Source organism: Carcharodon carcharias, chromosome 18 (assembly GCF_017639515.1).
Source record: "Carcharodon carcharias isolate sCarCar2 chromosome 18, sCarCar2.pri, whole genome shotgun sequence".
Taxonomy (NCBI): Eukaryota; Metazoa; Chordata; class Chondrichthyes; order Lamniformes; family Lamnidae; genus Carcharodon; species Carcharodon carcharias.
In genome coordinates this window covers 72,179,941-72,756,656 of record NC_054484.1, presented here as the reverse complement: position 1 = coordinate 72,756,656, position 576,716 = coordinate 72,179,941, and the positions used below count along the sequence as shown (strand labels likewise).

At 41.5% G+C, this 576,716-nt stretch overlaps 4 protein-coding genes across 11 annotated transcripts; 3 read left to right on the top strand and 1 right to left on the bottom strand.

Annotated features, from left to right (window-relative positions):
• The first annotated feature begins 49,808 nt into the window (after positions 1 to 49,808).
• On the top strand, positions 49,809 to 88,563 carry dipk2b (divergent protein kinase domain 2B). Its single transcript, XM_041210661.1, has 5 exons — positions 49,809 to 50,212; positions 55,323 to 55,587; positions 57,389 to 57,562; positions 65,867 to 66,155; positions 88,210 to 88,563. The coding sequence occupies exons 1-5, from the start codon at positions 50,016 to 50,018 to the stop codon at positions 88,554 to 88,556; spliced, it is 1,272 nt and encodes a 423-aa protein (XP_041066595.1). The 5' UTR covers positions 49,809 to 50,015; the 3' UTR covers positions 88,557 to 88,563.
• Positions 88,564 to 111,179: 22,616 nt separating this feature from the next.
• Positions 111,180 to 395,844, bottom strand: kdm6a (lysine (K)-specific demethylase 6A). Of its 2 annotated transcripts, XM_041210596.1 has the most exons (30): positions 395,443 to 395,844; positions 395,272 to 395,335; positions 315,093 to 315,201; positions 300,932 to 300,981; positions 286,539 to 286,597; positions 259,124 to 259,244; positions 213,825 to 213,879; positions 196,438 to 196,472; positions 190,274 to 190,367; positions 180,749 to 180,875; positions 177,318 to 177,416; positions 176,970 to 177,189; positions 173,731 to 173,865; positions 172,982 to 173,131; positions 171,187 to 171,282; positions 164,038 to 164,145; positions 162,443 to 162,853; positions 157,584 to 158,374; positions 152,371 to 152,500; positions 151,914 to 152,019; positions 148,807 to 149,012; positions 146,904 to 146,971; positions 146,742 to 146,816; positions 140,344 to 140,492; positions 134,320 to 134,434; positions 130,897 to 131,084; positions 130,423 to 130,564; positions 118,828 to 118,954; positions 113,447 to 113,617; positions 111,180 to 112,308 (listed from the first exon to the last, which is right to left on the bottom strand). In XM_041210596.1, the coding sequence occupies exons 1-30, from the start codon at positions 395,688 to 395,690 to the stop codon at positions 112,279 to 112,281; spliced, it is 4,479 nt and encodes a 1,492-aa protein (XP_041066530.1). In that variant the 5' UTR covers positions 395,691 to 395,844; the 3' UTR covers positions 111,180 to 112,278. The 2 variants fall into 2 exon arrangements, with proteins under 2 accessions (XP_041066530.1, XP_041066531.1); XM_041210597.1 differs by lacking the exon at positions 173,731 to 173,865.
• Positions 395,845 to 396,152: 308 nt separating this feature from the next.
• fundc1 (FUN14 domain containing 1) lies at positions 396,153 to 435,763 on the top strand. 7 transcript variants are annotated; one of them, XM_041211945.1, is made up of 7 exons: positions 396,153 to 396,184; positions 409,240 to 409,340; positions 409,581 to 409,740; positions 411,168 to 411,243; positions 418,025 to 418,153; positions 428,494 to 428,615; positions 435,692 to 435,763. In XM_041211945.1, exons 1-6 carry the CDS (start codon positions 396,168 to 396,170, stop codon positions 428,569 to 428,571), a joined length of 561 nt encoding a protein of 186 aa, XP_041067879.1. In that variant the 5' UTR covers positions 396,153 to 396,167; the 3' UTR covers positions 428,572 to 428,615; positions 435,692 to 435,763. The 7 variants fall into 7 exon arrangements, with proteins under 7 accessions (XP_041067879.1, XP_041067875.1, XP_041067878.1 ...); XM_041211941.1 differs by lacking the exon at positions 435,692 to 435,763 and adding an exon at positions 421,285 to 421,474 and having other exon boundaries at positions 428,494 to 429,140; XM_041211943.1 differs by lacking the exons at positions 396,153 to 396,184; positions 435,692 to 435,763 and adding exons at positions 396,594 to 396,613; positions 421,285 to 421,474 and having other exon boundaries at positions 428,494 to 429,140.
• Positions 435,764 to 456,986: 21,223 nt separating this feature from the next.
• On the top strand, positions 456,987 to 575,076 carry efhc2 (EF-hand domain (C-terminal) containing 2). The gene is made up of 15 exons (XM_041211811.1): positions 456,987 to 457,052; positions 463,720 to 463,908; positions 467,063 to 467,213; positions 476,467 to 476,690; positions 485,279 to 485,530; positions 493,546 to 493,653; positions 493,760 to 493,898; positions 523,661 to 523,826; positions 534,884 to 535,026; positions 541,222 to 541,418; positions 544,173 to 544,306; positions 552,023 to 552,220; positions 568,764 to 568,856; positions 570,301 to 570,403; positions 574,961 to 575,076. Exons 1-15 carry the CDS (start codon positions 457,011 to 457,013, stop codon positions 575,054 to 575,056), a joined length of 2,235 nt encoding a protein of 744 aa, XP_041067745.1. The 5' UTR covers positions 456,987 to 457,010; the 3' UTR covers positions 575,057 to 575,076.
• The last annotated feature ends 1,640 nt before the right edge of the window (positions 575,077 to 576,716 follow it).

Below are 576,716 nucleotides of genomic sequence, written 5' to 3'. Positions count from 1 at the left end.
ACATTTCAGCCCCAAATTTCTTGTCTCTCAGAGAGATAAATCAATCAGGGATCAGTTCTTCCAGCTCCTGGCAGAAATAATCTTGGGTGTATAATGCATCCATCCAAATACAGGTGCATATTTATGCTCCAACAGTCTTGGGTATCTGCATGTCCCTGTCATCAAACATTGCAAAGGATGGTGGATTCAGTTTTAAATGGCCCGTTTTCCTAATGCACTTGATTACATTACGGAAACTGGCATGTTTAAAAATGGGCCAATTATTAAATGTTTTTAAAATTGTCAGTTGAGACCTTGGTCCAAATTATGCCACAGCAAATAGCTTCCCCGTTACCAAACAGAGGTGCCCAGCAACACTGCAAATGTCCATCTAAAATATTTAAGTATTCCTGACCCCACAATATGGGCTGAGGTCAAGGACAGATTCCAGTGATGGGCCAAAGTTCAGCCCCACTGAGGTTTTATATTACAGCTCACAAAACTATCTTGGCCCTGTTGTTGCTAAGAGATACACAGAGGAAACGAAGCATACACTTACAATGACACAATATCAATACCAATCAGACAAAGTGGATAAGTTTTTATATCAATGAAATACATGTCCACAGTGTCGAAAGATTCACATTCCCTATAAGCTCATCATATCAGAAAGCTGATTCTGTGACAGACAATTCATTTGATTCTTAAACCATTGATAGTGAGGTAACTCCAGCCAATGTATTTTGATTCAGAATTACATTTTCTTTGTGACCATGATTTTGCTGAATGAACTCTGGAAATCCTGTAAAGCAGCAACAAAATCAAATCATTTAAAACTGGCTGCTTTTGTGACTACTCAGTTACAGGACTGAACTTACCTCCTGACTATTACTTGAAAGTTTGAACTCCTCTGAAGTCTTATACTTGTCAAATCTTGTGATGGGCTTTGTCAGGTATCAACAAAGCTGAAACTCTCACCCCAAAACAGCACCATTTATCTAGGAAAGAGATGCAACAGACCTCAGTTTTCTTTGCTCCTTTCCAATTTTAACCCAAGAACCAGTGTTGTGATCGGAGTACATTAAATATTCCCAATATGTACATGTTTTTTAATTAACTCAGTTACCTGGCATGAACAGAAGATATCTGAAAAGTGGATGTTAGGATAGATTCCTTATAGAGACCGTCTCTAAGTGAAGCAGGACCGTTATGTGAATATTCACTGGTGAGCAGTGGGAAGGGATATTTTCCTAAAGATTATGCTGAAGCTCGCTGTTAAAAATACCTCCACCAACTGTGAGAGAAACATTCCTACCAATTGCTCTTACACTTCCTTTGAGGTCTCTGGCATCTTATCCGACCAGAGCTGGATAAAAAAGGAGTTGAGATTTTTTTAAAAGAACTGTAATTACTTAATTACATTTGAAATACAATAAAAGCAAGAAATGCTGGAATTATACAGTATGTCCACATCACCTGAAAAGAGAAAAGTCAAGGTAATATCTCAGGTGCAGACCGTAAGGTTAATTTGATGAAGAGGCATTTCCAGTGCAGACTCTCATCCACGTGGAATGCATTTAGGGAAGTTCAGCTGTGTGCCTCCCCAGCACTTTCCGTTACACAAAATATGGTTTCAAGAAATAACACCCCTACCCCCCCACTCCACTTTGAGTTCTGATATATAGGGGGGAAGTTTAACCCTCCGAAACAGGTGGGTTTAGGTTGGGTGAGGAATTAATATTGTTAAAATTTCAAACACAGCCTCAACCCACTTCCAGTTTTAAGGAGGTGGTATGGGATGCAGGCAACCAATGCACTCTCAGGAGGTGGGTCAGTTGATAAAAGCATTTAAGGATGCTGCATGGTTCCATTTTATGTTAGGAGGCCCACCAGGTAAAAGAAGATGAGAAGGACTGGATCCATAAGGTAAATGCATTTACAGCACTACTTGTGGGTTAGGTATGTTTCCCATGGCCCAACAAGCTTGCCTACTTCCAACTCAGTGTTCACCGGATCCCCACCTCCATCTCCTCCATGCTTTCCTCTGATCTCCCCCTTCATGAAAACTCCCCTGACCATAATATGGACCCTAATCAGAAGACCCCCCTGCCACCCTGAACCACAGCTCTTCCCAACTGGATTCTCTCCCTGCATCACTGTGTGCTGTCTGATCCTCAGCTGCAGCCTAGGGGTGCAGGGTTTCCTGCCTGACAGGAGGGCAAACTGTCAATCAGACTGCTGTGGATGGATGAGGAACCAATGGAAAAAAAGTTAAAAGATTTCCTCAAGTAAATATCTGCAGGACATCTGGGAAACTTGTACTTTCAAGTTTCCTGTCCAGAACTCCCCGACACCTCTTCCCCAGCTCAGAATATATCTTTCCTTTTCAGTAACTCTTAATTTCCATTGTTTTCTTTTTTTCATTTCTGTAAACTGTAGGATTTTGATTTTTTTTTATAGAACCAGCAGCTAATGAAAATGCTGAATATCTATATCCTGCATGCACACATTCAATTGACAAATTAACTAGTAATATTAATTTCTACTTACAAGTCTGATTTGGGAAGTGCTGGTTAGCTGAGATGGCTAGACAGCTAGCGTATGGAACAGAAAAATGCCAACAGCACACGGTTCAACCCCCATTCTGGCTGGGGTAGACTTGGGGCCTGGCTCCTCACCCTACCCTGTAGTAAATTGACAACATAAGCTGTGCTTTAGCAACCCTCAAATAATCAAGGATGCTACCTGTAGACAAAGGAGAAGTCTAATTTGCATTCAAGAGTTTGGAGTTTATTCTTTGATTAAAATTAGAAATTTCAGTTCCCTGCCACTTTTTGATTGAAATATTCTTTCTACTTGATTTCTGTTGGGATATTGTTCCAATTCTCAAATTCAGAAATGCCCAATTTTGACTTTTGTTCAAACTGGCAAAGACTTGAAACCATGTCCTAACTTTTCTTCCAATTGTCCATCCAATTTTGGGCCAATTTGGATGAGCCAGATGGGGAACTGTGTTGGTGAGATGTGACATCAAATCCCTACCCAGACAACACAGGTGCAGTAAGTCATCAGAAGCACCTCCTTGAATACTGCCCTTAGTTCTTAAATACTGCCTCAGTATCCATTCATGTTTAAATACTGTTGTCAAATTACTTTCTCTCTTTGCCACCCACGATCTGTTCTTTGCTAAGAACCCTAATATGGAAGATGAATTCAGTAACACCAAGTGGTCCTTGACAGGCAGTGCTGGATTTAAAGAGAACCTTCAGTGCAGTGTGTAGGGAGTGCTACACTGTTGGAGATACCATCTTTTTGATGAGACATTACACTAAAGCCCCAGCTGCCTTCTCAGGTGGATGAAAAAGATCCCACAACATTATTTTGAATAAGAGCAAGGGATCCCAACACTCCACCCCCCTCACTGCCATGTCATTGCCCTGGCCAATATTTATCTCTCAACCAATACTTGTTTGTAGAACATTGTTGTGTGCAAATCGACTGCAATGGTTCCTACAATACAATAATGACTACCAGTGTTCCCTCAGCTGCGGAACTGCACAGCAACCCACTGTTCCCACTCAGGCCACGCCCAACTTATGTTATGTGAGCCGCTGCATAAAAAAATTTAAAGGGGCCATGCACTTAAACGAATCACCTGGCTCTAGAGAAAAAAAGTCAGAGGGTATGTTGTGATTACATGTCCAAAAAGTGCTTCAGTGGCTGTGGCACATACTAGGGTCATGAAGAGTGCTATAATAAATGCAAGTTCTTTAATATTGCATTTGTTTGAATGTTGTTTGTGAATTGCTGGGAGTCATTTTATTTTACATCTAAGCCTTTTTGAAATATTCAGCATCTTCCTAATGCTGTCGGGCATCCTTAGTTTGTTACTTTAAGCTTTACATGAGGCAATGGTTCTTCACTTAAAGAGATGCCCTCTACCTGCTTTAAGGGGAAGAGAGCAATTCAGGAATACGATAGGAAGCTTCTGGCACCCATTCACAGGTATTTATAGACCAACCTGCTCATATTGCAACCTTAGATCAGGAGTTCACCAGAGACACTGCATTGCTAGTGTCAATTGACGGTAACAGCCACTCTCAGGTTTTGTACCACAGGTTCCTGCAACAGGAGACATGTTTAACATCAAAAAAGAAAGACTTGCAATTATATGGCAGTTTTCACAAACTTAGGACTTCCAACAGTGCTTTACAGCCATTGATGTATTTTTGAAGTGCAGTCATCACTGTTGCAGAAAAACATGGCAGCCAATTTGTGCAGAACAAGAACCCACAAAACAGTAATGTGATAATGACCAGCTAATCTGTTTTTTATAATGCAGATTGAAGGATAACTTCTATCAAGGACACCAGGGATAACTCCCCTGCTTTTCTTCAAAATCATATCATGAGGCCTTTTACATCTGCTTTAGGGAGCAGGCAGGGCATTGTTTGAATATCTCATCTAAGGGGTGGCACTTCCAACAATGCATCATTCCCTCAGCACTGCACTGAAGCATAAAAATTGCACTCAATTCTCTGGAGTGGAACTTGAGTCCATTTCTGATTCAGAGGAAAGAGTCCTACCAACTAAGACACGGCTGTCCACATAGTCAGCTGTTCACAAATACGTTGAACAAATGACCAATAAGTTGTTTGCTTTAGTTGTTATAGACTGGAAAAGCCTGTTAAGTATTCAGGTATCCCCAGTACCAAGGTGCAGTTCAGTACACCCAGGTTGCCATGCTTGAGGCTTTTCAGAATTGGGTCAACCTTCTCAATAAGAATGACTTTGTCTATAAATTTGAGGCTGATATATTGTCAAAGCCATCTAATGAGGAATACTAACTATCCAGCAAGCTGCCACAACTTATTTAATTTAAGACAATCAACCATACCATCACTATTTTCAGAAGAAGCATAGATCTCTTGATGTCTACTCAGAGAGCAGTATCAGCCTCTGCACCAGCGATCAGCAACTTCATTTTAGATTCCTGTGACATTAAGGCTTAGGATGTCACCATGATCCTAATAGAGCAAACAATTAATGCCCTGAGAGATTTGTGATGGCTTTATAACTAGCTTTCCAGTACTCTTCAAATTATTCTTGATTCAGAGTCATTTGCTGCACGTTATGTTATTTTGAAATTTGCGGAGGATTTCTTTTTGAAGAAGGAGGAAGGAACCAGCAGAGTGAGCCAGTAGCCAAAGGTACATCTTGAAGGGGTTGCAGAGGAGAACACTTTGCCAGCCGTCAGATATCTGTGGGCACAGATGTTCCTGTTCACAAACACTGCTGGCTAATTTTTTGGTGCCCCGATAATTACGAGTGCAGTCTAGTATGCCCTTGACACAAATGAAGCTGAATACTTGGTGTATGTTCCAAAGTGCTCTCATTCTAGCTGCTAGCATCATTGAGAAGGTAATGTATTAATTTGTTCTAGAAAGGAGGCCATTGGTTGCCTGCTTGATGCAGTTGTGTACTTCAGACTAGACATGTGAGTGACGTAACAGCCTGGAAGGCGCCTGTGGTGAAAAGTTATTAAAGTGGTGACTTTGGCAGCCAGTGGTACAACTTGGTCTGGTAGGTAGTAGTTCCTGCTGCAACAAGCTGCATAGCTCAGGAACAACAACTTGCATTTGTATACTGCCTTTAATGTAGCAAAATGTCTCAGTGCATTTCACAGGAGCGTTATCAAAGAAAAAGAGACTTGTGGAAAGTTGAGTTGAAGCACTTTATCCACCTCATTCAATAAGTTTAATATAAAGATGTTGCAGATTAGTATTATAACATAATATGTTGCAATAAACCCTAAACCAAAGGTGACATGAATTGGACTAATTCTTTGTCCACAATCCTGGATTGCTGTTACAAAATTTTAATAAATAGAATAGGCAATGTGATGGTTTATCGAAACACTCCTATGGAACAAGAAATATATCAGGATTGGAAAGAGTCCAAAACATAGAAAACAATGAAAGAAAGCTAGGTCACATCTGGCAGTTGCACAGAAGGATCTGTAACTTTAAGTATCTGCAATGAAGATACAAACACATTTAAAAAGCACATATTTTTGCACATCACAAACAGCAATCTCCTCTTGTGAATTTACATTGGAAGGAGGATGGAGCCTCACCCACCCACTTGAGGTTTTGCTGGAATGCACTAAAGTATGCAACTCATCATGTGTCACACCTCTATAAATATCACTTAAGGTGTGGATCCAGCCTTACAGGAGTTGGATGAATCAGTTCATTTGGCATTGTTGAAATATGGCTCATGGGTAAACATACTGTGTACTGTGTTATTAAGTTATACAGTCCAGGCATTTCCAAGTTGAGGAGAAAAATCAGCAATTATTCCACCTCTTGGTCACAATTCAACAATCCTGTCAGAAAGTAATAGGCTCAGACCTAACTGTGATGCCTTCATAGTCAAATAACCCTCTGATATTCATTCTCTGGGTTGATGCATGAAGAAAAGACAAAATACTGAAAGCTGGCTAGTGCCCACGAACCATATCCCCGGACAGGAGTGAAGCAAAGGTGAGAAAAGAGAAACACCCAAAAGTGTTGCACAACTAGTTGGAATCAGGAGTCACCCTTCATTCCAAGTAACATGAATACACCTTCCCCAAACACCAGTATAGCATCAAGAGCGGAAAAGACAGAACCTTTACAATAGGAATGGACAGAAAATAGAAGAGCAAGCTGTTCTTATGCAATAATAACCCAAGTGTGAGACATGTCTTGATCAGCAACAACATGGTGCTGTGACTACAACAAGGAGCCATATTAGCTGCAGAGTCATGTTCTCCAGATGGAATCTCCTCTTTCTCCATCTTAGATGCTCAACTGAGCAGAAAAACTGGACAAAATTTCTCCAAGTGGTTCAAGAAAAGATTACGTGACAGGATGGGCCAGAGCTGAAACCTGTCTGGAAGACCAGTGCTCTGTTATCCCAGCCCCTGGGCCTTTTTGACGGCCATTTGATAAATCATTCTATAGCTGGATTGCTATTTGTCTATAACATATGTATGCTGTAAAATTATGGATGTGTTACACAAGTCTTTTTCAGAAATAGAACAGGCATCACATTCAACATTAAGATACTTTTTAAGCAACATATATTTTATAGTTCCAAACCATTTTGATAAATTGTAAAACACATTTCCTTTCTAATTGTACTGTTTTTTTTTTGTTATCCTTTTTTTCCCTCCGTAAAGCAAAGTGGATTTAAAAAATGCTATGAAGTTGAACAATTAGCAGGCATGGGTTACTATGGTTACAGCTACGTTCACTGGCGCTGAGCATTAACAAACAGTTTGAACTTTTTGAACTCCAATGTCTCACGACAAAGCGGCTCCAGTGGAGGTGTACATTGAATAAATGCCATGGATCCACTTTGTTGGGGTCTTTGCAGGACGGCCAACCCCAGAAGCAGTTGTGAGCCTCAGGCATATATTCAAATCAAAGTCCTATTGCAGTGATAGGATCGCTAGGTCTCTTCACACAGTGCTGGAGCTGTCCTATAATGGTAGCCGGGGTCGGAAATGGAATTTAGAAGCACAGTTGAAAGAGGGCACAAAGCAGCAAGTAGGGGTTTAGATGAGGAAGAAAAGCAGCAGCAGGTTCAGAAAGCTCAGGAGCTTCAGTTAAGACCACAAAGGTGGAGGTCCACTCACAGGCATGTTCACCCTATCCATAGGCTCAAACTCAGAAAGACTTACTTCCAGTTTTCAACATCAGTGCATAAGGAGGCTGTGTATCTCCAGAGAGAGGGTGGAGTTTTAGATGAGAAACAGGTTCCCTGCATGCTTCCACAGCCTGTCTTTTCTCCTTGGCAGATTTCCCACCCCGAAGTCACCTTGATTGATGCCAGGCAGGAGAGGACTCTGGAGCAGAAGAGATCAGCCCTCCCCCTCGCCCAACCAAGGGTTGGGAACTTCAATCATGGGGAAGGGTCCAATTGCTGGGGGCATTTGTATGATGGGGGTTTGGAGAGTCAGGTGCTCCTTGAACCCACAAACTTGGCTTCATCATGAAGCTACACTCGCCTTGTTGGAAAACCTAGCAGCCTATTAAAGCTATAAAGCAAATCTAAATCTGAGGCAGCCATCCTGCCTCCAGAGAGCAGGCTCCTCCCACACATTGCCCTTTCTCCGTTAAACCCAGAATTGGACCGTTTGGAAGCAGGCTGGGATCACGTTTGAGATTTTTTAGATTTTAATCTCTGACCTGACCCCAAACCATGCATTGCAGGGGTTAAAATTCAACCTTCTGACACTGACCATTGCAAACTCATACAGCTGACTGTCCCAGCTGGCTCGTGCCAGTGAGAGTAACAACAGCATTCCATTTTTTTGCCTCACCATCTTCCCAGACTGCTGCAGATGATACCAGTCACCTTAGTCAATCGGCAGTCCATGCCTGCAGTCAAACAAGCCATAGATACACTCATTGCTAAGACCAACCATTTGAGAACATTCCTCATGGTTGGCAGCAGTTAGCAGGGAAAGACTGTGGGTTTGCTGCTATAACAGGATTCCCACAAGATCAGGCTGTGATCAACTGCACCATGGAGTCATCAGGGCACCTCCCAATGAGCCAGTCACCCCCATGTTCAGAGATGACTTTCACTCCACCAATGTTCAGCTAGTGAATAACCACTTACAGTGATTCATGCAGTTCTTGTGTCCAGTTTCCTGACAGTTGTCATAACACATAGGTACTGTACCAGTCCACTATCTTCCCGTCCTTTGACCCAAGACAGCAAATCAGGGGCTGGCTGCTTGAGGACAATAACACCTGGCTGATGCCACCTCAATGAAACCTGAATGAACGGTCATAGCATCTGAGCCAAGGGAGGTAACGACAAGCAAGTCATAGAACTATTGCCTGGCAGGTAGATGGGGGCTTTCTGTACTACAGGCAACAGAGATGCCCTGTGGATTGTGGTCATCTGCTGCATTCTGTGCAAATGGGGTCTGCACATCAAAAATGCCTTCCACCATTTCCAACAGGAGCGAGAATGGAGCAGAAGCTGGTAAGAGGCTGCATCAATCTGCAGTGAGAGTTCTTCAGCAACAATTAATTAACCACTTCTTCAGCTGATGAGGCCAGCCCTGTAACAGCTCTTCTATCCTCGGATGAAATACTTCCAGCACCGGACCAACATTAATATACATGACAGCTGATATTGCAGGCTCAGGCACCAACAGAACCATACTGCTGATAAAGTCACAGTATATAACAGAATGATATTTCAATGGTCTCCCTTTATGTCTTCAAACAATATTTTCAACCATGTATTATTCCCAAAGTGCTGTTCTTAATTTTTTTGACTATTCTTGTGCTCCTATGAGTTGGTCCTCCAGTGGCCTCAGCCTGACTGGTGGAAAGCTGTTATTGCTCAGATGAGAACACTTGAGGTATTTTTGGTCAGTGCCCTTCGAGACCTCGGGCTTGAGATGGCTTCACTGCAAGTTGCAGCATCTCAACTGCTGCCATGGTGCCACAGAGGCCATTAGTTAAGAGTGATGGTGAGAGAGCAGAGATGCTGTCATACTGAGAGAGGACAATATGTGCCATTCCTGTTGCCCCACTGCCATTCTCATGGGACTGCAGCCCATCACTCCCACTAATCCACAGCTGATCTATGATATGACTGAAGCCTCTCTATATGGACTTTTTAAATTCTTTCACAGGATGTGGGCTTACTGGTTAATGCCCTTGAGAAGGTGGTGGTGAACCACCTTCTTGAGCCGCTGCTGTCCATGTGGTGTAGGAACTCCATCTTTCCACCAGCCAGGCTGAGTCCACTAGAGGAGCAACAGTGCTGTTAGGAAGGGAATTCCAGGATTTTGACCCAGAGACAGTGAAGGAACAATATATTTCCAAGTCAGAATAGTATGTGGCTTGCAGGTGGTGGTGTTCCCAAGCATTTGCTGTCCTCGTCCTTCTAGGTGGCAGAGGTTGCAGTTTTGCAAGGTATTGTTGAAGGAGCCTTAGCGAGTTGCTGCAGTGCATCTTGTAGATGGTGCACACTGCTGCCACTGTGCATCGATGGTGGAGGGAGTGAATGCTTAAGACGGTGGTGGAGGTGCCAATCAAGCAGACTGCTTTATCCTGATGGTGTCGGGCTTCTTGAGTGTTGTTGGAGCTGCATTCATCCAGGCAAATGAAGAGTATTCTATCGCACACCTGACCTGTGCCTTGTAGATGGTGGAAAGGCTTTGGGGAGTCAAGAGATGAGTTACTCGCCGCACACCCTTTCAAAGGTGATGGAAATGGGGGCCAGAGCTTGAATGGCACCAGTGTGAACATTGATCAAAGCTGCACAAGGCAGTGACCCAGACTCTTGCACAAAGGGATCAACTGCAGCGTCCATGGGCATTCAAAGGGATCTGGGTGTCCTATTGCATGAATCACAAAATGCAGGTGCAGACAGTAATTAGGAAAGTTAATAGAATGTTATTGTTTATTGTGCAGGGAATTGAATATAAAAGTAGTGAGGTTATGCTTCAGTTGTACAGGACACGAATGAGACCACATTTCGAGTATAAATGTGTTAAAAGCAGTTCAGAGCAGGTTTACGAGGCTAATATCAGGAATGAGCAGGCTGTCTTATGAGGAAAGGCTGGACAGGTTAGGCTTGTACCCACTGGAGTTTAGAAGAGTAAGAGGTAACTTGTTAGAAACTTTTAAGATCCTGAAGGGTCTTGACAGAGTGAATGTGGAGAGGATGTTTCCTCTTATGGAGAATCAAGAACTAGGGGTCACATTTTAAAAATAAGGGGTCACCCATCTAAGACAGATTTGAGGTGAATTTTTTTCTCTCAGAGGGTCGTAAGTCTTTGGAACTCCCTTCCTCAAAAGACAGTGGAAGCAGAGTCTTTGAATGTTCTTAAAGCGGAGCTAGATAGATTCTTGATTAAAAAGAGGGTGGAAGGTTATCAGAGGTAGGCGGGAGGTTGCAGTCAGATCAGCCATGATATTATTGAATGCCGAAGCAGGCTTGAAGGGCCAAGTGACCTACTGCTGCTCCTAGTTCGTATGCCTGCATGCCCAATGGTACACTAAATGGTCCATTATTGTGTCAGATCATGGGATGAGTAGGAGGAGCAAGACGGACAAGAGTCAGCATGGCATGGCTAGAATTTTCACATTGTCAGCCTGCTCCCTCCAGGTTACAAAGTCACTCTTGCCATCTGAGTGGAAGAGGATCAGTCTATGGTCCTAAATCTGTTTCATAAGGATCTCCACCGCTGCGTCACTAAATCTAGGAGCTAGTGACTGTTGCATCTTATAAGGGTTCAAGAACACTTTAAATGGGCACCCGACCTGCCAGATATTCCATGCTGTGATACAGCAGGGCTACTTGCCACCACTGGGAACATGGGCAATTCATCAATGAAATTTAATTGAGGCCCAACCATTAAAAGAGCTCAGGCCTTGGACTGATGACATAGGGCAGCATGCCTGACTTGCCTAAAAATTGCCTGGTGAAAATCTATTCCCATCTCTCATATTTAACTTGATGCATTGGATTGGCCCATGTGTACAGTGTTTCCTTTTGTAGTTTATGTTTCAATCAAGTTGATTTGATCATTCATGAAAACAAGTATTAAAAGGGAAAAAGAGCGATAGCAGTGATAGTAGTTCCATGTTTTGTGACAATTGCATTTCTCTGAATTGAGCACTGATGTGAGCTTTGAATATACACATCAGGCTAACTGTTGCTTTAAGGGGAAGTTCATCAAAACTGGCTACCAAAAAATGAATCTGGAAAATCCCATCCATACATTTTTGAACATACTGTTCTATAAATAATTTTCCAAAATAGGATAAACTCAAATGGTATGCATTGATAAATCACAAATACTGCTATGTCAGGTAATAAATTCTTTATTGTTAATGTTGACAACTTTAATATGTTTATATATCAGTAGTAAACTCAGACATGTGTCTTTTTGGTGGCTAATATAATTAATATCAGAATAAATTGAAAATCCTTTTTGAGCCATTGTTTAAGCTGAATTTCCTGTTGGAATACAGAGAAATTCAAAGCTCCTTTGGAACTGAATTAACAGTTTGCTTGAGTGTGATTTATAGTTAATCTGGATGAATGTAGAAAAATTGAGCCAACTTTCTTCCTCCCCTATCACCCAGCTTAAGCTAGGCAGTGCACACACCATTTCGCACCCTCTGTCCTTTTTCTGTGCCCAGAATGCTTGTGAACAGATGCACTTGGAGCTATGGAGACAGGAAAATCAGCCCCTGTGGGTCAAGTTCATCTGGTCCCTTTACAAAGAAAGAATGATTTGCCTGTGGAAGAACAAACTATCTGACTATTTAAGTACGATAGGGCTAATCTCAAGAAAATCAACTAGGAAGTTTAAGTCCAAAGTTCAGTTTCGCATCGTCTACATGCAAATCTTTTGCTCCAAAAGGTTAATAGCTCTTTTTTAAAATTTATTCTTTCACAGGATATGGGTGTTGCTAGCAAATCCAGCATTTATTGCCCATCCCTAATTGCCCTTGAAAGGTGGTGGTGAGCCACCTCCTTGAACAATTGCAGTGCATGTGCTGCTAGGAAGGAAGGTCCTGTAGTATAAGGGTGTTCAGGTTAGTAAGGGTTAATGTGGAACTGGGGAAACAGTACCATCCTCATTATGATGTAGAGAGTCACATGGTAGTGGAATGAGTACAGTAGTGGTCTAGCAGAAGCCAGCACGAGGACATCACCTAGGCAGAGCTGTACATTGGAAATGTATATAGTTATGTGTTAACAATAAACAGTTTATGTTCAACCACACAAACCTCCAGGCTTCTTCGTGAGGCAACAAAAAACTTTACAACAGATCCTTCATGTGCACTCAATTACTCCCGATCAAAAGCAGCTCACATAGTTTGAATGGGTTTGTTTAATAACAGCCATATTACAAAGGAGATGTTTACTCTAAATGAGATCTCCTTAAGTGGGCTTCACTGACCAGACATTGTACAACCTGAAATAAAAACAGAAATTTCTGGAAATAATTAGCAGGTCTGGCAATGTCTGTGGAGAGAGAAACAGAATCAATGTTTAAGGACTGTGACCAGAAGTATTTTCCATGTTTATTTTAAATTTCCAGTAGCTAACGTTCCCAGTATTGTATATTAATTGAACTTACATAACTGGATAATGGTTTTATAACTAAACATATCAACCTCAAAATAATTTCACTTTTGAGGCTGTAAGTTGGCAATGCAAGGCCAGGAACCCTGGGTTCCACTTCACACCCTGGTATAAATTCTGTCGAGTTTCAGGACACAGTGAGGAAATGTCCACCTCATACCCATACTGAGCTCACTAAATATGCAGACTTGCTAAAGAAAGCTTTTATTGATCTTAAAGATGTATTTAAATGCTCCTCAAAGATCAGGTAATGCATTTGGGAAAGGCTAACTAAACAAGGGAATACACAATAAATGTGGTAGGATACTGAGAAGTGTAGAGGAACAGAGTGATGGACCTTGGAGTGTATGTCTGCAAGTTCCTAAAGGTGGCTGGACGGGTAGATAAGGTGGTGATACTTGCTGTTATTAAATGTGACATTGATTATAAGAGCGTGAAGGATATGCTGGAACTGCATAAAACACTCATTAGGCCACAGTTGGGAGGGCTGCATGCAATTCTGGTCACCAAGCTATAGGAAAGATGTGATTGCACTAGAGTGGGTACAGCAGAGAATTAAGAGGATTTGTCTGCACTGAAGAATTCTAGTTAAGAGGAAAGATTGGATAGGCTGGAGTCGTTTTCTTCGGAACAGAGGAATCTGAGGTGTTACGGACAGGGGTGAGAGAGAGATTGAACCCCCTAATTCTTCTACCCTTCTGCCTGTAATCGGAGTGTTTTCATTTTGATCAGGCTAACATGTGTTTCCTCTTTATATGCAATCAGTTTCTTTTACAAAGTCACTAGCAGCAGATTTTCTTGGATTTTTAAGCCAGGAACATTATTTATTCACACACACCTTCCTGGAAACGTTTGTCACTACTACACACACACGCACGCATGCCCATGCACATGAAAGAATATAGTAAGAGAAATCAGTTTTACTTCTACGAATATTAAAACCAAACAGAATAGTTAACAGTTCACATGATATCAGAGTTCAACGTGGGGGCTTCTTTTACTCAGGAGTTAAAATTTAGCTGGGCCCAGGTAGCTGATGACAGGATTTCATGGAGTTCTCTTCAGAATATGACATGCGAAGCAAGTTGAGAAAAGCAGTCTTGACAATACTGTAGCCAGTTTGCTTCTTCAGGTGAATTTAGGACCTTTTGGAAATATGTTTCAAGGAGACCTTAAACTTTAAGCCTTGTGTCTTGGAAAAGGGCTGGATGTTATGTCCAGGTTTCTGCAGTGCGATTACTCTTCCATTCTACAGAGCTGTGTTTGTCTGCAAGCAAGCAGGGCTTATAACAAAAAGGCTTTCAGAAGTAAAAGAGTTTCAGTCATGTGATAATGAGCTATTGATACGCAATGGGAAGCACTCAATAGTCTGTTCATATTAATGTATGGCTTCCACCTCCCATGGTCAAAACATCAACATACAATGGAGGCAGCTAGGACCTCTCAGCACTCCCTTGTGCATAATCAGCTTTGGTAGCTCCCTTTGTTTCCTGGCAGTTCTGGAGACAGGCCTTAAGGGGTTTTATTGTCCTTGACGTTTTGGGATGAGTCCTGACGATGGCAGGTGCGACATTCCACAAGGCTGTGATCATTTGTAATCCACTTTTAGAAACTTCCAGAAGCTTGACCAACTTGCAGTTCCAAAAGTCGAATGACCTGTGGCAGCCATTTTAAAGGTTCAACAATGTCCATTTTTAAAGTACAGTTTTTAACAATTTGTAATATTCTCATGTCTGTTTGGCTGACAAAGGAGAGACCTAAAACAAAAACAGAATTACCTGGAAAAACTCAGCAGGTCTGGCAACATCGGCGGAGAAGAAAAGAGTTGACGTTTCGAGTCCTCATGACCCTTCGACAGAACTTGAGTGAATCCAAGAATGGGGTGAAATATAAGCTGGTTTAAGGTGTGTGTGTGTGTGTGGGGGGGTGGGGGGGCGGGGTTTGGGTGGGGGGAGAGAAGTGGAGGGGGTTGGTGTGGTTGTAGGGACAAACAAGCAGTGATAGAAGCAGATCATCAAAAGATGTCACAGACAACAGAACAAAAGAACACATAGGTGTTAAAGTTGGTGATATTATCTAAACGAATGAGCTAATTAAGAATGGATGGTAGGGCACTCAAGGTATAGCTCTAGTGGGGGTGGGGGAAACGTAAAAGATTTAAAAATATTTTAAAATAATGGAAGTAGGTGGGAAAAGAAAAATCTATATAATTTATTGGAAAAAACAAAAGGAAGGGGGAAGAAACAGAAAGGGGGTGGGGATGGAGGAGGGAGCTCAAGACCTAAAGTTGTTGATTCAATATTCAGTCCAGAAGGCTGTAAAGTGCCTAGTCGGAAGATGAGGTGTTGTTCCTCCAGTTTGTGTTGGGCTTCACTGGAGCAATGCAGCAAGCCAAGGACAGAAATGTGGGCAAGAGAGCAGGGTGGAGTGTTAAAATGGCAAGTGACAGGGAGGTTTGGGTCATTCTTGCGGACAGACCGCAGGTGTTCTACAAAGCGGTCGCCCAGTTTACATTTGGTCTCTCCAATGTAGGGGAGACCACATTGGGAGCAACGAATGCAGTACACTAAGTTGGGGGAAATGCAAGTGAAATGCTGCTTCACTTGAAAGGAGTGTTTGGGCCCTTGGACAGTGAGGAGAGAGGAAGTGAAGGGGCAGGTGTTACATCTTTTGCGTGGGCATGGGGTGGTGCCATAGGAGGGGGTTGAGGAGTAGGGGGTGATGGAGGAGTGGACCAGGGTGTCCCGGAGGGAATGATCCCTACAGAATGCCGATAAGGGGGGTGAAGGGAAGATGTGTTTGGTGGTGGCATCATGCTGGAGTTGGCGGAAATGGCGGAGGATGATCCTTTGAATGCGGAGGCTGGTGGGGTGATAAGTGAGGACAAGGGGGACCCTATCATGTTTCTGGGAGGGAGGAGAAGGCGTGAGGGTGGATTCAAAGGATCATCCTCCGCCATTTCCTCCAACTCCAGCATGTTGCCACACCAAACACATCTTCCCTTCACCCCCCCCTATCAGCATTCCATAGGGATCGTTACCTCCGGGACACCCTGGTCCACTCCTCCATCACCCCCTACTCCTCAACCCCCTCCTATGGCACCAACCCCCTCCACTTCTCTCTCCCCACCCAAACCCCCCGCCCCACACACATACCTTAAACCAGCTTATATTTCACCCCATTCTTGGATTCACTCAAGTTCTATCGAAGGGTCATTAGGACTCGAAACGTCAACTCTTTTCTTCTCCGCCGATGCTGCCAGACCTGCTGAGTTTTTCCAGGTAATTCTGTTTTTGTTTTGGATTTCCAGCATCCGCAGTTTTTTTTGTTTTTATCAAAGGGGAGACCTAATTGAATTGTATAAAATGATTTGGGGCCTGGATAGGGTGAATAGGAAGGCCGTATTCCTCTTGGTTGAGCAGTCCTTATACGAGGGCAGAGATTTAGGTTCAGACATAGGAGGTTTGGTGATTTGAAGGGACTTTTTTTTACCCAGGGAGTGGTGGGGATCTGGAACCCTTATAACATTTAAAAAGTATTTGGATATGCATTGAAGTGCTGTAACCTACAAGGCTGCGAACTAAGGGCAGAAAAGTAGGATTAAGTTAGATAGCTACTTGTCGGTTGGTAAGGAGGTGCTGGACCGAAGGGCCTCCTTCCATGCTGTATATTTCTATAATTCTAAGATTCTGTGTTGATATCAAAACATCTAAAAATGCAAGATGTTTTGTTTTTATTCATTTGTTCTTGGGGTGCAGGCATCACTGGCAAATGTCATTTATTGTCCATTCCAAATTCCCCTTGAGAAGGTAGTGGTGAGCAGTCAATTAACCACTGCAGTCTGTGTGGTGAAGGTACTGTGAGGATGGTTATAATATGACTCCCCTATCGTACCACCCCAAGCCTGACTGTAACAGGTTTTTTGAAAGATTTAGAAGGGTATTTACTTATTGTCTATGTTAAACCATTCAGGTGCTGATTGCAAAGAAACAAGTCTGGCAAACTTTCTCGAGGTTTAAAACAAAAAGGGGTTAGTTTTTTTGAGTTAAAAACTCATCCAGGTAATGTTAGCAAAATATTTAAAAAGGTAATCTCGCGACTCTCGATCTTTCACAACCCATATGCACACACACGCTCACTCTCTCACTTACACACACACACACACACAAACACACATTCACTCTCTCACTTACACACACAAACTCTCACTTACACACACACACACACTCACACATACACACACTCACTCTCTCACTTACATACACACACACTCACTTACCCACACACACTCACACACACTACTCACACTCACACATTCACTCTCTCACTTATACACACAAACACACACTCTCACTTACACACACACTCACACTCAATTTCTCACTTACACACAAACATACACACTCTCACTTACATACATACACAAACAAACACTCACTCTCTCACTGACACACACACGCACTCTCACTGACACACACACACTCACACATACTGACACACACAGAAACACTCATACACAAACACTCACAAACACACACACGCACTCGCACAACCAAAAACACACCCACACACTTACACACAGACCCATACAGATACACACACACACACACACAAGCATGCAAAATTTACAAGTTATACTTAAGGTATGCTTTCTTAGCCAAATTAATGTTCAATTCTGAAAGATAAAAACTTGAGAGTTCACTGTCTATGAATCCTTTCCTGATAACTGTAGCTGCGGCAGAAATGTTTTCAGTTTCACCTTTAGGTTTCAGGAGTTGGGTTGGAGCCCAAGTAGCTGCAATTGCTAGAGATAATTTATTTTTAAAACATAATCTATCTTTTCCAAAAGGTCAATTATTATTGCATCTGAGGTTCCTTTTATTGGAGATTCACTATCTCTGCACTAGATTTTTAAACTACCAGAGATAGGGCCTTAACTTTAGAGAGGAGAGAAGGGAGCTCCTTACTGCTTCATTGGCAGCTTTTTCAGACTAATCACTTCTTCTTAGCAGTTTGCCTGCTTTATTAAAACTATTTTAATATGGTTACTTCAGTCACATGGACTCTCTACCCATAATGATTTGAGAAGGAGTTTGATTACCTGATGTCTGAACTGACAGTTGCTTTTGTTTCATGGCTGGGGACAATAAGATTCTTTAATGAGCCTGCCATTAACTCCCTGAATGAGTCATTATCCATCTTGATGAGATAGGAAAACATCTTTCATACCACTGTTGTTCTAGCAGACTTTCTGCCTCTGCTAGAGTGGTAGTCTTTATAGAAATGCAAATGTTATGTCCACTATGTTTCAGTGAATCCTTTTGACGGGTTTCTTGACATCCTCAGGTGTGAAAGTCCATGAAAGTATCTGGGCATGTCAGAATTGTAATTCACCTTCGAACTTTCCAGAAGGTGGTCAACTTGCAATACTAGACATCAGGTTTCTGGTGACAACCATCTTAAGTCAGTGTCTTTTCTTGCTTTTAAAAAGCCCCTTTTAAACAGTTCAGTATATGTTTGGTCAGCCAGTGAAATCACACATTGATACCACTCATGCATAAGTCACAGCAACATGACAGTACATCTACAGTGCTGTTAGGAAGGGAATTCCAGGATTTTGACCCAGTGGCAGTGAAGGAATGATGATATAGTTCCCAGTCAGGATGGTGTGTGACTTGGAAGGGAATTGCAGGTGACGGGGTTCCCATGCACCTGCTGCCCTTGTTCTCCTAGGTGGTTGCTGGTTTTGAAGATGCAATTGAAGGGACCATAGGAGGTTGCTGCAGTGCACCTTATACATGGTACACACTGCTGCCACTTTGTGTTGGTGGTGAAGAGAGTGAATGTTTAAGATGGTGGAAGGGATGCCTATCAATTCCACCACCTCCCGACTTGTACCTTGTAGATCGTGGAAAGGCTTTGGGGTATCAAGAGGTGAGTTACTTGCCACAGAACTCCCAGCATCTGACCTGCTGTTGTAGCCACAATATTTATATGGTTGTTTCAGTTAAGTTTCTGGTCAATGGTAACCCCTAGGATGTTGATGGTGGTGCAGTTGTGGGATTTGAAAATACATTCACTGACCTTGACCCCTTGTGTGAGGTAGTGAACTTCTTAAGGCACTGCATCCAGGGCCTTGGGGCTAGATCCCTGGCATTGACCATCACAGCTATCTGCTCCCACTGTCACAGTTCGCTGGAACACCTCCTTCTCCTCCCACCCCTCCACCCACCGCCCCTGTATTAAGCACCTCTCTCCTCCTGCTCCCCTGTGCACCCAGTGTTAAAGCAGCTTCAAAGAACCTTTTGACCATTCTCTCTGCCCTGATGCAGCATAGTTCAATGTTCTTCTTGCTAACACTGTGTTTTGCAACCAAATCCAGTATCTACACTAGTCAGAGTGCACTTTCCCTTTATGAGGTGCCAGCTGTCTTTAAATAGTGCAGGCTAGCTTTAAGTAGTGCTAGCATCACATAAACTGATGTGTGCAGCCACTCGGCAGCATGTTTAACATTGGCTGCACAAAGCGTGAATGCCACCTGCATCGGAAGCAATGGGCAGAGGTTAATTATGCATTGTAGTATTTGCACCCATTTTCAGGCCCTGTCCAATTTTGTGGTCAAAATCTCCTGGGGCTGAATTTTCAGGATGGTGGGGGCTCAGCCCCTGCTTTCTGAAGAATTGGCAGGGAACACATCCCTGCCAATTCCCGCAGTCCTGATGCGATATTACGCTCTAATGAGCACTGATTGGCATAAGCCGGGAATTCCGCACCTCACACGGGAAGTAATCCCGCCTTAGAGAGCTGCCAGCCAATCTGTTTGGTTGGCAGCTCTCCAGTCCCTTCAGGCACAGCGCTGCAGAGACCGGAAGAGGCATGGCAGGGAGCCACCTGGCACTAAGTCCCGGAAGCTGAATGACAGGTAAGTGGCAGGGGTCCACGTGCGGAGTGGGTAGGGAAGACCTGAGGTCACAAGGTGGATGTGATTGGGGTCTCAAGGGATAAGCCAGGGTGGGAGGGAGGTCCAGAGGTCACCAGGCCTTATGGGAAGGGTGCCCCCAGACATAAGGAAGCATCTGATGGAGGCTTCCCGCCCGAGATTGAATTTACTTTATTTTCGCGTTTCCCCCATGAGCTGTCATCCGCCTGCCAGCCTAAAAATTGAGGCTGGGCTGGAAAAGGCCCATAAGTGCCCATTTAAGGATTTTAATTGGGGTAAGGGTGGGCTTCCTGTCTGAGGCCTCCAGGAGAGAGGTAAAATCGCTACCCAGTCAGGGCAGGCAGGAATCCAGAGGGATTCCCATCCATGCAATTTCACGCTCCCTCCCCACCACCTCAGAACCCACTGGGGTTGTTGGGAGGTGGTTGGGGCGGTGTAAAATTCTGGCCCAGGGCTTCATACTGTTGAGATCCAGGCTGTTAGTCATCGCCCTTGGCCCTATCCCGAGTTAAAACTAGGGCAATAGTCTCTGCTTCAAGCATTATCCGGAAACACATTACACAGTCCTTCTGTATAACAAAGGTCTGAGCCTCTCCGAAATCTCTTACACTTAATCATATATTTCTCTCTTGTTCTACACCCCTTAGTCATTGGAAGCGATCTGTTTCTATCTACTCTGTACCAATGCTTCATGATTTTATACACCCTCTATCAAATCACCTTTTCATCTCCTCAGTTTTAACAAAAGCATTTGTAAAACCCTGCTGGTTCACTAATGTGCTTCAAGGAAGAGAACCTGCCAAAATGGTCCTGTTTTGTATCTAATTGAAAGTGTCAATCCACCCAGCAAAAAATATCTAGCAATATGGAACAACAATCTGTGTTTTTAACCTCATGCTGTGCTACAGTTATTTAACAACCATACAATGTTCTTGCAGATAAACACATCACAGAGTAAAACACTGGTTAAAAAGCATTGATAAAAGGAAGAACTTACCGATTAATATTTACAGTTTCAGAGGACAATGATTGCTGTGAAAATATTATTATTTGAAACAATACACACAGAATCACTAAAATAACATCTATTAGATTACACAGACTGAAGAACAGTTTTGCCATAAGGTAGCAACTTCAAACTGAAAGCAAACTCATTTATTTTCTTCATACCCATGTCCCCATTCCAATTCATCACCTCCCTCTCTGTTCCTAATTGTTCCATGCTGAGCTCCTATGGATGCCAGCAGTTCTCCAGCACTTTGTTCAATCAGCCCTTCCCCTTCTGCAAGCCTATGTAGTGAATGTCGGCCTCAGCTGTCACTCCATGGGCACTCCAGCCCCTCTCAGGATGTTGCGGGTTCAAGTCCCACTACATGGACCTGAAATCCAAGCCGACACCCCAGTGCAGTACTGAGGGAGTACTGCCCTGTTCAGAGTGCCAGCTTTCAGATTGAGAAGATAAATTGAAATCTATCTTTCATCTCAGGTGTGTGTAAAAATCCCATGGCACTATTTGAAGAAAAAGAAGGGAGTTCTCCTGACCAAATTTTAACTCTCAACCAATAACTAAACCATCCCCCTCCCCCATCTCAGTTGTCTGGTCATTATGTCATAGCTGTTTGTGGGAGCTTGCTGTGTGCAAATCAGCTGGTACATTTCCTACAAGAGTGTGTTATGAAAATTGGACTTTATAAGACAATTATGTTTTAAGCTCCTTTAATTCAAGGTAAAATAGAATAGTTTGGAGGGGGGAAGTGACTTTCTATGAAATCTGCCCGGAGACAAGCCCACGTGACCTGGTTGTCATGGGAACAGAGGGCCAGGTCAACACCTGGACACAAAGGAGGAGGCAGCTGGCCTTGCTCTGTATAGCCTCACAGACTCTGGGGGCGGAATTGTCCCGGGTTTACACTGAGTGTGGTAGCGGGCCGGTAACATTTTAGCCACCCCCGGCCACGGTGGCAGGTTTTCATGCCATATCATCCCAAACTCACCACCTTATTTATGAATTCCCAGGAAACACACTGTTTTCATGGTGGGCGGGCTCCGATTCGCCTGCCTTGCCATCACCTCACCGCTTCATCACGCTAGGCACCATGTTTAAAGTACAGCCGTGCTCAGTGCTTCCAACCCAGGACGGCAGCAAAGAAGACATGGCCCCGAAAGGCAAGAGGACATGGACCATGTCTGCGGTGACGTTGACGTTAGCGGTGAAAACCAGCGTGAGGATCCTGCACCACATCATCCCTCTCTCAACGCAACTATGAGTGCTCTCTCTCCTGCTTTTGACTTTGCTGACATGCACTAATTATCTGTACTTTGGTTCACAGGGAGCTCTGCCAAGTGACCAACACCCTCAGCCAACCAGTCCCTCAGCTCCATCCACATCCTCACCTCCAGCCAAGAGGACACCTCCTCCATTGAAGAGCTGGAAATAAGCAGCTTGGAAGACCCATCACAGCGCTTACCCACACCCTCCACAGCACAGAGACACACAGCTTGGTGGGACCTAAATCTAAAGCAGGCTCAGGTTCACAATCTGGTGGTCACCGCACAGACACATGTCCACAGCAGCAAGAGGCAGGGTCGTGTGAGCTCCCCGGCACTCAGAGGACTGCTGGGGATCAGGAAACTGTGAGTTCCGAGTTAGATGACGAGCCTCTAGATTTGGCCTTCCAACTCTTCCTGGAGAGTCAGCAAAAGGCGTGGGAACTTCACGCAGAGCTGCTGGAAGCCCTCAACAGAGTGGCATGTGAGTCAGAGCACTGCACCTGGCTGCTCTCCGATAAAGTTGTGACCACATGTGCGTGTATGGATGTGTCCATGGGGAGGATGGTGGTTGCCATGGAGACACTGGTCCAGCAAAACGCGGAGATGTGTGTAGACCTGCACTCCATTGCAGGAGCCATGGGTGAGTTCCTGCAGTGGGAATGCGAGAAGGAAACGGGGCACCTCGATGTCCCTCCAGGTGCTCCTTCCCCTCAAGGAGTCAGGCCGAGACCCGCGGGCATGCTAAGGGAGGAGGAGCAGCTACTGGACACCCCTGGTTCATCCACTCAGGAATCTCAGAAGTTGTCCCTTTCCTCCAAGTCCCTTTTGTCCTTCACCCTCGTCCTCTGTCACTGCAGAGGGGGCAGCTAGCCAACAAGTTATTCTGGAGGGAGAGGTGTGTGTGTGGCAGGGCCTTTCAGAGCCTCATGCAAGTACTCTCCCACACACACAGATCCTTCCTGTATCACACTCACCTCAATGTCCTGGGCATTTTCAATGCTCCCTGCTGGGGTTCGCATTCAGTTGTTCACCTGAGCTGACCTGCATATCCTCTCACCCAATGTTCACACTCCCATGCAGCACTTGATCACGCCCACCATGACTGTTGTTTCACTTTTGGTTTAGACAGCATAGTCTTGGTTCAGGTTTTCTTGCGCTCTCCCGTTTTTCCCCCTCCCTCCAGTCATTTCCCCCGTCACTGTTGACCCCCCCAGCATCACCTTCCACCTCCCCTCCATAACCCACCAGCCACAACACTTTTCCTTCAGGGATGTCCAGGTGAACATGCACGTTCCCTTCCTTCCTGAAAATCCCACCCCCATCCACACTTACCTCCCTGACCTCCTCCCTCCCACCAGGGTCCATGTCTGCCTCTGAGTCCCCACCAACCACCCTCACCGTCCCTCCTACCACTACTGTCGAACCCTCACCCTCCCACCCTACCGCCTCAATCTGCCCTCGGTCATTCTCACCAATCCTTTGTTCTGCGCCCACCCTCAGTTCCCTCCCCAGGAGGCAGTAATGGTCTCACCAGAGCCCTCCCTTGTTCGTTCACCAGGACAACCCCCTCCAGACCCCTTCCCTTCTAAGAACCCCTTCTCTCCCCAGACTCCCCACTCTTTAGTACTCCCCACCCTCACTTATTCCTTCCCCCTTCGTGACACCTTCAGACACCCTTACTTCTTCCGCCACCCTTAATCCTTCCCCCCACCCGACTCTTTCCTCCAGCCTTACCTTTCCTCCAGCCTTACTCCCTCCCCTCCCCGCACTCCTTCCTCCCTCTGAACTCCTTCCCTTACACTTTCCACCCCCCCTTACACCTATTTCCCCATTTGCACTCTCCTCTCCTGTTAACTCTCCTGCCCCCGTGTACTCCCCCCGCAATCCTAACCTCACCCCATCCTGACACCTTCATTCAACACTCCCAACCTCCCCCCTTTCTGACACCCCTTCCTCTCCCAGTTGATCCTAGATCTTCCTCTCCCGCCCCCCGGTACATCTTCCTCTCCCAAACACAGCTGGACCTTCCTCTCCAGCACCTCAACCATCATCCATTGTGAGCAGACCCTCAATGGTGACTTTCTGCCTTCCGTGAGCTGCTTCACAGCAGAGCCATGTCCATGAGAATCCACCCAGCATGGCCATGGACGCCCCTCAGTGTGCCATTGCTGCCGGGCTTCAGCATCTTCTGTTCCTCGGCTGTCTGCAATGTGAGCAACGCCCTGGCGGTAAGTCCCGACTCCTGCACGTCACAGTTGTCAAGACCTCTTATGCAATCACCAAAGTGGATGCACAATCCAGGGGAGGAGGATGAGTCCAGCAGGCTAGCCTTATAATGATATGCAGATGTATTACAATGAGGTTCCCCAAATCCAATGGCGGGGAGCCCAGCCTGCCATTGATGGGCTGAGTGGACGATCACAAATTGGTTTCATGACATCATGAAACTGATTTCTGGCTTTCTCGCCATATTTTCTGCTCACGCGCTGAGCACGCCCGTTGCCAGTGGGCATAGAAAATGCTGCCCAGGATATGTATTCCCATAAGTTTTGATGAATGAGGGGTAACTTCATTGAAACTTACAAAATTCTTAAGGGGCATTATAGAGTTGATGTAGATAAGATGTTTCCCCTGGCTGGTGAGTCTAAACCCAGGGGACATAATCTCAGGATAAGGGGTAATCCATTAAAGACTGAGATGAGGAGGAATTTCTTCATTCAGAGAGAGGCGAATCTTTGGAATTCTCTACCCTAGACAGGTCAATCATTGAGTATGTTCAAGACAGAAATCGATAGATTTCTGGAGACTAATGACACCATGGGATATGGAGATAGCACGGGAAAGTGATGTTGAGGTAGATGATCAGCCATGATCTAATTTAATGGCGGAGCAGGCTCAATGGGCCGAATGGCCTACTCTTGTTCCTATGTTGACTTTAGTCTGTTTGTTGCAGTAAAAGCCTTAAATTTGAAATCCTATAATGTGATTCTTTGCATTGGTCGCTGGGAAATTCATATCTCTTTCTAAAAATCATCAGTCTCAATTGGGTCATAACAACTGACTACACTTCAAAAGCATTGCCTGTGGAAGGTTCTGAGGTCGTGAAACATGCAAGCCTTTTTTCCCCTCATCTTATATAGGAAGAGTCCAAGCCAGGCCAGTCAAACTCTACACATGTTCACTATCTAACAGGGGCAAGCACCATCTGATCTTTCCTGCCCTAGCCCAGGGGTGCTGAGAAAATTGTAGCACCCTTCCTGCTCCCACATCTAGTATTGGGAATCGAACCTCGGATTTTTGTCGATTGTGTGGTTTAATTGTCCCAATGAGAAAATCATTCTTTAGTTTTTAGCTGAACATTTCTTTTACAAGTTTTAGGGAATGCTTTATCTTGCAATCATCATATTGGAAAGCAAAAAAAAATGCATTCAAAATCCCATGGTTTTGTTTAGTGTTCTTTTTGTGGAAAAAAATAAATCTCATTAAATCTTTAGTGAGTCAGGTTCACATCATCTGAACAGTTTTTAATGTTACAGGAAGTGGGACTTCCTTTAAATTACTTGGTCCATTAAAACAGAATGGAAAACCACAGGAAAGGGCTGTAGATTTTAACTTTCTAGGAAGTGACATTAACTCTGGGTGTACATGATAAACACTGAAGATTAGGATTTAGTCAACACTGATTAATGTAAAAGAAATGTTAGCAGTCATCAATGAACAATTGAGGATCACAGAGAAAAACACAGTTTGAATTATTTATTCAATTCTTTTATGCTGGAAGCGACGCACACTGTTGCTACAGCTTGTAGTAAACACACCACCCAGACTAGCTGATACACACATCAGAATCAATGCAAACACATTGTTCAACAAGGTCCTGATATGCATCAGATGATGCTGCCATTGTCCTTGCATAATGACCCATCAAACAGGCCATTCCAAAGGACAATGGTCCAAACCATTCTATATTTAAACATGGACATCCTGTTGGGGCTTTTCACAGTATGCTATCCCTACCTGGCTGCTGGAGACTGTGTAGGTGGACAGTTAAAGTTGCTTAGATTACCTAGCTGCTAGAAAGCCAACAGAAATCGGTCGCCATGCATGTTAACCTGCTCCACCAAGCAAGACAGGACGGGCCGAAGCTGACAAGGTCCTTTTTCACATGTGAATATCAGGTCCTGATGATGTCATCAGGCCCCAGCAGCAATTTTAACTAGTGGCCTAAGTTTCTGTGGCTTTCTGTAAGGTGAAAACAGCAAGAAGAGGAGGCAGGCCAGAAAAGGCATTTCCTAATGCTCCAGTGGGGGAGTATTAGGAATGCAGTGGCCAGATTCCCACCCCACACCCCCACCCCTCACCTCCCTGGTTGGGGGTAGCCTACAAGCTAAGTTTCCAGTCAGCTGGCAGGATCTAAATTAAACCCATGCTTCAATCTTGGACAAGGGGATGCAGTTCCAGCTGACTTTTCTACCCACCAGCCAGTGTTAAAATTAGGACTTGCAGGTGCAATGCTGTGGAGACAACGTTGGTCTTGGCCACCAGTTGGCGAGTTGGTGAGATCCCTGTGTTGCCTTTTTTGGGAAGACCTGTTACATCTTGTGCCACTCAGGTACATGCCAGGTCAGAGGCAGGCCTTCCCCCAAGAACAAGGCTCTGGGGCAGAAGTGCTGCCCATGGAGAGCTGCTGGTCAATCACAGTCCAGCAGCTCTTCTGTACTCAGCAGCTCCCCCAGGGAGGTGGTGGCTGCTGCTGGTACTACACTCACCTGAGGCCTCAGATCGAGGAGGGACGCAAGGTGAGTGATGGCAGGAAGGGGGTCACGGGGTGGGGGAGGTGGGAGTCAGCAGCAACAAGGATACAAGATTCCTCCCTATACTTCGTTGGTAGCTGTGGGCAAATGCCATCTGTGTAATGTCTGGCTAGTTAATTAGTTATTAGAGACGCTGGGCCTGATTTTCCTGTGCCATACCCCTCAAGTCTGCCTATTTTTGAAGTAGACAGTGAAAGAAAATGTGCATGAACCCAGAATGCAGGCTCTCTTCCCTTGCCTAAAGGTTTTGGGGTATCCCTGAGGGGGCAAAGTACTTGCGCCTACAACAGGCGCAAGTGTTGGGTGGCTATGTGAATGAGGTGGAAGGGCTTACCAGGCAGGGCTTCCCACCTTATTTACTTCCACATACATTGGGAAAACATCAGTTTAGAGGGACACCATAAGAAATTGGAGGTTGTTCTTATGCCTGATCCCATTTGGTCAGAGAATGAGAGGGGCAGCAAACTGAGGTAGTTCTCAAAAGAGAAATCAAGTTCTTTCCTATAGGTCCTAAGGTTTCTTTATTACGGAGGCCTTCTGCCTGCTGTTATTAAACAGTAACTAGAGGTTTCTGTACGCAGAAACCATTAACAGTTTCTCAACAGTAGGATTTTGATTCCCAATTCTGGATGCAGCCCTTGCATCAATGAACAGATCTACACTTGGAGAATATAATGTCAAATAGGGCAAATAGCCTGAAACCAGAGACCCAGTCAGGTCAGGTCATGAGCACACCTCAATTGCTATTTGCTGAACAATAGAAGGAAACCAGCACCTCTGTTTGTATTATCCAAGAAACATGGAACTGTACATTGGGCAGTATTGCATAAAGAAAGCATCGTATGGAAGCCAACAAAGGCAAGGGGATTCCAGACAGGAGATTCAGTGAAAGTGAATAGTCATGTAAAGAAATGTTTCAACAGTTTGATTTCTGTTGAAAGTTAGCACAAGGTGATATACCGAAGAACAGGAATGAAGAGTATATTTATTGTTTGTATTCAGTGTTTTTCATTGGCCTGTTTAATGTTCAATAAATTTGTGAAGTGATGTGTAGCCTGAGCCATTTTTTGACAGTGAGTAATCCTCCACACCTGCCGAAGCTGAGAAGAACATTTGGCAACGCTAGAGCGCAATGACAAAAGGCTCTCTATTTGATTCTGCATCTCACAGATCCTGGACAGGTAAAGGCAAACTCTGGTTCATGGGAGTAAGGTCCACTTACAGGAATGATCAGTAACACTGAATTCAAGGGGTGTGAAAACCCAAAAACAAATGATCACTCTGTCCATTTAGATCATAAAAATGTGAGATATTTCCAGTAATGATTTATATTTGGTTAACAGTCTGTGCATATTTCTGCCATTCCAACCCTTTTACAGTAATTGGTAAACCAAAGTATGTTTACCAGCTATGTTCTCTGATTTTCCTCACCTCTATGTTTTTGCTATCTCCTTTTCACTGTTTTCTCTCTTTCTCTCTGTCCATGTGCTTGTCCCTGATGGCTTAGCCTTTCACATTTGGTATTTCCCCTCATAATTTTTCCTAACTTGTTTCCTTCTCTCACCACTTGTACATCTTCTCCATCATCTGACTATCATCTGTCTCATTGTCCCCTATCTTTTTCTAACAGGTTAACTGTGCTCACTGTTGTCAGTCAAAAACTAATGTGTAAATAAATAAATTCACACAGAGAGCCTAACAGTTTGCAGATTCCTTCAGAATGCATCACTGACATACTAAACTAGAAGTCATTTCCCCTTTTCAATAAAAAGGACAATAAAGGTACGAGCATGATTTATAAAAAATACATACACCTGAATAAATAAGTGTGCATTTTTGGTTTAAACAGTTGCGATGTTGATTAATGAATGTTTACAGTAAACAAACCACTCCTCATACAGCCAACATAGTTCACACATTTGCAATCCGTTCCCTATTTAGTGGTTTATTTTCCACCGTGTAATGATGGGCTAATCCTTTTCTTTCTCTGTTTAGGGTTCAGGACCATATTCTAGTCTCCATTCACTGGGGCTGTCTGCAGATGAGCTCGAATCCTTCACCTTTTGATTCAGAGATGGGAATACTGCCACTAAGCCAAAGGCTCACTCCAATCTCCATATTAAGATCCCTATATTATCCTACTTTCAAAATGTATTTCCAGTGAAAAATTTTAATCAATCAATATTAGCAGATGAGTATGACATCTTGCATTTAAATAAAGCCTTTAAATCCTCCCTAAGCATATCTAAAGGCACAAAACAATACTTGGAAAGAAGTTGGGGAGCTGAACCACAAGGATGGAATTTACCACAAATCTGTCTTAAATTAAGTGAGATTGCAGCAGAGAATGTCAGAAAATTTTGATAGGTGAGACCAATCTCTGCCTGACTGTTTTTGCTCCTTGCCAGGGCAATCACAGCCCACTCCCTCCACACCAAATACATGTGAATGGCATAGGTGCAAGACCTAGGTTCCTGCCAGATCTCCCTGCACTCCACCTTACTGCCGCTTCCCAGGCCAGAAATCATTTCCACTCTTCAATGAAATGGACAATAAAAGCACAAGTATGATTTATTTAAATCAGAACTTTGAGTGCTGCAGCAGCGTGCCTGAGGCCACACTGCTGGAATTTTCTGATTGATACTGGCTGGCTCCCTCTTGATGGCAGAAATTGTGCCAGGAGCCCATTTCACATGTCTACTGAGCCCTGACCTGGTAAAATGGATTCGGGTTGGAGCAGGTATAGTGGGGTGAGCAGACATATTGTCCTTGGCTCAGGCAATTCAATAACCATATGTGATTAAATATCGGTTTGTTCACTTTTTGGTTTTACCATCTACCGCGCATGGCGTACAAATCAAAGTAACCCCAACTTGTTTGCTATAAATAGTGGGGACAGTAGTAGTTGCTTTAATTTTTAATGACGTTTACTTATTTTGTATCTGAACTCTTAGAAACTCTTTAATTAAAGTCAGTTTCTGACGAGCTATCAGACAACTTACAGCTATTTTAGGCTCCACAAGCATAATGTACCATTGGAAGAAAAAAATGTCTCTCTTGAAATGAAATTCATAAAATCCCAACAAAAATTCATAACAGTAGCCAACGTAAAACATTATTGTAAAACTGGAAAACATCCTTTAAAAGCTCCGTTCCCTCATGGAGCTTCCTTCAGCTTACTACAGGTGCGCAAAGAGAACACGCAGCACAATTCTATTCCAAACAGACAACAAACTCCACTGGGATTCATTTAAATCTAGTGTAATATTTAAATGAAATTGTGTCTCAATTTTGGTGAGAAAATTTTAGGGCAATCTTAATGACCTGCCAGAAAACTATACTCAACAGTGAAGTGGCACCAATCTGGCTGGCTATGTAGAACTGGACTTATTTTTGCAGTCTGAGCAACGTAACCTATTTCTGTGCCTTAGGGATCAGAAATTCTCTATTGCCCAGTGGAGACCTCCTCTGACTCACGTTAACTTTTATCTTTCATCAGCCATTTCATCTATTAATGCAATAGCACTAAGGAAGCACACCAGAATGGTATCCATGCATTGACTACAACTGATGCAGGGATTCAGGCAACAATATATAGCTTGTTGTAAAATGAGGCACCAGCTCACATGATGGTATAATGTCCCATCTTGTATGCTGCACAGGTCATAAAAGTTGCATCCTGGCTTCAACTTACTTTTCAATATTTAACACAGAAATTATCAAATATACTTAAATGTCTCTCTGCATCTCTGACCTTTCCCCCAATTTCTGTGATTCACTCCTATTCATTCATGAGGAATGCTAGCTTTAAACAACCAACAGCAAAACATTTTGGAAAAATGAGTGGTGCTTTCATCTGGCAAAAATTCTCCTTAACCACGCTTCTGACACATTGCACGTGTGTCTGCCACAGGACATGACTTTGTGTTTCAAATTGAAATCATAAGTTCAGGATTTACAGCTGTGCCAAGGCTGTCATAAAATTATACATTAGACAGCAATAGAGATTATCAACTACGTTAAATTCTGGCGTCAGGTTGATCACAGCTTTAAGAAGCAAACTCAATCCCAATTGGATTTTCACCCTCTGAAGAGTATGTTTTTCACATATGCCTCAAGTAGAATAGAGATATGTATTTTCACATTATCCATTATTCAGATAGTAGTACATAATCACTGAAGTGCAGAATTGTATGAATCATATTGAAACACTGGTGCAGATTGTCTTGCAATCATGTTGGTTTGAAATAGAAATAAGTGAATGAAATACATTAAAATACTTCACACTTATTACTCCAGGGATACTTGGTGCTAATGTTATTAATGTCAGATTTTACTAATCTGAACCCCAGTTTTCTATCACAGATTGTTAAATTAAATTGACTTGATTGTCATTCATATAATATCCCTCAGACAGAACAAGAGCTGATGCTAAATATATTAAATACAACAGTGACTAGATGCCAAAAGTACTTCATCAGCTGTAAACCTCTTTGGTACATCTAGAGTTTGTGAAAGATGCTATATCAATGCAAGCTCTTTCTTTAAGTGTTTGTAATTAATATTTACAGCCCATAATATGAAGGAAACCGCAACATAATTGTAACTTGTACAGCAAGTGAATGGGTTCCTGCTAAATGATACATCGATCTTAGCCTTGGAAGTTTCAATTGACCAGTATCCGCAGCCTTTTGCAGGAGAGCGCTCAGGGCCATGGTAACCATTAAGGAAACTAGGCATTTACCTGGGGCGGCAAATTTTGGTGGGGATAGGGCAATGGCAAAAAACTGAACTGAAACAACATAAAACTTTAAAATGATATGAACGACTTTCAGTGCCGATGTTTCCACAGATGCATTTGAAACTCTAGAATTTTCTGAAACAGCTCTTTCCCTGCCCCACTCATGCCCAACGCATGCTCGTTAAATCTCGAATAACAGCAAACCCATCCCCTCTGTGCTCACTGATCCACCAATTATAGTTTCCCCTCCCCCTCCGCGCTCGCTTGTCCACCAATCAAAACCTCTTCTTCCCCTTCGTGCTCACTGATCCACCAATCAAAACCTCTGCTTCCCCTTCGTGCTCACTGATCCACCAATCAAAATCTACCCTACCCTTCTGTGCTCATTGATTCACCAATCAAAACCACCACTTCCCCTTTGTGCTCGCTGATCCACCAATCACAGCCTCCCATTTCCCTCCGTGTGCTCACTGACCATCCAATCATAAATTTCCTTTTCCTTGACCACGCCCACCCCCCCAGCCACACCCCCCCCACCCCCCCACCCCAACCCTGCATGTGCTCACTGATCCTCCAATCAGTTTCCCTCCTTTCCTATTCTCTGCCTCCATTCATGTCAGTTACTTAAGAGTTCTGCACTTTCAACTAAATCAGAAAGGTTCTGGGTGATTTTGTGGTGATGTGGGTGTTGAGGTCTTGCGAAAGATGCAGGAGTGTGCAAACTGAGTGAGAGGTGCTGAGGGAACATGGTGCTTTAGAACAGTGGGAGACTGAGACTGGAACAAGGGCAAGTCACAGACAACAACTACCCATGAGCTTGACAATTATTAGTGGAGAGTGGAACAAGTGTTAGTACCATTTTACTGTATTCATTTTCTAAAGTTAATTGTGAGGTGAGGGACACAAGGCTGAAGGTTCACTTGGGGCACCTAATACTCCTACACCAGCCCTGAGAGTGCTGCACATTTCTACTTTCTTCCTGACTTCACTCCAAAATGGCCTAACTCTAATTTGAAGATAGTGCGCCCTTGTTCTAATTTCTCCCACCAGAGGAAATAGTTTCTTTGTATCTACCCTCTCAAATACCTTCATCATTTTAAACAACTCAGTTAGATCTGACCCCAACCTTCAAGGAAACACAAAAGATCTGTCTTCAGAATTTAACCTTTTAAGCTCTGATGAATCTGCAATGTATGCCTTCCAAATCAGGCATTTTTTTCCTGAGGCTCAGTACCCAAAAGTGAATGCAGTACTCTAGAAGGAGGGAGGCCAAGGCTGTGCTCTATACAACTGAAACATCACTTCCTTGTATTGAACCCTCGTAAGAGAAAGGCTGACATTCCATTATCCTTATGAAATCTATATTGTTGATCTTCAAAAAATCTGAAAAAAAACAACTTACAATTATTACCTGCCTTTCACAACTCAGGATATCACAATGTACTTTTCAGCCAATTAAGTACTTCGGTAGTGTAGTCACTGTTGTAATGTAGGAAACACAGCAGCCAATTTTTCAATAGCAAAGTCCCACAAACAGTGATGAGAAAACTGATCAGATAGTCTGTTTTGGTGGTGTTAGCTGAGGGATAAGTATTGTTGAGGACACTGAGAGAACGCTCTCCCTGATCTTCAAATAGTGCCATGGGATCTTTTATATCCACCAGAGGCAGAAGATGGATTTCAATTTATTGTTTCATCTTAAAGGTGTCACTTCTGACTGTCCAGCACACCATTAAAGAGTGGGCAGCTGCCAGGTTTTCCAGCTGCATGAGACAGACAGATACCAGAATGTGCCCAGAGGACACCAGCGCTCCTTGGGCCCAAGGCGAGGCTGAGCAGGAGCGGGCAGGCGTGCAGCCGATTGCCACCCACAATCGGCTGCACGCCGCCATTTTATGTGGGCAGGCCAGTTAAGGCCCACTCAGCGTGATGCACACAAAAGAGAGCCGAAATCTCCCTGAGGCACAGAGCTGCCACAGGGAGTTCAATTTCATTTTGAAATTTCAGACATGTCCCCTCATGTGACAGTGCCACATGAGCTGGGACATGTCAATGAAAAAATTTTTTGATTTATAATTCTTTCATGAAACCTCATCCCACTCGTGGATGAGGTTCCATGATAAATGTGAAGGTCGCCTAGGCTCTTCACTTGCCCGCCAACCTTAAGGTTGGACAGGCAGCTCCCTTAATTATTTTAGTTAGTTTTTAACTGGCCTTAATAGGCCTTTGACAGTTCGGCAGGCTGACTTCGGTGTGTGCCCTCCAAACTGAAAATCTGAATGACGCACGGTTACATCGGGCCCGACATCACCGCGTGTCATTTTACCCGTCGGTGAGCAGGGCCCGCCCTTACATGCCGACCCAAAGATTCTGGCCCAGGTAAATCAGGTTTCTTCCCGCTGGTTCTGCAAATGCAGGAGAACATTAACAGGGGCAACAAGTCACATGCATGTTTGGACTATTTCTACTAATTTAAAACATAAGAAGAGAGTAACACCAAGTACATTTATTAAGTACTATCAGAATGTTTTAAACTGACCGGTTTATTGGATAACTCGGCTGACCTGGTTGCTTGACAAGATGAAGCTTTATTAGAACATTCTGATTTGTAGGTGAGTCAGTTTAGTAACACAGTAATGCATCAACAGAAGTGATTGGAAAAGCAGAGTTTATTTGTATATGATTAAGAATTTTGCATTTCTTTGGGGAGGAGGTCAGAAGGTCAGATAGACATTTTTGGTAAATAAGCAGCTACTTCATTTCATTGGCTGGTGTAAGCTTGACTGATGGTTAACTTCAGCATTTTGCACTTCACAAGTACAGTGACTATATGAGGCGGTGGGTTAACATATGGGGTTTCATTTACAACTTCAGGTCTCAGTCACCTGGTGCAAACTGTTTTTGAACATTCACTTCACTGGTTCAAATTAATTGACATAACTATTCATAATTGTATACTAGTCAAGTTTAAGGGATGGAAACCAGCAAAAGGGAATATCACAACCAGGGAGCAAAAATTCAAAAAGCTTTTGAGGTTTGAAATCAAGCCCCACATCTCATGAGTTCAATTTGCTGTGTGTGATTTTTGAGAGGAGAAAGGAGGCAAAGACAAAGCCACATATTTAAATTATTGAAGTGTGATGGCAGGCTGAGTCTCACAAATTAGACAAGGCTCTAACCCTAAGATTCACCTCGCACTTGACCTGAATTGGACTAATTCTCAAAGCAAGGTCAGTTGGTGTTTAAGATTTTATTCCCAATAAGCATCTGTCTACATCCCATGAACATCCTGTATTTTTTTCCCTGTGCATTTATGCCTTTTTGCTCAAGTCTTAATTTTCTAAACAACACTCTCCTGCCATCTAGGTGATTGTTCAAGCATTTCAAGTTGCAACAAACAGAGTTGGAGGATGACACTTCCCACAATGCTTCAAAAATTGGAATGAGACCAAATGTATGAGGGAACAACATCTATAGGTTCGATAATTACTCAGGCAATTTGATTGCTCCCACCGATGCACGAGGTAATATTACTGGACTGAGCTGCTAGCAAAAGAGGCTACACGCTGGTAGCAAAAACTCATAAAATTGTCCTTTAGACAACCCTATTTACAGACAATGGCAATATTACCTGAGTATTTCAAAGGGTACATGATTTTTCGCCTCTGTTTCTCTGCAGAGGCTTTGATTGAGTTATGTATTTACTATGAATTACCGTAGAAAATTAACAATTGGTACAGCTCTCCCCATAGCTGCGCAAGTCATAACAGCTTCAAACTTCTGTACATAGGTTCCTTCCAGGCTATGACAAGGGACATTGATCAGCTGGGCTAGCCTGTAGACTATATTTGTATGAAGCAAATTACTCATATCATGTCTTCCAGGGGAAACTAATTTTATCGCTTTCCTAGAGGAAAGAAGATATTTATTGAAAAGGGTGCAGAACCTTTACCAGCTGGCATGTCTCCCAAGATCCCAAGGTCTTATAGCTGGAAACCATTTTTGCCATTCACGCATCAACTTTAGTGCATAAATAAAGAAAGGAATACAACTCCATGGGCATGATTTTTAGCTCAGCAGGTGGGTGTGCGCCTGACCCAAGGTGAAATGATGCGCGATGACATTGGCCAAGTGTGCCAACGTCAACACATAGCCTCGCGATAGTTCAGTCGACAGGCGCGCACCAGAGCCGGCAGCGGGCCGGCCGACAATTAAAAGGCCTTTTGAGGCCATTAAGTTATCAATTATGCTGAATTTTTCACTGCCTGTTCAACCTCACGGTTGGCTGGCAGGTAAAAAGGCCAAACAGGACTTTGCATTTTTTTGGAAACCTCATCCATGGGCGGGATGAGGTTTCCAAAATCAAATACAAATGAAATAAAAACTTTAATTTTTAAGTAAAAACATGTCCCTGCTCATGTGACAGAGTTACATGAGGGGATATGTTTCATTAATTTTTTGTGCTGTTTAATAATCTTTTCAATCTTTTCTTCATCTCCCTGAGGCAGTCCCGTGCCTCAGGGAGATTATTCAGAGCTCCTTCGCATGCATGCATGAATTGTGCGCTAGGCCTGCTTGCCCTCCTCCCCCTGCCCACACAGGCAGTGCTCAGTGCTGCCGCTCGCATATCATGCTAGATGGGCCTTAACTGGCCCACCCACAAAAAATCGCCGAGTGCTGCAGATCGCGGGCAGTGGTCGGCTCCCCAACTGCCCTGCCTGCCCCGCCAATACTGCATGCCAAGGGCAAAATTCTGCCGCATAAATATTCAGCGATTTAAGAACACAGAAATGTGATCTTGCCCATTATCCAGAGACCCTACCGTCTACAGTGCCTGCATTATTTAAATAGAATTAAAACCCCAGATAGCAGCAGAGCACTAATAAAATAAGGGCCATTCCACCACCATCCAAGGACAACATACGGGTATTGAAGGAACAATCATTGCCCATGTACCTCATTGTTAGTGGGTTCAGCAAATAATGAGTTTAAACAGATTACAGATTTCTTGTCTGGTGAACAGGGATGTTTTGCAAAGCAGACGTAAGGCAAAGTGGAGGGATTGAAGGAACGTGAAAGTCACTTATCTTAAGGGTCTGGAATACATTGTTTGGCTACTGTTAATAGAATAAAGTAATTGAAGTGATTGAGTGGATCATATAACCCTGGTGACAGAATCATAAGGAGAGATTGAGGACATCATAAATGTATCTCCTTGGCTCCATGTTATATCTTTAATGTTTACGTTGTGGGTCTTCTGATGTATTGTGGTTTAATGTTAGTTTGCATGGAATGCAAAGATCAAAAGGTAGAATTAGTTTTTGAGTAAACCACTGCAGCACGAAGTGAGTCCTTACAATGAATCATGAACTCAATAATAAAGAATCACATAATCATAATGGAGTCATGTTATATGATTTGCCTGAGTATCTATGTTGGATTGCATAACATGAGCTTGTTAATAAAAAAAGACCTGATTCTGTGGTAGTTACAGCTGATGTCTGTGTTTAATGCACTGAAACAAATTAGAACAGGAAAGTATTCTAGTACAGTTCCTGATTTGTCCAGGTATTGGAAGCAGCATCCTAGAAATTCAATTGTGCTTGAAAATGATCGCACAACAGAGGAGGGTGTACTCTGTACACACCAGTTCATGTGGTCACAATGACTACGCGAAATTGTGCTGTGTTTGGGTTTTGAAATGCAACAACACTAACTGTCCTATCTGGCTTGCTGTAGTCATGTGACCTCTGCCATGAGACATTCTCTAAATGCTGCTATTTTACATGAGTTCAATAAAGATCTCTCACTCAGGAAACAGATGACAGAGATTTTGAACACCTTGAATGCACATTTTGAACACTGAGTGAATGTTACATACAAACGTTATGTATTCAACATTAGAGCTGAAGGTGTAAACAAGCTCACTGAACAGTATGTGACTGCCGTAGCACAATTTGCAGAATCATGTGAATTTTGGCAGCCAAAGATGATCTGATTAAATATCAAATAGTCTTAGGCCTATGAGACCCCTCAGTGAGAGCAAGCCTACTAAAAAAAGAGAAACTTGCACTCAGGAAAGCCATAGACATGTGTAGAAATGTGGAGCTTGTAAAACGTCAGTTGGAGTACATGTATGGCAGAGCAGACCTGGAGGTACATTATGCTGAAAGACATTCCAGGCCGAAAGAGCAGAGCAACCACAAACAAAGGACAGGATGCAAACACTGTGGAGGACATCACACAAAGGAAAAGAAGGAGTGCCCAGCGTGGGGAAAACAGTGTTTAAACTACAAGAAGCAGAATCATTTTGCACACAAGTGTTTGGTGAGCAAATAGCAAAACAAGCCTATACAGATGGCCACCGGAGAGATATCAGTAGAAGAGTGATGAAGAACCATAATATACAACAAGTTTGTTCTGTCAAATCTACAGAGGATAAATGGTTTGTGACTGTTACAATGTTGAGTATCAAGTGAAAAAGAAGTGTCAGGTAGACACTGGCGTGTCATGCAAGACCTTCACAGACCAATGCGTAGTGTCAACATGGCAATCCAAAACTGAAACACTCAAAAGTGAGATTGAGGCTATATGATGGCACCATACTCATACCAAGAGGACAAATTAGTCTGAGAGCCCAATGCAACGGCAAGAAGGAAGATTCAGATCATTGGGATGCAACAGCCACTCATCACAGCTGGAGCAAGTCTAAAGCTTAGGCTGGTAACCCTAAACGTGCCGACAAAGATTCAATGTGAAGCAGCAGCTCGACATGATCTGGAAGTCAAAGACCCAGAATAGATGTTGAATCTGACAGACAAGCGCCTTGCTCAAAACAATCCAGCTACCCAACACAACACAACTCTCCAAGTACGACAAGAAGTAGTGATGAAAGGATGCCCTTAGAGCAGCAAGAACACACCTGTGGTCATAAGAACATATTGGGCATATTGAAATGAATTGACAGCCCAAGATGGCATCTTGTACCAAGGAAATAGAGTCATCATCCCTAAGGTAATGAGAAGAGAAATGCTGAAGCGCATCCATGCAAGCCATCAATGAATCGAATTGAGTCTGAGGAAGGCAAGGGAAGTGCTCAACTGGCCAAACACGTGCACCAAACTTAAAAACCACAAAGGCCAGTACGGTGCTTGTAATGAGCACCAAGCTAAACAAGCTAGAGAGCCATTGATGACACATGACATCCCAGACAAACCATTGACGAAGCTGGAAGTAGAGTTCTTCACCATAGCAGGAACTGATTACCTTATCACCGTCGACTACTATTCTGACTACTGGGAGTTAGATCAGTTGACTGCAACAATGACAGGAGAAATAGTAAAATGCCTGAAAGCACACTTCAGTCAGTACAGCATTCCAGACATTTGATGAGTGACACTGGCCCTCAGTTCACAGTGAAGAATTCAGCCAATTCATAAAGCATTGGGAATTGAACACTACACAGCACCTCCTCACTATCCCCAGTCAAAATGGAAAGGCTGAGGTGGCAGTGAAAAATCGCCAAAGGAATCATCAGACAAGGCAATCCTCGAGTGGAGAAGCACACTGACTGAAGGTATGGAAAGTAGTCCAATCCAAATTACGCTGCATGCAAGCTACTCTTTCTATAGTGATAAAGCTACTAAAACCAGGAGTAGTAACAGGTGTGAGTGAAAAAAATCAAGGTGAAACAGCAGAAAGCCATGTTTAATTTTGACAAGACAGCTAAATCATTGCCAGATCTGAGCATTGGAGAGCCAGTCAGGGTACAAATCTTCAGCCCTCTCAACAGGAAACAGCCCACATGGAAACTTGGGACATGGGTAGAGAAATTGTCACTTCAGTCGCACGCATTGGAAGTGAATGACCAAATATACTAGTACAACCTCAGGCATATACGTACAACTAGCAAAGCTGTTCCTTCACCGCAGTCAGCCGATCAGGCAGAAGGGATCTCACCAGCTGTACTGTGTACAGAACTACTATCAATCCCAGAGGTCCGCAGGTCCCCAGTAACAACAATGGAACAACAACATGGCAACAAGTACCATGGGAACGACATTCTCTGGATAAGGAACATTGCCCAGACGAACAGCCAATGACAATGTACATGTATACCATTGACCTACATGGTTTAAATACTATGTAGACAATGCAAGAGCAGAGACTGATTAGTAGAAAAAAACAGTTGTTAGTGATGAGATCAGTGGGTAACTTGGGTAACTCACAGTTACACATGATCATGCATGCAAATATGTCTTCTGTTCTCTGAGAAAAGAAGGATGTTTGGATCTTTTGTTCATTATGAAAAGGAGGAAGTTTGGGTTTTGAAATGTAACAGTAATAAATGTCTGAGCTGGCCATGAGGCACACTCTCTGTACACTGCCATTTTGCATGAGTTCAATAAACACCTTTCACTGAGAAGACAAGGAGAAAGCACTGCTGTCTTTCAACATGAAACATGCTGGGATCTCAGTAAAATGTGATACAGGCATTCAGCCACTACCATGCTACTTTTTGGCTACATGCTAGTTTGTACAGTGCAAGAAATTTGGTGTCCCATGCCCCACTTAAAGGCAGCCAGCATCTCTTAAAGGCGTGGTGTACTGTGACAGCAGGCATAAGGGCAATATTCCCAAAGGATAAAATGGCTGGAAGGGATACAGAGAAGTAACTCATGCTCTCTGATGTAGCATGGGAACACCTATGCCAGACTGTTGGCAAATAAATGGAGACCCTGTTGCCCAGGGGGCAGAAAGCATGGTATATGCATAATTCCACCATAACCTCGACAGCAAAATAGGTAATCTCTTAGAAAATAGCGGGAAGAGATTTTAAAGAGTTGAATGCAAGGAGCTTAGCCTGCATCACATTGCTTCAATGCTGCAAAATGGTTAATGATCTCAGCAGAGTTGTCAAAGTTAGAATCTTACCTCTGCCTCAATTTTTCTCTGCTCACCCCTGCAGCTCCAGCACTTACAGCACACATGCTTCCTTACAGCACATGTCCCCTGCTTCCATTCACTCTCCTACTATTGGTGTAGCATATTTCCCACTTCATTTCATTCTCTGCTGCACTCCTACTCTTAGCACTCTTGCAACAAAGGTCAAGGGTGTAGTATAAGAGTTAACAGATGGGATAAGTTAATGTATGACATAGATGATGATGTGTTATACTCAAGAGAGAAAGAGAGAGAGGTTGGAATCATGCCCAGGAGCAACATGCCTAATCTGTAACCTGTTTAGAAGTAGTACTAATAAACAAGTGTTGAGCAGATACCAGAGTATGTCAACAGTCTGTCTACTAACCCATGCCTAGAGTCCACAGGTAGAAGGCCGATCTCAGAACGAAGGGCAGGACCCCCTGGCTAGCAAACATATCCTCTTGTTACAGCATTAAAACTCACAGGCGTGGATGGAAGTTGAGAGGCATTCAGAAGCAGGAATGTATAAGTTCTCCATGAATCATCTCAGACCTCTGGCAATCTGGTGAAGGCCCTTTAGTGGCCAATTAATGACCAGTTAAGGGCTGTCTCCCACCCCCAGCCTCAATTTTCAAACTGGTGGGAGAAGTTTAGGGCAGGGGGGAAGCCCGAAAAGTGGCCCTGCTCAGGCCTCAGGCAAGCAGGATTTGGAGATCCTCCGTTCAACATCAACACCACCCCCCCTACCCCCACCACCAGAGTCTGACCCCTGCGGGTACTTCCTACCCCCCTGGCCTCTCCACCAACACACTGCCAACCTCTGCCCACCTCCACCCTGAGACCCCCCACACTTGGACTCCCAGGACTTGGACTCTGCAGGCTACTTACAGCCCCAGTCCTGTCCACTGCAGCTTCTGACATTGCTGGGACAAGAGAGCTGCAGGCCAATCTGAGGTGGGACTTCCTCCTGAGTGAGGGGCAGAATTCCTATTTCTAGTTCATTAATGCTTGTTGGACCGTTAAGTGGCTGCAGGGCAGCCAGTATCAGCAGTGATGCACTAGCCACCAGGAAGGGAAACTCCCACCATCCAAAAAATCCTGGCCCATACCTCTTTAATAGCATGTAAATATTATGGATGAAAACATACACACCATTCATACATTCAAAAAACAGGAAACATATAAAAGTCCCTGATGTGAAAGACAGATGAAGCACAGTATAGATTAGCCAGCAGTAAACAGAGCATTCCTGAAAATGCTGGTCATTGCCTGAGCTCCAATGCTAGACTCCATTCTGCTGCTCACATGTGTTTTGAACATTATTCATTTACATGCAGAAAAATAGGGGGAATCTAAATGCGCAATGCATTTCTCTATGACATTTGGGGGTAGACATCAGGTGTGAGATGAGTGCCGAGTAGGAGTCACTATACGCACAGCTGGCTCAAAGACGCTAAGGACATTATGATTGGCATATTTATAGGGTGAAATTTAATGTCTTTTTCAACCCCCACTTGCCCTGGATGAGTTTGGAGGCAGTTGGAGGGAGGGGGGTGGGGGGGAGTGGTGGGGCATATGATCGAGTGGGATGGTGTGTGGTGGAAATTCTACTGCCTTCCTGCCTCCCTCTGATTAAGGCCAGGGCGGAAGGTCATGCAGGCAGACTTCCCGCCCAGAGGCAAATTGAGGGCCTTTTTGGCCACTTAAGGGCCATTCCACTGCTGCTGGAATCCAACCAGCAGAAGGCAGGAGCCTCCCAGAGGAAAGCAATATGTATACCCCGCCAGTTAGTTCTCCAACTGGTGAGCTGGACCCCATTGCCCACATTAAATCCAAGTCATTGCATCCAATTGGGAGCTGGTGGGATCAAAAATAAATAGTTCTTTAATATATTTTTACTTTGATAAATTAGACAAAATTTGGTGACTTTCAGGGCATAGAAATTGTTTTTTTAATTTTTAAGTTTTTTTAAAAAATTCTCGCCTTTTCAAGTGGTTTTCCTATGTCATGTAGGATCGACAGCTGAGAGAGTAGCTGGGCAGACAATCTGCTTCCAGTTCTCAACCAATATCACCCTGAATCTGGTGTCTAGAAAATAGGTGCTGGGGCCAGTCTTGCATCAGTTTTCCCTCATTCTCTCTCTATGCCTGGCTCCACTTGTTCCATTGGTAACTTCACGAATTCTACATTTAAAGATCATCGTCATCAGCTGTGTTCCACATCCCACCTACTTCTAATCAGAAACTATACATTTTCCAATTTTAATGTTCTAAGTGTCTTTGAGCCAGTTTCTGAGAAATTCATTCAGCGACTCTAACCATCCCAACAACTCCCTATTCCTGTTGTCAACCATTGGGTTGCAAGGGATATTCTGCTCCAAACCCATGCACTGCCCCAAACTTTTAAAAATGTAAAATTAAAAGGAGGTATTGGGAAAACAATGCAATGCAAGTGAAGCTATTCATGCCTATGGTTCAGAAATGGTAGGGTTGATAATGCGGTCCTGGTGCAGTGTCACAGGGTGGCTGCTCCTTAGGCATCCGTATCCTTGCACAAACTTAAACTGATTGTACAAGATGATAATACCATATCCTTTCATTTAAATATTTCACTGGCCCTCCCAGTGTGTAGTCCATAATTTGACAGCACAACCATGGTTTGGGACTGGAATAGTGGGGACTATAATGATGGGTACTAGCAGCTATGAAAGGCTGTTCATTGTCATCATTTCTTGTTTCCACGCAGGATCTGACCAGTGAAGGCCTACAATAAAACAATGGCAACAAGTAAGGGGAAACCTATGTCCAGAAGATAGCACCAGGAGCAAAATGTTTTACTTCACCCCTAAGTGCCCAATCTAAAGGGATGCTGATTCTGCAGCTTGAATGCTCCAAGTGCATTAGGGAGCCCCTCGATTCACTTAATCTTCCACCTGGAAAATCAGAGGGAGCATGCCCTCAATTTCCTGACATGTACTCCAATAGATGAGGGCCTTATGAAATACTTGGACAGAGCTCAGGGAGGAGTCACAGGGACCAAGGTGAAACTGGAAAAGCATACAAAAAATAGAGCTGAGAAAGGAAATGAACAGTAATGGGTAATAAGGTCTAGTCTCAATCGCCAAAGAAGATCATTTCTTTTCTCAAATCAGCCTGGAGCTTTATCCATTTTTTGGCCTCATCCAGGAGATCATATAGTTCCTGGTGAGATGGAGAGTGTATTATGATGCACAAGATACACAAATTGTGTGGGACAGGCCTGGTGAACCAGTGGGTCTTTTCCTGTCTATTATTATTCATATGTCCAGAAATCTGAACTAAGGGCTGAACCAGGATAAAACTAATCTATCCTTAAACAAGGATGAATCATCTTCACTTGAGATATTAAGCAGCAGAGCTAAGGCAATGCGCAATACTTTATTTAACTTATTACATGCTGCATCCTGTTCACTTATGCACAAAATCCTGCATGGAAGGATTTGCCCCCAATTTGTGTGCTGTAAAAAAGAATTAAAATGGAACTTTCTATAAAACATTATGGGGTTAAATATAAAGAAAACACTTTTTCAGCTGCCATAGCTTTAGTATTGCTGAAAAAAAGAAACATGTCTAAGCTTTTTACCTTGCAGTCAACAGGACACTCGCAAGAATGCCAATATAATCCTGTATTATACCAATACCAATATTATACTGTGTGTAAAGAGAGTGCTGATCGGTTGGCAAGTGGGGTTGCCATGGAGAATGCACCAGAGATGGTGACTGACAGTTAACTGCCAAGCATTGTCTGAAATTTAAACCAGGCAGCTTGACTCTGATTGGTCAAGGCATTGCCCTGAGGAATGAGTCAGCGAATGGCTGTCACTTATTTGTTTAGCTGAAACAAGCACAATATATGTACATGTCCTTTCTGCCTGCAAAGAACAGGGCCCTGTGTATTAATATGTGTAGCTTCCAGTGCACACAAATATGCCACATTACGAGTCCAACTGACAATCTTAAATTGGTTATCAGTGAAACTCTTAGCACATTGAGGATTATTCGACAAATGGTGTCCATACATGGAATCACATCTAATGTTGGACACTGTGTTTTGAGTTTTGCAAGCATGGGCTGGTTGGGTACAATCTGTACCTTGCCTATTGCGAACAGCAGCTGGGACATGCTGTTTGATATGATCTGCCAGTCTTTGTGATGTACAGCCTACATACCTAGTGATGTCACAATTGGCCCTGGAAAGTGCCCAGTCTACCTCAGATTACCCTGGAAGGGCAAGGTATCTCAGAAATTTGAACAACAGGTGAGGTTGACTGTTTCATATTGCCACTATGCAGGAGCAACACGAGTGGCATTCATCACTAACAGGACGCTGCCGTCAAGCCAGAAAGACGTTCTGCCTATCACACAAATGAGCAATGTGATATATGAATTTCAGTGCCAGTGTGATGCTAGGTATGTAGGCCATATGTCCCAAAGACTGGGGGATCATATCAAACAGCATGTCCCAGCCGCTGTTCGCAATGGGCAGCATGCAGACCGTATCCAACCAGCCCATTCTTGCAAAACTCAAAACACAGTGTCCAACATTAGATGTGATTCCATGATTGGACAATATTTGCTAAACAATCCTCAATGTGCTAAGAACTAGACTGACAACTAAATTAAGATTGTCAGTAGGGTTCACAGTGTGGCGCATTTGTGTGCACTGGAAACTACATATATTGATACACAGGACCCTGATCTTTGCAGATGGGAAGAACATGTTTCAGCTAAACAAAGTAAGTGACAGCCATTCACTGGTTCATTCTCCAAGGTAATGTCTTGAGCAATCAGAGTCAAACTGACTGGTTTAAACTTCAAACAATGCTTGGCAGTTAACTGCCAGTCACCATCACTAGTGCATTCTCATGACGCCACTTGCCAACCAATCAGCACTCTCTTTACATACAGTACAAATTGTTGTTTGCCCCTTATCTTGGTATTCTTGCATGTGTGTCCTGCTGAGTGCAAAACAGAAGGCTTAGACATGTTTCTTTTTTCAGTAATACTCAAGTTCTGTACTACCAAATGGCAATAGCTTTGAATAAATCTGCTGAAATGTTGAAAACTTCTAAATGTCAGTGGCACATTTACATGTGTTTAAGTTCCTTGTTCTGCAGCACAAAGCTGGTACAAATCACAGGGTTGCGGTGTGTTGGATGCAGTGCCATATGACCACCACCACATGGTGTTGCAGCTCTGAGTGAGGGATTTTCTAAAAGCACCAGCACCTTTCATTGGTAAAACATGGCAATCCTGCTCTGACATCACACTGCCAACTGACAGCTGTGTTACCATCTTTTGCACTACAAAGAGAAACATTTTAGGTTCATAATAGCAGCAAGTAACTGTGATGTCATTAATGACAGCTTTAAATTAAGATCAGTGAAGTTTATAGCATGTTGCTGATTCTACCAATGAATTGGTTAAAATAGGAGAAGCAATCAATCCCAGATATCTGTTGGCTTTGCCACTCAGCACCACCTGGCCAGCAGGAGTTCTGTTCAGATGTGAAATATAAGGATGTACTGTATTTAAAGCTCCATCTTGTGTTTGCTTCACTTTGCAAGTTTAGCACAGGAGCATTCCAAGATTTTCTCCCAGCACACACGAGCAGCTAGTCAACTTGTCCAAAGTCTTGTTGATATCCAAAATACATCCAGTGTCTTTGACGGCTTTCAGGAAGTACTCTAAGATTTTGTTACTCTCCTATGCATAATCTCACAGTGTTAAAACCTCAGACATATTAGCTCTTAGACACTACAGCAATCTTTTGGTTATCAAAGCAATTTGTTGTATTAAGCTTAAATCACAAAAGTCCCATTCGCAAAATGGAGCTTACATTGTGCCATGTGCCATCATTACTGTAAAAAAGGTTAGTATTCAGGCTAACAGTCATTTGCTTTTTTTGGACAGCTAAAATTTTAAAAACACCTGTGGCAATGACACGGACTGCTATCAGGCGTGCGTCCCGACGTCACCCCATGTCAATTTTCAGTTCGGCTGCGCGCCCACCAAACTGTCAAGGCCTATAATGGCCATTAAAAAACTAATTAATGAACTTAATGGTCCTGCCCATCCAACCTTAAGGTTGGTGGGCAGGCGAGGAGGCCAGGCAGCCTTCGGATAATGCACGAAACCTCTTCCACGGGCAGGATAAGGTTTCATGGAAGATTTTAAATTTCATGAAAATTTTTTAAAACAAGTAATGAACATGTCCCATCTCATGTGACAGTTTCGCATGAGGGGACATGTCCTTAAGTTTTTTTCTGTCTTTAATTAGGTTCTTAAAAGTAACACCGATTGCCCTGAGGCAGCATTTTGCCTCAGGGAGATCTGTGCGCTCTTTCACAGGCATGTGCAAAAAAGCACACTCCCGGCTCAGGGAATCCCCCACCCACACAGGGGGTGCTTCTGGGCGGACAGCATGCTGGGTGGGCCTTAATTGGCCTCCCCATGTAAAATGGTGGCGCGCCATTTCTCGCACGATTTTACACCCGATTAGGCCAGGCACGTGCCCGCCTGCGGGATGTAAAATTCAGCCTGTGGGCAGCATTTTCCCCTGTTAGGGGGTTTGTGCGGGAGCGCAATTGTCTCCAATTTTTCATGGCTCGTCCAAACTTACGGTTGGCGAATTGGCCAGGCAGCCTTTGCATTTTTCATCAAACTGCATCCAAGAGCGAGATGAAATTTCTGTTATGAAATAAAATAAAAATAAATACCTGTGGACAGCATTTTTATCAACTATATTTTCAGGTGATTGATTATGATGCGTGGACTTTTCTTGCAGCTTTTTAAACCAATTTTTTTTAGCTTTTTCAGGTCTCCAGCTCCCTGGGGCAGCTGTCTGCCTTCAGGGTGCTTTCTCTCAGTGCTCACCCACACTCACGGAAACATCATCGCCCGCCCTTATCCCACCCCCACATGGCAAAGCTGAGCATTTCAGCGCACGTTTCACGCTGGCTGGTCGATAATTGGCCAGCCAGTGTGAAATCGTGGTCAGGGGCCGATCGCTGCCGGCAGTCCATTTCCCCACCGCTTCCTGGCCTACCCATCACGTGCATCCACCAAAGGTAAAATTCAGGCCCATGAGTTTAAAGACTTAACAGACAAAAAGATTTCCGATAAGACAGTCCCAATAGCTGTTGTGAGTATTTTTAATCATGTGCTCCATCATTACTTTTCTTCTCCCACTGAAAATAGGGTTTTCAATGAAAGGCAACAAATCCCTACAGAAATAATAATCTTTGTGTTAGGTTTAATCAACAAACTCTTATCCACAGAAGAATCAATAGGGCATAAATTCAACAATGTTGTACCTCATTCCCAGATGTACAACGATCACAATTAGAGCTAACTTAAGCAGGGCAAAAGGCGTACTCCTGATCTGCACTGATGTACAAGCCACCAGGGCCTTTTTATTGGCAACTGACATGAGGGCAGACTTTATTTCAACACTGAAATGAAGCTTCAGCATCCATTTATGACCTGCAATGAGCAAGCTGTGTCTTGATTGACCTGACCAGCAGTCCCTAAAGCAAGCTCTGGAGGCCACTCAAAAAAATTTTTTTTTAATTCATTCATGGGATGAGGGTCGCTGGCTAGGCCAGCTCTTATTGCCCATCCCTAATTGCCCTTGAGATGCCCCAAAATGCTCCCAAAACATTGGGAAATTCCATAATTTGAGACACCGGAAGCAATTGGAGTGTCCTTCTTGACTCCACAAAATGACTTCAGGCCACCAGCTGCCCACACTTGCCCCTCTCCCAATCATCTCCTCCCCCCCTATAGCCTTATCTGTCAGCCTTGGTGTGGCCTGATGCTGGTTATAATCCAATCTCCAATCTCCCAAGGACTAATTTCAGGTGGTTCTGGTAGATGGTTATTGCACACTGCCAGAATAACACTTGTACTTGGCTGCTCTCCAATCTGCACAATACAATTTCAAAAGAAGTGCACAAGAAAACAGGGAAAATAAAGCCCTTATTGCCTATCAAGCTCCTACATTCCACATGTTCTAATCATCCCTATTATTGGGGCCCAGCCAAGTACTCTTCTGTCAGAAAGTATTGCATAATTTTTCCCTGACTCTTAAAGGTTTTTTTTTATTCATGGGATGTGGGCGCCAGCATTTATTGCCCATCCCTAATTGCCCTGTTCAGGGGGCATTTAAGAGTCAACCACATTGTTATGGGCCTGCAGTCACATGTAGGCCAGACCAGGTAATGGCAGCAGATTTCCTTCTCTAAAGGACATTAATGAACCAGAAGGGTTTTTACAACAACTGACAATGGTTTCATGGTCATCATTAAACTTGTAATTCCAGATTTTTTATTCAATCCAAATTCCACCATCTGCAAGGGCAGGATTCGAACCTGGGTCCTCCAGTGCATTACCCTGGGTCCCTGATCCAGTAACAATACCACCTCACCATCGCCTCCTCAAAAAGGTCTTTAAGAAAAAACTGAATAATAACCGTCCATCCTCACATTACTTCTGACTAGTTGTTCTTCAAAAATGATATTTTCTTGGTCCTGAAAAAGAAAATTCATTATGTTCCATTAAGTGTTTGATTTTTATAATCATGACAAGAAAGCTCAAATTTTCTTTAATGACAAAACAGCATTCAGAATATCAATCACTGCAACCTTACCCTACTGAATTCGGAAACTAATTGGCATATAATTTTTTTTAAAAATCACAGCGAGATGCTATTGCTCTGTTAAAAAAGCTTCCAAATAATTTCTGAGTGAAAAAGCCAGGATATCCTACCATTATCTATAGCATAGCAGATGAGTGTGTTGACGTTATCATGCAGTTTAGAGATAGGAGGAAAACAGATGCTGTGCCCTATCACATTCCTGTACTGGCGAACATGAGGAAGTACAACCATAGCAACCAAATTATCAGCATGCTCCACACTTCCTCCAAGAACAATCAACTCATGGAGTAGAGGCTTGAGGATAGACAAAGGCGTCACTTCTGTTATTGTAACCACCTCAAATTACTTCATGATCCATTTGCAGAAGTTACATTTAACTTTCTGGAGAATTGTTGCTGCACAGTTAGTAAATGTGTATGAAGCAATTTCAACTGAATGTTAAAAGATCTTTGTGGAGGACCTGGCAGATATGTGGAGCTGTGTCATCTTAGTCTTGACGTCTCTAGCACCCTTGGCATTAAGTTTGAACACAAGAACTAAAGCCATTGCTAATGTAACAAGGTTGAAACCAGTCTACAACTTTGGCAGGAGCTTTCTGGGTTTGGACAAATGCAATGCCTGTGTAGGAACATCTCTGTGCAGAAAGTTCTTCAAAGAAGAAATCAGGTGAGATTGGAGGTAACATTGATTGCAAAGGAATGTTATAGACTGACTATAAACTCCATCAGGTATGAGAGCTAAATATATTCTGAATACCATAAATCCTAAGTATGAAATCTGGACCTTCACATTGAAAGTGAAAAGTATGGCACTGTTCATATAGTTTCTGGGACAGGGCATGGTGCGTAGTGTAGGAAAATATTGAAACTGTTCTCTACAATTTGGTTTATTTCTATCAGTGGAGGTGCAGAGCTATTTTGGGATTTTGAACTTCATTGTCTTCCGCGGAATTTTCCATTTGAATTGTAAAATTTTGAAGTATTTGGAAAGTGATAAGGAAATCCTTGGAATACAAAAGTGACAGATGTGAATTCCCCCTTTGGGGTCTCACCTCCGTGCTCGATAGTTCAGGATGGAACTCCTCCTCAAGATTGGAGAAATGTTGGGGATGGTGGGGTGGGGGGTGCGGGTGGTGGGGGATGTGGCATGTTGGTGGCAGCACTGGACAAATCCAAGAATAGAGCAGAGAACTGGATTGATTTTTCCCTCTTTTCTTCCTTTTATACAATATTTTATTTGACACTATGCACAAGGTGGATATCAGTCCAGTGTTGGTGGTTTCTCTTTTTAGTTTAAGGTCCGATGTGAAATAAACGAAATTGAAATTTTATTTATCAAGAAAGTTCTGAAATTTTCCGTAAAGAATGAGCATAAAGCAAAATCTATATTTTCGCTGTAAGTGCATTCAATAAATGACAGAATAGTTCTTTCCTGCCCCTTTCAGAATGAGAATCATTTCCAGATCACATTAATTTGTTTTAATTCCTCCTGAACAAATCTGTTTTGTTTTAGCTCCTTCCTCAATACTCCCCACTAAGCATGAGATTAAAAAGAACAACTATGGTGCTGGAAATCCAATAATTAGTCAAAAGGATTGGGGGTGAAATTGGTCTTTGCCAGTAACTCAAAATGGACTCATAGTGAATCAGCTGTTTTCTTGTGTAACACAAGTGCTGATTGGCTATGAGCCCATTTCACAACTACTGGCATAGACCAACTTCACCTCTATGGGGAAGTTACCTTCCTTGCCTGCCCTAATTCTCAAATTGCGTAGACTGTGGTGTAGGCAATATTCAAAAAGTAGGAGGGTTTTCAATTAAAAAAGAGAGAGAAAAAAAAACTTTCCATGATAATGAATGTAAAATGTCCACAGGGAAAGATAATAAATGATGCCCATTGCACCACACGTGCATTTCCTACCAGCTAATCATGCACTGCAGTGGTACCTGTTTTGAACAACAAGTGCCTGGATCTCCTCCATACACCACATCAAGGACATTGATTAGAAAGGTGACGTTTCATAGCTATGAGTGCAAATAACAAAAAAAATTGAACAAAGTGCAATTTTGGCCTCATCAAGCCCATTCCTTTCACTAAGCCCAGGTATATCTTCCTTTTCACAAACTTCCTAAACTTTCTCTCTGAGGAACAAATTGTATTTATATGGTGCCTTTAAAATAATAAGAAGACTCAAGACACTTCACAGGAGTATTATAAAGCAAAGTTTGACATCGAGCCACATAAGGATATATTACGTCAGATGACCAAAATCTTGGTCAAAGAGGTAGATTTTAAGCAGCATCTTAAAGAAACAAAGGGAGGTACAGAAGTGGAGGGATTTGGAGATCAAATTCCAGCGCTTAGAGCACAGAGAGGGAGAGACAAGGGGCCATTAAAGAGCAGGGAGAGAGACGAGAGATCATTAAAGAGCGCAGAAAGAGAGGCAAGAGACCATGGGCAGAATTTCCATGTTGGTGTGCGGGTGCGGGCCCTGCACGCCAATGCATAAAATAACATCTAAATAGAGGGGGCGAGGGTTCTGAAAGGGGAATATGTAGGCTTACAAAGCAAAAGGATATGCCAACCTTACAGGGCAGCTATTTAGGTAGTGACACCCAGAGTGTGACAGGAAGGAATAGAGTGTACAAGCATTAAAAAAAAACAACAAATAGGGTCAAAGGGGGAAAAAATAGCAAAAAGCAAAATTAATGCCTCTTTACTTAATTACACATAGTATTTGGAACAAAATAAATGAATTAATGGCATAAATAGAGGTTAGTAAGTATGATCTGATAGTCATTACGGAGACATGGTTACAAGGAGATCAAAGCTGGGAACTAAATATTCAGGGGTATGTGGCCTTTTGAAAGTGACAGGCAGGAAGGAAAGGGTGGTGGGGTAGCTTTGTTAGTACGAGATGGAATAAATATGATAGCAAGAAATTATCTTGAATCAGAAGATGTAGAATCCATATGGGTGGAGGTAAGAAATAACAAGGAGAAGACGACACTGGGGGCAATAGTCTATAGGACCCCTAACAGTAGCTACACTGTAGGATAGAGAATAAATCAGGAGATAATGAGGGCATGTAAAAAAGGAGCACATTAATCATGGGTGACTTTAATCTTCATGTAGATTGGGAAAATCAAATTGGCAGAGGTAGCCATGAGCAAGAATTCATAGAGAGTATTTGGGACAGTTTCCTAGAACAATATGTTGTTGATCCAACCAAGGCTATTTTGGATCAGGTAATGTGCAATGAGGGAGGTTTAATAAATGACCTCAGAGTAAAAGATCCCCTAGGAAACAGTGACCGTGGCATTTAACATTCAATTTGAGAGTGAGAAACGTGGTTTGGAAACAACTGTGCTAAGCTTAAATAAGGGTACTTACAAAGGAATGAGGGCAGAGTTGGCTGGAGTGGACTGGGAAAGGAGTTTAGCAGAAAAGATGGTTGATGAACAATGACAGACATTTAAGAAAATAGTTCATGACTCACAACAAAGATATACCCCAGTGAGGAAGAAGGATTCTATGAAGGGGATAAACCAACCATGGTTAACCAAAGAAGTTAAGGATAGTATCAACATTGAAAGAAAAAACATACAATGTGGCAAAGATTAGTGGTAAGCCAGAGGATTGGGAAAGTTTTAAAAACCAACAAAAGATGACCAAAAAAATAATAAAGAGGGAGAAAATAAACTTTGAGGGGAAACTAGCAAGTAACATAAAAATGGACAGTAAGAGCTTCTTTAAATATATAAAAAGGAAGAAAGAGGCCATGGTGAGCATAGGCCCCTTAGAGAATGAGGCTGGGGAAATAATAATGGGGAACCAGGGAATGGCAGAGGAGTTGAATAAATACTTTGCATCAGTAGAAGACACTAATAGCATTCCAAAAATGCTAAATAATCAAGGGGAAAAAGTGGGGTTAACTAAATACAATAACTATCACTAGAGAAAAAGTATTAGGGAAACTCATGGGGCTAAAAGCCACTAGGTCCCCTGGAACTGATGGGGTGCATCCTAGGATATTAAAGGAAGTAGCTACACAAACAGTGGATGCGCTGGTAGTAATCTTCCAAGAACCCTTAGATTATGGACAAGTCCCAGCAGATTGGAAAACGGCCAATGTAATGCCCTTGTTCAAAAAGGGAGACAAAAAACAGTTAGTTATAGGCCAGTTAGCTTAACATCCGCCATTGGGAAAATATTAGAGTCTACTATAAAGGGTGTAATAGCAGAGCATTTAGAAATGCGTAATGTAGTCAAGCAGAGTCATCATGGCTTCATGAAGGGGAAATCATGCCTGACAAATTTATTAGAATTCTTTGAGGAGGTAACAAAGGGGAACCAGTAGATGTAATATATTTGGATTTCCAAAAGGAGTTCCAAAAGGTACCGCACATAAGGCTACTTAATAACATAAGAGCCCATGGTGTTGGGGGCAGTATATTAGCATAGGTAGAGGATTGGCTAACTAATAGACCAGTTGGGATAAGAAGGGCAGTTTCAGGATGGCAACCTGTAACTAGTGGAGTATCACAGGGATCAGTGCTGGGGCCACAATTATTTACAATATATATTAATGACTTATTTGAGGGACGTGAATATACTATCACCAAGTTTGCAGGTGACAAAAAAATTGGTGGGACGGCAAATGGTGAGGGTGACACAAAGAGTCCACAGAGGGATATAGACAGGTTAAGTGAGTGGGCAAAAACTTGACAGATGGAATATAATGTGGGAAAATGTGAGGTTATCCATTTTGGCAGGAAGAATAGAGGAAGTGAATATTATTTAAATGAAGAAAGACTCCAGAAAGCTGCAGCACAGAAAGATTTGAGAGTCCTCATGCATGAATCCCAAAAAGCTAACATTCAAGTTCAGTATAAAATAGGGAAGGCCTATTTATTTCAAAGGGAATGGAGTATAAAAATAGTGAAGTTTTGCTAAAACTATACAAGGCACTAGTTGGACGACACCTAGAATACTGTGAACAGTTTTGGTCCCCTTATCTAAGGAAAAATATAGTGGCATTGGAGGCAGTCCAGAGAAGGTTCACTAGGTTGATCCCAAGTATGGAGAGATTTTCTTATGAGGAGAGGCTGAGTAGGTTGGGCCTGTACTCATTGGAATTTAGAAGAATGAGAGGCGACCTTATTGCAATATATAAGATTCTTAGGTGGCTTAACAGGGTAGATGCTAAGAGGTTGTTTCCCCTTGTGGGAGAATTTAGGACCAGAGGGCATAAACTCAGAGTAAGGGGTCGATCATTTCTTCTCTCTGAGGGTAGTGAATCTGTGGAATTCTTTATTGCAGAGGGCTGTAGAGGTTGGGTCCTTAAGTATATTCAAGGCTGAGATAGACAGATTTTTAATCAGTAAGGGAATCAAGGGTTAGATAGACATTTGTAACATTCACATATGATGTCATTTGTTTCATTCCCACTGTAATAGCTGTTTGGTGTTGTGGTGGGGCTGAAACCTGATTGGAGGAATGAAAAATGTATTTCAATTTCAAAGTCAATTTTTCCTCAACAACTCAAATTAAAGTACTTCATAGAAAAATGAAACTTAATCTTTGTAACGAACAATTGAGTTCTGCACCAAAAACAACTAATTTGCTTGATGGTATCATCAGTAAGCACACTAATAGTGAAAGAATAAAGATCTGTGCCATGTTAAAGCATTGTGTTCCTATAGGTTGTACAGTAGTTCATACTCCATGTCCCACATCTCTACATCTGTGATACAAATTATACCACTTCTTGCAGATTTGAGAACTGGCTGTCTGCAGATTTGAAGCTCCCTCCCAGCCACAGGAAGACATATTTTGCAAATTACTCTGCTGATGCTGAGAGCTGGAAGCCAGTCGTCATCTCTCGGTTACAAAGCAAGTATCAGAATGAACTTTCTGATAGGAAAATTTGCATCTCAGCATCAAAGAAAGTTAAATGCAGCATTGAAAATGTTCTGAGAGGCACAGAACGTTTCCAGAAATGGATGACAGCTGATCGGCTCACTGCTGAGCTAGTTCAGGTATGCTACTGGACCATTAGGTACAGAGTACATGACAGGATTTCTCCCATTAAACTAAACTAAAATGATCAAGTTCATGGATTCTGTTTCATATCTGTAGAGAAACAGATGATCACCAGTCATGATTGTGAATTATAGAAGTGACCAGCTATAACTGGGACACCTTAAAAACAGTTTGAATAAAAATATATTACTTATGAATTTTCTGAATACCATGTACACTATACGCTGTAAAGTCGGTAGCCATCATTAGGACATATAAATAAGGGAGATGTACAGAAAATGTGAGAACATTGCTAAATCCCATTGAAGCATGTAGGGTTAATACTTTACTGAAGACACTGTTTAGTGTGGCTGGTTAATGGTTATGGGGGAGTGATAAACTTTGAGTGAAGTATTGCTTGGTTTATCTTCCATTTGAAATATTCAAAGAAGTGAACCACCTTGGGGAAAGATTTACTCCACCCCATACTTGTTACATGTTATATTTGTCACAATCTGATTACTGACCTTCAATCATGTCATATAATATAATCTTGAAATACACAATGTAACATAGTTCCAGGTACTAACACCCATTAATAAATAAATCAAATTTAAAGTGAAATAGTTGCCTCATTTTGAATTTAGGATTCAATTTTATTGTGAATCGTTTCAGATTAGAGGAACAGTATTCTCATGGCTACAGCTCTGTTTACACCTAAAAATTAAGCAATAATGGGACCAAATTTACATAGATGATTAACCTCCTGGATGTACCACTGCTAGCTTCGATTTTCCGGCACTCTTGATTTAAGTGGCCAGAGCTCCTCCCAGAAATAGCCAAGGACCTCATCAAAAGTCTGGACTTTACAGTGGTAATGATAGAAAAACTGTCAGCAATCACTGTCATTACTTCTCTGAAACTGACAGGAGCTTCTGGTGTCCACATGTGCAGAGAAATGTGGAAATCTGGAGATTGCTCTCAGTGATCCTATGCTTCTCATTGCTGTGCACTGTTGAAGTTCCCCCAATCAATAAATTAGAAATCACTGAACTGATGAAAACTTCCACTTTCATGCTATTAGCGCCACCGTAAAACCCTTGAAAAAGCTGCATCTTGTTGGATGAGATGGAAGTGGATTTTTAAACAGTATACTAAGTTCCTAATAACTGATGAACAACCACACTGGTCCTGAGCGACTAATATTATATTTGTGGATTGTCACATTTTCCCACTATGATTAAAAATTCCATATTTTAAAAATATTTTTTCAGAATTTGTTTCTGATATTTCCATTTATGCTTTAATCCCATGTGTATGTCCCAATAAGTTATTTTGCTTTCTGTAAAATTTAAATAAATGTGAAGGATAATGAGTGCATTTCACTTGGTTTGCTGTCAGTGAGACTACCTCAATGTTCAAGGCTACTTACCCTGCTTGATGGCATCGCTGCTGCTGGAAACCTTGTGATCTGTTGGACTTGGTGCCTGGTACAACCTAACACTAGGAAATCCACACCACAAAGATCAATAAATTTCTGTGGGCAGCTTCCTTTCAGGTCTGCAGGGAGCACTGTCACTTCACTACTGTCTATGAAATCTGAGCTAAAATGGTTCAACATGAGGTCTATCATTGGACAGGGCAGGATTTTACCACCTATTGATTGTACAATACAAGTATAAAATATTAACAGAAACAAAATTGAAACTGGACCTGCAGAATAACTGAGTGATTTTAGTTTTAGGTAATATTGCTGCATTCCTGTGTACAGCTCATGAAAGTTCTTCTATTATGCCATGTGCTTTTTTTTAACCACAGAGTCTCCCTAGCCCTTTGCTAAGATGTCCATCCCAGCGGCTGTTGGACCGGATTATTCGACGTTATGCTGAAGTGAGGGATTCAGGTAGTGTCCTGATGCGACATTTCACTGATCGGAACAAACTGCGCCTGCTCTATACCCTGTCTGTCAACACCCACCCCATTATCCTGCAGGTACTATTCCTTACAATTACTGCTCACTTTTAATGTTACTGCTTTCTTACTGAGCGAGGGACAAATTTTACTCTGGAATCAAACTTTATAATAAAAAACTTGTTAACTGAGTAAGGTAAAAGTGCATTTAGTGATCAAATTCAATTATCCCTTGATCTCTATACTGCCTAAAAAACTCTTTTTTCAAGTTCCCTGGAATTGATCTTAATGAAGACACAAAACATTGTGGGGAACGAAGGGTCAAATGAAAGTGAGGAAATTAAAGTAATTAATATTGGCAAAGAAAAAAAACCCATGAAATTAGTTGGACTAAAAGCTGTCAATTGCCCTGAACCTGATGGCTTACGTCCTAGGATTTTAAAGGAGGTGCTTGTGGAGATAGACGTTGCATTGAATGCAAAAACATAGATAGTTGGGGCAGGAGTAGGTCATTCAGCTCCTCAAACCTGCTCTGTCATTCAACAAGATTATGGTTGATCTTCTACCTCAGCCCCACTTTCCTGCACTCTCCCCATATCTTTTGATTCCTTTAGTTTCCAAAAGTCCTTCAATCTCTGACTTGAACATACTGAAGTGTTGAACATCCACAGCTCTCTGGAGTAGAGAGTTCATAAGGTTCACAACCCTATGAGTGAAGAAATTTCACATTGTCTCAGTGCTAAGTGGTTGACCCCTTATTCTGAAATCTAGACTCCTTCGCCTGGGAAAACATCTTCCCAGCATCTATCCTATCAAACTCCTTAAATATATGTTTCAATGAGATTAAACTCCAGAGAATATAGGCCTAGTCTACTCAATCTCTCCTCATAGGATATCCCCTCATCCAAGGAATCAGTCTGGTGAACCTTCATTGCACTCTTCGTGTAAGAAGACCAAAACTGTACTGGAAGTGTGATCTTACAAAGGCTCTATACAATTTCTGTAAGACTTCTTTACTCTTATACTCTAACTCCTTCGTAATAAAGGTGAAAATGCCATTGGCTTTTTTAATTGTTTTTTGTACCTGAATGGTAAATTGCTGTGATTTGTGTACAAGGACACCCAGATCATCTGAATACCAACATTTCCCAATCCCTCACCATTTGAAAATATTCATCTTTTCTATTTTTCCTACTGAAGTGTATAATTTCACATTTCTTCACATATATTCCAACTGCTGCATAATTGCCGAACTACTAAACCTGTCTAAATCCATTTGCACATTCTTTGCATTCTCCTCACAATTTGCATTCCCACCTAGCTTTGTGTTATCAACAAACTTGGATACATTTCACTCGGTTTCCTTATCTAAGGCAATAATACAGATTGTTAATAGCTGATGCCCAAGCACTGATCCTATTGGTACCCCTCTAGTTACAGCCTGCCATCCTGAAAATTACCCATTTATTCTTACTTTCTGCTTTCTATCCATTAACCAATCCTCAATCTACACCCAATCCCATGAGCCTTAATTTTGTGTAATAACCTTTTGTGCAGCACCTTACTGAATGCTTTTTGAAAGTCCAAATACCCACATACAATGGGTCCCCTTATTCACCCTACTAGTTACATCCTCAAAAAACTTTTAACAGATTTGTCAAACATGATTTCCCTTTCATAAATCCGTGTTGACTGCCCAGTAGTATTATGATTTTCTAAGTGCCCTGCAATCATGACCCTGATAATAAATTCTAGCATTTTCCAGACGACTGACATTAGGCTAATGGGCTGATAGTTCCCTGTTTGCTTGCTCCCTCTTTCTTTGAATATTGGGGTTATGTTTACTACCTTCCAATCCAGAGGTTTGAGGCCAATCTCCAATCTCTTAATTGGTTCATGAGATGTGAGTGATGCTGGCAAGGCCTGCCTTAACTGCCCACCCTAATTGTCCTTGAAAAGTTGTTGGTGAATTCAGGAAGATCAAAATCAATGCATCCACTATCTCTGTAACCCGGCTCTGTAATTCCCCGCTCCGCAAACTCAACCTGGGAGAAAGTGCATGGAAGGTCAGATTTTTGGCGAAAATGAAAATTGTGCCGGGTAACCCCGAAACAAGTGCGGAGGCCATTGGTTGAGGAGGCGGACTGGAAGGAAAACCTGCCTCAGTGCGCCAGCACTGTGTGGAAGTTTTAAAAAAGAACAATAAAACATAACAGCCTTTCAACCTTCACCTCTTCATAAACTCATCGTGCCCCATCCATGCCAACACCTGACCTCAACCCACCCCAGCCCCTCATACACTCCATGCCAACATATGCCCTTCTAACTTTCCCCTAAGGTTCCTTATATAAACATACCAATTAGGAGCATGGGTAGGCCATTTGGCCCCTCAAGCTTGCTCTGCCATTCAATAAGATTATGGTTGATCTGATTGTGGCCTCAACTCCACATTCCACCTATCCCCAATAACCTTTGACTCCCTTGTTAGACAAGAATCTATTTACCTCTGTCTTAAAATATACAATGACCCTGCCACCATCACTGTCCATGGAAGAAAGTTCCAAAGACCCCTGATCCTCTGAAAAAAAAACTTTCTTCTCACCTCTGTCTTAATTGGGGACACCTTATTTTTAAACTGTGTCCCCTAGTTCTAGTCTCTCCCATGAGGGGAAACGTCCTTTCAGCAGCCACCCTTTCAAGCCCCCTCAGGATCTTATATGTCTCAATAAGATCATCTCTCAATCTTCTAAACTCTAATGGATACAGTACCAGCCTATCCAACCTTTCCTTGTGAGCTAACCCACCCAACCCATGTTTCAGTTGCGTGAATCTTCTCTGAACTACTTCTAAAGCATTTATATCTTTTCTTAAATAAGACCAAAGCTGTACATAGTACTCCAGATGTGGTCTCACCAAAACCCTGTACAACTGAAGCAAAACATCTGACCCATCTCCCGCACCTCTGCCCTCACACCTTTCCCTCCCTTTAAGGACTATGATAGGGTCCCCCTTGTCCTCACTTTTCACCCCACCAGCCTCTACATTCAAATGATCATCCTCCGCCATTTCCGCCAACTCCAGCATGATGCCACCACCAAACATCTTCCCCTCACCCCCCCTGTCAACATTCCATAGGGACCATTCCCTCCAGAACACCCTGGTCCACTCCTCCATCACTCCCAACACCTCATCCCCGTCCCACGGCATCTTCCCATGCAATCGCAGAAGGTGCAACGCCTGTCCCTTTACCTCCTCCCTCCTCACCCTCCAAGGGCCCGAATACTCCTTTCAGGTGAAGTAGCATTTCACTTTCACCTCCTTCAATTTGGCTACTGTATTCGCTGCTCCCAGTGCTCCTCTACATTGGGGAAACCAAATGCAGACTGGGTGACCACTTTGCGGAACACCTCCAGTCTGTCCACTCCACAAGCACGACCCAGACCTTCCTGCCACTTGTCATTTCAACACACCATCCTGCTCTCATGCCCATAGGCCCATCCTTGGCCTGTTCCAGTGAAGCCCAATGCAAACTGGAGGAACAGCACCTCATTTACCAATTAGGCACTTTAAAGCCTTCCGGACTTAACACTGAGCTCAACAACTTCAGACCATGAAATCTCTCCTCTACCTTCACCCATTTCCTAATCCCTTTTTTAAAATTTATTTTTATTTTTCATTTGCTTATTTTTATTTGTATTCATTTATTCATTATTTTATCCCTTCTTTATCCCTTTTTTTATCCTTTTTGCCCAATCACCCACCCCGTCCTCCCACCCCACCCCCAAAAGGGCCATCTGTTACTTGGTCCATGTTATTCTTTCACAGAACACCAACCTTTGTTCTGCTATTAACACATTCTGTTTTCTTACCTTTATGCCACTATCAGCACCTTCTTTTGCCCTTAATACTACCATTAATACTCCCTTTGTGTTGTGCCCATGACATCTTTGTCAATCTCTCCTTAGCCCCCACCTATCATAGGCCTTCTATCCAGCTTCACCTGCTCCACTCCCCTTAAACAGTATAAATTTCACTACATTTCTACTTCTCTTCAGCCCTGAAGAACAGTCACATGGACTCAAAATATTAACCCTGTTTCTCTTGCCACAGATGCTGTTAGACCTGCCGAGTTTTTCCAGCATTTTCTGTTTTTATTTCAGATTTCCAGCATCCATAGTATTTTGCTTTTATCCCCACTTTTATATTGTATTCCCCTTGCAATAAACATCAGCATGCCATTTGCCTTCCTAATCACTTGCAGTACCTGCAAATTAACTTTGTAATTCATGTACCAGGAAACCCAGATGCCTCATACTTCTGTTCTGCAATCCATCTCCATTTAAATAAAATGTTGCTTTTCTATTCCTCTTGCCAATTTGGACAAGTTCACATTTTCTCACATTAAACTCCATCTGCCAAATTTTTACCCACTCACAACTTATTTATGACCCTTTGCAGGTTCCTTATGTCCTCTTCACCGCTTATTTTCCTACCTATCTTTGTTGCATCAGCAAATTTAGCAACCATACCTTCAGTTCCTTAATTCAAGTCATTGATATAAATTGTAAATATTTGAGGCCCCAGCACTGGTCCCTGTGGCAGTCCACTCATCACATCTTGCCAACACAAAAAAGACTCATTTATGCTGACTCTCTGTTTCCTGTTGGTTAACTAATCCTCTATCCATGCTAAAATGTTATTCCCTACACCATGAGCTCTTATTTTGCCTAGTAACCTTTGATGTAGCACCTTGTCAAATGCCTCCTGGAAATCTAAGTATAGCTCAATCACGGGCGCCCCTTTATCCACGTTGTTTCTTACTTCCTCAAAGAACTCTAATTAATTTGCCAAACATAATTTTCCTTTCACAAAACCGTGTTGACTCTGCCTGATTGCATTAGATTTTCTGAGCACCCCACATAACCTCCTTAATAATAGATGCCAGCAATTTCCCTGTGATAGATGTTAGTTAACTGGCCTGTAGCTTCCTGCTTTCTGTCACCCTCCTTTCTTGAAAAGAGAGTCACATTTGCTATTTTCCAATCTGATGGGACTTTTCCAGAATCTGGGGAATTTTGGAAAATTAAATCAATGCACCTACTATCTCAGCGGTCACTTCTTTTAAGACACTAGGATGAAGTGCATCAGGACTTGGGAATTTGTCAACTTTTAGTTCTAATAATTTTCTTAGTACCCTTTCTGTAGTGATTTTAATTGTTCTAAGTTCCTCCCTCCCCTTCACCTCCTAATTCATAATTATTTCTGGGATGTTATTTGTATCCTCTACAGTGAAGACAGGAGCAAGATATCAGTTCAATTCATCCATCATCTCCTTATTTTCCATTATTAATTCCCTAGACTCACTCTCTAGAGGACCAACACTAACTTTACTTACTCTTCTCCTTTTCAAAAACCTTAATATCTGTTTTATATTTCTGAGAAACTCTTAATATCTGTTTTTATATTTCTAGCTAGCTTTCTCTTGTACTCTAATTTTTCCCTCCTATAATCTTTCAGTCATTCTTGATATTCTATCCAATCTTCTTACCTGCGACTCATCTTTGCGGAATTATATGCTTTTTCTCTCAGTTTGATGCTATCTTTAATTTCTTTATTTAGCCACGGTCAGTGCATCTTTCTCGAAGAATCTTTTTTTCTCACTGGAATGTATCTCTTCTGAGTAGTCTGAAATATCTCCTTAAATGCATCTCTCCTGACCTATCCTATAACCAACAAGGTAGCATTGACCAAGTGCAGCATCAAGGAGCCCTAAAAAAACCAGAGTCAATGGGAATCAGGGGAAAACTCTCTGCTGGTTGGAGTTGCACCTAGCACAAAGGAAGATGGTTGTGGTTGTTGGAGGTCAATCATCTCAGTTCCAGGATATCACTGCAGGAGTTCCTTGGGGTAGTGTCCTAGGCCCAACCATCTTCAGCTGCTTCATCAATGATGTTCCCTTCATCATAAGGTCAGAAGTGAAGATGTTCGCTGATGATTGCACAACGTTCAGCATCATTTGCGACACCTCAGATCCTGAAGCAGTCCGTGTCCAAATGCAGCAAGACTTCGCTGACAAGTGGCAAGTAACATTCGCGCAAGACAAGTGCTAGACAATGACTCTCCAAAAAGAGAGAATCTAACCATCGCCCCTTGACATTCAATGGCATTACCATCACTAAATTCCCCAGTATCAAAATCCTGGGAGTTACTATTGACCAGAAATTGAACTGGACTACCCACATAAATACTGCGACTACAAGAGCAGGTCAGAGGCTGGGAATTCTGCAGACGGTAACTCACTTCTTAACTCCCCATAGCCTGTCCACCATCTACAAGGCACAAGTCAGTTGTGTGATGGAATACACTCCACTTGCCTGGATGAGCACATCTCCAACAACACTCAAGAAACTTGACACCATCCAGGACAAATCTTTCAGTCATTCTTTGCTATTCTTTATGTTCTGTCCAATCTTCTTACCTGCGACTCATCTTTGCGGAATTATATGTTTTTTCTTTCAATTTGATGCTATCTTTAATTTCTTTACTTAGCCACGGTCTGTGCATCTTTCTCTAAGAATCTTTTTTTCTCACTGGAATGTATCTTTTCTGAGTAGTCTGAAATATCTCCTTAAATGCATCTTGCCTGACCTATCCCTTAACTTGTCAGTGATTGGCACCCCATCCACAAGCATTCACTCTCTCCACCACCAACACAGTGGCAGCAGTGTGCACCAACTACAAGATGCACTGCAGGAACTCACCAAGGGTCCTTCCAAACCCATGATCGCTACCATCTAGAAGGACAAGGGCAACAGACACATGGGAACACCACCACCTGGAAATTCTCCTCCAAATCACGCACCATCCTGACTTGGAAATATATCAGTGTTTCTTCACTATTGCTGGGTCAAAATCCTGGAACTCCATCCTTAACAAGACTTTGGTGTACCTACACGACATGGACTGCAGCGGTTCAAGAAGGCAGCTCACCACCACCTTCTCAAGGGCAATTAAGGGTGTGCAATAAATGCTGGCATAGCCAGTGATTCCCACATCTCATGAATGAATAAAAAGAAATCCCAGTTCACTTTAGCTAGCTCTGTCTTCATGCCCTCATAATTGCCCTTATTTAAGGTTAAAACACTAGTCTAAGATCCGCTCCTCTCTCCCTCAAACTGAATGTGAAATTCAATCATATTATGATCACTACTACCTAGGGGTGTCTTCTCTATGTGTTCATTAATTAATCCTGCCTCACTGCACATTACCAGGTCTAGTACAGCCTGCTCTCTGGTTGGTGCTAGAACGTACTGCTCTAAGAAACGGTCTCGAAAACACTCTATGAACTCATCAAACAGGCCACCTTTGCCAATCTGATTTGTCCAATCTACATTTAGATTAAAATCACCCATGATTATCACCATACCTTTCTCACAAGCCCCCATTATTTCTTCCTGTATATTCTGTCCTACAGTGTGGTTATTATTAGGGGGCCTTTAAGCCACTCCCACAAGTGACTTTACTGTTTACTCTACCCAAACTGATTCTACATCTTGATCTCCAGAACTAAAGTCATCTCTCTCTATTGTACTAATATCATCCTTAATTAACATAGCTACCCCTCTACTTTTTCCTATCTTCCTATCCTTCCTAAATGTCATAATCCTTGAATATTCAGGTCTCAGCCTTTGTCATCCTGAAGCCATGTCTCACATTCACACCCTTCTGTTCCTGGCCACTAATTGGAATTACACTACTTCCAGAACGAAGTGTTCAAGTAATTCTTGCCCCTCCCTGATGCCCCACAATGTCTGCACCTCAGAGTCCAGCTCAACAACTTTGAACTAAAGTTCCTTGAGTTGCAGAGACTTACTGTAGATATGGTTGTCTGGGATTGCAATGCTATCCATAAACACCCACAGGCTGCAGTAGTGCTACAGGGAATAGGTGGGTTAGTAGGACAACATGAGTTGCTTTTGCTGTGAGCCATGAACATGGCAGGCCGAATGGCCTCCTACTGTGCTGTAACCATTCTATGATTCTATAATTTCAGTGTCCTTGTACATGAATAATGGAGAGTTAACATGCAGTTATAGCAAAGAACAGAGAAAATCCCTAGACCAATAAACAAAAGGAAGTTCCTCTCCAGTGACTAAAACCAGTTCAGGAAATCACATGGACCAATCACTGACCCAGTCAAGAACCAGTCCAACTCCCTCTTGAAGGCAAAGTGGCAGCACCAACTCCATCAGCTATACATCATTAACCTCCTTTAATTACCGTATCGTTTTGCAAGGGACAGAACTGCTTAACAATTCTTTAAATTAGTAAGAATTACAAAAAATCCATTACTGTCCTGCAAAATTGACAGTGGTATTCTTTCAGCTTTTTCCAGGGGCAGAAGGATGGCCATTTGTTCGATACTTTGGATCTTGTGGTCGAGTAATTGTGACTCCTTGGATTAATCCTATCAGAGAGTTTTATAATGCCTCTCTGGAGATTGCTGCAGACATAGCCCACCAGCTCCTGCAAATTACTCACTCCCTGAGAAACAATGACTTGAATTATTTCTTCTACTATACCAGCATCCATGATGACATGTTTGGCACTTTTGAGGATGGACGTCTTTACATCACTGACACCAGCACAATAGGTATCATTGACAAACAGGAAGGTAGGTATTCTTGCTGTGACTTTTTTAGTTAACAGGCCATGTTACCGCCTATTACCATTAATTACTGCCTACATTTTGTAATGTTTTTGTACAATTCATTTCTGTTACTCCATCACCCTCCCTGACAATTTCTGAGGGTGAGCCATTCTATTCATGGTCTTGGGATTATATTTGATCCTGAGATGAGCTTCCAACTATATATGCACACCAGGTCACTTACTTCACCTCCATAACAATGCCTGGTTCCAACCCTGCTTCAGCTCACCTGCTGCTGAAACCTTCATCCATGCCTTTGCTACCTCCAGACTCCACTCTTAGTCAGAATCTTGTCTTCTACCTTTCATAAACTTGAGCTCATCCAAAACTCTGCTGCCTCTCTCCTAACTCACATCAAGCCCTGTTCACCCATCTGCTCATTGATCTACACTGACTCCCAGTTAAGCAATGTCTCTACTTTAAAATTCTCATCCTTATTTCGAAATCCCTACATGGCCTCTATTGTTCCTGTGGCTGTAATCTCCTCTGGCTTGACAGCACTCCAAGGTAACTGTGCTCTTCCAATGCTGGCCTCTTGCACATCTCAGATTTTAATTGGCTCATCATCGGTGGCCAAGCTTTCAGCAGCCAAGGACCTAAGTTAATTCCCTCCCTCAACCTCTCTACCTCTTGTTCCTCCCTTAAGACACTCATTAAAACGCTACACTTTTACCAAGTACTTTGGGCGACTATACTAATGTCTCCTTATATGGTTCAGTGTCAAATTTTGTTTGATAATGCTCCTATGAAGCATCTTGGGAAGTTTTATGATGTTAAAGGCACTATATAACCATAGTTTGTTATATCAATTGTTTTTTTTATAAGTTTACATTACTTATATATATATTTTGAATTTCTGATACATTTTATTGTGCTGATTTATAGCATTCATCATTCCTGCATTTGCGCAACTTGTCCCTGCTCAACAGGCTCCTGGATCATTAATTGTCATTACTTCTACTCGAATACATTTTAACATATAAGGTTCCTCTTTATAAGAACATAATGGCCAGAATATTGCCATCAGCTTGGGGGGGCGGGCCCAACACGCCAACACGCAAAATGACGCACGATGACGTCAGACATGCATCCCAACATCATCACGCGTCATTTAGATATTTTAAAACAAAAACAGAATTACCTGGAAAAACTCAGCAGGTCTGGCAGCATCGGCGGAGAAGAAAAGAGTTAACGTTTCGAGTCCTCATGACCCTTCGACAGAACTTGAGTTCGAGTCCAGGAAAGAGCTGAAATATAAGCTGGTTTAAGGTGTGTGTGTGTGGGGGGCGGAGAGATAGAGAGACAGAGAGGTGGAGGGGGTTGGTGTGGTTGTAGGGACAAACAAGCAGTGATAGAAGCAGATCATCAAAAGATGTCAACGACAATAGTACAATAGAACACATAGGTGTTAAAGTTAAAGTTGGTGATATTATCTAAACGAATGTGCTAATTAAGAATGGATGGTAGGGCACAAGGTATAGCTCTAGTGGTTTTTTTTTTAATAATGGAAATAGGTGGGAAAAGGAAAATCTTTATAATTTATTGGAAAAAAAAAAGAAGGGGGAAACAGAAAGGGGGTGGGGATGGGGGAGGGAGCTCATGACCTAAAGTTGTTGAATTCAATATTCAGTCCGGAAGGCTGTAAAGTCCCTAGTCGGAAGATGAGGTGTTGTTCCTCCAGTTTGCGTTGGGCTTCACTGGAACAATGCAGCAAGCCAAGGACAGACATGTGGGCAAGAGAGCAGGGTGGAGTGTTAAAATGGCAAGCGACAGGGAGGTTTGGGTCATTCTTGCGGACAGACCGCAGGTGTTCTGCAAAGCGGTCACCCAGCTTACGTTTGGTCTCTCCAATGTAGAGGAGACCACATTGGGAGCAACGAATGCAGTAGACTAAGTTGGGGGAAATGCAAGTGAAATGCTGCTTCACTTGAAAGGAGTGTTTGGGTCCTTGGACGGTGAGGAGAGAGGAAGTGAAGGGGCAGGTGTTGCATCTTTTGCGTGGGCATGGGGTTGTGCCATAGGAGGGGGTTGAGGAGTAAGGGGTGATGGAGGAGTGGACCAGGGTGTCCCGAAGGGAGCGATCTCTACGGAATGCCGATAAGGGGGGTGAAGGGAAGATGTGTTTGGTGGTGGCATCATGCTGGAGTTGGCAGAAATGGCGGAGGATGATCCTTTGAATGCGGAGGCTGGTGGGGTGATAAGTGAGGACAAGGGGGACCCTATCATGTTTCTGGGAGGGAGGAGAAGGAGTGAGGGCGGATGCGCGGGAGATGGGCCGGACACGGTTGAGGGCCCTGTCAACGACCGTGGGTGGAAAACCTCAGTTAAGGAAGAAGGAGGACATGTCAGAGGAACTGTTTTTGAATGTAGCATCATCGGAACAGATGCGACGGAGGCGAAGGAACTGAGAGAATGGGATGGAGTCCTTACAGGAAGTGGGGTGTGAGGAGCTGTAGTCGAGATAGCTGTGGGAGTCGGTGGGTTTGTAATGGATATTGGTGGACAGTCTATCACCAGAGATTGAGACAGAGAGGTCAAGGAAGGGAAGGGAAGTGTCAGAGATGGACCACGTGAAAATGATGGAGGGGTGGAGATTGGAAGCAAAATTAATAAATTTTTCCAAGTCCTGACGAGAGCATGAAGCGGCACCGAAATAATCATCGATGTACCGGAGAAAGAGTTGTGGAAGGGGGCCGGAGTAGGACTGCAACAAGGAATGTTCCACATACCCCATAAAGAGACAGGCATTGCTGGGGCCCATGCGGGTACCCATAGCCACAACTTTTATTTGGAGGAAGTGAGAGGAGTTGAAGGAGAAATTGTTCAGCGTGAGAACAAGTTCAGCCAGACGGAGGAGAGTAGTGGTGGATGGGGATTGTTCGGGCCTCTGTTCGAGGAAGAAGCTAAGGGCCCTCAGACCATCCTGGTGGGGGATGGAGGTGTAGAGGGATTGGACGTCCATGGTGAAGAGGAAGCGGTAGGGGCCAGGGAACTGGAAATTGTTGATGTGACGTAAGGTGTCAGAGGAATCACGGATTAGGTGGGAAGGGACTGGACAAGGGGAGAGAGAAGGGAGTCAAGATAACGAGAAATGAGTTCTGTGGGGCAGGAGCAAGCTGAGACGATCGGTCTACCAGGGCAGTTCTGTTTGTGGATTTTGGGTAGGAGATAGAAGCGGGCCGTCCGAGGTTGGGCGACTATCAGGTTGGAAGCTGTGGGAGGGAGATCCCCAGAGGAGATGAGGTCAGTGACAGTCCTGGAAACAGTGGCTTGATGTTCAGTGGTGGGGTCATGGTCCAGGGAGAGGTAGGAGGAAGTGTCTGCGAGTTGACGCTCAGCCTCCGCGAGGTAGAGGTCAGTGCGCCAGACAACAACAGCACCACCCTTGTCAGCGGGTTTGATGACAATGTCAGGCATGGGCCCCAGCAATGCCTGTCTCTTTATGGGGTATGTGGAACATTCCTTGTTGCAGTCCTACTCCGGCCCCCTTCCACAACTCTTTCTCCGGTACATCGATGATTATTTCGGTGCCGCTTCATGCTCTCGTCAGGACTTGGAAAAATTTATTAATTTTGCTTCCAATCTCCACCCCTCCATCATTTTCACGTGGTCTATCTCTGACACTTCCCTTCCCTTCCTTGACCTCTCTGTCTCAATCTCTGGTGATAGACTGTCCACCAATATCCATTACAAACCCACCGACTCCCACAGCTATCTCGACTACAGCTCCTCACACCCCACTTCCTGTAAGGACTCCATCCCATTCTCTCAGTTCCTTCGCCTCCGTCGCATCTGTTCCGATGATGCTACATTCAAAAACAGTTCCTCTGACATGTCCTCCTTCTTCCTTAACTGAGGTTTTCCACCCACGGCCGTTGACAGGGCCCTCAACCGTGTCCGGCCCATCTCCCGCGCATCCGCCCTCACTCCTTCTCCTCCCTCCCAGAAACATGATAGGGTCCCCCTTGTCCTCACTTATCACCCCACCAGCCTCCGCATTCAAAGGATCATCCTCCGCCATTTCCGCCAACTCCAGCATGATGCCACCACCAAACACATCTTCCCTTCACCCCCCTTATCGGCATTCCGTAGGGATCGCTCCCTTCGGGACACCCTGGTCCACACCTCCATCACTCCTTACTCCTCAACCCCCTCCTATGGCACAACCCCATGCCCACGCAAAAGATGCAACACCTGCCCCTTCACTTCCTCTCTCCTCACCGTCCAAGGACCCAAACACTCCTTTCAAGTGAAGCAGCATTTCACTTGCATTTCCCCCAACTTAGTCTACTGCATTCGTTGCTCCCAATGTGGTCTCCTCTACATTGGAGAGACCAAACGTAAGCTGGGTGACCGCTTTGCAGAACACCTGCGGTCTGTCCGCAAGAATGACCCAAACCTCCCTGTCGCTTGCCATTTTAACACTCCACCCTGCTCTCTTGCCCACATGTCTGTCCTTGGCTTGCTGCGTTGTTCCAGTGAAGCCCAACGCAAACTGGAGGAACAACACCTCATCTTCCGACTAGGGACTTTACAGCCTTCCGGACTGAATATTGAATTCAACAACTTTAGGTCATGAGCTCCCTCCCCCATCCCCACCCCCTTTCTGTTTCCCCCTTCTTTTTTTTTTCCAATAAATTATAAAGATTTTCCTTTTCCCACCTATTTCCATTATTAAAAAAAAAACCACTAGAGCTATACCTTGAGTGCCCTACCATCCATTCTTAATTAGCACATTCGTTTAGATAATATCACCAACTTTAACTTTAACACCTATGTGTTCTATTGTACTATTGTCGTTGACATCTTTTGATGATCTGCTTCTATCACTGCTTGTTTGTCCATACAACCACACCAACCCCCTCCACCTCTCTGTCTCTCTATCTCTCCGCCCCCCACACACACACCTTAAACCAGCTTATATTTCAGCTCTTTCCTGGACTCGAACTCAAGTTCTGTCGAAGGGTCATGAGGACTCGAAACGTCAACTCTTTTCTTCTCCGCCGATGCTGCCAGACCTGCTGAGTTTTTCCAGGTAATTCTGTTTTTGTTTTGGATTTCCAGCATCCGCAGTTTCTTTTTGTTTTTTTTTGTATTTAGATATTTTGTTCAGTGGGCATGAGCTGGAGGCAGCTGCACACCCGCTGAACTGTCAAAGGCCTATTAAGACCATTAGGAAAATAACTTAACTAATTAACAGGGCTGCCTGTCCATCCTTAAGGTTGATGGGCAAGCGAAGAACCTAAGCAGCCTTTGCGTTTTTCAGGAAACCTCATCCACAGGCGGGATAAAGTTTCATGAAGGTTTAATTAAATAATTAAATAAAATTTGCGAAATGCACAAACATGTCCCAGCTCATGTGACATTGTCACATGAGGGGACATGTTTAAATAATTTTTCAGATCATTTATTAAAAATTTGTACTATCAACTTAATCTCCCTGAGGCAGTTCTGTGCGTCAGGAATCTCCGCACATGCCCGCAAGAGTGCAGGCCCCGACTCTCCCTCCTCCCCCCGCCCGCACAGGTAGCAGCCATGCGTCACGCTGGGCGGGTCTTAATTGGCCCGCCCATGTAAAGTGGCGGTGCGCAGCAATCACGGGCAGTGATCGGTTCTGCACCCACCCCCGCCTGCACCTGCCCAGCCCGCCTAACACAGGTAAGATCTTTCCCAGTGCCAGGATTTTCCATGCCCGCTGGCGTCAAGCGTGTTCGGGGGCATGATTGAATAATATGACGCGATCGGTTTCACGACGGCATGAAACCAGTTCATGATCATCTGCTCAGCCCGTCGATGGCAGGCCATGTTTTCTGCCATAAGACATCGGGAACCTCATTGTAATATGTCAGCATATCGTTATTAGGCCTACCCGCTGGACTCATCCTCCGCACCCCCTCATCCCCAATCGTCCGCCCATGTCAGCGGGAAAACACACCGACGCGTTTCACAACAGCATATAAGCGATGTGCACTTGGCAGGCTGCACTTCGCTTTGGACTTCAAGGTTTGTTTTTCTACCTTGCTTCGGTCAGCACTTGCAGTCATCAGCACCAGGCTTCACGGACAGCACCACATTACTTTTAGTGGGGCTCATGGCAGGTCTCTACGTACCAGATCAGCCATATGTGGGTAGCTTTTCAATGGCTGCAGGGCTAGGGCTTGCTTGGCGAAGGAGGAGAAGTGGCCTCAGGCAAGGGAAGAGGCTGCAAGACGAGGGCTGTACTGGAGGAGAGTATCCCAGGATGTGTGTGGGGGCACATGTTGATCTGTGCAAGTGGCCTCATGATGGTGAGGGCTGAGAAGGCAGTCTCCAGAGGAGTTAAGGCCAGATGGACATTTGAGGGTATGTGTGCGAGAATATTGGTGATGTCCCTTGAACTGGCAGTGAGTGGGATGCCAACAAATATGTGATGGGCATGTGTGCGTGAGTTTAGAGTGCTGAGATGGATGCCATATACTGGATGCATGGATGAGATCATTCATCCTCTATTTGCATTGGATGACCAACCTCTTCTATGCAGCATTGGCACTGATCACCACTGCCATCACCTACCAAGCCGGAGTGGTAATGTAACTGCCCCTCCTGTGGTCAAAGCAAGGGTAGAGGACATCACAGTGGGTCTCCACAGCGTCCAAAAGGTGCTCGAGGCTGCAGTTTTCTTGCATTTCATGGCCATGTCTTCTTTGCTGCAGTCCTGGGCTGGAAACACTGAGCTTGGCTGCACTTTAAATGTGGTGCCTGGCATGATGATCAGTGAGGTGACGGCGTGGATCGGAGCCCACCCACAACGGAAGTGACATGTTTCCCAGGAACGCATAAATACTGTGGCGGGTTTGGGGCGATACAGTGTGAAAACCACCCATCGCAGCCGGCGGGTAAAATATTGTTTTACCCACCCGTTACCGCACTTAGTGCACACCTGGGACGATTCTGCCCAATGTAGCATGAAAAATATAATTTGCAAAAATGCTATTTAAATGTGACAATCCAAATCCAGCATATTAGCTAAGCTTATTAGCAAGTTAGCCTTAGGTGAGTTCATTCAATGATAATTAGATGGTGTGCGCATAATTCAAAGCTCCATTGGGAAAACAGTGTATAGCGAGTATATAGTTCTCTGGCTCAAAGAAGTTCTGCTATAATTCACCAACTTTTTACATCTTTGTGAGCCACAAATCACTAATCCAAAGGCCCTTATGAGGCACGTGAGCAAAGTCATACTATTGATTAACATGGGTGAGTGAACTTCATCTCATTGTACGATTTCCTTTCATTTACCCATACATTTTATCATCCTCATTTAATGAATTCTCATTCTGTAAGATATATGGGCTCTTTCATATTCCAGGTCCTTATCTTTGCTTGAAGCCTGGCTTTTGCACTTCAATAGAAACAGTTAGAACATGAGACTATGTTCAAATTCTGCTCTTCTTTTAAAACATATTTTAATCCTGTTTTTGCCCATGTCTCCTAACCTTATCATCAATTCAAATAGGTTTGAATAAATATGTATAAAGCAAAGTATAGTTTAAAATTAAAAGGAGTATGTCTGAAAGTAAGTGATATGTGCAGCAGACTAACTTAAAGTGATAGAAGTAAAATACTGCAGATGCTGGAGATCTGAAATAAAAACAGAAAGTGCTAGAAAAAGTCAGCAGGTTTGGCAGTACCTGTGGAGAGAGAAACGGAGTTAATGTTTTGAGTCCAATATGGCTCCTCTTTGGAATTGAGGAGAGGTGGAAATGTGATGGGGTTCATGCTATTGAAAAAGGGGGGAGGGTCAGGTGGAGCCAAAGGAAGATCAGAGATAGGTTAGAGGTCATGAGAGATTAAATGACAAAGATATCATGGAACAAAAGGCAAAGGGAGTGGTAATGATGGTATTAAAGAAACAAAGCATTGGCCCAGAGTAGGTGTTAATAGCAGAATAAACTGTCTGAAAGCAAAGATATGCAAACTTTATACAGACGGGCATTTGAGGGAAAATGTTTCAAAAAGGAGGACAGAGTTCATGGTCTGAAGTTTTCAAACTCTCTGTTGAGTTCAGAAGGCTGTAAAGTACCTAATCAGAAGAGATAAGATGCTGTTCCTACAGCTTGCATTGGGCTTCACTGTAACATTGTAGCAGGCTGAGGACAGAAATGTGAGCATGAAAGCAAGAACCGCATTACCCTCATCAACCCTCTCTGTTATCTGATCAATGAACTCAATGTTAGTTGAAGTGCTGGCTTTCTTTTCTTAGTGAACACATATCAGTCCCAGTGAAATTCAGTAGGGTAAAAAGATTGGATTATGAGAGAAAGGAGTGAAAAAGTCTTTTAATTTAAATTTTTGTTTATTTAAAAAGAATCTCCAGCAACCATTTAATACATGAGAATTGATCCATACTTGGCATTGTTAACTTTCAGTGCCAGAGTTGTTGACATGTAGCAATTAAATTCTCACATTGTTGAAAGGGTACTTGGATAATGACAAGAACTAACTAACTTTAAGAGTTTAATTTGTACTTGTCATGCAAGTACAGCAACTACATGCCATTCAATAAATTTCAATAATGAAGCAGAAAGTGAGGTGCCATTTTCATAAAACTAATGGCAGAGCAGCACAGCCCAGGTGGCAACTTTGGCTATTCACCTTTAACTCTACGTGAATGGCAGAGCAGGCTCAAAGGGGCTGAATGGCCTACTCCTGCTCCTATGTCCTATGTTCCTGACTGAAAGTGATGTCAACTTTAATTTAAACCCTATCATTAACCATGCCTGATATGGCAAATACGTGAAAAAAACCATAAAATTAAAGCGAACAAACCCAAAGAACTTAATGAGAAGCTGATGCATTATATAAACATTCACTAAGACTGATTCATATTCACAGCAGTATAACAACATGTTCAATTTTCTGGCTACCTAATAAAAACTGATATATGAAAATCAGCAATAGGATCACACGGTAGAACCAGATGAGAAACCGCATTTCCCCGTCGGAACTCAAATATCTAGAGGAAACTCATATACCCCCATGTAGCCCAGGTACTTCCACATCTGGGTCAGAAGGTTGCGGGGTTCAAATCCCACACCAGAACATTGAGCCCAGAAATCTAGTCTGACATACCAGAGGGAGTGCTGCAGTGTTGGAGGTGCTGCCTTTCAGGTGAGATGTTAAAGTGAAGATCCCATGGCACTATAATGAAGAAGAACCGGGAGTTATCCCTGGTGTCCTAGCCAATATTTATCACTCAATCAACATCACAAAAAGAAGATTATCTGGTCATTATTACATTGTTGTTTGTGGGAGCTGGTTGTGTCCAAATTTGACTGCAGTGTTTTCAAAGTGCAACAGTGATTACATGTCAAAAAGTACTTTAGGAGTTGTAAAGAACTTTCTGAAGTCCTGAGGTTGTCAACATTTTTTCTTTTCCTCACGCAGTCACAGAATATAACAATTCCGGCAATTATTCTTTAAAACACAACGTCAGCAAGTGGTAGAGATATTGTCTTCATCAAAATGTGCCAGGTCTATCTTTTAGCTTGAAAAGTGAGAACAATCCTTATTTACACTGATGTCACACCATTCGTGATTTTCTGGGGTTTCTGCAGCTCTTCACCAAAGTTACAATGGACAAGCAGGAGAATCCCAATGGAAATTCACTTCCATAATTTTACATAGGAATAATGGAACAGAAAAAGGCTATTCAGTCCAACCAGTCCATGATGGCATTTATGTTCCACTCAAGCCTCCTCCCATTCTCCTCATCTAAATCTGTAATTGTAATCCTCTCCCTCAGATGCTTGTCTCGCTTCTCCTTAAATTAATTCTATATTATTTGTTTTAACTGTGGTAGTGATTTCCATATTCTCACTACTCCTTGGGTAAAGAAGTTTCTTCTGAATTCCCTGTTGGATTTCTTGGTGACTATCTTTTATCAATGGCTTCTAGTTATGTTCTTCCCCACAGTGGAAACATTCTCTCTCATAATCATAAACATTCTCTTTCATAATTTTTGAAGACTTCTATTATGTCACCCCTTGGCCACCTTTTTCAAAAGAAAGTGGCCCAGCCTATTCATCCTTTCCTCACATATATCTATGCATCTCTGATATTATCCTGGTATTATCCTTGTAAATCTTCTCTGCACTCACTCCAGTGCCTCTATATCCTTTTTTATAATTTGAGGACCAGAACTGCACATGGTATATTTAAGTTTGGTCTAACCAAGGTTTGATACAGGTTTAGGGTAATTTGCCTATTTTTCAATTCTATGCATTTAGAAATAAAGCCTAGTTCTTTATTTGCTTTTTTATGGCCTTGCTAACCTATGGCACAACTTTTAGTGACTGAAGTATTTGTATTCTGAGATACTTTGTTCCTGTACCCCACTGAGGCACCCACCTTCGAAGCAATATCCTTCATATCCTTCCTATCAAAATGTAGTGGCTCACATTTATCGGCATTGAACTTTATTCTGCAAGTTTATTAATGCCTTCCTGTAATTTGTTGCAGTCTTCCTCAGTATTGACTATCCCCCAAATTGGTGCCATCACAAATTTAGAAACTGTTTCTGATTCCAAAGTCCAAATAGTTTATGTAAATTGTGAACAGCAATGGCCCCAGTACTGATCCTTGTGGAACATCACTTCCCACCTTCTGCTACTTCTAATAACTACCTTTTATCCCAATCTCTGCTTACTGTCCTGAAACCAGCTAGTGATCCATTCTGCCATTTGTCCCCATAGCTGTGCTTTCTTTGGCCTCAATCATTAGTCTATTATGGAGCACCTTATCGAAGACCTTTTGCAAAGCCAGATAAATTACATCTACTGCAGCTACCCGACAATGTGGAAAATTGCCCAGGTATGCCCCGTACACAAAAAGCAGAACAAATCCAACCAGCCAATTATAGCCACATCAGCTTACTCTCGATCAGCAGTGAAGCGATGGAAGGGGTTATCAACAGCAGCACTTGCTTAGCAATAACTAGCTCACTGATGGTCAGTTTGGGTTCTGCCAGGGTCACTCATCTTCTGACCTCATTACAGCCTTGGTTCAAACATGGACAAAAGAGCTGAACTCCAGAGGTGAGTTGAGAGTGACTGCCCTTGACATCAAGGCAGCATTTGACCAAGTGTGGCATGAAAGAATCCGAGCAAAACTGGAGTCAAGGGGAATCAGGGGTGAAACTCTCTTCTGGATGGAGTCATACCTAATGCCAAAGAAGATGGTTTGGCTGTTGATGGTCAATCATCTCAGTTCCAGAACACCACTGTAGGTATTCCTCAGGATAGTGTCCTAGGCCCAATCATCTTCAGCTGCTTCATCAATGACCTTGCTTCCATCATAAGGTCAAAAGTGGGGATGTTCGCTGATGGTTGCACAATGTTCAGCACCATTACCAATCTGACTCCTCAGCTACTGAAGCAGTCCATGTCCAAATGCAGCAAGACCTGGACAATATCTAGGCTTGGGCTAACAAGTGGCAAGCAGTATTTTTGCCTCACAAGTGCCAAGCAATGATCATCTCCAACAAGAGAGAATCTAACAAGCGCCCCTTGACATTTAATGGCATCACCATCAAGGAATCCCCCACTATTAACATCCTGGGGATTATCATTAACCAGAAACTGAACTAGACTAGCTATATAAACACAATGGCTACAAGAGCAAGTCAGAGGCTAGGAATCCTGCGGCAAGTAACTCACTTCCTGACTCCCCAAAGCCTGTCCACCATCTATAAGACACAAGTCAGGAGTGTGATGGAATATTCTCCACTTGCTTGGATGAGTGCAGCTCCAACAACACTGTAGTGAACTTGTTATACCAGACAGGTTTCTTACTTGAAACAGATAACTTTATTACAGAGCTCCTTTAGAAGTTACATGCTTGAACCAGGTCCCCAACTAGAAAGATCTGTCCCTAAGATAACCTGCGCTTAGGGCTCACTCGTCAGTACACGTGGCCCCTAAAGGCAGTCAGAAAGGTTATACCTACAATCACTACATTTCCTCCCTCTAGTTTTTTTTACATTTCCTATTGACAAAAAATATCTTAATCCGCAACATATACATATATACACAGGTCATGTTATTAAAGATTAAGTCTCTGAGGTGGTTTGCTAATTCGGTTAGAGTAGTGTAGCTCCACCACTTGCGATTCTCCCACTAGATTGACATGATCAGGAATTGCAGCATCAGGGACATCCTTAGGCCCTGGCAGTTCAGGATTATGTAATTCAACAGAGACATCAGGTACAAAAACATAATTACCAGGAGAAACTCAGCAGGTCTGGCAGCATCGGCGGTGAAGAAAAGAGTTGATGTTTCGAGTCCTCATGACCCTTCGACCGAACTGAGTGAATCCAAGAAAGGGGTGAAATGTAAGCTGGTTTAAGGTGGGGGGGTTTGGGTGGGGGGAGAGAAGTGGAGGGGGTTGGTGTGGTTGTAGGGACAAACAAGCAGTGATAGAAGCAGATCATCAAAAGATGTCATAGACAATAGAACAAAAGAACACATAGGTGTTAAAGTTGGTGATATTATCTAAACGAATGTGCTAATTAAGAATGGATGGTAGGGCACTCAAGGTATAACTCTAGTGGGGGTGGTTGAGTGCCTTACCATCCATTCTTAATTAGCACATTCGTTTAGATAATATCACCAACTTTAACACCTATGTGTTCTTTTGTTCTGTTGTCTATGACATCTTTTGATGATCTGCTTCTATCATTGCTTGTTTGTCCCTACAACCACACCAACCCCCTCCACTTCTCTCCCCCCACCCAAACCCCCACCCCCCTCCCAACCCCCCACCCCACACACACCTTAAACCAGCTTATATTTCACCCCTTTCTTGGATTCACTCAGTTCGGTCGAAGGGTCATGAGGACTCGAAACATCAACTCTTTTCTTCTCCGCCAATGCTGCCAGACCTGCTGAGTTTTTCCAGGTAATTCTGTTTTTGTTTTGGATTCCAGCATCCACAGTTTTTTTGTTTTTATCAGAGACATCAGGTATGTCAATTCGAGTTCAATCTGTTACCTCAGGGATTAAAGGTTCAACACCAATCACTGGCTGAATAGCTGGTTGTTGGAATGTCTCTACTCCTTTGATGATCCACATGCTTTCGAACAATCTGGTCTTACATTCATGCTTGGAATGACAAGGGTCTATTTCAGAGACAATTATACCAGGAACCAAACTAGGACCATTTCCAAAATTCCGCATGAAAACTGTCTCTCCCACAGTGAATCTTTGAGCTTTGCTATAAATATCGTGAATCAATTTCTGATTACTCTGATTTCTCTCTACCTTCCCCTCAAAGTTTGGAAAAACTGGACTTAAACGTGTACAAAGGCAGCGTTTCATCAGTAATTCAGGTGGTGTTGAACCCGTAGTTGCATGAGGAGTCATAGGATAATTGAGAAGAAAGCGGGAAAGTCAAGTTTTCTAAAGTACCTATGAATAACTTCTTCATTCCTGATTTGAAAGTTTGCACAGCTCTTTCAGCTAACCCATTTGATGAGGGATGATATGGCGCTGTTTTAATATGTTTAATTCCATTTAAACTCATGAATCTCTGAAATTCTGTACAAGTGAAGACAGTATCTTTATCCAAAACACTGGCTTCCGGTAGACCACGTGTACTAAAATATTGGTGGAGCTTTTCAGTAGTTGCACACAATGTCAGTCATCTAACTTCGTACACATCCATCCATTTAGAATGCGCATCAACGATCAATAAAAACATGCTACCTAAAAATGGACCTACATAGTCTATATGTAGCCTAACCCAGGGTCGACCAGTCCACTCCCACGGATGCAGTGGAGCTGAAACGGGCAACTTCTGTTGTTGCTGACAATGGAGACAATTCTTGACCATGCTTTCAATGTCACTGTCTATGCCTGGCCACCAGACTTAGCTTCACGTAAGCACCTTCATCTTTGATGTGCCTGGATGTAAAGCTCTGTCAAGAGTGGTTTTCCTCCTTGCAATGGGATGCAACTCTAGATCCCCACAACAAGATTCTACCTTGACAACTTAAACTCTGTCTTACGGGCATGGAATGGTCTCATCTCTTCAGACACTGGTGAATTTGACAACCCTTGCAATACCTGGTCTTGGACTTTTGACAAAATTGGATCACTGTTTGTTCAATTCCTTACTTGCTTTGCACAGACCAGCAAAGAGACAAGAAATTCAATACCAGCACAACTTCTTGTGTTACTGGAACATGTACAATGCTATCTGGTAACGGAAGACGAGTGCATCTGCATTTGCAATATGAACACTAGGACGGTGCATAAAGGTGCACTCATACACCAATCAAATCAAAGCCCAACATTGAATTCTTGCTGAGACTATTGGCAGAATGGTTTTATTCTCACTGAATAAACCCATTAGTGGCTGGATTATTCCTAACTTCTCTTAGCGGCACATTTCTGCATCCGCCTTCTCCTTTAGGGCATAGGCACAAGTCCGGCCTTAAGGAACTGGGCTGTCACCTGCGAATCTACATATATTTTTGCTTGTAGGCCTCTTATCTTTTTCAATTCATCACAAAATACTCTGTTGTACTTCTTTAACAGCTCAGGAATTCCCCCTGTTCTCGCTTGAAATATTTCTGACCAGTTGAGCTTAACTTTTTGTAACCAATCGCAGCCTAGAAGACTCAGATCTTCATCTGTTACAATGATCACTGGAAGCAGGGCTGTCTGTTGCCTTTAGGACACAGGTACAGTGGCGATGCCTTTTACCGGTATTGACTCTCCAGTGTAGGTCTTCAGTTGAGCCATGGTTTGCTCCAGATTCAGTGGTTGGGTACTTTCATTTAGGTATTTAAATGTGTGTTCTCTCACCACTGTGGTCAAGGCTCCCGTGTCTACCTCCATGACCAGAGGCTTCCCAATCACTTGAAGGATGACGATGATTGGTTCAATTTTTACTGCTTTGACATTATATAGGGAATAGATATCAGTATCAGCAGCTTTTGATTCATATATTGCGCACTTCAATCATCTTGGTCTGCTGTCTGATTGGCTGTCTCGATTTTGCCCTGCAACACATTATTACATGCCCTTTTTTGTGGCAGTAATGGCACTCTGCCTCCTTAAATCTGCAGGTTTCCGTTACTTGGTTACCCCCACATCAGTAACAGGTTATTTCTGAATTGCTGCTGAGATGCTTCCACTATGCCTTTTTGTTTTTCGAGTAGCAGAGACTGTCTCCCACTCTGCTGCTGTCTCTCTGGTTTTCACGCCACACCCGGCAGTAGGTTCCTGCCCCAACTGAAGAATGGCGCCATGTTGCACACTCTAAAACCTGCGAGTCCCTCTCTGCACTCTCCATTGCTAGCGCTATTTCCATGGCGCGCTTCAGATTAATATTAACTTCTGCAAGTAAATGAAGCTGAATGGCATCGCCATGAACACCACAAACTAACTGGTCCTGCAAAATGTCATTGAGAGTATCTCTGAAGTCTGAAATTCTCAGTCAACTGCTTCAACATCACTATATAAATTGTGATGGACTCTCCCGGGGCCCCACTCTGGAGTAAAACTTAAACCTCTGTATAATCAGCTTTGGCTGAAAATGCGTCTTCACAAGGTCTACCAATTCGCTAAAAGATTTAAAATTGGGTGGGTTCAGGGCCGTCAGACTGCGGATGAGGTTATATATCTCGCTACCACAGATAATTAAAAGAATTGTTTTCTGCTTCTCCTCTGCTGTTATTTCATTGCCATGAAATAAAACACCAGGCACTCTATATACTAGCTCCAGTCTTTTATGGACGAGTCATACAGGTTGATTCTGCTGAAGAGTGGCATGACTGGTGAGTATACTTTTCTTTTTTTTCCTTAAGAATTGATGTACTCATATTCACAAGGCGAGGTGCAGTGTCGGAGCTATTTATCCTCGTCGCCAATGTAATGAACTTTTTGTACCAGACAGGTTTATTACTTGAAACAACTTTATTACAGAGTTCCTTTAGAAGCTACAAACTTGAACTAGGTCCACGACTAGAAAGCTCCGCCCCTAAGATTACCCGCGCTTAGGGCTCATTCGTTAGTACAGTCATGTGACCCCTAAAGGCAGTAGGGAAGGTTATACCTACAATCACTACAAACACTACAAACCATCCAGGACAAAGCAACCCACTTGATTGGCACCCCATCCACAAACATTCACTCCCTCCACCGCTGGCAAATAGTGGTGCAGTGTGTAACATGCAGTACAAGATGCACTGCAGGAACTCACCAAGGCTCCTTGGACAGGACCTTTCAAACCCATGACTGCTACCATCTAGAAGGACAAGGGCAGCAGACACATGGGAGCACCACCATCTAGAAGATCTCCTCCAAGCTACTCACCATCCTGACTTGGAAGTATATCGCTGGGTCAAAATCCTGAAATTCCCTCCCTAACAGGTTGTAACCCCAACTCCACATTCCTGCCTACCCTTGCTTAACAAGCACTTCACCCCCTTGCTTAACAAGAATCTATCTAGCTCGGCCTTAAAAATATTCAATTTCTGCTTCCACTGCCTTTTGAAGAAGAGTTCCAAAGACTCACAATCCTCTGAGAGAAAAGAATTCTCCTCATCTCTGTCCTAAATGAGCAGGCCCTTATTTTTAAACAATGGCTTCTAGTACTAGATTCTCCCACAAGAGGGAACATCCTCTTAACATCGGCACCTCTCAGGATCTTATATGTTGAATGGTTCCAAGGATGAGAGACTTCAGTTACGTGGATAGATTGGCAAAGCTGGGTCTATTCTCCTTGGAGGAAAGAAGATTGAGAGGAGATTTGTCAGATGCGTTCGAAATCATGAGATGTCTGGATAGAGTAAATGGGAAGAAACTGTTCCCATCAGCAGAAGGTCGAGAACACAAAGATGATTAACAAAAGAACCAGAGGCAGCAAGAGGAAAAACCTGTTTATCCAACAAGTTGTTTGGATCTGGAATGCACTGCCAGAGTGTGCGGTGGAGACAGATTCAATTGCGGTTTTCAAAAGGGAACTGGATAATTATCTGAAGGCTACAGGGAAAAGGTCAAGGAGTAGAACTAGCCGAGTTGCTGTTGCAGAGAACTGACACAGACAATGTGCTGAATGGCCTCCTTCTGTGCTGTGACAATTCTATGATTCTAATATAGATACATTCAAGGAGCTTCATAAACACATAAGGAAGAAAAAAGATGAATGTTACCCTGATGGTGTGATCAAGAAGGGTTGCAGGATGCTTATGTGGAACATAAACACCAACATAGATGGGGTAGGCCAAATGGCCTGTTTCTGTGCTGTAAGTTCCATGTAAAGCTGCCAGCAGGGAATGCAAACGTTATACTGCATCTCATATCCTCAGGCCATCAAAGCTAAGGAATTAATAATCAGTAGGCAAATGCAGCAAAGTATTTGGGGATGTTGATGCTGCTTTATATCGCAGGAACTTTGAGGTTCAAAGACTCTGAAACGCTTGTTCATGAGAAAGCTGTGTGCAGGGAGTTGTAAGGTCTGTATTTTCTTTTACACAGTCAAGGTTCTGTATAGGAGGGTTACTGCTGTTGTTGCTGCTGCACATTGACTCAGAGACATTCAGCAGCAGCAGCAAGAGTCCCGGGACACTGGACCCGGCCTTCCCTCTTAACCTTCCCAGGCTTCAGATTTATAGCCACGCCATTAGCTCCAGCCATTCAGGTCAACTCTTATCGTCCAGCCTGAACTCAAACTCCAGGAACTCCTAGCCAAACCCTTGTGCCTCACACAATACTGTAGGTAGAATTTATTCCACATGGTCCCTGCGTCTGCCGCCTCAGCATTGCAAGTCACACAGCCCCACATGGCTAAGAGAATTTCCTGCCAGTTTTGATTGTTGCCATCAGTGAGACAAATCCCCCTGTATGTGGTACTCCTGGAAACAAAACTTCAATATTGGAGGCAGTGAGGGTAAAAATCAACACTAATCATACAGATTGAAAATCCAGTCAGACAATTAATAGAGCAGATTTCACTGAGATCAGTGGAAGGAAAAATCAAGTGGGGCATATAACGAATGGCCAATCAGCAAAGGAGAGTTTACCATCCAGTGGTGAATATTAAAGCTTTTAACTAGGAGGTGCCCCTGGTCCTCCCCCCACCCTCCCCCTCCATCCTCTTCCTCATTCTTCCCCCCGCCAAACCTCTCCAACACTCCCAAAGCCCCCTCCCACCTTCCCAGTGCCCAACATCCCCTCCCCTTGACCCAAACTTCCCAAACCCCCCAGCCTCCCCAGCAGTAGTGCAGCACAAGTGAAAATGAACCAAAGATTGCTTTCAAAAATCAGAACTCTCACCCTGAAAGTTATGACTTTTTTTGAGCGAGTCTGTCAGGTCCTAGGCTCTGGCTGCTCAACTTGGATGACCAGATCTCCATTTAAAACACCGAGCCCAGGGCCCCCCTAGCCCGAGTGTTCAGAACTATCTGCACCTCCCTCTCATGGGCCCTGGTTAGAAGTGCTGGAGCAGCGCTCCGTTGCGCTACTATAGCACTACGCCCCTGCTTACTTGCGGTATACCTGTCTATTCCTAATGGTCCTATTGCCATTCAAGCTTTCCTTTTTTACTGATGTGCATGTTCCTTCACTGTTGCTTGGCCAAAATCCTGGTACTCCCCCTCTAACAGCACTGTGGGTGTTCCTACAACACATAGATTGCAGCGGTTCAAGAAGACAGCTCACCACCATCTTCTCAAGGGTAATTTGGGATGGGCAATAAATACTGCCCCAGCCAGCAACACCCAGATCCCATAAACAATTTTTAAAAGTATATTTTTTTATGTTTCTTGCATCCTAATTGTATTTTGACTTTTTTCCTAATCTGTTTGCATTCTCTCTTACTCCTCTGTTGTCTATGTAATTAATATGGGCCTCTTTCCCTATCCTCAATTGTTCTCTTATGTCTTTATTCATCTAAGGGATCTCACTAGTTTTTAACTGATTTCCTTTTAGCAGAATATCTATTTTCTGTACTCTATTGTACACCATTTTAAATGTTGTTGGCCAATAGTGCTTCCCATTTTATTTTCCCAAATTCTATTCTCAGCCCCTCAAAATCAGCTTTTCTCCAATCTGTTAGCCTGATTTTCATCATCATCTCAAAGCTCATGATATTATGGTGACTATTGCCTAGATGATCCCTACTTTTACTTCTCTTATGCATGGTTCATTGCCCATTACTAGATCCAATAGCAAAGCTTCGCTTGTTAGGCTATGCAAACATAGGGTTAGGAAAGAGTCCTGCACACATTGTAGCAGGTATATACCAGCTTTTTCAACTAAACAAAAGCTGAGGGAACCAGTCATTCACCAGGTCAATTCCCAGGGCAATGCCTTGACCAATCAGAGTCAGCTTGCCTCATTTGAATTTGAACAAAGCTGAGCAGTTAACTGTACCATGCTGCATTCTCCATGGCAATCCTCCACCAGAGTCCACTTGCCAACAAATCAGCATTCTATTTTCATGCTGTATAAATCATTGTTTCCCCGTTATGGTTAGAAAATTCTTGCGAGCAATCCTGATGAGTGCAAGGTGAAAAGCTTTGATAGCTTATCTCTTTTTTCACCAAAACTCTAGTCTTTTATCCCCTACACCTACCTCCTCTGTCCAATTAATATCACTTTTGTTTTTTAATACTCAATTCTCCAACTTGTCTGCATATTTTTCCTCCACCTGCCTTCTACTATTAGGTGGTCTATAGTGTTATGACACAGCAGATGTTAAATGCTGAGCTGGTCAGATCCCAGAGGGAAGCTTGAAAGAACTGTCACAACTAATTTTCAATTTGTATAAATTTCGAGATGCATGCCTTGAATTCAGTAGCAGTAAGACCACCAAGTCTTATAGGTTTTTATAAAACTAGATTAAACATTTATTAATAAGAGAAATGATTTTAAATACATGCATAAATCTACAAATTATTACTATGATAACTTCTAAGTCCCCTACTCAGTTGTATTCCCAGTTACACTTTCGTTATGCCAACAGTAAGACATATAGATTTTAAAAGGCCCAGGCAAAGAAACACGATACGCCGAACAAGTTGAGTTTTCTTAACTTCATTTCTTTGAAGACAGCAGCTTGAGGCTTAGATGCTGAAGGTTTTTCATACTTGTAAGACCTTAAAAATGCCTCCCCTTACACACAGCCCTTGCTCCTTCTTTAAATACATCTTCTTCTTTGAATGCAAATACCCATTGTTTCGCTATGTCTTTGGGCTTTAACTCCCTGATAATAAAACACTCTCATAGCACTAAGTTTTACCAGTAACCTTTGGGAAAAATAAACACACCATTTCTAAACTTCACCTGGCTAGTGACACATTTTACCCCTCCTTTGAAAACGATCTAGGCTGGTTTATTTCAAAATGCAAATGTTCCCTTGACACCTATGTTTCTAAACATCCCCACGTTTATCTAATTAACATTTCAAATTTACCCTCTCTTCTTTGATCAAAGCACCCGGACTAGCTGCCTCTAATTCAATTAAATCTCATACACACACACATACACACACACACACGGAGCAGAATTTTGCCGTTGGTGAGCAGGGGGCAGGGCCCACGCACCTACGTGTACAATGATGCCCCATTTAAATTTTCAGGAAGGCAGGTCTGCAGCAAAATCAGCTGCGGGCCAGCCAACCTGTCAATGGCCAATTGAGGCCATTGACAGGATCATTTAACCAATTAAAGGACCTGCCCGCCCATGTAAAATGGCAGTGCGGACCGCTTCGCTGGCAGGGATCATCTCCCCGCCCGCCCGACAGGCAGAAAATTATGCTGACAGACACTTATAGACACATCCCACTATTACTCTATTTTACAATAAATTCCAGTAATATTATGAGAATTATTATATCTTCATGACTCAATAGACTATACCTATTGGCATGATCGATCCTTTATTATCTTTTATCTCTTTCCAAAATTTTGTCTTGCTGATAGCTACACCCTTTTCAATACAGCTATTTTGAGATCTCTAATAAATACAGCTACGCCACCTCCCTTTTTATCCTTTCTATCCTTTCTAAATATGTTATATCCTATAATGTTTAACTCCCAGTCTGATTTTTCTGTAACAATGTCTCAGTAATCCATTTTATGTGTGGTTCTTCCCAATACATGATTGCCTCCAGCTCCCCTGTTATATTATAGACACCAGCAGGGGAAGTGGAGGGCGTTCCCATTGCTCAAAGGCTAATTGTGCTACTTAAATGGCGAATTAAGGGCCTCTTATCACCACCACTGGAATTTTACCAGTGCCCCTCACCAGGAATCACTTGATGAACCCTGGTGGCCTCCTTGCAGGCTTGGGTACCTTCTAACCGGGCACTTTGTGACCCATGGAAGGGTCCCTGATGGCAATGGCAGCCCACGTAACATCCCCGGCCTTCACCAACCACCCCACCCTTCCCCAGGGCCTACCTGACTGGCCGCAGTGACCACCACCCCCCCGCCATTTACCCATGAGGGCAGAGTCAATGATGCTGTTCTGAGCCAGGTGCAGTCCCAGTAGTGGCCACGTGCCCAGTGGTGGCACTGAGGCTAAAGAACTGCTGCCCCTCCAATTGATTGGCAGCTCTTGGAGGCTGGCTCTCTACCCTTAAAGGGATGGCAATCCCAACGGCAGGTCATTAGCTGTTAGATTGGCAGAAAGCCCGGTCGGGGCTGCCCTGAACAGCTGTGATGGAGTTGCCCTTGGCTTTCCAGCCTATAGTCCCAGCCACTATACTCATTGCTGCACAGACATTTCAACTCATTTTTAATTTGTGTTGTCTGTGGTTACAGAAATACTGGTTGAGTGTTACAAGGACTAAATATTCTTGATTCTTGAATGAATTGGTTCTGAGTTTATTCCAAGCCTCCCTCTCATTCAATCCACAAGCACATGTTTACCAATTTAAACCTTATTGATTGTTCTTTCAGTGCCAAGCTAGTTTTGTTTTTGTGTATATTCAATCACTCATTATGATTCCTTGTGCTATGTTTCTGCAGATAAAGCATTCGTCCATGAAATATCTGGAAAAAAAGATGTCTTCTCCTGTTTGGCTTCAGACTGTAAAACAGACCTTTTCCCTTGTGAGAAGATTAGTGAGGCACAGAACTTTATAAAGATTTGTAGGGACATCCTGCCTCGCTTATTAGCAGGGAAATTCAGCTCGTCTCCATCTCTCCAGCAGAAAGTAGATAGATTTCTGAAGCTCTGCAGTGATGAAATGCTCTCAACCAAGGTTACTCTTGAGGCAGCTGGTTGGCTTATGGAATTGTTAAAATCCCAGCGTTCTTGTGATCCTCATTTTGAATACAGATATCCAGAATGTAAATACATTAAAGGATATTGATATCCAATTTGCTGTTATATTTGTTTTGTTTCTTAAGGTAGCAGAAATCCTACAAAGTTTGTTTGAACTGAAATGAGTGATTGGTATTGGTAATAACTGCATTCCAATATGGATGCCATCTAGGCAGTAGGGTCTGGACTAATAATCCAGAGAACGCAAGCTCAATTTCCACCATGGCAGTTTGTGAATTTGCATTCAGTTTTTTAAAAATCTGACCGAGACCTGCCATCCATCTTATCCAATTTGTCCTGTCCGCAACTCCAGTTCCACACCAACATGCTTGATTCTTAACTGCAAGCAAACTAATCAGCTATATCCAAGGCAATCAATGCTAGCCTCACCAGCAACACACAAACCCTGAGAATGAATTAAAGATATGTCAGCTTAACTCAGTTGGAAATATTGTTGCCTCGGAATCAAAATTTATGGGTTCAACCCAAACCAGAATTTTATTGCGTGCTGCAAAGAGGAAGTGCTGTATCATTGCACGTTCCTTGGCCAGGATAAGATGTTAAACTAAAGTGCTATCTGCCTGCTCAAAACAGGCTGTAGCAACTGCGTTTTCTAAAAACAAAGCAAGGAGATCTGGTCAGCATTTCTCTTTCCTTGGTACCACTGAAAAAAAAACATCTTTATGGGATGTAGCTGATACCTTTTTCCTACACAAAAGCAATTCCTGCACTCCACAAATTAATTTACCCTCTGAAAAGCTTGAAATTTTTGAGAACAACAATGTCGTATATAAGTAAAAATATTATTTTAGTATTAATCAAATAATCTCTTCTGGCAATGCTTACAGTGAGTTACAAGTGCATTTGGGATGTAGAGATACAATCCAGCCTGCCAGAGGCCAGGAGTAGTGCAGTTCTAGCACAACTTAGAGTAGTTAAGATTTTTCCAATCTTTTCCCATCTTTTTAACCATCTGAACAATCTACAGTTAGAAATGTCTTGGGAAACATTCAGTTTTACAGATTAAACTATCATTGTGTCATGCTAAATAGTCATCAAATATTTCAGGGTTCTCCAACACACACCAATGTCAATTTGGCTGCTGATTGTTTCATTCCATTATCAATACTGCACTTCACCTATCAAATTAGGTGAGAGGCTCTACAAGCAGATCATGCTTATCCAAGACTTCACCTGCTAGGACAGCAGGGATTGGCATTAGGGGTAAGCCTTGCAAATTGCAAGATTTATTTTACAATGTAATTTACTGCCCCTCATTGACTTGGGTTCCTCAACTTGCTAGAATTTTTAAATGATACATGAAAACATGTGCTTCCACTGCTGGGGAAGTGACTCCTTCCTAATGACAAAGTCAGGATCAGAGGTTCCCCATGGGACTGAAAAACAGTATTATCCCGCTGCAGTATTCAGCACTGGAGCAAAGTGAAACTCTATTCCTAGATCCATGTGGAGAAGAAAACAGCTTCCATTCTCGAGCTGAATTTGCAATTCATGATGGAGAGGACCAGGACAAAAACATTTTAAATATACATCCAATAACCTTGGTCCATGCTTGCTGGCTATAAGCTCACTGAGTTCTCCTAAATCCCTGTTGTTTCTCATGTCAAGAACCTACTAGCTTGTGTGCTTGGAACCTGTAAAATTGGATCTTAGAAAAAAGTCATGTGCTTGCATTAAAAAAACCTAAGTTCTAAAAGCTGAAAATTTTAACTGAGGGGAAATAATCAGCTTAAAGAAAAAAAACAAAATGGCATTGGAACTGGGACACAGTGTCCAATTTAGTAAACTTTTTTTACAGGAACAATTCAGGAGGGAAGGTCCAAAACATTAAAGACATTTAAACAGATTCCTGCACAATAACCCTGTCATGTTGTAATAATTATGTAAGCACCAATCACTCATAAGGTAAACATGTTGTGGGTTCATTTATTTTGACTAGGCACATGAAAACAGATATAAATGGATAGAAAGCTTGAGGACATCAGCAGCAGAGGCGTATTCTGCTGTAAAACTAAGACTGGGTCACATGACACACTTCCCTTCTAGTGATATCATGCTGCTATCTCTTAAAGGCATATTACAACAAAACCTACTCTGTGGCATTAGATGTGGGTGAATCAGTGATTGACAACTTTAACATCGAAAACTCCCTTCACAGCACTACTTATAGCCAGTATTAAGACTATAGCTGTGGCTTAGCTGGTAGCATTCTTGCCTGAGTCACATGGTTCTGGGTTCAGGTCCCACTCTAGGACTTGAGCATAAAAATAATCAAGGCTGACACTCCAGTGTAGTACTAAGGGGATATTGCACTGTTGGGGATGCTGTATTGTGAACGAGACATTAAACCACCCTTTAAGGTGGATGTAATAGATTCCATGACACTATTTTGAAGATGAACAGGAGAATTATCCGTGCTGCCCTGACCAACATTTATCCCTCAGTCAACATCACAAAAACAAATTATCTGGTCAGTTTCACATTGCTGTTTGCGGGAGCTTGCTGTGCACCAGTTGGTTGCCAGGACTACATTACAACAATGACCATACTTCATTGACTGTAAAAAGCATTGAGATGCCCAACTATACAAATGTAAGTTTTTTTAAAAAAAGGTTTTTCATCATGTTGCCTCTATTTTTTGCCAGTCACCTTAAATAAGTGTCAAGTTTTCCACCCTTCTGCCAACGGAAATGGCTTTTCCCTGTCTAATCTGTCCAGGCCCTACATGATTTTGAACACTTGCATTAGATATCCTCTCAACTTTCTCTTCTCCAAGGAGAACAGCCCCGAATTTCCCAATCTATCCACAGAGCTGAGTCTCTCATCCCCAGTACCATTCTCATGAATCTTTTCTGCACTGTCTGACGCCTTCACATCTTTCCTAAAGTGTGGTGCCCAGAACAGTACTCCAGTTCAGGCCAAATGAGTGTTTTGTAATGGAGTCAATGCAAGGTGGCTGATGAGAATACGCTGCACTTGTGCGTGCCTCTGACTGTGCCATTGCTACCTAACACAACCAATGTTTTATAAAAGTTTGTTTTTTTGTTCATTCATGGAATATGGGCTTCGCTGGCCGGGCCAGTATTTATTGCCCATCTCTAGTTGTCCTAGAGAAGGTGATGGTGAGCTGCCTTCTTGAACTGCTGCAGTCCATGTGGTGTAGGTACACCCTCAGTGCTGTTAGGAAGGGAGTTCCAGGATTTTGACCCAGCTACAGTGAAGGAACAGCGATATATTTCCAAGTCAGGATGGTGAGTGACTTGGAGGGTAACTTCCAGGTGGTGGTGTTCCCATCTATCCGCTGCCTTTCTCCTTCTAGATGTTAGTAGTCTTGGGTTTGGAGCCTTGACAAGTTCCTGCAGTGCATCTTGTAGATGGTATACACTGCTGCTGCTGCATGTCACTGGTGTTGGGAGTGAATGTTTGTGGATGGGGTGCCAATCAAGCAGATTACTTTGTCCTGGATGGCGTCAAGCTTCCAGAGTGTTATAAGAGCTGCATTCATCCAGGAAGTGGGGAATATTCCATCATATTCCTGACTTGCGCCTTGTAGATGGTGGGCAAGTTTTGGGGAGTCAGGGGGTGAGTTACTCGCCACAGGATTCCTAGCCTCTGACCTGCTTTTGTAGCTATAGTGTTTGTATGGTTAGTCTGGTTTAGTTTCCGGTCAATTGTAACCCCCAGGATGTTGATAGTGGGGGATTTGGTGATGGTAATGCCGTTGAACGTCAAGGGCGATAGTTAGATTCTCTCTTGTTGGCGATGGTCATTGTCTGGCAAGAATGTTATTTGCCACTTGTCAGCACAAGCCTGGACATTGTCCAGGTCTTGCTGCATTTGGACATGTACTGCTTCAGTCCCTGAGGAGTCACGAATGGTGTTGAACATTGTGCAATCATCAGCGAACACGAGGAGATGGTGGTGTAGTGGTAATGTTACTGTACTAGTAAATCCAGAGGCTCAGGCTAATCCCACCCGAGTGCGATTCAGTTAATAAATCTGGAATATAAAGTTAATCTCAGCCATAGTGACCATGAGAAACCCATTTGGCTCACTCATGTCCTTTTGGGAAGGAAATTTGCTGTCCTTACTTGGTCTGGCCTACATGTGACACCAGACCCATTGCAATGGAGTTGACTCTTAACTCCCCTCTGAAATGGCCTAGCAAGCTACTCAGTTCAAGGCATTTCGGGATGGGCAATAAATGCTGGCCTTGCCAGCGATGCCCACATCCCATGAAAGAATTAAAAAAGTCTCTTTTTCTTACATTGGAGTAAGGATGAGAATGAAACACATAACTCATATACCATATTGAATACATCAGAGGGATGCAGTGGATCCTCCAATATTCCCTATTTTAATCTTGCCATTTTCTGCCCATGACCTGCCCTTTAAGTTCTTTACCAGTGTTTGGTAGATATAAAACATGCAAGAAGTTGTGACATGTTCACAAGGTTTTCTAGAAAGTAATTGCATTCCTACATACTTCAGGGTGCAAATAATGTGGGTTTTATTTTTACCCACAGCAAAGATAAGCAGCTGCTGGACCTAATTCAAGTCAGCCCTCAGTACAGATATCTCCTTTCATTGATGCTTTTGAAACACCTATAGAAATCTCAGTGTGGAGCTGTTATGAGACAGCCTTTTGGTAAAGCTTAGATATTTAAAAATCCCAGAGGGAAACTTTAAACAACTGTCATGACCTACATTTTAAGTGGTAGTTTAGAGATGCAACTCCAAATTCAGGAATAAGACCATCAGTTCTCGAGAGGCTTTATATTAAACCAAAGGAAACATTTTATTAAGTTACAACACATTAAACACAGATACATGGCTACAAAGTACTACTATCATAACTTTTAACAAATTCTTAAACTAATCTCCATTAAGGCAACAGCAACCCATAGACTTAACCAGACACCAGGCAAAGCATTTTCACCTTACGAATTCAACATGAGGTTCTTTTCACTTTGGTTCCTGTGGAGACAGTTATAGGCTTACAGCTGCTTTGATCTCACATTGCCTCTGCCCTACACACACAAAACTGATATTATACCTAGCACACCTCATTGAATGTAAAATCTCATCTAACAATAAAACCTCTTTCATAGCACCAGTTTTATAAGTAATATAAACATATTGCTTGGTCTCTGTTAGCTAGGTGCCATATTTCACTCCCCTTCTTGAATGCTCTATTCAAAAAATGCAAATGCACTCTACCTCTCTTACATATCAAAATGAGTACACATCAAAGCACCCAGATTAGCTGTCTTTAATCCAATTATGATGCACCCCACAGACTAAACCTCTATTTTAAAAGAAAATTTTTAGCAATAACATTATATACATTCATGACAGGAGCCTAGCTCAATGAGAGTATAGAGTGGATAATTTTGGGGCACCTCAAATTCAATGCACTGACCTCAAAAACAGATTTCTGATCCATGCGAGGAACTTTGCCTTGCAAAACATACCCCAATATTTCACTAGAATCTCCATTATCTATGCTAATTACCTGTTTTACTGACTATCTTTCAAAGTGTTTGTGGGACAAAGCCTTGTGTTAAGTCACCTCATTGTGAAACATTATCTTCTTGTCTGCCATTAATCAACTTTATAGCCCAAGAGCAATTTAATTAAATTTATATTGTATTTATTTTCATTCTCATCCCTACATTCTTGATGCACTAATGTGCAAGATCAGAATTTATGGACTCTCAATTCATCGTTAATCTCCATTACAACAGATAATGGAAATTCAATGATGCATTTGTCTCCTTACCAAGAGCTTACTTTTATTTTGTTTAATACACATTGAACAATGGTCTGTTATAAACAGGAGGAATATATGAACATATATTTAAAATGCAGTAATGAAAAAGCAGCGTCATGAATCAGGCTCAATGTCCCCTCTAGCTCAACTACACTTCCTCACACTCTAATTCCCCTAAGGATTCCATTCCATTCGCCCAATTTCTCCATCACAGTCACATCTGTTCCGACAATGCTACCTTTCACAACAGCACTTTTGACATGTCTTCCTTTTTCCACAACTGAGGATTTCCCCCGACTGTGCTTGACAGGGCCCTCAACTGTGTCCGACCCATTTCTTGCACTTCTGCCCTTACCCTTTCCTCTCCCTCCCAGAACCATGTTAGAGTTTCCCTTGTCCTCAATTTCCATGTTCAAAAGATCATCCTCTGCCTTTTCCACCAACTCCAGCAAACACATTATCCCCTTCCCCATCAGCATTCTCTGCAAGCATAACCCTGACCTTTGTGTTGCTTGAGCCATTTAAATTTATCATCTTGCTTTCATGTTCACATTTCTGTCCTAGGCCTTCTGCAATGTTCCAGTGAAGCCCAACACAAGCTGGAGGAACACCACCTCATCTTCTGATTCCACACTTTACAGTCTTCTGGACTCAACATACAGTTCAAAACTTCAGAGACCACGAACTCTGTCCTCCAGGATAAAGACAAAATACTGCTGATGCTGGAAATCTGTTAACTCTCTGTCTTTCTCTCCACAGATGCTGTCAGGCCTGCTGAGTTTTTGCAGCATTTTTTGTTTTTGTAACTATGTCCTCCAGTTTGATTTCTCTCCCCCTCCCCCAAGTGGCAAGTCTGCATCTTGTTCTCATGCTTGCGCTTTCAGACAGAGCTAAATATTATTCTGTCATTAACACCTACTCTGACCAATGCTTTGTTTCTTTACTACCACCATTACCACTCCCTTTGCCTTTTGTTCCTTAGCATCTGTGGTAGTTAATCTTCCCCGCCCTCTCAATTATCCTTGGCCTTTCCTTTTGTTCCACCTGACCTTCCCCCCCCCCCCACCCTCACCTCCTCTTCTTCAACAGCACAAAACCCATCACATTTCTCTTCAGTTCTGAGGAGTCATATTGGACTCAAAAATGTTACCTCTGTTTCTCTCTACACAGATGCTGGTAGTGTGCTGAATTTTCCCAACTCATTCTGTTTTTATTTCATTGTCCCCTCCCTCTGCCTTGTCAGACCGATGTATCGAGGCAATTTTAACCCTGTCATTCATCAGAAATGGGGTAGGCTGGCAGTTAAAATTGGCTATTAGACTTACTTTCCAATGGAGCTAATGCCAGGGGTATTTTAGATGGCTAAAAATATCTTTCTGTAAATAAGCAGATCAGCCTTCAATCACATTCTTGGGATTTAAGTGCTACTTTAACTAGCAGTCTATGTGAGGAATCTGGTATTGCTTTCTTGTCAGGTGAAGCTAGCGAGAGGAGTTGGGGCCAGAAGACAGCCAAAGGGGTAAGTTTTATCACTTTTCGTACTTAACTTTGTGGGGCCAGATGGAGTTCAATGTCAAGCAATATTTAACATTGAAATCGCCCGTGTGGACATTTAGCAGGTATAGTTCCACAGAAGTTCACTCAATCATTCACTGTAACTCAGGCAGAAGAGCCGCAGAAACCTCAAAAGTGGCAGAAATAGTGCTTGTGTTGTTTTTCAATGGTTCTGCAGCTCTTCTGCCAAGGATACAGCAGAGGATTGGGAGAATTCCTAAATTTATCCCTGTAGAATACTAGAATTCTTTAACAAAAACAGAAGGTGCTGGAAAAACTTAGCAGGTCTAGCAGTTTCAATGGAGAGAGAAACAGAGTTAACGTTTCAAGTCCATATGACCCTTCTTCAGATTTTTCTTCCTAGAATTCTTTAATGTAGTTTATCAGTATTTATGTAATTGCAAGCATAGGACAGTAGATGGGGTGCTTTTCCCAAGTTTGTTTTCAAAAGGAAAAGCAGACTGATGTGAGGTGCTCCGGTGGAGAGCAGAAGACGGTTAAAAATGATAAAAGTGATATAGGCACAGGACTAAAGGAGGCATAATAAGAGAAATAAAAAAGAAATAACAGATACAGCAGGTACAACTTTACCCTAACTCAACATGCTAGAAACCCAAAGGATCGAGTGGAATACTTCTCCCACACAATATTACACACCATTGATCTCAGTGAAGGGTAAAATCAGTAGTATAAAACTACAATGTAACCCTTTCCCAACGGGTGGGTTCGATTAAAATTGCTGGAGTGTGTATGAAATCTAATGGGGTGAGAGAAGTATGAAAAAGCAGCAAGGGGGAGAAGGCTCCTGTGGTTTAAGAATCATGGAAGAATAAAGGTGGGTCATCACCAAGGATGCAGACCGATGTATCCAGTAGTATCTTGATAGGAGAGCCCAACCCAAAGACCAACCCAGTTTCTCCTGCTATTCAAACAGCACATCTGCCTCACACTGCCAGTATCTACTGCCAGGGAGAAAATGGGTAGTTAAGGTCATCAGGTAGGTGACAGATGCACTATTCACATGTCAAGATACTACTGGATACGTCGGTCTGCATCCTTGGTGATGACCCACCTTTTTTCTTCCATGATTCTTAAACCACAGGAGCCTTCTTCCCCTTGTTGCTTTTTCATACTTCTCTCACCCCCATTAGATTCACACACACTCCGGCAATTTTAATCAAACCCACCCATTGGGAAACTGATGAGTTTGGGTTACATTCTAGTTTTACACTACTGATTTTACTCTTCATTGAGGTCAATGGAATGTAATATTGTGTGGGGAAAAATGTTCCATTCGATCCTTTGGGTTTCTAGCATGTTGAGTTAGGGTAGAGTTGTATCTGCAGTATCTGCTATTTCTTTTTTATTTCTCTCATTATGCCCTCTTTAGTCCTGTGCCAATATCACTTTTATCATGTTTATGTTGCTTACCCACCTGCTCTGGTCTTGAGGTATAAACTTTTAGGGCCAGCCACCTTCAGAACCATAGGCAAACACCAGTATGAGTTGCTGCTGCAGCAGGTGATGTGATGCCATGGTTCTACAAACAGGTACATTCAGAAGACCCTAGCCTTGACAAATTTCTTCAGTATGTTAAACAGCTTCTGCATTTGTAATAAGGACCTCCTTACTGCTGCAACGGCATTCACCTGCACTGCCGTCATTTCATTCTGAATAGTTCACTTCTTAAGAGGTTGTCAGAAAAGCTGCAACAAGTTCCCCTGAATTTCCTTGTCCCAACAGTACAGAGAAGCAAGGCACTGGAAAGTAAAACAAAAACAGCAACATGGCTTGAACAAGCAGCCAATCTAAGGGAGCAAATCTCCTTTTTGTCTGGAGATTGAAAGCGGACTGTGTCCGCAGACCAAACGAACAAACCTCGAGATGGGGGGGATATTGCTCTCCTCCTGGTGTCCACCTTTGTATGTTGTGTGATAGACTCTCGGTACACAGAAATCAAGGTTTTTTTTTTATATCAGGTTCTATCTGGCTCCAGTGTTAAGAAGGTTGGGTCTAGCCACATTGTCATGGAATGCTCCATTCAGTTGGACTGTGCCGTACACCTGTCCCTCCCGGAAAGGGTTAAGTTGAAAAACACCTTTGACACGTCCATCTGGCGGTGATCCACACATAATGTCCATGAGGTCCTGAGAGAAAAGATGGTGGTGGATCCTGTCAGGTGGTTCCGTGAGCAGACTGTCAAAATCATTTGACTAAATGCTTCATCATCAGAACATTCAAACAAGCACCGAGGCGTAGTTTGGCTGGTGATCAAAGGGCCCTCCCTGTCAGATCCACCTTGCTCGCCTGGAGTCTCACCCCCTCCACAATCTGCCCTCAAAGTGGCAGCATTGGGTAAGAGACTGTCATCCACCTCTTTCGGGAACGTGTGTTTATGAAGGAGGTATGGAAAAAGATGAAGTGATTTTTGTCTAGGTTCATAGCGAGCATCAGCTCTGTGCTCTACGGGCTGTTCCCAGGGATGCACACCGAAATAAACTTCAACTGCTGCTGAAGGATCATTATTTTGGTAAAATCTGCTCTTTGATGTGCCAGAAATTTGTTGGTGCCCCAGTGCAAATAACTGTCAATAACCAAGTGTTGCAGACCAGCACATTCCAAGGTCTACATACTGAGAGATGTACTAATGCTTGGGCCAGTTAGCAACAAAGGCACTATGGAGAAAAGCCGCTGTCCAAGGCTCTCCTCCCTTGGTACACAGAGGGGCTGTCAACTGTGTAAAACCTCCCTCAGGCCGTATGTTTGACAGTAAACGAATATTGTAACTATTAACTGTGAATGTAAATAGAATGAGGCACCTCAAAGTACTACATACTGTATTGAAAGGAACTGATTTGTTTTACACATTATGTAATATCAACTTCATGTAACACGTTTAGAACTTTTATGAATAAAGTATATTTTTCAAAAAAAAATCTCCTCGTGCTAATTTTATATGGCAGTTACATATGTGCTTTATAAACTTGGGGATTACATTATGGAAACCTCTTCTCATTAACATAATAAGAAGGCCTTTAATGATTTCCACACCTGCCTGTTGTTTTTCACCAGTAGGTTCATGAAATCAAGGCTGTAAGATGTGATGTCGAAGTAGGTCTTGTTTCCCATTATTTGCATCTCAGGAGTGATAAACTCCAGTCACCTGAGTGTAAAACTGCATTCAGGTTCCTAGGAATATCCTAAAGATAGAAATAATGGTTTATTTAGTTATTGTCCAAATCCAATTTTTTTAAACTTGTTGCCACCTGTCTCATTAACATTTGCTGAGACTGCCATTTACGCCCTCCCACAACCTATTTTCAGATAGTGAATCAGGGTTTCCGTTAAGGGATATACTTATATTTTTGTTGGCTAGGAGGAGGCAATGGAGGGACATTAGACTAGTGAGGTTGCATCACAGGCATATGCACTAACCTGCTAGTATTCTTTCCTAATATTCTATGGTAAAAAGTGTACGGATGGTAACAGTTCTTTCTGCATTTTCACTGCAGTGCTTGTAATGTATTTACTTTAAAAAGGTAGGACATTCCAAAAGTAGATTCATAGCTCACCTCCACCAAGTCTATAGCCATTAAGGCCATCACAATCCTAGCTTCTATGGAATAGCGCCATTTCAGGCTGCCATTGGAACACCTATAGAACAACGCAAACACCAGTGACACATGCATTGAGCAAATCACAAATGCACTGTCCTCGAATAGAAGCAATTTGTTCAGCCGGTACTGGTGTCTACAATTCCCAGCATGTACTATTCTAATTGTGCTCCACTCAATTCATAAAGCACAGCAGCTATGGCAATATCCACCATTCGCTTTCCTACAAACACGTTTTGACAGTAAGTCGTGAATCTTTAGAACAAAGTTTTGACAGAAAAATATTCCAGGCGTAAGTTTTGTTTCAAACAGAAACTAATTGAGTGCCATTTTTGTATAAGGCATGAAAAGCAAGAAAAAGAACGTTAAACGCTTTCCGAGGTAAAGATTGAAAGATTGATAGCAAAGGTAAACAGATGTTCATCCGTTCAGAAATAGAATTGTGTAGCTGTGAAATTAATGCAACTTACTGCAGCATTATTATCGCTTGGTGTGGTACTAAGAACAGGAGTGGCCAAACCCAACCTTGTTTGAACAATTAGTTTTTAGGTCATATTTGTCAAAGATAAATGTGTCGTGCAAAAAAAAAACTGCAAAGATGGACTCAAAAGAATCAAGAACAAAATTATTTTGCTCTAAATCTCCAACGGTTTCCAGCTGCAATATTAGTAGTACTACCTCGCGAGGTTACCGTTTTTTCCCCAAAGGACGAGTTTTTTTTAAACCGGTTTTTAAAATTTAGTGCGAGCTATTTCATCAGAAAGTAGCGTTTACATAACTGCTGTAGGATTTCTATTTTAAGCAATACACAGGATCTGTAGTTGTTACACTGCTCCGGTAGGTGATGCAAGGGAAATAAAATGTATCGTTTAGACTTATTTTTCTGCAGGGCCTTATATAATTGTTGGTCGATTTTTTCTCTCTACCGCTGTGTGATTGTTTCAAAATGTGTACGCAATTTTAAATTTTAAAGCCAATGAACTTAAAAGAGTAAGCATATCATATTTCTAAATCGGATGGAGGCGGCTACCTAGTCCTTTCTGCATTCGATGGCCGCAATTCGCTAGTGACTACTCCATTGTATATATTAAATTGCTGGTATTCATTTCCCAAACGACAAAGCCCGATGCTCTTTCTATAAATAAATCAACACATTCCTTTTTAAAAACTACCATACAGATCAGAAGGGCGGTGCTGAATCAGCTCTGCGTTGTTAGCTGATCACAAGTGATAATGTGGTGGTACCTGCTGGAAACTGTACACGTGCAAGATTGTAGTTGAGAACAGAATCAGGTTTACTGTGGTAGTTTGCACGATTGAATGGCAATGCCAACATGGGCTATCTAGGCTCAACCACGAAGTCATGGCCAGGATGCAGGCGTCAACACTGTTGGGGCCATATCCCAACCAGAAGATTTAAAAAAAATATCTAATGCAAATGATCATATTTAGAAAAAAGGGGACTTCACCAAGTTTGTCTATAGACTTTGGAAGCTGTGGCAAATTTTGTGATGTTTTGAAAGTTAGGTGTTCATTTACTGTGAATGTAACTCGACAGATCTGCAATTATTGCAGAGCTCCAGCAGAAAATGGAAGTACACACTTCATAATCTAGCATGTTTTACATCACATTTTCCTGAAGGGGATTTTATGCAACTGCAGACTACTGCTAGATTGTCATTGTTCTTGCATAGAAATGTACAGTAGAGCAGGGAGGAGAGCGTGAAAGACAAAATGTTCTGAAAATTGGTGGCTGAAGAGAAAAATATCTGACTTTTTTTTGGCAAGGAATCAAATAATTATAGGACTTATGATCTGTATTGAATGCAAACTTCTAGACCACTTCATGTGGGTAGAAACATACATTTTCCCTTTATTTACCTTCTATTACTATCAAGACTGTGAACCAATGCATTTGTATCAAATCACCAGTGACCTTAGTTTTTCAGCATTCAATACAGCTAGTGCATGTAACACAGGATGAAGTCTCTTACAGAACATGACCTTGCTACATTATGTACATGTGAACCAAAGGTCTACAGCAATGCTTCACAAAATATTTTCCAATGTGACTCCATAGTAACTCACCACCACCTTCAAGGGCAATCAGGGGTGGGCAACAAACGCTGGCCTTTCCGGCAATGCCCACATCGCATATATAAATTCGAATTAACATGAACCCAGCAAAAACAAAACAGCAATAAACCAGCAGAGTAACATTCAGTATAAAGTGGGTTTTATAGATCAAGATATAATATTCATACAAATAATTGCTTTTAATAAGTACTTGTCAATATGTTTTTATGTTAAATACTGATGTAAGTTTCAGTCATGCTCTTCATTTCTTATGGTGACAAGGCTCAGTGAAACTTCTCTCACCCCTCATATGTCCCTCTTCCCAACTCCCACTCAATAGCCCTCTCTTCCCAACCTCCCCACAGACCAGCTGAACCCTGCTAAGACTTGGGCTTCGGACTCCACTGCTCCCCACCTCCTTGGTCTGCCGAACCCCAAGACTCAACTGTAAACACCCTTAACCGCTATCATTTTGCTGAAACCTGCAGCTAGCAACAGAGCACACCCTCCCACTGGGGTGAGCGCAGCTCCAACAACACTCAAAGCTCAACACAATCCAGGACAAAGCAGCCCGCTTGATTGGCACCGCACCAACAAACGTTCACTCCATCACCAACACAGTGGCTGTCGTGAGTACCATTTACAAGATTCACTGCAGGAATTCACCAAGGCTCCTTAGGCAGAATCTTACAAACCCATGAACATTACTATCTAAGAACAAGGGCAGCAGACACATAGGAACACCACCACCTGGAAGTTCCACTCCAAGTCACTCACCATCCTGACTTGGAAATATATCGCTGTTTCTTCATTGTCGCCGGATCAAAATCCTGAAACTCCCTAACAGCACTGTGGGTGACCAACACCACATAGACAGTAGCGGTTCAAGAAGGCAGCTCACCACCACCTTCTCAAAGGCAATTAGGGATGGGCAATAAATACTGGCCTAGTCAACAACATCCACATCTCATGAATGAATAAAAAATACTCCCGAGCTTGCTCCCAGCCTCGTTATTGGCAGGCTTCCAGACTGAGACTCTCCTCTCAGTATGTGTTCGAGGCAGCAGTAGCCAAAGGAAGTTAGAGATCAGAAAAAAAATGTTAAGGACAGGTTTCGATCATCCAAAATTCAGAATTCCGTCAACTGACAGAAATATCTAATTCCTGCAGCAGTGGAGCAGGCCATTCAGCCGAATAGGTCTTTGCCTGTGCTTATGAGCCCCCAGGAGCTTCTTCCCACCTACCTTCATTTCACCTATCAACGTATCATGCTATCCCTTTCCCCTACATGTTTTTACACTCTTCATCTCAACCACTCTATATGTAACAAGTTTTGTTCTCATCACGGATTAAAGAAGCTTTGTCTGAATCCCTTATTGGATTTCTCAGTCCCTTATTGGATTTCTTGTATACATGGACCTAGTACTGGACTCCCCCATAAGTGGAATCATCATCTCTTTGTCTTTATATTTTTCTCTACAACAACTAAGTGAATATCTATGTGGCACTTAAATCATTAATGGCAACAATCGAACATTGCTAGGTAGTGTTTAGTATCACATAATTGCACAAGTTTTAAATTATTAGAGAAAAAAAAAATGTTACTTGAAAATAACCTTTAACCGCCCTATTTTAAAATGTACTTTCCTGGAAGGGTTTGGAGAAATGTCAGATAAGGCCAGATTATTTCAGATGACAGTGAACAACATACAGTGGATCACAGCTTCAACCAGTTTGAGAAAGAACCCCTCAGGTGAGAGAATAATTCAGATGTGCCTATGTATTTAATTCAATCCTGTGCTCTCAAATTATTTCAGCGTATAATATGAATGATTGATTAGAAGTTGCTTCCATTTCATTTCAGGCAAAGTCATGTTGGCCTGTTAATCTAATTTAAGGATGTGCATTTATCCACATTAAACTTTAATAAAGGTCTGTCCAAACCATTGACAACTCATTCCTCAAGATGCTGTTCGTATAAGATATAATTATACTAAAATTGAAAATGACAATGAAGTAAGTCCTTATAGTCCACTTAGCTATTTTGATATTCCACACACAAATTAAAAGTTGAAAGCAACAATTTGTAGTTATATAGAGCCATTAACCTATTAAAACATCCCAAGGCGCTTCATGGGAAAGCTAACCAAATTTGACAGCAAGCCACAGAGAAATTAGTGCAGGTGACCAAAGGTTTGATCAAAGAAGTAGGTTCTTTAAAAAGGAAAGAGGTAGAGAAGCAGAGGTTTAAGGAGGGAATTCCAAAGTTTAGGCCCTCAGCTGCTGAAGGTGGAGCGATTAAAACTGGGGATGTGCAAGAGGCCAGAATTGGCGGACCACAGATATCTCTAGAAGGTTTTAGGTAAGGCAGGAGGCAATTGTGGAGATAGAATGGGCCGAGGTTATGAGGGAATTTAAAATAGGATGAGGATTTCAAAATCAAGTAGTTGTTTAACTAGTAGCCAATGTCCGTCAGCAAGTAGCAGGGTCAATGAGCATTGATGCAAGTTAGAACGTGGATCACAAGTTTACGGAGGGTAGAACGTTTGAGGCCCGCACGAGCGTTAGAATAGTCAGGTTTGGAGGTTAACAACGGCATGGATGAGGGTTTCAGTAGCATATGGGCTGAGGCAGAGGGGGAGTTGTGAAATGTTATAGAAGTGGAAATTGTCGGTCTAAGTGATGTCATGAATGTGTAGTCAGAAGCTAATTTTGGGGTTAACATGACACTGACATTGCAAACAATCTGGTCAGCCTCAGAGTGATGGAGTTGGCTGCTAGGAAACTACAAAATTAAGTTGGCTGTCCCATCTGATTAATTTCTGGAGCTGCATTGCAAAACAAACTGGGAATGTTCCGTGCAAATTATGATTTGGACTAGCAAGTGTGCAATTGAACTTCAGCATTCATAAGCTAGAATTCCAAGTGACAACACAAAGAACTGTATACATTAGAGAAATAGCTATAATGAAATGTGCAAATTTCTTTCTCTATTGACACAAAAATTTGAGGTGTAATTTTAATGTCTAGGTTCCTAGCCATAAGAGCCATATGAAATGGTGTTTGGAGACAATAGGTTATGCCTTACTGGCATTTGAGAAATCAGAATAGTTACTACACAGCAGGTCCATGCTGGCTCAATGCAAGAGCAAGTTAGCTAGTCCTATTCCCATGCTCTTTGCCCAAAGCCCTGCAGTTTTTTTCTCAAGTACATATCCAATTCAGTTTTAAAAACCACGATTCAATTTGCCTTCACCACCCTCTCAGACAGTGCATTCCAGATCTTAACAACCCGCTGCTCAACTTCCTTGCTTTGTACTCTATGCATCTGCTTATAAAGCCCAGGATCCCATTTTTAATCTTTCTCAACTTGCCCTACCTCCAAAGATTTGGGCATATATACCCTAAAGTGTCTGTTCTTGCACCCCCTTTAGAATTGTACCCTTTAATATATGTTGCCTCTCCTACCAAAAATGTAGCTTAACACATAAGTGTGAAGTGATACATGTGCCAAGTATCTGCCCATTCCACAAACCCGTCTGTCCTCTTGAAGTCTATCACTATCCTCTTCACAGTTCGCGATATTACCAAGATTTGTCATCTGCAAATTCTGAAGTTGTGTCTTGTACACCCAATTCTAGATCATTAATATGTCAAGACAAGTGGCCCAGAATTGACCCATGGGGAACACCTCTGTATACCTTCCTCCATTCCAAATAACAAGTACTCACCACTACTCCGTTTCCTGTTACCCAGTCAACTTTTAAATTATGCTACCACTGTCCCTTTTATTCCATGGGCTTTAACTTTGCTGGCAGCCCTGTTCTGTAGCATTTTAACAAACACCTTTTGAAGTCCATATAGGCCACATCAACCACAATACCCTCATCAACCCTCTAGTACCCAATCAATTAAACTGGTTAAACACAATTTTTATTTAATAAATGTGATTAATTTATTTAATTAATCTACACTTCTCCAAGTGACTATGTCCCAGATAATCAATTCTAAAACTTTCCCACCAATGAAGTTGACTGGCCTGTAGTTGCTGGATTTATCCTTAGGCCCTTATTTGAACAAGGGTGTAACATTTGCAATTCTCCAGTCATCTTTTACCAGCCCCATGTCAAAGGAGGATTGGAAGAGTTTGGTCAGCACCTCCACAATTTCCACCCTTATGCTCAGCATCCTCAGATAAATCGCCAGGACTGGATGGGATGCAGGTACAGTCAGCCTTTCTAACACCATCTACCAATTTTTAGTCCACTCAATATTTCACCTATATCCTCATTCACTATGATTCCAGCAGTATTGTCTTCTGTCCTCAATGTTAACTGAGGTTAATTTTTTGAGCAGCTAATACAGTTTTAGAAGTCAAGGTGTGGTGGTGGTGGGGTGGGGGATCACAAAAACAAAAATGTTTGTATTTGCTGGCTGTTTCTTAAATGTATTCTCAATACTTAGGGAGTTAGGAGTCAACTACAGCCAATACGTTATACCATGCTTCACTCAAATTTATATTTTATTCTGTTATCTGTATTCTCCAGTCCAGGAGGTAGCTAATGCTATGGATGATGGCCATCTATTTTCGGAACCAAAGTACTGACATACCTTGGTTTTAAAATTTTCACTCTGAAAATATACTTGGCCATAATCATCAACATTTGTACCACTTCAATTTTTAAAGGCAGTTAAGTTAAAACTAAATGCAGAAAAACCTTGACTTCCTGAAAGACTGTTGCTGACATTGAGAGCACACAAGAATTCAAGTTAAAACAAGGATGTGGGGCAGTGATGTCAGGGTGCTGGTGGATTAATGTCTGGGTCTTTCATTATTCTCAAGCTGTATTTAACGGCAAATCCAGAAATTGCAAATTGGTTCAAAATTTAATATTGATAAGTACAAGGAAAAATGTGTATCGCAAGTGTATTCTGGATGTTGTAGATAGCCAACAATGAAATGTAAAGCTATATGAAAATTATGTAAGATTTAGCATTTAGTAGGTTACATCACTGTGAGGAGCAGCAACAAATAAAAGCAAACAGAATGTTAAATTCTGCTTATTGACTGGAAGCCTAAGACACAATGGTAAAGCTTGCGCACAGTTTTGGTTTTGTTCATTGCAACACAAGAGAAACTGACGCCAGAAAAGCAGTGAAGGGATGATCCAAGCTCAATCCTGACATCAAAGAGATTAAATCACTAGTAAATGCTTGAAAAGCCTCAAAAGCATGGAATGGGAATCTTGCATAAATATCCAAGTATTACAACACTGTAGATAAAAAGGTATGATACCAGAACAAGGGGCAGAGCCTAAAGCTGCTGATAGTAAAAATTAGGTGATTAAGGTTAGAATTTCAGAATAAAAAGAACGATCAGCATTTTATCCAGGCAAGCGGATGTGAAAACCTTGATCTCATTCAAGAAGCTGATTGGGTGAGGAGAAATGTTGAAATAAAACTGTGTGGATAACCAAGACGAGTAAATCACCTTTTTTTATCTGCATCAGTATTGCGATTAAATTGAACAATAACAACATGCATTTATATAGCAGCTTCAACATCGCAAAATGTCCTAAGGCACTTCAGAGGTGCATCATCAAACAAAATTTGATACTGAGCCACAAAGAAATGGAGAATTTTGAAAAGCATGTGAAAGTATGTAATCTAAGGTGACATAATACATTCATCAATAATACCTCAAAAGTTGCTTTCTTGTCTGGACAATATAAAGATTCAGTTTTCTAGCAATATGACATGATAGGCAGCCCTGACAATTTCAGCCTTGTGCTATTCAGACTTTCCTGTTGCATAAATTAAGGTAGCAGAGCCAACAGAGACACTTGTCAACACAAGAGAACAAAAAAACCCCTATAAAGTCAGTTCCATGATGTTTGATCCTTTGCCCAAAACTGAACTTCATATTCCCACAGGATGCAGTCTTTGCTGATTTGGACTACAAAAAATAATGATATTGAACAATGTTATGGTGAACAAGAAATGAATTCAAAGTGCTTCAATTACTCAGCTGATTTTCAGGCTTCATACCCATATCTGTAGTAAAGATCTAATTCAACAGACAGCATCTGATGTTCCAAATATGTCTTCAACCAAGGTAGAAAATGTACATATTTTAAGATTACATTATTGGTGGTGTTGGTCTGGACTTCAAATATATGAAGTTCCTGGCTGTGTGTTCGTTGCAGGGCTTAGGATGGCAGCCAGTATAAACTCAAAGTAATTTCTAGGAATCAGGCTAAGTGTATTAGTAAATGTACTTACTGATCAATGAATACCCCACAATCAAATGACTGGCTAAAATAATTAAAATACCTAATAACAAATCCTGAAAATTTCAATGGGCTATTAATATCTGGTTAAATCCTGAATATAAATTTATCCATCAAGATATATGTTTCTACTGTCAGGTAGTTTGATATTCACTATGTACAAATGTACTTATAATTCACAGCTCATGTAAAATAATCATCTTTCTAGAGATCCATTAACGCCAGATGAGACACTGAGTTGTGAGAAAAGACCAGCAAAACTACTTATTCACTTTAGCCAAGATTAAGAGAAGATCTGAAAGAGGTGTTCAAAATTATGAATAGCTCTAAGATAAATTGAAAAAAAAACAATTACTGGTTATCATTCAGTAGAAATAAAGTTATAAGGTAATCAGACTGAAAATCAAAATAAATGTTAGGAGGATTAAAAAAAAGTCGTTAGAAGGAATTTACTTGGAATGTTACCAGGGACAGTGGTGAAAGTAGAATTCGTAACAGCTTTTAAAAGTGGGCATTTGAAAAAAAAAGTGTTAGAAAAAGCGACCATGGATTTGTCATTAATTTAGACAGCAGTTATCCACATTTGACACTTTAAGCTACTGGGCCAAATTGCTGTATTCTGTGCTGTAAAATGCAATGATTCCAGGTATTCAAGTTTTAAGTATAAGTAAGGATTTTGAATACAGGTTCACTGTCTTAAATTTACTTGTATGGGTAGTACTACTTTTAAATGTTCATGTTTTACCACTATTCATCTCTAAACTGAGTGTGCGCGAAACTATAACCAATTATATAACTGTAAACTCATAAAATGGTTAGGCATAGGAGGCAGCCATACAGTCTGTCATGTCCTTGCTGGCTCTCTAAGAGCTACTCAGCTAGTCTCATTTCCCTGCCTATTTCTCATAGCCCTATAATTTTCTTTTCAGGTAATTATCCAATTCCCTTTGAAAGCCATGATTGAATCTACCACCACCACACTCAAGTCATGTATCCCAGATCCTAACCATACACTGAATAAATGTTTTTCATGTTGCCATTGCTTCTTTTGCCATTCACCTTAAAACGATGTCGTCTGGTGCAAAATTCTTCCACCAATGGGAACAGTTTCACCCATCTGCTCTGTCCACATGCCTCATGCTTTTGATCACCTCTCAACCTTCCCTTGTCCAAAAATAGCTCCATATAACCCTAGCGCCCCTCCGCTGCTGCACCACTTTTAAAATTAAATTCTTATAGCCTTTCCTCGTTCTTCCTAATTCACACTTCTCTACGTTAAATTTCATGTCACATGTTCTGCCCATTCCATCAGCCTATGTCCTCTTGAAGTCTAAGACTATTCATAGTTCACAATGCTTCCAAGTTTTGTGTCATCTGCAAATTTTGAAATTTGAAGTGCCAGAATTAGATTTGTAGCCACTTATCTACCTAATGATTTAACAAGTGTAGCCACAGCAGCAAGCAGCTGTAATAATGAGTGAAAAATTGGGAAAAGCAATCTTGGATACATAGGCATTTTCAGGCACAAATAGTTTGGTAGCGGAAAAACATTTACCTTTCATGTATTTCACTGTACTCAAAAGTAGATACTGGTGCACATTACATCAAGTTTTCTTGTTCAAGAAATTAGTCTGACAGACAAATGCTGTGAATATTTTCTCAAAAGTCTGGAGGCACCCTCCAGCAACCTGCCCCAATAAAAACACAAGGGCCTGTTTTACAGATGGACACCAACTGACTTTTAGTTTCTCACACCCCCCCCCCTGACCTATTACACTAGGTCCTCTGCTGCATATACACTGAGCTTACCACTCTTGCTTTATGTAAACAGTGGCATCTGGCACCCATTGTTAATTACACAACTGAATTAAAGGTAATTCAGACACTCTTCCCATAACAGTGTCATTGCAAATTTTCCTCTCAAAAGCTATGCCCTGTAAATGGCTTGGATTTTACTCTATTCATGAGTAATGGCATGTTGTTTCTTAGGCTTTGAAAGATCTGAATACCACATCATCAAAACATTTAAATAAAAGTTATAGTGCCATAAATAGCTTGGATAAAGAATTGGGCTTATTCCTGTGGGTAGCTTAGCCTCATGCCAGCCAACTGAAAACCACTCCCCAAGGTTTGATAACCTGATTGTGTGCGGGCCCATCTTAAAATTTCTTCACAAAATTGTACACAGGTTGTTTAAGAATAACCAGCAGTGTTTGAATAATTTCCAGGACACTGGTCCGAATAAGAGAATACAAATTTTACAAGGATATTACCCTTTCATTTATGGATGAGACGAGACATTGTTTGAGCAGTCCCAACCTAGTCTCTAATTAGCATGGGGCTGCAGAATTGCCCACAGTACAGTACATACTAGCAACCTGTATCAAAGGCAATAAGGACAGATGGTTTGGGCAGTGCAAACAAAAACCCCTGCAAAACAGAAAAGGTGAAATTAGGCTCATTAGAGGGGAAAGAGTTTAGTCTGCACCTAATGTTAGCATGATTTGGGAATGCCAAAGGTTTGAAATGATTCCATTCTGTAGCAATGATGCAGAAAATAAACTTCAATTTCATCCTAGATTCAAACCCAGGAGTCAGAACTGAAATCCTTTTGACTTGGGAATTTTGTACTTCACTCTTTTGTTAATGTCATCTCATATTTCAGTTTTTCTGTTTTCATAGTTTTTCTTAACCAATCCCAAAGCATTTGTTTTTCTTGTCCCCCTTTCTTGCATACGGCACTACTTAAAAGCACGGTTTCTGAAGGTACACTGTGCTCCAAGCTTGGACCAATGATGTGGAGCACCAGAAGTTAGTTGAATGATGAACAAGGAGATCGTAACATGGAGGCTTTATTCCAGCCAACTGTCAGTCTAGACCTATGCTGTATGTTCAATAGCTTTGTAATTTATTTCTCCCAAAATCAAGTAAGAGTTACTTAATAGGTTTAAATCATAAAATGTTAGTGCACATTTGTGCTTTTTAAAGGTCAACCCAATACTTTTGCATAAAATCTTACTTGATCAGGTGAATAAATATTTTGACAAAGTGATCACAGCTTTTTAAAAAAACTACTCAAAGTTGCAACATATGTATTTTTGAACACTTCCCACTATAACGGGGCAAAAAACAATCACAAACCAGCCTCCAATACAGCTCAATTATAGAAATATAACAAACTTGTAGTTAACTTTTAGAGCCATTAGTGCACAGGACAACAGGCTCTGGTGTAACAGTGATCCGTGATGCTCATGGTACCAAGACAACTCTAAAGATAAATAAACTTTACATTACTATGTCTCTAATTAAATAAAAGCTTTTTTTTGTTTTAAAATTACTCTGAAGTCATTTGTAAGCATAGGAATTTTATAACCTGGGACACAATGGTTCCCTTAATGAAGCACACGGTTTCAACTGGCAGTGGGTAATACTGGGAGAAGCACACTATACTTTTCAGATGCGAATGCATAACATTTCTGATAACAAAGGAAAGCTTGCCCTGAGTTTAGTCATGCAATATTGAATTGAGATACATAAACTAACATATGCAATTAACTTCTGAAAAATTCTTCCCTGAATATAAATTGTTAAATGTTGCAAAGATTACAATGCTCAACAGTTTTTATTTCATACATAGAAAACGTATTAGGAGTAGTGTTTGAAATGACAGAACTCCGTAAAATTTTAATGGCAGGTATTCTGGGAAAAAATAACAGCATTCCATCCACAAATATTTTCAAGGAATAAATATGCATTTATAAATAGTGTAAATTTACATCAAGATTAGAAACAAAACAAAAAAAATCACAAATCTTAAGTTTATTCCTTAGTCTATGTGCAACCCATTTATCTGTGACTTGGCTGTTTAGTTTAACTAGGAAACCAGAACAAATTTAAACATCATGGTTTCAAAATAACAAGACAGATGAACATAAAAGCAGTAAAAAAAATTCTCTCTCATCTAACTTTTCACATTACAAAATTTTCTTTATAGATGTTGCCCTCAAGAGAGACTTAAAATTCCTAACTACCATACAAAAATGACCAGCTAAGCTAGTACTTTTAAAGGGAAAAATCTGAATGAAAAAAGATGATGAAACCAATTCATCAGCCCAAGACAGAGTAATACAAAAAAAGAATGTCTTCAAGTCAGTAGTCTTTGTGTGATGTTGCCAGTTTTTCTCTGATATATACAAAATATGAAAAGTTATTTATAGGTACAGCTAAAACAGCTTTACTTGAATTCATTTATCCTGGAAAAGAAGCAGCTCCACTCCAATCCAGTATTGTTGACACTCCGCACTTGGAAGGTTGCATAGACACACAGTTTTCAGTCAGCAGCCACATGGGATAGCCAAAAATCAGTGGTGTAACACAGTGGAAGTTGATGTCACATCCTGAACACCAAAGATGTTTCACTAGTTGTCCATAAAACAATATGTGTCAAGATGAGGATGAAGGCAGAGGAGGGGCCTGCAACAGAAAGAAGATTTTAAATGAGCATGACCTATTTGTATGGTGATCCATGATCATCAGTTCTTTTCTGATCCAAGGCAAGTGGACTTCAAATAGTATTAATTAAAAATATCTGTATTCTGCCAGTGAGAATGAGAAAAATACAATCTGCAGGTTTCTACCAAGTTAACCGATCTCAAGCAAAGAAAGAATTGGTGGTTTCTAAAATCAGCCTCAGCACCCCAGATGGCAGGGAGGCGTGGGTGGGGGGAACCGGGGAAGTGAAGTCCACTGCAATTTTCCAAGGCCAGCTGCTATTCAACAACCCCTGCTGGAAGGGTACAAGTGTGAATGCCAGTGAGGATAAGACCAGGCGTGGCTATAATTCTCCAAAACAATGGTGCCCTGCCACAGTCAAAACTTATACACGGAGAATAGCAACTTGAGCAAAATAACAGTGGAAACATACTTCAGGCAGCAAATTACTGCCTACTAAGGATTCTAAAACTGGAGAAAGATGGCTAAGAAATAAATTACAGTGACTATATAGTCCTCTCCCCAACATTTTTGTGCATTCAAAATGCTCTTCCTTCATTTGCCTGCTTGTAAATACAAAGCATATATATTCTAACCACCACTAAAGTTGCTAATGTTCTTCATTTGCTGTAGAATTCTACACTCTTTTTCTGTTTTATATTCTGTTTTCTTTACTTCAGTATTGACCCCCACACTGGGCATAATTCCAAGATGCTAGTCAGGTTCCAGTACTTTGATCAAGTGTTCTTCATTCTAATTAGCCTCAACAGTCACGTCAGCAGGCCATGCAACTGTGGAAGTTGCCAAAGGTGAGCTCAATGTGGTCCATACTAGTGTTCACCGATATGCAATAACCATAGGGGTCACTGTACAATGGTCGAAGCAAGAATCCTGGTTGATTCTTTTTCTTGCCTATCACAAGGGTGCCATGGTCAACTGTTCTATTCCCAATGAGACCAATTAAATTAGCACAGATCAACGATTGAACCTGGTTTCTGTCTGATTTGCATAGCTCAGTCTATTAGGCCTAAGAATTCTAGAATTACTAAAGAACTTTCTCAATTTTACAGTAACATGAATACTTTCCAAATATATTGCCCATTGTAATGATTAAACTTACTAATGTGAACTGGTCATAGATTTGCATCAGGTCCTCCATTTTGTATTGTTCCAGCACTACAAAATTGTCAAGATTTCCACTGGCCTTACGGGCACAGTCCTGGCAATGCACTACATAGGTCTTCCGTGAGTTACTTTCATTAGTAACAAAAAGCAGATCAAAAACTTCCACCTGTCACACAGAAATAAATATTGCAATACCATATTACAGCATTATAAATTATTTTTCTGCAACAAAAATGTCATAATTTCTTTCATGCATACTAGATTTTAATCATTTCCATACGTTCACTTAATACTTCCCCTCACCAAGTTTTTCTACAATGCTTTAGAATTAAAAAGATGTACCATAAATCTTACAACGTCACTTGTGTTTAACAAAATGCACATCAGTTGGGGACGGAGTAGCTCATATTAGATTAAAACATATTGCCCTTTCACCTCTAGGTTAGATTTGTATCCAGTTCTTGAACTGTTAGAACACTATCCACCCTTTTTTGCTGAATCTTACATGGTGAACTCAAGCAATCTCAACCCAGTTAAATTAGTGTGTACAGTTCTAGATACTACAATACTGAAAGAATGTTGCTGTTGAAAGGATACAGAAAGGGGCAACCAGAATAATTGATGGAATGGTGAGACTGGAGTATGACTGACAATTTTGTGCATTGGAAATGTTCTTACTGGAAAAGGCAAGGTTGAGAGGTGCTATACTGTGATTGCTGTTTTAAATTTTTTTTTAAAGAGTAGAATATAACAAACTTTTTCAACCTACCCAGAACAGGACAGGTTACCTGAGGTTTGGTAGCATAGTAGTTACATTACTGGGTTAGCAATCCAGAAGCCTGGACTAATGAACCGAGAAATGAGCTCAAATCCCACCATGGCAGCTGGGGGAAGATGAATTCAGTTAATTTATTAAATATGGAATAAAAGCTAGTAACAACAATGGTGACCATGACATTGTTGTAAAAATTGATTTGGTTCATTAATGTCCTTTAGGGAAGGAAATCTGCTGTAATTACCCCGTCTGGCTCTAGACCAACAGTAATGTTCTTAACTAGCAGTCCACAGCTGTATCAAAACGCTAGGCAAAAAGTGTAAGAGTAAAATCAATCATATAACTTGGCATCAGCCTAACCACTAGACACAACAAAGACACATGCAGTCCAACAGACCCTCAAAGTTCTCCTAATATCTGGGGACTTCAGCCAAAATTAAGAGAGCAGGCCTACAGACTAGCCAATCAAAAGCCTGACAGTCACACACTCAGAATCATAATTTGTTCTCACACACAAAATTTTAACTCTGTGTAAGTGAATAAGTTTTGAATGAGTTAAAATCTGGTCCAATATAGTTTGCCAATGTACCAAACTCCTCCATCTCAATTCCTGCCCATAACGTCTCCCAATAACAGGACAGGCCCCCCCAGAGGCAGGACTGTAGTTTATAGTCAGAAGGGAGTGACCCCAGGTGTGCTCAATATTTACTCTGGGCCCCATGTAGTCTTATGGCATCAGGTCAAATATGGGCAAGGAAAATAGCTGATTACCACTTGTTGCCCTTCCTCAGCTAGGTCCATGGCTTATACTAACTTTTAGGTTTTAGGAATTAAAGTGTTAAATGTAAGATAAATGGAAAAATCTGATCAAGAAACTGATAAACAACTCTATTGTGAATACAAATCAAAAAAGTCTTGGGAGTTAATTACAGTTAAAAGGCAACCTATGTTTATCTTACAAGGTCAGAGGTAGAGCTGCAGGCATTTGAACAATGGATGACCCATCTTTAAGCCTGTGATGGAGCTAGGAGTTCCCCTCTTACTTCAATAAATTTTTAAATTGTTTATGTAGCTCCCAGATGAAAAAAGTTGAAAGCTGGTTGTAAATATGAGTTTCTTAACAGGGGCAGCAGCAATTCTGGGAGAGAGGATTGTGAAACTCCATTAGAGATATAAATTATTCATGTTGGTTACAGAATCAAAGAGTTGTGTTGAAAGTAAAAATAATTAGTTTGGAGTTCTGTTTGAGCCATCTCAAAGCATGCCATGTCATCATGGAAATGGGCTGTGGGGGTTAGAAGGTTCCTTTGTTTAATTTATCTGGGTTTTTCTCACAGAAGGCAGCTAAGGTTTTGGTCTAGGTATAGGCTGCAACTCACTTAGTTGGAAGAGCCAAAGCAGATAAATGTTAACTATACCTGCATCTTAAGCAGAGAAAATAGTAACTTTATCATTCACTGAGCAGAATGTGGGTGATGCTTAAGCTCAACTTCACTTGGAAAGAGCTGTACAGACTGGGAAAAAACAGTCTATGTATGTCCAAAGCCAGGACAAAGAGCTGAAAGAGTCCCCAGTCATGAGGGTTTGAAGAGAATTTGGAACATCGTTTAATCAAAAGTTAATGGAAGGATCCTCATAAATTTTGTTCCTTGGAGAATAGCTAGAACAGAGGAGAAGCCAAAGTTACTTCTGGAGAACTGTGGCATACCTTTGGGTCTGTCCCAGGAAAAGTGAATGAACCGTCAAGATTTCCTAAGATAAGGGAATTCTTGGAGGGAAGTAACAAATAGAATTGAGTTTATTGCATAAGTCTTTGTAAACTTTAGTGTTAAAGTTAGTGGTGCATGCTTTGTTTAATAATGTGAAATCTTGTGACATAATTTGAGTAATCACTGGGTGTTCAAATTTCTCTTTAAATGTTAACGGTCTCTACAGGGATTGTAATACATGATGAACACCACTTGGAAGAAGTACTGAGGATCGCAAGGCCACAGACTCTGGCTAAGAAATTTCAATATTCATCACTAAGAGTGGCTAAATAATACCATTATCAACCTACCTGCTGTAGGTAGGTACAAAAATGCTGCATTATAGAGGTGAGATAAAAGTGACTGCTCTTGGTATTAAGATATTTGACTGAGTGTAGCATCAAGGAGCCCTAGCAAAATTGAATTCAACGGGAATATGGGGCAGAACACTCCACATGCTGGAGCCATAGCTGGGAATTCTGCAGCTAGTAACTCGCTTCCTGACTCCACAAAGCCTGTCCACCATCTACAAAGGCACAAGTCAGGTGTGTAATGGAATACACTCCACTTGCCTGGATGAGTGCAGCTCTAACAGCACCCCAGAAGCTTATCATCATCCAGAACAAAGCAGCCATCTGATTGGTATCCCATTTTCCACCACTTTCAATTTTCACTCCTACCACAACTGGCACACAATGACTGCAGTGTGTAACATTTACAAGATATGGTGCAGCAACTGGACAAGGTGCTTCTTTGACAGCATCTTTCAAGTCCTCAACCTCTACCACCTAGACGACAAAGGCAGCAGCCGCAGGGAACATCACCACTTATAAGTTCCCTTTCAAGTTACACATGATCATGAATTGTAAATATATTGTCGCTCTTTCATTGTTGCTGAATCAAAATTCTAGGACGCCCTACCTGGCAGCACTATTGGAATACATAAACCATACAGACTGCAGTTCACCTGGGTAATTAGGAATGGGCAATAAATGTTGGCCTTGCCTGAGATGCCTATAGAGATGTCACATTAACAAATAAAAAATAGAACCAGAGAACACAGCCTGCAATATAAGGGTTTTCAATTCAAAACTAACCTGCAGAAAACATGCCAATTAGCAAGTAATGAATGTATGAAACGGGGCTCCTGAGAGAGCAAGTAGCAGCAGAGTTTTCTTTCTTGCAAATTAGGTAGATTTCTTTTAGAAAACAATAGTGAGATATATTTCAAATTGCACATACTGTATCATTAGTGTAGTATGCTTGCGATGAACAGGTGACATTGGACATCTGGATCCTAAAGCTTTCCACCAATGGTGCTTTCCTGTCTCATGTCTGGATCTACTGTAAGAAACAGGTGCTGGAGTAGGCCATTAGGCCCTTCAAACTCACTCTCCAATTGAACATAATCATTGCCAGTCATTTACTTCAACTCTAGTTTCCCACACAATTCTTATATTGCTTAATTCCCTTACTACCCAAAAATCCATCAAACTCTGTACTGAATATACTCGAATCCACAGCGATGCAGTGTGGAAAATTCTAAAGATTCACAACTCTTTGCATGAAGAAATTTCTCTTTATCTCAGTCCTAAATCCAACCCCTATTCAGAGGCTGTGGTTCTATATTCCAAATTCCCCATGCAGGAGAAGCACTACTTTCTCAGCATCAGCCCTGTCAAGTCCCTTAAGAATTTTATATGTTTCAATGATATCAGTTCACATTCTTCTAAACTCTAGGGAATATAAAACCAGTCTGCTCAATCTCTCGTCATAGGACAATTTCCTTATTCCAGGAACCAGTCTAGTGAACCTTAACTGCACTTCGACTAACTGATACAGATCAATTGCCACAATTAATCAGCAATGCCATTATTCATCTCTCAATTAGCAATCACCAAAACAGATTAACTAATGATTTACCTCATTACTGTTTTGTGGGACCTTGCTGTGTGAAAAGTGACTTGAATTTTCAGATATTACAAATAGTAACTATCTTAAAAGAAGTTACTGGACTGTGAAGTATTTTGGGATGTGCTGGCATTATGAAAGGTACTTTATAAAAGCAATTAATGTATTTCTTTGTCTGTTTTAGGAATTAAATTTCTCTGGCTTGGGAAACTGTAAAATTCGTATTGATTCAGGGGTTGGGCATATTGTTGAGAGTAAATAAAAGGAGAGTTATTCCATACCTTCCTGCAGTTTGCCTGAGTGTATGTGACAAAAGTAGAAAAGGTAGTCCATTACCCAGACAGGCACTTGTTTTAATGAGCAATATCATTTTAAATTAGCAAAAATCATGCTGTTTTGGTGTCCAAAGATACAAGGTAAGTTCTGACAAAGAGTCATATGGACTCGAAACGTTAACTGCATTCCTCTCCGCACATGCTGTCAGACCTGCTCAGTTTTTCCAGCTATTTTTGTTTTTGTATCATAAAAATAGAAACACTTTTGGAGATTCCAGATTTTGCAGTTGTCACTAATTCTATCAAGTTTAAGTTTGAATAATGTTTTATGGCTAATGAGCCATTTTAAATATTATTCCCAACAAGTAGAATTTGTGTCATCACGCTCCTATTTCAGTTAACTTCCTAATTAAACAATCTTGATTGGGTATTTCAGAAAATGTAAAAGTGTGATTAATTGTTTTTTCATATACAATAAATTCACTTACAGCCAGCTTCACAAAGCTTTTAATTGCACTTTTGTTGATTGTTATGGGATTTTGGGAAGCAAATTAAAATAAAATAGCACTTAGAATATAGTCAATAATAATTGAAAATGCATGAAAATTCACTAGATTCCTTTTAACTTAAGCTACCATTATTCTCAACAGAAAGTTTGTTTACTGACCTCACAAATACTGCAGTAGTGTGCAGGCTCCTCCTTTGTACGGCCATGCCATACAATCTCTTTGCTTGTGCTAATGAGAGCTTCCCTTAACATCTGGCATTGCTTCAAGGTTCTCAGCAGGCAGTACCTAAAGAAAGAAATAGAGGCTTTCAATTTTAGCAAAAGCAACCTTTCCCATCACCTTTTATCTTCTGATACCCTCCCATACCTTGACTGGAGACCCCAGAGGATAGGCAGGCAATCAAATACCTTTATGGCCTCCACCATTTAGTGGCAGCCAATAACAGGTACAGTGGAGCTCAAGGTGGAACCGTTGGCAATTTTTTCTCCTCAGCTGGCACCCTTCCTCTGTTCAGTAATCCATTTAATGATTTAGCCATGGTCACTAATCCCACATCTAAGGTCAAGTGAAAATGTTGGGTAAATCTGGAATTCAGACTAATTAGCCTAATATGTAATAAGGGAAGTGAAGCATTGACAATGGATTAACTAGAAAATCCACAAGTATTTTCAAATTAGCTTAGACCATGGGCCATCAGTAATACTAAAAAGCCTAATTAAATAAGTTGTTTCCTAATCAAAATTAAAAAGATAAACTAGGAATAAAAAATGAGCCAGATCTTCTGGTATCAGTAGCAACCACACACTGAATCTAAGATGCTGGTGTTTTTCAGGGCCCTGAGGAAGAACTAGTGCATGCACATGTGCTGTAACTGCCCGTGAACATTAAACTTCCAATGGGCAGATTTGTGCTGCCTGGAGCGCTCGACAAATGTCTCTTACACTAATCTCAGTGTTGGAGACCTGGGCTACGTATGCGCTACTTACCTGGATACTTGCCCTAAAATTATTACACTGTTTAATTTCTGGTATAACTCAGTGATTAACAGCACAACGCATACCCCCAGGCACCACACCGACCCAACTGCCTCCATCACTCAACCCGACTACCCACCCCCTGACCAAACCAGCCAACTCACCCAACCTGACTACCCATTCCCATCCTACCACTCACCCACCCACTTAAAAGATTTGAAAAAACCTTTAAAAACTTACCTGAAGACAGCAACAGATGCCATAAAAAGGGGGCATGGCCTCTCCGCTGTTCCTCTTGCCAGTCTTCACCACGGATAGCTGCGCCAAGGCTCCGTTATTCCAGCCGGGTTCAGATGACCCGGCTGGAAGGACGCAAAAAGGTAAGCATGCAACAAGCTCTGCAGTCAGCAGTGATGTGTACAGCATCGCCACTGACCGGAAGATCTGGCTCAAATATTTGATACATACAAACTCAAAAAGTGCGTTAAGGAATGAAGCAAAATTTAGCTCACATATAATGGAGGTTCCTTCTTAATAATTTTCGTGTTCAGTGTGTGAGGTATTGCTGGGGATCTAGTGCCAGTATCAAGAACTCTCAGGGAAGCATATCACCACCAAATGTAAAGTCCTCTCTACTCATGTATCAGTAAGTACACCGCCACTGAGCATGATTATTTTTCTTTTGCTCCATACCATCTGACCTCTAAGATTACAACATTAGGGATAGTTCTCTGTGAGCCCATAAACTAAATTCAGACTGTCCAAACTCACCTCAAACAACTTATATTTATATAGCACCTATAATGTAATAAAACGTCTTAAAGTGCTTTATAAACATTCTAAAACAAAATCTGACACTGAGCCACACAACGGGATATGAAGTCAGATAACCAAAAACTTGGTCAAAGAAATAGATTTTAAAGGGTGTTCTTAAAGGAAGAAAGGGAAGGGTGAAGAGGTGGAGAAGTTTAGGGAGTGAATTCCAGAGCTTGAGGCCTTGCCAGCTGAAAGCACAGCTAGCAATGGTGGAGTAATTAAAATAGTGAGTGATCTAGAGGCCAAAATTGGTGGAGCGCAGAGGTCTTGGGGGCAGAGTTGGGGTGTGTGATGACTGAGAGACTGGGACACATCACAGAGATAGTGGGAGATAAGGCCATTGAAGGATTTGAAATGAGCATGACAATTTTAAAATCAAGGTGTTGCTTAACCACGCCAATGCAAGCACAGGGGAGATGAATAAACAGGACTTGATGTAAGACAGAATGCACCAGCAGTTTCGAACAGCCTCAAATTTACGAAAGGTAGGAAGTAGGGACGCTGGCCAGGAGTGGGGACATTAGAGGTAAGCGTAGAGGTAACAAAAGCACGATTGATGGCTTCACATACACATAAGCTGAGACAAGGGCAGAGTTGCACAATGTCATGGAGGTGATGGAGGTGTTGGTGTAGATGTGTGCAAGTAATCTACTCTTTGCAACTGGATGGAAACAGTACGTGAGGTGAGAAAACCATTAATAGTACCAGGTGACATAGGAGCCAGGAAGGAAAGTTGGTTGGCCAATGGTTTAGTAGGAATAGGAGCTAAAGAGCAACAGATGGGTCTCATCGATGAGTTTGGAAAGGGGATGAGGGGAGATAGGGAAGAAATGAGATAAAGATGCAAATTCAGGATTGGGAGTGGGAATTTTTGGGAAATTTTGTCCCAGTGGGCTAGAGGAAGGGAAGAAACCAGCAGAGACAACTGAATGGATGGTCTTGACTTTTTTGCAATAAAATCCATGAGATAGCTGCACTTACTGTTGGATGTGAGGTTAGAGAAGGCAGGGGAAGGCGGTTTAAGAAGGTGGTTTGTGGTGAAGAGAAGCTGGGGATATCTTTGCGTTCCTGAATCTTTTAATAGTAGGCAGCTTTAGTGATGGAGTGCAGGACCCATTGATGCTTTACTTGGTCTAACTAGATCTGACAATGTATCGGTAAACCAGTTATGGTTAAAAACACTAAATTATTACCGGCACGAGCAGCATAGAAAAACAGTAAGTAAATTAATAATAAGTGTTAGCACAGATCAAATCTAAAGGCATCAATTAAAAATAATAGGTTAAACAAGGTACTAACTAGATCCTAAAAGAGAGAATAGAGAATTTTAGATCTGGATGGGCAGCTGAGACCTGTTGCTTGCAAGTCCTGCGCTATGTGGGAACTTAGGCCACTTCATGTGTCTTTAGGACCACAGATGTAGGAAGTGTTTCCAGCTGCTTGAGCTCAGGATTTCTGAGCTGAGGGGCAGTTGGAGTCACTGTGGAGCATCAGGAAGAATGACCGTTTCCTGAACAGGAGGTGGTCACCCTACAAGCAAGTAAGAGTTCAGGATAGTTGATGGTGGCCATTCAGATGAGCAAGAAGAAACAGGAAGTGTAAGAGTCTTTGTATCACTCTCAAACTGGTACTCAGAATTCATAGACTTCTGGGAGCAACAACACCTTGAAGGAATGCAATCTAGATCATGCAGCAATGGAGAAGGGGCTGAATAGGAGGGAACAGCAAAAACTGGAATTGCATTTGTTATAGAAGATCCAGAGCTAGGGGGACAGACAGGCATTGGTGTAACCATCATCTCGATTCCTGCACGATGTTGCCTGCCTTCGTACCAGAGGTATGGATGGAGTGAAAATTGAGAGGCAGGAGGTACTGAAAAGGCTAGCAATGTTTAGATTGAATAAGTCACCCAATCCGGGACGGCTTCCTAAAGAAAGTGGGGATGGAGTCAGCACAAGGACTTGCCATAACCTTCCAATCTTCCCTAGATACATAGCAGTTGCCAGAGGATTGGAGAATGGCTAATGCGACAACCTATTCAAGAAAGGGTGTAAGATTAGTCCTAGTAACTACAGGTCAGTCTGTGTCATTAACGGGTAAGGTTTTAGAAACAATAATCTGGGAAAAAATTAACAGGTAATTAGAGTTAATTAAAGAGAGCCAGCACAGATTTGTAATAGGTAATCAAATTGAATTTTTTGATGAAGTAACAGAGCAGGTTGATGAATGCAATGGGTGTTATGGATATATGGATTTTGAAAAATTATTTGACCGAAGTACCACATAAAAGGCTGGTTAATAAGATTGTAGGGTCAGTGTCAGCTTGGGTAAAAAAAAATTGGTTTAAGGGCAGAAAACAGCAAGTTGTTTAAATGGAGGATGTTAGACAGTGTTGATCCTCAAGGATCAATGTTGGGATCACTACTTTTGTTGATATATATTTTATATATTATATGACTTGGATACTGGGATAGAGTAGAATTTCAATATTTGCCAACGAAACTAAGTTTGGAGGTGTGGCTGACAATGAAGACGATACCAATCAACTGCAACACGACATAGATAGGCTAGCAGAACACACAGACAAATGGCAGATGGAATTTAATACAGAGAAGTGTGATGTAATGCATTTTGATAGAAGGGATAGGAAGAGGCAATAAAGACTTAATGACAAATGAATTGTTCTGTAAGTTTGCTTTTAAATACATTTTGTATAAGAAAAAGGCCTTCCTGATAGAGCTTCTGCTGTAAATCACTTCCAACCCTATGCATGTGATTAGCAACAAGTATCCTTAAGTAAATTTCTGGGCAAGTTCAGGACATCTAGCCCCAAGTCTCTGACACCAGGATCAATTCCATGAAGTGTCAGAGGCAACGTAGAACTGTCCGGGCAGCATAAGTCAGCCCATCGGAAATTTAAAGTTCATCTAGACCTTCGCCAATACTCAGAATGGAAGATCGAGGCCAATGTTGTGCTTTTCCCTTCTGCTGACCTTAGTGGACAACCTCACATTTTCCCACAGTGTACCCCCATCAGCCAAATTTTTGCCCACTCACTTAACATATCTATATATTTTTTTGCAGGCTCTTTACATCCACCTCACAACTCGCTATCCTATCTTTGTATTGTCAACAAATTTAGCTACAGTACACGGTCCCTTTATTCAAATTATTAATATAAATAGCGGAGGCCCTAGCACTGACCCCTGTGGCAATCCACTAGTCACAGGTTGTCAACTTGAAAATGAGTCATTTATTTTGTTTCCTGTTAGTTAGCTCATCCTCTACCTTGCCAAAATATTACTCCCCAACACCACAAACTCTTATCTTGTGTAGTAAGAACATAATAACACAAGAAATAGGAACAGGAATAGACCATTTGGCCCCTGGAGCCTGCTCCGCCATTCAATAATCTTCTTGTGCTTCGATTTCCACATTGCCATCTAACGCAATAGCCTTTGATTCCCTTGCCTAACAAGAATCTATCTCTGCCTTAAAAATATTCAATGACCCCGCTTCCAGCACCTTCGGAGGCAGAGTTCCAAAGTCGCACAATCCTGAGAAAACATTTCTCCTCATCTCTGTCCTAAGAGGGTGGGCCCCTAATTGTAAAACAGTGGCCCCTAATTCCGGACTCACCCACAAGAGGAAACATCCTTTCCACGTCCACCTTGTCAAGGCCATTCAGGATCTTGTATACTTCAATCAAATCATCCCTCACTCTTCTAAACTCCAGTGGAAACAAGCCCAGGCTGTCCAACCTTTCCTCATAAGGCAGCCCACTCATTTCAGGTATCAATCCAGTAAACCTCCTTTGAACCACTTCGAATGCATTTACATCCTTCATTAAATAAGGATACCAAAACTGCACACAGTATTCGAGGGATGGTCTCACCAATTCCCTGTATAACTGAGGCATAACATCTTTATTTTTATGTTCAATCCCTCTCTTATTAAAGGATAGCATTCTATTAGCCTTAATTACTTGCTGTACCTGCATACAAACTTTTTGTGACTCATGTACAAGAACACCAAGATCCCTCTGCACCTCAGAATTATGCAGCCGTTCTCCATTTAAGTAGTACTCTGCTATTTTGTTCTTCCTGCCAAAGTGAACAATTTCACATTTTCCCACATTAAACTCCATTTGCCAGATCTTTGGCCACTCACTCAACCTATCTATATCCATCTGCAACCTCATGTCCTCTTCACAACATACTTTCCTACCTATATTTAGCTACCATGTCTTCACTCACTTCATCTAAGTCATTGATGTAAATCGTTAAAAGTTGAGGCCCCAGTACAGGCCTGTGGGATTCAACTTGTCACATCTTGCCAATCCGAAAACGACCCATTTATGCATACCCTCTGCTGTCTGTCAGCCAGCCAATCTTCTATCCATGCTAATATGTTACCACCTACACCACGTGCTTTTATTTTCCGTTATAAAATTTTATATGACATGTTATATTTTATAACACTTTACCCAATCCCTTTTGGAAATTAAATATGTTACATGCACTGATTCCCCTTTTTTCACCCTGTTGTTACATCCTCAAAGAACTAAGACACTGTTTCCCTTTCATGAAATCATGTTGACTCTTCTTGATTGTGTTATAATTTTCTAAATGGCCCACTATACTTCCTTAATAATGGATTCCACCATTTTCCCAATGACAGGTTGAATAGATGTGTTATATTTGTGGTTTTCCAAAGTGCTGGGATCTTTCCAGAATCTAGAGAACTTTGGAAAATTACAATTAGTACATCTACTATCTCAGCAGCCATTTCTTTTAAGATCCTAGGATGCAGGTTATCAGGTCCAGGGGACTTTAGTCAGTTGTCAGCCTTTAGTCCCTTTAGTTTTCTGAGAGCTTATTCTCTAGTGATAAAAGTTCCTCCCTCCCTTGATTTTCCACTATTCTTGGGATTTTTTTTTTATGAGCGCCTTCTACCAAGGCAGATATAAAGGTCTCTGTAATTTCCTCATTTCCCATTATTTATTACCCAGTCCCATTCTCTAAGGGACCAACATTTACTTTAGCTACTCTCTTCCTTTCTATATACTTGTAGAAGCTTCTGCTGTCTGTTTTCATATTTCTTGTGGGAACTTGAGTATGGCAATCTATGGCCTTCGAGCTCTCGTGATGAGGGTTCTTCATCTAACTCATCCATGTCAGGAAGCTGCGGGAGAGGGTCAAGCACGGATTGGGAAACGTCTGACTTTCAGGAATTCAGCTGACAGTCATAAAAACAAAAAACTGCGGATGCTGGAAATCCAAAACAAAAACAGAAATACCTGGAAAAACTCAGCAGGTCTGGCAGCATCGGCGGAGAAAAGCAAAGTTGACGTTTCGAGTCCTCATGACCCTTCAACAGAACTAAGTAGAACTACTTAGTTCTGTTGAAGGGTCATGAGGACTTGAAACGTTAACTTTGCTCTTCTCCGCCGATGCTGCCAGACCTGCTGAACTTTTCCAGGTATTTCTGTATTTGTTTCAGCTGACAGTCATGTTTGGCCCAGTGGGACATTTGTTTCCTTCTGAGTACTTCACCATCTACTGACTTCAAGGGAACAACTTTAGTGATGGCAGGGTCAGGCACCCACCTTGATCCCTTTGTATATAGATTTCCACTGTCTCAGGCAGTTTGGATTTCTTGACATAAGTTGATCCAGTGTTTGCACATCTCCCTGTTATTTGCACAGCTCTCTTGGCTACTTTCAAGCTCTGCAGTATTTTAGCTTTTGGGTTTATGTTGTGCATCATGGAGGTTTTGTTTTTGGTATCAATGACAGATTTCATCTCAGCTGAGTAGGTCTCAAAGTAGTCCTTGGTGCGGGTTCCACCTTTACAAATGATACTTCTGCTGTTTCATAGATGATTGAGCTTAGTGACTTCCAAGCTTCATCAGTACCAGTAACTTTTGATGGGTAGCAATCATCCTAGCAACAATGGGAAGCCTCGTATTTGGCATCATTGCTTATACAGAGGATGTTGATACATGGCAAGCCGCCATATTTGGAATTGTGAAACTTTCAGAGTGTGCCTTCACTCTGCTGCTGACAAAGAGAGTGGTCAGTGTAACAATCTGTACTGTGGTGGATGTGGATGTGGAGAACAATGGACATATTGCGCTCAATAATTTCCACCTTCGCTGTCTGTACAGCATCATGAGAATATCCTAGCAGGACAAAATCGTGTATACAGCAGTCCCCTCAAAGGAGCTCCCAAATGTATTGGCACTAATCAAACAGAGGTGGATCAATGGACCTGGCACATCCATAGGATAGAAGACAGTTGCATACCTTAGTACCTTCTGTATGGTGAGGTAGCCCGAACTAGACAACCAGTGGGGCACCCAAGGCCCCACTTCTAGGATACTTGCGAATGTGACATGAAGACTCTAAACATCCACTATCACACCTCAGAATTTCTAGCTGACGAAAGGAGGGAAATGGCAATACATCCTGTGGGCTGATGTGCATTACCACAATGACCAGGGGTGACAGCAGCTCGGCCAAAGATGCCAACGCCAAAAACAAACCCACGACGTCACTTGGCAGCTTCAGTTATGGTGCTTGTAGCAGAACCTGCCTCTCAAGGATTGGCCTTCATGGGCGGAATCTTCCATTTTTTGCGGGTGATTTGCAGGCTGCCTGAAAAAGCAGCGAGACATCTGCACTGACTCTTAGGAGGAAGGCCCACTGTATTTTCTGCCCTTCAGGCGGTCAAAGAGGACAGTGGCAGGCCTTCCTACCGACTGAGGACTCTGGAATATGATGTCTCACCCGCCCAGAGGTGGTCAACCAGGGGCCAGTAGATCTTGTACTCATCAATGCCACAGAGGAGGCCATGGCTGCTGCCGGAACAACACCCCGAACGGAGTCCCAGAGCAACACAGGAAAAGGGCATGTGCTCTTGGGCAGGGGGGATCTTGCGAGATGGAGGTGGCAGTGAGGGGGAGGCCATGAGGGTTGGCAGCAAGGGGGTGGGAAGAGGATGGCTGTCTGTCTCTAGCCCCTGCTCCATGTCCATGTCCTCAATCATGCACAGATTAGTACAGATCAAGGTCCCCCCCCAACCCCACACCCCCAGCTGACATGCAGCTCATACAGTTTAACCAGTCATGCAGGCCATATGTTAGCAGGTCAGCCTGGAGCTGAGAAAATTACAGTGGAGTTCAGAAGAGGCCATTAGGAGGTCGTTAATGGCTACTTAAAGGTCTCAAGAGGAGGTGGGAGGGGGAAGACATTGCGTATCGGTCCCGACCTCAACCTACCCAGTTTTCAGGCACACCCACCCCCTTCCTTGCCTCCTGTGGGGGCAGAACATTCTGCCCATAGTCATTGGGAACTGTGGTGCACCAGACGAAGACACCACACCAAGACAGATGGACTGTCTGTGTGTCCATCATCTCTCATAGGTGGAAGAATGCCAGTACATTTTAGACAGCATATCAGTCCTGAGCAAACACATGCACAGAAGATGTCTCCATCTCGAATCTCCCCAGTTCAGAGTCATTGAGCTGAAGCAGGAGTTGGAAAGGCTCCAACACATAAGGGAGGAAGTTTCTGGACAGTTTTATCCAGAATATAATCACACCCGCCAAGAGAAAAGGTTCAGGAAAGAGCGAATGTGACCACCAGGGATTTTGGAGAAGTCAAGGAGGTCCAGCAGACAACAGTCCTGTACATCAGGTACAATGTACTTACTACCTGTGAAGACATGGAGAAAAACTGCAGGGAGGACAGCTACAATGTAGACCAAGACACCATGGCTCAGAAGGCTGCCAGGGAGTGGGTGGAAATACAGTATAGAAAAGTGGTGTCATAAGAAGCTCTATAATTAGGGGGATAGATAGCATCCTCAGCAGTCAGGAACAAGAATCCTGAAGGCTGTGTTGTCTACCAGGGTAAGGGATAATTCAGGACAGTTCGAGAGGAACTTGAAAAGGGAGAGGGTAAACCTGGTTTTTGTGTTCCATGTTGAACAAATGAAATAGGTAGGAATAGGGAGGAGATTCTGCTGAAAATGTGCCAAAGTTAAACTCTAAATTAAAAAGCAGGACCTGTGGGGTAATAATCTCAGGATTACTGCCTGAGTCATGTGCAAATTGGTTTAAGAGTAGACAGATCAGGGGAATTAACATGGCTAAATGGCTGGGGTTCCTTTTCATGGGGTACTGGCATTAGTTCTGAGACAGCAAGGAGCTGTACCAATAGGATGGACTCTGCCTGAAACAGGATGGGTCCCCTGTCCTGTAGGAATGGGTAAATAGGGAAGTGCAAAGCCTTTAAACTAGTAAATGGGGGCGAGGGGGGGGGGAATCCAAAAGAAATGTAAGCAGCCTAAATGTAAACAAAACAGGGCAGGAGAATGAATATAGGGCAGAATAAAGTAAGGGGGGTCATTGGTGGCCAGGGAATAGAGTTACAGAACAAGACTGCTTAACATAAATTGACAGTAAATTATATTAAAACTGAGTTAAAATGTCTATACAGGAATGCACACAGTATCCATAACAAAACAGGGGAGCTGGAGGCAATCATGCATTGGGAGGAACCAGGCATGGAAGGGATTAAATGAGACATGTCTATAAAAAAAAAAATCAGGACTAGGAATTAAACATTGAAAGGTATAGTATATTTAGCAAAGGTAGGATAGATAAAAGGGGAGGTGGAATAGCTGTACTTATTTGGGATAGCAAAATGGCTTTGGAAAAAAGGAATGCAGTTATCAGCAAGACAAAAACAGAATCTATATGGATGGAGATTAACAAATAATAAAGGGTCAATCACATTAATAAGCGTATTCTACAGACCACCTAATCGTGGAAGGGAGGAGAAAGAAATATGCTGAGAAATTAGGGAATTGAGCAAAAAACGTAAGATAATTGTGGGGAATTTCAACTACCCTGCTATTAATTATACAAATGAGGTAGATAAAAGGATACGGGAATGGAGTTCCTACAATGACACAGGGCTCCTTTGTAATCCAATATGTAAAAAGCCCAAGGGAAGATTCACAGTTGGATCACATAATGAGGAATGGACCAGAGCAGATAAGAGAAAGAAAAGTAGAGAAACATCTAGGCAATATGGTCACTACCTTTTAGGATGATGATAGAAAAGGACAAAGTATGATGTAAACGAAGTTAATAAATTGGAGAAAAGTGGATTTTGAGGGGCTGAAAATAGAATTTGGTTTAACAGTGTCGAATTTGCCATGGATTATCTTTGAAACTAGCACTTTTTGACCATGATGTAGTTTAGTTACACAATCAATAATGACAAGCCATATTGTCACTGTTGCTGTTTTCAAATAGTTAAAATGTGATTTTAAATACCTGATTTAAAAAGTAATTGCATGATATAAAAAGTGGAAAGATTTACATAAGAATGAACTAAGGTTAAGTTATTTATCATTTGGCGCAATGATTTTATTTTTTTCAGTTTTAATTTACTTTGAACAAAATTAAGTAGTTTTTTAATATCTGTTTGAAGCCAATTTACTTACTAGATGTTAAGAATGAGCTGCCAATTGGCTTAATTTTTTTTCTAATACTTTAACCCTTGACAGTGCTTCTCTTTCTACCCCACAAACAGCCGTTTCTTAACTTGTATTTTATTTACATACAGACTGAATGAACTATTGGATCACAAATTTTAAAACATGTCCACAGTACATCAAAAGAGTAGATCAGGGCTTAAATATCATGGTGAAGGGATATGTAATTTCAACCCATTGGAGCAAGCTCTAGGCTAAAACAATCCAAATCAGAACTAGTTTAAACATCCTTCTTGCAGTTCAGACAAGGCAACATGACCCATCCACAATGTAACTAGAAAACTTATAATTCCATTTATGAAAATATTAGGCAAAAAAGTCTTAAGTGTCTGAATTCACAATACCTGATGGTTTGAAAATTATATAATGCTCCCACTGTTGATTTAACACTTACTTGATCATTTCAAAAAGTTTGGGATCAGACACCTTGATGTTACGTGCCATGTTCCAGGATAGATGAATCATGGGAACAATAGACTTCACGCTCTGTAGTTTATTCCATTCGTATCGTTCTACTGCCAGTTTATATTGATTTGCTGTAGAGTACACCATTAGTTTTTACTTCAAAAGTCAAAGTGTTCCAAGTATAGGAGCTACATCCTTACAACCAATTTGAGCTCTTAATACAGGTAGAGACTTTATTTATTATATAAATGGCCAAAACACTAATGCTAATAATACACTATATAAATATACAAATTGTTACTTGGAAGTCATTGAAAAAGCATTTCTACAATGATACTTTGCCTCTTTGCTATAAATAATGTTTTTCTTGTTAACAAAACGATATAGTCCTGTAAATGATCTAACTATATAATTGTAAAGATATGAATGGTATGTACTAGTTTGGTTAATGAAATTATAGTACCTGTCAGAGGACCGACATTCCAAGCAATGTTGTTGCACCACCCAATGGCCTGAACCCAGTGCACTGTACCAGCATTTATCCATACTAGGTCCCCAGGGCGCTGAATAAACCGATACACTGGTACATTAGCTTCATAAAGATCCTCTAAGTTTGGCCACCATGAGCCCATCAAAAAATTAATGTTGTTCCTGTTAAAGAAATTACATATTTTAAAATGTTTCCATAATATTTTTTAAGGGAATGATTGCTCTGCTGGGTGGGTAAAATGCAATGGGTATGATATAAATGGACTTTCAGAAAGTTTTTGGCAAATGCCACAAATGATATTGCTATGACAGTGAAATGGTTTAAAATGTGGCAAATGGAATTCAATATCGGTAAATCCAAGAGTAAAATTTGGCTTAAAAAAATTATACTTCGATTGGGACAAAACAGACCGAAACTCACTAGCTGAAAAGGCGAAACAGGCAGAATCCATAATTGTACTTAAAAAGATAGGCACTTGAAGTTCCGTAACCTACTGGCTGTGGACCAAGTGGGATCAGGCAGATAGCTCTCTTTCAGCCAGCAGAGACATGATGAGCCAAATGGCCTCCTTCTGTGCTGTAAATTTTCTACCTTTCTATGTTAGATCAAGGTTGCATAGATGTAAGATTAAGTATAAGGCATTTATGTCAATGGGAAGGAGAAACATTTTTATGGATAGTTGTGCAGCCATGGAATGCACTACCAGAGGTCATGATTGATACAGAGACCATATCAACAATCAAGAATGGATTAGATGGGTGGTTGAAGGAAAGGGGAACAAACAAATATGGAATGGAGCAGGCACATGGGAATATGGACATACTGGGCCAAACAGAATGCTTGTGTCCTAATTTTTCTGCAATTCTATAAACCGTGGTCGTGCTACAAGCCGACTCATGGCTTGTGACTGACCAAAACGGAGAAGGCTCGTCCGAGAAGGCACTAAACTCATTGAGAGACTTTGCCAGGAATGTGCAGAGATGAAGTCAAAGTGTCAAAGGGAGTGCACAAGCTTCCAAATGCCCCATCTAACCAATCCTTGAAGCACTCGCCCAGCATGTGGCAGAGTCTGCAGATCATGCATTGGGTTTAGCAGCCATTTCAGAACCGAATGAACCAGAGTGGAAGCAAGTCATCCTCGATTCCCGAGGGACTGTTGAAGGAGAAGAAAAAGGTTGTGCTATACAGCTTCAGAGCAAATACATTACATTTATAATTAACAGACTGAAGCTTGAAAAATCAGATTACTGATTCTATTGCCAAATCAGAAGTATAACAAACGCAGCAATTGTATCTTTTTTTTTTACAGAATGGCATTATCAATACAGAATGAAAGCAACACAAGCCAACATGGAATGCACATTCTTGAGGCTGCCAGTCATCAAGATGGGTATTTTGGCTGTGCTCAGAGACTGGTGAAAAATTTTGCAAGTTTATCTTATGCTAGGAAAAGCCATGTTGTAAATAAAAAAATCAACAGCACTGTTATATGTAGGTATATAGCAAATGCATGAAGTGCCTGAAATTTGAATCTCTTTTAAAGGTAATTTGGTTAACAGTTAGTAAACAACAGGCTTCCATACGCTTCAATGCTTCAAAGCAATTTTAACCAAAACAAATCTGTAACAAAGTTATCTCTGTCACTTCTGAATAGCTGACATATATAAAATAATTTGAAAACAGCATTCGGACCAGTGTTATCATGGAAACAAATTTGATTAATTTGTTTTAAGGGACACTGATGGCTTGTGAGGTATGCCACAAACAAAAGCATATTAGTTTAGTTAAACTGGGTATGTTAGATCTGCAAGGAGAGCAACTTTTGCATTTTGAACATTCAAAAGGAGTATTACATGGTCAGGTACAATAACATATCCAGTTTCAGAATTAAATCCCGCTACCTTGCCCCCAAAACCCTGTTCTTGGATCAGTATACTTCTGCACCAAATGTCTTAAGGGAAATGGCCTTATTATCTATTCAAAACTGATGTTCCATAAGATTAGAATGACAGCAAAATTTCTAGACTTAAGCACTTACTAAACTTACAAATCAGTTCTGGTCAAACATAACCAGTTTTATTAAAATAGTTATTTTAATGGGAGTTTCAACGGTGTATCATGAGAAACAAAACCACAGCCTTGATTAAAACTACATTATTGTTATATCTATTTCATTAGCTGTAAAGGGCTTTGGGATGACCTGAGGTGGTGAAAGGTGCTATATAAGTGAAAGTCTTTCCTTTTATTTAAAATCAAGATGTTAGAAAGAAAACTATACGGACCTTGTTTCCTTTTCATCTAGTAATTTATACGTCCCAGGAAAATGGAATTTACTTGCCATTTTGCCCAAGCAAGTTGGGTAAGGCGTTAAAGTAACAGTGGTACAATCCAAATCACTCATTCTTAAGGCTTGACATGTTGGCATTCATGTGTGGCTAGCTCAGGAACTAAGTCTAAACTCATATCACAGAAAACCCCTACAGCTAACACTAAGTTTTTCAACTTATCAATAAAGGCTGGGTTCAAATCCACATTCCAGAAGTGAAAGGGTGGTACACTAATTCAATTCAAAATATTTATGCAGACCTCTATTTTCTATAAACTTGGTCAAAAAGGTACATTTTAAGGAAGGTCTTAAAGGAGGAGATGGACAGGCATAGGGAAGGAAATCTGGAACTTAGGGCCTAGATGGCTGAAGGCAGAGCCACCAATGATGGATGAAGGGGATGGTGGATGCACAAGAGGCCAGAGCTATGGGAACGCAGAGGTCTTGGAGGGTTATTGACTCGGAGAAGGTTATAAAAATAGGAAAGGGATGATGTCATGAAGGGATATGAATACATTGATGAGAATTTTAAACCAGAGATGTTGGTGAAATAGGAGCCAGTGTAGGTCAAAGAGCACAGGGGCTATGAGTAAATGGGACTTGGTGAAGGTTAGGAATGGACAGCAGAGTTTTGGATGAGCTCAGGTTTACAGAGGGTGCATGATGGGAGGTCAGCCAGAAGAACATCGGAATAGTCGAGTCTGGGGGTAACCAAATCATGAATGAGGGTTTCGGCAGAAGATGTGGGGAGTCAAAGATGGATGTCTTGAAGATGGAAGTAGATGGTCAAAGAGAAGATATGATAAAGAAGCTGTGGCGAGGTCAGAAGGGCTGGATCAATTCACACCATGTCACTGCAAGGAAAATTCAGTGCCCCAATTCTCTCTCTCTGTGCTTTCCACATCTTTGGGGAACTTGAATTGTACTTTGGAAAGGACAAAATATTTAGACTTTTAGGCCACATGCTCACTATGTAATTACCCTAAATGTTTTTCTATTATTTTTTATTGTGAATTTAAAAATATACTTTCTGCAAGAAACAGCCATGCTTACTGGCAAAACACACTTACTTTTCACAGAAATCATTCATAACTGCCCAGTACGACTCAGGTACAGCAAACCATTCACAATCTCCAGGACCTATATTAATGTTAACAGAGCAGAAATTGTTGTTTTCTTGATGACCTGTAAATAAAAACAAAACAAACTACAATGAATTTTTTAAAAATCAAAATTTAAATGTATCCTTTTGACATAAGCTTTTGATAAGGTCCCACATAAGAGGGCAGTGGGCAAAATTAAAGCACACGGGATTGGAGGTAATACACTGGCATGGATTGAGAATTGGTTGTCAGACCGGAAACAGAGAATGGGAATTTTTGGGTCTTTTTGCGGGTGGCAGGCAATGACTAGTGGTATACCACACGGATCAGTGCTTGGGCTCCAGCTATTCACGATATATATATATATAAATGACTTGGATGAGGGAACCAAATGCAATATTTCCAAGTTTGCGGACAACACAAAACTGGTGGGGTTGTGAGTTACGAGGAGGATGCAAGCAGGCTTCAGGGCGATTTAGACAAGTTGTGTGTGTGGGCAAACACACGGCAGATGCAGTGTAATGTGGATAAATGGGAAATTATCCGCTTTGGTGTGAAAAGCAGAAAGGCAGAGTATTATTTAAATGGTGATATATTGGGAAATGTGGATGTACAAAGGGATCTGGGTGTCCTTGTACACCAATGAAAGTAAATAGGCAGGTGCAGCAAGCAATTAGGAAGGCAAATGGTTCTGTCAAAGGTCATGAGGACTCGAAACGTCAACTCTTTTCTTCTCCGCCGATGCTGCCAGACCTGCTGAGTTTTTCCAGGTAAATCTGTTTTTGTTTAGGCAAATGGTATGTTGGCCTTCATAGCAAAAGGTTTTGAGTTCAGAGGTAGGGGTGTTTTACTGCAGTTATATAGGGCCTTGGTGAGACCACACCTGGAATATTGCAGTTTTGGTTTCTCTACCTAAGAAAGAATATAAAGGGAGTGCAGCAAAAGTTCGCTAGGCTGATACCGGGGATGGCAGGACTGTCATATGAGGAGAGACTGGTTCGACTGAGCTTGTATTCACTCGAGTTTAAAAGAATGAGAGGGGATCTGATTGAAATTCTATAAGATTCTAACAGGGCTAGAGGGGCTGGATGCAGAGAGGATGTTTCCCCTGCTTGGGGAAGCTAGAACCAGGGGCCACAGTTTCAGGATATGGGACAGGCCATTTAGGGCTGAGATAAGGAAAAAGTTCTTCACTCAGAAGGTGTTCAACCTGTAGAATTCTCTATCACAGAAGGTTGTGGAGGCCAGGTCACTGCATTTATTCAAGAAAGAAATTGATAAATTTTGGATACTAGGGGCATCAAGGGGTATGAAGAGAAAGCGGGAATATGGCGCTGAGATAGAGGATCAGCCGTGATCATACTGAATGGCAGAGCAAGCTTAAAGGGCGGAATCCTGCTCCTAGTTTCTATTTTTCTGTCCGCCAAGCTGCCATTTAAAGATTTTTTCAAATTTTTGTGATCAAATTATACAACTATTCTTTTGTATCAAACTTTCCTACTTCAATATACAATTTTCTTCTATCATTTTCATTTCATATCCTTTCTTGGAAAATTAATCTATACAATGGCTCTTGTGTTATCTGCATTGTAAATTCAATACAGTTTAATCTCAGTGCTCAAGGTACTGCTTGTCCATTCTTGCAAGATTAGACTGTCCCATCTTTTATGGTTGACATTTGACTTTCCACTACATTTCCTACAAATCCATTCATATCCTAACCACTAATCCGATTAAAGAGTTTCTTGTTGTGTATTGAGTTATGTGCTTGCCTTTCTTAACAAATAGTACAATATTCAGTAATGTGAAACAGTTAGTATCAGTTACGAGTATCTTTAAACCCAAGCTGGGGTTCAATTAACTCTAGTAATTTCAAATATTAAACAAACTTTTCCACATCAAGCTCTTCAATTTTCCAACAGTTGGAGTTCAGATATAACTTTTGATGAGTAGGAGTTGATTATAAGCAAGTGACACCAATGAAAAACTTCAGATTATAATCAATGTTAAACTCAAGTTGTTTGTTAATTTTCCACATCCACAGGCTAACTTGCTGCTTGCATTCTGCCATTTAGCCAGCTTCAAAAAAAATTGTATGGCTCTATGAACCACAGCTCCTCTCTTGAATTTCCAGTTAGGTTTGTGTGTAATATTTTTCCCAATTAACTCCTAATAGACTGCACAGTATTATACTTTTTGATAATGTTTCATTGTGAAATTCAATACTCCTGCCACTGCCTGCACATAATCACTATATAGGGAGCAAGCTCTGTGCATCATCACTACTCAGGACCTGACCTCAGTTGGGTTCCAAGAGCTACATGATGTATACAATGCAGTCAGCAAAGGGTGTGCTGGAAATCCTCTGCAGCCCAAACACACTTAAGTAATATTTTTTTCATTCCTCTCATGGCAAGTTTGTGAACATTTTTCCTTCTCTTGTCCATCACTGTTCTTTAGTGACACAGGTTTAATTATAAACTTGCACAATGCTCTTTAAGCACAAAATGCTAATTAGTGAATTTCTTCAGGGGAAAATATGTTAAATGACCTACCTTCACATTATGCCTCTTTCCATTCATTCTCTATATAAAATAAATATGTTACTGCATAGAGAACAATCATGGAACACTGCCCCTTTCAGATTTTTATCCTCAGACTATCATTGCAAACTTGACACTTGTTTTAGGGCTTCATTCTACATTTCCCCCTTCATTCTTTGATTGTGGAGGAAAGGAATGTAGGTCAGCATTAAGGCTACAATTACTCTCAAAAGCAAACGATAAAGCTCTTGGTAAGCTTGGCCTAAGGGGCAGAGGGAGAAATAAACTTGATATTTGATCGATAAAGAAATATTAAAAATCATACTGAGGTAGGTAATTTAACATTCTCAATCCCTGTACCTCTATATATATATATATATAAAAATGTCCCAGTCACGTGGAAGGCAAGCTTGCTGGTCTCTCTGACATAATATTAAAGGCCACCATAGAACACTCAGGCAACAAAGCATACATCAGTACGGCAATGCTTAGAAAACGCATTCTGATTATTCCAATTAACACCCTTGCAGACAAAGCATACAGAAACCACAGCACAAGGAGGATAGGCTTTTAACATGCTCGATGGTTCATGCTTCACTTATTTACTCGATGTTTTGCCATTAAAGAGAACTGATAAATCCTCTAGGTACTATATAAAAAGCTAAAGCTCCCGATGTGAACAAAATGATTACTTTCTTGGGTGGAAGATTCCATAGGGTCAAATTATAGAACTGTAACAGTTAATAAATTAAACACAAACAATTTTAGGTGAATGTCTGATTTAGTCCTAGAAGTGTCCCACTATAGCAACAGATGCAGTAAGATGCACTAAGCTAATTCGCATAAAATTTGGAAGGCAGCAGGGAATATTATAGCTTTCAAAGTCATGATCTAGAGCAGAAACATTATCACAGGCTCAAATGAATGAAAAAATGAGCACTGAAGAATAAAAGTTAAAGTACTAGACGTGCATAAATGCTTAAATCTCTCATGTGCATCATAAATCTGGACAGTATGAATATTTTCTCAATTTCTGGTCAAGAAAGATTGATAGCTGATCTATAAGAAATGATATGATAGTTTCAAACTGAGGAAGATTATTGTGATGTTATACCCAAACATGAAGTCACACCCCTGGCATCAGAAGGCATTTTTCTCTGATCTACAATAAACTTGAGACTGCAGGCTGTTCCTCTAAAAAAAATTAAAATGTAGGTGACACTAACAATGCGGCACAAATCTTAGTGGACCTGAAAAAGTAATGATGAACATTTTCTTTGAACTGTACAGTTCGTATGCTGATGGTTACTCCATGATTGTCTTGGGTAGGAAATGGCAGCACACTAAGTCAGAAAGGCTAGAGACTTGCAGGAGAATTTGGAGATGATGGCACTACTATAGTCTTTGTTCATGTTGGTATTTGAGGTTGTGGACATGGGAGAGGCTGCTGAAGTACACTTAACAAGTTGCTCATGTGTATCCTGTATATGGAACTTACTGCAATTACAATGTGGTGGCAATAAACAGCTGGATACTGAGTCGAACAGCAGGAGCTTGGATCAAGACAGCTTTGTTCCATAAGCTTGAGTGCTGTGGTGGCTACATCCATCCAGCCACGTTGAGATTTCAATCACATTCCTGGTGAACATTGTAGATGGGGTTTTTCTCTCTCCACAGATGCTGAATTTTTCCAGCATTTTCTGTTTTTGTTTCAGGTTTCCAGCATCCGCAGTATTTTACTTTTATATTATTGTAGATGGGATGCTGAAAGGCAAGGTGAGCCACTCAGCACAAAGTATCCATCTGTTCCATGCAGTTGTAGCCATTGTGTTGACATGGTTAGGACATTTAAAATTATGATTTAGGACAACCATTATGGCACTGATGGTCTGACAATGCTGATGAAAGTCAGGGGAGGCCAGTGGGCCTTTACTTGTTGGAGGTGGTCATTAATTAACACTTTTGTGTGTCATGAACATTGTTAGTCCAAGCTTACTGCACCTGACATGGACTCTCCATTGATCGAGGAGCTTAAAGAACTGAACACTGTGGATTTGGCAGCAAACAGCTGCACTCCTGATCATGTAAAAGAGAATGTCATTGATGAAGCAGCTAAATATTGCTTGTCCTGCTTTCTACCCTTAATTAGCACATTCCTTAGATAATATCACCACCTTCAACACCTCTGTCCTTTTGTCTATGACATCTTTTGGCTATCTCCACCTATCACTGGCCCTCCATCCAGCTCTACTTGTCCCACCCCCCCTTAAAACAGCTTGTATTTCACCTCTGTTCTATTTTTACTTAGTTCTGTTGAAGTCATACGGACTCGAAACATTAACTGTGTTCCTCTCCGCAGATACTGCCAGACATGCTGAGTTTTTCCAGGTATTTTTATTTTTGTTTTTGTTTTGGATTTCCAGCATCCGCAGTTTTTTGCTTTTATCTAAGCAGCTAAATATGTTTGGGGCTATGATGCTCGAATATTTCCTGTAGCAATGCCCTTGACCGGTTAAGCAAATTATTATGGAGAGTGGGATGTGGAGGTTGGAAAAGCATTTCAAAGGGCAGAATTCTATAATCAAAATGTCAGAATTTTCTCATCCCTGTTTTCTTCATAAATTCTAATTTTAATCTCCACTAGTACTACTTTTAGGATGTCTCACAACACTCTCTTGAAACAGGTGAGCAGTATTATACAAGAGCTGAAGATATTAAACCTCTATTCTCTAACTGCCCAGATGTCAAAATTGTCAAAAGTTAAATTTTTTATACTGGCAGCATATACAGCATGAAAAATGGTCAAATACAGTCATGAGTGAGACACACAACTCAGCTTCTATCTGGGTGGTACTCACCCAGAGATGAATTATTCCCTTAACACTGCAGTTTGTTAAAAGCAAAATACTGCGGATGCTGGAAATGTAGAACAAAAACAAGAATACCTGGAAAAACTCAGCAGGTCTGACAGCATCTGCGGAGAGGGATACAGTTGACATTTCGGGTCCGTATGACCCTTCATCAGAACTAAGACATATAGAAATGAGATGAAATATAAGCTGGTAGAAGGGGGTGGGACAGGAGAGCTCGACAGGGAGCCACTGATAGGTGGAGGCCAAGAAGAGACTGCCAAAGATGTCATAGACAAAAGGGTGTTGATGGTGGTGTTATTATCTAAAGGATGTGATAATGGGGACATGAAGGGAAGCAAGCTAGTGGCAGATGGCCCTAGTAAGGATGGGGTGGAGTGGGGGGAGAGGAGGGATCGAAATGGGCAGTTTGTTGTTGTTGTACAAGAATCAATGAACGTAAGAATGCACATTACCATAACAAAATTCTAGGTCAATTGGCCATATCCAGAACGTACCAAAAAGAGGTTTATTTCACCACTTATTCATCCACTTTTACCAGCCATGTAATTCCACTTTTTAGACGTTATGGCACTCACCTGGAGTCCTGCTTCCTGGAACTTTCATGTACAGTTGGACTGTGTTCATTCCAAGAATGGTGTGCCCCACATGGCTCAACAGGTTTCCTGCCGATACCACACGCACAAAAGCAGGCAATTTTGTTAGTTCATGGAGCTGCGATTTCCACCTGAAGCAACAAGTAGCAAAGATTTGTGAAATGCATGTACATCGTTGATGGTTTCAAAAATCATCCGTGTAAGTTAGAGATATTCTGGTTGTTCAAAAAACATTTATGAATATTAAAATTCTTTGCCATCAGTTTCTCAACAGCATTTGCTAAAGAGTTATCTATTTATTACTCATTTAAGGAAATGGCTCAGATAGAAATTTGATTCCATGTTCTTTCCAAGTACCTCACTGGGCAATTTCATGTGGAAGCCTGGGCAGTGAATGCTACTAGTGTTAATTAACCAAGCAGCCAACTACATTCAGCTTAAATCCTTATCCCTAAAGCACAGAAGGCAGCCTTTTGGCTCACTGGCTGCGATTTAGTGCTAGCAATGCCACACCCTCACGGCGCCCAACTTCTTGTTGAACCGGTAGGAGCCCATGTTGCTTCTGTGGGGGAGGCCTGATGCAAATTAAGTGCCCTCAGGGACTTAACTGGCTAGCGCCAGGCCTTCCATGCGATCAAGCCCTCAATGGGGCAGAAATCCCGCCCAAGAACTGCCGGCCAATCAGAGACTGGCAATGCCCCTGGCAATTGTAATGCTCTGAGGCTCAGCCCAGGGATCGCTATTGGAACCCTGGGCACAGGTGAGTGAGGAAGGAGGGAAATGGGTTGCAGGCAAGGGATGGGAGTGGCTTTCAACAACCCCCCCACTTCCAGATCCAGGTTCGTCAAACGGGCACCGAGTATCTGACAACAGGATCACCCCCACTATGAACTCGCAGGCAAATTTTGGCGGCCTTGGGAAGTCACGTGAGAGGTGTGCAAGTCCCATTAAATCCCTGAGGCACTACTAAATTCCAGTGGGTTCAGGGATAATTGCTCTCAAGTGCTTATGGTTGATCTTAATTGACATCCTGCCACCGATGAGCATGATTCCCACATCGGGCCATTCCTCTCTCCAACTTAATGGGGGAATAGTTTTCCCGATGCCAGCAACGCAATGCGGGTACTCCCATCTGATTCTCCTGGCCCTTGCACGATCCAATAAACTGTGCATTGTATTTACGTTGGTAGAGATTAAGAGATAGCCACCAAGAATCGAAACCCTTACCGCTTCACATCACCCTTGTAGCAAAGAGATGCCGAGATCAACTGCAGCAAGGCTACCACTGTCCTGATCAAGATCAATTAACTCAGGACTAACTGAATATCAACATAGAACCTTGATGTTCTGCATCATTCAGCATAATTACTTATTCAACGCATTTACTCCCTGAGCCATCAGATAGGGAAAAAAAGACTTGCCTTTCATGACCCCAAGACACTTCAAAGCACACAGCAAGGTCCCATAGATGGTAATGTGAAAATGACTAGTTAAACTGTTTTTTTCTAAATAATGATGTTGGTTAAGGAATACATATTGGTCTCAGATTAAAGACCCATCCAAAAGTGGCGAGGTCAACTGAGTTTTTTTTTTAAAAAGGGAAATACTTGTCACAGCTTGTTTTAGAACTGGCAAACTCTATATTCGTCTTTTTGGATTTATTTTCTTTAAAATTTTCATTTTCTTTAACCATCAACATTCAAATTAACAGTGCCGTGTCAATTGTTATAAAGTGCTGGAGCATCAACACTAAGAGGCAGCACCAAATACAATAATACAGTTTAATTACCCAATCCACTGCAAATGTCGAGGATAACATTACAAAGTTACCACAGGAAGAGGAAGAGTAGCACTACGCAGCCACAAGAAAACAAAACTAGAAAAGGTATTCTTCCAGAAACACAGACAACCATTTAGTAAAATATATCAAAAGGATGAAAGGACTGATTAGATTCCACCTGTTTTGGATAATCACCTTGCATGTTTCTAACCTATTTTCCTTGCTCGATGTGGAAGGGATTAACGAAGGTCATTAGAAATAGGGGCATTTGGCCCATCGAGCCTGCTCCGCCATTCAATAAGATCATGGCTGATCTGATTTGAATATTGTTGGTGCTTTTTGTCTTGCACTCATCTGGGCAAATGCAAGAATGCCAAACTTCAAACAACCGCAGCAATTTATATTACAGGAGAAAAAGGTGCTGACTGGTTGGCAAGTCAACTGTGATTGGCCTAGACATTGCCATAGAGAAAGCAAAGGGGAACAACAGGCTCCCCAAGCTCCCAGGTATCTCCCAGCTCAAAAATGCTGTTGGGCTTGAACATATTCCTTTTGTTTGCAAAGAATAGGACCTTGTATATGGTTTTATTGACATTCCAAATGCCCATCCCTCCAACAAGATAATTGAGAAAGGGATTCCTGTGAGTACCGGGCCAGAGTACTCCACAATATAATCACACAAGGCAGATTGGACCCAGCCCATCATGAAAACAAGGGGCTCTGCTCCCTGAATAGTGTGCTGGAAAAACCTGATAGCAGTACACTAAGACTTCATTGTGCTGCTTATTTAACTGTAAACAAAGTGTATGGGGTAAAACTATTTTAGAAAACCTTAGAAATTACCAATTTTAAAATTCCAATTACTTAAAAAGTGTGGCTCGATAGGCCAAATGCCCCTATTTCTAATGACCTTCGTTAATCCTTTCCACATCGAGCAAGGAAAATAGGTTAGAAACATGCAAGGTGATTATCCAACAGAGTCCTTTCATTCTTTTGATACATTTTACTAAATGGTTGTCTGTATTTCTGAAAGAATACCTTTTCTAGTTTTGTTTTCTTGTGGCTACTTAGTGCTACTCTGCGTCTTCCTGTGGTAACTTTGTAATGTTATGCTTGACATTCTAGCACTACCTAGCAAGTGTAAACGGGCCACACCAACAAGTTCAACTGATTATCTTAAATTGGTTGTTAGTGTATTAGTAGGGCGGAGACTCTCCTACTGGCTTTGGCCAAGTTGGAGACAGCTGCAGCCGAGGGGAGACAGAGGTCAGAAAAGAACATTAAAAGGCAGAATTCCATTATCTGGAAGTCAGAATTCCGCCAAACAGCTGAATTTCTCATCCCTGCCATTTTAAAGGCGAATGGCAAAAGAACTAAATGCAACATGAGGAAAGACTTTTCGTAACACAGTGAGCATGCCTGGGAGTGTGGTGGAGGCAGATTCAATCGTGGCTTTGAAAAGGGAATTGCATTAGCGACTGAAGAGAAATAATTTGCAGGATTACAGGGAAAGAGTAGCCTCTTAGCTGAGTTCCTCTTGCAAAGAGCTGGCATGGACACCAAGGGCTGAATGGCCTCCTGAGTCGTAACCAATCTATTCTATGAAATATACCGGCATCATGCAAGCATTTGTTGTGCTGGGGGCACAGGGGTAGAATTTTGTGATAGATTATATCATTACCTCAGTCCTGCTTCTTATGATAAGTCCACAAGGAAGAGGGCAGGTCCTCCCTGCCAGCGTATTTTGGAACACAGATAAAAAGGGTTGGAGACCCAGTGGAAACAGATACCACTGTCAATTTCTAGTCTGCCTTGCCACTTAAAATGTAGCAAAAAGGTCTTGTTAGTTATAAACAACTGGTTTGAGGTCACTTTGGGACAGAGATTTGTACAAAATAAGTTAATCGTACAAAAAAAAGTAGACAGTGTCCAGGAGCATTTGATCGATTTTGTCAGAGTGGCTCATTTCCAATTACTTCTGACAAGCAGCATAGGATGTGGCCAGGTTAGAGGTCTTGTGCACAAATTGCAAAAGTTCAAAACAAAAATCCAGATGAATTGGGCTAGTGGCAGGAAATCCAGAAAAGAAAAAGGTCCATCTTTTAAGTCACATAGGATTTACCTTCTGGTCACAATGTTAGATCAATGTAGTGACATCCAAGCCCAAAATGTTAAGATAACATTATGTAAATTAGTACAAATTTTTCATTTTCTAACACAAGCTACTTTTGGTAACAATTTTGGAAAGTAATTACAGCACCTGGTATTCATTTATCCAAAGAATGGGCATAATACCACATATATTATTCTACATTTCTTACTTTGTGCAGAATGGGGAAATAGTGCAATAAAATTAAAAATAATTTTGTTTTTAAGCTATCAAGCTGGACAGAATACTCAATCATCTACAATATCACACAATTTCACTAATAATTTAACCAAGGGAGAAGGCACAGAAAACAGAACTTAAGGTCCAATTAAGAGTGCAGGAAGGCGTACCAGAAGTAGCATCAGGCATAGAGTACCTGAAAATGAGGTGTAAACCTGGTGAAGCTGCAATACAGGATAACTTGCATGTGATAGAGCTAAGCAATCCCATAATCAATGTACCAAATCTAAGCTCTGCAGTCCTGCAGTCATGACATCCAGTCATGAATGGTGGCCGACAATTAAACAACTAACTGGAAGAGGAGGTTTGACAAATATCCCTATCTTCAATGATGGGGGAGCCCTGCATATCAGTGCAAAAGGTAAGGCTGAATCATTTGTAACCAACTTCAGAAGCGCCAAGTGGATGATCCATCTCGGCCTCCTCCCGAGGTCCACGATATCACAGAAGCCAGTCGTCAGCCAATTCAAATCACTCCACGATATCAAGAAACGTTTGAAGGCAGTGGGTACTCACAACATTCCGGCAATAGTGAAGATTTGAGTTCCAGAACTAGCTGTGTCCTTAGCCAAGCTGTTCCAGTACAGCTACAACACTAGCAACCACCTGGCAATATGGAAATTGCCCAGGTATGTCCTGTCCACACAAAGCAGGACAAATTCAAACCAGCCAATTGACATCCCATCAGTCTACTCACCATCATCAGCAAAGTGATGGAAGGTGTTGGCGACAGTCCTATCAAGCAACAATTACACAGCAATAACCCGCTCGCTGATGCTCAGTTTGGGTTCCATCAGGGCCACTCAACTCCTGAGTTCACTGCAGCCTTGGTTCAAACATAGTCAAGAGGGCTGAACTCCTGAGGTAAGGTGAGAGTGACTGTGCTTGACACAAAAGCAGCATTTAACTGAGTGCAGCGTCAAGAAGCCCTAACAAAACTGAAGTTACTGGAAACAGGAGGATGCTCTCCACTAATTGGGAGTCATATCTAGCACAAGGGAAGATTGGTTGAGGTCATTGGGAGGTCAATCATGTCAATCCCAGGACATCACTAAAGGAGTTCCTCAGTGTAGTGTCCTAGGCCCAACCAACTTCAGCTGCTTCATCAATTACCTCTCCTCTATCATAAGGTCAGAAGTGGGGATATTCGCTGATGACTCCTCAGATACTGAAGCAGCCTGTGTCCATATATAGCAAGATGTGGACAATATTCAGGCTTGGGCTGATAAGCAGCAAGTTCCACTCCATGCATCAATCCTAACTTGGAACTAGATCATCATTCCTTCACTGTTGCTGGTCAAAAGTCTGGAACTGCCTTCCAAACAGCACTGTAGTTGTACCTACACCACCACCTTCTCAAAGGCAAAGAGGAATGAGCAAAAAATACTGGCCTTTCCAGTAACATTTGCGTCCCAGGAAAGAATAAAAAACTTCTAGCCCCTCAAAGGGCAAGGGCAGCAGGCACATGGGGACACTTCCAAGTTCTCCTCCACGTAACACGCCATCTTGACTTGGAAATATATCACCATTCCTTTATTGTTGCTGACCAAAATCCTGAAACTTCCACCCTAACAGCACTGCGAGTACATTCACCACGTGGACAGCAGTGAACAAGAAAACATCTTACCATTATTTTTTCGAGGGCTGGGCAATTAATGCTGGCCTAGCCAGCCAAGTCCACACCCTTGAAAGAAATAAGGCTGCCACGTATGCTATTAAGTGACCCGTTGCTACAAATAATTTTGATTTAACGAATACCTCATTTAATCCACTGCTATTGAAGAACGGAATGCAATGTTAAAAATGTTGGGAAAAGTACAAGTTTGGCTGTTGATTTAGTGATTTAGAAGCCAAATGGTTAAAGCAAGCTGAATTAGTGCCATAGTGTCTGAAGCGGATTATCTGGACTCTCTTTCTTTTCAATGAAATATATCTTTCTTTCGGTGGTTTATTCCAAATTTTCAAATTTATTGTCTTGACCTTTTATTGCTACTTCTCTGTCTGATAAAATACGCTGTGGATCGCTTCACAAACACAGATGCATTCACATTGGTGGTCCTTTTGTGATAATTTGTGCTCCTACCATATATTGTGTTTTACATTACCGTAATTACAAACTTTATTGAAATCATTAAGCAACAACTGTCAGTCTGCAATGATTACACAAAAAGTGTTGAACACCTTACTCAGAAAAAAAATGCAAAGACTTACTTTTTCTCATCTGACAAATCAATGTTGGTCCCAAATTTGATGGTTTTAAATGGACCTCTCCTTTTTTTGCTGCCACTGTTTAAAAAAAGTGATAATTGTAAAGGATTTCAAAAATATTTACTATCTGTCAAACATTTGGTATCCTTGAGTAACAAAACTTACTTATCAGAGGATGTGGATTCACTATCTGATTGGTCTTTGTGATGACTACTCTTTTTCTCATTTTCCTCCTGCAAGTAAAAAAATTCAAATCAACAAATTGAAATGCATATGCCATTATACTGAATTACCTATTTTAACCTCCCCCCACCACTCTGCATGTTCAGATAATTAATATTTAAGCAACTCCTACAGAATTGTGCAAATACATTTTCCAGTGAACAGATCAACACTAATAATAAATATTTATGGCATTATATTCAGTTTCACTGTAACTGTACCTTTATGCCTTTATTGCACTGTGCCTACTATGTAACTGCAGCTATTAAAGTCATTGCATCAAGGTGTAGTGGATAAAAAAAGGCATCAAAAAGGTTTGGGAACATAGGACCATTCAGCCCTCCGAGCCTGCTCTGCCATTCGATAAGATTGTGGCTGACCTGGTTGTGTCTCAACTCCACTTTACCATCTGCCCCCCATAACCCTCAACTCCCCATTTAAAGATGAAAGTTATAAACCACCAAATGAACATTTCCCTAAAAAGCAAATCCATAAACAAACATGCTACACACTCCATTGGGAACTGCAGAGTTCATTGAAAAAAATGACATCAATGTCATGAATTATTTCTACATACTATACCGAAGAAGTGTCTTACTATACTGAAAACCTGTCAGGGAAAAATTCAGAGTAAAGCTTTAGAATGCAGTATAGCCGAAGATCTGTAATTAATGTCACATTCTCATTCTGTTTTAAATTAGTTAAATTCCTCCATTGCTTTCAATATTAATCATAATATCTGCATGTTTCTCTAATATGCAGAACTGGTTATTTTTTAATAACCAGCTTTGAAAATTCCATTAGAGTTGTGAATTATTTTGTAATTGGATTAAATTCTCAGACTGTCTATGTGTGTATAAATGTATATATATTTGAAACTATTGCACATTTTGCTTAAAAAGTGCTTGCAGCAGGAGTACATTGATGAATCTAGAAAATATTCCAATAGGCACATTAGTAATTAGAGGATGGGCAAAGTAGTGATATCCCTAAGATGGAGGATCCAAGCTTGTGATGGAGATGGAAGTTATGGAGAAAATACCAAATGTTCTTTTCTACATTTTTAATCAAATGTTTTAAAACATTTGATGCAGGCTGGCAAGTCCCGGGTCCCAAATGACTACATCCTAGGGTCTTAAAAGAGGTGGCTAATGGGGTAGTTGATGCACTGGTGTTAATTTTCCAAAATTCCCTAGATTCTGGAAAGGTTCCATCAGATTGGAAAGAAGTAAATATAATCCCTCTACTCAAGAAGGGAGGGAGGCAGAAAACAGGAAACTATAGGCTTGATGTTCGTCACGTTAGAATCGATCTAGAATGACTGAGCTGTCTTATGAGGAAAGGTTGGACAGATTGCGCTTGTTTCCACTGGAATTTAGAAAAGAGTGAGGGGTGATTTGATTGAAGTATACAAGATCCTGAACGGCCTTGACAAAGTGGACACTGAAAGGATGTTTCCTCTTGCGGGTTAATCCAGAACTAGGGGGCACTGTTTTAAAATTAGGGGTTGCCCTTTTAGGACAGAGATGAGGAGAATTTTTTTCTGAGGGTTGTGCGGCTTTGGAATTCTCTGCCTCAGAAGGCAGTGGAGGCAGGGTCATTGAATATTTTTAAGGCAGAGGTAGATAGATTCTTGTTAGGCAAGGGAACCAAGATTTTCAGGGTTAGATGGGAATGTGGAAATCGAAACACAAGATCATCAGCAGGCTCAAGGGGCCTAATGGTTTATTCCTGTTCTATTTCTTATGTTCTTAAAACAAAATTACAGAGGTAAAATTTGGCTCAAGCAAAAATGCGTTTTTACTATGCTATGGGGACATTTAATCTCAGATAGTGGAAGACTAACCCGCAATGATTCTTGGAATGATGAGGCCTGGTATTGTGCATATTTGGCAATTGTGGTGTGTGATCTACTACTCTCGCAGCGCCAGATTTTCTTGGTTCCAGTGGAGTCCCAGTTTTCATCTGCTGGCTGCAATAGTTGTGTCCGCACCTCTACTAAATGTTCATTATTTGCTTCTACCAAGGTCTTGGTGGAAAAAAGACCTAAATCTGCAAAGAAAGAAATTATTAAAAGTTGATGATTGCATGAATAACCATTGACAGAATGTTGAAAGTTTCATTCTCCCAAAACTCAAAATTCAATAAGAACTTCAGGACCACAGTGGCCACATCAGAAGCAGGCTGCAAGTGACAATTTGTACATTGACTTTCCGCTAGAACCATCAGGGGCTTTAACTTCCTTTAACCACTATATAAATTTAGATGTCCTAAGTCATCACCAACTGGGCCCAACTTTCCAGCTTTAATTTTTGAACATATTGAGATCAAACTGAACCTTGCTATTACTGTATTTAAATTTCTTTGCTCCTTTTTCCTATTAAATATGCCTTTCGTTTTGCCTTCAACAAGAGAGTCTAGATGTGCAATCAGATTTTATTTAAGAGAAAGCCTGTGCAAGTTTGAGCCAGAGGTCTACATGTATCATCATCACGGGTGAGACTGATAATTTTAGTGCAAAACAAGCTTTTTCCTATCAGTGGTGAAATAAGAAATTTTAATAAACTATGGTTAGAAAGGAAGGTTTTTCTGCAACACACTCAGGGCTATCTCCTACACTGCATTTTGCACAACAAAGCAGGCAACAGTTGAAAAACAGAGACCAAGGTCAGTATTTTTAAAAGGGTTTGGGTTCTGAATTGGAGGCTGGTGGGGCAGCATGCAGTTTGGCCATTGGCCTCCATGCTGGTCCCCCACTATGCTCCCAGCCCTGAGACATTTTGAATGAGTGTGGCTCGGGGTTGGGTCGGCTGTCCAGAGGCTAGCAACAGGTAGCCAACTGAGGAAAATTAAATTTAATAAGCCCAGTTCCTGTGCTAACTGAAAACTGCCGCCCAGGTTTTGTGATGGGCTCAGGGCGGGAGCTGGGATCCTGACATCCCTGCCCCAACCCTCCCGGCCAATGGACCCACAACAGCAACTGGGCCATAGCTATGGCCACTGGCTTTCTTTTGGAATGGTTGCCTCTCATCGAGGCTAGGCAGCTGTGGCGTTTTAAAAAATAAAGAGATATATATCTTCTCTTGTCCCTCACAATCTCCATCTTCAGCTGGTGGGGCTGCTGATCAATAGATGCTGGAGGGCCTCCCTCTTGCTCTCCAATGATGGAAGCCCACCTGCCATACCTGATTAGGCTGAGTATTCCTGGCCTTCAATTGGCTAATGATTTGAAAATCCCTGTGGGTGGGCTTAAAATGCAGTACAGACTATGAACCTGGAAACAGTTCCACAATTCAGTTAGGTTCAACTTACGGTAAGAAAAAGAGAATTCAAGGGCAAAGTTACTTTACAAGTAAAAAAGCAACTTATGGCCTGATAAAATGAGAGCTTTCCCCGATTAAATGGGGGAAAAATTGCAAACAGAATTGATCAGCAACAGAAACTAAACAGGTCGATGGAACTGGTACAAATCAAGTATATCCTATATGGGAAGAGAGAGTACCATGAATAGGGAAATTAGATCAAATTTGAAATTTACTATCACTCGCACAAGAAGAAAGTCAGGACAAATATAAATACAAGACAGCATACACCAAATTGAATAATAGACAGCGAAACAGCCATTGGTCAGGGATACAAAATGGTTTCATTCTAAAGCATGCTATGCAGTGAACTGACATACTAGTACAAATTCAGGATGCACACTCCAGTTTCATGTAACATTGATTGACAATTCTCTACATGTTAAAAATAAAGATCAGTGAAATCAAAATGCTTTAAGTGTAAATTATTCGCAAAATTATAAACGTGACATAAAATTTTATAAATGATTCAGGTTCTTCCATTTTCTTTCCCTCCGCAATTCATTTTTTGAACCTGCTACTTTGATTGCATTGCTTTATTACTACAGTAAATACTATCATTATGTAACTTTGATCAGCTCCTGAATTATCAGGAATCGTTATTAGAGGACAAAGATTTATATTGCTATCTATGTGTATACTGGCAGAAACAGGTTCATCAGAAAAAGCTCTCACAACACCTCAATTAGAAAAAAGCGATACTCCTTCATATCTAAAATATTTCTCTTGCCTCCACCCACCAAAAAGAGCTTGCTGACTCCTTTTCAGTGGTACTTAATGAAAGACAGGTTAGAATTCTACATTTCAGCTTGGTTACTCTGTTACTTGGGCTATGTTGCAAGATAGAGTAGGATCTTAGCAGCAAAATAATCCTTATTTCAGGATAAGAAAAAAATCATCTTAGCTGTAAAGCACATCACATTGAGAGCAGAATTGGAGCAGCACCAGTATCGGCTTTCTAGCTCTCTTACTCAATCACACCCTCAGCACTGACCTTTTCATTTTGGTAAATTATTTTGTCAGATGATAATTCTCATGTTCATTTTTGGAAGTACAACACAAGTTTGCTAAATATATTAAAGTGAAACAGTTGTGACAAGAGTAGAGCATCATGCCATTCATCTTGGTGGCTGGTACGATCGTGAGGACAACACGGAGGATGTTTAAATCTACCAGTAGGCAACATATTTCTCAGTCGCATACCATTGTAGCAACTTTTGGCTAAATGAAACAATTTGCAGGTACTGAAGTGATACAGTACATATAGTAGCAAGAGTATATTCAGTGTACTGCAAACTCCATCTCTTAGAGAAGAGCAACACCTTAAATTTATAACCTGCGTAAGTATTTAGCTTACTAGATGATGAGGTGAAAGCGACAGAATGATTCTAAATTGCTTTCCAGCAAAAATAGCCTATTCCTGTTCCTACATCGTTGTCTTGCTTTAGACTTTAATTTGTTGGTGAAATTGAAAGTAAACTGAAGAACTTTTCCCAGAAGTCAACTAATATCTGAAGAACCAACCTTGAAGAGCTTTATAAAAAAAATAATTTTAATACTATGGTACTTACATTCAGATTAGAGTACCTACCTAGCTTGAGAGCCCCAGCAAGGCCACGGATTACAGTAACAGGGTTGTTGGGGTTTGTACAGAATTGATGAAGTGGAGGAAAGAAAGCATCACGCTTGTTCTCCAACTGCACAAAGAAAAAGTTTTACAATAGGTTTTAAAATAAAAATTAAGCTTCAAAATGTATCTAGTTTACATATATGGTTATATACGAAAATCCAAATTTATATTTGACAACTTTAAGAATGCCTTATGTGACTAATAAAAATCTGCAACCACCGTTCAAAATTATATTTAACCTGAATCAGAATCTAGTAATTACATCAACTATTTCATTGTGCAGGTCCTGGTTTAACAGTAGCATTAGGTGACAATTATCTGATGATTTTGCTTTGATTTGTGACTTAAAAACTAACACAAAAATACTGAAGATCACATATTACTGGTCCTAAGTTAAACCAGCACGTGTCCTACTTACATAAATACTAGGTGTAGGAGGATTTAGCTTGTCCTTTGGCAGCGGTGGGTATGGTGGTGGTAGTGGTCGAGGAGGTGGACACTTATCGAGTAAAATGCTACTATTAGATAAACCATTTCTCCCCAGATTTCTGAAAAAAAGTATTATTTTTGCAACATTACATTTATTAGTTCCATTTGTACTTGGTGCACATACTTAGCTATAGACATTTCTCCATGAGATTTTTACCCAAGTGATCTTGTGTTGATTAAACAAGTTAGAAAAAAAAGTACAGAATATAAGTAGAAGCTCACACATTCAAATACTTCAGATAATAAAAAATTTAGTAAAAGATTCATATGCATATCAGATAATCTGCACACAATGAAACACAATAGTTTCTTAAAAGAATTCCAACAGATATAGGTCACGTTCAAGAGTCATCCAAAGGCAAACTGAACACAAGTAAACCAGTAATTATTTGTCAAGGACTTAAGATGTTCACAATATACAGAATTTTGGAGGTGACAGGGTGCTGAGATGGTCTTTAACCTCCTGGGCCAGAATAAACCTCACTCTAGGCTGATGCGATAAAAGTCTCCTCCTCTGTTGGCTGCAAGGGTCCAATGTGGCATGAAACTGTCACCCTTCAATTCCTGGCAGGATGGCTGCAAAGCACAAATCAGTCTCTTATCCAGCACTGACTGACAATCTCATTCAAAGAAACTATAGGATGGCTGGTATAAGAAATGGGGAACTGTCATGTTGGTGCATGGTGGGAAATGACCATGTTGTTAGAGCAGAGTTTTGACCTTAACTCTGCAAGTAACCTTGCTAAACCAAACTTGGAAATGCTCAATAGTGATCAAAAGGGCATGAAATGGAAAGTTCCCATTCCTCAACACGAACATCCCTTAGCTTGATGAGCACACAAAATTCAGATTTGTTTTTACTCGATTTGGGGTAAATTCAAGTGGAGAAGTTAATAAACAATTATAACATTTTTAATACAGAAAGTTTAGTTGAAAATGTAATCTCTATGAAAGGGCAAGTTGTCAACACTTTTTGTCAGTTTACAAACACATTCTATGATGAAAAAATCATATTGAAATTCATTACCGTGTAATGCATGTGGCATTACTGTAATAAACATAATCTAACTCTTCCTTTCCAAGCAAAAAACATTTGCCAAGCTTATTTTATGAAGAATTATGAAATACACAGGTGATTCAAAGATGCTGTAAAAATTGAAACATACAGTTTATAGTTTAACAGAAACCAGAGTCAAATATGTTATAGCCTCCCTACAACCAACATGCATAGCCCCTAAAGTAGTTGAGAGAATCAATTAAACATCTTAATAAACACTTTGAAATACACTGCATTTAAACTAGAATTGTGGTATCTCTAACTCAGACCTACCAAAGCAGACAAGTGTGTTCTTAGCAGTCATACAATAATTGAAAAAAACAGATTAACCATACCAACATAGTGAGGTCACAGGCAAAGGACAGTGAATTCTTGCGCACTTTCAAATGGCTGGTTTCAGTGTACAGAGCCGAAAACATACAGTCAAGTTGTCTGGTGGGCAGTTATGCAGAAGGTCAAAAATACACCTTTAACCTTAATGTTACATGCTGATCGCCTCTGTATAGTCAGACAAGCATCTGAATTTTCTACAGAATAACTTGTTATAACCGAATGACAGGAGAGGGAGTTTCATATTTACATATCAAAGAGAAAGTGTGAATGATTTACAGCTATAATTTCCATTGTTTGCTAATTTTAGTAAAAGGTTATGCCTATATAAGCAGTGACACAATACAGTTAGAATGCATTAACAAATTATCCATCTGCATTTAGCACTGCTATGAGAGTCCTGCTGTCCCAAATGAGCCAAGAAATTGGCAAACAAAAACAAAACCATCTTTGATCATTAAGAACTTAATAAATGCAGTGGAAGGCGACACTACAGACAGTGAAAACAATCAGTCTACCCTATTTCAATCTTTTTGAGGGAGGGAGAAAGAGGGTACCATTTCTTAAGGATTAATGGTCTAGTATAAATTTTTCAACACAAAGAAAGAATTTTAACTTGAAATATTAATTTTGAGGCGCTAATTTAATTGCTGTCATTTCTTAAATTTGGACTTGCTGCCTTCAAGGCCTATATGTTTATTTATTTCCAAAAAGCATGCATAAAATGTTAATTTGTAGGCACTATTTTGTTCAAGTTACTGTTATTTTTCTGGTAAAACGTTTAGATGTAAAGTTGTAGCCACAGCAGTACATCACTATAGCTAGGTATAGATCAGTACCCAATTGGAAATTAGTTAATCGGCGTTTGATTTAGAAAACTGATGAAGCTGTAAGTGAACCTGACAGTTTCTACATGGAAATGAAACATTTAGGGTCAAATTAGGGGACTTAAAAACAAATTCAACCATTTCAAATAGTCTATGGAAGATATCAGCTAGTGTCATCGGAACCAACCCTAAAGCAAATATGAACAAATGAGTGGATGAACTAACATCAATGAAAGGCCATACAATTAAAATGTATAGAAGGATTATTTTGAAAAGCCTTACTTAAACAGACCAAATGATTGCAAGAATATTTCTCATAAGGAACCAAACTTAAATTCAATATATTGTTCTAATATAAAAATTCCTTGATATGGATTGAGATCCAGATCCAGATCCAGATCCAGGGAAAGAAAGGGGAGGTGGGGAGGGGATGGGAGGGGAGAGGAGGTGGTCTTGAAGTAAGCACATCTGCAGGAAAAGCTTGGCAACTATTGCTTTATAACAGGGATTAAGAAAAATCTACATATGACTGTCTATCCAGATTTTTAAAAAACAATTTCCTCATCCAAATCATTACCCATCATTACAAAGTCCAGGTGGCTGCTAACTATAAAATTTCATAAGTTTCAAGTTGAAATAATTTCTGCATAAACACAGCCGAATAGTTGTTTTAGCATTTTTACCCGCATTATGTTATACACTGTTCCCAGTAGAAAAAGATTTTTTCATGTTAATCTTTGATTTGATAAGGGTTCGACACTGTACATAAACTGCAGTCTATTTAGGTAGAAGGCCTTCAGATACAGACCTGCAATAAAGGAATTTCTCTACTATGTGATAAAATCTGAGTTTTTCTCTTACTGTAGTACAGAGAAAATATACATTAAAAAAGGTTTCCTGAGGAACACTGTTCTACTCATCTATTAACAATTTGAAACTAGACAAATCATACCTTAGACAAAACATTAACATAAACTCAATCTAAAGGAGTTTTTGTGGTCAGAAAACTACGAAGGTACACAGCAAGGCTCCATGAGTTGTACAAGATTTTATATTTTCTACAAGACTTACAGCAATGAAGTTATTTGATACAGCCTCTCAACTCAGTGAAGTTTTAAACAAAAGAAAAATAGATGGGGCTGATAAGAAAACAGAAAGTCAAACCAATGAAAAAGGGGGAAAGAATAGTAAAAGAAGAATGAGCAAGCTAGAGGAACTACAGGGGGAAAAAGTACATGGTAAAGATTCAAAATGCAACAGGATGTGCTCAAATTAAATGGTTTCACTTTGGTTGGGCTAGGTAGGGGGAGAACTCAGCAGCATCAAAAGAAATATCTTTGACTCAGGGCTCCTGCACCTTTAGTAAAGTAAAATTCCATGCCTTTCCATGTTGATTAAGAAATTTTCAGTGGGTCTCATGCAAAAGAACAGAGCAAATGGGTCTAGACGATAGATATGCAGTATCATTTTACACATTGCTTCCTCCACCAGGTGCTTGTTCCTGCTCTGCCTTACCTTGTTTACTGAGTCCTCCACCTCCAAGACAACAAAAACCTGCAATTGCACCAACAAATACACCTCTCCTCACAAAAGGCAAGTAATGGCAGGGCTGCCGAATCTGGCTCATTCTCCTCAGCCAATTTTTGCTGCTGTTCTGGCAATGTCCAAAGCAGCCAATTAGTGGTGGTAATGGGTAGGATCAGGCACGAGGACGACAGATCTGTACTGGATGTCGGACATGTGCAGTGAAGCAAATGATTACAGAGAAGAGGAAGTGAACTTTGAAAAATATTGGAAAAGATGGGAATTCCACCGAAAGTCAGATCATCAATGACTTGGGCCTTTTCTTAAAATCTCCATTACTTTACCAGGCCTGGAAAAGTCATTTACAAATTCCATGACCTTTCCAGGTTTTCCATGACCTGCAGGAACCCTACTGAATTTTTATTTACAATGCCAGCGTTGATATAATAGTGTAATTCAGGCTCACGAAGAAAATAAATCTTGGTGGAGAAAGGGGAGTTAGTGGAGACTGGAAAGAAGGAAATTGTAAAGTCATAAGTAAAAATAGTGTGAAATATTTGGAGCCACTGCTACACCCCAAAAGAGGCGGATTTTGGCAATAACTTTTTGAGCAAGAGCAAACATACTTACAGGCTTTCTCCAGGCATTGAGGAAGGCTTGGTGACCAAAAAATGAAGTCATCGACCATAACCTACAAATCTTCAGACTTGCTCTTGAAGGTTAGTAATTTAAAGGCTTAATGCCACCATGAACAACTCATCTCCTACACATTACAATTGTTACCCACCCCCAAAACCCCTCTTTCTCCACCCCGAAAACTCCTCTTTCTCCAACAATTAAAAAAAAAATTGTCATGGGATGTGGCCATCACTGGCAAGGTCAGCATTTGTTGCCCATCTCCAATTGCCCTTGAACTGAGTGGCTTGCTAGGCCATTTCAGAGGCCAGTTAAGAGTCACATGTAGGCCAGACCAGGTAAGGGTGGCAGATTTAATTCTGATTGAACCAGATGGTTTTTACAACAATCAATGGTAGTTTCATGATCATTATTAATGAGACTAACTTTTAATTCCAGATTTCATTAATTGAATGCCATGGTGGGATTTGAATCCATGTCCTCAGAGCATCAGCCTGGGCCTCTGGATCGCTAGTCCAGTGACATTACTACTCTGCCACTGTCTCTTCCAATTGTATTTCTCCATGAGACTGAATTACGCTGTTAAATCAACACTGACATTGTAAATGAAACTCAAAGGCATTTCATTTTGATACTAAGTTCTTGCCTGCACTGGTTGTAATTCTTTTAAATATTTCCAAATAGTCAGTTTAGTAGTAACAGTAATATCCAACATTTTCTTACAAAAACTCAATTGTTAAAACAGCATTTTTAAGTAAACAGAATTACCTGCATGCCTTTAGCACTTCTGAAGAACTGGGGTATATAGAGACAGAGGTTGAAGATGCAAGTTGAGGACTAGGTTTGAGAGCAGTTAATGGTGGGTCCATTTTACAGGGACTTTGAGAGTCTTCCCCTACACCTTTTCCATTGACCGTATGTCCCAGTTCTCTCTGAGGGCTGTTAAGGCTGGTAACACTGTTAGCAGTAGTTTGTTCAGTGGATTTAGGAGATGGAGTTGCAGTAGAAACAGCTGATGATGGTGAAGAAGCAACTGAATTCTCAGTCTTTGTGTGAACAGCTGGATGGATATTGTTAACTTTATCGCAAGACACAGAACCCCCATTATTATTACTGGGTTTCCCCATCAACAAGGCAGAGAGCTGAGGATTGTCTGAACTAAGTACACCTGGTGACTTGGACTCTCCATGACTTGAACTTGAAACAGCATTTGCTATAGCTTGATGGACATGATTAGGAAGTCCCTCTATGCTGGCAGTGCTGTTTGGTGTCCCTCCAGAATGCCTGGTTGTTTCAGGCACTGTTGATGCATTTCCTGAAGGCTTGCTCTCTTTGGTTAAGGTAATGCCTTGTTGTCCACCTGAGGTAGCAGTGTAAGAGGAGAGGTGATTGAGAGCAGCCCCCGGTGTTGTTAGTGAATTGTTAGGCATGGCAGGATGTCCAACCTGATTCTGAATACCAGTGCCAGCTGCCTGGAAATGCTGGGAACGCCCAGTGGAAGAGAGAGGTTGTTCACCATTAGGACCTGCCGAATGTGAACTCTGACCTTTGTTCAGCCCCTGAAAGAGAAGCAGGAGACAATTATTTAATGGAGTTTAACAACTGCCTCTTTATAGTGCCTCGAATGTCAAAAAAAACCTAAGGTGCTTCAGACAGGAATACAGAAGTCAAGATAAAAGAGAAAAATTAGAAGTGAATTTAGCAGAAGTGACTACAACCTTGGTTGAAGGCAAATCATGAGGTTCTTTCAGGAGAGTAGAGAGGCTGAGGTTTGTGGAAGCAATTACAAAGAGTAATTTACTTTAATCTAAAGTCTCAGTGGACAATGGAAAGGACATTAAGAGAAAGAGGAAGGAGGAGGAGATCACACATGAGGCCAGAGTCAAAAGAATAGAAAGTTTAGGGATGGCGTTGGTTGGTGGGGTGGTGGTGGATGTGGATTTAAAGACAGGGGCATGATTTAAAGTGCTGTTGAACAGGGAGCCAATGCAAGTCATTAATGGCAGAGATAATAGTTAAACAGAACAAAATACATGCAGCAGCAGAACTTTGGCTAAGATGAACTTTATGAAGAGTGAAGAACAGCAGTCAGGAAGAAGAGCATTGAAGTAGTTAAGTATGGAGTTGCTTATGGTATAATGAAGACCTTCAGCTGAGGAACGAGGCAGGAGTGGTTAATGTTGCGATTAACAACACTGTTATGTCTGACCCTCCTCACCAAACTATATTTGGCTCCCTCTGTTACTTTGCATTATCAGCAACAGGTATGGGGCAAGTTTGCGATGAGACTGAGGGTCTCTCCATATCAAACTGAATGCCAAGACCGGTCCAGTCCAATATAGCCTGAGGGCTTAGGGCAAGGGGTGGTAGAAAATGGAAAAATGGAATGAGCGACAGCAGAACAGTTTATGGTGGGGCAAAGATAATGGCTTTGTCTGCCCAATGTTGAATTTGCACAAATGAAGACTTATTGAAGGTTAAGTTTAGAAAAAGTTGCCCGACAGGACAAGAGGCACTTGAAAGATGTAGCAGAAAGGGAGAGAGCTGGGTGTCACTGGCATGTGGGAAACTGGCCCCATATCTGTAGCTGATGTTTCAGAGGAACAGGGTGTAGATAAAGAAGAGGAAGAAGTCAAATATAACTCCTGGGAGAGGCCCAGAGGTGACAGTATAGAATAGAGATGTTCTGGCTACGTTTGGATAGGTAGGAGTGCAACAACATGAGAGCAGTTCCATGGAAATGGAGGAAAAGTATTGGAGGGGGATGGAATAAATGTATCAACTCTTATGGTTGAGGAGGGATGATGCAACAATCAAGAGGATACTGTTCATGTCTTCCGCCTGAGGTTGCTTTAGCGCTGTGTGAGTGAAAAAGCTGGACTGGAGATATTTAAACAAAGATTTACAAGAAATAAGCATGGAACTGAGAGTTGACAACAAATTTCATCGAGATGATGTGGTTCTGCTATTTAAGGAGGGTTGTAGAGATAGGCCAGGGAACTACAGGCCAGTGAGTCTCACATCAGTGGTAGAGAAACTATTGGAGAAACTTCTGAAGGAGAGTATCTATCTACACTTGGAGAGGCAAGGTTTGATCAGGGATAGTCAGCATAGCTTTGTCAGAGGGAGATCATGCCTAACAAATTTGATTGAATTTTTTGAGGTGACCAGGTGTGTAGATGAGGGTAGTGCAGTTAATGTAGTTTACATGGATTTCAGCAAAGCCTTTGACAAGGTCCCACATGGGAGACTTTTAAATAAGGCAAGTGCACATGGGATACAGGGTAATTTGATAAGGTGAATTCAAAATTGGATTACTTGTAGGGGGCAGAGGGTGATGACAGAAGAATGCTTTAGTGACTGGAAGCCGTGTCCAGTGGCATACCACAGGGATCTGTGCTTGGTCCCCTATTATTTGTCAATATAAACGACATAGATGACTATGTGGGGGGTAGGATTAGTAAATTTGCGGATGACATAAAGTTTGGGCAGGTGGTTAACAGTGAGGTTTAATGTCTTGGGCTACAGGAAGATATAGACGGGATGGTCAAATGGACAGATAAGTGGCAGATGGAATTTAACCCTGAAAAAAGTGAGAGGTGATACACTTGGGAAGGAGTAATTTGACAAAGAAGTATTCAAAGAATGGCATGGCACTAGGAAGTTCTGAGGAATAAAAAGACCTTGTGGCGTGTGTGTCCATAGATCTCTGAAGGCAGAGGGGCATGTTAGTGGGGTGGTGAAAATGGCATTTTCTTGCCTTTATCAATCCAGGCATAGTTTACAAAATTAGCGAGGTCATGTTGGAGTTGTATAGAACCTTGGTTAGGCCACTGCTGGAGTACTGTGTGCAGTTCTGGTCGCCACATTATAGGAAGGATGTGATTGCATTGGAGGGGGTGCAGAGGAGACTCACCAGGATGTTGCCTGGGATGAAACATTTGAGTTATGAAGAGAGGTTGGATAGACTTGGGTTGTTTTCGTTGGAGCAGAGAAGATTGAGGGGCAACCTGATCGAGGTGTACAAGATTATGAGGGGCATGGACAGGGTGGATAGGGAACAGCTGTTCCCCTTAGTTGAAGGGTCAGTCACGAGGGGTCATAAGTTCAAGGTGAGGGGCAGGAGGTTTAGGGGGGATGTGAGGAAAAACTTTTTTACCCAGAGGGTGGTGACGGTCTGGAATGCACTGCCTGGGAGGGTGGTGGAGGCGGATTGCCTTATCTTTTAAAAAGTACCTGGAAGAGCACTTGGCACGTCATAACATTGAAGGTTATGGGCCAAGTGCTTGTAAATGGGCTTAGGTAGGTAGGTCAGGTGTTTCTCATGTCAGTGCAGACTCGAAGGGCCAAAGGGCCTCTTCTGCACTGTGATTGGAGATGGGGTGGTAGCTGGTGAGGATGGAAGGATCAAGAATCACTTTTTTTTTTTGATAATGTGATTATATCGGTTTTGAAGCAGAGGCAGTGCCCGAGCAGAGCAGACTGTTGACAATGTCAACTAGCTTTGAGGCCCGAAGGGAAATTAGATGACCATATGAGCTCAGGTGGTGGTAAAATGGGAAAGCTGCATTTTCACTGTAAAGGTAATGTGTGTATTAAATATGTATGGCTGGGGAGGAAGAGAAGTACCTTTTCCACTTACCTGCTCATTTAATAAACTGGTTGAGTTACACAAATCATTTAACACCATTGCTAATAATGTACAATAAAAGTGTAACAGTTGTTTCTGAAAACAGTGCAGTTCTATTTTCAATATTAAAATGCAAAATATTAAATTTCTAAAGTCAAAAAATAGCATTAAAATTAATTCTTTTAGCCTATCAAATATGAAGGTATATTCTAGTAACAGTCCAGTTGCAGTCTCACCAAAGCCCTGTACAGATGTAGCAAGACTTCCTATTCTTCTATTTCAATCCCCTTGCAATGAAGGCCAACGTGCATTTGCCTTCATAATTGCTTACTGAGCATTAATGTTATCCTGAATGTTAACTTTGTGTTCCTTTCAAAAAATTTAAAAAAATTTTTTATTCTTACCACCATAGTAAATAACCTCAGAATTCCCCACATTATATTCCATCTGCCACCTTATTGTCCACTCACTTAACCTGGCTTTATTATTTTGAAACTTCTTTGCATCTTCATCACAATTTATGTTCCCACCTAAATTTATATAATCAGAAAACATGAATACAGTACTCTCAATCTCTTTGCCTATGTTATTATTATAGACTATAAATAGCTGAGGTCCCAGAACTGATCCTAGTGGCACTCCACCAGTCATAGTCTGCCAACACAAAAACTCCATCCCTAATCTCGGCTTCCTGTTAACCAATCCTCCATCCATTTTAATATATTATCCACAACTTCATGGCCCGTATTTTGCACAAGAGACTTTTATGTGGCATCTTATTGAGTGCCTTTTGGAAATACAAGTATGTCACATATACTCATTCTTTTTTTATCTATCCTACTAGTTACAGTCTCAAAAATAATTAATAAATGTCAAATATTTACAATGCTGGGCCACTGCTAAAACTGAGACAATCTTTTGAATGGAAAAGATTACATCAAATTAATTATTAAACAAAATAATATTAAGGTTTAAGACCGCTAAAGCAATTGTTTACCTGAGTGGAGTTAACAAGTTGGTTTTTCCACGGCTCCTCTGCGCTGCTGGTCAGGTTTGTGCGGTTATGAGGTAGAGTTAGTGCGTTTTGCTGCAGGTAAGGCACATTTCCATTGCTTCCACTTCCTGTTACATGATTATTGCCTATAGAAATAGTGTCTGTATTACCCAGCATTCCCATAGTGCTGCATGTTACTGGGCCTCTAGATGGTTCAGCAGGAAAAGGTCCATTAGCCATGAGCTGTCCAGGAGGGACAGGACGGATTCCAGGCTGAACAATGCGATCAGGCACTCTGGTTAGAGTGACATGAGGCTGCTGACCAGAAATAGAGTTTGTTGGCAGTGATGATCCAAGCGTTGGCCCATTAGGAATTCCTGTAGGCCGTACCTGTGCAACTGTTGCCTGTCTCATCTGGATAAAGCAGAAAAATTGGTCAAACTGTATGATTTCAACATCAGACTTTACAGTCATCTTGACTTCACAAAAAGAGATTGAGTAAACAAAATGCATTATTATAGTTATATTTATATCAAACTATCAAATTATTTTTTAGGGCACTGAAAATGACAAACTAGATAACCCAAAGGTGCAACTTAACTGCTTCAGGTCATAAGCTCATCAGAATGTCATAATATTGGGGATTGGGGAAACCTGAGAATGGGAAGGAAGCAAGGAGCATTTTTCTTTTTAAAAAAAGAGCACGTCCACCACTGATGTTAAAATATTGTAAGCAATCTTCATATGATTGAACTGCCAGAAGTCAGTAATTTAGCAGTACAGATTAGGTCCCTCAAACTGCACAAATTAGTTCATGAAAGTTCAGCCTCTGTAAGGCTAATTCATCACACGTTCTCAAGAACAGCTGGTAGCTTAGTTTTAATTAAAGCATACACATTGATGTTAAGAATTTGGTTATCTTGTACATAATGGAAAAATGGAAGGAATTTTTATCCTAAATCAAAGACAACTGTTCAGCTGACAAAATGTAAACTTGGAGGATGGATGGGTTGGAGGAAGAGTTGCATGAAACAGTTAATTTACTTATATTGTCCATTTTTATTAACAATTTCCGTCTTTGACATGACCAAGCCAGCTTTGAAAAATCAACAACTTATGGCTCCAAAAAATTGTTTTCCAGCAAATCAAATGCCAAAAATCCAGCCTGACAGCAGATCTAGCAGATGCAAAAAATAAAATGTTTTAAGCTTAAAAATAAGGTGACCAGCTTATACGTTAAAAATAAGTACAAATCGAAATACAAAAGCAGGACAGAAAGAACGAAGAAGAGGGCAGCAAGCTTAATATTTGTTTTCATTTAAAACTGCCATTTAATTTTTGTTATATGTTAACATTAGATTAATAACTTACTTTGGTCAACTGAGTAGCCTTATTACTAAAACAAAAACAAAATTACCTGGAAAAACTCAGCAGGTCTGGCAGCATCGGCGGGGAAGAAAAGAGTTGACGTTTCGAGTCCTCATGACCCTTATTACTATATCAGTATTTTGGCATTATTTCTTAGCCTAGCATTAATAAGTCAGCCCTATGCAGACTGGTTATGTAAACCCTTTTCCTGAAGGCATCAACATTCTTACCTGCTGCTGGTGCTGTCGCATCAAGGCAAACTGTCCCTCAAGCTGTTCCAGCATTTGAAGTTGAAGCTGATTCAGGTTCTTTCTGTTTGCACGCAACTGCTCCAAAAACTGGAAAATTTGAAGTGCTTTAAATGTATTAGATGCACTGAACTTCAAACAGTAAATACTATAAAAGGTCATTCACAGTCTTATGTTAACTAATCCTGAGTAAACTATTGATAATTATTTGTTCATACAATCTTTTGAAAATTTAGATTACATTGAATTTCTAAAATTACTACAAAAACTAAGCAGGAGTAATCAATTCCAAGATGTAAGGCTTTCTTTGCTATTTTTGTTTCATGTATATATATATATATATATATATATTAATTATTCCAATTATGTGGCATACATAATTATTCATTTTTTTGTATTTCCATAATTTAGTCAGAGAAAGGAACTGGGACTAATTTCTTCGACTCAACTATCTCTACAAATACCTCAGTAATGCTCTAAAGGTGACTTTAATAATGTGCCTTAATACTGGTTTAAAATTTCCTCTTGCTGTACTGGCACAACATTGAGAGTAAAGCACAGAAAATAAGAGCTAAACCCTAACTGAAGGAGGAGAGCAGCACTGCAAGAGTTACATATTAATCCAATATGGTCCTGCTGAGAAACTTGGTAAAAAGCTGTTTGTGCTTTTTTAATTCCCACAATCTCTCTAGCAGGTCAGTTGTTTCGTCCAGCATGTTTTTCCAAAACTGACATTCCTTTCCACCATTCCCTTTTTTTACATGTTGTGATCAACAACTCTCCAGTTTCAAGAGTCCTGATGCTGCTGTCTCCACCTGATGTCCAAGTCACTCTCCTAAGACTACCAAAGGAGGAAAAACAAGAGCAGAGAGAGAGAGAGCAGAGACAGTAATGAAGGCAGAGAGAGGGAAATAAAGGAGAGCCACAGAAATGGAGGAAGAGAGGGGGAAGTGAAGATTAAAGGAGGTAGAGGGGAAGGAGTGACAGACAAATGAGAAAGGTGCATTTTCAGTAGTTTTGCATCTATTCTGCAATCATGCTCAGGTTATAATTTACATATGCCTTTGATGAGACATGGCCCACTTACTTTTGGCATCTCAGCGGCTGGCACATTGCTCCAAAATGTTGTATAATGCTTCTAGACTATCTAAATGAAATGGATCAAGACTGGGCCCTTCTTGGTCTGTATTGCTCATACACTCACTGGATAAACTCAATGCACCATTAGGGGAGCTTAGATTTTTATTTAAAAACTGCCAATTTGTTGAAGTATACGTTTGCTGGGATTGTACCTTCCCTTAATTTCTCACTTTAATACCGAACGATGGGACTTTCAAAGTGGATGACAAGTTCTCCTGGAGGAATAAAATTCACTTTAACCACAAGAATGCAAGTCACCTTACTCAGCAATCTTTACTCCTGCATAATTGGAATAACATACAAGCCCAACACATAAAGGAATCTTATATTCTGGATTTAATATTACTTCTCTAATTTTCCAGGCTAAAACACAAATAAAATTGAAGTAAAATCTTTCCACCATTTATGTAATAGAAAAAAACAATTTTTAAAAGTAAGCTATCAAAGACAGAAATATCACTTGTGAAATGCTGATCAAATGATATGGCTGTTCTCTTCCTTCTGCCCAAATGTTTTCTGGTTGACCATACTTAACTATGTGGAAATTTGACAATTGAAAATTTCAACTGAATTTTTGTTCATAAGCCAACGCAACCATTATCATTACAGAAATGAGCTGAAGTAGCTGTATCTTAAGCCTTCTTTGAATGCCATGGCATAATTAATCTGAAGAAGGCATTTTTTAATGGAAGAGACCAGAGCTTTTGTAGAGGACATATAAGGGAAAATCCTTTGAAATTCTTCTTGCTCTAGTCTCCTTTTGATCCCAAGATTCAAATTAGGGAAAATCAAGCTTTAGGCAAATTGATGTACATAAATTTGATCTAATACTTTTGGATGAAACAAAGAATATATGTGGTGAGTGGTCAGCACAGACTGGTCAAAGATGTATTACAACGCGTGTGTAAAAATTAGGAATTTGATGCTGTTATTTGCCTCCAATACTTTTAAGTGGTTTGTGTTGCAGGTAAACATAGTTGATTAAACTAAATAGATTAAGTAATTAGTTAGAAGACTAAAAATTATAAGTCAAGTTGATTGAATACATGGACTAGTTAATTAAATGAATAAAATGATGTTATATGGCCAGGTGGTGTGTTGCAACTGCATTATGTGGGTTCTTGTGGAGAGAACTGGACAACCGTTTGCCCACTGAGTGTTTTGCATCTTGAGGAACTTCAGCTCAGAATTGATGAGCTGGAATCTGAGATGCAAACACTGTGGGGCATCAGGGAGGGGGAGTGTTACCTGGACACTTTGATCCAAGAGATATATATACTCCCTAGGTTAGGATATGGTTACAGGAGGCTGTGAATGCAAGTCACAGGTAAATGGACCCTCCAGATGCAGTGCTGGAGGAGCCTGGGCCTTTAACCTTATTCAACAAATATAAGGTTAGGGTTAGGGTTCAGAATTTGGGGAATTTTGGAACTTTCTTTAACAGCTTGTAGATTGGTTGAGAATTATGAAATGTCTAACAAACAAAACAAAGGTTAATCATCACACATTAGAAAATAAAATAAATTAGCAAAAGTAGTTTGGAGTTTGTGTAATATACTTGAGACAGTTTCCTAGAACATATCATGGAACAGGCCAGGGAAGAGTTTTGTCACAAGACAGGGTTAATTAGCAATGAGTAAGGGGTCCTCTGGGGAAGACATGCTGAATTTCATATGGAGTTTGCGGGTGATGTACATAAGTCTGAAATTAGAGTATTGAACTCAAAGCAATTACATAGGTACGAACAGCAAGTTACCAAAGGAGATAGGGAAATTAGATTAAAAGGCACGACAGTGTATGAACAATGGCAAATATATAAAGAAACATTTCATAATTCTCAACCAATCTACAAGTCATTAAGAAAATCTCCAAAATTCCCTAGATTTTGAATCAAATGATTGGAAGTTAGCAAATGGGGCACTGCTATTCAAGAAAGGGAACCACTGGTCAGTTAGCCTGACAGTCATAGGAAAATGCTATAATCCATTAGTAAGCAAGTAGTAACAGGGCACCTAGAAAAAACATAACATGATTATACACAGTCAACATGGTTTTATGAAAGGGAAATTGTGTTTGGCAAATCTATTAGAATTTGTTGAGGATGTAACTAGCAGCAAGGAGAACCAGTGGATGGAGTATATTTGGATTTTCAAAAGGCATTCAATAAGATGCCGCACAAAAGGTTTTTGGGCAACTCAAGAGGAGCTGGGATACATCAGCATAGAGAAGGAATTGGTCAAAATTCAGGAAACAGAGTGGGAATAGACAGATCATTTTCAGGTTGATAGGGTGTTACTAGTGGACTTCCACAAGGATCAGTGCCTTGGCCTCAGCTATTTACAATGTATATTCTTGAGTTAGATGAAGGGACCTAGCATAACGTGTTCAAGTTTGCTGATGATACAAAGCTAGGTGAGAAGGTAAGTTGTGAGAAGGGCACACTGTCTGCAAAGTGATACAGACAGGTTAAATGAGTGGGCAAGGTGACAAATGGAGGGTAATAAGAGGAAATGGAAGGTTATTCACTTTGATAGAACATAGAGTTTCTCAGTTTTACAGCATGGAAAGAGGCCCTACTTGTCCATGCTGGTTATCAAGCCCCTATCTACTCTAATCCCATTTTCCAGCACTTGGCCTGTAGTCTTGTATGCTATAGCATTTCAAGTATTTATCTAAATGCTTCTTAAAATTTGTGAGGGTTCCCACCTTTATCACTCTTTCAGGCAGTGACTTCCAGATAACCCCATCCTGTGTGTGAAAAGAATTTTCCTTAAATCCCCTCTAAGCCTCCTACCCCTTACCTTAAATCTATGCCCCCTGGTTATTGACCCTACCACTAAGGGGAAAAGTTTCTTCCTATCTACCCTATCTATGCCCCTCATAATCTTGTAGACTTCAATCAGGTCCCCCCTCAGCCTTCTCTGCTCTAAGGAAAACAACCCCAGCCTATCTAGTCTCTCTTCATAGCTAAAACGCCCCAACCCAGGCTACATCTTGGCGAATCTCCTCTGCACCCTCTCTAGTGCAATCATATCCTTCCTATAGTGTGACGACCAGAGCTGCACATAGTACTCCAGATGTGGCATAACTAACATTTTACACAGCTCCATCATAACCTCCCTGCACTTGTACGCAATGCCTTGACTAATAAAGACAAGCATCCCATATGCCTTCTTAACAACCTTATCTGCCTGTCCTGCTGCCTTCAAGGATCTATGGACACGCACACCAAGGTCCCTATGATCCTCTGTACTTCCTAGAGCCCTACCATTCATTGTATACTCCCTTGCCTTGTTAGTCCTCTAAAAATGCATCTCACACTTTTCAGGATTAAATTCCGTTTGCCACTATTCTGCCCAACTGACCAGCCCGTCCACATCGTTCTGTAGTCTAAGGCTTTCCTCCTCGCTATTTATCACACCACCAATTTTTGTCTCATCTGCGGACTTACTGATCCATACCTCTTACATTCATGTCTAGATCATTAATGTACACTACAAACAGCAAGGGACCCAGCACTGAACCCTGTGTACACCACTGGACACAGGTTTTCAGTCACAAAAACAACCTTCGACCATCACCCTCTGCCTCCGCCAACTGAGCCAATTTTAGATCCAATTTGCTAAATTGCTCTGGATCCCATGGGCTCTTACCTTCTTGACCAGTCTCCCATGCTAGACTTTGTCAAAAACCTTACTGAAGTCCATGTAGTACATCAACTGCACTACCCTCATCTACACACACCTAGTCATCTCCTCGAAAAATTCAATCAAATTTGTTAGATGTAATCTACCCCCGACAAAGCCATGCTGACTATCCAAGATTAACCCTTGCCCCTCCAAGGAGATTAATTCTGTCCTTCATAATTTTTTCCAAATGTTTCTCTACCACTGATGTTAGACTCACTGGCCAATAGTTCTCTGGTTTATCCCTACCACCCTTCTTGAATAATGGTACCAACATTAGTTGTCCTCCAGTCCTCCAGCACCTCTTCTGTGGCCCAAGAGGATTTGAAAATTAGTGTCAGGGCCACGGCAATCTCCTCCCTTGCTTCCCACAGCAGCCTGGGATACATCTCACCTGAGCCTGGGAATTTATCCACTTTTAAGCCTGCTAAAACCACTAATACCTCCTTCCTCTCAATGCTAATTTGTTCAAGTATATTACAGCCCCCCTCTCTGATTTCTATACCTACACCATCCTTCTCTATAGCGAATACTGATTCAAATCCCCTCTGGCCACCAGAGAGGTGCCAGAGGACTGGAGGACAACTAATGTTGGTACCATTATTCAAGAAGGGTGGTAGGGATAAACCAGAGAACTATTGGCCAGTGAGTCTAACTTCAGAGGTAGGGAAGCATTTGGGAAAAATTATGAAGGACAGAATTAATCTCCTTGGAGGGGCAAGGGTTAATCTTGGATAGTCAGCATGGCTTTGTCATGGGTAGATCACGTCTAACAAATTTGATTGAATGTCATTTGAAACCACACCTCTGTCTTCTGGGCTCCTCACAAAGATTGCCACTATGGTCTCTAATGGGCCCTTCTCTTCCCTGGTTACCCTCTTGCCCCTAAAATAATTATAAAATGCGTTTGTATTTCCTCTATTTTACCCTCCAATGTTTTTTCATACCCCCTCTTTGCTCAACTAGGAAGAATAAGAAAACATTTTTCTTTTTTAAATGGTGAAAAACTATTAAATATTGGTGTTCAGAGGGATTTGGGTCTTTGTTCAAGAAACACCAAGTTAACATGCAGGTACCAAAACCAATTAGGAAGGTAAATGGCATGTTGCTTTTATTACAAGGAGATTGGAGTACCAGCGTAAGGGAGCCTCGCTGTAGTTGTACAATGCTGTGGTAAGACCACCCCAGTGCACAGTTCTGGTCTCCATACCTAAGTAAGGATATAATTGCCTTAGCAGGTGTGCAACAAAGGCTCACTAGATTGATTCCCAGGGAGACAGGGTTGTCCTATGAGAAAGGTCAAACAGAACGGGCCTATATGCTCTAAAGTTGAAAAGAATGAGGTGTGATCTCAGGAAACATAATATTCTGAGAGGGCTTGACAGGATAAGTGCTGAGAGCCTGTTTCCCAAAGTTGGTGAATCTAGAACTAAGGGTCATAGTCTCAGGATACGGGGTCGACCATTTAGGACTGACTTGAGGAAGAATTTTTTCACCGGGGGTTGAGTATTTCTTTTACAACCTCAAAGTACCTTCTTTACCCAAGAAGGCTGTGGTTGCTCAGTTGTTCAGCATGTTCAAGGCTGAGACTAATAGAATTTTTGACTCTAAAGGAATCAAGAGATACAGGGACCACAGTCAAGAAAGTGGAGCTGAGGTTGAGGATCAGTTATGATCTGACTAAATGGTAGAGCAGGCTCAAGGGGTGCTCATTTTTTACATTTAAACACACTGTTGCAAAAAACGTTCATTTTAATGGAAACCAAAAGTAAAGTGACAAATACCAACAGAAATAGAGACAAAAATATTCCTTCTATAAGAAAGTATGGGGAATTTAAATTAATCAGGTTTTTACTTAGTGTTAGTAACAGTGACCCTGAAAGTATCTGATTGCCATAAAAATCCGTCTGGTTCACTAATATCCTATAGTGAAGGAAATGCTGCCTATATGTGACTCCTGATCACAATGTGGTTGATTCTTAACTGTCCTCTGAAGTGGCCTAGCAAGCCACTCAGAGGTATTCAAAACTACAGCACAATGGCAATTAGGGATGACTCACAGGTGATGCCCACAACTTCCATGAATGAATAAAAGTACAGTCATATGCTGCTTTTATACCATGTTACTCTGGAATTCAACTCTTTTGTCCGTGCTTGGACTAAAGCTGGAACAAAATCTAGAGCTGAGCGGTCCTAATGGACACAGACTGTGTACTGGTTGTATAGTATTGGTAAGTTTAGTAAAAATAATGCTCAGTATTTCAGAATTACCGTACAACCAAAATATTATAATGAAGCCACACACCTGTAATTTTTGAGGGGTCAGGTACCATGATGGAACCTGCTGTTGTACTGGATGGTGTGGTGTGTGGCCACCTGACCAGACATCTGGAGCATTTAGCTGAAAATAGAAAAAAGAATGAACATCTAGAAACTACCTAAACCGAATCACTTCTTATTTCCAATTAAATTGAGTAGCATTTCTGTACCATCTCTGAGCAGAGCATCGGTAAAAGCTAAGTGCAGAAAATGAATGAGCAAATAAGAGTGTACCTCAACAGAAATTTAAAGACATACACTACAATGAGACATATTTTGGGAACACTGCAAAATCTTTGAAGACTACACTGCGCTAATTGTTCGATACAGTACCTATGTAGATTTGCTAAAAAATGTGGTACATCACCTTGTAACATATCATTGAAAAAAACTCAAGTCACTTACTAATTCCCAACTTTGGCCTTTTACTTGTCACAATACTTCTGCAGCTACTGTTCTGCTCAAACACACCCTCATCTCTTTTGATGCCTATGCCACTAGTTAAATCCTTACTCCTTCCCTCCCTGGTTAATACCCTTGGTACGTACCTCATATTCACGTCCTTAAATCTTAGGTTTGCAGGTTCAAATATCTGATGCATAACTGGTTTAAGCCCAGGCCTGGCTGAACCATATCATGTACCATCAGACCATGCTCTCCTCTGCTTACTGTTCCAGGATCATCCTCAAACCCAAACGTAACCCCAGTTTCTTCATTACCAGCAACCTCTTTACACATTCTCTCTCTCCCCCGCCCACCCGCCCCTGCCTTATCCACCAAACACAACGAGCTCACAGACTGTCATCGAGACTGAATCTATCCACCCAGCTGTCTCCGACAGTCTTCCCTTCCTCCAGCCCACCAAATCAAACTTCCAAGGTTCCTACCTCCCATAGCGCTGAAGCCATATCTTACTCTAGTTTCTCACCCATTTATCCTCTCCAAACTCATTTTGTCCATGAGATCCACCTCTTGATCTTGTTCCTACTAAGCTGCCAACCATCCATCTTACCTTCCTCGCCGCTTTGATAACAATAAACTGTTCCCTCTCAATTACTGTCCCCCTCCCTTCCAAATCTATCATCACCCACACCTCAGAAAACCCAACTTTGGCCCCTCTATCCTTGCAAAACTCCATTGTATTTCAAATAACAACATTTTTCTCTCCGAAGTTCTTGAACATGTTGTCTCCCTCAACTTTTCTCAGCCTTGGAAACTTCCTTAAAACTAACCTCGTTGGCCAAGTTTTTGGTTAGCTTTTCTAGACTCTCTCTTTGGCTTGCAATCAATTTGTGTCCAATTATGTTTTTGTGAAGTGCTTTGAGACATTTTACAATGTTTAAGGCACTATAGAAATGAAAGTTGTTGTACATCAGCATGCATTATACCAACAAACCGATCATAAACTTGCTGCATTTCATTTTAAATTAACTGCCTTAACTGGAGAGTGCAAGATCATGTTATAATTGAGTCTATTTTGCCAATTCTTTAAAAAAAAATAATTTTCACATCCATTTAGTGTAGAATACTGAACCATTATTAAAATGTTGAAAAGATATATATGTCCTCCTTTACAGGACATCCACAAAAATTAGTGTAAATTTATGTTGAATAGAGTGCATTACAAATGAGATGCATGTCATCACAGGCCATTTTAAACCTCCTAGAAGCGTTTCTTTAACAAGGTCCATTTTCCTCCAGTCCACTTTTCATTTGAATGCTAAAATCATCTTGCAGTCCTCAAAAGGACTAAAATAGAACCAATCAACTGGAATTACTACCTTATTAGGACTGGACATCCTTTTCCTTTTAGCAGGACTGGATAGGTCATCTACTTGGTTAGAAGGAACCATGTGTAGTGGTAAGGACTGCTGTGGCTGCTGACTGAGGCCTACTAATGGTTCATTACTGTGATGGTGAGGTTTACAAGCCTACACATAAAAGAAGAGCATTGGAAATAAAATCTTTAGGTAACATTTCCATGTACTTTCAAGATATCTTTCTTTCTGCTTTTGATTCCCCGTTGTCGTGCACTTGTGCAGTAGTAATCACAGAATATATTTTTCACCAGCTGAACAGTGACTAAGTGTTGTTTAGACTATTTTTTTATTTTTATTTATTTTTTATTTATTCAGAGTTGAGTACCAAGGAAAAAAAATCTGAGCAGTTCTGGGCAATAGTTGGTGTAGTTATCTACAAGTACAGCTTTATGTATGAATAGTGCAAAGTATTGCATACAATTGGATGGTTCAACATTTACTTTCCAACAGCTTGAGAAATCACCAATTTTGATCTCAACAGCTCTAGAACCTTTAAAAATATTTTGGTAATCTCATAGCCCCAAATAGTTGCAATCTCATGAACATATTTCTTCAAATCCTACCATTGATGAGGTATTGTGCAGTTACTGTTTTGTGTGTGTGTGTGTGTATGTGTGTGTGTGTGTGTAAATGTATTAGCCACTAAAAAGTACCTTTAAAACTATAAAGCTAAAATGCTTAAGTACAATTGAGGTACAAATAATTTTCACCTGCTGAGCTGAATTCATGGCACCCTGCCTGGAGGTAAGTTCTGCTGGGATTGGTAGGCTCCATGCCTCCTCAATACTGGGAAGCATTTTGGTTTTACTTTGTAGGCTACCTTGTGGAAGGTTGCACAACTGGGCCTGTAAAAAGTATGTGATGCGATTATGTAAATGAAAGCTAACTGATCAGTCATACAAACCACCTAATTGCTCAACAATCATGTAACACTTGTGGCTTTATGATCACACTAAAATTTCAGTTAAACTTGTGATAGAATACATTTGTGTGAAGTTTGAGCAACTTGCCCATGTTTTAATTTGTTAATTTTGCATTGTGTGCGGTGAAAAAAAATCAAAATCAGAAAAACAACTAATGTTAACTTTATACAATATATTTTTATAAAAATATATGATTTTGAATTTAAAATGCAATAACTTTCTCCAAGTAATATGGTACATCATAGTGATTAAATCTCCCAGGGATAGATGGTGTTATTTATATCTTTGCCATATCCTCCTTTGCTATTCTACTTCAATTCAAAATTAAACTAAATGTTCAATTAAAGTCTTTAAAAGCTGCAGTTTCCTTTTAGTTGACTCATATATATATTATATATAAAAAGTAAACTTCATTTTTTTTTGTAAGCACCAAACTACTTAAAATGCTTAAAAGAATGTAAAGCACTTCCACCTATCCAGAAAAGGACAGTCAAGCAAGCATTGATAAAAGTAAAAATCCCATTACTATTGTTCTTATATATTTTTCTCTACTACTATTTTTCTCATTTATTCATGCTTTTCAAAGGGAAATTACAATGGCTCAACTGCAGACAAGTCAAGGACCCATGCTGCAAACTCAGGCTAAAAAACACTGAATAGATTCAAATAGTTTGGATGAGAGTGCAGAGAAAAAAGCTAAAAGAGGAATTGAAATAAGAAGTACAACAACAGGATATGGATTAAAAATAGTATTAATATAAATGGTGATAGAAAATAAATGATTTTAATAAGGGCCAAAATTAAATTTGCAACAAGGGAATTCTTTTCAGAAGTACAGAATTGTGTTGTTTGCTTCTCGCCCACAAACTATTTGTGTGTTCCAGGAATTTTTATAGATTATAACATCTTTTATACCTTTAATAGTAATAATTTGTAACAAATTTTTAAACTCAATCTGAGAACTTAGCCTTTTGTTTACAGATTATAGATAGAACATTAACTTCATAGAAAATACAGGGACATAAAACTACAATTTCAATAAGAGAGACTTGAGATATTATTTCCAGTGGAGCAGAGAAGGCCAAAAGGAGATCAAGCTGAATAAAGAAAGAATATTTCCTCTAATTGGGAAGTTAAATAGTTACAGAATATGGGGTTAGGAATAAATTCTTTACACATAGCCATACAGCATGAAATACTTTGACATAGCTGACACAGACATTAGATCTTTTAAGGGGAGACAAACATCTGAAGCAGATGAAGATACAAGATGACAGGAAAGAAACAGCAGGACATGTATTAATTTTGCTTTGCTCTGATAAGGTGCCAACATAGATGCAGTGAGTCAAATAGCTTTTCTCCAGGCTATAAACCTTTATGATTCTTTTGCTTCAAAACAAGCAACCTTTAATATTAGTGCTTGTACAGAGAATGAGATATCGGTGTTATACAGAAAAACAAATCAAGCTGTATTAAAGATATCAATTACAATTATTTGGTGTAAGAGTAATGTCACACACTGTGAGCACCTGATGGCTCCATGGGTAAAAGCACTGTTTGGTGTTTTACTGTGCCATACAGGCTAGAAGGTCCCAAGTTTAACCTCTGGTCTGTGCTGAGTTAGCTGAGCTCAGAAAGGACAACAGTACAAACACTACAAGTAGTCTTAAGTGACCAGGTAAAGGAGAAAATGGGCAAAAAACCCAGCCAGGACTTTTGTTCCCCATTACTATCCAATGACCCTTCACGGGAAAGTACATATAGATTTTAGATGAGAACTGGTATCTGCCACATCTGGTATTCCTACCTCACCACACCTCCCCTGCCCCAACCCACGAAAGGCTTACCGATACTGTCCAAAATCACACTTGGCCAGACCAGAATATTGATCAACTGACAGGATTGGTAACAGCATTTTGAGGCATGAGTTTTGGAGTAGCTGAGACCCATAAACCACAGAATGTGAACTGTAAAATAATTTATCTTTCCCATCCTCAACTTTCCTCCCTCCCTCCTGAAGGTGCTGATTCTTGAGATATGGTTCCGCAAGTGCCAGCAGCCCTTCAGCAGAGTTGCAAAGTTACTATTCTTCAAATGTGAGCTTGAAAATGAGTTTGGTGTGTCATTTGCACAGAGGTCATTACACCTAAGCTGAAACTTATCCTCACCTGGCATCCAAGAAATTTCTGGCAGTGGTTACTGAATTGCAATCCAGTGTGAAACACTGGCTGGCTCTGAGATCTCCAATTAAAATCCTGGTTGTCAGCACTTATCTCAACACAGACTAGGAATGTAATTTGGAAGATTCCTGTGGCCTAATACTACACCAAGCATACCTTTACCTTTTAGGCCATGTGAAAATTTTATCAAATGGATCTGAAAAGTATCCTCAGATTATGAAGTCAAACAAAGAAAGATACTGCAGCTTTAACAGAAGAATTCAATGTCACTTGCATTAACAATGGCTTATGTAGAAATACTGTGTATGCAGGTAGGACTTAAAGAAAAGAATAGCTTTGCACTTAAGATACCATATAGCAGGCAATTTGGGCAAAAAAAAATAATGGGACATTCAGCAATTTTCCCTGATTAGGCCTGAAGCAGTGAAAAGCAACTGACTGCTTTCTTCAGATCTCCAAGTTCTAAGTTGAACACAATTTTAACAATGTGATTCATATAACCTGCTATGCGGTACTGCATAAAGCTAATTTGATTACAAATTTGTGAACCGTAACTTCTATTTTAAAAACACAATTAAAGCACAAGACATCTGTTATAATTAACTTCTTACAATGCTTAAGTTGCCCATTCAAATTATATTCCTTGGATGGTATCTGGTTAAACTAAAAATTATTGCTTTAGAAATATCTTTCTAATTCTGTGCAATGTAGCTAGTCAATAATAAACCCTACAGAAGTTTTCTGTCTAATCCAATGATGTAAATCCTTTAAATCCAATAGAAATAATCCATTTAATTTTTGAGATGAATAATATGCATTTAGATACCACACCCCAAACCAGTTTACCTGTAAGTACTTTATCCTTGCTGTGAGTGCAGAAGTATTACTACAATTTTTGCTCCTAGTTGCATTTATGTAACATTTAATTGCATCCTGAGGTTGATTGCAGGATTCATAGAGTGTTCCCAGGTCCATCCAGGCTGCAGCATGTCCATGGTCCAGCTGAACAGCACAGATATAGGCCTGTAAAGCATCCATTGGCTGGTTCTGTTGCTGATACAACACCCTAAAACAGTAAACAAAACAGCAAACAGGACTGAATAGATGCAGATAATGAAATGACAAACTAAAATTATCAGAACATTCCTGTGTTTCTATCTTTCCATCTAGCTTTAAGTATCTGCCACTTCTTACCCTATTGAACACCATGTATCAGCACTTGCTTCTGACTTATCAATGGAATGCCTGTATGATAAGAAGGCATCCTGAACTTTGCCAATGCTTGAATAGCACCTGTAAAAAACATAACACTTACAATTCAATATACATGCATTCAAATCAGATGTTATTTTGCCAATTCAAGTCTCCATGTACTTTAGATAATAATGGCGTTATAAAAAATTCACCCAAGGCATTTGCAACTTACCTTAAGCGAACTCCACTGAAACTGTTATTTAAAACATTTTACCTGTGTGTGTATATATAGGAAAATACAAAGGCATTGTGGTACACAGTGTATAGCTACTAATTGATACACAAAACATGACTTACTTTAGATATGACCTTCATTTTTTTGAATGACTCCATCTTTTTCACAAATGAAAATGCCTGGTCAAACATTTTTTAAAAATTGATTCTTGGGGGTGTGACCATTGCTGGTAAGGTCAGCAATTATTACCCATCTTCACAAGGTGATAGATCTTCATCTTGTAACGGTTTGATAAAATAACCTAGTGGCTTACTAGGTCACTTCAGTGGCAATTAAGAGCCAACTATATTGGGTGTGGGACTGGAGTCACATAGGAGGTCAGACTGGGTAAGAAAGATTTATACTTACATGACACCTTTAAAGGCCTCAGGACCTCGTAAAGGACTGTACACTTTTGAAGTGTAGTTACTGTGGCAGCCAACTTGCACACAGCAAATATGTGGTAATAACCAACTAGTCAAATTTAGTAATGTTGGCTGAACAATAGCAATTGTCAGCCAGGAGACATGAGAGAACTCCCTTTCTCTTCTTCAAATCATGTCATGGGATCTTTTACATCCACCAGAGGGGCAGACCTTCTCAGTTCAATGTCTCATCGAAAGACAGCACCTCCAACAATGCAGCACTCTCTCAGTACTAAAGTGTCAATCTAAATTATGTGCCCAAGTCTATGGATGGTCACCTGAACCCATAGCCTTGACTCAGAGGCATGAGTGCTACCACCAATCCACTGCTGACACCAAGGATGGACTCATTGAGTTTTTATGACAATCCAGTTTCATGGTTACTTTGACAGATTTTAAAAAATGAATCAAAATTCTCAAACTACCATACCGGGATCTGAACAGTTTTAAACTGATATATTATAGTTAAACTAATCCAGCCCTCTGGATTATTAGCCCAGCTGCATAACATTACACTGCTGTGCCCCTGCTCAAAGCGGGAGGGCAATTAGACACAGAGGAATAAGAATAGCTTGATTTAAATTTTATGTGCTCCACTGGACAGTCTTCTCCCCAGCCATAGCCTGATATGTATGCATGCATATAGTTTGGAGGCAACCTTCAGTTCTTAAGAGTACACAAGGGGAGAGCAACCTTCAGTTAAGGGTACACAAGGAAAGCACAAGTGATACAATAAAATAAGATGCACAAAAGGGAACCTCCAAATTGCACCGGGTGAAGTGACAGGAAGGCAGCTTCATATATGGAGGTTAAAATGCATCTAAAAGAATGAGAAAGGTAACACCAAACATAGGTAAATTAATATTTTTACCCATTCAGGTTTCACATAAGAGTGTAGTACACCAAGTAGTGGTACAAGAGAGGTGGGCACTTTGGCTTCACGTTGAGGTACAATTCTTAACAGTCAAATCAATGCCTTAATCACATTTTATAAAGCATGAAGATTATTTCAAGCAGCTGCCTTGCAGATAGTGTGCATACTGGAATTTTTGTGGTCATAATACAAGGTAAATGAATTTGAACTTATCTTAATTGATTTCTTAAAATACAGTCTTCTTAACGAAAAGCAGAAACCCCAACAAAATATGTAATGTAATTCAGGAGTAGGGTTGCCAGCCATCCAACATTTTCTTGCAGTCTCCATGCATTGAAGATAAATCTCTAGGGCACTGCTGCTAACAATCTCTGAGAAATATCTTAGGGGCATGAAAAAAATGATGCTTTCCATTTTCCTTGAACATTTTAGCTTATTAGCTAATAAAATACTAGGAATGAGGAAAAAAAGACCTGTTCAACCGACAGGGATCGCCCAATCAGGTAAAAAAAGAGCCTATTTGCTTTCTAATTGGCGTGGGAGGTAATGCATCTTGAGAAACCCAACAGCAGTAGTGTGGGTGCTTGAAGGGAAGCGCTCATGGGATGAAGCCTCCTTGAATATTCGAGTTGGCAACATATTCAGGATTGAAGTCGCTCATGAGGTGCGCCACCAGTGCCAAGAGGTAGTTTTAAATCTCCTGGAGCTGGTCATCCACTGAGGTACAGCTGTAATTCACCACAAGTCAAAGATTGAGTGGTTGTTTAATCAGCTGTTTCCCCAATATCAACACAAAACAATTTTAGCCCTGCAATAACCCAACAGAGAGGAGACTTGGGTGGAGCATTAATGCTGGCATGGACTGGATGGGCTTGAATGGCTTATTTTTGTGCTGTATATTTTATGCACTTCTATAAAAACATTTTACAAACCTCCTGGTTTTTGGCAAAACCTACCATCTCTCAGTTGTGCATGAGTACTTTTATCATTATCTTTAGAAACTCTTCAAACTCATATCAATTCTACCCAACCTTTTTGGAAATCCTATTTGCCTCAATTCTTATTTTAAGATCAATTAAGTCTGAGTGGAGATTGTTAATCTCTGAGGTGCCTCATTCAGTTCCTGCTGTAAGGCTACATCCAAATCAGGCTAGTAGAGATTAAGGTTAGAAATTTTGCATAGTCAATTTGTTTTAGGAAATTCTAATAAACGTGGGTAAAACAAGAATCCCCGTAGCTCTGACTGTCAGCAGCTACTGCTGCTGAAGTTATATAAAGAGACACTTTTTGGATAACAATTGTGTCCAAAGAGTGTTTCATAGGCATGAAAAGTAGTAAAAGATGTTGGTATTTCACAGAAAATAGGATCAATGCAGATTTATAAACTGAAGCAATTTATCATGGTATAAATGACAGTATGATTTTATTCCAGTCATGATTTTGTACTGTACTGACAGTTTTGTTAACATTTCTCCAGTACTGCACTTAACACTCTAGAATGGCATAAGCCAGAGACATGCAGTCAAATGAACTTCAGATCACCATAAATTCAAGAACAAGGAATGGATTTCTTGGCACCTACTAGCATCTCAGCTGAAGGCAAGTGCAAGCAACAGTAAGGAATTTGAAACACAAATGACAGATAAATACCAATATAAAAACAGAAAATATTGGAAATACACAGCAGGTCAATGAGCATCTGAAAGGGAAAGATTATAAAACTTCATCAGTACTGGGTTTCAGATTTTCAGATTTTTGTTTTAGTTTTCAGATAAATAATTAGATTAAGGATGCCAAACATTTTTTTTTAAATAATTGATTCAAAGATCAGCATTATATCAAGTAACTTCATTTCTACCTGCCAAGGAAGTACCAGGATTGGCCAGAGTTAGGATCTGCCTCTAGAGATTTCTGGAGACACTGAATAGCAAGACCTTCCTTAGTTGTTTTGTCTCCTATTGGCTCCACTGTGTGATGCATCCAGCCTGCAATACAGGAACATTAATTAGTTAACTATATCCCTACTTCTGTACTAACACGTTTTGACCCATATGTCCAACAGTGTTAAAACTGCTTTCAATGCAAGACAATTTTTTGGTGGATAAAATGTTTCAACTTGCTGCCCACACAATTGTTCTATTTGTTTTATATACCAATTTTCCTCTTGCAAGGGAAAATAATTTTGAAAGGAGTATAGAAGGAACAATAACAAAGCCACAGACTTGAGTTGAACTAGGCACCTTGAAACTTGTATGAGCTGCCACAGGGACTGCAACAATTCAAGACACCTTCTCAAGGCTAATTATGGATGGGCAATAAATGCTGGCCTAGCCAACGGTACCCACTTACTGTAAATTAATTTTTAAAAATTAGTTAAAAGAGGATAGCTACAAATGCAGTTTAATATGGTACACTTTGTAAGTTAATGAAAATATATTCAAAATTCATACCTACAGTAAAGTTAGGGGACTAGGCAATGGAATGTCACTGCCATGAAGGCCTTCCCCTGCTCTTAAGCTTTATTGTAGTGCACAATAATCATTATATTCATCAACATTTCAGGGCTACGTTCAGTTTCAGTCTGTCTGGAATGTTGAGCCCCTACCATATTTTTTTAAATATTAAATTATTGTCTATGTGCACATGGAATGGCAAAATCTGGGAAGATTTAATCAACTAAGTTTATGTCTGGAAAATGGCACTGTCTTCAAATTATGCAGAAGCTAAGAACAATTGAGGGTGTACAATACAGCTTCTGAGCTGCATCAATGAATCTTGGAATGTATTTCCATACTCTAGTACTGATTTATCTCCTTCCCTTGCACGTTATTCATACGAGTTATACAAAATTCCACTTCATAAACTAGAGGATTTTAATTTTTTCTTACAGAATGAAACTATCCTGCTTGTGCAGTCTTCACTGAAAAATTGATGGAATAGCTGAAGGACACCTGAGTGAAGCGATCAAGTCTAAATGGCCAAAATCGCTACAATTCAAATGCACAACCCCTTGGTTTAGATTCAGACACTCGTTCATTTCAGCTACCATGCCAGCTTTACATTGAAAGATTTAAATTCAATGGAAGTGTAACACAAATGCTAAAGTTAATTCCCTTAAGGCACTACATGATCATCTGATATTCTGCAATGCATGAGGGACAAAAGTTTGAACCCACATATTGCTAATTCAGAGATCTGTATGAAGGTACAAAGTCAAGGCCCAATGTTTTTCTAAAAAAAGAGTAACCACCCACAAAAGTTTACAAGCAACTATTTTAAAACAACACTGTCTGAGGTTGGAAAAAGAACTCATCCACCCATCCTCTCCATTGCATGGCTGATTAACACAGGAAATGGGATTTGGATACCAAAAAATTTAGGTTGTATAAATAATTTCACCAAAATTTAAAAAGTCAAAAAAGTAAAGTTTATACATGAAAAAAACATTTGTGATTTACAGTAGTCAAGAAGCAACATTTTAAATTTTAGCAGCTTAATTAAATCTTAACCAAAGGCCATTTTAAATTGAACATCAGTATGTAAGCTCCACCACAGTTCTAGAAGGCATGAAGACAGCAGCGCTTCCTTTGCTGGAAGTATTACTGAACCAACAACTACAGATGAGCTAAATAAAAATACCATTTCACAAAAGTTAGAATAGTACCATTAGCATTGTTATCCATGACAATAACAAAATATTTCTCAGCTAAAAGTTTCTTCCTCCACACCCTTTTTTCAATTAGTTTAATAGTCTTATATTGGCACGAATCTTCCAAACCTTCAAATTTAAAACTCTCATCCTTGTGTTTAAATGCCTTCTTGGCTTCATGTCTCCGTGTCCATTTCTGCAACCTCCTCCAGCCCTACAATCTTTGGAGAACTTAGTACTCTTCTTAATCTGGCATTGGTGATCATTTCTGAAGCTATCGAGGCCCTAGAGTCTGGAATGCCCTCACTAAACCTCTCCACTTCTCTCTGCTTTTAAGAGCCTGCTTAAAAGTCACCTCCTTCAGCAATCTCAGTGCCACTTACTAATGTTTCCTTCTGTGAAGGTGTGCTGCATTAGTGAAAGAGGATGTTTTTCTTTCTTAAAGCTGTTATATAAATGTAATAGTATTTTGAATTCACTCCAGCAGGAAATCTAAAATCAAATGCGTATTAGAATAAAAACAAACTATTTAATTAACTTAGTCACTTACAACTAAGAAATATTCTAGGGTTGTCTGTAAGTATTTAGGGAAAGAATCAGTTCAACTATACATTTAGAAGGTGATAATGTATTTGCATATAAACATTCACTTGGAAGTAACCCTGAAATTATTTGAGACAAATAGCTTAAGCAAATGGCTTAATAGTTCAACAAGGTTTTCATTTCTGTTTGCTCATTTAAATAGCGTATTGAAACTGAGAAAAAAAAACGTGGGAAACATAGAAGTGAAAACTGATTTTATGAACATAGAGAGAAAACCCTTACCCCCATTTCCACATTCTCACTTCTGCCTAACTCTAATTTTCTCTAACCTTAACTGCCAGTACCATCCTACACACCTCAGATTTTGGCCTCCTTTCCATGTCCCCTCCTCTTCATCTATTCCATCTTCGATGGCATGCTGGAATGCCTCAAAATGACATTTTGCCACTGCTTGAAATCTGTTGTCCATTGTGAACTGAAAGGTTCCTCTGGATTACTGCCAACAGTTAAGACCAGAGCTCTAAAACCTGTGAGGATGCCTCTTGGATGTGGAGGGAGCACCATATTAAATTGATGTTTGACCCAATAACTTGTATTTATTTAACAACTTTAATGTAACAAAACATTCCAAGGTGCTTCACAGGGATCTTAAAAAAAAACAAATACAACATCGAGCCACATAGGAGATATTAGTTCTGATAATCAAAAAGCTTGGTCAAAGAGAGAAGTTTTGAGGTTCGTCTTAAAAGGAAGAAAACGAGGCAGAGAGGTGGAAAAGTTTAGGAGGGAATTCCATAACTTAGGACTTGGCAGTTGGAGGCCCGGCCACTAGTGGTGGGGCGATTAAAATTGGGGATGCACATGAGGTCAGATTTAAAGCAGTACAGATATTTCTGAGGACTAAAGGAAATTACAGAGAGTGGGAGGGGCCAGACAATTTGCTGTGTTAGTAAGACGCTGGAGTTTAGAAGAGTAAGAGACAACTTGATTGAAACATACAAGATCCTGTGGGGTCTTGACAGGGTGGATGTGGAGAGGATGTGGGAGAATCTAGAACTAGGGGTTCCTGTTTAAAAATAGGAGGTCACTCATTTAAAACAGATGATGTGAAATTTTTCACTCAGAGTTGAGTCGTTGGAACTCTCTTCCTGAAAAGATGGCGGAAGTAGAGTCTTTGAATATTTTTAAGGCAGAGGTGGATAGATTCTTGGTAAGCAAAGGGATTATAGGTTATCGCGAGTAGGTGGGATGCAGATTTCAGGTTACTACCAGATCAGCCGTGATCTTATTAAGTGGTGGAGCAGGCTCAAGGGGCTGAATGGCCTACTCCTGCTCTTTGTTTGTATGATCAACTGACTGAAGCCCTCTGTCAAAACAAGTGTGAAATAAGGTTATTCATTTATATTCATTGATGCAACTAATGAACTGATGTGTTGGATAGCATCTTAAGTGGTGAATTTTTCTGAAATTATTGTAACACAACTTTTCAGGAGATATCTGGTGCCTTCTATGGTTGGTGCTCCCAAATATCATACTCTGGTATTGTATGGCTCAAGAGGCAACTTCATGGCATTGACTACAAGATACAGAGGTCTCTTCCAATTGGTGATGCACATCAGTACCTGGAGATCCTGAACGGCCTTCAGAGCCACATTGGTATCAAGTTCTTTGGTTTTGCCTCTTTTTACCCATTGTTTTCGTTATAATGAATTATAACTTGTTTCTTTCTTTGCAGATGTTGAGTCACCTGCTGCGTATTTCTAGTATTTTCCATTTTTATTTCAAGTTAAGCTTGTGGTGTATAAAAGCATCTAAACAGTTCTCCTTTATTTTGCAGAATTTCAAGAAATACAAGAAAAGCGCCTCCTCCAGCCCATACTGAGACACATGACCAAGTTGTGAGGTGGATTTTTTGGCAAAAAAGGATAAATGGTTTCAAGGACAGATCAATCATGGATTTTGTCTACATTAATTGGTCAGAAGGGTATCCTGGGAGGGGTGCAGGGGGGAAAGGGGGGGGGGGGCAAATCAGGCTTACATGGTTATGTCTGTTTGCAAAACACTTCACAAGAGGACCTGTATTAAAGATTTGGTGATGGATAAACATGGGCCTAAAGATGAACAGAATCAAAATGACTAGCACGCCACTAGCTGCCCTGTGCAAGTTATTCCCCTATGCTAAAGACAGACCTCTGTTGTTTGGTTGATTGGGTTGGACCTGAAGGCATGACTTGATTTGCAAAGATCTTCCAAGGCTTGGTACCTACCAGCTTATAAATGCTGTTGCTACTGAAGCTCCCCACCAGGGTTTCAAGCCCATGCATGCTAACTGACTAATGCACAACTATTTTCTCCATGGATTGTCACCTTGACCTGATGGGAGAGGCTTGTGCATTCCAACAATCCCATGAGTAATGCTCCTTGCTCCTGGTAGGGTCACCCATAGTGGCAAGGTCAGGATCAGGGCAGAAGTACTTAACAAAGTGCAGATCAAAAAAATCCTCAACAGCAGAACAAGTGAAGAAAGACCATGTGTCTCACTGGCTGTGAAGGCAGGAGGCTGCAGTGGCAAAGTGGCCCCGGTCATCGTGGTTAGACGCTTTACTGAAATCTAATCGGCAACTCATCAAGCTTATGTGGATAATGACAGTGCTCCACAGTCCCCTCCTAAACAAAGTCATGAGCAGGCTTCTACCACAGTCCATTTGCAAAGTCCTGTGGTGCTGGGGAATTGGCAACAGGGACAGTGAACCTAGTCTCTCGTCAAAAATCTGCTCACAAGTGACTGTGTTGGGACAGAGGTATTTTTGGATGCCAGCGTTTGTGGCTGCGCAGCCTCTTCAGGATACCCTCAGCTCAGCCCAAATGGGGAGGGGCTAGAGAAGATGTCCTGCTGCCTCCAAAAAAGAAACGATCATCCTTCTGGGGTATTTTAATGCCAGGATTGGCAGTGACTCAGATGTCTTGAGCAGAATGACTGGTAAAAAATGGGGTGGGCAAAGCCAATGCAAATGATATCCTGCTGCTGACAGTGTGCTCAGCATGGCATCGTCATAACAAACACCTTCTTCCACCAGAAGGACAAATAAAAAACCACATGGATGCATCCTAGATCAAAGCACTGGCACCTCCTAGATTATGTCAATGTTCGGGTCAAAGATCTAAGTGATGTCTGCATCATTTGATCCATGTGGCAACTGATGCCTGTTGGACAGATGATCGACTTGTTCAATCATCTAGTACCAAGGCAGAATCACAGAATCATTATGGTGTAGGAGGAGGCCATTTGGCCCATCATGTCTGCACCAGTCCTCTGAGCATTTTAACTTCGTGCCAATCTCGTGCCTTTTCGCTGTAAGCACGCACATTGTTTCTATTTAAATAATCATCCAATGCCCTCTTGAATGCCTCAATTGAATCTGTCTCCACCACACTTCCAGGCAGTGCATTCCAAACCCTAACTACTTGCTGTGTGAAAAAGTATTTTCTCACCTCACATTTGCTTCTTTTGCAAAACACTTTAAAACTGTGCCCTCTGGTTCTCAATCTGTTTACGAGCGGGAACAGTTTCTCCTTATTGGCTCTGCTCAGATCCCTCATGATTTTGAAAACTTCTATCAAGTCTCCTCTTAGCCTTCTCCTCTCCAAAACAGTCCCAACTTCTCCAATGTTTCCTTACAACTGAATGGCCTCATTATAACTCAATGGCCTTGATTCCCTGGAACTATTCTTGTAAACCTCTTCTACACTCTCTCCAATTGGAAAGCCCAAATTTTGCATCCACATTACTATTGTCCCTTTTATTCCAATGCCTTGCACTGCTAGAGAAATTCCATCAGCAATGTCTCTATTCAATGGAACAAACGCTAGTGCCCTTTTCACTACTTTATGGGACAACGTGCCCCATGTGCCCAAAGATATGCAGGTCGATAACTGGTCTGTTCAATTACAAGGCCACCCATGGCAGAAACTCGTGACGACAAGTTGACTTCACCCTCAAATGGAAAAGACAGGTGGCAATGACAAGACACAAGTACTAACAAAGCTTCTGAAGGGGGAATGGGGATAAGAGGTAAGTAATATCTCTCCGCAGTCAAAGTGGTTCCATTTGACCACATGATAGAAGTTTGAAACTAAGTCAATCTTCTATGGCAAACAGGAATCAGTTACCAAAACCTTTTTATCTCAATCCCTTATAGAAGTAACATTCAAATTTAGTTCAAATTCCAAAGGAATGATTATGTCAATGGATAATCTGCAGTATTCTAAGACATTTAATAAAATCATAGAATGGTTGCAACACAAAAAGAGGCCATTTGGCTGGCATGTCCATGTTTGCTCTATGCAAGAGCAACAATAATGGAGACATTCTGTCTCCCTGAAACCTGATTGACTCAGTAAATCATTCAGGCTGTGTGCCTTTTCACCTCACTACCCTAAGGGGTAGACAGATTCTAGCTGGACAAGTAGTGGAAAGCTTAGTGGCATATTGAACTGGTAAGCTGTTCTATACTTTCTCGTTAAATTTCATCCTTATCTCTGCATACGTTTAAAGTGTCTAAGCCTTCATCTTTTCAGGTATTGATGGAGGCACATTTCCTAAAATTTCCAGGCTGCTTCTTTGTCTTGCTCTATGTGAGGGAGAGAAAATGGATCATCTTCCAGTTTGAAACACCCTCCCAATCCTCAAGATTACAACTCTTTCAGCTTCACACATGATTTTCCATTTATTTGACATGCAATTCAAGGATCAAAACACATACGGAGCTTAAGAATACAGTTTATGGCAATTTTGCCCATGGGCAAAGGGCATGAGGGCAGAAAGGATGGAATGACTGCAGAGGCATTTTGGGACCTAGCGCTGACCATCTTTCCTTTGGAATTTGAACTAAATTAAGGTTACTTTTATAAGGGATTGAGATAAAAAGATATTTACCCTAATCAATAATATTGGCATGAAAATCATACAACAGCCATTTCAGTAAAAACTGGGATGTACATCACACCAATATATCACCTATAAGAAACCAGTAATGAAAATGTAACACTTGATTTGGACTTTCAAATGATATCATCTATGAATCTCAGAAGTCTTTGGATATTGAACTTTTACAATATAATGCGCACTGAAATGTAGTCACTTTCTAAGCAGATGATGAAACCTGTCAATCTAGAACTTTAATTCTTATTGCATTTATTGAATAGAAAAAGTAAACACATGGCATGCATACTACATGGAAAAAGTGCACTTCACAGCAAGGATCTAATTCACAGCTACAGTTTTTCAGCAGAGCTAGAAGTAACCTTAGACAATTAAAAAGGTAAAAAGCCTATGAAGATGAAAAAATTATTTAATCTTACAGAAGTAAAACTAAATGGAAGAATATCAATACAAGGCCGTATATTCGCAGTTGGTTGTATAAAGATTAGCCTGATTAAAGCCATCACTTTAACATAAACAACCTAACTTGTGAACCAGACATAAAAACACAGTGGATAGAGAACAGAGGCAGCAACCAGACATAAAATGTTTCCCAAGTTCCTTTGGAAGATACTGTTTCAATAAGAAGCCAGTATTTTAAGCACCTGTGGTTAGAAGTCAACAATGGAATTGCCATAGCAACATGGCAGAGATGGTCAGCAAAACAGCTCTAAAGGCAATGTGAATAGATTTATGACAGGACACCACTCTGGTGTGATTAGTTCTCAGCTAATGGAAACTGCAATCAATCCCCAACTTGTGCCCAAAGAGCTAAGCGTGTCTGGGGGGACTTTTAAAATAAAGTTACATTAGAATTTACTTTCAGTGTGAGGCAATTTGAAAGCACATGCCAATGCAAATTGCAGTAAGTAAGTTAAATTATAAATTAAAACCATTTGTCTAGTACTGAAGCTAAAGGAATCTAAACATTTATCATACTTATTATAAGACCAACATTAGTGAAGTTATATTCTGGGTTATTTATTCTTCACAAAAATGTGATTTCATGGTTCCTGCTAATACAACAGTACAAAAAAGGCCAAAACATAAAATTATACCAAATGAACAGTGAACAGCATAAAACAAAACCAAATGTTCCCAGAATATGGTCCTGGAACAAATGTTAGTGTAAACATATCACCACACATCTTACGAAAAGATGGCCATATCCTTGATATTCAAGAAATAGAGGTGTACAGATATTTTAAAGCTCATGTAAATGGCATGCATTTCCTTTCCATAACTGAAAAACTGTTTTAAAATTACTACCAGGTATTGAGCACCCACATAGCCAATTTTTTAATAATACTGCATGTCAAAGTAAAGGTAGAAAACTTATGGATAAGCTTACAATGAACTAAGAATCCCAACATTTGGGTGCAGTAATGCCAAATGAAGTCATCCAAGGTATAAATCAACAATACGCATTTGAAGCAAACATTATCTGGATCATATAGAAATGGCTAGCAGAGGATTAGCATCACAGTAAAGCAAAGGATTTTCAACCCACATGCATAGATTCTTTTCAGAGGTTAACAGTTTCAAACTATGGATTTTGAATTCTGAAGCATAGTCAACTTTGAAATAAAGCATAAAGTTGTTTATATTCAAAAACACTAATTTAGAATGAAGGAAAGTTTAACTGTCTGAAAAATAAACATTTCATTTTGTTCCTCCTAAACTATATTTAAAGGGGAGATTTGGCTTAGCTGGATCAGGTTGTAAATCACTTCATTGTAATTTCAGGCTGTGGAACAGGACAGATATAGTCATATAGAGGCCCAGGGAAAGGGTTGCAAAATGGTTCTGATGGCACAGATCTCTCAGAAGAGAGAAATGTATATTACTACAACTCAACACTGCATTCATTTTGACTGATACGCATTCATAGATCATATTTTTAACCCTTTTAAAAAATGAGAAAAATCAGCCATTTAAATATAATGGGTCCTACTATCGACTAGACAATAAATAAAAATCTCAGATGTTAATAACTAAAATAATATTAAAATGTAAATTCTATTGCAATAAGTCATATTGAAAATTTCTTAAGCTTCAATGCAAATTAGTTTTGAACATTTGCCTCGGGATTGAAACACATTACTGTCAACTCTGACAATTTCAATGCCTTCTTCCTATTTAGAACGTAACAAAAATTCGATAATTTGCGATTATAAAAGGAAATTGAAAAAAGTGCCTGAGACACTTACCGAGCTGCTGTAGAATATTTGCTTTCACTTGTGCGGAAAGATTCTCCGTTTGCAAAAGTTGTTCATAGGCTTCCTTTGCAGCACGATACTTTCTCTGCAGTTGTGGGGGCAGGGGGAGAAAAAAGAAACTGTCTAAAGCAATTTTCAGTTGAAACAACCCTAAAGCTCTTGGCAACTAAAACATTTACAGCTTTTGTTCTTGGAGCTGGAACCACACAAACAGGAGTGAAAGATGCTTTCTGAACACTGCTGTCACAAAGAGACCAAGGAAATGACAATTGCAGACTAGAAAACCAGGTCCAACAGAAAACATGGATTAAGGGGGAGGGGACTCTTGTGGGCAAAACAGGATTTCACAACATATTTAGGGTCAATTGCGTTCTGCATGTAACTCAAGATGGGATTTAAGCCAGTAGTTAACAGATAAACAAAGTTGGAAAAAGTAGATGCGTACAGTTCTTGTCTAAGTAAAATGAGAACACAATAGTCAAGCTTCTCCTCTGATCATTTAATTGAACATTTTCAACAGAAACTTTTCAATGAGAGACAAACAATATAAGATCACAGTTCCTACAACTTAATAGCACTATTGCTGGCCCACTAATATGGTCTGTAATAGAGTGATGGAACACAGGAGCTGCAGGTTTTTTCCGGCAATAGATTTAGGGGGCCTTTCGCAAGCTAATGCCAGACAGAAGGTACTTTCTTCTAAAACAGGAAGAATGAGGCTAAAATAATAGCTCGATACTAATGATTGCAGGCTACACAGGAACATAATGACTTCGGAGCAGGATAGTCCATTCAGCCCTTCGAGCCTGCTCCACCATTCAATAAGACCATGGTTGACCTGGTTGCGTCTCAACTCCACTTTGTCAGCTGCCCCCTATAACCCTTGACTCCCCATTTAAAAATGAAAGTCATAAACCACCAAATGAACATTTCCTTAAAAATAGCAAATCCATAAACAAACATGCTTCAAATTCAATGGGAACTGCGGAGTTCATGAATTATTTCTACAAACTATAGGGAAGTAGTATCTTACTATACTAAAAACTTGTCAGGTAAGAATCCAAAATAAAGTTTTAGAGTGCAGCCCAGACAAAAATCTGTAAGTGTCACTCTGTTCTCATTCTGTTTTAAATGCAGATAAATTCCTGCATTGCTTTCAATATCTACATGTTTCTCCACTGTACAGAACTGCTTTTTATAAATGACCAGCTTTGAAAATTCCATGAATTGTGAATTATTTTATAGTCACTATAATAAACAAAAACAGTTCAGCATTAGAAAGTTCCAATACAGCAACCAAATACCTTTTAAGAAATAATAGCTATGCCTTGTACCTTTTATGTTGAAAAGGTTCCAAGGAGTCAAGAGGAGAGTTGGTCACAGCAGGTTTTCACACCTCTGACCAGCTCTTGTGGCCATATTTGTTTTACATAGCTGGTCTAGGTAAGTTTCTGATTAACAGCGGCAATGTCACTGAACAGCAAGTAATTCTCTTTTATTGGAGATGGTCATTGCCTGGTGTGAATGTTACTTATCAGTCTTAGCCTGAAGGTTGTCTCTACATGCAGGCAAAGACAGTTTCATTATCTGAGGAGTTGCAAATGGAATTGAATATTGCGCAATCAACAGCAAACATCCCCACTTCTCGTCTTATGATGGAAGGAAGCTTATTGATGAAACAGCTGAAGATGGTTAAGATACCATCCTGAGGAACTCCAGCAGCAGTGTCTCGAGGCTGAGGCCTCCAATAACCACAACCATATTCCTTTATGATAGCTATGACTCCAACCAATGAAGCGCTTTTCCCCATCCCCACTGAATTAAATTTCAGTAGGACTCCTTGATGCCATTCTCAGTCTATTGTGGCTTTGAAGTCAAGGACAGTCAGTCTCACATCACCTCTGGAATTCAGCTCTTTTGTCTATATTTGGATTAATGCTAAAATGAAGTCTGGAAGCAAGTGGTTCAGGCGGAATCCAAACTGAGCATCAGTAAACAATTTATTGGTGAGCAAGTGTCACTTGATTGCATTGTTGATGACATGTCCATCACTTTGATGGCTGACAGTAGAATGAAGGGCAGTAATTGGCCAGATTGGATTTGTCCTGCTTTTTGTGGACTGGGCATAACTGGCAATTTCCACTTTGTGGGGTAAATATCAGTGTTGCAGAAACAGCTTGGCTAGAGACATAGCTAAGACTTCAGCACTATAGCCGGAACGTTATTGTTGTAGCCCGTGCACTCAGCTGTTTCTTGATATGCCATGGAGTGAACTGAATGAGCTGGAGAATGGCATCTGTGAAGCTCAACAAAGACCATCCACAGAGGCACTTCTGGCCAGAGATGGTTGGAAAAGCTTCAGCCTTGGCTTTTACACAGCCATGCTGGGTTCCATCATTGAGGATGACAATGTTCATGGAGCCTCCCCCGATGTAATTTAATTGTCCATAACCATTCACATCTGGGTGTGGTAGAACTGCAGGGCTTTGATCTGATCCATTGATTGCTGGATTGCTCAGCATTCCTATAGCATGTTGCCTCCGCTGTTAAGTATGCATGTAAGTCTACTTTGTAGCTTAACCAGCACCTGGTGCTGTTCCTAACATGATCTCCTACACTCCTCACTAAACCAGGGTTGATCCCTTGGCTTAATGATAATGGTAGTGTGATGGATGCTGGGTCCTGAGGTTACACACAGCGTTCATGCCCCATAGTGCATTATGGATGCCCAATTTTGAGCTGCCAGATCAGGTCTGAATCTATTCCATTTAGCAGGGTGGTAGTCCCATGCAATACTTAGCGAGGAGATGGGATTTCGTCACCACAAGGACTGTGTGGTGGTCACTCCTAACAATACTGGCAATGATAGACATATCTGCAGCAAATAGATTGGCGAGGACAAGGCCAAGCAGGTTTTCCCTTTTGTTGGTTCTTTCACCATCTGACGCAGGCCAAGTCTAGCAGATATGTCCTTGGTTAGCTCGGTCAGTAGTGGTGCTACCAAGCCACGCTTGGTGCAGAAACTGAATCATCTAACCAGAGTACATTGCAACCCTCTGTGCTTCTTTTAAGTGTTCAACCTGGAGGGGTACTTATTCTTCATTTGAGGGAGGGCAGTGGATGGTAACCAATCAGAGCATTCCTTAACAATGTTTGCCCTGATTCCATGAGACTTCAAGAGGTCTAGAGACAACACTGAGGACTCCCAGGGCCACACCTGGCTCTATACTGTGCCACCACCTCTGGTCAATCTGTCATGCCACGTGGACAGGACATGGTGATGGAGGAGCACTGGTTGAAAGGTATGATGCTGAGAGTATTACTGACAGTCAGCTTCTTAAGCCTGTGGGACAGCTCTCCCAATTTTGGCACAAGTCCCAAGACGTTAATGAAAGGGCTTTGTAGGTTCGACAGGGCTGGGTTTCTCTTCGTCATGTCTGGTGATAGGTCGATGCCAGGTGGTCTGTCCAGTTTTATTTTTATTAAATTTTTTTGGGCTGGTTTGATATAGCTGGGCGGCTTGCGAGTCCATTTCAGGGGGTTATTAAGAGTCAACAAAAAATTTCATTCACTAAAGGACATTAGTGATGGTATAATTATCTCACCATATACAGGAAAATATCCAGAAAGGCACCATGTGTCAGTAACAGACTCTGCTTTCTGTGCCCAGAAGTGTCCTTTCATTCATCCTACTGAATCCCGAGCAACCATTAATGATCAATCAACAGTGGAAGCCATATTTCATTTCCACCTAATACAGGAAATTTTCCCAAGCTGTTGGCGCTGTGGGGGGGGAGAGGGTGCCGAAACATTGGGAATAAAGCTTTGAGCTAGCATCCTGAAGTCATCCCACCTCCTTCCGTCATTCCCAGGGGTGGGTCGGGTATCTTGTTGGCAACCCACACATCAGTGGCAGGAAGGCAATTAAAGTGCTTAAGGAGGAAATTGAGAGATTTTGTGCCTGCAATGCCTATTTTCCAATGGCAGATGAATCACATGCATCAGGAACACAGCAGCTTAGAGGAAGCAACTGCACAGTGGGAAGTAATTGAGGCCCCAACTGACATGCACTCAGTGCTATAAAAGGGGGGAAAGTGGCAAGCCTGAGGTCAGGCATAGTCGGAGGCTTGTGGTGAGAGGATGCTAAGCTTTAGGTGGTGCAATGCTATAATTAATCTGAGTGTGGGGAAAAGAAATCCATCAGGCTTCCAACTTTGATTGCTAACCAACAACCTAAGTGCTCACACAAAGAAATTGGGTAAAGGCACGATGCCTTTCCCCGGGGACATATAGCCTGTTGTTACTCATATTCTAAGTTCACATACATAATGACCACTTGACCAAACTACTACAAGAATGCTGGCACTTGTGGAATTGCACACCAGCAGGAAGTCAAATTTTTGAGGGGACGAGGAAAAAATTGGCAGAACTAGGGCATCAGGTATAATAGCAAAATTATAGAGGTTGTATTCTAGAGTAATCAAGCATGCAATAATATTTTCAATGCTATTTAGACAGTTGTAATTCCTATTTGTAATACAACCCCAAATTACCAGTGTGCTTTATCCTGTGAATTATATTTTCTATTACAGGTACAATGCTTTATATCTGATATACCAAAAGTATAAAACCCTTGTATGTGAAACATGTTCACTGAAAGTTCACAGTTCTATTCCTTCCTATTCCATTCAAAAAAATAGATATTAACACATCTGGAAAATTAAGTACAATTCTGGCAGTGTTTGTGTTGACCTGTTGGGTTGAGCATGAAAACAATGCAACAATTTTTTTTTAAAAGTTTGACCGTTGTGTGATCCTGCAAACTAACTTAAATGTTAGAGGCTGTTGTAATGTAAGTTTTTAATCTAATTGGTGATCTGAATAAAACAGAATGCATCAATAACTAAAACTGGGGTCATTCCATGAGAAATAGTGAACAAAATATTCAAAACCAGGTAATTGTGTTTTAATCAATCATTACTTTGTTTCTATTGGAAACTTATTAGACTTTCAGAATGATTAGATTATCAAAGGAAGAATGCTGGTCAGCACTCATTTCCAGACTTTATTGCCTAACGCAGCACCATTATGCACTCAGAGCTAGACAGTGTAATGAGGAAGATATGCAAATGCCATAAAGTTGCTCTGCCTGTTACAATGATGGCCCCTATACTTTTCCCCATGGGTGCTAGTAAATGTTGTTTCCTGATAAAAATGGGAGTTTCAATCAACACAAACATGGCACTCAAGTGAATTTGGTTACAAATCACAATTAGACATCCATTTGAAAGCTTAAGAGAAAATTGTGTACAAGTAATCTTTACTGTTATACCAATTGTACTTTGTGGCAAATACTAATCTTGCCAACAACTTCAGTATGGCATGGTCATTTTCAGGCCATTTTAAAAAAAGAAAAAGTCACTCTCAAAAAGAACTTTTAAGACGCCTGCTTTTTATTACACATTTGTGCAAATCCTAGATTTGCCAGCTAACCATTTTGAAAATCAGTTTCTCCAGTGATTGAAATTCCCAATGTAAACCTTAAAATGTTACCATTTCCTGATTAAGTTAACAATGTCTTGAAAAATACAAACAAATCAAATAAATTCCAGCTAACTGTCAGCTGCCTTGTAAAGATCTTAGAAACTTGACCAAAAGATGTAAACAATGCTCTGCCACATCATTCCATTTGCAAAGCAACAGCTCTTCAGGCACCAAATTATTCTTCATAGATTAATTTGCTTAAATAAAATTTGAAAAAAAAATTGGCCATCATAAAATAGCTCCATTAAGAAAATTCTACTTCATCAACATGACATAATCTGCATTTGAAGACAATGAAGTATTATGAATTGCATAAACATGCAAATTAAAGTTAGATCTGCTATCATGCCCGATTTTACATCTCTTGAGTGTATAGTATTTATTTAAATCTTTTTGGATGAATTTTGATTTGCACGGCTTTGTACACAAAGCACCAATTAATTTCCGAGACAGACCCCAGCTCCGCAAAGCCTCCCACCACCTCACTAACTCATCCTCCCTAAACAACCTCATTTACACATCCTGTGAAGATAGTATGTGCAGATTCTCCCTGAATATAACCGAAGAAGCCATTAAAGAGAGTCAGTTTGATAGATATGAGGATCGCTTACCTGGATTTCATACAAGTGAGCAACATGGAACTGAACTGCAACAAAAGAGGGATTAATTTTAGTAGTGGACATTGTAAACAATTTCATTTTTTAAATATGTTATAATTTACATTGTAATTTTACTATATATTCAATTAGCAAGATATTCAATTGACAGTACAAGAACAATGTCAAACCAAGATTATCTAAAAATGTAGCAACAGCACAAGGAAAATAATTTCCAGATAAGACTGTGGAACTCATTCAAGCACCAAAGATATTAAATGCTGGTATAGAAACATCCCTTGTGAATTTCCAAATATCCCAATGAATTTCCCAAGGTATTGCTCAATAAGAATCAGAGAGAATATTACTGGGCAATGCAAAATTATCTAGTCACCATAATTCACTGGCATTCAAGTGAAATAATATTGTTTTAAAGTATTATGCAACCGTAGGTCCAAGTTATATTTACATTTTTGTAGAAATTGTAAACCTGCTTTTGTTTAGCTGCATTCCAGATGTATGTACTGAATTTTATTCCTATGTTTATCTTATGAAAACATCACAATCCAGAGAAAATGTAAGGGAAGATGTTGCAAATGTCTACAGGTGGGTGAGGGGTTATGCTTTGCTGGTGTTGGAAAGATTTTGTAGGAGTAATGGAAAGGAAGGGAAATGGAAATTTGGTGTTAACAGAAATAGAAGTACTGCAGAGTGCCATTGAAAAAAAGCAGGGCAGCCACGAGGGAACTGGCTGTAAGTTTGAAGTCAATACTGTACTTTTACTTTCTTAGTAAAAGCAAGTACTTTCAATAACAAAAGTATTTTCAAAGACAATCTTGAATGCAGTCACAGTGGCTTTCTCAGAAGCAAATTAGAATGGGGGAAGGGTGGAAGGGATAGACAGAGAAGGTGGTTGAGCAGAAAAATAACCTAAGAGTACATTACGTGCATTAAGTTAACAAACTGTAAAAAAAAACCTCAAGACTAGCAACAACTCAAAATGTTCATGGTCCAGTAGAATCATAGGAGTGGGTGAAGCTAGTGAGGGGAAGAAATTCGTGTTGTATTCAGGGTGAAATGGAAGTGAGGTGAATGATGGTGGGAGGTGAGGGCAGAGCAAAGAATTAATACTTCAGTTAACAGCTACAATATAAAAGGTGTTTGTGCTTTAAGCAACACTGATTTGTCCAGACCAGCATGGGAGGAAGCCTTTAGGGAAATCCCACCCCTGTATTTACAGCCATCAGCAAAAATGAATTTTTCCATCTGCACTGAAATAATTTAAAGGACAATGGTTATGCCTAGTCATGGCACAGAAAGCTGCTTTTGCTGTGTGGGGGAGTAAAAAGATCACCGAGACAGTGTGGCAAGGTGACAGTGCAGAACAGGATAAGGCCACTTCATTGACACCAAGAATGCAAAGCTTTCAACAATCCCAAATTAGCCAACAAGAATATGTTTAAGTAAACGGCAAACAAATAAAAAATATCTTGCAGCAATTCTGGAATAAATTATTTAAGTATTTAATATTATAACTATTCTCAGAAAGGAAATATCTTAGTTTCTTGGTTTATATTATTTTTAAAAAGTGTGAATAAACACTGTGGGTCAATTTGTATGTCTGCAAGCCCCAATACCATAACTGACATAACTCTAATAATGTAGTTTTCTGCATGAACAATGCATTCAAAAATACTTTAAAATAAAATGAACATTCTTCTATAAGGTGAGAAACAGACAACACTGGATTTTTTTTTAGGTATTAAAACAGAAAAAGTATGAAATACATACTAGTTAAATAAGTGAGAATGGTACATTTTACTTGGAGAGCAATTGTTATTTTATTCTATTGTAGCAGTAAGTTCTTGTTACTGAACAGTGATGTAAAATTCACACTTTCACAATTGTCAAGGAAAATTTACAGGATGCTGTAGATGGTTACTTGGAGTCTGCAAATAAGCAGTACATTATTACACAGCTATACCGCCGAGTCAGGATTTAAATCAATTGTACACCAACTAGGTTAATATCCATTTCCTCCATATTCAAAAAAATGACAAAGAAACTGCAACCCACAATACATTTGACCCTAATAGTACCAAAATTTTAAATTATCCTATGATTACTTAAATTAGTTTACATCTGCACAAAACTGTTTATTCATGGACAGCAGAGCTGCACAATAACCCCTGTCCAAACAGTATTGATATAATGATACAATTGTGCTGGAAAATAATTTCCTTCTGTGTTCTTTATCCTTTATATATCAGCACCACATGTTTGAATGAAAAACACTCAATGAATTGCTTTCAAAAAGTGCAGTAACTGTCGCACTGTAAACAGACAGTACAACCAATGTGCACACAGAAAGGTCCCACAACAGAGAGATAATGACCATATAAGCCATTTTATGGTATACCATACAAACTTCACAAGCATCCAATATTTCCTCTTGTATTCTGTGTCCTACATTTTGGTTACTGTTTGTGGGCCTGTAGACTATTCCCACTCGTGACTTCTTTCTCCTAGTATTCCTCATCTCCACCCAAATCCTGACCTCCTGAGCCAAGGTCATCTCTAAATATTGCACAAATGCCATTCTGGATTAACAATGCTACCCCTCCACCTAGCTTCCTATTCTTCTTGAATGTCATATACCCCTCAATATTCAGGACCCAAGCCTTGTCATCCTGCAGCCATGTCTCCATAATGGCTATCAGGTCATATTTATTTACTTCAATGTGCGCTATCAATTCATTTACTTTAAGAATGCTACAGGCAGATATAGAGCCTTTAGTTTGTCTACTTGTTGTCTTCGCAACATCTAGTCTTTACAGTTGGTGTATTCTTAGGTGTTTTCTCTTTGTCCCTTCCTGCCATTCTCTGACCCTCATTTCCCATATTACTATTTTGCTCTCCTGCCTTGACTCTACCCCTTGATTTGCTACCTCTAACCAAGCTCGATCCCTACCCCTCTTGCTTAGTTTAAAGTCCTCTATATTTCCCGAGATATGCAGATGGCACGATTTGAAAAATGTTGATGAGGAGAGGTACCTTGGCATTCAGGCAAACAAATCCTTCAAGGTGGCAGGGCAAATTGATAACGTAAAAGCAGAGAGATCGTGCTAAAACTTTATAAATCACTGGTTAGACCTCAGTTGGAGTACTGTGGACAATTTTGAGAAATGCAATTCAGGGAAGATATAAAAGCCTTAGAAAGGTTATGGAGGATGCTTACCAGGAATAAGGGACTTCTGTTATGGGAGAGGTTGGAAAAGCTGTGACTGCTCTTCTTGGAAGAAGGAAAGAGATGACCTAAAGGAGGTTATCAAGATAATGATGGGTTCCGATAGAGAAAACTATTCCTGCTGTAAAGTGAATCAAAAAACTTGGTCATAAGTTCAAAATCATTGGCAAAAGATCCAGAGGGAAGGTAGGATTTTTTTTGTCGTGATCGGGGACCCTGCAATGGAAGTTGATTCCATAAATAATTTTGAAGGGATATGGTTACATATTGAGGATGAAGCACTTAGGAATTACAAACAAAAAGCAGGAACGTGGGGCTAAATACAATTGCTCTTTAAGGAGCTAGCTTAGACACAATGGGCCAAATGGCCTCCTGTGCTGTGTTTCCATTAAAGTGCTGTGTCCAGAATTGAACACAATTCTCCAACTGACACCTAAGCAGCGTTTTATAATTTTCTTGATTTTGTATTTTAACCATCCATTAATAAATCAAGGACTCCATTTGCTTTTTTAAACTGCCTTCTATCTTGTCTGTCCACCTTCAAAGATTTGTGTACATAAATGTCCAGGTACCTTTGTTCCTGCCACCCTCTCCTCAATCTTCCTATAAAAATGCATCACTACACAATTCTCTATTACATTTCATCTGCCATGTGTTTACACATTTCACCAGTCTGTCTATACCCTACTGAAGTATGTTATTATCCTTCTTATTGTTTATCACTGAGTTGAGTGCCATCTGCAAACACTGAAATTGTGCCCTGCTTGTATAACCAAGCCCAAGTCATTAATGTATTTCAAGAGCAGCAGCGGTCTCAATACTGATCCCTGGGGAACACCACTGAACAGCCTTCCATCCTGCACTTCCTTCCGCCACTCACCCAACACCACCCCCATCCCACAACATCCAAAACAGAACCGTTATGATCCCCAGAGACTGATATCTTTAATAAATAAATGAGTTCCTCAAATGATTCAACAGAAGAAACTGATGAAGATTTCACTTTTTAAAACTTTTACTGTAACAAAAAAACCAAAATAAAAATAACTCAAACATTAAGTAACAGGCAAATGACTTCAAACAGCGAAGTAAATTTAACTTTAAACTGATATCACAAAGGGTACTGGCATGCATATTGCATCAAGGGTATTCCCAAATTTTCACCCAGCTTTCCAGCAGAGTTTCACCACTCATTGCCACGCCAAGTCGAGCCAGCCAAGGGTCTTGGCCAATTGCTCCACTTCGTCCAACTTTCCAGATATGGTCACCAGCAACACACCCTCTTTCCCTCCAGTCGCCTCAATCCCAGAATACTTTTTCTGACCTCTTGAATATCAAGTTCCATTAATCAGTCCGGTTGGCTTGATAAATCTGTTCTCCACCGTAAGACACCGCTTCTTCTGCTACCAAGTGATTCTGTGCGAGAATGTCCTTTTCCTGCCCAGCTGTAGCAGAATACCAGCTGTATCTCGACACTCAATTACTTGTCTATTTACCTTTTGCTTTAGTTAACTCTCACTTCCATGGCAACCTGGGTCACGTGTATTTCCAAAATGCAATTTCAAGTTAGTAATTTCACATTATTGATTCCATTCCCAGAACTTAGTTTCACTTTGGAATTAAAGGGACCTTCACAAGAAGAAAATGCAGACTTTTCCACAAAAGTGCAAGGTTCATCATACAACCATACATCATGACTCTCCACTTTCTGTCCCTTTGCCAATTTTGTATCCAGGCTGCCACTGACTTTTAGTTCTATGCATGGGCTTTATTTCTGCTAACAAGTATATTATGTGATACTTAATTTAACATGTTTTGAAAATCCATATACACAAAATCAATCACAGTACCCTCATCAACATAACTTTAAAGGAACTCTATCAAATTAGTCAAATACAATTTGCCTTTAACAAATCCATGCTTTTATTTATTAGCACATATGCCTCCAAATGCCAATTCATTTTGACCCAGACTGTTTCTAAGATTAATCCTGTTACTTTAGGCTGATGAAGTAAACCCCATAAGTATGATAATCAGCCCAAATAATATGGTTTAGCTACATTTTGGCTGCAAAATGGGGTTGTGATATACACGGGTCCATGCCCATTTCATCTAGAAGCCAAGGAGTCACAGAAAACACATTTTCATCCATTTGCCCAAGGTGCACTCAAACGTGGGTCCCTGGTTGACATGATCATGAGTTCCACAAAAATGCCTTACATAGAAACTAGGAGCAGGAGGAGGCCATTTGGCCCTTTGAGCTGCTCCGCCATTCGTTATGATTATGGCTGATCCTCTATCTCAACGCCATATTCCCACTTTCTCTCCATATCCTTTGAAGCCCCTAATATCCAAAAATTTATCAATTCTTTTTTTGGATATACTCAGTGACCCGGCCTCCACAGTCTTCTATGGTAGAGAATTCCACAGGTTGACCACCCTCTGAGTGAAGACATTTTTCCTTATCTCAGCCCTAAATGGCCTGTCCCGAATCCTGAGACTGTGGCCCCTGGTTCTAGACTCATCAACCATGGGAAACATGCTCCCTGCATCTAGTTTGTCTAGCCCTGTTAGAATTTTATATGTTTCAATCAGATCCACTCTCATTCTTCTAAACTCTGGTGAATACAGTCAAATCAATCTCCCCTCATACAACTGTCCTGCCATCCCCGGTATCAGCCTAGTCAACCTTCGCTGCACTCCCGATTACCCAATTCCCCCTTTAAAAAAAACTGAATGGAAAAGTCAATTATAAATTCGTAATGTAAGTTAATTAAAGCAAACATTTTTTGTTTTTGGTAAGTTATTATGATCTCTGCAATGAACTTATGCAGTTTCAACACCTTCCTTGTATGTTTGGTTTATAGCTATTAACGACCAATATAGTTAATAGCATTGCAGCCAACAGCAGAGGTTCCTTTATCTTAGAAGGCCCAAAAGGCTATCAGATTTTGAAAATTTGTGACTTACCAACACATTCATAGAATAATAGAATTATAGAATGGTTAAAGCACAGAAGGAGACCATTCAGCACATTGAGTCTATGCTTGCTCTCTGCAAGAATAATTTAGCTAGTCCTACTCCCCCACTTTTCCCCGAAACCCTGCAAATTTTCTCTCTTCAGGTGCTTTACCAATTCCCTTTTGAAAACCACAATTGCATTTGCTTCCACCACTCTCTCAGGCACTGCATTTCAAGTACTAACCACTTGCGCATAACTTGCCCGCTTTACTCTCTATGCCCTATTAAGAAGTCCCAGTCCCTTATTAACCATTTTCTCAACCTGCCCTGCTACCTCCAAAGATCTGTGCACATATACCCCTGTTCCTGCACCCCCTTTAGAATTGAACCCTTCAGTTTATACTGCCCGTACTCATTCTTCCTACCAAAATGTATCACCGCACACTATTCTGCATTAGGTTTAATCTGCCACGTGTTCACCAATTCCATCTGCCCTCTTGAAGTCTATCACCATCTGCCTCCCATTTCACAACACTTCCAAGTTTTATATCACCTGCAAATTTTGAAATTGTGCCTTGTGCACCCAAGTCTAGGTCATTAATATACATCAATAAAAATAGTGGTCCTTTTACTAACCCTAGGTGAACTGCAATGGATACATTCCTCCAGTCTGAAAAACAACTGTTCACTACTACTGTATTTCCTGTCACTCAGCCAACTTCGTATCCATTCGGTTCCCTTTATTCCATAGGCTTTAATTTTGCTGGCATGCCTATTATGTGGCAATTTATCAAACATCTTTTGGAAGTCCACACAGACCACATCAACTCTCTCAGCTACCTCATCAAAAAACTCAAGCTGGTTAAACACGATTTTCCTTTCACAAATCTGTGCTTAATCTATGTTTGTTCAAGAGTATACCTAGAGTATGCACGGTTTTGGTCCCTTTATTTAAGGAAGAACATAATTGCATTAGCAGATCAGGGAAGGTTCATTTGACTGAATCCTGGAATGAGGGGGTTATCCTATGGGGAAAGGTTGGATAGGTTGGGCCTGTATCTATTGGAGTTTACAAGAATGAGAGGCTAAACTACTGAACATATAAAATCCTGAGGGGACTTGACAGGATGGATGCTGAAAGGATGTTTCCCCTTGTGGGAGAGACTAGAACTAGGAGACTAAGTTTAAAAATAAGGGGTCACTTCATTTAAGATGGTGAAGAGAATTATCTTCTCTCAAGAGTGTGATGAGTCTGTAGAACTCTCTTCCTCAGATAGAGGTGGAGACAGAGTCATTGAATATTTTTAAGGCAGAGGCAGATTGACACTCTTGTCAAACAAGAATCTAAGAATATAAGAGAAGGAAAGTGGAGCGGTGGTCACAATCAGAACAGGCATGATCTTATTGAATGGTGCAGCAGACTCGAGGAGCTGAATAGCCTACTCCTGCTCCTTATTCGTATGTTTAAGTGGCTGCTTTTTATTCCCTGGATTATCATTTCTAAAAGCCACATTTCCTTTAAAATGACATGCCTTATTTTAAAAAAAAAGGATTCCTCAGTGATACCTTACCAAAGGGCTTTTGAAAATTCACACACACAATATTCATTGCATTTCCTGAAATTATTGCCATAAGAACTCTATGAAATTTGTTAAACGCAATTTGACTTTTACAGATCTGTGCTTGTTATTAGTTAATTCTAGTCTTTTTAAGCCAGTATTAATTTTTTTCTGTATTAAGGCCTCTGGAAACTTATCCATTCCCAATGTTCAGCTGACTCATTACCTGGTTTCAACCTTTTTGGTAGGAAGCAATATACTCACAACCATAACCAATTTCCATAACCAAGGAAAGAAGGTGGCCAGCTTTAGGCTGACAGAAGTCAGTAGCTGTTCAGTTATAGGTACGAGTCAGCTTTTTTCAATCTGATTACAGGTATTCGAAACTCAGGCTGGCTCCAGGAAAATTAAAGATCTGAAAAAATTTGAATCTTGGGAGTTCAATTGGAATTGTCAAAAGAACACAAGAATCAGCAATGAAAAATACAATAAATATATATATAAAATTATTCTCAAAACAGATCAGTATTAGATAGTGTTAGGGGGAAATAAAGGGATACAGTAATTATTAGGGGGAATATAGGGGTACAGTAAGAACTTAGTGAAAGGGAATGAATTACTTAAAATCTCCAAGCATATTGGCAGTTAAAGGTTACCAGATGAACTTTGCACAGCCTTAAGGGCCTGCAAACAACAGAAAGGCCTTTGAGACGGACTGTAGTCAGAGGATGGCAATAACAACTAAGATTAAGTATGCTCTTCAACAGATAGGGGAAGAACAGATGGTCCTAATTTAGGTCAGAAGGAAGGCCTCTGCCTGGGTGAAAACAAATAGGGACATACCGTGCATGTACTTGTTACCAGAGATGTCTGCTTAATGTAAACCTATATGTTGATGCGATCAGAATCTGGAAACTGTTCGTGTACATGACCAATAATGTATAAATATGTTGAATACTTGTAGTTTAGCAGAGCGCTATCTCAAGCTGCATTGAGATGGTTCTCCCCTTACAATTGCTCGAATAAATGATCGTGACCTGTACCTGAGACTCCTATGGTCCGTTTGTCAAAGTGACCACAACAGATTGTAATTATTTTTCTTTCAAACAGCTATGTGAAAGCTAGATGAAGTTACAAACAGAACTATGCACATATGTCAAACAGTGGAAGAGCACACTATAGACAGCTAAGCAATCAACAGTTCAGATCAAAAAGTCTACAATCCTGACACATCGTGTCATTAATGGAGTTGAGCAACTGAACAACTAAGGAGGTGGAAGATCCCCATTCTGAACATCCCCATCCTGAATGGTGGTAGAACCAAGCATGTCAATGCAAAAGACTAGATGGAAACATTTTCAACCACCTTCAGCCAGAGGTGCTGAGTGGATGATCCATGTAAGCATCCTCCTGAGATCTCCACCATACTAGATGCAGCAAAGACTAATGGCTCTGATAACATTCCAACTATGGTGCAGAGACTTGTGTTCCAGAGCTAGCGATACTTCCAGTCAAGATGATCCAGTACAACTTTAAAACTGGCAGCTAGTCAACAAAGTGGAAAATTGCCCAGGTATGTCCTGTCCTCAAAACACAGGACAAATCTAAACCAGTCAATTACTAGCCCATCAATCTACTTTCAATCAGCAGCAAAGTGATGGAAGGTGCTGTCAACATGTTATTAAACAACACTTCTTTCTAAGCAATAACCTGATCACCAATGCTCAGTTTGGGTTCTACCTGGACTACTCGGCCATGAACCTCATTGCATCCTTGGTCCAAACACGGACAAAAGCAAAATTCCAGAGCTGACATGAGAATGACTGCCCTTGACATCAAGACAACAACCGATCGAGTGCAAACATGGAGCCCAGGTAAAACTGAAATCAGTGGGAATCAAGGACAAAATTCTCTATTGGCTGAAGTCATAGATAGCACAAAGAAAGTGTTTTTTTTTTAATTCATTCACGGAATGTGGGCTTCTCTGGCTGGGCCAGCATTTATTGCCCATCCCTAGTTGCCCTTGAGAAGGTGGTGGTGAGCTGCCTCCTTGAACCACTGCAGTCCATGTACTGCAGGTACGCCCATAGTGCTGGTAGGAAGGGTGTCCCAGGATTTTGACCCAGTGACAGTGAAGAAATGGCAATATATTTCCAAGTCAGGATGGTGAGTGGATGGGAGGGGAACTTCCAGGCGGTGATGTTCCCATCTATCTGTTGCCCTTGTCCTTCTAGATGGTGGTGATCATGGGTTTGGAAGGTTCTACTGAAGGAGCCTTGGTGAATTCATGCAATGCATTTTACAGATGGTACACACTGCTGCTGCTGTGCGTCAGTGGTGGAGAGAGTGAACGTTTATGGATGTGGTGCCAATCAAGCAGGCTGCTTTGTCCTGGATGGTGTTGAGTTTCTTGAGTGTTGTGGGAGCTACTCATCCAGGCAAGTGGAGAGTATTCCATCACACTCCTAACTTCTGCCTTGTAGATGGTGGACAGGCTTTGGGGAGTCAGGAGGTGAGTTACTCATTGCACGATTCCTGGCCTCTAACCTGCTCTTGTAGCCACTGTATTTATTTGGCTAGTCCAGTTGTTGGAAGCCAATCATCTTATTCTCGAGTTCCTCAGGGCAGTGTACTTGGTTCAACCATTTTCAGCTGCTTAGTAAATACAGTGGTTATAAGAGCAAATCATTGGTTGTGGTTCTATGGTGAGTAACTCAGCTCCCGAATTGTATGTTCGTATTCCTAAAGCTTTTCCACTCCAAGGTCGGACTGAACTCCTTTTCCTCAACTCTCTTTTGTGGATTTTGTGTAAATTAGCTACTGTGCTTGCCTACATTACACTAGTCACTAATCTTCCAACTAAACTATTGCACATGCAGTCACTTGAGACATCACAAGGCATTACATAAATTCAAGTCTCTCCAACAAAAGATTTTTCTTTTTTTTTGATTTGCAAGTGCAATTGGGAATATGCCTCACTTGCTTGGAAAAGGGATCATGGTGGCATTCTTTAAAATCGTAATCAAGTTAAAAGCAAAAATCACCATTAGGTTCGAACTGTGTAAGGATGCTACTTATAGTCCACAAATATAGGAAGGATGTGATTGCACTGGAGGGGGTGCAGAGGAGATTCACCAGGATGTTGCCTGGGATGAAACATTTAAGCTATGAAAGAGAGGTTGGATAGACTTGGGTTGTTTTCGTTGGAGCAGAGAAGACTGAGGCGCGACCTGATCAAGGTGTACAAGATTATGAGGGGCATGAACAGGGTGGATAGGGACCAGTTGTTCCCCTTAGTTGAAGGGTCAGTCACGAGGGGACATAAGTTCAAGGTGAGGGGCAGGGGGTTTAGGGGGGATGTGAGGAAAACTTTTTTACCCAGAGGGTGATGACGGTCTGGAATACGCTGCCTGGGAGGGTGGTGGAGGTAGGTTGCCTCACATCCTTTAAAAAGTACCTGGATGAGCACTTGGCATGTCATAACATTCAAAGCTATGGGCCAAGTGCTGGTAAATGGGGATAGGTAGGTAGGTAGGTAGGTCAGGTGCTTATCATGTGTCGGTGCAGACTCGATGGGCTGAAGAGCCTCTTCTGCACTGAGATACTCTGAAGTAATGAAAACGAAACTGAACTGGAAGAGCCATATAAATACTGTGGTTACAAGAGCAAATCATTTTGGCAGGAAGAAGAGGAGCTGGATATTATTTAAGTGGAGAATGACTGCAGAAGGTTGCAGCACAGAAGGATTTGGGAGTCCTTGTGCATGAATCCCAAGAAACTAATATAGAAGTTCAACAGGTAACAGGGAAGACAAATGGGATGTTGGCCTTTACTTCAAAGGCAATGGAGTAGAAAAATAGGGAAGTCTTGCTAAAACTTTACAAGGCACTCGTTACGCCACACCTAGAATACTGTGAACAATTTTGGGCCCCTTATCTAAGGAAAGATATAATGGCATTGGAAGCAGTCCAGAGAAGGTTCACCAGGTTGATCCCGGGTATGGAGGGATTTTCTTATGAGAGGTCGAGTAGGTTGAGTCTGCACTCATTGGAGTTTAGAAGAATGAGCGGCAATCTTATTGAAACATACAAGATTCTTCAGGGACTTGACAGTGTAGACGCTGAGAGGCTGTTTCCCCCTGTGGGAGAGTCTAGGACCAGAGGGCATAATCTCAAAGTAAGGGGGCACCGATTTAAAACAGAGGTGAGGAGGAATTTCTTCTCTCAGAGGGCAGTCAATCTGTGGAATTCTTTACCGCAGAGGGCTGTAGAGGCTGGATTGTTAAGAATATTCAAGGTTGAGATAGACAGGTTTTAATCAGTCAGGGAATCAAGGGTTACGGGGAAAAGGCAGGAAAGTGAAGTGCAGGATTATCAGATCAACCGTGATCTCATTGAATGGCGGAGCAGACTCAATGGGCTGAATGGTTTACTTCTGCTCCTACATCTTATGGTATTATAGGTCAGAGGCTAGGAAAACAGCGGCGAGTTAACTCACTTCGACTCTCCAATTATTGTCCACCATCTACAAGGCACAAATCTACAAGGATTGTGATGGAATACTCTCCACTTGCCTGGATGAGTGCAGCTCCAATAACACTCAAGACACTCAACACCATCCAGGAAAAAGCAGCCTGCTTGAGTGGCACCCCATCCACAAGCAATCACTCCTTCTACCATCAATGAACAGTGGCAGCAAAGTGTATCATCTACAAAATGCACTGCAGGAACTCACCAAGGCCCCTTAGACAGCACCTTCCGTGTGGCCTCCCGCACAATTCTCCATGCCTGCCACACAAAATTTAACCCCTTGTAATTTCTCTGCAACAAGCAGACAGGTCATAAATACAGGCTGACATGATCGGTCTGCCGGGACAGTCCTGTTTGTGGATTTTGGATAGGAGGTAGAAATGGGGTTGGGGGACTATGAGATTGGGAGCTGTGGAGGGAAGATCTCCAGAGGAGATGAGGTCAGTGACAGTCCTGGAAACAATGGCTTGATGTTCAGTGGTGGGGTCATGGTCAAGGGGGAGGTAGGGGGAAGTGTCTGCAAGTTGACGCTCAGCCTCTGCGAGGTAGAGGTCAGTACGCCAGACAACAACAGCACCACCCTTGTCAGCAGGTTTGATGACAAAGTCAGGGTTGGACCTGAGAGAATGGAGTGCAGCAAGTTCAGAAAGAGACAGGTTAGAGTGGATGAGAGGAGCAGAGAAATTGAGACAACTGATGTCACGCCGTAAGTTCTCAATGAAAAGATCAAGAGCAGGTAAGGGACATAAAGGGAGATGAGTATCATCTCATCAAGAAATCCTGTGAACAATGCCCAGACAGAATTGTGAATTTGTTTCCCACTTGGCATATACAAAGAAGGGGTTAAAAGTGAGCTGAAAAGCTGCCCTGGTGCCTGTCTGTTGGTGGGCTGCTCTGAGAGAGAGAGCAAGTGCTGGAAGTTTGACTCAGAATAAACAGCCACACACAGCACCCTTGTAAATCGCCATTTTGCAGTTACTTCAATCTCGATCTCGCTCCCTCTTGGCCGAATTCAACCCTACAGGTGTGGAACCCCAAAACCGACTATTCGGCAACCAGAGTCAACTCTACTAGAATCGCAACGCTCAATCACCAGCTCTCCACAAGTGAGAGACTGTTCCGTATACCTTTTTTGTTTTATATACATATATATATTCACTTACTTCAAGCTAAGTTCCTACTTTTAACCTTTATGACCGCCTATGCATGTTTTAACAGAATTACCTGGAAAAACTCAGGTCTGGCAGCATCGGCGGAGAAGAAAAGAGTTGACGTTTCGAGTCCTCATGACCCTTCAACAGAACTGAGTGAATCTTAGGAAAGGGGTGAAATATAAGCTGGTTTAAGGGGGGGGGGGCGGGGCGGGGGAGAGAGAGAGAGAGAGAGAGAGAGAGAGAAGTGGGGGGGTGGTGTGGTTGTAGGGACAAGCAAGCAGCGATAGGAGCAGATAATCAAAAGATTACACCACACCAGCCCCCAGCCCCCAGCCCCCCCCCCCAACCCACTTCTCTCTCTCTCCCCCCCCCACCAGCTCCTTAAACCAGCTTATATTTCACCCCTTTCCTAAGATTCACTCAGTTCTGTTGAAGGGTCACGAGGACTTGAAACGTCAATTCTTTTCTTCTCCGCTGATGCTGCCAGACCTGCAGGTAATTCTGTTTTTGTTTTGGATTTCCAACATCCGCAGTTTTTTGTTTTTATGCATGTTTTATCCTTTCTCCCCTTTGGTAAGTTAATAAACTTACTCTTACCTTTAACTGAAGAAAGTCTGATCAAATTGGCTCCTTCAAAATCAGAACAATTGGGTCTGGGAAAAAGATATCCACGAAGGGTACCCTTTTTGGATTAAATATTGTTGTGACCAACAGAGGGGCTGAATAAAGGCAGGGAGCCAGTTCATCCCTCCTCACCCGGGGCATAACAATTTGAGGGTGTCCCAGCTAGATGGTGACAAATTGAGGGGTCTCACCTGGGTCAACAACTTTGAGGAACCTCACCTGAAGGTGGGTCGGAACAATAGTTTTAATTGATCATACTAAACCAGTGCTGAGACACAAAAGCAAAATACTGTGGATGCTGGAAATCTGAAACAAAAACAAAAATTGCTGGAAAAACTCAGCAGGTCTGACAGCATCTGTGGAGAGAAAGAGTTAATGTTTCGAGTCCAGATGACGTCTTCAGAACAGTGTTGAGGCATCATTTTTAAACTGGACTGTGTAAACATGGATCTAATCTATTGACATTTGACATGTTTTACAAGTGTATCACTGCCAGAAAACTGATTTCCATCAGTGCTATTGGGAATTAAAAGTTTGATGCCGAAATGCCTGGTGAGCAGAACTGTCACATATTCAAATTGACTCCATCATTTACAGTAATACTTCCTGTAAGTGCTCAGCAGAGTGCATCCTTAAATGAATTTACGCAACCCAACAGTGGATTAGATCAGGAATGTAATGTTGGTAGCAATGCTTTGCTTATCACTAAGCATTCTCTTATTCTGGATTAATTGAAATGCCTTCCATCAAGAATAAACAAAATAATTAGCAACGAATCTTAGAGAATAATGTGCATGTTAAAGCTGTTGCACCTAGCAGTGAACAAACCAATGATTCCCAAGCCGCTTGGATCGAATTAGCATACACATCACTGCTTAATTTTTTGGGATGAAAGCATAATGCACAAAAACTTACATTGCACTCTTTATACGTTAATTGAGAAACTGACAATTTGAACACAAAATGATGTGCACAAACTTTGTTTACATTGAACTGGCATTTAAACGCAAGGAATGATTGGGGAACATTTAGGGAACAGTGATCATTGTATTGTACGTTTTAGGATGATGATAGAAAAGGACGATAGGCAATCCAGAGTAAGAATAATTAACTGAACAAAAGCCAACTTCGATGGGACAAGAATGTAGCTGGCCAGATAATGAAAGATTGGCAGGAAAAACTAGCTGAACGATGGGCTACCTTCAAAAAAGAACTGGTTCGGGCACAGTCAAGGTATATTCCATTGAAAGGGAAAGAGAAAGGTAGGACAAACAAATCCAGAGCTCCATGGATGAAAAAGGGGATTGAAGTTAAGATAAAGAAAAAATAGTGTACTTATGACAGGTGTCACGTAGAAAATACAATTGAGAACCAAAAGGAATACAGAAGATTCAGAAGGGAGATGAAAAAGCATATTAGAGAAGCGAAGAGGGATTATAAGAAAAGCTGGCAGCCAACAAAATAAAGGGAGGGCTGATTAGGGACCTAAAAGGGAACTCACACTTGGGTGAAGGGGACATGGCTGAGGTATTAAATGAATACTTTGTATCCATCTTTACCAAGGAGGTAGATGCACCCTAGGCCATAGTGACAGATGAGGAAACTCTTGTCACTAGAAGGGTTCAAAACTGATAAGGATGAAGTACCGAATAGACTGTCGGTACTTAAAAGTCGTCAAGGCACAGGGACCAGATGAGATGCATCCAAGGGTACTGAAGGGAGTGAGAGTAGAATTTGCAGGGGCATTGGCCATAATCTTTCCGTCTTCCCTAGATTCAGGGGTGGTGCTAGAGGACTTTTTCAAAAAAAGTTATAAAATCAAGCCCAGCAATTATAGACCAATCTGTTTATCTTCACTGGTGGGCAAGATTCTAGAAACAATTATTTGGAATAGAATTAGTAGCCACATGGAAAAATATGGGTTGATAAGGAAGAGCTAACATGGATTTCTAAAGGGGAAATCGTGTTTAACTAACCTGGAGTTTTTTGAAGTGGTAACAGAAAAGTTCGATGAGGGTAATGCTGTTGATGTGGTGTACATGGACTTTCAAAAGGCATTTGATACAGTACCACACAACAGACTTGTGAGAAAAGTTATAGCTCATGGAATAAAGGGACAGTAGCAACTTGGATACAAAATTGGCTGAAAATAGGAAGCAGAGAGCAATGATCAATGGATATTTTTTGGACTGAAGGAAGGTTTGTAGTCAAGTTCCCAGGGGCCGTTAATGGGACCCTTGCTTTTCTGGATATATATGAATGATCTAGATCTTGGTGTGCAGGGGACAATTTCAAAAATTTTGGGGATGATACAAAGCTTTGGAGTGTTATGAACTGCTAGGAGGACAGTGTGGGACTTCAAGGGGACATAGGCAACTTGGTGGAGTGGGCAGATTGGTGGCAGATGAAGTTCAATGTGGAGAAGTGAGAGGTGATGCATTTTGGTAAGAAGAACATGGACAGACAATATAAAACAAGGGATGAAATTTTGAAGGGAGTGCAGGAGCAGAAAGACCTGGGTGTTTATGTGCATAGATCATTGAAAGTGGCAGGGACAGGTGGAGACAGCAGTTCATAAAGCATATAGTATCCTGGGCTTTAATAATAGGGGCATAGAATACAAGAGCAGGGAGTCGATCCTGAATTTATATAAGACACTCGTTAGACCTCAGCTGGAGTAGTGTGTACAGTTCTGAGTGCCACATTATGGGAAGGATGTGAGTGCATTGGAGAGAATGTAGAAGAGGTTTACAAGAATGGTTCCGGGGATGAAAAACTTCAGCTACGAGGATAGATTCGGGAGGTTGGGACTGTTCTCCTTGGAGAGAACGCGGCTAAGAGGGGATTGGATTCAGATGTTCAAAAATCATGAGGGGGCATAGTAGATAGGGAGAAGCTGTTCCCGCTCATAAAAGGATCAAGAACGAGGGGGGCACAGGTTTAAAGTGATTTGCAAAAGGAGGAACTGTGATGTGAGAAAAAAAACTTTCACACAACGAGCAGTTCGGGTCTGGAATGCACTGCCTGGAAGTGTGGTGGAGGCAGGTACAATCGAGGCATTCAAGAGGGCATTAGATGATTATTTAAATAGAAGCAATGTGCAGGGTTACAGGGAAATCGCTGGGCAATGACACTAGGTCATAATGCTCATTTGGAGAGCCAGTGCAGACAAGATGAGCCGAATGGCCTCCTTCTGTGCCATTAAGATTCTGTGATTCTGTCACTACAGGAATTAAATAATCCCTAGTTCTGCGTTAGTTTTGAACATGAACATTTTTACAGAATCCATTCCCCACCTCCCAAGTTTGTCAAAAATATAACTACTTACTTTCCGCTTTGGACAGAGTGCAAGGGTTGGAATCAATCAATGCCAACTGAAAATGCTGTAGAAAAAAAGAAAAGAAACACTATCAATACAAACTTAGTACAAAAAGTCAAACAGAACTGAACAAATGAAGGAAACTAGGAAAAAAAAACCCTAAAAGAGACCATAAATTTTCTATAATTCGTGACTGCCAGGAACGAAAGAAAAGCAAATGCTGAATTGTGCACAGTACAAAATACATGACTGCAGCTTTTACTAAAGCTGTATTTAAAATACCTCAAAAGAATACAATTTAACAGTATTCAATGGAACAGATTAAAATTATACTTCATGGGTTTACTGTTAGTGCGTAAACTCAATGCAGCACCCACAAATCACACAAAGCATCATCAATGCATTTGCTTTTACTTTCCTTGTCTGCCATGCCAAGGCAATCTGATTAGACTTGGTTGGGAATCCCATATACAACCACTTTACCAGTAGGAAAAAATCCAAGAAACTCAATGTGGGTGCAAATAAAAGATGGCAGCGGAAATGCTTTTAGCGGTAATTAAATTCCTGGAGACAATATACAGTGGGTACAAGGAAGTTGCATTCAAATAGTGTTCTAAAAGAGCTTCTTCAGTTCTCTGTACAATATAATTCATAACAGATTGGCAGTTTTTAGTACAGTCTCTCTCACTGTTTGTTATGCAGCTAATGAGGTGCATTTAGAGGTAACTTGGATTTTGACAAATTGGTTTGGACCATCTTTTTCCTTACTAGTTTGTTTTCTTTCAATTTTTAAAAAGGCACAAATAATCTTCAAATCTACAGATACAAGGCATCCCCCTAGTTACTTGCCCAAGCAATTATTCTTTGTAACAAGCACTGACAGAACCTCAACTGATATCAGAACAGAGTCTGAGCCATTCTTTTCCTGCACGCAAGCCTTACTGAACACTGATCGGCAAAGGAATCTAGATCTTCTATCCCTCTAACTCAAGAGGTACCAAGGATAACTGAAACAATGCTATTATTGTCCTGGCTGAGATCAACTCACTCAGTAAATCTAGAACTTTCACAATACATAACAGCTCAGTTCTGCATTAAACTCTATTTCCAAAGTGAACATCTTCTGACCTCCATATTAACAGTAAAGCTGTTCTACAACCTACTAGAATGGTTTTAATCTTAGAAATACTTTTAGTCTTCTATATACACATGAAAATCGTTTTAAGCTTAAAGTTAAAAAAAGACCATTAAAAAGGTGTTTTTAAGTTCTATTTTCAAGGTCAAACCTGCAAAAAAATCAAGAGGAAAAATTTACCCCAAAATACTGACATAAATTTTTAAAAATCAATTTTTAAAATGTTTAATTTTTATTATATAAAGCATAATAAAATCCTGACATTACATTCACCATTCCATCCATATTCAAGACAGATTTGTGACTATACAATTGATTTTCTCACTCTAGAATGTATAAATTGCAAACTAATTTTTCCAAAAATCACTCAAAAGGGGTATAAAAAACATGTACATACTAAATTACATAGCACTCACAGTACAAATAGGCCATTCCATCCAACAGGTCCATGCTGGTGCTCCACAGGCTTCCTCCAACCTTGAAATACTCCTTGTGGTACCACCCTCTGGGTAAAGTTTCTACTGAACTACCAAGTTGGATTTATTAGCGACTAGCTTATATTTATGGCCCTAAGTTCTGGTGTCCCCCACAAATGGAAACAACATCTCTAAGACTATCCTAACAAACATTTTATAATCTTAAAGACCTCTAACTTAGAGAGAGGCCTAAGCATGCTCTATATTATGTGATAGGAATAACTTCTCGGTTCTGATATCATTCTAATAAAGCATTTTTGCACATTCTCCAGTACCTGAATATTGTTTTTATGGAGGCGAACGGTTCACAATATTCCAAGTGTAGTCTAGCCGAGGTTCCATAAATGTTTAACAAAGTCTCTGCTCTTCAATTCTATCCTTCTAGAAATGAATCCCATTTTTAAAAAAATCTGCACTGCTACTTCCAGTGATTTGTGTATGTTTCCCCAATCCTTCTGCTCCCCTACCCCTTAAAATTCTTATTTTCTAAGGGGAATGACATGGTGTGAACAAATATTGTGGACATCTTTTACACAACAAATATCCATGTTCCAATAATAAGGATGGACATGGCCCAACTTAGTACATAAGAACATGAGAAATAGGAGTAGGCCATTTGGCCTACCATTCAAAAAGATCATGGTTGATCTACCCCTGGCCTCAATTCCTCTTTCGTGCCAGCTCCCCACAGCCCTCAACTCCAATATTTCAAAAATCTACCTCCTCTTTAAATACGTTCAGTGATCTAACCTCCACAACTCCCTGGGGTAGAGAATTCCAGACATTCACTACCCTCAGAGAAGAAATTTCTTCGCATCTCAGTTTTAAATGAGTGTCCCCTTATTCTGTAATTATGTCCCCTAGCTTAAGATTCCCCAATCGTGGAAACATCTTCTCAGCATCTACATTATCAAGCCCCCTCAGAATCTTGTACGTATTAATAAGATCACCCCTCATTCTTCTAAACTCATGAATAAAGGCCTAACCTGGTTAGCCGTTCTTGATAAGTCAACCCTTCATCCCAGGAATCAGCCTAGTGAATCTCTTTTGAACTGCCTCCAATGTCACCATATCCTTCCTTAAATAAGGGGACCAAAACTGTACACAGATCTCCAGGTGCCGCCTCACCAACACCCTGTACAGTTGTCACAAGACTTCTCCATTTTTGAACTCCAACCCCCTAGCATTACAGGTCAAAATTCCATTTGCCTTCTTAATTACTTGCTGCACCTGCATGCTAACATTTTTTTGGGTTTCATGCACAAGAACACCCAAATACTTCTGTATTTCCTGCTGCCATTGCCCTTCTCATGCAGGTCCACTCTCAGTGTGCTCTTTTTCAACTCCCGGCTTCTCGCACGCTCTTTTTCAACTCCTGGCTTGTTGACTGTAGTTGATTGGACTATTGCTGCACATTGAAACGTTAAATCCCCATTGTTCCTTCAGCTCAGCACCTTGCTCCTGGTTGCAAACCTTTGCGAACTGACAGCCTTACCATGGAATTGTTTTAACGAATTGAAATTTGATGTATACTAATGCCTACAACTTAGAATTTTGGTGCAATCGGGCAACTGAAAAAGTTGTGGTCATGAGTCTATAAAGTTGGAATTCAAATCCACCTAATACAAATTTGATTATAAGTAAGAAAGAATACAGGTAGAGCCACAATAAGTTTACACAATGTTTGACTAAGTAAATGATCAAATATTGACTCAATTTTTAAGTTGTTTTAAGAACTTATTAAGCACGAAAATTTCTATAACAATTGAAATGCAATTTGCAACATGAATTCCTGAAGAATTGCAAGTTTTGTGGGAAGGAAATGAAAAAAGGGTGAGCAATGCCTCTCCTCTTCTGTTGAATAATCAAGAGAATAACATCTTGATGTGAAAATAATGTGGGTAAGCAACCTTATTCCACTGAAAGCTTAAAAAAATTGACAGTTACAATGTGTATAGCAGTCCCTAACTAATTGAGCCAGATTATGTGAAAATATCAAAGCAACAATTTGTTTCTTAGCATTTAAGAAAGAGCTACAAATATGACAGAAGTCAGATACAATATTCACGTGCATTGAAGTCTGCTGCATTTGGTAGAATCAGGTAAGAGCGGTCGAAATTTCAAAGGTCTGAAAATCTTTTCTAACAAGGAATCATGTAATTACAGTACTTTTTATGATCTGTAGCGAAATGCAAATGCTTCTAGGCCACTTCAAATGGGTGGAATTATTAGACTTCAAGTGGGTAAAACATTAGTTTTCCCTTTGTTTACCTTCAATTATAGTCACGACTGTGGACCAATGCATTTGTATCAAATCACCAAAATGACCTATGCTTTTCAACATTTCAGTGTTTAGGGCAGTCAATACATGTAATACAGGATAAATACTAACACTAGAACATGATTTATTTCTATCTGTCCATCTTGTGCATGAATGATGGTTAAAGTAGTTGAAACTTAAACGTCCATAATTAAAAAAGAAATACATGGTATGGTTTTAGTGCTTTTGTTGGCCTCTGATTGGTTAACCTGATTTATGTTTATTTTAAATTTTGGTATAGTCGAATGAGATTGACAGGATACTTCGGAGTAACTTGACATTGGCAAAACGTGCACCAACAATGAGGGCATTTTTGGATCCAATGTCCCAATTGTGTCAATGGACGAAACTCCAGGCTACAATCTAGCACTGAATTTGATTTACTTCATGGCCCAGCTTAGACAGTTGAATATACTTCCAGTTCCAAAGGCAGATTTGTAAATCACAAGCTTCAAATGAGCTTTTAGTCATCCCTTCCACTGTCTGTAAATTCACAGACTGCTTGTTCGATCGACATCCACTATTGGACAAGCAGAAACTTTTTTGAATTAAATATTGGGAAGATTAAAGTTGTTGCCTTCGGTCCCATGACAAATTCGTTTCCTTCCCACCAATCTTTAACCCTCATCCTTCTGGAAATGAATTCCAGTGATTTCTTTAAAAAAAAATAAAGCCTCACTGCTACTTCTAGTGATTTGTGCATCTTTACCCGATCCCTCTGCTTCTCTATCCCACTTAGATTCAGGCTGAACCTAACTGTTCTGACTCCATGATGAACTTCTAACCACATAACTGCGCCATCACTAAAATTGCCAATTTCCCCCTCTGTATCATTGTCCATCTCCACCCGTGCCTCAGCTTATCTGCTGCTGAAACCCTCATCCATGTCTCTGTTACCTCTAGATTTAACTATTCTAACGTACTCTTGGTGGCATCCATACATGCTATCCTCTGTAAACCAGAGGTCATCCAAGACTCTGCAGCCCATTTTCTTAATCAAATCAAACCCTATTACCCCTGGCTCACTGACCTACCATTGGCTCCTGGCTAAACAATGCCTCCTGTTATGATCCCAGCTGATGTTACTACTGGACAAGTCAGATCCCAGGGTGGAACCTGGCTTGAAAGGTCCTAACCTTATTTTTTTGTTTAGAAACATGGTGTCACAGAGTCTATATCTTTAAAAATGTTTTATTCTTTTGTTAAACAAGGAAAGATGAAACATATAACACTACTCCTTCACCCACAACCATGCCTTTACAGGCATAGGCAAATTCATAAGGATAACACAAGTTATAAAATCTCTCTTATACTCTAATGTTCACAGTAAGTATACAGTCTATGCAAACCAATAGGTGACCTATGGTCAGACACATAAGATCAAGAACCAAGATCAAGTCTCAGATTTTATCAAAAGCAGATGCTATGGATCTCTCATCAACACCCCCCAGATTTTCATCACACTACGAGCCAATCAGTCTCATGGAAACTCAGTCTTTCATACAGGAGTTTGCAATCTCCACTCGAAGAACTTGCCTTGGAATCTTCTTCCAAGTGACCCTTTCTCTTGGGCGTCTTCAACAAGAATTCACCTCCAGGGCTTTGATCTCTCCCACCGATGTTCCTCTCTCCTGGATCGCCTCATGCATTCAAGCTTCACCTTCAGTGCACTCTCTGAAACTCAGCCATGCCAACAGAACACTACTGATTTACAGCCCTGTAGTAAGGAGTCACCAACCTTTGGCTGTCTCCTCAGATCTTGTGGCTTCTCGCAAGCCCACTCTGCATTAATTCCGCTCCCCGCAGCTTGCATCTTTAATTTGGAGCCTTTTCCTCCGTTCCTTACTTCAGCTTCACTGAATGGGATCTTGTTTCAGGTTCCTGTGCTTATTCTTTGACTTAATTTAAAGGTTTCCTTGGGACCTTTCTCCTTTTCCTTCAGGGTCTGCTTCCTGCAGTTCCCTCTCCCAGTTGACTACTGACAACTTGGTACCTCCATTGAGATCCAGAACTCACACGACATTCAGTGTTACTTTAACTTTAGAGCAACTCATCTAAGATTCTTAGACTGATTTTCCTCAGCAATCTGCTAGTATGTGCAGCGAGAGTCTTAAACTGCTCCCTTCACCTTAAGATCATAATCATCAACTGAACTCAAACTTTCTGTTTCTATCTCTGTGGGCCCCATGTTGCTAGGCAACAGCAGTTTCCCCTTCTGTTTTAACTTCCCAAAGCAATTTCAAGGGTCATAAAGCCTTATTAAAATGCAGGTACACAAACAGAGCTTCAGACTTGCTGACCCCATCTCATAGAGAAATCTCCAAATGAAAGTAGACCCAGGTTTTACCCTCTCTTAGCAAGCATACAAAAAATAAATTAAACTTAAAGCTATAACTTACTCCTTACACAGACAAATACACATACACTTACTTAAAGCACTCTCTAGTTCCTAACACTCCATTTTAAAATTCTCATCTTTCGTTTCAAACCCCTCCTTATCTCTATTACCTTCATCAGTCCAACAACCCTCCCAAGTATTTGCACTTCTTAAATTCTGGCCTCATGGGCAGGTATGACTTGGAAAGCAGGTGTCATAAGCAGGGGGAATGGGGAAGGAAAAGCTGCACAGTTGTACCTCTACAACTCGAAGTCGGATGCCAGCCGCCTGCTTTTCCTCCCAGTCAGCAGCCACACTCAGGGATGTCCCACCTTGCTGCCTCGTGCTCCAGCCCACATTCAATCTCAGAAGTGTCTCTGGAATCCATGATTTCTGATGTTCACAAACCGTGTACAATCTCTCCTCACCCGGCAGCTCGCACTGCAGTGCATCTGACAAAGCTATATGACAATACATTGCACAGATGACCAGGTGTAGGCATACCACACACACACATCCCTCTCTGCCAGACTCAATAGCAAGTCTATTCTCATTCTGTTGTTGTGTTCAGAAGCTGAGCTGCATTGCATTTTTAAAAAATGTTTAAAGCACAATATACTTCAAATACACCTCTGTGAAGACGGAGCTTGGAGAAGGAATTTAAAGCGTGGAATTCCAGAGTCAAAAAGTCGGATTTCTACCAAAAGGTGGAAATTTTTCATCCCTGGTAGAAATCAAGCAACTGGAAGCACATATCTAGACAGCACGTTATATGAAAACCATTTAAAATGTGAAAATTTGATGATCAATTAATTTTCAATTTTATAGAACTGCAAACAATTTTGGTCCCATGCAAGTGATTTGCTAATTAATAAATATAGATTCAAAACTTCCAGAAAAAAAAATGGTGTATTAATGAGGCGGGCAGTCATTATTGAAGTGAGACAAATTGTGAACATCCAGAACTTTGCGGTCAGTTTGCACCACCCCAACTGTTTACGTCATTCAAACAGCAGCTCACCTATTTTACCTTATTATTTTTAAGAACTTATTGAATTTTCACATTTATTGCCCATAAGCCAGCTGCAGAAAGTTGGGGCTCAATGAATAGCACAACTGCCCTTTTAATAATTGTTAATGCAATTAATCTTTATCTTTTTCCTCTCTCTATTCCTCCTTTCTGTATCTCATTTGACTCTCATTCAACCTATTTCCTTCTCTGTTGCTCTTCAGTTTCTTTCTCGACCCTTGAATCTCATCTGATAATTGGAGATGCTCTGGTGATCCTGACGTTCATGAAGGTCCCAGATATCTCATTGCTTTAGTTCATTATCAGCTCAAATTTCCAGCAAATTATGTCGCAAAAAATTCTTCCAGCTGAAGAGTGCAGAAAAAAAACATGGGCAAATCATAAGATGCCTTGCTCCAACAAAAATTGATACATTATTTCAACCATTGTATTGCTGATAATCCACAAAGCAACCACTTTGCTTTCCTGTTAGGAGGAAGGCTGTGGGTGGAATGGTGGTGAAGTGCGATCTTCAGGTGAAGCAGTATTAGAGAATGGGAATTACCTAGACCAGGGGATGTAAGTGCAACTAAAACCCCAAATTGACATAGATCACCCTTTTGAAATATATTATTTTGCTTTTATGTTATTTATCACACTGTTATGTTGCCACTTTTATATTTCCTCTTCCACAGCTGTGTCTCTTGTTCTCGCCCCGCTTCTCAAGCTGTTTTGAACATGTTTCATCCTCTTTTTTTTCTCTCCATTGAGGTGGAAGGTAGCAAGTGGAAAAGCAGCTAACAGCTGCAGATTGTGCCTGGAGTGGAAATTGAGAGCAAATGTACTCCTCAGTGACTCCTCTCCTGCAAGCCTCCCCACCTCATCATGCCATAAGTCCAGTCCTTCTACCAGCACTTCAGTCGCATCACCCCCTATCCCACTAACTGCACATGTTCAGGCTACACAAACAAAATTCAATGTCCAGGGTCATAGCTGTGAAGAAAGAAACCAATTCTAAATCCAGTCTTAAGTGAGAAGCAGAGGCCTTCTATATAGCCAGTGAGAAAAAATTCAATTGATAAATTAAATTATATTACTGTGAAATATTTTAAAACTGTTTTGTTTAAATCTTTATTCTGGACATTAGAGGTATCAGTTACTAAGTAAGAAACTTGCACGAGAGAAATTCTCAAAGAATGAGAGTTGTGGTAAAAGGATAACATAGTGCCACATAGCAGCTAAGTATGTAATTTCATGGTGACAATTTTTCATAGGTGGTGCCCATTACAAATAGGAGATATGCATTTTTAAGGTAGAACTGACTCAAAAGTTGAACGAGAGAGTGAGAAAAAAAACGCATAGAATGTTATTCAGTAGTTAAAGCAATACCCCATGTTAAGCAAAGTTGCATTGCAATATTGTTCACTATTATTTGGCAAAGAAAAAAACCATAACTCAGTGTTGAAGCTGAAGGATTTGCATTGGACTTACTGGCAGTGACAAGGTATAAAAGCAGAGTCAAGGAGTTCCAGCACCAGAGCACTGGATATATAAGACATGATACTCTAGTAAGCCAACTTAAGAACTCCACTTTAACTGGGAGTTCTGCACATAGTCTGTCAGATAATTAGTTCTTCTATCAACTCTGGGCTCTGATCAAAATTAGCTCCTGCCCACAAAGCTTCAAATTTAAAATTTGCATCCTTGGTTAGATTACTTAATAGCCTTGTTTTTCCTCGAGCCCTACAACTCTTTGTCAATGTTGCCGGCCTCAAACTCTTGTGCACCACCACCCCCCCACCAATTAACTCCCTTTATCCTACCCTTGGTGACCATGCTTCAGCTGTCTCGACCCAAAACTCAGAAATTACGCCGCAAATTTTTATACCTCATTCACTGACTTTTTCTTCAAAAAATCTTTGAGTCACCCCTTCAGGTATCTCCATCTTTTGGCCTGGCATGCATTTTTATCCAATACACCTATATGAAGCACCTTGGCAAGATCTTCTATGTTAAGGCAATATTTAAATGTAAGTTATTCCTGTTGCTCCAGATGTTTTCTTCAGTATGAGAACTTTATCCAGCCATAAGATATTCCGAAGAGTATATAAAACGAATGAATCCCAAGCATTTTTACCTTTCCCAATTGCAAGGCTTAAGTGGCATTCTTAAACAGCCAAATAACAAGCCCTTGGGTTCTCTATGTAAACAAGTCTGTTGCCACAGTAACCCATGGAGCTGGTCTTTCTGGGAACCAAAGTGGCTATTGAGCAAAAATAATCTGATGCAGTAATCACAGCCAGTGAGTGAGAAGTCTTACCTCAGTTTGCAAAAAATTCATAAATCTTGAGTGGAGAGTGCTGTACATAGTAATTTATTTACCCATTTTGCTGTTCCCAAAGGTAGTAACTGTCATTGGTGAAGTATTCCATATATAAATCGGTCATTATTCATACATAGATTGTAAAATCTCCCTCAAAAGGTTGTGGATGCTCAGGCGATCATAGCTATCAAGAGTAACATCAATACATTATGCCAGGGAAGGTATCGAGGGATAGGAAGCTATGGCAGATTACTTGAGGCTTGAAGGGCCAAATAGTATACTCCTGTTCTAATGTTCCTATGAGTTTAGGCATTGAGTAGGGGAAGGCTATTTGACTATGGGCAGGGGAGGTGGAAGTTAAACAATACCAAAAGCCAATTCGGTCTTCTCAAGCCCACACATACACTTGCAAAAGTGGTTACTGATTAAATTCTGCCCAATTTTCTTTTTCACTGGCAAATCTAACTTTCGTGCCCAAATATTCCTTGACCTCAATTAGAAAAGTGATCAACTGTATCAGTAAGCAAGCCACTAAAAACTTTGGATAGGGTGTGGGGCAGTGGGGTAAGGGGGTGGGGAATTACAGCCTAAAAGATCCTTATGTCTTTAAGCGTTTTGAGTCAATTGCCATCTGTCACACTTGAAAGAATTGCACCTGAGTATCCAATGCAAAGCTTATATCATAGCTGCATTTGATTTGTGTGTCAGAACACTAAAAGAAACCCACAACAGAACATATGAATAAATATAGCTTAAAAGCTCTCTTTATAATTCAAAAATGTTATGGCACAGCAGATGGTAAGTGCTGTGCTGCTCAAATCCCAGAGGGAAACTTGAAACAACTGCCACAATTACTTGCAATTTGTACTTTATTTCGAGATGCATGCCTTGAATTCAGTAGTAATGAGCCCACCAATACTTTTTTTTAAATTAAAACATTTATTAATAGAAGAAAAAGATTTTTAAGCACATACATAGGTCTACAAATTACTACTATACTAACTCCTAATTAATCTAGCTCCCAGTTACACCTCCATTAAGGCAACAATAAATCAACAGGTTTCAACAGACTCAGGCAAAGCACACAATACCCTGGACAGGGATACTCACAATGAGTTTTCTTAGCTTTGGTTCCTGCAGACAGCAGCTCGATGCACAGAAGCTGGAGGTTTTTCACACGTTAGATCTTAGAATGCCTTCTGCTTACACATAACCTCAGCTCTTTTATACATGTTTCACCATTTTCAATGTAAATTCCATTGTCCAAATATGTCTTAGCAACTTTATTTTTTCCACAATAAAAATCATATCATCAGTAATCTTTGGGAAAAATAAACAGTTTGGCTTGGGCTCTGTTATCGTCTCTTTGAAATTCACAGCTCTGGTTTATCTAAAAATGCATATATTCTTCACACCTTGCATTCTAAAACTTCAGCCATGTTTACATATTTAGCATTTCAAACTTAGCTTCTCTTTTGATAACTCAAAAGCTCCAGACTAGCTGTCTGCAATTCAATAAAAACCCCCCTCACACAGAGAAACTAATCCGAACCCCACTATTAGCCTACCTATACAATAAATCACAATAATATGAAGAAAATTATATTTTCATGACAAAAAAGGCTTGAATTTATATCACTGGTAAGGTAAACATGCAATCTCCCAAACATTTTAGTTTCTAACTGACCTTGGAAAATGTCAGTTTAAAGCAATTTAACTATGGCCTAAAAAAAACCCCCACTAAGCATGAAAATAGCGTTGAACATGAAATGCTTCTGTCCTTATAAAACCAAACATCCTCCACTTATTATGAGCAGTGCCACAGGAAATTCACTGGCAATCCATCAGTATAACAACAGCTAGCACATAATTGCCATGTCATACTTAGCGCTCACCGTACATTATCTAATGTAAATGTGTCTCAGTTCAGACCCACCCCATCTCTCTCCCAGTTTTTTCCATCGAAGTGGCTATTCTGCAAATACATAATTTTTTAAATGATCATTGTCATATGCAAGTTCCTTGAAAATAGACAAACCAAATAAATTGCTCAAAGCTTTCCAGAAATGATTTTGCCCACCATTTTCAGGCAGCCTAGCAACAAGAGCCTTAAAATAAAGTTTTGAAAGTAATCTTTTTAATTACAGTTTTATGGTAACATAGTTAAAATAGAAAATTATATTTTGCATCTTTGAGTAGCTATGCTAATATTTTTACTTGAAGACCTCTTTCAAAAGCCTGGCATTATTTTTCCCCCACAAACATCAGTATCACCTGGTCAGCTCAACACGTTCCAGTAAAAAAACAACAGTATGTTTCAGAACTTGAGTATTTCTGAAAAAGAGAAACACTGTTGAAACTTTTCATCTTGGACTCATCAGGACAGAATCGCAAAGGGAACAAAAATAATAAGGAATTTGAAGAGTGCGCTGATCGGTTGGATTCTGATTGGTAGAGGCATTGCCATGGAAAGTGCAACAGGGAACAGTTAGCTTCCAAGCTTTTATTTAAATTCAAGCCAGATAAGTTGACTCCAATTGGTTAAGGTATCGCCATGGGGAATGGACCAGGGCATGGCTGTCCCCCAACATTCTGTTTAGTTGAAAAATGCACAATGCATGGACATGTTCCGTTTGCAAAGGATAGGGCAGTGTGTGAATATATGTAGTTTCTAACAACCATAAACATACAAATTAGGAGGAGTAGGCCACTTAGCCCCTTGAGCCTGCTACACCATTCAATAAGATCAAGGCATATCTAGTTTTAACCTCACATTCCTACTTTGCCCCAATAACCTTTTGTCCCCTTGCTTTTCAAGAATCTAACTGCCTCTGCCTTAAAGATCTTCAAGGACTCTACCTCAATCATCTTTTGAGGAAGAGAATTCCACAACCCTCAGTAAAATTTCCCCTATCTTTGTTCTAAATGGGCGACCCCTTATTTTGAAACAGTGACCCCGAGTTCTAGATTCTCCCACAAGAGGAAACATCCTTTCCACGTTCATCCTGTGAAGTTCCCTCAGGATCTTGTATCTTTCAATCAAGTCGCCTCTTACTCTTCTAAACTCCAGCGGACGCATACAATGTCCAGTCTTCCCTTATAAGACAATCCACCCATTTCAGGTATTAATCTAGTAAACCTTCTATTGTGAGCCCGACTGATAACCTTAACTAGGTGATTAGTGTAATTTTTAGCATACTTGAGAATGTTCAGTAAGTGTTGTCCAATTGTGGAATGACATCTAATGTTGGATATTATTTTTCCAAGTTTTGTCAACTCTCATGCAGTATAAAATGTTGTTCCCTTTCAGATTTGGTATTCTTACGATTCTGTCTGGATGAGTGCAGGATGAAAAGTTTCGACACCATGTCTTTTTTCAGCAACAGTCTGTTTCAATGTCAGTTAAAGGGTAAATTTCATGAAACAGGGATTTCAGAGCAAAATATTTGCGAAAGCTCAAACTATGTTGGAAAGTATGAATTAGAGACATTAACCATCCAGAGAGAAAAATATACCCAGACAAAAATTTTGAAACCTCATACTGCAGTTCCTTTATCTATCATTTCCTCAAAAAACTCAAAAGAAAATCTGCCTAAAACAGCTTTTAAAAATCCTTGCTAGCTGTCCTTAATTAACTTATGTTTTTCTAAGTGAGCATCATGGCCTCTAGAAATTTACCCATTTTTGGCTTCTCTCTCCAATAGGATTCTGCATTAATAGGAATGGGGAGGCGATGGCATAGTGGTATTGTCGCTGGACTAGTAATCCAGAGACCCAGGGTAATGCTCTGGGGACTCGGCCACAGCAGATGGTAGAATTTGAATTCAATAAAAATCTGGAATGAAAAGTCTACTGATGACCATGAATCCACTTTTGATTGTTGTAAAAACCCATCTGGTTTACTAATGTCCTTTAGGGAAGGAAATCTGTCGTCCTTTTCTGGTCTGGCCGACATGTGACTCCAGGCCCACAGCAATGCGCTTGACTCTTAAATGCCCTCTGAAATGGCCTAGCAAGCCACTCAGTTGTAACAAACTGCTACAAAGACACAAAAGAGGAATGAAATCGGACTGACCACCCAGCATCGACAACAGCAATCACAGCCCTGTGGACCCTGCAAAGTCCTCCTTACTAACATCTGGGGGCTAGTGCCAAAATTGGGAGAGTTGTCTCACAGACAAGTCAAGCAACAGCCTGATATTGTCTTCCTCACGGAATCATTCCTTACAGATAATGTCCCAGACCCCAACATCACCATCCCTGGGTATGTCCTGTCCACCCGGCAGGATAGACGCAGCAGAGGTGGCGGCACAGTGGTATACAGCTGGGAGGGGGTTGTCCTAGGAGTCCTCGACTCTGGACCCCATGAAGTCTCCTGCTGATTACTACGTACCGTCCTCCCTCAGCTCCTCCATACTGAACATCACTTGGAGGAAGCACTGAGGGTGGCAACAGCCCAGAATGTTCTCTGGGTGGGGAACTTCAATGATCATCACCAAGAGTGGCTCGGTAGCACAACTACTGACTGAGTTGGCTGAATCCTAAATGACATAGCTGCTGGACTGGGTCTGCGGCAGGTAGTGTGGGAACCAACAAGAGGGAAAAACAGACCTCACCAACCTGCTTGCCGCAGATGCATCTGTCCATTACAGTATCGGTAGGAGTGACAACCGCACATTGGAGACGAAGTCCCGCCTTCACATTGAGGATAACCTCCATCATGGTGTGTGGTACTACCACCATGCTAAATGAGATAGATTTCGAACAGATCTAGCAACTCAAGACTGGGCATCCATAAGGCGTTATGGGCCAACAGCAGCAGCAGCAGAACTGTACTCGAATGCAATCTGTAACCTCATGACCCGGCATATCCCCCACTCTACCATTACCATCAAGACAGGATATCAACTGTGGTTCAATGACGAGTGCAGGAGGGCATTCCAGGAGCCGCATCAGGCATACCTAAAATTGAGGAATCAGCCTGGTGAGATTAAACACAGGTCTACTTGTGTGCCAAACAGCATAAGCAGCAAATTATAGACAGAGCTAAGCGATCCAACAACCAACAGATCAGATCTAAGCTCTGCAGTCCTGCCACGTCCAGTCGTGAATGGTGGTGGACAATTAAAACTCACTGGAGGAGGTGGCTCCACAAATATCTCCATCCTCAATGATAGAGGAACCCAGCATAGCAGTGCAAGAGTTAAGGCTTAAGTATTTGCAACAATCTTCAGCCAGAAGTGCCGAGTGGATGATCCATCTCAGCCTCCTCCGGAGGTCCCCAGCATCACATATACAAGACTTCAGCCAATTCGATTCACTGCACATGATATTATGAAACGGCTGAAGGCACTAGACACAGCAAAGTCTATGGGCCCTGACAACATTCCGGCAATAGTACCAAAGACTTGTGCTCCAAAACTTGCGGCGTCCCTAGCCAAGCTGTTCCAGTACAGCTACAACACTGGCATCAATCGGGCTATGTGGAAAATTGCCCAGGTATGTCTGCACACAAAAAGCAGGACAAATCCAACCTGGCCAATTACTGCCCCATCAGTCTACTCTCCATCATCAGTTAAGTAATGGAAGGGGTCATCAACAGTGCTATTAAGCGGCACTTGCTTAGCAATAACCTGCTCACTGATGCCCAGTTTGGGTTCTGCCAGGGCCACTCAGCTCCTGACCTCATTACAGCCTTGGTTCAACATGGACAAAAGAGCTGAACTCCAGAAGTGAGGTGAGAGTGACTGCCCTTGACATCAAGGCAGCATTTGACTGTGTGTGACATCAAGGAGCCTAGCAAAACTGGTGTCAATGGGAATCAGGGGGAAAACTTTCCACTGGTTGGAGCCATACCTAGCACAAAGGAAGGTGTTTGTGGTTGTTGGAGGTCAGTCATCTCAGCTCCAGCACATCACTGCAGGAGTTCCTCAGGGTAGTGACCTAGGCCCAACCATCTTGAGCAGCGTCATCAATGGCTTTCCTTCCATCATAAGGTCAGAAGTGGGGATGTTCGCTGATTGCACAATGTTCACCATTCGCAACTCCTCAGATACTGAAGCAGTCCATGTCCAAATGCAGCGAGACCTGGACAATATCCAGGCTTGGGCCTAACAAGTGGCGAATAACATTCACGCCACACAAGTGTCAGGCAATGACCATCCCAACAACAGAGAATCCAACCATCGCCCCTTGATGTTCAATGGCCCTACCATCATTGAAGCCCCCACTATCAACATCCTGGCAGTTACCATTGACCAGAAACTGAACTGGACTAGCCATATAAATACTGTGGCTACCAGAGCAGGTTAGAGGCTGGGAATCATGTGACAAATAACTCACCTCCTGACTCCCCAAAACCTGTCCACCATCTACAAGACACAAGTTAGGAGTGTGATGGAATACTCCCCACTTGCCTGGATGAATGCAGCTCATACAACCCTGAAGAAGCTGGACACCGTACAGGACAAAGCAGCCTGCTTGATTGGCACCACATCCACAAACATTCACTCCCTCCACCAACGACGCATGGTAGCAGCAGTGTGTACCATCGACAAGATGCACTGCAGGGATTCACCAAGGCTCCTTAGACATCACCTTCCAAACCCACGACTACTACCACCTAGAAGGACAAGGGCAGCAGATAGTTGGGAATACCATCACCCGGAAGTTACCCTCCAAGCCACTCACCATCCTGACTTGGAAATATATCGCCATTCCTTCACTGTCGCTGGGTCAAAGTCCTGGAACTCCCTTCCTAACAGCACTGTGGGTGTACCTACACTACATGGACTGCAGGGGTTCAAGAAGGCAGTCCACCACCTTCTCAAGGGCAAGTAGGGATGCACAATAAATGCTGGCTCAGCCAACAAAGCCTACATCCCGTGAATGAATAAAAAACAACAGATAATAGGGACCCCCATAAGCAAGAATATTTAATATAAAGAGATAGATTGTGGTCATCTGCTATTTCCTCCCCAACCTTCCTCAACATTTGCCTTGATTTTCTTTCCTCTTGTCTCTACAACTCCATTTACTTCCTTTTAAATCTTAAATGTTCAGTAAGTGTTGTCCAACTCTCATGCAGTTATAAAATGTTGTTCTCTTTGAGATTGGGTGTTCTTATGATTCTGTCCTGCTGAGTGCAAGGCCAAAAGCTGAGCAAATCCCATTTACTTCCTTTTAAATCTTTTAGTTTAATTTCTCTATGCATTCAAGAAACTCCAGCATTTACATCACCCTCTATTTCTTCTAAGAATAGGTGTTATTTATACTGTTACCATTTCCTATTTGAACATTTCCCATGGTTGGGCCAGATGACCTGTTTGCATTTCTCTATTTGCTCACTTTCTTAACTACCAATTTTTTTGTCTAAGTTAATTCCTGTTTAATCATTTTGAAACTTGCTTTGTTCCAGTCAAGAACTTATAAAAATTGATTGAGAGTCAAATGTATGTTGAATCCACTTATGATATGCAGTGCCCAATTTCAACAAGCATAACATCTCATATTGCCAAATCTCCACTCAGTCACTTGGCTGCTGCTTTCATGTACCATGAACCTAAAGAGGTGAATCTTCCTCCTGAAAATTGGAAGCTTGGCTCCAGTTTACCTCTAATTATCATAAATTGAATAAGTGTGCATTAATGATACAAATCTTTAACAGGATTCAAAAACAGGATAAACTCAAGTAATGCTGGATTGCTTTTTAAATAAAGGATTCATTTTCAACCATACAACAGAAGTATATGCAATATAATTAATTCTATACAAAGCATGTAACATTTCTAGGTGTGCTAAATGTTATATATATGAAACAGGAGCAGATATTTTATAAAGAGAAATCATATTCCAGGTAGACTTTCCATCACGGTTAGTTGTCACCAGCACCACTGGTCGCTTGGCTATGTTAATTACATTTCATATTTACGTTAATAAAGGATGAGAAGATGGAGGCTTTGCAGTCCAGGTCCTGCTGAGGCATGGTGTAGACTGCTTTATCATCAGAGGAACTAAATATTGAGCTGAACACGAATTAAATTGTCTATGCATAATCTCTCCCCTCAGGAAGCAGCTAAAGACAATTACACCAGGGATGCGAACCTATATCCAAGGGTTGAAGAAACTGGACATTGGAAGGCTAATCCTAGCATCCCAGCTAATTCAGCTTTGCTAGTATTCATACTTGTGTCATACTCAGTTAAATGCAGCCTTGATATTAAGGGTAGTTACATTCGCCTCTCTACTTGTATCTGCTGCTCCGTAAATTTATTGTTTTACAGTATATCCCCTATCCCACTTACTAATGCCCCACATTTACTGGGGAGGTGGTGGTCTAGTGGTATTGTCACTAGACTAGTAACCCAGAGTAATGCTCTGGGGTCCCAGGTTCAAATCAGAGTTTGAATTCAATAAAACTCTGGAATTAGAAGTCTGATAATAACCAGGAAACAACTGCCGATTGTCATAAAAACCCATCTGGTTAACTAATGTGCTTTAAGGAAGGAAATTCGCTGTCTTCGTCTGGTCTGGCCTATATGTGACTCCTAACCCACAGCAATGTGGCTGACTCTTAAATGCCCTCTGAATAAGGCCAATTTGGGTTGGGCAATAAATGCTGGCCTAGCCAGGGATGCCCACACCCAATGAACGAATAGAAAAAAATTGATCTGGTACCTGCTGCTCCATTAGTTTATTCATTCACTACTACTCATATATTTTGTGAAGAGAATATCACCTTTCCTAATATTACTGTAGGATACTGAAGCAGGTTTGTGTGCGTTGTGTGAGAGGCTAATTTAATTAAACTGAAAACAAATTGCAAGGTTTAAATCATCAAAGGGGTTAGGTGTAAAAACAGGCATTTTGAAATGAACATGGGCAAGCTGGGATGAGATCTCAGTCGATACAGAATGGGAATTTGCATTAGGAGATAAGTGAGGAGTGAATTGTTAGCTGTTTGAATTTTAAAAGAGGCATAACAGGAAATTATACAACTGGCAAAATCATAAATAAATAAGGCAAAGTTATTTTTCCCAAAAGTGCTGGCCCTGATGGCAATATGAAAGCTTTTTATATTCTGGGAAAGGTAACTTCCAAAGAAAGTTTAGAACAATGAATTTAAGGATGGGGGCGGTGGGGGGGGGGGCGGTGGAAATATATTTAAAGAAAGACTGAAAGCTGTATGAGGTGAGTGGCCATGTGAGATCTTGAAAGGTAGTCTGTGTGAAGTCAAACTGGTGAACAGTAGCCTCTAGCCACCCCATAGAAATGTTTGCTTGTTCCAGAAAACAAAATTTTATTAAAAGCCTTGGAATTCCATTGTCGAGGGAGAGAGAAGCTGTGAAATACCTCCGTTATGGCAATAGTGGGTGCCTTGTTGTAATATTACTGGATGTTTTATAGATTAAAAGTCTATTTGAACTGTTACCTGGAGAAGGGTGTTTATTTGGGAGTCTAGCTGGGTAGAAATCTTTTGGGAGATGTTATAATTCTAAATTTAACTATGTAACTGTAATCTTGTGTGTTTAAGTTTTTTGTTAATAAATGTTTTAAATTAATATTTTAAGATCTCCAAAAGTGGTAGCAGAATCTTTACTTCCGACTTCAGTGCACATACCTTCTTGTAATAAAAATACAAATTGCAAATCATTGTGATAGCTTGGCTAAGTTTCACTTTGGGATTTGGTCAGACTGCAATTACCATAAGAATTTGCTGTTAATTCATCAATTTCTGTTGCTCCAGTTATTCATTTGACGTGTGCCCACTGCTTTGTTACTTTATTGCCTTGTGCCCTGGTTTATACAACCAGAGTTCATTGGTGGCACCTGTTCCATTTCCTTAGTTGAATTCATCACCTTAATTTATTGACTTCCGCTGCTCTATTTATTTATTAATTCTACAGTGCCCACTTAGCTGTGTCGCATTGGTGATCCTTTTGTTGATGTCAACAAGTCATGCTGCAGGTGGCTTTTGGGTGAGTTCTGTAGAAGTTTTCCTGTAATTGTAGAAGTATCAAAAATGTTGCTCCAAATTACCCAGTTCATACATTTTATTTGATCTTTATGTTACTGTAGCAGCAGCTTCTTTATTTTTTACAAAGGGAATTGTAATCCCATTCTATGGGTTCAGCAAGTACTTTCCAACTCTGTATAGCTCAATTCTCTACGTGCAATGAGATATGGATAAACAATATGCCCCGCTTGCATTTCCCATGTACCATAGTGTTACATTCCAATGTGTCATGCTCAGGAAAAGAAACAAAAGCCACCACTTGAGACAGGAGCCTGAATATCTGTTCATAGATTATTTTATTTTAGATTATTCTAAATTATTTTATGAATCTGAAAGATAGCCAGTCCTGTGAATACAGCTTAACGAGCATTGAAAATTGATATAGGCGCACTCACATAAATACATACATTTACAGACATCACACATACATATGCACAATTCATTCTGTGCACTGTGGCTGCACCATTTACTATCTACAGAAGTAATTTCTCAAAGCTTCTTCAGCAGTACCTCCTGACTTCCACCACCTAGGACAAAGGTAGTAGATACATGAGAAAACATCACCTCCAACTTTCCCCCAAGTCATATACCACCCTGACTGAACATTGTGCTCAATGTTCAAGATGCTCATAGGTCAAGATTCTAGTACTTGCTCCACTGTAGAAGCACCCTCACCAAATGGACTACAACATCTCAAAGTTGTGGCCCAACATCACCCTTTCAGGGCAATTAAGGAAATGCAATGAATGGCAACCAAACCAGTGATGACCACATCGAGAATTTTTTAAAAAAAACCTTCCAGAGCACTGCAGAGAGTCTAGACCAAATGTAGTTTATCAGGTACAGGTTAACCAACAGGGAATATGTGCCAGGGCACTAAAAGGTGTTTTAATTCCCATTAAGTCACACAGTATGTCATATTTTTATGGAATACTTTGATCTGAAATTTGGGTGAAATGGCTAAACTTAACAGCAATTTGGGATGTGGAGAATTAGAAATGGTTACAGCATAGGAGATTCTATAAAAACAAAGAAACTGCGGATGCTGGAAATCCAAAACAAAAACAGAATTACCTGGAAAAACTCAGCAGGTCTGGCAGCATCGGCGGAGAAGAAAAGAGTTGCCGTTTCGAGTCCTCATGACCCTTCGACAGAACTTGAGTTCGAGTCCAAGAAAGAGTTGAAATATAAGCTGGTTTAAGGTGTGTGTGTGGGGGGGGCGGAGAGATAGAAAGACAGAGAGGTGGAAGGGGGGGTGTGGTTGTGGGTGTGGAGGGGGGGGCCCTCAACCATGTCCGGCCCATCTCCCGCGCATCCTCCCTCACTCCTTCTCCTCCCTCCCAGAAACATGATAGGGTCCCCCTTGTCCTCACTTATCACCCCACCAGCCTCCGCATTCAAAGGATCATCCTCCGCCATTTCCGCCAACTCCAGCATGATGCCACCACCAAACACATCTTCCCTTCACCCCCCTTATCGGCATTCCGTAGGGATCGCTCCCTCCGGGACACCCTGGTCCACTCCTCCATCACCCCCTACTCCTCAACCCCCTCCTATGGCATCACTCCATGCCCACGCAAAAGATGCAACACCTGCCCCTTCACTTCCTCTCTCCTCACCGTCCAAGGACCCAAACACTCCTTTCAAGTGAAGCAGCATTTCACTTGCATTTCCCCCAACATAGTCTACTGCATTCGTTGCTCCCAATGTGGTCTCCTCTACATTGGAGAGACCAAACGTAAACTGGGTGACCGCTTTGCAGAACACCTGCGGTCTGTCCGCAAGAATGACCCAAACCTCCCTGTCGCTTGCCATTTTAACACTCCACCCTGCTCTCTTGCCCACATGTCTGTCCTTGGCTTGCTGCATTGTTCCAGTGAAGCCCAACGCAAACTGGAGGAACAACACCTCATCTTCCGACTAGGCACTTTACAGCCATCCGGACTGAATATTGAATTCAACAACTTTAGGTCGTGAGCTCCCTCCCCCATCCCCACCCCCTTTCTGTTTCCCCCTTCCCTTTTTTTTTCCAATAAATTATAAAGATTTTCCTTTTCCCACCTACTTCCATTATAAAAAAATAAAAAAAACCCCACTAGAGCTATACCTTGAGTGCCCTACCATCCATTCTTAATTAGCACATTCGTTTAGATAATATCACTAACTTTAACACCTATGTGTTCTATTGTACTATTGTCGTTGACATCTTTTGATGATCTGCTTCTATCACTGCTTGCTTGTCCCTACAACCACACCCCCCTCCACCTCTCTGTCTCTCTATCTCTCCGCCCCCCACACACACACCTTAAACCAACTTATATTTCAACTCTTTCTTGGACTCGAACTCAAGTTCTGTCGAAGGGTCATGAGGACTCGAAACGTCAACTCTTTTCTTCTCCGCCGATGCTGCCAGACCTGCTGAGTTTTTCCAAGTAATTCTGTTTTTGTATAGGAGATTCTATGCTGTGTGAACTGAGTTACTGGAAACGCAAAGCTAAGGCAAAGATGTAGAATCAGTTTGGGTGGAGATAAGAAATATCAAAAGAAAAAAGTCACTGGTGGGAGTAGTTTATAGGTTCCATAACAGTAACTACACTCTAGGACACGGTATAAATCAAGAAACAACGGGGGCTTGTGAAAAAGTTGCTACAATAATTATGGGCGATTTTAATCTCTGTATAGATTGGACAATTCAAACTGGCAAAGGTAGCCAGGAAGATGGTTCAGAAAGGATATTCGGAACAGTCCTTAGAACAATATGATTTGGAACCAAACAAGGATCAGGCTATTTTAGACTTAGTAATATGTAATGAAACAGGATTAAGATATTTTCGACTATCATATTTCACGTATACACCTGTCATGCATGCAAATTTGTACAACTTTAAAAGGATATTTAAAAAAAAAACAAATAACCGCCTACTACTTTGCTTTTTAAACAATTGGATACTTTTATCTCTTCCCAGTGAGAGGAACCAAGTACCTGCCATTCCAGTGACTTCAATCAACAGGACAACCTTTAACTGACCTTAAAGTATCATTTTTAAGGTTCTTCCCCCATATTTAGTACCTAATCAGTCATCGGGATAGGTTAACAGCTAATGTCAGCATCAGTGCTTTAGGCTTCAGTCTGTGAGCAATGCTACAGGAGATCAGCTAGTAAGCAATATATGCACCTGACCTGTGAAGATTATAAAAGCCACTTTATGATCAATAAATCAAGATGACATTCTGTTCAAAATTTTAGACTAGTTGATTTAGAGCAGAGGAACACACCCTGCACCCTGAAGAGCCTGGTCTGAGTTGCATCAGATATTGGGCTTCTGATCTCATTTAAATGAGGCTAATTACCAATGAGCACCTACTGGGTGTTGCCAGGCAGCAGGCCATCAACAAGGCTTCGACTGTCAGGCCACTGCTTCATAAAAAATGGTTCTCAAATAAGTGCATAAAGGGGAAGGAAATCAAGAGAGGCAGTGAATGGGAGAGGGTCCAATCAGGAAAGGGATGGTGACTAGGATATCGAACTGAGTTCTTGAGGCAGTGGTCAGAAAAGAGAGGGGGTGGGGGGGTGGAGGTGTGGTGAAGAGCAGTGGCTGACAGCAGGTCCCAGTAAGTGCTTAAAGAGAAAGGTGATTGGGAGGGAGAGGTGGCAACTTGGATATCGAGACAGGTTGGAGTGGGGCTGGTGTGGCTGGCAGCAGTTTGTGGAATCAGGAGGAGCACTCCTACTGCTTCCAGTTTTACAGTCAGGTCAGTAATTTTAATCCAGTACAAATTTGCCTTTTTGGTGGCAGCCTGCAGCTGTACATCAAGGACCTGAGCGTGGGGAGACTCATACAACTGATCTTAAAGCAATTATTTTCTGATGAAAGGTCACAAACCTAAAACATTAACTCTGTTTCTCTCTCTACACAGGTGCTATCTAACCTAAGTCTTTTTCCAGCATTTTCTGGTTTTATTTCAGATTTCCAGCATCCGCAGTATTCTGCTTTTTGATTATTTTCTCTAGGGTCTGTTACACATGCCTACAATCATTAGGAGGAGGAAGCATATTTTCCTTAATCAAGCTTGCTCAAGACTTGTGGATGTGTGATGTTCTCTAGTGCAGGTTAAACAGTTTAAATACTAACCTGTACTTTATCATTTTCAAAACTAGCATCTCCCCTGAATCTTTGTACACTCTCAAAAATTCATTTTTTTAAAAATGACATCTCTTCTAAGATTTTCACTTCACACATGACCTACCAGACCTTACTTAAATTGACAAACATTGCCAATTAATAAGCTACTATGGGTAATTCTATGGTGTAGATACACAGCCTATATAAGAAACGACATCAAGATTAGCCAGTATATGCACAATCAAAACAGAACTTCCATTCAGTCTGTGAACAATGACCAAAACTGAATGAGAAGAAGTTGGTATATCACTTGGCACTCTGTCCATCCTTGACAGAGAGGGTAATATTCACAAAATTTTCAACTCTTGCCCAAGTGGGTATCTTCACAGCACTGATCATCCATAAATACTTCTTCAAAGCATGCAGGAGCAGCCTTCAAGTGAACATCAGTAACTCTTGCTGATCGGAAAGGCATCAAAAATGATTGCACATGCGCACTTAGCCCGTACTGCAGCTGCCAGTGCATGCACAACTGATCCTGATGCCTTTCCATTTGGCAGCAGGAGCATCAGCAGCTTCGCACAGGGCATCAAATCCCACTTCAGATTTTTGCTTTATTATTGGGGGTAGACTTTGCAATTTGCAATGCACCACAGATATACAAAATGTAGATTTAAGTAACAGTCTTCTGAAGCAAGTTAGAAAGGCTTTATGGAAGCAATTCCCAGCTAGCTCAGTAGATAATTAATGGGGCTCTTAAGCCCAGGGTCATGGTCTTGAACCCCACATTGGGCGATAATTTTTTACTTAACATTATTTATTTATTTACTGAAGAATACATTAATTTATGGAAAATAGATGTTGATAGCATCTGCAAAAAATTCTGTTAAAAAAGCAATACTCCAATGTATTTCTGTTGTGAATTTTAATCATAATGACGACAAATGAACCGACAATTTTGGGGAACAATCAATCCTAACATGATTTTGTTTTAATTTACTCTATAATGCAGGTTTCAGTTTGCACCTCAGAACTTAATTTAGTGTGTCTTTCTAGTTACAATTAGTAAAGTCACAGAATAATTCACTGTGATTGACACTGTATCTGCACATATGAAGGAAGTGCTCCCCTAGTGTTGTGGCACAGAAAACGCAGCCAATGAACATACCCTGGATTAAAAAGTGCCCAAACAGCACTTTACATTCAGTAATACAGACTGGGAATTCAAAAACTTGAGTGAAAGGGAAAGGTGCATAGGAGTAATCCTACCTTCCACTACTCGGGTTTTGATGTCTTTCAAGCAAAACTATATTTGAGGAGACTGAAATGTCTGAAATTATAGAAGTCATTCTTATAATGCCTGATATTCCTGACAGCCACATACCATTAAAAAAACCCTACAGCAACTGCATTCCTCCACTGGTTTTTGAAATCAGGTCCAGTAGTTCAGAGGAGTATTCAACAGGTCAGACTTTTAAAGGTACAAAAATGCAGGGCTATCACCAATGTTCCCTCTATTTTTTATTGTACTGGGTGGGCTACAAACTCCTCTGAGCAATGCTTTTTTGTCCATGGACAATTTACATGATCTACATTAAGCTCGGAAGTTCTCCCGACCAACTGTGAAGTTTTGAACAGCCTGTTATTTCAATGTGTGGTACATCCGAAATTGCTGCCTGGCCGCTCACATCTTAAGAGGGAACATTGGGAATCACTATTAGTAATTGTCTCTAACTTGCAGTTACAACACATGACCAGTGTTGAATTATTTTCATTCTACTGCGGATAGATCATGCTGCGGGGCAAAAAGGTTGTGGGAGAGAAGAGACAGAGACTCAAATGATACTCATCCTATATTTGGCTTTTAAATCATTGAACAAATAAAAATAGCGACAATTACTCATGTCTATAAATATCTATATAGGTAAATAAAGCTGATTGTGTACTCTTTAAATGCAGATTATCGGAGTGCAATTGCCAAACAGATACAATTATTTTGCACGATGAGGCAACATAAAGAAAGAACTTTACGTTGTAGATTACTAGATCAACAGTTCATTTTTCACTTGCAAACAGACAGCCGTTACACCACATGGAGACCAACTATCCAACAGCCATATACACAAAGTTATTTCTGTCAGGGAGCTGCCTTTGGATTTCTCAAAAACACATCAAGAAAGACGACAATTGCAATTAGTCGTTTGGTAGTACAGAACTTGAGTATTGCTGAAAAGAAAGACATGTCAAAGCAATTACTCTTTCAGCCATCAGGACACTTCACAAGAATAACAATATAAGGGGAAAACAAGTAATACTGTATGAGAAGAGAGTGCTGATTGGTTGGCAAGTGGAGTGTGACTGGTAGAGGCGTTGCCATGGAGAATGCACCAATTGATGGTGACTGACAGTTAAATGCCAAGCACTGTTTGGCGTTTAAACCAGGCAACTGGATCCTAATTGGTCAAGGCATTGCCCTGAAGAATGAGTCAGCGAATGCTGTCAATTTGTTTAGCTGAAACAAGTGTAATGTGAGTACATGTTCTTTCTGTCTGCAAAGATCAGGGTCCTGTGTATCAATATATGTAGCTTCCAGTACATGCAGATGCACCACACTGTGAGCCCAACTGACAATCTTCAATTAGTTGTCAGTGTAATTCTTAGCACACTGAGGATTATTTAGCAAACGCTGTCCAATCACAGAATCACATCTAATGGTGGACACTGTGTTTTGAGTTTGACAAGTAAAGGCTGGTTGGGTGCGGTCTGTACCTTGCTCGTTGCAAACAGCAGCCGGGGCATGCCGTTTGATACGATCTGCCAGTCTTTGGGATGTGCAGCCTACATACCTAGCATCACACTGGCACTGAAATTCATATAGCACATTACTCATTTAAGTGATAGGCAGAGCGTCATTTTGGCTTGATGGCAGCATCCTGTTAGTGGCGAATACCACTCATGTTGCTACTTCATAGTAGCAGCGTGAAACAGTCAGCTTCACCTGTTCAAATTTTTTAGATACCTTGCCCTTCCAGGGTAATCTGAGGTAGACTGGGCACTTATCAGGGCCAAAAGTGACTGCCTTAGACCCACTCATGAGATTGCGTGATATACAGTGCAAATTTGCACGAGCCTTTACCTGTACGGCACAGCTGCAAAAAATGAAAAGTGTTTGTTAAAATATCACCATAAAATAGGAAGGAAGAGTTGTGTGAAGCTTAAGGATTCCAATTACAATAAAATTTCTGTTATCCGGCACTGTACCAACTGGCATGCTCTAGTAGACGGAATGTTTTTTTGACAGCAATGTCTGGTGTTAACACTGTTTGCTGAGTGGTTATGTTTGCCGCTCAGTCGATTCGCATGTTTTTGCACCTCTGACGAGACCTCTGCATTCACATCTTTGCAAGATCACCCAGGAGCTCTCTGATTGGATCGGAACTCATCTTACATCTTAGTTAACCGGCATTTTTGATTAACTGGCACCTCCCATTCCCGAAGCAAGCCAGATAACAGAAATGTAACTGTATATCACTTAGCAAATGTACATTAAACCATTTGATTCAGCAGCTTTCCTTGTACAAACTGTGGACAGTCCTCATTGAAGCATTTTCTGCCACATTCACAAAGCAGGTCTTCAAAATCTGCAATTCCTACCTATAAAACAAGGTTTTTCTCTGCCACTGAACATTACAGAAAAATGATACCAATCTTTTACAGCATAGTATAATAAAAAATTGCAGCAATGTTAAAAATTATTGATATTATGAATAAATAATCTGACTGATCCACAAATAACAGATCAATAAATTTTCATTCCACTTACAGATGTATCATTTTTCTATGGTGTCAAACCCATAAAACAAATCCAAAAATCATTTTCTAATGATCATTTCACTACACAGGTTACTTCAGATTTGATTGTGAACACCCATGCATCTGCCTAAAAAATAAAAGAATGCTTTGTCAAATGAACAGAGACAAATGCTTGCTCCAACCAGAATGGCACAGAATGTTTATTTGAACTTACCAGTGGAGGAGGAAGCTGAATCTGTCACTAGAGAAAGCAATTACTGCATATTCGGTTGTAGAGTGATACTCCTTTTTAGCTCAAGATTACTCTTTGTAAAAATAACTAGAACACAGAAAGCTATTCATATTTACACTGCTGGAAATCAGCCAAGCGGCATTTAGTGTAGAGAAAGGGAGCAAGCAAGAGGGAGAGAGGGCGGGGGGGGGGGGGGGGGGGGGGGGGGGGGGTGGACGTGCAGCACATACAGCAGAATTGTCTCATTATTAAGCTCTCCTGGGTCCTCACAAATCAAGATTAGTTTGTCTTTCAAGAAACAGGCCTCAGTAAGAGCCACTCACTTCACGTGATCATTAGGAAATGCAAAGTCTCCAGCCACACAAATGCAAAACCTTAGTTTATTTACAAAGCAGCATTTTACATGCAATCGTTGCAGTCTTAATTGTAGTCTATCCTGCATTATGGTTATATTATGCACTAATATAGTTTCAACATCCACAATGCATTTACTGTAGTTACAATGTTTGCACACCAATAAAATATTTTATTTATTCCTCTTACTTGGTTAATTTAAGATAGCTCAAGTTAACAACTTTGGAAGTGAAAAGTATTCAACAATCCCAACATCATACTGCAAAACCAAATACTGATTCTTGTACTGCACCAGTGCCCCTTCTGTTTTTTTTTGATTTGTTAGTTTGTACTACTGCTTCATGTTGTTAGACTGGGATTCCTTCCGAGTGGTAACTGCAGGAATTATTAGCCATTATTTTGTTTCAATGTTTTTATATCTGGTTATTTGATATCTGGTTATTTGTAAGAAAGAAGTAATTTCCTAAAATTTGTAGCCAAAGGCTTTGGGAGAAGAGTGAAACTTAGATGCAGGATGGTGAGGAAGGGGCAAAGCAAGTTGTAGGCCAGCACAGCTAAATAACTGGGAGGGGTTGTACTCCATTTTATTAGAGAAGCAAGTGCCATGCGGGCTGGAAAATGTAATTTGCATTTCTTCCACTAGTATCATCAATGAATTTTGGCTTTTCCTTCATCATTTGGTCTTAATTTTCAAGGGCTATAACAAGAATGAAGATTTTCTGAACAAACAAAGTCAAAACCAACATCTGTACAACTTGGCAGTGTGAAAGGGTAGGAGGGAGGCAAGTGGAAATGTTACATGGAAAAGGGCTGTGACCTGTGGGTAAACTCCACTTTAAATACTGCAGTATGAGCAGCCTCTTAACACCAATATAGCCCATTTTATTTGATGGAAAGCTTTAGCCACTGTTCCCACAGCTATTAAGTTACTCAAGCTATTGAATGTATTTGCATCGTGAAGCTTGGTTCTGATGTGCTCACGAAGGAATAGCCTTCCAAAACATCAGCTAGGCTCACCATTAATAGTGGTCATTTCAAAGAGGGTTGTAATCATCTTTCGGAAATAACTCAGAATTATACAGTTCAGAAAGAATTCATGAGACCTATCATGCCTGTGTCAGCACTCAGTTATTCCCTTTATCCAAGTCTCCTGCCTTTTCCCCAACTGGAAGACTTCTCCAGGAGCAAGAAGTAGGAAGGGGAGATCTCTACAAATGTGACTTGATGTACATAGAAAATGCTTCTTCATGGACTTCAATATAACAAGTTTGATTTTCTGATCAGTGCCTATGCAGCAGCAAAGAGAATAAAAACAAAGGTGACTTGGCAAGTGAAACTATTGGAGTAAAGGGTTGTCATATTTTTATAGTATGTGACATCTAGGTTTGACACCCACATGAATACTTACTGGCTGAAGGGGGAGGTGAAAGAGTTAAAAACCAAATACAATGGACAAAGAAAAAACTAAAAATACCTGGAAACACTCAGCAGGTCTGATAGCATCTGTAGAGAGGAACACAGTTAATGTTTCGAGTCCGTATGACTCTTCAACAGAACTAAGGAAAAATGGAAAAGAGGTAAAATATAAGCTGGTTTGGGGGGGGGGGGGGGGGGGACACGACACAGGTAGAGCTGGATAGAGGGCCAGAGATAGGTGGAGATAGCCAAAAGATGTCATAGACAAAAGGACAAAGAGGTGTTGAAGGTGGTGATATTATCTAAGGAATGTGCTAATAGGTGACATTATGGTAGAAAGCAGGACAAACAAAGTACAGATAGCCCTAGTGGAGGTGGGATGGAGGGGAAGGGAACAAAATAGGCGAAAAGGGAGAGATAAAACAATGGAAAGAAATACATTTAAAAATAATGGAAATAGGTGGGAAAAGAAAAATCTATATAAATTACTGGAAAAAAGGGGGATCAGAAAGGGGGTGGGGATGGAGGAGAGAGTTCATGATCTAAAATTGTTGAATTCAATATTTAATCCAGAAGGCTGTAAAGTGCCTAGTTGGAAGATGAGGTGCTGTTCCTCCAGTTTGTGTTGAGCTTCACTGGAACAATGCAGCAGGCCAAGGCGGACATGTGGGCATGAGAGCAGGGTGGAGTGTTGAAATGGCAAGAGACAGGGAGGTCTGGGTCATGCTTGCGGACAGACTGAAGGTGTCCCGCAAAGCGGTCACCCAGTCTGCGTTTGGTCTCTCCATTGTACAGGAAACCGCATCAGGAGCAGCAAATGCAGTAGACTAAATTGAGGGAAGTGCAAGTGAAATGCTGCTTCACTTGAAAGGAGTGTTGGGCCCTTGGATGGTGAGAGGGGAAGTAAAGGGGCAGGTGTTGCACCTTCTGCGGTTGCATGGGAAGGTGCCGTGGGAGGGTGTTGAGGTGTAGGGGGTGATGGAGGAGTGGACCAGGGTGGGAACGATCCCTGAGGAATGCTGCTGGGGGGGTGAAGGGAAGATGTGTTTGGTGGTGGCATCATGGAGTTGGCGGAAATGGCAGTGGATGATCCTTTGAATGCGGAGGCTGGTGGGGTGATAAGTGAGGACAAGGGGGACCCTAACACGGCTCTGGGAGGGAAGGGAAGGTGTAAGGGTGGATGCAGGGGAGATGTGCCGGAAACGGTTGAGAGGCTGTCAACCACTGTGGGTGGAAAACCACGGCTAAGGAAGAAGGAAGTCATGTCAGAGGAACTGTTTTTGAAAGTGGCATCATCAGAACAGATGCGACGGAGGCAAAAGACCACCTCCTCTTCACCTTGGACGTCCAATCCCTTCATACCTCCATCCCCCACCAGGGTGGTCTGATGGCTCTCCGCTTCTTCCTCGAACAGAGGCCCGAACAATCCCCATCCATCACCACTCTTCTCCGTCTGGCTGAACTTGTTCTCTCACTGAACAATTTCTCCTTAAACTCCTCTCACTTCCTCCAAATAAAAGGTGTGGCTATGGGTACCCGCATGGGCCCCACTTATGCCTGTCTCTTTATGGGGTATGCAGAACATTCCTTGTTCCAGTCCTAGTCAGGCCCCCTCCCACAACTCTTTCTCCAGTACATCAATGATTGCTTCGGTGCTACTTCATACTCTCGTCTGGACCTGGAAAAATTTATTAATTTTGCTTCCAATTTCCACCCCTCCATCATTTTCACATGGTCCATCTCTGACACTTCCCTTCCCTTCCTTGACCACGTTGTCTCAATTTCTGGTGATAGACTGTCCACCAATATTCATTACAAGCCTACCGACTCCCACAGCTACCTCAGCTACAGCTCCTCACACCCCGCTTCCTGTAAGGAGTCCATCACATTCTCTCAGTTACTTCACCTCCATCGCATCTGTTCTGATGATGTCACTTTCAAAAACAGTTCCTCTGACATGTCTTCCTTCTTCCTTAACCAAGGTTTTCCACCCACGGTGGTTGACAGGCCCTCAACCGTTTCTGGCACATCTCCCGCGCATCTGCCCTTACACCTTCCTCTCCCTCCCAGAACCGTGATAGGGTCCCCCTCTGCCATTTCCACCAACTCCAGCACGATGCCACCACCAAACACATCTTCCCTTCACCCCTCCGGCAGCATTCCGCAGGGATCATTCCCTCTGGGACACCCTGGTCCACTCCTCCATCACCCCCTACACTTCAACCCCCTCCCAAGGCACCTTCCCATGCAACCGCAGAAGGTGCAACACCTGCCCCTTTACTTCCCCTCTCCTCCCCGGCCAAGGGGCCAAACACTCCATTCAAGTGAAGCAGCATTTCACTTGCACTTCCCTCAATTTAGTCTACTGCATTCGTTGCTCCCAATGCGGTTTCCTCTACGTTGGAGAGACCAAACGCAGACTGGGTGACCGCTTTGCGGAACATCTTCGGTCTGTCCACAAGCATGACTCAGACCTCCCTGTCTCTTGCCATTTCAACACTCCGCCCTGCTCTTATGCCCACATGTCTGTCCTTGGCCTGCTGCATTGTTCCAATGAAGCTCAATGCACACTGGAAGAACAGCACCTCATCTTCCGACGAGGCACTTTACAGCATTCTGGACTGAATCCTGAGTTCAACAATTTTAGATCATGAACTCTCTCCTCCATCCCCATCCCCTTTCCAATCCCCCTTTTTTCCAATAATTTATATAGATTTTTCTTTTCCCACCTATTTCCATTATTTTTAAATGTATTTCCATCCATTGTTTTATCTGTCCCTTTTAGCCTATTTCGATCCCTTCCCCCCCACCCCAGCCCCACTAGGGCTATCTGTACCTTCCTCGTCCTGCTTTCTACCGTTAATGTCACCTATTAGCACTTCCTTAGATAATATCTAAGGATATTCTTCAACACCTCTTTGTCCTTTTGTCTATGACATCTTTTGGCTATCTCCACCTATCACTGGCCCTCTATCCAGCTCTGCTTGTCCCACCCCCTTAAACCTGCTTATATTTCACCACTTTTCTATTTTTCCTTAGTTCTGTGGAAAAGTCATATAGACTCGAAATGTTAACTGTGTTCCTCTCCGCAGATGCTGTCTGACCTGCTGAGTTTTTCCAGGTATTTTTATTTTTGTTTTGGATTTCCAGCATCTGCAGTTTTTTGCTTTGACAATAGATAAAGAGGTGGCTTATGATAAATTACAAGTCATAGTCTAGACCGGATAAGAGTCAAGGTCTGTGTGTATACATTGAATAGGAGTGGATAATATAATCACATACCAGTGTCTCAAAGATAATTAGTTCTTTCCTATTATGTATGTAAATAATTGGGTCCTGTAACAAGGTTAAAACACAGACATTGATTACTGGTGCATGCAAATAGAGTAAGATAAGGGTAAAGTATAACTGCAAGGAAACGTAACCATTCGGGGAGCTTCTACCCATCTTGTATGGATACAAGTCTCCCCTGCATGTTTGAATAAAACTGGCGAAAGAAGGTAGAGTCTCGTGTGGTCGTTGCGGGATCGGAGGGTGCTTGAACTCCCTCTCACTGGTATAGTTGGCAGGGTCCACCCAGACCTCTATGAAGGTGGAACAATGATCTAGTTAGTATATTTCATTTGAAAAATACTCTCCGGTTGTTCGCGTCAGACTAGAGCGGATGTCTAATAGGGCAGATCCGAACTTTAGACCAGAGATCCAAGTGGATGGGGACAATTGGGTCCCCAGGAGCATGAGTAAAGTGGGACAATTGAGTCCTGGGGGACGACTGGATCCCTGGAAGGTGTGCGATTATGGCCGAGAAAACTGAACTCAAGTTCATTTTGGAAAGGGGAGGTGAGGGAGCCATGTCCCTTCACCTTGCCCAGAAGCATAAAAGGCTGATCAGCAAAATAAAAAAAAAAACAAGGTTGGCAGCCGAGCGATTCACCACAATGTTCTATGGAGTGGTGGAAAGCTCAGACAGGGATAAAACCAACAAAGCTACAGTACTTATTTTGAGACTGTATCTGCAACAAGCTAAACTAATATGGAAATATCTTGGTCGAGTTGCACCGGTCACAGCGGCAGATCAATTTCTCCCGGGGCCAACAACAGAGAATGAGAAGGATGATTGGGACCCAAAAGGTCCCCTGCTGAATTTTTTGTAACTTAAAAAAAAAGGAATTGATCTAAGTTACATGAGCTGTTTGTACTGAAGGGAGCGAGGGGAGAGTGAGAGAGCAAGAGCAAGAGATTATGAGCAGTGACAGGCAGGGGCGGAGGAAATGAGAGCTTCAGTCAGTTTGACTGTCCCTATAGGTGGAGCCTCCAAGTTCCCTTTATTCCCCCCACTGCTACTTGAAGTTTCATTTAGAGTATGAGAGTTTTAAGTCACTAAGTTCAATGTTATAGGAATATAAATATATACCTTTGTGTGTGTTTGTTTGTATGCAAGGAAGCATTTGTATGTGAGTTTTAACGTGTTTTCTTCCTTAAATTGTCATTTGGGTGTGCAGTTCAGCACTTTAGAGTCGAAATCCCCATATTAGATTAAAGGAAAAGTATACTCAAACATTCCAAAGTTTTGAGTATAAGGTTTGAGTTGAGATTTCTGGCAAAAATCACAATTTGAAGATATTGTAAAGATAAAACAGGGTTTGCCTTTGTTTGAGATAAACCAACCTTTGTACCACCCCCTTGCAGGCTAGTAGAGGGTAACCCTTATCACCAACTTCCAAGCTGATTGGGATTGATACATACAAGTTACATTAGCTCATACGAGTTGGTATTCTAAAATTCTGAGGGGGAAAAAAAATTACCTGAAATTCAAAAGGATTCTAGGAAAACCAAAATACATACGTACAAGGTCTAGGTGGTTCCAATGGATAAAAAGGGGTTTCTTTTGAAGAGATATATTAAACATGAAAGGAAATCTACATCCCAATAGCACTGTTATTTGAATTTGGGACAATCTTGAGATGTAAAGTGCAGTGTAATTTAGAAGGTAACTTTTGAATAACTAGGATGCTATCCAAGATAAAGAATGTATCGATAAACATATGGGACTTTTAATCTGGATACAAATCAAAACACATGAGAAAGAGATAGTTTTAATTTTGATAGTGTAAATTACAGTTCTCAAAGTTTGTAAAAAAATTTGCAGTTTGGTTTCCAATAAAGTCCTCAAAAGGGAATTTTTATTTTAAAAGTTTTGATAACAATTGACACAAATTCAAATGCTGCAAGCTTTTGTATTTGTAAGTCTGTTCCCAAAATATAAAGTTAAGCTCAAGACCTTGACAAAGTTTGGCAGAAATCCAATATTTGGCCAAGTTAATGAATCTGGGATAATTCTAAAAAAGTCAGACAAAATTTAGTGGGTTACTTTTGAGACAATAAAATGTTATTTGAGAAGATAAGGAAACAAAACATGTCAATGCCTGATTTCTGTTTTAAAACTGTTATGAGAATACTTTATTGGACTGTAAAGTCTCTCCAGGCTACCCGAACAATATGGTAGCTACTGCATGTGTAAAATAGTATGAGAAAAGGGTTAAGGGTAGGAGAAAGAGTTAAGGAAAGAGGAGACAATGTACAAGCTGTTTTAAGGGAACTGAATTTGATAATCTGGCCACCAACTGAGACATTAGAACCGCACAGGGGGAGATAAGCAAAGATCTAGAGACAGAGATCCTCACTGATATGGAATAGTTAATATGTAGTAAATATGGAATAGTTAATCAAGAGTAAGGAAACATTTTAAACAGTCAAGAAAAGAGAGAAAATAACCTCAAGAGAATCTTAGGATGATCATGGTCAGGGAAAAAAAAACCTTAGAGGTGAAACTATGTGGAATCTGTAGTTGAGGGCAATTGAAGGGTAAGGAGAAATAATACTTAACAATTCACCACAAGAGGGATACGGGTAAAGGGAAAGCTGGAAAAAGACTAAATAGATGTATTACTGATTATATTAATGTACTTGCGAGCTACAAAAAGTAAGACCACAGGATTAACACCATGATGACAGGCAGAGTTAAGCAGCTCCCAGAGAGAACCGCCACTGGAAATGAAGATACTGAGCCATTGAAAGATAGGATAAGAAGGTGCATTGTATATGTTGTGTATATAGCTTAAGGAATTGAGGTCTAACATGGGACAGCAGCAGGGGATAGTGGAGTAGAAGGAGTTTGGCAGGGGGGGTGGTGGTTTGCCTACCCAGATGGATTCAGATCAGGGAGCTCATTTCACAGGAAGTGTTATTAAAGAAATGTGTAAACTTATGGGGATTAAACAGAAATCCCATGTTCCCTACCACCCACAGAGCTCGGGGATGGTGGAAAGGATGAACCAACTTAAAAAACATCAATAGCAAAAGCAATTCAAGAGACAGGGAATAAACTGGGCAACAGTGTTGCCCAATATTCTGATGCGCCTTAGGACTACCCCAAGCAGGACCGCCGGGTTCACCCCATTTGAACTAATGGCAAGGAGAGCAATGCAGTTACCTGAGAGAATCATAGTAGGAGGGGGAGATGTAGGACCACCACAAGGAAGGATACGAGACTATGTGAGGGAAATGAGTAAGCAATTGCGTGAGTTAAGGAAGGAAGTCAGAGACCGACACGTGATTAAGGATATGGAAACAGGCAAATCAAAAGAGCAGCATCGGATCCCCCCCAAGTGGGGAATAAGGTGACGGTCAAGGTGAACCCAGAGCAAATAGGGTTTGCCCCTAGGTGGCATGGACCATACGAGGTAATTATGACAGGTGATACGTGTGCACTTGTAGACATGAAAATGGGCAGTAAATGGAGGCATTACACACAGTTAAAGATATATGATGAATCACCAAGCAGCAACCCGGACAACGGGAGCCGATGTTAATGTTTCCAAAGGTCTACGATCCTGGTTGTGGCTGTGTCAGTACTAGCATGGGAGGCAGCGAAAGTCAAGGTCGACAATGGCATCTGCCTCCACCCTGGACAATACGTACTACTCCCCCAAGGAGGAATTGGGGAACGGATAAGGAAGCCCAACACCTGGATTACAGATCAAGTCACTACATGAACATAACAAACAAACAATTGGAAACCAGACCCCACGTGCGACAAGACAAAAGGTTGTAAGAGTCATTTATGTTTATCAGCACCAGGGCAGCCAGTCAAGCTAACACCACTCAAATGTACCAGGGGGAACTTCACAGGGTGATGGTACCTACCCAGGGGCAAGGACAATGATAAAATAGCAAATGCACTCGAGGATACACCCTAGTGCAATTCACTTGCCCAGTAATATCTCGCTAAGCATAAGCACAGACACGATCAGCAGAATAACAATAACTGGGATTTATGACAACATGACTGGACTGGGTTGGTGGTATGGGGATATAGAATGTATGCGCCCTCTACTAATTTTTCGCCAATAAGCATTTGGATGTTTCAGGAGATTAATTAATATGATCGCCAGATGGACAGACCTACCTCTCTTTGTTTGGGAACCCGGTCCTGAGGGACAACGCTGTCAAGAAACATGTAAATATGTAATAGATAGGCATGACTATTATGATACAAATGTTTTAAACTGAGTACTTGTGGATATCAAAAACCAACCTGCTGCCCTAAGACGACAAACCCCCCTCCAAACGGAATAGTCAGGATTGGGAAGGCCAAACTCCTGTTGCATGATGTCACTATGGTATCCCTGCAGGTGAAGTATAACCTCACAGGTTTAGCAACGGTCTTACAGGGACCATATAGAAATCACTGAAGCTCGATTAAGCAGGCTAAATATTGGTTAGAACAGATCATTGGGGATTACAATGCTCGAATTACCCCAGGGGCAAGAAATCAGGGAAGATGGATAAGTAGCCTGTTGTGGGAAATAGGTGGTCTCTTTGGAAGTGCGAATTCAGTGGTAAACTGCTCAGTTTTATGAACTAAATAAATTATGCATCTCAAACAGCTACCGAAGCAGCCAACGGACTGCGTTATAACGCATATGGGACAGAATATGCTTTAACAGCTATTAGTATACAAGGGGAGGGGCTGTTGGGTACCTCGCTTACGTTAACTCCTCAATTTGGAGTGTACCAAGGACTGTTGTATGGAATCACAAAGTTATGTTGTGTGTACTTGCCATACCCTAGAGCCCCTGACTAACAACAGCAGAATTATCCTCAAGATGTCTCCCATTCAGGAAGCCTTCAAAGCAGTCCAAATGTCCCCGACACAATGGTGTTTTATGACCAGTGAAGACAAGATGGTTTTTGGAGGACTGTGTTCAGTGAACTCCAGTTTTTGTATACAAATCACTGCTTCCCTCACATGAGGAGATTTCCGCCTACCAGGACAAATGACAGAATACGTATTTAGTTCCTGGTGGAATGATACAGAATTTACTGACGAGACCCTGGGCAAGATAGCACGATTGGCCGTGTTACAGGAAACAAAATTAGCACATCAATAAACTCGCACATCAAAGGACCAAGATAGGAGGAAACGTGTCCAGGTGGACCTGGTCATTAAATCCACAACTAAGTTAGCTGGGTCTGCCTCCGCTTATGCTACCTCAATGCGCTTGATCAATTGGCGGGAGATCCTCCAAATGGCAATGACGATTTTCAGCCTAGTGGTATTGGTTTGGACCATTTACCTGTGTTCCTATCAGCAGAGAATTTTAAAGGACTACCATGTAATATTCCAAAGACATGCTCCAGCGTCCACTGCACGCATGGGGAAAGGGGTTAAAGGGACTAGAAGAAAGGTCAGTTTATATAGCGCGGCAGTTTAGGATTCTTCAAGAAGTCTGGACGACTGGCCATCCGAAGGACAAAGAAGGAATTCTCAAGGCTGGTAATTGGCCATCTTGGGCTTTTGCTAAGGCAAAAGGGGGAGATGAAAGAGTTAAAAACCAAATACAATGGATAAAGAGGTGACTTTTGATAAACCACAAGTCATAGTCTGGGCCAGAAAAGAGTCAAGGTCTGTGTGTATACATTGACTAGGAATGGATAATATAATCATGTATGAGTGTCTCAAAGATAATAGAACTAACGAACTGATTATGTGTGTAAATGATTGGGTCCTGTAACGAGGTTAAAACATGTAGACATTGATCATTGGTGCAGGCAAATAGAGTAAGATAAAGGAAAAGTATAACGGCAAGGAAATGTAACCATTCAGGGAGCTTGTACCCATCTTGTATGGATACAGTCTCCCCTGCATGCTTGAATAAAACCGGTGAAAGGAGCTCGAGTCTCGTGTGGTCGCTGCAGGATCAAAGGGTGCTTGAACTCCCTTTCATTGGCCAAGGAACTCCACTCGCAAACTATTCAGCTGGTGGGTCTCAGCCAAGCAGCTTAATCTATATGACCAGTGACGTTTCAGATTTCTATCTCCTAAGACAAAAGAACATGGTGAATATTGCATTTTTACACCCTAATCAAATTACTATTGTATTTATATTTCTGTATTTGTGGGTTAAAAAGGATGAAACCTGAAATTTAGTTTTGCTTTAAAAAATGCCTGCATTTTTTGTGAGTTTCATGACCCTTGAAGTGGAGAGCTGTGTTATCAAGTGGGGTAGTGGTTTAGGGAAGTTAAAACAAAGTAGAAAAAAAACTACGTTGCCTAGCAACAGGGATCCAGAGAGGGAGGTCCCGCACCCACACACGGACAGAGAAACCGAAAAGCAGTTCGAATTCACTTGGTCAATGTGCTCTGAAGTTGAAAGAGTTGCCAGTAGAAGCAGTATAGGAGAGAGACAGGCAGCAAGTCCCAAACTAAAGTTGAAACCAGCTACCAGGAGAAGCTGGACAGGAGGGAGCTCCAGAATGCAGGTTTCCCTAAAGAACAGAAGAAGAGGGGTCCCGAGAAGACCTTCTAGTCAAAGGGAATGAACAGGAATCTGGAAAAGGTCCTGTTAAGTGAAGTTAAGAGCGTGGATCAGAGAAAGAGTCCAAGCTCCAAGGGCGAAGCTGCAGGACTCAAATTTAAAGCAATATCGGCTTGCGAGAAGCCATAAGATCCAAGTAGACAGCTGAACTCTTTATTATGGGCATGTGAAGCAGTGGTGTTCTGTTGGCATTGCTGAGCATTTAAGAGTGGATAGAAGGCAAAGCTTGAATACACGTGGTGATCCAGGAGAGAGGGACATTGGAAGGAGAGTTTGAAACTCTGGAGGTGGGACCTTGTGAAAGGTGTCTGAGAGAAAGCATTGTTTGGGAGAAGATTCCAGTTCTTCTAAAGTGGAGACTAGAAACCCTGTGTGAAAGGCGGAGTTTAGTGAGACCAGTTCACTCACGATGTGACAAGCATCTGGAGGGAGTTGAGGGGAGATCTATAGCATCTGTTTGGGGTGGCATCTGTCATTTGGTTTCAGAGTGTGGTTAGTCTAATCACAGGTTGCTTATTGGTTTACATGGACTGTATACTTACTGTGAACATTAGAGCACAAGAAAGCTTGTGTAACTTATGTTATCCTTACGAATCTGTATATATATGTAAAGGTATGGTTGTGGGTGAAGGAGTATTGTAATATAGTTCATTCTTTCCCATTTAATAAATGTTTTATTCTTTTGTTAAAAGTTCATCAGCTGACTCCTGTGACTCTGTTCAGTGGCCACTCTCCGCGTATCTAAACAAAAAAATAAAATTTAAGATCTATCAAGCTAGGTCAGGCTTGTCCAGTAGTAACATCAGCTGGGATCATAACACTATAATTCAGGATTAGTTGTTAAACCTTGGTGCTAAACTGTAAAGCAAAGGATAAAGACACAAGTTTCAGTTCTAAGAAACTCCATCTGTTTGTGCAAACTATACGAAGCTACGAATAAGAGAAAAGATCTCAGTATGGCATAAACAGAGCCAAGAAATTAGTACAAGAATCTAACATTCTTGTGTAATTCTAAACACAGCATAGGAGTTTTCTACTTTAGAAAGCCTTCTTCAATCATAGAGTTAACAGAGCAATAGGTTTCTCATTTTTTTACTGGATGACAAATAAACTTCTACAAACGCGAGATAGGATCAGCAATATTCAAAACTCAAATTTTCAAGACCCGAGAGAACATGCAATTATCAGAACTATCTAACTCTAATCTTTATAGCACTCTTGAAATAAGACATGGCAGAATGCATAACAGATTGTTAAACATCCATGTCAGCCTGTCTTTTACCCTTAGATAATATAGAACTAGGTTGTTAGCCAGCATAGATATAATTTACCTTTTTATAACTCAAGTCTTGGAAAGTATTTCTGTCACTCCTGAGCACATTTACTTGTATTTTGGTGCATCACTAGCCAACAAATTGGTTAATCACAATGCTTATTGGTTAATCACAATGCTTAAATCAGTATGATCTCAAGGTATGGGGGAACAGTTTTTCCATTAATAATATCATTGTCACAATTATTGGGCTCACAAATATTGACAAGCTGTACAAGAATTAATCCTTGTCTGGTAAGCGTCACCAATAAGACGATACCTTAAAACCTGAAAGATCATTTTGTTCCAGATCCAAAGATAATCAATATCATCTATTCTTATTGACGGGATATGGTAGTTACTAGGGCTGACAAGCGTTCAGGAATATTAACTGCAACTAAAATTAACCCATTAATCTTGGTTTTAATCACATGAGTAATTGATACAGTTACGGAACCCACTTCTTACAAGTTTGTTTTCAACACATTTTTAAAATGCAGATTAAAAAATTACTAAATTCATGCAATATTACTAGAAACTTAGTACATTAAAGTGATTGGAGAAAGGAACATATTTTCATCACAAAATCCAAACTCCAAGCCAGGCTAAACTGAAACACTGCCTCGGCCTGAAACACAAGTTGAGCAACTATTTGAAAAGGGCCTCTAAACTATTGCTGCTTGCTATTAGTTTCAACACAAATCTGCAAGTTTTTTCCCCATTTAACTTAAATCTTAACCTTTACACTTAGAATTGGCATAACCCATTCATCATGAGTTCAAACTACCATAGTAAAAACTTAACTGCAGAAACCAAGTATTCCAAGTTCTGGAAATAATCCATGTGTTGGATATAAGTTTCAAATTTCCTGCAACAAGCAATTTCCCCATGTGCATTTTGTACACTCACTTTCTTTCCTCATTATTACAAACAAAAATTTGGTAGCGCACGAAGTGGAGGAAAACCCATCTTGTTTAGTTGACAGTGCCACCAGCAGAAGAGGAGGTAATAGTTCAGTAGCCTAAAGTGCTGGGCTGTTGGTAAGTAAAAACTTATTCCTATATATGTATTCAAGTAATATCAAAGATCAGTAACATGAAAAACGTTTCTCTTAAAAAATTAATACATTAATCTTCAATGTTAATTGCAATTCATTGACAACCCTAGCAGATATCCAAAGATTTTAAGCATTAGAAAACAGCTGCCTTTGTAAGACATGTTCAGCAGAGGTTTATATATCCCCCTAGAACAAATGTACCATAATTCTACAAGTGAGAGAAACTAATTTGACGATCAGCAGAAAATTTTCAGAATTGCCAAAACCAGGCCAGAAATCTCAACTGGTGCTTTGACTCCAATTGACAGTTCATGTCATTGATTTAAAAATAGAAAAATGGAAATGTGGATTTTCATCCAAAAGCACGGCAATAAACCAATTTTCTAAATAAGGACAAAGGCAGCAGCTGCAGATGTAAGCACAACCGATGTATTTTATGAACACAATGAGGCAGACACAGGTTAAAAAGTAGTCTGAGCTTATGTTTGTTTTTTGTGCATGCGCAACCTCAAATTTTCCATACCAGGAATAAATTACTTCAGGAAACTGATTTATTAGAACATCCTTCGTGATACCTAAGAGCAATGGTCATCAATTCAGGAATACAGATGAATCACTCAGGTTGAATCCTCCATCATTAAAGGAAGATATATCATTCAAGCCATGGAAAATTTCTAAATTTGTTAAATTAGGAGTCAATGCACAGAGAGCAAAGCACTGGCAGTTGGAGCATGATGTAAGATCAAGCGTGTTTTTTTTCTGTTCTCATGCAACAGTACAATTCTAATCTACTAGAGTTCAAAGTTCACCTGAACATCCAACAATGTATAATGAAAATTCCTTTGGACTTATAACTCAACTAAAGTACAAGGTAACATCATCCCATCTTCCCAAATCTTGGGTAGACTGCACATTCCTGGAAATTGTATGTTCATGGCAGGCAGCTCAAGTGCCATCCTCAATGTACAACACTAGAAAGGGTCTATTGTAATATGGGCCAGCTTTCAGGATCTCAACATTCTCTCTTAAATATCTCCTTTTCCAAGGTTAGGGTTTGAGCTGGAATAAAGATTTAGCCCAGGGCACAAATCAGTAATCACAATATCTGAATTATTACCAAATTGGTCCGATAAATTACTGTTCAGTCAATAAATTATCAACAGCTAGACCTAATCTCAAGAACTTTTGCCTGGAAACCCATACACGTCTTTATCAGTTTTTAGCAACTCGCTAGCACCTTTTCAAGAGAGAACATGAAAAAAAATACTTCCAGTCTTGAGGTCAACCCTTTGGTAGAGACAATTGCATGGGTACAAGGAACATCACAATGAAGTTCAATCCAGCCCCACGTTTTAACTTGAAGAATCTGGGCTGTTATGAGGAGCAAGAGTCTTGGGCAATTTTCTCCTCTCTTACTGAAGACTTTGAGGCCAATTATAGCACCTCACTATCCCAACTAATTCAGGTGTGAGGATTAATCTTGGATGAGCCCCTCAAAAATATTTTAAAAGAGATATTTAATAGCCTCACCTATGTTAGCCTGGAACCTTCTTCTGATGGTTCAATAACTATTCTTATTGAACAAGACACTTGCAACTGCAGAAAATTGGAGGTGATGCTCCTACAATACTGTTGCCTTCATCATCCCCAGATCTAGAGTTGGCAGGGGATGGGGTGTTGTCAAGGTTATTGAGTTAGTGCAGTACATTCTGGAAGTCATATTGCAGGCACACTGAACTAGCGATGTAAGGGGTAGAGATACAGAGTCCAGTGGCAGATGCATAAATCAGACAAACTTCTCTATTTTTGGATAGTGTTGAGCTTCCAAAGTGTTACTGCACTGCAGCTATCCAAGCCAGCAGTAAACATTCCATCACACTCTTGACTTCAGACTTGTGGATGGCGAGGAGGTTGAGGGCTCAGAAGGTGAGCTGGAGGTACCCAGCCTCTGTTCTGCTCTTGTAGTCAGTGTTGATGTGGCTGGCCCTTTTCAGTTTCTAGCCAACAGTGACCAACCCCCTCTCCACCCTCAAGTATGTTGAATATGGAGCACTCAGAGATAACGAGATAGCTGGGCTTTGTTTTGGTTTGAGATGGCCATGTGGTGAGAGTGTTACCTGCCAGTTGTCAAAAATGTGACATTAAACAGAATTCTGAAGACGCGACATTGGTAAATTACTCATCGATTTCAATTCCAGAAATTAGAGAAACAGCTTGAGTGACTTTTGTTTTAACCAGCTGCAACATTCGATGCACATTGTCACATCTTTAAATCTCTCAGACTTTGAAACCCAAAGTCTCTGAAATTGCTAATAATATCTACAAACACATTTACAACTTTTATATTCAATATATTGTTTATCCCCAGAAATCAGATTGCAGTATTTTTCTTTCAACTAGTTTTGTTCCAAGAATATACATAAAACTATTTTATTCTGTGAAATAAAATCTAATCTCATGGCTACCCTGTTACAGCTTGTAGCTTAATCAAAGGACACACAAGAGGGAGCAAATACGAACAGCATTATGTCTACCATTGAAGTAATCTTCAATAAACAGTGTAATACTCCAGATCAATAATAATGCAATTAATTTTGATTTTCTAATTTCACCTCCGCAGAAAAAAAATGAAAATATATCCTTTAATATATTAAAGCCACTACCTTCATCACACTCAGAACTGCAATAACACAATATTTTACTTTGTATTAGTTTCTATATATTGCACCCAAGAGTTCAATATTGAAACGAACAATTGAAGGTACCAGTGTTGGTCAATAATTGAGAAGAAAACCAAATTTAAAACAAAACCTGATTTAATTGCCTAAAATGAAACAATTTAGATTTTCTTCCAAAAGCATACACAGCTTTCTCTGCAGACATACAAGCTTGAAAGGGTTCTGATGCAGTTACCTAAATCATAAGCAATGTTAATTGCCATGAGCCGTTATTTATACTTAAGAAATTGATAGCACAGATACGAGAAATTAATTTAGAAGAATATGGCTAGTACATTTTTAAATTTCATTTCCCCAGTTAACAATGTTATGAAAATACTCTATTGGAATGAACATTTTAATGCTCTCTTTAATGTGAAATAATTATAAATGTTGGGATATATGTTTAAAGTACCATTCCACCTACAGTCTAATTCCACTGTACAAGCTGCCTGTCATATATAAATTCCAATTAGAACTGGGGAAGTGGCACAACGTATTTAGTAAAATGTTACAAAACAAGTCTTGGCCGGGGATGACAAAAGACAGGGGAAAAAAAGGGGGCTTCCTGCAAGACTGAAGATTTAGTACGAACCCGGTATCAGTGTCTGAGCTTTCTAATATATAAAGGACTAGTAAATATCCGCAAAATTCAAAACTTTGCCATTTTACAGGAACTTTGGTGAAAGTGTTCTCATGGTTTAATCTGAAATAACATTCTGCAATTACATTGTATTCTTTACTTACCTTAAGACTAGACTCATAGTCCGTGTTCACTTTAAACATCAACCCAAGACGCAAGTGAATCTCATTGGCCCGAGAGAAGCTGGGATCAATATAAAGCACCTCTTGAAATGCTTTAATTGCCCTGAAAATAGAACAAAAATAACTTAGTATTCTTTGTCTTAGATTTATTAAAAGGAGCCATTTCTTTCATAGCTTTGTCTTCCATTAATAATAAGATAACAAAAGTTTTTTCTTCCAACATAAATTCCTAACAATAACAGTTAAAGCTCATTGAAGCATCTAAAGTATATATTTTCTAGAAAGCTCCAAACAAATTCAAGAGAAAAAACTTTGAACATGGAAGTGAAACACCGGGCTTCTGGTTAACATTAAATTTCCTAAACCATAATACTTAATACATATTTAGAAATACAGTCCCCACCATTTATAGGGGATGCATTTGTGCAAATATTATTTGCCCACTATATGCAGTAGTGGAAGATGGAGCTTTGTGTCTCCATTTTTCTCTTGCTCCCAGCCACTGTAAAACGAGGCAATTAAATATTACTGTTTTCTCACAGAAATACATAAAACATTTATATTAGTGTCTGCTGTATGCTTTTTAAAAAACACAGGCTTTAACCTCATACACTATGCCCCAAAGAATCACATGCACACATCCTAATTAGGAACATCAAGTCACTTTGAGCTTCTTTCCTTCTCTACTTTTAATTATAATTGTAGTGTTCCTGTCTATAGACAAGATATGTATTGTGGGAGCTTTTCACCTAATTCAACTTTGGGATGAAGTATGCAGCAGTCTGGTCAGTTTCACTACTACAGCAGATAAACACTATTCAAGTTTCAATAGGTTTTCACATAAGGTGTCTATCATCATTGTTACTTATTTGTGAGCAGCAGTTGCAGGAGTTCTAGAGAATAAGTCAGTGGCTACCTGACAATACTTAATGGCAGGTACAATCTGCTGCATGAACTACCTGAAATAGTTGGTGTTTAAAATGGTTTAAGTGACAATTTTGCACACCTAGTAATAAAAAATGGTTAGCCAGCCCCATTTGCTCAATAGAGTAGAGACAGTGCAAGTGATAAGGACTGCACACATGCATTAACCTCTTCAAGATTTTTCTTTGCCCAGCTGTACCATTTCAGCTATACTGATATTACAGAAGTTGGAGAATAAACCTTGTTTCAAGCCCACGTTAACATAACGCTGTACCTGCTGTTCATTGAAACGCTTCTAAATTATGCATCTCAACACCCATGTTGTAACTTCTTCCTCCCCAACATGATATACACACAACACGGCTTCCGGCTGCTATACAGGCCGCATGATTTCAAAATAAATACCTGCTGGCTCCCCTCCTGCAGTCAACCTCACATCTGCTTAACATCATCTCTGCCTAACAGTAAAACCAAAAAGAAAAGCCACAGGTACTCATTGCTGTATCAAAGCTGTTTCAGATTAGATCAAAAAATTAATAATTTGTTTCAGAGGAAATCAGGAAGAAGAATAAGGGTACACAATATTAAAGCCAAAATATTTCAAGTACTCAATCACGTGAGATTATATCCACATCAGTACATTTCACTCAGCATTTCCCACCTCAATCGCCAATTAACAGAATTGGAGGAAATGAAAAATATTCCCACAACTACAGAGCAGAAATCAGGCACATCTCCATAGAGCACAAGTAACAGAGAAATTCAAAGCAGCAAGAGTGAAAGTCACTTGCCATCTTCTTGGCTCGGGTCAGCATGAACCAACCTAGGCAAGAGCAATGCATTCTGAATTGAACATCCAGTTCCACCACGTGCTCAGATGGTTAAGGTTTTAAAAGTGAGCTGCAAAGGCAAGGAAAATACCTGCACTGTCAGGAAGATATAATAATTTTCATAATGTTATTGGAATTTATTGTAAAGTGGGAGTGCGTGTGTGTGTGGGTGGGTGGAACTTTATTGAATTAAAAACAACTGGTCTGAAGGCTTTGATGTATTAGAAGACAAGCTAGGTTTCAAATGTTAAGTAGGTAAATATGGGTGAAGTTTTAGAATGTGAGGTGTAAAGGGAACATTTGCACTTTTAAATAAACCATTCTAGCTTGAATTCAAAAGAGGGGGTGAAATGTTTCACATAGCCAGGAGAAGTTATGAAAATGTGTTTATTTTTCCCAAAGATTACTGGTAAAATTAGCACTATGGTAGATTGAACTTTACCTCTCTCATAATAACAAAGACATAGTGTAACAATGGGAAATTGCATTCAAAGGGGTAAATATGCATAAAGGAGAGAAGACTGTGTGTAAGAGAAGGAATTCTAAGATCTAACACATGTGAAAAGCCTTCAGCATCTAAGCCTCAAGCTGCCGTCAACAAGGATCCAAAGCTGAGAAAAACTCACTTTGAATTTGACTGTTTAGGGTATCACCTTACTTTGCCTGGGCCTTTTAAAATCTATGTGTCTTGCTGTTGCCTTAACGGAGGTGTAATTGGGGGTTAGATTAATCAAGGGAGCTAGAAGTTATTACAGTAGCAATTTGTAAATCTGTGTATGTGCTTAAAATCATTTTTTTATTAATAAAGGTTTAATTTAGTTTTGTAAGAAACCTATAAGACTTGGTGGTCTTATTACAATTGAATTCAAGGCAAGCATCTCGAAATATATACAAATTGCAAAACAGTTGTGGCAATTGTTTCAAGTTTCCCTTTGGGATTTGAGCAGCTCAGCATTTACCATCACTGTGCCATAACAAAATTGGGGGCTCTTTGCAGGATATATTTGAAATACCTTGATTGGTTTGGAGTTGGTGAATCTTAAGGTTACGAGTATGGGAAGCCTTTGAATTCGGGAGTTGGTGTGAGGTATTTCTTGAACTGGCGAGACTGCAATATATTTTTGGCAGTTGCTAAGGCTTGCCTGGGAGTTGAAGTTATAACTTTGGCTGGTTTACAAAAGGTAAGTAAAGTTAACGGAATTGGCAGATAAGTTACACTTAGAATTACCTGCAGGGGTAAGGAAATCAGATATAACTGGAGGTATAACACAGCATTTGAAATAGGAAGGAATACCTGGGAAAGCGAGTTCTCCAACTGATGGATCACTGGAATTTGCCCAAATTCAGCTGCGAATGAAAAAAATTGAAACTAGAGGCAGCAAAAAGAGGGCAAAGAAAAAGAAAAGGAAAAGAGAAAGGACTTTCCCAAAGGGAACAGGCAGAAAGGTAGGAGAGAGAAAGAAAACAGAAAAGTGAGTTAGAAATGCCGAGTTTCAAAAGGAGGAAAGAAAAAGAGAAAAAACTCCAGCTTAAACTGCTGGCAGTTAAAAAAGAAACAACTGAAGATTTCCAAATCTGAACCCAATGGGGAGATGTTTAAACTTGTACAAGCTCTTCCAAAGTTTGTGGAAAAAGATGTTGAAGCATTCTTTATTTCATTTGAGAAGACTGCTAAACAGATGAAATGGCCACAGGAAAACTGGACATTGCTGTTATAATCTAGTTTGGTGGGTAGAGCACTTGAGGTTTATGCTTCATTGTAAGAAGAAATGTCAGTGAACTATGATGTGGTAAAAAGGCTATTTTCAGTGCATATGAGTTGGTTCTTGAGGCATACAGGCAGAAATTTAGGAATATGAGAAAAACAGCCTGGGAAAACATATTTTGAGAGAGTAAAACAAAGTAACTTTGACCAGTGGAAACGGGCATTTAAAGATAGAGACAACATATGCAACTCTTAGAGAGGTAATTCTTTTGGCAGAATTTAAAGATTTAATTCCTTCAGTAGTAAGAACTCAAGTGGAGGAACAGAGGGTTGAAACTGTAAGACAAGCAGCAGAGATAGCTAATGATTATGAATTAGTTCATAGAGCTAAAGCTTTTTCTTGTCACTCAAATCAGAGAAGAATAGAAAGTGGGAAGGTGAAAGGAAGGTGGGTAGTCAGGGAAGAGGAATAGGTGGAAATTTGCAGCAAGTTTTTTCTCAGAATAAAGAGGAAGCAGCTGAGGGTAAAAGTGACATTCGAAATTTGAGGTGTTGCCTTGTAATAAAGTTGGACACACAAAGTCAGTGTGTTGGAAATTGCAGGGAAAATCTGTTGGAATTATTGGAGCTCTGGAAGTACAAGTACTGTGGGTTCTGAGGTTCAGGCACAGGAAAAACCAGTGGCTTGCGTACAGATAAAACAGGAAGAATCAGTGACAGGTAAAGAAGTGGGAATGTGTTCGCTATTTACCCAAGAGTGCGCAGGATTCGCCGGAACAATTGATAATGAGTGCGGCTCATGGAGATGCTAATCCTATTCCATTGTGGAAGGTAAATTTAAAGAATAAGAGGAAACAGGTGAGGTGATTGTTGGAGTAGTGGGAAAATTACCCATTGCAGGAGTTCAATTTATTTTGGGTAATGACATAGCTGGGTCCCAGATGTGGGTAATACCTATGGTAGTTGAGCAGCCTGTGTTTTCAACAGAAGTGTTGCAGAGAGAGCATCCTGGACTGTTCGCTAACAAGATCACAGGCTGATAGGTTGAAACAAGAAGAACAGGAAGTTCAAAGGCAGAGAGAAGGTGTGGAAGTCCAATTAGTTGGCAGTATGTTTGATAAGGTTGTTCAGGAAGAAAAAATGGAAGACAATGCAGCTAAAGTGTTTAACTCAAGACAATTCATGGAGTTACAGAAAAAGGATTCTCAAATAAAACAGTAATATCAGTCAGCTTACTTAGAAACAGAGGCAGAATGTATTCCAGAATGTTATTACCTTAATGAGAAAATGGATGCCTTAACATGCTTCAGCAAATGAAGGCTGGAGGGAGGTGCATTAGGTTGTAAGGCCATTTGGATATAGAAGTGAGATTCGGAGGGTAGCTCTTGAAATTCCAATGGGGGGGACATTTAGGAATTAGAAACGGGCAACAACAAAAACATTTTTATTGACCTGGATTGCAGAGGAATGTAGTCAAATTTTTTAGAACATGTTGCACATGTCAGATGATATGGGGAACCACAAGCAGTGATTAATCTGGCGCCTTTAATTCCAATTCCAACATTTGAAGAACCTTTTACTATTGATTGTGTAGGACCCTTCTCTAAGACTAAAAGTGGAAATCAGTATTTATTGACAATAATGGATGTGTCTACAAGGTTTCCTGAAGCAATACCTTTGACATATAGTACAACAAAGAAAATTGTGGAAGTGTTAAATAATTCTTTTTACAAGATATGGTTTACCTAAAGAAATATAATCAGGTCAGGGTTCAAATTTCATGTCACAGCTGTTTAAAGAAGTAATGAACAGTCTGGGGATAAAACAACTTAAGCCAACAATTTACCATCCTGAGTCACAAGGGGCTTTGGAAAAATGGCATCAAACTTTAAAAACTATGATGAGGGCATATAGTCAGGATTACCCACAAGATTGGGATGAGGGAATTCCATTCTTGTTATTTGCTATTAGGGACTCTCCTAATGCATCGACTGGTTTTAATCCTTTTCAGCGAGTTTATAATCATGAAGTAAGGGGACGATTGAAATTGATTCATGAGAAATTGGTGGGTCAAAATTGAGAAACTACTCTCCTAGATTATGTATCAAACTTCAGAGAGAGATTAGACAGAGCTTGTGAGTTGGCCAGGGAACATTTGAAGATATCACAGCAAGTGATGAAAGTGAGGGCAGACAGGAAAGCTACAGCTCGTAGTTTTGTTGCTGTGGGGAAAAGTGTTAGTTCTGTTACCAGTACTGGGTGACTCGTTAAAGGCAAGGTTTAGTGGGCCTTAAAGGATTGAAAAGAAATTGAGTGAAGTAAATTAAAATTACTTAACTGCTCCAGATAGAAGAGGGTTTGTCATGTAAATATGCTTAAAAAGTTCTTTGACAGGGAAGACTAAAAGGTGGTGTCAGTGGTGGTAGATAATGAGAAAGAGGTAAAAATGCAGGATTCTGAAATTGATTTTCCTCTAATCAAATTGGATAATGAGGAGGTGCCTGAAAATTTTAATGTAATATCAAGTTACCTTCCAGACAAGTGTCAAAGTGATTTGGGGAAGCTATTGCAGTCATTCAAAGCTATTTGTGGAAATAAGTTGGGGAGGACAGATTTAGCTATACATGATGTATGTGTAGAAGTTTCAGCTTCGATAAGGCAACATCCTTATAGATTTAATCCGGCAAAGTTATTACAAGTACAGAAAGAAATTGAATTCATGGTTAAAAATGATAGCATTGAATCTAGTTGCAGTAATTGGAGTTTGCCTATGGTGCTGGTACCAAAACCAGATGGAACACAAAGACTGTTTGTGGACTATTCTTGTGGAAAGGTGAATGCGATGACAAAAGTGGATTCATATCCTATACCACGATTGGAAGGTTGTATTGAGAAAGTAGGACAACCAAAATTCAGCACAAAGATTGATGTGCTAAGGGGATATTGGCAAGTACTGTTACCAGAGAGAGCAAAGGAGATATTGGCTTTTGTGGCACCAGATGGTCTATATCAGTTTAAAGTCATGCCATTTGATATGAAAAATGTACTTGCAACATTTCAAAGACTGACAGGTAATTGCAGGTCTGAGCAACTGTGCTGTTTATATTGATGACTTGATAGTTTTCAGTCAGACGTGAGAGAACATTTACAACATCTGGGAGAATTATTTACTCAGTTACAAGAAGCTAATTTGGTAATGAACTTAGCCAAAAGTGAATTTGCAAAAGTGCAAGTTATGCATCTAGGCCATACCAATGGACATGGTAAAGTGGCTCCAAGGGATGTGAAAGTCAAGGCTATCGTCGATCTTCCCATGCCTACAACAAAATTAGAAGTTTTGAGATTTCTGAGCATGAATGGGTTTTATTGGAATTTTGTATCAAATTTTAGCAGCATGGTTGCTCCTCTGACTGAACTAGTTATTAAAAAACAAGAAGCTTCGATGGACACAGGAGTGTCAGAAGGTATTTGACAGTTTGAAAACTATTAACTACACCACCAATTTTGGCAGTACTCACTTATGCCAAGTAATTTAAGTTGGCCATTGATGCAAGCAATATAGGTATTGGGGCCATATTGTTACATGATCACGACACTGGAATTTGAGAAACCGATAAGTCAGAAACAAATGTTTATACAGACTACAATCCTTTAAAGTTTCTGGTCAAATTTCGAAACAGAAGTGCAAGGCTATTCAGATGGAGTTTATTACTGCAATCACTGAATCTACAGATTATACATGTGGCAGGATGAGAAAGTCTGATTGCAGATTCATTGTCAAGAGTTTGAAGCTTAAAGGAAAAAATGTACATTTAAAACCTGGTCACTGGACTGGAATGATTTCTGCTGATACCAAGGATTTGTATATATATATATATTATGTTATTGCATGCATCTGGTAATATAATAGTGTAATAAGTATAGGAGGTAACACAAGATGAGTTCAGAAAATGAAGACATCTTTTTAAATTATGACAGTTTATTTTTTAATAAGAAGGGGGATGTCAGGAAGATTGAATAATTTTCAGAATGTTATTGGAATTTATTGTAAAGTGTGTGTGTGTGTGTGTGTGTGTGTGTGTGTGTTTGTGTTTGGGTGGGGGGGGGTGGAACTTTATTGAATTAAAGACAGCTAGTCTGAAGGCTTTGATGTATTAGAAGACAAGCTAGGTTCCAAATGTTAAGTAGGTAAATATGGGTGAAGTTTTAGAATGTGAGGTGTAAAGGGAACATTTGCACTTTTAAATAAATCATTCTAGCTTGAATTCAAAAGAGGGGGTGAAATGTTTCACTTAGCCAGGAGAAGTTAAGAAAGTGTGATCCCCTTTGAATGCACATTATTTGTAATGTGAATGTGCTTAAAATAATTTTTTTATTAATAAAAGTTTAATTTAGTTTTGTAAGAAACCTATAACACTTGGTGGTCTTATTACTACTGAATTCAAGGCACGCATCTCAAAATGTAAACAAATTGCAAAACAGTTGTGGCAGTTGTTTCAAGTTTCCCTTTGGGATTTGAGCAGCTCAGCAATTAACATCTGCTGTGCCATAACATGCACTGATCCTTTGGCTGTGCTGTGCTGATTTTTCTTTGCTAGAATACAAGTGTAAGAGATTTACAAATGGCTTTGGCAATCATTGGTTGAGTAGGGGGTAATGCACCAGGAATCTTTTTCTATTCATTCATGGGGTGTGAGTGTCGCTGACTAGGCCAACATTTATTGCCCATACTTAACTTCCCTTTGAGAAGGTAGTGGTGAGCTGCCTTCTTGAACCACTACAGACAAAGTGGTGCAGGTACAGCCACTGTGTTGTTAGACAGGGAATTTCTGCACCTGATTACTGTTTGTACCTGGGAGGGCACAGCAGGGGCATAAGAATAGAACATGCTCTCCCACCACTTGCAAGCTCCCCTCCAGCTCATTCACCATCCTGACTTGGAAATACATCGCAGTTTCTTTATCGCCACAACTGCTTAACAGCACTGTGGGTGTACTTACACCACACAGACTGCAACCATTCAATATGTCTCACCGAGTATCAGGGAGGCCATGTTCTGGTTTGGCTGCCCCTAATAATTGACTAATCTGCAGTCAATCTCTGTCTATACCCATACAAGAATGGCGATTATATGGGCACAGTATTTTACAGCAGGGCAGCATGGTTGCGCAGTGGTTAACACTGCTGCCTCACAGTTCCAGGGACCAGGGTTCGATTCTGACCTCGGGTGCCTGTCTGTGTGGAATTTGCACATTCTCCCCATGTCCTTGTGGGTTTCCTCCAGGTGCTCCAGTTTCCTCCCAATGTCCAAAGACGTGCTGGTTAGATGGATTGGCTGTAGTTAAATTTCCCCTTAGAGTGAGTGAGTGTGTGTGTGTGTGTGTGTGTGTGTGTGTGTGTGTGTGTGTGTGTGTGCCCTGTGATGGACTGGCGTCCTAATGCCCCTTGCCCGTCGGGACAAACTCCTGCTCCCTGCGACCCCGAATTGGATAAAGCAGTTCTGGAAAAGTAAGTGAAGTGAAGTGAGTACTTTATAGCACCTGATATTTGTCAAACCAGACTGTGCAGAGTTAATGCTTTAAAGGGGAGAGGAGAATTTGTCCAAAAAATCAAATGTTGATCAAGTGTGATCAAAAGGACAGATGTCACTGGTAAAAAGAATGTAGCTACCTGATCATCCTTTCCAATAAGTGATGATGAATACAGTAAGATCCCACAATTTAGATACAGATAAAGCATTGCTGGCACACTGACAGCTGGGGAAAGTATGATTAGATATGTTCGTTAGGAGAGGTAACAGCATTGCCAGAAAATGAAGAGGCAGAAGAAGCAATAAAAATTATTGAGTGGAATTTGACTATCTGTGCTCATCAAGTTTCCACTGTTTCCCTTTACATCGGATTTCTTCCAAATTATTTCCCTCCAAACTTGCATGTCTCTTTTTAGTCATATGGAAGCCCTACCATCAACATACCAAATTCATCTATTTATTTTGGTCAAGGGATCATCTATAAATGGAACCCTGTAAGGGCAGCTCGTTACAGGTCCAAGAACAAGTCTGCCTCTGTTGGTATCCAGTAATAACTATTATCATTTGCCCGCATAACAATCTAATTTGATGAGCAAAGTTGGGGAATAGCTTTCAGGAGTCTTGTCCACCAGAGGATCAACACTCTACCCGAGGTCCCAAAATTTTATGCAGTTTGTGCTAGAAACTGACAACGATGACATATAAACCTACTGTAGTAGGTGTCCACTGTCTGCTTAAGAAAGATTCACTTGTGCACATACAAATGAACTCCACTGTCCGCAATCACATTTACATCTGTTTGTAATAAATGGGTTAGTGAGCCCTGGCTGCACCAGTGCCAGATATGCAATGCTTTTTCACAAGTCAAGAAGAGTGTCATATTCAGTGTCCTTCCTCCAGGCTCAACATGGCTTTTATGTATTAGGCCATGGCCATATTGTTGCCCAATGATATCTGCACTGCTCTACACAATTCTCCTGACTGGCTCAATCTCACAACCATTTGGCTCATTTTCAACAACTTCAAGTGAAGGCATGTAGTGGGCTACCTCATTTCATGCACCTGCTGGTAAGCATCTCATGAACAATTGTACAGTAGCCTCAGGGAAAATGGCACTGGTCAACAATGCCAAAAGTGCAGGCATGCTGTGTAGAGCCTGAGCTCAATTCACTGTACCAGAATGACTGTAATCAAGCCCTTCTTATTCGAAGTTGGGGCCCCCAAGGATGCGTTTTGCCAAAACAGCAGCTGTGACTTCTCACGACAGTACAGATTTTGCAAAGTGGGTAGCAAGGGTTGATTGACAAGGCCTGGCATTTAGGAAAGGAGGGGAATAGGTGTAAATAAAGAGTACTATTACAGTAGCCAAAAGAAGCAATTTCAGTAAGGACAAACAGGCAGGAGGAATACCATGGGTAGAGTAAAAGAACAGAACAGGATACAAAACTCTGATAGGAGCTACCTACAGAGCTCTTCTATTAGTGATGTAGTTTTGGGGGTGTGGTGGGGGATGTCATCTAAAGAGAGACCAAGGAAGCATGCAGCAAACCAATGTGGTTAGAAGAGGCAATCTGAAAATACATAAAGACCAGGCAAGGCAGAACGGTTCAAATGTTCAACAGTTCAATTCACAAAGTGAACTTCTAGAGTGTATTAGAAGCAAAAAGACATAGAAAATCTAAGGCAGAATAGGTTATTCAGCCCACCTTGTCTATGCCAACTGAAAAAGAGCTATCCAGCCAAATCCCATTTTGCAGCTCTTGCTTCAAGGCCTTCAAAGTTATGGCACTTCAAGTGCATGTTAAAATACTTTGTAAATGCAATAAGAGGTTCTGCCTTAACTTTTAAGCCGTGAGTTCTCTACCCCCACCTGAAAACATTTCTCAACTCTTCTCTAATCATTGCATCAGTTATTTTAAATCTGTTCCCTGGTTATTGATCTCCCTCCTAAGGGGCATAGGTCCTTTCTATCCACTCTATCTAGGCCCTCGATTTTTTAAACCTCCATTAAATCTCCCATAAGCCTCCTCTGTTCCAAGAAAAACAACAACAGCCATTCCAACCTTTCCTCATAGATAAAATTCTCCATTCCTAGCAATGTCCTCATAAACCTCCTCTGTACCCTCTCTAGTGTTTTTGGACAATATGTTTTAGAAGGTGAAAAACAAATATGATATTTTAGATGGTGGTGTTCAGTGACAAACCAGAATTAGTTAACAAACCAATGGTAAGAGAACATCTTGCAAATAGACCATAATATGACAGAATTTGATATTAGGTTCCAGGAATGAAGAACAAATCATTTTTTTTTTAAGTATGCCAAATATTTTGAGAGATGAAAAATAAATTGACCACAGTAAACCAGACTGAATGGCTAATTAGTAAACATACAACAGTGGGAACTATTTAAAGTATTTAGTGCAATACGAAAGAGAACACAAACCTTTCATCGGAAAAAGCCTTGTTCACTTTTGTAATTAGCATATTGGTCAACAAAATTCAGTCAAAGATGGTATGAACTAAAAGATACATAAATACTAGAGGCTGACTTTTACAGGGCGCCGTGGTCCCCACTGCCCGACACTACTGGCTAAAAAGTTGGAGAATCTGCCCACGATCTTGACGGCTGCCCTGCAGCACTTAACCCTGGGAGCAGTGTTAGTTGTTCTATGGCGAGGTTTCTACCCGTGTATTGGAGGAAGTGCCACCTTAGAGAGCTGCCAGCCAATCAGATGGCCAACAGCTCAATAGCCTCTGCAGCAGCAGGCGGGCGTGGTGGCCACTGCTGGAACTACAGCCTGTCCTTAAGAGGAGCCCCGACTCAGGGGTGAGTGCAGGTTATGGCGCTGGTGAGCAGGAGTGGAAGCCTGGGTTGAGAGGCCAGGGTTGGGGGAAAAAAGGGGAAGCATGACCTGGGTGGATTCTCCACCACCACCCTGCCCACCAACTTGCCCCAATAGCAGCCCACACAGCTAAAAGGTGCCGGGCTTCCCGCATGTTGTGGGCCTCCCCAGGCTGCGCGTAAAATACCAGCGGGGGCAGGATGAGGCCCTTATGCAACCCTCCATAACCTTCAGACAGGTTAGAGGCAGGTGAGGAAGTCACCTGCTGGATTTTACCAGCTTGCCCTACCTTCAAACCCACTGGAAGGCCAGCCTAAAATCCAGCCCATGGGCAAGACCTTTGAGCTATAAAAAACAAAAAGATACAAAGCAACTAAGGTTACAGCTGTTTTCTTTTACATGAATATAATTCAGTGGAAAAGTGGAATGTGGGCTCATTAAAGGTAAGTCTAGGCAAGATGAAAATGGAAATTAAGGAAATGGTGTGAGGAAGTTACTGGAATCTATTATCAGAGGAGTGATTGAGCACTTGGACGTGTATCAGCTGATTAAGGACTTCGTATGGATTTGTGATGGGTAGATCACATCTGAATAATCTAATTCATTTGTTCAAAGGCAAGCCTCCAGGGATCCCCAGCATCACAGATGCCAGTCTTCAACCAATTCTGTTCACTCCACATTATATAAAGAAATGGCTGAAGGCACTGGAAACTGCAACGGTTATGGGCCCTGACAAAATTCCAGCTACAGTACTGAACACTTGTGCTCCAGAACTTGCCACGTTCCTAGCCCAGCTGTCCCAGTACAGCAACAAAGCTGGCATCTAACCGGCAATGTGGAAAATTTCCCAGGTATGTCCTGTACACAAAAAGCAGGACAAATCCAACCCGGCTAATTACTGCCAATTCAGTCTACTCTCGATCATCAGTAAAGTGATGGAAGGGGTCATCAAGTGCTATCAAGCGGCACTTGTTTAGCAATAACATGCTCACTGACGCTCAGTTTGGATTCCACCAGGGCCATAACTCCTGATCTCATCACAGCCTTGGTTTAAACATGGACCAAAGAGCTGAACTCCAGAAGTGTAGTAAGAGTGACTGCCCTTGACATCAAGGCCACATCTGACCAAGTGTGGCATCAAGGAGCCCCAGCAAAACTGGAGTCAATGGGAATCAGGGGAAAATTTATCACTGGTTGGAGTCATACCTAGCACAAATGAAGATGGTTGCAGTTGTTAGAAATCAATCATCTCAGTTTCAGGATATCACTGTAGGGGTTCCTCAGGCCAACCCAACTATCTTCAGCTGCTTCATCAATGACCTTCCTTCCATCATAAGGTCAGAAGTGGGGATGTTCGCTGGTGATTGACAATATTCAGCACCATTTGCAAATCCTGAGATACTGAAAAACAGTCCATGTCCAAATGCATCAAGACCTGGACAATATCCAGGCTTAGGCTGACAAGTAGCAAGTAACATACATGCCAGACAAGTGCCAGGCAATGATCATCTCTAACATGAGAGAGAATCTAACCATCGCCCCTTGACATTCAATGGCATTACCATCGCTGAATCACCCCACTATCAACATCCTGGAGGTTACCATTGACCAGAAACTGAACTGGACTAGCCATATAAATACTGTGGCTACAAAAGCAGGTCAGAGAATAGGAATCCTGTGGCGAGTAACTCACCTGCTGACTCCCCAAAGCCTGCCCACCATCTACAAGGCACAAGTCAGGAGTGTGATGGAATACTCTCCACTTGCCTGGATGAGTGCAGCTCCAACAACACTAAAGAAGCTGACACCATCCAGGAAAAAGCAGCCCACTTGACTGGCACCCCATCCACAAACATTTACTCCCTCCACCACCTGCGCAGTGGCAGCAGTGTGTACCACCCACAAGATGCATTGCAGGAACTCACCAAGGCTCCTTAGGCAGCACCTTCCAAACTCACAACCGCTACCATCTGGAAGGACAAGGGCAGCAGATACATGGGAAGTTCCCCTTCAAGCCACTCACCATCCTGGCTTGGAAATATATCACTGTTACTGGGTCAAAATCCTGGAACTCCCTCCCAAGCAGCACTGTGGTGTACCTACACCACGTAGACTGCCGTGGTTCAAGAAGGCAGCTCACTACCGCCTTCTCAAAGGCAATTAGGGATGAACAATAAATGCTGGCCTAGCCAGCGAAGTCCACATTCCGTAAAATGAATTTAAAAAGTGATGCCAATCAATAGATCAGATCAAATATCTGCAGCCCTGTCACATTCAGTCATGAGTCAAACTACTAATGGGAGGACGGGGGCACCATGAACATCCTCAACAATGGCAACGTCCAATATAGTGAACAAGGCCAGGCTGAAGAGTTTGCAACTATCTTCAGCCAAAATGCCAAGTGGATTATCAACTTCCGTTTCCTCCCGAGGTTTGCACCATCTCAGCTGCTGGTCTTCACCCAATGCAGTTGACTCCAAGTGATATCAAGAAACAGTGTTGCACACTGGTTACAGCAAAGACAACAGGCCCTGAAAACAGGGCCCTCAGGCAAGCTGTTCCAGCACAACTACAAGACTGGAATCTACTCGATGAAGTGGAAAACTGCCCAGGTATATCTGGTCCACAAAAACCAGGTCAAATCCAATCCAGCCCATTAATGTCCCATCAGTCTACTCTCAATCATCTGCAAATGATGCAAGGTAATGTCAGTACTGATATCAAACAGTACTTACTCTTCAACAATCTGCTCACTGAAGCTCAGTTTGGGATTTGCCAGGGCCACTCAGCTCCAGACTTCATTACAGCCTTGGTCCAAACATAGACAGAAGAGCTGAATTGTAGAGCTGAGGCACAATTGACTGCCTATGAGGTCAAGGCAGCATTTGATCCAATATGGCATCAAGGAGTCCTAGTAAAATTGAAGTCAATGAGAATCAAGAGGAAAACTCCCTACTACCTATGCTTCTAGCCAGTGGAAAGGATGATTGTTGTTGCTGTTGGAGACCAATTATCTCCATCCCATCAGTGCAGGAGTTCCTCAGGGCGGTGTCTTCAGCCCAGCCATTATCAGCTGTTTCATCAATGATCTTGCCTCCATCACAAGGCCACAAGTCCAGATGTTCACTGATGATCGCAGCGTTCAGTGTCATTCGAATTCCTCAGATACTGAAGCAGACAATGCCCACTTGCAGTTAAGACATGGAGAACTTTCAGAATTGGACTTAAGTGTGTGTCTCACCAGCTGCAAGGCACGTGCAATAGAATACTCTCCACCTGTCTGGAAGAGTGCAGCTCCAACAACTTACACTTACACACACACACACACACACACACACACACACACACACACACACACACACACACTTACACACACACACACACTTACACACACACACACACTTACACACACACACACACTTACACACACACACACTTACACACACACACACACACACACACACACACACACACACACACACACACACACACACACACACACACACACACACACACACACACACACACACACACACACACACACACACACACACACACACACACACACACACGTGATTTAGTGACACCATGTGGCAAGAACCTGCACAGCAGAGAAATATATATATATATATATATATATTTTTTTTTACATAAAGAATATAAGTGGACACCATCTCCAAAAGAAAGAAGAAATGTTACTGAATGCTCAACTGTGAACTACTGCACTGGAAACCAATTCTAAGACTTCAAAAAAGTTTACTAATTTCCCCCTTCCACAATATAGTTTCTCAAACATGAGCTGTTCACCCACAGAAGTTTCTTGCTGGCATGACTACAGTCAACACTTCTCTAAAACAGAGCTGTCCGGAATGCATTTACAACCTCGTGGAAAAACAGCAATTTACCTTACACCTGACTAGTTACAACTATATGATAGCCCTCCTAAAATTAAGGGCTAAAAGAAAATTTCCAATTCTACAGGAGGCCTATACTTAGCGCCAGCAAATTTTAATAAAACAATTTAGGTATTTTGGCATTGGCGCCAGGACCAGGGTGACCAACCACCTGTATTTTATGTGATTGCACTGCCCCTTCACAAAAAATTAAAAGATAGTCCATGTTTAGGGACGAATGGCTTCAGGATCGAGACTATAACAGCTGGCTGAAATCCTACACTGAAAACAAGCATGAAGCATACTGTACTGCCTGTTCCAAAAGTTTCTCAACAGGTCATGGTGGACTGAGCAACATGAAACAGCATGCTGCGGGACAACTTAACGCAAAAATAAGGGTGACTGTTAGTTGAGGGCAAGGAATCCAAGTTTTTTCCCCACCAAAGATTCTGCAGAGGCTGAAAAGGTATTTTGAAAGTGTGGCTTGCTTTGTTCTCATACTTCAGCAGTACAGATTGTTTGCAGCATTTTCAGAAGCTCCTTATGATAAATGAAGAGCATCATGAAGGTGATAATGTGATAATGAATGTGCCAGAATATCTATTTTCTATTCTGTGCCAACTTGACCCTGTGCTTGAAGAGGCCAACCTAAAGTTACTGTCCATGGAAACATCCACATCTAAGCTTTATGATGTCATTCAGCAATTACATAGTAAGCTCTGCAGAAGTAACATTCATGGCACACAAGCACCAGGCTATGACCATTGCCAACAAGAGAGGATCTAACCATTTCCCCTTGACATTCAAAGGCATTACCATCACTGAATCCTTCACTATCAACATCCTGGGGGTTACCATTGACCAGAAACTGAACTGGACTAGCCACATAAATACTGTGGCTACAAAAGCAGGTCAGAAGCTAGGAACTGTGCAGTGAGTAACTCACCTCCTGACTCCCCAAAGTCTGTCCAGAGGTACAAGTCAGGAGTGAGATGAAATACTCTCCACTTGCTTGGATGAGTGCAGTTCCAGCAACACAAGAAGCTCGACACCATCCAGCACCCCATCCATCACCAATGCACAGTATCAGCAGTGTGTACCAGATACAAGGTGCACTGCAGAAACTCATCAAGGTTGTTCCTTCAACAGCACCTTCCAAACCCACGACCTCTACCACCTAGAAGGGCATGGGATCAGATGCATGGGAATACCACCCGCAAGTTCCCCTCCAAACCACACACCATTCTGACATGGAACTATATTGCCATTGCTTCACTGTCACTGGGTCAAAATCCTGGAACGCCCTTCCTAAAAGCACAATAGTTGTACCTACACCACGTGGACTGCAATGGTTCAAGGCAGCTCACCGCCACCTTCTCAAGTGCAATTAGAGATGAAAAATAAATGATGTCCACATCCCATGACAGCTTAAAAAAAAAAATCAACATATCGTTTCTTTGGTGACCAAACACAATGTTGACTGGTTCAGCTTCCTGATCAGCAAAGGGAAGAAATAACAAGTAATTTCATTACTTGCATCTAGGCAACAAGTTTGTAGCTTGAAAAGTGGCTTGACCCGACAACTAACAATCCACTGTTTTCTCTGAACTTGAATGAAGATCTCAAGTTTGACTCACTGGTAGGTGAGCTTATGGAAAGTTTCCAGCTTCAAGGCTGATGGTCTATATGATAACTACTGTATTCTTGCATCATTGTTAAAGGGTGTTGGTCAGGGCAAATCAGTTCCAGAGAAATGGAATCAGATATTTAGAACATGCAAGGATTTGAGAAACCTGTGCACCCTAGGGTCATTTTGCTTTAAGCACACCCCTATCAAATACACATATCAAGATGTTGGTTTTGATGGGACAAAAGTAGAGTGGATGTAGGAATAGGTGTGATGTTGATCTCAAAGGCTGAAAAGTAAGTAAAAAGTAAATAATTAAACAAATGTCATACAACGAATTTATAGCCTTTGCACGATCTATTTGTGGTCTGCTGAAAGCTGTAGCATCAAGAGAAAAGTATCTTAACAAGCAATTTCACTGTGAGACTATACATTTCCAAACTATTACTGTCAAATGTTTAATGTAAGATTTCACATTTACATCAAGCTTCACTTGAGATCAGCTATGGCATGAATTGTATGAATCATATAAAGTAATATAGCAACACAAATTATGCATACATGAAAAAGTAACCAAATTTGGTTTACATAAAATGGTAACTGGAAAACAATGTCTAAGTTCAATTAACCGGTGAAGTTGACAGGGAGTAAGTGCATGAAACCAGGATGCATAAATCAAAATTATTTTGGTATCCTTGAATCATATCGCCAACTATTTCTGTGGGAAGATGGTATCTTTTAGATTTTTCAAGTCTTGACTGAATATATATTTTCAATAAAAACAGGGGAAAAGATTGCACCAGACAGCACCCATTTCAAGGTGAACGCCCACCACCAATTGTTTCGCACCCTCAGGCTTGGTCTCTGCACTCCCCAACATGGGTTCAAGTGTTACCTGGAAAAACTCAGCAGGTCTGGCAGCATCGGCGGAGAAGAAAAGAGTTGACGTTTCGAGTCCTCATGAAGGGTCATGAGGACTCGAAACGTCAACTCTTTTCTTCTCCGCCGATGCTGCCAGACCTGCTGAGTTTTTCCAGGTAATTCTGTTTTTGTTTTGGATTTCCAGCATCCGCAGTTTTTTTGTTTTTATCTATGGGTTCAAGTGTCCCTGAAGAGTTGGTCACCTGACTAGGACAGAAAGGAATCAACACGGAGTATGTGTAAAGTAAGCCAACACTGAAAAGTTGTGATTGCATTCCTGAAAATAACAACATTAAGTGAAACAACTTAAAATAAATAATTGATTCCCATAGGAATCAATGTGAAAGCCGGAGTTAGGATCCTTCAGACGTTTCCTGCCTGGAAAAATCAAAGTTGAAATACTGTACCACACATGCGCAGCACTGCATTCCTAGCTGGAATAGCTTGGAAAATAAAATAAATCACTGAATACAATAGAAATACTATACAAATTCAAATTTGGTAACACTAAATCACCCAAACAAGCCCCGAGTAGCACAGCTTCTGTGTCTCATCCATGGCACTCCTGAAACTCAACTCAACTTTTTGCTTGCTATCCTTTTCCCTCCCTTTCCTGCTATTTCCCCTCTCCCTCCCCCCTCCTCTTACCTTCCCTCTACCCGTCCACTTGCTAATTTGCCTCCCTACCCTCAATTCTGCCCCACAACCCCTCACCGAGTCTCCCTTTCACCTTGCCCTCGTCTTCCATTTCCTCACCCCCCCACTCCCCATCCCCTGTCTCATATTCCCCCCATCCCACTTTCTTCCTGCTCCCACCCCTCTCCCTGCCCCATCCCATTCTCCCTTTCCCCTTTGCCCCATCTCCCCTTCCCCCTCATTCACCATCCCCCATGTCTCCCCTTCGTCCTCACCCTCCACCCTCCCATTCACCATGTCTCCCCCTCTCCCCCATCGTCTCCCCATCTCCCTTCCCCACACCACCCCCCACTTCCCATAGAATCCTCCAATAGCCAGGCTTGGTCACCTATTGCTTCACAATCAAACAACATCGATGTTCAGGTTGGGAAACAAATATACAATTTCACCAAATAATGCACTATTATAGTTTTTTTTCAGTCTGTGGATTTTATACTAGAGACTCTAGTACCTTGAACAAGTCTAAAGTTTTAGTAGACAATTTGTCAATGGACACATAGCTGATTATATTTTTATTCTGTCCCTTTCCAATATCACAAGCTCCAACTGGATAACAATCAGGAGCAGGAACACTCTCAAGCTCAAAAGGCATTAAAGCAAGTTGTAGCAACCCAATGACTTCATGAATGGAGATCATTTAACACAAGGAGCAAATAAAGCTGGGGCTTCACGGTCTGAGAGAACAAACAATTGTGCCTTTATATAGTACCATATATCATTTCCAGGTATCCTAAAATAATTTGCAGCTAATTGACTGTATTTGAAATGCAACCATTGGAGGTAAAATATTTTGTCCTGTAATTTCCTCTTGCACCCTGTGGGGTGCATCTAAGCTACTCATCCTGCAATGTTAAGAGTTCAAACCATTCAAACTACATTTCAACACTTAGCATATTGTTCTCTCACTATCCTCCATGGCAACCCAATTACTAATTTTAGAAAAATCTTAACCTCCTCCAGACAAAACCTCATGCTCATAACTGAAGAAATACACCACAAAGCTAAACAGGAAAATCGAGTTTGTTTTTGTCAGTCAAATAGAACTTCAGTCAAAAGAGGTATGTTTGATGGTACTACTATTAAATGTAGGTCACTATGGGTGCCACCATGCAGAAAAGAGATGCTTGTAAGTATACACATACTTAGTTCTTTAAAAAGAAACACCAGTAATTTTCTTATAAAGTACTCATCCCTCCACATACCTCGTGCAATGATAGATTTTTTTCAAAGGAAAAGGGAGGAATCCCCAGTTTAATGGCTCCGTCTGTATATGCCAAGTCAAGTTGTAGCTTAGCAGCCCATACAGCGTAAACATGCTCTGACAAGCAGACTCTCCATTAGCCCAGATGCACAAGCTAGAATCTTTTTTTAAAAAATGTAAGTATTGCTTAACAGCCCAATCAGGATGCATTATTAACCAATCCCCATTATTAAATATTGAGAGGCTGAAACCATTGGCTTTGTTCCACTCAACAAACTTTCATTTCAGATCTCCTGTACCTGCAGGTTATTTTTCTTACTCAAATTTACACCATTTCCTTGTGTGAGCTCCATCATACCCATAGCTATTTTCACTTTCGCTTATTTCTTTAATGACTTTCTATTGTCTCACATAATTTTTATATATCCATCACGTTTTAAGTAGTTTAAAAGCCGTTTAACTCAATAACTTCTCTTACTAAATGAAATATTCTATTTCTCCCCATCCTCAGCCCTCCTTTAATGCCTATTTTTCAGCTACCAGTTCAACTGAATGCAATAGCCAATGTTTTTTTCTTTAAAGATGGTGACTGACATGCTACACATTTTTAGAAATAACTGGCTTTGTCTCATTGTATTGAGGATTTTTTTTTGCATCCATTCTTGGAGAGTACAAGGTCACTGCAGATGTATGCCACAATCAGGAAAGGAGTCTTGTGCCCTCAAAAGACAGCATTTTACATTTGTGGGCGAATAAAGCATTGTTTGAACAGTTTATGAGAGTGTGGCTATTTGTCCAATACTCTACCATAGACCAACAGCACAGTTTACCAATTCAATTTGCAATCAGAAGCATCATTGTTGCTGGGAGGTACTTAATGTTATTGGCAAATACTCTATTTGCAATGCTGTGCACTTTGTTCTGCTTATTCACCAGTAGCTTACAATTAAGATGAAAAAGGAAAGCAGATCCCTTTGGGAGCAATCTGAAGAAACACAAGCCTGGAATTATTGTTGCTGAGCTATTTGGAGATCACATGTGGGTTACTGAAAGCTTCCATAATTTATTCCTGTCTTTAACTCCCTAATGTTGCTGCTTTTAATTGCAGCAAAAGATTGTATATTATAACTCCAGCACAACAAGCTGACCAATGGACTAGCCAAGTCATTACTGAGCTAATCAGCTGTTGAATGGTTCAAGGACAGTCATGGACTTTTTTTAATTGTACAGGGAGGAGCAAACCATGGTTAGCCATGTCATTCTGTTGGAAAATGCAAGGCATCCAGGTCTTGCACACCAATTTTTGTGACCAGGCTATAGAAATGCTCATTCCAAAAAGATTTGTTCTTTCTATATTATTTGCCATCAAGACTGGACACCTCTAGCAAATGCAGCATTTACTACCCATCCTTAATTGCCCTTGAAATGGCAGTGGTAAGCCTTCTCCTTGAACCACAACACTCTTATGTGGTGAGAGATGCCCACAATGCTATTAACTAGGGAGCTCCATGCTTTTGAGCATATGCAAAGTGCTTCAAGATAAAGCAATCAAGCCCACTGCCACGGGGTAACCTTAAGACTTGTTGTATATGTTACCACCACGTTAAAAGTTTGCTCTTGAAGAGTTATATCCAAAGGATAGCAGGGTTAAGAAATATATTCTGGTGGGGCATGCAATCCAACATACTTAACTCAAACATATCCAAACCATTGCTACCCATATTCTAACTCACACCAAGTCCTAATCATCAATCACCCTGTGCTATCTGACCTGCTCCCAGTTGAACAACACTGCTGATTTAAAATTCTGATCCTAGTTTTTAAATCCTTCCATGGCCTCACCCCTTTCTCTGTAACAACTCCAAGCTCTACAACCCCAACCCTCACAAGATAACTGTAGTCCTTCAATTCTGGCCTCCTGTGCAAGCCCAATTTTAATCATTTGACCAATGGTGGCCATGTCTTCAACTGCCAAGATCCTAAACTCCAGAATTCCCTCCATAAAACTTTTGTCCTCCTACTGCTCTTTCCTCCTTTAAGATGCCCCTTAAAGCTTGGTCAGAGAAAGATTTATCACCCAATATCTCCTTACATGTCAAACACTTGGACAACACTCCTGTGAAGTGCCTTGGACCAATTTATTACCGTCATAACTTATTGAGGATAGTGCACTGTAATATCAAACCCCACTGCTCCCCAAGCCTCAACAAACGTGAAAAAAGTTTGATCAACCCACTTAATTGTTTAACTTAGGTTAACAGAATACAAGCACCAGGTTTGTTCGCTTAATAATAACTGTTTATTGAACAAATTGTCTTAAAACAGTGGTAAAAGAAAGAAATATGAACTACTAATTTCTAACTCTATAACCTAAGCTCTACCCCTCCTTAAATCCCTACACACACACATACATGACATATAAGACACACAAAAACATGGATTTTAAGAATGGAATAAAACAGTTCAATAGCACCAATTCCAGAGTACAGGATTCGCTGGGTTGATTTTGATCAATGTCTTCCAAATTCCTTTCAGTTCTTTGTTGCTGACACGAGGTAGTCATTGTAATTTTAATCCATAGTCCAGCAGAAATGAAATGTTCTTTAAACTACATTAAAGGCCCGATATAAACACAAATAGTTGGTGGTGGTGGTGGTCAGAAAATCGAGACTACTTTGGGCATGTAATTCAATTCAAACTGACTAGGTGTGAGCAATTAGTTCATTTGAGTTTAGAGGGGCTTAGTTGCCAGGATTCTATTTTGTGCTAATGCCTTATTCTGAGGAAGCCCCAAGAAAACATGAACAAATTATAAACAAGGGGCAACCAATTAATTTATTTAATTTGGTTAAGCTAATTTGCTTTAGTAATTAGTGCTGTCCACATCTTTTAGAATGACATTTTGGTGCATTGCAGTGATGCTGAGAATAACACAGGGTAACACATGGTTGGGGAATGGCCATGTTCTAGCCTGTTTAGCTCAATATACACAATCAAAATCAGACAACAGAATTTCAAGGTACACTATTCAGCAAATACTGAGACTAATGTCAGTAACAATATTTTTAATTCCAGATACCAAATTCTTGATAAAAACCTTGAATGTTGAATTAAAAAGTTCAATTGTTCTGCCTTGAACATAGAAATCATAGGTCAGATTCCACTACTAGATGAGTGTCCAGGAAATCCCTAAAGTATGTATGTAAACTTACATGTGAGCTATGATGACATAGACATGTACAGATACTGACTGAAGATGCGATACAGACTCAGTTAAACTGACTAGCTCACTCATCGTTGGGAGTCATTATATATGGAACCACACTCCAACATAAACCATTGCCTTCAGAAGAAGAATGGTAGAAGAGTCTGAAAGAAAAATAGACAGATATACAAAACACAAGTTCAATTTGCAGCTTTCCATGCTTTCCCTTGCCTTGGTTAGAAATTTACCCTTTATAAGGTATTTCCATCTCCAAAGATCATAGGCTGTGGTGACTGAAAAATCATCATTGCGTTATGCAAATTCAAAGTAGACTGTGACCGACTGGACTCCAACCCTGCTTCATGTTATTTTTCTCTTATTATAAATGGCTATTTTTCCATTATGAAATCAGCTAGGTCAAGGAATTGAGCTTTTTAAAAATAATTTTACACACAATGGAACCCAAGCTGTTGCTTACCTCCTGGATCTATAATTTTTAATGTCATAGCAAGCTTTTGAACTGCACATAAACAACTTCTGGATGTTTGAAAAGGTTATTATCTATTGGTTTCTGTCCTAAAGGTGTAATAGGATGCAAGCTTACAGATTTTGCAGTCAGCAGCAAAGCAACGACTTTCACCACTGACCTCAAAGAAAGCTGCCCACAAAGATCCAGTGATCTCTGAAGTGTGAATTTCACCTTTCCCAACATTAATTTGATCTCCAGGCATCCAGCAATAGTGATGTCATCAAGCAGGGTAAGCACCCAAATACATTGAAGAATTCTCAGATAGCAAATCAGGAAGTAAAATTCACCAATTATCCTTCATTATTTATATTTTTTTTAAACCACAGAGCAAAATAAAGATCGGGACATGCACATTAGAAGCTGAAATATCAAACAAACTTCTGTAAAATTACAAAACCATGACATGATAATGGACAAAAGTGACATTATACAAATATAAAATTAATTTTCCAGGACCAGTGAGGTTCTTCAGCATTGTTGACTTAAGATCATCATTAAAACTCAGTTATACCTCATTAACAAGGTGTATGTCACAGTGTAAAAGGGAAAGTTCTTGTCAGTTTGATTTCCATCTGCTGAGATTGTAAAAGCGCACCATGGAAAAGTGTATAATCACTGATGGATTTCCACGTTTAACTGTGCACATTTGGGCTCTAGAAGTTGCTGTTGGTTTTAGAGGAATAATGATGATGAACGCTGGCAATTTTGCTATCATTACTACCAAAAAATCCAGGCTAATATCTCTAATAGGTGAGTCATCATTAATAGGTATTCTGACAAAATTAGTTGGGTATGCACTACATCAGCATCAACAACTTCTAGGTAAAAGACACTGGGTGTCAGTGATCATTAAAATGCAAGGCAAGCATCTTTCAAAAACATTTCATGCAGGACCATTACAATCAATAAGGAAAGCATCTTTCACCTCATGAATCTCAGCTGGATTCAAAATAGACCGCTGGAAAGGAGAAGATAGTTCCTTAATTCTGCTGTTTCAATACACAGTTCTCAAGGAAGTCAACAGCTCAACTTAAATACTGTGCTAATTAGAGATTTAGTTAATTTCGATTGAACCCTGCCATGTTCACAGCAACATTAATGGACATACAGAAAGTTCTGTAAGATTTTAGACTGGCTGTTGTCACAGCAATTTAATACTATAATTGGCTCTACAACGACATCACAATTTACCCTTTCACATTAATATAAAATATTTTATCAGAACTTCTAACATAACCTCAGTTTTAAAATAGCAAAGGGACAACAAATTACCTATGAAATAGAAATTTCTCATTTCTTTGTTTAATAAATATGGTATACCTAAAAGCAAAACTCACTCTTGGTGCAATAACAGTCCATTTTACTGATCTTTTTTATTAAAAAAATTCTGTGCCACCCTTAGTTTATTTATGTTTTAATCACTAATCAACTTGATCTACAGCAATATATTGCCTTTACAGGTTATATGGGGCTGTAGCAAAAAACAAATCTGAAAACATCCTTCAACCTTCCACATTATAAGGCAACTAGCAATATCTGAAAAGCAACTTGCTGATATTCGATACAGAAATTGAAACTGTTCTCATTTTTTAAAAAGCGAAAGCACTTTACAAAAATAGGTCCAAACCTATACAATCTTATTGGTTGCTCCATTTGTACTACTGCCTCTGCTTTGACCAAAACAACCACAGGTTCTAAACCACAGAAAAGGAAATAGAGGCACTAACTGCATGTGTGGCACTAACTGGATGTGTGACAAAGTCTTTCAATTCTGAAGAACACAATGTTTAAAAAAAAATAGTAAAGCCACAGCCCTGACAGTTCTGGAAAGTTAGATCTATGTACGCTCCAAGGTTTCACTGTACCACAACCTCCACTAAAATGCCTACATGACTGTCAAGGGCAAACAGTTCTTCAATTATAAAGGTTATTGAAATCTGTCAATATCCAACTTCTCAAGCAGCTGAAATTAAAGCACCTTTCCTGGTTTGGAATAATAGTACATTTTATTCACACTGCTTACATTCACAAAATAAGTGGACAAAGTCAGTCAGAAATTGAGTGTACAGTAAAATGCAGTATGCTAACCTTCAACTATGTCAAAAAATAATCAAACATATTTTCTCACTTCCCACAGAATGAAAACATCAAATGCAAGGAGTTATTGGAGATAGATAATTACATTCAGAACACGAGAATCTCAATTATTTGCCTATTTCCATTATGTATCTATGGTGGGGGTATCTTGCAAATATAGCAGAAAATGGAGATTGTGCTGCTTCAGAGTGGCCAATTGTTATTGGAGCATTTTCTCATTTTGTAGTAATACAATATAATTAACTCAAATTTAGCCCTTTCGACACTTCTAATGACCGCAGCACATTCCTGTTTAGTTACTAGAAAATTCAAGGAAACTCTTGAAATTTTAGTTTGTTTCACATCAAAACATTAGAAATCCTTTATTGCTTTTTAACTTCCCTACCTCCACCACCCATCCCCCAACCTTGTCAATCTAGCTGACTTGGACAAAGCAGATTCAACAATTTTTTCTAACCAATACTGACTGCAGTTGGTGGAGAAGTCCTTAAATATTTCAATAGCTGGGTAATACCATGCAATTCCTCCAGTTTATAGGATTTGATTTAAATTGCACAACTTTTATTAATATACCAGATCTTCTACGTTATTGCACAAGTTGGAGGACATGCTGTGTTACAATAATGAGGTGTTTGTATCATGTAGAGGATAATCGCAAATTCATTTACAGTGACTGATTAATTCAAATTTAGTTTTCATGTAATGATATTCTAGGATACCTGCTGCTGCTTTAGGGATTGAATTCCACAACTGACAATTATTCTGAAAATACTATATACAAGTAACCTTTTATTTTTAGTTGATTCCTGTGATGTTACACTGGAAGACAAAGTGTTATGTTTACTTCAAGTAGAATCAGAAGGTGGGCCTGTTGGAGGTGGAAAGAGATGATGAGGTGGAAAGAGAGGTGTGAAAAGGGCATGTGGGTAGAGGGTGTGCAAAGGAGGACAGGGTGGCAAGGAGAGTTGAGGACAAGGGTAGAAGGATGGAGGTTTTTTTTTTTAAAACAGGTTCCGATCCAATGCTTCCTCCTATTTACCATTTCCAGTAATTAAAAAGTGCAAGGTGATAGGATCAGGGAGTGAAGATAGGAAAATTACTGTTTCCCATCTTAATGGGCTTAAAGCAGCGATGCCATGTCAATTCAGCCAGAATTGGGCAAGGAAAAAAAAAAGCAATAAAAGATACATTTTCAACCTGAATTACAAATCAGATTAGAAATTCCAGTTAGCTAAATTTTACAAGCTATGTATCCAAGGTCAACAGCAAATCAGAAACTGATATATGTCACACAAAAACAAATGCATTGCCCCAAATAAACAAATTTAATTAATTTTCAAATTTTCTTATTGTATGTGCTTATTTTCAATTAAAGAAGAATAAATATTTTACTCACCATTGAAATGCATTATAATGGAAGTAGACAAGACCAAGGCCATATAAAAAGGCAGCATTCTATGGGGAGAAAAATTTTTTAAATTTTAACAATGTAATGAAGTCACCAAACTCCAGTTTTGTTTTATGATTTGTCACAACAGATCAGTACAACCATACATAGATTAACGTATTCATTGCATTGCTCCACGTAGAATCTATGTGCAAAGTTATTACATAACAGTAGTCACTGCATTTCAAACTAATTAACTGCAAATGCAGAGATGTAATATCATGCACTAGATCATATTTAGTACAACTCACAAACAACTTGCAATTATGTAGCATTTAGTATAGAAAATCATCCCAGTGCTCCATACAGCAATAATCAGACAAAAATAAATAAGCCAAAAGAGATATGAAAAGGGATGACAAAGTTTTTTTTAAAAAAAGTGTTTTAAAGAAGGCCTTCAAGGATGATAGGAAGTGTGGAGGAGAGGAGTTTCAGGACACAACCCAAATTATAGGGGCCAAGCAGATAAAGATGCAACAGCAATGAGGAAGTGATATTTAACAAGTCAGAGTCAGAGGACTGTAGACCTTGAGGAGGTTAAAAAGAAAATGATTCAAAACCAAAATCAGAATGTTAAGTTAGACAACTAGAACCCAATGTAGCTCACCCAGGATGTGTGTGATGGATAAGGGGGACATGATGACAGTTAAAAAATTGGAATCAATTTTGGGTATAAAGAGCATTAGAATAATCGAGTTTGAAGGATAACAAAAGCATGAATGAGCAAATTTAGTGGCAGACAAACTGAAGCAGGGGCACAGGAGGGCAAAGTAAGTATAGGTAGTCTTTGGCAAAAATGATACAGTCAGAAGCTCAGCTTGTGGCCAAACAGGACTGCAAAATAAGCAGAGAAAGCAGTCAGGCAGGGAGATTAAATAAGGGGCCAGTGTACAGTGTTTGTGTCAAGAGTCAAAGACAATGGCAAAACCTCAATAGAGAGATTCAAATATGCAGTTGTGGAAAGAGGGACACAGATTTAGGAGGCAATACAGTCAAGGAGGGTGCTGACAGACCCTCTGGAGGAGCGAGAGAATGATTTATAATCTGAGTGAGGATAGCGAAGGTGACATTGCGGGGGGGAATACAGCAGTGGCAGCTCAAGGCCTGATCTCATTCTTTATGATAAAGGAGTCCATGAGCTCCTCAAACTTTGTGTTTGAGGCAAGGGTGGGTTTTATGCAGATGGCTCATCAGAGAAATAAGTAGTTAGGATGATCTTTGGCATATTGAGCAATTTTGGCAACGGAATGTAATACCCGATGGCATTCAATGGTGACGGATGGCTAAACCAGGTGCAGACTAGATATGCTCAACTAAGTACCCACTTGGACTTGAATGAACAAGAATGAAGGCAAACCAGCTGAACTGACAAGAGTAGCAGAGGGTAAAGATTTTACTGGAGTCAAAAAAAAACAATGATTGATCAGATTGACAACTCCAGAAATATTGTGGCCAATGGGAGGTCAAAAGATAAGCAGTTAGGAATTTCAAATGCAGTTCCAAGTGACTTCGGTGAGTAATTTTTTCCATCAGTCGATGCAAAGGGAAATGGGGGTGTGGGTGGTGATAGATACAAGAAAGTCATTGGAGATGGCCCTGTCCATTATTGAAAACCTGGGAGTAGAGCAGTTACATCATATTCAAAGCTGAGAGGGTAGAAGCAAATATTGGTGGAAGAATTTACATTGGGGGTGGGGGTTCAGCAAAGGCAGTGAAATCAGAGAAGAGGGGCAAAGGGAGTTGCAATGGAGATTGAAATCACCATGCAAGGAGTCACTTAGTACTGAAGCTGAGGGAGAAAAAGAGGGACAATTGTGTGAATCAGAATAAATAATGCAGACAAAGCGACATCGTGAAAGTTGGGTCGTGATGAGGTTAACTTTAGCTATCAAACCTCAAGAAGGAAATTGCAATTTAATTCATTCAAGGGGATGTGGGCTTCACTGACTGGGCTAACATTTATTGCCCATCCCCAGAGAAGGTGGTGGTAAGCTGCCTTCTTGAACAGCTGCAGTCCATGTGGTATAGGTAAACCCACAGTGCTGTTTGGGAGGGAGTTCCAGGATTTTGACCCAGCGACAGTGAAGGAATGGCGATATATTTCCAAGACAGAGTGGTGAGTGACTTGGAGGGGAATTTCCAGGTGGTGATGTTCCCATCCACCTGCTGCCTTTGTCCTTCTAGGTGGTAGTGGTCATGGGTTTGGAAGGTGCACTCTAAGGAGCCTTGGTGAATTCCTGTAGTGCAGTTTGTAGATTGTACCTACTGCTGCTGCTGTGTCTCACTGGTGGAGGGAGTGAATGTTTGTGGATTGGGTGCCAATCAAGCGGACTGCTTTGGCCTGAATGGTGTCCAGCTTCTTCAGTGTTATGGGAGTTGCACTCATCCAGGCAAGTGAGGAGTGTTCCATTACACTCCTGACCTGTGCCTTGTAGATGGCGGACAGGGGGTCAGGAAGTGAGTTACTCGTCGCATGACTCCTAGCCTCTGACCTGCTCTTGTAGCCACAGTATTTATATGGCTAGTCCAGTTCAGTTTCTGGTTAATGGTAACCCCCAGAATGTTGATAGTGGGGGATTCTGTGATGGTAATGCCAGTGAACCTGGATATTGTCCAGGTCTTGCTGCATTTGGACATGGACTGCTTCAGAATCTGGGGAGTTGCGGATGGTGAACATTGTGCAATCAGCGAACATCCCCTTTTGACCTTACGATGAAAGGAAGTCCATTGATGAAGCAGCTGAAAATGGTTGGACCTAGGACACTACCCTGAGGAATTCCTGCAGTGATGTCCTGGAGCTGAGATGACTGACTTCCAACAACCATAACCATCTTCCTTTGTGCTAGGTATTACGCCAACCAGCGGAGAGTTTTCCCCAATTCCCATTGACACCAGTTTTGCTAGGGCTCCTTGATGTCACACTCAGTCAAATGCTGCCTTGATGTCAAGTGCAGTCACTCTCACCGCACCTTAGGAGTTCAGTTGTTATGTCCATGTTTGAACCAAGGCTGTAATGAGGTCAGGAGCTGAGTGGCCCTGGTGGAACCCAAACTGGGCATCAGTGAGCAGGTTACTGCTAAGCAAGTGCCGCTTGATAGCACTGTTGATGACCCCTTCCATTACTTTACTGATGAGTGAATAGACTGATGGGGCAGTAATTGGCCAGGTTGGATTTGTCCTGCTTTTTGTGTACAGGGCATACCTGGGCAATTTTCCACATTGCCAGGTAGATGCCAGTGTTGCAGCTGTACTGAAACAGCTTGGCAAGGGGCGTGGCAAGTTCTGGAGCATGTCTTCAGTGCTATTGCTGGAATATCGTCAGGGCCCATAGTCTTTGCAGTATCCAGTGTCTTCAGCCGTTTCTTGATATCACGTGGAGTGAATCGAATTGGCTCTAGACTGGCACCTGTGATGCTGGGGACCTCCAGAGGCTGAGATGGATCATCCACTCGGCACTACCAGCTGCAGGTTGTTGCGAAAGCTTCAGCCTTATCTTTTGCACTGCTGTGCTGGGCTCCTCCATCATTGAGGATGAGGATATCTGTGGAGCCTCCTTTTCCAGTGAGTGGTTTACTGTCCACCACCATTCATGACTAGATGTGGCAGGACTGCAGCACTCAGGTCTGATCCATTGGTTGTGGGATCGCTTAGCTCTATCACTTGCTGCTTATGTATTTTGGCATGCAAGTAGTCCTGTGTTATAGCTTCACCAGGTTGACATCTTATTTTTAGGTATGCCTGGTGCTGCTCCTGGCATGCCCTCCTGCACTCTTCATTGAACGAGGGTTGATCCCCTAGCTCGATGATAATGGTAAAGTGGGAGATCAGCCAGGCCATAAGGTTACAGACTGTGTTCGAGTACAATTCTGCTGCTGCTGATGGCCCACAGCGCCTCATGGATGCCCAGTCTTGAGTTGCTCGATCTATTCGAAATCTATCCCACTTAGCAAGTAAGTAGGTGAATGGGAGACAAAAGTGGTCAATTAAATGCTACGGCAAAAAGTGGACTGAAGAGGGAGATATAAAGGTTGAACAGATGTTTCAATAATGGTAGGGAAACAGTGAAGTGAGCTCCAGAGCAGTGTTTTGAGAAGCCAAGGGGTAAGTGCGATAGATCAATGGAGAATGAAGCAAAATGCATAGAAAATGAGTCACGGTTAGCTAGAGGCTACATTTACAGCATCTATGATATACAAAAATAAATGGTTAGGTTCCAAACGTACATGGGAAATAAATATATATCAGTAGTTACGCATCATTCTCCAAGCAAACAAATATATGCAACTTTGACAAGGGATGAGCTGGAATGCTACCAAGTGCCCACCTTCAAAATCTACACTGATTCTTCAAAAGCATTTTCTCCCACAGATACGTTATCTATAATCAGGGAAGCTCCAAACTAGAAAAGGCAATGATTCCCTTTAAGAGTTTGCTGTGTAGAGGGGTTAATACAAAATAGCTATCCATGAGAACAGAATTCAAATTTGCCACCTTCAGGGGAAAATGTGACTTAACAAAAATTGACAATATTTCAGAGGCAATTCAGAGTCCTTTTTGGGCATGTTAAATTTTCAACCAAGGCAGCAGTATATGATATTCCAGGTTTTAATGCAACACCTTACATAGTATTTGCCAACGTTAGAGCTGAACCTACAAGCATAAGACTTAGCAGGGTAATTGGCATGATATTTTAAAGCTAGTGGGATAATTCCAAAAACAAGGATCATCTTTGCTTGGGAACTGGTCAGCATCTATCGTGTCACTATGTGATCTAATTAATCCATAAAGAATCCCGGTTAGAGCATAGGACTAGGTGCAATTCAATAAAATAGGAGGCTTCTTGCACAGAAAGGAAAGTTCCTCAGATAAAAACCTTCAAAGAGATCCATCAAAGCACAGACAACACCAAATAACCCCTTGGCTGAAGTTGCTCCATAACAGGCATGAGAAATGCAACATAAGGTAGCCAGGTAATTATTTGGAGAAATAACTTCAACTCAAAGTTTAACACTTCGATTACCTTCTGGACCTCTGGCAATGCACTAGAGTAAAATAAATAATGAAGAATTCATTTGAGTGCTTCAACGTGTTTTCAGACAAACCAGGATGGAGTGACCCACTGCCACGACCCCTTAATATTTGTAAATTTAATTTGTAAAAATAAATGCATGGTAGACCAACATGTTGAGAAATTGCAAGCAGATATTATTGAGCAATCCTCAGGCCCATAGGCACTTCCTGTAGTCAAAATCTAGAAAGGTTAGATTTTGCATCACCTACAGAAGACTGAACAAAGTGACCATCAAAGGCAAATATCCAAGATGTCAAGTGAATGACATTCAAAATCCAAATATATAAGAACAGAGAGTCTGACCACTGGGCAACATCAAGGAGTTGAACATCTTACTAGTATATTGAAGTTGTTCATTGCGTTTCTATTTGGGTTGTGCACTTTCATGAATGCTTTGGCCAATCTGATTTATAACTATGTCTTGGACAATATGATACATTATCAACCACAGTGCTGGAAGAACAAGAAACCTATTTTTTTGAAAAGCACAGCAAGTTGTTGTGATCTGGAATGCACTATTAACAACAACATTCAAAAAACAACTGCATAAACACCTAAAGGAAAAATAATTTACAGGGCTATGGGAGAATGGGATTAATTGCATAATGTGCATACCAAAGAGGTAGCACAGGCATAAAGGGCCTAATGGCCTCCTTCTGTGTTGTATAATTCTTGTACATGCAGTCTATTTGGATTGCAAGATACCTGCAGCCATAGTTGATAGAACTCAATTTCAGATCGTTACATTACACTTCTTGCCCATTTAAAACTGTCTGAACATCTGGGGGCAATATGGTATATGTTCCAGAGATTGATTTCTCTATAATTCAGAGCTAAGATAGACAATGTTGTGACAAGTGTATTATTCATAAATTTTGTAGTGGAAGAACCAATATTGTGTACAACCAAGCTAACTAGAAGAGGTGAAGTATGAATCTAAATCCAGCCACCTAAAGCTGTTTGTGCCTGATATGTTATGTACCATCTGGGAATTCCCAAGGTGGGACATTTGGCTATTTCAAAAATATTTCAAAGAACCCACCAAGTAAACTGGTCAGTAATGAAAGTCACTGTCAATACTTGTGTAAAGTCTTGGCATATATATGACAAGATTCATAATCACACAACAGGCTAGAACAGGGCGAGGGTGGTAATGGTTGCTAAAAAGCCCAAGGCTCCATGGAAGTGCCTGGAGTAGAACTTTGGTTGATTCTCCAGTCTTAGAAGGATAAATTTGATTTATTGGTGCTTCCTGATTTCTTTGTCAAAAAATAGAGGTATTCCCCACTGGGGCCTCAGGAGGTAATAGCTGGCAAAAGAATTCTCTCTTTACTTCAGGGCTCAAACGTATCTAGTAGAAATGAAGAATCCTAGTTAGACAAGTGCAATGTTGAGAGACAACAGACGCTTAACAGTATGAATGCTTTGGCAGTGACTTATACCAAATCAAATTAGACGCACCGCAGCAAGAAAGACAGTCATAAAAGCTTGCACAGGTCATAACAATAACAATTGGGACACATATGTGACTTCATTTGTTCTTAGCAACACAAGTGCCGGAACAGGTGATTCATTAACATCTTATCCTCGGTGGAAAGAAAATCCCTCTCAATGTCACAGTTCAGGCTCCTCTAATTTTCTTTTTGGATGCAAATCAGAAAAAAAGTCAAAAGGTTCTGGTGCCCAAGGGGCGTTCTGATAATTGGGATACTCAAGAGATGGAATATACTGTTACCCCTACAGTTTACTAACCATACCAGCCTGATTAACTTCCAAGGTTACATTAGAAGAGGAAGCAACTGAGTGAAGAACATCAAGTTCAAAACAGCTGAAAGTCATCAAAGGTTAGCTGCTAAAAAGACACCAGACAATTGTTTATCACTTCAGTACTCCCAATATATATGAAAGGGACCTGATACAGATTAGGATACAGAACAGAGGAGATTTAGACTAGCATGAGGATGGGAGGTTGGTCAATGAAGCATTGAAATGGTAGTGTCTGGAAGCAGCAATTAGATAAATAATAGAGTTCATTGCAAGCGTACGAAGTTTGAAATGGGGATTGAAGATGATGGCTTGCCTCTTCCCAAAGGGTCACAGCCAGAAGCAAAGATGGTCCAAGGTAACTGGGGAAAAAAATCAGAGGAAATTGGGCTGATTTTTCTGGGGGGAGAAAACAAAACTTAAGAGGTAGACTTGGTTAAGTTTATGGTGCAGGGAACTGGCAAAATTAATCAAAGTAAAATGTTCACCATGTTGCAATATCTGAATATCAGAGAACAAATGACAATGAGGAATTTAGGGATAAGAAAGAAAATCATATCTTGTTAACACAAGGGGAATAGAATTGTGGAATAAGCTATTGAAAAGGCCATTAAAGCAGACTGCGTGAAGAAAAAGTTAAATTTTTGTAGAATCCTTAATATGGATAGTATCCCAAGGTACTTGAGTGCAAGGTAGTTAGAACAAGTATTGAAATGAGATTTGGAGATAGAGGAGAAAATCTTTTGAGGATTCCTTTTTAAGGAAAGGTGAGAAGAGACAACCATCGGCAGAGAGAATTCCCAGAAAGTAGGATCAACTTGACTATTGTGGGCCAGGGGGCCACTAGAAAGCCAGAATCAAAGCATTTAGCACAGAGAGGACATTAAACGGAGTCGTTAAAGGTCAGTAAGATGGGATGAACAAACAAATTTGTGAAGGACTGCATAAAAGCAGCAGGGTTTAGGGAAAGTCGGAGTTTATAGAGAGATGGGAGACCAGCAAATAGAGCGCTGAAATAGTTAAGACCGAAAGTGATGAAGGCGCACACAAACGTTTCAGTGTTTCAGAACCTTAGGTTGAGGCAGAGGGAAATGGGAGTCATCAATCTTGATGATGGTAAGATATACAGTTTAAAGATCATTCAAGATAGGTTAATATGCCAAGATTAAGGATAGTCTGGTTCAAGAGAATGACCAGGAAGGGGTTGAGTCAGTGGCAAGAGACTAGAGCATGCCACACAAACAAAGGCAATGACTTCAATTTAAATAATATTAAGCTGGAAAAGGTGGTAGTTTATTCAAGATTTGATGTCAGGCAAGCACCTTGGCAATTGTGTCAAATTTAGAAGAGGCACTAAAGGAGAGTGGTACAATTGGCCATGTCAAATAAAGCACAATGACAACTGTTAAGAGAATGTCATCCATGACTACGCCAAGAGATGCTTTGGTGCTTTGAACGGCAGAAATCATCTGGAAACTAAAAAATATGAATAGTCTGCATGGGTTTGGAAATTAAAGTCTTGCTTGACCAACCTCACTGAATTCTTTGAAGTGGTAACAGAAAAAGTGGGCAAGTGTAATGCAGTAGATGCAATTTATCTAACATCAAATGTGCAATGCATATCTCTGGAAATAGAGACCATTCCTAATGTCGATCAAGCTGGTTTCTGTAAGGTCCGTAGTACATGTGATCAAGTACTAGCACTCACCACCCACATCAAAAAATGGTTTCCAAAAGAAACTGAAGATAGGCATAGTGCTACTGGACCTCACAGCTACCTACAATGCAATGTGGCAAACTGGCTTGCTCCTGGAACTGCCCGGGTTGCTTCCAACTTGGGTCATGACAGTTGTCAAAACACTCCTTCACAACAGACGATTCAGAATCCACTTTGGTCAAGGGAGAAGTACATGGAGAAGACAGGTCAACAGACTACCACAGGACTCGGCGCTAGCCCCAACCCTGTTTAACATGTATACAAATGATCTGCCAACAATCACATCCCACAAATTCATCTAAGCTAATAACATCTGTTGTGCCACACAAGTTCCATCGTTCAGAACTCTGGACAAGACCCTTAGCAAGGCATTAGAAAGTTAACGGAATACTGCAGCACATGGCATCTCATGACGAATCTCTCCAAAACCATATCCAGTGTGTTCCACCTGCACCATGCCAAGGCCAAAAAAGAATTGCATATCTACATGCATGGTCAGAGACTAAAGCAGGATCCCAACCCAACATAGTTCAGAATAACACTAGATAGGGCCTTGTCGTTTGGGAACATCTGAAGGAAACGGTAGCAAAGGTCAAAACCAGAAACAATCTATTAACCAAACTTGCTGGGTCCATGTGGGGTGCTACTGCTACAACACTTCGGGCCTCAGCACTTGCCTCACACTGTGCACCTGTCTGGTAAATGTCAGCACCCACAATGCGCATCATAACTGGAACACCCAACAATAATCAACACCCCGCCTCTGGCTTTCTCTACTTGCAATCGTCACTCCCCACACATCCGCTGACTGATGAAAACCCACAAGCTAGTTCAAACCATCATGCTGTACCTCACTTATCACTCCATAATGGCCCTTTCAACCTACCTACTGCCTGCCTGCCATCTCTGCACCCCACAGGGAGCAATGTTCCCGAGCAAGGTATAGCAGCAGCCATTCTTGGATTAAGGAATAGAAACACGGGAAAATCACTAACAAATTCCTTGTGACAAACCCCATCTGTCAAATGGCAGGCTTGGAACTACCAAGGAAAGCGTGGTCCTTGCTGAACGGGTTCAGGGCATGCCAAGGCCCCTGTGCAGTCAACCTCCACCGCCAGGGCCTCAATACAAACCCCTCACAGGTGGAGAGACACAAACAATGCTGCACATTACTGAGGAATGTCCATTCTACGGATTAGGTGGTGGATTGATCACCTTAAACTCAGCAAGTGAGGAGGCTGTCGCTTCACTTCAGGGATTTGCATTCGCTAAATAGAAATAACTCATCTAAATTTCCAAATGTCTTTGGAAAGGCTCACATAAAAGGCTTGCAACTAAAGTAAGAACACGTGGAGTCAGGGGACAGCTGCCTGGCTGCAAGACAGAAAACAGAAAGTAGAGATGAAGGGTTGCTATTTGGAATGGCAAAATGTGAGAAGTAGGGTCCTGCAAGGTACAGTGCTGTCCACAATTTATATTCATGATTTAGATTTTAGAATCAAAACCAGAATTTCTAAATTTGCTGATGTTAAGTTTTTTTGGGGAGTGGGGAGATAGTCAATGAAGAGGGCTGCAACAAAATACAAGACAACAGAATAGGTATAAAACTGGCAAATTAATTTCAACACAGACCAGTGTGAGATATTGCATTTGGGACAGAAAAATAAAGATATTACATATTACTTGGAACATATGAATCTAATTGGGGTAGAGGAGCAAATGAATCTGAGAAAGAAGCACACAAATGACTGAAAGCAGCAATGCAAGTTAAAGAAGGTCATTAAACAAAAAAAAAAGCAAGCATTCGTGTTTATTTCTAGAGGGATAGAATTCAAAAGCAAAGAAGTTATGCTAAACTTCTATCAAAACTTGATTATGCCATACTTAAAAGTACTGTGAGCAGTACTGATCGCGATACTATAAAAAGGATATAGAGGCACTGGAGTGGATGTAGAGAAGATTTACAAGGATGATACCAAAAACGTGTGGGTACATATATCAGGAAGGGATCTCTTCTCTTGAAGAGAGAAGGGTGAGGGTGATCTAATAAAGGACTTTTAAATTATGAAAGATTTTGACAGAATACACAGTGTTTCCACTTGTGAAGAAGAGCAAAGGTCAAGGCTATCAAAATGAGGTAGTAACCAAGAAACAAAATTCATTAAAGGAATTTCTTTTGAATTCCCAAGCGGTGACGATGTGAAATTTTCTCCCAAAGGGAGTGATTAAAGTGAATAGTATGGATGCACTTAGGGGGAGACTAGGTAACCATGAGGGAGAAAGGAATGAGGGTTATGCTGATGGATGAGGAAGGGTAGGAGGAGGCTCAAATCACAGAATCTCAGAATTGTAACAGTGCAGAGGAGGCCATTCGGTTCAGTGCGTCTGCACCAGCTCTGAACATTTTAACTTAGTGCCAATCTCCTGCCTTAACCCTGCACGTTATTTCTATTTAAATAATCATCAAATGGGGTATAAACAGAAGTATGGACTGGTTGGGTCAAATGGTCTTTTTCTGTGCTGTATATCCTATGTAATTTTATGTGGACACTAGATTAGAGCAATGAAAGTGAAGTTCTGAGAGACAGGCAAAGAGCTAGATGGTGAAAGAGCTTGAAAAGAGAAGAAGTGTGGCAACAATTAGAAGAGAGAAGATTTCTTTTAAATTTTTAAAAAGCTGCGTGATAACTGTGACTAAGAGGAAGGGGATATTGCCCACAGAAAGGGAGACATTGATAAATGTCTGTTCAAGACCTAGAAAAGATGGTTAAAGGTATTATAAGTGTATTTGAGTAGTGAAGGGATTGAGTGAACAAGTGATGGGTTTCTGGAGGCGAAACTGAAGAAGGTAGGGTGTGAAAATAGAGAACAAAATGCAAAAAATTTGAGGATAGAGGATGAGGTGAGCAGAAAACAGGAGAAAGGTTGCAAAAGGGGATATGAGGATCAGGAAGCAGAGTAAGCAGCTGCATGGATGGTTTTAATATTCAATGCCAAGAAATTCATGAACTTCTCATATTTGTCATTCAGGGTTAGGATAGACAGATTACAGGAGACCATTGATCTTTGAGGCAACTAAGGTACACTAAATGTATTAGACATGCAGGGGTACATTCAAGAGAAAGCATCAGTGAAGGGAAGTTTATGAGTTCTTTCAGTATCATGATGTTGGAAAGGGCTAATAGTAGATGGTCATCTTGAGCCAAAAGAGGCAGTCAAACTTACGACGTGGCAAAATTGTTATTGAATATTTGATACAAGTATTTGCTGGAGAAGATAATTTAAGTTCCTATTTAATTTATATAGGTTTACATTTATTCTTTTAATTTCCTTTTTCAAAATCATTCAAGTTTTCACTGATGCAGACTGACAAAATCACCTCAAATTTAATTATAAAATAATGATTCCCTGATAATTACAGTATTTTAATGCTTCTGGTGTTTTCTTGATCATTTGCAAGAACTAAATTTACATGTAAGCTACGCTTAATGGGATCTCCCCTCACATTAGGTCAAAAAGCAACCTTGTGCCAAACTCTCTAATTCTAACTCAAATATATTATTTCCATTGAAAAATTCACATTTAATGTTCCATTGAGTTGATTGTAGTCAGCCTTAATTACAATGTCTTAAGAGACCTTTATTATTTCATCATCAGAGGTTGCCATGTCTTTATGGAAGGCTCAAGGGTATTTCCTGAAAATTTGGTATGAAAACAGACACACACACACCCTGGCTTGGCTGGCAAAGACGGAAGCGGCTCCTGTCGAAATTCTGGGTTGCCAATAGGTGGAGTTATTATTCAACAGGTTATGGTGCATGTCCTTGGTATAGACCAAGGAGATTGGTGGCAATGTCCTCTCATTTCTTGAGCTTTGTTGCTTCACATCTCTCCTTGTATCTTTGTCCACCAAGGGAAGGCTCAACAGCATGGTTGCCATTTGTGACATGACCAGCTGATGACCATCTTTTGAGAGGAGGACAAGCAGGATTCCTTTTAAATCAAAAAAGTCTCCAAGGTAATACACCTGGAGATGAAAATTCTGAACCAAATTAATTCTCTGTGGCATTTACAACAATTCAGTACCTGATCCATAGTAATCAAGGGAACATGACTGACCCAACAAGCCTGGTGGATCATCATTGGAATTTTAAGGAGCAGAGCATGTCTCAGCCTGGTATCTTACTCACTTTGCTGCAGATAATTTCGAAAATGAGTGGTCTAACTAGTAAGATACACTTTGCTGGACTGGAAACCGATTACTCTGTGCTGGTGCACTGTGCAGTTTTAGATAGTTAAGTCCAGCAGTACTCCTACATATCCTTGCTAAATGGAATCTGTCCCAACAGGGAGCATGTACATTGCACATTGGATAGACATAAAACGTGTATATACATTTTCAACAACTTTATTTGGAGACTCAAAAAACAATAGGCCACTATTAATGTCAGAAAACTTGGTCAAAAATGTATATCCTGCTGGGCTGTGACTTGTTATTTAATTTTATACTAATTTCTACATTATTCTTAATATACAAAGTTGCTCAATCCTTGTACATCTATATCCATATTTATATATCTATAACCTAGAACCACTGATGGGAAAAAATTGAAGTCAGAGAAGTCAGAAATATGTAAATACAATTTTGATGGAAAAGTGGACAGTTCTCTGAACCATAAAGAATGACAAATCCATTTAACCTCAACTGATTATTTTTTTTATATAAAAGTAGGATGTTACTGAAAAGAGACATGTTGCCAAAGCTTTTCACCTTGCACACATCAGGACAAACATAAATATGACAAATTTCAAACTATCGCAATTCATACAACAGGAAAAAAGGGTGCTGACTGGTTGGCAAGTCGACTATAATTGGCCAACTTGCTGCCATGGAAAAATCAATAGGGAAATATAGGCTCCCCAAGTTCCCAGGTTAATTCAGAAAAGGTACAAGGCTTGCACATATTTCTTTTATTTACAGAGAATATGTCCCTGTGTAGGAATGTATGTCGCTTCTAGCGAGCATAAATGAGCAATCGTGACTGCGCTAATAGTTACACTAACAACCAATTTGAGATAATCAGTCGAGCTCATAATGTGGATTGTTTAGCCATTGGGATCTAATAAATTAATCTGGATAATTACATAATTTTCAAATACACATCTGTTGAAATTGGTGGTGAGCTTTCAGATCCACTAATTTATTTATACTGCAGTAATCTTGACCGTACGGTCAACAAGAGTTAAAAATTGAACAAACAGAAGACAATTAAAACACAATTAAATATATACACTATTTTCTTTTCTGCTACAACACCCAAAATTTAGACTGGGATTGGAACTTGGGTCTCTCAACTGAGTATAAAAATACAGCAAGAGTGACCAATCACATCTTTGAGGCTTGGCAACTGAAAGCTTATCCCACTCAGCAAATCATAAAATTAATAAAATATTCATGTCCAAAGATTACCACAACTGTTTACAACGTATTTGCATTCACCATGCATGACAAACCAGATAAAACTGCCATATACGTGTCATGGTGATAATGCAGAAATTCCCAATACTTAAAGCTAATCTCCTCCTGTGCTGCAGCTTCTTTATAATTTAACAAATCAACTAAAAGCAGTGCAATAGAACAAATAATGGGGTTAAAGGGGTGGGAGAAGAAAAGGAATCTTCAGCCACCAGCACAAACTACTTAGTGGTTTGAGAATGCTGAACACAAAAGACTACTCAATAAATGTCAAGCAATTAAATTGCAGTAAGAATCTTTCAAATGCTACAAACCTTCCAGTAGTCAGACTGTAAACTGTAGTACCTCTGGTATGCAGATAATGCTGAAAGACAAAAGAGAAAACACCTGAATTATATGAAAATCTTATGAAACAAGTAAGAAGAAGCAAAATAACAGAAACCTGAAACAAAAATAGGAGACATTCAACAGATCAGCCAGAATCTAAAGAGAACAGATTCTTACAAAGATGGGAATTTGAAATGTAACACACCAGAAGACGAATTAATGTAGGTTCATAAGCAGAGAAGTAATGGACAAGCAGGAGTTAATTCAGGACAAGATGCGAGTAGCTATGCTTTGGACCTTGAAATTTACAGAGCATAGACGAAGAACGGACGGCAGGTGACAAATGTGGATAGGGATTTCCATGGCAGGGGAGACAGGGCTCAGGATCAAACACATGGTGTTTGATGTCATGGCTGTTAAATGTGGTCAAGAAGTTGGACTTTAGGGGTGGGAAAATGAGGGAGTCAGGTCAAGAAGCAGAGTTGTGGAGAGTAGTAAAATCCATGGCATTGATCTTCTTGACTTTTGAATGAAAGTTGTTGCAGCTCAGCCAAGACCTAATGGCAGTCTTACAGCTCAGAGGTGCTAACGGGTAAAGAGTAGTAGTGGACATCATCACAAAGCTTTCTCCATGTTTCCTGATAATGTCTCTTAGGGGACTGCAAACTGAAAAGGAAAAGAAGAATGAAGGGCAGGTTCTTGGGTGCTTCTAAGGTGACCCGATGAAGTAGGAAAGAGAAGCCACTGCTAGAGATACACTAGCTGTTTACAGATGAGTGGAAAAACGCAAGGGAACTGTACAATGAAATAGGCGAGGGGTGGTAGAAGTTAACAAAATAAGCCATGCCAACTTATAGTGGAAGGTTGGGAGACACAACGTGTCATGATCCCAACAGAAGACGTCACTCATAATTTTGGCCAGGACAGTTTCAGCGAAGTGATATGAAAGGCAGGTAGACCAGAGATTTGAAACAGAAAATCCATTGAGATGGGAACAGAGCGAGGAAGCTATAACAAACTCTGATCCCCAAAATAAGTATATGTTAGAGATGGAATTACAGAAGGGTTAAAGGATTATTACAGAAAGGATCAAGGGGCATTTGAGTTATGAGGTAATGACAGTAATTTTGAAAGGAAGGGGGATGGGGCCGGTGGAAAACTGCATTGTTAGCATGTGGGTTCAGAGGTGGTAGTTGGGAGGATATTCAAAACTGCATACTCCCACAATTAATTTAAGTAACAAATATTGAAAAGACACGAAATTACATTGGGAATATGTCCTCAAGTGGTGACATAGTCTTTATTATTGCAGCTCTCATCTATCTACGAAGCACAGCACTGAATATTTTAGCAAGAAAGTAAGCAGCTAAAATAGTAATTGCTGAATACTTTATAACCGCACCTTACAGATCACACAGCTGCTCATTATAAAACAATCCCATAATTTGTCCCAGTTTTTGTGTTGTTTGGGCTCACGAAAATAAATGTTGAATGAATCCTTGAAAGTACCACTAGCACAAATGCACCAATCCTCTCAAATCTCTTCAAAATGTCTGCAAAAATTGAGAACTGCCATGGTTGAAGAGACAAAATGAAAAGCAAAACTAAAGCTGAATAAGGGATGTAACACTCTACTTGGTCTATATTGCAAAATAAATTTAATTTTACATGGCAAAAATGTGAAGCTCTCCCCTGTTTTGCAAACATTTCTGATTGTGTGCAACTCTTAATCCCTTGCTAATTTCTCGATATGCTTCTGAAACATTCACTGTTCCTATATCTTGACTGATTTGCGACCTCTCATCTCTCTCCCTCATTTACATTTAGGGTCAAGGCTAGAGGTGGAAAGAAGCGGGGAAGGACACAGGAATATGAATGTCCGCTCAAAATTGCAGTCATCTTGTTGCAACTGAGATAGATTCAAAGATCCATTCCATGTCTAATTATCTGTAGTTGAGGAGCCACACACAGGTGAAATAATAACTTGAGGATCAGGAGAGAAGCTGAGGCTAAGAAAGGTTCCTAATATTCCTGAGGCTGAAACACAAGAAACAAGGCAGCCCTACATAGACTGATCAGCACTGAACAAAACAGGAAGGGATTACAGCAAATGACTTGGGCAGGGAGGCAATGGGGCTCTAATGAAAGTAGACAATAGTGAAGGTCAAGAACAAGACTTGCATTTCACAACCACAGGACATTCCAAAGTGCTTTACAGTCAATCAAGTATTTTTGAAGTGTAGTCACTATTGTATTGTGGAAAACATGGCAAGCAATTTGTGCACAATTTCTGCAAAACAAGGTCCCACAAACAGCAATATGATAATCACCAGATAAAACTGACAGTGCAAGAGGCAGCACACTGTGTAAGTAAGGAATTTGTGGAAGATGCAAATTTGTTATAAGCTCATCTAGCAATTGATAAACTTCAGAGCAGGCTGTCTGGAAATAGAGTCTGCAGTATGAGGTAGGGGTTGTAGCAGATACCTTTTTGGGTTTTCAATTTTCTCCAGGATTACAACTGCAATTGAAAACATTTTTCGGGAATCAAAACTTCTAGCAGCTTTTTCACGTGGGTTGAAGCATTATGACATTTCTGCCTGTTTATTTTTTGGTCAAATGGATGTGTAACATGCAAGAAAACCAACCACTACATTTGAGAGTATCCAAGCTCTAGCAAATGGTTTCTCAGTATCTGTCTATATTGCGAACACATCCTGTTTCGGAAGGGGCATTTATAATTTTTGCAAGCCCTTAAGGGTTAGGCAAAGCCTCTCAACAACCCAATCACGGAGCACAAAACCCTGGATACATACAGTTATGGTTTTATACAGAGCCTGAGCCTGAGCCCAAGATGTAATATATTTCTGCACCTTTTGAAATCCAAAATAGAATTTCTAGATTTGTCGAGTTTCACAGGTATTCAAGTTTATTGTTGGGGAGCAAGGCTTCTAGAAGACAGTGCAAGAAAAAGGAGCAGCTCAATTTGACCTCCTACCCATGGTAGCCAATCACAGCATTATCAACTTAGGTAGTTAGAAGCCCATGCAAGCAGGCAAGAAACAGAAAGACAATTAGTTTATGAAAGGAGCCAAGAGCTTCTACATTTTTCTAAACATGTCATGTGACATTAAAAACAAGCTCAGAAGAACATAAAGAGAAGGAGCAGGCGTAGGCCACTCAGACCCTCGAGCCAGTACTACCATTCATGAGGATCATGGCTCATCTGATTGTGGTCTCAACTCCACTTTCCTACTTGCACCCCCCCACCCCCCCCCAATTACTTTCGACTCCCCTGCAGATCAAAAAACTCTAAATCAGCCTTGAATATATTCACTGACACAGCATCCACTGCTCTCTAGGGTTGAGAATACCATAGGCTAACTATCTTCGGAGAGAAGAAATGGCTCCTCATATTCATGTTAAATGGGAGCCCCCTTATTCTGAAACTGTGCCCCCTAGTTCTAAATTCCTCCATGAGAGGAAACATCTTCTCAACATCTACTTTGTCAACACCCCTCAAGAGGTATACATGTTTCAATAAGATTGCCTCTATTTCTGGTAAGTTCCAGTGAGTACATGTCTAACCTGCTGAACCTTTCCTCATAAGACAACTCTTTCATTCCAGTTATCAACCTACTGAACCTTCTTTGAACTGCCTCCAATGCAAGTATATCCCTCCTTAAATAAGAAAACCAAAGCAGTACGCAGTAGTCTGGATGGGGTCTCATCAATGCACTGTATAACTGTAGCAAGACTTCCCTCCTTCTATACAGCATTCTCCTCGCATCATTCCATTTGCCCAATTCATTACTGTACCTGCATGCTAACATTTTGTCATTCATATATGAGGACACCCAGGTCCCCCCTCCACTGCAACATTTAGGAGTGTCTCTCCATTTTAATAATATTCTGCATTTCTATTCTTCCTGCTAAAGTGGAAAACCTCACATTTTTTCACATTACACTCCATCTGCTAACATTTTGCCCACCCACCCACTTAACCTATCTATATCACTTTAGACTCTTTGTATCCTCCTCACAACTTGTTCCCTACCTATTTTTGTCTTGAGCAAATTTGACAATAAACTTGGTTCCTTCATCGAGATCATTAATACAGATTGCAATAGTTGAGGCCCCAGCATATAGATGGTAAATAGTTGAGGCCTAGCACTGATGCCTAAGGCACTCCATTAGTTACAGTTTGCAATCTGAAAATGACCCATTTATTCCAACTGTTTCCTTTTAGTAAGCCAATCCTCTATCCATGCTAATTTATTACCCCAACAGCAGAAGCTCTTAGCTTGTATAGTATTCTTTTATGTTGCACCTTATCAAATGTCTTTTGGTTATCTTTATCCATCCTGCTTGTTACATCGTCAAAGGACTAAAGCTAGTCAAACACAATTCCCCTTTCATGAAACCAAGTTGACTATTTGATTGTATTATGAATTTCCAAATATCCAGTTTCATGATTCATATGCTTTAGGAGTATAACTTTTAGTTTGGGTATTAAAGTTTTAAATGTAAGATAATGGAAGCAAATAAAAACAAAAAATGCTGGGGAAAAACTCAGGTCTGGCGGCATCTGTGGAGAGAGAAACAGAGTTGACGCTTCGAATCCGTATGACTCTTTTTCAGAGCTGAAGAGAGGTAGAAATGTGATGGATTTTACACTGTTTAAAAGGGGGTGCAGCAAGATACAAGGTTAGGAATAGGTGGGGGCTAAGGAGAGATTGACAAAGATGTCATGGACACAAGACGAAGGGGATGTTTATGGTAGTGGTAACAACTAAAGAAGGTGCAGATAGTGATATAAAGATAAGAGCACAACCCGTGAATAGCAGAACAAGGGTCAGTGCTCTGTGAAAGCACAACATAGTGTTATGATTCCAGCTGATATTACCACTGGACAAAAACAAAAACCCAAACCATCCTGTCGCTTGCTATTTTAACACTCCACCCTGCTTTCTTGCCCACATGTCTGTCCTTGGCTTGTTGCACTGTTCCAGTGAAGACCAACGCAAACTGGAGGAACAGCGCCTCATCTTCCGACTAGGCACTTTACAGCCTTCCAGCCTGAATATTGAATTCAACAACTTTAGATATTGAACTCCCTCCTCCATCCCCACCCCCTTTCCAAGAAATTGCTTTGGAATCTTCTCCCAAACCAGAGCTCTCTCTCTCAGAAGCCTTCCGCAAGGGTCCACTTGGGGTTCACCAAGGGTTTCGAACTCTTCTTCCAATGTTCCTCTCCCTTGGATCACCACGTGCATTCAAGCTTTTACGCACTCACTCACTCACTGACTCACTCACTCACTGACTTAGCTTTCAACAGTACATCACTGTTTCACATGCCCATAGTAAAGAGTTATAGACCTGCAGGCTTCTTGCACACATATATCACTTTAAATCAGCTTCCTGTAGCTTTCCCCTTTAAGCCTGAAGCTTGGAACCTTCCTTGCTGCTCCTTACTGTCACTTCCACAGAACAGCACCTTTTCCAGACTCTTGCTCTTCCTCTGACTAGAAAGTCTTCTTGAGACCCCTCCTTTCTGTCTTACTCTTTGGCCTTAGGGCCTTTCAGTTCTTTTGGGAAATCTGCTCTCTCTGCAGTTCCCTCTCCCAGTATCCAGTCTGCCTGGAATCCTGGCTTCAACTTCAGTTTGGGGCTTGCTACCTGTCCCTCTGGCAGATGCTTCCAACTGACCTCAAACTGCTTCTTTTACATTGTGTGTGCGGGTGAGAGCGCATGCGAATGTGCATGCAAGTGAGGGAGACACACAGACTACCCTCTCTAGACCCCTTTTGCTAGGTACAGTTTTTTCTACTCATGTTTGCTTTAACTCTCCTTCAAGAGTCACAAAAATCTCATTAGAAATGCAGGTATACAAATAGAGTTTTAGACCTGCAGTCTCCATTCAAAAATGATCCAAGGTGTCACCTTTTAATACACAAGTAGAAAAATATACATTAAACTTAAAATATACTTTATTTCCAACACTCCCAAATACACATATAACTTACTTAAACTATCTCTATTTCCTTACAACAGAAACCGGTTACAGATGGCCCTGTGGGGATGGGGAGTTGGGGAAAAAGGATTTTAAAAAATGAAATCAATTAAAAAAATTAAAATCAAATAAAAGCTGAATTTAAAAAAGGAGGAGAGAGCTCATGGTCTGAAGTTGTTGAACTCAATGTTAAGTCCGGAAGGCTATAAAGTGCCTAATCTGAAGATGAGCTGTTCTTCCAGTTTGCATTGGACTTCTAGAACATTGTAGCAGGTCAAGGGCTGACATCTGAGCATGACAGCAAGATGATGTGTTGAAATCGAATGGGACAGGAAGGTCTGAGCCACGCTTGTGGACTGAGCAAAGGTGCTCTGCAAAGCAGTCACCCAGTCTGCATTTCATCTCCCCAGTGTAGAGACCACCACATAGGGAGCAGCATATACAGTAGGCTAAATTGAAGGAGGTGCAAGTGAAGCGCTGCTTGACCTGAAAGGAGGGTTTGGGGCCTTAGATGGTGAGGAGGGACAAGGCAAAATGGCAGGTGTCGCACCTTCTGCGATTGCATGGGAAGGTACCATGAGAAGGAGATGAGGAGTTAGGGGTGATGGAAGAATGGACCAGGGTGTCACAAAGGGAACAGTCCCGATGGAATGCTGGTGGGGGGGGGGGGGTGGTGGTGAGCGGAAGATGTGTTTGGTCGTGGCAATTCTAAATTTAATTTTTAATTCATGAATTTTTTTTTAAAATCCCTTTTCCCTAACATTTCTTCATACCTCCCCACACTACAAGGCCATCTGTCACTGGTTTCTATGTTGTGCTTTCAGAGTACTGACCCTTGTGCTGCTATTAACACATTCTGCTCTTACCTTTACGCAACAGCACCTTTAGTCTTTACCACTGCCATTAGCACTCCCTTTGTCTTGTGTCCTTGACATAAGTCAATCTCTCCTGAGCTCCCCCTTATCCCTGACAGTCTATCTTGCTCCACCTGCTCTGTCCCCTCTTAGACAGCGTAAAATCCATCACATTTCTACTTCTCTTTAGCTAAGAAGAGGAGTCATAGGGACTCAAAATATTAACTCTGTTTTTCTCTCTCCACAGATGCTGCCAGACTGCTGGGTTTTTCCAGCATTTTTTGTTTTTATTTCAGATTTCCAGCATCTGCAGTATTTTACATTCATTAGATAATGGAAGCACCTGGTTTGGGATGCTAGTAAACAGACAAGGTCAGATTTGGAAGTGGGAACCCAATGGGTTCAATGGGTGGCTTCGTTCCATTTCTTGGTGAAGACAAAATATCTACAGATGTCTGCCTAAGGGGTTCAAATTAGTCATGCGGTTTATCAGAACAAAGGGAAGGGTTGGAAATTGGAGATGGTTAGTTTGAATCTCTATCTGGCACATCTCAGGTGTGCCACGTTGCCATGGCGATAGATTGCAGGGGGGTTTTATCTCTGATTTCACATTGAAACAGAAGCAGTTAGCTGGATGACTGCTTTGTGGTGCACCTTCGCTCAGTTCGCAAGCATGACTCAGGCCTTCCTCTCGCTTGCCATTTCAGCACACCATCCTGCTCTCATGCTCACATGTCCATTCTTGACCAGCTGCAATGTTCCAGTGAAGCCCAATGCAAAGTGGAGGAACAGCACCTCAGCTTCTGATTAGGCACTTTACAGCCTTCCAGATTTAACACTGAGTTCAACAACATCAGACCATGAACTCTCTCATCCATTTTCCACCCCCCCAAATTCCATTCTCCCACCCCCACTCCCCCCACAGAGCCATCTGTCATTTGTTCTTATGTTTTGCTTTCACAGAGCGCTGACCCTTGTTCTGCTGTTAACACATTGTGCTTTCTTACCTTTATGCCACTATCAGCACCTTTAACACTTCTATTAACACTCCTTTTGTCTTAACCGTGACATCTTTGTAAAATCTCTCCTGAGCTCCCACCTATCCTTGACCTTCTATTTTGCTCCACTCCGTCTTAAACAGTATATACTCCATCACATTTTTACCTCTCTTCGGCTCTGAAGAGCAATATAGATTCGAAAAGTTAACTCTGTTTCTCTCTCCACAGACGCTGTCAAACCTGAGTTTTTCCCACATTTTCTGCTTTTATTTCAGATTTCCAGCATCCACAATACTTTGCTTTTATTTAAGTGTTTAACTCACTGCCACTTCTCTTCAAGGTAGGCATTTCTGGAAGAGGTCAGCAGGTCTGGCAGCATCGGCGGAGAAGAAAAGAGTTGACGTTTCGAGTCCTCATGACCCTGTCGAAGGGTCATGAGGACTCGAAACGTCAACTCTTTTCTTCTCCGCCGATGCTGCCAGACCTGCTGAGTTTTTCCAGGTAATTCTGTTTTTGTTTTGGATTTCCAGCATCCGCAGTTTTTTTGTTTTTACCTTGAAGAAGTACTGCTCTTCTCTCCGATGATTTCTATTTGTCTCTTTCACCCTGTTCACCTTCATTGCTTTCCATTTCCCTCCTGGTGTTTGACAAGGTATTTAACAAAACTCACTTCCACAGCCATATTTATTTTCTCAGTGACTGTCTCTGTCTCCGATTTATCCCACATTTCAACTGAAGTTCCATCCCTCGCATTTCAAATCCATCCAGGATTACAGATATCTCCAGGGCATACAACATTCATCGGATTGCTTGTACTTGACACATCCCGAGATCCACACTCAGTGCCTTGTGCCGCCATACGTACACACTCAGCCTCTGTCTCCTGCAGCACAGAGGCACCCTATCTCAAAGATGTCCTTGTCCCCAGTTCCATTTCATTCTTCATCTCATCTGGCACCTTAACAAGAAACTTCTTCTCTTCCTTTCAGGTGTTAAGGAACGCAAGCTCCAACAACTTATTGATATCAATGCTCATCCGGGATCCTCCAATCCTTCCCATCCCTCTGACCCCCATCCCGTCTTCTAATCCCAGCCTGTGCCATGTATTCACTAAACCCTCTGGTCTTCCCCTCTCTGATGCTGAACGTCCTGTACTTAGCAAAGGACTCAGTTTCATCCCCTTACTCACTTGCCTCAAATGAATTTTGGCCCAGCAGGATGCTGAACTCTTCTTCCATCGCCTTCGTCTCCATGCTCACTTCTTTGGCCAGGAGTCCTCCTGCCATTCAACGGATCGTTTCAACCGTCTCCAGTATTCTTCCTCTACCTGGACCCTTCCCTCTGGCCTCTTAACTGTTCTTGATCTTATCACTGAGAGCTGTCAGCGTGACATCGGCCATCATCATTTCTCTGCTCCTCTCACTCACTCCAACCTGTCTCCTACTGAACTTGCTGCATTCCGTTCTCTCAGGTCTAACCCCGCTATCAAACCTGCTGACAAGGGTGGTGCTGTTGTTGTCTGGTGTACTGACCTCTACATCGCACAGGTTGAGCGCCAACTCTCAGACACTTCTTCCTACCTCCCCCTGACCATGACCCTGCCATTGAACATCAAACCATTGTTTCCAGGACTGTAACTGACCTCACCTCCTCTGGATATCTTCCCTCCGCAGCATCCAACCTCACACTTATAACTCCTTCCCAGGATCTACAAACAGGCCTGTCCTGGTAAACCCATCGTGTCAGCCTGTTCCTACCCCATGAAGCTCATATCTGCCTATCTTGACTTTATTCTCTCTTCCCTTGTCAAGTCTCTTCCCACCTACATTCGCAATCCCTCTGACACCCTACATCATATCAACAATTTCCAGTTTCCTGGCCCTAGCCACTTCCTCTTCACTATGGACGTCCACAGTCCCTCTACACCTTCATCCCCCACCAGGATGACTTAAGAGCTCTCCACTTCTTCCTCGAACAGCGGCCCAAACCCATCCACCACCACACTCCTGACTGGCTGAACTTGTTCTCTCATTGAACAAACTGCTCTCACTTCCTCCGAATAAAAGGTGTAGCAATGGGTACCCGCATGGGCCCCAGTTATGGCTGCCTTTTTGTGGGGTATGTGGAACATTCCTTGTTTCAGTCCTACTCAGCACCACCCCCACCCCACAACTCTTGTTCTGGTACAGCGATGACTGTGTTGGTGCAGCTTTAAGCTCTCATCTGGACCTGGAAAAATTTATTGATTTTGCTTCCAATTTCCACCCCTCTCTAACATTCAAAGGGTCAATCTCCGACACTTCCCTCTCCTTCCTTAACGTGTCGGTTTCCATTCCTGGTGGTAGATTGTCCACCAATATTCATTGCAAGCCCACCGACTCCACAGCTACCTTGACTGCAGCTCCTCAAACCCTGCTTCCTGTAAGGACTCCATCCCATTCTCCCAGTTCCTCTGCCTCCGGTGTATCTGTTCTGATGAGGGTACCTTCCAAAATGATGCTTCTGACATGCCTTCCTTTTTCCTGAACAGAGTTCCCCCCACTGTAATTGACAGAGTCCTTAACTCTGTTCGACCCATCTCCTGCACATCTGGCCTCACACCTTCTCCTCCCACCCAGAACCATGATGGAGTTCCTCCTTGTCCTCACTTTTCACCCCACCAGCCACCGCATTGAAAGGATCATCCTCTGCCATCTCCAGCATAATGCCACCACCAAACATATGTTCCCCCCATCTATGGCAGCATTCTGTAGGAACCATTCTCTCCGTGACACCTTGGTCCACTCCTCCATCAGCCCCAACTCAACCCCTTCCAATGGCACCTTCCCATGCAATCGCAGGAGATGTGGCACTTGCCCCTTTACCCCCTCATCATCCAAGACCCCAAACAAGTGAAGCACTATTGCAGACACCCCAACTGCACAGTAGCAGCAGTGTGTACCATCTACAAGATGCACTGCAGGAATTCACCAAGGCCCCTTAAATAGCACCTTCCAAATCCACGGCTACTACCACCTAGATAGACAAGGGCAGCAGATAGATGGGAACACCACCATTTGGAAGTTCCTCTCCAAGTCACTCACCATCCTGACTTGGAAATATATCGTCGTTCCTTCACTGTCGATGGGTCAAAATCCTGGAACTCCCTTCCTAACAGCACTGTGGGTGTACCTACAGCACATGGACTGCAGAAGTTCAAGAAGGCAGCTCACCACCACCTTCTCAAGGGCAACTAGGGATGGGCAATAAAGGCTGGCCCAGCCCGCGAATGAATAATAAAAAACTTGCACTCTTTTAATTTGATCTACTGTATTCACTGCTCCTAATGTGGCCTCCTCTACATTGGGGAGACCAAATGCAGACTTGGTGACCATTTTGCAGAACACCTTCACACAGTCTGCAAGCATGACCCAGAACTTCCTATCGCTTTCTGTTTAAACTCACCATCTTGCTCTCAGGCCCACATGTCGTTCCTTGGCCTGCTGCAGTGAAGCTCAACGCAAACTGGAAGAACAGCACCTCATCTTCCGATAAGGCACTTTATACCCTTCTGAACTTTCATCAAGTTCAACAACTTCAAGCCATGAACTCTCTCCTCAATCTTGACCCCCTTTTTAATCCAACTCCCCACCCCCCCCAACCCCACACAGAGCCATCTGTCACATGTTCTTATGTTTTACTTTCAGAGCACTGATCCTTGTTCTGCTATTACCACCTTCTATTTTACCTTTATGCCAGTATCAGGACCTTCTTTAGTCTTTAACCTTACCTTTGTCTTGTCTCCATGACATCTTTGTCAAATCTCTCCTGAGCCCCCATCTATCCCTAACCTTCTATTCTGCTCCACCTACTCTTAAGCATTATAAAATCCATTACACTTCTATCTCTCTTCAGCTCTGAAGTGTCATACAGACTCAAAACATTAACTCTGGGTTTCTCTCTCCACAGATGCTGCCAGACCTGCTGAGTTTTTCCAGCATTTGCTGTTTTTATTATAGCAGTTAGCTGGAGCCTGGGAGCTGTTCTGAGAAGCAAGAGAGGGGGCTGCAGACAAGTAGCAAAGGGCCATCAGAAACCAACAGTATTTTCTGATTTTGGGGTCACTAAGCAAGAAATCAACGAGGCCCATGCTCGAGTTGGGGTGTCCGCAACAGTGAGGTGCTTAAGGCAAGTTGGAAGGTCGCCTCACTGGATACTGGTGCAAGGACCCTAAGAAATCTCATACCTCGGAGGATAGTAGGAACACCGAGGAAAATCAAAGTGAACTCCCAAGAGCTGTGGCACACCTTGGTTTGGTCCCAGGAAAAGCAAAGGAGCCCTCAGGATCTTATAAAGCACAGGGGAACTCTTTTGCAGAAATATCTCCTTATATGTCTACCATTCTTATCTGCCGTCTTGATGGGAAAATAAGTTAAAAGTTAAGATAATTTCAGACTACTGTAATGTTCTCAACTTTTATGAACAGAGCTGCCCCACCTCCTTATCCTGTCTTCCTATCCTTCCAAAATGTCAAATACTCTTGAATATTCAGTTCCCAGTCATGATCACTGCAACAACGTCTCTGCAATAGCTGTCATGTCATATCGACTGATTTCTGTTTATGCTATCAATTCATCTATCAATATGAATGCTTCATTCACTCATAAATTCTGTCTTTTTACCATTTTTCTCTACAATGACACTATTTGCTGGTGCGCATTTAGGTTTGTATGCTTTGTTCCTTCCTGTCCCATTCTGGTTATCACTACCTGTATCACCACCTTACACTACCCCCTGTTCTTTCTCATTAACTTTCTGACTTTCCCCTCACATGAACTGCACCCCCCCACCCCCACCCACCCACCACCACCACCACCAGTACCAAAGTCCCAGAGCCATTATTTAGTTTAAGGCCCTCTCTACAGCCCTAGTTATTCGATTTGCCAGTACACACTGGTCTCAGCTTAGTTCAAGTGATGGCCGTCCCAACAGAGCAACTCCCTCTTTCCCCTGCACTGGTGCCAGTCCTCCATGAATTGTGAGCCACACATTTAACTCTGAACTTATTTACCCTATATCTATTTGTCCATGGCTCAAGCAGTAATCCAGGAACCTTTGTGGTTCTGCTTTTTAATTTAGCCCCCATCTGCTCAAACTCCCTTAGCAGCCCTTTTTTTTAGCCATAACTACATCATTAATATATACATGGACCATGTCAACTGGACCCTTCTCCTGCTACTCCAAGTTCCTCTCCCACCACGAGATGTCCTCAACCCTGGCTCTAGACAGACAACGCAGCCTTCGGGACTTATGCGCTTGGCTGCAGAGAGCAAATTCTATCTCATTGACCATAATGTCTCCTACTACTAATAGATTCCCTTTCATTCCCCCAAGTTGAATGAGCCCTGCACCACAATGTTGTAGTCAATTTGCTCATACTTTCTGCAGTCCCTGCCCTCGTCTACAGAGGCTACATGAACCCCAAACCAAAATTTTCAAACACAAATCAATCTGTCCTACTGGTATCAGTGAAAATGTCCTAGGATCCAAATCAGAACTAAGGTAAAAGCAAAAAACTGCAGATGCTGGAAATCTAAAACAAAAACCAAAATAAAAATATCTGGAAAAACTCAACAGGTCTGACAGCATCTACGGAGAGGAACACAGTTTACGTTTCAAGTCCGTATGAGTTCTGTTGACGAGTCATATGGACTCGAAACGTTAACTGCGTTCCTCTCCGCAGATGCTGTCAGACTTGCTGAGTTTTTCCAAGTATTTTTATTTTTGTTCCAAATCAGAACTGACATGTGCAATGGTTGAAAGAAGTTGCAAAATTTCCTGCAGTTACTTTCAGACACTGCACCTTGTAGTAGGACATTTGTTGTCTAGGTACATGTGCCTGTGCCATACTATTAGCACCAATTCCCATTTCACCTTTCCATTTCTCGCATTCTATATTCTTTATGGCCCCCCCGTGCAAGATTTCCCTGTTAAAACAAAACAAATTCCTGCTGCAGGTAGTCATTTTTAAACTGTTTCAACTAATTTCAATCAGACAACCTTCGTCCATTTATTTTGACAAAATTCCCAATAATATGAGCACAAGATCCAAAATTACCCACAAACATTATGGTAGTGCAACCTTTAACATTCGACATTTTGCCCAACACCTTTAGACTCGTGTAGCTTTAATATCCTGAAAAACCCATCACCTAAGGAAAAATATTTTCCTTAGGATGATCCGCAGCTTATCATCAAAAAATAAATGGGCAGAAATGTAAATACAAGAAAAAATGTTGCTTACCTTTTGGATAATCCTCCAACAAGAGGTTGAAATGACCAAGCTGGCAAAACAAGTCAGGGTCAACTTTTCCCTCACATTTCTTGATCACCGACTCAAAGCAGTGAATAGCCTAAATAAAACACAACACAAGAATGAAAAATGAGAATGCAAAGTAATGAAAGATCATTGCACCTATCCTGCCTTCAGGGCAGGAGGGTTAACAATTAGGAGCAAATCAGTATTTAAATGTCAATGTGGGCACAGAAGCTAGGGACAATGATTTAACTCCAGAATTTAGGATCTCTTCACTATGGAAGATGTTTGATAACCAAATCAATGGAGCATTTAAAAACAGTGTACTTAAAATATTTTAATTCACTTCTCACTTCAGAGCAATTATAGTAATTGCATGCCTAGGTTTACTCAATCTAAAAGTTTCTATCATAGGTAACATAGCAATTACTTCTAGTTGAAGTCTTTAAAACATTTTTTAGATTTTATTTCAAGTATTTTTATTGAGAGTAGGTTAGAAATTGTACACAAATGACAAAATGAGAAGTAAACTGAACTCAATGGGACATACAAAGCAATGAGTTATGATCAGTATTACAGTTAATCAATTACATCCTACACTTGTCCACATATCCGTTACATCTTATTAGAGTAATTAAAATGATTTAAAAAAATTTAGGTGGAAACTAAACTGATATGGACTGCAGCGGTTCCAGTGAAATCTCAATTATTTCCCCTTCCTATTTATGATGCTTGTTCTTTATATTTCAAGCTGATGCCAAAATTAAAGAATAGTTCATGTGGATATCACTACTGCAAGTGAAATATTTATATTGAGACAGTGTTAATTAAGTTAATTAAAAATGTACTATGAAATAGCTTTTACAATTATGAAAAAAATACATATTCTGCAAGAATCTATTTCCAAGATGATTGGAAGTTTATCAATTCTAATATTTGTTAAAGTAATTTCTTCCCTTTTGGGACATTATAGTGTGAGATGGCTAATAGCTTTGGAAAATGGCAATGTAAAGTGATTTCAAAAGGGAGTTTGAGGCCTCCTATTTTTTGGGAGAGATCCTCATTTATAAAACAGATTTCGCCTCCCTTTCCTCTCATGACCTGTTGTTTTAGATATCCCCATGGTGTCATTCCACCTCTGCAAAGTGCAGATGTGTTAGCATCAATTCTAAACAGAAGCCCAGATCAGTGGTTGGAATCAATTGAAGTGCGTAAAATTAGAAGCTTGTACCAACTACATATTACTGTATACTCAGCCAATAATAACTCCTTCAGACTGGCGCCGCCATGTAAATAACCAAGCCAGTTTCAAATACCAAATCAATTTTCCAACAGAGCCAACACATCAATAAACTATATCATTAATGCAACTCCCTGGAGCAGAAGCAGAGGTGCAAAGAATGCTGCTAAGAGGATACCTCCCACAAGGTATTTGTAGACAACTTTTGACATATTATATATGTATTGCAGCACAGAAACAGAACATTTGGCCCAATAAGTCCACACTGACATTTCTGTTCCACACAAGCCTCCTTTTACCATCTTTATTTAACTCCATCAGCACATCCTGCCATTCCTTTCTCACTTATGCTTATCCAGCTTCCCCTTAAATGTATCCATGCTAGACCTGGTGGCATAGTGGTCATGTCACTGGATTAGTAATCCAGATGCCCATGCTAATGTCCTGGGGACATGGGTTCAGATCCCACCATGGTAGCTGGTCATTCAATTACTAAATCTGGAATATGGTCAAAGATTTATGAAACAATCATTGATTTCTGCAAAAACCCATCTGGTTCACTAATGTCTTTTAGGGAAGGAAATCTGCCATCCTTACCCAGTCTGACCTACCTGTGACTCCAGACCCACATTCACGTGGGTGACTGAACTGCCTGGTGAAATGGCCCATCAAGTAATTCAGTTCAAGAGCAATTAGGGATGACCAACGAATGCTGGCCTTGCCAGCGACACCCACATCTCATGAAAGAGTAATTTTTAAAAACCTCATGGCAATTTAAAAAAACTCACGTTTCCACATTCTAACCACTATCTGGGTAATAAAAAAATTCTCCTGAATTGCTTATTGGATTTATTAATCTCACTGTCTTATACTTAGGACCCTAAGTTCTGATCTTCCCCACAAGTGAAAAAATCTATCCTTGACCTATTCCTATACTTGCTCCTGGTTTAAGAAACACCCCAATTTAAAATTCTCATCCCTGTTTTCGATTCCCTCCATGGCCTCACCCCTCGCTACCTCTAATCTCCTCCAGCCCCACAGCCCTCAAATATTTACACTCCTAATTATGGCCTCGAGTATCAACAATTTTAATCTCTCCATCGATCGTGGCCATGCCTTCATCTGCCAAAGCCCCAAGTTTCTCCTCCTCTATACTATCCATTACTCCTCTTTGACCACCAGGCTTATAGCCATCTGCCCTAATATCTCACATGGTCAAGTGTAAAACTGTGTTTAATAACGCTCCTGTGAAGTGCACTGGGATTTTTTATTATGTTAATGGCACTATATAAATGCAAGTTGTTTTGTACATCTACCCCATCAAACCCTTTCATAACCTTAAAGACTTATCAGGTCACCCCTTCCTAGGGAAAAAAGCCTCAGCATGCTCAACCTTGCTTGATAGGTATGACTTCTCAGTTCTGATGTCATCCCAGTAAATCTTCTGTAGTGCTTCAAAGTATTTTTTATAAATTGGAGATCATAACTGTCCACTGTATCCCATGATACACCAAGGTTCCATACAAATTGAACAGAGCTTTTTAATTCTACCCCTCTAGAAGTGACACCCAGTGCTTTGCTTGCTATTTCAAAAAGCTTTCTTAATATGCGTTGTTAGTTTTAATGTTTTGTGCTGTGATCCCAGATTCCTCTGATCCTCTATCCCATTTAAAGGCTTATTTTCCAAGTATGTGGCCTTCCTATTCTTTCTACAAAACGTACCATCTAACACATCTGTATTGAACTTCAATTGCACATGCATTTATAGGTACCAATGGGACCCAACTCCACACTTGTGACCCTTTTCCTACAAAACTGACTATCCAGTTCAATTCAATGCTTCCATGCTAGCTGACATTGTTAACTGTTTCCTCTTCCACACCCTTGAAAAACTGCCAATATCACTCTTTCCCCAAAACTCCCACCCTTGAACCCTTCATCCTTGCAAACTCCAAGCCCACCTCGAGGTGTAAACTCCTCCAATCAGATGTCTGCCCCGCCAAAGTGAACTGTCGTTACGTACTTTCAGAAATGATGTAGCGTAGGAAAACCTGGCAACAAGTTTGAGCACAGGTCACAAGAACTCTGCCCTTTTTTAAAATCTGAAAGGTCAGATTGTAGCCAAAAAGAGTTAGCAGAAATGGACAATATTGTCTCCTCTAACTACAAGGTCAATCTCATGTCTTGCAAAGAAATACATAAATTCATGCTGAAGAGAAGGGGATTTGATCTTAAATTTATGACCTCTAATTACCAACTCACTTACAAGTGGATATAGCTTTTCCTATTTACTAGATTAAAATTCTTCAATTGTTAATGCTATCATCAGGTGTCCACTTCATGTTTTTTGTGAAAAGAGCTCCGGTTTTTCTCTCCTCATAACTAAAGCCTCTCACTTCATGTGTCTTCTAAGTGAGCTTCTTCTATATTGCATTCTCTACATGGACTTGACATAATTCCTGAAGCTAGGCATCCAAAACTCAACAATATTCTAACTGCAGCCTAGCCAATAATTCATGCAGGTTTAGTATGATTTTTCAGACCATTTTCCAGTTGTGATGAAAGGTCACACATCTGAAATGTTAACTTCGTGTCTCTGTCTGCAGATGAGTCAACCTGCTGAGTGCTTCCAGCATTCTCTGCTTACATACATTATCTTTTTTTAAAACAACTCTGTGCCCCTGTTCATAAAACTTCAGATCCCATTGCATTCCTAAACCAGAGGCAACTGCTCTTCTACTCCTTTTTTCTAGATCTAATTTTATTCTTTAAATCCTTCTTAAGACCTTTGAGATCATTAGAAAACCACCTTAATTGAAATAAAAGTTAGACAAAAATGCCATTAAAATCTTTTCTAAAGTTTTTCTTTCATGGGATGCAGGCATTTGTTGCCCATCCATAATTGCCAAGAGTGGTTTGCTGAGCTATTTCAGAAGGCAGTCAAGAGTCAACTATATAGTTGTGGGTGCATGTATGCCAGACAGGTAGGGGCAGCAGATATCCTTCCTTCAATGGTCACTATTACTGAGACTAGCTTTCAGTTAATTAATTACATTTCAATTCCACCAGCTGCCGTGGTGGAATTTGAACCCATTTCCCCAGGACATTAGCCTGGCCACTGGATTACTAGTCCAGGACATTGCCATTCATCACCATCTCCCCTATTCTCTATAGTTAGTTGTAGTAAAGATTTGATGGGCAATGCAGATTATGATGTTGTAAAATGAGTGATGCTTGTGGTTTATGATTTGACACCAGAAGCTTACAGGTAGAAATGTAAGTTTATCGAAAGCTCTGCATCGTAGTCACAGAGAACCGCCACAGAAATGGATGATATTAACACTGTGATTAGATGGGTAAAATTTCATGTCTTACAAAAAAGTTATGTAAAATATTGCTATATAGTTTTCTGGAAGAAATTCCATCACATTTTTAGCTCAGGAACCTGAATATTCATTGACTGAATTCATTAAATTCATTGAGTTCATTGACTGAGCTAATCATTTAGTGGCATTTTAAGCACTGAGGAGCCAGGCTGTATGGAAGTTAAATTCCTTACCTTGGCTGACCTGGATGATCAACCTGCCCCCTGTGAAAGTGTCAAATGAATCAGAGGTGTAATACAAAGGAAATTAAATGTTATAAAGAAGCAGTAAGTTGGGGCACAAAGCAAGTAACGAATAGTCTGGAAGAATGCCTTTGGTTCAGCCAGGAAGACTGAAAACTACTTGGTGGCACAGCATAAAACTGTACGTATGCCCCATCACAAAAAATGACCAATAGAAGGCTGACACAATACTGGGTGCAGTTTTTTAAACTGGTACATCTGTGTTTTATGCAAAGTGATTAATATAACGAAGACAAGATTTCCCATATTCATTCTTGATTTAAATACTGGTGAAGTATTTGATTTGGATAGGTGCAAATAAAACAGGAGTTTCAGTATCCATTACAGATGTTTATTAGCTAATAAGGGATTAAAGCCATTAAGTTGTAGCCACGGCTTAATGGAGAGAATGCTGAGCTTGGAAAATCAGACATCAAGAAGACTGCACAATTGCAGAGGCTTTACTGAAAGATTAGTCTGCCAGGTTTGTCTAGTGCCAGGGGACAGAGTTCTTTAATACAGGCGTTCAAATCAACAAGAAGCCACCTGGAAATGTCCAAGGGAACCCGAGCAGATGACCCTAGCAAGCTAAGGCAGATTCAGCAGATCACCGAACAAAGGATTTAGGTGGACACCAGCAGAAAGTAAGGACCTTGGTCTCAGGGTCGTTTGCCCTCAAGACTCAAGTTCATCTAACGGCACCATCACTCCATGCCACATTTCATCCACAACAATACAGCTTTTTTATTTCTTGCCAGCTCAAAGGCGGATGCAGTGGGTTGCATATGATATCAGCAGGGAGTGTTAAGCTTCTCAGAAGGCATTACTGCTTCAGCTATAAAGGGAACATACAGTTGAGGAATAGTTGGCCATGAGGTATTTTCAAAGCTTACAGCTACTGAAACTAGACAGAGTAAAACTATACTAGATAATTTGTGCCAAAGCCAAAAACAGCCTGATGCCAGGCAACACTTGTGGCTCCTGCAACACCATGTAGATATCACAAGAAGTGTGATGTGTGGAACATGATGGGTGCAGGTAAAGCTCCCTCTCAGGAGATTTCTACTTCTATGGAGCAACAGAATGCCAGAGATTTATTACCAATGTTTCACTCAGTCAAAATACTGTCAATGGTACTTGTCAATCCCACATAAATGGCACTGAGAAATCATCTCCTGCAGGATCTAGCTATGTCACAAAAAGGGGTTGTCCTGTTCAACTTATAAAATTTCTGCATTTCTTTTATAATGTTAAAAAAATAGGCTTAGGTAATGGGATATTTAAATTTGAAGACACCAGCATTGTTCAATTAGATTTCCCGTCTCTCATCTTAACTTGAAGGTTTGGGGTTTCCTAGAACTGCACTAGCATCACGTTAAGCAAAGTGTTTGTGAAAGGCAGAGACAGATCTGCTCTTTTGAATAGCTATTTGTAGTTCTAAATTACGTCAGTGACTGTGTAAAGGCAAGAATGGTACAGCAAACATCTGCTGTAATGTGCCAACCAAATAAAGCATGCCACACAACAGGAAACTAGCTCTTATTCTCCCACTGATAGCCTGTTCAAACAGAAGTTAGTAGCTTCCATAGGAAAAAGCAAGGCAGTAAATATAAAACAAGTTAAGCAAATCTGTACTAGTTGCATCTTACTAACCAGTTCAACAGAAGCATTTGGAGAAACCTGGGTACAGATCAACTACACATGCTCTTAATTAAGAGCAGAAGTGCAATCTTCAAATTGTACCTGCTATCCAAACACTGCCAGTCCATTGTCAGAGTTTTTGTTACAAATGACTTCATAATCTTAAACCCTACATAGTACCTATATAGTACAGAAACAGGCTATTCGGCCCAACCTTCCTTCATCCAACTGCATCAATATATCTTTTCTCTTACCTAACTTACTTACCGCAGCTATACTCCACGCAGAGCCAATTCCACATTCTAACCATTCTCCATGTGAAGAGGTTTATCCTGAATTCTCTATTGGATTTACTGGTGACTGTCTTATATGTGGTCCCTAGTTTTGGATTCCACCCCAAGTGGAAGCACTTTCTCTACATCTACCTTCTCAAACTCTTCGTAATTACGCAGGCTTCCATCAGATCACCTCCCAGACTTTCCTCTTCTAGAGAGCAGAACCCTAGCTTGTTCAATCTTTCCTGATAGTTAGAACACTTCAGTTCTAGTACCATCCTTTCTTTGCATCTTCTCTAGTACATCTTTATCCTTTCTGTAACCTGGAGATCAGAATGGAGCACAGTGCTCCAAAGTATGATCTATTTAAACAAAGTTCTATGCAACTTTACCATAACTTTTCTTCTTCTCAATTCCATGCCATGAGAAGTGAACCTCAGTGCTTTGAGTGCATTTTTATGGCTTTGTTTCCTGCATTACTACTTCTGATGATTTGTGAATCTGTACCCTAGATCCCTTTGCCCCTGTATCCCAATTAGACTCCTATTTGTGAAGTAGTTGACTTCTTTATTCCTCCTATCAAAAAAATGCACAACCTTGCACTTACCTATATTGAATTTATTTGCCGAATGCCTGTTCTGCAAGTTCTGTCCGTCTTCCTCACTGTTAAACATAGCTCCCAATTGGATGTAGTCCACAATTTTGATATTGTGTTTTCAATTGCTGAATCCAAATCATGTAAATGGTGAATAGCAGTGGTCCCAGCACAGATCCCTGTGGAACATGACTGACCGCCTTTAGTCAGTCTGAGTAACGACCTTAACCCCTGCTCTGTTATGTTGCCAGCCTACTATCCAGTCTGCTATTTAAGCCTGATTTCATAGGCTCAGATCTTATGATGAGTTTACAATGTCAGATAGATAACAACCCATGCAACTACCACCACCCTGTTGGATGAAACAGCAGCTCAACATAAACACAAAGGTGGCAGTTGCAGATCAGCTCCCTCAATGATATATCGCACAAGAAACAGGCATAAAAGAATGTCAATAGTGCGTGTCAAATCTATTCACCGGAGACAGCTAAACAGCTGTCCTAAGTGAAAGAGATGAGTCAAGGATGCCACTGCATGTATTTTCTAGGCTATGAGTCTACAATGCCAGGTGCATAACATCCTACACAATTATCACTGGGATGGTGATAGCAAATCCCAATCTTAGACAGGTTAGGGGTAATTCCAAATGTTAATTTTTTGTTTTAGGAGTAGATGGTGGGAGGGAAACCTCATCAGGGAATGGAATACCTCAGCACCTCTATTACATCTTTGCTGTTTTGCATGACTATCAATTTTTTAATTAAAAACTTTCATTACATGGGGGAGGGCTTGTTTTCTTTTCAGTGGCCCTGTGACATCCAAACAATTGGGGGTTATCCCTATTTCATGTGTCAGGTGACATTAGATTCAGTGTTACGTACAGTAACTTAAAAAGCTAGTTTCTACACACAATTTTTAATATAAGAGATTAGTTCTTATTTTGGAACATTCATAATTTGGCTTACCTATAAAAACAAGTGTGCAAGTAATTCCTTATAAGGACGCTTATCCAAGCACTTAAAGGTATTTCAGAAGAAAAATTCTGTATGACTGGCGGGAGAGATGCAATATAAGCCTTACCCAAGTTTGTTTGATTACATACTGTTCTTTCATGTGTATCTTGGTTTGTATCTATAAACCCAGGAGAGAGATGTAAGAAATCATTATGAACTCACAAATGCAGCCTGCAGTACTGCAAAAACCTATTCAGTTGCAGTCAGTTATAAGATTCAAAGATATCTCTCATGGCTAACAATCCATGATAACAATATGCAGTTTTTCTCTGTTTGGAGTGTTTTGACTCAGTTTAAGGGGTGCATCTGTTGGTGCATTTATTTCCTGAGTAGTGCCACTCATACAGCCAACAATCTTATAAGGAAGATGCTGACTGTCCAGCTGAGTGCAAAAGCTTTATAATTATTTTAGAGTAATGTACTGAACTGACAGATGAGATTCAAACAGCATAAAAGCAAGCCAACAACAGTGTTGCTTTTGTCTGCACTGGAGTGATGCTTTGGGCTGCATTAGAGTGCTTAAGTTGGAGTTTGGTGAAGGAAGGCTCCTTTCATTTTCTACCATTCTTCAGTAAGAGCGGTGATCTTGGTAAGCAGGAACTGGCGAGTAGTTCTTCTGCCCTTAATATTCGCTAAACTAGAGGAAGTAAAAATAAAGGGAGTAATTTAAGGGTAAGTCATGGTAGGGCAGCTCGGCCAAGTGGAATGCTCCTCCTGTACAATGTGGAAAGCCAGGGAGGCTTCCAATGTCCAGAGTGGCCATGTGTACAAGCAGTGTCTCCAGCTGCAGACACTCAAAATCCGGGTTTCGGAGCTGGGGTCACTGTGGAGCACCCACAGGATGAGATCTTCATGGATAGCACACAGAGTGAGGTGGTCACACCACAGGTAAAGAATGCACAGGCAGAAAGAGAATGGATAACCACTAGACAGAGTAAAAGCATTAAGCAGGTAGTGCAGGAGTCCCCTGGGTCCATCTCCCTCTCTAATAAATTTTCTGTTTTGGATACTATTGTGAGAGATGGTTTCTTAAGGGAATGCAGCAAGAGCCAAGTCTGTGGCACCACAAGTGGCTCAGCTGCACCAGGGGTGTTGGTGGTGGCGGATGGCAGGGGGATTCTATTGCAAGGGGAACAGACATGTCTCCGCGACTGCAGATTGACACCACGTTGTCCCCCTGGTGCCAGGGTCAAGGATGTCACTGAGCAGCTGCAGGACATTCTAAAGAGGGAGGGTGAACAGCCAGACATCATGGCTCATATTGATACCAACAACATAGGTAAAGAGAGGGACAAGGTCCTGAAAGTGGAATATAGGGAATAATAAATTAAAAACAGGATCTCAAAGGTAGTAATCTCAGTATTTCTCCCAGTGCCAAGTGCTAGCAAGGTCAGGGATAGGAGAATAGACCAGATGAATGCGTGGCTGGAGGGATGGTTTAAGAGGGAAGGATTTAGATTCCTGAGGCATTGGGACCTATTCTGGGGCAAATGGGACCTACACAAGCTGAATGGGTTACACCCCAGCAGGACCGGGACCAATATCCTTGCGGGGGTGCTCGCTAGTACTGTGGGAGAGGATTTAAACTAGATTGGCAGGGGGATGGGAACCTGAGTGGGGAGACAAAAGCGAGAGAAACAAAGACAGGAATGAAAAATAAAGGTAGAAAGCAAAAGTGAATGGCTGAGGAAACAAGGGCTAGCAGCAAATAGGGCCAAAGTGCAAAAAGAGGTGCATAAAAATGTTAAAAAGACAGGTCTAAAGGCACTGTATCTGAATGCACGGAGCATTCACAATAAGGTAGGTGAATTAACAGCGCAAACCGTTGTCAACGGATACGATGTGATTGCAATTACAGAGACATGGCTACAGGGTGACCAAGGCTGGGAACTGAATATCCAAGGGTACTCAATATTTAGAAAGGACAGGCAAACAGGAAAAGGAGATGGGGTGACGTTGTTAGTTAAGGATGAAATCAGTGCAATAGTGAGAGAGAATATTGGCTCAGAAAATCTAGATGTAGATTCAGTCTGGGTGGAGCTAAGAAGCAACAAGGGGTGGAAAACATTAGTGGGGGTTGCCTACAGGCTTTCAAACAGCAGTGATAAGGCAGAGGGCGACATTAAACAGGGAATTAGAGATGCATGTAGCAAGGGTGCTACAGTAATCATGGGTGACTTTAGTCTACATGAAGACTGGGCAAACCAAATTAGCAATAATACTGTGGCAGGTGAATTCCTGGAATGTACATGAGATGGTTTTTTTTAGACCAGTATGGCGAGGAACCGACAAGGGAACAGGCTATCCTAGGTTTGGTATTGTGCAATGAGAAGTGGTTGTGTGGGATCCTTTATGGAACAGTGTCCTCGAAACGTCAACTCTTTTCTTCTCCGCCGATGCTGCCAGACCTGCTGAGTTTTTCCAGGTAATTCTGTTTTTGTTAGTGTCCATAACATGATGGAATTCTTCATGAGGATGGAAAGTGAAGTAGTCCAATCTGAAACTAAGATCCTAAATCTAAACAAAGGAAACTATGAAGGTATGAGGCATGAGTTGGCTAAGATAGATTGGGGAACTTCATTAAAAGGTGGATAGGCAATGGTTAATATTTAAGAAACAAATGTACGCATTGCAGCAGTTATACATTCCTTTCTGGTGCAAAAACACTACAGGAAAAGCGGCCCAACCATGGTTAACAAAATAAATTAAGGATAGCATTAGGTTCAAAGAGGAGCTACATAAAGTTGCTAGAAAAAGTAGCAAGCCTGAGGATTGGGAACAGTTTAGAATTCAACAAAGGAGGACTAAGAGATTAAGAAGAAAAAAATAGAATTAAGAGAGTAAACTTAGAAGGAACATAAAAGCAGACCGTAAAGGCTTCAATAGTGTGTAAAAAGAAAAAAGGATTAGTGAAGACAAATGTAGATCCTTCAGTCCAAAACAGGAGAATTTATAATAGGAAACAAGGAAATGGCAGAGCAATTAAACAACTACTTTAGTTCTGCCTTCACAGAGGAAGGCACAAATAACTTGCCAGAAATGCCAGGGAACCAAGGGTCTAGTGAGAAGAAAATTAGCATTACTAAAACAAGTGCTGGAGAAATTAATGGGACTGAAAGCCGATAAATCCCCAGGGCCTGATCATCTACATCCCAGGGTACTAAAGGAGGTAGCCATGGAAATGGTGGATGCGTTGGTTGTCATCCTCTAAAATTCTGTAGATCTGGAACTGTCCCAGCAGATTGGAGGGTGATAAATGTGACCCCATTACTTAAAATAGGAGGGAGAGAGAAAACAGCGAATTACAGGCCAGTTAACCTAACATCAGTAGTAGGGAAAATGCTAGATTCTATTATAAAGATGTGATAACAGGACATTTAGAAAATATCAATGGGATTCAACAAAGACAACATGGATTCATGAAAGGGAAATCATGTTTGACAAACCTACTGGAGTTCTTTGAAGGCATAACTAGCAGATTAGATAAGGCAGAATCAGTGGATGTGGTGTATTTGGATTTTCAGAAAGCTTTTGATAAAGTCTCACATAAGAGGTTAGTGTATAAAATTAAAGCACATGGGATTGGCAGTAATATATTGACATGGATTGAGAATTGGTTAACAGACAGGAAACAGAGTAGGAATATACGGGTCTTTTTCCAGGGTGGCAAGCAGTGACTCATGGGGTATCACAGGGATCAGTGCCTGGGCCTCAGTTATTCACAATATGCATCAAAGATTTGGATGAGGGAACTGTGCTGACAACACAAAACTTGTTGGGAATGTGAGTATTGAAGAGGATATTAAGAGGCTGCAAAGTGATTTAGACAGGTTAAGTGAGTGGGCAAATACATGGCAGATGCACTATAAAGTGGATAATTGTGAAGTGTTATCCACTTTGATAGAAAAAACTGAATGGCAGAGTATTATTTAAATGGTGATAGACTAGGAAATGCTGATGTACAAAGGGACCTCAATATCCTTGTACACCAATCGCTGAAAGCAAGCATGCAGGTGCAGCAAGCGGTTAAGAAAGCAAATGGTATGTTGGCCTTAATTGCACGGGGACTTGAGTACAGGAGCACGGATGTCTTACTGCAGCTGTACAGGGCCTCGGTAAGACCACACCTGGAGTAGTGTGTGCAGTTTTGGTCTCTCTTATCTAAGAAAGGATATACTTCCCATACAGGGAGTGCAGTGAAAGTTCACCAGACTGATTCTTGGGGTGGCAAAATTATTGTATGAGGAGAGATTGGGCTGACTAGGCCTCGATTCAATAGGGTTTAGAAGAATGAGAGAAGATTTCATTGTAACATAAAATCCTGACTGGGATAGACAGATTGGATGCAAGGATGATGCTTCCTCTGGCTGTGTGTGTGTGTGTGTGTGTGTGTGTGTGTGTGTGTGTGTGTGTGTGTCTAGAACAAGGGGTCACAATCTCAGGATACAGGGTAGTCCATTTAATACTGAGATGAAAAGAAACTTCTTCACTCAGAGGGTGATAAACATATGGAATTCTCTACCACAGAAGGTTGTGGAGGCCAAGTCACTGAATATATTTAAGAAGGAAATAGATATCTAGACTCTCAAGGCACCAAGGGATATGGGGAAAGCACAGAGTATGCCATGATCATATTGAATGGCAGAACAGGCTTGAAGAGGCAAATGACCTACTCCTATTCTTTATGTTTCTATGAAAAAAGTTGTTTCCTAGAGCTGGTACACAAAAAAGCAAAAACTTGCATTTAAATAGCCCCTTTAACATTGTAAAATGACCCAAGATGGTTCACCAGAGCGGCAAACAGAATTGGACACAGAGACACAAGAGATACCAGAGATCACTAAAAGCTTGGCCAAAGAGATATGTCTTAAGGATCAACTTAAAAATGGAGAGAAGCAGCTAAGCTGAGAGGTTTATGGACAAAATCCCAGAGCTTAGGGCCATGGCAGTTGAAGGCCCAGCTACTAATGGTGGCACAATGAAAATCTGGGATGCTTAAGAAGCCAAAGTTAGAGAAGTGTAGGGACCTCAGTGGGTTGTAGGACTGCAGGAGGTTGCAGTGATATAGAGGGGAGAGATCATGGAGGGACTTAAACAGTAATGGGAATTTTAAAATCAAAGCTTTGTTGGACCAGGAGCCAATGGAGGTCAGCAGGTATAGGGGTGATGGGTGAACAGGATGGCATGATAGGATACGGGTAGCTGAGTTTGAATGAGTTCAAGTTCCTAGAAAGTACAAGGTATGGTCAGCCAGGATAGCATTGGAATGGACAAACCTAGAAGTAACAAAGGCCTGGATGAAGATTTCAGCAGATGAGCACAGACAGGAACAGAGATGGGCAATGTCACAAAAAGTGGGCAGGTTGGTGGTGGACAGGAGATGGAGACTGGAGCTCAGCTAAGGGTCAAATACAACACCAAAGTTTCAAACAGTCTGGTTCAGCCTCAAACAGTGACATGGGAGACAGAGTCAGTGGCAAAATCTAAAGACAATGACTTAGATCTTCCCATTATGTAACTGGAGGGAATTTCTGCTCATCCAATATGGGATGGACAACCTACTGGGCTACACTCCAACCAACATAAAGATAGCCACACACACACTGACAGGGGCAACCTTTCCTCCACCAAAAAGGTTTTGAGGAGTAATCCTTCAGGGAATCACAACTGATCTGGGGCTTTCCCACCAAATCCGCAGAGGGAGACTCACTTAAGCATTTAAGTAGTATTTAGATATTCACTTGCATTGCCACAGCCTCCAGGGTTATGGGCCATGCTCTGAAAAATGACATTAGTTTAGTCAAATCTTTGTTGACCAGCATGGACACGCTGGGCCAAATGGCCTCCTTCTGTGCTGTAAACTTTTATGAGTCTATAACAAAAAAGGTAAATGCTGTCAGGGTTTTGGGCTTTGTTTTGCAGGGTGCTTTATGTTTGGTGAGGTTGTCCTGCACCTGTGGGATGACAGTTGGTTAGATATTTTAAAACTTTATTTTGACATTCAGGTACTGAGTGCACAGAGTATAACAGTGTTTTGATTCATCTGATACAAGGACTACCTGGAGTAGGGTAAATCCAGGTGAGGCTTTTCTAATCTCTGCTGTGCAAGTTGTTTCAGAGAAGTGGCTGCTAACTGGAATTTTTATAACTCTTAAAAATGGAACCGCGCTGTGCACAAAACAGTTACCATTTGTCTCAGAACTACACCAGATAATTAATTCCATATAAGGTGCTTTTGAATTTTGAAAAGACAAAGATTTGGCTGCTGAATAGATGAGAATCTTTTTTGTCTTCAGGGAAGACAGCAACAATGCAATCTACATGGGATTAATGACCTTATTACATATTTTGTCATGCTGCTGAGAATCTTACAAGGAAGGCGTGGACTGTCTAGCTAAGTGCAAACGCTGTGGAGTTACTTTAGAACAAATGTGTTAAGCTGATGGAGATGAAAAATATTGTTTCAGTGAAGTAGCTGCTAATTGTAATTTTAAAACTGCACTTTTTTTCAAAACCCAATTTTGTTTACTGCATTCAACTGAAGTTGAGATATCTGAGTGTCCTCCATAAGGGTGTATTTTTGTTTTTACACCTTCACAGCTTTACGTAACATTTTCCTAGGTCAGAAGTTTTGATTCTGTTAATGTAACACCCTTATTCAAAAAGGGAGGGAGACAAAAAACAGGTAACTTTGGGCCAATTAGCTTACCATCTGTCACTGGGAAAATGTTAGAGTCTATTTTAAAGGGTGTAATAGCAGATCATTTTGAAATACATAATATAATCAAGCAGAGTCAGCATGGCTTCATGAAGGGGAAATCATGCCTGACAAATTTATTAGAATTCTTTGAGGTAACAAGCAGGATAGACAAAAAGGAACCAGTAGGTGAAATATATTTGGATTTCCAAAAGGCGTTTGATAAGGTACTGCACGTAAGGTTACTTAATAAGATGGGCGCATTTTCAAGATAGCAACCTGTAACTAGTGGGGTGCCACAAGGATCAGTACTGGGGCCTGAATTACTTAATATAAGTGACTTAGATGAGGGAAGTGAATGTACTATTGCCAAGTTTGCAGGTGACACAAAAATAGGTAGGAAGGCAAGCAGTGAGGATGCCACAGAGAGTCTACAGAGTTATATAGATACATAAATACTGTGGCTACAAGAGCGGGTCAGAGGCTAGGAATCACGTGATGAGTAACTCACCTCCTGACTCCATAAAGCCTGTCCACCATCTACAAGGTACAAGTCGGGATTGTGATGGAATACTCCCCACTTGCCTCAATGAGTGCAGCTCCCACAACACTCATGTAGCTTGACACCGTCCACAACAAAGCAGCCCGCTTGATTGGCACCACATCCATCCCTTCCACGCCAACGCACAGTAGCAGCAGTGTGTACCATCTACAGGATGCACTGCAGGAATTCACCAAGGCTCCTTAAACAGCACCTTCCAAACCCGTGACCACCACCATCTAGAAGGACAAGGGCAGCAGATAGATGGGAACACCACCACCTAGAAGTTCCCCTCCAAGTCAATCACCAACCTGACTTGGAAATATATCGCTGTTCCTTCACTGTCGCTGGGTCAAAATCCTGGAACGCCCTTCGCAACATCACTGTGGGTGTACCGACACCGCATAGACTGCAGCGGTTCGAGAAGGCAGCTCACCACCACCTTCTCAAGGACAACTAGGGATGGGCAATAAATGCTGGCCCAACCAACAAAGCCCACATCTCGTGAATAAATTAAAAAATAAAGACAGGTTAAGTGAGTGGGCAACAAATTGGTATATGGAATATAATGTTGGAAAATGTAAGGTTATGTACTTTGGCAGGAAGAATAGAGGAGCTGAATATTATTTAAATGGAGAAAGACTGTAGAAAGCTGCAGCACAGAGGAGTTTGGGGGTGCTCATGCATGAATCACAAAAAGCTAACATACAAGTTCAACAGGTAATAGGGAAGGCAAATGGAAATCGGGCCTTTATTTTAAACGGAATGAAGTAATAAAATTGGGGAAGTCTTGCTAAAACTATACAAAGCACTCGTTAGACCACACCTAGAATACCGTGAACAGTTTTGGTCCCCTTATCTAAGGAAAGGTATACTGACATTGGAGGCGGTCCAGTGAAGGTTCATGAGGTTGATCCCAGGTATGGAGTGCTTTTCTTGAGGAGAGGTTGAGTTGATTGGGCTTGTACTCATTGGAGTTTAGGAGAACGAGAGGCGACGTTATTGAAACATATAAGATTCTTAGGGGGCTTGACAGGGTAGATGCTGAGAGGTTGTTTCCTCTTGTGAGAGAGTCTAGGACCAGAGAGCATAATCTCAGAGTAAGGGGCTGCACAGAGACAAGGAGGAATTTCTTCTCACAGGGTAGTGAATAGAGGGCTGTAAAGGCTGGGTTGTTAAGTATATTCAAGGCTGTGATAGACAGATTTTTAATCAGTAAGGGAATCAATGATTATGGGGAAGAGGCAGAAAACTGGAGTTGAGGTCTATCGGGTCAGCCATGATCTCACTAAAATGCAGAGCAGACTTGATGGGCCAAATGGCCTACTTCTGCTTCTACGTCTTGTCTTATGGTCTTCGGTGGAAAGAATTAGAAATCCTGTATTTAAAGAAGTGCTGTTGCAATAGACTTTGACTGCAAATGCTTCGACAGTTTCTGTTACAGCACACATGGAGACATGTGGGGAACATGGAGGCTGGAGCAATTTTTTAGCCCAATTCAATTTATTGCAATAGATTAAACTTTGAGTTATGTGAGCGTCATTCATGTGGGGCATGTTTAGAGGTCGAACAGCCATGTTCACTTCTTAAAATTTCAATACCAATTCATAAATCTTCTACATGTAAATTGAAAGCAAATTCTAGAGAAGAGAGCTTATTAGAAAGTCCAAGCTTATTACATGGATGAAGCTCCAATGATGCCAACATATTGCTTCCTAGCAGCTGATTATTTAAAGATTTAAATAACGATATTACATTTGGAGGGATTATTTTTTTGCTGGGAGGCGATTTTCAACAGCTTCTACCAGTTATTTCTGGAGCACAGAGAATGGATTGTAGGAAGCTGCATTAACTCAGGAAATATAGTAATGCTCCTCTTGTAGTTGCATTCCTGAAAAATGCAATTTTAAATGGAACACTAAGCAAATCATATTTTCCCATTGCAACCAATGTAATAGCTTTAGTTAGATTTTATAGGACTTTCTAGCCAGAAAAAAAAATTGTACCCAGAAATTTTAAATACTGTACAATGCTCAATTACTATATTCATAAATGAAAATTAAATAAAATTTAGTTAAAAATATAAAAGAAATATGCTCATTCTTTCTAATTAACTCACACTCGCCACCTCTCTCGCTCCCTAATCCTGGACTCACCACTAATCATGCTCCCCAACCCTCCCACTCCGTAACCTTCCCTGTCACTGTCCACCCATCTGCTGGCCACATCTCTCAGTCGCTCACCCTCTCACTGCTGATCCTACTGATGGCCAACCCTCCTGCTCACCCCTTTCGTCTCCCGAGCACTCATTGCGAGCAAGGGCTTAGGAGGTGAGCAGCGAGGGGCAAGAAGCAACCTACAGAGTGACAGCAGCTTCAAGTTGCAGGATTGTAGAGGTAAGCTGGTCAGTGAAATGGGTTGCTCCAAAATGGCAAAGATTGGGTCACACAATCCTACTTCATATACGGTGCAAAGCGACGTTAATGCAAATTCACACAACTAAACGCAAATACCAGCCCCATTAAAAATGACATTAGATTGAAATGACTTAAAACGGGGCAACTTAAAGCGAGAACTTAACTATACATGGCCACAAGTGTGGAAATTCGAACTTCAAAAAAACACAGGTATAACATCCAATGAAAAAGTGTTTGCAGGCTGGCTTCTTTAACCAGAGTATGGAAAATTGAGAGATTCAATTGAAACATTGGAGAATTGTTTTCTCCCAAGAGTCAAATTGTGTTGATTTCCTATTTGGTGAAAGCATTGGTGTATTCAATACGGCTAATTATTCAAAAGCTAAAAATAACAATTCAGTAGCTTTGATTGAAAGGCTTCAGAAAAGCTGTCAGATGAATTGAAAAATTACACCAGTGTCAACTTTATAGATGAAGATAACAGTCTCTACCCTCTAGAGGTTCTACACAGACTAACTTCCATTGGGCATGCCAGCATACAAGCTTAAGCCTCAGGAAGTAGCAGTTATGATGTTGCAACAAAATCTGAAAGCTAAATAAGGACTTTGTAATGAAATAAGATTGGTAATTAGGAAGCTATTTTTTTCAGTGAAAGATGTTACGATGATAGACCCTTTCAGGTCAGATGTGAGGTCTGCTACTGGTATCACTGTAGCCCAATACTACCTGTCACAACGGTCAAGTTGTCCACCACTAAACCAACACCACAATGAAAGGCAACGGCAAGTCACCACTGAAAATAGCCAAGAAAAACAGCTCAGAATGGCATCAGCACAAATAAACACCAGCAGCATAGGCATCAGCCCCTGTCAAAGGACAGATGTCATCATCGGCAAGGGAGGGAACAAGACCTCCCAGGTTGCAATCCGGCGAAATCCTCACATATACAAGCTTGGTAGAATCAAAAGAATAGGAACGTGGAATGTATGAACATTGAACAGGAATGGAAAGCTAGAGGACCTAAAATAAGAAATGGAAAAGAAGAAATCCAACATCCTAGGGTTATGTGAAGTATGGTGCACAGGAGGAGGTGACTCCATGAGTGATGAAATATAAATGACACACTCAGAAGGAGAAGAAAAGGAACAGGGAGTTGCAGTAATGCTAAACAAGGAAACTGCCAAATGTGTGAATGAAGTGAAATGTGATTCAGGTTGGCTGATGCTAGCAAAACTAAAAGGGGCAACCTTTTATCATCATTCATTTTATCATTTATCATTTTAACATCATCATTCACAATATATGTACACCCACAAGTGAAGATCCAGATAAGAAGGTTGATGAACTGTATGATAGAACTGAAAAACTAATTGAACAGGGGAGTGGAAAGAGCTATGTGACTGTTATGGGAGATTGGAACAGTTTTGTTGAAGGAGGAAGTGACAACAAAGAAGTAGGACCATATGATCTCAAAGAAAGAAATGAGAAATGTCAAAAACTAGTACATTTTTGAAGAACAGGACTCATGGTAACAAACACATGGTTAACGCTTCATAAACGATGACAACATACATGGAAAATGTTTGGTAATACAAGGAAGATATTAACTGGACCAAATTATGGTAAGACAAAGATAGAGGAATAGTGTTAAGAGCTCAAAATCTCAGCCAGGAGCCGACACAGAGTCAGACCACCATCTTGTGAAAATGGAAACAATGAAGAAGATCCAAAGTGGAATATGCAGAAAACAATGGAACTTCAAGAAGCTGAAATAAGTAAATGAAGAATTTGTAAATGATGTAAACAAAGTGCTAGCTAGAAAAGATAAGGATACCACCAACATGAATGAGCAATGGAAACAGATTAAAGAAAGCCAAGATAGAAGGGGCAAACAGCATAGGGTTTTTAAGAGGAAAAAGGGTCAAGAAACTATGGGTTACGACTGCAATGTTGCAAAAAATGGAATAAAGTAAAAAAAAAGGAAGAATATTAATACTGAAGGCGGTAAGCTGAAATACAGACACTTGAATAATGAGTTAAGTAGTAAAACAGAAAAGGTATGAGAGCAATGGTTAAAAGAACAGTGTGATATATTAAAAAAAATCATTGACTCAGAAGGGTAGGCCTTATGCGTGCAAAAGCAAAGGAAATTCATGGCCCTCAGCATCGAGGTTTGAAAACAGCAGCAAGAGAGTAAGGAAGGTGGTTTATTAACAAATTCTGATGAAACAAGAAAAAGATGGAAGGTGCATCTGGAGGAAAAAATGAAAACGTGAAACAGTCCAGCCAAAAAATGTGTAATGTTGACCAGTGGACCAGAAATACTAGAGAAAGAGAGAAGAGCAGAAATAAATGAGATAAGAACTGGAAAAGTGGCTGGAATAGATGAAATACCTAGTTTTGATTAAAAACATGAGAAAGAACTTAATATCCATGTTTATTAAGCTGTGCAAAGATACTTATCAGGAGAATGGCCAGAAGTTTCATGCAGACAATAATGATCACCCTAAGGAAGATGCCAAAGGCATGCCAATGCTCTGACTTTTGTACAATTAGTCTGATTGTCCATGCATCAGTTGTGTTCAGAGTTGTAACAGAGTGGAAGGAGGGTGCAGAGCTACACTGGAAACGACCAGTTTGGATTCCAGGGAAGAGGAGGAATAAGAGAAGCAATCGGCATTATAAGATTAAATGAGTGAACGCAGTTTAGAGTTTGTACAGGAATTAAACGTTTGTTTTGTAGATTTTGAAAAAAAAACATTTAATCGGGCTGATCAAACTCTTGACAATGCTGAAAGACATTGGAGTAGGCTGGAGAGATAGACAACATGTAAAAATATCTATACATTGGACAGACAGCAACAGTGAGTAGCTGCCAACGGGGAGTTGGAACCATGTGTCATTCACTGGAAGAGGACTTCAACAAGGGTGTTGTTATCACCCATCCTCTTCAAATGCAGAAGCAATGATCTATGAAGGATTTGAAGAGACAGAATCTGGTGTTAATATTGGGGGCAGAATGACAACATCAGTTAGATTTGCAGATGACAAAGCGCTTATAGCAAGCAAAGAAAGAGGACTACTAGAACTAGTATAGGCTAGTAATAGCAGGCTTAAATTTTGGAATGAAAGTGAACATCGGCAAAACCAAAGTGATGCATATCTCAAAATCACCAAGAAATATTAATATATTTATACAAGGAAAAAACTGGAAAAAAGGCGCAAGAATTCAAGTACTTAGGAAGCATAATATCTGAAGATGGAAGGTGCAAAGAAATGAATAAGAATATAAATGAGAAAGGCCATATTTGGTAAGAAGAGACGACTGCTAATTGGAAAGCTGAATAAAACTCAAAATGTGACTTAAGAGCTTGAGGGATGTGAGACTTGAACATTATAGAAGACGATGGCTGACTTACTAATTAACTTTGAAATGTGGGTTTGCAGGAGAATGGAAAGCATTAGGTGGACAGAAAAAATAATAAATAATGATTGGTTGAGGAGAGTGAACAAAGAAATTTGTTGAGCGGAATTATTTATCCCTTGAATAATACTCATAACAGATATAAATCTGCCTTTCCAACTCCGAAGACAACATTTCAAAGTTAGGTTTTCATGTTCAATGTCAATGAACAAGTCAAAGGGCACAATTTTTGACAACATTCCAAGCCTGTATTTTTTCTTTAACACATGGACAACTGCATATAATTCCCACCCCCCCGCCTCCATCCAGAGCGAGAAGTTTTGATTTTGTTAAAGACTTTAGTGAAAGAATATCTAGAAATCCTATGTTTAAAAGAAGTACTTTTGCAATAAAGATACTAATTTGACCACAAATGTTTTGTGGATCTCCGCGAGTTTGCAGTTAATAGACAAATGAACATAGCATGCTAGCACCAATTTCAAACATATCTTGTGTCCCAATACATGGAAGAGAATAAAGGTGCTTCATTTTCTATAAACAGCACTTCAAATTCATGTTTTATCTAGGTAAAATAACTGGCTTAGCCTAAACCATGAAGTACATCAACCTTTGATTAGATTGCAGACCAATAATGATATAACAATATTTAACAATGCTGTAGTTATTGTAGATGATTTTTTTTTACACTGAATGTGTCACAAAAACGGTGACATTACAAAATTGGAACGGAAATGAAATTACAAGGTCTTGGAGGTAACTAGTTACAAGTTAAGATACATGGACTTAGAATAAAATGCACACACTCCAATTGGCAGGACATGGACCAAGCGGCCTGTATTCCAGCCTAATCTTTTTGCCATATATACTACATGGGAACACCACCACCTGGAGTTCCCCTCCAAGCCACTCAGCATCCTGACTTGGATATACTTGGAAGTATATCACCTTCCTTCACTGTCACCGGGTCAAAATCTTGGAACTCCTTCCCTAACAGCACGGTGAGTGTTGCTACACCACAGAGACTGCTGCAGTTTAAGGAAGCAGCTCACCACCATCTTCTCAAGGGCGATGAGGGATGGGCAATAAATGCTGGCCTAGCCAGCAATGCCCACGTCACATAAATGAATTTTAAAAAGTGGGTGCAGCACAGATGCACCAGAGGTTTAAGTGTTAAATTATGAAGAGTTGCATTTACTTATCTTGTATTTCCTTGGGTTGAAACAGTACATAGTAATCGAAGAGAGGTTAAAATCAGGTAATTTTTTTAAAAAACCAACTTTGATCACCTTCTTAGCCTCCTGGGCTACACCTGCATCACTTACCTCTCAATGCTGATCTGTAGTCAATTTGTATATATGTAGAAACTAAGTACAGCCCTCCTAATTGTTCCTTGAAATTATGATTCATAAAGCTTATCACTTCACAGAATCACAATGATTCCAGCACAGGAGGCCACCATTTGGCCCGTAATGTCTGGTTCTCTGAAGGAGCAATTCACCTAGTGCCATTCCCCCACCTTCTCCCCGTAGCCCTGCACATTCTTACTTTTCAGATAAAAATCCAATTCCCTCTTGAATGCCTTGACTGAACCTGCCTCCACCACACTCAGACACTGCATTCCAGATCCTAACTACTCACTGCATCAAAAAGTTTTTCCCTAAGTCACCATTGCTTCTTTTGCCAATTATCTTAAATCTGTGTGCTCTGGTTCCGATCCTTCCACTAATAGGAACAGTTTCTTCCTATCTACCTTCTTCAGGCCCCTCGTGATTTTGAATCTCTCTGAAATTTCCTTTCAATCTTCTCTTCACCAAGGATAGCAGTTTCAACTTCTCCAATCTATCTACGTAGTTGAAGTTCCTCATCCTTCAAGCCGTTCTCGTAAATCTTTTCTGCACTCACTAACATCTTCACAACCTTCCTAAAGTATAATGCCTAGAACTGGACCCAATACTCCAGTTATGTCCATTAACCACTACCCTCTATTTCCTGTCATTCAACTAATTTTGTCTTCATGTTGCTACTGCCCCCCTTTATTTCATAAGCTACAAACTTTTCTCACAAATCTGAGCTGCAGCACTTTATCAAATCCCTTTTGGAAGTCCATCAAGAGCTATCAACCCCCTCTGTTACCTCATCAAAAAAATCAAGCTACTTAAACACGATTTGTCCTCAACAAATCTGTGCTGGTTTTCCTTAATTAGCCTGCGTTTGCCCAACTATCAATTTTGTCCCAAAGTATCATTTCTAGAAGATTCTCCACTCACCTAGATTAAACTGACTGACCTGTAGTTGTTGGGCTTATCTTCATACCTTTTTTGAACAAGGATGTAACATTTGCAATTCTTTGGTCCTCTGGCACTACCAATGATCGGGACTGCAAAATTATAGCCAGCGCCTACACAATTTCCACACACACTTCCCTCAGTATCCTTAGAGGCAACTCGTCCAGTCTTGGTGCGTTATCAGAGTACTTTGCACAATTAATCACTTTAAACACAGTGACTTAAGAACTTTAGCAAATTAACTATCTCTGCTCAGTGGTTCAACCAATGACTGATAAGTAAATCAGATTTAACTCATCCTCTGACTGTAATTGAAACAGCTTGTACTCATGCAACTGCAGCCCCCAACCCACTCCTCAGTGAAATCGCTAGAGTTTCTGCAAGCCCTTCATGCTAACTTGCAGAATTCCTTGGTTTTGCAGTGGATGACTCACAGCAGTTAAGCAAGCTGTCTCTCACCACATGCCCAAATAGGTTTTGGACCCTGGCCCTGATTATGCTTTCACATAGATTTAAGTACTTTTTTTTTTACACTAAAGCACTCTGTATAATTTCTTGTTTACAGTGACCACAGCATATAACAGGCAAATCATTTTGACACCAACACACCCACAGTAAGCAGTGGGGAATGCAGCACTACAAGCTGCACATGCATCGATTCTTAAAATATCTGCAAAATAATCCATCAATTTATAATAAAAGAGAGATGACCACTAGCTTACAGTCCAGTAATACCTTAGCTTTGATATTCTCATCTCAGTTTTGAAATTATTCCCTGGTCTCAACCCTCACTATCTCTGTGCCCTCCTCCAGCCCTACAAGCCTTTGAGATCTCCATGTTCCTACAACTGACTTCTTTTGCAACCCAATTTAAAACACTCCACCATTGATGCCTTTGCCTTCAGCTGCCTAGGCCCTAACTCAGGAATTGGATAGCTGACTCCTGGGGGATTCCCAAAGTAATCAGCGCAGGTGTTTCTCTAGTTATGGCTAGACAGATAACAATGGAACCAGGTGAGGGCAGTTCCACACAATTCAACAACTAAGAAGTGGTATTGCTGAAGACATGTTGAGTAGGAAGAAGCAGGATTTGTCAGTCGGATAGGATGGTATGCGTGATTTTAAGGGCCATTTCAGTGTTGCGACAGAAGTAAAGTCCGAGCATCAGGAGTTTCAGGAAAGAAGGGCAAAGATTTTAAGAGGTGATGCTTTTTTCTCCATTCATGCGATGTGAACAATGCTGGCAAGACCAACGACTGAAAGACCAACATTTGTTACCTATTCTGAATGGTCCTCATCAAAGTGGTGGTGAGGCATCTTCCTCAACTGCAGAAGTGTATATGGTATAGGTACACCCAGGGTGCTCTAAGAGAGGGAGTTGCAGGATTTTGACTCAACAGCAATGAAGGAACAGCATATTGTAAATGGTGCGCACTGCTGCCACAGCGCACCAGACGTAAAGGGAATGAGTGTTTAGGTGGTGGATGGGGTGATCAAGCAGGCTGCTTTGTCCTGATGTCAAGCTTCGAATGTTGTTGGAGCTGCACTTATCCAGGAAAGTGGAGAATATCTCTTCACACTCCTGACTCATGCCTTGTCTAGATAGTGGACAGGCTTTGAGGAGTTAGGAGGTGAGTTACTCACTGAAGAATTCCCAGCTTCTGACCTGCTCTTGAAGTCATAGCATTTATATGGCTGGGCCAGTTCAGTTTCTGGAGAATGGTAACCCCAGGATGTTGATGGTGGGGGGATTCAACAATAGTAATGCTGTTGAACATCAAAGGGAGATGTTTGGGTTCTCTTTTGTTGGAGGTGGTTTTGGTTGGTACTCGTGTGCCACAAATGTTAGTTGACACTTATCAACTAGGCCTGGATGTTTTCCAGGTCTTGCTGCGTATGGGCACGGACTGCCTCTGTAGCTGGAGGAGTCATGAATGGTACTGAATACAGCGCAATCATCAGCAAACATCCCCACTTCTGACCCTCTGTTGAAAGGAAGCTCATTGATGAAGTAGCTGAAGGTAGGGCGTAGAATACTACCCTGAAGAACTCCTGCAACAATGTCTCAGGGCTGAGATAATTGGCCTCCAACAATCACAACCATCTTCCTTTGTGCTCAGTATGACTCCAACCAGCAGAGAGTTTCCCCTGCTGCCAATTCCACAACTTCAACCTGGCTACGGCTACTCGATGTTATACGTGGCCAAATATTGGTTTTATGTAGTCATTCTCACTTCATCTCTTGAATTCAACTCTTTTTTTCCATGTTTGGCCCATGGCTATAATGAGATCTGAAGCTGAGTGCCCTTTTCAAGACCCTAACTGAACACTGATGAGCAGTTATTGCTGACTAAGTGCTGCTCAATAGCACTGTCAATTATACCTTCTATTACTTTCCTGATGATAGAGTAGAGCAATGGGGTGGTAATTGGCTGGTTTAGATCTGTCCTGCTTTTTGTGGACTGGACAATTTTCTACATTGTCAGGTAGGTGCCTGTATTGTAGTCATACTGGAAAAGCCTAGCCAGGAGTGCAGCTAGTTCTAGAGCAAGGTCTTCAGGAGTACAGCTGGGAAATTATCAGGATCCATTGCTTGATATCAGGCAAAGTGAACTGAACTGGCTGAAGACTTGTGATGCTGGGACTTCAGAATATTGTGCAGGTGGACCATCCAGTTGGCATTTCTAACCGAAGATGGTCGCAAATGTTTTAGTCTCATCTTTTGCACTGGTATGCTGGAGTCCCCCATCATTGAAGATCGGGATGTTTGAGGAACATGCTTTTCAATTAGTTGTTTAATTGTCCACTGCCATTCATGACTGGATGTGGCAGGACTGCAGAGCTTTTAACTGATCCACTGACTTCTGTGTCTATTGAATGCTGCTTCATTTTCAGCATGCATAGCTTTAGCTGTGTGATAGCTTAACCCAGAAGGCTCCCTGTTTTACAGCGCTGCTCCCAGCATGCTCTCCTGCATTCATCATTGAACCAGGGTTGGTCCCTTGGCTTGGCAGTTAATGGTAGAGTGACAGATATGCCAGGCCATGAGGTTACAGATTGTGGCCGAATACAATTCTGCTGTTGCTGATGGCCCACAGTGCCTCATGAGCGTCCAGTTTTGAACCTCTCATTCAGCGTGATAGTACAGCCACACAACACATTGGGGGGTATCCTTAATGGAGATGGGGCATCGTCTCCACAAAGGCTGTGAGATGGTCAGTCCTATCAATATTGTCATGGACAGATGTAACTGGTGAAGGTGATGTCAGGTAGGTTTTTCCCTCTTGTTGGTTCTCTCACCACCTGCCACCAATCTTGTCTGGCATCAGCACTCAGCCAGCTCAAGTAGTTGCGGTACTACTGAACCACTCTTCAAGACGGACATTGAAGTTCCCCACCCAGAGTACATTGCGCCCTTGCTACCCTCAGTGCTTTTCCAAGTCGTAGCCAACATGGACTATTAATTCATTAGCTGAAGTAGGGCAGTAGATGGTAGAGGGTTCATTGCCAATGTTCAACTTCATGGGATCCAGAGGCAATATTGAGGTCTCCCAGGGCCACTCCGACTGCATACCACATACCATCACCTCTAGTGGGTCTGTGCTGCCTGTGGGCCAGGACATAACCAGGGATGGAGAAACATTCAGAGAAATTGGATGTAAGGTATGATTGTTGAGACTGTGTCAGGCTATTGCTTTAGCCTGTAGGGTAACTCTCCCAATTTTGACATCGTCCCCAGGCATTAGTAAGGAAAACTTTGCAGGGTTGACATTATGCCATAAGACCATAAGACATGGGAGCAGAAATTAGGCCATTCGGCCCATAAGTCTGCTCCACCATCCACTCATGGCTGATAAGTTTCTCAACCCCATTCTCCCACTTTCTCCCCATAACCTTTGATCCCCTTACCAATCAAGAACCTATCTATCTCGGTCTTAAATACACTCAATGGCCTGGCCTCCACAGCCTTCTGTGGCAATCCATTCCATAGATTCACCATTCTCTGGCTAAAGAAGCTTCTCCTCATCTCTGCTCTAAAAGGTCTTCCCTTTACTCTGAGGCTGTGCCCTCGGGTCCTAGTCTATCCTACTAATGGAAACATCTTCCCCATATCCACTCTATCCAGGCCTTTCAGTATTCTGTAAGTTTCAATCAGATCCCCGTTGCCATTTCCAATGCTGGGTGGTCGGGTTTTATCAACAACTTTTCAGTAGCACTTTGATATAACTCATTCAAGGGTTTGGGAGGAAAGGGAGCTTAGAGATGGGTTGTTAGTCATTAAAGACAGGTGGTTTGAGGATATTTTTTAAGGAGAGGGTTGATCACAGCAAATTTGAGGGCAAGGCATTAAGAAGAAATGGAAAACAGAAACATAATTACCTGAAAAAACTCAGCAGGTCTGGCAGCATCGGCGGAGAAGAAAAGAGTTGACGTTTCGAGTCCTCATGACCCTTCGACAGAACTTGAGTTCGAGTCCAAGGAAGAGTTGAAATATAAGCTGGTTTAAGGTGTTTTTTGGGGGGGGGGGGGGTGGAGAGAGAAGTGGAGGGGGGTGGTGTGGTTGTAGGCAAAAGCAGTGATAGAAGCAGATCATCAAAAGATGTCATAAACAACAGGACAAAAGAACACATAGGTGTTAAAGTTGGTGATATTATCTAAACGAATGTGCTAATTAAGAATGGATGGTAGGGCACTCAAGGTATAGTTATGCGCCCCCCACCCCCACTAGAGCTATACCTTGAGTGCCCTACCATCCATTCTTAATTAGCACATTCGTTTAGATAATATCACCAACTTTAACTTTAACACCTATGTGTTCTTTTGTACTATTGTTGTTGACATCATTTGATGATCTGCTTCTATCACTGCCTGTTTGTCCCTACAACCACACCCCCCACCTCCACCTCTCTCTCTCCGCCCCCCACACACACACCTTAAACCAGCTTATACTTCAACTCTTTCTTGGACTCGAACTCAAGTTCTGACGAAGGGTAATGAGGACTCGAAACGTCAACTCTTTCCTTCTCCGCCGATGCTGCCAGACCTGCTGAGTTTTTCCAGGTAATTCTGTTTTTGTTTTGGATTTCCAGCATCCGCAGTTTTTTTGTTATTAAGAAGAAATGGAAGTTGGTTGGTCAGCAATTTGTTGGGAATAGAGCAGAAGGAACAGGAGGTGGGTCTCGTGGATAATGAGCTTGAAAAGGACGAGAGGAGTGTGGAGGCAACTGGAGAAAGCTGAATGTTCAAGGCTAGAGCAGAAGGACCCACTGGGCTATCAGCTATTGGCTAAAGGCTGATAAGTCCCCTGGACCTGATAGGATATTAAAAGGAAGTAGCTACACAGATAGTGGATGCACCGGTGATAATCTTCCAAGAATCCTTAGATTCTGGAAAACTCCCAGAGGATTGGAAAACTGCCAATGTAACACCCTTTTTCAAAAAGGGGGGAGACAAAAAAAAAGTTAACTATATGCCAGTTAGCTTAACATCTGTCATTGGGAAAATTTTACAGTCCACAAAAGGTGTAATAGCAGAGCATTTAGAAATACACAATCTAATCAAGCAGAGTCAGCATGACTTCATGAAGGGGAAATCATGCTTGACAAATTTATTAGAATTCTTTGAGGAGGTAACAAGCAGGATAGATAAAGGGGAACCAGCAGATGTAATATATTTGGATTTCCAAAAAGCGTTCGTTAAGGTACCGCATGGAAGGCTACTGAATAAGATAAGAGCCCATGGTGTTGGGAGTAGTATATTAGCATGGATGGCAGATTGGCTAACTAATAGAAGACAGAGTTGGAATAAGGGGAGCATTTTCAGGATGGCAACCTGTAACTGGTGGAGTGCCACAGGGATCAGTGCTGGGGCCTCAATTATTTACAAAACATATAAATGACTTAGATGAGGGAAGTGAATGTACTATAGCCAAATTTGCAGATGATACAAAAATAGGTGGGAAGGCAAGTGGTAAGGATGACACAAGGAGTCTACAAACGGATACAGACAGGTTAAGTGAGTGGGCAAAAAAAGTGGCAGGTGGAATATAATGTAGAAAAATGTGAGGTTACGCACATTGGCAGGAAGAATAGAGGAGCTAAATATTATTTAAACTGAGAAAGACTGCAGAAGGCTGCAGCACAGAGGGATTTGGGAGCCCCTGTGCATAAATCCCAAAAAGCTAAGGTACAAGTTCAACAGGTAATAGGGAAGACAATTGGACTGTTGGCCTCTATTTCAAAGGGAATGGAGTATAATAAATAGGGGAGTCTTGCTAAAACTATACAAGGCACTAGTTAGACCACACCTAGAACACTTCGTACAATTTTGGTCCCTTTACCTAAGGAAAGGTATGCTGACATTGGAGGCAGTCCAGAGAAGGTTCACAAGGTTGATCCCAGGTATGAAGGGATTTTCTTATGAGGAGAGGTCGAGGCCTGTACTCATTGGAGTTTAGAAGAATGAGAGACGACCTTATTGAAACATAAGATTCTTAGGGGGCTTGACAGGGTAGATGCTGTGATGTTATTTCCCCTTGTGGGAGAGTCTAGGACCAGAGGGCATAATCTCAGAGTAAGGGATCACCCATTTAAAACAGAGATGAGAAGGAATCTCTTCTCTGAGGGTTGTTAATCTGTGGAATTCTTTTATCACAGAGGGCTGTTGAGGCTGAGTCATTAATGATATTCAAGGCTGAGATAGACCGATTTTTAATCAGTAAGGGAATCAAGGGTTATGGGGAAAAGGCAGGAAAGTGGAGTTGATGATTATCAGATCAGCCATGATCTACTCCTGCTCCTATGTCTTATGGTAAAGGAGGAAGGCCACAGAGACAGCTGAACGCATGGTCCCAATGCTAATGACAAAGATGTTCGTGAGCCCACTGCACTTGTTGGAGGTTAGAGTAGAGGAGGAGGCAGTGGAGGAGTTTAAGGTGATCATTTGTAGTGAACAATAGAAGCCAGCTGTTATCTCTATTCCATGATCATCCTGGAATGTAGAGAGCAGTTTTGCCAAGCAAGAGCAGGACCCGATAATGTTTTGTGTATTCCAACCAGATCTGATGATGGTTGGCTAAATCAGTTATCCACATAACATTCAAGTCTACAACTCTTGGGTTTAAGGGACTGGAGTTGAGCCCAATATCAGGGAAAGGAGCAGGGTAAGAAAGTGCAATAAGGAAAAGGGCATCAAAAGTAGAGGCGAGGACGTGATTGAGTAGGCCAGTATCTGCAAAAACATCAAGGTGGATGGAGTGTGAAAGGCTATGCAGTTGGGAATTGAAAGTAGAATTATAAGTGATTTGGGGGTTATTTATTTCCTAGGGACAAACACAAAGGAAGTGGGTTTGGGGGAGGGAAGGAGAATGTGGATGGAGAATAAAAGAGGAAAATGATCTGAGAGGCAGAGACGGGAGAAATTATCATAGGGAAAGAAGTGATAGCAGAGACCTTGAACAAATATTTTCTGCCTATCTTTACAATGGATCAATAAGTACTTTGTCTCTCTCAATGAGTACTTTGTCTCCATCTTCACTAAGGAAATGGATGAATGGATGACGCAGGCATTATAGTTAGGGAGGAGTGTGAAATATGAAACACAATAAGCATAGTGAGAGAGGAAGTACTGGAGCGACTGACATCCTTGGAGGTGGATAAGTCACCAGGTCCAGATGGATTGTATCCCAGGCTGTTAAAGGAAGTCAGAGAGGAAATAGCAGATGCTCTGGGGATCATTTTCCAATCCTCACTAGATACAGGCAAGATACCAGGGAATTGGAGGTCTGCAAATGTTTATTATTAAATTATTTTAAAAGGGTACAAGGGATAGGCCAGAAAATTATAGGCCTGTCAGTCTGACTTCAGTGATGGGCAAATTATTGAAATCAATTCTGAGAGACAGGATAAACTGTCACTTCGAAAGGCACAGGTTGATCAGGGACAGTCAGCATGGTTTAGTTAGGGGAAGATTGTGTCTTACTAAATTAATTGAATTTTTTGAGGAAGTAACAAGGAGGATTGAGGATATTGTCTACATGGATTTTAGCAAGATATTTGACAAGGTCCCACATAGCAAGCTGATCAGCAAAGTGAGATCTTACGGGTTACAGGGGAAGGTGACAAGTTGGATCCAAAATTGACTCAGCAACAGGAAATAAAGGGTAATGGTCGATGGATGATTTTGCGGATGGAAAATGGTTTCCAGTAGTGTCCCACAGGGCTCAGTGTTGGGGCCCTTGCTGTTTGTTGGACATAGTGGATCTGCATTTGAAGCGCTGTAACCAGCAAGGCTATGGACCAGGTGCTGGATGGGAGGTATGATTAGGAAATTTGCAGATGACACAAATATTGGCTGTGTAGTTGATAGTGAACAGGACAGCTGTTGTCCCAGAATGACATCAATGGTTTGGTTGAGTTGGCAGAAAAGTGGCAAGTGGAATTCAATCTGGAAAAGTGTGAGGTAATACATTTGGGGAGGGCAAACAAAGCAACGGAATACACCATAAATGGGAGGTTACTGAGAGGGGTTGAGGAAGTGAGAAACCCGTGAGTGTATGTCCACAGGTCCCTGAAGGTGGCAAGACCGCTGGATGAGGTGGTAAAGAAAGCACACGAAATGCTTTCCTTTATTGGGCAAGGCATTGAATACAAAAGCAGGGATATAATGATAGAACCGTATAAAATGCTGGTTAGGCCACTGGAATTGTGTACACAGTTCTGGTCACCATGTTACCGGAAGGACATAATTGCTCTGGAAAAAGTACTGAGAAGATCTACAAGAATGCTACCAGGGCTGAAAATTGCAGCCAGGAGGAAAGATTGGAAAGGCTAGGGTTGTTTTCTTTAAAACAGAGGAAGCTGAGGGGTGACCAAATTAAGGTGTACAAAATTATGAGGGGCGTGGATAGGGTAGACAGTAAAGACTTGTTTCCCCTAACTGAGGGATCAATTACCAAGGGGCATGGATTTAAGGTGATTGGTAGAAGGATTAGAGGGGACATGAGGAAAAACTTTTTCATGCAGAGGGTGATGGGCATCTGGAATTCACTGCCTAAATTCATGGTCGAGGCCAAAACGCTCAACTCATTTAAAAGGGTAAAACAAAAACAGAATTACCTGGAAAAACTCAGCAGGTCTGGGAGCATCGGCGGAGAAGAAAAGAGTTGACGTTTCAAGTCCTCATGACCCTTCGACAGAACTGGTGCTGCCAGATGCTGCCAGACCTGCTGAGTTTTTCCAGGTAATTCTGTTTTTGTTTTGGATTTCCAGCATCCGCAGTTTTTTTATTTTTATCTCATTTAAAAGGGTACTTGGATCTGCATCTGAAGCGCTGTAACCTGCAAGGCTATGGACTAAGTGGGATTAAAATGAGCTGCTGGTTTCTTTTTCAGGTGGCACAGACATGATGGGCTGAATGGCCTCTGCACCGTAACTTTTCTATTCCACGGTCTTAAATTACATACCAGAAATAGAGGATAACAAATGGGAGTGAAGAACTTAAGGTAATTAATATTCACAGAAAAAAAATATTGTAGAGAGAGACTAACATCTAACAAATCCCCAGAACCTGATGGCCTGCATCTTAGGGTTCTAAAAGAGGTTCTAAAAGTGATAGTGGGTGCGCTAGTTATGATTTTCCAAAATTCCCTAGGTTCTAGAAGGGTCCCAGCAGATTGGAAGGTAGCAAATGTAACAATGATATTTAAAAAAGGAGAGAGAAAACAGGGAACTACAAGCCAGCTAGCCTGACATCAGATGTCAAGAAAATGCAAGAATTTATTTTTAAGGAAGTCTTAATACTGCACTTTTATCATAATCAGACAAAGTCAACACGATTTTACAAAGGGAAATTTTGTTTGACAAATTTGAGAGTTTTTTTTGAGGATGTTACAAGCAGGGTGAATAAAGGGGAACCAGTACATGTATACTTGGATTTCCAAAAGGTGTTTGATAAGGTGCCATACAACAAGTTAGTACGCAAGAGTTCATGGAGTTGGGGTAATATGTTACCATGGATAGAAGAATGGTTAATGGGCAAACAGGGGATTACGAGCAGATGAACAGGTTCCATGCCACTACAGAAAAAGTGTACAAAAGAGAATAGTGCAGCTTGAAAAGCAACAAAGGGGTCAGGGTCAGGCCTAGAAACACCTGCAGAGGGAATGAAAGTATGACATCAAATAGGGAGAAACAAGTAATTTGAATCAGCACTCTTCCTGGCTCACGTTGAAATGCTCAATCGTTGACAGGGTTTCATATTGTCACACTATTACTCTTCAGATTTTCAGACATGTGAATGGCTGAGGAATCAACTTCAGAAGCTAGAATCTAACCAAAAATAACAAAGGGAACATGAAAGGATAACATCTTTCCTTTGGTGTTTTAAGTTAAAACAAATAGCAACACAAGATTTACTTCAACTAAGATTCCTAAAATGAAAAAAATGACAGACACAAATTAAAATTAAGGGAGGAAGTTATGACATGGCAGGTAAGGTGTATATTTTAGTTATTTAACAGAATAGAGTTGTTAGTAACACTTTAATTCAACTACATTACTATAAAACATATTTCTGCTGTCTAGTTTTATTAGCGCATTTTTCAACATTATGAAGCATCTGCTGAAAAAAAGTAGTTAGCTCAGGACTTCCTTGGATCCTCAAAGTAGCATAGAGGTTTAATCAACACACTTCTTAAAGCATTATTTTAAAAGGATTGAAGCATCTCTGTTATTCATTCTCAAGTCGGTATGGGAGTAGGCTTATTCTATCAGTCAGTGTACCTGTGCAATCAGATTATAATTATGCAGAAAAATGTAACCCACCAACAGTTAAGAGCAACATTTGCAGAGAAGTCAATCTCGGTTTGATTATTTGCTTTCTCCAAAACAACGTTGTTTTAAATGATTTTAATCTATACAGATAAAGACAGAATTGCAACCGAAGATATTTTGCCAACTAGAGCAAGGCACAGAATGCACTCCCTTTAATAACTACTTCTGCTAGCTCCCCTTACAATATTCTTTAAAAATGCATGTTTCCATTGGTCTCAGCCAAATAGTCTAGTGTTCGTCATTTGCAACCACGTATACGGAGAGCTAATATTGGTCTAACACCCAGCTACTTAAACCTTTACCAACCCCTCCACAGCACGTGGGTCAGAAACAAAATGGTAACTCCAGCTGCTCCCATACCTAGTGTTCAGAGCAACAGCAGCAACGTTGAAGGTCATAGAGTAGCGGCGTGCAAACAAAGTGATGCAAACAAAGTTTTAGGGCTTTCTTCCAATATAAAATAAAACAATATTTGGGGCATCCGAAGGTCATGAAAGGCACCACATAAATACAAGTTCTTTCTTTCAATCTACAAAAGTTGCACTGTCAAGCAGGGAGAAAATTTGCCTGTTTCACCAAGCCGCAATGAAAAATAAATAGACTGGTCTCACCACTTCTGATCAACTTTCCTCTGACCTCACATCAGGAACAAAATCAAATACTCTACTATTACCAACTATCACATGAAAAACTGAATCAGCAAGGGGCCAGAAGCTATAAAAACTCTCAGAATTATATCTTGGTATGAGTCATGATCTCAGGAGTGTAGAACAGGGAGAAAACAAGCAGGGTGAGGATTGCTGCCCCACAGGGAAATCATTTTGGCTTTTATCTGCTTCAATGTTGAAAACTTATTCCAATGTTGCTTTTCAAATTAACAAATTTGCAATTCAAGGAAACCATCAGATGGAAAAGTTACTCCACATCTTCAACCTCCGCAAGTAAATCTACATAGCTATTTATACCCCAAATATAAGAGGCTCCTTATTTTAGGACAAAATTATCCACATCAACATACATGCTTATCTGCCAACATGAAGTACCATGCAAAGGCCAGGCTACACTTAACAGAACCAGTAAAGTTTATTTTTAAATTGTGAGGCACACTGATACAACCAGCTAGGTACACAATAAGATCAATAGGTCACCAGCACACAAGCTCACCAGAACAATTACCTGTTATTGGGGACAGCAGATTGAAGTGCTACATCTTGCACTCAACATGGTTTCTTTTACATATCAAAATGTGTTTTATAAGAGGGGGAGAAAGTTCAGACATCAAACAGGGAGAAGGGGTGTAGAACTTAACTAAAGGCGAGGTCCAAGAGAAAGATTTTCAGGATATTGTTCAGGGACAAGGAAACAGTGCAAAAGTAATATTATTGGACTGGTTATCCAGACACCCATGCTAATGCTTTGGGGACACGAATTCAAATTCTAGCACGTAAGTCGATAGAATTTAAATTCAGTTAATGCCATGCAAAATAGTAGTTTTTCAGGCTGGGAGGCCGGTGTTAATCAACTGTGCCAAAAGTAAAATTTAAATAGTTGTCAGGTAGTACAGAACTTGAATATTTTATACTGTATTTAGACTGTCTGAGAAGAGTGTTGATTCATTGGCAAGTGGACTCTGATTGGTAGAGGCGTTGCCGTGGTGATTGCATCAATTGATTGTGACTGACAGTTAACTGCAAAGCATTGTCTGAAATTTAAATCAGGCAGCTTGACCCTAATTCCTCAGGGCAATACCATGACCAATGAGTCAGCGAATGGCTGTCACTTACTTTATTCAGCTGAAACAGGCGTAATGTGTGTACATGTTCCTGCTGTCTGTAAAGAACAGAGTCCTTTGTCCTAATATATGTAGCTTCCACCATTGTGGCAATCTAGACCTGTCAGTATTGCGCAAATCAGTATTCATTGAACTTGTGAACTCAGCAACTCACACAGTTGAGTTCAGTTTTAATGACGCCATGCATGACCAAGCAGATGATGTTGCCATGGGATCCCCTCTAGGCTCTGCTCTCGCTTTGTTGAGTTCCATGAGAAACAAGTCTTCGATGGAATGACACCTGACCTCCCACCTCTCGCATATTTCTGATACATGGATAATATGTTCATTATATTTAAATCCACATCTGCATGTAATAATTTCCTTACATGTCTTAATGGGCTCCAAGCTATGTTCAAATTCACCTTTGAAATGGAGCAGTCAAATGAAGTCTCCTTCCTTGACATACTAGTTGAGAAATCTGCCAGGGGGTTCTCTACCACGGTCTACCGCAAGCCTAACTTCAGTGGTTAATATACACATTGGGATTCTTAAGTTACACACGCTATAGGATTGGGTCTTATTGGCAAAATTGTAAATAAGGCCCGAGCCATTTGCTCACGATGCAAGCTTGATGTTGAAATAGGGCACATCAAAGGCATTCTGCAGAATAATGGCTACCCTGATCAGATCATCTTGCGCTATAAATCACGTAAACTCATGAACAGGCCTGAAAAATACCCGGTCTACCTCAGATTACCCTGGAATGGCAAGGTATCTCAAAAATTTGAACAATAGGTGAAGCTGACTGTTTCACGCTGCTACTTTGAAGTAGCAACACAAGTGGTATTCGCCGCTAAGAGGATGCTGCTGTCAAGCCAAACAGACGTTCTGCCTATCACACAAACGAGTAATGTGGTACATGAATTTCAGTGCCAATGTGATGCTAGGAATGCCCCAAAGTCTGGCGGATTGTATCAAACAGCATGTCTCAGCCACTGTCCGCAACAGGCAAGGTACAGAAAGTATCCAACCAGCCCATGCTTGTAAAACTCAAAACAGTGTCCAACAGATGTGAGTCCGCAATTGGACATTTGCTAAATAACCCTCAGTATGCTAAGAATTACGCCTACAACCAATTTAAGATCATCAGTTGTGCTCAGTGTGACACATTTGTATGTATTAGAAGTTACGTTTATTAATACACAAGGTCCTGCTCTTTGCAGACAGAAAGAACATGTAAACACATTGCACTTGTTTCAGCTAAACAAATTAAGTGACAGCCATTCACTAACTCATTCCTCAGAGCGATGCCTTGACCAGGGTCAAGCTGCCTGATTTAAATTTCAAACAATGGCTGCCAATTTACAGTCAGTCACCAACAACTGGTGCATTCTCCACGGCAACGCTTCTACCAATCAAAGTCCACTGGCCAACCCATCAGCATTCTCTTCTCATGCAGGGTAAATTGTTGTTCTCTCCTTATATTGTATTCTTGCCAATTATCCTCCTGAGTACAAGGCGAAAATCTTTGACATCTCTCTTTTTCAGCAACACTAAAGTTTAAATAAAAACAAAAAAACTGCGGATGCTGGAAATCCAAAACAAAAACAGAATTACCTGGAAAAACTCAGCAGGTCTGGCAGCATCGGCGGAGAAGAAAAGAGTTGACGTTTCGAGTCCTCATGACCCTTCGACAGAACTTGCGTTCGAGTCCAAGAAAGAGTTGAAATATAAGCTGGTTTAAGGTGTGTGTGTGGGGGGCGGAGAGATAGAGAGACAAAGAGGTGGAGGGGGAGTGGGGGGGTGTGGTTGTAGGGACAAACAAGCAGTGATAGAAGCAGATCATCAAAAGATGTCAACGACAATAGTACAATAGAACACATAGGTGTTAAAATTAAAAGTTGGTGATATTATCTAAACGAATGTGCTAATTAAGAATGGATGGTAGGGCACTCAAGGTATAGCTCTAGTGGGCTTTTTTTTATATAATGGAAATAGGTGGGAAAAGGAAAATCTTTATAATTTATTGGAAAAAAAAAAGGGGAAGGGGGAAACAGAAAGGGGGTGGGGATGGGGGAGGGAGCTTACGACCTAAAGTTGTTGAATTCAATATTCAGTCCAGAAGGCGGTAAAGTCCCTAGTCGGAAGATGAGGTGTTGTTCCTCCAGTTTGCGTTGGGCTTCACTGGAACAATGCAGCAAGCCAAGGACAGACATGTGGGCAAGAGAGCAGGGTGGAGTGTTGAAATGGCAAGCGACAGGGAGGTTTGGGTCATTCTTGCGGACAGACCACAGGTGTTCTGCAAAGCGGTCGCCCAGTTTACGTTTGGTCTCTCCAATGTAGAGGAGACCACATTGGGAGCAACGGATGCAGTAGACTAAGTTGGGGGAAATGCAAGTGAAATGCTGCTTCACTTGAAAGGAGTGTTTGGGTCCTTGGACGGTGAGGAGAGAGGAAGTGAAGGGGCAGGTATTGCATTTTTTGCGTGGGCATGGGGTGGTGCCATAGGAGGGGGTTGAGGAGTAGGGGGTGATGGAGGAGTGGACCAGGGTGTCCCGGAGGGAGCGATCCCTACGGAATGCCGATAAGGGGGGTGAAGGGAAGATGTGTTTGGTGGTGGCATCATGCTGGAGTTGGCGGAAATGGCGGAGGATGATCCTTTGAATGCGGAGGCTGGTGGGGTGATAAGTGAGGACAAGGGGGACCCTATCATGTTTCTGAGAGGGAGGAGAAGGCGGGAGATGGGCCGGACACGGTTGAGGGCCCTGTCAACGACCGTGGGCGGAAAACCTCGGTTAAGGAAGAAGGAGGACATGTCAGAGGAACTGTTTTTGAAGGTAGCATCATCGGAACAGATGCGACGGAGGCAAAGGAACTGAGAGAATGGGATGGAGTCCTTACAGGAAGCAGGGTGTGAGGAGCTGTAGTCGAGATAGCTGTGGGAGTCGGTGGGTTTGTAATGGATATTGGTGGACAGTCTATCACCAGAGATTGAGACAGAGAGGTCAAGGAAGGGAAGGGAAGTGTCAGAGATGGACCACGTGAAAATGATGGAGGGGTGGAGATTGGAAGCAAAATTAATAAATTTTTCCAAGTCCTGACGAGAGCATGAAGCGGCACCGAAGTAATCATCGATGTACCGGAGAAAGAGTTGTGGAAGGGGGCCGGAGTAGGACTGCAACAAGGAATGTTCCACATACCCCATAAAGAGACAGGCATAGCTGGGGCCCATGCGGGTACCCATAGCCACACCTTTTATTTGGAGGAAGTGAGAGGAGTTGAAGGAGAAATTGTTCAGTGTGAGAACAAGTTCAGCCAGACGGAGGAGAGTAGTGGTGGATGGGGATTGTTCGGGGCTTGCTCCTGCCCCACAGAACTCATTTCTCGTTATCTTGACTCCCTTCTCTCTCCCCTTGTCCAGTCCCTTCCCACCTACATCCGTGATTCCTCTGACACCTTACGTCACATCAACAACTTCCAGTTCCCTGGCCCCAACCGCTTACTCTTCACCATGGACGTCCAATCCCTCTACACCTCCATCCCCCACCAGGATGGTCTGAGGGCCCTTAGCTTCTTCCTCGAACAGAGGCCCGAACAATCCCCATCCACCACTACTCTCCTCCGTCTGGCTGAACTTGTTCTCACACTGAACAATTTCTCCTTCAACTCCTCTCACTTCCTCCAAATAAAAGGTGTGGCTATGGGTACCCGCATGGGCCCCAGCTATGCCTGTCTCTTTATGGGGTATGTGGAACATTCCTTGTTGCAGTCCTACTCCGGCCCCCTTCCACAACTCTTTCTCCGGTACATCGATGATTACTTCGGTGCCGCTTCATGCTCTCGTCAGGACTTGGAAAAATTTATTAATTTTGCTTCCAATCTCCACCCCTCCATCATTTTCACGTGGTCCATCTCTGACACTTCCCTTCCCTTCCTTGACCTCTCTGTCTCAATCTCTGGTGATAGACTGTCCACCAATATCCATTACAAACCCACCGACTCCCACAGCTATCTCGACTACAGCTCCTCACACCCTGCTTCCTGTAAGGACTCCATCCCATTCTCTCAGTTCCTTCGCCTCCGTCGCATCTGTTCCGATGATGCTACCTTCAAAAACAGTTCCTCTGACATGTCCTCCTTCTTCCTTAACCGAGGTTTTCCACCCACGGTCGTTGACAGGGCCCTCAACCGTGTCCGGCCCATCTCCCGCCTTCTCCTCCCTCTCAGAAACATGATAGGGTCCCCCTTGTCCTCACTTATCACCCCACCAGCCTCCGCATTCAAAGGATCATCCTCCGCCATTTCCGCCAACTCCAGCATGATGCCACCACCAAACACATCTTCCCTTCACCCCCCTTATCGGCATTCCGTAGGGATCGCTCCCTCCGGGACACCCTGGTCCACTCCTCCATCACCCCCTACTCCTCAACCCCCTCCTATGGCACCACCCCATGCCCACGCAAAAAATGCAATACCTGCCCCTTCACTTCCTCTCTCCTCACCGTCCAAGGACCCAAACACTCCTTTCAAGTGAAGCAGCATTTCACTTGCATTTCCCCCAACTTAGTCTACTGCATCCGTTGCTCCCAATGTGGTCTCCTCTACATTGGAGAGACCAAACGTAAACTGGGCGACCGCTTTGCAGAATACCTGCGGTCTGTCCGCAAGAATGACCCAAACCTCCCTGTCGCTTGCCATTTCAACACTCCACCCTGTTCTCTTGCCCACATGTCTGTCCTTGGCTTGCTGCATTGTTCCAGTGAAGCCCAACGCAAACTGGAGGAACAACACCTCATCTTCCGACTAGGGACTTTACAGCCTTCTGGACTGAATATTGAATTCAACAACTTTAGGTCGTAAGCTCCCTCCCCCATCCCCACCCCCTTTCTGTTTCCCCCTTCCCCTTTTTTTTTCCAATAAATTATAAAGATTTTCCTTTTCCCACCTATTTCCATTATATAAAAAAAAAACCCACTAGAGCTATACCTTGAGTGCCCTACCATCCATTCTTAATTAGCACATTCATTTAGATAATATCACCAACTTTAATTTTAACACCTATGTGTTCTATTGTACTATTGTCGTTGACATCTTTTGATGCTCTGCTTCTATCACTGCTTGTTTGTCCCTACAACCACACCACCCCCCCACCCCCCCCCCTCCACCTCTTTGTCTCTCTATCTCTCCGCCTCCCACACACACACCTTAAACCAGCTTATATTTCAACTCTTTCTTGGACTCGAACGCAAGTTCTGTCGAAGGGTCATGAGGACTCGAAACGTCAACTCTTTTCTTCTCCGCCGATGCTGCCAGACCTGCTGAGTTTTTCCAGGTAATTCTGTTTTTACTAAAGTTTAAATATTTGCTGATAACTCCAAACTTGGCAGTATGGTGAAAGTGATACAAATCGACTGCAAGAGGATTTCAACAGCTGAGCAGAATGGGCAACAAATGGCAGATGAAATGTGATACAAAGATGTGTGAGGTGATGCACTTCAGCAGAAAGAATAGAGAAATGCAACGCAGACTAAATGGCACAGTTATATTACAAAAGTGTATGGGTCAAGGGGACCTGGGAGTTCAACTGCCCACAGATCTTTGAAATTTGCAGGAGATATTGAGAGAGCAGTTAGCAAAGCATATGGGATGTTGAGGTTCATAAAGAGAGGCATCGAGTACAAAAGAAGGAAAGCTATGCTGAACCTGTATAAAATTCTTGTAGGCCACAGCTAGTGTATTGGGACTAGTTCTGGTCACCACACTTTCGGAAGTACGTGACGGTCCTTGAAAGTGTGAAGAAATTTACCAGAACGGCTCCAGGGATGAGGAATTTTAGCTACAAGGTTAGGTTGGAGAAGCTGGAGCAAAGGAGGTTGAGCAGAGATTTGATATAGGTGTACAAAATTATAACAGGATTAGATAAGGTAGACAAATAACAGCTGTTTCCATTAGCTGATAGTACAAAGGCCCCGGGACACAAATTTAAAACTTCCAGCTAAAGATGCAGGGGGATGTGAGGAAGAACTTAAAAAAAATAAACAGTGCTAATGATCTGGACTTTGTTTCCACCTCCCCCATTGGAAGCAGAGACAGTCAATGATTTCAGAAGGAACCTGAATAGGCACTTGAGCAAAATAAATGTACAGGGATATGAGGATAAAGCAGTGGAATGGGATTGATTGAAATGCATTACAGAGAACCAGCATGGATATGATGGGCCTATTGGCCTCTATTTGTGCCATTATGACTCACAAAGGTGGTGAGGGCTGAAGCAACACTGAGGGGTTAAGGAGAGAATGCTAGGGAGCAGGAGCACAATGAGCGAGGGCTTTCCCACTAATGATAGAAATAAGAAATATTTAGGAATGCAAATAAAAGGAACAGCAGGTGCAATCTGAGATGAAGGCTGGAGATACATGTAGACAAGTAATTTGAAATCAATGCTTACATGGACAGCTCAGCGAGGAGAACATAATTTCATACAGAAATAAGGTGCGGACAGTAGAGCTTCAAATCAGTTGGAGTTTCCATAGAATGAGGATTGGGAGTTGTACAAGAAGAGCAATAGGTAAAGTGAGCCTAGCATTATTACAATGGATGAAGAGGAGGAATTGACTGTCACAGTATTTCCTTAATGCCTGGTTGTCACAATATTTCACACACCTAACTATGGATGTTTCCAATGTTGTTTTATTATCCAACTCTTGTAGTAAGGTTATCAAAGCTTGTGTCTTTGAAGGGCACATAAACACATAATATGAAGCCTCTGGGTCATACACTAAGTTTAAATGCATGCGCCCATTAACTTGCATACATCTTATGCTGCAGATGAAAACATATTGTGGTGTGCTTGTTTAGAATTAAAAGCTCCTGGGCCACTATGGTAAACAAAAAAAAGAATAGCCATTATACTCTCTCCCTCCTCAACCTCATTGGCAACCACCCACCCCGACACCACACCTTCAACCACTGAGTATTTGTTTTCAACCCTTCAAATTTGATCACTGAACTGTGCAAATTGAAGGCTGCTGCACAGATATGGGCTACTGAAGTGAAGTGTGGTCATTTTGCAAATTAACGAAGTCCAAACTTTCTATTCACGAAGATCATGGATTGACCCCTACACCCGCACTAGTACCATCTACAACACCAAACGTTCAATGGAATCTGGCCATTTGATGAAAGCTCTGCAGCCTTCCTAGTTGATAGTTCCGTTGCACAGGAAAAGGTTTTGTCATTTGGAAACAAAAAAAGTTCTCACTTGTTCAATGTATGTGCATTGCAGACCATCTACTGTAGCAAATAGTCCTTGTAGTGGTTTGGAAGGATCTAACATGAAAGCTTCATCAAAATCAAAAATACGGCAAGTGCTAGAAATCAGATACAAAAAGATAAAGAATGCTGGAAAACTCAGCAGGTCAGACAGCATCAACAGAGTGCAAAACAGAGTTTTATATTTCAGGTCAATGGCAGAACTGAAAGTAGCTAAGAGATTTAACACTTATTAGTACAAAGTCACAGAAAAGTTGGAGAGGGACAGGGAGAACCAGACAAAGGAAAAATTTACAATGCTTCTATTTCTTCCAATTTAGTATACTGTATTCACCACTGACATAGAAACAGAAAACGCTGGAAAAAACTCAGGTCTGACAGCATTTGTGGAGAAAGAAACAAAATTAAGGTTTCGAGTCTGTCTGACCCTTCTTCAGTGCTCTCAAGGATCACAGAAGCTCAAAACGTTAACTCTTGTTTCTCTCTCCACCGATGCTGTCAGATGTCAGATTTCCAGCATCCGCAGTATTTTGATTTCACTACTGACAATCTGGCTCCTCTACTTTGAGGTGATCAAACGCAGATTGGGTGAGTCCACAAGTGTCACTGAGCTTTTAATCATTTGCAACTTTGATCAGCCAATTCCCACCTTTCTGTCTTTAGCCTCCAGTGCCACGCCAATGAAGCTCAACATAAGCTCAAGAAACAGTACCTCAATCTTTTTATAGCCACTTTACAACCTTCTAACATCAACTTAGAGTTTAACAATTTCAGATCATAGCCACTCCATTTTCTCAGGCAGCAGGTTCTGGTAATGGTTCTGCTGTTGCCATTTACACATCCTCTTGAACAATCTTTTCTTTTTCATGATCCCATTTCTGTATCTCTTTAAACCCATTATCCCTTTTGTCATTTAATTATTCACGTCTTACAAACCATTGCAGACTTTTCCCTTTTGCTCTTTTCCCTGATTCTCCACCTTTTTTTTCCTAGCTCTGTACTTGTTTATTTGTTAATCTTAACTTCAAGTTCGAGGGAAAAATCATTAACCTAAAACATTAACTGTTTCTCTCTCTACAGATGCTGCCTGGCCTGTATATTTTGCTTCACGTTGAAGTAATCTTCATTTTTATTGCAGAGTCTTCCCTGTTCCAAATACTCTCCAGCCATCCTGCAACAGATAATACTGCTCTGTGACAGCCTTTCATGAAGCAGCAACATGGATCAAAGTCTTCTCTGGAATCTCCATAAATGCAGGACCTGAGCTATTGGACTAAACACCTCAGTGCTGTTGTTCCTATATTTGCTGTTCCCCATAAATTTGTCATCCTAATTTAAAACATATCATCCCACACTATGAAACCGCTCAAAGAAACTCTCATTCCCACTATTGCAATGTTAACTGAATGACAGCAGCGACCAAGAATAATGAATGAAAGTAGTGGCAGATATAATATCGAATGGCAAACTACTCCATACAACCAACTTTTAGAACGGTACAAAATATAATTGAGCACAAAAAAACCTCAGCAACTTATTAGTCTCCGTGCTCAGGAAGCTTACCTGAACAAGCTAGGCTCCTAGGTTCCCAATGTAATCATTTACAAAGTGCCTACAATTGAGATATTCTGCACAGGATCTAGTTTAAATGGAAGTGCATTCAAATGAGGGCACAGTCTCATTCTGTCATGCCCCCCCCACCCCACCCACCCAAAGAAAACAACTGCTCATCACAAAATGTGGTACTCAGCTTTTCTGGGATGAGGTTGTGGCAGGTCTCATATCTTGTTTCATGTCCCAAGCCCACCAGTGAAGTTAAAAGCAAAATACTGCACTTGCTGGAAATCTGAAATAAAAACAGAAAATGCTGGAAAAACTCAGGAGGTCTGACAGCATCTGTAGAGAGAGAAACAGTTAACGTTTCGCATCTAAAGAAGTTCCCTGGCATCAACTATCAAGGCGCCCAAAGATAAACTGAAACTTCAGCCAAACTAACAGTTGTGGAAACCAATCTGTGGCACCAGTAAAACCTCCATAGAATCATTTATAAAAAAAGGGAACTGGTTTACTCAAATCACTAACCAGCGATCATGATGTTATCCCCTTAAGATATAACAATCCACGTTGTCACGAGGCATAATCTGGAATCACTGACAATATCATGGGAAATGGGCACAAAAGTAACTCATATACACATAGCATTTGGGAATGTATCTCCAAAACAGCCCCAGGTTTCTTCTCCCACCCAGCATAGCTCCCAGCTCTGCTGCTATTCCCACGTCATCCTGTTCATTTGATTTAACTAAATGTACAATGAGTAGGAAGACTCACAACATCAACCATTTAAAGCAGCTGCAGTACAAGGTAAGGAGCACTGAAGGGAAACGAAGTGGACTGAAGTACCACAATAAAATGAAGGGGCAAGTTTGGAAACAAGTACAAACGTGAACTTGAAGGAGGTGGAGCAACTTTTAAGTGGACAAGGCAAAAGTAGTGAAAATTTTCAAACTGTCATTTTCATTATGGAGTTCCAGATAAGTGCCGAATAAGCACAGCTGCTTTAGCTCAAAATTTACATCCTATACAAGAAAGGCAAATGTTTCCAACTAAAGTGCCTTTTTTGGCAACTCCTAGTCAATTGTACACAAAACAAAAGTAATTGCAACGTTTTGCAGCCAACATGGAGCCTCATTAGACATAAGTTTGGGGAATTGAAGTGGATACAATGTTGTGTATCATGTCTATACCTTGTGCTCATAAGCTTTCATGTCTGCAGCAAAATCTCAAATTCTGACCTAAAATTTTTCGTCACCTGAAATCTAATTCTTGCACAAAGTAAAATTATAATTCATAATTTAGAGAACACTGACAATTACTGGCATCTTGTGGGTCTGCACATTGCTCAACAACAGAATTAATTTTACACAAAATGTTTTGGCAAGCGTCACATTGATATGCCATGGCTGCACCCGAGTGCTCTGTAGATTCTAGAGGTCAGCCAAATTAGCTAAAAGCAGGCTAATATTACTAAAACATCACCAAGTTACATACCTGCTGAGTCCATCAGGAAGGATCCGGGCATAAGAGGAGTGACGATCCCAGGTAGTGGAGGCACTCAGATCAAAGTCTCCCTGTACATGGACGATGTCGCCATCTTCTGCTCTGATCCACTGTCGGTGCACAGACTTATCCACATCTGCGACCAGTTCGAACTGGCCTCAGGAGCCAAGGTAAATCGTGGGAAGAGCGAGGTCATGTTCTTTGGGAACTGGGCTGACCGATCCTTTGTCCCCTTCACTGTCAGGGCTGATGGCCTGAAGATGCTGGGGATATGGTTCAGAGGGACCAGGGCACGCGTTAGAAACTGGAAGGAGCGAGTGTCTATGGTGAAAAGGAAACTGGGCATGTTGGAGCGACGCTCCCTCTCCATTGCAGGTAAGAACCTGGTCATCAGGTGTGAGGCACTCTTGCTGTTGCTGTACATGGCGCAGGTCTGGCCCATTCCACACTCCTGTGTGGTGGCGATCACCCGAGCCATCTTCCGCTTTATCTGCAGGTCGAAAATGGATCGTGTCCGCAGGGACACGATGTACAAGCCTCTAGATAAAGGGGGAAAAAACGTGCCCAACATCGCCCTCATACTGATGGCCACCTTTGTGTGCGGTTGCATCAAGCGGTGCGTAGACCCTCAGTATGCAAACACCAAGTGTCACTACATGCTGAGGTTCTACCTGTCCCTGGTGTTGCGAAGGATGGGTCTGGCCACGATGCCGCGGAACGCTCCAAGTAGTTGGACCGTGCCGTACCACCTGTCCCTCATGGGAAAATTTATGCAGAGAAACACCTTTGACCACAAGTACGTCAGGCAGTGGTCGGCACGTAACATCTTAAAGGCCCTGAGGGAAAAGGAGAGGGTGGATCCTGTGGGATGGTTCCCTGAGCAGACTGACAAAGTAATTTGGCAGAATGCCTCATCACCAGAACTTTCCAACAAACACCAAGATGTAGCTTGGCTGGTGGTGAGAAAGGCCCTCCCTGTAAGATCCTTCCTACACGCCAGGAGTCTCACCCCCTCTGCAAGTTGCCCTCAAGGAGGCTGTGGTGGGGAAGAGACCGTTGTTCACCTCCTTGTAGATTGTGTCTTTGCAAAGAAGGTCTGGAGAGGGATGCAGTGGTTGCTGTCAAGGTTCATCCCGAGCAGTTCTGTGACAGAGGACTCTGTGCTCTACGGGCTGTTCCCAGGGACACACACCGAGACAAACATCAACTGCAGCTGGAGGATCATCAACTCGATGAAAGACGCTCTTTGGTCTGTCCGAAACTTGTTGGTTTTCCAGCGCAAAGAGTTGTCCCCGACCGAGTGTAGCAGACTAGCACTTTCCAAGGTCCAGGACTACGTGCTGAGGGACACAGTTAAGCTTGGGGCAGCCGCCACAAAGGCGCAATGGGGAAGGGTCGCTGCCTAAGACCTTTCTGCCACAGTGCACTGGGGGGCTGGGAACTGTAAAGAACCCCTCAGTCTGTACAGATTAAAATGTATGTCTGCCAATGATTGAAATATTCATTGTTTTTTTCTGATACACCTTGTGTTTCAGTTTGTAAAAGTTGAACCTGTTTGTATTTTTGTAATGGTGATTTAAAATGTTCGAAATGTTTTTGAAGATTTATGAATAAAGTACATTTTTGCAAAAAAAAATCACCAAGTTACATAACCACAGTAACTATACTTTGTCTGCATGACAGTGGCTAACCTGCAAAAAACTGTGGAAAATAGATTTCAACTAAGCAAATGTAAGGTCATCCATTGGACCTAAAAGCGATAGAACAGAGAATTCTTTACAAAAACAGAATTACTTGGAAAACCTCAGCAGGTCTGGCAGCATCGGCAGAGAAGAAAAGAGTTGACGTTTCGAGTCCTCATGACCCTTCAACAGAACTAGGTGAATCCAAGGAAAGGGGTGAAATATAAGCTGGTTTAAGGTGGGGGAGGGGTTGGGTGGGGGGAGAGAAAGTGGAGGGGGGTGGTGTGGTTGTAGGGACAAGCAAGCAGTGATAGGAGCAGATCATCAAAAGATGTCACAGACAAAAGAACACAGAGGTGTTGAAGTTGGTGATATTATCTAAATGAATGTGCTAATTAAGAATGGACGGTAGGGCACTCAAGGTATAGCTCTAGTGGGAGGAGCATAAAAGATTTAAAAATATTTAAAAATAATGGAAATAGGTAGGAAAAGAAAAATCTATGTAATTTATTGGAAAAAACAAAAGGAAGGGGGAAGAAACAGAAAGGGGGTGGGGATGGAGGAGGGAGTTCAAGACCTAAAGTGGTTGAATTCAATATTCAGTCCAGAAGGCTGTAAAGTGCCTAGTCGGAAGATGAGGTGCTGTTCCTCCAGTTTGCGTTGGGCTTCACTGGAACAATGCAGCAAGCCAAAACAGACATGTGGGCAAGAGACCAGGGTGGAGTGTTAAAATGGCAAGCGACAGGGAGGTTTGGGTCATTCTTGCGGACAGACCGCAGGTGTCCTGCAAAACGGTCGCCCAGTTTACGTTTGGTCTCTCCAATGTAGAGGAGACCACATTGGGAGCAACGAATACAGTAGACTAAGTTGGGGGAAATGCAAGTGAAATGCTGCTTCACTTGAAAGGAGTGTTTGGGTCCTTGGACGGTGAGGAGAGAGGAAGTGAAAGGGAGGTGTTACATCTTTTGCGTGGGCATGGGGAGGTGCCATAGGTGGGGGTTGAGGAGTAGGGTGTGATGGAGGAGTGGACTAGGGTGCCCCGGAGGGAACGATCCCTACGGAATGCTGACAGGGGGGGTGAAGGGAAGATGTGTTTGGTGGTGGCATCATGCTGGAGTTGGTGGAAATGGCGGAGGATGATCCTTTGAATGCGGAGGCTGGTGGGGTGATAAGTGAGGACAAGGGGGACCCTATCATGTTTCTGGGAGGGAGGAGAAGGCATGAGGGGGGGATGCGCGGGAAATGGGCCGGACATGGTTGAGGGCCCTGTCAACGACCGTGGGTGGAAAACCTCGGTTAAGGAAGAAGGAGGACATGTCAGAGGAACTGTTTTTGAAGGTAGCATCATCGGAACAGATGCGACGGAGGCGAAGGAACTGAGAGAATGGGATGGAGTCCTTACAGGAAGCGGGGTCTGAGGACTGTAGTCGAGGTAGCTGTGGGAGTCGGTAGGCTTGTAATGGATATTGGTGGACAGTCTATCACCAGACATTGAGACAGAGAGGTCAAGGAAGGGAAGGGAAGTGTCAGAGATGGACCACGTGAAAATGATGGAGGGGTGGAGACTGGAAGCAAAATTAATAAATTTTTCCAAGTCCCAACGAGAGCATGAAGCAGCACCGAAGTAATCATCGATGTACCGGAGAAAGAGTTGTGGAAGGGGGCCAGAGTAGGATTGGAACAAGGAATAAAGCTAGAAACAGTTAAGGTCCAAAGAGACTTAGAGGTCCATGTATGTAGATCATTGAAATGTCAGGAGCAGGTACATAAAATCATAAGGTTAATGGCCTTTATATGAAGAAAATTAGAATACAAGGGTGTGGAAGTTATGCTACAGCTGTACAAAAGCATGGTTAAAGCCTTGAGCACTGTGAGAAGCTCTGGGCACTACACCCCAGGAAGGATACACTGGTCTTGGAGGGAATGCAGGGTAGATTTACTGCAATTATACTTATACTCTAAGGAATACCTGAGGCGGGATTACACAAACTAGGGTTGTATTCCCTGGAATTTAAAATATTAAGGCCAGATTTGATCAAAGTTTGGGTGACTGGTGTGAAATAGGGAGGAACTATTTCTGCTAACTGAGAATTCTAGGACTAAGGGACATAACCTAAAAACAAGAGCCAGGCCTTTCAGAAGTGAAATTAGGAAATCTCCACACACAAAAGTAGAAGAACTTTAGAACTCTTCTGCAAACAGCAATTAATGCTAGATCAATTGTTAATTTTAAACTGGAGATTGATTGAATTTTTGTTAGACAAAAGGTATTTGATATGGAGCTGGGTCACAGATCAGCCATGATCGCGCTGAATGTCAGAACAAGCCTGAAGTGTGAAATAGCCCACTCTAGTATATTTCTTTTTAGATTCTAGGAACAAATTACTTTTGCAAAATTTGCGCAAGGTTCTTCTTTTGGTACTAATTTCCTCCCCAAAAATTGTCAGGTTTGATGTTAAAAATAGAACTTGAAAACCAAAATAAATCCACGTTTTAAAATCAGCAGGAAGAACTGATTAAAATAATCCTCATGCGTCAAACGTCTTCATCTCACTTGAAGACATAGACAGGGACGCTGAGCACGTTGAGCAACTCATGAATATATCTGAACCATGCAGAAGTGATGCAAAGAAAAAGAAAACCTAATGGTTCTTCAGATGATCATTTCATGGGAAGGAATTAGCACATTCGCTATGTAAATACCATGCAAATACCGATCTATATGTACAAACTTTGAGGCAGTTGTTATTATTGAAAAGGACTTTCAGACATCGCGTTCCCCTTGCCTTGGAAGCAATTCAGATCAGCCAAGGTCTTATTAAATGATGGAGCAGGCTCGACGGGCCGAGTGGCCTATTCCTGCTCCTAATTCATGGGTTCATTTTCTTTAAGACAGCTTTAACAAATGAATTCCAACCACTGCAACATCACCTCCAGGTCTCCCAAGGATTCACCTTTGGTCACCTTCTCTTCTTATGCATGATCCTTCTCTGTAGCATCCTCCACAGACATGACGTTAACTTTCCCACATCCACCATTATCACCTACTCCACAGTCAGAGACTGCTTATTCAATACACAGTCTCAGATGCACCAGACTTTCCTCCAGCTAAACACTGGGGATACCAAAGCCATAGCATTTGATCCTCTCTGACTACCATCTAACTTTCTGGTCATTACTCCAAGCCACATAGGGATATTAAGAAAGATGACCAACTTAGCACAGGGGTGGGAACCAGGATACAGCATTAGAAAGGAGAAACAAGATGCTCAAATGATTGGGAGAGGCAAATAACACTGCAGTAAGAAATAGAGAATAAAGAAATAAAGTAATAGAGGTTGCAAACAATTTGGTTCTGCCTCAAAGTTGCCAGGGAAATTGGAGTCAGTGGTGAGGGAGCAGCCTGTGTTTAATTATATGAAGGTGGGGCATTAATTGGGGTTTCACATAAGCAGATATAAAGAGACACTCTCATGGGTCTGCTCCTGGGCCTGGCCAAGGTGGCCATTAACAGGTCCAGGCAGCGGGCCATGGAGGAGGTTCTTAGACCCAACCGCCTGCCTCTCTTCTGCAGCTACGTTTGCATGTTTAGAGAGGGAGCACGTGGTGTCCACTGGAACGCTTGAGGCAGTGGGTGCCGGGGGCTGGAGTGCATCAGCCTACAGACAGATTGAGAAGGCAAAGGAGGGACATTCCTTCTTAGTCACAGTCACATAGGATGTGCGATGGCCTTTGACTGAGAAGCAGTACAGGAAGCAACATTTGCAATTTCTTTAAAATATCTGTGGAATCTGTAAATCATATTTTAATTTGATTGTATAAGGTTCCTTTAAAAGTTTTTTTTTGATACAGCGCCCCTTTAAAGGGCTTCCAATTAGTATATATATTTTTATTTGTTTTACAAAAAGAATATAAAAAGAGACAGTGAATCTGGGCTGTGGTTCAGTTCGGAGGTATATGTTGTAATGTTTCATTCTGTAAATCAATGTTAGGCTGAGTAAAGATTGGCTCCAGTTCAATGCTTTACCAACTGACTTTCTAGAGTAATACAAGTTCTTGGCAGGGATCAAAGCTTCAGTCTTCCTAATATTTAATTGTAGGGAATTTCTACTCATCCACTGCTGGGAATCAGACAAGCAATGTGATAATTTAGAGACAGTGAAGGAATCGAGAAGGGTAGTGGACACTGGTTTTGGATGATGTCGCTGAGGGGTAGCATGTAGAGGATAAGTTGGAGGGGGTTGAAAATGATTCCTAAGTGGGCACCAGAGGTAACTGTGGAAAATGGAAGAGTAGTAATTAATGGTGATTCTCTGGCTATGACTGGATAGACAAGAACAGCAGGTGAACGCAGTCCCATCCAGTTAGACAACAGTGGAAAGGCATTGGAGGAGGATGGTGCAGTCAATCAAGTCAAAGCCTACAGACAGATTGAGAAGGCAAAGGAGGGAGATTCCTTCTTAGTCACAGTCACATAGGATGTGCGATAGCCTTTGACTGAGAAGCAGTACAGGAAGCAACATTTGCAATTTCTTTAAAATATCTGTGGAATCTGTAATTGTTTTTAAAGAATGTTTAAAAAGGACTTATAAGAGCTTGACTCAACTGTAAAGGGGTCAACTAATTTTCTTGGATACTGGTTCAAGTGATCTGATGACCCTTGACCTGGAAGCAGTACCAACAGGGAGTTAAAACCGAATGCTGTGTGGTCAGGCACAAAGGAGACCTACAACCAGAGGAGCTGGAGGGTGAAGGAAAACAGTGCACAGATGCAGACATTAAGAGAAAGGAGACAGAGACAGAAAGCGGGGCAAAGAGAACTCATGTGAGGAGAATAAATAAGTCACTCTCAAGGAGAGGTCAGTTTTTCTGTTTGGCAGAAAAGATGACAGGGCTCTTGGATGTACTGTGCAAGCTAGCTGAAAAGGTTTAAAACTTGGAAAGCTGCGAATAGCTCACAGACACTAAAGGGCTGGATATTTTCGCCAAAAGTATTCAATCCATGAACCAAGATGTTATTGGTCAGTTGGTTGAAAAGGAACTCTGAAAAGCTATACCATCAGGGCTGTAATGACGTGAGGGAGAGCGTGTTCGAAGAAGTGTGCCTCGCTGATGATAAACATACCCAGAAACTCGAAGGTGAAGGCTGTTTTTGGATAGGACTCCTGACCTACCCTGCACGAAAAAATAACAGCATCTTGTGGAACTGTGTAGCAATACTGTGTCACATTTGTGTGGGAGTGATGAGAGTACTCGTGGTTGCTTAAAGCGTATCTTTGTTGTATTGACTATTTAAAGTTAAATTTACCTTTATATTTGAAGTATCATTTGCCTGTTAATTTATGTGTAATTTGGCTCAGATTTGTGTTAAAGAAAAAGCTACAAAAATTGTAATCTTGTTGGTAATTTCTTCATTTGGGGATCATTCAGTAAATTTGGTTATTTTGGTTTATGGTTCCCCACGGGGATCATAACAGATGTTAATTGTGACTTTAATATGAGCCATTTTGGTACTGTGGCAGCGATGGAAACCTGATTAGAGAGATTTAAAAATGGAGTTCCAGCATAGATGAGCATGAATTGGGAAGAAATGAACATGTTCATGGACCTTGGAGAGAAAAGAGAGCTTGGAAACAGGGCAGTAGACTGCAAGGGTAGAGCGGTCTAGGATTGGTTTTCCAGGAGGGCTGATGAAAGCAGATTTAAAGGGTAGATGAACAAAAAGCGATGAGGGAATTTCACCCCAATCTGAGCTTCAAACCCCATGTCGGCACATCAGCTCTATTGGCGACAGCTTACCTTCACTCCAGGACATCCATTAATTGTAGATTTGATTTAACTGGAGGCAAGTGGTGAGATTAACTTGAGATTCACTTGTGACCCTAGAAAGGAGGCGATGGCATAGTGGTATTGTTGCTGGACTAGTAATCCAGAGACCCAGGGTAATGCTCTGGGGGCCCAAGCTCGAATCCTGCGATGGTGGAATTTGAATTCAATAAAAAATCTGGACTTAAAAATTAATGATGGGCATGAAACCATTTTCGATTGTTGTTAAAACCCGTCTGGTTCACTAATATCCTTTAGGGAAGGAAATCTATCGTCCTTACCTTGGTCTGGCCTACATGTGACTCCAAACCCACAATGTGGTTAACTCTTAAGTGCCCTCTGAAATGGCCTAGCAAGCCACTCAGTGGTAACAAACCACTACAAAGTCACAAAAAGTGAAACCAGACAGACCACCTGGCATCAACCTTGGCACCAGAAACGACAATGGCAATCACAGCCCTGTCAACCCTGCAAAGTCCTCCTTACTAACATCTAGGGGCTAGTGCCAAATTTGGGAGAGCTGTCTCACAGGCTAGTCAAGCAATAGCCTGACAGGTTTGGGCTGACAAGTGGCAAATAACATTCACGCCACATAAGTGTCAGGCAATGACCATCTCCAGCAACAGAGAATCCAACCATCGCCCCTTGATGTTCAATGGCATTACCATCATTGAACTATTCACTATCAAAATCCTGGAAGTTACCATTGGCCAGAAACTGAACTGAACAAGCCATATAAATACTGTGGGCTACAAGAGCAGGTCAGAGGCTAGAAATCGTGCAACAAGAATCTCACCTGCTGACTCCCCAAAGCCTGTCCACCATCTACAAGGCACAAGTCAGGAGTATGATGGAATACTCCCCACTTGCCTGGATGAATGCCCACAACACTGAAGAAGCTGGACACCATCCAGGACAAAGCAATCCACTTGACTGGCACCACATTCACTCCCTCCACCACCGACGCACAGTGCAGCAGTGTGTACCATCTACAAGAGGCACTGCAGGAATTCACCAAGGCTCCTTAGACAAACCTTCCAAACCCACGACCACTACCACCTAGAAGGACGACGGCAACAGATAGATGGGAACACCACCACCTGGATGTTCCTCTCCAAGTCACTCACCATCCTGACATGGATGTCACCAGCCTTTCCTTTACTGTGGCTGGGTCAAAATCTTGGAACTCCCTCCCTAACAGCATTATAGGTGTACTTACACCACATGGACTGCAGGAGTCCAAGAAGGAGGCTCACCACCAGCTTCTCAAGGGCAATTAGGGATGGGCAATAAATGCTGACCCAGCCAACCAAGCCCACATCCCATAAATGAATAAATAAAAAAAAATGACTTAAACTGTGATTGCTGGACTAGACTGTACTTGCTTTTAATCAGTACCTGTGTAAGCAAATGCTCAAAGTGTGTCAAGATGGCTCCAGTTATGTCCTTCGCCAACTGGCTTTCTGAACCACAGCATGGTAGCAAAGGAAGGTTGCATGAAAGGTGAAGGTTGGAAGCTAAAGAAAATCAGATTGAAAGCTACTACCGTAGTAGCCACTGTGCAAAATGGCAGAAACAAAATGTAAATTAAGATATGATATTCACAAGGAGTTTTAGCCCTTGGATAAATGTGTTCTCATGGATTTCTTTAACTGTAGGGTGCTAGATAGTACTTGTACTTTAATAGCTTGTGGATGAGACTGGTTAAAATGTTACCTCGATTTATTAAGTCGTGAGGATCCAAGCAAGGTTAAGGAATATAAATGTACTACTTGCCTTAGGTTTGCAATTCTATGTAAAACCATTGCAGTAAACCATTTTTTAAAGTAATTATATAGTCACTATTTAGTCAGATACCTATGCTGTCGAGTAAACATTCTATGAAGAGGCCACAAATTAAACATGACCTGGAGCAAGATCAGGCTATTAATTTTTGGAAAATTAGTGCATCTGCAGTTTAGCCAGTCAGGATATTACTGTATCCCTTAACAAAACCTATCATTTCTCAGGTTGTTAGGCAAGTATTAATGGTATCAGGAGATAAGAATCAGAGGTTGGGGAGGGGAGGGGAGGGGGTGAAGCAAATAGTCTTAAGCTACGTACAAAATCTGTTCACCCTACAGGTCAAAGGTTTAAAACCTACTAAAAGATGCAGGTGTGGTTGAAAAAGAGCATACAAGGCTAATAGAGGTTAGTGAGAAGCGTGAAATCTGTAAAATGTAACAGAGGAAACGGCACATCCTACAGTAAGCCTTCCACTGTCAGATGATTTTAACGAGGTAGTTGCAATGGACCTACAATCTATGGAACACAAACAGAAGTATTTTAATTCTAAATTTTGTAGACCTGGCAACCAGATTTAGTCTTTCCAATTAATACTTAGTAAGGATAAAGGGGTTACTATAGATAACATCATAGAGAAGTGGATAGGAACCGAACTTGGGACACCAGCAAAAGTTTCTAACTGATAATCGAAGGGAATTTGCCAATTACAAGTTCAGAAACATGTGAAAACATGAACATCAAGGTCATGAGTACTGCAGCTTAAAGTCCTTCCAGCAATACTCGAAGGCAGTAATCAATGAATCACTGCATCAAATTTTAGCTGTTCAATCAGACTACAAGTCGACAACTATCCTGGCACGGTGGTTCATGCGAAGAATTCACTTCAGATGAAGGGATAGTCACTATCAATTAACCTAAGGCCGAAACCAAAGTGCCTATGTGTTGTGCGATAGTCCTCCTGTTCTATAAAGTACAATAACTAGCTTTTATAACTTTTGAATGCTTTACATGTAGGGAGATGGATTTTCATGAAGGCTTAGGTCTTAGCAAAAATTCAGAGAGCACTGGGCATCCTTTAAGGATCATCTGAGACAGAATTTAATCCAGATTTGGTACATTATAAAAGGAGAGGGTTATAGGGAATGGAAAAACACTGGTAAATGAATAAATCATGATGGTAAGACAATACTAATAAAACATGGCAATCAAACTGTTAAAATGTCATTTCTCTAATTAATCATAATTAATTAGAAAACACCAGACTCTGAGCAGCTGATTGAAGGAAAAGCAGCACCTTTTACCTCAAATGCTCACTTCTTTTGTGATGAAGATCCTGAGGAACAGAATACAGCAGATCAAGAGATAGTGATAATATAAGTGATCATGATACAGAGGACAGAGCTTTCGCATCCAAAGCCAATTATCTTGAATGGGTTAACATTTTGACTCTCCTTCAGAGCTAAAAGAACTCTAAACGTTAACTCTGTCTTTCTCTCCACAGATGCTGTTAGCCTTGCTGAGTTTTTCCAGCATTTTCTGTTTTTGTTTCAGATTTCCAGCATCTGCAGTATTTTGCTTTTATCTAGAATGAAAACTTGGGTGATATATATTCCAGAGGGATCTAGTGAATAGAAGGATACGACAACTGCGGGATGTGCAGGAAAAGGTACAAGCAAGTTTAAATAATGATTGAATGTTCAGGATGATGACAAAGAAGCAAGGTCCATGGATTGGCAGAACAGGGTGAAACAGTGGATAGTAAGAAAGTGCTGATTGCGGTCTGGAAGTGATTCTTGCATCAGAAAGCAATGTATCAGAGACAGTCACCAATAGTGCAAGATGGAGATCTCATTATCGTAATCGCAAAAAAAATACAAGTGCCAGTACAGGCCATAACTTGAATAGATCCCATAATGAAATAAAGGCCACTGAAAAGTCTCGGAACATGTTTAGAAGCTGAAGTCCTCATGATCATGATGTTCTGGCGGCTGCCAATAAGCTTAAGCATACATTAACAAGAAGCAAAAGAAAGGGAATTAGATAGTTGGAGGGAGTTTGGAGTTTATTTTTTTGGTCACTTTATCATGGAAGTATAGATCAAATCAACATAAAAGCCACATTTCGTCAGGATGATAATTTTCAGAAAGAAGGGTTTCTGAAACTGCCCAAAGAGGCAGCAGATACAGGAAGAAAATAATGGACACTGAATGGCGTACATGGCCTGAATGATGCTTTCAGGGCGTGGTATTTTTTGATAAGATCTGTTCTGCTGAAAATTGGTTGCATTCAACTGAAAGCAGATCCCACAACGTTTTATTTGGTATCATAAAGGAAAATTTTAAGGCATCTTCATGATAAATGTTCATGGTTTTTTATGGGGCGGTACTGCAGAATTTGAGAAATGGATTATAAATAAGATGAGCAGAGCAGAATTTAAAATTGGGAGTCAGGCTTGTGGGCTTTGCATATGTTGGTTTAGATATGCAGGAGAGTAGCTCTGGAAGAATTTTAAATCAACAACCTATTTAGGGACATAGAAACAAAGGAATAGGACATTCAACCCATCAAGCCTGCTCCACCATTCAATACGATTAGGGTTGATCATCCACTTCAATGTCTTTTCCCTCCACACTAGCTCCATAACCCTTTATGCCATTGGTATTTAGACATCTGTCAATCTCTGCAATTTAACCATGCTAAGTCATCACATAAGTACAATGTTATATTTAAAGAGACAGAGCAACTGTGAAGTTTGATTGGTTTGTTAATTTAGAGAATGTTTTAAGGGCAAATAAACATTAAAAATCTGTATTCCAGTTCCCACCCTTAGTTGACACAAAGAACATGAAAGTTATTTTTAGTGATGCTTCACACGCTAACCTTCATGACGTATATTCTAGTGCAGCTGCCGTCATAATACTTCTTATGGGTGAAAATGGAAAATGTTGCCCTAGTTTGGGAAGCTTAAAAAGGTTGCTAGAAGTACTTTAGCTGCTGAAACACTGGCTCTTGTGGAGGCAGTGGAAATAGTGAAAGTCATTATAGCACAGGAGGCCATTCAGCCCATCGAGACCATGCCAGCACTCTGTAGTGCATCTAGTATGTCCAATTCTCCCGCTCTATCCCACCAAATGCCCATCCCATTTCTTTTTGAAATTATTAATCTTCTCTACTTCCACCAACCTCATAGGCAGTGAATTCCAGGTCATTGCCACTCATGCTAATAAAACCTGTATCTCTTGCCCAAAACCTTATATGTGTCCCCCTAATCTCTGTACCATCAACTAACAGGAATAGGTTTTCTTTGCCAAATTTTTCTACGCCTGTATAATCTTGTACACATCTATTAAATCATCTCCCAACTTCCTTTGCTCCAAGGAGCAAACTTTACTCTAACTTCTCTAACCTAACCTTGTAGATAAATTCCCTCATGCTTGGAATCATTCTGGTAAATCTCATTTGCGCCTTTTCAAGGACCCTCACATCCTTTTTGAAGTGTAGTGACCAGAACTGGACACAAGTTTCTAGTTATGGCATAACCTGAGCTTTATAAAGGTTCAGCATAACTTCCCTGCTTTTGTACTCAATACACTTATTCATGAAGCCCAAGATTCCATATGCTCTATTATTTACTTTAATATGTTCTGACGCCAAAGATATATGCACCTGAACTCCCAGGTCCCCGCAGATTTTAGAACTGTACCAATAAGTCTATATCGCTTCTCTTCCTATTCTACATCACTTCACAGTTCCCTGTATTAAATCCCATTTGTCACTTGCTGCCTATTTTGCTAGCCCATCTCTGTCCTGCTGCAGTTAATTGTTATCATTCGCAAATTTTGAAATTTTCCACCATCTCCATCTCTACTTCTTAGTGACCGGGGGATGCAAGACATCAGGATCAAGCAGCTTATCCACCAAGCATATGCAGCCTATTCATTAAATCCTACCTATCAATTTTCACCCTATTACGTCCATAATCCCTATTTTTACCTTTACTTTGTCAGCATCCTCTTCCTTAGCAAACACTGATGTAAAGTATTAAGTATTCTAGTCATGCCCTGTAGCCTCTAGGCGTACGTCACCTTCTTCATCCCTATTAGGGCCCATCCCACCTCTTACTACCGTCTACTATTTATCTGATTTTTGGGTTCCCTTCTCTTATAGACCATTCTACTCTCATATTCCCTCTTTACAAGTCTTTATTTTGCTCTTCACTGCCCCTCTCAACCGATCATCGTATTTGGTGTGGTTCTCACTTGAACAATTCACCTGACATGTATCATGAACCCTTGTTGTTTGTTTCATCTCCTTTGTCATCCAAGGAGCCCTGGCTATAGGATTTGATTTGTCAAATATTTTAAGTGAGATCCTGTGCAGAGCACACTGAAGACTATATACCCATGGAATGTTATGTAGATAATCATTGTGGGACAATGCACACTGTATGAAGAGTAAAAGTTACAGATTTACCTTGATGGCCTGAAACAAATGCTGGAAAGAAAGGAAATCTCTACAATTAAATGTGCCAATGTAAATCACCAACTCTGCTTTACAAAAGGAAATATAAAAGAATTGTTAGGGGTTCCAGAGGAGGGCTCTCTCGCCATGTAATGCTCACAGAAAATAGAGGCTTTTGATTTTAATTTTTGAAAATATAAACTCTAATTCTTATTTAAAGAGAGAGAAGGAAATCTGTTAATTGTATATTCATTGCAGGCAGGCGGTGGCCATTAACTGGGGATTCACTTGCGTCCCTATAAATTAAAGCTCGGGGTTATGGATTTATAAAACAGTTCTAAATAAATAGTCTTAAACTGTGGCTGTTTAGTAAGGAGGTGCTTGCTTGTAATGAGCAAGAGTTAAATAAATGTTCAAGATTGATTCCAGTTTCAAACTTCATCAACCAGCTTTCTGGACTATATAACACTGCCTTTACTTCAAACCATCTGTTGCCAAAAGTTTCAACTATGTATTTTTCACCTCCAAACTAAACTATTCCCATTAGCAGCAGCCTACCATCCTCAATCCTCCATAACTTTCAGATCATCCAAACCTATCCCACAGTAAGTCCTGCTCACCCACCAACCCTAATTCATCAATGGCTTATATTGTCACCCAACCTCCAGTGGTTCATGTTTAAAACAGTCACTGTAAGTTCCTCCTTGGCTTTGCACTAAGTCAGATCTCTATCCAGACAAACTCCGTTCCTCAAACAACTTCTTGTACATACTGGTGGCTGTGCCTTCATATCTACTTGTGTCCCAATATACGAAATACCCGCTCTAAATCGCCTTTCCTCTCCACCTCCTCCTTTAAGATCCCCTGGCCAAACATTTAGTCAACTCTCCTAAAACTGTTTTGCTTCACACCAATTTTCCCCTTCATGCTACTATGGAGCACTAATAAACATTTTCCTGTTGAAAGCTCTATATAAATAGAAGTTATACATATTCCTAAGTTATAATAGAAAGTATGCTAGAAACAGCTATTTTCTCCGACTGAATTATATGGATATTTTTCAATGCTTTTACTTTTTATAAAGCAATCCCAAGGTTGCTAAGTGAATCAAGGGATGAAATAGTGGAATCTCTGACCATCATTTTCCAATCCTCCCTGGCTACAGACACAGTGCCAAAGGAATGTTAACGTTGCAGCATTGTTCAAAAAGGGAATAATTATAGGCCTTAGTGGTGGGCAAATTACTGGGAAACACCGCAACATTTAGGGAGGCATAGAACAGCAACCATAGATTTCTTAGGACAGGTTAGATCTGACTAACCTGATTTATTTCACAGAGGTATCAAGGAGAGTCGAGGAGTGAAGCCTGTTTGATATATTTTACATGGACTTTAGCAAGGCTTTTGACAAGATCTCACATGGCAGACTGGTCATAATATTAAAAGTTTATGGGATCCAAGGGAAAGTGGCAGGAAGCAAAGGGTAATGGCCGACCGGTGCTTTTGTGACTGGAAAGTTGTTTCCATTCTAGACCACAGGTAGAGGACTGCTTCCAGTTCTGGTCACCACAGGAAGGATGGGATCACATTAGACTAGATGCAGAGATTAATAAGGATGCTGTCAGGAATGGAGAATTGTAGTGATGAAGAAAGATTGGATAGACTATGGTTGTTTCCTTTGGAACAGAGAAGGCTGGGGGAGATTTAATTGGAATATACAAAATTATTGGGGGGGGGGGGCTAGACAGAGCGAATGGAGGGGGGGGGTGGGCGCCTAGACAGAGCGAATGGGAAGGACCCATTTCTATTAGCAAAGAGGTCAATAACCAGGAGCATAAGTTAAAGTCGCTGGTAGAAGGATTAGAAGGGAGAGGAGTTCTTTTTTCCCCGCCCAGAGTGGTGGGTTTCTTGAACTCACTGCCTGAAAGGGTAGTAGAGGCAGAAATTCTCACCGCATTTCAAAAACACCTGGATATGCACCTAAGGTGCTTTAACTTACTGGGCTACAGACCAAGAGCTGGAAAGTGGATAAGCTTTTGTCAGCTAATACAGACAGAATGAATCAAATGGCCTCCTCCTATACTGTACATCTTTCTACATTTTAATCTTGAAAATTTATTTGAATGCATTTCAATATTTTCCATTTAAGCCTTTTTAAAAAAAATCTGCCCTCATGTAACAAGGATCCAATTGTTTATTAAAGTGCAATCAAATTACTGAAGCAATTCATATGTTTTGGCATTATCCTTTCATATCAAGTTTCCAGTTTTATTCTCAAAAGGTATTCTTATATTAATTAGCCATATACAGTGACATAGGACAAGTTGAGCAAGAGACAACACTGGATGAAGGAAAGCTGAGTGCTGCACTGGAAGTGATGTAGCTAGTCTACTATTCCAATTTATGCAGCTGGAGATCAGCCACAGTCAACAATTATATCAGTCAACTTTCACCTCTACAATTTATACCCACAAGCAGCGCTAAAAACTACATCTATTTACAAGTGTTCAATCTGAATGTTGGCAAAATACTCAATTTTATTATTCATCAGCACAAATTGACTTTCACAATCCAGGCTTACAGATCAGTAATCCTGCTCACCATTACTGAATGTATCGTCCCGGTCAATGCAGCTAGTTTACTAATGTGCAGGATGGGACAAAATTACAGCCACATCAATTCAATTCTTGGAGTTGTGTTGATTTGATCCAAAGTGTACAAATCATTCTCAAGCCTGAAGCCCAACCAAACTGTATTACCATCTACAACAGTCAATTTTTTTGGTGGATATAACTATCAAGAAATTAGAACCAAGGGGATAAGTAGTAAGTGAGGACACTTAAAATACACTTATAATGGTTTTGGTACACTTGGTTTTTCCCCCAACCTCAATGGAAGGTAAATACTTTCACTGAAATTCCACAGGTGCTGACAACCCACCCCCCCCCCCCGAAATATCTCACTCCAGCAGCCATTCTTCATGCAAGCAGTAAAAGGCCAAGTGTGTCAATAATGTAGTCCAAACATGGGGAGCCATTAGTCAAGCTTCAGCCTGCTCTCACACAACTGTAAAAAAAAAATGTTACTAGGTAATAGTTAGGACTAGAGAACCCTCGTTGATTTTTCTCCTACCTAAGCCCGAAGCATTGGGGCCACATACAGTTCCTCTATTGGCATTCCAGCCAAGATAACCACAAGTCATGGAGTTTCAATTTTCTGGTACGGTGTAAGTGTATACAGTATAAGACACTGCACATCAAGTGTTACAATGGCAGTTTTGGAGAATTTAAAATGAGTTCCTTAGCTCGCTGTGGATCTAGTGGGTACATGTGGCATAGTACTAAACTATATAGGATAGGAAGATCTAATCCCATACTTATGGTGAATTTGCATTTTCAAATAGAATACACTATTAGTCCCAGCACAGCTGGTTTCAAGAGGTGAGAAAAATTGGACACATGCTGTGTTGGCTATTCACAACTCCTGCTGAAGGGAATGTCTGACCAGTGAAAGACAACAGCATTAGGTTTACCTGTGGTTTCCCCCTGTTCGATCTATAAACATTTCTGCATCGAGTGTTAGTAGCAAATTACTGCATATCTTGAATCTTTGCTACAAGAGGCTCAAGCAACTGGTCCTATACCTCCAGAATTCCCTTCTGTGTTGAACCCAGTCCTACCTGGTTTCTGCCATGGTCACAGCACTTGTGACCAAGTACTTGCTCTAACCACATTCATAGAAAATGGCTTTCAGAGTATTATTAAGATTGGTTCTCTATGCCATACCGGTCTTCTGGTGAAAACTGAGAGTTCTGCTAAGAGTGCCACCTACTTGGTTGAATCACTGTTGTCAGACAATATTTCAAAGTACACACAGCCATCCACATCTACTAGATGAAAATAGATTAATGACCTCCATCAGGGATCAACTCTAGCACTTATTTTTAACCTATGCATAAATGATCCGTCTGTGACCTGATTGCAGAAATTCAATGTTGATGGCATTCAAATGCTGACCACTAATTATTTAGCAGAGTACTGATTGAAATTGCCCCTACAATCAAATAAACCAAAGACCATAGCCTCCATTTTTCACATGTGCAATGCTAGTGCCTTTCATGAACTCACTACCATGCTAAGTGGTTAACAATTCAAACATGATGCTCACCCAGTTTATTGGGACATCATCCTCAAAAAGTCACTAGCCTACAAAAGATATCTACTGAAAACAGCTGAGCAAGTCAAAATCAAAACTACCTAATCACCAAATTTGCCAATTCTATCTAAAGGGCAAATGTCTCCCACTTAACACTCATCTGCTCTTGAATACAGTGTTCCCATTTGGGTTCACTCACCACACCCTAAGCTAGTGAATACTCAACTGCAAGCTACGAAGCATTCTGTAGCGCACATTAGGCTCTATTCCCCAGTGGTTACCTGTCCTCTGCAATATAATTCCACATCTTTGGCACTCAGTTGTGGTAGCAACATTGTTGAGGAGAATTTGTTACATAATTATGTTGCCAATTCACTGATTTTTTTCTATTAACTCATAGGACCGCTCTTTTAAAAACACCTAATATTGTCAAACCTTTCCTGATATTTCTGAATTTTCCTTACCAACTCACTGCATGAAGAGGAAATAGATCTTAACACCTCTGACCACACCAACCACCAAGGATTTAACAGGCCACATCATAGTTGGGCACTTCTCAACCATTTTCAAACCATCAACTTTTTATCTATGGGGCCATTGTGACAATGATGAATATATAAATCATGCCTTTGCATCCTACCAACTAGGCAAACTATCTGGTGGCCTACACAATTATGCTGGTAATGGCCAATACTCTGAGATGGCTGCAATTATTTGTCGAATCCTCATACTCCAAACAAATTGACAGTGTCATTGATAGAGGAACCATTGCAGCAGTAGTCTCAAAATGTTAAGTGATCTCCACAAGCCCAATGCCATCAGAGAGGCTTTTGATTTTAAGAGGCAATTGCACCATTAAACAGATAAAAACAGAACAGAGTCCACGAGTCAGTTTGAGCACTGCTGGCCCATATAATAAGCCTTGTGCTCTGTGACCCATCATGCCTCTCACCTCTTTCTCATGAGCCAGCAATTAATTTACAAAGATTAACATTTAAACTAAATTACCAACAATATTTAATACATTTTCATAGCTTGGATTCAAGAATAAACATGTTATTTTATAACAGACTCACTTATTTTTTTTTTAAATTCTCTCCCAGAACCAGGGCCAATCATTTCTATAGTCATTTCTCATTTATTATGACCAAACATGTCACATGCTGCCCAATTTTCCATTGCCTCCAACAGCATCATGCCATTCTTCACCCAAATCACTGTATATTCCAAAAAATGAAGTTTACACAATCTTTGTGTTGGCCATAAACATATGCTTTGTAACTGCTCCTTCCTTTCTTTCTCCTCCCCCCACAACCAACAGCTTCACCAATCTTTTCAATTTAAATTATATACTTGCACACCAGTGGACAACACCCAAGCCACTGACTGTATCCACTACTCAACCCACCTAAGCTCCAACATAAAAATCATATGCACAACCTAGGATTCATCAAATGCTCTTATTCCTCATAATACAGTCACCTAACTCGCCGTTCCTGTTTATCTCAAGCCAATATACAACTATCAACCAAACTGACCTGCACAAAAAGGTCAAGTATATTTTAAAGAACAGAAATAAATGCTCCAGAATCAGCTCTTAAGTCAAAATCAACAAAATAAACACAGATACACATCACAAGAAACAGCTGATTCTCAACTTCATAATGCAACTCACTCCCTCATTCCTTGGGCTCCATTTTAAAGGATTTTGATGCCCCTTTACAAGTAATCATTCCAGGGGGAAAAAAATTAACTTGATATGCCTTCTCCTCAAAAGTAAAAACAAATCAAGACTAAGAAGGGAGAGTGAAAAAAGGCAAAGACTTAGAGAAATCGGAAAAGAATATGAAGGAAGGGGGAGGGAAAAAAAGTTTTTAGAAGAGCTATCCATACTGCAAAGCATGAGGCTGGAATGACTAAACCAGCCTTCGCAATGGTGCTAATTGGCATCTGCCTCTCACTTTTCTTTAACATCTTTTATTATTAATATACAAATAGAATGCAAACTCTCAAATCTGGAACTCTCGGAAACACCTGTGTGGAATTTTTTTGAGCACACACACAAGCCCAAGAGTTGCCACTTGTGGCGCTGCAACAGAGTTGACATTATGGCCCCCATGGTTCTTAAATCATAGTGACTGTATTTACAGAACTTTTCCAGGCTCTACTTTAATGGCCTATGTCAAGCATGCCTCTAGCATACTGATGCAGTCAAAGAGATATGTTTCAATGTATTTTTTTTGAGGATGGTACTCAGGCCCTGTCAATCTCCATATGCCACCCCCACACACAGCATCTAATCCAAGCCTCTATACCATTTTTCAGAACAAATGCATAATCAGCACACATTGATAAATGTGTTTTCAAATGTTAAAGAGCACAGTACTTTGGGAACATGCAATGTACAGATTTTGGATGAATTAAACAATGTTTATTACTGCTTTCTGACGTTTTATCACTGTTTTACGTCTCAATTACATATTTATATCCAGTTCACACTTGTGGTTAGGCATTCTAACATTATATCAAAATCCAAAAAATTCCAAAATCCAGAAATGCCTTGGCCCCAAGCATTCCAGGCTAGAGGTTACAGTGTGCTTACTGAGGAGAAAACTTCCCTAAATCTATTTCCAAAATCCAAACCTAAAGACTTAAAAAAAAGTTATGATTCATAATTTTAACATTATCTTGGTCAGTACGTAAAAGGACCACCCAGATGTAATAAATCCAATAAGGAATTCAGGAGAACTTTCTTTAGAGAGCAGTGAGAATGTGGAACTCGCTAGCACATGGAGTAGCTGAGGCAAACGGCACAGGTGCATTTATGGGGAAGCTAGAAATGTACATGAGGGAAAAAAGAATGAAGGAGCATGTTGATAATACTAGATGAACTTAGGTGTGAGGCACCTCGCGTGGAGCATAAATGCTGGACCTGTTGGGTCGAGTGGCTCATCTGTGTTAGAAATACTATGTAATAATTATCCAGCTCCAAAAACAGTCAATGCAAAATAACTAAAACAGGCAAACTATTTCCTCCTTCTCGAGGAGTAATCTATTTTATTGATGTTTCTCATAAAAATTAACAGCACAGGCAAGGACAGTTCAGTTCATCATGCCTATGCTGACTATAAGAGTATTCCTGCTAAGTCCTACGTTCCCATATTTTATCCGCAACCCTGAAAGTTCCTCATCCTCAAGCAACTGTCCAACTTCCTCTTTAAAAGTAATTGAATCAGCTTCCGCCAACAATTTCAGGAGTTGCATTCCAGATTTTCACAATTCTGAGTTTACACATTTCAATAACCATTGAAGAAAAAATAGCTACAGGTATATAAATAGGGGAATTAAATGCAGAAAGAAAATAGGAGAAGAAAAATTTGAAAAGAAAAAGATCTATTTGAAGTAAAAAGAGAAGAACTTGCATTTATATAGCATTTTTCATGATTTTATGATCTCACACTTCACAGCCAATTTTATTTTGCAAATGTAGAGATAGTCACAACGTATATATGGAAGAATTATTTAATTAAATGAGAATATTCTGAAGAACAAAACAGAAGATAGTGAGAAAAAGCACCAGTAAGATCAACGTTTGCATGAAAGAAAAAGGTACAAGAAGCAAAAACACTGATAGAATTTAGACAGCAGGAAATACAGGAAAGCAAGCAGAATCAAATTAGTCTTGATCCAAAATATTTTCTGCAACCCCTGAAAACCAGGTTTATATATCAATATTTTTTAAATTTGCAATTATTTACAGATTATTTAGATGCTGCAAAGGACTCAGGATATGTCCCTATTCCTGAAAGGCATGCAATCTTACTCCTGTACACCACCTCACTTTGGAAACCACGCTGTAAGCCATTGCTCGATTTAAAAAATAAATACAGGTATTCCTGTAAAATTCCTTTTACTTTAATAAAAACGTTGCTGCTTTGAGTTTAAGTTGTTTTACAACACTAAAGAAAAACATTCCACTTAAAGGTTCAAAAAATCTTTTTATACCAAGATGATTTACCTCAACTTTTTTTTTTACAATTTAAACAATGAAAATAAAGCTTTTCAATAAAACTTGTGTCAGTCTAGACCCTATTCCATCCAAATACCATGTCCTTTTTACTACTAACGAACTTTGCATTATGTCAAACTGACTATTTTGAAAATTAAGCTTGCACTGTGTCCAAAACAAAAAACAAAATAGAACTTCAAACTGTAAATTAATGTAATTTGAAGTCAATTAATAAAGTGTATTTCTAGTACCACTCAGTTGCTGAGTTATATCAGCCCATGAATTATGATACCTGAACTCCATCATATGCCATATTGTATTTTATGGTAATACAATCATATAGCTTTCCACTTGTGAAGAATATATGCAACAACCAGTTAGTGCATGGAAAAGAGCATGAATTAGTCACAAGTTCTACGTGCCAGTTAATTCAATATAATGTAATATAGCTACAAATGTCATTCTCAATTGGGTGAAGCGCATCAAGAGTGTACTACACTGCAAGGGAGAAAAACGCAAGCTGTTTCATCCTGCCATTGCCAGGGCAGAAATGGTTAAGTTTGGCCTTTCTGTTACAGAAGAGAGAAACATGAAAGACTAGCAGAAACCCTCAAATATGCTAAATTTAACTGCAAGTGTTTGAACCAATTCCATCATCACATCCACCCCTCCCACACCATCCCTTGCAATCAAGCCCAGGGATGAAGGGCTTATCTTATGAAGAAAGGTTGAATAGGTTAGGCCTATACCCATTGGAGATTAGAAGAATGAGAGGTGATCCTACTGAATCATATAAGATCCTGAGGGGACACGATAGGGTGGATACTGAGAGGATGTTTTCTCTTGTGGGGGAGACTAGAACTGGGGACACAGTTTAAAAATAAGTCTCCCTTTTGTGACAGATTAGGGAAAATGTTTCTCTCAGGGTTGTTAGTCTGTGGAATTCTCTTCCCCAGAAAGCAATGGGGGCTGGGTTATTTGAATAAATTCAAGGCTAAGCTAGGTAGATTTCTGATAGACAAGGGAGTAAAGGATTATGGGGGACAGTCAAGAAGGTGGAGCTGAGACCACAGTCAGATGAACCATGATCTTACTGAATGGCAGAGAAGCATGAATGACTTACTCCTCCTAAGTTCTATGTTTATTTCATCTTTTCCATGTCATCATTCTCAACCTCCAAAGCCATGCCACCCTCCATACCATTCCACCCACACCACTCTCCTCATGCCACCCACTCATTCAACTTCTAAAAAAATTATCTACAGACAGTATTGCCCATATATCAACTATTTAAATAAAGCTGACAAAAAAACCTGATGGTAAGAGCTGTCAAATCATTTCCAGTCACTGTCTATAGATTGTTGCTCACAATCCTCCATTAGATTTCATCTATCAACAATATAGACAGTGAATTCAAAGTAAACGATGCAAAGGAAAATTTTAACAAATCATCACTACCGTGTATTAGAAATTAGACATTTGATTACCATTTTTTCCGCTCAACCTTTAACCAGAAAAATACAAAATCAATAGATAAACCCAAGTGAGGATATTTTACAAAATTTGTCTTGTACTCTATTGCTAGTATTAACATAAAAATTCAAAACAAGAAAATAAAAGGAGCATTTCAATGTTAAATGTAACTTTTATTCAAGCATGCAATTTTATACTTAAACACAATAAAAGGCCCAGACACCTTTATTTTCAAAACTAGAGTGGTTGGCATCTTGTTACTTACCAACCACTATGAATGTCATATGGGCATTTTTCAAGCAATCTGAACCATTATAGATATAAACAGCAGGTTTTTTAAATAGGATATTTAGAAGTTCACTGATGATACTTCTGAAGAGTGAGATAAAAGTTGTATTTCTACAATCTTAAGGCAACATGCAATACACATGACAGCTTTCAGGAAGTCAGGTTCCAACATACATTCTGCCACATGAAACAGAAATGGGCAAAGTATAGACAAGCAGCTAGCTGAACTGCATTTCAAGTTGCCAAGTACAGGCTAGTAAAGCAGTTTTCCCAATCAAACCTTCTTCTGTAATATAGCCAATGCTTGGACTTTTATAGATCCAGGTGCTATAGAAATAGCTTCAGAATATAAACAATATAAAGTCTCCTCCCCTCTTACCACAAGGAACATGTGCATTTGCTTTATGCAATTTTGTGCATCATTGAAACAGTTATTTCAATTGCATTGATGTAAACTAACTTTCACAATCACCTAGAATTTTAAAACAAGAATTTCTATTCCACTGTAATCTGCCAGATTTAAAATTAATAGAATTGGTTCAGCAAATTGTTTACGCAGAAACTGATATATCACAATCTTCAAGTGAGGTTAATTTTTCTCTATGAATTAAGTCTTTAAATAACCAGAAGTTAGTCATTTGAACAAAATTATGTCATTCAACATAATCTTCATTTATAGTCACCATTTAAGCTCCCTAGATAAAAAAAATGCAACACAAAGCACATGTAATTCCCTAAAACTGAACAAATACATAGCAAACATTTATCATGCACAAATATATTAAACATCAAAAAGTATCATTTCCAAAATGGCACAGACATCTCTGTGCTATATTTATGTTTATCATTCTATTTGTCACTGGCAAATGCTACCATAAAAATGTTCCGTTATTTCAAAATATTGAATCTATTTTGAATAGAGAATCTTGATGGCAACACAGTAAGTCATATATGAAAGACTATGAAAAAAACCTCCAAACTACATGAACTTGTATCAAAGGAAACATGGCCATAAAGCCAGTGAACAAATCTAACATCTGAGCCTTGGAAATTTTGATACATTAGTAGGCACAGGATTAATTAATTAAATCTAAAATAAAAAAAAACCAGTATCAGTGATGGTAAAATGCCCAGATTGTTGTAAAAACGCATCTGCCTCATGAATATCCTTTAGGGAAGGAAATTTGCCATTCTTACCTGGTCTGCCCAACATGCGACTGCAGATGCACAGTAATATGATTGACTCTTAAATGCCCTCAAATGTCCTAGCAAGCCATGCAGTTGTATTCAAGACAACAGATCACCACCACCTTCTCAAAAGCAATTAGGGATTGTCAATAAATGTTGGTGCTTTAAAAATATACAATTTATTTCTCTTTAAAGTTGAATTCTGCTTGAACATTTGAATTATCCAGTAGCATGAATTAAGAATTTTAATGAAACAGGACCAGAGGCTTTTCATATTAAAAAATGTAAAGGAATGCTTGCATTTAAATAGTGCCTTTCAGAATCTCAAGATATCCCACCCACTTTACAGCCAATGAATCACTTTTGAAGTGTAGTCACTTCTGTAATGTAGGGCAGAGTGGTAATGTTACTGGACTAATCCAGAGGCCCAGGCTAATGCCCCGGGCACATGGCTCAAGTTCCACCATGGCAACTGGAATTTAAATTCAATTAATAAATCTGGAATTAAAAGCATGAAACCATTGTTGATTGATTGTAAAAACATATCTAGTTTACTAATATCCCTTTAGAGAAGAAAATCGACACTTACCTGATCTGGCCTACACGGGACTCCAGATCCACAGTTATGTGGTTGGACTCTGAAATGGCCCAGCAAGCCATTCAGTTGTATCAAATTGCGATGAAAAAGAAATGAACAGCATGGCATAGATTTAGGCACCGGAAGCGATAACAGCAAACTGGCCCTGCAAAGTCCTCCTGACTGACATCTGGGGGCTGATGCAAAAATTGGGAGAGTTGTCCTACAGACTAGTCAAGCAACAGCATGATATAGTCATACTCACAAATAATACCTTACAGTTCATGTCCCAGACATCATCATCTCCGGGTATGTCCTGCCCACCGGCGGCACAGTGCAGAGGGAGTTGCCCTGGGAGTCCTCAAAATTGACCCATGGCATCAAATCAACCAAGGGCAAGGAAACTGCCTGCCGACTACCATCTGCCCTACCTACCCACTCGCCCTCTCACCTGATTGCTGAAAATCAATTAGAAAAAGCATTCAGGGTGACAAGGGCACAGGATGTGCTCCAGGGAGAGACTCCAATTTCCATCACCAAGATAGACTCCAATTTCCATCACCAAGATAGACTCCAATTTCCATCACCAAGATAGACTCCAATTTCCATCACCAAGATAGACTCCAATTTCCATCACCAAGATAGACTCCAATTTCCATCACCAAGATAGACTCCAATTTCCATCACCAAGATAGACTCCAATTTCCATCACCAAGATAGACTCCAATTTCCATCACCAAGATAGACTCCAATTTCCATCACCAAGATAGACTCCAATTTCCATCACCAAGATAGACTCCAATTTCCATCACCAAGATAGACTCCAATTTCCATCACCAAGATAGACTCCAATTTCCATCACCAAGATAGACTCCAATTTCCATCACCAAGATAGACTCCAATTTCCATCACCAAGATAGACTCCAATTTCCATCACCAAGATAGACTCCAATTTCCATCACCAAGATAGACTCCAATTTCCATCACCAAGATAGACTCCAATTTCCATCACCAAGATAGACTCCAATTTCCATCACCAAGATAGACTCCAATTTCCATCACCAAGATAGACTCCAATTTCCATCACCAAGATAGACTCCAATTTCCATCACCAAGATAGACTCCAATTTCCATCACCAAGATAGACTCCAATTTCCATCACCAAGATAGACTCCAATTTCCATCACCAAGATAGACTCCAATTTCCATCACCAAGATAGGCTTAGTAGCATCACTACTACCAAGCCCTAAGGGACACAGCTGCTAGACTGGATCGGCAACAGGTGGTGAGGGAACCAACAAGAGGGGAAAACCTACCTGACCTCATCCTCACTTGTCTACTGGTCGTAGATGCATCTGCCCAAGATAGTACTGGTAGGAGTGACCACTGCAGTCTTTGTGGAGACAAAGTTCCACCTTCCCATCGAGGATACCCTCCATTGTGTGTGTGACACTACCACCGTGCTAAATGGCATAGATTTCAACTCAGATCGAGCAACTCAAAATTGTGCATCCATGAGGCGCTGTGGGCCATCAGCAGCAGAATTGTATTCAACCACAATCAGTAATCTCATGCTGTGGCATATTCCCCCACTCTGCCAATACCATCCAGCTGGGGGCTCAACCCTGGTTCAATGAATGGTGCAGGTGGGCATGCCAGGGGCAGCACCAGACATTCCTAAAAATGAGGTGTCACCCTGGTGAAGCTGCAAAGGCCTACTTGCATGCCAAACAGCGGAAGCAGCATGTGCTAAGTGATCCCACCACCAATGGATCAGATCTAAGCCCTGCAGTCCAGCCAGGTCCAGTCGTGAATGGTGAACAATTAAAATAATGAACAGGCGGAGGCAGATCCACAAATATCTCCATCCTCAATGATGGGGGAGCCCAGCAAATCAGTGCAAAAGGCAAGGCTGAAGCATTTGCAACCATCATCAGTCAGAAGCACCCATTGGGTGATCCATCTCAGTCTCCTCTTAAATTACAGATGCCAGTCTTCAGCCAATTTGATTCACTCCATGTGACATCAAAAAATGGTTGAAGGCACTGGATACAAGCACTATGGGCCCCAACAACATTCCAGCAATAGTGCTAAAGACTTGTGCTCTAGAACGTGCCATGCCCCAGCCAAGCTGTTCCAGTACAGCCTCAACACTGGCATCTACCTGACAATATGGAAAATTGCCCAACTATGTCCTGTCCACAAAGAGGAGAAATTCAACCCAGCCAATTACCACCCCACGAGTCTACTCTCAATCAAAGTGATGGAAGAGGTGGTTGACAGTGCTATCAAGCAGCATTTACTCAGCAATAATGCTCACTGACAGTCAGTTTGGGTTCCGCCAGAGAGACAGCTCCTGACCTCATTACAGCCTTGGTCCATGGACAAAAGAGCTTAATTCAAGAGGCGAGATGAGACATCAAAACAGCATTTAACCGTGTAGCATCAAGGAGCGCTACCATAACTAAAGTCAATTGGAATCCTCTTCACTGGTTGGAGCCAAAACTAGCGCAAAGGAAAATGATTGTGGTTGTTGGAGGTCAAGTAAATGAGTTGCAGAGCATGGCTGCTGGAGTTTCTCATGTCGTAGGCCCAACTATCTTCAGCTGCTTCATCAATGATCTTCCCTCTATCATTAGACCAAAAATGGGGATGTTCGCTGATGATTACACAATGTTCAACAGCATTTGCGACTCCACAAATACTGAAGTAGACGGTGTCCATATGCAACAAGGCCAGGACAACATTCAGGCTTGGGCTGGTAAGTGTTAAGTAACATTCACACCATACAAATGCCAGGCAATAACAATCACCAACAAAAGAAAGAAACTAACCATCTCCCCATGACATTCAATAGCATTACCATTGCCGAATCTCCCAATCAACACTTGGGGGGCTACCATTGACCAGAAACTGAACTGGATTGGACACATAAATAGTGTGGCTACAAGAACAGGTCAGACAGAGGCTGGGAATTCTGCAGTGAGTAACTTACCTCCTGACTCCCAAAGACTGTCCACCATCTACAAAGCACAGGTTAAGAGTCTGATGGAACATTCTCCACTTGCCTGGATGAATGCAGCTTCAACAACACTCAAGAAGCCTGACACCACCAGGACAAAGCAGCCTGCTTGATTGGCACCCCATCCACCACTGACACATAGTGCAGTGCAGCAACTCACCAAGCTCCTTCAACAGCACCTTCCAAACCAGTGACCTCTACTACCTAGAAGGGCAAGGTCAGCTGATGCATGGGAACACCACCACATGCAAGTTCCTCTCCAAGCTGCACACCATCCTGAGTTGGAAATATATAACTGTTCTTTCACTGTCACTAGGTCAAATCCTGGAACTCCCATCCAAACAACAATGTGGCTGTACCTATGCTACATGGACTGCAGCGGTTCAAGAAGGCAGCTCACCATCACCTTCTCAAGGGCAATTGGTATGGGCAATAAACGCTGATCCAGCCAGTGACACCCACATCCAATAAAAAGAGTCAATTTGCATACTTTAAGGTCCCACAAACAGCAATGTGATAGTAACAATTAATTCAGTGATAAACATTGTCCATCAAACCCCCCTCTTCAAAATACTTCCATGGGATCTTTTACGTCCGTCTCATTTAATGTCTAAAAGGCCCACCCTCCACAGTAGAGTTTCAGCCTAGATTTTCATGCTAAAGTCTTTGTAGCAGGATTGAACCCGCAACCTTCTCATTCAAAGGCATGGGTGCAATCAGCTGAGCTCCCAATTGCAAAATTTTATTTTCAGTTAATAATCAAAATTAAAGAGCTACAAATTTTCAACTAAAATTTAAATACCACTTAGAATAAAAGTTGTATTTGAACATTTCCCTTCATTCCTATCAGAGTATCTGAATTTTGCTGTTGTAGATTTATCGTCATTGGGCAGTTGCACATGGAACAAGAGCTATTTCTGAAGTACGAGTACACAAGAAATGTGCCAGTGAACAAATCAGTATTCAGAAAATACTTAATCTAAGCAAACATAAAAGCGTTCAAAATAATGGTATGAAGTAAATAATGAATATTGTTAAAGCCATTAATGTTATTGTGCATCAAGCAAGTATTGCAAGGTATTTGAAATCTTTACAAACTGAAATTTACAAAAACACAAAATATATGTGGTAAGATCAGATAGGTATTCATCAGTAATCCATCTAATCCCGCTCTAAGATTAAAAATGACAACTTTAGACTGTCTCTTCTACACAAGTTGAATCAAAACATGGCTATATTGCTATAATGTTAAAACTAACAGCACTACTCAACATGGATAAATAAATTATGCCACATCTATTTACAATAGGTCACTTACAAAGATTAGAATTTTACATTTACTGTTAAGTTCCAAATATTGGACAATTCACCAACAGATTTGACTAGTCTACTGGGGGCAGCATATTTTGAAACCACTAAATAGCCTATGGTAGTGATCAGTGTTAGGCTAAGGATATGTTAAAGCAGAGAGAAAGAAGTGCAACACTTGCAAGAAGTATAGGCCACACACAATACATTGTACATCGACTCTCAACAAAGGCAATGTGTTAACTGCAATAAATTTATGTTTTTCACATGTGGTTGATTATGTAAAACTGTTTTTCTGAAAATATATTTAATTTTTTTTTTTAAATCCTCTTAGCAACTGTCTAGACATTGACTCCCTGTTGGGAGTATGACTCCATGCACACTGCATTTTGATGCTATTCTTCACGTGTAAATCTAAAGTTATTTTCTTTTAATTCATTCATGGGATGTGGGCGTTAACTAGCAAGGTCAGCATTTACTGCCTATTCCTAAATGTCCTCAAGATGATCATGACAAGTCATCTTGAACTGCTGCAATCCATGTAGTGAAGGTACACTCTCAGTGCTGTTAGGGAGGGAATTTCAGGATTTTAACTCAGAGACAATGAAGCATCAGCAATATATTTCAAAGAAAGAAAAGCATAGCATGATTAGAACAAGTTAACATGGTTTTGCTAAAGGGCAATCCTGTTTAATAACTATATTGAAGTTTTTTTAAGGATGTAACTAGTAAGGTAGATAAAGGTGAACCAGTAGATGTAGTATACCTGGATTTCTATAAGGCATTTGATAAGGTGCCACACAAAAGTTTAATAGGCAAGATAAATGCACGTGGAGTTGGAGGCAACATATTAGCATGGATAGAAGATTGGTTAATAGTTAGGAAACAGAGAGTGGGCATAAATGGGACTTCTTCAAGTTGGCAGGTAGTGAATAGTGAAGTACCGCAAGGATCAGTGTTGGAGCCGCGTCTATTAACAATCCATATTAATGACTTGGATGAAGAGACAGAGTAACATATCTAAGTTTCCTAATGATACAAAGCTAGATGGAAAGATAAGCTGTAGGAAGACAGAGGCTGCAAGGAGATACAGGCAGGTGAAGCGAGTGGGCTGATAGATTATAATGTAGGGAAGTTTGAAGTTATTCAATGTGGTCAAAAGAATAGGAGAGTTGAACATTTTTTAAAAGGTGAGAAACTTGTACGTGTTGATGTTTAAAGAGACTTGGGTGTGCTCATACAAGGAACACAAAAAGTTAACATACAGGTACAGCAAGCAATTAAGAAGGCAAATGGCATGTTGGCCTTTATTGCAAGACGATTGGAATACAAAAAACAAGTCTTGCTACAGTTCTACATGGTTTCAATGAGACTGCATCTAGAGTAATGTGCGCAGTTTTGGCCTCCGCATTTAAGAAAGGATACACTTGCATTGGAAGTGGTATAGCAAATCTTCACTAAATTGGTCCTGGGGATCAGTGGCTGTCCTATGATGGGAGGTGGAGCAAATTGGGCCCATTTTCTCTGGAGTTCAGAGGCAATCTCATTGAAACATACAAGATTTTGAAGGGGCTCAATAGGTTAGACACAGAGATTGTTTCCGTTGGCCAGGAAATCTAAAACGCGGGGGGCATAGTCCCAGGATAATGGGCCAATCATTTAGGACTGAAATAAGGAGAAATTGCTTTACTCAAAGGGTTGTGAATCTTTGGAATTACCCCCAGAGGGATGTCGACAGTCCACTGTTGAATACATTTAAGGCTGGGATAGACAGATTTTTGGTCTCTCAGGGAATGGGCAGGGAAATGGAGTCGAAGTCCACGATCAGCCACAATCATATTGAATGGCGGAACAGATTTGACAGGCCATATGGCTTACTCCTGCAGGCAGGTGTGAGACTTGGAGGGGAACCTCTGAACCAGCTGAATGACTGTAAGAGCTTCACAATACAATCCCATTCTATCCTCACCAACATCCAAAGAACACAAGTGTCACTGGATAGCAGTCAGATGTAGGCTATTTTTATCATTCCTCATTAAGAACATTTGTAGCACCCCATCACCACCTCGGCCATGATTAACAGCATGTTTAGCACAAATTCAATATCAAACTTGGAACCTCGCTTATTTGTATGAGTAGACAAGCACACTAAATCACACGGAAACTTCATTACTATTTTCCAACTCAGAACAGAAATGAGAACCATTATGGGAGTTTTACATCCAACACACTGGCAGGTCTTTAATTTCCTGAGAACAGACTAGTCAGGTATGGGCACAATGGGATGATGCATATTAAAAGAGTGTCACAGAATTCTATAAAAAAAGCATTTTGATTACACAAGATAGTTAAATGCTTTCCACTAGACCTTAATACTGTGTCCAGTCTACAAACCTGCCAATTTTCACCTACAACTGTCATTGGCAGTTAACTGTGTTTTTTTTTGTTTATAGACTCACAAAGGCAATGTGTTAGTGTGACACTCTAAAGGGTTTAACATCACTATCCAGTGAGTGAATAAAATCTTGACAATTTACTTTTCAAATAATAAATGTACATTAAGAAATGAGTGATGTCTTATTAAATCAAGACGTTACAAAAACGTACTAGGACAAAACAAGATTTAAAACAAACAAAAAAACAATTTATCTGAAATCGAACCAATGGAAGCCATTATAGCTCGATAGGAACATGCCGGGCACAGTATTACAACACTTACGTAAACTAGGTTTTTACCTCCACCACCCGATCAAAAACAAAAACAGACGCAATTCTAATCGGAAAGAAACATTTCAAGTATGTAATCAAAAACTGGAGAGATCGGACATTCGAAAATATTCAGCATTAATAAACTTCACAACGTATACAAAAACTATCAAATAAGAAAATTATTTTTTAAAACGGGTATACTGCGGTGCAGATAACCAGACTCCTGCAAATATCCATTTTATACAAAAGTTTTCCTGAAACAAATGTGGTCCCATCATCTAAGCAATTGCAACCAATACATTCATATGCGATCTAAAATATGTATGTTTAATGCAATGTCACATATTCTGTGGTATAGCAGCCATTTCATTATGTTTTACATTTAACTGCTTGGTGCTACAGGTTGAGTGAATCACATTGTGTATTTTTTCTAAAAAGCGCATAAACAATCTCGTCAACGTGCCTTTTTTCTGCACTTTAATAAGTAAATTTCTTTCACAAAGCACAATGCAGATTTCAGATCAGTTACTGCTGAAATTGGCCCGAGTTTTTTTTTGTTGTCCTCCCCTACCAATCACTCACTATTTTTCTCTCTCCTCCCTGTCCCGCCATCTTGGAGAGAAGCAGCCATTTTTAACGCGGAGCAAAACTTCAACCCATACACAACACAAAACCCACAGCATAGAGCCTGGAGCTTGGGAGGCAAAGCATAGAGAGGGGCTTGCGGAAAGTGTAACTAAATTTAATGCAACCACACGCAAAAATGAAAAGACATGTCGTTCACATTACACGGTCAATATTTGCAAACGTCTGTGCTCATATGCACCGTTGCTTCTCAAGTTAGTACACATATAATAGGAAAACCCTCAATGAGCCTACCCTATATAAAGTGGAGAGGCTTTCGCAAACCTTGTTTTATTGTTGAAGGGCGGTTAACGCATTAGTTTGTTATTATTACATAGGGACAAAAATGCAAGACTTTTTTTAAAGCTGATATCTCTCAGCTCTTACCTTTATTAACAAGGCCTTCGTTCTGGCGCCATCTTCATGAACCTTCAGAAATCCAAACAGTCGGCTGTGCGATAGCGACAGACAGATGACATACGTTAAAATGTTTTAATTTATGCACAAACACTAAAACTTAATCAAAAACACAAGACAAAACTTGCAGAATTTTCTAACCTATCGAGAGTTGCAATAGAGTCTCTCTCCTGGGGCGTCAGAGTTGGAAAGTCATCCTCAATTTCACTCGGTTTTCCCGCCGCCATTTTCTTTTCCTCATCACCGAATGATACTCCACAGGATTTCATGGGTTTACAGATAGAGATGAAAAAAAATGTTTGCAATTTATTTTTGTTATTCTTTATTATTTCCGTGGACTTTTTTTTGGTTTTTTCACATCCTTCAAGCTCTTGCTTCGTTTCTACCATGCGCTGCTGGAGTCCTTATTTTTGGGGGGGAGAATTAAAATAGCATTGAAATGGTATTAAGGGAAAAAAAAGAAAAAACTTCAAAGCAGAAAGTTGTAATTGTGTCACACCGAATCCACGCCGTAAGCGCACAAACAGCAAACCCACTCCCGACCAATGGGCAGCAGCAACCCGCCCCACGTGCCTTTGTGTTGATTTACGTCAGTCCGTGCTGCGGGATCAACTGACACGGGGAGCCGCCCCTTCCGGTTGCCGCCCGCTCCCATTGGCCCCCGTACCCCAGCGCCTCGACGCTTTTGGAACGAGCGCCGGCGTTATCCGGTCCCCCATTGGGCAGTGCGACTGCCAATCATCGAGATCGCTAAACACGTCAGCAAGGTTAGGGTTTGTCGGGATATAAAATGAATGTTCGCTGCGCAGAACTTTAGTTTTGCTCCATTTTTGTTTGGTTTTGGTGGGTGTTGGATTGGGAGCACGATGTGTGGGAAGTTTAGGTTTGTTTGCTGCTCCTTTCAGTTGGATAGACAGTGGCAGCAGCGGTAACGTTTCCGCGATTGCGAGTTTTTAAGAAACAAACTTGGGGGTAAGGGGGAGGGATCGCAGTAATGGCTTCGCTGCTACCATAAGCGTCGCGGTCACATCCCCACACTTTCCAAAGTAGATCAGTGTTGCAATTTGCTGACTTATTTAAAAAAAAAATTTTCGCGTTTCCAGCAGTGTACATTAAACCAACCGCGTGGGATGGCGCCGTACAAAATGGGATTTGATAAATGGGGAGTCGCCTCGTGAAATTTGAGAATTTTTTTTAATAGTTTCTCTCTTTCTTTCCACCCACCCCCACCCCACCCCACCCCATCCAACCCGGAACGCGCGCGACAGTTGGGAATGTTCTCTCAGAATTGAGGTTAGCTTGTACCCTGAAAGTAAGATCTGTTCAAGCTCTCAAGTTTTAATTTCAAGCGAAACGAAATGGGCAGATGTATATTTTAAATTGTAGTTTAAACTGTTTCCCGTTTCACCAGGTAGGAGGCCAGCGATGGATTTTGTTTTGCCGGCCATTAATTGTAGTGTTGCTTCCCATGATCGGCTTCAATGCCTTGATAAATATTCCCCTCGTTTTATCTGTCGTCATATGCCATTCAGAATGATAGTTTGGTTTAAACTCCGCCAGATTCGTGCGGACATAATTTAGAAGCAAGTTTTTGTAGGACATCAGACTTGTTACCAAATTTTTTGACAAATGTTGGGAATTAATGGAGTTTTACTGTTCTTCCTGCCTTTTAGTATATAATTACCCTTCCATTTACTCACTTGCAAAACCTTCAGCTGCACCATGGTTTAGGATGTTTCCTTTATTAGCCCTTTAAAGGTGCTGTTTGGTGCAAGTTACTTTTGATGTGCATTTGCAGTCAATGCATCCATGAAGGCACTGGTATAAGCTGGGATACAATTAAGCAATCTTACTGAAAGGGAATCTGCACATTCTGTAATAGATTGGGTGTCACAAAACAGTATTGCCTTGTCATGCAAAATGTCAATACGTTTTCCAGTAAATCATTGGATTGCCCCTCTATCTAGATCTATTAGAGAAAACCAATTTCCATCTATATGACACCTTCAAAATTCTCAGGATTTGAGAAATATAAAAGTCACCCATGACCCTATCCAATTGAATGAGTCCAGGGACAGCATGGTTGCCTCTGGAATCGAGCTCTGTTCCAGAGACTTGAGCACATAATCCAGGCTGACACTTCATTCATACTGGGGAGTACTGTACTATTGGAGGTGCACTGTCAGGTGCTATCTTTTGGAAGTTCTGCCATCTGCTCCATCCAGTGCACGGTGGTATTATTCAAAGAGTAAGAGTTCTCACTGATGTTTCTCTAGAATTTCACCTACACTAATGCCGCTAAGATATGTTGTAATTTTTCTCATTGCTGTTTGTGCATATTGGTGGATGTATTTCCCTGCATTTCAGCAATTATACTTCAAAATTAAAAACAACATCCTGAAAATACCCAGGTCAGGCAGCATCTAGGGAGAGAAACAGTTAACATTTGAGGTTGATAGCCCTTCATCAGAACATTTCAAAATTACTTTATTGGCTGAAATGTGCTGTCCTGAGAATATGAAAAGCACTGTTGATATGAACGTTTTTGACTTTAGAAACATTTAGATTACCTCTCTGGCCTTCCACTGAACCAGGTCCAGGCAGTGAGCAACTGAGGGGATCATTCAATTGACTGCCTGCCCCTCTTTCATGGTTTTCTCTCCTCAGTGTCCCTCGCGAGTGAACAAGTGGTACCTGCCAATATGCTTGAGGTCTTCTGCAACCAGTGGGCATGAGGGGAGCTGGAGTGCATAATTGCCCTTTGAACTGTCATCTTAATTTGATTAAGTTTCCTTCAAAGCTTTTGCTTTTTATTGGTGATTCCACTTTCAAAAGGGGCACAGTTCCTCTTAATTGGCAACCTTGTGGCTGGAGCAAAAAGAGGCGAGGCAGGACTTCTGGAATATATGGATATGCTTAAATCATGACTTTTTGAATACTGCGAGGTAAATCCTAATACATAAGCTAGGATTTTTAATCCAGGCATGTTTTTGTACTACAGAGAAAGGAAGCAGTCCATATTTGTCTCTTTTTATATTTAATCTTTTCCCCCTTAGTACTGTTTGACCCTGTCCCTCTAATCAACATTAAAGGTGCAAGTTAATGTAGTAAATGCCCCAAAGAGCTTAATAGGAGCATTGTCAGATACAATTTGACACACTCCCCTTGCACAGTCTTGTCTCATCTTTAGACTACTCTAGGCCAGCGTTGCTCCTTGCTTTGCTGGGCCTCAGCCCTTTCACCGCCACTATTGTGATTTGATCTATGTTAAAGTCCACTTCCACTCCCTGACTCAATTGTGGCACGGGCCTGATATTAGTCCATTTTCAATTGGTATTGCTACTTCCATCCATTCTCTTTTATCCACCCAACTCTAATAGTCTGATGATCAGGCTGCACTGTTGGTTGTTAGTTCACTCTGAGTAATGCTTACCAATTAGTAGAAAATATAAAAGAGCAGTACAATCAGTGCTTGTAGTTGGTGAACTATATAAAGTTTTTGGTTGAAGTCTTGACAGCATTGCTTAAGGATCCTTTAATATTAATTGTGGTCCACTGCAGTTACTAGCGCTCTAGTCTTTCTAGCATAATAAATTGCATTTAAATAGTTTAGTAAGATAAATATATAAATGCACTCTGAAGGTTTTTTTTTGCACAATGGGTGATGAGGGAATGGCAACATCCTAGGAATAGAAGTTTCGATGTAAATTCCAAGCTAGATGAGTCCACTCAACTGGCATAATGCCTCTATTACCATTAATGTTTTTGAGGATACATTAGGTTCTCATTCTGATCTATTTTTTAGCCGAGACCTAATAATACCAGCTTCCAAATCTCTGCTAATGATATTTTTGAACCAACGGTAGCCAAGTCATAGCTATCGTGATTTTCCCTCTCAGCCCAACTCTTGCTTAGGAACTTCCCCACAAGAGATAAGTGAGAAAAAATTCCCAAATCTTCTGTCAGTGTGACGTTACTCATTGCCGCTCCAAAATGCGGCATTGCTGTGTCAGACAGACTATTTGGGTTTAACATTTAACAGTCTACTTAAAAGGAGTGGCAATGCAGAGCTATGATGGATTTCACTAACTTTGTTGAAATCTAAATTATAGAACCTTTCATGACCTCAGGATGTCTTAAAGCACTTTACAACCAATTAAGTACTTTTGCAGTATGTGTTGTAATATAGGAAATATATTGGGTAATTTGTACACAGCAATGAAATAAAAGATCAGATCTGTGTTTTGAGGTGTTGGTTTAAGGATAAACATTGACTTGAACACGAGGAAAACTTTCCTTTTCTTCAAATAATGCTGTAGAATCTTTTATGAGCACCTGAGAAAAAAAAACAGGGCCTCTGTCCATTTAATGTCTCATTTGAAAGGTGGCATCTTCAACAATGCTGTACTTCTCCCTCGACAGCACCTTCCAAACCCACAACCTCTACCACCAAGAAGGGCAAGGGCAGAAGACAGATGGGAACGCCAACACCATTCCCCTCCAAGCCACACACCATCCTGACTTGGAGCTATATTACTGTTCCTTCATTGTCGTTGGATCAAAATCCTGGAACTCCCTACTAGCATTGGGTGTACCTATACAAAGTGGACTGCAGCAGTTCAAGAAGGTGGCTCACCACCATCCTCTCAAGGGTAGTTAGGGTTGGGCAATAAATGCCTGCCTGGCTGGCAACACCTGCATCCTATGAAAGAATAAATAACTTTCCCAGTACTGTACTGAAACATCAACCTTGATTGTGTAGTGAAGTCTGCAATGGGACTTCAACCCAAAACCTATGATCCAGAGGTGTGTGTGTTCTGAGTTGCCCTGTGTGAATTACAGCCCATTAACCTCCCAAATTTCCCTTAATCTGTGTATGAATTGGACTTCTAGATTGTTATACTAAAGGCAGAAAATGTGAAACAGGCAACATCTGTGAAGAGAGTATTTTTGGGTCAATGATCTTTCCATCAGAATTGTTATCAATAGCTAGTTTTAGGTATCCTGGGATATTCAGACTAGTGTTAAAACAAATTTAGGCTTCAAACCATGAGCTTTTTAAAGAATTAAATTGTGATTAATCTCAAAACAGTTCAGCATCAGTGCACATTATGTTGCTTTGATCACAACTGATTGCAGCCCTATCTTCAAAGAATTAAGAGTTTGTAACTAGATGTTTTGATAATTTTCTTTCTATTCAATAAGGATCAATTTGATTTAATTCTGTAAGAAAACAAAATAAATGCGAGTTTCATTTCATAGGCATGCAGACTGTCAACAGAAACTATCAATTCATTTGAGTGAGAAAACGTAATACATTATTAAAAGCCCAAATTAAAACAGCAGCCAGCAAGTTAACTGGAATTTCCATGGAAGTTCTCCCAATCTTCTGCCATAATTTAAGTGGAAAATTGTACAGAGAAAGGAAAAAAAATGAGGTAGTGGTTCTGATAGGATTAAAAAAGGAAATATGATTTTCAAAAATGTTTAAGAAAAGCACTGTGGCAAACATAGTTCCTTATGCAGAAATGTGTGATTCTCATATTCATAAAACCCTGAATCTCCAAGTATCAGCTATGTTATGAAGTAGTACTGGGGGGTAAAGGGGTGGTGCAATAGATTTAAAAAGTGAAGTTCACGAGGCTGCTAGCAGCAGAGCTTGGGAGATTCACAGTCCATTCTAGGATAATCTAGTAGTTTTAGTAATCCTATAAATCCCAGAGACAGTGAATGAAGCAGAACGTGAACATTTAAGAATAGGTTAGATATTTTTGACAGTGAGGAAATGTTCAATCAAAATAAATCTAACATTTCAGATGAATCAGATTTACTAAATTCATTTATTTCTTGTCAATTTGTCCACAACTTCTGAGTAGCAGTGTCTACTGACGAGAGCAAGGCACACAGCTCTGCCTCGGTACATAACCTTAAAGGAAAGCAGTTATTTTTCTGCACGTAACAGCAGCTTGCACTTATTTAGCACCTTTTAACGCAGTAAAATATTCACAGGAGCATTATTATAAAACTAAATTTGACACTGAACCAAACGCATGTTCAGATAGAGGACCAAAAGAGAGGAAAGGTCGAGGGAGGGATATCCAAAGCACAATGGCGGGGTGTTAAAATGGGGATTCACACGAGGTACGGATTGGAGTTACGCAGAGATCAAATTCGTGGTGGGCTGGACAGATTTGAAAAAAAAACGCACATTTTAAAAAAAAAATTAAGGCATTACTGGCCCAGGAACCAATGTAGCTCAGTGAGCACGGAAGTGTTGGGTGAACTGGACTGGCAGCAGAGTTTTGAATGAGGCGTTTAAAAGGTGGAATATCGCACCTGGCCTATTCCGGGAACTATGTCTAAAAGTAGCTCCATTGAAAACATGGAGTTTAAAAATCATAATTGATACGCATATTCCAACAGGAATGTATTTTTTTATATTACATTTCCGAGCTAAGATGCGCTTGGCCTGTACAACTGGTGCCAGGCCCCATCACCATGGTGCCGGAGCCCGTCATTCTGACCCCATACAGGATGTGTTTCCGGGTGAGGAGCTGGAGTTATTCATCTATCAACATTAAAACCAGCTGCAGTATGGCGGAGCGTGGAGGTAAGTTGGGCTGGAATCGGCGAGCTCCTCCATTCGGTTAGATTTATTTGTGTGAAGGGGCTTATGTGGAGTGGCTGAGCTGGTCGGAGTGAGTGTGGAGAAGGTGCGGGGTGTCAGCAGCATTTGACCGGACTCATTTGGTGATGGTGCGAGGAATATGTCTGTTTCTGTCTGATCCTAATGCGTGTTTTAATTTTAGTTATAATGCATTAAATATGCAACTTTGTGCTTTCTAAAGACATTTCCATTGTGTTCATGACAAACACATCTCGGAGCCCCTCACCATGGCCGTAAAAAACCGATAAGTTTATCTTCACTGTTAGACATGGTATCAAAATTACATCAGTTAGTTTCTGTTGTAAATCAGGATTTAAAATGTGTTACAGACCATAGAAATGCCAGCAATTTAACCCGATGTGAAATCTTCGCATTTGAGCGTGACCCCCTATGACATTTCCAGTGGATTATAAATCTGACAACTAGAAATCTGGAGGATCTGCACAGAAAGTTGTTGATTGAATGCAACGTTTGCTCACTGAAGGAAAGAGATCACATGAGCAGCTTGTGTGACCACTGCGTTTTCATTTCAAGTGCCAAATACGTTATCCTTGTTCGTTCTCCTCTAGATCTTTTTCTGTGTTGAAGTGAAGCCTATCTCACAGTACGCAGAACTTGTTTTTTTCAGGACCTCAAAACTCGAAACTCTTTACTCCCTCAGTTGTTGTTTCTTCTTGCAATCTTCGGGTTTTTAAAGCCCAAGCCTAATCACTGCGACCTAATATATCTTGTTATTTTTCCTTTGTGTTGCATCATGGTCAATAGCTGTTCATCTTGGGTTCTTAATAATTAAAAAAACTTTATAGATCATATAAGTTTTAGAGGTGTGAACAAATGACATAGCAACCTTAGAAATGAAAACAAGTCACACCGTTCGCAATCATTTAAACATATGTGTATTTTAAGGCAGGTGTGTTACCAATTTAAACCAAATTGGTGATTGTTACACAAAGATGACAATTAGCTAGTGCCATTAGTGAAACATCACAAGACAAGTCACACATCATCAGACAAAATTGATACTAAACCAAAGAAGGAAGCTGGGGTGTCCTTGTTCAGAGGTGGCTTTTAAGGAATTTCCTGAAGGCATGTTCAGAAGTTCCAAAGCGTGGGGCCCAAGTGGTTGAAGGTATAGCTGCCAGTTGTGCGGCAAAGTTATGCAGTATGTCTGCCATGACTAGTTATTGTATGCCTTTGAGTCAGAAGGTTGTTGGTTCAAGTCCCATTCCAAGACGTGAACACAGCAATCTAGGCTGACATTCCAGTGCATTATTGATGGAGTGATGCACTGTTAGAAGTGTCATCTTTTGAATGAGGCATTAAACCGAGGTGCCTTCTTCTCCTGAGGTGGTTATAAAAGATCCCATGGCATGATATCGAAGAGGAACAAGTGAGTTCTCCTTAGTACCTTAACCAAGATTTACCTTTCAATCAACATCAAACAGATTATCCTGGGCATTATCACATATGTGGTAGTTTGTTGTGCGCAAATTAGCTGTCGCTGTCCTACATTACAACAGTGACTGCATTTCAGAAGTATTTCAGTTGCTGTAAAGTGCTTTGGACATCTGGTGGTAATGAAAGGTGCTGCAGAGATGTAAGTATTTGTTGTTTGCGCAAGGAAAAATTGGGGGTGGTGGGAGGTGATGGCAGTTGGTGGGTTGGTTGGAAAAGTTTATGGAGCTAGGAAATGACAAGGCCATGATGGGATTTAAACACAAAGACAAAAAGTTTATATTGGGGGCAAGGAGCTGATGCAGAACATTAAGGGCAAGAGTAATTGTATGATAGACTTGATGAAGGATGAGATAAGGCAGGCAGAGTTTAAACTGAGAGGTTAGAAAGACATCCAGGAGTGCATTGAAGTAGTCAAGTCTGCATGTGACAGCATCATAGATGGGAATTTCAGCAACAAAGGCAGAGGTAGGTATTGTTTGGGGTAGCAGTAGGTAGTCTTTGTGATAGAGAGGGTATGGGATTGAAAGCTCATCTTGGGATTGAACAGGATGCCGAAGTTGTTACCTGCTTGGGAGAGATAAAGGAGGCTGTGAAGGATGTTTATTTTCACTGTACTTGTTCTCTACAACATTGTAAAAGGCAGCAGTTCAAGAAGATGGCTCACCAGCATCTTCTCAAGGGAAATTAGGGATGGGCAATAAATGCTGGCCTTGCCAATGATGCCCATGTCCCATGAAAGATTTTTTTTAAAGTACTGCTGCATCTGATCAGGACTCCAAGTGATGGTGGTGCTTCCTTTTTGTACAAAATGGACCCTGCGTCAGGTCTGACAAGTAAACAACAACAAATTTCTTTGTAATCATTAGTTTGAAACATGGCTTACGGGGGACAGGGTTAGCTCATAGATCACTAGATGGCTAATGTGTGGTTCAGAATAATGCCAACATTGTGAATTCGATTCCTGTTCTGGCTGAAGTAGACTTGGAAATTGCCTTCTCGCCCTGCCCCTGGGAGTGGAAGGCAATAGCAAACCACCACTGACAAAAGCTGCCAAGAAAAAAAACTCATGATGAAGCATCATTAGGCAATGAGCTAAGGACCTGCCTTCAGGCAGACCACATGTGACGTGACAATATTTTATGCAGGTCTGCATTAACTTAGTAACCCTATATTTGTGTGATCTTAATCATTCATACTTCCACATTACTATAGCTAGCAAAGGTGTTTTAGTCCAGCTAATGTTTCTGTTATCCATATTTTTAAACCTCTTATTTTGCCTCGGGGATTTGAGGAAGAACACTTTACACAGCAAGTGGTATTGACCTGGAATTCACTGCCTACGAGGGTGGTGAAAGCGGAGACAATTAATGATTGCAAAAGGAAATTGGATAGGCACTCGAGGGAAATAAACATGTAGGGCTATGTGATAGAACAGGAAAATGGGACTGACCAGATGCCTCTACAGAGTGCAAGCATGGACTTGATGAGCTGAATGGCTTCCTCTGTACTTCTATGACCATTTCAGCAAACTTCAACTCCTAACTCAGAATTTCAGAAATTTTCAAGGAATTGAATTAGCCTCAATTCAAAGGACTCAAGTTTTGTCCCCCTTTAATTTTTCTTACACTTTAAAAATAATTTCTATTAACTTTTTCCTTTGTTTTGGTTCACCTAATTCCTATTTTGTCCTTTATTTTAAAAATTCTTTGTCGATTCTAATTTTCTCTGGTTCAGATTGCTGCTATTTTCTTTCTAATCCCTTCTTAGTTTCTATTGATGTAGAATGATCACAGCACAGAAGGATGCCATTTGGCCCATTATGTCTGTGCTGGATCTTTGCAAGAGCAATTCAGCTAAATCCCATATGCCTGACTTTTCTCCATAGCTTGCAAATTTTACTCTCCAGATAATCATCGAGTTCCCTTTCCCACCAGAGAACCTGCCTCCACCACACTCTCAGGCAGTACATTTCAGATCTTAATCACTCACTGCGTAAAAAGTTTTTGCTCATGACCTCTTAATTTCTTTTGCCGTTCACCTTAAATTGGTGTCCTTTGGTTCTCAATAGGAACAGTTTTGGAATAATTTCTCCTTGTCTACTCTGTCTGGATGCTTGGACCCTTCATCATTTTGAACACCTTTATCAAATATTTTCTCAACCTTCTCTCAGGAAAACAGCCTCAGCTTATCTAATATATCCAAGTGACTGAAGTCCCTCATCTTTGAAGCCATTGTCATAAACCTTATATGCACCCTCTTTAATGCCTTCATATCCTTCAGAAAGTGCAGTCCCCAGAATTGGACACAATATCCTAGTTGAGGCAGAATCAGTGTTTTAAAAAGATCAATGTGTGGATTTTTAAAAATTCCTGTTTTAACGTTTTTCTTTGCTCTATTTTGATTAAAATGTACATATTTTGTTCATTAACAAGTTTTTCTATCTTTCATGCAATCTTTATAATGTGTTCTTTAGTTTTATATTGTATTCTTGTTTGTTATGTATCTATGTCAAAAGCATAATCTTCAGAAATGTCTGCATTGATAGTGAGGTGGCAAATAGAATTGCCGGAGCAAGCTCAGCATTTGTCCATTTATCCAAGAGACTTAGAGGAAACAAAGTATCCAACTTATAACAAAACTTGCAGTATACAAAGCTATGGTAATGCATACTCTCTATTATGCCTTTGAAACAAGGACCAGTTCCACATGAGATGTATTCAGAACATCATGGGCACCAAATAGGAGGACAAAGTATCCGACACCGAGGTACTTCAAAGAGCAGAAATATCTAGAATTTAAACATTCATCATCAGAGCTAGGCTCAGATGGAGTGAATATCTAGTATGTGTAACTGATTATAAAATCCCTGAATGTATTCACAACTTAAACACCACCTGCAAAGTAGGCCCAGATTAAGGTACAAGAACTCCTTGAAGGCGAACCTCAGGAAACGTGGCATATCCATCACAGACTGAGATAAAAATGCACAAGAAAGAACTATCTAGGGAGCAATCTCAAGAGTTGTTGTTTCCTTCGAAAAGCAAAGAATACAGGCAGCTAAGGACTAAAGGCAAGCTAGAAAAACCAGGCGGACCCAACAAAATCAGACAATTCATCCTTGCCTGCAAAGCCAAATAGGCCTGCAGTCAGGCTCCACAGCCATGTTAGAACGCACAACAGGTGACTCTATGCATGCAAGAAACAGTCATCTTTGATAACAAAGGGAAATGGATGTTGGCATTGGCACACTCTCCTTTATGTTGCTTTTCTGAATAGCACAGCAACATGTCTTGTTGCTGTCAGTACACATATTACACGATTGGAGTTGAATTTAATTGGAAGACTTGCTTGGGTGAGCAGTGGTAGCAGAGGGATGGTGCACAGTATTGTATACCCACAGAGACCTACAAAGCATTTGCAGTCAAATTAATAACTTTATTGTAATTGTACTTCTACGATTTCTAGTTATTCTTTCACCAAAGAGTTAACAGAATAAAAATCTCTCACTCTGGTAAAAGCTACATAAAGCTGTCCATCTGTAAAATCAGGCATATAGTAATTATATGCAGGTGGTGGGCATTAACTAGGGATTCACGTATGCCCCTATAAAAAGGAACAGACCCCGTCAACCTGCTGCAGTCCCCTGAACAGGGCTCCTCGGGGCTTACTGAGGGCACCTCCCTTGAGGTGGTGCCCAACTCTGGAACACTCAATACCCCCGAGGTACCTTCTGGCTCGTCGGGGGACTGCAGCCTTCAAAATTTAAAAAAAAAATTTAAAAAGGAACAGAGAAGGGAAGGTGATGGCATAGTGGTATTGTTGCAGGTCTAGTAATCAAGAAATCCAGGGTAATGCTCTGGGGACCCAGGTTCAAACCCTGCCATGGCACATGGTGGGATTTGAATTCAGTAAAAAAAAATCTAAAAAGGAACAGACTGAAACTGTGGTTGTTTGCTAAGAAGGTGCATCTTTGTATTGTGTATCTCTGTAAATAAATGCTGTGTGAAAACTGGCTCCAGGTCTATCCCTCACCACCTGGCTTTCTAGAGTAGAACCCACAGTTTATATTAGATAGTTTTGGAAGTACTAAATATGTATTTTACCACCTTATTTTAATGAGTGATCATTGAATTATTGTGTCTGAATTCTGAGCTGTAAGTATTGACACCATAGCTGTCAACAGCAAGCCTAGTGTATGAAACAAGACCTAATGGGAAGTGAGGACATCAGTGTTTGTAAGCAGTTATTCTATTTTTTTTTAAAGAGGTTATCCAAAACTCTGCTGTATCCTAATTTGCACCAAGTTCCATTCACCCAGCACCCTTCTACTTGCTGATCCACATTGGCTCCCATTTAAACACTACCTTCATTTTAAAATTCTCAGTTGTGTTTTCAAATCCCTCCATGGTCTCACCCCTCCCTATTTCTGTAACCAACTCCAGCCCTACAATCTTCATATCTGTGCTGTTCTAATTCTGGCCTCTTGACTGTTCCTGCTTTTAATCACGTCCCCATTGGCAGCCATACCTTCAGCTGCCAAGGCCCTAAACTATGATTCCCTCCCTAAACCTTTCTGTCTTGCTTTCTTCCTTTAAGACATCCCTTAAAACTTACCTCTATGGCTAAGCTTTTGTCATCTGCCCTACTAGTCTCTTATGTGACATATCAAATTTTGTTTGATAATGGTTCTGTGAAGTGCATTGGGACCTTTTTATTATGGTGTTACGTAACTGTGAGTTGTTATTAAAATGCAGAACCCCTCATTGTTTTCTCAAGTGTTCCAACATTAATGACCAAGCTTGGGGCACTGGACTATAGGCAAATGGTCACATCACGCCAACAAAAGTAGTAACAAAAACTGCTACAGCATTTGTACTTGAGTATATAGAAGCATGGGGAATGTTCTGTTGGATTATATTCACTTGAACATGAAGATGGGGTCTTAGCTTAATATCTCATTTGAAAGATAACACTTCTAACTCAGAACTTGCTTCATACTGCAGTGAAGTGTACACCTAATGGAGCTGGAACACAGAACCTTAAGATGATCTCTTAAGTGCTATCATTGTACTAAGCTGAAACTTGAAAAGAAAATGGTTTGCTCAGTGCGTTCTCCTTTAAAATATTTAGAAACTTTGATTTTTTTTTTTGGATTGTAATACTGACCTTCATTTTTGCACAACAGGTGGGAACCAAAATACTTTGTGAACCTACTGTGCAGTATATCATTTTGGGGAGTGGAAAAAGATGACTTTTAATTTGTTTGCTGTATTTAACCTTGCATATTCATATATTGTAAACTATGACACTACTATGATTTCCATACTTAAAAGAAGGTTTAATTTTCTTATCTAAGTTATTAAATTAAGAAAACTTTAGGGACATAACATTTTAAAATGTTCTCTTCAATTCTTACCCCACCCTTTCACAAGGATTTGACTCTATGGTGCATTTACATGAATGTTGGGTGCCTGCTGCCATATTGTACACATGGCTATTATTTATAAGTTAGCCCTTTGCTGGTGAATGTTGACAGGTTATTTAATTATGGGAAACTAGCAGCTGAGTTTATTCCTCTTTTCACCAGTCTTGTTTTTAATATATTTCTTGTTTGAAGGTGTCAATTCCTTGCTTGAGGTTAGTCTCACAGCTTTAGGGGATATCAGCAAAGCTGATTCTGTTCTTGATCCATTTCCCACTGCACATTATTGAACAGTAGATGCGAGTAGCTTTAGGAGCAGAAACGCTGAAATTTTTCCCTTCCCTAATCAAAGACATTAAGACTAACTGTAGCACTCCTTGCCCTATCTTAGATCAGTTGATGCAGCTCGGAACCAAAGCATGGTAAGCTCAATAAACCATCAGGAAGCCCCAGAACTTGATTTTGGAGTAAAGGAAGCCAGTGTTTGGAAAAGTAAGGTAACATAATGATTAAGATTGTGCTTACCTGACAGTGGGCAAAATAATTTTGTGTAATCTTTGTTCTCTCTTAATTACAGTACAAGCATTGGAGATGGAAAAAATTGGCCAAATTGAAATCAATATTATATTCCTACCTTTAGCTCCTCTTTGTCATACCTCCTATTTCTCACTAGAGCTTGTCTGTTATGCATTAGGAAAATAAACCATTGTTTGTACTGTTCACTTTCCTTAGGTCAAAACTGTGATGATGATGATTCCTATGAGGTCGTAGATCTGTTGGAATATTCAGGGCGACATGAGTGGTGGGGCCGTATTTTTGGACAGAATTCTGGACCAGTTGCAGAGAAATATTCTGTAGCTACTCAATTAATGATGGGTGGTGTAACTGGCTGGTGAGTGGTGTAGTCTACTGTATGTTGCCAAAGCTATATATGTACTACTACAATTCTCTTTCTCTCCCCCAATGTACAGGCACACTTAGGAGCTGTGAAACAAAAACTTTAGAGTATATAAATTGAGTAAAAAGTGAGATTTTTTAATCTGGTCTATAATCACATGAATTTTAAAATGCAGTGCCCAGTAGAATTATGCTAATGTTCCAAGCTTGTAGCTTTTGGGGTTGCACAGTGGATCAATGTTCTGTCCTTTTAGCTTTGTCATTTCATTTTGAATTGAACCCAGATTGATGGGATGAAAATATCCTGAGACTGCTGGCTTTTAAGGACCTACTGAAAGTCGGGTAATATCAACTCAGTTCTTGGGTACGTTGCACAAACTGTCTCTAACTTGGTATCAGTTTGCACTAAAGTGTCCTCTCAAATGAGATAGCTAGAGTGCTGGTATGGGTCATTGGTGGAATGCATTCATGTGTATTGTTGTTCTGACTTATGAATAATTAGTGCCAGATTTGTTCCATTGGTTTAGTTATGCATGCCATATAGGTTACCTATTTTTAAACACAGTGCTTCATTTTAACTACTGTGTCACTAAGTAGCATAAAATAATTCTTAGTTAATACTCTAGTATTTTATTATTTAGTATTTATGATCTGTATTTTTAATGAAATGTTTAAAATTTCCAATCTCTCATTTAGTCTATTTACAAATATATATGTTATTGATGTCAGTGCTGGAGAATTAAAATTTTTCCTGCTTTATGTTCACACTGGCTATTACTGTGATACACTCCCACAAAGGTAGACAGATTAAAGCCCCCTCTACACTGGATCAGAAATGTATCTCAACTCCAACCTTTTAAGAGCATGCTCTACTGATGTGATTTTCATAACTGTCAATGAACAAGACCACAATATATACGTACTGCAAACCCACACAGTTTTCTAATCACCAAAAAAAAAGAAAGGAGGATCTCATTCCATACATCTGGTTGACTTTGAACTGCAGTTGTACGTTTCTGAAGTGACTTAAGATAAATACTTGAAATTTACACTTGCTGAACTACCGTTCATGTTTGATGTTTTAAACAGGATATTGACAAAAATATGATGCCCTCAATAGCAATGCATTTAAAAGGTGTGTGATTCCAATTGCAGCTGGAAATCTACTGTGCTACTAAATTGATTCATGATGCTTCCTCCTGGGTAAGGAAAATTAGAATTGAAATCAATGGCACAGCTGGCATTTGGCACAAATCAGTATTGGCAGGATATTGAACAAATAATTTGCCTTGACTGTTGGTTTGTGGATGTAGAAAGGGACCAGGAAATCTAGCATTGGGAAAGTTCCTTATCCAAGTAAAGTGTTTTTGAAGGAGAACCTAAACTAAAATTAATATTTAGTTCTGTTGTCCTCACTTTCAGGTGTGCAGGTTTTGTATTTCAAAAGATTGGCAAGCTGGCAGCTACAGCCATTGGTGGTGGGTTCCTTTTGATGCAGGTAAGTTAAAGTTAATTTAAATATTTATAGCATTCAGCATTTTAATTTTCATAAATGTTGGCAAAGAGGTTTCACAGTAATAGGAAGTAGTATTATTTAAATCGATTGTGTGAGTGCCTTAAAAGCAGTAGTACGGTGGTCTATTGTGGAAGAATACCACAGCAGCAAAACCAGAGTACATTATAAAAGTAACCAACTTGCAGCATTTTATTAAAGTTTTAATGCTTACCCAGGCAACAGTTCCTTTTCATAGAGGGAAGTCATCCATTATGCATTTACTAAGTTTCTATTAACCTGTAGAACCACAAATGTTCAATTGCTTCCAAGCTTTATTGTTTCTGTTAAGTAGGGAAAAGTGGTAGCAAAGATGGCATCCAGATAAACAAGGGTGTTAGTCTGCATTAGTGAGATTGAAGTTAAGTCTGATGCTAGTTTGCATTGGCAGATCTCTTTGCATCAGCCAGGAGCCCTATCCTTATGTGAATTTTGTTAATACCAGTGGTAATTCAAACCTCGCAGTTAACATCAATTATTGGGACAGAGGGAGATTGGACTTTGAAACAAACTTGGAAGTATACAGGTTTGAAGTAAGGTATATGGTACTTATAAGAACCTTTTAGAAGCGCTGAACTCTTTTTAAAAAAAAAAAAATCATTCAACATGACATCACCATCCTATTAGATTATAAGCCTTTCTATTTCTCTAGATCACACTCTGCCTCTTTCACGACACATACTTAATTCAGTCAGAGGTATAGACTTTCTATAGACGTTATTAGTGAGGTTCTGTAATCATGGAACAGGACTGTACACTCCTATGGGGTGGAACTGGGCCTCCCTATTTATGGTATTCCTCCATTACCTGCAAAAGTTCATATGAATGTACTCAAAAGTCCTGTTGAAATCAAATAGCTTATATCTGGAAGATCAAAGTAAATGGGCAGAATCTTCTGTTTGGCATGTGGGGGCGAGCCCCGCAGGCCGACAGGCCTTTGACAGTTTGGTGGGCCCTACACGCCGATGTGTAAAATGAGGCATGGTGCCCCGACATCACTTCACATCATTTTGATCTTCCGTTCGGCAGGTGCGCACCGGAGTCAGCTGCATGCCCGCCAAACTGTCAAAGGCCTGCTAAGGCCATTAATAAACTAATTAAAGTAATTGTCAAGGTTCCCATCCAACCTTAAGGTTGAGGGGCAGGCGAAGAGCCCAGGCGGCCTTCGCATTTTTCATGAAACCTTATCCATGGGCGGGATGAGGTTTCATGAAGGGTTTATTAATTAAATTTTTAATGAAAATTCATAAACATGTCCCAGCTCATGTGACACCGTCACATGAGGGGACATGTCTTAATAATTTTATTTTTTTCCATCTTTATAGCTGAACTTAATCTCCCTGAGGCAGTTCTGTGAGGGAGATTTCTGTGCTCTTTCACGCACATGCGCAAAAGAGCGCAGGCCCCGACTCTCCATCCTCCCCCCCCGTCCACACAGGTAGCACTGAAGCTATGGTGCGCACATCACGCTGGGTGGGCCTTAATTGGCCCGCCCATGTAAAATGGTGGCACACAGCCGATCGCAGGCAACAATCAGCTCCGTGCCCGCCTGCTCCCAACCTGCCCACCCGACGGGGAGAAAATTCTCCCCAACGTGTTTTTATGAGTGGCTTCTACAAACGCAATTCTTTAGCCCTTCGTTTGTAAGAAAGGATTCATTATATGAAAAGTCCACAGATTTGCTTCTAGTTTATAGTCACAAAATTGGTTATTTTAATACAAAAAGGTAAAACTTGTCCAATGCAAAGTGCCATTTTCACATGTTAAAATATTCCAGATAATTTTCTATGTATATAAAGTAATTTTATTTGCCTGATTGAAAGAGAAAATACTGAAATAAAAGCAAAATACTGTAGATACTGAAAATCTGAAATAAAAACAGAAAATGGTGGAAAAACTCAGGTCTGGCAGCATCTGTGGAGAGAGCAACAGAGTTGATGTATCAAGTCCAATACAACTGTTCTTCATGACTGGGTTACAAAGAAGAGTCGTGTTGGACTTAAAACGTTCACTGTTTCTCTCTCCACAGATGCTGCCAGACCTCCTGAGTTTTTCCAGCATTTTCTGTTTCTATTTATGAAAGGGAAGACATTCAGCTTAGTAGAATAATTTTTTTGTGTGCTAAATGCAAAATGTAGGTGGTTCAGTGACATTGGTAAACCAGTACGAGGGTAACATGCAGGTTCACATCTACAATCCACACTCAACATCCTGGAGTTACCATTGACCAGAAACTGAACTAGATCAGCCATATAAATACTGTGACTACAAAAGCAGGTCATGGACTGGGAATCCTGAGATGAGTAACTCACCTCCTAACTTCCCAAAGCCTGTCCACCATCTACAAGGCACAAGTCAGGAGTGTGATGGAATACTCTCCACTTGCCTGGATGAGTGCAGCTCCAACAACACACAAGAAGCTTGACACCATCCAGGACAAAGCTGCCTGCTTGATTGGCACCCCAACCATTACCTTCAACATTCACTCCCTCCACCACCACAGTGGCAGCTGTGTGGACCATCCACAAGATGCAATGCAGCAACTCACCAAGGCTACTTCAACAGCACCTTCCAAACCCACAATCTCTACCACCTAGACAGACAAGGACACAGATGCACAGGAACACCACCACCTACAAGCCACACACCATCCTGACTTGGAACTGTGAGTGTACCAATGTGGATTGCTGCAGTTCAAGAAAGCGGCTCACCACCACCTTCTCAAGGGCAATTGGGGTTGGGCAATAAATGTTGGTCCTTCAAAGATCACCCACATCCCATGAAAGAATAAAAAAAATCCTTGCACTTAGAGTTTCTGATATCATTAGTGTGGTGCCAAAAATAACACATGAAGGAGGAGAGCAAATCACTTTTGCACCTTCCAGCAGTAACTCCAGCATTAGTAAAATCCTTCAGGAGTTTAGGACCTTGAAAGAAAATTTTACACAAGCAAGATTAATTCTGCACCTTGATACAGTATTGTGAATCCTGCTGGCTCCATTATATTTATTTAAATGTAGATAATATGTTTTCAAATGGTGATTTCAAAAGGAACCAAATAACTTGTAGGTTTCTTTTATTCACTTGATTTTCTTTAGGTAATATAGCTTAGTAATTTTGCCAATAATGTTGCAGCTTTGTAGATTTTGTGGTGTAAGCTGTTGTATGAATGAAATGTAACAGCACAACTGCCCAAGTGAAGATTTTTTTTTATTAGCTAGTGGGGTTGTACAGTTTAAATGAGTTCAGGAGTTAATGTGATGTACCTCTGGACAGAGAAGGGATTGAGGAATATGGGGAACCATGATCTAATGCTTCCAGTGACTCAGACAGGAAGCAAATCTTTAGAAAGAGAAGGCACACAGTCTGTGACTTCACTTCGATTGAAATTAAATTGCCCCTATGGTGAGATGACAGTAGTGGGGTTGAGTTGCATTACAGGGAGATCTTTTAGATCTAATGGCAGTTTTCTAATCCTACTGTTTTATACTCTTATGCCTTAATAATAACAATCGTTAAAATATTGTAATGAAAACATAAGAGAATGCAAAATATATTTTCTAACCACTTGCAAACCTTGTATCTGTTCATTTGTGACTCTTAATAAAATTCATGTTTATTTGGACTTAATACTATTCGTTGCATATACACTGTTTTTCATGTCCCAGTATAATTTGAGGTGTAACAGCAAACAAATTATATTTATTGGAATCCTAAAGATAGCAAAATTGCATGATTTTATGCACAATTCTTTAGATACATTTGTTTTTAAAGTCAATTGTAATTTGGACAACTGTAAATTTGCAAATACGCTGATAAAAGCCATGGTAAATTTTTTCCATCAGTGGCTAATAATGGAGTCCATGAGCACCTGGTACTAGTTGGAGGTGGAGGAGAGGGGTTTGAGAAACTATTCAATAGAGAAAATAAGTTTGGGGGTTATACTTGAATTCCAGGAAGATCCTGGAAACAGTTTCTGCAGACATGAGAGACAGGAAGGGTAGGATAATGTGAAATGCTCACAAGAAAAATGTGCCAAAAGAGTAGCCGGGACAGACTAAAGTGTAATTTGATGTTAAGAGCCACACCACCAGTCTGGACAGGGCAAATGACATAAGGCATACCAGGTGGGGAGCCTTCATTTAGGGAAGAGATGTCATCAACCATCAGCCAGATGCCTTTCAAGGCCATGATGTCCGTGCAATCATTTACAGTGAGCTCATGGAAGGCATGGACCTTGTTCACAAATTAACAGATATTCTGGAGGAAGACTAAGAGGAATGGTGATGGTTAATTTGTTGGCAGAATCCATGGAATTAGCACTGGGAGTGGTGAATAGGAAGGGAAGGAGATTAGCAAGATAACCCCTTAGTGGGCACACTGGACAGAAAGATCATTGAGATAGCAAGTTGGAGTCCCATCATTGCTCAGAATGCCAAGAGAGGCACAGAGGGAAGATGTAGGTTTATCTAAGAGGGAGTTAAACCTGGGAAGGTGGCAGTAAACTAGGAAGGTCAAGGAGTGCTATAGGGTTGAGGAAAGAATTTGTGAGGGCAGAGTACCCAAGAAGGGTGAACTGAAAACAGACATGATGATGATGGGTAGAAGAAAAAGTGGAAAAAGAAGTGCTGGGCTTCAGTCTGGAGTGGTAACAAAAACATGCACACAAATGGACACAGAAAACTCTAGTTACAAAGGCAAAATACTGCAGATGCTGGAAATCTGAAATAAAAACAGAAAATGGTGAAAATACTCTGACGATGTTCTGACAATGCCACCTTCCATACCAGTGCTTCCGATGTGTCATCCTCTTTCCTCAACCAAAGATTCCCGATTCCACTGTGGTTGACAGGGTCCCTGACCATGTCCATTCCACTTCCGTCACTTCTGCTGTTACCCCTTCCCCTCCCTTCCAGTAGTACAAATGGGTTCCCTTCATCTTCCACCCTGCCAGCCTCCAGATTCATGTGTACTCCACTCCCCTTGCCATAAAGGCAGACATGTCATTTGCCTTCCCAAGGCTTGCTGTATCTGCATGCAAATTTGTGTTCCTTGGGTGTACTCAGACAAGTCCCACTGAGCAATAACATTTACAAGTTTCACACTTTAAAAAAAAATCTGCCTTTCTAATCCTACTACTGAAGTGAATAACCTCATATTTCCCCGAATTATACTTCATCAACCACCTTGTCGCCCACTTATTTAACCTGTCTCTATCTCTTTGTAGCCTCTTTGTGTCTTCCTCACAGCTTACATTCTCACCTAGTTTTGTAACATGAGCAAAGTTGGATACGTTACACTCAGTCTTTTCGTTGATGGATCATCCCTACCATTTCCGCCAGCTCCAGCATGATGTCAACACCAAACACCTCTTCCCCTCTCTTCCCTTTTCAGAATAGCAAAGGGACCACATCCTCCATGATACCCTGGTCCACTCCTTAATCACCCCCAAAACCCCCTCCCCTTCACACAATACCTTCCCATGCAAGCATAGGAGTTGCAGCACCTGAATTTTTTACCTTCCCCCTTTCCATCATCCAGGGCTCCAAATAATGTTTCAAACTGAAAGAGCTTTCAATTTACTTCTTTGCATTGAGATCATCAAACACAGTTGGGGTGATCACTTTCCAAGACACTCTCATTTACCTTGACCTTCCAGTCGCCTGTTAATTTAATTCTCTATTCTGTTTCCATCTGGCCTGTCTGTCCTCAGCTGTCCTACGCTATTCCAATGAAGGTCAATGTAAGCTCAATGAACAGCAACTCATTTCAATTAGGTGCACAGACTTCCAGACTCAAAACTGAGGTCAACAATTCCAAATCATAACCTTGCCACCCCCACCCCCACCTTTTTGTTTGGATGGCAGCCACTGGTGGTGATTTTTATATCTCCTCTGGTCCCACTTTTTGTTTCTTTACTTGTCCCCTTAGCATCTCCTTTTGCCTTGCACCTTTTATCATTCTGCCACTCTATTACAAACCTTCCATTTTGTTCTTTCCCTCATCTTCCCCTATACTTGCTTAAAACCTGTTTCATCTCTAACATTTTTTCTGTTCTGAGACCAAGGCTCCAACCAGAAATTTTAACTGCTTCTCTTTCCAAAGGTACTGCCTGACAGTATCTTCTTTTATTTCAAGTTACATAGGCCTGGTTATGTAACAATTGTAATGATTCAAATATCTTGAGAAAGCAGACAATAAGGAGGAGCCCAGAGTTAAAGTCAGAGGTCCTGTGTCTAATCTAGAAAATTAAAAAATTTAAATCTACAATTGGATATAGTTGGCAGGACAGTAGTCTCCGATTCTGCAGTCCAATTGGTCAAAGGGACAGCATCACATCAGAGGAACATGATTTTTGATGCTATAGATATATCACAAGTTCGGTTTCTTTGTTTTATTATTTAGAACTTAAAGCATTTATGGACAAGTAGGATAAACTGTGCAAATCCAACTGCAACTTTTCATAATTTAAATCTACTAAATTTGAATTATCCATTAAAACTGTGCAAAAAAAAAACCCCTCCAATTTTCTATATTTGCCTCATATAGCATGATTTCCTGCTTTAGTATCACTCATTGCAGAGGATTGAGGTTGCCATCATGAGTGCTGGCACTCTCACTGTAGCAAGTCAGTTGAAAACTCCATTGAACATTTTTTTAGTAGTATTAGGGTACTGGAAGAGGATCTTATATACCTTTACTAATTAATGCATATTCCTCCCTGCAGGTTGCAAATCACAGTGGCTATATTAAAGTGGATTGGAAAAGAGTTGAAAAAGATGTAAATAAAGCCAAACGACAGTTGAGAAAGAAAGCAAATAAAGCTGCTCCTGAAATCAACACCTTCATTGAAGAGGTGAGAAAAGTGCACCTGAAATTCTCTCTGTTTCAAGTACAGTATTTTATAAACAGCTTTAGCAGTATTCTCCCCCAAAAGTTGATTTCATCCTTCCCATTATTTCTAGATTTCTGTAGGGTACAGTTCCACAAGCTGTTGGCAGCCCATTCTGCATGTTAGGACATTATGGAGCAGTTATTTAGTGTTGAGCATGGAAAGATCATTTCTGGGCCCAAACTGATGTTTATATGTACATTCCAGCGGGTAGAAGCAGTAGGTCTGACTAATTTATTTGTACCTCCATCCCTCTGCCAAACCTTGTTCAAAATTAAATCAATAATCAGAACAAAAAGGTAGCACAATTGTTTATTAGAAATTTTCCATACAAATGTTGTGAATCCACATGCGGACTCTCTCTGTCTCACTCACTTGCATCAAACAGTTTGTCTCTTGTAGTTATGAGCTGATGTCTCCCGATTGGATGGTAATATTCATGTACCCTTCTTTTGTCAATTGCCTTGTTGTCCACCGCCATTCTTGACTGAATGTGGTAAGATTAGATTGCTTTGTTTTGCTTGCTCATTGTAGCACCCCATAGCTGTCCCCAGCATCACAGATACCAGTGTTCAGCCAATTTAATTCACTGCATGTGATCTCAAGAAACGGTTGAAGGCATTGGATACTGCAAACTCTATGGGCCCTGACGATATTCTGGCAATAGTACTGAAGATTTGTGCTCCAGAACTGGCTGTGCCCCTAGCCAAGCTACAACACTGGCATCTACCCAGCAATGTAGAAAATTGCCCAGGTATGTCCTGTACACAAAAAGCAGGACAAATCCAACCCGGACGATTACTGCCATAACAGTCTACTCTTGACCATCGGTAAAGTGATGGGAAGGGTCAATGGTGCTATGAAGCAGCACTTGCTTAGAATAATCTGCTTACTGACTGAGTTTGGGTTCCACCAGGGCCATTCAGCTCCTGACCTCATTACAGCCTTGGTTCAAACATGGACAAAAGAGCTGAACTCCCAAGGTGAGGTGAGAATGACTGCCCTTAATATCAAGGCAGCATTTGACTAAGTGTGGCATCAAGGAGCCCTAGCAAGGAGTCAATGGGAATAAGGGGGAAAACTCTCTGCTGGTTAGAGTCATACCTAGCACAAAGGAAGATGGTTGCAGTTGTTGGAGGTCAGTCACCTCAGCTCCAGGACATCGTTGCAGGAGTTCCTCAGTATTGTGTTCTTGGCCTAACCATCTTCAGCTGTTTCATCAATGACCTTCCTTCCATCATAAGGTCAAAAGTGGGGATGTTCGCTGATGATTGCACAATGTTCAGTACCGTTTGCAACTCCTCAGATGCTTAAGCAGTCCATATCCAAAAGCATCCAGACCTGGACAATATCCAGGCTTGGGCTGACAAGTGGCAAGTAACATTCGTGCCACGCAATGACCACCTCCAACAAGAGACAATCTAACCATCGCTCCTTGACATTCATTGACATTACCGTCGCTGAATCCCCCACTATCAACATCCTGGGAGGTTACCATTGACCAGAAACTGAACTGGACTAGCCGAATAAATACTGTGGCTACAAGAGCAGGTCAGAGGCTAGGAGTCCTGCAGCGAGTAACCCGCCTCCTGACTCCCAAAAGCCTGTCCACAATCTACGAGGCACAAGTCAGGATGACCTGCCTGGATGAGTGCAGTTCCAACAACACTCAAGAAATCTGACACTATCCAAGACAAAGTAGCCCGCTTGTTTGGCACCCCATCCACAAACATTCACTCCCTCCACCACCGACGCACAGTAGGAGCATGTACCATCTATGACGTGCACTACAGAAACTCACTAAGGCTTCTTACACAGTACCTTCCGAACCCAAGACCATTACCATCTAGAAGGACAAGGGCAGCAGATACATGGAAACACCAGTTCCTCTCCAAGCCACTCACCATCCTGACTTGGAAATATCGCTCTTCCTTCACTGTCGCTGGAACTCTCTTCCTCACATCACTCTGGTTGTACCTACACCATATGGACTGTAGCAGTTTAGGAAGGCAGATCACCACCACCTTCTCAAGGGCAATTAGGAATGAGCAATAAATGCTGGCCTAGCCAGCAAAGTCCACATCCCTTGAATGAATTTTAAAAAAGGAATATCTTTATCATTCTAAAGATATGCCAGATGTGCTCTAGGGCTGATAATGATTCAAGAGTGGGACATGCGGGGTCATGAGGTTACAGATTATGGTGAGCAAAATTCTGTTGTCACTGATGATCCAAAGCACCTCATGGATGCCCAGTTTTGGGCTGCTAGATCAGCTTTTTTGGTCTACGGGCAGAATAGTCCCAGATTTGCACTAAGTATAATAGCGGGTGAGAAAAAGGACGTTTTGCCAGCCGCGATGACAGCTTTTCACCCCATTTCATCCCAATCCTGCCTCATTAATTATTCATTCCCAGGAAACACACCGTTTCGATGGCAGGCAGGCTCTCTTTGCCCACCACACCATTACCTCACAGCAGAGGCCCACCATGATGTCCTCTACCCCGCTCCGGCTGCAGGATGGGTAGCAACGTCACTAACCCAGCATGGGAGGCGATGGCCTGTGCCAGTGCCCTGCAAAAGAGGACAGCCACTCAGTGCCAAGAAAGGAATGATCTCTGTATTGCCAGGATAAGTCAGTCTTCTCATCACTCTCAACTCTCACACTCTCAAACCCGTCACATATCCACAGGGCCCTCACTCACTGCCAGTTCAAGGGACATCACCATTCACACACTCATACACATCTTCATTGTCCTCATCCTGTCCACGGGACCACTCACCACCCACACATGCCATGCATACTTATCATCTGGTCTGGCAGGCGTCGTGCTTATAATCCCACCATCTCTACTCATGCAGGACAAGCTGGCACATGAGGGAGAGGTTGCAGACTGGTGGAGGAATGCCTGAAATCAAAGTCCTTACAGACTTTGAAAATAGAGCCATGCAGCTGACTGGTGAGAGTCTGGACCGTTCCTTGCTGATTGCGAGGTCGGCAGTGCTGTACCAGTGCATCATCCAACAGACAAACATGCTGTGAGTGATGTGTCACAGGCCACTGACATGCACTAATAAACTCTCCTTGCTTTCGCAGGCACATCTGGGAAAATGCCAACAGAGTCCACGACCCAGGGCCTCCAATCAAGCCCCGAAAATGCCTCTGAGCAGGAATCTGAAGGCACCTTCGTTGAAGACCCGTCACAGAGCTCACCTACACCCTCCACAAGCGCAGAGACACACACCTCGGTGGGACCTAGCTTTAGAGAAGCCTCGGAATCAGTCTGGTAAGCACATTGCAGTGTCTAATCCACAGCAGGTGGCAGCAGGGACTCCTCAGGTCTCCGGCACTCACAGGACTGCTGGAGGCCAGAAACCTGCTGAGTCTGAGTCAGATGATGAACCTCTGGACTGGTTCATCCCTCAGTTGCTGGATCTGCAAAGGCAAGCTCGGGAACATCAGAACGGGATGTCCATTGCACTCAGATTGCAAGGCATGACGGAGGAGTCCGTCTGCCTTCAGGCTGAGGTGATAGCACCAGCATGCCAACACATTGAGGTCAACACTGGTAGGATGGCAGCTGCCATGGAGACCTTGATCCAGAACATTGCTCCTGCACTGCTGCGTGGGTTGATCTCCATCGCTGAAGCCATAGTTGGCCTCCAACAGCATCAATGCGTGAGGGGTGCAGGGGAGCTTGATCTCACTCCTGCTTCCCCTTCTCCTCAAGGAGTCAACTAGGGGCCCTTGGGCACCCATAGAGGGGAGGATTAGTAAGTACACACCCTGGGGCCATTCACCCAGCTGACTCCAGGAGTGTCCGGCCCATCCAAATCCCCTCTTCCTGTGACCCCAGCAGCTCCAGCCCCACAGGCTGAGGAGGGTGCCACTGCCACAAAGCAAGACCAGAAAAGCAGGCCGGGGCCCTCCAGAAGATGCCTGCCAAGGACATCACAGGCAGGGCGTAACAGTCAGCAGACTGCCTTCACCTTCGCTGTGGATGCCGGTGTAACCCTAAGACATAGCGGCAGGGTTAAAGAGGTTAAGAAGATGTAGTTGCATAGCCTGCGCATGCGTGTTAATCACTTATACATAATGTTCGCTATTGTAAATAAACTCCCAAGAATATCTCCCTGCCTATGGCTCCTTGTTCTGATGAGCAGTGTTCATGTCACTCAAATGTGTAACCTTGGTTCCTGCAAAGGTAAAGGCAGGTGTCTCAGTCTAGGGCCTCTTCCCTGTGCTTTGTGCAGCCTTCAGTTCAGACCAAAGTGTTGGTCCAGCCTCTCACTCCCTCCACACGTTAGTGATGCCTGCACCTCAGTGGTGCTTGTCATTGCTGCCAGAATGTCTTGGGCAGGCGTCACAGAGTTCCGTCATTCTCTGTGTGCTCTCAGTACCTTTGAGATGAGACTGGCCCCCATCTCTTCATCTGTGACTAGAGATGCTGTGCTCCTGAAGGGGTCAGGTGCTGAAGGCTGACAAAAGATCACGTGCATTTAAAGTTTCACGGCTGCATCTCCATGATATGATCCTGATCACAGAGCGCAAGCGAGCTGCCCTTGGACAGACAGGAGTCAGACATTCATAGAAGCTATGTGAAGATTTGTGGAGTGTCCTCTCTACATGTCGTCATCAGCCTCCTGGAATAAAGCGACTATTAGGGCCCTCATAAGGAGACTTATCACAGAGGATATGTGTGCTGCCATTGCCAGATTGCAGTCAAATGTTCACACATACAATATGAGGATCTATGGTGTCTCCTCACTGACTGTCGTCGTCATCATGCTCCACAAATCTAGCAGCTATGAAGACCTCCCGAGCGCGCCTGCCTCGTCTGGCCAGTGCGATGGCCTCATTATCGTCATCATTTCCTTCAAGGACCTCCTTGCCCTCATCCCTATCAAGATCCTCATTGAAGGAGACATCGATCTCCTCCTCAGCCAGCTCCTCTCCCCATTGCAGCAGGTTGTAAAGGGCGTAGCAGGTGACAACAATGCATGACACTCTGTGGATTATATTGCAGGGCTCCACCAGACCAGCTCACGAACCTCATTTTCAGCATCCCGATGGTTTTCTCCACCAGGGTGTGATATCCCACAAAGGTCACCTGTGGAGCCCTGAAATGAGCCAGTGATGTAAAAAATGAGCACCTAAGTCACTTTCACAGCCACAGGCGATGGATGCCCTCCATGCCCTCGAGGCGCCAAATCCCATGGCAGGCGGCAGATGTGATTGACCAGTTCCCTGGACATTTGCAGTCTTCAGCGACATTAGTTCTCTGTCGTCTGCAGGAAAGAAAGGCGGTGTCTGTTGACCCCAGGCCTAGCTAGGCGCCAATCAGCGACTGCTCACTGTAGCTCTTCAGCGGCATGTAGCGGAGCCACAGCTGCTCCTTTTTCCTGCGGTGCTGCTCCTCCCTCTGCGCAGCCAGGCACTTGCATTGCTCCCTTCACCATTGTCTGTGCTCTCTGTATGCCACGGGGCATAGAGCTAGTTCACCAGGCTCCATGCTCCTGATGTTGTACTCCTGCAGGATGAAAGACAAAGATGCGTGAGTTAGCTTAGATGTTATAAGAACCTCTCTTGGTTAAGTGAGAAGGTCCCTTAACACATCCTGGAGAGTGCTGACCACCATTTGAATGGCCAGAGATTAGATTGCTGCATGGCTGCTCGAAACCCCACCCTCCTCCGCCCACTCCACCTAACTGACTGGTGGCAGCTTTGCCCATTGGACTGCATGCTGTGCTCTCTGCCCAGGCACAGGCAATCTGCCAACCCGCACTGCAAGTCTGCACTGTTAGCTTGAACCTTAGGGGAGACTGGTCCAAAATGGAATGATGACATTGCAAGGTGCACTGAGTGCCTCCACCGGTGACTGCTGCATGGCCAGCTTTAGCAAGGAGATTGTACAATGTGCACAGACTGTTCTACAGTCCACTAAAACACTCATTAATTTGCAATCTGTGCCTGAGGGGTAAAAAGCTCTGAAGCACATGGTGGTAATTTCATGCCTCTGCATTGCTTGAGTGGGCAGGTAAGCTAGAGGCCTGAATCCAAGCTTGTCAATGTGGCTGTGTCTGAACTGTCGCAGCTGCAGAGGAATGGTCACTTTATACAAGGTTTCCCTAATGTGTGGCTGCCTTTCAGAACCCCACCATGCACATGATTGTGCACCACCATCAACTGCAGGGCAGCCCTTGCCACTCCCCCACCACTACCTCTATCCCCTGAACTCACCTGAATTGCTGGGCAGCTCTTGCCCCACCCAACTCACCTCAACTGCAGGGCAACCCTTGCACACCACCCCCCCCCACTCTCCTCAACAAAGCCCTTGACCCGCCCTTAGAAAAAGCCTTTGACCCCCCCGTCCTTGCCCCAACCTTGAAGTATGATGTCACTGTGCACTCACCTCCGAGTTCCCCTCTAAGTGCAGCCACCAGGTGCACACCTTTACATATGCTGTTGTGAAACATGTCGGCGTGCTTGGTTCATCTAGCGTGGGAGGATGATTCTGGTGGGATGGGCTTATGATAATGTGCAGATGTATTACAATGCGGATCCCAACATCCGACAACAGGAAACGTGGCCCACCATTGACGGATTACAAACCGGTTTCACGACATCACAAAAACGATTTTTGGCCTTCTCGCCATGTTGTCCGCTCACAGCGCCGACGCCAGCAGGCACGGAAAATTTCGCCCTATGTCTCATTTCGCATGTGGGGAGTACCAAGTGCATGATGGAGAATGCTATCACTTTGGAAATGAGGCTTTGCCTAAAAACATTGGGGTGATTTAGGTTTTGAAAATTATGAAGGAATGCAACAAAGTAGTTAAAAATACACCATTTCCATTGGTTCAGGGATCTAGAAAGAAAGGTCATAAATATAAGATCAAATGAAAAGAAGGAGAAACATTTTTAAGTGAGCTGTGAGACACCTAATGGAGTGGAAAACAGTTACTTAAAGTTGCCGATTCTGATTCTAACCAATCAATAATCCCCTGAAAAGCGGATGAATGATGTACAGTGCACACAAGATCAAGCTTAGCTGTGATTTTTCCTGAGGTTGGATAGCCCACTAACCATTAAAATAAACCAAAACACTAGTATTCCTGTTGCCAAGAAAGAACACAGTCTACTTAGCTGACCTCTCGAAGCTGCTGTACCAGGCCTTGCTGCTTCCTCCTTCGCCACTCTAACTCTGAACTTTTACAATTTCCACTTTTTCCAAAATAAATCTAATTCTTGCTTCTGTCCTGGTAGGCTTTGAATCCCAGACTGGTCTCGCTTTTGAGGCTATATTTATCATCAACTCTTCCAAGCTTCACTTTTCTAATGCTTCTGAGCTAGCCTCATCCCTCCACAGATTAAAGTCCTTACACAAAGCCCTATATTACCATCAGCAGCACAACATGACATGGCCAGGTTATAGAAGTGCAGAGCCTAATGTTAGAATCACCTGGACTTTTTATTATTCATTTTCTGAATATACCTTTGACTGGATTTATTGCCCATCCTACTTCCCTTGGAAAAAAGTATTATCTGCATGATGAAAGATGTTAGGTAGAAATTCCAAGTTTGGTATGATCAGCACATGGGTTAAGTTTTGGCTGTGGAAATGGAGAGTAGAGCATTGTCGCTGATTGAAACCAGAGAAGAGTAGTGCCATGAAGTTGGACTTCGAAAGGTGTTGAAGCAGCATGGAATGAATGACATTAAAGATAGGAGAACCGTCATGAAAGAGGTGACAAAAATAAGCCATAATCACAGTAACAGCAAATCAGCTTCCTGGGGACACATCTTCAACATACTTCCTTTGTAAACATTATTCCTTACTGATAGTTCATCTATTGTTATTGTGATTTTTAAAAATCCTATAGTTACAGGGGATTCTTTCTATCCTCCCTCCCACTCCTGTTCCCTCCCCTTACTCCAAGGAAAATAAATGAGCACAAAAGCTGGATAAAATTCATGGAAGTTAAACAGTTGACGAGGCTGAAGGCTAATAAATATTGAAGAACTGCTACTGACACAAAAATAGGTAGGAAAGTAAATATGACAAAAGATAGATAGGAAAGTAAGTTGTGAAGAGGACATAAGGTGGCTACAAAAAGATATAGATAGGTTAAGTGAGTGGGCAAAGATCTGGCAAATGGAATATAATGTGGGAAACTGTGTAATTGTCCATTTTAGCAGGAAGAATAAAATAGGAACATACTATTTAAATGGTGAGAGATTGCAGAGCTCTGAGATGCAGAGGGATCCAGTTGTATTAGTTCATTAATCACAAAGTAAGTAATTAGGAAAGCTAATAGAATGTTATCATTTATTGTGAGGGGAATTGAATACAAAAGTAGGGAGGTTATGCTTCAGTTATACAGAGCACTAGTGAAACAATACCTGGAGTACTGTGGACAGTATTGGTCACCTTATTTAAGGAAGAATGTAAATGCGTTGGAAGCAGTTCACAGAAGATTTACCAGACTAATACCTGGAATGGGCGGGTTGTCTTATGAGGAAAGGTTGAATAGGCTAGGCTTGTATCCGCTGGAGTTTAGAAGAGTAAGAGGTGACTTGATTGAAACATATAAGATCCTGCGGGGTCTTGACAGGGTGGATGTGGAGAGGGTATTTCGTCTTGTGGGAGAATCTAGAACTAGTTGTCACTTTAAAAATAAGGGGTCACCCATTGAAAACGGAGATGAGGCGAGTTTTTTTTCTCTCAGGGGATCGTGAGTCTTTGGAACTCTCTTCCTAAAAAGGTGGTGGAAGCAGAGTCTTCGAATAGTTTTAAGGCAAAGATGGATAGATTCTTGATAAGCAAGGGGTGAAAGGTAGGCAGGATGCAGATTTGAAGTTACTATCAGATCAGCCATGATCTTATTAAATGATAGAGCAGGCTTGAGGGGCCAAATGGCCTACTCTTGCTCCTTGTTTGTATGTAATTTCTGAAGAATTGCTGTTTGGCTGAGGTGATGCAGAGGAACAGTGCCCATTGAACTGAGCCAGCAAAGAGTCAATGGCAGGGAAGAAAACTGCACTAAGGAGGAAATTTCCTAACAGCTGGCCAGTTGATTCAAAATGCAGCTGCCAGTTATGGCAACAATAATTTAATTTCCAGAGGAGGTCTTGTGGTGCAGTGGGTATCGTCCCTGCCTCTGAGCTAGAAGCTCTGGGTTCAAGTCCTGCTATAGTACATGATGGGCAAGGCAGGTGCTTTCATAACATGGTCAAACAGGTTAATTATCAACATGTAAATCTTTCCAATACACCTATGGCAGGCGGTAAAAGCAGGAGAGTCTCCTGGTCAGCCATGCTTGATGTAGAGTGGCGCCCCTCAATCTATAGATCTATAGCCTCTGGTGACAGGCTGGCAACCTATTCCAGGAAAAAACAGCTAACAGATGTAAGCATGTGCTTCATCTGCCTCATATGGCTCTAGGCGCAAAAAGAGAAGCAAGAAGGAAAAGTATAATTTCCATGGGGCCTCTGTTTCCTCGGTGTTGTAACAGATGATGCCATTTAATTTGTGATTAAAACAACTGAGAAATTTCCACTTAGCATAAACAAACATTTCAGCAGTTAAAAATACATTCTATAGAATTTAATTGTCTGGTCTGACAAGCTTTGCTTTCAGTTTCTGACCAGTCATACTTTGGAAGATAGCAACAGGCAAAATTCCTTGCAGTATCTTTTACAGTACATGTCTACACTTCTACCTAATCTGATTATGATTTGATTTTTTAAATTAATACACACCTCAACTGCAGTTTTAATATATTTTTGCAAACATTTCCTAAACCAACTCTTAGAACTGATGAAAGGTCATCTCAACCTGAAACTTTAACTCTTTCTTTCCCTCCACAGATGCTACTTGACCTGCTGAGTATTTCCAGCATTTTTTGTTTTTAACTTAGCACTAATGAGTATTTTGGATCTTTATAGGGATTTTTTCAAGCCAAGTACATCAACAAGATTCTTTAAAAAGGCTGTACCCTTTAGAACAATAAGTTTGAAACCTGTGAATGTAATGTTTCTTTAAAACCCCTGGTCTGAACTGATGATTTAAATTTATATGAATAAAATGTACTAGAATTTTGATTCTCTTAATACTAGATAGTCAGTGTATGCTGTGAAAATTATTAATAATGCAACCAGTCTAAAAAATAAATGTAACTGCCTCTTTACGAATAATCCTAGTATCATAAGGTTATTAAATAATGTTGCAATATTATGTATTTATAAGCAAATTTCCAGGGTTTAAGTCATACCACTTGACTGTTAAACATTCTCCCCCCACAGTCAGCTGAATTTGTAAAGAAGAATATCGTGCTGGCCAGTGGTTTTGTTGGAGGCTTTTTATTGGGACTGGCTTCCTAAGAATTTCCACCAATGTACAGACAACAGTGAAGACAAAGCTACAGTTTGGTCCTGAAAATCCAAAGCAGTGAGCAAAACGAGCACATCATATCCACAGTTCACGAAGAGTCATATCAGAGTGTTCAAGGAAACAGTTAAATATTAAAAGAACATAAAAGCAAAACTATTTATCCTGTAGTCAAATTAATTGGATCAATTTATATTATAACTTATATTGTCAAGGATGGCTAATTTTCTCAGTTGAGTTTTAAAAGTTTTTGTATAGTTTCTCCTGTTATATCCATACTTATTATGCTGTAAATCTCGTTGCAATTCCAGAGCAAGCTAAGTAATTACTGTATTTTCTGTTGTATAGACTTATTAAACATACTATTTAAAATGTATTAATTAGTAAGATGGATCTGATTAATGTACAAAGAGTTTAGTATTATTTAGCTGCAATTAGGACTGAGGCGCGGTCATATCTCCATGTTTGTGCAATTTAATTAGTTGATTGAATATAAATTAAAGACTGCTTCAAATTTCATAGAATATTGATTTTAAATTAAAAGTATAATTTTGGTAATTTATTTATACTTGTATCCTTCCTGTTTATCAGCCATAAATGTTTTGAGAGGCCACCTTGAAGAAGTCATCAACTTAGGAATAGTTCTAGCTGAGTTCTGTTGCTAATCAGCAATTTCATGAACAATTGTTTGTAACAATGGCTATTGTAACATGTGTTGTAACTACAGTACATAATCTTGGGCAAAAGTGAATTATAGCAGATGCTGGAAATCTTGAAATAAAAACAGAAAATGCTGAAAATACTCAGCAGGTCAGGCAGCATCTGTAAAGAGCAAAATGGTTAACATTTCAGATCGATGACCTGATGAAACCTTGTGGTTATGGTTGTGGTAACAACCTAGCGGCCTTGAATTCAAATCTGCTATGGCAGCCTGTGAAATTGAATTCAATAAACCTGAATTTGTCCACTGATACCAGAAAATGGCCAAAAAAAGTTCAGATTGTTGTAAAAACTCCACAGGTTCACTATAGCTCTTTTGGGAGGAAAGAAAGAAATTGCACTCACATAGTGCATTTCAGAATCTCAGGATATCTCAAATTGCTTCACACCCAGTAAGCTAATTTTAAAGTGTAGTCACAGTTGTAATGCAAGGAAATGCGATGGCCAGTATTCACACAGCATAATCCCACAAACCCATAATGTGATAAATTAACCATAAAATTTTGTTTAATAGTTGCTGATTGAGGGATAAATGTTGGGGCAACTAGGAATGGATAAGGGATTTTGTGTGGGTAAGATGCAAGCTGCTAAGGTACGGATGAATTAGAATTTCTGTAGCATGGAGCTCAGAAAATGAACAAGAAGGAGATTGGAAGAAAATCACCTAGAGGTGAGAAAGAGAGCACAGGAGGGGGAATTCTAAAGTGAAGAGTAAGATGGGTGAAGTCTAAAAATACTAAATATAATGGCCAGCATCTTGCAGCCAACTGTTAGCATTTTCCATCTTTACCCCTCTAAAAATAACTGCAACTTCAGTATGTTGAACATGTGCAGATTAGGGTAGAAATCCTGAAGTTGCAGTCTGTCACTCAGTGGTCTGCCCCCACCACTCCCCACAGAAGAGCAATCATTGAAGTTTAGAATTTCAATGTTCCCATTCCTACAGTGCTGTTGGAAACCCTTTGGAAAGTTATACCTTTGTTCAGTCAGGTCTAAATAGATTTTAAAATAGTGCTGTGATTAACAAAATTTGATGAACAACAGAGCTGGCCATGAAAACATAATTTTGTATTTATGGAGTGCTGTTAAATGATTAATTAGTAGATTTTAGTAAATAGTAGATTGGTAAATTGTAAAGAGGTTTCTCAGGATATTTAGCCTACCTTCATCCCTTCGTATAGCTTAATCTTTAATTTGTGCTATGCAAAAAAAAATCGTTATTTTATTTTGCAGCTTTTCATTTCTTGTTTGGGTGTCTGTGAAAATGCTTTCATATGATTGGCTCCTTGGACAGCTTGATAACAATACTCCAGCTCTGCATTGGGAATGCTCAGTAAAAAAAAAAGCTGCAATCAGTTGCAGGACGATAGAGGTAAAGTTCTCATCAGGCAGATTACTAAGTTACTGAGCTTTGCTTCAAGGTCACACATGAGATTCCTTCACTGCTGCCATCAACTCTTGAGTTAATAATGTGATGTAACTATGTATCGTAAACTTGTGGGGATGTTTGTTGTTGATTGCAATGTTCAGTACCATTCACACAACTCAGATACTGAAGCAGTCCATGCCCGCATGCAGTAAAACCTGGACATTTAGGCTTGGGTTGATAAGTGATAAATAATGTTTGTACTATACAAGTACCAGGCAATGAGCATCTCCAACAAAGAGAATCAAATCATCTTCCATGATGTTCACGGGATTGTCATCGCTGAATTCCCCATCCATCAACATCCTCATGGTTCCCATTGACCAGAAACTTAACTGGACCATCCATAGACTATGCTGCAAGAACAGCTAAGAGGCTGGGAATTCTGTGGTGAGTAACTCATCTCCTGACTCCCCAAAGTCTGTCAAATATCTACATGGCACAAGTCAGGAGTGTGCTGGAATATTCTCACTTGCCTATGCAGTTCCAACAACACTCAAGAAACTTGACACCATCCAGGAAAAAGCAGTCTGCTTTAGCAGCACCCCATCCACCACCTTAAACATTCATTCCCTTCACTGCACAGTGGCAGCAGTGTATACCATCTACAAGATGCATTGCAGCAACTTACCAAGATTTCTTTGACAGCACTTTCCAAATCAACCTCTACCACTTAGAAGGACAAGGGCAGCAGATACATGAGAGTACCACCACCTGCAAGTTCCCCTCCAATTAACACAGCAACCTTGGAACTTAATTTTACTCTGGGGCAAGATGACCGGCCCCTAACGTAAGTCGGGGTGAGCCCGCCTGAGCTTGGCCCTGCAGCCATTTAACAACTGTCAGGCCTTTAATTGGCTTGATGTGGGACCTCCGACCCCTTCCACGAGAAAATTCAGTCTCAGAGCTTCCAACCAATTGACCGTCCCTGAGGAAGGCATTCAGTGATGGAACCCAGATATGGGTCCAGGGTCTCACCATGGCCAGGCTGGAAGGCCAAGGCAGAGGGATGGAATGCAAGGGGTGAAAGGTCCAGGGGAGAATACGGTGGCAGAGTTCACACCTTGCAGGGCTGGAGGCCTCCAATGGGCACAGGGATGACTGACTGGCAGACAACTCCCTCAGTCCATCCACCAGGCTGACAACTCTTGCTGGGCAGCTTTGAGACCTGGCCTGCGCCTATCCTGCATAGGAAAAATCCATTAATTGGCCATTTAAGGGCCCTGATTGGTCCATGAGCAAGCCAGCCACCTGAAGCTTTCTGCTCCCACTATGGGTAAAATACCTGCAAGGCGGGGTGGCGGATTGGGCAGGCAACAGGCTCACATTCCACTAATGCATATAGTTTATATAATCTTATAAATAACAAGCAAAAATGCCAGTTATTGTTGTTATTTAGAATGTGTGAATATTCCACAAGCAATCAGAACTATTCCAAGTAATCAATTATACTATTCACTGAAATTAACAGAGCCCCATTTTTAACAAATCAGCTCAATACAAAGTGCTATAGTATTTGGTGAATTCTATCTAAGAATTCTAAGAATTCTATCCCAACAATATGCTTTAAATAAGAGAAGTGCATTGGCACAACTATGAATATAGAGCAGCTTACTGTTAAGTCATGGTTTATGATGTGGGAAAAATTAGTTAAGCAAGGAGTGTCTCCTAAACAGTAAATTTGTCCATCTTCTACCTTCCAATCTCAATATTTTTAATTAACTGAATTTCTTGCCCTTGTTCTTTATTTCATAAATCACCTTTTTTGTTTGAAAAAAGGATTTTCAGGAGAATAAAAGACTAAACAACATAAATTGCCAGGAGAGGTTAAATCAGTTACACTTAAAGGTTATACATGCCTCATTTCAAAACAGGGAGGAATTCTTCTTATGTCATTTCCTGAGATGTTAATGCTTTTCTGGCTGTGGCTTCATTGACACTATAACTATTATTCATGTGTAAGTAGTGTCAATGAATGACATAATTTATTTGACAGTGGGAACATCATATCCACTTCCAGCAACAGTGAATGGTGTTGTGCAGCAGAAACGTGTGCCAAATTCATTCCCACATCCAGAAACACAAAGGTCATGTTTAGCCCTCCTAGCAGTATCCCAGCTGAGATCATGCAGTACCTTCAATAAGACATAGACTCATGACTAAGGTTAGAACACGTGGAGTTAGGGGACAAGTAGCAGGCTGAATAGCAAAAACTAGCTACAAAACAGTGAGTAAAGATTAAAGGTAGTTACTCAGACTGGCAAAAGGTCCCAAGTGGTATTTCATAAAGACCACTGCCAGGACCATTAATGTTTAGAATTTACATGAACTTATTTTGGACTCCAGAATCAGAAATATAACTTCAAAATTTTCAGACAACACCAAATTGAGGATTGTAGATATTACAGAGGAAGACTGTGACAAAATACAGGAAGACCAATAAACTGGCAGAACAGACAAGTAATTAGCAAATGAACTTCAACATTGACAAGTGTGGTGTGAGATGGTGTGTTTTGGAAGGAAGAATAAAGAAGCCACATATTCTTTGGAAAACAACTGTCTAATTAAGGTAGACAGGCAGAGGGATTCGGAGGTACAAATACACAAATCACAAAGTAGCAAAACAAGTTAGTAAAGCCATAAAAAAAGCAAACAAAGCACTGGGGTTTCTTTCTAGAGGGATAGAACTGAAAAGCAAAGCAGTTAGATTTAACTTGTATACTATCTACGACAGACCACACTTCAGGTTGAATTTTTATTTATCTGATGCACCGAGCAGGTGAATCTGAAAATCATGGGAAACCCTGACATCAAGATTCCCGCAGAGTGTGGGTTTTAATTCCAGAGTGCTTGTGACATCATCAATTGGTTCTTCGCCTGGAAACCAACCTGATTGTGGCAGGCAAGGGGGTTTTTGAAGAAGGGGGAGGGAGGTCGATCAGAGAAGTTTGGTGGGGTAATTAATTGAGTGGAGCAAGGTCTGAGGCCTAAGGGATGATGAGGGCAGATATTAGAGGTTTGGTGATGAACTGGGGGGGGGGGGGGGGGGGGCAATTTTAAGTTTTGTTGATGTTAGGGGTAAAGTCAGGAGCCTTATGGAGGGATTGGAGGCCTGAGGAGGAAAGTTGGTGGGGGGTGGGGTGAGGTGGAGGTTGAGAGGGATGCCTAATCGTGGAGGCTCGAGGGATTACCAATTGCGAAGGGTCATCAGGCAGACACCTAGATCCAAGAAGGAGGTATAAGTCACTTACTTCCTGCATGAATCTGCTAAGTTCTCACCTTGATGAGGGTGCCAAGTTTAGGAAAGTTGAGAAATGCAAACAACCAGAATTAAAGTTTTTTATTCACTCAGGATGTGGGCTTCACTGGCTGGCCAGCATTTATTGCCCATCCCTAGTTGCCCTTGAGAAGGTGGTGGTGAACAGCCTTCTTGAACCGCTGCAATCCAAGTGGTGTAGATACATCCACAATGCTGTTAGGAAGGGAGTTCCAGGGTTTTGATTCAGCGACAGTGAAGGAACAGCGATATAGTTCCAGGTCAGGGTGGTGAGTGATTTGGAGGGGAACTTCCAGGTGATGGTGTTCCCATCTATCTGCTGCCCTTGTCGTTCTAAATGGTAGTGGTCTTGAGTTTGGAAGGTGCTGTCGAAGGAGCCTTGGTGAATTCCTGCAGTGCATCTAGTAGATGGTACACACTGCTGCCACTGTGCGTCGGTGGTGGGGGGAATGAATGTTTGTGGATGTGGTGCCAATAAAGCGGGCTGCTTTGTCCTGGACAGTGTCAAGCTTCTTGAGTGTTGTGGGAGCTGCACTCATCCAGGCAAATAGGGCATATTCCATCACACTCCTGACTTGTGCCTCATAGATGGTGGACAGGCTTTGGGGAGTCTGGAGGTGAGTTATTCGCTGCAAGATTCCTAGCCTCTGACCTACTCTTTAGCCAGTGTTTATATGGCTAGTCCAGTTCAGTTTCTGGTCAACGGTAACCCCCAGGATGTTGATAGTGGAGGATTCAGTGATGGTAATGCCATTGAACATCAAGGGACGATGATTAGATTCTCTCTTGTTGGAGATGGTCATTGCCTGGCACCTGTGTGGCGCGAATGTTACTTGCCACTTGTCAGCCCAAGCCTGGATATTATCCAGGTCTTGCTGCATCTGGATAATGAAGCTTGTGTTGTAATAATGGGTTCTTCAGATGTCTTAATGATGAGATTTTGAGACTTGTATATTTAAACATGAATCCTTTATTGTTAACCTTTAACTATTTACAGATCCCAGGTTACTGTCATACATGGTGCTGTTACCTCCATGCAGACTGGTTACAGGGTGTTCTCTCTAGAGTATTGTCTCAGTCTATTACCATGTGACACTGTACATCATACCATGAGTGGTACTATTCTCCAGTCCCACATTAACCCTTGGTCTGTTGAGCAGCTTAATATTACAGTGGCATTGCAGGCACATACAACATCATATGACATCCCCCCTTCTTCTCCATAGAGTTTAACTATTTGTAAGACAATCTTGCTGTCCCTGATCCCCCATCTCAAGTATCTGACTTTATAAATTAAGACAGCCTTGAGGCTTGACAGTTCTTCCACATCTTGGTCTATCATATCTGGAGGAATGGTAGCAGTACTCTGTGTTTTTAGTACTTGGCTATCCCCATTTGATTTGCTTTTGGCGCTCCATCGAATTGTGTTTCTATTTACAACCAACCCATCTGCTTATTCCGAACACTATGGATTTGCCCCGTTCCTTTCAAGGGGAATGTGCACTCTGTTTATTCCAAGAGTGGTCTAGAATTTCCTTTTTCCGTCATGTCCACCATGTTCTTGCTGGACGTATATGTTTCGCAAATGGAATCTTCAATTCCAATTATTTCACAATCTCAGCCAAACATTTGTTTGCTGTTTTATTTTCAGGTCGTTTTGCAAGCTTATGAAACTTTTCATTCAGGTCAGCTATTTCTTCTTCTAGCGTGCCTTGTGCTTCAATGTCAGGGTTACATTTTTCGATCTCATTTCTGTCTTTTCCTTCTTTATCTGCAACAGAACTTTGTCCTTGTCCTTCATTTTGGATTCATTGTTGGCCAGATCTATCTCCAGCAAAGTCTTAATTTGTTTCAGTTCTATAACCAAATAAATGAATCACTTAATTAATAAGTTGAGGGTATCTTGACCAAAATCAGGGGATTACTGTTCTTAGAATTTAGCATTTATAGTAGAAATCTAGCCCTAGGGAACATATACTTAATAAGGAGTCAATAAGCAGTTATTAGATTTAAATTAATTTATTAAATAGTTCTAGAAATGGCAGTTGCTGGGGTGAAGTGCTTCACCTGTGGGATGTGGGAAATCTGTGACGCTTCAAGTGTCCCAGACAACTACATCTGCAGGAAGTGTACCCAATCGCAGCTCCTCACAGACCACATGGATCGGTTGGAGCAGCAGTTGGATGCACTTAGGAGCATTCAGGTGGTGGAAAGCGTCATTGACAGGAGTTTTACAGACGTGGTCACACCCAAGGTACAGACAGATAGATGGGTGACCGACAGAAGGGGCAGGCAGTCAGTGCAGAAATCCCCTGTGGCTGTCCCCCTCTCTAACAGGTATACCATTTTGGATACTGTTTGGGGGATGGCCTATCAGGGGAAAACAACAGCAGTAGTCAGAGCAGTGGCACCACGGCTGTCTCTGTTGTTCAGCGGGGGGGATCAAAGCAAAGAAGAGCAATTGTCATAGGGGACTCTATAGTCAGGGGCTCAGATAGGCACTTCTGTGGTCGTGAAAGAGACACCAGGATAGTATGTTGCCTCCCTGATGCCAGGGTCCAGGATGCCTCTGATCAGGTACAGGACATTCTGAAGGGGGAGGCAGAACAGCCAGAGGTCATGGTACACATTGGAACTAACGACATAGGCAGGAAGAGTGACGAGGTCCTGCAGCAGGAGTTCAGGGAGTTAGGCAGAAAGTTAAAAAATAGGACCTATAGGGTTGTAATCTCAGGATTACTCCCTGTGCCACGTGCCACGTACCAGTGAGGCTAGAAATAGGAAGATAGTGCAGCTAAACACGTGGCTGAACAGATGGTGTAGGAGGGAGGGTTTCCGATATCTGGATCATTGGGATCTCTTCCAGGTCAGGTGGGACCTATACAAGAAGGAGGGTTGCATCTAAACTGGAGGGGCACCAATATCCTGGCTGCGAGGTTTGCTAGTGTCACTCGGGAGGGTTTAAACTAGTGTGGCGGGGGGTGTGAACCAGAGCAATAGGTCAGCAGATGAAAGAAAAGACTGGGAACCAGTGAATATGGCCAGTAGGACTAAGAGGAAGAGCAGGCAGGGACAAATTACTGAACACAGTGGGACTGGGGATCTTAAATGCATTTGTTTCAATGCGAGAAGTATAACAGGCAAGACAGATGAGCTTAGAGCTTGGATTAGTACTTGGGACTATGATGTTATTGCTATTACAGAGACTTGGTTGAAGGATGGACAGGATTGGCAGCTAAAGGTTCCAGGATTTAGAAGTTTCAGGCAGGATAGAGAGGGATGTAGAAGAGAACACTGCTGGTTATGGGGAATATCACAGCTGTACGACAGGAGGACACGTCGTTGGGCTCATGCAGCGAGGCAATGTGGGTAGAGCTCCGGAATAGGAAGGGTGCAGTCACAATGTTGGGGGTTTACGAAAGGCTTCCCATTTGCCGGCAGGAGATTGAGGAACAGTTATGTAGGCAGATTTTGGAAAGATGTAAAAGCAATAGGGTTGTTGTGGTGGGTGATTTTAACTTTCCCTATATTGACTGGGAATCACTTAGTGCTCGGGGTTTAGATGGTGCAGAAATTGTAAGGTGCATCCAGGAGGGCTTTCTGAGACAATATGTAGATAGTCCAACTAGGGAGGGGGCAATACTGGACCTGGTATTAGGGAATAAACCCAGCCAGGTGGTCGAATTTTCAGTAGGAGGGCATTTCGGGAAAAGTGACCATAATTCAGTAAGTTTCAAGGTACTGGTGGATAAGGATAACAGGAGTCCTCAGGTTAAGGTGCTTAATTGGGGGAAGGCTAATTATAATAATACAGGCAGGAACTGAGGAATTGAGACTGGAGGCGGGTGTTTGAGGGCAAATCAACAACTGACATGTGGGGAGCTTTCAAACGTCAGTTGATAAGAATTCAGGATCGGCATCTTCCTGCTAGGATGAAGGATAAGCATGGCAAGTTTCAGGAACCTTGGATAACAAAAGATTTTGTGCGATTAGTCAAAAAGAAAAGGAAAGCACTCGTAAGGGCTAGAAGGCTGGGAACAGATGAAGCCCGTGGAGAATACAAAGAAAGTAGGAAGAAACTTAAGCAAGGAGGCAGGAGGGCTAAAAGGGGTCATGAAAAGTCACTGGCAACCAGGATTAAGGAAAATCCCAAGACCTTTTATACATATGTAAAAAGCAAGAGGGTAGCCAGGGAAAGGGTAGGCCCACTCAGGGACAGAGGTGGGAATCTGTGTGTGGAGCCAGAAGAAATGGGAGAGATACAAAATGAGTATTACTCATTAGTATTCACCAAAGAGAAGGACTTAGCAGTCGATTTGTCTAGGGAAGAATGCATAGATAGCCTGGATCATGTTGAGATCAAAAAAGAGGTGTTAGGTGTCTTGAAGAATATTAAGGTGGATAAATCCCCAGGGCCTGATGGGATCTACCCCAGAGTACTGAGGGAGGCAAGGGAAGAGATTGCTGGGGCCTTGACAGAAATCTTTGTATCTTCACTGGCTACGGGTGAGATCCCAGAGGACTGGAGAATGGCCAATGTTGTTCCATTGTTTAAGAAGGGTAGCAGGGATAATCCAGGAATCAGAGGTGAGCTGGAAGGATGGCTTGGTCATAGAAGACAGAGGGTAGCTGTGGAAGGGTGCTTTTCTGAATGGAGAACTGTAACTAGTGGAGTTCCACAGGGATCAGTGCTGGAACCTTTGCTGTTTATGGTAAACATAAATGATTTGGAGGAAAATGTAACCGGGCTAATTAGTAAGTTTGCAGACGACACTAAGGTTGGAGGAGTTGCAGATATTGAAGAGGATTGTCAAAAGATACAACGGGACATAGATCGGTTGAAGACTTGGGCGAAGAAATGGCAGATGGAATTTAATCCGGACAAATGCGAGGTAATGCATTTTGGAAGGTCTAATACAGGCAGGAATTATACAGTAAATAGCAGAACCCTTAAGTGCATTGACGGGCAGAGGGATCTGGGTGTACAGATCCACAGGTCACTGAAAGTGGCAACACAGGTGGTTAAGGTAATCAGGAAGGCATACGGCATGCTTGCCTTCATTGGCAGGGGTATTGAGTATAAAAGCTGGGAAGTCCTGCTGCGGCTGTACAGAACCTTGGTTAGGCCACACTTGGAATATTGCGTGCAATTCTGGTCACCACATTACCAGAAGGATATGGAGGCCTTGGAGAGGGTGCAGAGGAGGTTTACCAGGATGCTGCCTGGTCTGGAGGTTATTAGCTATGAGGAGAGGTTGGAGAAACTCGGATTGTTCTCACTAGAGCTACGGAGATTGAGGGGCGACTTGATAGAAGTTTACAAAATTATGAGTGGCATGGACAGAGTAGATAGTCAGAAGCTTTTTCCCAGGGTGGAAGAGTCAATTACTAGGGGACATAGATTTAAGGTGAGAGGAGAAAACTATAGAGGAGATGTGCGGGGCAAGTTTTTAACGCAGAGGGTAGTGAGTGTCTGGAATTCACTGCCAGAGGAGGTGCTGGAAGCAGGTACGATTGTGATGTTTAAGAGGCAGCTTGACAAATACATGAATAGGATGGGAATAGAGGGATACAGACCCCGGAAGTGCAAAATGTTTTAGTTGACGGGCAATGTGATCGGCGCAGGCTTGGAGGGCCGAAGGGCCTGTTCCTGTGCTGTACTTTTCTTTGTTCTTTGTTTGTTCTATAATTGTGCTACTCATGGCTTTATTATCCGCTCACAGTTTGGAAAGTTGTACAGCTTTTCCTTTCAATATCTTGTCTTTTTCATTCAACTGCTTCTTCAGCTCTTCAGTCTGTTTCTTATAACTTTCGGCTTCCTCCGGGAATACAGAACATTGCTGAGTCTTCTCTGCCAACTGGTTCTTCAGTTTGTCAGAGTGACGTTGAATTTATTTTCCATCTCTTCGTAATTTTTCAGAGGAATAAACTTTGTCCTGAGGGATTCTTATAGCATGTGAAGGTCATTTTCCTTTGCCTTGTGAAGCTCGCTTGCTTCATCTTGAGCCTTACTGTAATTCAACATAGTCTCCTAAAGTTTCTTCTGCTGTTTAAGACAGTCTTCATTTCTTCATGTTGCTGAATGGTTTTGCATTCCTTTTGCATTTGATCTTGAAGGACAATCAACTGTTCTTTCAACTGTTTATTTTCTTGTTGACCTCTTGCCAACTCATTCTGGGCTTTAGTGCATCATTCAATTGCTACTGATCGTTCCAATGCAGCTTTTTCTGAAGTAATATTCAATATCCTTTTAGCTCCTCATGTTTTTCCATGGGTTGGTATTGATTTTTCAAGGAGCCCTTCAGGGTTGCAGTCCCACATTAGCCCTTGCTCTGCCGTGCACCTTTCCATTACAGAGGCATGCAGGCACATACAACATCATACAACAGTCCATAGCCTCTTTAACATATTTAAAGTTCCAGCCTGCCTCCTTGGATATTATGTAACTCTAATGCAGACCAGTAACCAAACCCATCACCTTCCTGTTCTGTATGACTTGCCTATTCGCTTTCATAGAAGCCAAGTTTGGAGTGCTTGTAACATTTTTAAAAATAATGTTGTACCTAGATCAAACATATGCAAATGATTGACCCTTGATAAATTAATTTAAAAATATGCATTGCATAAAGCTCACTAAAATCACGAAGCTCTGAAAACAAATAGTTGGCTGACAAATTCTCGAGTGCACTGCAGCATAAAGTGAGGTTGGTTCAAAGTTATAATACTACACGCTGAACTCCTGATCTGGGCCTTGCTGAAAAAGGGAAGAAATTATAGGAGTTCCTTCAGGTTGGTGTTATGATGTGGCAGGTATGTACCAGACAGAGCAAATCCACAAGGGAAACTTGGCCACGCTATCATAACGGTTTTGCAATTTGTTACGAGAAGATTTGTGCACTGAATTCAGAAGTATTGACACCTTTAATGATTTTAAAAATTAAATTAAAACATTTATTAACAAAAAATAATTCAAACACATACATAAGATTACAATTACTTGATATTATAACAAATCCCAAAATTCCGATTTAACCTGAATCCCAATAACACACCCCTTTAAGGCAACAGTCCAAAATAGACTTGAAATGAAAATAAGCAATCCAGCAAGGTTACCACACACACCCACTCCACATTGGAATTCCAAAGGCTTTTTATCAAAACCTTGGTTACTGGACACAGCAGACTTCTGCAAAAGTGGCTAGAGGCTTCCTCTATGCCTGTCACATGGTGTACCTTACAAGACTTTACATGGCTACACCCCACTTAACCTTCTATCCTTCTTTCTATATGTTTTTCTCTCTTTAATGTGTAAAATCCCATTGTTCTACATGTCTTCAGAAATTTACTTTTCCCATAATATAAAAATCTTCCACGATATCAATATGGCCTCTTTCCTTTTGGGGAAAATACACATAATAACCTTGCCCTATTTATCTTGTTAGTTGTAAACATCCTACCATCCTTTTGAAAATCAAACAGCCCCTTCAATTATCTAAAAATGCAAATTTCATTTACACCTTATCTGTGGAACCCCATCTTCACCTGTCCATTTCCGTTTCAAAAATTGGCTTTACACCTAACTCTTTTGATAATTTAAACCTTGCAGTCTATCTGACTCTAATTCAGTTAAATCAGTCACACATCCACACTCACACCCATAAGCCTACAATAATATTAGGAAAAATATTATAGCTTCATGACACTGCTGACATGTGATTTCAATGGATAGCCAAAGCACAGCACAGGAGCACTGAGCAGGAAAATGGGGAGTAGCCGAGTACAGATGCCACTGTCAAGACAAAGAAAATCATGTCCACTCTAGCACAATGCACTCCTATGATGGTATATTGGAAGGCTAGTTCTGTCAGATTTCTAGAGGCAGCTAACTTATGTAATTAAAATAATCTTTATTTTCCAAGCAAGGCAACACTGGGGATGTGGAAAGGGGAGTGCAGCACCCTTAAAAAGTTGTTGTAATCTTAACAGAGGGAGGGCAGTAGTTTTTCTGGAGATTATTGGACAAAATGGTGGACCTAGACCTGTTGCCTCGGTGAAGTTAAGTTTTATAGAAGGTGGCAATTTGTAGGGTAGATGGAAATTCTCCAAATAAACCAACCCTAAAGCAAGCACATTAAGAGGTGGTCAATTATATCCCATAATATGATCGTTATAGAAACTTTGACAAGGGCGATGTAGCTGAGTTTGATGGTACATCAGTTAGCATCTAATAGTTCAGGAATAGTTCACAAAATATATTATTGAGTAATGGACTGCCTGCAATATAGCAATGTGAGGGATTTGTTAAAAAGTGGTGCTCAAAGCTTCCAAGAGCCAAAATGTAGAAAGTGAATTACTTAATAGCTTTGGCTAAGCCTGCAAGTAACATCTTATTTATCCTTCCGGCTCTAGTCATTACTTGCTTCTTTCTTTGTTCTTATGTTTACCTTTGTCCCATAAGAATTGCTTTAACGCTATCAGAAGGTAAATTTTATTACTTTTTAGGATTAACTTCCCTAGTACAGTTCAAATAATAGTACATGCTGACCAAATGGTTAATTATAAAGGTGACTCACCTAACTAAATGATTTTTAGCATGTTTACGAACATAGCAGGGGTAGGCCATTTGGCCCCTCAAGCCTGCTCCGCCATTCAATAAGATCATGGCTGATCTATTTGTGTTTCGAATTTTACATTCCCATCTACTGCCAATAAGCTTTGAATCCCTAGCCCAACAAGAATCTATCTACCTCTGCCTTAATATATTCAGTGACCTTGCTTCCACTGCCTTCCAAGGCAGAGTTCCAAAGTCACACAACTCTCTGAGAAAAGAATTCTCCTCATCTCTATCCAAAAGGGCGATCCCTAATTTTAAAACAGTGCCCCTAGTTCTGGACTCACCCATAACAGGAAAACATCCTTCCCACATCCACCTTGTCAAGATCATTCAGGATCTTATATACTTCAATCAAGTCATCATTCACTCTTCTAAACTCTGGTGGAAACAAACCCAGCCTGTCCAACCTATCTTCATAAAACAACCTAACGGTTGGCAGGCAGGCAAAAAGGCCTTTGCATTTTTTTGGAAACCTCATCCACAGGCGGGATGAGGTTTCCAAAAGCAAATAAATAAAAAATGAAAGTTTTAATAATTGATTTAAAAATATGTGCCTGCTGATATGAGTGAGTCACAAAAGGGGGTGTGTTTCATTACATTTAAAAAATTTTTTTTTTCATAACTCTTCATCTCCCTGAGGCAGCTCTGTGCCACAGGGAGATTATGAAGTGCTCACTCATGTATATGCACGAAGGTCGCACTTGCCCAGCTTGCACTCCCCCGCCCGCTCGCATTTGACACTGGGCAGGCCTTAATTGGCCGGCTAGCGTGAAATTGTGGTCTGGTACCGATCGTGGGCTACGCCGAGCCTGCCCAACATGGGTGAAATTCTGCCCTATGTCTTCAAGGGTAGCCTTGAGGGAGAGTTCATAGAGTGCATTAGAGATTGTTTCTTGGAGCAATATATTGTGGAACCAACCAGGGAGCAGGCTATTCTGGATTTGGTTTTGTGTAATGAGATGGGATTAATTAATGATCTCATAGTAAAGGATCCTCTAGGGAAGAATGATCATAGCATCATGGAATTTCAAGTTCAGTTTGAGGGTGAGAAACTTAAGTCCCACACTCGTGTTCTGGAGTTAAACAAAGGTAACTACATAGGTTCGAGGGCAGATTTGGCCCTAGTGGACTGGACAGGAAGACTACAAGGTAGCACAGTTGATGAACAGTGGCAGGATATTTAAGAAGATATTCAATTCCTCCCAAGTAAAATATATCCCAATGAGGAAGAAAGAGGGTAAGAGGGGGAAAAAGCATCCATGGCCAAGCAAGGAAGTTAAAGATAACTTAAAGGCAAAAAACTAAGGCATACCAAATTGCAAAGGTCAGTGGCAGGCTGGAAGATTGGGAAAGTTTTAAAGATCAAAAAAGGGTTACTAAAAAAAAATAAAAAGAGCAAAGGTAAATTATGAAAGAAAACTAGCGCAAAATGTAAAAACTGATAACAAAAGCTTCTACAAGCATATAAAAGGAAAGAGAGTAGCTAAAGTGAATGTTGGTCCCTTGGAGGACGAGACTGGGGGGTTAACAGTGGGGAACGCAGAAATGGCAGAGATGCTTAATATTTTGCCTCAGTTTTCACAGTGGAGGACACTAGTACCACCCCAATAGTAACAGGTAGTGCAGAGGATATAGAGAAGGAGGAACTTAGAACAATCACCATCATTAGAGAAAAAGTACTGAACAAACTATTGGGATTAAAGGGTGACAAGTCCCCAGGACCTGATGGCCTACATCCCAGGGTCTTAAAAGAAGTGGCAGTGGAGATAGTGGATGCATTGGCTATAATATTCCAAAATTCCCTGGATTCTGGAAAGGTTCCAGTGGATTGGAAAAATGCTAATATTCAAAAAGAGGGGGGAGGCAGAAAGTAGGAAATTATAGACCAGTTAGTTTAACGTCTGTCATTGGGAAATTGTTGGAATCCATTATTAAGGAAAAAGTAATGGAGCACTTGGAAAGTCAAAATGCAATCCATCAGAGTCAGCATGGTTTTATGAAGAGTGAATTGTGTTTGACTAATTTGCTAGAGTTCTTTGAAGATGTGACAAGCAAAGTGGATAATGGGGATCCTGTAGATGTAGTATATCTGGACTTCCAGAAGGCCTTTGATAAGGTGCCGCACAAAAGATTAATACACAAGATTAGATCACATGGAGTTAGGGGTAATATGTTAGCTTGGATGGAGGATTGGCTAACTAACAGAAAGCAGCGAGTCGGGATAAATGGGTCTTTTTCTGGATGGCAAGCTGTAACTAGTGGGGTGCCACAGAGTTCGGTCCTTGGGCCCCAACTATTTACAATCTATATTAATGATTCAGGGGTAGAAGGTACTATAGCTAAATTTGCAGATGACTCCAAAATAGGTGGGAAAGTAAGTTGCAATGAAGAAATAAGAAATTTACAAATGGATATGGACAGGTTAGGTGAATGGGCCAAAATTTGGCAGATGGAGTTTAACGTGGATAAGTGTGAGGTTATTCATTTTGGTCGGAAGAATAAAAAGGTGACTTATTATTTAAATGGAGAGAAACTTCAGAATATTTCAGTGCAGAGGGATCTGGGTGTGCATGTGCATGAATCACTGAAAGCTAGCATAGAGATACAGCAGGTAATAAGGAAGGCAAATGGAATTTTCGCATTTATTGCTAAAGGAATAGAGTATGAAAATAGGAAAGTGTTGTTGCAACTGTACAAGGCATTGTTGAGACCGCATCTGGAGTACTGTGCACAATTTTGGTCCCCTTACTTGAGGAAGGATGTAGTTGCACTGGAGGTGGTTCAGAGGAGGTTCACTAGATTGATTCCAGAGATGCGGGGCTTGTCTTATGAGGTGAGATTGAGCAGTTTAGGCCTATACTCACTAGAGTTTAAGAGGATGAGAGGAAATCTAATTGAGGTATATATGATGCTAAAGGGGATAGACAAAGTACACGTGGAGCAGATGTTTCCCCTTCTGGGGCATTCTAGAATGAGAGGCCATAGTTTTAGGCTAAGGGGTGGTAGATTTAAATCAGAGATGAGGAGGAATTACTTTTCTCAAAGGGTCGTGAATCTGTGGAATTCACTACCTCAGAATGCAGTGGATGCCGGGACACTGAATAAATTTAAGGAGGAGATAGACAGATTTTTAATTAGTAATGGATTGAAAGGTTATGAGGAGAGGGCGGGAAATTGGAGTTGAGGCCGAAATGAGATCAGCCATGATTGTAATGAATGGCGGGGCAGGCTTGATGGGCTGAATTGCCTACTCCTGCTCCGAGTTCTTATGTTCTTCACGACATACTTTCACGGCGGTAGTGGGGAAATTTCTAAGAGTCCATTATAAAAGATTTAATAGCTGAGCACTTGGAAAACAGTGGCTGAATTGGACAGAGTCAGCATGGATTTACAAAAGGGAAATCATGCTTGACAAATCTACTGGAATTTTTTGAGAATGTAACTAGTAGAGTTGATGATAGGGAGCCAGTGGATGTGGTTTATTTGAACTTTCAGAAGGCTTTCGGCAAAGTCCCACATAAGAGATTGGTGTGTAAAACTAAAGCGCATGGGATTGGGGGTAGTGTATTAAGATGGAAAGAAAACTGGTTGGCAGATAGGAAACAAAGAGTAGGAATAAACGGGTCTTTTTCCGAATGGCAGACAGTGACTAGTGGGGTCGGTGCTGGGACCCCAGCTATTCACAATATATACTAATGATTTTAAATGTAATATTTCTAAATTTGCAGATGACACAAAGCTGGGTGGGAGGGTGAGCTGTGAGGGGGATGCAGAGATGCTTCAGTGTGATTTGGACAAGCTGAGTGAATGGGCAAATGCATGGCAGATGCAATATAATGTGGATAAATGTGAGGTTATCCACTTTGGTAGCAAAAACAGGAAGGCAGATTATTATCTGAATGGCTATAAATTGAGAAAGGGGAATGTGCAACGAGACCTGGGTACCCTTGTACACCAGTCGCTGAAGACAAGCATGCAGGTGCAGCAGGCAGTAAAGAAGGCAAATGATTTGTTGGCCTTCATAGCCAGAGGATTCGAGTACAGAAGCAGGGATGTCTTGCTGCAATCATACAGGGCCTTGGTGAGACCACACCTGGAATATTGTGTGCAGTTTTGGTCTCCTTATCTGAGGAAGGATGTTCTTGCTACAGAGGGAGTGCAGCAAAGGTTTATCAGACCAATTCCTGGATGATGGGACTGACATATGAGGAGAGATTGAGTCGGTTAGGATTATATTCGCTGGAGTTCAGAAGAATGAGGAGGGATCTCATAGAAACCTATAAAATTCTAACAGGACTAGACAGGGTAGATGCAGGAAGGATGTTCCTGATGGTGGGGGAGTCCAGAACCAGGGGTTACAGTCTGAAGATATGGGGTAGACCATTTAGGACTGGGATGAGGAGAAATTTCTTCACCCTGAGAGTGGTGAGCCTATGGAATTCACTACCACAGAAAGTAGTTGAGGGCAAAACATTTTATGTTTTCAAGAAAGAGTTAGAGATAGCTCTTGAAGTGAAAGGGATCAAAGGATATGGGAGAAAGCAGGAGCAGGCTATTGAGTTGGATGATCAGCCATGATCATAATGAATGGAGGAGCAGGCTCGAAAGGCCGAATGGCCTACTCCTCCTATTTTCTATGTTTACTTTCCTACCTATCTTTGTGTCATCTGCAAATTTAGCTACCATGCCTTCACTCCCCTCATCTAAATCATTGATGTAAATTGGAAAAAGTTGAGGCCCCAGGACAGATCCCTGCAGGACTCCACTGGCCACATCCTGCCAATCAGAAAAAGACCAATTTATGCATACTCTCTGTTTATTGCCAGCTAGCCAATCCTCTATCCAGGATAATATCTTACCCCCTACACCATGAGCTTTTCTTTTCCACAATAACTTTTGCTGTGGCACCTTATCACATGCCTTCTGGAAATCTAAGTACAGTATGTCTACAGATTCTCCTTTATCCACAGCATATGTTACTCCTTCAAATAACGCCAATAAATTAGTTAAACATGGTTTGACTGTTCCCGATTACCTTGTGTTTTTCTAAATGCCCAGCTATAACCTCTTTAATGATTGACTCTTACACTTTCCCCACAATAGATGTCAAGCTAACTGGCTTATAGTTTCCTGTTTCTGCCTCCCTCCCTACTTGATATTCATATTCAGTACTTTCCAGTTTGATGGAACCTTTCCAGAATATAGGGAATTTTGGAAAATTAACATTGATGCATCTACCAACTCATTCGCCACCTCTTTTAAGGTCCTTATAGGATTCTGAAATCGAATTTAACATTAATTGTAAGGCTCAGGGTCTGACCAAAAATGAAACCACTCTGGGTACAAGTGTTTTTAGACAAGGTTCACAAATTTATTGTTATCAAAACAAGTGCAACAGAAGTGACACTTAACAAGGTAGTAGACTCAGCCAATTCACCATGGAATACCAGTCCTCAGTTGGCTGGGGTGCTGTATCTTCCGAAATTCTTCTGTCTTTCTGCACACTGTACCACTGAAAAGCAGGCCTTATTAACCCTTTCCAAATCACAACCTCAGCCTGACCAATGATATCCCTAAATTCTGATTGGTCCAGGCAGTCCATGATTATATTCTGATTGGCTAGGTGAAGCATGTAGAATGCATGGTCACCTCCTGAAGTACATCCTTCCAGGATAGGAAGCATGATTAGCTCATTGTCTCAGATTTTGCTTACTTAGTGTGAAATACTAATGAAATCAGACACTTATCTTACTGTGTCTGTGTATTATTGATTAAATCAGTCGTTTTTAAATGACTGTCTGCTTTTTGGATGCCTCCTGCTGGGTGAAATGTTTTACTGTGCCTATTGTGTTTGGAATGGCTACTTAACTTTTTAAAAACAGATTGCAAAGTTATTTATGACTTTAAACAAAGCAATATCAAACTAATGCAGAGAATTACACAGTGGGCAATACTTAAAACTGTATGCCAAGTGTGTAACATAAGTGGATAGCAGTCGTCAGTATTTACAAGACAGGCTAGGTAAAATATTCTTACACATTCAGGTGGTACAGTCATGAGTGATAAAAGTCAAAAGGGATTGTATAGTTCCAAAACGAATCACCCACTAATAGAAGTTAAACCTAACATAAAGAGTACATTTAGATACTTTGATTCTGTGATATAACTACAGTAACCTCCTAACTCCTATACCCTAGGATAAAATCCATCTAGACCCGGAGACTTGTCAGCTCACAGCTCCATTAGATTGCACTGTACCGCTTCCCTACTGATTGTAATTTCACCAAGTTCCTCTTTCCCCTCCACCTCCTGATTTACAGCTATTACTGCAATTTTTTTTATATCCTCTATAGTAAAGCAAAATATTTGTTCATTTCATCTGCCACTTCCTTATTATCTGCTATTAACTCCCCATTCTCACTCTCTAGAGGACCAACACTCTACCTACTCTTTTTCTGTTTAAATAACTGTCGTAACTCCTGCTACCAGTTTTTACATTGCTGGCTAGCCTCCTCTCGTACTCTAATTTCTTTCTCCTGATAAACCTTTTCATCATTCCCTGCCATTCTTTATATTCTGACCAATCATCTGACCTGCCACTCATCTTGGCACAGTTATATGCTTTTTCTTTAAGTTTTATGCTTTCCCTGACTTTTTTAGTTAACCACGGATGGTAGGTCCTCCCTTTTGAATTCTTCTTTATAGTAGGAATATACTTATTGAGTATTCTGAAAAATCCCCTGAAATGTCTGCCACTGCTTCTCTATTGATCTATCTCCTAGCCTAGTATCCCAATTAACGTCAGCTAGCTCAGCTTTCATGCCCACATAGTTGCCCTTATTTAACTTTAAAGTACTAGTCTTAGACCCATTCTTCTCCGTTTCATACTGGGTGTAATATTCAATCATATTGTGGTCACTGTTACCTAGGGGTGCCTTTACCCTGAGGTAATTAATTAATCCTGTCACATTACACAATGTCAAGTTGAATATAACCTGCTCTTTAGTTGGTTTGAGAACGTGCTGTTCTAAGAAACTCTCATTTGCATGGCCGTTGGGAGAAAGAGACAAAATAATATATACGGATATAAAGAATCAAAACTCTAATCAAAAGCACCGGGAAATTTAGGAAAAAAACTTTGTAATTTGTATTTCTGGGGAGAACATTTCTGTTGTTCCTGATCCTATGTTCCTCATTGCTTGGATAGATTTATCCCTTCAACAAGTTTGACAGGTCAGCGTTATGTTTGTTGAGTTTGTGTTACAGGCTGTAGTTTTGTCTTCCTGTTCAAAAATTTTAGTTATAAAGCTAAAAGTAAATGATAAATGATTCTGAGCTAAGAGATAACCTTGTCTATCACAAACTAAACTCACGCCATAAATACGATGCATCCAATTTTTTTTAAAGAAAAACAGCTGTCACACTTTTATGTTGCCTTTTTGCTGGACCTTACAGCTGAAGATGTTCAGCAAAATATTGTTTCTATTATCATTTGCTTCTTTATTAATAATGTTGTAGAAAAAAATCTTTATTCTAGGTCATCTGGTGTGGTATATATAAATCTTCAACTTGACATTTTCCATGTGTTCCTGATCTCAATTGGGGCGTTGTCTTTTAGGAGTTGATTTGACATCTGCATCACAGAACAGAAAAAGCAACAGAGGGAAAAAAATCTCAGTAACCTTTAAAAGGCAGCAAAACAAATGCCAGAAAGACAATTTCCTCATGGAGGATTGCCTTAACTTTCTGTAAAAGGAAGTAAATGTCAGACTACCAGAATTAATTTCCATTCTCATATTTCTAAATCAACCACTGTTTTGTGAACTTCAGGTTATTTTTGCTCTATGTAATGCAATTAATGAAATATTGGATTTAGCTGCAACCTAAGTCATGACAAGGTAATGTGCCACTGTAATTTCATTGAAATTACCTGTAAGTTATTTTCTTGTCAGAGATAAGACCATTGGATTTCAGTTTTCACAGAGAAAATAAAATGAGATAGGATTAATTAATTATCTCATAGTGAAGGCACCCCTAGGTAGCAGCTCCCTAATATGATTGAATTTTACATATAATTTGAGGGAGAGAGGATTGGTTCTGAGACTATGTCTTTAAACTTAAGTAAGGGCAATATCGAGGGCATGAAAGCAGAGCTGGCTAAAGTGAATTGACAAATTAGATTAAAGGACAGGTCAATAGAGATGCAGTGGCAAACATTTAAGGGATATTTCAGAATACACAGAATAGATACATTCCAATAGGTAAAAAAAAGTTCAAGGGACGGCACACCATCAGTGGTTAACTAGAAAGGTTAAAGGCAGTATCAAACTTAAAGAAAAAGTATATAATTGTGCAAAGATAGGTGGAAGGCCAGAACATTGGACAGAATAAGGAACAGCAAAGGATAACTAAAAGATTAATAAGAAGGGAAAAATTAGGCTACGAGAGAAAGCCAGCCAGAATTATAAAAACAGATAGTAAGAGTTTCTATAAACATTTTAAAAATAAAAAATTAACAAAGTGAGTGTTGGTCCTATAGAAAATGAGTCTGGAGAATTGATAATGGAAAATAAGGAAATGGCAGATGAATTGAATAAGTATTTTGCATCAGTCTTCACTATAGAGGATACAAGTAACATCCCAGAAGCAGCTATAAATCAGGAAACAGAAGGGAGGGAGGAACTCATGAAAATTACAATCACCAGAGAAGTGGTACTGAGTAAATTGTTGAAGCTGTGGGCTGACAAGTGCCCAGGTCCTGACGGACTTCATCCTAGGGTTTTAAAAGAAGTGGGTAATGAGATAGTTAATGCATTGGTTTTAATTTTCCGAAACTCCCTAGATTCGGGGAAGATCCCATTAGATTGGAAGATAGCAAATGTAACTCCATTATTCAGAAAGGAAAGGAGACAGAAAGCCAGTTAGCTTAACATCTGTGATAGGGAAAATGTTAGAAGCTATTATTAAAGAAGCTAGAACAGGGCACTTGGATAAGTTCAAGATAATCAGGCAGAGTGAACATGGTTGTGAAAGGGAAATCACATTTAATCAACTTATTGGAGCTCTTTGAGGAAGTAACAAGTGTTGTGGATGCACTGTCCTTAGATTTCCAGAAGGCATTTGATAAAGTGCCACATCAAAGGTTATTGCGGAAAATAAAAGCTCATGGTATAGGGGGTAATATATTGGCATGAATAGAAGATTGGCTGGCTAACTGGAAGCAGGGAGTAGGTATAAATGGGTCTTTTTCAGATTGGCAAGGTAACAAGTGGTGTGCCACAGGGATCAGTGATGGGACCTCAACTGTTTACAATTTATATAAGTGACTTGGATGAAGAGATGGATGGGATGATTGCCAAATTTGCAGATGACAAAGAAAGTAAATTGTGAAGAGGACAAAAGGAGGTTACAAAAAGTTATAATAAGATAGGTTAAGTGAATGGGCAAAAATCTTGCAAACTGAGTATAATGTGGAAAAATGTGCAATTCTCTATTTTGGCAGGAAGAGTAAGAGAGAAGCACATTATCTAAATGGTGAGAGATTGCAGAGCTCTGAGATGCAAAGGAATCTGGGTGTCTTAGTGCATGAATTGCACATGGTTAGTATGCAGGTACAGCACTTAATTAGGAAAGCTAATAGAATGTTATCATTTATTGCAAGGGGAATTGAATACCAAAGGAGAGAGGTTATGCTTCAGTTATAGAGAGCACTAGTGAGACCACATCTTGATTACTGTGTACAGTATTGGTCACCTTATTTAAAGAAGGATGTAAATGGATTAGAAGCAGTTCAGGGGAGGTTTACCAGTCTAACACCCGGAACGGGTGGGTTGTTTAATGAGGAAAGGTTGGACAGGGTAGGCTTGTATCCGCTGGAGTTTTTAAGAGCAAGAGGCGACTTGATTGAAACGTATAAGATGGTAATGGGTTTTGACAGGGTGGATATAGAACAAGGGGCCACTATATAAAAAAAGGGGCCGCCCATTTAAAACAGAGATGAGGCAAATTTTTTTTCTCAGAGAGTCGTGAGTCTTTGGAACTCTCTTCCTGAAAAGACAATGAAAGCAGAGTCTTTGAATATTTTTAAGGTAGAGGTGGATAGATTCTTGATAAGCAAGGGGGTGATAGGTTTTTTGGGGGTAGACTGGATACGGATTTAAGGTTACTGTCAGATTAGCCATGATCTTCTTAAATGGTGGAGCAGGCTCGAGGGGGCTGAATGGCCAACTCCTGCACAAAAAATAAAAAGTACCTGGAAAAACTCAGCAGGTCTGGCAGCATCGGTGGAGAAGAGTACAGTTGACATTTCGAGTCCTCATGATGCTTCAACAGAACTTTTGAAGGGGTCATGAGGACTCGAAACGTCAATTGTACTTTTCTCTGCCGATGCTGCCAGACCTACTGAGTTTTTCCAGGTATTTTTTATTTTTTGTTTTGGATTTCCAGCATCCGCAGTTTTTTTGTTTTTATGGCCAACTCCTGCTCCTGGTTTGTATGTTTGTATGAGATATGTGATCCACAACACCAATAATAATCCTAAAAGAAATGTAATAAAAAATAATTTATCCTATTCAGTGGTCTTGGTAATAAATCTTTAATCTGGGTTATTTTTGAGTAGTCATCCTTTGAAGCTGCTTTGTCAGTTTTTAATTTTGTACATTCGTGTACGAAGTTGGTAGCACTCACACCTCTGAGTCATAACATTATGGGTTCAAGTCCCACTCCAGGCCTTGAGCACAACAATTTAGGCTGACATGCCAATGCAGTACTGACAGAATACTGCACACAGTCAGAGGTGCTGTATTTTGGATGAGACATTAAACTGAAGCCATGTCTGCCCTCTCCGGTGGACGTAATAGCCCCCATGGCACTATTTCCAAGAGCAAGGAAGTTATCCCCAGTATCCTAGCCATAATGAACATCACAAAAAGCAGATCATCTGGTCATTATCGCACTCCTGTTTGTGAAAGCTCACTTTGTGCTGCATTTCCTATATTACAGTGGTGGTTACACTTCAAAATTACTCCACTAGCTATAAAGTGCTTTGGAACATAGGGTGGTCATGAAATGCAATATATAAACGCAAGTCTTTCCATTTTTTCCCTTTTTACATTGGCATTTGCGATTTTTTTGTCTTGCACGTACATACCAATAATACATCAGATACGAGAATTGCTACAATCAATGGATAGAGTTCTATTTAGGTGAGGATATCAAGGAACATGGGGAAAAGATGGATAAACAGCTCAGCTCCACCTTCTCAAGGGCAAATAGGGATGGGAATAAATGCTGGCATAGCCAACGATGCCCACATTCCATGATGATTTTTTTTAAATGGAGGGGAGATAGACATCAGCCCTGATTTATCAGAATGGCAGAATGGTCTCAAAGGGCTGAATGGTCTACTATTCTTATGTTGATAACCATCAGTTAAACATTCGAAAGATCAAAGCCATCCAGGACAAAGCAGCTTCCTTGACTGGCACCCCATCCATAAACATTCACTCCCTCCACCACTGACAGTGGCAACAGTATGTACCATCTACACGATGCACTGCAGCAACTCACCAAGATTCCTTAGACAGCACCTTCCAAACCGACCACTACCATCTAGAAGGACAAGGGCAGGAGACAGATGGGAACACCACTGCCTGGAAGTTCCCTTCCAAGCCACTCACCATCCTGGCTTGGAATTATATTGCTGGTCCTTGACTGTTGTTGGGTCAAAATCCTGGAACTCCTTCCCTAACAGCACAATGGATGTACCTACATCACATGGACTGCTGCAGTTCTAGAAGGCAGCTCACCACCACCTTCTCAAGGGCAATTAGAGATGAGCAATAAATGTTGGCCTATCCAGTGATGCTCACATCCCATGAAGGAATAAAAAACTAAATTCTGCCCCTGTAACTCTATAACATCACTACTGTTTCATTCTCCCTTTCCACCACTATCTTAGGTTGAACCAGACTGTTTGCAACTGTCTGGTCACTGTTTGACCCTAGCTGAACTGCTGATCTATTTCCATTTCTTCACAAAGATTTCCCAGTGCCACATCCACAATAGTGGCTGACTTTGCCCTGTCTAACCCTATTTGCTCCTGAAGCATTCATCCATACCTTTATCACACAACACCTCCAATTCTGCCAACTGTGATTAAGCGTACCCCTGGAGGTTTCATCACATAACTTACCCCCAGTTTTCCTATTAGTTGGCCAACACATCCTTCCTTGTGCGGCTTCCTATCCCAATTAGAAAGCAAGAAGACTCATTACCTAATTGGATTATGCTTGCCTGTGTTATGGCATGGCTGATGGTAAATGCCGAGCTGCCCAAATCCCAGAGTGAAACCCGAAACAGCTGCCAAAACGGTTTTAGCAATTTGTATAGTATGAGAAGTTCTGAAATCAGGAAATTATGTCCCAGACTACTTGTGCTGCTTTTATAGTAGAGTAAACATGTATTAAAAGAATAAAGCAAAAAAAAACACAATTTCACTTCAACACAAGAATGGCTTCACACACTAAACATTATTTTAAAACAATTCCACAAGATCTTAACTGTACTACCCTCAGAGCTAATCATCCCTTTTTCTGTTCAGCAACTATCCTTATAGATTTCAAATTCTATAGAATTCCAGTAATTTTTACCACACAATGCCTTTTTCTCTTGGGGGTGTCATCTGAGGCTGACAGCAATTGGGTCTTCAGGTCTGGCCATGTTCACACTGTCTTCTGGGAGTTCTGACCAGCTATCCTGCTGTCCTCTGGGAGATCTAAACAGCTACCCCCTCACATAGGCTTCAGTATTTCCTTAACTGTGTTTCTTCCCTTTGATCTCTCTATTGTCTCAACCAGTCACTTTAGAAATGCTTTCTTCCCAGAATTGATTAAACATGTTTCTTGACCCTAGCTCTTAGACATATAAAAATACAAACTTATCCTATCTTTATCTTAACTAACCTTCACATATCCCCCTTTGAACTAAAACAACTTAATTCAAAATTACTCCTGTTATTGTTTTACGTAAAACTATGATTGAAATTTTTCTTGGTTCATTAACATATCAAAACTACTTCTTATTTTTGGTTTTGATCTCTTGAAGTCACTCTGGCTTTTACTCCAATATTTACCAACACCCAACTGCCTGTCTTCCAGCACATAAGAAATATGCCAGGGTTATTAACAGAAAAAAAATTACAATTTTTTGTTTTCTCAACAACTGTCATCCAAACAGCCTTCCCAACACCCCCCCCCGCCCCCCCCCCCCACACCCCCGCCCCCACCTCCACCCCCACCCCGAACTCCCCTTTCAATATTTTTATATCTGGTAAAGAGAAATGTTCAAAATGACCAAAAACAAAACAAACATTTTAATGCCCCTATGACTTTTCACTAGGATTGCACGGAGCTGTGTCCTGGAGATTGATCTTCAGTTCCTGGAGACTCCGGGCCAATCATGGAGGGTTGGCAACTCTATGTCTGTCCTTGATGATATACATTTGCTCCTAGTTCCCTGTGCATCTAATCTAAAACTCTCATCGTCATATTTAAATTTCTTCAATGCTTTTCATCTCTAAATATCTAGCTGTAATACAACCCTCTCATTATCCCAAAAACTTTGCATTCCAGCAACTCTATCCCAATTGCATCCTCCCACTATTGGCTACTACCCTTACATGATAGTATTATGTCTCCAATTTGCTCTCTTCCTCTATGAAACCCCCTTTAAAGCCACCTTTCAATTCCTTCTGCTATTCTCTTTTCTGGCTTGCAGTCCTTTTTGTCACGTTAAGTCTCGTGACGTTGTTCGAAGTTAAAGGCGCTATATAGATGCAGTTTGCTACTCAAACTTTTAACATTCAATGAATTGTGTTCAATTAGCTTATCTTAGATGGAGATGGGGCAACACATTTTTCCAGGTAATTTTTGTTTTCGGGCAACACATTATCTGTCTCAAATGCAAGTGAGGTGAAAGCTGAATAAGAGCAGAAGAGTTGGAAGAGGGTGGACTGATAGACAATGGGGATGGAGACCAGTACAGAGACATCAGGCCCCTGGAACGGAATACACTGACCTTCTCAAGATGGGGATCAAGTCCCTTCGTCTTTTTCGAATCAAACACACATTCAAAAAAATAAAGCAACAACAGATTCCGAATTAAGCATGAGATTTGCGACATCTGGTGCAAACAAATGAAGCTGAGGAAGAGAGATTACAGCGCAAGAATTCGCGGGTAAAAATTGATTCGTTAAAAGTCCTTCTTTTAATGGCGGAATGTTCGACTCGGAGCAGCGCGATAGCCAGGTGACGTCACAGTTACCGAGGCAACAGGGGAATCAAACAAACCTCCCACTGAGAGTGCAGAGCCTCTCATACCCTGGAGCACAGGCAATATGACTTTACCACTCTTACCTGGGAATACATTCAACAGGAATGTGAGTAACAAACCTACACCTCTTTTCTACAAATAATGAGAGTCTACACGTTTTAGAAACTGATTTCTCCTTCAAAATTGCTTTTCGAACTGGGTTTCCACAACCTTAACCCTGGAGGAAAACCCAGGCCTTTAGATTTGTCTGTCTGCTAATTCGTTTTCTTTATGTTTCTGTATTGTTGACATACTACGGTGTTATTTTTTGTTTTCTGAGCACTAGTAGGACATGTTTACTGCAAGTGTTTGGGTAGTTGACACCACACTGTCTGAAGCTGTGAAAGGCTGATCACAGGAGTGCGAACCACTGCACCGAAAACGTTTAAATGTACCACTGTAAAAAGGCCTGAATTTCCTCAGGCCCAATGGTGCTCCTATTGCTGGTTTCTTTGTTAGGTGATAATCATGCCTGGCTTCCACCTCCAAGGAGAAGTGTGTTGGAGTTTCTTGTGGGGTCTGGGGTGGGTAGATGTTCCATTTGCCACCTGGAAATCTGCTGTTGAAAAGATGTGTCATGCGCTGGAGTTCCCACTGCACCTATCTGCCCTGAAGATGCTGCTTGCTGCCAAGGTACCAATGTCCAGTGGAAAGCAGTAAAATAAACCTTAATGTGTTTCTATACTGGAGTTATCACTGATACACAGAAATTAGTGCTCTTAAAAATGGGGGTGACTTCCAACATTACCATACATGTGACAAGGAAGTGACACGTGCATAAGATGTATTGTTACCTACATGGTACCTGTCTGATGAACGAATGGTCTCATTCTATCCTCTGGTAGAATCAGACTTTCTCCTTATTTTTAGGGTGCAATTCCTGTTGAACTATCATGGAGCAGAATGTTTAATTTCACCTAGATGAAAGCAACAGTTAAGGAAGAAAATGCCTGAGCCACACAGACCAAGATGGTTCAATCTATGGTCTATGCTGACTTAGCTGATCTCAGTTAGGTAGGGGGGCTGTAGGGGCACTACACTATGCCTCAAATGACGTAAAAGCGGAATCAGAGTAGTGAATGGAAGAGGAGATTTGGAAGAGGATGGAATGCTGTGATTGACAGTGTCAAAGGCACTAGAAAGGTTGAGAAGGATGAAGGAGAGAGCAAGGGAACTACAGTCATTGTGATTTAAAGATCTCTGCAATTTGACTGGGCGGAAGGCAGATTGGAGGGATTTGAATAAGGAATGGTGAAAGAGGTGAGAGCAGAGTTGCAAAACACATTCCAGAATTGGGAGAGAAAGGGAAGATTTGAACTTGAGTGGTAGTTGGAGAGAGTGGAGTGACTTATGAATTTCTTGAAGGCAGTATTAGTTTTGATGGAGGTAGTTGATGGCAACCAGTGGGGTGCTGCTATCAGCCATGCTCATGCATGGATTTGCCTGAGCAGTGCGGATATCCTGGATTGCCTGAAAACAAAAGAATTATGGTTGCTTCTCAGGTAGCATGCATTAATATGCAAAACAAAGTAGTTTAAATCACTAATTGCAGACTGAATAAATTAGATTATTCCTTCCAGCCCAGAAATACACTTTTGACACACTTCCAAGAGAAAAAAATGAAACTTTCCCTCTTTAGAGTTCTAAGCCATATACTTTGTGCATCCCACCCTGCCATCACCATCTGTTGGGTGCATTTCTACTTTTAAAGAGAGGTTAGAATTGAAGAAGGCTCCCTACCCCTACCACCTTGCCATAGAGGAGTGTAGCATTTAGAGACATGGTCTCTGTTTTCCTGGACTAAGTGACTTCAGAAGGGTATAGACAGGTTAATATAGTAGATGTCATGAATTTTAATGTAGGGAAACGTGATGGGATGTATTCTGCAAGAAAGAAAAAGATGAGGTTTTGTAAACTATATGCTAAATCTTTAGAAATAGAAAAGCAGAGAAATTTGGGGATTCAAATACACAAATCAATGAGTTAATTTAGCATCCCAGGTTTTATACACATGGGGTTATAAAACACAAAATCAAAAAAAGATTGCTGAGCCTATTCAAATCATCAGCTAGGGCACAGTAAGAATGCCTTGAGGTAACATGTTTTAGGAAACATTTCAAGACGGCACAGAAGAAATTCACTCAAATAATACCAGGCATGAGAAGCTTTAGTTATGAGCACACATTACAAAAACTGAATTAAAAGCAGAAAATACTGGAAATACTAGGCAGGGCAGGCAGCATCTGTAGACAGAGAAACAGGAGTTAACATTTCAATTGCGACTTTTCATCCGAACCTAATGAAAAGATATCGACTTGAAATGTTGAGCTGGATATTAACTAAGAGGCAGGGAGTGAACAAGGGGCTTGTTTTGAGGTTGGGAAACCTGGAAGAATGGGTTTTGTTCAACTTCTGTTGAATTAAATGACAGAATCTGTCTAGCATTTTTTTTATCTCTGTTTCCTGGCCGCAGCCAGACTGACTAACGGGAATCAGAGGGAAAAGTCTCCAGTGGTTGGAGTCATAGCCAGCACAAAGGAAGATGGTTGTGGCTGCTGGAGGCCAATCATCTCAGCCTTGAGACATCACTGCAGGAGCTCCTCAGGGTAGTACCCTAGGCGCAACCATCTTCAGCTGATTTTTCAATGACCTTCCCTCCTTAATGAAATCAGAAGGAGGGATGTTCGTTGATGATTGCAAAATGTCCACTACTTGACTCCTCAGATACTGAAGCAGTCCATGTCCATATGCAGCAAGACCTGGACAACATTTAGGCTTGGACTGATAAGTGGCAAGTAACGTTCATGCCACAAAATGCCAGAAAATGACCATCTCCAACCAGAGAGAATCTAACAATCTTCCCTTGTCATTCAATGGCATTGACATAGCTGAATTCCTTACCACTGAAATCCTGGGGGTTACTATAGACCAGAATCTGAACTGGACCAGCCAAAGAAATACTATGGCCACTTCCTGATATATATTAATGAACAAGAACTGTGGTGTGCAGGGCATGATTTCAAAATTTGCAGATGATACAAAGATTGGAATTGTTGTCAACTGTGATAGGGGTAGTCTTGAACTTCAAAAGGACATGTTGGTGAATTGGGCTGACAAGTGGCAGATGAAGTTCAATGCAGAGAAATGTGAGATGATTTGTTCTGGCAGGAAAGATGTGGTGAGACAGTATAAAATAAAGGGAGAGCCTCTAAAGGAGGTACAAGAACAAAGGGACCTCAGTGTCATGTACATAGGTCATTGAAGATGGCAGGGTGTGTTGAGAGAGCAGTTAATAAAGCATATAGTATCTTAAGCTTTATTAATAGGGGCATTGAACCCAAGCGTAAGGAGGTCATGTTGAACTTGTGTAAGACAATAGTTAGGCCTCATCTTGAATACTGTGCCCAGTTCTGGGTGCCATACTTGGGGAAGGATGTGAAGGCATTGGAGAGAGTACTGAGGATATTCATAAGAATGATTCTCGGGATGAAGAACTGTAGCTATGAGGATAGATTGGAGAGGTTGGAACTGTTTTTCTTGGAGAAAAGAAGGTTGAGAGGAGATTTGATAGAGGTATTCAAGATCCTGAGGGGTATGGACAAAGTAAATAGTGAGAAATTGTTTCAACCCGAGAATATCAAGGACTAGTGGGCACAGATTCAAAATAATTGACAAAAGGAGTAAATGTGATGAGGAAAAATTTTTTCGCCCAGAGGGTGGTTGGTGTCTGGAACAAACTTCCAGAGAGGGTGGAGGCAGGTCTGATCAAGGTATTCAAAAGGTGAATTGGATTGCAACCTTAAAAGTGTGAATGTACAAAGTTACGGGGATAAGACAGGGGAGTGGGACCTGGTGGAATGCTCCTTCAGAGAGCCAGTGCAGACTTGATGGGCCGAATGGCCTCCTTCTGCACTCTAAAGATACTGTAATAAAAGCGCAGGTCAGAGGCTGATAATTCTGAGGTGAGTAACTCACCTCCTGACTCCCCAAAGCCTGTCCACCATCTACAAGGCACAAGTCAGTAGTGCGATGGAATACTCCCCACTTGCCTCGATGAATGCAGCTCCAACAACACTCAAGAAGCTCGACACCATCCAGGCCAAAGCAGCCCACAGGATTGGCATCCCATCCACCACCTTAAACATTCATTCCCTCCATCACTAATGCACTGTGGCAGCAGTGTGCAACATATACAAGGTGTACTTAGCAATTCGCCAAGCCTCCTTTGACAGCACCTTCCAAACCCGCAACCTCTGTCACCTAGAAGGACAAGGGCACTTACAATACCCATGAGACTGATAATTTTTTAAAAGATATTTGAATTCCTTGTGACAGATTAAAAGGAACCTCACCACAAGATTTCAAGTTTTAAAACAAATTGTAACAAATAGACTGAAAGCAACATCGACTAAACATTACCTAGTAGGCAACTAATACTTTAAACCACTGAAAAGATAACCTTTATTAATCTTTTAATGTGACAATGCTGCATACATGTACATTACAACATGCTCTGCACAAGCATACAGTTTTTATGGGAAAGTCTGTAGTATAAGGGTATAGTATATACAGGGTTAATGTGGCACTGCCCACACAGTGATGTAAGAAGGCACATGACCTAAACCTAGGGGTCAGTGTGGTGTTGGCTAGAGGTTTGTTATGACCTAGAGATGGAGATAGCTCCTTGCCTGTACCCTTTTCTATATATATTTATATAGTTATAGTAATTAATAAAGACTTGCTATTAATATACAGAAGACTACAAAGACTTCTTTAACAGACACATTCTGTAACCAACTCCATTACAACAATGTGTCAGCTCGGGATCAAAAATCCCTCAATCTCACAATAATGCTGAACAACTAAGGAAAAGAAAATCTTCAATGAATTCTGAACTGAAAGAAGCTCCCAGCCGAAGCTAAAGGCACTGAGAAAATTCACCAGAAAAACTCCAGGCAGAAGATCCTGGAAGCTAAAGGGAAAAATTTTACTGCAGCAGAAGGACTCCGTTGAATGTCCTTTGGAAGTCCAGCTTCAGCTTACAGAGTCCATAGCCTGCAAGGCTAAGATAAATCTAACTTCCAGGCTGCAGCCAGTCCTGAGAAGCCCCTTTTACTAATTCAGTCAGGAGCGCCATTTGAATGAAACTCGTCGCTAATCCCACTTCCGAATTGAAAAGAGAAAAATAAATTATTAACTTACTCAACACTTGGAAACTTCGCGACCGTCTGAATCCTTAAACATCAAGCTTGCGGTTAATTTAAATGCCTCACTATTTGCAATGCTACATCGCTAAATAAATCAAATCAGCAGACAGGTGACCCACACAGCCATTCTTCTTCCAGAAGTGTGCTGCTGCCATTTTGCAAAGCCTGCCAAAACTGGCAAGTGCGGGAAACCCATTGTTCTGCAATGAACAACAACGTCATCTTGGAAGCCTGTAAGCTCTTAAAGCTGTACCCACACTTTAAAAATTTTCAATATGAATCACAATTCCACTCTTCCAACTCCACTGGGACTCATCTAAGGCCCAGACCAATCATAAAATTGAGCAATTAATGCACACTTAAGGGTTTTATCCTCCTGCCACTGGTATTAAGCTAGCGGCAGGTGGAGGGTTCACCATACAGGGAACACAACAAGCAAACCCTTGTGTGCTTGCTTCTGGACTCCCGGGGGGTTTTCTCATTCAAAGGTAGTCAGTTCACAAGTTTCCACCTATTCCGTGTAGAACATTGTAAAGGGTGCAACAAAGATTCACCAGAGTGCTATATAACAATATGTAGAAAAACTTTAAAAAAAAAATGTCTTCTCACTAGAATAGAGAAAAGTGAGAGATAAATATTTGAAAATTATGGAAGTTTCCGTGAGAGAGTAAAAGGTGAAAGATTGTGTTTTTGCCAGTTGGTGAATAACAAAGTGCATGGACTCAGAATAATCACCAGCACAAGAAAGAGGGAAATTGTTGAGGAAATGAAATCTTGGTGACCCTAGTGCTGGACAGGTGAGGTGCATATTTTGTTTTAATTCAATTTCACAATCTGGGAGTCATTGGCAAGGTGGGCATTTATTACCTATCCCTAGTTGCCCTTTAGAAGGTGGCTGTTTTTGAATGCCACAGATGGCAGGCACTTTGCTAGAATGCTTGGCTTGCTAGGACACTGCAGAAGCCAGCTAAGTGTCAGGCACATTGTTGTGGGACTGGAAACATATAAGGGCATACGGAGTAACATGCTGTCTGTGTTTCCTTCCTTAAAGGACCTAAAATAACCAGCTGAGTTTTTAATGACAATTAAAAAACATTCACAGTCACTTTTACTAGTATCAGCTCTTTAAAGCTGAATTCAAATTTTCTAACTGCATTCTCTGGATTATTAATCCAAATCGCTGCATTATTAGACCAGTAACATATCCATTATACTACCAATCTGGTGTGCTGTACCAGTCCAGTACTTGAGTGGGGTGGGAAGAGTAGTCTAAGAAAATATGTTATTACAGCATTTTATTGTATCAGCAAACAGCAGTAGTTAAAATACACTGGGTTTGTTCACACACTTCTCTTCATGACATAAGAACAAAGAAGCATCAGGAACAAATTCATTGCATACAATAAGGTCTGATTTTAACTGAGTTAAATCTCACCCAAAACGTTCATTTTATAATTAACACTAACAAAGTGAAGCCTGGTGGTGAAGTTTTTCCATTGCTAATCGTTGTTTGTTTCCTTATTATAGTTAGGAAAGGAGAAATTTCATAAGTCTCATCACTTTGACTTCCCAAATGATGTCCCTACGATGGTGGGAGAGGAAAAACCCGGCATTGGTGGTGAACCATTGTTTGGTCAGAAGCTGAAACCTAAGTTCAGTGTATTCCCAAAGGGACAGGGCAGTGATGCACCAGCGTGGGTTGTCTTTGACAAGCAGGTACGCTTTAGTATGCATGCTCCAAGTGAAACATCTGAAATAAAGTGTTTCTTGGAGAAAGTATGCTTGTGTGGATGTTTAATAAAGATCAAATTCCATTACACAGCTCAGTCTGTGAAACCTTTTCTAGTCTTTGTGATTTTCTTCAGCCCTATTTAACAACACACCCTTTATTCTTCTTGCTATAGTTGACTTTAGTCCTCACTTTACTCTGTTGTAACAATAGTGGCAGAGCCATCAGCTATCGCACCACTGTACCATTAAACTTTATTCCCTAAACTTTAGCAACTTGCTATTTCTCTCCTCACTTTCAAAAGCTTCTTCAAATCTTTTTGTCAATTTCATGAATTACTTCCCGATTCCCCTACTTCTTGCTCCATATCCACCATGCCTTTGATGGTACATTACCCAATCTAACACTTTCTGTCCCAGTTTATAATGAATAATGACCACTGGGAGAGTTTCCAACAGAACCACTACCCACATGAATAATTTTCGATTACCTCCAGTTATGTTTCCATCGACCCAGAGAGTGAAATGGTTATGAGGTGCATTTTCTTCCTTATATTCCTTGATCTCCCTGTAGCCTTCAATGTAGCCATGTGCTCCCCTCCATTCTCCAACTCCATAGTACTGTCCTTCCTTCATTCTTCTTAAAACCCAACTTTTTGACCAATTTAGGAACAGGAGTAGGTTATTCTGTTTCACTTAATTCAATCATGACTTATCTGCAGCTCCATCATTGAACCATATCGTTCGACAGCCTTGCATAATAACAATCTGTTGATTTTTGTCTTGAAAATTTCAATTGAAAACCCCACAAAATAGAATGCTACATTTCCACTACCCTTTGGATAACAAAGTGCTTTCCTGATTTCACTCACAAATGACCTGGCTCTAATTTTAAGATTGTGCCTCTTGGACTGGAATACTTCACTTTTCTACATCTAATCCATTGACCTCTCTTATAATTTTAAACACAGGGAGGTGGTGGCATAGTGGTATGATCACTGTACTAGTATTCCAGAGACCCAGAGTAATGCGCTGGGGACCTGGGTTCAAATCCCATCATTAAATTCAATAAAAATCTGGAATTAAGAGTCTGATATTGTCTTACCTGATATAAAGGCAAAATACTGTGGATGCTGGAAATCTGAAACAAAAACAAAAAAGGCTGGAAAAACTCAGCAGGTGTGACAGCATCTGTGGAGAGAAAGAAAGAGTTAACTGAAGAAGAGTCATACGGACTGGAAACGTTAACTCTGTCTTTATGTGCTGCCCACATGGCATAAAGGCTATGGGCTTAGTGCTGGAAAGTGGGATTAGAACAGTTAGGTACTTGTTTGACTGGCGCAGACTCGATGGGCCGAAGGACCTTTTTCTGTGCTGTAGACCTCTATGACATCCCATAAAAAAATGAAATAAAATAAACTTCATTTGTACTACTGCTCAACCTTCTGAGCTGCACGAAATGCAATTTTATGCAAGATGCAGATGCTGGAAATATGAAGCAAAAAGCAAAAAATGCAGATCTGGCATCATCTGTGGAGAGAAAAACAGAGTTAATGTTTCAGGTCGTAGTTCCCAGAATTTTCTGTTTTTGTTCCAATTTGCCATCATAATTAAACCCTTTTAGCCTACCTGAAGTGTGGTGCCCAGAACAATATTCAATACTTAGGTGGGATCTGACCAAGATTTCTGTACAACTGAACATAACTTCCTCCATGTTGTATTCCAACCCTCTTGAGATGAAGCCAAAATTGCATTCACCCTTGTGAATGATCTTTGCACATTTTTACTAACTTTTAGTGACTTTTGTACCTGGATATTCTTATCCTTTGGCTTTTCCACAGTTTCTAGTCTCTTGCCTGTTTAGAAAATCTTCTGATTTGTCTTTTGTGAATTTAAAGTGGATGACTTCACACTGCCCCACGTTGAATTCCATTTGCCCATAGCTTTGTCCACTCACTTAATTTGTCTATACCCCTTTTGTAATTTCCAGCTGTTTTTTATACAAATTACTGTCATTCCTAACTTAGTGCTATCTTTGGTTATCCTTCTAGATCTCGCCTTTTATTTGCCTCTGAAGTATCTTGGTATTTATTTTTACATTAAAAGCACTTTATAAATGTAAGTTGTTATTGTTAAGTCAAGATTTAAAGGGAGAAAATTGATGAGGAAACAAACATATTCAGAATATACTACAAAAACAGAAATGCTGGAAAAACTCAGCAGGTCTAACAGCATCTCTGGAGAGAAAAATAAAGTTAACGTTTTGAATCCGTTTGATTCTTCTTCAGAACAAAAGAGAAGTAAAAATGTAATGAAATTTACACTGCTTAAGGGGGGTGAACTTGGATAGAAGCCAACAATAATAACAAGAAATAATAAATAAAAAGTAAAAATGAATATTGAAAAAGGGATAAAAAAATGGGAGAGGATGGAGGAGAGAGTTCATGGTCTGAAGTTGTTGAACTCAGTGTTAAGCCTGGAAGGCTGTAAAGTGCCTAATCAGAGGTGCTGTTCCTCCAGTTTGTGTTGGGCTTCACTGGAACTTTGTAGCAGGCCAAGGACGGACATGTGGGCATGAGAACAGGATGGTGTGTTGAAATGGCAAGTGACAGGAAGGTCCGGGTCATGCTTGCAGACAGACCAAAGGTGTTCCACAAAGTGGTCACCCATTCTACATTTGGTTTCTCCAATGTAGAGGAGATTGCATTGGGAGCAGCGAATGCAGTAGACCAAACTGCAGATTTCCAGCATCTGCAGTATTTTACTTTTATTTCAGGATATACTGTTGTTTAGCTAACAGATCCCAAGTAAATAGGTTTCAACAGTCACAACCCTGTTCCCATTGGGTAAAGGTCCACACCACAAAGTTGCCCATGTTTTAATACTGAAATGAATAAGTGAAAAGAAAGGTTGTGATGGTAAAGTACGAAATACTCATCTGAGGGCGAGACTAAGAGCATGTTACTGAATCGCTGTGGAAGATCATCTGTGTAAATGATTCTGAAAATGGCTACAAAAAGAATAAAAGTATTTAATTGTCTACCATTGATTATCTAAACACCCCTGCCTCAGTATAAAGGAAAACATAATTTAGAGGCTTTAGATTCATAAAATGTCAGTAACTATATGCATTGTCCAACAGGTGCTTTGTTTTAAAGCCTATTTTCAAGAAAGTGTTCATGAAAGAAGAGAAGAACAGTACCGAGTAAGAAAGTGCAAGATTTACTTCTACCTGGAAGATGACACAATACAAGTTGTTGAGCCAGAAGTAAAAAACAGTGGCATTACTCAAGGTACAATAGCATTCTTTAAGAAAGAACTAAAGGCTTAAGCAATTCCTTTTCTTATATTACTTACTATTCTAATTAGAATATTCTAACAATCTCTTATTCTACTCTGGTCTAACATATTAATTTAGTGCAGAGATTATCGGACTGATTATATGTTTGCATTCTCTTAATATGAGGCAATGGAATTGAGAGTACAGGCAGAAAATCAACCTTATATATATAATGTATTTCAATTGTTATAAATTTACCATACAGTTGGCAACAGACCCATCTCTTGGGCTCATAAGTGATACTTCTTGTGATCAATCTGTGAACGGCTAATGTACAGTATTTTATAGCTTCTTTTTTGCAGCTAGGAATCTTAGACCAATTGAAACAATTGCTATTATTCTGTGCTTTAATCCACCCTCTGCCCTTTATTCCAGGGCTTTCTGAAGACTTAATTGAGACTTCAATAATAAAGAAATCAAAATTCCATTCAGATTTGCCAAGTTTCTTCACAAACAGTTTAAAATTTGGTGGTAAATGAGCAATCAGTCACGAGGCGGCAGGTGCGGGGGGTGGGGTGGGGGCGGGGGGGGGGGGGGGGGGGGGGGGGGGGGGGGGGGGGGTGGTGCGGTGTGGAAACAGAGGGGAGTGGGAGGCAGTTTTAATATGGGTGAATGCATGGGCTTGGGTGCTGGAGGCTGAACAAAAATCCAAATGCAGAAGCTGGCTGTAACCCAGTGACTCTGTATTCAGTTGCATGACAGTAACTACCTTGGGAAAGGTAGGTTGTCAGTTGAGATATTTAATTGCTCGATTAGAGTGATATTGGCTTTGGTTGATTTGCACATTAAATTTGGGTCAAGGGTTCCCAGGTTTCCTGGAACCCGCCAGTGAAAGTAAGGTAAAAACACAGTAGCAATTGAGGGAGCTGAAGCCATGATGGACATTTTTTTTGCAGCGCGTGGCAAATTCTTTGAAGTGTGTGGGCCCTATTAACTTTTTTGTGCAGCTGCAATGCTCAGCAACTCCAGGGGATCATGGCCTGCACAGGAACTTATGGGTTGCTGCGTGGCCACATGACCATGCAGCTTAGAAGGTACATTGCTCAGTGATCATAGCTGCTTTCTCACCTGCTTGTGTGAAAGAGTTTGTTCACAGTATTTATGCTGAGAGGTCATTTTACACACTTCGGAGTTTTGGAGTACTGCTCTGCACCTTGGAGCTCTGATCCATCAGATCTGCAAGGGTGCCACTTACACTGTGTTACTTTGGACCTCAGATGAGGACCCAGATGTCCAACAGCAGCACCAACAGCAGCTAGAGCAGTAGCATCAGTAGCAGCGCCCACTCCTAGATTCAAAGTTCCACCCGAGAGGGGTTCAGCATAGTGGTGCAGCTCACAGGAGGCCATACACGACATACTGGGTCTACATGTAGAGGTTAAGCTTTCGTAATAAGTCAGAACTCCAATGTTTGAGGAGGTTCAGGCTGTTGTATTTGGTCATGGCAGATGCCTTCAGCCTGCTGGAACAAAACCTGCTACCAACTGGACCTGGTGGTCATGATGTCAAAGTTACTACCGCTCTCAATGTTGTTGCCTCTGGATCCTTGCAGCATTTTGCAATTGGAGGCACACAAAAAACAGGTGACTGATGGTTTCTTTGCCAAGGCCGGCAATTATGTTTACTTCGCCTACGCTGATTGTCAGAATCAGCATGCATTTGGGTTCGCAGCTCAGGTTGGTTTCCCAAAGGTGCAGGGTGTCATAACGTGACAATTAAGAAGCCCAAAAGATCACCCATGAGTATTCATCAAGCGCAAGGGTTAGAAGCAACAAGAAGACCTATCTCGGAAGCCTTGATGCTTTCATTCCACAGCAGTCCACCCACCCCAATAGCTTTGCACTGGAAAGTAGACTTACCAGCTGGCTGTTCAGAGACAAGGGATACCCACAAGAAACATAATGGATAACACCTCTCAGAAACTAGAGGAATGAGGTCAGGAGCTACAGAATGAAAGTTATATGATGTGTCACTGAGAAAGCCATTGGCATGCTAAAGATATGATTCAGATGTCTGGATAGATCTGGAGGGTACCCTTAAGTACATACCAGCCAGGGTCCCCAGAAGCGTGATGATGTACTGCACCTTGCACAACATTGCACAGCAACAAGATTTGGACCTGCAGGAGAGGACAACCTTCTCAGATTATTCCGAGGAAGAGGGGAAGGAGACAAGCGGAGCATTCTGCAGGCAAGGCAGCACCAGCAGTGCATATTGCTGTCCCAGCTGCTGCTGTGATTACAAAGTTTACTGAGGTTCCACCAATGCACCCATCTAACAATCACATGTAAAAGCTATTTTTACCCTCCACGCCTTCCCCCAATGCTGCTAACACATAGCATTCTGAGAATAGCCAAGTCCCCTTTCATAGTCCCCATTGTGCAGCATCAAATCATGTCTTTCCATTTTTTATATATGTGATACAGAAATTTAACATTCTAATAACATGTAAAATACCCATTGAACTACAAATGTTTAGCAAGAGAACAGTTGCCAGTACATTTCATTTTCTCTGCTGGTCAGAAAAGTACCCCGTTTGTTAATAGCCCCTGAGTTACACCATTTGCGCCTGAAATGAGGGTGGGGGTGGGACTTGACGTTGTATACACTGAGAGGTTGTTTCCGCTGGCTGAGGAATATAGAACATGGGCATAGTCTCAGGATAAGTGAACAATCATACGGACATTTTTAAAGGAAACTCTGCAAAAGTCTGGATTATATATAAAATAATCATGGGCAAATGTTGCCCAAAATAGCCATTTTCGGCACAGAACAAACAGAATCCTGAAATAAGAAAAACCTTACATTTATACAGTGGCTATCTTGACCTCAGGAAGTCCCAAAGTGCTTTACAGCCAATGCAGTGCTTTTGAATTGTAATCACTGTGTAACACTGCACCCAATTTATGCACAACAAGCTCCCAGAAGCAGAAAATTGATAATTTTGGGGGAACTTCATGATGCCACTGTTCTTTCACTTCATGACCTATGTTTAAACCTAGCCCTAGCTTATAGGAGAGACATTCTCCTTTCCACCTGCTTGCTTGAACAATATTTGGGCAGCCTTAAAGCCCGCTCTCATTGGGCTTGGGGCCCACCAGGCCTAGAATTACAGCCCCAGATTTCCAACCTCAATCTGATAGGCCATGTGAATGCTGATATACAAAATGGAAAGGTCACATTATGTCAATAGAGAATCATCTTCATTTGGGACAGAGTGGATGGAGTTTAGTTGTTTGTTGTAGACCTGAAGTTGATGCCTGCCTGAAATCAGAAGTGGTTCTGTTCCCCATCTTTGATTTTTTGCGAGCTACTTGTGATGTTTCAAGGGCAAATTCGCCCACCGGCCCCATATATTTTGAACCCTGAATCACACCCTTCTGATCCCTGACCTGGATTAGTTCTGAAGAACTTAACCTAAAGGGTGTGACTGTCTCATGGAACAAAGTATCCAGGTAACATTTTCCCTCCCTGATGCATCGCAGTGTCTGAAACTTGGATTCATCAACTTTGAGCTGCTGGGAATATAAAAGCTCTGTGGGAGATAAAAGATATGATTCAGTACAGTAGAGGTAATGATGCCTGAAGTTATTGTTATGCACATAATCATATTTTAGTGGCTGTTGATCTCATGTCAACATGATTAAATTTTGTCTGCCATATGACTAATATTTAATTCCATCGTGAGATAGCTGCCAGGACGCCACCACCATCTCCGATGGCCAATTACACTGAGACACTACAGATCTCTAACAGCTCCTCCTGTGCAGGTGTCAGTTGACAGATGGCTGGAGGGTCACCTCCAGTTCTCTGCCTCCCCCTGGTGTACTCTGTAGTGTCCTGCAAGGAGAAATTTAGAGACCTATGATTGAAAATAATGGCTTGTGTTCACCAGATGGATGGAAAGCATTTGTTGTGGGTGACTATGGAGGAAGGGCATGACATTGTATAAGGAAGACGGGGAGTGTCATTGGTGGATAGACAAATGGGAATGTAAAGAAGTGCATAGACAGAGAGGGATGGATACACCTGCAAGGTAAGTTGATATGAAGAGTGATGTGTTAGAGGAGGCTAGACAAAGCAGATGATATTCGTTTCAGGTGAATGTATCACTGTACTCATCTTTCCTGCCCTGCTTAGGTCATTAATTCATTTTGAGTATTGAATCCAAGGGTGTGGCTTCATGGCCCTGTGGCTTCATGGCCCTGCTGCTGACCAACTGGCCAGGATGCATTACAACATTTTCACTGACTAGACACAGCATCTGATGCTTTTTGAACTTACCCAGGCATTCAAGACAGCTGTACTGAAACAGATTTTTCACAGCACCACATTCCAGGGATTTCTCCTGCCCAAATATGCCCTACATCAGGGATTCTCAATTTTTTGCTTCTGTGGCCCCCTTCAGTGTTATAAAAATTCCATGGGCCCGCTGTAACACTAGTTTTTTGTATATAAAAATAATTATACAATTAAACATATATTTAGTTTATTTTTGTTTTTCTTATATAATGTGAAACTTGTTGCTGATACTGAGCAACAGTTCTGAAATGACATGATGGTATTGTCAATCACACGTGCATGCCATGGCCATTATTCATCCTGGCTTGGTATTTTGTTTTCATTGCTGAAAGTACAGCTTCACATAAATTGGTTTTACCTATAAGTAGGTTAATGGAAACTGTGCTGATTGTTGTTGAAGGAGTTTTGCAAACATTTGGATTTTGATGTAAATGATGCTGGACCCTGACGAGGAGATCAGAAGAGTGGTTGGCCTGTTTGGAAAAAGTCTGCTTGAGTAATGTGGACTGTAGTTGTTGTCCCTTTGGCTGCAGCATGATTTGGAAATGGAATACAATTAGAAGATAGGAGAAGCAGTGTACAGAGGGCAGAGGAGGAAGAGGGAGGCGGAGGTAGCCGGGACCCCTTTGCTCCAGACAAGCGGATACTCAGATTCCAATAAGATGTGGTCCCAATGTCACAGTTGCTGCACAATAAGAGCCATGCAGCCACAAGGAATATTGTGGGGCAAAACATTGACATCCTGAAGCAGTGATTGGTTCATGGTTCAATAGGTTGTGGAGGACCCTCTGCTACTCATCAGAGCAGATGTCCAAGTTTGTGGTGATCAGCTGAGATCTTCACAATCTATCACAAGGATGTAGTTGAATGGCCACCAGATATTTGGAGGTCACCTCTAGAGAGGAGGAGGTCAGAAGGAGAGTTCACCTAAGATGTCATCCCGTCATCACCATTCCCAGAGACAATTTCACATCTTTCAATTCACTTGCTACATACCATCCTCTTGGCCAAAGTTCCAAAATAATTGGTGGAAACAAAAACCCTTTCCATAACAACTATATCCAAAAGCACTTTCAATAACATACAAGACTGAAATATTCACCCTTGTGCCTTCAGTTAATGCCTGTCTTTCAGATGCCTTGCCTGGCTGAGTGCCCCTACACAGTGACTATAGCATGGCTGCTGGAAGATGGCTAACTGTCATTGGGGGAAATTGCAGGTGGCCTTGCAGGATAACCTTGAGCAGCTCTGGTCTTTCAGGGTCCAGCTTCAAATTGCACTACTTTGGCATGGGCAGCAGCAATCTAGGTTAGCTGACTGAAACAATAGCAAGTGCACAGACTGAGTGGCAGTGGTGGGAGCCCAAATGCTGTCATCCTGAGAGAAGACAGCAAGATTGTGCACTACAGAGCCACTGCCTATTACCTGAGGTGGTGCCTCAGCAATGTTAGTAACCTGTTGGAGGATAGATTGCTGAACTGCTTTGAGAGCCTGAATGCCCCAAGTACTGGTTTCCAAAGCCATGATGGTAGCAGTCTGAGCCTGCATGACACTAAGAAGGTATCCCGTAACCTCAGTTCAAGCTTCCACTGCAGAACTGAGATATTTGGGTGACTTCTGCCTGTGCTGAGGTGGAAGTCGAGACAGCAGCCACCAAATGTTGCCCCGTGGAATGGGTTCTGTAAGTGCTGTCATGGAGTTGGCCACCACTACCGTGGTGGAATGAATGGGCTCCAAGCTGCACATGATTTCCTGTGCCAAATTGGTGCCGGACTCTTCGGTAGTCACAAAGGACTATTTGACAGGTCCGCCAATGCGCTGGGCATCTTAGTGTGCATGACCATCAGCATTCTCCTGTATGCCGCCCCATTGAGGTCCTCGTCTGAATCTCATGTGGAAGACCTCGGCTGCGACCTCAACCTTCAGTAAGCTGGCACATAAACTACCCTGCCCCCCAAGTCTGGCTACAGCCCACTCATGCACAGTGACTCACCAAATGCAAATCTTTGCTCAATGTTACCTTCTAAGGTACATGCAGTGTCAATATCTGAGCTAGTGACTATGAGTGTCAGATCAAGTGATGCTGCTTCTTCATCACAGATCTGGTGTTGCTCTTTCTCTTAAGTGACTGTAGTGGCTTGCCAGATACTTGTTGGGCATCTGAAAGCATAAATGCAGAAGGGTTGAGAGAAGGAGTTGGGGTGTAAAGCTAGTGCTCCATGGTCACACTGTGCAGTTTTTACTTCATGCCGGATAGCAGAATGTGGGTGAGGTGGAATTTGAGAAGGGGCATAAAGCAGGAAAGTACCATCTCCTGAGTGGTCTCAGTGACACAGGATGCAATAACTTCTGTCACTGTTGGCCCCATGATGTGGAGCACCTTCTCTTGGTACCTTCTCCAGTGCCTCTATATTCTCTTCAAGACCAAAAGTGTGCACAGTGCTATACATGTGGTCTAACCAAGCTTCTATTACGTTTAACATAATCTCTCTGCCTTTCCATTCTGTTCCTCAAAAAATGAACCCCAGTGTTTTCTTTGCTTTTTATGGCTTTGCTAACCCGTGTTGCTACTTCTAATGATTTGTGAATCTGTACCCCTAGGTCCCTTTGCTCCTTTACCCCATTTGGATCCTTATTTGCCAAGTAATATGTATCAGTTTTGGTCTGTGCCCAGCAGGTTTGAATTAAGACTTCCCAAATTCACTTGGTTAACAATACTTATGTGATGGTGCAGTTGATGAGCTCTTATGCAATTAGTTTGAGCTGAGCTTTTGGTCCCACAAAAGTGAGGAGTCGAGCTCAGCCCCTCCTTAGTGCATAATAACATATTTTAAGCTGACAGGAAATGCAATTCACAAAAGCAGGCTGTACTCCAAACAATATCTGTGGACCTCAGAAGACTTTAGGGCTACAAACCAAGAACTGGAAAGTGTTTTAGGCTAGATAGCTCTTGGTAGCACAGAGATGATGTGCTGAATGGCAGCCTTCTGTGGTATAAACTTTCTTTGTTCTACTTCATGGAGAAGAAAATCATGTGTGGCATAGAACAGGCTGCTGATTTGCAATGAGTCTATTTCACACTAATGGCTTAGAACAAGTTTGCCCCCCCCCCCCCAGTTGTTTAATGCAAGATTAAGGGAGTGGTGAAGGGTGTGTTTAAAAAAAAAAAGGACTATTCATTCAGATGGGCTTTGAGGGCAAGGGAATAAGCATATCATCGGAATCATTGAAAGATGAACTCATCTCTCATACCTCTGGCTAGAGGGTGTTAAGATGGCCCTCCTCCTTCTGTTGTTTCCTCAAGGACTACTGTTACTCTGTATGCTCCAAATACAGGCCTTCCTGTATCGTTGCAGCATAGCAGTGTGATGCAGATGTCCCTTGGTGAGGCAAATTGGGGAATCCCACCAGACTTATCCAGACACCTTAATTTCTGCTTTAGCAGCTTTATGGTTTTCTAAATAATCTTCCTGGTGGTCTCCTGGAATTGATTATACCCATGTTGCTCAGGTGTGGTGGGATTGCAGAAAATCATGAGCCAGATGTATAGAAAGTAGCCCTCATCTCCCAGCAGCCACTTTGTCACATTGGTGGAAGGGATGAATACTGGGGAGGTGTTTGAGGGTCAAAGAGGGTTACAGCTTCCTGAATAACTTGCACAGACTTGCATGATCCTGTTTTTGTGATTGGAAATGTTAATAGAGTGGAAGCTTACCTGTTCACGAATGCTGCTTGCTAGGATTCTGATGCACTGATCTCACTATGTTTACAGTCATTGATGCTCTGGAAGCCAGGGAAACCAACTACTGCTGCAAATTGGCGAGCTCCCTAACGTTGGCTGTTGTGGTCAATAGTAATGATGACGTACTATTTAGTCCTAGCAAGCAGAGCATTAGTGACCTGCTTAGTGTAGTTGTAAACTGCATTTAGAGTGAAATGGGTTCTGTCCCCTGCAGCATACAAGAAGGAGTCAGTGGTAAAGATGTTAAGAGCTGTGGTGACTTTTTGAATGTCACTGGTAATGCATGGTCCACTAGTTTGATAGGCCACCAATAATGTTGCAGGAGACTACTGGGGTCTGAAACAGCCTGTGTGGAGATGAGTAGTCCCTGATATATTGTTGCTCAGGTAAACCCAGGAAAACAATTCCTGGCTTATACACACCATGCGTGTGCTAAGTGTGACCTGCTACAAGCAGCCCTGCCTCTGTTGCTGTTCTCTAATAGGCACAACTAATTGTTGAGGCTGCTGCAGCTCCACTTCCTCCAAACCCACCTCTATCAGAATAAAACTGGCAATAGCAGGACCCAAGTAAAGTGAGAGAAAAGGGATTAGGATGCTGGAAGCTTTCCTGACATTCCAAACAACACAATGGCACAGAATTCCTGTGGTTTAATTACCTGTAGGTGAATTTCATTTACTACTTCAGTGAGACAATTTCGCTAGGTATTGCAGACAGGTAGGGTACTAGGCAGGACTTCTGTCATTTGTATTAAAATGGCACAGGGGCCCTAATTATTTGATAGCAACCCGATTTGTATGTATTTGTGAGGCGATTCCGCACCCCCCCCCCCAACCACCTAAAAAAGAATGTATGGTAAAAGAAAACATCAATGGGAATGCAGCAGTAAGTATTCTGCAGTGATTTTAATTACTTGCTTGCCCTGTTCCTCCCATTTGGACAGAGTTAAAATAGCTCCTACTAAGTTTGCATTACTGATAGCTTTGCTAGACTCTGAAAGTTATGGTGAATTAGATTTTGCCCAAGAGTGATCTAAGATTGAGAGCCAAAATAATGTAGATTAAGCAGGATAGAAAGCAACCAAAACATAACAGCTAGAAAAGGAGGGAGATGGAACAGAAAAAAGCACACTTATAATCTAAGTTTTCTATTGTTGTTTTAGGAACTATAATCCATCGTCACCGTATTCCACTTCCGTCTCCAAATGATGATCAGTTTTACACAGTGGATCACTTCAATATTTGTCAAGAAATTGTTTTCTACTCAAAGACATTTATGATTGTAGACTGTGACCAGTTCACAAAAAATTTTCTGCGGAAAATGGGTGTCAAACTGAATCCCCCTGGCTGCATTCCTGAAGATCCTTACACTTCAAAGCGTGAAGAAGTAAGAGCAATATTTTTATATGAGAAAAAGTATATTTGGAAAATTAACCTAGCAGATATGTCAATGAAATAATGTTATAATCTGAACAATATAAATCAGAATGAAAATTGCCACTGGCTCCTATAGTAAGTTAATAAATATTTCATGTCTCGTACATGTTTTGATATGATGGAGGGATCAGAAATTTCAGCACAAAAACCGTGATTTATAAATTAATTTTTGTTTTACATATCCAGCGTTTATTTTTTTCACTTTTCATATATTTAGAAACAGTTTTTCTAACTGACAGACAAGTATTTCTCACAACTTGATGCCACCAGGGTGATGCAACTTAAAGACTTTACTTCTTTCCTCTTTCTCTCTAAGCGGATCTCATGTCTTCTACATGCCAGAAACTGTAACCCTGTGATTCAGAGACCCTATACTCTTTAGGACTCACTGAACCCAAGATTGCTGGTCATCACTACGTTTAATTTCACTAAAAATCACTTTGGCAGGTGACAATACCAACATACCACACTTAAGCTGGGCTGAGATTCTGAATGAACTAACTAGGTGTATTTAGAGAAATTAAACAAATAAGACATACAGGACAGCCCAAGGCTATGTACAATGACTGTAATAAATGACCTGTGCTGTACTCTCTCCGCCTGTGTTGCTCATGTAGCTCAGACAGTCTAAATATCAGCCTTGTCTAGATTAAATCATCTTTTACTTATAGGTCAGGGAGTGAATTGTCTGCAACGCCCACCACTATTCTGTCTCTGATGAGTTCAGACTTTAAGTCACAGTATTCACACCTCTCTGCCATCCTGTAGAGATCATTCATGAAGGAATGGACAGGTTCCCCAGGCAGTTGGACTCTCATTAAATTTCGCTATCTCCAATATTTTGTTGGATCACAAGTTGAAATAAATGTCGAAGGATTTTTAACTTCATCAAATTTGGTCAATGATTCATTAGTATCCTGTCATGCAGTGATGTCATCTCCAGTTGGCTCTGTTGAGTAAAGAGGTGTCCTTAATCTTGCTCTTCTTCTGACTACTTATTTATGCTTATCTTAAAATCCCAATTTTGTGACTGGTCTGGACCTTGGATGAGTCCAAGTGGAATTGGAAGTGTGGAATTGTGATCAGTGTTAAAGATGTTTAAAGTGTGGGCGGGTACAGCTTTAAGAGCTTGCACGCTTTCAATATGGCAATGCTGTTCATTGCAGTCACATGGGCATGTGAAAAGTTTTCCTACTACATCGTCACCCTCAAGGTCACAATCAAGACGGACCATAAACCACTGGTTACCTTATTGAACAAGAGGCAACTTCGGATTTCTTCCATACACCAACTGGTACGGGCTATACCTCCCAACCATTTGTAAAGAATTCTTTGCAGGCACTCCCTGTAAACAACGTCATTTGCAATTTGCAATCCAGCTGTTCAGCCAGTATCTTATGCAACATGTCGTCTATCACTGCATGATTGCTCTCGCATAAACCATTGCTGAACGGGCTCTCTGCTGCAGTATAGATGACTATGATATTCAAATTTTTACACATGTCCCAAATTCATCATGCGCAAATTCCCCTCCATTATCCATCAGGGACTCAGTTGATGTTCCTAATCCAGTATCCACCCATTTCTTCATGACCTTATCAACAATGGTCTGTTTGTCCTTACCATTTATTACCATAGGTAGGCTAAATCTAGTCGCCAAAAAAATGCCCTGATTCTTGTCCCATACTTTTGAGTCCATTGCCACTACATCATTTAATTCCCTGGCCAGTGGCAGACTCACAACAGTACATGGCAGCGTCCTTTGATATTTAACACAAATGTCACATTGTGCCGTGACTTGCTCAATAAGGTTGTCGTATTCTTTATCAACCACTCCAGCATCCTGTGGTTGAGCTTTTGATTTTTGCGACGCTGAATATGCAAATTGTCTATGCATCTTCCAAATAATTCTTACTCACCAAACTTTTTTCCCCAAAAGTTAACAAGACTGTTTGACGAGAAATATCTGGCTTCCTTAATGGCAGGCAATAATGGCCTGACCAAATTAAATTTAGATTCACAGTTTTCCCGAGCACAATTGCCATGTCATTCTCCATGTCTAGCTTCACCTGTGCTTTTTCATTGACGATCTGCTCAATACTAGAGGTATCTCACTAGAGACCATATCAGTACTGATGAAGAGGCTGATCCCAGCTATCTTGCAAGGGAGGACTACTCTTTTGGAAGACGAAAGCGTGTTATCATCCCCAAACCAAAAGCAGGGAGCTCCTATACACTTTAACTTTCTGGCAATATGCCTCATTGAGAGATTCCAGGTAGCAGTTAAGCCAATCCACCTCACAAACTGTGAAAGTGCAACCTTTATCTAAAACTATATAGTTGAATGAATCAGCCAACAAAATATTCATCACCAGATTCAAAACCACAGTGACCAACACAATTCCTTCATGGCAGTCACCATCATCATTTTCAGTCTCAGAATTATCTTTTTTATGTGTTATTTCAAAAACACAATTCTTTTGCTACGGACAATTCATTGCATAATGATACTTAGAATCACACTTAGAAACGCCAATTAACCATTCCCCATTCATTTCTCGGGCTCAAGTCACTGACTCACTTTATGTCTCGACTATCAAATTGGCTAAAAGTGGAATCATCTTCAGACCGCCTATCAGCAATCCTGTCATTGTACTGGAATCTGCATTTAATATTTTGTTCATCTCAAAATTCAGCCACCATGGAATCCTCCATCCTTTGCTTTACTGCAGAGTTGCCTGTATTTGATAGGAAAGTGGCTGGAAATGACTGTTTTCCCAAAAAACTTTTTGGGGCAGATGCCGTTTGGTCTAGAAGAAAGTTTTTCAGGTGGAATTGAACCCCCATCAATACCAAAAGTCTATCGACATGAGAAAAATATGCACAATTGAGTAACTTAAATGCCAACGCAGACTCCAGGATTTCAAGGTCAAACGTTTTCAGTCTCTTATACCACTTATCAAAGTCCATAATATACTCCTCCATGGAGTGATCATTGGTTTTCTCAAATCTATCAAAAATTGACCATGCTTCATATGCTTCATATGCTTCTAACAAATCATCCTTTTTGTAAAACTTATTCAGAAACTGTAATAGAAAGCTCAATCCCTCTTCAGCATCCAAGTCATCCCAATTCTGAAAATACTTTACTCCTAATCTTACCTTTTCCTGGCATTGACAAAGCCAAAAAGATACCTGCTTCTTTCGGATTAATGAAGTAACCCATGTCTACATCGCAACTTCATTTTTCCATTGCTGACATGGTTCGTTCTCCAAGAAAAATCCGTAGATATTCAAAGCCTGAGATTTCGCATCGTCCTTCTGCCATTCTGTAACTGAGTTTGTCAGCAGCAGGCTGCTTCTTTTTCTCGCAGAGGATAGAGACAAAAAACTTCTAATTCATCAACCAATCACCAAAGCTTAATGTTCACCCCCTGCTGTCATGTTAATCCCAATGATTGTATGTTCAGGAAAAATGAGCCTGTGTGTCTGAAGCTAGCCTGTACCTTAAAAGAGGTTTATTTCCAAGACAGCAAAGTAAAGTCACAGACACTCCCAGTTCATCCCAGATACCCAGAGCAAACAGGTTTATATACTGTTGCAGTGATTCCCTAACCCTTCTCCTAGTGGGGACAGTTGTGCTTAATTACCAACTTCTATTGCAGCACATTTTCAACATTAACAGAGTGCGCCCGCAATCCGCATTTACTGCCAACAAGGGTGGCCTCGGCAGAGACCAAACGGAAGTGTAGCTAACATGTGGTTTGAGCAGCAGAACCACTTTACAGTCATGGATGACTTCATGGTTTATGATGAACAACTAGTCATCCCAGCACCCCTGCAACAGATGTCCTTCAAAAGATACATCAGGGTCACCTGGGCATCACTAAGTGCAGAGCACGTGTCTAAATCCACCATCTGGTGGTTGGGCATCTCCAAAGCAATAGAAGAGACCATCGTGAATTGCCAGATTTGTGCGTTGCACCGCCAAAACCAAAGGCAGCCACTCATTCCCACACAATTCCACAACAGGCCTTGGGAGAGGCTGGGCGCAGACCATTGTATACAATGGCAAATCCTTCTTGATCATGGTGGAGGTAAAACAACTTTATGCAATCACCACTGAGATGGCCATCAAAGCACTAAATGAGATATTTGCGAGCTATGGAACCCTGGAAGACTCATTTCCAATAATGGCCCACAATCCTCTTAACATGTGCTTCGCACACTTTGCAGCCATAGCCAGCTTCTGCCACCACGTCAGGTCCCAAGTTACCCACGGTCAAACAGTGAAGCAGATTGAAGGGCCCATACGATGAAAACCATCCTGAAGAAGAATGAGGATTTCCTTACCACACTGCTCACTTACAGGTTCACACCCTTATAGTGGAGCCTATCCCCATCAGCTCCTGATGGGCAGGAAACTTTGCACACTACTTCCAATCCTGCCGAAAAGGCTCATGCCAGGGTTGGTAGCCCAAGGACTACCAAGACATCTAAGCAAAAGAGCAGTCATAAAAACTTCTGCCTACAACAGAAGGCACCACATCAGACACAGCTGCAGCAGGGTGACAAGGCCTGGATCCCAGATCTCGCAAAATAAGGAATGGTCGTCCAACAGAACGAGAACCAACCCCTATCCTACCAGATTGGCATGGTCCAACAAAACAGGAGGAGTCTCCACCCTTTGGCTAGACTGGCCCCTCCCATCGCACCATGGCATATTAACAATGATGATACCCAAATGCCAGTCCAACTTCCAAGCCAACAGAAAGAACCAGAACCAATAGAGCCTACCAGTTCTCCAACAGAACAGTGAACAAGATGTGGAAGGGTTATAAGGCCTCCAGACTGCCTGGATTTGAAGGAAGGAGATGGGATAGTGAGAATGTTGTAATAATGCTAACACAATAATAGCAATAATGTTGGAATATCATTAAGGCAGTCACAACAAAGTAAATGCATAAGATTGATAACAATGTAAGAGATTGTAAACTGGTGTAACTCCACATCCATGGATAAAAACTTGGGGGGAGGTGTTGTATAAGGGTCTGGCATATATAGGGTTAATGTGGGACTGAGTACAATACCACCCACACAGCGATGTAAGAAGGCACATGACCTGCATCTTGGGTCCGTGTGGTGTTGGCCAGAGATGTGTTAAGAACTAGAGATGGAGATAATCCATACCTGTACCCTTTAGTGTATATATGTATATAGTTACAAGAAGTTAAGAAAGACTTGCTGTTAACGTACAGAAGAACACGAAGACTTCTTTAACAGACACATTCTGTTAAACGCCATCCCAGCAGCCTGATCTTTTAAAACCGTACTCTTCTTCTGATTGTAATGAATGTAATCATAGACTCTTAACCAAACAATCTGTACCACACTCCAGTACTTGTATTTGATTTTGCTTTACCACGATTTCCACACTTTTAAGATTCAGTCTTTAAGGAGCAAGAGCAAGTGTAGTATAGTCCTCTGCCTGCATAGCACCCACTCCTTCTTTAAGACCCATTTTAAACCTTGCTTCTTCGACTAAGCTTTTGGTGGGGATGGAGAACTTCGGTCCCTGGTTTGTGAACCTAAAACAGTTGAATTTCAGCCCTTGTTACAGAAACCAAAGATTTAAAAGTCCTATTATTCTTTGAACTGTCTGGAATGCTGGTTAGCTACAAGAAGAATGCATATAATAATTTATTGCTTCATCTAACAGACTCATTTCAGGGTAAATTGTCCACAGGTGGGTATTGTTCACATCATCCAAGCTGGTCTTCCTGGCTTGTTAAACATACCAATGGCACATGCTGTCTTTTGGTGGTCAAACACATTTGGCACAAGAACTTCTGTGCCTTTTACAAAGCACAATCTATTAAATTGTATTGATCAACAAAGCTTGTATTTCCTCCAAAAGTCTATATTCAGTGGCAATGTATAGAATTTGAGACACTAAATATCACCTAGAAGCATATTACATACTTTTTCCATCCTCTATAGATGACCTCACACAATTTTTTTTTATTAATTAATGGGATGTGGCTGTCACTAGCTGAGCCAGCATTTATTGCCCATCCTTATTGCCCTTGAAAAGATGGTGGTGAGCTGCCTTCTTGAACCGCTACAGTCACTGCGGTGTGGCAACACCCATAGTGCTGTTAGGGAGGGAGTTCCAGGATTTTGACCCAGCAACAATGAAGGAACGGCGATAAACTTCCAAGTCAGGATGATGAGTGGCTTGGAGGGGAACTTACAGGTGGTGGCATTCCTGTGTATCTGCTGCCCTTGTCCTTCTAAATGGTAGCAGTTGTGAGTTTTGAAGGTGCTACCTAAGGACCTTTGGTGAGTTTCTGCAGTGCATCTTGTAGATGGCACACACTTCTACCACTGTTCATTAGTGGTAGAGGAAGTGAATGTTTGTGGTATTGGTGCCAATCAAGCGGGCTGTTTTGTCCTGGATGGTGTCAAGCTTCTTGAGTGTTGTTGGAGCTGCACTCATCCAGGCAAATGGAGAGTATTCCACCACAGTCCTGACTTGTGCCTTGTAGATGATGGCTTTGGGAGCCAGGAGGTGAGTTACTTGCCACAGGATTCCTAGCCTCTGACCCTTCATTTCCTTCTGATAATTGAAAAGTCAAATTAATCAAATAATATATAGAGCTAATTATGCCAGAGTACTATGAAATTTGTTGGTGTGTATGTAAACAAATTGGTGCTACAATTCAATGCTTTGTTACAGGCTTTCTTGAATAGTTTGACATATATTTGTTATTTTTTTTCTAATTCTCTTTATATAACAACATTAATAAACATTATTTTGTTTAGATAAATGAAGAACTGAAACATATTTACAATTTTAATGTATGAATATTTCTTTAAAAATATTTCCAATATTTTCTAGAATATGGACACTTACAAAATGTCAGGGCAGTTCTCTTTAATGTATTAAAATTATTACCTCAAAGTAATTTTAGAAACCAGTGTAATAAATAGCACTAATCAGCAAGAGAATTTTTATTGTTAACAGTATTTTTGAATAATCTAGCAAAAATTACTTTTTATTATTAAAACAGATTAAACTGTGTTTATAAGTATGTCTACAGATTATACTGAAAGAAATTTGGTTATTTCTTAATTTGAAAAAATAGCTTTTACCTTCAATCTTTTATTCAGACAACACTATTAATATGAATCTGTTGAATAATTGAATTTGTACTGCTGAATTTAAACTGAAGGCAAGAAACTGGATTAAAATTTCACACTGGCAAACATCCAATACTAATTTACCTTTGATGGTATTGCCAAGAACATTGAATAGTTGTTATTAATCCATTTAATATTAACCCTTTTTGTAAACAAAAAATCGCTTTTCTACACTTGAGATTTAAAATATTCATTTAAATAGAATATAAATGAGTAGGACAAATTGATGGATTTGCTTTTAATGCAAAATTATCCCTTCCCTCACTGTAGAACGGAGTCAGGGAAATTTTCCTGTTACTGTGCCTGGGCGTACTGGATTGTCTTGCATTTCTGGCTGAAAATGGTTGCAAATGCTTCAGCTGGGCACCCCATCACTGAGAACGATGATGTTTCTAGAGCCTCCTCCTCCAGTTAGTTGTGAATGTTCGTGGACAATTAACTGGATGTGGTAGGATTGCAGTGCTTTGATCTGATCTGTTGGTTGTGGTATTGCTTATGTCTGTCGATAGCATGCTGCTTCCACTGTTTAGAATTCATATAATTTTGTGTTGTAACATCATGAGGTTATCCACACTGACTACATTAACATGGCTATTAACTGATTTTTCTTCTACATTCTGTTTTGAGTTAGATGTGTTAATGATTGGTTGATTTTGTTGTTTAGATACAAAGGTGATTGGCATTGTTTGATTAAGGACTGAGAGCACATATAAACAGGGTCTCCTGGGACACTATATTTATAGTTAGGAGGCAGAGATTTGTAATGCTGCACCCTGTGAGTAAACCTACTATCAAGGAAAAAATCCATGTCTTGTTTCGTATCTCACCATCTGGCTTGGATCCATTTAACAGTTGGGCTCAGCTAGATGCTGACACTGGTGCAATAAGTGGACTCAGCGTCAGGGTCAAAAGGGAAAATAGGCAAGGTATCTGTTCCTGTTTGCGATTCCTGTAGTGACCCCTACTGGTAAATAGCTTGGTGACACTTATTATTAAGACTCATGCATAAATAATGCTATTATATCAAGATACCAGAGGATGTCCAGCACCTTATAATTGTATCCTAAGTAATAAGTCAATACTGTTAGGAGAGGAAAATACCTCCCCAAGTTAAAAGAAAAGCTGTCAGTAAATGAACAGCAGTGCAGTTTGATATTTTATTTGCTGAACAATGAACACCATAATAGTGATATATTATTAGCACATAGTTACAAAGTATAGGCATGTAATAGTGGTGTGGAATTGACACATCTTGAACAGTGAAAGATGTTTATTTGTCATTGTAATGCTCCAGGTAGGCTTTCTTGGTTATTATTCCTTGTGCACCTTTTGTAGATGGAAAAAAATATGCAGCCTCTTCGTCCATATGAGAAGATTGACAAACTTAAGCAGTTCCTGGACCACGACACACATGTGCTGCGATTTTACGGTTACTGGGATGATTCGGAGAATCTGTTTGGTGACTTCAGGGAACTCATCCTGCACTATTTTCTGGCAGATGACACTATTGAAATCAGGGAGGTCCTGCATCCAAATTCAGGTAGAGATGCTGTTGGTGTATTACTCCACCGAGGCAAACTACCAAAGGTATGAATACAAATAAGTTATTCAGTTCTTACTAATTTGAAAGTAATTCCTTTTCTTGAACATTCTACTGGACTATTTAACATAAAATATATTTCCCCAAGGAGTAAATGGAAGAGAGATTTTGAGGTTTAGTATAGATTATTAAAATATTAACATAATATTCTCAAGATGTTAAAAAGCAAACGGAATTGGGATGCATGCCAAGGATGTAACATATAAATCCAATATATCCAGGAAACAGAAAGTGATGTCTCTGACAACTTTATGTCTAGAGATTCATCAGCAGGCCTGTCACTGACTAATCCTCTCTAAGGAATGTATCCTCTGCAGACACCTCATCCCATACCCATGTGGTTAGAGTCTCCTCATTACAATAGAGGGAGTTCTTGTGGCACAGTGGGTAGTGACCCTGCCTCTGAGCCAGAAGCTCCAGGTTCACGGCCCACCCCAGGACTTAATGGCCAAGGAAGTTGCATTAATAATGCCGCCAAGAAGTTGATTATCAATCAGCAAATTCTTCCAACACATACCAATGACATGCAGTAAGTGTGGGAGGGATTCCTGGTCAACCAGGTGATGGAAATAAAGTTGGAGCCTCTGTCATTACTATCCAAAGCTCCAGACTACAACAGGCATGTAAAAAGGCATGTTGCTGCAGCAACATGGCCTTCCTGACTGATTGTGGCACACCACCACATTGTAAGATATTTGTTTGACCACTTCAGACATGATAATGGATTGCTTAAATCACTCGTCACCTTGGCTATTGGACATCGGAAGTGATCCTTGGTGCATCAGTTTGAAATAGGTTGTGTTAGAATCAAATAGGCATTGCTGGTTTTAATCACATTCTCTATTTGCAACCCATGTCCTTTTTCAGATATGTGAAGTCACTTTACTTTTAAACAAAACTCTTATATATAATTCAATTTGAAATTCTGATCTATGAAGGAAAAAAGTGGTTAAATTCCAAAAATATGACAAATAGATTGACAGATGCAGTAATGTCTTCATGAATGGAGAGACAGAGGACAGGGAATTGGTAGATAGACAGGGTTAATTGGAGAAGAGATTGCAGTGACATTTTTTTAGAAGTGGAGCATTTGGATAGTGGGAGTAGATAGTTATGTAGATGTGTGTTGATAGAGATGAAGTAGTGATCAGCGGTGGCCTCAACATTGATCAATATCAAGGAGGTGGTGAGGCCTCATTATAGCAAGGGAATGGCCATGGATATGGAGGGGAGAGTTTACAGCCAAATGAGGTTGAAAGGGGAAGATAAAGGAAATTTTAATGAGTTGAAGCTACTCACTGCAATGTCAAAGGGGAAATGTCATTGAAATAATAATTTAGGGACCAAGGAGGGTGTAAGTAAAACAGCCTTTAAAGGAGAGGTGGAAGTGGTGGAAGGGAGTGAGGTATTTGAACACAGAAAATATACCAAAGGGGTTGGCAGAGAGCTTGAGATGGAGCCTGGTGAGAGTCTTGCCACCGACATGCTGTTCAGACAGAGCAGTAAGCTGAATGTTGTTACAATTGCAAGACTTTATAAGACGTTTATGTTTTAAACTGTCTTTTTTAATTTATAGTAAAGCAGAATGCCTTGAAATGAGGGATGGTAATGATGTTGAAATCTGCCCAGAGGCAAGCCCTCATAATCTGATTGTCATGGGAATTGAGGCCCGGGTCAAAATGTATTGAAAGTAAAGCGCAAGTTTTAACATCTGGACACAAAGGAAGCAACCTGTGTCCAGTACCTGGTCTTGCTGTATACAAACTCACAGACTCTGAGTTGGTCAGTCAGAGAGATTTGGGAAAGATGAATGAAAACAAGTGCTCCTATGCCAAGCAGAGGAAAAATACTGCTTTTGTGTTAACCACCAAGCTGAATGTTGGTGAGGACGGATTCTCTGTTTGAAGATATGAGGCTTGTGGAGATTTAAAGACCAAGGAGTTACCAGAGGGTGCCTTGCTTCTAGAAATCCATTCGATTATAATCAGAAGATTGAGTGAAGACTCTTTTACAAGGCTACTGGAAGATCCACCCTGGCGGGGCAGGGATAAGAGATTCTGTTAAAGCCAGGAGCTCAGGATTTCATATACAAGACTACATTTCTGCTGAGAGTGTGGTGTAATGTATTCATGTGGCTTGGGGTTTTCAATTGTGTTAAGAAATTAATGGGGAGTGCCTTTTCTGTAGTTTATTGTACCTACCTACTAAGTAATGTTTAGTTGATTACGATTTTAGTTTGTTTGTATAGTTGAAGTTTTAAAATGTGAAATCTTGTGCAATTCTTTGTGTCAGTCAATGGTAAATTCATATCTCTTTTGAAAGTTATTGGTTTCTACGGAGATTGTAACAATGTGTGGCTGAGCAGATAAACTTTGATAAGGTAGAAGGTATCACAGTTCATGACTAGGTTCCAGCCAACCACAAGCTATTGATAGATTCTCTTGCGGTAGATGAAAATGGCCTTATTTGCAAGGCTATGAATATTCTTGTGGTTGACATGGAGTGGGTCAATAGTTGAAGTCCTGCTGAAAGAGTTGCAGTGAAATAAAACATAAGACCATAAGACATAGGAGCAGAAATTAGGCCATTTGGCCCATTGAGTCTGCTCCACCATTCAGTCATGGCTGATAAGTTTCTCAACCTCATTCTCCCATCTTCTCCCCGTAACCTTTGATCCCCTTACCAATCAAAATCCAAACATAGGAATATAAGTAGGCCATTCAGTTCCATGTTCCTGATCCATCCTTTAATTAGAACATGGCTGATCTATACCCCAAACCCTTTTACCTACCTTTGCTCCAAAACTATTGATACCTCTGTCTAACAAAAATCAATCAATCTTAGTCTTGGAACTTTCAATTCACCCAGCATACACAGCCTTTTGTGGGAGAGTTCCAGATTTTTACTATTCTCTGTGTGAAGAAATGCATTACTGATTTCACTTCTGAATAGCCTGACTCTAATTTTAAGATTATGCTCTCTTGTTATGAAATACCCAACCAGAGGAAGTTGTTTATTTTTATTTAACCATCAAATCATTTTATAATTTTAAACACCTCAATTAGATCAAATTCTGGATCAAATTCTAAGCTTCTATACTTAATGGAGTGTAAAGCAAGTTGATGAACTCTTGAAGCCCTGGTATCATTCTGTTGAACCCGCATTGTACACACTCCAAGACCAATATATCCTTCCTGAGTTGCAATGCCTAGAGCTGAACACAGTATTCTAAATAGCGTCTTACTTAGTTTCTACATAATTGAACCATAACTTCCTCCCCTCCCAGCCCCTTAAGATAAAGGTGAATATTCCTTATTGACATAACCCTATTGATTGTTTTTTGTTCTTATCCATCATCTTTTATTGATTTGTGTACACAGAGACCCAAATCACTTTGTTCCTCCATGATTTCTAATTCCTCATCATTTAGAAAATATTCTGATTTGTCTTTCATGAATCCGAAGTGGATAATTTCAGAATTCAAACTCCATTTGCCAGTTTTACCCATACACTTAATATGTCCATGTCCCTTTATAACTTCTTGCTTCAACCTGCGCCACTTACTGTGCCTCCTAACTTAGGGCAATTCCCGACTTCACAAATCTGACTCAGAAGAAACTTCCCCAGACGTTCAGATTTTTTTTCCGGGCTGGTGGCGAATGCTAACTGGAGTCAGGCCCGCAATTCCCGACTCCACAAACCTGATTCAGGAGAAACTTCCCCAAATATTCAGATTTTTGTCCCGGGAGCTTTGTCCCAGATGTAATAAAAACAATAAAAAGAGAACAGCCCTCTAGCCCTCACTCGTCACACCCCCTCACATCCCACACATTCCCCATACCCCATCTATGCCAACTCATGCTGCTTTACACCCCCAACCCACCCTATGACCTCTCATATCTTCCATGCCAACCTATGCCCATCTACCAACTCGCCCTGACCCCTCACACTCCATGACAACCTATGCCCCTGTACCCACTCCCAATGGCCCTTTATAGCCCCTCTTCCAATTTAGTGCCAATCCACTCCGCCCACTCATCTCAATGGCCCTGTATAGCCCCTGTGGCCACTTAGTGTCAACTCATGCCAATCCTTTGCTCTTGCATCCTTCATGCCAACCCACCCAGTATCCACCATGGGCTGTCTTCTGGAGCCATGCTGAGATGGAATATAATGAAATCCCAAGTATTTATTACAGATTTCACTATATTTAAAAGAAACTCACTGATAAAAGCTCACTCAATATATTTAAATCCTTTCAAGTACTTAATCCCTTAAAAAAGCAAACATTTCCTTCATTTGTATTCATAGCCCAAATCAAAGACAGCTAATCTATATGACCACTTGGAGCTGTCAATCAAACTGTGAACTTACAGGCCCCCCACTGTGATAATGATAGGTGAAATAATACCATAAAGATAGCACTCAGTTTTATGTCAACAACATCTATTGAAATTGCAGGCACTTTTTTTCAACTGCAGGCTGCCTTTTTTTCAAAATTTAAATGGCAAGGGATTTAAATGATTTGACAGCTTGACGGTTCCACAGACCTTATCCAATTTTTACACACATTCATGTCCACTGTTAACAATCCTAAAGGGCTACCTGACTTCTCCCAAAGGGTACTTGACCTCTCCAGAAGGGTACCTTACCTCTCCAAAAGGGTACCTTACCTCTCCAGATAACTCCAGCGGGTCTGGAACCTCTCCTCAAATGTCTAAAACCCATGGGTCATGCTTCAGAAACCTGGGTGACCAAAACTGTTTCTATCTGAAGGCAGCTGCACTTTTAAAGGTACAGCTGCCTCCGTGAACCACGGATGAGAAGAATACATCCTACTCCCATTTTCCACCCACAAGCATCCCACACCCTCCCCCCCCCCCCCCCCCCCCCCCCACCATGGGCTGCTATGGATGATCGGCGAGTTGGGGGAGAGGAAAGTCTAGCTGTGAGTGGGAGAGGAAGGTGTACCGGGAGTGGGGTGGGAGGAGGTTGGAAGGGGGTGGAAACAAAGATGTCAGGAGGGTGAGGTTTGGGGGGAGGGAAAACAAAGGTGTTGGTGTGGTGAGGTTGGGAGGAGGGAGTACAGGGGGAGGAGGGTGTAACGGGGAGAATGCAGAAAGTATGGAGGTAGGTGTAAGGGGGGAAGAAGATGTAAGGGAGGGAGTTCGGAGAGGGGAAGGTGTCTGGGGTGAGGACGAAGTTCGAAGTGGGGGGGATGTCCAGGGGAGAGGATGGAGTTCGAAGTTGGGGGGAAGGTGTCTGGGGGAGAGGAGGGAGTTCGTAGTGTGGGGAAGGTGACTGGGTTCAGAAGCAGTTCAGAAAGGGGAAGTGTCTGGGGGAGAAGAGAGGAAGGGTGAAGAAGGGAGTAAGGGTGGAGGAGGAAGTGGTTGGGGGGGGCGGGGTGCTGAGGGATGTTCAGGTGAATGTGCAAGGGAGGGGTCTGTGGAGTCACTGACTGCCTCCTGGGGAGCGAAGCTAATGATGGGCATGGTAGAAGGGAATGGTGAGTGTGAGAGGGGGCAGATGGAGCTGGTGGGGTGGGAGTGTGAGGATGTGTTGGTAGTGGTAGAAGGTAGCGGTTGGTGGGGACTTGGAGGCAGATATGTACCTGGGGGTGCAAAGGAAGAGGTTGGGGATGTTAATTTGGATGCGGGTGGGAATCTCAGGAAGGTAGGGAACCTGCATGTTCACTTGGCCATCCTGGAAAGACAAGGGTTCAGGTTGGTAGATGATGGTGGGGAGGTGGAAGGTGATGCCAGGGGAGGTCAACAATGATGTGAGAAAGGACATGGGTGACTGGGGGAGGGGAAAGGACATGGGAGCTGATCCAAAACTTCACTATGACCATGGTTATCAAAGTCAGAAGTGAGCAGAGCCTTGTGTTGGACAGGCACTGGTGTTGCATGGGAGTGCAATCAATGGGTGGGTGGAGATTCAGGTAGGCTCAGATGGACACTAAAAGAGAAACCTAGCAGACAGCCTTGAAAATGTTTGGGACAGTAAGATGAGTGTGATGGAGTAAGGCTCCGCATGCGTGGGAGAGTGCTTACACGAGGTTCAGAAAGGCCCTGCCATACACACACTCCTCCCTCCAGAATCACAGCTGGATATCTTACATATAACAGGAAAATATGCCAATAGGCACTCAGTACTCACAGCTGCTTTCCTGCCTGTTTGTGCATAAGGGGTTGTCCACAGCACCTGTGATGAGAAGTTACTTTATATTATTTGGAGGTGCCATCAATACTTTGGAGGCTGGAAGGCACTGCACTTTGGAGCTTTGATCTATCACCACAACTGCTGAGCCAACAAAGAACAGTTCAATATCAAGGAACAGAAAAAGAGGATAAAAAGATACCCAGATGCCAGAACAACCTCCAAATCAACTGAGCAGTGACAGAGCCTGCCAGTCCTCCAACAGTAGTGCAAATGAGATACAGAAGGGTTATAAGGCCTCCAGACTGCGTGAACCTATGAACACAGAGACTTGATGGGTCAGGGGAAGAATGGGGTAGTAATAACGATGCAAGTACATGGGGTAAACTAAAATAACTTGAAATACATTGGATAAAGACTTGGGGGGGTGGTGTAGTATAAAGGCCTGGCACACATAGGGTTAATGTGGGACTTAGTGCGGTATTGCCCAGGCAGTGATATAAGAAGGCACTAGACCTGCACCTAGGGGTCAGTCTAGTATAGGGCAAGCAAGCATGGAGAAAGCCCTTAGCTTGAACCATTTATATATACATGTACATAGTTCTTGTAGCTAAATAATGCATACACTTAACCTACTTAAGACTATGAAGACTTCATTAAGACCTACCGCGTGGTATCCAACATCGTACAACAGTGACCTCCTGAAAAAAATTCAACTAGATTATTTAGGGATTATTTATCCTTCACAAACCTGTGCTCTTTCTCTAATCAGCTCAATTTTAGCCAACTGCTTTGCCATCCTGTCCCAAAGGACAGAAGTGAGTAACTACCCCACAACTGCTGTTAAACTGATAGTTGTATGGTATCAGTCTCCTAACCTTCTTAAATACTGGAGTAACATTTGCAATTTTCTAGTTCAAGAGGGCTTTGGAAGACAATAACTAATGCTTCTGCAATTTCTTCACCAATTTCTTTTAATGCCCTGGGGTGGAAAACATCAAGTCCTGGTGATTTGACTATTTGAAGTCTCATTATTTTCTCCATGCCATATTTTTACTTGAATTAAATTCACTGAAGTTCTCTCCTTGATTTATTTTAAATTACCCTTGTATCACTGTTATTGTGTCCCTTTCATCTACTATGAAGACGGATGCAAAATACTAATTTAATAAGTTTGCCACTTCCTCATTGTTGATTACAGTAACATCTGTGTCTATCTTTAATTGGCCCACATTTCCCTTGGCCATTCTTTTTTTCTTCGTATGTTTATAAAAACTTTTACTGTTAGCCTTGATAATCCTTGCAAGTATTTCTCATTTTCCTTTTTGCAGCTCTTAATACTTTCCTTGTATTCCATTTTTGCTCTTTATTGCTTCCCCAGACTGCTGGAGTTCCCCTTTTCTTCACATTTATTTAAGTCTTCCCTTTTAATTTTATACTGTACCTTATGTCATTTGTTGATTGTGTTTGCCTAACTACTCAGTGAAGCTTTTGCCTTTTAGTAGTATGTACTGGTTTTGTACCAAATAACGCTCTGAATATCTTTCACTGTTTGGAAATTTACCCATTAACAGTTTGGCCCCATTTACTGCAGTCAGTTTATGTATCATTTCTTCATCGGCCTTGCTTAAGCTTTGTGACTCTCCTTCCTCCCTCTCAAACATAACATCAACTTCAATCATGTTACAATCACTGTTCGCAAAGATGCTCCCTTACTTCTGGCTCATCGCTCTTCACAAAATCTAGTATGGTTGGGCTTTGACAGAGTTGTGTCTGCAACTAGGAGGAAGGCAGGATGAATAATGTCTCCCTGATATTCTGAATATTCTATTTTTGTTGAAAGCATGTTCCAGATCGGTTATATCACCCTGGTGAAATTACAGATCCTACAATACTGAACACTACTGCACCAATGGGGCATGAAAGCCACTATATCCTGGATAGCCTTAAGGTAGATAACCAAAATCAGCACTTGAAGATTTACTCATTATAATGTATTTAAAAAGGCTCATTAAGTTATTGATACATGCTTACGCAATTATAATTGTAATGTCTAGACTGGAAATGTGTACCAGGAGTTCTACAAGGATTGTGACCTGATGATTGGGACAGTGATAAAAGCCTGGGGACGGAAGGTGGTTCTCTGTGATTGCGATGAATTCACAAAAGAATATTACCGGAATAAATATGGCATTGGTAAATCAATATATTTGCTTTCATTTCTTTGTTTTTGTTTATCTTTCTATTTCCCATATCTTGCACTACTTCCACTGAGAAGATGCTGGCAGGCAACTTAAGTTAATAACTTTATTTTTATTTTCTCATTCAGCTGTGATTGTTACATAATTGACTTATTCAACAAAAGGGTGCATTATTGTCTTATAATATAGATACATTACAGCTAAAAAATAATGTTTTTAGATATTATAGAGTCTTAAAGCCATTATGGTACATAAGGTCTCATTCAGTACATCAAGTCTATGCCATAAGAAATAGCTTTTCTTAACAGGAGATTAGTTCATGATAAAATAAACACCAGAAAATTGTATCACAAAAAGAGACCATTTGGCTCATCGAGCGCGTGCCATGTGAAATTGTTTCTCTTACTAGGTGTTTAATTCAAAATAAAATGAACACCAGAAAATCATAGCATGGATACAGCTTACCCTAAAACATACTTTACTCTTAAAACTATCTTATATATATTTTTCAAGAGTTTTCTTACATTCAGATCTATATTTTCTAAAGCCACTGTGGATTTCAATTTTACGTTGCCTGAGGACAGACTTTCTTGATGCATTTAGATTTTTCAAAATTGTTGTGCACATTAGTACATTGCAGAATAGTAATTGAAGCATTTTGTCTGTTCTTAGACATTGGTATTCAATTTGTCTGGGGAATGGTATAAAGGAATGTCCTGTCTGCTAATGGCACTGCTGGTTGGGTTATCATTCTAGATTGTCTCTGATTTTGTCAGCCTATGGGTGGGTCTCTGATTTGGTTCTTCAGCTTTAGATTTTGATTATGATTGAGATCAAGTGGGTATAATTAATCTTAGAATTATCCCAGTTTATGTTGTAGTCCTGGTGAGGGAATTGGCCTCATGGAGTCTCGTAGTGGCAAATCAAAAGTGAGCAAGGAAATCTTCCCCTGATTACTGTTAAATATATTATTTAAATTGTTAAGAGACACAGATGAAGGGCATTGTTTAATTAAGTACCTTGATTGCATATAAATAGGGGATAGCTGGGACACTGGGTATTGGAGGAGAAGTATGAGACTGAACAAAATTAGTAATCTCTTGGTAAAGACAGGCATCAAGGCTTCACTCACTGAATGTTCAGCTGATGAGCGACTACCACAAATGCATCCTGCAGGTCTGCACATGGTTCCCAGGGAGTGCTCACAACTCCTACATTCTCAATAGGTCTCAGATCCCTGACATCTTCCAGGGTCCACAGAAGCTGCAGGGATGGCTCCTCAGGGACAAGGGCGACCCACAGAGGACGTGGCTGATGAGACCCATGCAGTGACCTCAGAATGCAGCAGAGCGAAGGTACAACGAAGCTCATGCTGCAGCTCGCATCTTGGTGAAGCAAACCATCAGGATGCTGAAAATGTGTTTCCAATGTCTGGGCCAGTCCTAGTGGAGCCCTACAATATAGTCCACAGTGGGTGTCACACATCACCGTTGCACCTTTGCCTTGTCAGCATCTGTGTCCAGTGATGCAGTACTCCTGAAGGAGTCAGGCACTGAAGGCTGACAAAAGATCAGGTGCATTTAAAGTTTCACGGCTGTATCTCCATGAATTGACCCTGATCACAGAGCGCAAGCGAGCTGCCCTCAGCCAGACAGGAGTCAGACATTCACAGGCAATGTGAAGATCTATGGAGTGTCCTCACTGCACGTCATCATCCTCTTGGAATTAAGCGACTATTAGGCTCTCTACTGTGTCTCCATAACAGGAGCCTTATCACAGAGGGTATGTGCGCTGTCATCAGCCAGATTGGAGTCAAATGTTGAAGGCCTCCCAAGTGTGCCTGCCTCATTACCGCCATCCTCGTCTTCGAGCATCTCCTCACCCCCATTCTTGTTGATGTTCTCCTTGTCGGAGGAGGAGTCCAGCTCCACCATGTCCTCCTCAGCCAACTCCTCTCCCTGTTGCCACCCCAGGTGGTAAAGGGCGCAGCAGGCAACGATGATGCGTGACACCCACTGTGGACTATATTGCAGGGCCCCACTAGACCAGTCCAGGCACCGGAACACATTTTCAGAATCCCGATGGTTTGCTCCACCAAGGTGCAATTTGCAGCATGAGCTTCGTTGTACCTTCGATCTGCTGCACGGGTGTCATCAGCCACGTCTTCTGTGGGTAGCCCTTGTCCCCGAGGAGCCATCCCTGCAGCCTCTGTGGACGCTGGAAGACGTCATGAATCTGAGACCTATTGAGAATGTAGGAGTGGTGGACACTTCCTGGAAACCATGTGCACACCTGCAGGATACATTTGTAGTGGTCACACACCAGCTGCACATTCAATGGCCCTTGCCATTGACACAGTTGACTGCTTGTTGCCACGAGATCTCAGCGCCACATGAATACAGTTGATGGCACCCTGCACCTGTGGAACACCTGAGATCTGGGCTAACCCCAGTGCTCTTGTATCATGGCTTTCCTGGTCCCAGGCGAAATGCACAAAGTTGTGAGCCTTCGCAAAGATGACATCTGTGAACTCATGGGTGCATTTGTGGGTGGAGGCTTTCGATACTCCACAGTTGTCACCTGCGGAGCCCTGAAAGGAGCCACCCATGTAAAAATTGAGCGCTGCATTAACTTTCATAGTCACTGTCAATGGATGCCCTCCATGTCCCTGTGGCACCAAATCCTGCAATAGATGTGACCGATCAGTTCCCTAGACATGTGCAATCTTTGGCAGCACTGGTTCTTGATCATTTGCAGGAATGAAGGGTGGCATCTATAGACCCTGGGTCCAGCTAGCCGCCAACCAGTGACAACTCACTGTGGCTCTCCAGCTGTGTGCGTGGGAGCCCCAGCTGCCCCTTCCTGAGGGTGCTGCTCCTCCCTCTGCCCAGCCAGGCACCTCGGTCACTCTCTTCTCCTTTGTCTCTGCTCTCTCTAAGACATGAGGCATACAGCTGGATCATCAGGCTCCATGCTCTTGCTGTACTCCTCCTGTAGGATGAAAGAGAGAGACATGTGAGTTAGCTGGGGGGTCCTAAGAACCTCTCTTGGTTAAGTCTGAAGGCCCATTAACACATCCCGGAGAGTGCTGGCCCCCACTTGGATCACTAGAGTTTAGTGCGCTGCATGGCTGCCAGAAATCCCACCCAACTCTGCCCTACTCCACCTGACCAATTGGCAGCAGCTTTGCCCACTGGACTGCATGCTTTGCTCTCAGCTCAGATGCAGGCATTTTCCAACCCACACTGCAAGGCTACACTGTTAAATTAGGGGAGACTGGTCCAAACTGGAATGGTGACATTGCAAGGGGCTGTGAGCGCCTCCACCAGTGACTGTTCCATGGCCATCTTTAGCAAGGAGATTGTACAATGTGCACAGGTGTCCAATTGTTCCGCAGTTCACTAAAACGCTCATTAGTTTGCAGTCTGTGCCTGAGGGGTGAAAAGCTTTGGAGCACTTGGTGGCACTTTCATGCCTCTGCATTGCTTGAGTGGGCAGATAAGCTAGAGGCCCGACTCCAAGCATGTCAATGTGGCTGTGCCTGAACTCTCAGCTGCACAGGAATGGTCACTGTATAAAGGTTTTCCTAATACATGGCCTCTCCCCACCCCCCCAACCCTGCACGTACTTGTGCACTACCTTCAACCACAGGGCAACCCATTCAACCCCACAAGTCACCTCAACCGCAGTGCAACCTTTGACCCCTCCCCACCCATCTCGCCTCAACCACAGTGCATCGCTTGCTCCCACCCCCCACAACTTGCCTGAACCATAAGGCAGCATTTGCACCACCACCACACCCGCCCAATGTCACCTCAACCGCAGGGCAACCTTGCCCCAGCACCGCACTGTCGGCCAGCTGGGAAAATGTGACTTGTCCGAATGCGTGGTGCCTCAATGCCTCATCCTTGAAGTCCAACAGGCAGCCCTCATGAGTGCTACGTGACGTTACTGGACACTCACCTCTAAGTTCCCCTCGAAGTACAGCTCGCCGGGTGCACTCCTTATATATGCTGTTGTGAAACATATCAACGGGAAACGCATCCTGCCATTGACGGTTTCATAACCTTTGGCCTTCCCACCATATTGTCAGCTCAGGCTGCCAAATCTGCTGCTAATGGGCATGGAAAATTCTGTCCGGGGCTGTGAAAGACCATGGGGATATGGGGGCATTGGGGGTATGAGGGGCCATGGGGTTGGTAGAGGTGAATAGGTTGGCATAGGGGTATAAGGGTCCTTGGGGCTGTGGGCATGAGGTGGCCTAGATTGGCATGGATGGGCATAAAAATGTGTGGGTGTAACTGGGACGAGGGCTGCTTTTTGTTTTCTTTAAAAAAAACTTAAAAAAAGGCCTTCCGTCCAGTCAACCTCCACACTGGGCAGCCTCTGTGCTTGTTCCAGGGACAGTGGGCCTGACTTCCGATCCAGCCTGCCCCCGGAACAAATATCCCAACTGCAATGGCCATTTTTAAAGGCCAGGTTTGCAGAGCCGGGAATTCCCCCATCTCTGCACACCTGACTCGGGAGTGAAAATCGGGCCCCTAATCTTGGGCTGAGAAATGACAAATAACATTTGCGCCACATAAATGCCAGGCATTTATCTCCAAAGTTACCTATAGCTATCTATCTCCAATAAGAGAGAACCTGACCATCTCCCCTTGATGTTCAACGGCATAAACAGCACTGAATCCCCAACCATCAAATCCTGGGGGGGTTACCATTGACCAGAAACTTAATTGGAACAGCCATATAAATAGTGTGACTATAAGAGCTGGGAAGCAAAGGCTGGGAAATCTCTGGCGACTAACTCACCTTCTGACTCCCCAACCCTGTTCACCATCTACAAGACACATGTCAGGAGTGTGATGGAATACTTTCCACTTGCCTGGATGAGTGCAGCTCCAACAACACTCAAGAAGCTCAACAGCATCCAGAACAATGCTTGATTGGCACGCCATCTACTACCTTAAACAAACACTCCCTCCCACACCTGCACACAGTGACAGCAGTATGTACCATCTACAAGATGCACTGCAGCAACTCTTCTGCTCAGGAGCAAAATTCCTTCAACAACACCTTCTAAAGCCACCTGGAAGGACACAAGCAGCAAATGCATGGCAACACCGCTACCTGTAAGTTCACCTCCAGATCACACACCATTCTGACTTAATATTTTGCCATTCCTGCACTGTCACTGGGTTCTGGAACTCCGTCCTTAGCAACACTGTGGTGTACCTGCACCTGACATGGACTGCAGCAGTTCAAGGTGGCTCACCAGCACCTTTTCAAGGGCCATTAGGTATGAGCAATAAGTGTTGGCCTTACCAGCTCACATCCCATGGACGAATAAAAAACAAATTAAGGACATATTTATGGTGACCGTTATATGCAGAGTGGGGCTTGTTAGCTCAGTTGCCTAGTGTATGGTTCAGAATAATGCCAACATCATGGGTTCAATTCCTATTCTAGCTGAGGTAGACTTGGGGCTCACCTTCTTGCCCTCCCCCTGAGAGTGGAAGGCAATGGCAAACCATCACTGACAAAAACTGACAAATAAATAGCTCAGGATAAAGCATCAGCTGACATTGAGCAAATGATGTGCTTTTGAGCAAAGTACACATAGAATAGAATGGAATATGAAATATATCGTGAGCATTGTGTGGAGACACTGCACAATGTTTTTTAAGATTGGTTTGCAATGATGTTTCCCAAGAATCCATTTTTGGAACATTACTTTCTTCAGTTTTTATTGTAACCTAGGCTAGAGCAGCATTATAAAGTTTGCAGATGAGGACAAAACTTGGCGAAATAACAGATAGGGATGAGACTAGCTATGGACTTCAGAATGACATAGAAAGGATGGTGAAATGGGAAGAAACATAGCAGATGGTGCTCAATGCAGGGAAATGTGAAATGATGCAATCTTGAAGGACTAATATGGAGAGACAGTATGTTGTTGATTGCAAGATTTTGAAAAGTGTAGATAAGACCTCTGTGTCCATACAAAGATGGGCAAATTGATAAGGTGGTTAAAAAAACATACAGGTTACTTGGGTTTGTAACTAGATGCGTAGAATATAAAAGCATAGAAATAGTGATAGAATTTCATAAATTACCGGTTAAGCCTCAGCTGGAGCATCTTGCACAATTTTGGACACCACACTTCAGGAAAAATGTAAGGGACTTAGATTACTAGGGATGAGACACTTCAACTAAGAGAGGTTGGAAAAGTTAGGACTATTGGCCTTGGAACAGAGAAGGTTAAGGGATGACCCAATTGAAGTTTTCAAGCTAATGAGAGATTAGATCATAAGATCATACGACGTAGGAGCAGAAGTAGGCCATTTGGCCCATTGAGTATGCATCGCCATTCAATGAGATCATGGCTTATCTGATAATCCTCAACTCCACTTTTCTGACTTTTCCCCATAACCCTTGATTCCCTTACTGATTAAAAATCTGTCTATCTCAGCCTTGAATATACTTAATGACCCAGCCTCTACAGCCTTCTGCGGTAAATGTTGACTACCCTCTGAGAGAAGAAATTCCTCCTCATCTCTATTTTAAATGGGGGCTCTCTTACTCTGAGATTATGTCCTCTGGTCCTACACTTTCCCACGAAGAGAACCAACCTCTCAGCATCTACCCTGTCAAGCCCCCTAAGAATCTTATACGTTTCAATAAGGTCGTCTCTCACTCTTCTAAATTCTAATGAGTACAGGCCCAACCTACTCAACCTCTCCTTATAAGAAAATCCCTTCATACTTGGGATCAACCTAGTGAGGCTTCTCTGGACTTCCTCCAACGCCAGTATATCTTTCCTTAGATAAGGGGACCAAAACTGTACACAGTATTCTAGGTGTGGCCTAATTAGTGCCTTGTATAATTTTAGCAAGACTTCCCTATTTTTATACTCCATTCCCTTTGAAATAAAGGCCAACATTCCATTTGCCTTCCCTATTACCTGTTGAACTTGTATGTTAGCTTTTTGGGATTCATGCACAAGGACTCCTAAATCCGTCTGTGCTGCTGCCATCCGCAATCTTTCTGCATTTGAATAATATTTAGCTCCTCTGTTCTTCCTGCCAAAGTGCATAACCTCACATTTTCCCACAGTATATTCCACCTGCCACTTTTTTGCCCACTCACTTAATCTATCTATATCCCTCTGTAGACTCCTTGTGTCATCCTCACCACTTGCTTTCCCACTTATTTTTATGGCATCCGCAAACTTGGCGATAGTACATTCACTTCCCTCATCTAAGTCATTCATATATATTGTAAATAATTGAGGCCCCAGCACTGATCCCTGTGGCACTCCACTAGTCACTCTTAAACTGAATGCTAAATCCTACCATATTATGGTCACTGTTTCCTAGGAGATATTTCACTCTGAGATCATTTATTAAACCTGCCTCATTACACATTACCAGATCCAAAATAGCCTGATCCCTGGTTGGATTTACAACATATTGTTCTAAGCATAAAAACAAAAAAACTGCGGATGCTGGAAATCCAAAACAAAAACAGAATTACCTGGAAAAACTCAGCAGGTCTGGCAGCATCGGCGGAGAAGAAAAGAGTTGACGTTTCGAGTCCTCATGACCCTTCGACAGAACTTGAGTTCGAGTCCAGGAAAGAGCTGAAATATAAGCTGGTTTAAGGTGTGTGTGTGGGGGGCGGAGAGATAGAGAGACAGAGAGGTGGAGGGGGTTGGTGTGGTTGTAGCGACAAACAAGCAGTGATAGAAGCAGATCATCAAAAGATGTCAACAACAATAGTACAATAGAACACATAGGTGTTAAAGTTAAAGTTGGTGATATTATCTAAACGAATGTGCTAATTAAGAATGGATGGTAGGGCACTCAAGGTATAGCTCTAGTGGGTTTTTTTTTTATTTTATATAATGGAAATAGGTGGGAAAAGGAAAATCTTTATAATTTATTGGGAAAAAAAAGAAGGGGGAAACAGAAAGGGGGTGGGGATGGGGGAGGGGACTCACGACCTAAAGTTGTTGAATTCAATATTCAGTCCGGAAGGCTGTAAAGTCCCTAGTCGGAAGATGAGGTGTTGTTCCTCCAGTTTGCGTTGGGCTTCACTGGAACAATGCAGCAAGCCAAGGACAGACATGTGGGCAAGAGAGCAGGGTGGAGTGTTAAAATGGCAAGCGACAGGGAGGTTTGGGTCATTCTTGCGGACAGACCGCAGGTGTTCTGCAAAGCGGTCGCCCAGTTTACGTTTGGTCTCTCCAATGTAGAGGAGACCACATTGGGAGCAACGAATGCAGTAGACTAAGTTGGGGGAAATGCAAGTGAAATGCTGCTTCACTTGAAAGGAGTGTTTGGGTCCTTGGACGGTGAGGAGAGAGGAAGTGAAGGGGCAGGTGTTGCATCTTTTGCGTGGGCAAGGGGTTGTGCCATAGGAGGGGGTTGAGGAGTAGGGGGTGATGGAGGAGTGGACCAGGGTGTCCCGGAGGGAGCGATCCCTATGGAATGCCGATAAGGGGGGTGAAGGGAAGATGTGTTTGGTAGTGGCATCATGCTGGAGTTGGCGGAAATGGCGGAGGATGATCCTTTGAATGCGGAGGCTGGTGGGGTGATAAGTGAGGACAAGGGGGACCCTATCATGTTTCTGGGAGGGAGGAGAAGGAGTGAGGGCGGATGCGCGGGAGATGGGCCGGACACGGTTGAGGGCCCTGTCAACGACCGTGGGTGGAAAACCTCGGTTAAGGAAGAAGGAGGACATGTCAGAGGAACTGTTTTTGAATGTAGCATCATCGGAACAGATGCGACGGAGGCGAAGGAACTGAGAGAATGGGATGGAGTCCTTACAGGAAGTGGGGTGTGAGGAGCTGTAGTCGAGATAGCTGTGGGTGTCGGTGGGTTTGTAATGGATATTGGTGGACAGTCTATCACCAGAGATTGAGACAGAGAGGTCAAGGAAGGGAAGGGAAGTGTCAGAGATGGACCACGTGAAAATGATGGAGGGGTGGAGATTGGAAGCAAAATTAATAAATTTTTCCAAGTCCTGACGAGAGCATGAAGCAGCACCAAAGTAATCATCGATGTACCGGAGAAAGAGTTGTGGAAGGGGGCCGGAGTAGGACTGCAACAAGGAATGTTCCACATACCCTGTCTCTTTATGGGGTATGTGGAACATTCCTTGTTGCAGTCCTACTCCGGCCCCCTTCCACAACTCTTTCTCCGGTACATCGATGATTACTTTGGTGCTGCTTCATGCTCTCGTCAGGACTTGGAAAAATTTATTAATTTTGCTTCCAATCTCCACCCCTCCATCATTTTCACGTGGTCCATCTCTGACACTTCCCTTCCCTTCCTTGACCTCTCTGTCTCAATCTCTGGTGATAGACTGTCCACCAATATCCATTACAAACCCACCGACACCCACAGCTATCTCGACTACAGCTCCTCACACCCCACTTCCTGTAAGGACTCCATCCCATTCTCTCAGTTCCTTCGCCTCCGTCGCATCTGTTCCGATGATGCTACATTCAAAAACAGTTCCTCTGACATGTCCTCCTTCTTCCTTAACCGAGGTTTTCCACCCACGGTCGTTGACAGGGCCCTCAACCGTGTCCGGCCCATCTCCCGCGCATCCGCCCTCACTCCTTTTCCTCCCTCCCAGAAACATGATAGGGTCCCCCTTGTCCTCACTTATCACCCCACCAGCCTCCGCATTCAAAGGATCATCCTCCGCCATTTCCGCCAACTCCAGCATGATGCCACTACCAAACACATCTTCCCTTCACCCCCCTTATCGGCATTCCGTAGGGATCGCTCCCTCCGGGACACCCTGGTCCACTCCTCCATCACCCCCTACTCCTCAACCCCCTCCTATGGCACAACCCCTTGCCCACGCAAAAGATGCAACACCTGCCCCTTCACTTCCTCTCTCCTCACCGTCCAAGGACCCAAACACTCCTTTCAAGTGAAGCAGCATTTCACTTGCATTTCCCCCAACTTAGTCTACTGCATTCGTTGCTCCCAATGTGGTCTCCTCTACATTGGAGAGACCAAACGTAAACTGGGCGACCGCTTTGCAGAACACCTGCGGTCTGTCCGCAAGAATGACCCAAACCTCCCTGTCGCTTGCCATTTTAACACTCCACCCTGCTCTCTTGCCCACATGTCTGTCCTTGGCTTGCTGCATTGTTCCAGTGAAGTCCAACGCAAACTGGAGGAACAACACCTCATCTTCCGACTAGGGACTTTACAGCCTTCCGGACTGAATATTGAATTCAACAACTTTAGGTCGTGAGTCCCCTCCCCCATCCCCACCCCCTTTCTGTTTCCCCCTTTTTTTTTCCCAATAAATTATAAAGATTTTCCTTTTCCCACCTATTTCCATTATATAAAATAAAAAAAAAACCCACTAGAGCTATACCTTGAGTGCCCTACCATCCATTCTTAATTAGCACATTCGTTTAGATAATATCACCAACTTTAACTTTAACACCTATGTGTTCTATTGTACTATTGTTGTTGACATCTTTTGATGATCTGCTTCTATCACTGCTTGTTTGTCGCTACAACCACACCAACCCCCTCCACCTCTCTGTCTCTCTATCTCTCCGCCCCCCACACACACACCTTAAACCAGCTTATATTTCAGCTCTTTCCTGGACTCGAACTCAAGTTCTGTCGAAGGGTCATGAGGACTCGAAACGTCAACTCTTTTCTTCTCCGCCGATGCTGCCAGACCTGCTGAGTTTTTCCAGGTAATTCTGTTTTTATATTGTTCTAAGCAACTGTCCTGAATACACTCTATGAATTTTTGCTTGTGTCTACTTCTGCCAATTTGATTTTCCCAATCTACATGAATATTAAAGTCACCCATGATTAATGTGCTGCCTTTTTACATGCCCTCATTATCTCCTGATTTAGTCTCTGTCCTGCAGTATAGCTACTGTCAGTAGGCCTTTAGAATACTCCCACCAGTGTCTTCCTCCCCTTGCTATTTCTTACCTCCACCCATATGGATTCTGCTTCTAATCCAAGATCCTTTCTTGCTATCGTACTTATTCCATCTCATACTAACAAAGCTACTTCACCACCCTTTCCTTCCTGCCTGTCTTTTTGAAAGGTTACATACTCCTGAATATTTAGTTCCCAGCTTTGATTTCCGTGTAACCGCATCTCCGTAATGGCTATAGGATCATACCCATTAACCTCCATTTGTGCAGGTAATTGATTTATTTTGTTCCAAATGCTACGTGCATTTAAATAAAGAGCCATTAATTTTGCCTTTTTACAATTGTTTTTCCCTTTGACCCTATTTGCTGCTTTTTTTTATATTTGTACGCTCTGTCCCTTCCTGTCACACTCATCTCGTTACGAGTATCGTATATCTATCGTATCGAGTATCCTTACCTAAATAGTTGCCCTGCAAGGCTGCCATGTCCTTTTGCTTTTTAAGCTCACGTATTCCCTTTCCAGAACCCTCCCACCCCCTCCAATTAGTTTAAAGCCCTCTCTACAGCTCTAGTTATTTCGTTCGCCAGGAAACTGGTCCCAGCGCGGTTCAAGTGAAGCCCGTCCCACCAGAAAAGCTCCCTTCTACCCCAGTACTGGTGCCAGTGCCCCATGAACTGAAACCCATTCCTCCCACACCAATCCCTGAGCCACCTTCTTGACTTTATTTATCCTGTGCCAATTTGCCTGTGGTTCAAGCAGCAATCCTGAGATTATTACCTTGGAGATTTTGCTTTTTAATTTAGCTCCTGTTCAAATTATTTCAGCAGAACCTCCTTTCTAGTCCTATCAATGTCGTTGATACCAACATGGATGTTGACAACTGGATCCCTCCCCTCCCATTCCAAGTTCCTCTCCAGCTCTGAGATGTCCTTAACCCTGACACCAGGCAGGCAACACAGCCTTCAGGACTCACGCTCACGGCTGCAGAGAACAGTATCTATCCCCCTAATTATACTCCTACCACCACTACGCTCCTATTTCCTCCCCTCACTTGAATGGCTCCCTGTACCACGATGCCGTGGTCAGTTCGCTTATCCTCCCTGTGGTCCTCATCTACACAGCTTGCAAGAACCTTGTAACTGTTGGACAGTTGCAGGGGCTGAGGCTCCTCAAACGCTACCCTCTCAGTCACCAAACCTGCTTCACCTGCAGTCACACTCTCCTGTCCCTGATCACAGACCAAATTTGAATTACCTAATCTGAGAGGGGTGACTGCCTCCTGGAGCAAAGTCTCCAGATAGCTTTCCCCCTCCCTGATGTGGCACAATGTCTGCAGCTTGGACTCCAGCTCCTTAACTCGGATCTGAAGTTCCTCGAGCTGCAAACACTTGGTATAGATGTGTTCACTCTAGATCACCTTGGCGTCCAGCAGCCCAATGTGCTGTAGCAGCAACACATCACCTGTCCTGCCATCGCTATCGTATTTTATTCAATTTATTAATTAATTACTCTAGTATTCCCATTCTTCACACTTTATTATAATTTTTTTTTGTACACACCAGTGTCAATTTTATACTTAACAAGCTATCTTTAAGAAAAGAGAAAAAAAAGACTAGAGATCTAAACACAAACTAAAGTCCTTACTTTTACTTTAAAGACTAGAAATACTCACCAATCCCACTCACCAATCAGCTGCTCTCCATACTCCCTTGCTGTAAATGACCACGCTATTTCTCTCTCACACTCACCCTGTAAATGACCATGCTGTTTCTCTCACACTTTCTCACCTGTAAATGACCACGCTGTTTATCTAACATTCCCTGTAAATGACCATGCTGTTTTTCTCACATTCTCTCCCTGTAAATGACCACGCTGTTTCTCTCACTCTCTCTCCCTGTAAATGACCATGCTGAGGTTTTGCTAGAGTAGATGGAAAACAGTTATTCCCTCTGGTGAATGTGTCAATAACCCAAGGTCATATATTTAAAATCATTGGTCAAAGATCTAGAGCGGAAATTAGGAAAGTTTTTCTCAGAATTTTTGGGATCTGGAATGCTCTACCTGAAAAGGACATGGAAGCTGATTCCATAAATAATATTAAAAGGGAGTTGGACAGCTACTTGGGGATGAAAACCTTACAGGATTATGGACTGAAAGCAGGGTATTAAGCATTACTGCTCTTTCAAAGAGTCACCACAGGCACAATTGGCCTCTTTCTGTGTATAAGTTTCTACGATTCTATGATGCTAATGATGGTCCAACATGCATACTTGTACCCAGTATTGCCCCATTCTTTACCCCTGATTTAACTTAAGCCATCTGGTAGGAATGGAATGGGTTCAGGTTGGACATTTGTTTTACAGCTCACCCGATTTTCCACTTCGCTAACCTCAATGGAGCGTAAAATCAAGTAGGGTGTGAAACTGAATCTGAAGTAAATCTCAGATATAGTTCAAAGGGGGAGTTGTAAATTGGAAGCCTGGCAGGGAGAGAAAATCATTTTGACTGCTCACTGAACTTCCTAGCAACTGGGGCAAGGGTGGTATTAATAATCTGAGTGCAGAAAATCCACAACTTCCAGGCGAATGGTGCTTAGAAGAAAGGAAATGGAAAATAGTAGAATAAAAGCATATTTTAGAAAAAAGCCAATAACTGTAATCCCAGTGGCAAAGCAGTAATGATCTTCCTTCATATCATTTTGGTCATTTCTCTGGCAGATGTGTCACAGATATGATGGGCTTGGTGAGTTCAGTGGAACTCCCCAAGGAAAGGAAATGAAATGTCTGTATGCATGTGTTTGCCTTTGCTTGTGAAGAGTAGCACAGCTTGACAGTATAGTACATTACTTCCATATCAATACTGAATTACAAGAATTTCCTTTACAGGTAATTTACATCATGCAAAGATAGTTTATTTAAAGCAAAATAAAGCTGCTAATAAAGATTAGAAAAAGATTTGTTTAAATTTTAAAAAGCAGAATTGCTCTCGACCTCATTAGTTGACCTCCTGTGGTGCTATGCATGGTAATTCAGAACTAATGGTCTCCTTCTTATCTTTCTCTTCTGTGTTAATATTTCTCTCTCTGTCCTCTTCTGTTTCATTGCTTCTGACTCTTTCTCTTCTGCTTTTCTCTCTCCTGCTTTCATTGCACTTTTGTTGCTCTTCTGCTTCCTGTATTCATTTCTCCCAGCCTTTTTCTGTTTCTTTCTTTGTCTTTTCTATTCTTTTCTGAAGGCAGATGATAGGAACAATGTTTTCTGTGGTGGGGAGAGGAGATAACACAGTAACTGTAGGGGTGAGGCTGGTTTCTGGCAGGCAGGCTGTTTCCACATTTATAGGTCTATATGCGAATTGCATCAGTCAGATCTTGGACATCAAGGAAGCAGCTGAGGTACCCCCACCCCCTTGGATTTTCATTTTTGAAGCAAGAAATTGGCTTCAAAAATGAAGTATTATGAAAGTGGGAATGGTCCCTAGTTGTGAACAATGCCAAAGAAGTGAATGAGTCAGAGATTGGCAATACCTGGAGCAGGGCAAGAACACAAACTCTTTTTTAAGGTGAAAACGGGTCAGTGGTCAACCCTCAATTTTTTTATTAAAGTGTTTTAATGTTTTTATAGATTCAGAGGGAGGCAGAGCTGTGAGCAGGTAGTTCAGGGCAAGCATACCATGAGGCAGCCTTGAGCAAGGAATGGGCCAGGGTTGGCAATGGGGTCAGGAGAATGGGTGACCCGGAGGCAAGCAGAGGCTGGAGCATGAATAGACCCTGAGTCTTTATTATTTAATAAAGTTTCTTATAAAGCTCTTCAGGACCTAGAATGGGCTTCAAAGCAGTGGGAAGGTTTGGGAGCAGGTCTAGAGTCAGGAGCAGGAAGGCCCAAGTTAGGCAGAGTTGAGAATTTTTAAAAATAAATAATTTAATTAAAAAAGTAGGATTAGAGGGCTACTGGAGGATGGTCGAGAGATAAGTTAAGAGTGAGCTTTGCAAGAAAGCTATCTCCCTGTCTCAATTTACAACTGGGGCGTACTTTGTATTAAAACTTAGACCTGAATTTTTCAGTCATTGGGCGCATCGGGAGCGGCCAGGAAACAGACTGCCAACCACGATCGGCCCCCAAATGCGATTTCACGCTGGCTGGCCAATTAATGGCTCTTTTAAAAGCTCAGTGCTGCCAGGGCGGGGGAGGGAAGAGGGCAGGTGACAACGTCACTGTGGGCGCAGGTGAGTGCTGCAAGAGAGCATCCTGAAGGCGGACAGCTGCCTCAGGGAGCTGCAGACCTGCAAATAATGAAATAAAGCTGTAAAAAGCTGCAAAAATATGTCCATGCATCACAACCAAGCATCTGAAAGCAAGTCTCATAAAAATGCTGTCAACAGATATTTATTTTTATTTTATTTCCTAACGGAGATTTCATCCTGCCCTTGGATGAGGTTTGATGAAAAATGCAAAGACTGCCTGACCGATTCGCCTACCCGCCAACTGTAAGGTTGGACAGGCCATGAAGAATAGTAGAAAAGTGCGCCTTTAATGGGCTTAATTGCCCTCTTAATTGTTGGCAGGCACGCTTCCGACTCTTGCACGCACCTGCCCAGTGAATTTTGCACGAGTACGCGGTGATATCGGGATGCTTGCCAACATCATCTCGTGCGACTTCACGCCCGATTGGGTTGGGCGCACCCCCGCCCGCAGGACGTAAAATTTTGCCCTTAAATTCATAACCATTCTTTTCTCATTTTTTAATAGCAATATGTTTGGCAGTTGGCCTATTTACATTGTCAGGCGTGAGTTGCACAGTCGAGCAGCAGCACAGAGTACACTTGAGTTGTCTAGCAGGTAGAGACTGTGTAGGTGGAAAACAGGTAGGGGTAAGCTCATCAATGTCACCTAGGGCAGGATCTTCCCCCCTGTTGTGGGGGCTGTGCAGGAGTGGGCGGGTTCCCGATCGGCGCCCCCAGTTGGTGCCTGCCAGGAAGCACTATGTGCTCCCTGTGTTGGGTGGAGGGGATTCCCAGAGCTGGGAATGTGCTCTTTTGTGCATGTGCGCGAAAGAGCATACAGATCTCCCTGAGGCAAAATGCTGCCTCAGGGAGATCGGCTCAGGTTTGAAACATTGAATAAAGATTAGAAAAAAAAATCAATGACATGTCCCTTCATGTGCCACTGTCACATGAGCTGGGATATATCAATTTCTTTTATTTAGACATTTAATACAAATTTTAATACCCTCATGAAACCTCATCCCGCCCGTGGATGAGGTTTCATGCTTTTTCGGAAGCCTGCCTAGGCTCCCGGTCTGCCCACCAATCTTAAGGTTGGACGGGCAGGTCCATTGATTAATTCAATTACTTTATTAATGGCTTAAGTGGCCGTTGACAGGTCAGCTGGCGTGCAACCAACTCAGCTGCATGCCTGCCGACCTGAAAATGTAAGTGACGTGGGGTGACGGGATGCCCGCCCGACGTTACCCCCCGTCACTTTATGTGACGGCGAGCCCCTCCCCAACCCCGCTCGCAAATCGGAAGATACAGCCTGCAATTATAGTGAGACAATCAAATGTTGGCATTGGCTTTTCCTGGTATAAATGTAGCATAGAAAACTGAACTCAAAAAGTCATGGCATAGAAAGTAAGGAAATGCCATATCTAATATTTTTAATATATTATAGATACTTATGTAGTATCACTTTAGAGCCAGCTGATTGGTTAAAAACATGATGGTTTGATTTCTGCTCCCAATTCCAGTTATTTGGCTCTGCCAAGGGTTGGGTTTGTAATGAGTGCATTCTGTCTGACATTTATTTATCTGGGTGAGAAAACTAATGTTATTTCATATATCTATCTTTATATTACCATTCCTGCAATGCATTTTGATGGGCAGGATTTGAATGAACACAATGACAACATACATGTCTTTGACATCAAACTGAAGAGCAATTTTTCCGTGAGCAAAACTACAGGAGATATATTGAAAGAAAGATCAAGGATTTAGACCTTGTTAGCTACATGCTTTATGCTTTATTCAAAATGGTAGATGTGTAAGGAGTTAAACAGATTTGGGTACTATTTGCATTTTGTTTAAAAATGCTTTTTGTACCTATGGATCCTATTCCATTTGGCTGGATGATTAATAATTTATATAATATAACTATTACTGGGTCTTTATAAAGTTTCAGAGTTGTTGTGTTGTCAAATCAATAGATGATTGTAGAGTATAAATAGTCAAGTGGACTAAAAACTCCAATCAGTGCAGAAGTGCTGCTGGTGATAAACAGCATTGGATTGAAGAAAGGATTAGAAAACCAAAGTCAGATTATAATGGATTTAGAAAAAGATCAATATTGGAAGAGATTGATAGGCCCTAATATTGACCCGCTGTTCAACTGATCCCAACCTTTCTGAGACTATAGTTCACAACTAACTTATTAGAAAGATGACTAAAGTCCCTTAGATTTAGACTAAGACCTTAATCAACTCAAAGCCTACTGCTCACTCGTCCACTGAAACCATTGGGAGATAGATAAAGTTAAATCATTTTTATAACAGTTACGCATAAATTCTATTCTGCTTTCGTCCTATTCCTAATTCCTACACTCGATTGGAGACTTCATGGGCTGAACTTCGTAGAGAAAATAGTGAGACTGACAGCTCATAATTATGTCTGAGTAAATTGAAATTGCTCATGCACAGTTAAACTGTTGATGTCAGAGATACCCTGCTCCTCTACAGGGTGTGCTGTAACAGTCCTTGCTGATTGACATGGCACTGAATCGAAATAATGGCTTGAACTTTGCATGCTTGCTTACTAGCTCCTTCCTAAAGGCACCAGAAAAAGTTATGGCTGCTGTATTCAGGATTAAGTGTATTTATGACAGTGTGGTAAATGACAAATTCTGGTGCTGAAAGTTTAATTGCAAAAGTGTGGCATCTCATCCTACATAAGTTATTTAGTGCTAGAGATATAAAAAATGCCTTTTTTATTATTTTTCCTATCTATCTCTTTTATCTCCCTTTGTTAATGCCACTTGTCTTTCCTAATCTTTATTTTGCTTTCTGTGCATGTTTTAAATCTAATTTGTGCTTTATTATAAACTCCCACACACATCTCAGTTTGGAAATTGAGGCATCAAAATATTTCTAAGCAAAATTAGTATCTGAGAGACAAAGGAATAAAAAGATTATGCGGATAGGATTAAATGAAGTAGACACTAATACAAAAGCAAAATGCTGCAGATGTTAAAAATCTGAAATAAAAACAGAAAATACTGGAAGGAAATACTCAGCAGGTCAGGCAACATTTGTGGAGAGAGAATCAGAGTTAACATTTCAATCAGTTACCTTTTTTCAGTACTCAAGTAGCTGAGTGTGACCTGCGCTGCTAACTCGCTGCATTCTGAAAAGGGGGTCCAGCAGCATATAAGGCGCATAGCTATACCATCACCTGCAAGCTCCCCTCCAAGGTACACACCATCTTAACTCGGAAATATATTGCTGTTCCTTTGCTATTAAGTTAAAATTCTGGAACCTCCTCCCCAACAGGACTGAGTGTAGTTACACCAGATGGACTACAGCAATTCAAGAAGACAGTTTACCTCAAGGGCAATTAGGGATGGGCAATAAATGCTGGCCTTGCCAGCGATGCCCACATCCCATAATGAATAAAAGAAAAAAACTCTTTTAAGTGTCTGAACAAGTTTAGTGCTTGTTTTTACCAAAGTAATATTAAACAGGCTTTATGCTTTAGCTTACCCGCTGGTGGGTTGCCCAATAACATCCATTACAGGAGGACTAGCTATGGGAGGTCTTTGGAACAACAATACAGCATATAATTTGGATCATTGTGAGCAATGCATTAGGACATCTGTTATTAGTATATTAAAACCATTTCATATAACTGGCAATTCGTGTCATTTTAATTTCTGTGACACTGTACCAGTCATACTTTTTAGATAACATCTCTATAATTACATCTTCTTTGTCAATCTGCGCAATACCAAAGGACATCTTATAATTAAAAATAAATGTGTTTTGGAAAAATTATTCATGAGCAATAGTGTGGAAAACTCATAAATCATATATAATTATTGAATTTGTGTATCACAATTCACAAGAAAATGTCTTATGTTTTTTGTGCAATGCAATAATTTTTTAGAAGTTTAGTGATTGCTAGGATCCAAACAGACAGACATTCTGAATCAACAGCTTTCCACAAATGGGTTAAAATGTTTTTGAGCAGCATCAGAGAATGGAACCTTTTCTAAGACACAGGGGGATCTTCCTGCTCATCTTCAAATAGCATCTTTTATACCTGCTTTCAAACGGGTAGACCCTCATTCAAAATCTAACCCAAAGAATAGCGTCCCTAATAATGTAGCACTTTCCTAATACATTGAATTTAAAAGCCTTGACTGATCTTCAAATATCTCAATGACCATACCCTATCTTAATTCTGCAACACACTTCAGCCTATTTTACTTCTTTCTGTCTCTATTTTTTTCTCCCTTAATCCGATCTTTCTTTCCCTTTCTGTATCTGATTTGACATTGAAGTCACCCAATCTACTTTACATTCCTTCTCAGTCTTTCCATGTATTTTTCTCAGTCTTTCAATCAGATTGGTTAAGGACAGGGTCTTCCTGCATGTGTGCACTCACTTTCCTGGCAGCTGCCATCACTCCTTCATCCTCCAGCAGTCCAGGGTGCCCTGTCCATTCAGGTCCCAAGTGGCCAGTTTCCTTTGATACACTCATTTGAGCTTGCACTTTCAACAACTTAATGGGAAAAATGTTTTGAGCTGAAGGATACAAGGAAAAGTTTAATTAACTACAGATGTCATTGCTGCCCTGCTACAGCAAAATCTTTTCACACTGCTGCATTTCCAAAGTGCCTTGACCTACATTGACAGGGTGAGAGAGGAGAAGGCACTGCCTGTTACCATCTCAAATGAATGAATGCACTGTCATGCTGCAGTTAGCAGGAAACCTAGGAGCCTTTCTTTGTTTAGGTACAGGGAGCTATAATAAGAAGATCAGAAGGCTGGGTTCAGTTTCACTATGTGCTAGGTGTTCTTTTGGATTTCACCCAGCAATTTTACAAGTAGAGGTGGGTCTTTGAGCTCGATTGGAAAATGCAGAATATTCTGCTCTCCCCACCATGCAAACACAACTTATATTAATATTTCCCAGAGGGGATTGAACGGGTCTCAGTTGATTCCAAGAACACATGATTAACTTTATACTGATACCGAATAGTGTTAGTTTGAGTTGTAGACAGCTTGGAGGGACGTAGGGGCCATTATCCACAATTACCCAATGTTCGGTCCAGTGTTGAAGCAAACAGTATGTAAACCCTGTGCTGCTTTCTCAATTGAACGATTTCAGTGTGCAGCTGAGTGCGACCTGCGCTGTTGACTGGTTACATGCTGAAAAGGGATCCAGCAACATGTAGTATGTGTTTCAGCTAGTCTGCATATCTTAAAGGCAGTCTGACCCTCTTAAAGGGGAGCTACCTCATTATACAGAAGCAGCTGCTGACTGTCGGTGGAGGAAGTGTCTATAACTAGAAGCACCTCAACGGAGCAGCAGGCTAGAGAGAAGACACCCAGGTTTTCCAATATGGTGATTGAGTCATTAGTACAGGGAGTGCAAAGAAGGAGGGAAGCAATGTTTCTGCAGGGGCTAGGAGGCCCTCAAGGCAAACCCTAAGAAAAGAATGGAAGAAGGTGGCCAGGGAGGTCAATTTGACCATGAGGATCTGGCAATAGTGCTGCAAGAAGTTCATTCACTTCACATGGGTGGTCAAGTTAAGTGAATGCATTTTCACATGATATCTCCTAACTACTGCACCACCAACCTCATCCGCTGCTCAACGCATGACATGACCATCACTCACCCACCAGCAATCAGGATTCATACCTAACATTCCACATCACCCTCACACACCTGTCAATGTTCAGAATCACAGAATTGTTACTGTGCCGAAGGAGGCCATTTGGCCCATTGTGTCTGCACCAGCTCTCTGAATGAACAGCTCACCTAATTCCATTCTCCTACCTTCTCCACATAACCCTGCACATTCTTTCTTGTCAGATAACAGTCTAAGATAACAGTCTAATTCCCTTTTGAATTCTTCAATTGAACTTGCCTCCATCTCACTCTCAGGCAGAGCATTCCAGACCCTACCTAACAACCTTCCCTTCCTAACAACACTGTGGGTGTACCCAAAACATATGGACTTCAGGGGCTCAAGAAGGCAGCTCATCATCTTCTCAATGGCAACTAGGGATTGGCAATAAATGCTGGCCCAGCCAGAGAAGCCCACATCCCATAAATGAATAAAATTTTTTAAAAAACCACTCACTGCATGAAAAAGTTCTCCCTCATATTACAGTACTTCTTTTACTAATCACTTTAAATCTGTGCCCTCCTGCTTTCGATCCTTTCGCAAGTGGGAACAGTTTCTCCCTATCAACTCTGTCCAGACCCTTCATGATTTTGAATACCTCAATCAAATCTCCTCTCAGCCTTCTTTTCTCTAAGGAAAACAGTCCCAACTTCTCCAAACTGTCTTCAGAACTGAAGTTCTTCATCTCAGGAACCATTCTTGTGAATCCTTTCTGCATTCTCTCCAATGCCATCACATCCTTCTTAAAGTGCAGTGCCCAGAAATGGATGCAATACTCCAGCTGAGGCTGAACTAGTGACTTATACAAGTTCATAACCTCATTGCTCTTGTACTCTATGTTCCTATTAATAAATGTTGCCAGCCTTACTACTCACTACTGTTATCACTTACCCCCAGCTATTCAGCTGTGGCTCGCATGTCAACCAAACATTGCAAAACGATCACTTGCATTCTTCTGTCTCTCTTGCAGGACAGTTCCTCTTTAGTTACTTCTTTTGAAGGAAATGGAATAGCATTTGCTCTAAATAATCCAGACAGTTTATGCAAACAGATAAGGGGTATCCAAAAATAACAGCGAAACAGAATTAAACCCATTTGTAGAGGTTTTGCTTTTTACTTCTTCCAGTTCATACGATCACTTGGTGGCACTGTTGATCTTGGAGGAAGTCTCCTTAAATAGAAGAAAAACAAACACAAGTAATTAACTCATTGAGTATTGAATTCCTTTTCAGCTTTCAGAATAAATTGTAAATACAATTTTTGTACTAGTGCACAATGCCAAATGCAGTAAGGAAAAAGCGAAGAACCCCACAGAATATCCTTTTGAAAAAAAAACAGTTCCTGTAAATTCCGACATATAAGTCATTTTGTCATCCAACTTTAACAAACAAGGCATGAATGTCAAATTTTACATTCTATTTTTCCCTATTTTTTTCTGCTCCTAGTAGTTTGCTTTGCATCATGTATTTTTCTCCCAATGAGATTGCAGCCAGACAGCTGATCTGATGTATAGGATCAGCCACCAATGACCTAACCACAAGGAGGTATATTTTTTTCTTCTTCCCTTTGGAGAAAGTACCTGATGCCCAACACTTCTCCCTGATTCCCATGATATCATAACCTAATTGCATAGAACTTAGTGAGCACAACTGCACATCTTATCATTCCTTGGTGACATTGGGCTGCTCCATCATGGAACACAGCTCACTCTTCTGTGTGTGCTGTTTCAATGCACCTGGCAGAAAAGGTGATCCAGAGTGACCTGGGGGGACTTAAGGAAACCTAAAATCAGTACCACACTGACAGTAATTAAAGATAAAGTGCATGTATTGTAGCTAGTAATTTAATAATCAGCTTGGGCAGGAAAAGGAAAACGGAACACATTCAGTTGAATCACGGTACCTGGATAATCTGTTGGCACATTTCTAGCCCACTAACCCAGCAGCTGCTCTGGTACCTACACGAGGCCTTTACTATCTGGCAAAATGGCTCAAGTTGGTTGTTTACCTAACAGTATATTCAAAGTAATAGAATCCATTGGAAATCATCAGTTAACCCTGATTGAGTTGAGGAAATTATTATTTACTATGTAAATAGATCACAAGATGGTCTCACCTTATGTATCAATCAAGAAGTTGGAGGAAAGGTGGACACGGATTTTGGAAGTGACAACATGTTCAAGGACTTTGTGGAGGAAACGGGGATTGGAGATGGGCTATTAGATTTCAAGGATGCAGGGGCCAAGAGAGGATTTTTTGAGGATGTATGTTGGTTTGGAAGAGAGGGGAAAGGACCTCAGGAGCAGGTATGCAATAATGCAAGAGCCTATAGGATGTGTTCACAGAGGCCCTAACCAAATCTAAGACCTCATCAAAACTCACCATAATCCAGGATTAAAATATTATAACAATTAAAAATGCTGTCAGATGTGTGTGTTCTACTACTTCTTCAGAACCTTGAAACATTGAATTATTTCTACTCTTCACAATGCTGAATATTTTCTTCCAGTATTTTTTGTTTTAGTTTCCAATTTCCTATATTTACATTTGTTTTGTTTCTTAATTTGTTGTATATCAATCAGGCCTAGATCATGCTTCCAGAAAGACTTCTGTACACCCAACAGATACCATGAGGCCCATGGCAATAAGAACTTTGAAGTTTTAGTTTAGATGCCAATACAAGCACCTAAACCTAAATGAGACTCCATGTTGAACAAAACAGCAATGTTGGGACAACCTGTAGTAGGTAGCAGGCAGGATTAATTCTACAGCTGGTGCTTTTGCTGACACCACAGAGAGCTCCTTAAATATTTTGGGCAACCAGAGGCAGTACGAGAAAAGATAGATCAATAGTTATTCTGACCCAAGAGCAAAGTACTGCGGATGACAGAAATCTGAAAGAACAGAAAATGTTGGAAATAATCAGCAGGTCTGGCATCCTTTGACCAGATTTTTGTGGAGTTGTAGAGACTCTACAGACCTTTAAAAATGATGGATAAGACCTAGATCTGGAAGCCCTGCCCCATTTCCAGCAGATCCCATTTTTGATGGTAGGGGAAAAATGGTGGTAAGGAAAGCATGAAGCACATAGGTGTGAATTACGAATTGTCTGGGCCATTTAAACTCAGTGCATAGGACAAGCAGACTTGTTTTTCACTCCAGGAATACCCTCTACCTGCAGTATGCAGTATGGTGGAGATAAGGTAGGTAGAATTGTCAATCTGTCAAATTATTTAAATCCCCTGTCCTTCAAAAATTGAGAAAAAAGCTCCTGTCTGAGAGTTAAAAAAAATCTGTTCTAGCAGTTTCAACAGATGTTTGTTGCCATAATCCTAAATGCTATCATTTTGGTATTATTACTGCTTGACTGCTTTCCACAACCTATCATTATCATAGTAGGGCTGTAGTTAGATTGACAGCTCAACAAGGTTAGTAAAGGAGTAGCTTTCTTTGATGTAGAGTTATGAATACAAATACAATGAATAAAAATGCTTTAATAAGGGATGAATTACTTGAGAAGTTTTAAATGTATTGAATTGGCTTTCGTGAATGGGACTTTATATAATGAAGTCTGTAATAGATATTTAGAAATTTATTTTATTTTGTCTCAGCATGCCCCCTGACGTTTGCCTATGCTGGTTACTAGATGAGTTGGTATGAGGTGTGTAAGGGCAAAGGGTGCTGGGTGGGGTGCATGGGTTGGCATGAGTTGGCACTGTATTGTCATGGGGGCTAAAGGGGCCGTGTGGATGGATGGGGGGCATTGGTTAACATGAAGAGCATGAGGTGCCATTGGAGGTAGGTAAGGGGTATGAGTTGGCTGGCTGGGGCATGGGGAGTGGGTGGGGGTGTGAAGAATCAAGCCTAGAGGGCCTAATATTTAACAAAACACAGGGATAAAGTCCCAGAGAAACGAGGTGGGCCTTTTAACCAGCCTGTCTTGGCACTCGGCATTACCTGTAGCCACCTCACATCTGTGTCCTTGGGCGGCGAGCCCGACTCTATCCCATGCCCATTTCCCAGATTGAAACTCATGGCATTTGGGGGACTTTTTCTGGAGGCGGGTGCTCCAAGCTGGGAAATTTCCAGATTCAAGCTACCCCCATCGGGAGCGAAAATTCGCCCATTTCTACACCAATCTGCCAGACTTGCTGAACAGTTTTTGCAATCCTGATGACTTGTATGAAGGGATAGCTGGAAAGCCTGTGGAATTTTTTCCTAGAAATGATATGCTTGGAAGTCACTACTTGGATTTTTGGTGATCTTCCTGAGCGACATAGCTTGTGAGAGACTGAGGGCGGAATAGTCCCAGATTTGCACAAAGTGCAGTAGCAGGAGGCAAAGAAGATGTGTCACTCGCCAGCTGCAATGGCAGCTCTTTGCGCTATATCATCCCATTCCCAGCGTATCCCACATAATTAATTATGCATTCACGGGGAACACGCTGGCAGGCGGGTTCAGATTTGCCCGAGACACCGTGACCTCAGAACTTCCTCGCTGCAGGCACCATATTTAAGGCACACCAAAGCGCATGCTTACTTCATGTCTTCAGATCAGGACTGCAGGTGACAGATGGCCCCGAAAGCAAAGAAGATGGCAGCCCCGAAATTTAGCGATGCCTCTCTGGGGTGCCTGCTGGACACAGTAGAAGGCTGCTGCTAAGTCCTCTACTCCCACTCTGGTTGCAGGAGGTCCACCAGAGTCACCAAAGTGGCCTGGGAGATGGTTGCAGCAGTGGTCAGCGTCACCGGAGTACAGAGGAGGTCAGCCATCTAGTGCAGGATGAAAGCTCTCATCCAATCTGCGTCAGGGTAAGTCAACCACCTCATCACTCTCAACTCACACGCTCAAAAACCCATCACACATCCACAGGGATCTCACATCTCAAAAAACAACACCACTAACTCTCTCACACACCCTCACACCTCCATCAGTCTCATATCGTCTGAAGCTCGCATCCTCATCCTGTCCATGGCTCCGCACACCACACGAACATTCCACACAGTGCCATGCACCTGCTCACACTCTCTCCATCTGTTTTCATGCAGGAGAAGCTGGCTCACAACAGCAGGGAGAGGTCTCAGACTGGGGATGGAGTGACCCACATTAGGCCCCTCACTCACTTTGAGGAGCGTGCCATCACGCTGACTGGTGAGGACGTGGACTGTGCCAGCAGTGTTAGTGAAGTTGGCATGAATGCCCACATAAGTATCCTGCACCACATCATCCCTCTCTCAATGAAATTGTGAGTGTTCCCTCTCCTGATTTTGACTCTGCTGCCATGCACTAATTATCTCTGGTTCACAGGGCGTTCTGCCAAGCGACTGACACCCTCAGCCAACCAATCCCTCAGCTCCATCCAGGTTCATCCTTCCAGCCAAGTAGACACCTCCTCCGTTGAAGAGCCGGAAATAAACGGGCTGGAAGGCCTGTCACAGTGCTTATTCACACCCTCCACCAGCGCAGAGAGAAACACCTCTGTGGGACCTAAACCTAGAGCAGGCTCAGGTTCACAATCTGATGGTTATCCCACGGACATGTGTCTGCAGCAGGAAGAGGCAGGTTCAGCAGAGCTCCCTGGCACTTGGAGGATCTTGGGTAAGAGGTATCTCTGAGGTCCAAGTCAGATGACAAGCCTCTGGATTTGGCCTTCCAACTCATTGTGAAGAGGCAGCAGGCGGGGGAACATCACGCAGAACTGTTGGAAGCCCTCAACAGTGTGGCAAGTGAGTCAGAGGAGTGACTCTACCTGCTCTCTGATGAGTGGTGCCCACATGTATGGAGGTCTCCATGTGAAAGATGGCAGATGCCATGGAGACCCTGGGACAGCAGAATTTGGAGATGCACACAGACCTGCACTCCATCGCAGTAGCCATGGGTGAGTTTCTGCAGTGCCAGTGCGAAAGGGAAATGGGGCACCTCAATGTCACTCCAGATGCTCCTTCCCCTCAAGGAGTTAGGCTGGGGCCCTCAGGTACCTGAAGGGAGGAGGAGCTGCAGCTGGACACCCCTGGGTCATCCACTTAGGAATCTCAGAGGCAGCCCTCTCCCCCTGAGTCCACTTTACCTGTGACCCCGTCAACCTCGTCCTCTGTCATCGCAGAGGGAACAGCTGGCCCACAGAAGGACAGGGCCCTCAAGACTTCAGTCTCCAGAGGATGCACTCTGAAGTCAACAGAGGAGACAGGGCCAACCATTGCACAGGCTGTCTCCACCCCTCAGAACTCCTTCCTCCCCACTGGACTCCTTCTTCCCCCTGGACGTCTTCCCCCCACCGAACTCCTTCCTGCCACCAGACTGCTTCCTCCCTGACCCCGCAACCCCCGCCGCCCCTGGGTCCTTCTGCTGTCCAAACGCCTTCCCCTGTCCCAACTCCTTCCCTTACACCTTCCTCCCCACTTACACCTCCCCCACACTTGCCACATTCTCCCTGTTACTCCTTCTTCCCCCCCTACCTCACCCCTGATACCTTCATTCCCTCCCCCAACCTCATCCCCACCTGACACCTTTGTTCTCCAGACACTGCACCTCCCTCCCCCAACCTCACATCCCCGGTATACCTTCCTCTCCCAGTCAAACCTAGACCTCCCTCTTCCTGCACCCCCCACCCAATAGGTACACTTCCGTCTCCCACTTACAGCTGGACCTTCCTCTGCCCACCCTCGCTGACCATCCAGGCAGCCCATCGCCAAAACAATAATGTTCCAAAGTGGACCTGAGAGATCAACAGAGACCTCCCATCTTCCAAGAACTGCTTTGCAGTGGAGCCATGTCCATGACAGTATGCAATACATGTGTTCCTCCAGGGTGCGGGAGCTCTAGGCCTCTCACATCTTCCACTCCTCCGATGTCCGTGACCTGCCCTAATATTAAGCCCCAACTTCTGTACGTCAGGCTTATCCAGACATGTTCTGGACTAGCGTGTTTTCTTGCTGGCGTAACAGTAAATCTGGCATGGGTTGGGCCTTACTTTGCATCCCATTAGCAGCGTGCAAAGCAGTTTCATGCCGGTCTCCAGCAGGATTGTCATTCTGCCATGGCGGACACCATCGGATGATCCCGCTGTCCTTTTATGCCGACGTGGAACCGTCTTTTGGCCTTCTCACCATATTATGTCCCCGCTCGCCATGACACCCTACACCAATGGGGCTGGAAAATTCAGGCCTGAATCTTCATTTTGCCTATCATTTCCTTATGGCCCAGAGTTTTAGTATTAAGCAGCTGCCTGGGTCGTGACATCACCAGAAGTCCCTTTATTTCCTTAAGTGATGTTTCAATGACATTAATCTAACTTCAAAGCATCAAGAATTTTACAGGGAGCAGTTATTAATGGGACCAGGATACCTTTATAATTGATAAGACTTCCATCCTCCCCTTAAAAATCAAATGACAGTCATAGAAAGAGTCAAGGCTTATGTGAGCTGCACTGATGATATCCAGGCCAGGCAAGCGGTGTGTACCTCCGAAGAATTGAAAATGCTTGAAAAGGTTTTTTTGGCAGATTGATTCCTCTTGATCAGGTCCAATTGGACTGTTGGTGGAGTTAGAATGGAGAATGGGCAACCCTTCTTCCACCTCACCCTACCTCTCCCCCATACCCTCTCCCTTCCCCTCCTTTGGTTGGTGCTGGTTTTTCTAGCAGCCTGAAGGATGCACCCACCAACCCATGCAAGTGGAATGCCCTTCTGCTGATTGCACAAACGCTGATGGGGCCAATGTTAAACAGCACAGTCATGCACAATCCAGAAGCCAGGGAATATTTGGACAAGAGCAAGGAGGTTATGTTGAACTTGTATAAGACACTGGTTTGGCCTTAGCTGGAGTATTGTGTCCAATTCTGGACTTCACACTTTAGAAATGATGTGAAAACATTGGAGGAAGTGCAATAATGATTCACTAGAATAGTTCCAGGGATGAGGAATTTCAGCTATGAAGAGAAATTGCAGAATTTGGGACTCTTATCCTTGGAGAAGAGAAAGCTGAGAGGAGCTTTGATAGAGATATTCAAAATCAGGAATGGTCTGGACTGAGTAGGGAGAAGCTGTTCCCACTTGTGAAAGGATCAAGAATGAGAGAGGATGGCAAAAAAAGCAAAAGTGAGATGAGGAAAAACTTTTTCACGCAATGAGTGTTAAGGTCTGGAATTCACTGCCTGAGAGTGTGGTGGAGACAGGTTCAACCGAGGCATCCAATGGAAACTTAGACTGTTATCTGAAAAGGAAGAATGTGTATAGGGAGAAAGTGGCAGAATGGCACTAGGTGAATTGTTCATTCGGAGAGCCGGTGTAGATACGATGAGCCAAATGGTCTCCTTCTGTGCTGTAACAATTCTGTGATTCTGTGAAATGCATTTTCAAACATATAATGTAAAATGCAGCATTTTTTTCTTTTGGTTGCCCTGAGTCTCCCCTCAGCAACTGCCTGCCAAGGAAAGTGCACATTACTCTGTCAGTGGGAACGACTAGGAAGCTGTGTGTACATTTCAAAGTTTGCTGTTTACACACCTGGGTGAAGCTACAGATTATGTAAACTGAATTTTATTAGTGTTATTTAATATACTGTCCAATGGAAGTAATCATCACAGATTTATGCAGCAATAAATAAGAAAGACAGTTATGTTATTTAAGCACATGTTACAGGAATAAAAACAGACACACTAAGACTCCATGTGAATTTGTGGCACTGTATTTTATTTTCATCATCTCGACCCAGAGGAAATTGCACTTTTAAGCACCATCTAAAAACTAATTTGTATAGTTTATTGGAAATTGAACTGTATTATCTATGAGTTATGCAGAAAATTTTTAAGCAATCAAATTATGTTTGGAAATAAATGTGTTCCTACCATCTGTTGCACTGAAAGAATCTCTAATATTGGTTGTAAAATAGCCAGGCAAATATGGTTATCATTTTGTTTTCTAATAGTGGACTTCACACCAGTCAAATACAAGTCAAAACCAACGACTAAAGTTGAAAGAAAAATCCCTCCATACAATGGCTTTGGATCAGAAGAGGACTCCCTTAACTCAACCCTGAGTCTAGTACCCAAAGCTCCACAACGTAACATCATGAAATTCATGGAAAAGGACAGGTAAGACAGATGCCAAGGGAGAAAATGCAAGATATAAGACTTTTGTCCATTTAAGGGTTTCATATGATATCATGAATAATAAGTGGATTTTTCATCTCTTGGAGCTCACAACTGAATTACTGCTTATCAGTTCCTTTTATGATATATAGAACATTTTTAACTTCCATTCATGCAAGCATTTATTTTCTTTGCTATCACTGAATGATAGTAAAAATAGTGGCAGACCTCAGAATATTTGTTTCTGTGGGCGGTGAAATATATAGTATTCAGATAAATCATAAACACCTAGGGGGGAAATTTGTTTGGAAAAGTGGCACTGCACAGACTATGTTAATTCCCCTGGGCAGACAGTGCATATGCCGCTACCTTCACAGCTCACCAGGTGCTCTTCAATGATATCAATGAAGTGATACTACATGAACAAATTTTTCCCACACATTTTCTTCTTTTTGGAGTTTATTACACACCGTAATGCCCCCTCTATTTTCCAGGAATGTCAGTAACCAGAATCATTTAAATAAAAGTTGTGTGCTGCAATGGAGGGACTTCAGGGTCTTTCTAGGTGAATGAAATAATTATTTGCTAAATCAAATGGCTCTCTGCATCTGCAATTACTTCCTGGTCTTGTGAATTCATTACTTAGTAAAGCATGTAAAAACACAAGTAAGAATGTAAAAGACCATCCAAACCATCCAGCTCTTGTACTGAGATCTAACACAGCTTTAAGGGGGCAGGAGACTAGATTTTAGATGTGAAAATCAAGGGCACTATGGTCTAGAAATTGGATTGTGGCCAAATTGGGACATAATCCTGATGCCCGGCACTCAAATGTGTCCTCAATGTAGTTCTGGGAGTTTGGTGAGTTAAGGCAATCTTAAACTTCTTTCCAAAAATCTAATATCGTTTGAATTTAACTTTTAACTATAAGTACTGTTTAATTCTAAATCTCATCTAGGGGCCCAAGCAGGGTGATAGAAGCTATCCACTGGGAAGCAGCTATAGTTACTTAAGAAAACTAGCTTGAACTGGCTTTCTGTATGTGGGCTCAGCTAATGCCTTTAGTTTCAGAAAATATAAATTTAGACATTTCAATGTGACCCAGCAGTGGAGTGCGACCTCAATGGAGTGATGGGAGTTTGGTGAATTGAGGGAGTTCAGTGAGGAGGGAAGGGAGGTGCTCCTTTGCTTTTTCAAACTTTTTCACCCTGTAGCATTGGTTCTTGCTCTACTATAAGGGAAGACACTAGCTGTATGGTGACTACCTGGTGAGTGGTTAAGGTCTGTTGGAGTGCTTAGTATTAGGGACAGTGTATTAAAAGCCAGCTGAGGACATGGGAGTTGAGATAAATCTATAAATAAAAATAGCTAAAACTTTAAAATTAACATAAAATAATTAAACAAACATATACCTGGGTATTTAAGAAATGTGTAACTTTTAGATGTCAGTTGTACTAATATTTAATAAGCACAGTAAATTGTATCATGCATAGAAATTGCTCTAGGTTAATTAAGAAAGTAATTAAATTAAATTAACTAAATAACATAAGTAACAATAGCAGGACAGGTGTTATGTTGCAGCTGTGGAATATAGGAGGTATTGGATACCAGAATGATCCAGGACAAACACGTCTGCAGAAAGTGTAAGCAGATAGAGGAATTCTGGATCAGGATTATTGATCTGGAAGCCGAACTGCAGATACTGCTCAACATAAGGGAGGGGGAGAAATACCTGGACACTTTGTTCCAGAACACATCTTAGAATAGGGTCGTCTGTTTGGGTCAGCGGTGAGGGACAGGGGAATGTGACCATGAGTGAAGCAGCTAAAAGGACCGAACAGATAGTAGTGGAAAAGCCTCAGACCTTGCAATTGTCAAACAGGTTTGAGGTGCTCATGACCTGTGTGGATGAAAGCAAGGTCTGCAAGTGGATGAACAGGCTAGCATGGTACTGTGGCACAGGAAGCCGTTCAATGAGGGGGAGTGAACAGGAATGTTGTCATATCAAGGGACAGTATAGTGAGGGGGATTGACACTGTTCTTTGCGGCAAAGAGTGATAGTCCAGACAGTGTTGCCTGCCCAGTGCCAGGGTTCAGGGCATTTGTTCAGGGCAGAAGAGGAACTTAGAGTGAGAGGGGGAGGATCCAGTTGTTGTGGTACATGTAGGTACCAACGACCTAGGCAGGACAAGGAAAGAAGTTATGCATAATCAGTATGAAGAGCTATGCACCAAATTAAGAAGCAGAACCTCAAAAGTAATAATCTCTGGATTGTTACCTGAACCGAGTGCAAATTGGCATTGGACAAGTAAGATTAGGGAAATGAAGAACAAAAACAAAAATACCTGGAAAAATTCAGCAGGTCTGACAGCATCTGCGGAGAGGAATGCAGTTGACGTTTCAAGTCCGTATGACCCTTCATCAAAACTAGAACATATAGAAATGAGATAAAATATAAGCTGGTAGAGGGGGGTGGGACAGTTAGACCTCAATAGGGGGCCAGTGATAGTTGGAGGCCAAGAAGAGAATGCCAAATATGTCATAGACAAAAGGACAAAGGGGTGTTATGGTGGTGATATTATCTAAAGGATGTGCTAATGGGGACATTAAGGGTAGCAAGCAGGACAAGCTAGTGGCAGATGGCCCTAATGGGGGTGGGGCAGGGGGAAGGGATCAAAATGGGCTAAAAGGTGGGGATGAAACAATACATCGAAATAAATTTAAAAATAGGAGGGAAAAGAAAAATATATTTGTAAAAAAATGATAAATTATTGGATTAGAAAGGGGGTGGGGATGGAGGAGAGAGTTCATGATCTGAAATTGTTGAACTCAATATTAAGTCCAGAAGACGGTAAAATGCCTAATCGGAAGATGAGGCGCTGTTCCTCCAGTTTGCGTTAAGCTTCACTGGAACATTGCAGCAGGCCAAGGACGGATATATGGGCATGAGAGCAGGGTGGTGTGTTGAAATGGTAAGTGACAGGGAGGTCTGGGTCATGTTTACGGACAGACCGAAGGTGTTCTGCAAAGCGGTCACCCAGTCTGCGTTTGGTCTCTCCAATGTAGAGGAGACCGCATTGGGAGCAGTGAATGCAGTAGACTAAATTGAGGGAAGTGCAAGTGAAATGCTGCTTCACTTGAAAGGAGTGTTTGGGCCCTTGGACGGTGATGAGAGGGGAAGTGCGATTGCATGGGAAGGTGCCGTGGGAGGGGGTTGAGATGTAGGGGGTTATAGAGGAGTGGACCAGGGTGTCCTGGAGGGAACGATCCCTGCGGAATGCCGCCAGGGGGGGTGAAGGGAAGATGTGTTTGGTAGTGGCATCATGCTGGAGTTGGCGGAAATGGCGGAGGATGATCCTTTGAATGTGGAGGCTGAATGCTTGGCTCAAAGACTGGTGTGGGAGAAGTGGGTCCAGTTTGTGGGGCTCTGGCATCAGTACTGGGGAATGTGGAGGCTGCACCATTGGGACAGTCAACACCTGAACCATGCTGGGACCAGTGGTCTAGCAAGCCGCATAACCAGGGAAGGAGAGAGGGCTTTAAATTAAACAAGGGGGGTGGTGAGGGATCAAGTTTGGGTAGATGTAGCAAATCAAGGGGTAGAGTCAAGGCAGGAGACCAAAATAGTAATATAGGAAATGAGGGTCAGAGAATGGCAGGAAGGGACAGAGAGAATAAACCTTAGAATACGCCAACAGTCAAGACTAGGGGCGGAAGTTTCATGCCCGCAGGCATCAGGCGTGTTCGGTGGCGTGAGTGAACAATATGGCGAGAAGGCCAAAAATCAGTTCACAACATCATGAAACCAGCTTGCAATTGTCTGCTCAACCCATCGATGTCTTGGCACTCCCAGGACATCCATAGGGTGGTGTGTTGAAATGGTAAGCGACAGGGAGGTCTGGGTCATGCTTACGGACAGACCGAAGGTGTTCCGCAAAGCGGTCACCCAGTCTGCGTTTGGTCTCTCCGATGTAGAGGAGACCGCATTGGGAGCAGTGAATGCAGTAGACTAAATTCCCAGGACATCCATAGCGGAGGTGGAAGTAGCCTGCTGACTGCTACACACTGTCTGTGATGACCTTGATGGGCTTGCTCTGGAGGGCTGAGACCTGGAGGGCCATGGCCTGCTTTCGGGGGCCTGCTGTATGACAGTGGCACCCTCCTCGACCAGTGGAGCTGGAGTTGGTGAGGTCACAGGAAGAGGGGATTCAGATGGGCCGGACACTCCCAGAGTCACCTGGATGAATGGCCTGGATGGTACACGAGCTGATCTTCCTCTCTATGGATGCCCAAGGGGTCCCTGGCTGACCTCTAGAGGAGAAGGGGTAGCTGAAGTGAGATTGCTGCCCTGCACCCGCCTCGCGTGCACACTATTGAGGGAAACTATGACATCAGTGATGGAGTTCAGCCCGCGCAGCAGCCCTGGACAAAGGTGTCCATGGCAGTTGTCATCCTACCAGTGTTGACCTTGGTGCGTTGGTATGCTGGTGCTAACACCTCAGCCTGAAGGTGGCCGGATTCCTCCATTGTGCCTTGCAATCTTCTTGCATCCCTCCCTGATGTCCCCGAGCTTGCCTTTGCAGCTCCAGCATCTGTGACATGACTGAGTCCAGACGTTCATCTTCTGACTCAGACTCAGCCATCTTCTGGCTTCCAGCAGTCCTGGGAAGTCCTTGCTGCTACCTGCTGTGGAGCAGACAATGTGATGTGCTCACCAAATTGTGATCCCTGAGGCTACTCTAAAGCTAGATCCCAACAAAGTGTGTGTCTCTGCGCTGGTGGAGGGTGTAGGTGAGCACTGTGATGGGTCTTCAGGGAGGGTTTCAGCAGATTCCTCTTCCGAGTTTGATTGGAGGACCTGGGTTGTGGACTCTCTTGTCAATTTCCCAGATGTGCCTGCGAAAGCAAGAGGAGATAATTAGTGCATGGCAGTGGCCTGTGAAACAGGGCACATCACTCACAACATGGCTTTCTGATGGATGTTGCACTGCTGGATCCTCACTTGGTAAAGCACCACCGACCTCACCATCAGCACAGGAACAGTCCAGATTCTTGCCGGCCAGCTGGCATGAGGACCTTGATTTCAGGCATTCCTCCACCAGTAAACGACCTCTCCCTCTTGTTGTGTGCCAGTTTGTCCTGCGTGAATACAGATGGAGAGAGTGTAAGCAGGACGCCTGCCAGGCCAAATGATAAGTATGCCTGGCATGTGTGGGTGGTGAGTGGTCCCATGGATGGGATGAGGACAACGAAAGTGTTTGTGAGATGATGATGTCCCTTGAACTGGCAGCGAGTGAACTCACTGTGGATGTGTGATGGGTTTGTGAATGTGTGAGTTGAGAATGATAATGGCAGAACAGAGGAGATCATTCATCTTCTTGTGGCACTGGGTGGCTGTCCTCTTTTGCAGGGCGTTGGCGCTGACCACCACTGCCATCACCTCACAAGCCAGATTAGCGATGTTGTTGCCCATCCTGCGGCCAGTGCGCAGATAGAGGAACATCGTGGCGAGCCTCCACTGCATCCAAAAGGCGCTCGAGGAATACATCGTTGAACCTGGGAGCTGCAGTCTTTTTGCCTTTCAGAGTCATGTCTTCTTTGCAGTAGTCATGGGCTGGGAGCACTGAGAGGTGTGCGCGTGGCTACAGTTTAAATATGACGCCCGGTATGATGAAGCGGCGAGGTGATGGCGTGGCAGGCGAATGAGAGCCCACCTGCCATGGAAATGGTGTGTTTTTTGGAAATGCATAATTAATGCAGCAGGTTTGGAATGATACAGCGTGAAAAGTTACCTTTGCAGCCGGCTTGTTAAATGTCATTTTATCTGCCCGCCACCCCACTTATTGCAAATTTGGGATGATTCCACCCTAGATGTTACAAAGATAACAAAAAGACAAAACTTAAGGCTTTGTACCTGAATGCGTGTAGCATTCATAACAAAGTAAATAAATTGATGACGCACATTGGAGCAAATAAATATGATCTGATAGCCACTACAGAGGGGTGGTACGGTGGTGGAGTGGTTAGCACTGCTGCCTCACATCTCCAGGGACCCGGATTCGATCCTAACCTTGGGTGGCTCTCTGTGTGGAGTTTGCACATTCTCCCTGTGTCTGCGTGGGCTTCCACCTGGTGCTCTGGTTTCCTTCCGTCTAAAGATGTGCTGGTTAGGGGGATTGGTTACAGTAAATTTTCCCCCAGTGTGTGTGTCTGTGTTTGTGTGTGTGAGTGTATGCCCTGTGATGGACTGGAGTCCCATCCTGGGTGTACCTCACCTAGCGCCTATTGCCTGTTGGGATAGGATCCGACTCTGCACAACCCTGAATTGGATGACAAAAACAAAAACAGAAATACCTGGAAAAACTCAGCAGGTCTGGCAGCATCGGTGGAGAAGAGGTGAAATATAAGGGGTGAAATATAAGCTGGTTTAAGGGGGGGTGGGTGTTGTTGGGACAAGAAGAGCTAGGTAAAGGGCCAGTGATAGGTGGAGATAACCAAAAGATGTCACAGACAAAAGGACAAAGAGGTGTCGAAGGTGGTGATATTATCTAAAGGAATGTGCTAATTAAGGGTAGAAAGCAAGACAAACAAGGTACAGATAGCTCTAGTGGGGGGTGGGGTGGGGTGAAGGAATACTAAAAGGGCTAAAAGGTAGAGATAAAACAACAGATGGAAATACATTTAAAAATAATGGAAATAGGTGGGAAAAGAAAAATCTATATAAATTATTGGAAAAAACACAAAGGAGGGGGAAAAACGGAAAGGGGGTGGGGATGGAGGAGAGAGTTCATGATCTAAAATTGTTGAACTCAATATTCAGTCCGGAAGGCTGTAAAGTGCCTAGTTGGAAGATGAGGTGTTATTCCTCCAATTTGCATTGAGCTTCACTGGAACAATGCAGCAAGCCAAGGACGGACATGTGGGCAAGAGAGCAGGCTGGAGTGTTGAAATGGCAGGCGACAGGGAGATCTGGGTAATGCTTGTGGACAGACCGAAGGTATTCTGCAAAGTGGTCACCCAGTCTGCGTTTGGTCTCACCAATGTAGAGGAAACCGCCATTGTAAATAGAGGCATTTGTACAATAGTTGAAATGACCTTGGTTCAGGAGATCAGGATGTAGAATTGGTTTGGGTGGAGATGAGGAATAGTAGGGGAAAGAAGTCACTAGTGGGAGTGGTCTACTGGTCTCCTAACAATAACCACAATGTAGGACAAGGTATGCAACAAGAAATATTGGGTGCAGATGACAAAGGAATGGTAATAACCATGGCTGATTTTAATCTACACATGAACTGGAAAAATCAGAGTGGCAGTAGTTGCCTGGATGAGGTGTTCATAGAATGCTTTTGAAATAGTGTCTTAGAGCAGCACATTCCAGAGCCAATCAGAGAATGGGTTATTTTAGACTTGGTACTGTGTAATGTGACAGGATTAATTAATGACCTCAGAGTAAAGGCAATAGAACAGCAACCAGAACATGATTAAGTTTTACATGCAGTTTGCAAGGGAGAAGAGTGGGTCTAAGACTAGCATGTTAAACTTCAATAAGGGCAATTATGTGGGGACAAAAGCTGAGCTAGCTGAAATGAACTGGGATACTCGGCTAGACTGTAGATCAATAGAGAAACAATAGCAGACGATGAAGGAGATATTTCAGAATACTCAGAATAAGTATATTCCTACTGTAAAGTAAAATTCTAAGGGGAGAACCCATAATCCGTGTTTAACTAAAGAAGCTAAGGAAAGCATCAAGCTTAAGGAAAAAGCATATAACTGTACAAAGATGAGTGGCAGGTCAGATGATTGGTCAGGATATAAAGGACAGCAGAGAATGACTAAAAGGTTAATTAGGAGAAATAAATTGAGTATTGTGAGGAAATTAGTTAGAAGTGTAAAAGCAGATAGCAAGAGACTCCATCCACATCTATTTAAAAAGGAAAAGTGTAAGTAAAGTGAGTATTGGTCCTCTGGAGTGTGAGAATGGGGACTTAATGGTAGATAATAAGGAATGGTGATGAAATGAACAAATATTTTGCTTCTGTCTTCATTATAGAAGACACAAAAATATTCCAGTAATAGCTGTAAATCAGGGTGTGGAAAGGAGAGAGGAACTTGGTGAAATTACAATCACTAGGGAAGTAGTACTAAGCAAACTGATGGAACTGTGGGCTGACAAGTCTCTGGGTCCTGCTGGACTTCCTCCTAGGGTCTTAACAGAGGTGACTGAAGAGGTAGTATTTGCATTGGTGTTAATTTTCCAAAATTCCCTAGATTCTGGAAGGGTTCCATCAGATTGGAAAGTAGCAAACCTCTATTCAAGAAGGGAGAGAGGCAGAAAACAGGAAACTATAGACCAGTTATCTTCATGTCTGTTGTGGGAAAGGTGTTCGAATCAATCATTAAGGAGGTTATAGCTGGGCACTTAGAAAAACTCAAGGTAACCTGGAACAGTCAGCATGGTTTTGTGAAAGGGAAATCATGCTTAACCAATTTATTGGAGTTCTTTGAAGGAGTAAACTGCACTGTGGATAAAGGGGAGCCTATAGATGTACTGTACTTGGATTTCTAGAAGGCAGATAAGGTGCCACATCAAAGGTTATTACAGGAAATAAAAGTTCATGGTGTAGGGGGTAACATATTAGCATGCATAGAAGATTGGCTGGCTGGCAGAAAACAAAGAGTATGCATAAATGGGTCTTTTTCTGATTGGCAGGATATGATGACTGGAGTCCTGCAGGGGTCTGTGCTATGGCCTCAACTTTTTATGATTTATATCAATGACTGAGACGAGGGGAGCAAAGGTATGGTCACAGATGACACACAATGCAAAGATAAGTAGGAAAGTTTGTTGTGAAGAGGACATAAGGAGGTTGCAGGTGGATATAGCTATGTTAAGCGAGCGGGCAAAAATCTGGCAGATGGAATATAATGTGGGAAAATATAAAGTTGTTCACTCTGGCAGGAAGAATAAAAAAGCAGAGTATTACTTAAACGAAGAACAGTTGCAGAATTCCGAGGTGCAGAGGGATCTAGGTGTTCTAGTGTATGAGTCACAAAAAGTTAGTATGCAGGTACAACAAGTAATTAGGAAGGCTAATGGAATGCTATCCTTTATTATAAGAGGAATTGAACATAAAAGTAGGCATGTTATGCTTCAATTATACAGGGCATTGGTGAAGCCATATCTCAAATACTGTGTGCAGTTTTGGTCTCCTTATTTAAGGAAGGATGTAAATGCATTGTAGGCATTTCAGAGGAGGTTTACTAGACTGATACCTGGAATGAGGAGGTTGTCTTATGAGGAAAGGCTGGACAGGCTGGGCTTGTTTCCACTGGAGTTTAGAAGAGTGAGGGGTGACTTGATTGAAGTATACGAGATCTTGAATGGTCTCAACAAGGCGGATGTGGAAAGGATCTTTCCTCTTGTGGGTGAGTCCAGAACTGGGGGCACTGTTTTAAAATTAGTGGTCATCATTTTAGGAAAGAGATGAGGAGAAGTTTTTTCTCACAGAGAGTTGTGCAACTTTGAAACTCTACCTTAGAAGGGAGTGGAGGCGGGGTCATTGAATATTTTTGAGGTGAAGATAGATAGATTCTTGTTAGGCAAGAGAATCAAAGGTTATCGGGGGTAGATGGGAATGTGGAATTCGAAACATAAACAGATCAGCCATGACCTTATTGAAGGGCGGAGCAGGCGCAACGTGCCGAATGGTCTCTGCTCCTATTTCATATGTTCATATGTTCGCATGCTGCAGTTATGCACACTCAAAATTTACAAGGACATCTCAGTTAGCCATTAGGCCCACTTTTTGTGAATGCAAAGGGCCGAATGCTTGTTTTCAGGCAGACACCTGGACCCCTTAAGAGAAGCCTTTCCCAATATGGAGGGTGGCAATTTCCAACACAGAATTGCATGCCGATGTCACCCACCATATTGGACCCTTAGGTATCTGCTTTATGCCTATAAGACATAAGTCTAGATTTATATGTTTGCATTCGTCTAGTCTAAAAAACATCAATTATCCTATAGGCTACTGCCCCTCTGTGTTTTATATCCATTAACCAACTTCCTATCCTCGCTATCGTATTTTCTTTGATGCCCTGTACCTCAATTTTATCAAAAAGCAACGCTTTCAGCATCTTATCAAGCAACTTTTGTAAAATCATATACACAATTTATGAATTTCTGCATTTCCTTAATCAATATACTCTGCTATTTACTCAAACAGCTCAATTAAAGTTATCAGACATGACTTTCTTTTTACAATCCTGTGCTGGCTCTCATTAAATAGTGTATGCCTATGTAGGAGAATATTAATTTATCCAATATAATGGCCTTCAGAGACTTTCTCCCTACTGACATTATGTTGGGTGGTCCATAGGTACCTGACTTATCTTTTTCTGAACAGAGGTGTTTGCATTGACAACCTTTCATTCCTCACACCATTTCCACAGCCAGGGTTATCCAGTCATGCTCACAGTGGGAATTGGGTGGGAGGGACTGAAAAATTTGGAGAACAGCCAAAGGTCTGTTGACTTTGTGAGGAAATTTATGGTCCCATAAACTATTTGAAAAACTTTGCACCTCTGTTTTTACTCTCTCATCTCTCTCTGTTCAAGGATGCATGCTATTAGGGTCCAATGCCTTTTCCACTTTGAGTTCCGCCAATTTTTCAAATTATTTCCTTACCTAGAGTTATCCTATGGAATCAGTCCACCTTCCCCTTTTGTAACTAGTAATCACCCTTACCACACACTGCTAGTAAAGCCTAGGAAAATTTCTCTTTCATTCCATCATCCTTCATAAAGACATTTCCGGTTACATCACAAATTATTTCTATCCTTTAAATAATCACATTGTTTCCCTTTACTAATTCTCTTCATGGTACCTGCTCTTAGAATTTTTAATTTATTTTTGCTTATCTCCCTATATCACTCTTTCATCTGCGTTCAATACCTATGTTATTTATAATATATCCTATGTAATTTGTATTCTATAATATAAAAATAATAAAAAATGATCACTTCAGTATCTGATTGGGAACATAATTTTTTTTTAGACAAGGACTGGAAAGCAATGTGCTAAGGTTCAGCGCCAGACTGATTACAGATGATCAGATCAACAGTGAACGGAAATTTGTACTTTCATATTTTTTGAGTGATGACACCATTAGTATTTTTGAACCTCCTGTTGTGAACTCAGGTAAAATCTTACTGTAGCTGTGTACTTAGACTTGTGTAGTAGGGGCTGTATAATCCACACATGCATATATAAATGGTGTTTCAGAAGTGAGTAGTAGATTCCTCTAATTGTGCTTTGATTTTATTTATTCATGAGAAGTGGATATTGCTACCAAGGCTAGCATTTGTTTTCCAGCCCTAGTTTCCTTGAGAAGATGGTGATCAGCTGCCTTCTTGAACTGTCACAATTTGTGTGGTGAAGAAGTACTCCTAGAGTGTTGTTAAGGAGGAAGTTCCAGTATTTTGACTTTGTGGCAATGAAGGAACAGTAATATAGTTCCAGGTCAGAATGGTTGTGTTCTCATACGCCTATTGCCTTTGTTCTTCTAAGCAGGAAAGGAAACAGATTTCGTAGGTGCTGCCAAAGAAGCCTTGGCAAGTTGTTGCAATGCATATTGTAGATCAGGGTTGTCCAACATACGGCCTGCAGGCCACAAACCGGCCCCCCATACATCTTTATCTAGCCCACAGAGTCAGTGTTCAAAATACAGGTAAATGCAAGTGAAAGATTCTGCAAGGAGTTGCTCCTCCAATCACAGGCCGTTTCTCTCCCAGGCTGCTGATAGGCTTACTAGTGAAACAGTCTGTGATTGGAGCAGCAGCAAAAAGTGTGAAGGTTAGTGACTTCATTCAGCCTGACACCTGAACACCTGGGGCAGTGAGTCTTCTGGAGAGGTAGAGTGGCTTTTGTGAAGGAAAGGGGAGGAGAGACTGCCTACTGGAGGGCAGGGGGTGTGCTGTGGTGCAGGGCAAGGGAGGGGTGAAGCAAGACTGCCTGCCAGCAGGGGTGGCGGGGGACAGGAGGTGGATGGTGGGAGTTAGAGATTGTTGTAGTATAAAGGTCTGGCACATATAGGGTTAATGTGGGACTGAGTATTGCCCACACAGTGATGTAAGAGAGCACATGACCCGCACCAAGGGACAGTCTACTGTTGGACAAAGCCTTGTGTACCAGCAAGCATGGAGACAGCTCTTAATTTGTACCCTTTACTATATATTTGTGAATGGTTCTAATAGTCAATAAAGACTTACAGTTAACCTATGTAGGTCTACAAAATTTTCTTCGGACCTACCAAAATGTATCCAACTTCCTACAACATGGTGGCAGATTATGGAAAAAACAACGACCTCCCAGAAAAAGCAGAGGAAAACTAAAATGCTGGAAGACTGCGAAAATATTCAGAAAAGCATTCTGAACTGCAAAGAAGCTCCAGAAACAGAGTCATAGAGAAAAAATCGCCAGGCAAAAGCTCCAGATAAAGCCTTGGAAGCTGGAGGCACAAATTTAAAATTCCTTACTTCAGCAGAAGATTCCATCAAATCTCTTTTGGAAGTCCAGCTTCTAATCCCAGAGTGCAGAGTCAGCAGACCTAACAGGGGTGAGCTAAATCTTTTAAAACTCCAGGCTGCGCCAAGTCCTGAGAAATCTTTAAATAATTCAGAGCCAGAAGTGCACTTTGAAAAAACTGTCACTAAAACCTGATCCCTGAGTTGGCACCCGAGCACGTGGCATCCAAGCTTGCTCCAAAATGGGAAAAATAATTAATTAAATAATCCAGGAGAATCGTGACTTCTAAACTCAGCTGAGGGAACACAACAACCAGGATTCCACAAATATGTGACTTTAAATTAAAACACTGAGCAAGAGGACTCTGCAGGCGGTCAACCCAGGCAGTCATTTTGAAAGTTTTTTTTCAAGCTGGGCATTGTAATGGTGCCTGTCAAAACTGGCAAGTGCAAGAAATCCCTTTGTCTTCAAGTGCCATCTTGAAATTCAGGAAGTGTTCATAACAGAACCTACACTTTAAAAAATTAACCATGGATCGGAAGTCCACACTTGAAAATCAATTCGGACTAATCCAAGGCCCGGATCAATCACATAATTGGGGACTTTGGAGGAAAATACTCCTAAGATACAGAATTACTTCAGGTTTAGACAAAAAGTCAAAACGTAACTGGTTAACATGCTGCTTTACTCGGTAGACCCGATTGCGGGTGACATTATTGCAAAACAGGGAATCAATGAATCATCTGCTAAATTTGAAGAAGTACTAAAATATTTTGAATTTTATTTCAATCTAAGAAGCAATAAAATACTCAAAAGAGCTAAATTTAACAAGTGAGTCCAGCAGCCGGGAGAACTTGTCAATTCATTCATCAATGATCTATAAAGGATGGCAGAAGGTTGTGATGATGGAGACTTAAAATCTGAACTCATCAGAGACAGTGTTAAGAGTGGCAGACAACCCACTCTCTGACTTCATGCAAGCAAAGGAACATCTAAACCGACAAAAGGCAATCCAGATAGTTAGGCAGTCAGAACTTCGTGAGCAGCACAGAGCCATTTTAAGAGGAGAAAATGAACAGTGTTGCAGAGGCTAACCCACAGTTTAGCTAGTTAAGCAACAAAGACACTCCAGGCCATGGAAAGCAATACACGAACTGGCCAGCGGAGCAACCATGCCAACACTGTGGAGCAAAATGCCCCACAGGCAAGATCAATGTCCCACAATTTCAACTCAGTGCTTTCCTTGCAACAGGGTTGGACATTATGGAAAGCTGTGCAAGACTAAAACTCTGAAATGCACAGAAGGCCCAAAGATTTTCCATGAAATTGAGACTGCAAGCCTGGAAGAAACACAGCCATACTTGGCTGAGATCAAAGATGTTGGTTTCTCATTTTGGAATGCAGACATTTGAGTCAATGGCTTTCAACTAATTTTATATTAGACATAGGAACCAGCTTAACAGTCCTGATGGACAAAGAACCTAGATCCCCTCAAAACAGTAGAAGATGCTAAGGCAACCACTGTCGTTAATCATACAGAATTGTAAGTTCCCAAGTACTCAGGCAAAAAAGAGTATCCTGACTGGGACTTCAGCTCTGAACTGCCTTCTCTCTTTGCGGAGCTGGTTTGTCCATTCTTGTTAAAGATGCCTGAAAACCTTCAATGGTCAAACTGGCAAACCTGGTAACCACCTCGCTTCCAGGGAAGGATGTAAACGAGAGCTACCAGCCATCCATTGATCCTCAACCTCTAGCTCCAGTAACAGCACAGCAGGTCAACTTAACATATGTTGAAACTCCCAGCCAACATGCCAAAGCCACAAAAGATGCTGGAACCTGGTAGTAGCTGCCCATTGCTGGCAGTGAAATGCAGAGATGAGTGTACCACTAAACCTCATTCTTGTCACAGGAATGCTAATCCTCCATCACAGAGGACATTGCTACAACCCACATGACAATGGAAGAAGATAAAGAAACGACAGGGAGATGAATACAATATTCATCGACCCCGCAAGAAACGAGTTAGGTTGGCAACCACTGGCCAGTGCAACAGCCAAACCAACCAAGTGCATTCAACATGAAAGAATGGAAAAAAAGGATGAATACATAGCTAGATGCCAGAACAACCTCAAAACCTACAGGAAGAACCAACAGCGACAGAGCCTACCACTGCTCCAACAGTAGTATGAATGAGATATGGAAAAGGCTTCCAGACCGCCTGAACCTTTAAATTCAACAACTTGAAGAGGGGAGATGGGGTAGTGATATTGTAGTAATGCCAATGTAAATGTATCATACTAATAACAATTAAAGACCTAAGGTAAACTGTAATCAATTAAAATACATTGGATAAAGACTTGGGGAGTGGTGGTGTAGTACAAGGATCTGACACATAAAAGGTTAATGTGGGACTGAGTGCAGTACTACCCACATAGTGATGTAAGAGAGCGCATGACCTGAACCCAGGATCAGTGTTGGACTAAGCTGTGTGATCCAGCAAGCATGGAGACAGCTCCCAGTTTGTACCCTTTACTGTATATTTGTAAATAGTCCTAAGAGTCAATAAAGACTTTCAATTAACCTATGTATGACTATGGCGGCTCCTTCAGACCTACCGAATTGTATCCAACACCCTATAACAATTGCCTTCTGGCAAGGGGTGGAGGGGTGTAGAGATTGCCTGCCAGCAGGGGGAGGGCTGGGAGAGATTGCCTGCCAGTAGGTGGAACAGTGGGGTGAGAGGGAAAGATTACCTACCGGCAGGGTGAATGGGTGGGGTGGGATTGTTTGCTGGCAGAGTAGGGCGTGGGTGGAGCAAGAGTGGGAGATTGGCTGGGGAGGGGGTGAGGGAAAGAACAACAGAGCAGTGGTTGCAGCAACAGCAGGATCCAGTTAGATAGGGTGAGGAGGAAGTATCTTGGTAGTTTCACAGCTATCCCAAAACTCTCCTCAGTGTTTTAATCTCCAAACCATCCGGCACGTGTGTACAAGGGAGAGAGTGATTCATTCATGGGATGAGGGCATCGCTGGCTAGGCAAGCATTTATTGCCCATCCCGAATTGTCCTTGTTCAGAGGACATTTAAGAGTCAACCACACTGCTGTGTGTCTGGAGTCACATGTAGCCCAGACCAGGTAAGGATAGCAAATTTCCTTTCCTAAAGGGCATTAGTGAACCAGATGGGTATTTACAGCAATCAACAATGGTTCCATAGTTATCATTAGACTTTTAATTGCTGATTTTTTTTTTTTATTGAATTCAAATTCCACCATCTGCCATGGCAGGATTCAAACCCAGGTCCCCAGAGCATTACCCTGGATCTCTGGATTACTACTCCAGCAACAATACCACTACACCATTGTCTCCCCTGAGTGAGTGTGTGAGAGAGAGTGTGTGTGAGAGAGTGAGTGAATGTGTGTGTCAGTGAGTGTGTGTGTGAGAGACTATGAGTGTGTGTGAGAGTGAATGAGTGAGTCAGGGTGTATGTGAAAGATTGAGTGAATAAGTGTATGAGAGAGGGAAAGTGAGAGAGAGAGAATGAGTTACTGTGTGTGAGAGTGAACGAGCATGTGTGAAAGAATGTGAGAGAGTGAGTGTGTGTGTGTATGAATGTGAGTGTGTGTGAGAGTGCATATGTATGAGAGTCAGTGAGTGTGTGTCAGGGTGAGTGAATGTGTGTGTGAGTAAGTGTCTGTATGTGAGAGTGAGCAAGTGTATGTGAGAGAATGAATGAGTGAGATTGTGTGAATGTGAACGAATGAGTGAGTATGAGTGTGTGTGTGAGAGAGTAAGTGTGAATATGTGTGTGGGAGTGAGTGTGAATGCGTGTGTTTGTGAGAGAGAGAGGGTGAGTGTGCGAGAGAGAGTGAGTGTGAGAGAGAGTGAGCCAGTGTGTGAAAGAGAGTGGGTGAGAGACAGCGAGTGAATGTGTGTGTGTGTGTGAACAAGTGAACGTATGAGTGAGTTTGTGTGAGAGTAAGCGTGAATTTGTGTGCGAGAATGAGCGTGTGCGTGTGTGTGAGAGAGGGAGAGAGTCAGAGGATGTGTGAGAAAGACTGAGTAAGAATGTGTGTGAGAGAATGTATGTGTGTCTAGCTCACTCACAGGCTCAGGGTTCTCATTCACCCTTACCCCCACATGCCAATACACACTCACACCCATTCACACAGTGGTGTATTTGGACTGCTGCTTGTGTGGTTCTTGAAGTGTGATCCTGTCATGCCCTGTTTCTCTTGAAGTTCCAAATTTCTATCAGCTTGTACTTAAGTTTTCAGGACTAATCATTAAATAATTAAGTATCATTTATTGCTCTGTCTGAATACATATCAAATTGGATTTAATACTCAAAACAGTGATTTTTTTTTAGTAATGCTTTCCTTGACAAATTTTCACTTAAGAAAGCCATTCTTCAATTTTACTGCATTTAGTGATGCAAAGCTATGTAGTGCAAGCCAATATTTTTTAACTTTAGACTTTTATGTATATTACTCCCCATCCACACTATCCTGATCAAGTCAGAGGGGGATGGAGAAGCCCAGAAATGCACTTGTGGTTGGTGTCAGTCCTTCTCCAGGGCTGGCTGAGCTGCCAGAACTTTAGCCTCAGGGGCTGGTTTTCACTTCCTCGACTATACTGCACCATATGAGCCTGGCAGATTTGCCTGCTGCTTTGGAGTGAATTTTGTTCATTAGTTTAGACTTCAGTGTTGTAAGTGCTATTTTCCAGCTGTTTGATTTAAAACTCTTAACATTCTTTAAATATATCCCCTGGTTGTTTAGTAATTACAAATCTATATTCATATTTTTTAAAGATTGACACATAGTGTACCTTTAAAAATGTGGTGTTTTAAAACAATGTGTTACTCCTACAGGTATTTCTGGTGGTAAATTTTTGGAAAGAGGGCGAATAAAAAGACCTGGCCAGGAACTTTTTAAGAGTGAGCTATCTGAGTACTTTACTGAGCATGATCTGTTTATTGGAGCTAAGCTCTGCCTCTACGGGAATTACTTTTGTCTGGTAGATGCTGACGAGTATACTTTCTGTTACATGGAGAAGAATGCAGATGAAGTAGGTTATGTGTTACTTTGGTTGCTCTTTATTTTCTTATTGCTACTTTCACAGTATGGGATTGCCTGTAAATAACTTGACATGAAGTAGTTATTTAGTAACATGCAACAGTTTGGACAATATTTTAAACAAAGTTAAATCTACACAAATTGTAATTTAAACACTTTTGCTCTGAAGAAAAACACATTTTCCTCCCACTTCTTTATCTGTATCCTTAATCCCAAGAAGTTGTAGCTCAACCATTCTTCCTCAGGACAGCAGCACAATCTAAATCTACAGCTGCCCACCTCATAGCACCAGGTAGTAGAATGTTAAAGGCGAGATCAGGTTGACCAAGAGCATGCTCCAAAGATGTAAAGACTTCATGCCAGGGGCCAGCAGCTATAAACATTGGCTATTTCAGCCCTATGATCTCTCAGCACAACATAAGGAGTCAATTAACTCCTTCAGTCTAGGCCCTCAGGTGGTATTTAGGGAGAAAACTGGAAAAAGTGATAGAAAAGGACATGTAGGCACCCAAGAGGAGCATGGTGTTAGGAATGAGTATGGTGACTGGTTGTATGGAACTTGGGCAATATTACATGAAAATAGCTTGCTTACTTATATTGTGCCTTTTTATTCATTGATGTACAGTCATATAGGAAAGGGAGCAAACATACTGCCTTATTTAATCAGTTGATGATTCTGGATCAAAGAGGGATGATGTTTTCATGTGGTTGGATGGTGATTATGGTTTGAGGGAGTATCCTTTTATTTGGAAATAGGAGAGAAGGAGGTCAGGTTTGGTATCCAGGTAAACTGGACCACGTAGTGAAGATTTCAGAGGGTATCTGACCTCTGATGCCCCTTTCAACTGTCATCGATGACTCCTCTGAGTGGTTGCTATCCTGATGTTCTAATCCCTGAATCTCAGGATCCTCGCTAGCACATTCGCTTCAGCCATCTTAAAGTGCACCCCTTCTTGGAAGGCAAACTTGTGAAGGGTACATTAATTCTTGAGACATACACAGAACCCCAACTGTCCTTTCTGAGCAGAAAAACTGTGCTTTCAGTAGCCAATGGTCCCCTTAATCACAAGCCTGGTAACTACATGTGCTTTGTTGTCTCCTCTGCTCATGTTTGGGGTGGTTGCTATAGGATCATCAACCAAGGAAGCAAGGAGTATGAATTGTTGCTAATTTAAACACATGGGGCAGAATTTTCTGCCTGTCGGGCGGGCGGGCCTGACCCAGTCTCTGGCGGGCGGGGTGCCGATCCCCGCTGGAGAAGCGGACCCTGCCACCTTTTACGTGGGTGGCCAATTAAGGCCTGCCCAGCCTGACGTCCGGCGGGAAGTGCTATGTGCTTCCTTTGTGGGTGGGGGGGGAATTCCCCAAAAGTGAGTGTGTGCTCTTTCGCGCATGCGCACAAAAGAACACACATCTCCCTGAGGCTAATTGCTGCCTCAGGGAGATTGCTTACACTTCTAAAAATATGAAAAGTAGAAAAAAAATTCCCTAACATGTCCCCCTCATATGACAATGTCACATGAGATGGGGCATATTCATATTTTACATTATAAGTATATTAAACTTTTTAAATCCCTACATGAAACCTCATCTCACCAGTGGATGAGGTTTCATGTTTTTTCTATTGCCCGTTGGGGCTCCTGGCCTGCCCGCCAACCTTAAGGTTGGATGGGCAGGTCCTTTAATTGTATAAATGATCCTCAATGACCTCATTTGGCCACTGACAGGTCGGCAGGCCCGCAGCTGATTTTGCTGCACCCCTGCCTTCCTGAAAATTTATATGAGCCGGGATGACTTCAGGGGTTCCGCCTGACATCATCCCATGTCATTTTATGCATCAGCGAATGGGCCCCGCCCCCTGCTTGCTGATGGCAAAATTCTGCCCATGGTTTTTAACATATACTTTTCTCCCTTGATGACACCAGGGAGTGTTGAGTGCCAGAGAGTGAAGGTGCCATGACAGTTTTTTGCATACTGGTTGTTGACAAGAAGGACCCTCTTAGAAGAATTTGAACCTATTTGCATGTTCATAGAGTGGAATTTCTTCCCGTTAACATAGATGAGGGGAAGCTATGAGGGTGAGTTCAATGCAACTTGGGTGCCATCGATGACACTATGTACCTAAAGCTAGCAACCACATAGAATTGTTTGAGGGTCCCCTAAAACGAGCCTGAACTGTTAAAGTTCATGCTAGTAGTGATCTTCATTACCACAGAGAAAAAGGAGTGCTGGAAGACAAGCATGGCCTGAGATCTTCCTGTAACAGGTTACAGAAATGTCCACATGGAGCTTTTGAATAGCGGACCCTTCTTATGCCGAGCTCCTCAGTGAGGTCCTTAAAGGACCTATGCTGCCTCTAAATTCTTTAGGGCGCTAACATCTGGTGAGCTTCATTCTTCTAGTATGCTACCTCATTCTCCTTCCCTCCACCCTGTGCTATTCTTGCTCATCCATAATAATGGGATAGAGAGGAAAGTCCAGGAAAAAGTCATACCTGCTCCTGAATTCTTCGGCCTCAGAATTACCGTTAGTGATATTAACAGAAAAACAATAAGGAATATGTATCATTAATTTAGATGTTGCTTTAATAGAGACATTAACCAGCAGAAAAATGGACAGAAAAATACAAATGCTTTTAATGTTTATTTTCTAATTTGGCGATAGCTTAGTTTACAGTAATTTTATTCTTTGTTTTATTCCATGATTTAATCGTAACTTTATTTTTGTTTAACTTCTCTTGTACTAGTACCCAAAGGCTAATATTTGCACAATTCTGACCAAGCTCAAAACAACTGGTGATTTACATTCCCTTGAAATAAAAAGGATGCTTTCAGCTCATGATCATAAAAGGACTGGCATAATTAGTTATGATGAATTCAGGTGAGCTCCGTGATGTGCACTTGCAAACAGCCAACAATGTTTTCTTTTAATATTCATATTGTGATGGCCTATGTGCTTTTGGGGAAAAAAATTCTATGTCTTATCTTGGGGTGATGGTCCCTTTAAGAGCTAGGATCAGATTTTTGGTTTTAAAAAAGCATGTTCAAGTAAATTATTTTGGAGATGAATAACAGTAAAAAGGGTCAACATGTTAATAATAGGGGTGAGTAAGTTCCTCAGGGTGGTTTTTTGTTTAAGCAGTTTAATTTGAGAGTTGTAGAACAAGCTGGAGCAAAGGAATCATCTCTGTCAGCAGAATTGAGTTGAAACTCTAATGAGTGTTGGCTAAAAAAGTTAAAACTCTTGTTAAATAAAGAACTCTACTAACAGTGAGTTGAATTTCTGGAATAGCCAAGCTGGGAGAGATATCGAGTTTTAGGTACAAAACTCCATATTTGAAATATACTAGAACCAGGAGAGTTCTGACCTGAGGTGACTAACTTAAGGTGACAGAGATGCATATGTTGAATAAGAAGTTTGCAACTAAGGACAGTTGGAGAAGATTTAAAGGGACAACCTTGCCAGAAGTAAACTGAAGGCCCAAGAGTTCTCTGCCACTATATTAACTGTTGGTACAGTGCCCAAGTGATTAATCTTCCAAGTTTTAATAAGTATCTGACGTGAGTGTTTTGGGTGTAGAAGGAAAATGGAGTAATACATTCACTTTAAAGTATAAGTAATTGTGGATATTGTATTTTTATTATCTTCATCATAACTGACCATTTTAGAGTGTAGCTATTATAGTTCATGTTCTTTGACTTTTGTGCAGTAATTTATTTTTTCGTTTATACTATGAGCCTTGTGGCTTTATTCCTTTAGTAAATACCTGGGTTTTTGGATTCTTAAAAAAAACTGAAAATGTTATTGGTCTCTACTGAGATCAAAACAATATTTTACCTCAATCATTCAGTTTTTATTCTGCCAAATAGGCAGAATATTGAGCATTTGAAGCATACCAAAGCTGCCAGAGTGCATCAGAGCAGCCTTGTCCATCCTTTTTGCACTGGGGCCATTTTCCCATTTTTTTCTCATTTGAGCGATCAATGAGCAAATTTTGGAAAGATAAAGTTTGGCACAACATTAAACATGAATTGTTTAAAAATGGAAGTATGAACAAAAGAAACAACTTATTGAGCAAAAAGAAAGCATTTCAAAGCAACAAGTTGATAATTAAAGAAGAGTATTAATAAAGATGACCATTAGAGTGTGTAAAGATGAGGGTGTATGTGTCCTGCTCACTCCCAGTTCACTCACTCACCTTCACCCACTGTGAGAGTGGGTATGTGTTGGGGTGTGGGGGTGAATGAGAATCCTGAGACTGGGAGTGAGCCAGACACACCCTTTCTCTCTCTTACACACACACACACACACACACACACATACACAAACAGACACACACACACACACTCTGTCTTTCTCTCTCTGTCTCAAACATACATACACTCTCTCTCTCTCTCTCTCTCTCTCTCTCACACACACACACACACACACACACACACACTCTGTTTCTCTCTCAGACACACACACACACACACTCACACTCTCTCACACACGCTATTATGATTTCAGCTGAGGTTACCTCTGGACAAACCTGATCCCAGAGTGGAACCCAGCTTGATAGATCCTAACTTTTAATTTGTTCGTTTAGAAATGTGAAGAGTGGCCACTGAACAGAGTCACCGGAGTCAGCTAATGAGTTTTTAACAAAAGAATAAAACATTTATTTAAGAAGAAAAGATGAAATATATTTCAATACTCCTTCACCCACAATTATATCTTTACAGATATATACAGATTTGTAAGGATAACACAAGTAACAAAAGCTATCTTATACTTTAATGTTCATAATAAGTACACAGCCCATGTAAAGCTATGGTGACCTGTGGTCAGACGTACCACACTCTGAAGCCAACTGACAGATGCCACTCCACACAGATGCAATGGATCTCTCATCAACTTCCCCCCCAACATTTGTCCCACCATGAGCCAACTAATCGCACTGCACTCTGTTGTTCACATGAAAGTTTCCAACCTGCACTCTCCAAGACCTTGCTTTTGAATCTTCTCGCAAACCAACACTTTCTCTTAGTGCCTTCTGCAAGGGTTTGAACTCCAGGGTTTCGAACTCTCCTTCTGATGATCCTCTCCCCTGGGTCACCACATGCATTCAAGCTGTCTTCCATGCATTGTCTCTCACTGATTCAGTCATCAACAGTACACCACTGCTTCACATGCCCATAGCAAAGATTTACAGACCTTCATCTGTCATTTTGGACCTTCTGGCCTCTTGCAAGCTGTTCTCACTTTAAATATGCTTTCTGTAGCCTTTGTCTCTTTAAATCTGAAGCTTGGAGCCTTTCTCTCTGCCCCTCACTCTTAAACATTTAACAGGACCTTTTCCAGGTTCCTGTTCTTCCCTTTGACTGGAAGGTCTTCTTGGAACTTTCTCCTGTTCCACCCCCCTGGATTTTGGGTCTTTTCTTTAGCTTGGGACTGGCCATCTGTCCCCTTTGCTTCAGTTTTTCCTGGCAGCTGTCTTCAAGACCAACTGCACTCAAACAACTTCCAAATCATTCTGCTGCTTCTAGTTTATTCTGTGTGTGTCTATGGGAGGGATCTGCCTCTCTGGACTCCTGTTGCTAGGCAACACCCCAATTTCTCTACTCTTGTTTGTTTAACTTAGCTGAAACAGTCATAAAACTCTCATTAGAAATGCAGGCACCTTTTAAAGTGAAACTAAAACTCAATCTCACTCTCACACACATGCGCGCACACACTCTTACGCATTCTGTCTCTATCTCTCTCACACGCACACACACATACACACACACTCACACTCTCTCTCATACACACACTGTCTCTCTCAAACACACTCACTCACTCTCACACACACACACACAAACACACAGAGTGAGATAGAGGTGTCTCTTTTATTAATTTACGGGATGTGGGCATCGCTGGCTAGGCCAGCATTTATTGCCCATCCCCAAGTGCCCTTGAGAAGGTAGGGTGAGCTGCCTTCTTGAACCGCTGCAGTCCATGTGGTGTAGGTATACCCACAGTGCTGTTTGGGAGGGAGGTTCCAGGTTTGGAAGGTGCTGCCTTAGGAGCCTTAGTTAGTTTCTGCAGTGCATCTTGCAGATGGTACACACTGCTGCCACTGTTCGTCAGTGGTGGCGGGAGTGAATGTTTGTGGTATTGGTGCCAATCAAGCAGGATGCTTTGTCCTGAATGGTGTTAAGTGTTGTTGGAGCTGCACTCATCCAGGCAACTGGAGAATATTCCATCATACTCCTGACTTATGCCTTGTGGACAGGCTTTGGGGAGCCAGGAGGTGAGTTACTCGCTGCAGGATTCATAGCCTCAGTCCTGCTTTTGTAGCCACAGGATTTATACGGCTAGTCCAGTTCAGTTTCTGGTCAGTGGTCACTCCAGGATGTTGATAGCGGGGTATTCAGCGATGGTAGTGCCATTGAACGTCAAGGGACGATGGTTAGATTCTCTCACACGCCCTCTCTCTCAGCTCTTTCACACACACACATTCTCCCTCTCTCTCTCTCACACACACACCCAGATTTGTTATGGTGTAGAAGGAGGTCATTCGGCCCATTGTGTCTGCACCGGCTCTCTGAGTATTTTAACTTCGTGCCAATCTCCTGCCTTTTCCCTGTAATCCTGAACATTGCCCTCTTGAATGCCTCAATCGAACCTGCCATCACCACACTTCCAGACAGTGCATTCCAAACTCTAACCACTCGCTGTGTGAAGAAGTTTTTTTCTCACCTCACATTTGCTTAATTTGCAAAACACTTTAAAACTGTGCCCCCTGGTTCTCAATCCATTTACAAGTGGGAACAGTTTCTCCCTATCTACTCTGTCCAGACCACTCATGATTTTGAAAACTTCTATCAAGTCTCCTCTTAGCCTTCTCCTCTCCAAGGAAAACTGTCCCAGCTTATCCAATCTTTCCCCATAACTGAAGAGTCTCATCCCTGGAGCCATTCTCATAAAACTCTTCTGTACTCTCTCCAATGCATTCACATCCTTCCTATTGTGCGGTGCCCAGAACTGTACACAATACTCCAGCTGAGGTCTAACCAGTGTCCTATAGAAGTTCATCAAAACCTCCCTGCTCTTATACTGTATGCCCCTATTAATGAAGCTAGAATACTGTATGCTTTAGACACATCTCTCTCTACCTGTCCTGCCACCTTTAATGACTTATGTACATATACACCCAGGTCTCTCTGCTCCTGCACACCCTTTAGAATAGTATCCTTTTTTTGTACTGTCTCTTCATGTTCTTTGTACCAACGTGCATCACCTCACACTTCTCCACATTGAACTTCATCTACCACCTATCTGCTGACTCCACCAATGAATCAATGTCCTTTTGAAGTTCTACACTGTCCTCCTCACAGTTTATAATTCTCCCAAGTTTTGTGTCATTCGCAAACTTTGAAATTGTCCTCTGCACATCTGACTCTAAATCATTTATATATATCAGGAAAAGCAAGGATCCCAATACTGACCCCTGGGGAACACCACTAAAAACATTCTTCCAGCCTGAAAAATACCCATTAATCATTACTCTCTGTTTCCTATTCCTCAGCCAATTTTGTATCCACATTGCTACTATGCCTTTTGTTCCATGACCTATAACTTTCCTCACAAGTCTGTTGTGTGGCACTATATTGAAATCCTTTTGGAAGTCCATATACACCACATCAATGGCCTTTCTCTCATCAACCATCTCTGTTACCCTTTCAAAAAACTCCATCAAGTTAGTTAGACATGATTTTCCTTCAACAAATCCACATACACATCCGGCAATGTGGAAAATTATCCAGGTATATTCTGTACAAAAAGAGCATGGGTTGACAAGTGGCAAGTAACATTCGCGCCATACAAGTGCCAGGCAATGACCATCTCCAACAAGAGAGAATCTAACCATCACACCTTGACATTCAATGGCACTACCATTGCTGAATCCCCCACTATCAACATCCTGGGGGTTACTATTGACCAGAAACTGAACTGGGCTAGCCATATAAAGACTGCGGCTACAAGAGCCGGACAGAGACTAGAAATCTTGTGGCGAGTAACTCACCTCCTGATTCCCCAAAGCTTGTCCACCATCTACAAGGCACAATTCAGGAATGTGAGGGAATACCCGCCACTTGCCTAGATGAGTGCAGCTCCAACAACACTCAAGAAGCTCGACACCATCCAGGACAAAGCAGCCCGCTTGATTGGCACCCATTCCACAAACATTCACTCCCCCCACCACCGACGCACAGTAGCAGCAGTGTGTACCATCTACAAGATGCAAGGCAGAAACTCACCAAGGCTCCTAAGGCAGCACCTTCCAAATCCACGACCACAACCATCTAGAAGGACAAGGGCAACAGATAGATGGGAACACTACCTTTTGGAAGCTTCCCTCCAAGTCACCCACCATCCTGACTTGGAAATATATTGCTGTTCCTTCACTGTCGTTGGGTCAAAATCCTGGAACTCCCTCCCTAATAGCACTGTGGAAGTACCTGCACCACCGTTCAAGAAGGCAGCTCACCACCACCTTCTCAAGGGCAATTAGGGATGGGCAATAAAAGCTGGCCTAGCTAGCAACACCCACATCCTGTAATTCAATTTAAAAAAGCACATCCCTCTCTCTCGCACACACACTCTCTCTCTCACACACACACATACATACTCTCTTATACACACACACACACAAACAAAGACTCTCTCACACACACACAGACTCTCTCGCTCCTCTCTCTAAAACACTCTGTCTCCCTCACACGCACCACACCCCCAGCAGCGAGTCCCTTCACCCCTTCCCCACAACACCCAGGCCCTCCAACTAGTCACTTTCGCACCCCAGTACCCGCAGCCCGGCAGCCTCTCTTTCTCTGCCCACGGGCCTCAGCAGTGTCTGTCTCTTCCCACAAGCCCTGGCCATCTCTTGGGCCCTGCAGCCTCTACCTCATGGGCCCCAGCAGCCTCTCTCACTCTCCACAGGCCCCAGCAGCCTCTCTCTTCCCCATGTGCCCTGCAGTCTCTCAGGCCCTGCAGTCTGTCAGGTCCCAAGCAGTCTCTTAGACCTCACACTCTCTCGGGCCCTACAGTCTTTTGAGCCTGCAGTCTTTCTCATCCCAAGGGCCAAGGCAGTCTCTCGGGCCCCAGCAGTCTCTCTTCTCCCAAAGGGCCCATCAGTCTCTCTCTTCCTATGCATCTGCAGTCTCTTGGGCCCCAGCAGTCTCTCAGGCCCCAGCAGACTCTCTCTTCTCACAGACCCTGTAGTCTCTTGGCCCCAGCAATCTCTAAGGCTCCGGCAGTCTCTTGGGCCCTGGCAGTCTCTCAAGCTCTGACTGTGTCTTGGGCCCTAACAGTCTCTCTCTCCCCACACGCCCTGCAGTCACTCTTTTTCTATCTCTCCCCCTCCTTGAATCCTCTCCTTTCCCTCTGCATAATCACAGCTGCTGGCATTCACTGCTCCTCCAATCACAGCCTGTTTCTTTCCCACCTTTGCTGCTGATAGACTCACCAGTAAACATATCAGCAGCAAATGCGGGAGAGGAATGGCTTGTGATTGGAGGAGCAGCCCCTTGTAGAATCTTCAACTTCACTTACCTGTCTTACCAGCATTTTAAGTAGTGGCTTTGGGGGCCACATAGCTGGGCTTCGCAGGCCACAATCTGGCCCATGGGCTGCAGGCTGGACAAGTCCGCATTAGAGATTGACTCCACGAATTTGATGCAGGCAAGGAAGAGGCAACACCTTAGGAGTCATCAGAGATGTAAGGTGGTATTGGCTTGCAGAATTCTAGATAAACCATTTTTGATATTAATTCATAATTCTTAGTGCCCTGACCAGCAAAAGTTAAGCAAGCCCGCTAACACTGTTAATGCATATTTTTTATTATTTTACATTTGTCACTCTGCGCATTCTCTTTGTAAAATGTAAAACTTAATCTGTATCTGCCCTTGTCGCACTAAAATGTATCAGTTTACCTTTGGAATGCCTGGAAGAGTGCACTTGAGGGCATGTGCAAAAGACAAGATGGACTGAATTTTTATTTCTGTGTTTTATTGCTCATATTTTGGATGAGATGATGGTCTGGTAAAGGTAGTTTCCATGGGGATTCTCCCACTTGTCTGCCCTAACTTCAGCAGAAGAGCTACAGAAATTCTGTACAAACAACTGGGGTCATGGTACACGATGAGAATTCCCATCACCTGAAAATTCTGCCAAGTTTTCATATTCATTTCTTAGACTGATTATCTACTCATTCACATTAACTGACTGTTCCTTGACTTTTAATGATAGTGCTTGAATTTCTGAAATTTCACTTCTTTTACACAATGATTATCATTGCACTTACTGTATTTAGTTGGACTTGTATTGGAGATTATATCTTGTGATTTTTTTTTCCTAAAGGAGAATGTTTCTGCACTACTGATTGCTGAGCAAGATGTTATGTAATGTCACTTGTTGCCTAATTGCTATCAGTTAGTCAGGTAACATTACATTTATTGTATCACCTACAGATACAATGTATTTGGAAACAAGAATTTATTTCCATGTTTTAATATATTATAGATTATTATTTTGCCTGTAAGAATTTATTTATTCTTTGTTTCTAAACAGGGATATTTTGATTCAGATTGGAGAAGGATTGCTCACTGAACATGAAGTCATGACAATAGGCCGCTACTATAGCATCCGTGAACAGCAAAAGACAGATGTTTGTCTCATACTGCATGTTGTCCAAGAGGCATTGAGAAAGGATGCCTTTGAAGATTTTGCCAAAATATCTGAGGTCTTTATGTATGAGGATCGACAAAGGTAACAAATATAGCAATAAATATCAGATAACAACGTCAGTATTATGATGGGTTATCATAGTGAGTCCCTAGCATTCTTCTAGAGATTTTGTAATGTAATATTTAACTATATTATGCATATTCTACAATTCATATTCTGCCTATAGCAATTTTAAAGTACTGGGCTGTAAATATCTCATCTGTTCATGAAATCAATTCATTAGATTCATGGAAGTAAGTATATTTTTTCAATTTGATCTTTTGGCAACAGCATATGAGAAGATGTATGAGAATTTAAGGGCAGAATCGTCCCAGATTTGTATTGTGTGGTAGCGGCCGCTGGCTGCAATGGCGGCTTTTCACGCAGTATCATCCCAAACCCGCAGCATTAATTATGTGTTCCTGGGATAAATGCCATTTCGATGGTGGGTGGGCTCTGATTCACCTGCTATGCCATTACCTTATTGCTTCATCACGGCAGGCACCATATTTAAAGTACAGCTGCACTCAGTGCTTCCAGCCCAAGATTGCAGCAAAGAAGACATGGCCCCAAAAGACAAGAAGACTGAAGCACTCGAATGCCTTTTGGATGCTGTGGAGGCCTGCTGTGATGTCCTCTACCCCGTATCTGGCCACAGGAGGGGCAGCCACATAACCACTCTGGCTTGGTAGACAATGGCAGTGGTGATCAGTGCCAATGTTGCACAGAAGAGTTGGCCATCCAATGCAGATAGAGGATGATTGACCTCATCCGTGCAACCAGGGTAAGGCAACCATCTCATCACTGTAAACTCACACACACAAGCCCATCACACATTCATTGGCATCTCACTTACTGCCAGCTCAAGGGACATCATCAGCCATTCTCACACACATCCTCCCATCTCCATCTGGCCTCATCTCCTCAGAAGACTACCTCCTCAGCCCTCATCATTTTGTGGCCACTTGCAGATCAACATGTGCCCCCATACACACACTCTGGGATATCCTCCTTCCCAGTACAGCTCTCATCCTGCAGCCTCTTCCCTTGCCTGAGGCCATTTCTCCCCCTTCCCCAAGCAAGACCTTGCCCTACAGCCATTCAAAGCCACCTACGTATGGCTGATTTGGTAAGTAGAGACCTAACTGTGAACCCCACAAGAGTGATGTGGTGCTGTCTGTGAAGCCTGGCGTTGATGACAGCGAGTGCTGACCGAAGCAAGGTAGGCAAACAAACTTTGAAGTCCCGAGCGAAGTGCAGCCTGCCGAGTGCACGCCTTATATATGCTGTTGTGAAACATGCCAGCATGTTTTCCCGCTAACGAGGGTGGATGATCCAGCGGGGAGGGTGATGAGTCTGGCGGGCGGGCCTTATAATGATAAGCTGATGCATTGCAATGAGGTTCCCGACGTCCAATGGTGGGGAACATGGCCCGCCATTTGCGGGCAGACCAGACGATCACAAACTGATTTCACAACATCATGGAACCGACTTTTGGCCTTCTTGCCATATTGTCCTCTCATGCGACTGAACACGCCCGACAGTGGTGGGCATGGAAAATCCAGCCTTAGCATTTGCCTTTGTCTCACATTAAAGTGCTCCTTAAAGCATTAATATATACATGTTTCTTGATTATTGATATCAAAATAGCATTTTAACTTTAGAAGATTTTACATGAAATTCATCCATAAATTTTCTCTTTCTCAACAATTTATTTACAATTTTATAATAGTGTAAACAAACAGAACCAAAAAGGAGAGAATAAATCTCAGAATTTTATTAGATCAGGGACCAGATACATTTACAAATGCATTGAACAAATGCATCCATACGTAATTTGCTGACTTTTTTTTTGCCAGTTTTTGTTCCTTTTTCTTCACCCATGGTATGGTTCATGAGCATCCATCAATTGCCTTGGTTACCTCATCCAGGTGCCCACTTTTTAAACATCAGCCTGTGAGTATGGTGAGCTTTTTGATCAAGGATAGCATCACAGCTAAGGCTAAGTAGGAGGAATCCACAGGTAAATCCATATTTTCCAGCAGTGATAGGACCAGGAGTGGGAAACTTATCTGATTTGCATGTACGTAACACAAGTGCACTATGGCTAATTGTAGTCATTGGTCCACAAATGTTCTCAGGGAAGTGAACTTGCCACCCCTATCTGGTCTAGTCTATGTGTGACTCAAGTTGCACCTTCTTCAGGCAGCTAGGGACAACAAATGCAACTTTACCAGTGTTGGCCACAATCTGAGAACATATAAATACACAAACCTGTTCTTCTCACTGAGAACTGATGTCTTCCTATTTTGTCTCTATTTTTTCTTCCTTTATCCAGTCTCTTCCCTCTAACATCCGGGAGTCTTCCAATGCCCTCTGCCACTTTAAAGTTTTCAGTTTCCTGGATGTCCAATCTATCTATACTTCCATCCCCACCAGAATGGTCTGAGGGGTTTCCCTTCCCTCCTTGAATGGATGCGCAACCATTCCCTATCCACCATCACCCTCCTCCATCTGGCTGAATTTGCTCTTGCATTGAACAACTTTATTTTTTAACACAACCAAATAAAAGGTATTGCTGTGGAAACCTGAATTGGACTTAGCTATGCCTGTCTTTTCAGTCGCCTCCCCCAATTTGTTTTCTGGTGTATTGATATTGATGACTGTATTGGTGCTGTAACCTGCTCTTGCTTAGAACTGGAAAATTTAATCAACTTTGCTTCCAGTTTCCATCCCTCCCTAGCCTTCACATGGTCCATCTGTCACTCTTCCTTTTCCTTCCTGACTTCTCTGACTCCATTTTTGGAGATAGACCATCTACTATCCAGTATAAACTTATTGACTCCACAGCTATATTAATGACACTTCCTCCCAACCCAGCTTCCTGGAAGGACTCCATGGGCTCTCAACTGTAACCGTACATTTCCCACACTTCTGCTCTTATCCCTTCCCCATCCTCCCAGAATCACAATAGTGTTCCCAGTGTCCTTACCTTCTATCCCAACAGTCTCCACATTCAACAGATCATCCTCTGCCATTTCTGCCACCTCCTGCGTAATGCCACTACCAAATACATTTCCCCCTCTTCTCCCCTTTTAGAATTTCAAAGGGACTGTTCCCTCTGCAGCAGCCTGTCCACTTCTCAATCACCTTCAACACCTCCCCTTCCCACAGCATTTCCCATGCAATCACAGAAGATGCAACATCTGCCATTTTACCTCCTTCATGTCACTGTCCAAGGCCTGAAACACTTCCAGGTGAAACAACATTTTGCTTGTATTTCTGTCAGTTTACTGTGCTGAATTCATTGCTCATGTTGTGGTCTTCCCAGCATTGGGAAGACCAAACTCAGATTGAGTTACTGCTTTCAGAACACTTCCATTTAGCTCACAAGGGTGATTCAGAGTTTTCAGTCATCTGCAATTTTAACTCTCTGTCTCGCTCCCACTCTGACTTCAGCCTCCTATACATGTTTCAATGAAGCTTGAAATACAGCACTTCATCTTTTGATTAGACACCTTACGGCCTTACAAATTCAACATTGAGTTCCCCAATTTCAGAGCATAGTCTCTGCCCCAGTTTTCTTTTTTAGAACTGCAGCTGTTGCTGATGGTTCTGTTTTTCTCACTTACACCAACTTTGACCCATCTTTTGATTTTGTACTTGTCCCATTACCATCTCCTTTTGTCTCGCACCATTACACCTTTTGTTATTTAATTCTTTCTGTCTTCCACCCTATTACAGACCTTTTTATTCTTCCCCCTCCCACTTTTCCCTGCCTCCATACTTGCTTAAAACCCGTTGTATCTCTAACATTTTCTAATTCTAATGAAAGGCCATTGACCTGAAATGTTAACTTTTTTTCTCTCTCTCCACAGAGTTTGCCACATCAGCTAAATATTTCCAGCATTTTCTGTTTTTATTTAAGATGTCCAGCACTTGCTGTATTTTGCTTTTGCACTCCAGAGAGAAGCAGGTTAATAGGTTAAGAACAAAGAAACCAACTTCTGGGCTATCTTGGAAAATTTTGATTGAAAGCAAACAGATCAACCGATGATGTAAATGCAGATATTTCCCTTCTCCCTTATCAGAATTTTCTTTTTGAATTGGCATTATCCACCATAAAAATGATGGTTGGCACCTAGGGGTGGCCCATAAGCTCCACCCACACTTGTTTCCATTTTGCACTCAGCTGATCCAAATTGTCTGACTGGATCATGCATTTGGTACCTCTTATCACTTAGCTGATGGCTTACCCATCCTTGTGTCTCTTTTCAGTTTTCTGTGGACTGGCAATCCAGAGACACAGGGTAATGTTGTGGAGACCCAGGGTTGAATCACACCACAGCAGATGGTGGAATTTGAATTGAGTAAAAATGTGGAATTAAAAGTCTAATGATAATCACAAAACCATTGTCGATTGTCATAAAAACCCATCTGGTTCACTAATGTCCTTTAGGGAAGGAGATTTGCAGTCCTTACCTGCTCTGGCCTACATGTGACTCTAGACCCACAGCAATGTGGTTGACTCTTAAATGCCCTCTGAAATGGCTTAGCAAGCTACTCAGCTGTATCAGACCGCTACGAAGTCTATAAAGAATGAAACCAAATGGACTACTCGGCATCGACTTAGGCACCGGAAATGACAATGACAAGCTCAGCCTGTCGACCATGCAAAGTCCTCCCTGCTAACATCTGAGGGCTTGTGCCAAAATTTGGAGAGCTATCTCACAGACTAGTCAAGCAACAGCCTTACATAGTTATACTCACGGATCATACCATATAGATCATGTCCCAGACACCACCATCACCATCTCTGGGTATGTCTTGTCTCACTGGCAGGACAGACCCAGTAAAGGTGGTGGCACAGTGGTATACAGTCAGGAAGGAATTGCGCAGGGAGACCCCAACATTGACTCTGGACCCCATGAAGTCTCATGGCATCAGGTCAAACATGGGCAAGAAAACCTCCTGCTGATTGCCACATACCGCGCTCCCTCAGCTGATGAGTCAGTACTCCTCCATGTTGAACGCCACTTGGAGGAAGCTCTGAAGGAGTCAAGGATGCAGAACGTGCCCTGGGTGTGGGACTTCAATGTCCATCACCAAGAGTGGCTCGGCAACACCGCTACTGACTGAGCTGGCCGAGTCCTAAAGGACATTGCTGCTAGACTGGGTCTGCGGCAGGTGGTGAGGGAACCAACAGGAGGAAAAAACATACTTGACCTCATCCTCACCAACCTGCCTGCCGCAGATGTATCTGTCCATAACAGTATCAGTAGGAGTGACCACTGTACAGTCCTTGTGGAGACAAAGTCCTGTTTTCACATTGAGGATACCCTCCATTGTGTTATGTGGCACTACCACCGTGCTAAGTGAGATAGATAGGCAATAGCGATCTTCAACAAGAGAGAATATAACCATCACCCCTTGACATTCAATGGCATTACTATCACTGAATCCCCCACTATCAACATCCTGAGGGTTACCATTGACCAGAAACTGAACTGAACTAGTGATATAAATACTGTGGCTATAAGAGCAGGTCAGAGGCTAGGAATCCTGTGGTGAGTAACTCACCTCCTGACTCCCCAAAGCCTGTCCACCATCTACAAGGCACAAGTCAGGAGTGTGTTGGAATATTCTCCACTTGCCTATACCACTGCAGCACCAACAATACTCAAGAAGCTTGACACCATCCAGGACAAAACAGCCTACTTGATTGGCACCATTACCACAAACATTCACGCCCTCCACCACCATCGCATAGTGGCCGCAGTATGCACCATTTACAAGGGGTGCACTGCAGATACTCACCAAGGCTCCTTAGGCAGCACTTCCCAAACCCACAACCACTAACATCTAGAAGGACAAGGGCAACGGATACATGGGAATACCACCACCTGGAAGTTCCCTTCCAAGCCACTCACCATTCTGACTTGGAAATATATCTTCACTGTTGCTAGGTTAAAATCCTGGAACTCCCACCCTAACAGTGCTGTGGGTGTATCTATGCCACAGGGACTGCAGTGGTTCAGAAAGGCAGCTCACCATCACCTTCTGAAGGGTAATTAGGGATGGGCAATAAAGGCTGGCCTAGCCAGCAACGCCTGCATCCTGTCAATGAATTTAAAAAAAAGATTTCAAGCAGATCTGGCACCTCAAGACTGGGCAACCATGAGGCGTTGTGCGCCATCAGCAGCAGCCGAATTGTACTCAACCACAATCTGTAACCTCATGGCCCGGCACACCTTTCATTATACCATTATCACCAAGCCAGGGAATCAACCCTGGTTCAACCTCAGCAAGTGAGAGACAGAGCTAAGCAATGGGTCAAATCCAAGCTCTGCAATTCTGCCACATCCAGTTATGAATGGTGCTGGACAATTAAACAACTCACTGGAGGAGGAAACTCCACAAATATCCCCATTCTCAATGATGGGGGAGCCCAGTACATCAGTGCAAAAGAAACATTTGCAACAATCTTCAGTCTGAAGTGCCGAGTGGATGATTGATCTCGGCCTCCTCCGGAGGTCCCCAGAATCATAGATGCCAGTCTTCAGCTAAATCGATTCACCACACGATATCAGGAAATGGCTGAAGACACTGGATACTGTAAAAGTTATGGGCCCTGACAATATTCCAGCAATAGCAGTGAAAACTTGTGCTCCAGAACTTGCCACACCCCTAGCCAAGTTGTTCCAGTACAGCTACAACACTAGCATCTACCCAGCAATGTGGAAAATTCCCAGGTAGGTCCCATCAACAAAAAGCAGGTCAAATCCAACCCGGCCAATTACCACCCATTGAGATCATCAATAAAGTGATGTATGTGGTCATCAACGGTGTTATCAAGCAGCACTTGCTTAGCAGTAACCGCCCACTGACGCTCAGTTTGGGTTCTGCCAGGGTAACTCAGCTTCTGGCCTCATTACGGCCTTGCTTCAACACGGACAAAAGAGCTGAACTCCAGAGGTGAGGTGAGATTGACTGCCCTGGACACCAAGGCAGCATTTTACCGAGTGTGGCATCAAGGAGGCCTAGCAAAACTGGAGTCAATGGGAATCAGGGGGAAAACTCTCCGCTAGTTGGAGTCATACCCAGCACAAAGAAAGATGGTTGTAATTATTGGAAGTCAACCATCTCAGTTCAGGACATCACTGAAGGAGTTCCTCAAGCTATTGTGTCCACAGCCCAACCATCTTCAGCTGCTTCATCAGTGACCTTCCTTCACTATAAGGTCAGAAGTGGGGATATTCGCTGATGATTGCACAATGTTCAGCACCATTTGCAATCTGTCTCCTCAGATACTGAAGCAGTCAATGTCCAAATGCAGCAAACCTGGACAATTTTCAGTCTTGGGCTGACAAGTAGCAAGTAGCATTCACACCACACAAGTGCCAGGCAATGGCCATCTCTAACCAGAGAGAATCTATCCATCGCCCCTTGACATTCAATGGCAATTATCATCACTGAATCCTCCACTTTCAACATCCTGGGGGTTACCATTGACCAGAAACTGAACTGGAATAGCCATATAAAGACTATGGTTACAAGAGCAGGTCAGTGGCTAGGAATCCTGTGGTGAGTAACTCACCTCCTGACTCCCCAAAGTCTGTCCACCATCCACAAGGCACAAGTCAGGAAGGTGATAGAATACTCTCCACTTGCCTGCATGCGTGCAGCTCCAACAACACTCAAGAAGCTTGACGCCATCCAGGACAAGGCAGCCCCTTTGATTGGCACCAATACCACAAACATTCACGCCCTCCACCATTGATGCACAGTGGCAGCAGTGTGTACTATCTACAAGAAGCACTGCAGGAACTCACCAAGGCTCCTTAGATAGCACCTTCCAAATCCACAACCACTACCATCTAGAAACAAGGGCAGCAAATACATGGGAACACCACCACCTTGAAGCTCTCCTCCAAGCCACTCACCATCCTGACTTGGAAATATATTGCCATTCCGTCTCTGTCGCTGGGTCAAAATCCTGGAAATCCCTCCCCAACAGCACTGTGGGTATAGCTTCAGCACATGAACTGCAGCGGTTCAAGAAGGCAGCTCACCACCACCTTCTCAAGGGAAATTAGGGATGGGCAATAAATGCTGATCTAGTCAGTGATGCCCATGTCCCATGAATTAAAAAAAAAATCATGCCATCATCAATTCAACAAACAACTAGTATCAAATGAGCTGAAACTTTACCCAAAATGTTGGATTAAAAAGGTGTCAAATTAACCAATGGTTTGAGAGGTATGTTTAAAATATATGATCAGCTGTCACAGCACAATGAGTTGAAGAAATATTCATTGGCTTATGCTCTTCTTTATTAACATTGGATCTTGAACTTCCTTGCTACCTTTAGCACTTAGGCCAATTGTTATGCCATTATTGTGCTAAAAAGATTAAGGAAATTTACATTTACATATTTATTCTGTTACTACGATAAATATAAGTTTCTTCGATCATCTTAGCAGTGCAAATCTAACTCCTACCAAATTCTCTCAGGGCTTATTTGCATGAAGCATACGGAACTTTCTTGGAGTTATGCTGGTCCTGCAATTGATGTAAGTCAGTCCCCCCACAGAAATGTGTTAGCAGTTTCCCTGATAATTTGTAGCAGTATTAGAAAGGTGAGATGAAAAGGGTGCTAATTTCATTTACTGATTATTGGTTACCAAGCAAATCTGTTGTAATCATTCCTTCTCTTTTTAAATCATTGATCCCTGCACTTAATTTCCTGAAGTGCTTTTCCCTGCCAAAAAAAAGTTCCACTTCTTCCCAAATCCCAAAACCCACACGCACAACAACTTCAGACAAGAGATAGATTTCCCCATGGGCATACTTATTAAGGATTAGATATAGTAATAATAGATCTACTCCTCATAATAAGGTTCTTGAAACATTAAATTCAAGAGCTTATAGATTTATTAAGCATATAATACTTAAAATCACACCTCCCCCTGCAAAATTAGTCTAAACCACATCTCCTCCCACCCCACTCTACTATTTAATCTCCCTTTAAGAATGTTGGTCCCAGATCTGTTGAGCTGCAACCTATCTGGCTTATACAGGTTGCTCCTGTCCCACAACTGGTTCCAATGCCCCAGGAATCTGAAACCCTAATTAAAAAGCTAATGCTTTACATAGATATTGACTAAGAAATTCATTTGCTTTTAGTGGCATTACGCAGGCATATAATGCATCTGTGGGGAGCAGGCACCACAACGGGCCACTATCTGTATGACCCAAATGGTGCTCTTCATTGATTCGGGTGCACACACTTGCATCCCCTGCATGCGCCCGAGCATGTCGAATTGGCACTATCCTGACCTCAAACAGCTTAATTTGCTGATGTGGTGTCACAATTCCAAATTTGGACAGTATGGTTCCTGGCAACCTGCATTGTCCACTCCAGAGAAAAGAAGCATGAAGCAGCAAGATAGGCCTTGCTTATTTAAAGGGCCAGGCACCCCAATTGCAGATAAATAAAATTTATGGAATGTTTTCTGTTGAAAAATTACTAAGAGTACACAAGTGTTTTTGCTAGTGTTTTGGTCCATTTGCTATAGAGTATTGCCACATCCTTACAGGAATGACAAAGGATTATAGGTGTCCTGTCCACACAAAGGCTGCAACCAATATGGGGGTAGTAATGCCAGTGCCTCTGGGTTTGCAACACGAGATGGAGCATAAACTGCAGAGAGGGCAAGCTCTGCATTATGTCTTCTGTCAAGTAGGAACTAGACTCCTCCATGCTCTTTGACAGTGATTGGAGGCAGGCCAATCCACCCACTATCTTGGTGTGCATGCCGGTTCAGCACTCTCCTGCATGCCATGTCATTGAGTTCTCATCTGTGCACTCTGCACAGTGCCTGACTGCCACCTCACCCTCCAGTGAGAAATGAACCATCCTTTACCCCTGGCCTATTCATGCTCAATGATTCTCCATCGGTTGGAGTCAAAGGAAGATGGTTGTGGTTTTTGATTGTTAGTCGTCTCAGCCTCAAGACATCACTGCAGGAGTTCCTCAGGGTAGTGTCCCTAGAAGCAACCATCTTCAGCTACATCATCAATGACATTCCTTCCATCATAAGATCAAAAGTGGGTATGTTTGTTGATGGTTGCACAGTATTCAGTATTATTCTTGACTCTACAGATACTGTATCAGCCCCTGCACACATTCAAGAAGAACTGGACAACATTCATACAAACATATATATGAATTAGGAGCCGGAATAGGCCACTCAGCCCCTTCGAGCCTGCTCTGCCATTCAATGAGATCATGGCTGATCTGATTGTAACCTCAACTCTACATTCCTGCCTACCCCCGATAACCTTTCACCTCCTTGCTTATCAAAAATCTATCAACCTTTGCCTTAAAAATATTCAAAGACTCTACTTCCTCTGCCTTTTGAGGAAGAGAGTGCCAAAGACTCACAACCTTCTGAGAGAAAAAAATTCTCTTCATTTCCGTTTTAAATGGGTGACCCCTTATTTTTAAACAGTGGCCCCAGTATTAGTTCTTTCAAAAGAGGAAACATCCTCTCCACAATGACCCTGTCAAGACCCCTCAGGATCTTATATATTTCAATTAAGTCGCCTCTTACTCTTCTAAACTCTAGCAGATACAAACCTAGTCTGTCCAAGCTTTCCTCATAAGACAACCCACCCAGGTATTAGTTTAGCAAAACTTGTCTGAACTGCTTCTAGTGCATTTACATCCCTTCTTAAATAAGAAAACCAATACTGTACACAATACTCCAGATGTGGTCTCAGCAATGCCCTGTATCACTGAAGCAGAACCTCCCTACTTTTGTATTGAATTCCCCTTGTAATAAATGATAACATTCTATTAGCTTTACTAATTACTTGCTGTACCTGCATACTAGCCATTTGTGATTTGTGTAAAAGGACCCCCAGATCCCTCTGCATCTCAGAGCTCTGCAATCTCTCACCATTTGGATAATATGCTTTTTTTTATTTTTCCTGCCAAAATGAACAATTTCACACTTTCCCACATTATACTCCATTTGCCAGATCTTTGCCCATTCACATTATCTATATCCCTTTGTAGCTTCCTGGGAATTCTGCAGTGAGTAACTCACCACTTAACCCCCCAAACCTACAAGGCACAAGTCAGGAGTGTAATCCACTTGTCTGGATGAGTGCGGCTCCAACAACACTTGTGGAGCTCAATACCATCCAGGACAAAGCAGCCTGCTTTGGTTAGCAGCCCGCTTTGGTTAGCATCCCATCCACAACCTTAAACAATCACTTCTAACACAACCAGCGCACATTGCCAGCAGTGTGTACCATTTACAAGATACACTGCAGCAACTTGCCAAGGTGCTTCCATCAACCCATGACACCTACCAGTTAAAAGAACAAGGGCAGCAGAAGCATAGCAAAACCACCACCTGCACATTCCCTTCCCCAAGTTACAAAACACCCTGACTTGGAACTAAATTACTGTTCCTTCACTGTTGCTGGGTCAAAATCATGGAGCTCCCTCCCTAACTGCACTGTGGGTGTATCTACACCAAATGGACTGCAATAGTTCCAAAAGGTGGCTCACCATCACCTTCTCAAGGCAGTTAACAATGGACAATAAATGCCGTCATTTCCAGCAATGCTCACATCCCAAGAATTAGTTTTTAAAAAGTGCTGATCCCAACTCTATGCTAGCCTCCAAGTTATGTGCAGTGCCAGTGTCTGGCTGCCAGGGTTAGATTAAGGGATGGGGCCTCTTTATCACTCCCATGTTGTTATTCTGTTTCTTCCTCCTGGAGCTGCTGTGACTGGGCAGGCACCTTAGGTTTTGAACGCAGGAACTTAGAAGAGAAGTTTGGCGTGAGGGAAGGAGAGTGGGGTAGAGAGCAAGAGATCCATGGTCACATCATCAGCAGCTTGTTCATCGTACTACATATCAGGATGAGGATGTTCTGGGAGTCAAGTAGGGACATAAAACAGGAAGATGCCAACAGTCCCACGGCTCTCAGCAACATAGAATCGCAGAATCACAGAAACTTTACAGTGCAGGAGGAGGCCATTTGGCCCATCAAGTCTGCACTGGGTCTCAGAAAGAGCATTCTTCCTAGTCCCACTCCCCTGCCTTATCCCCTTAACCTTGCACAAAATTTTTTTTTCAGATCGCCATCCAATGTCCTTTTGAATATCTCAATTGAACCTGCCTCCACAACCCTTTCAGGAAGTTTATTCCAGACTCCAACCACCCTCTGGATGAAAAAAATTTCCTCACCTCAATTTTTTCCCTTTTGCTCATTATTTTGAATGTGTGCCCCCTAGTTCTTGATGCTGTCTTGAGTGGGAACAGTTTCTCAATATTTACCCTGTCCATACCCGTCAGGATCTTGAATACCTCCATCAAGTCTCATCTCAGCCTTCTTTTCTCCAAGGAAAACAGGAATCATTCTTGTGAATCTCCTCTGTACTTTCTCCAATGCCTTCACATCCTTACTCAAGTATGGCACCCAGAATTGGACGCAGAACTCCAGATGAGGCCTAACTAGTGTCTTATACAAGTTCAACATGACCTCCTTACTCTTGTACTCAATGCCCCTATTAATGACGCTTATGATACTATATACTTTATCAACTGTTCTCTCACACCCTGTCATCTTCATTGACTTATGTACATATACACCGAGGTCCCTCTGTTCCTGCACCTCTTTTAGAGTTCCTCCCTTTATACTGTCTCACCACATTCTTCCTGCCAAAATGAATCACTACACACTTCTCTGCATTGCCTGCCCAATCCACCAACATGTCTATGTCCTTTTGAAGTTCAAGACTAACCTCACCACAGTTGACAATGTTTCCAATCTTCATTTCATCTACAAATTGATGAACACCGCTGTCTAGGTCTTTAATATATACCAGGAAGAACAAGGGTCCCAACACCAATCCCTGGAGAACTCCACTACAGACCTTCCTCCAATCTTAAAAACACCCATTTATCACTACTTTCTGCTTCCTATTACTCAGCCAATTTCTTATCCAAGTGCCTACTTTTTGGACCTCTTTTTGGCAGTTGGCCCCATGATGCAGAGATGCAGCTCCTCAGTAGAGTTCAGGAAATTCAAGCATTCTGCCCCCGCCACTTCTGCCCTGTCCCCTGCTATTGCTTGTCACATTGTCTTGCAAGTGATTGGACAGACCGTCAGTGATTGTGTAGCATTATGTTCGAATGACGTTCCTGCCATAGCTGAGTAGCGAAAGGTATGTGGAGACAACAAGAGAGTGAGAGTGAATCTGGATGTCAGGTATGAGTCCTGAGTGTCAGGGAATGCTATGGACAAGTAATGAGGGTGTGGTGCATTGAGCAGTGTGAGATGATGCTGGTGGTGAGGAGTTGTCATGTCAGTTGCATTCACTGACCTTGACCACATGCATGATTTAATTAGACCTCTTGTGGCACTGCTGTCAGGTCCTTAGGTCCAGACTCCAGGAGTTGATCTTCCTGGCCATCTGCTTCCATGCCCTTGTGAAGGCAGCCCTTCAGGGTCTCCTGGCCCCACATTTGACCATGGCATCTCTCCTCCTGCCGACCTGCACCATGGATTTTTTTTTTTTGCAAAAATATACTTTATTCATAAATCTTCAAAAACATTTTGAACATTTTAAATCACCATTACAAAAATACAAACAGGTTCAACTTTTACAAACTGAAACACAAGGTGTATCAGAAAAAAACAATGAATATTTCAATCATTGGCAGACATACATTTTAATCTGTACAGACTGAGGGGCTCTTTACAGTTCCCAGCCCCCCAGTGCACTGTGGCAGAAAGGTCTTAGGCAGCGACCCTTCCCCATTGCGCCTTTGCGGCGGCTGCCCCAAGCTTAACTGTGTCCCTCAGCACGTAGTCCTGGACCTTGGAAAGTGCTAGTCTGCTACACTCGGTCGGGGACAACTCTTTGCGCTGGAAAACCAACAAGTTTCGGACAGACCAAAGAGCATCTTTCACCGAGTTGATGATCCTCCAGCTGCAGTTGATGTTTGTCTCGGTGTGTGTCCCTGGGAACAGCCCGTAGAGCACAGAGTCCTCTGTCACAGAACTGCTAGGGATGAACCTCAACAGCAACCACTGCATCCCTCTCCAGACCTTCTTTGCAAAGACACAATCTACAAGGAGGTGAACAACCGTCTCTTCCCCACCACAGCCTCCTCGAGGGCAACGTGCAGAGGGGGTGAGACTCCTGGCATGTAGGAAGGATCTTACAGGGAGGGCCTTTCTCACCACCAGCCAAGCTACATCTTGGTGTTTGTTGGAAAGTTCTGGTGATGAGGCCTTCTGCCAAATTACTTTGTCAGTCTGCTCAGGGAACCATCCCACAGGATCCACCCTCTCCTTTTCCCTCAGGGCCTTTAAGATGTTACGTGCCGACCACTGCCTGACGGACTTGTGGTCGAAGGTGTTTCTCTGCATAAATTTTCCCACGAGCGACAGGTGGTACGGCACGGTCCAACTACTTGGAGCGTTCCGCGGCATTGTGGCCAGACCCATCCTTCGCGACACCAGGGACAGGTAGAACCTCAGCATGTAGTGACACTTGGTGTTTGCATACTGAGGGTCTACGCACCACTTGATGCAACCGCACACAAAGGTGGCCATCAGTATGAGGGCGATGTTGGGCACGTTTTTTCCCCCTTTATCTAGAGGCTTGTACATCGTGTCCCTGCGGACACGATCCATTTTCGGCCTGCAGATAAAGCGGAAGATGGCTCGGGTGATCGCCACCACACAGGAGTGTGGAATGGGCCAGACCTGCGCCATGTACAGCAACAGCAAGAGTGCCTCACACCTGATGACCAGGTTCTTACCTGCAATGGAGAGGGAGCGTTGCTCCCACATGCCCAGTTTCCTTTTCACCATAGACACTCGCTCCTTCCAGTTTCTAACGCGTGCCCTGGTCCCTCCGAACCATATCCCCAGCATCTTCAGGCCATCAGCCCTGACAGTGAAGGGGACAAAGGATCGATCAGCCCAGTTCCCAAAGAACATGGCCTCGCTCTTCCCATGATTTACCTTGGCTCCCGAGGCCAGTTCGAACTGGTCGCAGATGCGGATAAGTCTGTGCACCGACAGTGGATCAGAGCAGAAGATGGCGACATCGTCCATGTACAGGGAGACTTTGATCTGAGTGCCTCCACTACCTGGGATCGTCACTCCTCTTATGCCCGGATCCTTCCTGATGGACTCAGCAAAGGGTTCTATGCAACACACGAAAAGAACAGGCGAGAGAGGGCAGCCCTACCTGACTCCAGATTTAATAGGAAAGCTATCTGATTCCCACCCATTGATTGAGACTGCACTACTGATGTTAGTGTAGAGCAGTTGGATCCAATTGCGAATTCCCTCCCCAAACCCCATTTTGGAGAGCACATCCACCATATAGGTGTGCGATATTCTGTCAAAGGCCTTCTCCTGATCCAGGCTGATGAGGCAGGTATCCACACCCCTGTCCTGTACGTAGGCAATCATATCCCTGAGCAGCACGAGGCTGTCAGAGATCTTCCTGCCCGGGACTGGATCGGCCCAGACCTGCTAGAAATGTACAAGAGTATGCTCCTGGCCGGCAGTATGTCAGAATCCATGAGGAAAGGCATTATCACCCTCATCTACAAGCACAAGGGGGAAAGGGAAGAAATTAGAAATTGGCGACCCATTTCACTGTTGAATGTGGACTATAAAATTCTGTCCAAGGTCATCGCCAATCGGGTCAAATCCGCTCTGGAATTGGTGATCCACCCTGACCAGACCTGCACTGTGCTCGGAAGAATGTGGAGCTGAAGCGAAGCAGTAGTGGCAGTGAAGTAACATATAAACCTTTGTGACGAAGATGGTAGGGAGTCCATTACCATCCTTGGAAAAGTGCAGTTTTCTCATAGCAATTCCTCAGAAAGGCCCTTGAAGAATTGCTATACATGCATTCTCCTGACCTGTATTTACTGCTGTTGCAACTGCTCCTCCATCATGATGGTATCAAGTGTATGACTATTTCTTATCTAAAATTGATCCAAGGGTAGATTTTGGGTTGGATAGAACAAAATTCTGCGAAGAGATGAAAGCTCTATCTTAAAATGAAGTCAAATGTCAGCTATCAAAAAAAATTAAGGAACATGTTTTTAAAAATCCTCTTCAGCTCAGCAACTTCTCACTTACGCGTGTCTGTCTTGATAGAAGGAGCTGTTGGTTCATTGTTTTGTCTAAAGTTGCAGCGATTGCAGGAGATGCAATAACCTGGGAGGCTCCTGCAAATTTAAACAGTGCAGCTATGCACTGTGGGAGGGACCTTGATGATTGCAAGATTTGCATTGTTAAAAATATCCAGGAAAATTATATTCAGCACGAAATTTCAAATTTCCTCCATTGTTTCTTAGCTTTAAACACAACGTAACAGCATACATTCTGAAGAAAATTTGGAAATTCAGCATCAAGTTTTTTTGATGTGTGTTTTTCTCCTTAACTGTACCAATGGCCAGGTCTCATCGTTGTACTCTTTAAGTGTGGAGGTTATGACCTATTTAGTGTAATGCCTTTTTTTCCAACAGAACTGGATTCTTGCCAGCCCAAGAAAGTAGAAATATTTTGAAAGGTTTCCAGCTGCCGATACCAAATGATATTCTTGATGAAATGATTTCAAAGTAGGTTTATACAACAAATACAAATTCTGTTATGTACAATCATTGATAAATTGTCTACTATTGTAGTAGCGTGATAACAGCGTTAACCCACCAGGGAGAAAAGTTGCAGTGATAATTAATGGTTTGGGTTAGGACATTACAAGAATTATAATAGGATTATATGTGCATGATAGTCGATGTTCATGCTCGTGTTTGGGTTAGAATGGGATGTTAGCAACTGTAGAATTTAAGAAAAAAAATTGTACCATTCTGCACTCACAACGCAAAACAGGCAGAATCCTAAAATCCATATGCAAATCGGGGTCCAGCTAATTTCAGGATTGCTACCTGTATTGCTACTGACAGTTTTTTGACCTGCTCACAAATCACGGATCACAAATTGTGATCATGCTTTTTTCAGTGATAATTAAAATGATATTTAGTGGCATCAGGTAAAACTCTGGAAAGTTTTTACAGCCCCTTAGCTTGTGGTCAGCTGGTAAGAGGCTTCTGGCAACACACTTTTTCATTATGTGGGTTCTTCTGGGAATTCAATTTTGCCTAGTGGAAAATGATTGGGATCAGGAGGAGGGAGCACACAGATCTGTAGCTTTAGGGAAAGTAAATAGCAGTTTAACTTCAATTAATTTAAGTGCTCTGCACTTCAGCATAAACAGCTGGGAACTATTATTTATAAGTACTGCACATGCAATAATTATATTACCAAAATAGTAAATGTGACAGAATCGCATGCCAGTAAATGGAACATTTTGCAGAAGAATAATTGTGGAGGAACTGATGACCTGCTCTGAGGCCTCTAATGGAGATGCTCTGAACTGGCCACTAGGAGGCACATGAGTTTTGCCTAAAGGTGTCTGCTTCAGATTTTCTCTTTATGGGCAAGTGTCTGGCCTCCATTTGGAGCTCAGCCAATTGGAACATGGATTAGTGGTATGTGGAATTGAGAGTCCAAAGTCCTCTGATATGCAACACAGCAAATTTTTGATCCAACAGATTGCACCACCAGGCACTGGAAAATGTTGCCTAATTATATAAGTTTTGCTACTTTTAGTGTTGTTCATGTATTTCACCCCTTGTGTTGTTGCCGTTAGTCATAATTCTGTGAATAATGGCTGGGTTAAAATCTTCTCTTCAAATTGAGACAACATGCTAATTGAAATAATGCTCTCCATCTTAATTATTTGAATTCTATATATAAAAAAAAACAGCTTCCAAGAATACATAAGTAGCATTGCAGGTTTGAGAAAATATTTTACAGTGTTGCTTGAGTCTGGGAACTGCAGAGTACACTTCAGATTCATCATTTAAGGGAATAGTTTCCTTGAAGTCACTTATAATGTTTGTTGGGAACATATGGTGAGAGGCTAGTGGGTATACTCTATACTTCATTAGAGCACAACTCTGTTCTTATTGTCTTACCACATTTATTTCAAAACAATTTAAGTTTTCAAGGTGCTGATGGACAAGTGGCATACCGGAACCTTATCTTAGGCTTGAACTGGCGAGAAAACCCTGTACCACCTGTAGATGTAAAGCTGCCTATGCAGGTAGGACACATAATGTAATATATACTGTATCAAGTTGCATTGCAGTAGTTCAATGTCTAAACACTCATAAAAATTTTACTGATATTACTAGATTTTTGGTCTATTTTGCTTTATTTGAAACCAATACTTTCTAATTTACATGTAAAGGATTCATATTCTACCCAGGTAAGACCTATGTGTTTGAGAAGTTCATAAGTGAGGATGTTAGTGGATGATTGCACAGTGTTCAGTACCATTCACAACACCTCAGATAATGCAGCAATCCGTGCCTGCATGCAGCAACACCCGAACTTCTGCTTGGGCTGATAAATGGCAAGTGACATTGGTACCACACAATTGCCAGGCAATGACCATTTCCAACGAGAGACAACCTAACCATTTCCCCTTGTTATTCAACAGCATTACCATCATTGAATCCCCCATTATCAACATCCTGGAAGCTACCATTGACCAGGAACTTCACTAAAACAACCATATAAAAACTGTGACTCTAAGAGCATGTCAAAGGCTGGGAATTCTGCTGCAACTTATTCATTTCCTGCTTCCCCTAAAGCCTCTCCGCCATCTACAAGGCATAAGTCAGGACTGTGATGAGATACTCTCCACTTGCTTGAGGAGAGCAGCTCCAAAAACACTTAAGTTGCTCAACAACATCCAAAACAAAGCAGCCTGCTTGACTGATAGTCTATCCACATTCACTCCCTCTACCATTGGCACACGGTGCAAGTAGTGTATACCATCTACAAAATGCAGTGCAGCGAAATGCCAAAACTCCTTCGACAGCATCTTCCAAACCCGACACATGGGAAAACCATCACCTGCAAGTTCCCCTCCAAGTCACTCACCATTCTGCCTAGAATTATGTCAGCATTCCTTCACTGTTGCTGGGTTTAAATCCTGGAATTCCTGCCCTAATAGAGTGGGTGTACCTATACCAAACAGACTGCAATAGTTCAAGAAGGCAGCTCACCAGCACCTTCTCAAGGGCAATTAGGGATGGCTAACAAATGCTGGTCTTGCCAGTGATACTCACATGTCAAGAATGAATACAAAAAAAGCCATTTTAGATCCATTCTACACTCTGTAGGATCCCTCTGTGGGCTACAAAGTTCCTGAATAGAAGGGCCTCCCTGAGCTCGCAATGAGGCTGCCAGGCTTCATCAGGCTGAATCCCCACATGGTAGAGTGCCCATCCACTGCTGGTAAAATGCCAGTGACAGCAGGAAGGCGATGGGCACTCCACCCCCTGCCTGCCCTTACCATTTTGGGCACCCCTCTCCCCCTGCCTCCCAACCTTGGAGGGCTAGTAAAATCCACTCCATTATTTTTTAAAATGTAATTCATCTCCATTATTTTTTAAAATGTAATTCCTCATAAGCCTCATCGGCATTCACAATAGAAATTATGCCAGTCACATTGAGCACCTCTTTAAAACTGGAGAATAACATGAACAGGAGCAAAAATATTTTAATTAGTGACAATTTGATATGCTACATTATTTATACTTATTTCATTTGGAGATGGAGTAGTTGCTTATAAATCATTATTCCTCAGTTGCCCCTCTCTCTTCACGATTGATCTGCTAAATGTTTTCAGCACTTTCTGATTTTGTTTCCGACCTCAACATCCATGGGAGCACAGCAGTTTAGACTATACCATTCTGCAACATAAAAGAGAATAAGGATGAAGTAAAAGAAAATTTTAACTAAAATAAAATTTTAAAATCAGTAAAATGATGAAAAATTTATTTTAAAACAAGTTACGGTACCCTATCATTTGTTGACTAAAGAAATTGCTAACAGGTTTAATTTATAATCATAAATAGTGCTTTATAATTGGCTTACACAACTATAAGGCAGAATTCTCCGGTCGGTGAGTGGGGGAGGGGCTCGCTTGCTAACACATAAAAATGACGCGTGGTGACGTTGGGCAGGCGTCCTGGTGTCTCCGCACATCATTTAGATTGTCAGTTTGGCAGGCACGCAGCCAAGTCGGCTGCGCGCCCGCCGAACTGTCAAAGGCCTATTAAGGCCGTTTAAATAGTAATTAATTCAATTAGCTGAGCTGCCCGTCCAACCTTAAGGTTGGCGGACAGGCGAAGAGCCCAGGCAGCCTTCACATTTTTCATGAAACCTCATCCATGGTTGGGAAGAGGTTTCATGAAGGATTTTAAAATCTAATAAAAATTTTAACATTACTTCTTTGACATGCCGCAGCTCATGTGACAGTGTCACATGAGGAGACATGTTTTAAAAGTTTTTTCCATCTTTACTTAAATTAATACATGTCAAGCTAACCTCCATGAGGCACAGAGGTGCCTCAGGGAAATCTCTGCACTCTTTCACGCGCATGCACGAAAGAGCACAGGGAATGACTCAGGGAATCCCCCTCTGTCCACATGGGGAGCGCCGAGCACTTCTGGGCTAGCGTAACACTGGGCGGGCCTTAATTGGCCCACCCATGTAAAATGGCAGTGCGACCCCGATCGGGGGTGCCGATCGGGTTCACGCCCGCCCCCACACAAACTCCCGACGGGGGGAGAATTTTTCCCATAGAATCAGCAAAAGTCTGGATTCAGTTTGTGGGATATGTTGCACGGTGGTGTCATCTTCATAAAAATTTTACAGGACATCACGGTGGGAAAGTGGGTACTGGCAAGCATTTCCTAAGACCTATTGTATTTATAATGTCATGGATCTAGGAAAATGGTGCTGGCATATTCTGAATTCCATGCAAATTCATTAAGCACATATAGGCTAATATCCAATGCTATAATTTGAGGATCCATTTATTCCTCTTGATAATTTCAGTTGCAAAGTGTCAACTGTGTGGCTACTGCTTATTTTATGATCCAGAAGGGGTACTAGTGGATAATTAGTGACATATTGCAGAATGAAGGTGAAGAGGGATTTGAGAAGGCCTATCAGGTAGGAAGATGGCTTCATAACTAACCTAAACCTTATGATACTATGATCACTGTCCCCTAAATGTTGGCCTCTTGACCCACTCCATTCCCCAGAACCAAAGCAGCAATGCTTCCTTCCTCATTGGGCCAGATTCATAGGGGAGAATTTTCCACTTGGTGAGTGGGGGTGGAGCCCGCTCACCGAGGCCTAAAAAGACTCCGGGTGACATTGGGCATGCGTCCCAACATCACCATGCGTCATTTAGATTTTCAGTTCGGTGGGCACGCAGCCAAGTCGAATGCACACCCGCCGAACTGTCAAAGGCTTGTTATGGCCATTAATTAACTAATTAAGGCTATTGAGAAAGCTGCCTGTCCAATCTTAAGGTTGGCAGACAAGCGAAGAGCCCAGCGGCCTTCACATTTTTCATGGAACATCATCGACAGCGGGATGAGGTTTCATGATGGGTTTATAAATTAAATACATTTTTTCATTAAAGTTCATTGATATGTCACAGCTCATGTGACACTGTCACATGAGGGGACATGTCTTAAATGTTTTTTTCTTCTTTATTAAAACTTTTAAAACTTAAAACTTATCTCCCTGAGGCACTTCTGTGACCACTCACGCCTCAGGTAACCACCCCCCCCCCCACCAATCCACACAGCACTTAGCGCTTCTGGGCGTGCGTCATGCTGGGCAGATCTTAATTGGCCCACCCACATAAAATGGCGGCGCAGGTCTGTGCCCACTCCTGCACGACCCCCCCCCCCCCATGGGGTCTCCACACTGACCTAGCAAATTCTCCTGAACACCCTTCAGAAACTGTTCTCCCCCATTCCCCCCCACTGCCTCCATCGCTTACTATGCACACTATTTCCATCCCAGTCTATATTAGGATAATTAAAGTCACCCATTATAACTAATCTGTAGTTTCGCACCTCTCTTTAATTGCCTTGCAGATTTTCTCCTCTTCATCTTACCAATAGGCTGTCAATTATAGAGTGCACCAATGATGGTACCTCTATCTGTGATTCTTAATATAACATCTCTCTGCCTTGTCACTTTGTATAAAAGAAAGCAGTGGCCAAAATTGTAATCAAGTCCTAGGGTGGAGAATGGGCAGATCGCCTGATGGGTGCTGGAATTTGCCCCATTTGAAATGTGCAGTATGTTTTAGTCGGGGAGGGGATGAGTGTGAGTACTTCACCTGCTTCCCCTACGTCAAGAAAATATCTTTGCATAAGTTCCGAGGCTACCAAAAGCCCATTATGCTCATAAAGCCTTGATGGGCCTCTCACCAGCTGAGATCATGAGCGCATTCTGTTGAAGCCCTTGGGATGGTCATAGTTCCCAAAGGACTCAACAGATTTGAACATCTTGCCCCAACTATTTAAATTACCTATCCTCAGAATTTGGGATGGGACCTGCAGCTTTCATACTGATTGAAGAGGAGTTCTGCTCCTATGCATTTGTGTTGACGTGATGGACTCATCCATACTCAACACCTAAAATTGAAGGAAAATTGGTGTGATTTATAGCAAAGGTCTGATCAGGATAGGGGAGCACAGACTGTATAACTGCCTGCTGACTTCCTGGATTCCTATGTAGAAGCTGAACTAAGTTTCCTTCCTGCTGTTTGTTGTTTCAGCTTAACAAAGCCGGGAGCGGAGAGTTTCCAACTAAGCAAGTGACGAGCATCAACTATATAGCTTTCATAGAAGATTTGTTTGGCAAGCAGGAGTGACTTGACACAGCATAGGTCTTGGAAAAAATTTAAAGAAATTACTTTTTGAAAATTCTACCAGGTCAATTGTTGTTTCATTATAGAGTTTTAGCATATATAAGAAACGATTAATGCCTTTCAGTTACTCAAGTCACTAATATAATTACAGTTAGAAATTAGCCTAAAACAATGAAACAGCAAGAGCTTTACCAAATGGCTTCTCCGTGTGTAACTTGGATTTAATAGATTAATTAATTGATAATAAATCAACATATTTTAAACCTTCACAAATCTTTATGGGTGACATTTTTTACAGCAAAACAACTTCTGGAGCAATGACTGACATCTTAGATGAACTTTCATGTCCCCTTTTCTCCATTTGTCTACAAACAATGCTAGTAGACTGAAAATTGAAAGAAATATTACCGACTTATTGTTAGAGGCCTGCCCTTTACCATTTTTAGGTGTGCCTTGAAATAAACAATAGGTAATCCTGCTGGAACATGCAGAGGCCTGATAAATATGTTTACATCGATGATTAGTACGTGGAAGACATTTTCATACAATTGAAATGACTAGTTGCAATGGTATTAAAGGAACACTATGGCCTGCTCTAATTTAAATTGCTATGATGTTTGTCAGACAACTTGCTGTTATTTCTGAATTGTTTTTGGGTGCAGAATTGTTGAGTTTTCTTTGTTGCAGCGGGTGGATAACATTCAGGAAGCTTAAAGTTGGGAGCAAGTACTGGCAACCCTCTTCTTCTGAAAATGGGAACCCTTTCTGACCACTTATTCTGACTAGAGGAAAAGTATCAGCAACATGCATAAGGACCATATGGTGCGAGATTGTGGAAATCCTTATCCTCTATTACATGGATAATAGATTCAGAGTAATATACGTGCACTTCTCAGAGCAGCAAATACATAAGGAGGTTCGACTTAATCAGGAGGTTGTCACAGACCTGTACTGCCTCCTGCAACCAGATCTCTAAACATTGCCACAGCTGGTAGGGAAATGAGAAAGTTAGTATATTGCCCTGAACATCTTTGCCTCCAGATCCATCCAGGTTGCAACAGTGGATGTCAGCAACATCAATTTGCAGTTCATGAGTAAGCAAGAGACTGATGCCATGTTGGCTAAAGCAAATACATTCATCACATTCCCAATGGGTAACTGGAAACAGCAACAGGTGAAACACTTGGTTCATATGTTTCTTTGGAAATGAGCATGGCTCTAGTTTAAGGCTCCAGCTAAATCCGATCACTTGTAGATAGATCAAATTCATAGCTTGTAGCAGTTATCGTGTTGCCTAATATGCAAAAGCTGACAGAATCGCAGAATTTTAATGGCACAGAGGGAGGCTATTCAGCCCATCGTGTCTGCACCGGCTCTCCAAATGAGCATTATGGCCTAGTGCCATTGCCCTGCCTTTTCCCTGTACCTTGCACATTGTTTCTATTAAAATAATCATTTAATGCCCTGTTGAATGCCTCAATTGAGCCTGCCTCCCACACTTCCAGGCAGTGCATTCCAGACCCGAACCACTCGTTGTGTGAAAAAGTTTTTCTCACGTCACATTTGCTTCTTTTGCAAATCACTTTAAATCTGTGCCCTCTCATTCTTGATCCTTTTAGGAGCGGGAACAGCTTCTCCCTATCTACCCTGTCCAGCCCCCTCA

What these genes read in the sequence shown, in the direction of transcription:
- dipk2b (XM_041210661.1), top strand. Translation starts at nt 50,016, where the DNA reads ATGTGGAGCTGTGTCATCTTAGTCTTGACGTCTCTAGCACCCTTGGCA. An exon ending in CCCACCCCATTATCCTGCAG is followed by an intron (nt 57,563 to 65,866) that starts GTACTATTCCTT and finishes GTATTCTTTCAG; the next exon opens with CTTTTTCCAGGGGCAGAAGG. An exon ending in TATCATTGACAAACAGGAAG is followed by an intron (nt 66,156 to 88,209) that starts GTAGGTATTCTT and finishes ATGTTTCTGCAG; the next exon opens with ATAAAGCATTCGTCCATGAA.
- kdm6a (XM_041210596.1), bottom strand. Translation starts at nt 395,690, where the DNA reads ATGGTAGAAACGAAGCAAGAGCTTGAAGGATGTGAAAAAACCAAAAAA. An exon ending in TGACCCCTCAAAAATTACAG is followed by an intron (nt 164,146 to 171,186) that starts GTGTGTGGCTTC and finishes CAAATTTTCCAG; the next exon opens with TTTTTGGAGCAGTTGCGTGC. An exon ending in AAACTTTTTGAAATGATCAA is followed by an intron (nt 118,955 to 130,422) that starts GTAAGTGTTAAA and finishes TTCTTTCTTTAG; the next exon opens with GTACTGCCTGCTGAGAACCT.
- fundc1 (XM_041211941.1), top strand. An exon ending in GGAAGCCAGTGTTTGGAAAA is followed by an intron (nt 409,341 to 409,580) that starts GTAAGGTAACAT and finishes CACTTTCCTTAG; the next exon opens with GTCAAAACTGTGATGATGAT. An exon ending in GTGGGTTCCTTTTGATGCAG is followed by an intron (nt 411,244 to 418,024) that starts GTAAGTTAAAGT and finishes TCCTCCCTGCAG; the next exon opens with GTTGCAAATCACAGTGGCTA.
- efhc2 (XM_041211811.1), top strand. Translation starts at nt 457,011, where the DNA reads ATGACTTTACCACTCTTACCTGGGAATACATTCAACAGGAAT. An exon ending in ACACTTCAAAGCGTGAAGAA is followed by an intron (nt 476,691 to 485,278) that starts GTAAGAGCAATA and finishes CACCTTTTGTAG; the next exon opens with ATGGAAAAAAATATGCAGCC. An exon ending in ACCGAGGCAAACTACCAAAG is followed by an intron (nt 485,531 to 493,545) that starts GTATGAATACAA and finishes TTTTGTTGAAAG; the next exon opens with CATGTTCCAGATCGGTTATA.